Source organism: Corvus hawaiiensis, chromosome 9, assembly GCF_020740725.1.
Source record: "Corvus hawaiiensis isolate bCorHaw1 chromosome 9, bCorHaw1.pri.cur, whole genome shotgun sequence".
Taxonomy (NCBI): domain Eukaryota; kingdom Metazoa; phylum Chordata; class Aves; order Passeriformes; family Corvidae; genus Corvus; species Corvus hawaiiensis.
The window spans coordinates 24,983,659-25,560,374 of NC_063221.1; the positions used below are offsets into that span (position 1 = coordinate 24,983,659).

Below are 576,716 nucleotides of genomic sequence, written 5' to 3' on the forward strand. Positions count from 1 at the left end.
AGGTGAGGTGGGTGCCAGAGAAGTCATGGGAACTGAATATGGTAGTGTTGTGCTCAGGCTGTGATTTGTATTGAGTGCTGTATGGAGTAAGACAGTTCTGAACCTTGGACTTGGGGATATTTGCTTCTGCTACCTTGGCCCCTCTGAAATTATATCCCTTATTCTCATCTGTCTTAAACTTCATCTAGATTGAGCTACTCCTGATATACCTGGGTTTAAATAGGTGATAATTCTCCTAAGACTTGATCCTGTAGGCTGATTGCCAGGGAAGGACTGCCTTGGATGTAAGCAACAGGTCTCATCTTACACAGATAGAAACCTAAAGCAGGGTTCTGGCAACAGAACACTTTTTTTTTTTTCCCCTCTATAATGATGTTTTTGAGGAGAAGGCAGAAATTTTCATATAGCTGAGATATCCCATCTGTTCTTATCCTATTTCACCTCTGAACAGTACTTCATTTTCTGAGTTTGTGGTGTCAGACTTGCAGAGTTCCCTTTCTTTTCTGGAAATCTCTGCAACTATGAATAAGGAAGGCTTATGCTGGCTGGGGAGGTGTGAAGCAAGTGGCCAGGCTGGGACATGGTATCAGATTGCCACTGGCACTAATAAAAGGACTGATAATCTTGTCATGTTTTTGAATACTTAAGCAACTTCTTTGGCCTTAATACAGAAGGGAGGAGGGGAAGGGAGTGAAGAAGGGACTGGCCACAAATAAGTTTGCCTGTAAAATCAAAGAACTGGAGGGCTTTGTAGGTCACTATGATGCTCTCTTTGGGAGCTCCTGGTACAGTGGGAATTTAGAGGCTGTGACCAGAGCTGGCACAACTCCTCCAACACTGTGCTGTGCCTGGCAGGCACCTGCCTTTGCTACACCAGAGGCAGTGAGGTGGTGGGATTCTGCCATTTGGTGTCATGATGACTGTAAATGCAAGTGGGATCAAAGGGAATTAGATACACTGATGGAGAAGCTCATCAGTGGCTGTTGATCATGTAAGCCTTTACTGCATAGGGAATTCTTCAGGAGGAGGTTCTGCACTTGAATTGACCTTTGTTCTTAAGTGCTGGGGTGCCTAAAGTCTGGGTTCTGCTACAGCACCTAGGGAGCCCCTTTTTGGCAAAGCTGAGACCTCATCCCAAGGGTGGGTTTTGCTTCACAGCTAAGTCTCTCACATCTGCATCTCCTGGAGGAGCAGCAGATGTGCTCCAGGTGTGTTTAAGATCACTGTCATGGCACTGAGCAAGGATGTTGAGAGCCATCCTCTTCCTTCGGAGCATCTTAGTGGCTGGACATGTACATGAGAGACCTGGGGTTTTGATGGCCTGTGGCTTCTACTTCCAGTACTACTCTTCCATGGTAACTAGTCATTGGATAACTAGTCTTGGATCCAAGATAAATGTTTAGCCCTAGAAGGAGAGCTTAGCACTTCTCAGACCAGAGGACAAAATCTGTTCCCTGCTTGCTTTTCTCTTCTGGGGCCTGTGAGTCTGCTGTGGTAGCATGGTCTGAGGGAATCCTTCACTTCTGGAGGGTGTGGATGGAGAGGACAGGCTTCAGTCCCTCCTGGCTCTGCAAGTGAAGGTGTCAGTCACTAAGTGTCTGCCCAAGGTCTGGGATGCCTCTCTCTGCTGAGCTTTGGGGGAGAAAAAAGGAGTTTATCTGTGCCCAAAGAACTGTGTTGAGTTCTAGTGCAGGAACAAATTAAGGGTGAATCCACCAGTTGGAGGCCTGTTGTGGCAGAGGCTTCTGTTTACTGCCTGAAAAGTTATAGACTCAGCAACATGAGTTATGGAGCCTTCTCTAGCACCCATAAATCTTGGAGGAGAATCAGAGTCTTCAACCATGTACCCACCCAGGCTAATACCATTTCTTGCAGCTGGAATTAATCATGGCATTAGACAAACAACAGGGGTTCATTAGGACCAAAGGTGACTTTAATTTAATTGAAATATAACTTGGCAAGTAAAGAGGCGATCCAGTTCACAACACCTAATGGGAGGTCTGGGTTATATATGGAAAAGTTAATGGCCATAAAAATATCCAAACAACGTATTTGTGCACGTGTTCCAGTAAAAGTCTGAGCCAACTACTTTTTAATGGTTTAGGTTTTCAGATGTATATATTCATGTTCTTAAAATAAGAATAAGACTATATGAGTACAGAAATATGAGGTGGGCGTGGATATGAGCCTCATGGTCAGGACGGCATTCGTGAAAGCCACCTTCCTCCTTATGCTGGAGGAGGCTGCTAAACATCTTTCATCCCCAGAGGGTTTGGCTGTGTAATGGATGTTACAGCCTTGTTCTTAGAGGTTGAGGAATAAAGATTCTTACCTGGTTTTTGTGGTGTTTGGGGTAAAGGTGCCATGCAAATGTACCCAAAACGGATGTTTAGAGTTTTTGGCAGTTTCATGTATTTAGATTTCGTACAACTACAAGAGCCCAAGAAATAAATGAAAGCCCCTTAAATAATGATATTGGCATTCCCTTGTGAATGACCACCCACATCCCCCAAAATAATCATATTTAAATACCAGTTAAATCAGCCTGTAAATCAGTGTGACAACACAGGTCTTTTAACCTTCCCTCTCTCCTGTATAACAGGTCCTCCCATTTCTGCACGCACACAGCCTCATAAACTGACTGCTACATAAAATATTATTTATATTTTATTAGGTAAATATATGACAGTATGCACACATCGGTGGGCTGTGACTTCATAGGTCCAGCCTGCAGAGTATGTACTATGTAGCTTTATACCTGTTTTATTCCCCAGGCTGTTTTTCACAGAGAAGGGGCCATCTATATTTTCATGGGCATGCAATCTGTATATCCAGCAGTGAATATGAATCTCTGCTTTGGAACAGACCATTGGAAATAAAACTATATATCCACCGATTTTTTTTATTTTTTTTTTTTAAATCCCCTTCTCACTGGTGTTTTTCCTTCCCCTCAATTTCTTGTGAAAGAGCTCATCTGATGGGCCATGATGGAACATTGTCTTTCAGCTGGTTTCTCATGTGCTGGCTGGTAGTGTAATGCCAGCATTGTGGAAGCTTGTGAAAAGCTTGGATTGAGAATGATAGAATCATTAAGGCTGGAAAAGACCTTCAAGGTCATAGAGTCCAACCTTTACCATAACACTGCCAGGTTCACCACTAAGCTGTGTCCCTGAACATCTGTGTGTTTTTTGAATGCTTCCAAGAGCAATGATTCCATCACTTCTCTGGGCAGCTTGTTTTTATGCTTGACCACCCTACCAGTGAAGAAATTTTCCCAATATCCAGTAGGTGAAAGTAAAGAATCTTAGATGATGGTGGGTTAGGAATGACTAGTGAAAGAATATGCATGGAAAGGGAAAAAAAAGATGGAGGGGGGGAGGGAAACAGAAGCAAGATAGAGGACAGGGAAAGGGGAGGGTCACATAGGAGGTTTTAGCTTGGTGTTATCGCTTTGGGCAGGTCACTTGGGATGCTTCTGTGCTGGAAGGGACTGCAGCGAGGCTCTTGGAGAGCACACAGGCAGGCGCTGGGTAGGAAAAGAATCCATCTCCTGATGGCTCGGCTGAGATTGCCATATGGTTTTGCTTAGATGGTGCCTCTTGGGGTTTGCTCTGTCTTTCGGTGGCCTGTGTGCCTGTTTCTCATTTCAGCAGTTTCTCTGATGGTTTTATCTCCACGTCCTTTGGCTTTTGGACTACTGGGGAAAAGACAGTCTTTTCACCAGCGGACTTGAGCCTTCAGCAGGGCTCACCTTGTAGTCAAGCTGGCTTTAAGCATTTCCTTTTCAGTAAAGCAGCCCTCTCAGAAGTTTTGTGAAACCTGCAGTTCATAAGCAGGAAAAGAAAAAGGAGATAAAACGACAAATGAAAAGCTTGCTGCAGACAGGAGATGGTGGACTTCCAAGCCCCACGGGGAGGAGCGGGAGTGAATGTTCATAGTGAACCCCTGTCATTATTGCCACAGCAGATGATAGGCAGTCATTTCTGCTCTTATCTCTGGTTTTAGCACGGAAATGTGTCTGCCCGGCACCTCCTCCCTGAGCTGGAGTTGTCTCCAAAGGGATCTCCCCAAAAGGGGGAGCTTTTAGCCCACCATATAGTGTGTCCCCCACTGGCTAGCCTGTTTCACTGTGAAGACCCTGTTGGACAAAAGTGTTTTGCACCTTGTGGTTACCCCTAAAACTTGCCCATCCTCTTTGGTATGGGGGAAATGAGGTGTGAAAGCAGCCACATTTCACCTCAAAACCCATGGCTTGGGTTCCCTCCTGTCAGATCTCTGCCACCCCTTAAGACTGGGAAAATTTTCCCCCAGAGGAGGTTGCTTGTCTTCTGTTACTGCAGGGAAACTGCAGCACAGGGAGATGAACTGACTTTGAGGTCTCTGTAGGGTCCCACATGACAGCTCTTCCCACGCCTCCTCCTCCTGACATCTGTTAACATCCCTGTCTGTATGGTGCCTCAAAAGGCCAAAATGCCAAAAGAAATGTGTTTATTTTTAACTGCTGATGGCATATTTGACCTTCCCCAGCACTTTTTGGCACCTGGTGTCTTGACTACCTTCATATGTGTGACCCTGCATCTGTGAAGCAACCTTAAAGGACTTGACTTTAGCTGTCAATCAGTGTGTGGGAGCCTGATCCTGTCACCTTTCCTGGCCTGATGCTGCCCATGCCAGCTCTGCCCTTTTTCCCTGTGCCAGCTGGTGCCTGGCACAGTCTCCCTCTGCAGCACACTGACTCCATGCTGCCTCTGTGCTTGGTGCATGGCAGAGGGGTGCAAGCAGAATGACCTGTGCAAAACTTCTGTGGTGGGTGTGTTTGTTCAGCACTGTGGTGGCCTGGTGTTGGCTTGGTGCCCTTCAGCTTGGCCAAGAAGCCAGGCAGAGTGAAAGTGAGACAGTTGGTTGTTCTTAGAAATTTCCTAGGAAGAAATCTAGGTTGGTTTCAGCCCTGGCCTGCTCCACCAGAACCCCTTTGTGCCTTGCACTGGGAGTGTGGCTCTTCTCAGAGGCATTGCTCTGACTCCCTGTAGCCACAGGGCTAAACCTCTGTGGTTTTTCCTGATCCATTGGGCACAGGAGGCTGTGAGAGGCACCACAGCTCAGGCAGGGATGGAGTGAGGAGTGGATTGGATGAGATGCTGAGATTGTTTGTCATCAAATGTACCCTGACTCCTCCAGTGCTTCACCTTCAGCTTTCTTAAAAGGATGGGTGTGACTATTGTTGCAAGCTTGTTTGTGTGCAAACCTGGGGGCACTGAAGGGTGTTGAGCTCAAGCCCAAGCTCTCGCTCATATTCTGGGGGCTGAAGGTGTCTGTCCTCACCCCTTTCTCATTCCCCAGCTACTCACTGAGCAAAGCCAGCAGTGAGGCTGAAAACCAAGGAGTTGATGGGGCTCAATTTGCTTTTCTGGGCTTGCTTCTGTGCAAAGTAGCATTTGTCAGAAGGTAAATGAGGTAAACCAGTTCCTAATTAGTCTGCACAAAGGGTCTAATGCTATAAATGTGGAGTGAGCACTATAAATCCAGCTTGGAGCTGGCTGCACGGTAATTTCCCTGTATAGACAAGCCTCAAGTCACAATTCATTATGGCTCTACTTCATAGACCCTCCGATGTTGTGCTTCCCCTTTGCTGAGGGCAGATTGTCAAGCTGTGACCCTGCCTTAGTTAATTAACCTTCAAATGGGATTTATTTTCCCTTAGTTACTTGTGCGTGCACACATTTGGTAATAATGACTGTCCGCTTTCCTCACGCTCGCTAAAAGGGGAGTAAGCCATTTGTTACAGTGTTTTACCAGGGGTAAAAAAATAAAACAAAAAAAAAAAATCCAGGCCTCAACTTTCATGGAAAATTGATAGGTTTATGCCAGAAAGAGACAGTTCCATCACAGCCACTTCTTCAGCTGTCTGCAAATATTTGAAACCCTGAGATATTTAATGTTTTTCAGATGGCGATAAATCTGCAATAGTGTGGGCTCGCTCGAGCTTAGTGAGAGATGAAGTGAGATAGGAGAAAACACATGAGCCAGCATGGGAGAGGTATTGCTGCTCACACTTCTGCTGATGTCAGGACAGGTTTTCAGGACCTTCCAACATACCAGCTGGCTTCTCTTCGCCAGGAAAAAATACACACAAATGTGAGCTTCCAGTTCATTTCCCATCCAGTTGTGAGCTAAATGTTTGCTTTTTTTTGTCTTCTCCCCCTCCCCCTTTTATTATTTTTGCAATCTGACATTAAAAATATGAACCTACAGCTGGGGAAGGAGAAATGTTACTGGCTGAAAGTTTTTTTTTTTTTTTTTTTTTTTTTTTTTTTTTTTTTTTTTTTTTTTTTTTTTTGCATCTGTCAAGACTGAGATATTGCTCAGGGTTTGTTTGTTTAACCTTTTGTTTGCTGTTCAGAACCTTGGTGGCAAGTTGCAGAATGTGGTTTGGTTGCAGATGTGTTGGTGTCTTACATTGGGTTTTTTTAAGGAGGAAAAAATAGTCAGATCATCTCCATGTGCTTTGCTTGCAGCATTGCCTCTGCCTGGGGTAAGCTTTAGATATCTTTCTGTGTTCCTCTGATACACCTGATGTGCCTGGGGTTTGCTTTGTAGGGAGGTGCATGGTCCAGGGGAAGGCTCTGGGATTGGCAGCGACCTTGAGGGCAGGAATGAAGTCTTATCAATGGCACATCCATCAGGAATGAGTGCTGAGGAGGGACAGGAGAGGATTCTGCCTGGCTTTCAAGATACTGGGGCTGTGTGGGTCTCACAAGCAGAGCAGAGTGGTGACAAGCTGGGGAAATATAGTGAGGGGCAGATGCTTGACTGAGCAAATTGTCATCATCCTCCAGAAATATGGATGCCAAGCTGCAGCAGAGACTGGTAGCATTGGAGCAGGAGGCCAGCTGAATATTTTCTTAGTTATTTTCCTTTGGAAGTGTGAAGTAAAACAGTTACTGCAGAAAATGCCACTTAATTTGTTGGGAGGAATCAAAGAGCAGTCTGGTTCTCCGGGTACCAGCACCTTTCACAGCAAGTGAAGGAGGTGTGGGTGATGCCAGGGGGATTGTGTGCTGTGAGCAGCCTGGAGTGGCAGAGGGACTGGGCTGGATCTCAGTTTGGGTTTCTTGCTTTCAGCCTGCCATGCTTAAATCAAATCCCCCCCACTGCAGCTGTGATTCACTGATGGGTTTTGTCCAAGTGTCTGTTCATGAAGTTTTAAAGAGACAGAAACACCTCAGCAATTTGATTTTGGCAAACAGCTGTGAACCAAGTGTGGAACAACAACAAAAAAAAATCCCTGTAAAAATCAGAGAAAATGCCTGCAAATTTCCACACATTTCACAGAGGCGGTGTGGTCTCAGAGGCAGCAGGGTGGTCTGGATGTTTTAGCACTGGTGTAGAAAACAGGCACTCCTGTGCTCAAATGCCAGCTCCACCACTGATGTGCCATTTCGCCTTGGCGAAGGCACTTGACCTTTCCATGTCTTGGTTCCTCTCTTCTTCTGTTTCCCCCTTTTTTACTTCAAAAATGAGAATTAGTGGCCCCAAATCTGGGTGGTGGCCAGCATGGGCCTGGCACAACCAGGGAAGGTGGGGCAAAGGTGGCTGTGTTCCCAGGTTTCAAGGGAGGCCAGGGACTGGGGATATTCCAGGAATGAAGAGCGTCTTTGACCTCGATGGAGGCCCTGATCCTGTAGCACAAGCTGTTAATGCTTAGCTACCTCCCACCTCCCTGCTCTGCTCAAGTATCCCAGGGAAGGGAAGAGGTTTTTCTAGCACTGGGGCAGTCAGGGCTTGGCAAAGCTCATGCAGTCTCTACACCCTGCTTTTACATATTCATGCCTATCCAAAATGTTCCCTTCTGAGCTGGACTTTCCCAGGCTTCACCTCTGGTCTGTGAACTCATGAATCATGGGGAAGGAAACTCTTTTGAAAAGGGTGAAAATTTTTTGGGCAGAGCTGCAGCAGCTAAAATGGCCTAATGCTGTCTGCAAAGGTGGGGTGAAGGGGGAACAGTTGTAGGGAGGTCCAGGGGCTTGGTGAGCTATGAGTTTGGGGAAGGGAGATGAGAAAACAACCCAGGCATCCTGGCTGTCATCTTTCCTGCACAGTTGCCTCCCCTGCCTGTCCTCTTACTGACAATCCCAATTTCTCTGCTGTTGAATGAATGGAAAAGCTCCAGTAGGAATTGATTCAGGCCCTAAATTTTGAGCTCTCTGAGGACATCCAGAGCCTACTGCCAAGTTCAGCAGAGCTTTGTAAAATGTGCATTTCAGTTACTTTTGCTTTTTTCTCTTATGGTGTTTCAAGAACAGGATTAGGAATTTAGGTGAAATAACCTAGGAGAAACAAGAATAATTGGTAGCTCAGGTGTGCCAAAGTTGAGGATAAGTTGAATATTTTTTTTCTGCTGTTTGTTGTCCTGCTGGTGCTCATGGCACAAAACCTGCAGCTAAGAAGGACCTGCTGTGCTTAGGATTTTATCCTCTTTCTTCTAGTGATCATCCTTGAGTGGCTTTTGCCAGAGAGCTGCTAGGCCCCTGAACAATTGTAAATTAAAGCCCCTCTAGGCCAGTTCAAACTTGCATCCAGAGCTGGTTTTGGTATCACTGAGTCTAAAGGATGTGAGGTGCTCTCTGTCCCTCCTCTCTTCTCCTGGGCTTGCACCCATTGCAGTTACTGCAGAACAAACAGGGTATGTGGTGGAGGTAACACTGCTCTTTTGACTGAGACTGTCTGAAGTGGAAACACCAACATAATTTAAGGCTTCTGACTTTTTAAAACTTGTATTGGTTTTATTCTGGGCTTAACTTTCCCTTCTCCCATTATGCAGTGTAACAGGGACCTAGCCACAAGTGAGGCTGCCTTACTTCAGTGCTAGCTCCTGCCAGCTCCACTGAAAAGTGAATAACTGGAGAGCTACCTAGCAGAATAGTCAACAAATGCTCCATGTAGCTCTTTTGGAAACAAATATTATTTGCTTTCCTAGATCCACCCAAATAATGTTGTTTGTTCTGCATAATTGGCTTAAAAAGAACTAACCGTGTACCATCTTAATACTATGAAAATGTACTGTAAGTAACTATGGAAAGTTCTTGCCTGTTGGATTCAGAGTGTGAGCTGCATGACTTGAATTTTAATAATCATCTTTGCTCAATAAAAGTGCCTTTTTCGCTGATAAGGAATCCAACACGTCCTTCTATTCCAATTAATGCATTTCCTGGAAGTTTCCACTTTCTTGTAGTGTGCTGTTCTAGGGCAGTTGAGCAGAAAGCAATAATGAAGTATTTTGTTGTGAGATGATGTTATTTTTACAGGCTGTAGCCACAGTGCTTTTTGTGACATTTTATGATATATTATTAATAGCAATGGGAACCAAAATACTTTTGCCAAGGATTGGAATGATTCTAATATGTTTTGTAGCATGTTGTCCGTGCTTTTTATCCATTTTCTTATTTCTTTGTATCCAGGTCCAACAAAGCACTTAAAGAAAGCACTATGAGAATTCTTTGACAACTCATTTCCCCCTTGCTGTCCCCTAACCCCTGTTTGGAAACTGAAGCCTTTGTCAAAAATGAAAATTTTAACAGAAAGTTCCTGCTTTCCCTGCGTGTTCTGTGGGAAGTGATTCCTCCCAGCAGCCTTTTGGTAGAGACATGAAAGTGGGACATGGGGGTGGCTCCAGACTTGCTGTGCTGGGAGAGCTGTAGGATTTTGGCCAAGGCACCCCTGGGAGCAGAGCAGTCTCCAGTAGGTAGGAGTTTGGAGATCTGGTTCTCTTGCAAGCCTTGGTTTGGGCTGTTCAGGGCTTTCTGAAGAGCACAGGAGTGGGTTGAGCTGGGCTATAACACCAAGTCCTTCTGTCCCCGGGTGGAGTGTAAAAGGCAATGTTCCAGGTTTGATGTGCATTGGATTCTAGCACACAGCTCTGGTTCCCTCAGCAGTGGTCCTGGGGCTCTCCACCATGGGATTATCCACAGTGCTCCTAGACTGGTGTTTGAGAATGCCATGGAGCCAGGATCTGCTTGTTGGCCCCCCTTGCAGAGTGGGCAGGGGCTGGCACATCTCTCGTCCTGTAGCCTTGGCTCTTCCTCCATGTTTGCTGCAGGAAGAAATTTCCAAGTGGTGAAAAAAAATATTCTTGGGCTGGGAAATTGACTGGAGCTCTTGTGTGTAATCACAGGCTTAATTGCCAGCCATGGGACCCCACTGCTCTGAGGTCTGACTTGCTCCCCGCTCTACGGCAGCCTTTAATTCTGTCAGGAGGTGTTTGCATCTCATCTTTGCCACACTTTAAACCAGTCAGCTGCAAATGTATCTGAATATGTGTGACATCTTCCATTTCCCTTGGGTGTAGGGAAACCCCGCTATCTAGCAAGCTCTATAGACTCTTTGCCTACTTTTTTGCCTGAGAGTTAGAGGTTTTAAAATTTCTTTAAGCTACCAGAGTCCTCTTTCTGGAGAGGAGTGCCAAGTGCCAATGATACTTAAGATGGGGAATATATGGTTTTTGGTCTAGGCATTTAAAGGAGTGTCTGAGCACTGCTCAAGGAACAAGAGCCTTGTACTGGAGAGGCAAAGAGTTTCCCCTGAAAGTCTGTCCCACTGTGCAGAACATCCCCTTTGCTATCTCATGGAGCTGCAGCACTCTGGGGACATTCTCCATATTATAAATGGACTTTGTGGCCTCTTGTGTGCATCCAAGTGAAGCACAGGCAGGGCTGTATGCATATTTTAACAATTTTAAATTAACATACCATAGCTGCTTAAGTGTTATGACAATGCTCTGTGATCACGGGTCTCAAGAGACATTTAATGCTTTGGAACAAACCAGCCTCTGGCCTGCAGTGTCTCAGGTTAGCTGGGGTTGCACCATTGATGGATTTGACCCTGTGAGTTCAGTGGCTCCAGCAGGCTGTTTGCAAGAGTCAAACTCTGGCAAATGATCGACTCTGAGCTCAGTTGGAAAAGCCTGTGAAATGAAATCACAGTGCTTTGCCCATTAGGCTTGGGATGAAAAGCGAGCCTGAGAGCTGCCAGTGGCTCATATTTCATGTGCAGAGATTTACTTGTATTAGTTAAGATTGCGATGAGTTTGAGAAAGAGAGTGAGACAATTTGTAAGCCAACACAGAAATAAAACTTCCCTATAGTAAGTGTATAATGAGAACTGGTGCTTTTATTGGATTGAGTAAGTTCAGATTGTTTTTAAGATATACATGTTTTGAACAGTGAACTGTATCGCTTGTGATTGACCTCCTGTGTTATTTTTACATCACTTCTTATTTCTCTACATCCTGAGTTTGCTTCTGAGACTTTTGTTCCTATTTCTCTGCTCTTTTCCTTTCACACCTCTTCCCTTAATCTTTCCTGCTCTGGCTTTGGAAGCCTGTTTGCTTTTAATGGATATCTAATATTTGTCATAGAGAGCACACACTTTGCACTAAGCAGGTCTCTAGATGTCATTACAGCACATGTAAGCAAACTTGAGCTGGCTTTAATCAGAAAGCAACGTAACCACAGCATCAAAGAGCCCTAAAGAGCTTTGCTTGTGCTGTGGTTTGCAGCAGATGCATTGACCACTGCAGCAGTGTCAATCCTTGTGCTTGCTGTGGATCTCAGGTCATCTGGCAATTAGATCTGGTAGAAAGAGCAAATTCATCCACAGTGCTGAGTCTGGCAGAGTCCCCAACACAATCGCATGCCACAGCCCTGCCTGCTTGCTGACAGATTTCCCTGTAACTTCAAGGTTTTGGCTCTTGAATCTAATGGTTGAGGTCAAGAATTTAATTAAACTTTGGATAGAAGAAATCTGCCCATCTACTGGATTCCTTCCAGAGCAAGAGAGCTCTCTCACAGTAAGCAAGGGAGACTATTTCAACTGATTTAATACTCCTTGGCTTTGGATGTTACTTCCTCTTTGGTATGGAATTTTTTTTTTTTTTTCCATGGTTTGCATTTGGTGACCAGAACAAGATACAGATCCTGCTGGTTTCTCTGGGAAATGGTAGATATATCTCAAAGCAGGGAACCAGCTGTTGGGCTTGGGCAGGTGATTTCAGACCCCCTTTCTGTGAAATCAGGGCTTGGGTGCTTAATTGGACTTCAAGGGACCTGATTTTCTGGATGAGCTGAGGATCTATCTGCCTTCTGAACATCTTCTAGTGCTCCCTACAGAGCACCCCCCAGTACTGTTGACCCTTAACAAGCTGTGGGAATGAGGATGTAGTATGGTTTATTATTTATCTGTGCTTCCACTGGACTCAGGATGGGGGAGATCAGTCTGTGAGCAGGAAAAACCCAACCAACACATCAGCCCTGCCCTAAATCACTTCCAGGCTAGTAGTGATCTGTCTTCCCCAGCTCCCTGTACACAAGCAGGGATGGCTAGGGAACACTGGAGTCAATGAACAAATGGTCTAGAGGTCACACTGAATTTTAGAGTAAGAGACAGAGATAGGAGTAAGACAGAAATATATATAAACATTTTCATTCTGGAATTCCACTGCTCCCTGTCCTGTGGGGAAGTACTCATCCATACTTAGAGTGGATGTGCTGGTGTGGTATACATGTAGACCGAGCATTAAGAGATCAGAAAATTCCTCAAATCTCATTTACAGCAGGACTGAGTACCAAGCTGGTTTTAAAGAAGGTTACACTGAAACTGTTGAAAAGTTGTTGAAGAGTTTCTGACAGAAAACTGGGATTTCAACTGAGACCATTTGGTTCCCGTGGGTAATTTCTGGTTTTCATCAGACCCTGATCATGCAGTCTAGCTCTCCACATACCTCCATTGTTCATCAAACCGGGCAAGCATGGAATATTTTTTGCCCCAATACATTTTGCCAAAATTTCTGTTTATATATATGTAAAAAAAAGAAAAGCTGATTATTATTTTTAACAGCTCTCCCTTTTTTCCCCTTTGAGTGCATAAAGCTTTAGAACACACCATGTTCAGCTAGGATATCTCTAGGCAGGCTTAGTCCTGTGCTGCATAACTATGGAAAGTGAGAGCAAAGCAGGGGTGTCCCTCTTGCAGAGTAACTCCATGCCCCTCCAAGGATTTAGAGAAAAGTTAAGAAGCAATCAGCTACAAAGAGGAAGAGGCAAGGAGAAATGAGAAGAGTGGGGGTAGAGTTTGCCTTTGATCGTGGCAGCTGCAGCAAAGCCATGTGCTGTCAGATCTGCCAGGAAATTTCTGCCCATGGGTGAAGACAAAGGGGAATGAAACTCCCTTCAGGGAGCAGAGCTGCTGTTCCTGGGCACGAGGGCCCAGAGTGTTACAAGGCAGAGAATAGGATCCCCTGTGTTTGGGTCACGCTTGTACCCAAATGGTTCCTGAGCAGGTCATATCCCATTGCTTGAGTTGCTTCCTGGTTTGGGGGAATATCCTCTGCTCAGCTGGAATCTAGAGGTAGGGTGAGTCCATGAGAACATTCCTGTGTTTTTTAGGTTTAAGTCTTCCTTAGGAATCTGTTTCACAAACATCTCTTGCAGGCTGTTTTCAGGCAAAGATCCTGCCAGGGGTTCGTGGTGCAGGTCACTCCAAACCCGGTGATGTTACCCTTGTCCCTGCCCCTCACTTTGCCAATGTTTTTTTCATTTGCTCCATGGTGACTTTTGAACTGCCCCTGTTTTAAGACTGAAATGAGAGAGATAAAGTGTTTTTAATTTTAATTAAAACAAAGTTTATTTTATTTCATTAGCTAGCCATGTTATTTCAGGGCTCTACAGTAAAGTTATATGTTACCCTGTGGGTACTTCTAATTGTGTTACGAGGTTTCTAGTTCATTCTGTCCAGAACAGTTTGACTTCTGTGCTGAGCTCCATCCTCCTGCAGCCTTGAAACAGCACAGCTAATGAAAAACACTCCAGTATTAACAGGGGGCTCTCAAGGGCTCCAGATAATTGGGGAAAGGTACTATTAATTTTACTGGAAGGCAAGCCAGATGAGCTCTGAGAGCCTACTGCTAAAAATACCAAGAAATAGGGCCTGATCACTTTGGAGGAAAGATAAGAACGTGGAAGCTGGTCAAAGTAAACCTACAGACCTAGAGAAAACATTCTGTCAGTAAATGTCAGTGCAGGGACATGTCAGACTGAGGCAGCCCTTGGTCTAGTGAATTCCTGTGAGGCAGGAGGTGAGATCCTCTTCTGCCACGCTGTTGGGAGATGCATTCCCAATGGTGCACCTTTTAAGAGACCAGTGGGAAGATACCAAGCTCAGGGTGGAAACTGGGACTGTCAAGGCTTTATTTTTTTCCTCTCCTGTATGCAAGAATAGCTCCTGCTCTGTCCTGTGACTATTTGGGCTAGTCCTGGACACCTGGTACCTGTGCTGCCTGTGGCAGCATTGGCACAATACACTTGGAAAAGAGAGATAGGAAACCAAGAGGAGGCTGCTGGGGGTCATGCTCCCTGCACTCAAAGCCTTTCCCCATTCATTAGGAGTTACAGATTTGCTTAAATCCCCATCGTAAATCCTGGTATCTTGTGCAGTGTGAACCCACGGTGGCTGTAAAACACTTCTGCAGGGGACCCTGAATAGAGAATTACACCGATTTAGAGGTGTTTTGTCTGCTGTCCCTGGTATAGCTGCAGTCGCTGCTGCTGAAGTTTTGGTGCCTGGAATTTATTTGCTCCAGCAGAGAAGGTGCAAAGGGAGAGGTGTGACAGTTTAATTCTTCTCTTGTGTTCCTTGCACAATTATAATGTTTTCAAGAAAATATTTAATAGGCGTTTAAGGCTGAATGAATCATGTGTGAAATGGAAGGGTGTTTTGAGGATAGTTGGTAATGCAGGATAGAGGAGGTTCACATTCCTTACTTCATCCTAGGGATCAGGACTACAGAATGGAGATAGGAGCCTAATTTCCAGTGAGCCAGCCAAGTACCTCTGACTCAATGGGTCAAATCTTTGTTTCTTTTCTGTCCTATTTGGTGGTGCAGGGGGAGGTATTATCTCAAGCTTGGGTAGTGCATCAGCTGTCTTGTTGATTTTCCTCCTCCTTTCTCTTGTTGGTTGGCATTGTAGACTTACATAATTTTGCATAAATATGAAATTCTTTTAAGTTGTTTGATCCAGTTTGGATTTCCAACTGGATTGCACTGTGCTTAACCTTCAGTATGTTATTGTTTTAGTAGTTTTGTCCAACACGAATAACACCTTATACCATAACATCCTCAGTGGATGTAGAAAGAAGTTCCAGAAAGAACTGGAAAGGGTTCCAGGAAAGTCAAGCTGCATGGCTTCTTTGATTTTTCTGTTTAGCCTCTTAAAGTAGCCAGAGAAGGGGGAATAAAAACATTGCAAAGGATATGTTGCTGGATAAAAGATATTCCATTACAAACCCTGTCAACATTAATAACTTGCATCTCTTCAACAGTGCTCTGAGCTGTCAATAAGAAACAGGAATCAACCAAGATTAAAACTGATCTGTCAGAAAGCAGATTGTATCAGAAAGATAATAGAATCAAATTAATTTATGATGAGGAGATTTCACAACAGACAACGAGGCAATACTGAAAACCACAGTCCAATGTAATCCCTTTGAAGAAATGCTGTACTTATTACAGCTGTGATGATTGCAAATGTTTGGTTTAAAAGTCTGTGTTGCAGTCTGGAGGAAAAAACCCAGGCTATTTATGGTCTCCAGTTTTTAAAGATGGGAGCTAAAGAAAATAAGCCTGGAGAAATATGAGCTGAAGCTTAATATTTCTGTCTTCATTTAAGAAGGGGTGGTTAGAAAATAGACTTGCCAGCCTGAAGGAAATTTGGATGTGTCAACATTGTGTTGGGTTTGAAATTTCTGGTTCCTGGTTAAGATTAAAAAGTCAAAATAACCTGTTTCCAGTGAAGAAGTTTTGATGTAATAGTGTCAAAATGTTTAACTCTGTCATTCTCTTCACAAAGTTAAACTGCTTCAAAACAATTATCTCATTTGCAATGACCATTTTGACTTGGAAAAGCATGATTTTAAACTCAGCTTGGTCCAGGATACTTCACTTCTGACTGGAAAGTGAAACACTGTGTTTTGAAAGGATGCTTTCAATTTTATAGCTCTATTTTCCTAGAATTTTTCATTTTCTCTTGTTTGGGGACTGAGGGGAGGAAGAGGTCACCTGGATTAAACAATAATTTATGGTGGAGGAGAGGAAAGAAAAGAGATCTTGTAATGCAAAATTAGAGCTATATCTGTGCCCCTACTTAAATTTTCTTAGTGGTTAATGCACACAAAGCAGCCAGTCTCCCACAGTTTGAGATCTCCCCTTGTTACTCCCCGTGATCCTGATCTTCCTTTCCCAATCCATGACACTGCATAGGGCACACACCTCGCTTGCCTTTAGAGTGGGATCAAGTTTGTGTTGTCTGGTATGGTTGGGAAGGTCTGTGACTCATTTTTTTAGTCCTGGTCTTGCCTTCATAAGCCTGACCTGAGAAGGGCATACAGGGTGAACATGGTGGTATAGTCAGTCCTCTTCTCACTCCTGAGCCAAAGCAAGTGAGGAACAACCAAAGCAGGCCTTGGATGCGCCTTGTCTTTTTGCTTGTCCTGAATTATCCTATCAAGGAGAGGACAAATATCTGTATCTGAGTGGGGCAAAGAGCCCAATACTGACTTTGAAGCCTGACATGTGCCAGCATTGCCCTCCCCCAGAGGGGAAGGGGCTGGGTGCTGTTGAGAATTGTGGCAGGGGCTGTTCCCACACCTGCATGCCTGGAGGCAGGCAAGAAGCGGGCAGGGGGCATAAAGAGCAGGTTGTGGGGATGGGGTCTTGGTTTTGCTCTGACTGGTACCATGACTCAAGGAAGCCTGAACCCATGGTTTAGGGAGCAAGAGGATGGAGGCCTGGAGCTGCCCTTCCCATGCCAGTGAACAGTGTGTGTTGCTGAGAGAAGCCCTGCTGGCTGTTTTGGAGCAGGTGCTGTGTGTGTGGGGGATGCATTGCTCCCTCCCCTTCCTCCTCCACCCTCTTTCATCGCCCACAAAGGGACCTGTGCTCCAGCTGAAGTGAACTTCCTCCAGTGGCTCCAGATGTGTTTGAGCAGTCTGTCTCTTTTCACCACCCCATCCTCTGTGCTGGAAGTTTCTGCCACCAGTGTTGCTGGATGTAGAAATCTGTGGCTGCAATCAAACTGGGAGGTGGAGTACCCAGGACAGAAATCAGAGGGGGAAGATGTGTCCCTTCTCCCTTGCCTATTGTGTTGCTTATGGATCAAATTAGCAACCTGAATTTAAACTGTGCTTTTAAAGGGATAAATCCCTTGGTTCTTTCTTGCCTGTGCTGGTGCCTGCCAGGCTGTGTGTGGGCACCATCCGCAGTGCACTTAGCACTGACTCCCCTCCGGCTTAATGACAAGTTCTCACTTTGTTTGTTGTTGTTTGTTTTGTTTTGTTTTTTCTCCTTCCAGCTAAGCTGACATTTAATTCTGCCTCAGCCAGTTAAATATAACCCCGAAACCTGTGGGTGAGAAAATGTGGCTCTCTGTCACGCTCATTTCAGAGGAGCCAATTAGCAATGGTGATCCTTGGGACTTGGCAGCCTCTTCCCGGGCACCTGGCAGCCCTGGCCCTGCCTATCATTCTTGGGATAATGTGCTAGGAAATGGTCTTGTGGTTTACTAAGAAAAGCAAAACAAATTCCCTCTTCCCCGCCTTTGCAACCCAACAACCTGTGGGCATAATTGATTTGCAAGATTTGCAGTCAGGATGTGGCTTTGTTGCACATGAAGCTGGTGAATAGCCTGCTCCTTGCTGGCTCTTTGCCTGATTCTCCTCGGTCCAGCAATTTTCCACATTCAAAGGCATCCAGTTTGGAGGTGCTGATGGGACATAGCTCCCTCTTCTACCTCACCCCTTCTTTTACCAGATTAATTCCCCTTCCCTATTTCCCTGCTGCAGTGCTGGTATTATGCCTCCTGTCCCTGTGACCTCTTTATTGGGGACTGCTGTCCTCCCAGGTGTAAATACACCACACACTGTGCTGGGTCAGTCCACTGGGTGTCCAGCCTAGTGCTGTGTGTGGGTCTGCTTGCTGAAGTTGGGAAAAATGAGATGAAAGTGATTGTTTTGTTGACACTTCCTGCTGGAAGTTTAGCAGTATAGTGGGGTGGAGCCAGTGATGGGTCTGGCATTGAACTTGTCTTGTCCTCTTTATATTTATTATTTTAACTCAACTCTTAAAGGGTTCTTGGTCTCCAAAATGCCCTAGTAAAGGCTTCTGCTGCTGCTGTCCATTCTCCTGATTTCTTCAGCAGTGACCCTTTCCTTGCAGTACTGTGAGGAACTGGTTAATTTTGTCCCCTGGTGTCCTGTGCGCTTTGTCCTCGCTTTGCATGGTAAATATCAGAAGCTGTGCCAGTGCAGATGTTCTTTTCTGCGTTTGCAGGTAACAGGATCAAAAAAAAAAAAAAAAAAAAAAAGGCAGGAAAGCTGGGCTAGTTTAAGCCATTTTTGGCTGGTTTATGCAGATCCCTGCTGTGTCTGAGCCAGGGCTCCCTTCTTTCCTTCCCAGAAATGCTCCTCCCTGACTCCCTTATGCTTTTGGGACCTGCATTTTCATTCACAGTTTCCTACTTCTGGCTTGATCCCTGCCCTCTCCCCCTCCTGCCAAGCTGAGTATGGTGCAAGGTGAACCTCCAGGGTGGAGCACACCTGTGCTGTCCATCAGGTGCTGGTGAATGGGGACAGCTGGGGCTGCCATCAACCCTCTGACCCGTGTGCCATTGGCTCCTGGTGGGAGCAAGCCCTGGTGATCGTAGAGCAGGAAACACAATGGAAATCTAGCAAACAGATGAACATATGATATTCATAAAAGAGCGGGGGTGATTCCCTATTTGCTGCAGCAGGAATTGAGGATTAACTCTGTGCTGGTCTCTGGGGTTTAGCTGCTGTCTGTTATCCCTTCTTATCTGGCAGGCTTGTGTGCTGCCATGTAACCACCTGCTCTGGTATCTTGCTGGTACCTGGCTATGGAATGGTGTTATCCAAAGTCTCCTGCAGGTGAGGGAGATAGAGAGGGTGCCTGAAACCAGTTGGACACACGGTGCCCATGGACATTGATTGGTGTGGACACAAAGTGATAGTTTGAGGGCTCTCTGAACTCATCTCCAGTTTTCAATGCATGTGTAGGGAATGGCCCAGCTTTGGTTTTTTGACTTAAAATGAAACATGATGGATATCTTGTGCATGGTGCTTAGACATCGTACTCACTTCTGTGTTTTACATTTGGCTGTGGATTACCTTCAAAACATTTGCCGCAAAATAGCTCCTCAGAACAATGTTTCCTCTTAGTGTTGAGACTTATTTTCCTTGTGTTCCTTTGATTTTTATCTTCTCCACATTTTCTGTACGTCACCCTAACAAGTTGTGGAGGCTGGACAGTGTCCATATCACATCAATACTGAATTTCATTATATACAAACATCAATCTGGCTCTGGGCTGCCTTTTTAAACTGTCATCCAACCTGGTGGTATTCAGTTTCTGTTTAGGTCTGACCGTGGAAAAGCATTGGTTCAAAGCTTGTTCCCCATAATGTTCAGATCAAAACAGTTCCTCTGTGTGTTTATAATAAAAATATATTTTCACGAGCTCTTGGGAGCATTGACATTTTCATCAAGGCAATTTTCTATGGCCCCAATCCATCACAGCACACGAGCTGTTCCATTGGTTCCAATACGACTACTCATTGCTTAAAGTAAATTGTTTGCTTAAAAGCTTGTTGGATCAGGGCCTATAAGTGAGAAAAGATTGCTGATTAGAAAGCACACTTGTTTCTGTTGTGGGATTTGATGGCAAATTAAGGACACTAGGAGGATTCAAAGATTAATACTTCTGTATTTTGGGAAAGAAATATTTTAATACTTTCACATTATTGAGGCCCTGTAATAAACAGATTATGCAAATGGGACACTAAACACCAAATCCCAGACATTAATGGGGTTCGGTGAGAGCAAACTGAAGGCAGAATTAATCTCTGAGAGAACTAAATGGCTATTTTCATGCTTATGAACTTAACATACTTTCAACTCCACCTTAATGAAAGACACACTCGGCTCACTGTTAAAAGAGGCACTTAAAAGGTATTAGAGGCATAAGTCCAGCTGTTACAAACTCCAATAAATTTGGATTAGGTCTCCACTGTTTGAATTGCGTGTGTGAGTGCCTGACCTCAAAGCAAGTTGTTGGTTTTTTAACTTATTGATATATAGCATTACATCAGGTTAATTACGCCTCGCTGTATTTCATGTTGTCTCGGCACAAACGCGTGTGCATCGTGCCATGGCGTTGGAGAGCAGCGATTCGGGAGCCCTTGGAGGGCTGGGGTGTGCTGGCCACCCGCCCACCACCAGCCCTCCCTGGAGATGGATGCCTTGCAGAGGCGGCTGCTTGGTTTTACAGTACACAACTGGCTCCCTGCCCTCCCTTCTCTGCCCCACCCTATCCCATATTTTCATTCCCTGGGGTAACTTCCCTTCACCTCACTTGGTAACAGAGCACATTTTAAAGGCTTTGTTTTGGTGTGATGGGGCAAATTGCCCAATGTCGTAGGGCAGAATTAAGAGTTTGAATTGATGGGGGGCTTTGCGAATTTTGTCTCACTGGATCAAATATTTGGTGCTTGTGCTGTTTTGCTAGGAGTTCCTGGCCACCCATGAAAGGGATCAGGCATGGGTAGAGCACGTTCAGATTTACAGCTGCATCTGTGTAGATGGGTCTAGATAACAGCAAACCTTTTGCTCTGAAGGCACTGCAGTCGCCACGACAAAAGAGATGGCTTAAAATTGCATTTCCATTTAAAGTAACACCAAGCAGCCAGCCCAGCCATGTGAGGGAAATATAAAGCTCTGCAATAGGGAGTGAATGAGGAGAGGGGGGGAAAAAACCTGGGTAGCAAGTAACTAAAATAGATGAAGTGGAACAGTTGGAAATCCCAACTTGAGTGACAAGGGAGAAAGAAGAGAACCAAAGTCAGCAGCAGATGACTCCAGTCTCACATCCCATCTCTCTCCCCCCTCCCTTGCCGCTATTGCTGCCGCTTTCCCAGCGAAGGCAAGAAAAAAACAGAACGTCTTTTCCAGATTTGGGGGCTGAGCGGCCTCACATGTTGACACAGCAATAATTTTTAATGAGAAATTTTTAGTATTTGTGTGGGAGAAGTTAGCCTTGTGTACACAGATGCCTCTCTGGCCACCAAGCCGTGGTCCGGGCCCGGCCGCGTCCCCCTCCGGCATGGCCCGCAGGGTCCCAAGGCAGATTCCTTTCAGGAGAAGGGAAACATTTAGGCTTGCTCACCTTTGAACTGCATGCGATGGTGTTTACCTTGGCAAGACAAAGTGGCAGTTTTACAGATATTAAAAACAGTCCTGAGGGGAATCTGGAGGCCTTCCTATATTTTAATCACCCAATTTAGCCAGCCTGAGGACTTGGCTGGAGGGAAAATGTGTGGCAAATCTTGTTTTGTTTTGTTTTATCTTTTAAAAAGGAAATTTAACAGAAAATAGCCCAGTGCTAAAACAAGAAGGGAGAAAAATAATGTGCACTTCAGTTTTTATTCCCTTCCCTCTGAAAAAAAAAAAACCCAAACCCCGAAGTGGGAATTCTCATATTAATCCATAGCACCTCCACGCTCCATATGGTTTCTTTTTTGGCATTTCCTGCTGGGCTGTGCTCTACCTCAGCTAACCCCGCTCCCCTTGCCCTCCCCGGGTGCGTTCCTCTTCTAATTTGATTTCTACCTGTCAGGAAAGATGGGTGCAAATGGGTTTTGCCCACATCTTGAGGCAAGATATCCCCTCTCTGCCAGCACTCCCTCTGGTGTGCATGATTAAAAAGAAAATTGGGTTTTTGTGGGGGAAGAGATTCAAAGGAGTCATGAGTGATGTCTGAAGTTATGCTGAGGTCAGGACCTTGCTTATTGATTTTCTAACACAGCAGAACCATGTACAAAAGGAAGAGACCTCCTTGCCTCCCCCTGATCCAAGATACTCCTCCAGCCTGTAAAATAAAAAAAAAATTAAAAAAAAAAGGGGGAAAAAAAAATCTGGCTGCAAGCAGTCAGGCTTCAACCGGCCTGTCAGACAGCTCTCTGCAGGAACACAATCCATGTTGATTTTACAGAGAAGGTTGTTATCCACATTTCACCACTGATTTATTGTTTTTTAACCAGCTCCTTATGCTAGACTCTTTTTTTTTTTTAAAAAAAAAAAAGGTCCTTTTGCACTTTGTGAACGAGGGGATTCACTGGTGGTGGGAAGAAGGTGGAGGTGCTGGTGTGCCCTGCTCTTGCCAAGCTGGGCAGGAGCAGGGGGAGTGCTGCCATCACACCAGTCACCTGTGATTCTTTCCTTAATATTTGTCAGGATGCATAAATGCTATGGCTAATGTCCAGTAACACTCTTGGGTCTGCTCTGCCTGTGGGCTGCCGTGGGGCAGCCTGGCTTTGAGATGCTGAGAGCTCTTCAGCTGCTTGAAGAGCAAGATGGGTACGTTAAAGACAGTTCTGAGGAAGCCCCGCAGAATTGAAATGGCCAAACGGGTCCCGTCGCCCACATCTGCAGAATTCATTAGGCGAGCTTGATTGGCCTTTGTTAAACAAAGATGGGATAAGGTTTCATACTTTTTCTGTGGGAGTAGAGCTAGAGTTTCAGGCTGATGATTTAGTCAGGTGTAAGCATGAAGTTTCCAATTTAGAGAAATAAATCTAAAGTGATTTTATTATCCTCTGTTTTACCCTGACACCCTGCTTCACCCCGACTCCCTGTCAGAGCACGCATGACGTGTTTATACAGGCTGCACTGTAATCGACTGGCAGCCAATATAACACGAGACACAAAATGCATCTTCTGCCTAACATAGGCTTTGGTAGCTTCTATATTTCATCATCTTCCTGCTCCTCTGCCGGCAGCTCTTCCTTTCTCTGAATCCTTCGTATTCTGCCTGGCAAGAATTGTGTGCCCCAGCTCCATGGAAAGAGTTGTCAGTGTGCCGAGACACGGAGTTTTGGATCTCCTTGTGTAGCCACAGCTTTGTTTTGCTTCATTCCATGCATCTTCCAGGGAGATCCTTGGATCAGACTAGGCATCCTGTGGCTGGAGTAATTTTAACAAATGTGTGTGCTTGAAACACCCAAAACCCCCCCTTTTTTTAGTGGCAATTGGTAAAATTTTAAATAGAAAATTTCTTGTTTGCTTATTTTCTGCATTAGGAACAAATATTCTATGAAAACTCTGTTAAGATTTTGACAGCATACTCATGAACAAAAGTTATGTGATTAAATTGGCTGAAAATACCTGTTTTCAAAAGTTACTTACAGGAAAAGCAATATAAAAGTACAGACAGCGATGCTGGGGGGGAAAAAAGCAAACTGCTTTGGCCAGGTTCTCTGATCCCGTTGATTAGGAGTCTGTGCAATTTAGTTATTAGTTAGAACATAAGGACATGAAAAGCTATAGGTCAAATTCATTTCTTCATCTCAGATATATCCCTGTTGACTTCAGTGAAGTTCCTTTAATGATGAATTTGTCCCGCTGGCTCAAAGATAAAAAGAGAAGTTATTTTTGTTTAATATTTCAACAAGGGGAAGAGGTTAGCGAGGGAATTTGGTTTGCACAAGTTGTGTTTTTCCATGGAGTTTAGCAAGGGCAGCCACCACCTAGCCAGCTCTGTTGTATATTTGTCTTTTTGAGGGCTGAGTGCTTTCTCTATGGACTCTCCCAAGCCCTTGCAAGGCAATTTTTGCCAGATGCAACCCACAAAGGACACTCGCAGCCATGGTTTGTTTGTGTTCCTGCGAGCAGTGTTGGGAGCTGCCCTCCTTCAGGTGCCTGCTGATCTGATTTCATCTGTGGGAAGGCTTTGGGAGGCAGAGCTGTGTCTGTCTGTTGTCCCTGGCACCACAGCAACTGAGTGCCACCACCTGGTGCTCCCAGCAACCTGCCTAACCCTGGTCCCAATGTGGTTGAGCTTTTCCTGGGTGAGTCTCTTGTTGCTGGGCTTGTTTCCCTTAATGTACAGTTTTGACTGACGTGATATCCTTGCCTTTCTCATACTTTTCTCTAGTGCCTTAGCAGGACTGAATTTGGGTTTTTTCCACCTCTATCAGACTGACGGCAGAAGAGTGGGAGAGGCCAGGGCTCCACAAAACCTGGGAATGCCTTTGGAGACTGTGTGAGGCAAAAGCCAGCTCTGGCCAGGCTGCTTCAGCCTGTATCTAGACTGTATGGAAGAGCAGGATTCCATATTCCCCGTTCAAGCCAGACCAGGACTCCATAGGTATGACAGGCAGATGACTCGGGAAGCTTGGCTTTCTTGTGGGACCAAACTCTGGGTGAACTTGGTGATGTGAGAATCCTTCCTCTGCACTCCCTGGAGCAGACAACTTGTGCTGTGGTGTTTGGCTGTTGCAATGTGTCTGCATGGCTGTTGAGCAGTGTGGGTTGAGTTTATGGATGTTGGACAGGTATTCATGCAGAGTTGTTTCACCGCCTCACTCTTGCTCCAGAGAAAATGGCCTCTTGCCCAGGCAAGAAGTCAAAAGCTTCACTGGTCACTTTGCATCCTGGAGTTCAAGGCACCTGGCAGGTTTCTCTAAGCCTTGGCTAAGAGTAGCCTCTCTGCTGTGAGCAGTATTGCTTTTAAACCTGTGAGGAAAACGTTTTTACGAAAGAGAAGGAAACCTTTCCCATGCTCTTCTCATCCTTGTATCCCTGGGTGCTTTCCAGAGTCATTCAAAACCATTGCAACTCAACACCAAGCAGCGCAGTTTGGCAGACTTCTCTATATAAAGTAACTTTTAGGGAGACCCCAGCTTTCCCAAAGGAAAAAGGACCTTTAAATAGTATTGTTTCTGGGAAAGAACTGCCATTTTCTGAGATGCTAACCTGAGTGTGGTTAGTGACACAGCAGCATCACTTTATTTCCTTCTTGGTCCATTGTCCCCGGTGTTGGTCGTTTCCATGTGAGAAGGCCCTCAATGGTGGGGAAACTGGGAGGAAGTTTCTCAGGAGAGCAACCTTAGGTCTTGGCTGTGCTTGCATTTAGCCATGATGAATTCTGCTATTCATCCCTAGGTTCCTATAGTGTGTGGAATTCTGCATGTAGGATGAGGGTCTTCAGGCATTGAATTTGGATGTACCCAGGCACTGTTCCTTGATACGATGATTGGCAACCAGTCCTGGATCTCCTAGTTGCATGAGCCCCATGGCTGTCTCTGCCCAGGACAAAAGACTTTTGGGACAGGGCAAAGGGGAGAGCAAGCAAGCCTAGAGAAAACAGATATGAGGAGTTGAATGAAAAGTTAGAGGTTAAAACCTTGATGTAGCCACATGGCCATGAGAGAGAGGGCAGAGGTAGAAGCTGGCAGCATATTCACATGGTGCTCCCCTGCACTGACCCAGTGTCACTGCCCTCAGCATCTCCTGCTGTCCTGCTTCCTCCTGGCTTACCCAGTAGCTCTCATGCCAGCATGTCCCTGCTGCCACTCAAGCGGATGAGCATCGGCCCGGGAGACCACACGTGAACTTCTTGTGAGGTACAGATGTTAGAGTCAAAGCCTGGCCACCCTTGGTTTAGGAGGGACTTGGGTTTCCAGTGTCCCGGAGAGGCAGGAAGTGCAGGAGACATGGATATCATGAGAAAAGAATCGATAGTCCCCCCTCAGCCTGACCAAATATTGGTTTTGCCATTCGGTTCGTATCATTTTTCACCGCCTCGCCAGCCCTCGGGGTGGGAGCTCCTGCTTGCAGCCCCACCAAGGGTGTTTTGGGAAGGGAGGGAGGCAGAGGGACCAGACCTCTCTCTGGGCAGGGTAAGGGCAAGCATCAGTCACCCTCTAAACTGGCCCTGGCTGGGGAGCTGGCAGTGGTGGGGAGGGGAGCTTTTGTCACCCTCTTCTCCCTGAAACCTCCAGCACCAACCCATTTACTAACGCTATTGAGGGAGCTTACGTTGGAAGAGATTTATGGTCTTGCATTCCCTGTCAAGTGCCCCCCACTGTGCTATGACTCTATGTTTAAGGTTTGATATAAAATCCAGGGAACGCAAAGGATCTTCCTGGCTTTCGTCAGTTTTGGAGGAGACACTTAATTTTCAAATCCAATCATTAATAAATGCAGCGATTGGCAACCACAATTCAGCCTTCCCCAGCAATTCCTGCTACCACAACTTTGCGGGAGCGCTGCTATCCAAACACTCACAAATTATGATTTTTAACTCAAAATTGTATCTTCCACTGTTGGAGGTAAAACTATTAATATATAAATAAAGGCTAATTCTGTCCTGGTTGTTTTTCTTCATGAGGTCACCAGTCCCTGAGGAATTATAAGCAAAATAGCAGAGTGCCTAACGAGAAATAAAAAAAAAAATCATCTCTCATGGCATGAAAAAGAAAGATGTTTGGAATGTTTTTAAAGGATGTTCTTTAGCTTTCTTTGGTTGCAGCTTCTAGCACATATATTACATTTTCCTGAGATTGAAAATGACAGTCTTCTGTTGCTGTTGCTAAAAGCTAGATTTGTTGGGAATTATGTAGCCAGTTAATTTTTTTTTTAAATTTGTAGCTGATTTATATATTGATTTAATGACACAAAACCACTTTTAATCCCCATTAAAAAAATAGTTTTCAACAGTTCTGTGGTCTCAAGGAAATGTTGACTTGTCATCTTCACAAATCTTTGGCTTAATTATAAGTTATGTTACCTGATGGGGAAAATAGTCTTTAAAAGAGGGAAAATGGTGTATGGAGTTTTTTTCAGACAGCTTTGGGTAGTGTTTCTGTATAAACCAAAAAACCAACCAGCCTTAAAAAAACATCAAAACACCAATAAGTATCAGAGTGGTGTGTGTGTTTATATGATGTGAGCCACCTGTTGCAAAGAAAAACTAGGCTAATTTTCAAATTCTCATCTGTACTTTGCACATCTAGATGCATTGATCTTTTCTTAACAATGCTGCGTGTTAAGGCAAGATGCTTCATTCAGGGAGTGGTGCAGTGCTGGAGCAGGTACCAGGAAGGCTGTAGGATCCCCACACCTGAAGGCTTTCAATACCTGCTCTGGTGTTGGCAATAATCCTGGTGCAAGGGGGAGATGGGACCAGGCAATCTCCATTTACCCTTTCCAGAAAACACATCCATGGTCTATGGTCCTTTTGCACCTTCGCCAGGGCTGTGTTGTCTGTTGTGCCACATGTGGGGGGGAGTGCTGTCCTGAAGCAGCTGCAGGCTGACATGTAACCTCAGGGATTACATCCCATCTAGAGTGTGGATGTGTTAAATGCAGAAGTCATGATTTTTCAGGCACAGAAGTTTGTGTCACACACCATGACTCAGGCCCAAAAGCCTGAATTTTCCCAGTGTAGGCATTTCTCTTTGGCATCTCAGTTGGAATAGTTTGGTTTTACTCCCCAGGCAGGAAAGAAAAACCCTCTAGAGGGGTTTTTCAACAACTCTGTCCTCCAAAATTAACTGGCCCAAGGGAATGGGGAGATTGAGCTGCCTTTGGGTACTGTTGCTTTCTGGCCACGGCTAAGAAAGCACCTACAGTGCTCGTTGCTGTGTTTTATGGGACCACAGATGAAAATTAGAGTATGAATCCTGGCCCTGGGCTGACCTTCTCACGCAATGCCCCTTTTGTTGTAGATTGGACGAGTAAGGAGTGAGAAAGTCCTAACCCATCCTGTCCTTGGCTGTCACAGTGCCCATAACCAGGCATGGAGACAGCTGAACTGTACCAGATCCTATGATCAGCCTGCATTTGCCTGCCTGGGCTTTTAGCCCACTGTAGATAGAGCCCATATTTCAGGATAATCCTCAACATCATAAATCTACCTGTGCAGATGGGACCCAAAGGGAATATTAGAACAAAGGAAGGGGGGAAAAAAAATCAAGGAAAAAATGTACCTATTAGGCAATGTGAACCTTTGTGCAGCCTTCATTAGTACCAGCAGGGTTATAGTTACTTTTAATCATTCAACTAACTCTACTAGTGAAAACTTTCAACTTTCAGCCATTTAAATTGGAAAGGTCTTTAAAATATTTATTTTTACTTTAAATCATGGCATTTAAGGTCAAAGCAGAAGCATTTGTTGGATTTGTGCAGGATCCCAAGTTGTTTTCTTACCTGGAGGTTGAGTCCTGGTGGAAAGGTCTGTGTTTCTAATTTTGCTGTGCTATTTGGTTCCTATGAGATGATGGGAACACCATTATGGCTGTGCTATTTTCTATTTCTTAATTGGTTGCTCATACACAGGTCTGGCTGGAGCTGAAAATCTCAGGGAAAAAGCCATTAACACCTGCATGTTTGACCTGCAGTTTATAAATCAGAACATATGTTTTCATATTTCTAACCCCCAAAACACAGAGAAATGTGTTAGTGGATATTTGCAGCACACTCCGATGCACGTTGTCTTCCCAGTGTCAGCAGGCCAGAGTGTCAAAAGGTATAAATCATTACAATTACATGGATTTTGCCTGAGGTCTAGCCTTGATTGATGTCTCTCCTAAATAAGATATTATTGGGGACGTGAAACGCGAACACCTCTTAACCTGCTGTATTAGGGTTGCAAAATGCCGCTCTTGCTCTCTTTGTCTGTGTGTGTAGTGCATTTAACAGTCTTGGTGGATTTCTCCGTGTTATTTGAGTGGTGACTGGCATCCTGGATGGTTTATTTAGCTTGCTATTGTGGAAAACACTTCAGAAGATAGTTGCATCCTGTTGCAATCCCTGCTGAAATTGGCAAGGCTGACTTTTGCACTTACAGTTCATTCAATTTGGCTGAATGGAGTTGTTTACAAATCCTGTGGAAGTGTGGTGGCAGAAATGCTCTTCTCTTTCCAACCCAAAGCAGACCTACCTAAGCATTGCTCTGAGCTGCCTAACTCATCCTGTCCTTCCCTCTTGTGAAGAGCAGACCTTCTGCAAATGCACTCCCTGCTCCGCTTTTATCGTCCGTTGGAGTTGCTCTTGGTGCTGACCTGACACCGTAAGAAATCCAAAACTCCTGCACGTTTTCAGTCTTTTTAACACTGGTGTTTTGTTATATGAGATGGCCCAAGGAAAATACGCTTTTAGGGTTGGCTGGACTGAAAAAATCAGGATAACAACTGCTGTAACCTGGATCAGAGCTGGAGAAGTGGGATGACTTCCTCAGGATGATGTCTTGAGATCACTCTGACTTCCAGAGAAGAAAGATTGGGCCTTGTCACATCCCTGAGCTGAAAACTTATCCTTAAGAAAATAGCAGTTTGTATTATATCCAGATTTTGTTTTGTATTTTGGTTGTACATATAAAAAAATCCCCAACTAATGGATCAGTGGATCACAATTAAAAAAAGTATATTTATTTGTGTATGAAAGAAAAAGAAATTAATAATCTTCTTGGGAATATCATGCCTTTACAAAGTTTCTACCCCTGCTGTCCTGTTATTTTAGATAACAAAGATGTAATTTTTTTTTTGAGCAAGGATTTAAACAGAAGAAAAAAGAAGTGAGTTTAGGTTGTTGTTATTTTATTTCTTTTTCCTACAGTAATGGTACTTACTTGAAAATCATTTTAATGGTTAACTTACCCTTTAAGACCAAAAGTTCTAACCTGAGTCAATGTACTTAGCTCAAAATCCCTGTAGAGATTCAGGTTTCTTGCTTGAGCTGCCTGGAGTGGTGAGTTCAGGCCTTTGCAGTGATTGTCAGCAAGGAGAACATTAATGGAGTATTAGAAAAATGAAGTCCTCGACCCCTCCTCCCCTTCTGGCTGGTTGTTTCTACATGGTGGGAAGGAAAACATTTTCCCCGTCAGCCATTTACTGTGCAACAGGGGGAAACTGTCTTCTTGCTATGAGCAAACCCCTGCAAGATAAGTCAAAATGATTTACCCTGTAAATAAAGTGGGCTGTTTTCTTTACTTGGAAGAATTGCCCATGTGGCGAGACTTCCTATGGGAGGGGATGTGGTTGGCCCTTCGCATTTATCCACCGTGTTTGTCTTTTTTGAAAAAGCAACATTGGAAAGATTAACAAGTCTGTCACTGAAGGAACTGATATATCAAAGCTGTGGAGACAAAGCAGGCCATTCATTCCTTACGTTTCTGAAATCTCACTTCCAGTGCAAACCAGGTCTTCCCATTTAGACGCAGATGAAAGGAGGGATTTCCCTCTTCCTCCTTCTCCCCAAAGTCTTGGGGATTTTAATGTATTTATGTGTGCCTATATATAAAAATGTGTGTATATGTGTGTCCATATGCACATGCTCACTCTGTGCTGTCATTGGAGCCCTTCCAGTCTGGGGAGTTATTTGCCACTCTGGGAGAGGCCACAGGGGTGTAGGGAGATGGGAAACTGAATGTAGTACTGGACTTGAGGGATCACTATTCCCATGGACAGCCACAGAAATTTAGGATCTCTCAATACTGTTGTTGTTGTTGTTTAAATTTAACCATGAGAGGGCCTGGGGTGAGGAGGGATATAAGAGAGGGACATTGATGGAGAAAGGGACTGGATGTCTTGAGAGTCCCCCAGGGTTTATGGTACGTGGACCATGTGCACATAGATCATATTGATTAGGGTCTATGCACTGGAGAGGAAAAATTTGCTTATCTCCTTAGGCTGCAGGATGTTCAGAGGTTTCTGATGTGGTGTTGGGTCCACATCATTTTCTTTCTAGGAAGAAAAAAGGAGTGTATAAAGGACAGCCTGGAGATGTGGCAGTCCCAGCTTGCAATCGTTGCCTGGCAGATAGAAATGCTTTCTAGTGCCACGACTTCAGATATTTTAATTTGTTTATTTTAGCTGCTCACCTGTGTGTATATGTTCTTCCATCCAAGGCAAAGAAACACGAGTGTGGTTTTGCTCCCAATGCCAGAAATAGTGTTTTAAAACCCTGACGTGCATAAACAGCTGGTGTCCAGAGAAGGATCTCAGCATTGAAAAAAAACCCCAATAACCCTATTTAAAATTGCCATATGCTCGTTAGCATATGCAGCAGCAGAGGCAAGAGGATGAGTGCAGCCTGCTTTCCAGGGTGTCACTTCTGCCACACGGACTCTGGAAAAAGCCTTCTGCTGAGAGGTGCTGCATCCCCAGATGTGCTCGACTCCATCTGGAAAGCAAACCCCTGCTTTCCTAGGTCTCCTTTTTCCATCGGCCTTCAGAGCTGCAGCCAACTTCCTCTACCCGCTTGTTTATGCCTCAGGCAGGGCAATGCACGTGTCCCAGGCCGGGGAGGTGTTTCCTTGATGGTTGTTGCTGCTGGAGAACATTACCCAAACAGGAACGTTTTGTGTGTGGTGCTGCAGCAGGTACTGACCCTTCTCTGTGCCACTTTCCTCTGCAGGGAAAGCTCGTACAGAGCACAGAAATATTCAATGCTGTGTCAACGCTGGACCTTTATTTATTGCATCTCAGTGCAAACTTCAGTGACAGGCTTTTATATGACCTTGGGCGATATTCTTACCTGAATAAATGGAAAGTGTTTCTCTTCTGAACACCTGGGGTTGTATTTTATATAAAATATGTACATTCTGGAGAAAACAGCAAATATGGCCGTGAACTCCTGAGATCGAGTTTCTTCGTCAAACATCCACCACTTCCCCAAGGTAAAAAAAAAAAAAAAAAAAAAAAGCCCAGAAAAATGCTGAAGCTTCCCTGTACAAATGACAATAAAATGATTGCCAGGCACAATTCCATCAAGTTTTACAACAATTGCTTTTGAGCTGTTAAGTATGCTGTGCTTTAGTCAAGGATCTTGTGTTTTTGTACACAAGCCTCATGTTTGGTGACATTGAACCTTCACATGCAGATACCGATTATTCAAAAAGGGGGGAGGAAGAAAGAAAACATGGGAAAGCTACTTTACATTTGTACTGCAGATTGTTCCCTTTAATCTGCAATCAGAACGAAGACTCACTCAGTTTTTATTACAGTCCTCTTGGAGGCTGTTAGCTACAGTGTGAACCTCTCTGGGGTTAAAGTGTAGAAAAATTGGGAGATGCTTGTGGTTTTGACGGAGAAGTGGAAGATTCCACTGAGAGAACGGTTGGTACCTCTGCTGGAGAGTAACAGGAGACAGTGTTAAGTGAAAGATGTTAGCTCATTTACAATCACTTTAGTTCAATTTACTCCCTGAGGTCACCATCCTGTGGAGTTCTGTGCAGGCTTTATGCTTTTCTGTATGAATAGTTCCACTGAAGTCCTTAGCTTAACCAAGTCATTATCCGTAAGGATGAGCCAGGGCAGGGTGAGGGAGGTGCTGCTATTGTTAGCCAGGTATGCATAATACATACCCTGCTTGCATTGTCCAGAGCTGGGGCTGAATACTATGGATTTCACTTGGAAGTACTGCTGGGGTTCTTTTGTGTGTGTGTGGTTTTTTTTTTGTTTTTTTTTTTTTTTTTTTCCCTGAGCTTTTCCATCAGACCTTTTATATTTCCCTCCCATGTTCAGCACTTTGGCACCTGCCTGTGGGAGCAGGCTTCTGCGACAGGTGACTTGGTTACTGGGTTAAGACAGCAGTGGTTTTGGCCAAAACACCTGTTGATGAGTCAGGAGAAATGACACAGAGCTGATTTTTAATTGCTGGGTTTGCTTTAAATTTTCTGGCTCTGAGAAGCTGTTTCTCGAGTAAGAAGAGAATGAGAAGTCATAGCTGGGTGCTATTCCTGTCTGGAGAGGCAGCTGGCCTCTGTGCTACTCGGCAGAGTGAGTGGGTGCAAAGCATCCTTGCACCTTTTAATGAAAGCTGTCTGCACGGGGCAAGGAAGAGCTGTCAGCTTCCAGGTGGTTGCAGGGCTGGGCTGGAGGAAGGGCATTGCTAGTACCTGCCTGCCTCTTCCCAACACGGCCTGCAAGGAGAACGTAGCCGTGGAATAAATTCCATGGGAGTCTGGGTGTCTGAGAGAGCTCAGAGAAAGGCTGCTCTGGGCTCAGGAGCAACAGAAGCTGTTACAGGCACATGTAAATCCACACTGGGTGTAGGAATGTCTATCCATGATAAGTGGGACATTCCAGACCAGGCTGACAGCTGAAAGGGTGGGACCTGGGAAGTGAGCTCTGCTGCAGTGGGTAGCACAAGGATTTGAGTGGCAGGGTTACTTTGAATGACAAGGCATCTTTTAGAATTGTGTTCCTATTTCCTAACTCCGGCTGCCCAAACATTGATGAACCAGCCCCATTTGCTTCCCACCAGCCATTTTAGTGAGGGCAGCCTTAAAAAAAAAAGAAAATTAAAGGAGTGGTGCTTTCAATCTGTTGTCTCTAAGGTGTGGGACTCATAACAGAGGCAACTGGTGAATGCTCCATCTTAATTCTGTCAGTCATGAGGGGCAGAGGATAAGCAACTATTTTTCTTACCATGTCTCAGTTTCCCTTGATCGTGTTTAACATGCACAGGCTTTCCCCATCTGATGCTCAGGGTATAATGACATTGTCAATTAGTTTTATGGCACTGATTCACGTACCATATTTCAGGAGAGGGTGGCTAACAATCAGTTTTGGACCTCTGTTAACGAGCTGCACTGTGTTGCCAGAAGGGGTTAAAACCATCCAGAAAAAAATCCCCTCCTTTGTAACCTTTGTTTCAAAATCTTGACAACCCAAGGATGTTTGCTTTTCTCCCTGAAGGTTAGGTTGTCCTAACAGGTGCTAATTTTGTGTTTTCTTATGGAGATTTGTCCATATTAGAAGCAACTGTGAGCAAACAAAAAAGCCAATTAGAGTGCAAGGGTATTCTTCCTCCTCCTTGTTACCATGTAGTCCCCAGCTATCTTTATTCGTCACCTTAAGCCATAGACTTATCCTTTCACACCTTCTTGAGATTCAGTAGACTTGTGCTCTCTTTGGGGAAAAAACATCCTTTTAATGTCATGGGAAAAATACTGTCATGGGCAAGTAGATGATCCATGCTAACTGGGGTTTGTCATCAGCTCTGGCAGTCTGTGTAGCAGGGTTTGAGATTAATGGAGCCAAAGACTTTAAGCAAATATTGTTGGCATGTAGTTAAACTGTCAAGAGAGCAAGAAAAAGACTTGCTCTGCAGCCACTAAATAAAGATTTGTATTCACCAAACACAGTGAACCTTTTATTAGCAATTATTTGCAGCTCACTACCTTCCAAAAAGGAAACAATTCGGTGTAACTTATTGTCAAGGGTTTATTTGCAGTTTGGTGCTTTTTTTTTTTTCCCCTTTTCTTACTCTCTATTTTGAGAGTTTAATTTGAGCTGGAGTGAAGCTTTATCATCTCTGTTTTCAAAACTCTATGGGCCAAATATTTTGTGTCATAAATAGTTCGTTTAATTTCAGAGATATTTGAGTCTTTGGCCAAATTTGTACAGGCTGTAAAAATAATAAATCCCCTCCCCCGTCAAAACCCCAACAAACAAAACCTCACACTGAAATTCTCCAAATCCAGATAATGGCTATTAATTATTACAATATGCTAACATGAGGTCCAAAATGTTTTCTTCCATGTATTCAACTATCTAGTTTGTGAGATGTAATAAACCAGAACAGCGCATCAATTATAATATTTTATGATTATTTTATATTCTTGGCAAAACGCATGTGCTGTTATCTCAAACCTTATTAAAGCTCAGCTGATTAGAGGTTGAAGTTTTTACATAAGTTATTGATGCTGCTTCTTTTATTCAAACATTTTCATAACAAACTAGCTAGGAAAATATTTTTCTTGGCCAGAACCTTAAGATGAGAGACTTGTGCTGAAGGTAAGAGTATGCAACTGTTTGTTTGGATTAAGAACGCTGGACAAACAACTCTCTGCATCTGTCTTTGAAACTGTTCTGTAGCAAAACACACTTTCCTGAAATGAGACCCATATCTTGTGCTCAGAAAATGGGGTGTTTAAAAATGACCTGTACAGGTTTCTCATGGCTATCAGACTCCTTGGTTATGCCATGACTGTTTAGCTGCCTTTTCATAGAAGTTTCTGATATATTTATTGCCTTAAAAATCCAGTGATGCTGGTCTTTTCCTGAAGTAAAACCAGCCTGCATTGGTGTAGGTTATCTGCTTTTTTTGCACTGCTGCCTCTCAGTTCCCCCTTATCTAGCAGGGTGAGAGGGCACTTAGTCGGCTTTATACATGATGGGAAAATGAGTGTAGAGATGGAGAGATGTCATGTAGCTTTCCTAAAGTCCTACAAGCAGCTTGTGGCAAAAGAGAATTGGATCCACGTTTCCTGAACCTCTAAGCCACCCTCTCAGGAGTGCTTGGGTAGTTGGTAGCACAGACAAAAGCAGAAGAAAACTGTTGGAAACCTTTGGTGATTGGAGAGGTACAAGAGTTGGCATCCAGGCTGCACAAGGAAAGGCGCCCTTCCTGTGAACAGAATTTAGAAAACTCAGTGTGCCTAAAGCTTGTTTTCTTTAGCTGTATCAGCTGATCCAGGAAAAGATTATTGTTTAGAAACCTTGTGCCTCTATTTTCAGACCATCATAGCTACAGCAACGCTACTCACTGGGAGAAAGTACTCTCTGCAGAATTATTTTTGGGTCTGTATGTAAATTTCTGCTTCTGCCTTTCAGTGTTTCTCTAGATTCTGGGAAAAAAGGTCTAGAGCCAGCCTGTTACAGAAATGCCACTTAATTTTCCTTCATCCTTTTGACATGGAAAATGCATATCTGATGTAAGTTATTTGTTTTCACTTGCCATGTGCTAAGAACGTTTATACATTGCAAGTATTACCAATCTAAACAACACAGGCTAATTGGTGTCCTTGTAAAAACAGAACAACATGGTTGTTTGAAGGATTGTCATGTGTTTTGGAGTGGAAATGTTTAAATGTCAAAAAGATTCAGTGTCTGTGATTGAACTTTCATCTGTCTTCTGAGTTTATAGCTATAGGAAGCTCTTCATCTCTGTGTCATCTTCAAGCATGACTTAAGGAAAAGATCTGGATTCTGTATACTTAAAGGATTGTTTTTTAATAGACAAACGGTCTTTGTACAGAGTCATTAATGATCCTGGTCACACGTGTAGTGATCTGTATTGACAAGGTGATGGAGGATATTTGAAAAGTGTTTCTTAACACTTGAGAGGGAAGTCACAACAGCACAAGTGAAGAAAGACGAATGGCTGCTGAACAGCCTCTTACAACACATGATGTGCTGTGTATTAAACATGTCTTTTGTGAGGAGTTTAGTGCTGTGGAAGGTCCCCTGTGTCAGCTTCTCCACAGTAAATATTTGACAGCTCAAAGATCTGCTGTCAGTTCCTTGGTGGTGCTCAGAGAAGCTTCGTAGTAGCCAAAATAACCAACATTTTATCTCTGCAGTGCTGCTGGGTGTTTGAGGTGGTGCCATGCCCTGTTTATGGCTGTACTAACACTGGGATAGGAGTTCCTGTTCATATGGTCTGTTGTGAGCCAGCAGCAGAAGTAGCTGCACTGCAGTGAGCCAGACACACTTTTTGTTGAGCTGTGCTCTAGACTTGTTGTATGCTGCTGGGCATAAAAAAGGGAATCTGAGCATAAACACGACATCATTTCACTTCCCTCTGTGCCACTGGCCACAGAAACCAGTACACAAAATTCCCATTAGGCAAAGAGGCTGAATCCTTAGTAGAGAAAAAGTTTCTTCACACAGGATGCTTCTCTTGTCATATCTTGAGTCCTTAGGAAGCCCTGGGCAGTTTAGGTCCAACGGCACGAGGAAGCAGAGCCCTGTTGTGTATGCTCAGTGTGTCTGGAGATTTTGGTATAATCGGCAACCCTTGTGGTATAGACCTTTCTTAATGTATGGCATAACAAGTAGGGATGCCTGGAAAATGTAGAAACCTCTGAGGAGCAGCACAAAGGCTTGGGCAGCAGTGATGGTAACTCTGCAGACAGCTCCTCTGCTGGATTCTTTTCCTTTATCATAGGATTTTCCCCTTGTCTGTGGAAGATGTTCATGGTTCTTACTGATGTCTTGCTGTTATCTGTCCTAAGCTCTCTCTGAAAGAAGGAGGAAGAGCAATATCACCAGAAATGTTCTGGAAAATGTCTGAAGGTGTAACTGGATGGTTGGATCATGTAAAAAGCTGAGTGGAATTGTGAAAATGGTTTGTGTGAGTTTAGCTCCCAGGAGAAAAGGTTTCTGAAGCATCAGGTCCTGACCAGTGCAATTTGAGTAGTGAAGTGAAGGATTCTGGTCTTAAGCACTGGCTCAAGTGCTGGGTTCAGCCTTAATTGCTCAGGTGACCTTTGTGTGTGCTTAGCAGCTGTTTCTGAAGCTCTTCTTTGGGTTCAAGGGTGTGCAAAGCTACCTGTGAAGATGTCATGTGTTTTTACACCTTGAGGAGCTGTGATAAAGCTCGCTTTGACCTGAGTGAGGTCGGGTAGCAGCTGTAGCTGTGAAGATCTGTGAGCTTACCCCCAGCAGCAGCAGTGCTGGGTGGAGGTGCCGTCCTGGCTGGGTTTAGGGAACCCAAAGGCAGTGACTTGCAGTACCAAGGAGTGTCAGCAGCTGCAGAAAGGAGTGATTTGTTGTTGGGGGAGTGGGGGGAGAAGGCCGAGGTGGTTCCCAGCAGAAGTTCACATCACACAAGCGATTTCCTCTCCAGCCCATCTCAGGACGCTCCTTGTTGACATATGTGCTTCCATTTACACTGCAGTATGTTTGCCAGAGGGCAATTGCTCCTTTAACCCCAACCCTTCTCTTCATGCCTTCTCTGTTTGCTCATTTTAACCCTGTTCCCTTTATCACTGCCCATCCCTCCCCTTCTCTCTCCTCCACCTCTGATTCTTATTTCTTAATCTGCCTTGGTTTTTCACCCTTTGGGGATTTTTTCCCCACTTCCTCCCTCCCTCTGAATTCCCCACCATCTGTTCCCTCCACTTGACTGCTCTCTTCCTTCTTTCCCCCTCATTCTTTCTCTTGTTCTTTTTTCTTTGCTCACAGTGGACTAAAGGTCATTCTTGTGTGGAAAAAGATGCCCTTTTTGGGGTCACACCTCTGTCTTTGGTTTCATTTCATCATATTTGAGGTTCTAGGAGCCTAGAATTTATTCTTTTTTTTTTTTTCCTTTAATTTTCTTTTTCTTTTTTTTTTTTTTTTTGATAGCAGTTGAATGTACTCCAGAAGTTACCAGAGATAGCAGGTAGCCTCTACCTAAACTCCAAAACAACCCCCCAAAACGGGAAACTCTGGGGCTGTGTGCACACCAGTAAAGCATGTCTGGTTTGGTGGAGCTATGCCAGTCACACCAGTTAAGGACCTAGTTCAGGACTGGGTTACTTCCCTTGTTCAAAGAAATGGCTTGCAGTATTTGCAACATTTTCCTGGATTGTGTACATGAGTTAGATTTTCAGCATTTCCTACTTTCAATTACTTTGACTGAGCTTGGAACCAGTCCCCAGCCTCATATAATAATGCCTTTTGTATCTGCACTTGGCACTCCCAGCCAAATCTGTGCAAAGAATCATTTCTGGTGGAACAGCATCGCAGAGAGGAATGGCTTTTCATAAAAATTTTTAAATATATGTGTATATATATGTGTTGGCAAATGCTGCATAAATGTTATAGCTTATCCTGGCAAAACAGCACTTCTGCTGTTACAGGGGATTTCCTTAGGGAAACTGGTATAAATTATCCCAGCGGAAGCATCCTTTTTGCTGGTTGTGAGGAAGGTGGGTCCAAGAGCTGTGCCAGTAAGGCATTACTAACACAGCTTTGGCCTTGGAACTGACTCAGCATTGTTCAAACTTGTGCCGAGGAGGTTGGTGTGCTTAAAATATGAGCCAGAGCATCTGTGCAGTTTCTTACATGTGTGTTTTTTCATAGGGACAATTTTTTTTATGAGCATCTTTTTCAGGGAAAGACATAAACAGTCTCTGTGAATAAATCTATGTTAAAATGAAAGAAGCCAAGATTGGGTTTAATGGTGACCCAGGCTCTCTTTCACTCTTTCTTTCACCAGGAATTTAGGGATCAGTGTCCCCCCTCCAAAAGACACTTTGGTATCAGTGCTGCTAGACTAAAGACTGTTGTATTTTAAAAGCTTTGCTGCATCCAGGAGGTTTGGAAAAACTTGTTGGAAAGGAGGCTGGGTAGGAGGTACATGCATCCACGTGGCTGTGGGATCTGAGGGCTGGTGGAGCAGCTCCATGTGCCGCAGAGCCGTCGCTTCCCTGTGCGGAGGAGTTGTCGTAGAATAAGAATCGCTCCCTGTGGGTTGTGGCTGGAGAGGTCAAAGTCATCTCCCATTTTGGAAGGTGGGGTTTGAGCCTGTGTGTGCCCTGGATTTGTACTTTGGACCCCAACCTGCTTGTTGTTGTATCAGGGTTATGTTAAGCCCAGAGTAAAAATAATTTGAGCCGCGGCGTATAGCTCATTGTGCCTTAATAAAGAAAACAACACCACATTCACTCATCACGCTTTGAAATTAAAGCTGTAATGTCATAAAAGGGAACTTTTATTGTTTTCAGAGAACATAAAAGCCCTTGGAACAAAGTCAGAAGGGTATTTGGATGAATAAGGTCAAAGTCTGGTGTACATAAAGTGAGCATTGTACAGCATTATAGGTTGTACCGAGTGTCAGCAAGTTACCAGAAGCCCTGATCCTGTCAACACTCGAATGTGTGCGTGAGTTTGCCCTTGTAAATACCCTCATTCAAACACAACTGGAGCAAAGTTATGCTCAAACATGAGCATTTTCCTAGTAAAATGTTAAGGAATCAAGAATTTGAAATCCCAAATTGGCCTCAAAGAGCCAAAGCATGGATTTTTCAATGGCACTAAACTTTCAAAGTTCTCTTCAGCTTTTCTTTAGACAACCTAAAACATTTCATCTTGATGTTCATTTATTTTTTTGTGACATCCAATATTAGTTGGAAATAACAAATATTGTAACTATAAAAAAACTTCCATGTATTGATATCCCAGAAATGTTTTCTTCTAATTTTTTTCCCCCTGTTTGGTAAAATTTCCTTATAAATCACCAGGTTTGCAGAGAAAGACTTAACTTTGGCACAAATGTCCTTTCTCAGTATTTTTATGATGAGTTCTAATAGTCCAGACAACTGAAAGTCTGCTTTTCTGACAAAAAATTGTAGTGGTAAAATTGTTTTCAAACCCTTTCAAGTGTGGATAAAATGATTTTTTAAAAAAAATTTGCTTTCTGTATTTTGCTGAAAGCAAATCAATATGAAACACACACACACAGAGTTTGTCTTAAAACTTGGAGGTTTGGGGTGTACAAAATCTTTTTGTCGCCATTTTTGTATGGTTTTCAAAATTATTGTGAAATAAAGGTAAAATAGCACTTCCGTGGAAGAGAAGGCACTTAAATCACAAGAAAATACTTTTTGTTGATGAAAGGGCAAAAAATGCATTTAAATGCCTAAATTCCAGCAGAGACTAATATTCAAAACTTTGAGAGGTGTAAATTCCCTGCTTTGTCTTTATCTGGTGGAGGGGGCATCTCTCTGTACCTCTGGTGCTCTGTGGTGGCTGGGCCCCTTCATGCTGCGTGACATGCAGCTCCATTTCCCAGCAGTTGTAGTTATTCCTGTCCCTTAAATAGGCAGTATTTAACTTATGGTACCTCACCATGGCCCAGATTTGCAGCCCAAGCAAGGAGGACCCTGGGTATGGATCCTCTTTGTCCAGGGGACCTGAGAGATGCAGCAGGAGGAGAAGAGGAAGGGGAGAAGCAGAGGCTGGCAGCTGTGCTCCCTGCCAGCTCCATCTCAGCTGTTTGAAGCTTTAAACAATTTGAATAATGACTCTGAAGGGCGGAATAAAAGGTGGCAAGGAGAGTTTGTTGAAACAAATAAGATTTTTCTTTTTTTCTTTCCCTCTCCACATGAGAGAAGGCAGACTGCGACTTACAATGAGTGGTGTGAGTCACTGAGACAGAAAAAACCCACCAAGCCACAGCGTGTTTGCTCGTGCAATGGCTGTGCTGCTGCCCTCCTGCATCCCTTCCCTGTTTGGCTCCCGAGCCCACATGGCAGACATTATACGCCAATCTATTCTTAAACTGTTTCTGGTTTCTGTGTGGCACCAGCTGCAGGGGAGCAGAGTCACGCGAGCAGAGGCAGGATGTTTGGTGGCTCTGCCAGCTGTGCCCAGCCCCACAGTCTGGCACAAAATATGGAGAAGGTCTCATCCACCAGATTTCTCAGCTCCTCCCAAAGTGAGTGCGTCTGCATTTGTCCCTGGGTGAGGGGAACCAAAGAAGAAAAAGGAAAGAAAAAGGATCAAAGTGTTAATTGTAAAACATCTTGTGGTGCCAGGTGGAAAAGAAAGCAGGGTGATCAGTGAAATAATCGACGGGGATGTAACTGAAGTGCATTTTCCAGCAGCTCATTAGAATAATGAGGAACCCACAAAGGACATGGGAGATGCAAACAAGCTTTGTTGCCCTGTCATTATTTTTAGGAGCAATGTGATACCGCTGAGGACTGGGTTAATAACAGATAATTGCTGGCTTTATTCTTGCTTTTCTTTCTTTTTGTTTTCCCCCTCCCCTCTTCCCTGAATGGTTTTATGGGATATGGACTTAGTAATGTTGTGGCAAAGTGTCATTTCCTGTTTTATTGGAATGACTCAAGTGTGCGCGCTGTGGCGGAGGTCAGGAGCACGTTTATGAAGTTTGCACTGTGGTTAATTAGTAGGAGTGGGCAAGTTTCCTTCTCCCTGTCTCTTTGCTCCTGTGGGGGGATGGAACAAACCCTCCATAAATTTGCCTGGACCATGTTGATGTCGTACAAGTTTGGTCCCAAAATGATGCCCAGTAAATCAGCCTGTGACTTCTCCCAGGAATCCCTATCCCTGGGCACTGCTGTGCTCAGGCTCCACAGGGTCTGCAAACTTGCTTGTGTGAAGCTTCTTGAAACCTTTGTATTTTGGTCTGAGCAATCAGCTGCTTTTCCTTCTTTGCCCAGGCCGATTGAGCGACATTTGGCAAACACCTTTCTGCCTGTGGCCAATTTTCTCTCCTGGTCTGGATTTGCCTTTGTCAGGCTGCACCTAATGCTGCTGGTCCCAGGTCCCTGGACAGCCACAGGTGTAAGGGATTCCTTTCCATGACTTGTGTCCTGGCTGTTCAGGCCCAATGCAGGGGCAGCTGTTGGGCAAACACAGATACGGGATAGGGCAAGTGGAAAGAAAAAGTGCTTTTGTGGTTGGTGGTATTGCAATAAAACAAACTTGCTGTTTCTGACAAGTTTAGGTCTCTATTTCAATAAAACCTTCATATTATTATATTAGTTTATATAATTCATTTTTATGTTTTTATTATCTTAAGGCCAGCTTTAGGCTTTATTTTATAGCCTTGATTTAGCTGTCTGACTTCCTGGGACTGCAGAGAGATTCTCAGCTGTCATCGAAGGGCTCTCAATTGCTCATGGGTTTGTACTTGCTGACTTTAATGTGATGCTCAGGGCCTGTATTTGCAAGGATCTGCAGTCCTGGTCAGGCAGCCAGCTCACCCCAAGCCCATCGTGCTCTTTCTGAACCTCCACAGCAGTGCTGAAGGACTCCATGAGATAAGTATGGCCATTGATGGCTCTCAGATGCTAACAGGGACACAGAAAAGGAAATATTCAACTGCACAGCCAATTGAAGTGTTCAGCTGCTTGGAGAAGAATTCAAAATGCTTAGATTTGTGGACATGAACAGGAGAAAATAGCAGAATAAAGAGAAATGGAGCTTTCCACAAATTAAAAGAAGCTCATTAAATCAGAAAGGATTTTCATTTTTGACCCAGTGATTTTTCAAGAGACTTGTGTGCAGAAAAGCTGAGGCAGGGAGTTTTATGCTTATTTTAAATTATATTACTTGGCCTGAACCTGTATAAATTAAAGCTGAAAATGAAAAATCATTTTGATTGTATTTCAATGCCCTGCCTCTTTAAGAAATAATCAGAGTACGGACTAAAACAAAAAGCCTCTGGAAGTACAATTGTTCAGATCTGATCTGGGTTACACTAGTAGAAAATCCAGAGTTCAGTCATAAAATGTGTTAATACCCATCAAAGGAACATTAGTGAAGAGATTTGCTCTTTCTAATAAAATACATCAAGCAGAAAACTGTACAGTGAAGGGGAGGTAAGCACCCAGTTTAACTTTATAGTTATCTATGTGGGTAAAAAATTTTTAGCCATAATGTGAGGTTGAAAAATGTAGAGCTTGAGGTCGAGAGTCAGTCTCTTATTTCAGCCTGCTCCATAGTCTGGTGGTGTTGGACAAAACAGCTGCTAGAGCTCCATTCAGGCCCACGTGGTCACAGATGAGGTCAGAAATATTTCACAGGGTGGTTGTGATGTCCAGCCCCATGTTTGGCTTCCTCATGTTCTTCAGGCAATGCTGCAGGCAATGAATGTATCAGAAGAATTATTTGTCTGAGACTGTGGGTTTAGGAAGCAGCAGAGAAGAGTCATCTGAAGGGATGCAGATGGAGAAAGTGACATGGAAAAGGCTAGGAAATGTTTGGACCTGCAAAAAGTCAACAAAGCTGATGCTGGCTTGGCAAAGGACTCCTTTGAGATAAACTCTCAGTGGAGCAGAGACACTGTTTGCCTGCTGCAACCCTACAGTTTTCCTCATCCTTTTATGCCACATCTGATTTATAGAGGCACTTAGTGGCCAGATGTGAGGGTACAAGCATCAGTCAGGGGGATGCTAATATGTTCTCTTCTCTATCTGTTTCTAATGAATGTCCAAGCATGTAGTCTCACTTTCAGAGTTGTATAGTGTGAATGTGGGTTTAATTAATCAGCAACTGGTCAGCAGAGGTGTTTGGAGGAAGCCTAAAAACCAAAAAAACAACTCATGTTCAAGTCACGTTAAGAGAGGGGTGGAACCATCAAAAGGAAGGAAATAAAAATTGAAAGCAATCTTAACTTGTGCTATTAGAGATGGGGGACCTGGAAGCTCAATATGTCTGAAAGTGACCTTAAGGTGGTGGTGAACAGCAGATGAAATCCAAGTTCTTAATGCAATGCCAAAGGCAGGGAACAAAATAGCTGTTCTAAGACCTCCCACCACTAAGCTTCTGTACACGTGATTACAATGAGCACTGACATCTTGGTGCTGGACAAAGATACCAACGAGTTAGGCTTTAGAGAACAGCTCATGTTTAAAGAGCTCAGAGGACTGAACCATGGGGAAAGCAGAGAGGCAGTGCTTATGAAGAAAATTGTTGTCAAAGGGACAATCACTGCTGTCGAAAAACACTGGATGAATTACAAACAAAAGAAGAAAAGGAATCATTAAAGAGCAACTTGATGCAGGTTTAAGGAATGAAGCTCCTATGGATGCAGATATATAAAGGGATAAAGAGAAATCTCTTGGAGCAGACAGCAGCATAAGCAGATGTATTTCAACTAGTGGCACTCTGAAGCTCAGTCTTGGATCAAAGGTCTAATTTGATCCCTGGTCATTCTGTACAAGGGAACTGAAGAGAAATGCCAGGCTTTAGGGAAAATTCAGATCACTTCCAGATTGTAACTTCCTGGAGTGTTACAACTCCAGGATCATCTCTGTTTTGGAAAACAAGGAACGTTGGCACAGAGTGATTATGGAGATGCTGTAATGGCAGATGGGCACCAGAGTGGAAGTTCTGACATGGGAAGGCAACACGGGGTATGGACTACGTGCAGTATTCTGCCTACTCAGCTTATGGTAGGTGGTCCAGGTTTCTTCACTCTTCTGGGCACAGTTGAGTCTCCCAGTAAAAAATTTGAAAAATTGTTTGTGCCTTTAATAATTAAGCCACCCTTGGTGGCACAGGAGGGAGAGCATGCATTTCAAATTACTGGAAAAAAAGAAGTGGTTCACAATCTTATCCCAGTTTGTAAACCCACCAAAGTGTCTGAGAGCCTTGAACAGCCTCCAGCATCACAATGTTTGCCTGTCCCAACTTTGTCTCATTATTTTCCTTTCCTTGCACCTCTGTGCGTCTGGAGCCCAGCTGAGAATGAAATGAGCAGCGCCGAAGGACTGTGAGAAAGACGATTTGTGTGGTAAACCCAGCACAGCCAGAAGCAGGAAGTACCAGATTTATCATGGGAAATCCTCTTCTTGTTAGATGTTTCCAGCCTACTTCTCCAGGCTTAAGCTATCTCAGTGCTGTGTGTAGGCCCTGGTTCAACAGGGAGGCTCTGCATTTGCCAGACTTGAAATGCATGAAGTTAATTAACACCCTGTTAAATCAGGGCTCTGTCACTGTGTCAGACAATCCCCATTGACTCAGAACTGCTTGAAAATTTCCTGTCTCCTGGGATAGCATAATAAAGCTACAGAGGGAGCTTAAGTTACTCAAGATGGGGTTGGAATCCCCACGCTCTACTTTGGAAATGTCCTTTCTGCCCTGCTCCAGCTCTGGTCCTATGTAATAAGTGTGGCTTTGGGGCTCCAGGACACATCCTGAGGAGCAGGTCCTCTGCCTGCCATCACTGTGGCAGCTCTGCAGCCAGTCACAACATCCTGGAGGCTGGTCCTCACTTTTTCTGTCACATCCAGACTTAGGACCCGATTTTCTTGCTTCCTGGTGCTGCCGAGCAGCGCTGAATCAGTGGTGCCTTCAGGCCAGACTGTGGAAAATACCTGTGTTTATCCATTTTCTCTGCTGTTGTGGGCAAAGAGAAGCCCAGCCTTCCTTCCCTGTCTTCTGCTCTGGCTGCCCTCAAAGGTGGGTTGTCATACCTTAGCCCTGGAGATGGACTCAGAGCTCTTAGGAACCTTCTGTATGTGCAGCTGCTGGCAATAGGGAGTTACACATCTTCCCTATGCACCACGTGGAGAAGGATGTTTGTCTGTTTTCCCTTTATTCTGCTTCCTGCTGGGTCTCTTTGATGATTATTAAGTAGGAAGAGATGGTTAGATCACTCCCTATGTGCTTTCTCTATTATTCAGGATTTATGTCTCTCCCACCATAGTCCATCCATCTGTCTTTGTGTTTCAGGGTACCTGCTTTTCTCTGGATGAGCCTCTGTCACTGCTGCACTGGTCTGAGTTGTATGCAAATTAGCTCTAATTGAGAGGAATAAGCCAACCAACAGCTAGGACATAGCAGGGTGTCATGAATGATTTATAATTATTTCCTCCTAAAACCACTTGACATTTGCCATTACTTGAAGTCTGTTTGCTGTGCTTGAATCAGGCAGAAACAGATCTCGCGTCGAACATAATGGGGGTCATTCCACCAAGCAAAACTGTGTGTACTGTCTATGGATACAGTATAATTTTATTGATTTAAAGTGTTTTAAGTAAAGGCATGATTTCAAGCCTGGAGATAAAGGTGGCTTGTTGGTGTAATTGCACAGTAATCTTGTTCAGTGCCCCAAATAACACTGTGATGTCTCCTAATTTACGGACAGCATGTACATGAAGTGATTAGAGGTCTGGGATGATGAGACTGCAGTATGGAGGGCATGAATGAGTGGGAGGAGATGGCAGAGTCCTAGGCAGAGGCACTTCACGAGGGCAGCCAGCTCCGTGTCGCACTTGGCCGATGTTCTGCTTGTGGCCGCTGCTCGTCACGGGGGAGAAGAGGTCAGAAGCGAGGACTATGAGCCATGCAGCTTGGATGTGAGCCTCTCAAGGGGGCTCACAAAAATTTTGCGGGTGTCTAGAACTGGATTTTTGAGTCAGACCTGTTTCCAAGCTCTTCTGTTAATAACATAGCAGTCTGTTTTCATTGTGGATGGTGCATATCCTCTTTGCTGGAGCTGCTTCCTGACGAAATGGAACCAAAGGGAGGCCGACGGTTGTTGCATTATGCTAATGACTTGCTTTCTTAAGCTTTGATGATTGTTTATTCAAATTAAAAACTTTTGCAGCATTGCTCCTCAAAGCATCCACCTGGATGCTGGCCTGGAGCCTCTGGGAATGGATGTATTTTATTTTATGGGAGTCAAGCAATGCATCACACTGGCTGTAGGATTCTCGTGGCTGTGAGACCCCCAGTCTGGGAGAGGGCAACAGAGGAGAAATCCTGGAGGTCAGGATTACAGTCTTTTTAGGCCAAGAAATTTCAAACCACATGAGCTGAGTGTAAGGGGACCCAGCACAGCAGGTTGAGGATGCTGAGCAGGAGCAAGCTGGCCTGTGACCCTGAGTTTCCATACTGATGTATTTTGCTTTGATACCATAGTGACTATAAAAAAAAAAAAAGTGAGAAGTGATAGATTACAGCAGAACTCATGCAAATCTCTCGTGTTATTTTAGCAAGTTAATATGTGCCTAGCACATCCCAGTGGGATGCCAGTGGCTTCCATGGAATTTTGCTGGAAATGAACTGGGTACATCTGGTCAGAGAGGGAAGCCTCAGGCTGCTGGCAAACTTTTGCTCCCTCTCTGATTATTTTATTTAGATACATATATGTATCTATGTATATTCAGTAATTTAAGGCTAAGATTATTGTACTGCCTATCATTTTCAAAAGGCTTTGAAAGAAAACAGGAGCTTTGTTGCCTTGCAACTGAGCTAGGGAAGCTGAGCTGAGGTGAATCTTCTCTAACATGACTGTAAGGCTGGCTCAAGAGAATACTCAGGGACTGATTATCATAATTTCATTGTCAAGCTTTCACACTACAGGCTGGGAGATCTTGAGGGCTCTATTCTGGACTTGGTGCTCTATAATTCTTTCCTTACCACCTGGGATGGTGGAAGGAGAACATATCTATTAATTTTGAAGTTGCCTCTGAAGAGCTGCTGAGGCCAGCTTTAAGGCATAGGTGAGTTTGGCAAAGCACAACCTGAAAGGAGGATTTTTTGGTGAAGACAAGGGCAAGGTATGATAGGAGAAATCAGCTGCATGAAGAGACCTTAGACAGCAACCCTGGAAGGGCTGGAGGAAATGGATTGTTCAGTTTAGGGAAAAAAAGAAGAATGGTGAGATATGATACAAACATTCCAATATGTTGAGGTTGCTGTAGTAGCAATAAATAATCTGTTGTCCACTTTCATTAGGGTTCAGACAGAAGATCATGGATTCAAATACAACCAGAGAAACCAGCGGAGCTCTTCTTCAGGTTCTCACTGCTCATGTTACCTGTTCAGCAAGAAGCCTCTTAGCTTCTGGGGTAGGAGAAGTGTCTGTATAGGTCTGTTTTCTACCTGGCACACCATGGGTGAAAAAATAAGGATCCCCTCTTTGCCAAGGGACTAGGCTGTAGGTGGTAGGAATTTTTGTTTTTTCACTTGGTGCTTTGTAGACAGCTGGCTGAACAAGGAGATCTTGTGCACTATTGCTGTCTCAGCACCAAGCATGGACAGAATATGCTTCCATTTGCCTGAAACGACTGTGAAGACACCACACTGCCCTCTGAGATGGCAGTTGCTTGCATACACTACCCATGTGAAAGTAGGATGATGTGCCTTAATGGAATTTGCCCTGCCCATGGATTCAACCCCCAACTTTATTGGCTGATCCAGGCCACAGGGCCATAATCCTCTCCTAATGAGAGCATCCCTGCTATGAATGACTAGAACCACTGCAGCCTTCTCCCTCTCATTTTCTGTGACAGTGATGAGGCAGTAAAAGCAGTCCTCTCTTAGGGTTTTGACTTCATAACGTTTTGGCTTTGGAAGATTTTTGGAATCTGACTAGTCAGAAATAGAATGAAAAGCCTCTAGAGTGCCATGCAGGGCATATGAAGATGCCCATCAATTTCTCTCTACTTGGGTGTGTGCTTCAAGGGCAAAGATGGCTGTGGTAAAAGCATAATCGATTATGAGGCCTTAATTGCTTTTGAAATGACCACAATCTTTTTATTACCACAGCAAAACGTGCTTTGGACTCCACCGTGGCCAGTGTTTAGATTGAGGCAGACCACAGGATGAAAAGAGCATGACCCTGGTACTCAGTTCCCCACGCTCCTGTCTAAAAACAGATAGACAAAAAAAGAAAAAAAGTTTTCCACATATTCTAGTCCTCAGAGCTCGGCAAGCTGCATCTAGCTGGAGGCTGCAGTGTTTGAGGTCCTGTGTTACTAATTTTGTGGAGCAGAGGATTTGCACTTTCTCACTCATCTATGCAGTCTGGAAGCAGTTTGCTGGCCATTTTATCTCCTCAGAGAATTTTCTCACCCATTTCTTCAAGAGGAGGGAGCTCTTTAGCCTATTTTAGAGGCAGGACCAAAGCAAAGCCTTCACACATAAGAGTCAATGTTGGAGACCCCCTCTGGAGATCGAGTCAATGCCCAGGGTGTTGCCCAGCTGGGTGTTGAGTATCTCCAGGGATGGACCTTTCAGGTCAACCTGTTTCAGTGCTTGACCACCCTCATCAAAAAACAACAAAAAAATTTGGTTTCTCTTTGGGTTAAATTGAAGAGGGTAAAATGTGGACTCTGGTTTTGGCTCATGTAGCTCCGTGCTGTCTGCTTTGCATACCTTGGCTTCTCTTTGTGGAGGCCAAATTGAAAGTGACAGTCCCACACTTCTGTGGCTGATGTTAATGCCTGAAATCTGGCTCCCTGGGACACAGGTTTTGACTTACCTCTGGCATTTCAGGCATCTCACATTCCTTATTCTCTGACGTTTTTAGCCTGCACTGGGCCAGTTTCACAGACAGCTCCTTTACAGCAGAGAGGAATCATTCCCATTTCTTCTCACCTGAAGCATGGTCCAGTTGTTTTATGAGGCTACAACGAATCTGTATGTGGTGGAGGGTGTTTGTGGACCCTACCCAAGCCTTTCATACTACCTAGAAAGAATTTTCTCCTTCGCTTACTCCCTTTTCCTCTGTCATGCTCTTGGGAATTCAGTGGGACTTGTGACAAGGGAATGGCGAGCGGAGCCTGGCTACAGAGGGTTGCACTTGTGAAATATCTCCATTTTAATCCACATGTTTGTTCCAGCTAGACTATTTTCACAGCTGCTTAAGGAGGAAAAAAAGGACACTAACAAATCTTGTGAGAGACCTCTTCAGTGCTTCAGTTTCTCATTTCCAAACATCCTTGTAAAAGAAATCACATCCACTTACACAAATGCCCCAAATAGACTTTTCTGTAAACTGAGGGAGAAAAAAAATATTCAGTCTCTAGCTGGAATTTAATTCAACAAAGGGCTGAACCGTCCCAGCACTGGAGCTGTTCCACATTTGCATCCGTTGAGGATGTGACCCCCAGCCCTCAGCCCTAACTGAACTTTCTCAGTAGTTTCATACAGCAGTAGGACACACAAGCTAAAAAATAAATGAAGATTTCAGTGGGAAGCATTTACAAATCTGTATTGTTTCCTTAGTTTCACTGCAACTATAATTTTAACCCTAATGATAAAAGCTGTAGTATTACTAAGATATAGTTCTGGGGTTTTTTTCCCTTTCTGGTCTTGGGTGGTCTAGAATGTGCAGTAATTCATGTTCTCAGCTGGGTTTCCACCACATTTCTGATTGACCTGATTACTTTCCCAATGACGGAATCCAAAATTGAAACCACATCAGAACTCACTGGAGTTGGTTCTGGTTTTGATGTTCCTGGAGCTTCTCTGGTGGCTCAGCAGGATATATGTCTTCATGAGGGTTTTTTTAACCCCTTCTCTTTTTTTTTTCTTTTTTCTTTTTTTCCTTTTTTTTTTTTTTTCTTCTCATGGTGGGCTTACATTTGGGACATGAATTATTTGGGGAAGTCCTGAAAGGAAAAAGGAAGGAGAGAATTCAGTAGAGATGTTACATTTTAGGACCTAATTCTGGACATTAGCACGTATAGCTTGAGGGAGCTATGCAGAGAAAAGGGCTTTTTCTGCAGAAAGAAGGATCTCTCATGACATTTTATGTTGTTGCACTAACCCCTAGCTTCCTTCCTCCCCCATCCTCTAGAAAGATGGACACATGTTACAGGAGTCTAGAACTTCAATTTTATCACCTTTGCTGTAAAAGAAAAGACTGGGACAAGCTGAGCCGAATTTATTATAGTGAAGAGTGTTTATGATGGCATTTGGGAAGGTTCCTCTGAAAACCATGGTGCCTCACTGGGAGTCCTGAATCTGAATGTAATCGACTGGGGAGCTTTGTTTGGTTCCTTTTCCTTCCTGTCCCGGTTTCTTCTTGGCAGAGCAGAAGAACAGAGCAAAGTGTAATGGGCTCTTCCCTCACTCTGGGACTGGTTCCCCTCCTCTTTCTCTCACTCCCAAGGAGACATAAAGTCATTAGGGCAGTATGTGATGTGGGGTTGGAGCCAGTCCAACTTACACCGAGGACTTCCTTGTGCCCCAGCACCCACATCTTTGAACAGTTAATATCCACATTTGCATGACACGAGTAAGGTTGCACTGAGGGGAACGTGTGCCATATTAGGTAGTGTTAATGGTACTGGCACCTTCTCCTATTTCCTCTGCTCCCTAAAAGAGTTTGGAGGTGGGAAAGCCAAGCTGTGTGCACTGTATTTCCATGCGGTCATAGACAACGGGGATCCAGAGGACGTCTAGTTTGTGCTCGGCTCAGTAGCTCCTCCTAGCAGAAAATCTTTGCTTTGAGGTGTATTGTTTTCTGAGCCCTTTTCAGAAGGTGGAAAAAGCATTTTGCAAAACAATAGGAAGTGGATAGTGTCGTGAAAACACGCTCCAGCTGAGTTTTGGCACCAGCAACACAAAACTTAAAGAATCTTGTCCAACTCTTCATGGCTTTCAAAATGAACATCACGATGCTGTAAGTCAAATAACATTGTCCAACCCTTTTCATCCTGTTTGTAATTCCACTAGGGACATCATTACCGTAACCAGCTGCTCTGGGATTCTCTAATGAAAACTTTGTTTCTGAATAGAATAATTAAACCTTCATATTCAATTGTCAAACAGCTCCATCTTTGCTCAGTGCATGGATGTGATTAGCCACAGCAAACCATTCTGCAGCTTAAACTCACGATTGCATCTAGTATAAAAATGATTAATTAGGCGACGTGCTGTTTGGGAAGTTTACAAGCAGATCAATGAATAATGTTTAAGTGAAAATTTTATGGAGACGTTACGGGCACTGCAGGTTTTGTGGAAGCCTTGCTAACGGCTTACGGATGCGTGTGTTCATGTTCCATAAAGAAATTCTACATCATGGAGACAGGTTCAGCAGTTGTACGTGGGAAGGGCAACCCTGAGGTTTTTTGAGTTTTCTTTCTCTAAATGTTTTTGACAGAAACTCGGGTCCTTTTCCCTCTCTCAGAGCAAAGTTTCTAGTGTGAGCAATATTTTCCCAATTCTGTTAAAAAAATATTTTTTGTTCTTGTGTGTTTTCTTCATTTTTGTGCTGAATGGGGGTACAAAAGGGAAAGACTGAATATGCCTGGGAAAAGTACCTGTGAACTGCAGCTAATCCACTATCAGTGTTTGAGGCATTAAGAAAAATAACTGATCAATTCAAATGAAGAAATTCCTGCCCCTAATTTTATTATTTTTTTTTTTTGCACATGCAAAGAAATGCATAGTAATGCACAGTTGTATTTTGGCATTACAACTAATTTTATTACATCATTCTTAAACTTTTCCAGCTTCTTTTGAAATGTGTATTTCCTGTGCCCATCATCCCTGTGGCTTACTGACTTCTTGTATCAGAGATGAATCAGGGCTTTTAACAGTACTTACAGCTAAATATTACCTTAATTGTTCTCTATAGCTGTTTTGGATAATTTCTTTAGAAAAAGTTGTTAATGCTTTTAATTCAATAGGGTGGTCCCTTGTGGTGTAGGAATATCACAGTGGAGCTGTTATTGAGATGTCTTTGTCACCCTTCATTTTGGTTCCCATCAGTGTATCACAGTTTTCTGCTTCTTGCAGCAGCAGCCACTCCTTCAGCTCTGCTCACGGAGATTGCTGGGTTTGGTGTTGGGTTTTCTGAGCTCTTTTCCTACAGAAAGCTCAGAAAGGTCCTGAGATGGAGGCAAAAATTCTCAAAGAAAGATTAATTCTGTCTTGTGTGTGCTGTCCGTGGATAGCCCTATGTAAAGACTTTTGATTTGCACCATAGTTGCCTTTACACTGACAATCACAGGCATTCTCTGGAGTTACTTCCAATACATCTTTCTCCCCACTTGCAGCCCTTAAGGATAAAGACAAATAAACAAAGGCGAGCAAGCGCATTTCTATCCTGTACCGTATGTTGCCAAAAATAGTAGTCAGATGGAAAAGATTTTTCCAGAAGTCTTCTGCTGCATAATCTGTTTCAAATAAAGATAATAAAATAAACAACTGTTTATAAAGAGAATGTGAACGAGCAGGGCTCCCCTGCTGCCTGTTGCGAGGGCGCTCAGTGCAGACGTTGTCTGCGAGAATTCCTGATCTGGCATACAAAGTTCTGGTTTTTATCTCCAAACCCCCCGCTCTGAAGCACTAGGGACAGATTTCAGGAAACCTGTGTTAAATATAGCACCCCAGAAACTCCCAGGCTCTGGTGTGAACAGGGAAGTTTTGTGATGCAGACCCCTGGATCCTCATCTCCATCATCTGCAGGCAAGGTATTCGAGTGGTCCCTCTCTGTCTGCTTGGCTCAGTTGTAGGAAATGTGGACTGGGAGACTGATCAGTTAACTTTGCCAACAGGCACTGCAGAGCAAACTGTGATCCATGTAAATACTGATCCAGCCAGAGACGTGTCACTTTGATGGAGCTGCTGCTCAGTTCCCTTTTACCATGGGTGTTTGTGAACTCCTGGAGATAGGAGTATGGCCACTTTCTGGAGCTCTATATTTCCCCTCTAACATTGCTGTGGAAGTCGTTGAGAATTAGCTCTATTTGGAGATTTCTAACCCATCTTGCATTGAGAGTGGAGGTCAGAAATCTTTGCAGAGCAACCTTTCACACCACAGTATGTTTAAGAAAGTCTGCCTCTGATCCTGAATAAGTGCCAGGGCATGTGGGAAAGGGAAAAGTGACCCAAACTTGGTATTGTTTTTTTTTTTTGTTCTGAGAAGGTTTGATTCAAATTTTGCTTTGGACCCATTTTCCTATTAAAAATTAGAAAAACCAAACCCTAAACCTAAGTACACAGAGAAACAGATTTCCCGTCACAGGAAAAGAGGAGATCAGACCTACATGGCAAGCACGGGGGAGAAGATTGCCAGAGGTGGAAATTTTCTGGGATCTGCAAGTTGGGTTCAGCTGGTTACGAGTAAGAGGGGCTAGATGTGAATATTGGATCCGTCTCTAATTTGATTCTTATGGCTGTGATTATATTTATATACAGCCTGCAGACTCCAACCAAGTGTGGTGTCTCCAGGGATGGCACAGCCACACGCAAAAGTGTTCCTACCCTAAATTGTCTGTAGTCTAAGCCAACAACAACTGAGAAGGGAAATGGAAGAAGAGAAAAAGGGGTGGTCACCAGGAAGGTTTGGACATGAGGTTTTGATTCAGGCTCCCCTCCTGCCAGAGAATCTGCCTCGATCTCTGCAAATCTCATCCCTTTTTCACCTTGCCCTTGGCTCTGCTGCCTCTGTGCTGATCCTGCTGCCTGGTCTCCAGACTTCAAGGTTTTGCTGAGATTTGGTGTAACAAGCTCTTGGTGGCACCCTGTGACTCCGTGTTATGGGAATGATGCAGGAGCAGGAGGACAGACAACTGTCTTTTCCCTTGGAAACCCAGAACCTGGGCCCCTTGCCTGGATGGGGGCCTGAAAATGTGAATCTCTTTATAAGCTTGGGTTATCCAGTTTATAGCACAATTCCCTGGCAATGTGTCTTTCAATGGGCTTTTTTTCCCCCTCTGTTTATCACAACTTTTCATTATTCATTGTATAGTTCTGTTCTATTAGGGTAAGTTTACACGTTATGGGGCAGCATAAGGTTGGATAAACCAGAAAGAAAGGGTTGCTTTTTTAAATTAAAAAATTATTGCCTGAACCCATGGATACAGGAAGATCAGTATTTGCAGCTTGCGCCTTTTGCTGGGTTTCTTTAAGTCATTAATTTTGGAATTAGGATCGTTTTTGCTCTCTCTCCTCCCTCCCTGCCTTCTCACCTCTCTTAAGTATTTTATTTATCTGCAGAGTGGTTCTGCAAACTGGTTCTGTTCTCACCCATCCACTTTAACTGCATCCAAGGTTTCCTTTTAGAAACAAGGCAGAGAGGCAGGCTTGGCTTTTTCTTTCCCATCCAGCCATTTCTGAGCTTTATTTAATTTTTAGCTGTTTTATTTAAACATTCATAAACTTGGGGCCTAAGCCGGGCTTAAGAGTGCACCGGGAAAGCGTTAAAAAAACACATCTTGAGCAAGGCTGAGAAGAATTCATTGATGCCAGGGCAATGTGTGTTTGATAAACATATGGACTTAAAGGCAGATAGGAGCAAGGAGGCACTTTGCCTGCATATAGCTGTATTATTTATGGATGTCTTTGCTGTGCAGCGAGGACCAGGTTCTGTTTAGCTCCTCTCTTTGGGTGGTCCACGAGAGATTCTGAGTAGCCTTCAGTAGCCTTCAGGCATAATTGCCAGGCATGCTCTTGTATCTGAGATAGCTTAATAAAGCATTACATATCTTACTGCTTCTATATTTTATTACCTAACCCAGTGCATGCGGTCAGCGGGTAATTAAATTCAGCTGTGTTTTTACTCTCTGTTTTAAGGTCGAAGTATGAATTTCTCCACGAATTCTTTGAAACGGACTAATACGATGCATGCATGATAAAGGCAAGGCTAATCAGAGCCAGACTGTTAGTGCAATATAAGGTTGCCCCAGGTGTAATTTATTTTCATATTATTGGTGGTTTTACTGTTGAACATATTAGAAGACGAAGAAGAAATAATAATTCTTTTCCGTGTATGGCCAGAAAGCTACAGGCTGTGTTGAGAAGCTGGGTTTTCTTTTCATTTCTATTTTATGCCACGTTTCAGCTCAACCGCTTGTGCTCCGTTCTGAAGTCGATTTCAATTAACCTATTCCTTCATTAACTCACTCTATAAGTGCAGGAGGATATTGCTAGATTGCTCCGTGCCATTATGAAAAGGATTGTGGTGCAGCCTTTACTAAAAGCAATGTCTGCAGTGGAATGTATGCTGGAAAAAGCTTAAACAAATCTTTTTCTTGGATTTGACCAACTGGGGCTGGAGTGGCTGCGTGGGCTCCAGGAGGTGGAGTATTTTCACTGGGGGTGAGAGTGGCTTGGGAGCCTGGGGTGGCTCTGGGGTGGGAAGGAGGAAAGGGGAAGTTGGCCCCAGTCTTGTGGCTCAAATCACAGAGTTTGGGCAAGATCATTTGTGTATGGGGCTCTGTGGCTGTCATGTCAGGAGTGAGGGTTGGCTGGATGAAAGGGAGAGACAGCAAAATCGTGAATGTGGGACCCAGCTCTGCTGCTCTCAGGGATTGATTACCTGGGGAACTCTTTCCAGAAGTGAAAGTGGATGTTTGTGAAGTTCTCTGGGAATATCCAGAACTACAATGAAGTTGCTGTGGGGTTTTCACTCTAGTCAAACCTATTTTACAACTGATGTTCTCTCTCCCTTCAAAACTGGCCTTGCTTATCTTCTTAGACCACCCTATGTGTAATCTTTCTGTTGCTGCAGCATACCAGTTGTCAGTGCCAGAAAATTGTTTCTTGAGCAGCAAAAACAGAGACCTAAATTCCTGGAGACAGAAGCCCCAGGGTCAGCACACAAAAGGCATCTCAGGTGCCTGCTGGTGGCTGAGCCTTAACCTTACAGAGACTCTCTTTCCTGGGTGAATATTCTTTGAAAACTACAGGAACTTCAGGTGTGATTCATCTCTGTCCCAGCTGGAAGAAAGAAAAGAAAAACAAGTCAGCACCACTCTTACTTGGTGGGGAGAGATGAGCACATTCAGGATGCACTCATCTGACTCAGCTTCTTTAAAACATGCCCAATACCATCTATTTAATTTAAGGGATTAAAAACAGGAGGAGAAGGCCTCACATTAGGTATGATGAACCTTTATGGTCTTCCTCCATGGGTGAAGATGTGTTTGAGATTAGCCCACTGGATTGAAAGCCACTGGAGATGGTCCCATGTGTCCACATAAGGCTACATAGACATCATGGAAGGAAGCTCCAAAACCCTGTGACTTTTGAGGGGGAAGACTGAAGTATAAACCCCTGACAAAACATGACAAAGCTGTGGCAAATTTGCCAGATGAAGTGCTGCAATTTACCACAGTATTGCCCTTGTTCACAGCTGCCTAGTGACCCAATTCAATGGATTAAACCCTCCTTCACTGAAGTTCTGCTCCAGAGCTGGGAAAAATCATCCTGCAAACCAAGGGGCCCCCCCACACCACTTCCAGGGCATTTCTTTTGGCATTGTCCTTTCAGACAGGTGGCTTTTGACCCCAGTCAGAGCAGAGGGCTGGACAAAGGGTGGGCACATACAGCTGCTTGTGAATCTGCCATGATCACTTGGGCAAGGCTCTGGGGGCTGTAAACTGGCATTGCCCAGGTGAGGTCCAGAAGAAGTAGAAAACCTTGTTTAACACACAGGAACTCAGGTTGATGTTTGACCTCTGCTTCTCCTTCCCCAGCTGTGAAGCAGTGAAAGAAATGTCCTTTTTCTCACAGCAGACTTTTGCCTTTGAATTAATGTTTGCAAAATACTCAGAGCTTCCAAGCTGATGGGGTTGCAAACCACACAGCTTGACTCTGCTGTCACCAATTGGAAAGAGCCATGCTGGGTTTGGGATTTAGTCCTATAGAATTAAGATTATTTTATTGTTCTAGGAACGATAGGGTGGTCTGTCTGCTAAATTACAGTACTCCCTGGGCTTTGGGGTCAGGATTTGGCCCTTTCTGGTTTCATGTTTTCCTACTGAACTCATGAACCTGTATCAAATGTCGAAGCAACAAGAACTTGATGGTGATACTCTGCCAGCAAGAAAGGACTTCCCAAAAATCAGAGCTTTTGTCCACTTTCAATCCCTTTCTCCCCCTCTTCCCTTGCTATCTCCCCCATCCCATCCCATCCCATCCCATCCCATCCCACCCCATCCCATCCCATCCCATCCCTGTCAACCCAATAGAAAACCACCCCCTGAAGTTGGTGAACCCAAGAACTGCCTGGGATCCAGGAAAACTTGATAGTGTGCAGATGCTGTTCTGTCTCTCGGCAATATTTACTTTTTAGATGGATCTTAAGTAAGCGTGGGGCCAGGAGACACTGGAGCATTTCTCAACATGATGAAACGGTCATCACCTCATCCAGCTGGAGGTGGGAAGCCCTTCCCTAAATTTTCTCACCCTCCTTGGCCTTGCTTGGGGAGCGGGTGGAGCTGGACCAGCACTCCTGTTCCCTGACCCCTGACTCACTCAGTGACCTGGGTGTGGAGGAGAAAAAAAATCTGCTTCTGCTTCTCTCCAGCCCCCCCACCAAACACAGTCTGGGATTTATTCAGGCACTGTGAGACTGGGATTAACTTTGCTCCATTTCCCCTTCAGCCTGTGTCCCACAGGCAGTGCTGGGGACATGGAAATGCCTGCCTGCTGCTTGGAGCAAGCAGAGGGGGATGCCCTCCCTGTGGAGGGCACCAAGGGGGATGCAATTGGGGGGATGAGGAACCAAAGGGTTGCCTGAGCCTGTGCTTCCCAGGCATGGCTCTGGGGATGTACCCAGCCCTTGCCATGCAAAGGCATGTCCCAGGGCCCCGGCGAGCTCTTCGGGGATTTGAGGTTTTCTCCAAGCCCATCTCTGATGTTGGGATCTGACTGGAGCACATGCGGAAAGCTAATCGCGGGCATCTGTGCCTTTTAAAAGCGCGGTCGCCTGCTGATTGGGTTTAATTCTTTATCTTATTCCTGCTAATCCGTTTTCCAATCTGCTTCCCATTTGGAGACAAATTCCCCCAAACCCCAGCCACTGGTGGGATGGATGTGCGGCAGCAGGGGCAAGTGGGGGAGAGAGCGGAGCGGTGCTTTCTGTGGGGCAGTTGCAGGCTGAGGAGAGGACACGCTGCCCTGTTCGATGCTGGATGACAAAAACCCACCCAACTTGTGCCACAAATACGTAACAGCCTCATAACTGTCTCTGCTCGGGATCCTGCCTCCCGCAGGCTGCTATTGCCATGAAAACGTGACAGCGGTGCTCTGCCAAGCATCCAAGGAATAACGGCCTGAGGATTTCATTGCGTGGAAAGATTCCCTTCAAACACACCCTGCAGCTGGCCCGGTGGTCCGGCAGTGTAACAACCTGGGCTGCTGTGGGTTTTACAGCTGGTAGGAGGCAGTACCCCTGAGCTTGCTGTAGGGCTGCTGAGTCCCTGGACCTGTGCTGGCCCCTTGGCAGCAGCCAGTGCTTCCCAGCTAGGGAAAGATGTGCTGAATGTATCAGCTGTCCTCCTTCCTCCCCTTGCTCTCTCTCCTCGCCCTGGCCTTCAGTGTTTTGATGCTCAAAGATTGCCAACAAGAGAGAAAAGGGCAGTTTTCCTCTGCCAAGGGAGAGAGGGGAGATCTGCAGTCTTAGGGCTGGGAAACCCTGACCCTGCCACTCCTCTGGCCCTTGAAAAGTCATTAACTGTTGCACCTCCGTTTCTCCTTCTTTTTCCTCTTGTTCCACCTCAAATCTCTGCTGTATTGCTGCAGATTCTGGTTCTCTTCAATTGCAAGTTTTCTGGGGGCAGAAGCCCCTGTGATGTGCTCTGTCATGGGATATTTCTCAGGACTCACAGGGCTGGTTTTCCCTTAGGAAAAGTTCATGTTATTAATGTGATGGACTTCACACCTGGTCTCATGGATTTCACCTGGTGCTTTTTGGTATGAGCTGACTGTAAGTCCATGTGCCTCCAAATCTTCAGCTTGTCCTGCTACTTTGTTCAAAACTCATTTTCCTATGCTTTTAACCCAGATGTGTAACCTCTAAGGCTGTTTTCTAGCACAGAGCAAACCCAATCAAGAGATAAAGCCCTTCCAATTTCTTAGTATTAAAAATCAGCAGCAAAAATTTAGATCCACAAAGAAAAAAAAAAATCTAATTGTGCAATCAAGGAATTGATGCCTGGTATAGAGTATTTCGGGAGCTCTGTTTCCCCAGGTGCATGTAGTAGCTCCAATTCCTTGCTTTGTGTCCAAGTACGGGCTCTGTTCTCCCAGCATCCCTAACCAGCCATGGGGTAAGGAGCAGATTTTTTTTGTCTTGAAAAATACACCCCCCCTGTAAGAACACCTTGCAATTTGCAGAAAGATAGAAGAGTTATGGGTGGGAAGTAACAGGAAAGTAGAAGAGGCAAATGAGAAATGGCTGATTTGTTCTGCTGTAATAAACATCCAGAAGATGTGGCTCTTGTTCCCAGATTTATCACTGCTTTGCTCTGTGGCCTTGAACGAGCCATTTCACTTTGTTCTGTTTCTGCTTCTCCTCCTGCTCTTTGGCCCTTGATCTTATGAGCTCTCCAAGGCGAGCAGGCTCTGCCTTGTGCTCAGATCCTTGTGTTCAGCAGGATCAGCTCCCACAGCTCTAAGCTCCTGTTGGGGAGTTTTTTGGACCTACATGTTGGTACAGCAACTCATGTGCAGAGAGCTGGGATCCTCAGGAGCTAGGTAATAGATAAGCAATTTTTTAAAAAATGCAGAAATTTAGCTAAAACAGAGGAATGGAAGGAAATAACCATCTCAGAGCTCTCAGAGGACTAACAGAAAAACTAGCAAGCTTATATTCTTTTCTTCATCCTGTAGCATTAGCAAATTGTGGGATTGATGGGCGATGAGTTTGAAAGAACTGTGTATTTTTAATGTTTCCAAGTGTATGTGTGTGCACATGCATAAAATCCACAGCACATTTTATAGGCCAGCCAAAAGGCACATGAGTGAAGCAGCACACGAGTGAAGCAGCACGTGATGCGGCCGTCGAAAGAACCCGTCACCCAGCCCAGGAAAAAAATTATGGCTGTGGCTCTAACCATTTTTTATCATTTCCATCTCTATTGACTGACATGTATTTTCTTCCTTCCCTGACCCAGAACACCAGGACTCTGAAACTACTGAAATGTTTGCACAATCTTGAAGCATTTATTTAAAAGTTGCTTTTCCCTGAAGGGTAGGTACTACAGCCAGATTCAAAGTCAGATCAAAAAAAACAAGCAAATACTATCTTTACAAGCCCTTCATATCGGTATGTACCAAAGGACCTATCAGCTTCCTTTTCTTTTTGGCATGCTGACAACAGCCCAGTGCCTCAGGCAGAGAGCTGGAGTACGTGTTTACAACCCTTTCAAATTCACAGGCCAAACAGGAAAAGAAGGAAAATGTCAAAAATTACAAATAAAACAGTTGATCTTCAAAAGCAACGAGGCCTGCAAATGAATAATTTTTAGGCATGCTGTATCGGATTTCTTAAATATTTGTCACAGCTGTGAGTTGCATAGTGCAGTGTTTGTTAACCTTAGAACTTGTCTTAAGTGCTCTCACGAATAAATTTATTTATACTGAAAAATCCAAGTGTCTTAATAACGAAAACGTTTTTCAGAGGAGCTTTTCCTATTTTTTTTTAATGCTGCTGCAGAGAATCCTTCCCCCATGTGCTCGACATATTGCAGCTTTTCTTCAGCAGAGAGCAGGAGTGATGATAGAGATAATGAAAAAAGGGAAAAAAAACCCAAAACCAATGGGAAAGCAAGAGGTGGAAAAATGATGGGATTTGCCCATTTCTTGGGGTTTTTGGCATGGACCCACTGTCATGTAATGTCCTTTGGGTTACAGGTACATCATGGCCTTGGATGTATTCATTTTCTGGACCTTTCTGGTCTTTGTGGAGATCTTGTCTAAAGAACTGAGGCACAGAAGGGTTTGCAGTGGGAATGGTCTTGCATACATTTAGAGACATCTCAGTTGGAGGCATCTGGCCCTGGTTAGTTTAGATTTCCCCTATTGTCACTGGGGAGAGACTGCAGCTCCACAGGGTGAACCTTCTTATCCTCAGTCCTGAAGTTGCGCTGAGGAACGTATTTTCCCCCACTGGCTATTGTGGGATCCTGAATGACTAGTTTGGATTAGAAACCTCTGGAGTCACTGGAGATGAATCCCACTTTCCCCAATTTCTTGGGGAAAGTGATGGGAAGCAGATGGATCTCAGTCCAAGTGCTTGGTCAGGTACTGAAGGCAGGGTGTGTGAGTAGTTTGGGTTTACCCTAACTCCCCAAAGACTGACTGCAGAGATATTTGGCAATCTGCTCTGTGCAAAAGAGAGCACTGATGCTTTCTGCTCAGCCTGGGCAGGCAGATATGATTTGAACAAGCCACTTTTTAGCTCCAAGTTTAGTTATTTTGAAGGGAGAAAGAAAATGTTACAGCCTACACAGCCTATCAGATATGGTTTGGAAAACCAGCGGAGCTTGTTTGCCCAAAAAACTGTGGAAAGAGGCTGAAAGCAGAGTACAACTAGTACCTGTCAGAATAGCTGGGGAGGAGATGGAGTGGTCATCACTGGAAATCTTCAAGAACTAAATAAGAGTTTTACTCCCACCCTACCTTTTGATAGTGAAACATGTCCTAAGAGATCTTCTCATTTGTACTCTGTGGATCTGTAGATCTCAATGTACCCTAAAGATGGCAATTTCAGGTCCAGCTAAAGGATGCAATTCCAAAGAGCCATCACCATCAGTCATTTGCTGCTGTGGTCTAGCCCAGATGCCAGTGTATCTGTGCTAGCCAGCATGGTATTGATTAAGAAATCCCTACTGTGATGCACAGAGTAAAAAGAGATGTATTTGAAACCGCTCTTTTGGCAGTACTTGCAAACTTTTTTGTTTTGTTTTGTTGAGAAAAGCAATCCAATGTGAATAATCTCTTCCTGTAAACGCGTAGAAAACCTTTAATCAAATACAAATTGGTTCTAGGCATGAGAAATAAATGTTTGATGAAAACGTATCTTAATCATGGCACATAAATAGCTCTTCACAGTCAATATATAATCTTGCATCATTATGAAAGGAAGTGATCATTAAAAATATAATTTGCAGAGCAATATTTTACCTCCTAGTTGTCACAAGACCCCCCCTCTTTCTTCACACAGTTCTGGATGGGGTTAATCCCCAAACGATTTGCACCACTGTAAATCAGGAGTAACAAACTCTGACTTCAAGTAAAGGTTCTTGGTGTAAAACACAGGAGGATCTAATCCTGGTGCCTGAGGAAAAAAAATGAAAATGTCTAAGGAAAATACAACTGCATTGGCACTGCAGAGAGAAAAAAAATAAAGCAAAATACTTTAAACTTCCAAAGTAATATTTCTTTTCAGCTTCACCTGTGCTTTTAGTCTTCTAAATCAGTAAGCTGTTATAAAGCAAAATTATATGTTCCAATCTCTTGATGAATTGTGTACTGAGATTTTGCATTAGTAACCATGAGCATTTACACTTTCCGAAGATTAAAGGCAGGTTTCCAAAGCTGTGTCTGCTTATTAATTAGTGTCTGATGAAGACAGATTGCAGACAGAAATAGTGGTTAGAAAATGGAGCTAACCTTTAAGACTAAATTAATCTCAGTTTTAATGGGTTTTAGTATGATTTACAGGTTTTGTATATTTTCTGGTAAGTTTCCAATAGAAATGAAAGTGGGTACAAGCACAAAAAAAGAAGGCTGAGTAAACATGGTGAGAGCAGATCCTTAAGAATGGCAGATCCATCATAATTGGCCTTGTAAATCTTTTCAAGTGCACAATGAGGCTGGAGGTTTTGAAGGATCAGATCTTCAGTCCAGCACCACTTGGAGAGGATCTGTTGCACTTCCAGGGCAGTCCCAGCTGGTACCAGCATGGACCAACTTCCCTAAAGGCAACTTTCTGCAAGAAGAGGGGAATAAGACCAAGGCCATACAGGGGTATCCTCAGGGATATATTTATAAGGGGAAGTTTCTTCCTAACAAATGACTTTGTTTTGGGGGTTTTGCTGCCTACCCCTTGGAGATGTACCTGGAGCAACTGGGTAGATTGTCTGTGCCTGGGAGAAAGTGAAAGCTGGGTTAACAGCAGTGTGACCCCACTACTGTGTCTTAAACAGAGGCCATGAATTTTTTTCAGAGTTCTCCTAAAATCAGCAGCTGTTTTATTTTCTAGCATTTAATTTTTATATTGTGCTGTCAGGCATCATGTGACATTAAAAGCAATGATAACAAAGCACGAGGGAGAGCTGGCTTTGGGGGAAAACCTGTTCTTGTACAATTGGTTAACATGTGTTTCCATAAACCTGCAAATCTACTTCAGTGTGCTTTGAACGTAATCTGTGCCTAGTAAAATACAGTCAATTATACATCCACTTTAATTGTAAACCAAGTTTCAGAATGCTTGTATTGTTACGTAAGTGCTTATAATTCTCCTATTTCTATCATATTTCCTTGGCACCTCATTTGAATTTACATGTATCTGAGGTCATAACTGGAATGGAGGTTCTGCTTTTGGTTAACTTTGGAGCATAGATCAGCTATCATGAGTTTAATGGAAACGTCATTTTAGTGGCTTGCTACAAAAAAAGTCAGTGACAGTTCCCGTCTGTCAGTGCAGGACTGTTGTGTCATAACATACCATGGAACAACTGCCACTGCAGATAAGCTGCTCTGTTACCTTAAATCAGTGTGATTTCATGGGTCTGTGCCATGGTGGTCTTGTTTTTGCTCCTTGAGGGTCTGGCCCAGCAGGGGTGGGCAGGTGGAGTTTGCTTGGAGATGAAAGAAAAAGCAGGTGAAATTGCAATGAGGAGTGAGATCAGAAATGTGCACCAGCTTTGGGGTACCCAGATTTATGAGCCCTTTTGCACTTAGGATTTTGACACTCTTCTAGTTCCCTTGGAATTGGCTGTTTTTTATTTCTAGTGAGGTCAGTCTAAGCTCTGTATCAGGACAGTGGGTAAAGTCAACTCCAAATATCTGCACAGGTGACAGCTGGAAGCATGATTTTCAGTCTGTGCTTTCACAGGCCCTGGCACCTCCGGTGATTGTGTAGACAGCACAAACTGCAAATAAGGGCTCCAAACTGCACTCTATTTCTAGCTCTGGAAACACACTAAAAGGCAAATGGCTCTGGTCTTTTCCTTCACCTTGATTGATTTGATGTTGCTGCCAGAGGGAAAAAACAAGCTTTTTTTTCTTTATTTATTAAAATAAAATTTCCTTTAAATAACTTTAGAGTTCCGAGATAACAAACAGCAAGACAAAGATCACAGGTGAAGGCTTTTATACCATCAGAATTGTTAGTCATTGTCTTTGAGCTTTGTATAAATAAATGATTGATGCCTCAAAACAAGACCCTTGAAGGTGTTTTTATAAGGCCACAAATGTGTCAAGCAGACTTATTAGATGTGAAGGGAATGATTATTTGTACAAAGTGAAATGAACATGTGCAATAATATTGTAAAATGTTTATTAGTCTAGAGTGTGCTGAATTTTCCTAAAATATATCGGGTTCTCAGTTTGCACTTAATGTAGTGTTAGGTATGACGCTATATCCTTCCTAGGCTATTTTCAGTGAGCGTTATGCTTTTTGCAGAGTAAATCATGGGTTTGTGTCCTTTATAACAAGGGTATTATCAAACGTGAGGCAATGCTACCTGTCTAGAAATTCAGCATGAAGGAAAACACGCACTGATCAAAGAGTGATTGATTGGATCGTGTCTATTGAGCACATCTTTGCAGAGCAAGCAGGATGCAAAGCCCTGGGAATGCTGGAACATCTTTCCTTTTCAGTGGCTGTCAATGCAGCTGGGCCCCAAAGGATGAGCTCCCTTGCTGGTAACTGTCCTCATATGGCTCCAGCATCATGTTTCATTTCCAATAAAAGAGGGGATTCTGCTCAGTGATGTTTTTGAGGTGAACAGAGATATAAAGGGGCATTTAGTTACACACTTCTGAGTCCCCTCCTTTGCACTTGTGCTCTACCATCAAGGCTTGATCTGATAGAGGAGGGTAAGAGCAGCAATGCAATGACTTTGTCCCACTGGCTCCCCACTACCCTACAGTCCCTCTTGCTCCATGTCTGCAGGGATGATGGGGCACCTGCATGTTATGTGTAGTTAGAAATTAACCTCTGAGGACCTAGTTTAAATACTCAGTGATGCTCTGGGATGCTGTGTGCCACATCTGAACTAGAAATCTTGTGGGGGCATTGAATGTGGGGCCTGGTGGTCAGTTGCACCATTCTTAGGATGCATAAATTTTGCTGGGTTTTATTGTCTCCCTTTTCAAACACGATATTGCTCCCACAGTTGAGTTTTTCGTTGGTTCAGTGCTCTGTCCCCTGACTCTTTTAGGTGTTTAATGACACAGTTGTGGGGGGGATGGCAAATTAAGTCATGCAGATTCATTTTGTCTTCTCTTCAGAGATATACCCAGTTAATGGGTTTCAGCTGGATAGGACCTGTCTGTCCTTCTTCAGGAAGGACACTTAGGGAATCTTTGCTAACAGACAACCTGAAACAGAGCTTCCCACATTAATGGTACAAAGCCTACTCCAGATTTGGCGTTTCATTTGGAAGGCCTTCTACAGACAATCACTGTCCTAGTGGGATTAGCTTTCAAGATGATTGATGGCTGTACTCCTTTTTTCTTCCCTTACTGTCCCCTGCTCAAGGATATAACTTAGAGGTGCTGTTGGTTGCAGAAGCTTTTACATGCAAGTCTAGAATAAGTGTTATCCTTTTAATTTTTTTTTTTTTTAAGGCATATGGTTTTCAAATGACACGTCTTGAAAATTCCTTGGGGAACTCCATGGAAGACATCCACTTGGAGCTCGTGCACTTATACAAATTTTAATGCATTTCAGATAATTGTCACAAAGTTGCTTTTTGGTTCTGTCAGTTCAAAGAACTGGTTGGATTTAACACAGAAATTAGGGGATCACACCTAGGGAATAAAGCTTGCTGTGAAATGTTTTCTGTGAAAGCCAGAACCAGGTGAAAATCACTTAGTTTCAGGTTTCATTACAAATTTGAAAACCATATCTCAGGTTCACTGAAAGGTTGGTTAAGGGTCATGCTGCAGGGCCTGGTTTGGAATGAACGTGGCTGATTTATGTCGTTTGCAGCAGAACTTGGTTTCATTCATTACTTTGACCCAGGTTCAGGGGTCTGCTCCTCTAAGCTCTCCTTGTGTGTTGAAGTCAATGGGAATTCCCTCCGCAGAGGCCTTGGAGGATCCATCTCCATGAGAAACTCAAGTTTTTGATTGCTTTAAATGCCAGCTTTATTTCAACCCCTCACCACCTCCTCTGGTGGAAGTTAGCCCGATTCCATGTTCGCCAGATGAACTGCTCTGTTGCCCCCAGGTGCGGATCCAACCTGAATTGGAGAACCCAGGAGTCAAGTGATCTGACCAGGAGTTTGCACAAGTCCATCTGTGCTGAAATCCCTGACTCCCACACAGCCCTGCTAGAGTCCCACTGCCATTCTGCAGGCAGTAAGACCCACAGGTTAAAAGCTAGACCAGCATGCTGTTGGTTGTATATTAGCCACATCTTTGACTAATGAGCATCTGGTTCCCCTTACCATTAAGAATATCCATGCGACTCACAGACAAGGTCTTGCAGACCTGGCTGTTGGTACAGAAGGATCAGTCACTTCATTTCCATTTCCCCAGGGTTGCTGATCTTTCGCACTCATGCTTGGAGGCAGTTCTTCACGCCTGTGTACTGGAAAGGCAAGCATGAATATCTTCTTGACACCCCAGAAGCATCCATTGGAGCCTCATCACCAACTGGAACCTTTTTGTCTTGCTCTTTTCTAGTTATTAATCACTTGCAGATGCTCCCACAGCAGCATTCCTGTGGGAGACTATCGACGTCAGCATGGATTCCTTGCCTCAGTGTTACCAGAGTAAAAAAGAAAGCTGCCCTGAAGTTCTGATTAATCCCTCAAAAGCAAGAACATTTACTCATGTGGCAAACCTGGAAGGCTAGGCCAGCAATTTGCCTTTGAGAAGCTGCAGCAATGCTGAGCATTCATCTTGAAACCGGAGATTGAGCTTGCTAAACTTGGTGCCTTAGTTGGGATCTGTAAACATTAAACTGGAAATTAACCTGAAAGCTGATTGGTTTGCCTTGCCAACAAGGCAAAACTGAATTGCTTCACTTGATTTCTACTTTTACCTCCATGGGAGAGTTTTTGCTTCCCAAACCAGCAGTGGAGACAAGACATGAACCAGTCAGAACCTTTTCATCATTGGCTGGGACATCCGTGTGATCTCTTGGCTGGAAGGCGCACCCCAAAGATCAGATTATGACTGAAACATTGTCAGTTGGGTGGGTTCTCTGGGAAGCTCAGACAGAAATGTCTTGTCCTGTGGGGCTGAGGTGAGCCCTGTAACACACAGCCAGTGGTCCCTGCCACAGGGCTCGGCAGAACCTTGGCTCCTGATGACTAACTGTGAGATAACTTTGTGCAAATGTATTTTGGCCACTGGCAAACATGAGACGATTCAGCCTAGCTTAAACCTCCTTCTGGGTGGGTTAAATTAATCTGAATTACCTCATGTTTGCTTCAGGCTGGGAACACACACGAGCTGTTGCTCTGATGGTTCACATAATGTCAGGCTGGTTGTGCTGGGTTGTGCCAAAGGCCTCTCTAACATGGTAGCTCTGCCACTGGTTGTGGTCAACAGGGCACTCCAAAGAAAAACTACAGCAACAGGGCAAGCACCTGGCGACATTTTTCCAGTATCACTCTTTTGACTTTCAGCATTTTAAGGCTCAGGCACACATCAGACAAAGGTGTTGTTTTGTATTTAAGGGAGTAGGATTTTTTCTCTGAGGAGTTTGGCTGATCACTTTTTGAAGCCACATACATTTTGCAGCATGCAAGGAATTCTTTAGCTTCACTAAGTGCTGTGGGAAGAGTTGTTTGCTTTCATTTCTTCTCAGTCTGCTCTTTGTTGTTTTCTCCACCGTTTCCCAGGATGTGCTGGAAAGGAGAGTAAACAACTCATTCCTACTCATCGTAGCCAGGATCCCACTGATCTCTGTCACATCTCATCTTAGTCATATCTTCTAATTTGAGAAGTCCTTCTCTATTTAATCATGCCTCATGCAGAAGCCATTCAAGACCTTGGGTTGTGCTTGTCATGTTGCTGGTCGAAATGTGAATGCATGTAAAGGTCATGAGAATAAGGGGTTTTAATTCAGGTCTCCTTCCACTCATAACTTTGAAGAACAAATCACGTGAAAAAATAAACCAGTCTGTAGTAACTCTATAATATCATAATAAATAAAGACATCTAAGCCCAGCAGAATCTGATTGGTTTCATGCTGATACCCTCCCCACCTCTTTCTTTTCTCATGAGTCAGAGCACCATCAGTGATTCTCCTTGTTACTGATTGCCTCTGTTTCCCATGTATGTGAGCCTTGGGAATGAAGGATAAGGTGACAAAATGTGGTATTAAGAAGTTCTCTACAAGATTAATGGAGGAAATGGGATTGTTTGTTCTTCTAGAAAACATGGTTGGTTTCTGCCTTTTATCAGAGGTTATTCCTGTTAATTTGCTTGAAAGGCTTGGACTATCTGGCACTTGAAGGTTCCAGGGTGGGGTAGGGAAGATGTTCAGAATGTCTGGACCGTGTTATTGAGACACACTGAGCAGTAACCCAATGCCCAACCTCTGTGTGGCCTTTCTGTTTTACACACTATGGACAAGTACATTACTGTTTTAACAGTCGACTTCCTGTGAAAGGGAAAGCTGGATTTTTATTGATTTTGCGCTGTTTCAAATCCACCTACTCTCAGCTGCATGGTGTTCACTTGGAAAGCATCTAACGGGATGTTCCTGGAAAAACCTCACTCTGCAGAACAATACAATGCCTCTTTGTTTGTCATCTTCTCGCTGAGGCCAGTCAGCCCTATTGAATGAACCTCAGATGTTTTGATTTGTTCTTTGGTGAAAGTTTATATGACTTAAGCTATCTTTTTAGCCTTCCCGCCTTCCCCTTTGGGTTTCTTCTAAAGAACAAAGCCATTTGAATTAAATTGCTCTGTATTGGGATTTCAGACATTAATGAATGTTGTTTCAAAGTGTTATCTCATTTGGGGCCTGAAATGACGACGGGCCACCATTCTTGTGCCAGCAGAAGAATCTCTGTGGCTTTGGGATTGTTTGCTATTTCTTTAAACAGATCGGCACTTTGAAAGGGTCATTTGTTTCCATACATTTCTTATTATAAAAGCAAAAATAATGAACAGCTAAAAGGCCAACATAAAGCAGCTGTATTATACGTGCTGGGAGATGCAACGTGTAGTCTAGCTATTGAAACGGTAGACTGAAGATTATTAAAAAAAGAACCCTTGCTACTATTTTTGAGACCTACAGACATTGCAGCTGTTTATTTTATGTAGGTAAGAAGCCAAATTCTTTGCAGTGGAGCATCTCTGCTTCCCTGGAATCACAGAAATGAAGATGGCCATCTGACATGGTGTTTTAAAGATCTTCATTTAAATAATGTGTCCCCAGATAAAAACCTTGAAGTGAGCCTTTCAGGCCTCCTCTGAAATCACTGTGCAAAGGCTGTATGTAAAAGCAGATGTTTGCAGTATATATCTTTCCAGTGGAGTTCAATGGCAACAAATACTATGTTAAAAAAGGAATTTTTTTCTTGTTTTTAATTTTGTTAATAAAAGAAGCTGTTGAGTATCATTCCTGGTCATGGATGATCATGGTCAAGTCAGGTTCTTTATTGATAATAATTCCTGGTCCCTGTGTCATTGAGAACAGTTTCTATAGGTACAAATGAGTCAGTATAAAGGAAGACAGTATAATACATCAGGGCTGGGTGGGAGATTGCTTCATTTAACTTCTGCCTTCCTTTCTTTGAGGTCTTGTTAAGCTAAATAATGGCAGTCAATAAAATGAAGGAATGATTGAAGTGTGCCTGCCAACCAATTATACAATTCTGGACATGGTCTCCAGGACTCTTTGTATATGTATATGTACATGTGTGTGTGTCTTGTCTCTCTCAGCTGGGATTCTGACTGTCTAGAAACTGCTGTTTTATGTGCACCGGTTTATTGTGAGAGCCTTTGGTTTTCAGAATTGTTGCTTTTATTCTTTCCCCCCTCCTTAACCACTGGTTGCATTTTATGTCACAAAAGGTTTTTTGAAGGACTGTGCTCTGACTGTTGAGTTTAGAACTGCAACTTGCATTTCGGCCCTCCAGCAAAATCCCTGTTAGCTCTGTCTGAAAAGGTGGGGGTAAAAAAAAATAGATGAAAAAGATATTTTGATGAATGCGAATCTTACTTCAGTTGCCCCTCTGGGAAAGTCATGGGTGAAAGGGATATCTAGGGTCAGGCCTGGGAGGGGAAAACATGAAAAGATACTTCACACCAAAGCCAAATATTGATTTCTTGCACGAGAGAGGGCAGGTTGATGACACCCGTCATACCAGGTCATGAGCCATTTAGCCATTTCTTTGACCAAGACCAATAATAGAGGTGAAGTTCAAAAATCCACAGCAGATGGTTTTGTATCAAGACATGAGAGAAATAAATTTTGTGCTCACACACAATAAATATTGCTTTACAGAAGACTGAAGGGTTTGTATCTATCATGGAGGAGTTACTTTAAAATTTCCATCAGATGTCATCCTTTCTCATATCTAGTGGGACACTTGGATCAGGTGATGCCATGGTAGAGGATGGGTCAGTGGAGTAAGGAGTCAAGAAATAAAACACCTTGCAAATTTGCACACTCATCAACTGCCCTTCTTTTAAGATGTGATGGAAGGGAGCAAACACAAAGCCAGCACGTTTTTTCCTTGCTCTTTGAAGTGTCTGCCTGTGCAAGTTTGAGGTGGGGGAAGCCAGAGAAGAGTGGAACCCCACCAAAAAACTTATGAACTCTTTTATCAAGTCTCTATGTCATTCTGGTGAAAGTCAGATGCAATAAATCTGTCTCTGGCTCTTTATGAAACATGAGATAATCACAGGGTTACACCTTAATAAGCCACTTCTAGCCACCTACATGCAAGCAACATATAGAACAGGCTAAGTGAGACCGATGGGACTGTGTAAATCATTAGAGGTTTAGTGCAGTAAGACCAAAATGGAAAAAAAATGTTATCTAAATAGGTGTACTGTGAGACCCATGATCAAATGTGATCAACTACAAAAACGAGGCTACATCACATAGAGTTTGGCTCCTTGCTTGCTTTACGCTACCATCGATGATTTTGTCTTGCACAAAATCCCAAGATTATGTGTGTATGTTACTTTATATGAAAAATCCACTTAGAAGTGTTTGCTGAAGATTACCAGGTGATTAATAAATGTTTTAAAAAATATTATAAACTGTTAGGGAAGCCAAGAGATTGTGTAGAATCACAGCTTAGAGCTGACTTCTCTAAGGGCTTTGTACTGGTCTGTGCCTCATGGTACTTGTGTTCATCACCACATTACTACATATATTAATAGTCTCTTGGCTCTTTTTAAAAAGCTTCTAAGTATAACCTTTGCAGGAAGTGAGATAGACGTGTCTGTCTATCTGTCTGTTTTATAATGGGAATGTGGCTGTAGCTGTGATGATATAAAAATATATTAGAGTTAAACCCACCCTTTTGTAGTTTATGGTATTATATTATGGGAGAAGTGAGATTGTCGCTGAGATGAAGTGGGAACTTACATTTAAACCTTTCTTTTGGCTCATTAAAAACTTGAGTTCAAAATGGCCTTCGGAGGCCACATTTTTGTCTAATGTATCTATATATATTTCTTTCAACATCTAATATGATTCCATGTCCAGACATTCCTTTGGGCACATGGAGGGTTAAGTCAGGTATTTGTAGCCTTGTCATTTGGGAAAAAATCTAGCAGCAAAAGGTAATTTCGGGATGATGAACATCCACTATTTCAAAGTTATTGCTTTTAGGATCTATAGGAAGTGCCAGTCCTCTGGACTAGGATGCACAGGTCCTTTCTCACATCTCCTTCCCCATTACAGGTTATTCTTCCTTTGTATGTAGAAAGATGCACTTTATGTGATCAACCTTCCAGTTTCTTTAATTAATACCAAAGCATTTTGTACGTGTCAGCTGGTCTGTTTCGGTGGAATCATCTGCAGCCAGCTCCTGGGAGAAACAGATGGGTGAGCTTTTGGTTCCTGAAGCAGCTGGGATTGATCGTTTTTATAATTTGTTTTTGACTGTCTAAACTTAGCGAAAAATTGTAGTGACAGTAGAGTGCTCTGGGACAGTTTAACAGGTCATGAAGAAATTACAGTGCTTCCATGTTTATCCCTGGCTGGTTGTCTTCAAAATATTCTGCAAATGATTGCTCTCAGCAAGTCCTGTGTGCTGGGACATCCTCAGTCTCATCTTCCTCATGGTCCTGTACTTACCTTGCTTTCTTCCCTGATGCCATATGGCCTTGTTCCTAGGTCACCCCATCTGACACATGTCCATGCTAAGGTGTTATCTTTGCTTAGTGGCATTTTAAGATTTTCTGAAAGACAAGTAGGGGAAAAGCAGACTTGCAGTCCCTTTGGGATGTAGAGTTTGGGAAACATGTTGTAAAGGAGGCTTGGACCAAGCATCTTCCCTCATCTTTTTCCCCTTAAAATTAGATTAATGAATCCCAGTACCCTCAACTGTTCCTCACAGGACTAATGTCCCAGACCATGTATCCAGCAAACACCATCCGTTCTGGACAGTGACTTAAGCAGGAATTGTGTGCAAAAAAACTGATAGAGGGTGGTGTATTTAAAGACTCTTTCATAACATACACAGGAGCAATGCAAAAGTTACACAGCCATTCTCAATTCCGCCATTTCCTGACTTCAGATCACTTGACCTGTGCAGGTTTAATGTTCTCTCTATATGTTACTTTTGTGTGCAATAGGTGCTTATATTCTTGATTGATGTATAACTCATAAAAATTTCCATGCCAGTATCAGTAGTTATATAGAGAGATAACTGTTGCTATGGTTATGCGGTGTCCTGAAAATGCTCGGTCTTTTTTCTCCTATTTATGTTTCAAACTGGGCTTGGTCAAGTAAAGTAAATATCTTGCCTTAATTTAGGTTTTATGTTTGCTGTAAAACTTGTTTTAAAAAAAGAAAAAGAAACATTAGCATTTCACAGCAGAAACACAAAAATTTTACATTACCAGGCAAGTCGACTTTGGCATTTTTCCTTTCAGTCAGTTTGTTTTTCTAATATAAAACTAATATGACATAATGTATAATCTAATTTGGAAATTACAATTTACTTGGAAGGATTATGCTGCCAGCCAATACCAACAAAGAAAGAAATTATTCGAGAATGTTTCTTTCCTTCGTAACGTGGTCGATAATTTATTTTTCCTTCAGAAGATTACTTTTTTCTTTACGACATTTCCTGCTGGTGTGATTTGCATTAGGATTAAATAATATGTTCCATGCTTAACTTATGCACCAAAAAAAGAGAATTATTCCTCAAATTAAAAAAAAAAGGTGCAAATTACTATCTTGTAATGGACTTCACTTTGCTTACTTCACAGCGAAGAGTGTTGATCATTTTCAGATGGCTTGGCAGTAACTACTTTATTTGTCCTGACAGTATTTACATGAAGGGGCAATTTGAAATGGGTAGATCTGTGTCTTTTATGAATAAAGACCACTAAGATGGCTTAGAACAGGAGAAGTTGAAAAATGGGTAATCCAACCGTGGTAATTCTGACTAACACTGAATTACCATGTTGACTCTCGTTAACCACAAAAGTTTAAGCATTCATCCAACACGTTATGTCACAGGGCTGTGGCATTTCTTCAGGAGCTTCTCATTCACAGCAACGTGCTGGGAGTGTATTAAGTTGTATTAAATGTTCCCATATCTCCTGTGGATGCTTCAGAGGGAGCAGCTTTGTTAGCCTTGAGCATGTAGAAGAGCATTAGGAAAAAGTTCTGCCGAGTTCTGCTGGAACAAGCCTGTGTCTGGCACAGCATCTAAAAGTGCAGCCTCTAGGTTAAGTGGAGAAAATTAAACACAATGGACCCATTTAATGAAGAATTCACAGTCCTGAGCAAAATGTGCTGTGGACTAAATAAGAGTGCTCCTAAAAACAATGGAAATACGTACCCGCTTCTGGTTCTGCAGTTCAACTACAAGTGAGCTCCAACTGTAACATTATTAAGACTAATTTAAAGGGAAGTCTACTGGATTTGGGTGGTACTGGAGTTGGATTTGGAAAATCTGGACTCAGTTATGGCTCTGCCACAGACTTTTAATTTCAGCCTCTGGCAAGTCACTTATCCTTGGCATTCCTCAGTTTCCCATCTGTAAAAGCAGGGTCATGTTATTTCCCCCCCCCCCCCCCTTCTTTCCCTCTTGCCTATTTAGTCTTGAGTTTCTTTAGGAGGTGGTTTCTTGCAGTGTATTTCTAGTTGGGTTTTACAAGTGTCCTGTACAATGAGACCTTAGTCTCAGCTGGGATCTCTGCTGTAATACAGATAATATTATTGTTGACAGATGTTGTTGTATCTGTGTAATGTAGTAGCATAAAGCAATAAAGCTTCCTCCCCTCCTGGTATTTAAAACTTGGAGAACAGTTTTGTTGACTCTTCTTCTTGTTTGTTCTTTAATAAAGTTAGCTCAAAGCTATTTTCTGAAAGGCTATCTGAGTACTCATGGTAGTAAACCAGGACTTTGAATGAACTCAGGGTACTGTCATCCTGCTGTAAAGATCTGCCTTGTGTTGTAGCTCCTTATCTTGAAACCTTGAAGATATGCTGATATCATAGCAGGTCATCTACAGAGTAGGTAATTGGGATCATCATTTAAGCAGCTTGTTTGAATTTTTAAAATGTTTTTTCCTGCTGTAAGTTATTCTGTTCTTTTGAAGTTGAAAATTAAACTGTGTGAATTTTTAGTTTGCTTACTTTATTCTAGTATGTAGTCTGTCTGTTTGTCCTCATTTCCACTGGCCTGTTGGATTTGGTGGAAAAACTGACACCGAGCTGAAGGTCTTAAAAATACCTTAAAAAAACTGCTTACCAGATTCATGAAAACCTGAAACTGGGTGAAGGAAAGAGATTCTTAGCATCCTCTGCAAGACCTTCACCCTGAGCTCAGCCTGACTCTAAGATACTGGAGAATCTAAAGCACAAACATCTCAGGACAATGTACTTCATAGGCTCTGCTGCTCATGAAACATCCTGTCATGGCAGGGTTTGCTGTAAGTGCAGCAAGACCTGGTGTATCTTCCCAAACACAAAATGGTTCTGACTGTGCCGGAGGTGCCTTCTCTGTTTGACCCAGCCCTTGCTCTTGGGACAGGCAGCAGAGTGCTCAGGTAGCATCAGGACTTGGCTGTCACAGGCACCATGCAAACCTGCCCCTTCCCCAAGGGACCTGGTGTGTAAATAGGTGCAGGAACCACAAACCATCTTGGAATAACTTGAATTCCAGCCAGAATAAGCATAGAAAACCCCTTTTGTTTGGACATAAATATCATTGACCTTCTACTGTGGTTGCTGGTGTCAAGTTTAGTGCCAAAGTCCAAGGGCAGTTGATATGGCAGCAGCAGACAGCGAAGTTCAGGGTAGGCTGTAAAGATCTGTGTGTTGTTGCTGCTGTTTCCAGCCTTCATTGCCAGACCTGAAGATAGAAAGCAACAGAGAGATAAGGCAAGTGATCTCACTTTTATTGAGTGAGTTTGGCCTTGAGGATTGTCCACTCCACAGCTTCACCTAAAAGTCGATCTTTGAGAGGTTTGAGAAGGCTTAACGAAGCTGTGAAATGTATTTGGAAAATGAGTATCGACGCACTGAAACACCGTCCAGTATATCCCACCGTAAAAGATGCAGATCAGGTTCCTTGTGTGGCATTTGAAGACTATAAACATATTGCCATGATTTGCTATGTTTCCTGAGGGCTTACAAAAAAAGTGGTCCTTTTAGGGCATTGCCATATTGAGATTGACAATTTGATGTAAACCATGGCCCAGCACCGAATGTTCTGTTTAATGCAATTCTGTGTTTGTCAGCTGTAACCAATTACGCTTTTCATTGTGCTCTGTGACACCGACATGGCTCCTTTTTACCAAGCTGTTGCTAATACCACTTTATACACCTTCCATGACCAAGCCCTGTTGGAAGCTGTGTTATATGTATAACCTGCTGCTCCTTTCCCTGTGTGCTGGCAAAGCGTGAGATACCCAGAGCAGCTTTGAGCTCTAGGGAGTCTTTTGTGTGGCTTGGGGAATGGGGTCTTGAGGAAAGCACTGGGATCTGGAGCTGAGTAGCAAGGGGATAATAATTTGTAGCTAAAAACTGCAGCTGAGATGTTTCTGGAGGATTGTGCCTGCATACTCAGGCTGCTAATCCTGGTTTGTGACTGCAGTAGGAAGCTAAACTGGAAACAAGTCAAAGCTTTCATATCATCTGGTTTTCCCTCCAACCCATGAACACAAACGCCATGAAAACCTTAATCCTCGTGCTCCCCAGTGTACTCCTGCATGGTTTTGCAGTGAAGTCTCGGACCTGAAAGGACCCTGGAGAGGCAGGGATATGTACGGCTGTGGAGAGAGTTTTCTGGCACAGAGTGCTTCTATAGGATGAGTGTCTTTATACTCAGGGCTATTTTCTTGCTGTCCTTTTCCCCAAAAAAGTTACTTCTACTGTAGGAAAATCTTGATAGTTGGTGTGGTTAATTTTGAAGGGCTTGTTTGTGAAACTGTCAGGAATCTGGTGGCTGGCTCTGTGAAGGTCCATGTCTGTCAGGGTAGGGCATGGGGCAGCTCCACATCTTCAATGCATTAATGTCCATTGCGCCTCGTATGGAGTTGGGCAGCTTCTCTGGAGGCAGTAGGAAGATCTCCAGGCATGAGGGCAGCTGAGGTCTGGGCATGCCTCCACAGAGCATTTCAGGACTTTGATCTCATACCTAGAGGTGGACACCCTGAGTGTTCATCTAATAAAGAACCTTGTCTCTGGCTGAGGCTGCAAGCAGGTGCAAACAGAAGAGGAAAGGTGCAGGGCAAGCATGCAGGACACTTCCAAATACTCTGCATCCTCCAAGGACTTCCTGGATTAGAGGTGATTTAAGCTTCTTTAACAAATCTCAGGTTTTGGTTTTTTCTTGGACTTGTGTCAGTCTGCATTTAAGCTGTATTATCTGTTAATTGTACATCCTGAGACAGAGTGCCACAACTTAACTCCAAGTGGTATTTGAACCACCCAACCTATTTCTTTCTGTTTGCTTTTAACCTGCCACCTTTGAACCATTGAAAGTTTAATTTGATGTTCCTGCTCTAAGAACTCAAATTCTGGTGTTGGAAGAGATTGTGAACAACTGCTTCTTGCCCAACCCAGGATTTTGTACAAACAATTCATATTTCCTCTTATGTATCTTTTTTTTTACATCCAGAGGCCTTTTTAGCCATTCTTTGTATCAAGACCATTGGCTATTTAGCTTTCTTCTCCTTGGGCAAAACAGGCAGCAGGACCTCAGATGGAGTCCCTGAGGCTCAGAAGCTTTGCATGAAGCAGCAAACTGTCTCACCCAGACAAATGGAAACATCTCGGGTCTCTCTCCTCTGTTTTCTTTCCCCAGTGTCAGCCAGCAGCCATGGTATAAACTTGATTACATTGCAACCAGAGTTGGAATTACTCCACTTATAGGAGGTCTTGTTGCAGTTCCCCATTTGTTCATAGTCTGCTTGCAAGTTTTATGAGGCAGCGGGCTTGGAGATGCTGCAACTGGAAAAGGGATACAATTTGGAAAATGTTATTAATTCTTGACCTTCAGTTCTATTCGGACAGCGAGTGTGAATTTCCCCAAGGAGCTTGGATGGGTGTCTTCACTCTGACATTGCTGCAGAGAGCCTGGGACTATGGGGCAAAGCTGCTACCAGTCCACCCAAGTAATCCTTGGAAGAGGTGGGAAGACATCAGGTTGCCTTCACACTGCAGCCAGGGCTTTGCTTGTTCTTATAATAAATGAAAGTACTTCACTTCTTCATATTGTAAATAAATCATTAAATCCGAGCTTGGAGGGAGGAAGCAGAACAGCACTTTACAAAAGTGGTGGTGTTTCCTCTGAGATTGTCTATCAGCTGGCTTCAAACCCAGGATTTAGCTCCAGCTTGTTTAAAAACAGTGTCAGCCCCGCTGCAGTGCCATAAACTTTCAGAAAATTGGAAAGACCCCTCATAGCATGAGTGAGATTTTTATATCTGCTGAGTTTACAGCAAATCCATGAGAAATCTGGATGAGTGACTCAACAATTGGTTTTAATTTTAATCACTTTCCCAGTAGAAAGTAATTTTTTAGCAAAGTAAATAGCAGGGGAAAAATTGTATTTAAAATTTTCATTTTTCCCCCATGAGGCTTTGGTTTTAAAAAGCTGTAAAAACATCCTTTGCTTCCTTTGCTTTTGGCAAGCAAGAACTTAAAATGGCTGGTTTCTAGAAACATGACATAACATTTTGGCCAGTATGGCATAAAATTACAAAAATATTAAAATGAAGAACAATTTTCTTTTAATTCAGGCAAAAAACCCAAACCAAACCCCACCCATTTTCCCTTTTATCCATATTTTTCACCATGAAAGATTGTTCAGCTGAGACCCAGACCCATGTGGCTGTGGCATGGAGGTTCCCCTTTTCCTATCATGGACTGTGCTCTTTGAGCCATGCACTGCTGGCTGTGAAATGATATTTCAAAGCCATTAACACCAAAATATCAGGGCTGGCTCTACACCCCAACAAATGAACCAGTTGTTTCAGCCAGACTGTGTCCGAGGGCAGCAAGCAGCCCTGGATGATGGCAGAGCCTGGCAGGAGCATGGCCATGTTCCCCAGCACAGCCAGCTCAGCCCTCTGGGCTCTTGGGCTCCTCAGCCTGGTCCTGCCTCTGCTCAGTAAAGGCACAGGCTCAAAGCTGTTAAATAGTAATAGTCATCTTTGGTCTTCTTTTCTCCTTTTATTTGCTGCTGAGTTTGGCTCCCTTCTCTCTGAGTAGCACCAGTAGGATTTCTTGGCTTTGCGCACTGGTGTCGGTGAATTAGCTCTTTGTCCTTCCAGGAAAAGGGATGGATCTCCAGGACCTACAGGGAGACCACCATCTGACTTAGGCTCTCATGCTCCCTCCATAGGGGTGGCCACTGCTTGTGGTCCCTTGTCAGTGTTTGGTGGGCACAAAGCACAGGCGTCTTTGTGTGATGTGGGGCAGGTCCTTCCAGTCACTCTGTGTGCCATGAGACAGCCAGAGAAGGTGGCCACAGCAAGGAGTGGGCTTCCCTGGAGCAAAGACCCTTTCAAGTAAGGCATTTCTAGGTGATATTGGGAGAGGGGGCTGCTCCCCACAGAGGTTCAGCAGCTGGGAGGGAGGTGGGTGCTGAACTGCTGAGGCTGGATGGGGATTCAGTGCTTTCAGCTCCCTTTTGAACTTTTTGTGATCTTCACAGAGTTCCTCACCTGGGAGAGCAGAGTCTCTAGAAAGACAAGCAGTAAGTGCATCAAGGGTGCTGAGGGGCTCAGCCTGGCTAGGTGAGGTTTCATCCCCCATTCCGGGCCCTTTGGCTCATGCAGGTCTTCAGGGAGTCTCAAATGAAAGAAATCCATTTAGGAGAACATCACCTCCTGCTTTTTGCCGCCCAAATGTCCTGGTAAGGAGGTGGCTAAGACTGACCCTTATCTCCAACCAGAGTCCTAATACAGAGTGCCTAGCCCCACCAAGCCCTGCAGGCCAAGTGAGATGTGACTGGGTGAGATCTCTGCCCTGTGGAGGCATCTTGAGGGGTTCATGGTGTCAGGCTGGAGGTTCACCTGGTGTGTGATGGGAGCATGGTCCTCCTCATCTCTCCATGTCACTGTGTGCCATCATCCAGCCAGGCTGTTCTCCTCAGGCAGCTGTCAGAGGATTTCCAAGTGCTTTTAAGGGAAAAAGGAGGAAAATGTGCGTGGAGTTTTACCAAGTGTGACCTGTAATAGACCATTAGCTGAAAGCTATTTTTCCAGATAATGGATGTTGCTTTAAAGATTACTGCTGGAATCTTACGCTTGCTCATGAAAACCACCAAGATTACACTTTATGATGATAATGCTTTGTCTCTCTGAAAGTGCCCTTCATCTCATTTCTGCTAGAGCTCTTCAAATGCTCATTTAAGCTTTGAACAATCCTGTGAAGCATGTTTTTGTTTTTTAAGCTGCAGGTTGACCCGAACTGAGGCATTCTGAAGTATGGACACTTATTTTCAAGACCTGCAAGAGAGCTTGCAGCAGAGCTGGGAGTTGAACTACTCCTTCTTCTACCCTCAGCTGTTAACAGTGCCAGTACAGCCTTTGGATGGTGTCATTTGTAGGAGGAAGGCAGTTGTTTGTCCCCCATAAACATGTCCTGTTTTTCTTTCTTGTAATGGTTTATATTTCTCTTCTCCCTTTTCCCACGTACTTCTTTATTCCTCTTTTACTATCTTGAAGGAGAAATAAAGAAAACAGCACATAGGTAGCAGGTTATCCCACTGGGCAAGGAAATCTTGCTCTCTGCAGTCTGGCAGCAGAGCAGAGGTGATGGGGAGCTTGGATCATTACTGGAGAGACAGGAGAAAAAAGCTTTCTGTTGGGAAGGTGAGTGAAACTGTGGCTTCTATTGCCATATGAGGATTCTGAAAGCAGGTCTGTCAGATACCTCTCATGTGCTGTTTGCTGCACTCAGAGGGATGGACCAGACAATCTTGCAAAACCCTGTATTTTTGTGATACTGTTTGCACGTGTCCAGAAGTGACCAGGTACGACCATATGGGGGTGGTGAGGCTGTATAAAATGTAACCTCTCTTCTCTGCCAGCAGGGGATGCATTTAAAGGCCAGTAGGCTGTTTTTCAAGTGGACAAAACCAAAATTGATGCAGGAGTTTCTAGGGGACTTTGCTTATTTGATGTGCCACAAAGCAACTGAACGCAGAAGTGATTGAAACCAGCAGTCAGGGAGAAAAACCAGCAACAAAGAACAAACTTCCTCCCAAATCTTAGCTTGGTTTGAACTTCTGGTTCCTGGGAAGCAGCTCTACCCTGCAAGGGATGGTAGGGTTTCATGGACTCCTATTCTTGTCTCTACCCACCCTGCATGGGGTAAACGTCTCTCCAGGAGGGAAATGCCTGGTTAGTTGCTTGCCTAATGGGAATTGCTCAGAATCACCAGGTTTTAGGGGCAAATGCAATTAAAGCGGCTGGGTTCATCTGAAGTAAACTCATACTGCCTCTGAAAGTAGTGGTTCTACTTTTTCCCTACCCTGGGTATCTGCTCCTGTTCCCTGCCTTGTATATGGAATCTTCTGCTCTCCAGGTCAGGAAGCTGACTCAGCTAAAGACAAGTCCCACAGAAAAGAAAAGTCAGCTTGAAGTGTCTTCAATTCTTGTAGCATCCTGTCTTCTGTCTGGCTTCTGTTTTCTTCTAGCAGTCCTGTCTGGCTCCAACGCTCAGTGCCAGGTGTTTGAGCAAAACACAGCTCTGGTGTGCTCATGAAGACCCCAAAGCATTGGGCCAGCAAAATGCCACCCTCTCCACCTGCCTGTCACCTTCTCAGCACTGTGAATCTCAGCTGGCAAAAGGATTTAAGTGACATGATCCCTGCTCAAAGCTTGGATGGCTGGGCTGGAATGTCCATATTTACCTAACACATCAGGCTTTCTGATCCCTATTCCAACAATTTAATCACCAAGCCACACTTAACACAGTTTTGGCCCAGCATCACACAGCCTAAATCCTGTCTGAATCCTTCTGCCAGCTGGTGTGACCCCTCTGAAGAACCAGAAGCAGCCTCTGAGAAATCTCAAGATGCAGGAAAATCAGTAGAGTTTAGGCTTCATCAATCCAGGCCATTTATTCTTAGCCAAACAGACAGGGAAAACATAGGGGAAAAAATATAACTGATTGCACCTACAACTCCTCAGTGACTTGTAAGAGGAAATGGAAAAGCTCCAGCTCTGCTTTCAGATCAGCTTCACCCCATTCCTGCTTAGGCTCCAGAAAGCACTGGACTTGGGGAGCAAAGGGGTGACATTGTTCTCTGAGCAATTTCCAACATGTCTGGGGCCTGGGTTTGTTTGTTCATAGCAGGGTAAATGTCTGCCTGATACAACTAAAATGTCCCATGCTGGCTATTAGTAATTTGAGCTGATGGCCTGGAAAAATCCACTACAAGTGACCGGGCATGGCCATAACACAAAGACTTATGGGACTGGGTTGGCTGGGACACTCCTGCCATCCGCACCTTGTCCTCACCATCCCAGTGCATCCAGGGTTTTCTTCTGGTTTCCTTCTCAAAGCAGCCTTTGCAAGCCCTATCCTGTGGTAGGCAGTGTTGTTGTCCTTCTTTGACAAATGTAATTTGGGTTTGAATCCTGCCTTAGCTTTGCAGAGCCTCATATATGAGTGAGTGTTGGGCAGTGCAGTTTGTGAGTCTCATGAAGAAATGCGACCTCATCCTCACTCCCTGCTTTTAAACTTTGTGCAGCAGGAGGCAGAAAGTGTGTGTGTGTGTAATATGCTCTTACAAGCATAAATAATAGATGTGAAGGAATCTGTTATATTTTTGCTATATTTTGGTGGTCTATAGGGTTTGAATAAGCACTGATTTCCTTTTTCCTTGTTTTCTGTTCCATCTTCTAGCAGTAGTGATATTATTGGGAAAGTGTTTTCCATTTCCTTGATGTCTTTTATCACCCACAGTGCGCATGTAAGCAAAATAGCACTAATCAGAGGAATAACCAGAGAACAGTGTAAGCCAGGCAATTGAGAAGAAACTTTGCTTATTTGTCAAAGGAGTCACTTCTGTGCCTGTAAAGCTGGAGCACTGTTGGAGACTGTCTGAAAATAATACATGTTAATGAAGCACGGAAATACATGGCAAAGTCTATGTTTCTCTGCAGCACCTGTGATCCATAGAGTGCATAGAACAATCTTTGTTAGCCTCTTAAAACAAACTCCTTATTTGAGAGAAACTCTTCTTTGTTTTTACTAGGTGAGATAAATGCGTTTCTTGTTCGGACACATGGTAGAAATGATTCTTAGCCATCTTTTCCCCCCCTTTTTTTTCCTAAAAATAAGCTGTGACGCTCAAATCATCTGCCCCCAATTTACTCCTGTGTGACCCTAAGACCCTGATCTGTCAGATCTGTCCACATCTGTGCCCACCACCGAAGAATGTGGCAGATTCAGCACAACATATGGCTGAAGCAGTGCATATGATATTCATGGGAAATGGAAGAAGCATCACCATTTCCTTCGTACCAAACACCTCCTTGAGCTATTTGTGCCCTGCACTCACAGAGATTCCAGGGTTTCGCTCTGCTGTGAATTACACTCAGCAATTGAAATTTCAGTGCAACTGTTTGCAGATGCATTTCTAGGGATTTCTTTAAGACATACTAGTGGCTGAGTTTTCCTAGCAAATAAATGAGCTTAGAAACAAGGCATGTTTTCAAGCCGTGACACCATTCCGAGGATGTGGCAAGACCCTTCTGGTTAGGGAATTCATTTTGCGTGCTATGAGGTTTAACTTATTTCCCTTTAAATCCTCAATTTCTCTTCTCCACTTCTTTGGATGAGGGTGGGAAATCCTAGAGACTCAGGCTTTTGCAAAGCTATAGTTCAAGCCAGGATTGAAAAATAACTTAGTGTTGTGTGTTTCAAGCTCGGGGTTACCTGACCCCCAACACCAGCTGCAATTTTCAGAGTTCAGCATCACAAAAATGTCAACAGACTTTGAAACTTGTTGGGGTTGCTCTGCTCCCCAGAGTTACCCTCTTTAGGGTATCTGAGCACAGTTTAAGCTGTGCCAGCCTTAGGTGAGCACTGTCTGGGGTGAGCTCTACAGCAGGGCAGTGCATTGTCACACCTCCCCACCCACTGCTGAGCCAGGTAATTGCTGCAGGGTCTGAGCCCACCTCAGACACAAGCCAGATCACAGCCTCAGCCTCTGCACAAAGAGCCAAGGGCAACTCATTTTGGCTCTTGCTCCTCTCCTTTGAAGGACACCCACATTGCCGCTTATTGTCATTCCATTGACACATGGTAGTCTGTTAAAATGCAGGAATTCAAATGTGTTTTTAAACTTGGGGTGCAAGGAAGCTGTTTGCCAGTTTTCCAAGAAGAGCTGTCATAGTGTAGTGTAACTGGACCCCCACTAAGGACTGGCACAAGTGGAAGGGTATTGGTTAAAAACCCCTTTACCTCCAAAGGAAATCGGTTTATGCTACAAAAGTTGTGTAGCCTAAACTCTACAAGAAAGGGTCATGAGTCATCGACTCTGTAATCCCAGGACAGAGAATTGTTTTGCACTTTTCTTAGGTAAGTTTGGTGTGATTCATGGTTCTCATTTATTCTCCCAGTGGGAAAAAAGCCTTGTATAGTTACAACAAATGCCTTAAAATAGAAAAGCATGACTTAACAATTTATTTTTTCAGCTCTTTTTTTTTTTTCTTTTAGTAAATGAAGAGAAAGGTAGTGCTGCCAGGAGAAGTGGAATGAAACAGTGTCAAATCATTTTTCAGTTCTGTAGGCAGCCTCTTACCCAGGAAGAATGCAAATTGCTGCTTAGCTGTTGACAAAAAAATTGTTTTGTGGATTTTTAGGTGGGAGGGAGCCTGAGAGTGTTACTCTTCTGGTCTCTCTTAGAATGGGAAGAGCTCATGGGGACACTTGTGTCCTGTGAGCCACATGAATGTGCTCAGTGTCGGAGTGTGCAAGCTGATGGTGTTTGACAGATAAAAGCAGATTCAGCCTGCAAGGTGGATGATTTGCACAATTGAAGTCCGGATATAGGTCTGGCTCTGGATGTTTTGTGCAGCTGATACCAACGCTGAGCAGAGAAATCTGGATGTCTGCTCCTGAGTAGGGTATCTCCACCCACGAGTGAGGATTGAGGGGTGTGATCATGTTCAGTTCCCGAGGCTATGCCCCTCCTGGGAGGGCTCTGGGTGGATGTTTCAAGGAAGGCTCAGATGCACCTCCCTGCTTCTCTTTTCCTCAGATGAGATGGGCCTCTGGGCACGGGCTTACAGTGCCCCAGTCCCTGCTGGTTTGTTTGTACACTGCTCTTGGGGCAGAGATAATGGGACTGATCCAAAGCCAGCTCCAAAGCAATCACAAGTCTTTCCTTTGTCTTCAGTGGGGTTTGGATCAGGCCCAAAGCTCATAAGCAGTTTTCCACCAAGAGTTCCCAGCACTTGTGTCAGTCACTGGCAACAAGGGAAGGGATAAATCCAGCATCGGCTGCTTCAGATGCCAGGCACATTCTGTGTGTGTGTGTGTGTGTGTGTCACAGGGGTGGATATAAACTCACGCAGTCCGGCTGGGTTCCTGCTAAACTGCATGACAGCTTGCAAAGGGCAGGCAGCTACGGGGCTGCTTCCAGGACCGACCTCGAAAGATTTCAGTCGGAAAAGAGCTGGGATGTTCTTGGCAGTGCCCAAGAAAACTTTTCTTGAGAGCAGCTGCCTGGGCACAGGGAAGGAGCTAGGATGGCCGCCCGGTCAGGCTGGCACAGAGAGGTGAGGATTTCCTCAGCATCCCACAAGGCAAGGCAGGGAGAAGGTAAGCACGGGAGAGACGCTTCTGCTCCCACGGGGCTCCCTGTGCTCCCCCAAACCTGTTTGTTTTCTCTCCAGGGCATTAAAGCTGCTCTTGTCCTGAGGGAGGGTGGTCAGTGGGGGGCACATGAGCTCGCCCACACCAGCGGGAGTTTCTCGACAGCCTCTGGTAGCCTTTGGATGCCGTCCCGGGTGTGTTTTAGGACTGGGTGTTCATTTAACATGAACCTTAGCCAGCCCCGACTGTGTGCGGGAGGAAGAGCCATGGGGGGACATGAGAAGGGAGAGGGGGAGGTGTTTTTCTTAGGAAAAAGGCAAGCAGAAATAGACACCCCTTGTCATTTTTTTTGGCAGGCGAGGATAGTTTTGGGAGGGCTGGAGGTCAGAGGAGCTAGATCTTCGCCTGGGTCTTTAATTGTTTTTTTGGCAACCCAATTGTTTTAATCCCCTCCTTTCAGGGGGGACAGGGGAGCCCTCCTGCCCCCTTCCTGTGCTGGGAGCAGGGCAGGAGCTCCTTTGTCACCTGCAGAGCTGTTTTCAGAGCAAGGTGCGGGCAGCTGGGATTTCCTGATGCAAAATGCAGCAGGAAAGCTGGGCTCTCCAGGCCAAGGAATTAATGACACTGTTAGGGGGGAATTTGAGTTTCCACATCACTAAGAAAAGGAACTGGATACCCGAGGCAATAGACCAAAGTCAAGCTATAAAGTAATTACATTTCTCCCTGTGCTTCATGTGTTTGTTTAATTTTAGTGTTTAAAGGGAAAGGTTTCCTGAAAGCACTGTGCCAGCAACTCTAAAAAATAATTGTGTGTCTTTCTTTAACATCTATTCTGGCAGGAATGTCCTGCCTATATTTTTTGGCAGAGGCTTTTGCTTTATCATTAGTCTTTTGACTATGGTTTTAAGTTAGGCTTGAGGTTGGTAAGATGGCAAACTCCACCATTTCTGGGTTGTCACCTCCATCTCTTACCCTTTACTTGTAGGACTATGGGGCGCTTTGCTATCCTGTGCTGTGTTAATCCCAGTTCCTCCATACAGCAGGCAAGAGTAATTTGCACAGCCATCTTTTGGCATTGCTGCCTGCCTGGCTGGATTGAGGTGTGAAAAACTGCAGACCTTTAAAGCAAAACTTGTGGAGACACCAGGCCAGCACTTTGCTCTGCACTCTGACCCTGTTTCTGGGTTGAGCCAGTGCTGCACCTGCAGCTGGCTCAGAATGCTGTGGGATGGTCCCTCCTGCAGACCCTCCCTGTGCCTGAAACACAGTGCTAGGTGTGAAGTGGGGGTACCCCTAATCCCACACAGGAGTCCCTTGAAAGGCGGGAGAGGTTTTCTCTAAGACTTGTGTATTTTTTGGTGTTCCTTTCTATGAATAACTTTTCAGTTTTAATAGTCTCTGAGGGGCTGCAGTGCCAGGAGAGCGACCACACTGCAGGACCTCATCTTGCAAAAGTGACAGCTTTGTAAGGGCACTTTGCAGTGACACACCTTTCTGCCTTGCCCTGCAGAAGCAGACCTGGCTGTGGTTCACGTGCCACTTCTGGGAGTTCTTTTCTGTGGGATATTTTATAAATCCTGTCCCTCTGCCTTTTGGCTGAGCTGCTATTCACAAGGTCATGACAACCACAGCCTGGTGCTAGACTTGGAAACATCAGGTGAACCACCCCAAACTGCCATTTGGCACCTGTGAAAGAAGCCCCAGCCCCTGACAGAAGGAAGGGAATGTGTGCCTGGAGCACCCTGCAGCTGGGGACAGAGCAGGTTGTCTGTCAGAATGAGAAGCATGTCATCACATAGCTTGCAAGGCAAGCAATTCCTACTCTCATATGCAAAACCACGCCTAAATCCCAGTCTGTGGAAATACACTGACACGCTGTGCATGTTAACACACCCTTCAGTGAACTGGGTAGCACAGAGGAGAGGTCAATAAATGGGGAAAATGAAAGGAATATGGTAGAACGTGCTCATGTGTTCATGCTAGAGTCGCTTGTTTTGGGATTTGGTTTTTTATTTTAGATTAGAAGTATCTTTTATTTGGTGCAACAGAGAAAGAGGAGAAAGCGTATCAGGCATATAATGAAATGGAACCATTTCAAAAGCAGGTGGCTGAGTGGCATGACATGGAAAAATGGCACAGCTGTTTTCGTGCACTCACTGTTAGTGTGTGTAAGCTGGAGATGTGAGCGACTGTGCAGAGCCCTGTGCAGAGCGAGATCCAAGCCCAAGCCTTATTTACAGTAGCCTCATTCTTTGTACTTCAGGAGAGAGTGAGCATTTTTATTCAGTATGATTGGAAAGACTCACCCCAGCACCTCTAAAGATGGAAATCCAGTACTCCTAGAGCTGCATGTTTAATTGGGGGTTTGGGAATATTAGGAAGCTGCTTAATTAATGCAATTGAAATAATTTGGTAGGACTTAAAGCCAGTCATTTCTCACAGCTAAACCCACACATCAACATCTACGTAGAACCTTTGTGCAGCTCTTCCCTTGAAGAATGAGATGTGATCATCTAAAACAGGGAACAGAAGTGCTTTGTAATGCAAAGTTTGCTGTCACGATGCTTTTGTGTAGAATGCAGATCATCTTAAAGTGTTATTGAGATAAGTGGGGTAGATTGAACCAGAGTGTATTGCTAAAGGTACATCTTTGTGTTTCTGGAGTAGCTGCAGATTTGGATATTAAACCTTATCCACAATGGGTTTGAGTGTTCTACACTGTGCTAGTTTCCCCTCACAAAGGTACTCAGTCTGTTCTGTTGGAAAGTCCGTGATGTAGTGTTTTTCTGTGATTATCCAGTAGAAGTTAGCTCTACTCTCATCCCTGGTTTGATAACATTAGAGAAAACCAGTTTTCTGAAGCTGTTGAGAGGATGCAATAACATTTTGATGCCTGTCATATTTTAAGATTTGCAGTTCCCTTCAATCATGTGTTCATTCATGACTCGTGCATGCAGACACAAAGCAGGTGTCCTGTGTGGTAGCAAACCTGTCTCCTTTGAGAAGTTTTGGCACTAGGACTGTACATGATAAAACACATGGACTTTCCATGATAGGAAAGTGCAGAACTAGGAACAAAGCTTGCTGCAGTCATCTTTTAGCAGCACTGACAGTGAAATCATGTAATTTCCCCTTGTAGGTATGATGCACCCAAAAAGAATCATCCCTTTTGCCAATAAAGGCTTTCTCTTTTTTCCTTCCCCTTCCCCTTGGTCAATTTTCACTGCTTGAAATTTAAGATAATTCCTGATCTCTTGTCTAGACAGTGGGTTTTAATTTTCTGACGTGTAAGGAGTTTTCTGGCCCTTCCTCATGCTGTTTTTCTGGCAGTCACAAGCTCTGTCGGACTGGTAGGGGAGGTGCATTGATTTGCAGCTGAATTCTCTGAGGCTCTGTCTGTGCTGGGTGATGCTGCAGAGGGCATGGAGGTGGTGTCAAATACATCCCCAAACCAGAGCAGCCAAGGTGGGACTATTTCAGCGAAGACAGTGGCTGTTCAGGGCAGGCAGGAGAGTCTTTGCATGACCCTTGGTGATGGCACATGTGAGTTGTAATGCCCAAGAGCAAGGGTTGGTCATCCCAAATCCCGGCTGTGACAAAGAGCTCAGCTGGGGGTAGCCTCTCTAGAGAGTAGGAAGCCTGTCCTGATGGAGAGGTCCTGGACCCAGCTGCCAGCAATAGTCCTCCAGTATCCTCCAGCAGTTGCACATGATGCAATTTGTGCTTGGAGTTCAGTGTTTACTAGCTGCAGATAGAGCTGTCCTCTCCAAATGTATCCTATTATATCCCGAACACATTTATGCTCCCAGCCTCCACTGAATGCTTAAGAATGGGTAGTACCACTTTACAAAGTGTTGGTGATGCCCACAACTTTAGCAGGAGTTTCTCCAGCTGGGATTTCTTTTCTGAAAGCCTCAGCCTCTGAGGTGTGTAAAGCAATGGGCAAGTACAGATTTCAGAAAGCTAGAATTTCAGATTACAGAAAGCTAGAATTTCTGCTGCTCAAGGTTGCAAGGAATGATGATTCTTAAGGGTTAAAAACTTCCTAGATATTGTATAGTTAAAATCACATGAATATTTATGTCACACCCATGATTTTGTGGGGAAATGATTTCCAGCCAGAGGGTCTCTGGATAGCAGCCGTGTGAGAGTTCCAGGAGCAGACTTTGATTTACTGCTGCAGTTCACTACACCTCATGCATACCATCAGCATACTCAAAATTATGGTGTTTTCTAATCTGACTATCTCTGCCCTCTCATTATGTCTTCCTGCCATTCTTTTTAGCCTGTCAGCTGTTTCAGTGGGTGTTTGGTGTAGCAGTGAGACAGACACTGCTGTTTCATTTTCTGGTGTGTTTGGTGGAGAGCTTGGGGTACTCCAGAAATGATAACAGACACAAACTGCTTTACATGAGAAATTGAGGCTGAAATTCAGAAGCCTTGAAACATGAGAATCAAGCCCTTATCTGTGGCCTTCATCACCTCCCTTGTGCATATGCTTTATCTATGCCTTTATTATATATCATTGCCAGACTATCCTGGCTCATTTTTCTCCCTCATCCCAATTCCCTGATGTCATATCAAGCATCCCTATGGGATAAGTCTCTCCCACTAGGTGCTTGCTCGTGGCTTCTCCCTGGTCCTTGCCCCATTTCTCCTGCTCTGCAGTTCTGTTACTTTCCTCTTTGCTTGATTTGGGCAGTGGTGGGAGCCCAGGGGCCGAGATGTCAGGGATGGATTTCTTGCTCTCTCTTCTGGTGCCCAGAGCCACAGTCATGTCCAGCAGCCAAGAAAGGAATTATAGCAAGGAAAGTCCTGAGCAATCCCCAGAAGAAGCAAGCCCTAGAAGCCCCAAAATGGAGCGAGATCAAGGCAGACAAAATCTGTAGAGGTTTTTCTCCCAAAGGCTAATAAATCTTCAGTGGGGTGTATTCAAAGGCTTTTCACTTTGCCAAATTTGGATGTAAAAGGCACATCCCTGTTCCCAGGGTGACACCAAATTTCCAGTCTCCTTTCCAGAAGATGGAGGCGTGAGAGCAACTCCAAAAAAATAATTGTTAGAATTTTTATATCGACTAAGCACTTTTCTCTAATCTTGCGTTGGAAAACTGCCAGGCCTCCCCTTCTCCCACTCTCCTTGCCATTTCCTAGAAAACTCTGCTGGAGGCAGACACCTGGCAAAGGAGAATTTCAGCCCCAGAGGCTTTAATGTGGTGAAACAGGGGCTCCTGATGGCACATGATTAGGGTATCCCTGCTAACACCCTTCTGGCATCCCAGTGCTGCGCTGCACCGCATCTCCCACCAGCTTGAACTCAGGGCCTCACGCTAGAAAATTCATTCCCTGTCACTTTGAGCAGGCTAAATGGGAGATGTAAAAGCACTTTGCAGTGTTCAGGGAGTATCAGGCATGAGTGCAAATGGGAAGACCGTGGCAAGTGCTCCCTGCCTGTGCTTCAAGGTAACCCCTGCCAGCGTGCGCCGCCTCCTTGCAAATGCCATACAACGTTTTTCACTCTCTGCTGGAGGAAAAAGCTGCCCTAAGAAAAGCAGAATGAGGGCTGATGTTTTGAAAGGTGTCCAAGAGTAACAAAACTCAACTCTCCAGGGCTGAGTTTTGCCTCTTGTGTTTCTCAACTAGGGTGGTTGAATGTGTTACAGACCTATCAGAAATTTTGCTACAAATGCACAAATATTAATCTACAGCCATTTCCTTTGCTTTCTTAAACATGAATGAGGATTTTTGTCTCTTTCTCCCTCCATAAATTGTTCATGGTCAGAGGGGGCATGTTCCGTGTCAAAGTCTTGACCGCCAGGATCAAACAAAAAACCCTTGTGAACTCAGAAGTGGAGACAAATAAATGACTATTACTTTTTTTTTCCTTTTGCCTGGAGTTAAACCTTTTCTGTCAACAATATTGACTTTGTTCACTTGGAAGGAAACAGAGGGAGAGAGAGAGAGGGAGATTTCTCTAGATGCTGCACAGAAAAAAAACATTTTGGAAGGAGGAATGAAAAAAGACAGAGGTTACAGGAAATGGTAGACATTTTTTGTTGAATTAAACCATTAGGAGTGACCCAAAAACCAACGGGAAAGAAAGGAAACAACTGGATACATTTAGGTCACAAGAACCAGCCAAACGGGGAGCTGAAACCAATTATCATAAATGAATGTTTCTCTTTTATTCATGACCACCGTGTATGCTCCCATGATGCTCTTTGTCTTATTATAAAAACAGATGAAACTATTTCGTTTTGTTCTTATACTTATTAGCTAATGCAACTTTTGGGCAATTTATCAAACACTAACACATGTTGTGATTAATAAGCTCAGAGAATTAATCACGGCTAAAGTCCTTTAAAAACCAGGGGATGTCGGGTCCCTCTTAAATATATGTTTGTGCAGGATTATGTAACTTAAGCAGTGACATCTAGTTTTGATGCATATTCATGCATTTTACATGCAGAAAGATCCCTGAAACCATATGTTCAAGCAAGTTATAATTACAGTAACTTCAATTTCTATGGGACTTTGCCCTGCAGCATGGGCGGAGCAAGCCCTGCTTGCCCTAGACGTGGGTGCTGGGGGTGGTGCACAGAGCCCACCCCCTCACTGCAATCGGGAGAGGGAAGCAGCATTTGGGGTTTGGACTGTTGCTGCTGGGCTTCAAAGGGGAGATGTCACAGTTGCTGTGGACCACAGAAAAAAACCCATCTGCTCCTTTTTAGATTCTTTCCCAGAGGTCTTGCTGCCCCTTTGAATCCAGATACCAGTGAGGGAGGAGGAAAATGCCACTAAACCTGGCCATTGCAGCTCTCAGCATCTTCCTCCCTCCCACTAACTCAGCACAGCCTCTAATGGGCCATAACTGGCTCTTAAGTGCCCCTAACCACTTCACTGAGGTTAGAATAAATTTCTAAATGGGGAAGAGGAATCAGAGGCAGCCAGCATATCCTGAAGCCTCACTGAGGTGTGAAGAAGCCGGTTCTGTGCTGTGAGATGCAGCTTCAGGGTCAGGGGAGCCTCCACGGGGGTAGTGGGGCAGTGAGCTGGAGCTTTACTTTAGGGTGGTCTTCTTGATAGGAAGACAACCACCAGCCAGAGGGGACCAGGGGGAATTCTTCTCACTGGAGCATTTGGAGTTGTGGAAGCAGATGTTGTGGGAGTTTGGGTGTCCTTTTCCATAGGCAGATCTGAGTGTCCGCAGTGAGGAGGGATGTGGGTGGAGAAGTGGTGACTTGGGCACTGGCAGAGGCTGAATTGCTTATAAATATTTCCCAACAGAAGCATTGAAAAGGCTTGCTTGCAGCCTGGCTGAGGGACTCTGTCGAAAGAGTGACATGAATCTTTTGAGGATGTTTGTTCTTCACTGAAATATATGCGCATATACATATTTTTGACTCTGCACCCCGGCTCCAGGCAAGACCAAATCTTAACATCCTTGAACATCACAATAGATGGAAAGTCTATTGTTTGGTTGCTGTGAAAATGAAGAAGTGCATCCCCATTTCTAAGCTCCAAAGTACAGTAAGGCAGCTCCCTGACGCTCCCTGTTAGCAGCCTGTTCTGCTCAGCGAGGTACTTGCTGTGTCAACAACCAGTTGACTTCAGCAGGAACAAAGTATTTGTTTAAGTGCTTTTATTGACTAGGGAGGGACTTATGCATGTGTTTAAATGCTTTCTAGAACTAAGGCATAAATGCTTGATTCTCACGGCCCAGCAAAATAATGGGGCTGGTCTTCAGTCAAGCATAAATTCTAGACTGTGCTACAGGAGTAGCTGAGTGAAATTCTATAGTATGGGTCAGAGCAGGTTTTCATAATGATCTTAAAATATCTGTATCTCTTCACAGACTGCAATGAGATTTAGATCTCAGTCTTTAAAAAAGAAAAAAGGTGAAAGTGAAGTTATTATCCTCTGTGGTCAAGGCATCTGAATAAACTCTTTCTTACTCATTAATGGCTGCGAAATGGAATTTACGCAAGTTTATGCAGCTAATTTGTCAAGCATTCAACAAAATATGCAAAAGGATGCTGCCAAGCCTGCTTGTGTGGAAGTACTCTGGCATTTAAGAAGAAAGAAACATCCCTAGAAAACACCTGTTGGCATTTTCCACAAGAACAAGATCTTTTTCTGTGCCTCTCACGTGTCAGCAAATTAATTTTTTTTCTCCCAACTTAATCCCAGTGAAGTGTATTTATTTTTTTTCTAAAATAGACACATACCACCAAAATGTTTCTGGTGTGTGTTAACAACATGTTGGCCTTATGGGCTACATTTCTTCTGGGGAAGGTAGACGACCTTCTTTTCCTTCGAGTTTCCAACCGAGATCGCCAGCAAAAGAAAATTAAAAAGCAGGCTTTTCATTTTCGTTTTTCGGCAACCCTGATGTGGTTGCCGAGGCATTGCTTAGAAACACAAACATTACAGCACATATGGAAGTCTACTGTCGAGTGGAACCGAGTCCTAAAGCAACATGTTAAGTCGGAAAAATTTATGTTCATGCTAAAGCAGCAGTGTGGTAATCGGTTTCAATGGAAGTAAAAGGAATGCATCAGAGATGAAAATGGCTCTCTCCCTTGGATGCAAGTGCAGGAATTCAGATCCATGGCCTGGGATGATTGTGTGAAGAGGAAGTTGCTTTTGTTAGGGCAAATCAGGCTTGTGGCAACTGTACTTCTCTCTGTGCACTTGCATCTGTGTGCATAGAAGCAGCTTTATTTTGGACAATTGTTTAGGATTAAAAGACCTTTAAGTCCATCAAGTAGCATATGCCCATTTATATACACTCAAAATACCCATTTTTTCCCTTTATTTGGATGTAAATGAGGTAGTTTCAGGCTTGCCGAGGGTGATGGAGGCACAAGTCCAAATTCTTGCTTTGCCAAGACAAGCCATTCAGCTCTTTCCAGGGGCCTTATCAGGGTTGCTTCTTTAGGTACCCTAGTATTAGGGAAAAGAGAGATAGGTATGTCCAGGAAGAGATTAGTCATGACTCTCTTAGGATGGTCTGAATAATCTCATGTTGGTGCTTTCTTCAATTGATTCAAAAGGGAGCCTGGAAAACTTGCTTAGACAAGATGTGATACCTTAAAGCAAATAAATCACATTTAACGCTTCCTCTCTGAAACCTGCCCTCCTGTCCACAAAAAGCTCTTGGCATCTTGACTGCATGTCTGGTTCAATACCTAAATATCTTCAAAAAGCCCAAATACCCCTAGTTTCTCATAATTATGTGCTTTCTTGCTTAAATTATGTTATTTCTTGCTTGTGAACTTGAACCTCCTTAACTAATGAGAAGAGTACAATGCTAAATAATGATGTCTGTGAATTTTTCAGATATTGGGAAGATTCACGCTTTAAAAATATTTCAGAGACAGAACTTCTAATACTATCAGGAAAAGGAAAAAAGGAGAACAGTGTTTATTGCTGCTGGAGTTGTGTACTTGCAGTCTCAGCATTTTCTAGTCAGTGGGCTAAAGCATTTTTGCAGATGTAATTGCCTTGAAAATTAACGTTTGCCTTTCTCTATTCCCAGGGAGGCTGCCTGCCTAGAGACTCGTCTGTTTTGGATTCTAGAGGTGAATCAAGTGTGGTGGTCAAACATGGTTTGGAGGGTGAAAGGCAGGTGGGAAACCTGCCCTGCCCTTCACCTGGTCCCATCCTTGAAGCGCCATCACCACTACTGCAGTACCAGGGGCAGGATAAAGTGCCAAGCTCCAGCTGCTTCTTTTCCCCATGGATATCATACCCCAGGCCTCAGCAGAGCTGAAATCTTGTGCTATGTGGGTTAGACATGCAGGTAGCCCAAAGCTGGGCTAAGCCCAGCTGAGGAGCTGCTGGAGCAAAGGCAGCAAGTGTCTTGCAGGAGAGAAGGAGGCTTTGAGGACCTAGCGCACAAATCCTTTGTATCCCAGTTTTATCAGCTTGCCTGCTGAGGGAATAGCTTGCTTTTTAAGTTGCTTATTGTTTCAGGCCTACAGCTAATCCTCTAAGAAAGTAATTTCTGTTGCTCATGGCTAATACCCCATCCTGCATTGAGAGTTATATCAGAGCAGAATTGCTGCTTAGTCACTGGCTGCTTTTCAGCCAAAGAAACATCATGGGTTCAGGATTATTGTGATTTTTTACTTTTTTCTCTCTCTCTTTTTTTTTAATCCAGATGAATATTTAGATGTCATTTTTGATGTTCAATTCCTTGATTTTGCCCAGTTGAAAAAGCCACCTATTTATATGAAAAATATTTTTGGAAGCCTGAAGATAACCACGTCACTCCCATGGTTAAAATGGGTTAAAATGTTATTACCATAGATCAATGGGATATGTACAGAATATGTTACAATGGGGCCTGTGTTAAGGATTTGTCAAGATTTCCATTATAAACCACTATTTTCGAGGGTTTATAACTCAGTCATAAAAGTTCATTCCAAGCTAAAACTTGGCAAACAAAATGTCAACCCAGGAGAGATTTTCTTTTACCAGATTTACTTTAATGCTTTAAACTGATTTGTCTATTTTAAAATTATACGAGTGCCCTGTTTTATAGACTTTCTGCGTATACAGGGTGCGTGTGTGCTAATATAACACACATACCAAGGAAAAAACAACGTTAAAAGCACATTAGCACAGCAAATCAGAGCTCCAAAAAAACCACAAGGTTAAAAATGAGGTTGGATTTGCAGTTTGTGGAATCTTAAGCATTGGAATGCCAACTTTGAGCTCAATCTTCAACTGGTGGCTTCTGCTGCTCGGGGCTGGTTTACACCAGCTGAGCTGCTGTCCTGTCGTGATGCCACCCAATGTGTGACACCTCCAGGCATCTGAAAAAGCTGCTGTTGAAAATTGGAAATCTTGACACTAAGGTGAAGGGTGGCTAGAGAGGATTGAGGACCTTCTCAGGGCAGCTAGTGTGACAGGGAGCAGATGTTCAGCTGATCTCCCATCCAGTGATCCTGGCTGCTCTTGATGGTCACAGGGAAGAGGTGGGTGTGGCAATGAGGTGCCAAGATTGGAGGATTAAAGCACAGCTCTCAGTCTCTTTCCCGCGATTAAGGAGCCAGAATCTGGCATCACCATGTAGTAGGTGGCCTGAGCTGTTCATCACTCTTAAACACAAATGTCATTGTCAACACCTACATCTGTCCTCGATGCCATGGTACCTGCTCCAAGTATTCCTTTCCCAGTGCTCTGTCTTTGGCTGTGATAGATGAAGCGTGGCTCATCCCACTCACAGCCCAAAGCCCTGCCTTGCAGCAGGGGCCTGCTGCAGAGGAGGACGTGCTGCTGGACTTTCAAACACCCAGCCTGAGCCCCTGAGTTTGGACAGGCAGCAGAGAAGCACAAAAGCCTCCAGGAGGTGTTGGAGGGGAGTTCTAAGGCCTGAGGGAACTGATTTGTGTCCTTTGACCACAGCAGGGGTCTCAGTTAACCCTGCTACCAGCCTGTGGGCCTCAGCTGGCTGCCCAATACCTTGAGGTGAATCCAAGCCTTGGCTCTTTGCAGGACTAAGCTTTAGAAACAGAGGGTCAGACCAGCTTTTCCCTCTCTGGAAGGGGATGTACAAGACTTGAGTTTGGCATCCTTCCCTGGTGCCCTGGCCCCCTTTCCCCTGAAATCCTGGGCTGTGACCTCTTTTCTCCTGATAAGACAGGGGTGTTTGTCATCTCCAAGTATCACTAGGCTGTGTTACACTCTGTTTCAGCAACCCCCTCCTGGGATCTTTTGTGGAGCTTGGTGTTGAGTCTCGCTTGCTCGTGGGTTTTGTTAATTGAGGGCAGAAGTAGGTTCCCCTCTCTGCCATAAATCCAGCGCGCACACACACGCACTTGTAAGATATTTAGAAAAGCTCTACTCTGCGTATCTTAAATGTGTGCGGGGGGGTGGGGGTGGGGAGTAAAGAAAAGCAATAAAGAGTCTACATTATACCACATGTGTGAGCAAAGGGCTGTGGTTAACTCTCTTCAGATAGATTTCAACCAGGGCCCCTTTGTAACAGCCCCCAGAAGACTACTGAAAAGTCGGCATCCATAGTTTTAAATAGGTTAATTTAAAAAATAAATTGTATTAGAGACTTTTCCTCCCCCCACCTCTGCAAACCAAATACACAAGTGGCACAAACAGGGAGAAATGCAGCTGGTTGTGTCTTACACTGGGTAGCCAGCTTCTCCTGGCACGTTGGGGACATCGGCAGTGGAGAAGGAGGGAAGAGAACCATGAGTGCCTCTACCTGGCAGTCCTTCTGTGCTGGGAGAAATGGATGGTAATTTTGTGGTCAGTGCTCTGGAGAGGGATGATGTTGAATAGGTTGGTGAGAATTTCTTGATGCATATGGGATAAAGAAAGCCTTGACCTAAAGAAGGGAGAGGGGAGCACTACAACCCCTGTATCCTTTTTCCTCCCTGCCCTACCTCACCTTCCCTTCACTTAGGAGTGGTGACAAGCTATTGCTTTTTCTGCTGCCTATATTGCTGCTGATTATGGGGTCCTCTGCTTGTCCTGACATGCCTGTGCTGCCCCCAGCCCCATCTATCCCCACGGTGTGCCCACAGCCAGCCGTGACAGAGTGACACACAGCCCTGTGACTCGTCCTGTGCTGACTGAGCACACAGGAGATTAAGGGACATTAATAAGAATCAGATTGAGAACAAAGTGAGTTGACAACTGGGCTTTGATTTTCCAAAGTGCTTTTTGGATGAAAAATGCTTCTCTCTCTTTTTTTTTTTTTTTTTTTGGATGTTGTTTGGCACAAAGGATGACATTATTTGCATTGGCACCTTTTCCAGATCAGCTCCCAGAACACTTCCAATCTAGGATTGGTGATTTTTCACTTGTCAAGAAAACAAAACAAACTGGAGTAGAAATGATGGGTTTGGCTTTTGTTTTGTGTGTTGTGAAAAACAAATAAACAAAACAAATATTTTTCCAAGTTTTTTAATGGAGAATCAAATTCCCATGCTTACCAGAGTTGCTAATTAAGCAAGCCAGATGGAGAACACTACACCCAGGGATGTGCAGTGTTTCCTCATAGCTAGTCAAACTGTTTATGAGTATAAGAAACGTACTACAAACATGTCTCTTCATCATTTTATTCATCATTGATGCTAAAAGTTCAACTATTAGATCAGTGGAAGCGAGATCTCACTTTTCTACTGAACTCTAAGTCAGAAATAAAACAGCTTCTCAGAGAACAATATAGCCACAGTGGAGGAAGCCGGGTCACCTTTTGGTGAATTTAAATGAGTTCTTAATGAAAAGGGGAATAAATTTTTCACACATTCCTCTGCATTAAAGAGGGGTCAGAGTCTAGCATCAAGGTGAGCCCAAACTCAGGAAAGACACAAAGGGAATTCCTGAGCTGCCGACAGAAACGTCTCTCCAGTCTGCCAGGAGCCAAAATGCTACTGCTGGAAAAACAGCAGGCAGGGTGGAAATCTGGGTCCAATGAAGGAGCAGCAAGGGAAGCTGTGGAGTGGGGTCGCAGAGGGGGGAAGATAAACAGCATCCCCACACCACAGAGGTCAAGCTTATTACAGAGATGAGGCTGGTGGTGGGTGTGAATAGGTTCAGCCAGATGGCAGGGACCAGCAATTCTGCCCCCTATTAATGAAACTTTGCAGCATCCAGTCCTTATTGTAAAGGTGTGAGGCACTTGAACACTGGCTGTCAGGATTTATTAAAAATGTGTGACGTCAGGCAATTTACCAAGTTCTCCATATCTCAGTTTTGCTCTCTGTAAAATGGGCTGTTACTCCAAGGGAATTACTGTAAGGATTAGCAATGGAGGTGGACAGGACAGCTTTTTTTTCCCTGAGAGTTGATTTATATTTATCTGTCTGATGCAAACTTTAAATGCCAATGCAATGGATGTTTTTTTAATATCTGGGTCATCTCTAAAGCAGCAATCCTGAGCTGTCGTTTGTATAGTGCTTTCCTGCTCTGTGGTGATCCTTGAAGATATTGCCAGTCAGATTTAAGAATGATCTTGCAAAAATGGATTTCACTTATGTGACTGCCACTTTACTCAGGTGGCATGACCACAGCCTCTTTCCAGGGCACACATACAGGGATCTGCTGGGCTGTGCTGGGATTTCTGACAGCGCTCCAGTCCCACCTGCAGTGCCCAGCTTCTCTGCTGTGGGAGTGGTGCCTTTGCTGGCTGTTCCTGGTGTCTCTCTGCTCCTCTCCATGAGTGAAGGAATGAATTGCAGTTCCATGGGTAGCCAGGAGCTGAGGCACTGTCGTCAGGAGCCCTGTGCAGACCTGGGCTGGTTGTGGCATGATGATGTCCCTTCTCAGCTGGACCTGTGGTGGCTTCGACCCCACTGTAGGAAGCTCAGCCCTGCTGTGTGGGGACAAGGGGTGACAGAGCTGTGGGCACAGTGGGATGGGCAGCCAGCCCTCCTGGGCCTCCAGCAGGGAGTGGTGGTGGGTACTGAGTGGGAAGACATCTCCAGGAATAGGGCCTGGCTTTGTTTTGTGTCTCGTTCCTAAATTAGACGTGTAATTACTCGAGTCTTTCCAGCATTAATAAGGGACAGGCATCTCCAGAGGGCAATTCAGACCTGAGTTGTGGGAAGCCCTCCTCGATAGGGAAAGGGGCCCAGTTAGGTTCCTAATTTAGGCTTCTTGGTCGAGAACTTCACATTTGGTGCAAAGACTCTCAGTCTTTGGTGATAAATCTTTGGGATAAGCATAAGAAAACATGTTAAAGCCTGCAAATATCCCCTATTGCTGATAGTGCCCAGGAGAGTTATCTCCTCTGGGAATGGCAACCATCCTCCTTCCCTGCATCTTCTGGGGGGAAATCAGGGGTCCACTGGAGGTAGATGGTGCTGAGCTGCCTTCCCTGTCTAAGTACCTGGTTCTTTTTCTATTATAACTTTATTTAAAAGGAGGGGCAGGGAGCAGTGGGGAGACAAGGAAAATATTTGTGTAAGAAAACTCCACTTTAAAAGACAGCTTAAAACTGGGATTAATAAGTCTGCTTTTATGGAAGCATTTCTACATGTTGTAAAACATTTTTAAAAACATTGTAAAAACTACAGAGTTTCACGTTAAATATGGCTGATTTTCTTTATAGAGCTGACCTGCTTCCCAGAGGTGATGTATACACACCATATGACACAGGGGTTGCTAGGGTAGGCAGTGTTTTTACATTGATTACTGTAGTAAATAATAATGTAAAACTGTGTATAAATAGGGAGTTCAATCCAGAGCTACCTCTGGGGTCTGCAGTTCTTTACACATGGCCCATTTTTCATCACTTCTGTGATTATTTTATTTTATTTTTTTGGAGGAAGAAGGAAAAGGGGGAGGGAATGTGCTGGGTTATTTTTTTTCTTCTCTCTCTTTTTTTTTTTTTTTCCCTCAAAAGAATATCTCCTCTTGGGTCAGCTGTTGAGCAGATGCCAAAAATACTGGTCAATGCTATGGGGAATTTCTTCACTTGGCAATGCAGGCGTTCCAAAGAAAAACAACATGGAGCTGAGGTGGTCAAAGAGGAGTGGGCAGATGACGTGCATGCTGTAGTTTAGAGACTGGGGAAGACATGAGAATATTGTCCAGATATCCCTCAGGAGCAGCAGCCAAGTGAATAACTCTGCTCCCTGCCTACGTAAAATACAAAGTGGTGGGTTTAGACTGCAAAAAGGTGGCTTCATATCCCTTGGAAAAACTTGATAATTGGATAGATGAAGAAGTGCTGGGAGCAGGTCGATGCCTGTCTGTCTGGCTGCTCAGGGATGAACCCCACTGCTGGGATATACCCATTGCTACGAGCAGCTCTGGGCAGGGAGATTTCAGCTCCCTTTTGATGGAGACACAATTAATCACCCCTTAAATACGTGCTTTGATGACATTGCCCCTTACACAGGGCTTGTCCCAGCTGGAGGAGAGTGGAGGGGAAACGAGGACCTTCCTGGCTGGTCTAATAGCCCTGGTGTCCCTGGTGAAATTATTGGCCACCACTTAATGCAATTTGTTTCATTTTGCAATTATTCTTCAGGGGGATTTTATAAGCTCCTGTAATAAGTCACTTCTGCTGGGATCCGGAGAGGAAGTGACCTGTATTAGAGGCAGAAGCATTAGCCCAGCCTCCCCTCCACACTGCCTTGGGATCCCAACACAGTGCTTTCCACAGTCCTGTGTGCATGCACTGTGTAGGTGTGTGTGTATGGATACATGTACAGTTCTATATATGACTTTTTATATAGAGTTATGTGCGTGTGCTACACATGGAAGCAGGGGTCCTCAGGTTTTAGGGGCTGAGAAGCACAAAAACCAGCTGAGCTCTCTGATGTTTGTGCCACAGAGAGATGTGCCAGCAGAAACCAGTTGCCTGCTGGTTTTCCTTGGCCGGACTGGAGGTACTTAAGCACAGGTGCTCATGCTCCCAAATCCATGGTCATGACTGAGCTCCTGCTCTCCAGTCTATGTTTTCCCTTCAAGGTATGCTGTGAGCTGGCTTTCCCAGGGGAGGCTTTCAGGTTCTGGTGGTGGAGCTGGGCAATACTTCAGCTAGCTGCTCTCCTGGGCTTTTTCTGCACGTACAGAAATATCAGGCTCGGGCAGCTTCCCATGGATGTAAGGCAGGCACAGGCCACAAACAACGCGCCATTTCCACATGAGCAAGAGCCCTACGCGTGCACGCTCGCCATAAACGTGTCACCCTGTCCCATCCCCACACAATGAGCGCCCGTATAACCACACACGCAGAGACGCACACACGCTCCTCTTCCAGATTCCAGCGGGGCTGCGAGTTTTAACTACCTAAATTAAAAACAGATTCCGTCCTCCAGTGGGGAGCTGCCAGAAACTCGTCTTTTCCCCCCTCTCTGACTTTTCTCTCCCAAATGCATTGAGGAAAAAATACATGCAGTTCTCCAAAGGGGCAAATGGCTTCTCAGCATGCAGAGAGGTTGAGGGTGGGGGCAGGGGGACACAGGGAGGAGGAAAAGGGAATGCACAGAATTACTTTCTAGTGGTAGAAGAATAAACAGCTTAAGTTAATAAAGTTGAGGCCAAGGAGAACTATTTGGAGAGTGTGGAGGAAGTCAGGGATTAGTGAGAAAATAGGAGCGCAAGAGCAGGAAATAGTGTGGCAGTGCAGTGGACCTGAAGGGAGAGCCAAGGATGGAGGGATGGAGAGATTTGGCCAGCATGGCAGGGACGAGAGTGGGAAACTGAAGGGCTGGCAGCTCTAAGTCACAGCACTGCTGAAGACATGTCACCTTGTTTTCGCCAAAATCTGCCTTGGGAGCCAAAATCTCTACCGAAAATCATGGAACCTATTTTTAGGAGTGAGTTTACTGATGGAGATGCCTTCTTTGTTGTGAGGCACGTGTAGCAGAAACTAAAAGGGAAAAAAACTAAGAGGAGAAAGGGGAGCTCTGGCGTGAGAGGACAATGTCAGCCCCATGGGAGGACACCAAAGCTCCCAGCCCTGCAGTCTCTGCTGTCCCAAGCGCCCTCTGACAGTGCTGCTGTCCCAGCATGGGCAGCCCCTTTGAGTGACAGCCCCTGGCGCCAGGCACGTTGCTGACTCGATGACTTTTTGCAACTGTCGGAGAAGCTTAGCAGATAAGCACACAACAGTTTTTATTATTCCAAGAGGCAGAAGACTCGCCTTAGTGAGCGGTAACAAATACGGACATTCACGACCAGGATTAGAACAAACTGCACTGGTGGGCAAGGGCCAAAGGCAGCACGGAGCTGCAGTGTAACCCAAAACCTCCACAGCTGTTTTCATTTTCCTCCCTTCAACACAGTCCCTGTGTGGTACTTCAGGGAGAATTATGAAAGTGGCGTGTAATTCAGAGAAGTAATGTCTTTCTTTTTTTTTTCCCCCTCCCTTCTCTCTTGCTCTCTTTTTCTCGGAGTAATGAAAATTGCTGTGGTAGATCGTTTTGGATTCAAGGGAAATATTGGACTCTGTTTTCTGTAGCATCTCTCTCATCCCTCAGCAGTCAAAACCATAAATTAAAAAAAAAAAAGAAGTAAAAAGAAAGAGGTGAACAGCTTTGAAACCCTGGACATTGTGCGAATGAATGCAGTGACTTCAGGGACCTTGGTGGCCTGAGAGAGACTTGCTGCTTTCATTCCAGTACAAAGCCTGATCTGTACAAATCCCCACTCCGGAGAAGGGGATTCTGCTGCCGTGAAGCCCCGCTGGCTCCCACCAGCATTTGGATGGGAATTGTTTAAAAAGCATGAGGCCACATCCTCTGCTGTATCCTGGTGATTCACACCAGCCTGGAGGATGCTCTGCCTCTAAGAAAAAACCATGATTTTATTTCTGGAAGACAAATCCTCACCTGATCTAATGCTCTTTGCTCTGCTGGGCTTAGGCCTGCAGAGAATTTAGCCTTCTTGTTCTTAAACAGAAACGATCAAATTGTGGTTCCTCTGTCCTGTTGCCGGCACAGTTTTCCAAGAGGTTCTGCATTTTCTCATTAAAATCTCTAATTCTCGCATGCACAAAAAATCTGAAAGTATTTCTTCTTTTGGTCAACTAAAATATTTTGTTTAAAGCATTTTGAGGCCTTTCCTTTCAATTTTGCAGCTTAAAAAAGAGAAAATTTAAACATATTTAAGTTGAAAAATTAGAAATCTTATTTGTCTAAATATTTTAATCCAGTTTTAGCTAAGATTTTATATTAAAAAAATTGAAATTTTTCCATCTTCCCTTGATGTTATTCTTTTAAAAAAGCTAAAGCCAACAAACCAAACTAATATAGTAGCATTAAAAAAAGACAACCCAAAACAAACCAACAAACCAAGCCCCCTAAAGCCCTCAGTTCCACTCCAGGAAACACTTCACCTCTAGTGAATATTAGGAAGAAGTGCTGAAAAGTTATATTTCTCGCCTGAAATTGTTGGGATTGTTCAAAAACCTTAGATAGCTGTTGCATCTTGTTATCAAATTCTGTTGGTCTTTCCTTTAATGGGTTTCACATGATTTTTATTCAACAAGAAAATAACTCAGAGAGCGACTGGAAACACTTAACGTGTGTACCCTGACACATCTGCACATACCATAATAGACACATGAATTTAATGCTCAGTTGATTCAATGCGGGGAGTGGAATTTAGTGTCAAGTCAATTAAAATATCCTGTTCCCACCCCCCCTCTTTTCTTCCCCCCCTCAGTATTTATCAGGGTTGCTGCATGGGAGGTATGTGGTGTGGAAGTTGAGGGAGTGCTCGGCGCTCTGCGCCCGTGACGTGGTGTTTGTGCAGCTCAGCAGTGAACGTCCTCGCTCTGCTGCGGTGACGCCTGCTAAAGTCACCACAACCACGCTAGCACAGAGCTCTGCTGCGCCACAGAGAAGAGGGGCAGGGATGGGAAAAGGATGTCCCCGTGCAGTGGTCCCCACACTGTCCTGGCTGGGCAGTGAAGCAGCAAATTTGGCTGCATGAGCGTGGCAGACACAAACCCTGTCCTCACTGCCCTGTGCGAGTCTGGAAGGCTACTGGAGCTAAACAAGCATTATAAAACAAACTGTTATGAGCAGCAGATAAATACAGCGTGAAAAAGATTAGTGGTTAGGCAGCTGGGGTGTAGAAATACACTGCTTTCCATCTTGACACGAGTTGTTTTGGTTTTCCTAGAAGCTTATCTATAGGTGTGTTGCGTCCCGTCTGGGGTTCCATACCCGCAATCCAAAGAGTTCAGGATGAGGGCTGTGTGTACCGTGCTGTTCCTGGAGTGTGTGGCACTGTCATGGTGCTGGGAGGCACTGAGCAGTGTGGGGAATATGCAGAATACACAAATCCTTTATTTGCCAGTGATAATGCCAGAGATGTTACGAAAGTAACATCATCTCTGCAGTGATTTAAGAATCAGTTTTGGTTTCAGTTTGGAAGATTGGCAGAGCTGGATTCCCGGGCTGCTACAATGTCCCCTTTAAGTCAATGAGTTTTCCTCTACTGATGTGTGTGAATTTTGGGTACAGGAATTTATTATTAACATCTGCACCTTGTAGATCAGAAAAAGCATGGGGAAAAGCATAAGTATATGGAAAGACGAATGTATTTGGATGCACACATAATTTTTTTTAACCAAGGGGATAAACAATCGTCCTGGTTTCTATTGTTTTAGTATTCTTCCGGTGTAGACAACCTTTGCAGAACAAATCTGTCTTTGTAAAGCTAAGTCCTTCAGCATGTGAATACTTACATATGTCCTTCACTGTTTAACTAGAGGCAGAAGGAGCTTAAACCTTGGAGATAAAACTTGTATGTGAGTCTTTGTAGAACTGGAAGTGATCCTGCACTGTGCCAGTGCAGTGATCCCAGCACACCAAACCATGTCTGGTTCACGTTTGGGGCCAGTCCTGATGTATAATTCATACACAACATTTTATTAACTGGCAAACTTCCCCCTGAACCCGCCCCCGCAAATTCTCCAGACTGTAAGGAAGGAATTTGTTGTGCGGTGGCCTCTTCCCCCTCTCCTTGCCCATTTTTTTATGACTGAGGAAACCCTTTTATTGTATGCGAAATAAAAGCTTGATGTGGTCTGCCATTTTTTAATTTACCGTGGTATTAAATACAAAATGTATCCGCTTACAGAAGGTGGTTCATGGCTTGTGGTCTGGGGTTGATCCAGTGCTTGTTGTGACTGATTGTAGGGGGACAGGGAGATGGTAAAAGCTTCTCCAAGGTCTGAGCAGAAATCAGTGGGGTGAAGGGATGAAAGCCTCATCCCCTCTTGCAGAGTTTATCACCCCCATAATTTTTCTCGTGTTGTGCAATGGCTGCCTCGCAGTGCCTCGCAGGATTGATGTCATTCCCCTGGGCTTAAGGTGACAAAGTGACCCTGAGTACCAGCAAGAAGTGAAACCACCAGGTCAAATTCTGCTTTTGCAGTGGAGTAAAGTGCAAAAACCCAGATCAGCTGCAGCTATGGGTGGTAAGAAGATGCTGTGAGTGACTGCACAGAGATAGCACAACCAGCCTCTTGTAAATAATGAATCTGCACTTCCTCAGAGGGAGGAAGGCTATGCGAGCCGCTGGGATGCTCGTGTGGGGTTTGGGAAGGCACAGGCTCATTTTGAGGCAGTTCTGTGTTGTGCCTCCTCGTCTTGGTTTTGCATTTGCTAAACGTCATGGGCTTGTGGTACAGTACTGACAAAAATCGGATGAAAAGGTCTGGATAGTCTGGGTGCTGATGGCTCTGTCTCCATAAAGTGCTATAAATAATATTTGGGGCTTTGAATACAAAGATTTCTGACTCCAGAAGGCAGAATAAAAGACATGAAAGCATGAAATACAAAATATTAGGGCTTTTGCTTTTGAACGATCTTCCTTTATACTGCTCCATTGTCATTAAACCCCTTTCTGACCATGGTTAGACAATGTTAGAGATGGCGAAACTGCTTTTTCTGGGAAAGGGAAGTTTTAATGAAGACAGATTGGGGCTCTTTCTGCTACTGTTATTGCTGGATTCCAATTTTCCTTCTGGAAGGAGAAAGCAAAACCCAGTCCCAAAGAAAAGCACATATGAAAAGGAAAGAGAAAAGAAGGGCAGTGCCAGAAAACAGCTTCTGAAGCTGAGTCATGGCGAGGTCTCCATGCGGGAGAGGGGCAGCTCTCTGCCTTGGCAAGATCCACCACGGGCAAGCTACTCAAGGCATTGCTTTTTGTTGCCTTTTTGGTTGCAGACTCACAGAAATACCGCTACATAAATAAATAGAAATGGTAATGTAATCTTGGCTGACTAGATCAGATATATGTATATATACTTTAATATATAACAGTCTAGAGAGAGAGACAAGGATTAAATTATAGGAAGAACAGAAGATGTGGGAGAGAAAAAGAGATCAGGAACGGGAATCAGGGTGGCATGTGCTCAGAGCTGACGGAGCAGGAAATATCATCTGGTCCTTTCCAGGGTGGGTCTGGTCAGCTCTCAGGATGCAGGTGCTGAAGCAGTGGGATCTCAGGAGAAGACTTCAGGAAGCTGTAGCACTTACTCATGACAGACTTGGGTGTTGTCTTCCAATCACTCTTGAGTGATGGGTTTTGCAAGGGGAAGAATAAACAAATCAGATTCTTTACATTTTTCATCATGTAATCCTGATTACATTTCTTTTTATCCAGCTCTGAAAACTGCTATTTATTACAGGATCAGAGACTCACATTCTAAAGCTTACATTGACATAATTACTCTGTGTAACTAGTCCACAGCCATGATTGTCATTAAGTTCTTATGTATGGACAATCTTCAAAATAGATATTCTGGCAAGGCTATTAAGCATCAAAAGAAAGAACTCAAGTGTCTTGTCTGGTTGGTAGAATATGTTTAGCACTAAACCATTGCTTTGTTAGTTAAAAATGTGTTTCAGGCAGCACAGGCAATCTCTACTCTCTGCCCAGTGAAAGTGCTCCAAAACTTTCACCGTGACATTGAAATAAATAGTGAGTGCTGAGGCCATCTTCTCTTTGCTGAAACACTTTGAAGCAACAATCAGGTAAAGAAGATCAAGAGTTGATGGGAAATAATTAGAAGCTGTTAAGCTGGCTGTTACCTGGGGCTATGGATGCTCTGCTGTTCATGTCATTTCACTTTGGAAGGTTAGCATCACCAAAATAATTGCAAGCCAATCTTAGGGGCAATTATTGTTGTAACAAAGTATCAGGACTGTAATTTTCTTCATGAAGGGAAAGCTAAAAACACCATTTTGACTTTTTGCTGGTAACAGCGTTTAATAGCACACCGGCAGTTTTTGAGGCAGTTCCCCCCTCCCTCTCCAGTCTTTTCCTACTCAGTTTCACAGGCCATGAGGTCTCCAGGACTTATCCTCAGCTGGTTAAGGTCCATGGCAGGAGCCAGCCCAAACCTGTAATTGTTCTGGTCATGGACATAAGTGTGGCCCTTGCTCACCTAGCGTGAGATGGTCTAAATGCTCACCTCGATGAAGGTTTAAATGTCTCTCATCAGTGTTCTCTGTTCATGCTGCTGCAGTTTAGCCCACCCATGGCTTGGGCTTCCTCATGTGGGAGGAGGTGTGGTGCTGTCAGTGCCCACCAGCTGATGGAGCAGCCCATCCCAGGCTGTGAAATGGGATCTCAGATCTCTCTGTTCAGCAGTGGCTGCTGGAGGCTGGGCTGAGACAGAGGGTTTGAGGTGCCCTTGTGCCCCCTCCTTGAGCCCCCAGCCACCCCATTCTGAGTGGCTTCTGTGGGGACAGCCCTTGTTTGGGGATGGCTTGTCCCCTGGAGGTGATGTGGGTCATGTGAGCTCAGGTGATGGAAACAACTGCTCCATCCATGTAACTATTGTTCTATCGCATTTCCCACATCACAGGGAAAGCTTTCAGAGCTGAGCATACCCAGTGAACGTGCAGGAGCTGTTTCTAAAACATAAATAGCGTGGCCATTAACTGAAGCTTTTCCTTTTTTCTGTTGTTGTTGCTTAAAGACAGTTCATATTATGTACTCAGTGTTTTTCAAATTAAACCATTATTTATCCAGAGGTAGCCAAAAATGTAACTGAAAAACCACCTCTGATTATTTTTGACCTCTCTAAGGCTAATAATCTGCTAAAACGTCTTTAAACCATCTTAAAGAAAACAGAAACACCACTGCTGACAACTCACATACCTAGTTTTTAATGCAGTGTTATTTTAAATGGCTGCGTTTATAAACCTCTAAAGACTGAGGTTTGTAATAGAAATGCTGACAGATCCTTAACACTCCATCCCATAATAACAAAGTTTTGAGAAAGAATGGGAATGTGGACACCACTGTCCCTGTTATGGAGCTGGGAATTTATTCCCCTTTTATTGATTTAACTCATGTACCCAGAAAACCATTTTTCCTGTGGATTCGGGGTGAGGACGGAATTGAGATGGCAGCACCCTGATGTCATTATGGGAAGCTCAGCTCTGCCTCAACCATGGACTGGGCCCACCAGAATTTTTCCTTCTACATTCCTATTGCAAGAAAACCTCACAGGAATAGGTCTCGGTGACAGGCAGGTGGTTTGAGGAGCTCTGCAGAAAAGGGACCACGTTCCCAGGTGGTGCACACCAACCTCCACAGTCCTCTGCCTGTATCCTGGCACAGGGAGTTTAGGGAAAGGTATTAATTACACAAGACGTCAGCATTTCTCAGGAATGGGTGCTTTTCAGAGTCACTGCCCACATAAGAAGCTCTGTATATGCATCCAGGTGGATATCTTTATCCTGCTCTCTGGCCTGTAAAGCTCCCTGAAGGGGAAGAAATGCTAAATGAGATTTATGTCCTCAGAAAGCAACGTGATAATTTGTGCTGTGCAGTGGAGAGGGGATGCTACCGTATCATCATTAAATTAAGATGTGCAGGCCAGATGTGAAATCTTGATAAGGAGCTTTATAGGCCAATGTGGCTCGGCTTGTGATTGGCTTTACCGGCAGAGCAATGAGAGCTGCAGGCAGCACAAAATGCCTCCATGTCCTCAAGTCATTTTCTGGCTCTGATCGTGGGCTTATTTGATCTTTGCACCCTGTGATCTCACCCTTGCTCACCCAGGTCTCCCATATAGAGCACCCATGTGCTGTGGAAAATCCAGGCTGCTTAGAAACACAGATGGTGTGGTTTTGTCCATCCCACCTATGTCAGGCTCTGTTTCTGAGAGCGTTCCTTAGGAAAGAGGGCTTTTTGAAAATAATTTTTCTTTCATTTTATTTTTAAATCTGGACATCTGGTTCTGTCTCTTTCTCCTCGACTCAACTGATAGATGTATGCTGAATTTTTGTTGGCTTTATTGTTGGACTTTCAGTGTCATAAAAAATAAAAGCAGTGGCCCAGGGAACACAGACAGGTATCTACACCTTGTCCAGGCTCCCTGGATATTTCCACTGAGGTCTGGACTTTGATGAACAGTGTGTGGCACAAATCAGGCCAGACCAAGTGAAACTGGGGGATTTTATGCCTTTGAAGATCACAGCTTCAGCTTTCTCTCCCTTTTCCCATGAAAAGTGAAGCAACCCTGAAAGCTGCAAACAAGTCCTTGAGTTTGTTTTTTTCAGGCTTTACAATGAAGGGAGTGTTAATGAATTAATTACCCACCCCCCCAAAAAATGAGGGAGAAAAGAGACACAGGAAGAGTTCATTAAATATTAACGTGTGTCACTCTCCTACCTGCCAGGAAAGCACAGCATCCTCAGACCTTCTTATGCAAACCACAACATTAGGCCAAACCAGGAGCACATCTATACATCACCAATGTTTAAATGCAAGTTTTTCCTTTACCATAAGCCTTTAAGCACCAAAGAGCAGGGGGCTGCTTTTAGCTTGTTTTCCTGTAAACTGTGATAGCATCTCTATTGCTGGTGTGGGATTCCAGGCTATAATATTAAGGGTCTTGTTTATAATTTTGCAAAGATTTCAGCAGCAGGGCTGTATTTTTGCCTATGACTTTGGCTTGGCTTGCCACAGTCAAACAGCTGGGATCACTGTATGTGTGTGTGGTCAAATTTACTGTGAACCGATTAGGATATTAAACAAAATGAAATAAACATGTAAATCTCAAAAACCATCTTGGAGTTGAGGTTTACTTCTATGGAAAGAATACAGATGGAAAAAGTAACATAAAATTAAAGACATTCCTAATGGCAGGCTTTTTTTTTTTTTTTTTTTCCTGTTGCCACTATTTTATTTTCAAGGAAAATAAATAGAGGGAAAATAATTTGAAGGAAAATAAATAGAAATTACACTTTTTATAGAAAAGGTACTGCATTTCTAAGGAAAATGTAACATAGTAGAAAAACTTGTTATAAATAATTATATTGCTGTATGCATTTGTGTGCTCTCCCATGTGACTGAATATATTTAGGCAGGAAAAGAAAGAGAAGGGAGTTTTTATTGATTTGGTTTTTTCATCTTTTTGTTACCAAAAGTCATCAGCTACAGTGTTGGCTGGCCAAAAGCCATTTCAGGAGGCTGACAGGGATCTGATATGATCTAATCTAATCGATCTATGGATGAGAAAAGCTTTTCTTTTCATGCCAGTTTGTTTGCTTAGCAAAAATGTGACTGCAAGAATGGCAGGGACCACCAGGAATAAAGGAAATATCCTTGAAAAGTCAAGTCCAGGGTTTTTTTTCTCTTTTTTGGGTGGCCTGTTAACGATTCAGGTTTAATGAATGGATTGGATTTTTAGTAGGACAGTTTAATCAGAATATTAATTATTTGTGACTCCTGCTGTTCCATAGAGGACAAATCTTCTGTCTGGCAAAAATTTCAAGCTCAGTGTCTGGCTTTATTCTGTTTCTGAAAAAGAAGTACTCAACTTTCAACTTTACCACTAAAGGAGGTTTCTAAATCGCTTTTGATCTTTGTTGTCATTTTTTAGCTCAAGTTTCTTTTTAAAAAAGGAAATGAAAATGTGGGTTTTTTTAGGTTTTGGTTTTAGTTTATTTGGTGTTGGGCATGTTATCTAATGGGGAAATATATTTTAAAAGGACAAACAGATTTTCTCTCAAAAAAAAATCAAAGCATTTTATTAAAATTTTCTGACATTAAGGTTTTTAATGTTCTCACAACTTTTTCTGTTTTGGTTTCTCCAAAATAAAATTCCAGCTACTTTGGAAGCAGGCAGGTACCCTCCTTCTTGCAGTTCTTATATCCATGGGTTAAAATTTCTGGAAATTGACAAAGATTGAAGCTTTTTCCTTTGGTAACATCTTTTTCTCTGTTATGCACCTCAGGGATCTCAAAATTCTTCCAAGATGTGGCTTTTTAAAGCAAGCCAGTCCTTTCTCTTCTGCCTTGACAGTTTCCTGGGGTGTAGATTTTTCCAGAAAAAAAAAAAATTTGGCAAATTTCTGCCTGAACTCTTCTCCCTACTTTTTCTGCCAGATCTCATACTTGCATCAATGTTGTATTTTTTGTGAAGTGAGTTTCTTGGGGTTTTTTTGGCCTAGAAATGCCAATGATGGGCTCAGAAGACAATCTGGGTCTAGTCTACTGCTTTTTTCTTTTTGTCTTCATGGGAAGCCCTCCTTTCCTTATTGCCACCCATCAAAAGAAGGGACACCTTTAGTAATATGAAGGTATGATGGAATTAAAAAAAGACTTCGCTGTTTTTTCCATATAGGGAATAACACATTCAAACTTCCTTTTTTTTTTTTTTTTTAGGAAAAAAAGAAAAGATTAAATTTCTTCATTTTAAACACATTGTTAATGTTGGATCATGACGTGCCTCTAAGAGAGGTGCAGAAAAGAGATATTAAGTTTCATCTTATTGGATATGGGCTTGTTTATATGAGTTACTTTTCACAAATCCTTTGAAGGGAATCTACAAAACTCCAGCTTCTACTCTGGCTCCTTTATGTTCTTGCTGTGTTCTATCTTACATAGATGGGCTTGGTCAAAAGGTCAATGACTCTGACAAACATGTGCTACTAAATGGGTTGCCCTGGATTTTCTGATGCATGAAAATATGCAGCCTAAACTTTTATCACAATTTTGATACAGATTTTTAAGACAAACACTTAAAAAAAAAGGGCAGAAGATAAAATTTCTCCTGCTATTTTGGTCTGATGGAAAATAGCCCAGCGTGTCAAATATGTGTGTGAATTCTCTTTGAGTTGTCTTGGACCTCATACCAGCCTTTGGTGGTTCTTTTGCCTTTCTCATTTTCTTTAAAAAAATATTTTAACACCTGACATTTCTGTTGCTTAGCCACTGAGACAGGGGTAACTTTTGAACTTTTCGATATGCCAGACGGAGGGAATTCCTTCAATTTCTTCAGTCTCCAAGTCATTTCATCGCTACTGTCTGCCCACCTCAGAAAGATTTTAGGTCATAGCTATAGCAGTCAGTGTGCAGGAACAGGAAAGAAGTGAAAGCCTGAACACTGGGCTTGAAGCACACCAATGTCTTAATGGGTCTGAATCCCATTTTCCCTCTGGTATTGACCCAGCCTCATTTCCATAATGTCCCTTTCACCCCTGCTTTTTCAAGAGGAATATTTTGAATATGAATATTTACATGTGTATGCAGTCTTCAGCAACACTTGTAAATGAAAAATTCAAGTTGACATAATAGAAAGGACAACATCGTTTTTTTCTGGAGAAAATTAGCTCCCCCTTTCTTCAGCCTCATATATGAATTTTGCGATCTTGTGACAATTTGGGAGTTATTTAAAACAGTCTCATTCAGCTATTTTGTTTTGTTTTCTCTCCTTCTTTTTCCTAATGCCTGTGCTGCTTTGTTCTCTGAGAACCAATTGTACTGCAGTGACTTTTTTCAGAAAAAATCAAACACAGGCTTTAATGGGAAAAAATGATAAAACATATTTTAACAACCGAGGGAATCTCCTGGGGAACCTGATCTCCTGAAATTTCTGGGTTAAACTGATCTGGATACACTTGTACAAGTACCCATCCATCTCTCCAAGGAGTTGGATCCCCAGGGGAAGTCTTCAGGCGTGTAGCATGTCCTCTGCACGCCATTTTTGCCAGAACCCGAAGCTCATTGGTGCTAGTTTGGGATTTTGTTACAAACTCCAGTGCAGGTGCACAGGTCAGCAGATGCTGACAAATGGATTAACTTTACTTTACTCAGTGTTAGGTTTTTTCAAGGGAACACAACAAGCAGAGCTCCAGTGCCTGTGTGGGGAGTGGGGGTAAGCCATGAAGAACAAGGCTATTATGTTGAAAATCAGGCTTCATATTTAGCTTGTTGGAAGCTAAAATTTATGCTGACATCCTGGGTGATTCAGGGCCACATAAATCAATAGAAGGGATTTCTTCCTCAAGGGCCAGGTTTGTGATCTGTGAATGCCCCAATTTTTTGCCGTCATGGATTCCTCCCTTACCAGCTCTGCTCTAGGAAAAAGATTTAAAAATAAGATCTCTGAAATTGTAAGCATCAAATTTATTATTTTTTGGATAAACCGATTGCTGCTTTCATTCTGATTATGTTGATTAACCATGTATTTGGTATTCTCCATTATATATTCTCGATTATATATTCTCCATTATATATATTCTCAATTATATATTCAGTGTCTAGTGAACCAACCACTGGATTAGTTGAAATTAAATATGAGAAGACTTTCCATATTAGACATCTAAACCATATTGCATTATAATAATTTCATGTAGAGATATGTTGGTCATTTAGATCCATGTCCAAGCAGATAATTTATTTTACTTTGTTGTTTATCTTCTATCCTCCCATCTTCCAGATTTGTGTTCCTGCAGGAGATAATACTGTGATAAAAACAAGACCTTAATATACATAAATAAATATGTCCTTACCCCTAGAGAGATCAGGCTGTCTCTAGTCTCATACAGATCTGTTTCCTCTTTCTCTTTCTAACTATCCATTCAGATAGCGGGGTGAGAAAGACCTTAAAGTGAGTTAATTGTTCTGCAGGAATTACTGAGAATTGTGGAAAACTCTTTCCTTGTTAAAAAAAAAAAGGTTTTTCCAGCCTTTTGTTTTATAGGCATATGAAAGTGTGCATTGGGTTATTTCAGACAAAGGCAAACTGGATGAGCCAACATGGAGAATACAGACTCCAACTTCTGCAAATCCACAATCACTCTTGTGTGGTGTTGGTCAGATCCAGGAGAGACTTGGTCCTCATCTGTTAAAAATGTTGTTTAAAAGAACAGCGACAGGTAAAACCAGTGACACTAGCAAGACCAGATCTGTGCTTTCCCAGTTGTGTCACAGCACGTTTAATCCAGGAGGGTGCCGTGTCATTGTCTCCCGCAGCACAGAAGCCAGGCAGATCTGCAGCAGAGGAAAAGGCATGCTGGAAATATCTGCTCTGCTGTTGTACTCTGTACCTTGTGACCCTGCCACGGACCAGCCCCCCGCAGCCTCCATTGTCCCCTGCTCTGCTCCCCATTGTTCCCTTGCAATTGGAGATGGTGCACACAGCATGGGCTGATAGTGTTCACTGCATGACATAATTTAGGTCAATCAGCATCAGTTACACCATCTGGAAAGGGAATGGCTTCTTAATGCTTCGTCACCGGAGGTCTCAGTTCCCTGCGTACAGTGGTCTTCCTCCAACTGGGCTATAATGGGGGTAGCAAACATCTAGCAGGGAGTGGTACTCGTGCTCCAGGTTTGGTTTTGTGGTCTTAGAAGCCCCAAAGAGCTACTTTCCCAATGACCATCCTCGTTTTCTGGACTTCACATTTTCAGTGTGCTCCCCCTGCCTAACTCTCCAAGCTCAAACCTTTCTTGCCTCTCCCACAACCCCCTTGTAGAATTTATTTGACAGTCCTTGTGACACTTAATTTCGTTAGTAGATTGGGATGGAAAGTTTATAAGACAGCAATAAAAGCAAGGAGATTATTCCTTTCAGGCAGAACAGGGCTTTAAGTGATTTAACCGAGAAGGGATCCAGGCCCTGGCTCGTGTGCCTTACGCAGATGCTAAAATCATCACTGCCATGTAAAAATATATCTGTAAGTTTCCACTTTTGCATTTCCTTGCTGCAGTGGACTGCGGGCTGTGATGCCATTTTCCACCTATGTCTAAGCCCAGCAGCTGTTTCATCTCACCCCCCACTCCCTCCCTAGACCTTTCCACAGCTTTTTGCTGACATTGTGCTGTGCTGGGTGTCTGCAGGAGGCCAGGCTGGACTTTCCTCTCCAGCTCTGTCAGCAATTCATCATCCTGCTGAGGAATGAGTTATCCCAAGTGAGACTAATCCTGCTCACCTCTGCTTTCTTCTCGCTGTCTTCATGGTGGTTTCTTACCAGCATTGCTTAACCAACAGACTGAATTAAGGAGAGCTGTGCAGTGCAGGCAGTGGTACCATCACTAGTTATGGCTCTCATAGCATGAAAATGGCACGTGGAGTGGAGAGAGTTGCTCTGCCAGCCAGAGCAGGCAGAGCTTAGGGACCTGTGGGATTAATGAAACCTAGAAAAACTGGTTGGAAAATGAAGAAGCTCTGCAGATAAGTATTTGCTTAGCATTGCTTTGGTTATTTTTTGGGTGGGAGAATTGAAGAAACTGCTCTCTCTCCCCTGATTTCCCCTTCATTCTGTCTCTTTATTCCTAAAAACCATATGAGACAGGAGACAAAAAAGCATCCTTAGTCCTCTTCCTTCCTCTGCTTTTTTTTTTTTTTCTCAAAAAAGTAAACAGAGAAAAGACAAAAGAGTATTAAAAGAGGGAAGGGGGCATTCAGAGAATAAAAAATTGGAATGAGAAATTCAAGCAGCTTATTAGCAATTGCTGGAGCAGTAACATTAAACTGTGTCTCTGTAGTGTCCCTTAGCTCTGGTCTCATAATTCTGGGTAGGAAGCAAAGGTGTAACTGCAGCCAATGGATTTTCTTTTCTATAGCTAAGATCGCTGCAAGGAAACTCAGTTTTTCAATAACATGGCTCCTGTTTTACCTATAAAGTACCTATATATGCTGTTGGCCTTGTAAGATGCTTAGATCAAGAGCAAGCCAGTGGTCCCCCTGAGGAACCAAAATGTGTTTTGAATTGGAAAGGATGACAGTACTTTAAAAACCTTTCGTTAAAGGAAAAAAAAAAAGGGCAAAAAAAGGCAGTATGGCTTGGAGTAAGTTCATTGCCTTGGAAAACTTATTTTGTAGCTCTCCAATGGATCCTGCTACCACAGCCTGTCAAAGTCTACAGTAAAAAAAACCCAAACCAAACACATGGAGTTTATCTCTCTAAAGACAGAAGTGATGCCTGGAAAGCAATTCTTCCATTGTGATTTTAAAGATGCTTTTGATTTCCTGGGCAAACATCCATTCCAAAGTAGCTGGCTTATCACCCAAGAGTATCATTGAGGGAAATGCTGTCACACATCTGCGAAGTTGCTGGTGAACCATCTTGCTAGTCACAGATCTGTGCTTTGTGCACATGCATGATGTGCAGGGATATTCTATGAATACATGAAGAAAAACAAGAGTAATGCCTTGTTACATGCATTTGTGGCATGTGTATGATGCACCTCTTTGCCACACCTAATGTAGTACCTTCGGAGTTACTAAAATCAGATCAACTTTTATTTTTCATTTACCAACCCTGTATTTCATTGAACAGAAGCTTTCTGTTAAACTGAAACAGATGATGTTTTAAACTAATACTAATTGATTCCATTCCTGGAGTTCACAGTGGTAGCAAGTAAAATAGCTCCCTGACCCTGCTGGTGAATTTAGATCTCAGACTGTGCTGCACGTTTTGACTTCTTTGCTTTTGCAGTGTCCACACAACCCTGTGCTGGCTCCCAGCATCACTCCCCAAAACACCATGATGCCTAAGGAGTTTTGTACTGGGATGAATGAGATGCAGGGCAGTTCCCAGCTCCACTGGGGACACCCTGGAGGAGTTACTTCATCATTGCTGGACTTTCGTCTTGAGGTAGTAAGGATAAATATGCACTGCCTTATATAAAGGTAGGATGAAATCCACCTGTGATTATGAGGAGCTTTGTTACAGTGAGGCTTGTGTGAAAGTCACCTCATATATCTCATTAATAACTGAGGTTCCCTGCTCCACGAGGAAAAGAATCAGGTGCTATTTCTTCTTTTCTTTGCTGCCGGTAACATAAACTATAGTCAACAGTCCAAAAAATACCACCTAAGCTCTCTCAAAAATATAAATATTGGGGATGCTTGCTTTGTCTGCAGAAAGGACCTCTAATTCTTTCAGCCAACCACGTCATAAAAATGTGAACACTAATGCTGGGAACAAAATCTCCTTGTATTATTGAGGTAGGGAAGTTGAATGTCTCATGCTGAGACCAAGGGCTTTGCACTCTCTAAGGGCTGTGCACTTACAGGCTTTAAATCAGCATCTCTCCAGAAGCCCCTGTGCTGGCGTTGGGTTGGGCAGTCTTCCACTGACCCCTCATTCCCAGCCTGGCTATGGACTAGCAGGGGAGGGGCAGCCTAATCACTCAGCAGTGCATTTAGGATGTCCAGCTCCCCAAACAGGGCTCAGTAATGGAAATGTTGGCAGCTTACAAGAAGCTCTGATGTCAAAACATGGGGCTCTGGAATTACACTGGCTATTTTTTTAACTAGGTAAATGAAAATAATTAAATGCTGAAATGAGCACCATTGGTTCTTTGTGATAAATACCATGCAGATCTTAGACAGGGAGATCTCTTTGAAAAGCCTTGGTTTTATTACTGTTACACATGAATCCCCAAATTATTCATCACTCCAAAAAGGAGCAAAACCATTTTTCCTTTGTCTCCACTTCTTTCCAGTGTCTCCACTTCTACACACACTTTTTAACTCACAACCTCTGGATCTACTTGAACTGATTTCTATAGCAAAGATTGAAAGTTTCAGTTAGAGATGTTTGACAGAAGGAGCAAGAGGCCTGGCCTTTATTTAAGACAGGTTTGAAAGACAGACATGCAAATATGGGTGCCACAACAGGGGCAACATCTATTGGTGCAGGTGTATGTCTGGGTTGAGTTCCTCTGCTCAAGGAATTTGTGGAGGCAAGAAGACACCTTGTCTCTTCAGAATGGCTCATCTTTGGCAGTGAAGGACTTGTGTTCTGTTCATTAGAAGAACCAAGTACCTTTTCCCAGGGACATGAGTGAATTCTGCTGACCAAGGGACTGACTTTCCTAAGGGACTGAATTGGATATTCCATCCCTGTGGGTTCACAGGAGTGGGATACTGCAGGGCAAGGCTTGGAGGAAAGCACCATGGGGATCGGGCAAGGAAGCATCAGGACATGCTGTGACAGCACAACGTGGCTTGTTTTTATGCTGCCAACACCAGCCCCACCACTTAGAGACCTCCCTAACCCTTGTGGATGCCTGAGCTCCTGCCACAGAGAAGTGGAAAAGCCTTTCTGCTGGGTAATGAGGGAGCTTGGGTGATTACTGCCCTGCCAGCTGTGTCCACAGCTGGGTGGCACAAATCCCATTGAAAGTGTCTTAATTATATTATAAACTTACAGGCAATTAACTTCCCCTCTTTGACACGCAGAGATTTAATTGACAAACCATTACTATTTTTTTTATGCTCCCTTGGTGCTTGCTTTTGTTCTCTTTCCAGAATGGGGCATGGATCAGGCCCTTTGGTATTAAATATGCCTGGCTAGAAAGCCCTCAAATGGATCAAAACAATCTTGATCAGTGGAAAGTTTTTGACATGGAGCTGGATTTTACAGTGTGCATGTGTGCCTGAAGTATTTCTTCTGCAGTGTTCAAATAGAGGGTTCATTTCACTTTAAGACCATAAAAAATGGAGTTATTTAATAGGGCCCTTGGTTGGGTAATTACGAAGCAAAGGAAAAGCAGACAATCCACCCAGGGGGTGTGTGTGTTTTTTCTTCAGTGGTGTTAAATACTATTTGGATTATTCACTGAATAAACATTAAATAATGTAATTTGGAAACCAGGTCCCATTAGGGATTTAAATGTGTAGTCTGTCACTGGTAAAGGATTAAGATATTAGTGTATTAGTGTAATATCAAAAGCTGCGGATTCCTTCTGTGTTGCTTAAGTGCTTTCTGATCAAACATGTTTGAACAGTTTGTTGGTTTCTTTTTTTTTAATTGCTTGTTTCATGGCATAATGAAAGTGGGGATGGATATAGCACAGTGTTTGAGTTAGCCTGAAACTCTACAAAAAAAAGAGCCTGTGTGTCTAATCCACCATAGCCTGAGACTGGAGAAATTTGGCAGACCCAAACCTTCATATTTGTTTGCAAAGAGCCCATCATGCTTTGGCTTTGTAAAAACTCCCTTTCACTGCATCTCCCCCCCACTCCTGCTCCTTTCCCCAGCTCCACGTAAACAATGCTTTATGCTTTGGACATTTCTGCTACATTTCACCTTAGAGGTTTCTTGGGACAAGGTGCTTCTACAAGGCATGGACAAGGATCGGTAGATATGGGTTTTCAGAGATCCAGGGGCTCTTGAGTCTGACTCAGTCCTATATTGAGGCCAAGACTGGAAGAAGTTGAGAGGCCCTGGATGACACTTCAGAGTTTCAGGAACTTTTCCACCTATGGTCCCTTTCGGAAATGGGTCTTGTATGAGTTCAATGTGTGAGGCTGTTTCCATCCCTGTGCAGAAACATTCAGCAGGTTAATTGTGTTTATGCTGTTAGAGGTGGAAAACACAGCTTGATTTTGCAACAAGCCCTACAATTTACTCCGTGGAGAGTTTGCAGATGTTGATTTCCATTGAGCAGCAAGTCCTGGGTGTCTATAACAGCAACACCAGAAGCATGCTCTGCTAAAATGAGCTCCTGGGTTTAAAAGTGCTTCCTTCTATTGTCTGTTTATGAAGTTCACCTGACATGACCATTGCTGTCACTAGGAAAACCTCAACATCACATATTTTGGAGATCAGTCCAGAGACAGGAGCATATCAAGCCTTTCTTAAGCAATCCCTTAAAGATTTGAGCGCTTTGGATTCCTTTTCAAGTGACAGACACTTTGCTGCTGAAGGAGGGTGAAGGTGTGGGTTTGGCAAGTTGCATTGGCTTTCATCCACTCAGGGTCCAGGCTGAAGAGTGTATTACCAGGCAAATATGAAAAAAATAAAATTGCTTTTGTTCTGAGCTGAGCGCATCCTATTGGCTTCTGAAGAAACACAAGGCTTAAAATAAAATGTATGTGTTTGTTTAAGCTGTGTCAGTGGTGAATCCAAATCAACAGCTCATCCAAGTCAAAAAATGTGTGCTCGAAATCTGTAGACAATGAAGCATTTTATTTTTGATAACCAGTCACTGTTTATTGTAGTATACAGCAATGTTTTAAAAAGAACAAGAGTGTTCCTGCTCAGTGGGTCAATTCTAAGTACTGCATTTCAGCAAATGAAGCAGGAACTCAAGTTGATGAAATCCGCAAACAAATCCCCATGGAACCCCGTCCATTAAAAATTAGCACTAAATTAGATATTACAAACAGCACTGGAAAATGGTCTCTGTAGCTATTGTCTTGAAAGTCCTTGGTGTAATAAAAATTTCCCATTTTCTGTAAACGAGGGGAAAAAACAGAGTTGCTGGAAAACACTTCAGTTCACCTAATTGGAAAATATAATTCAAATATTCATAATGATTCCTCTTAAAAATGGAGGAAAAGAACATGCCTGAATATTATTTTGGAAGCAAGTCAAAATATGCACTTGTCGTTACTATGGCAATAAGCAAAAAAGCAGAGAAAAGCCCCCAACAACAGCAAAAAACCCCTCAGGTTTGAAAGGAACTTGCCATGTATGATTATTTTTATGATCACAAGCCCCTTGCAGCAACCAATTTGCTGAGTATAAGTGATCTAATTGAGGGCAATCGTTGTCAGAGGGACCAAAAATATACTCGGCCTCCATTTTCATATTAAAATGCCATGCCTTGGTTTAACATTTCCAAGTGGTTATTTTAGTCCTTTTTTAAAAAACAAAAGCCTGTTGAGGATAGGGTAACTCTGTTGACCAGTATATTATTGAACTTGTTTATCTCTGGGAAATGGGACCACCTGATCTCAATAGAGTTTTTCTTTTTTTTTCCCTCCCCTCTCTTTCCCCATCCCCCTTAACCCCCCTTCCCACCTCCCACCCCCCCCTCCAATTGCTCGAAACATTTCACAATTAAAGCAGAAGAGGCTTGTTCTGCGGTTCTCACCTTTTGTCCTGAATAGCCTGGAAACAGAGGGACACTTTCCCCGTTGAAGTCTGGTGTAATTTCCCCTTGAATGGGCTCTCATGATAAGAACAGGGGTCAGTGGATGGGATGGTATGCAATAAAGCTTGTGATTGCATGGTTCTTCATCATCACAAAACAGCCCAACACTCTGCTTTATGATAGCACAATTGGTGCACACAATGGCTTGGGTAGAAAGCTAGAGAAACAGAGAGACGGGTATAGATACTGAGATGGAGATATCAGTCAAGCGATTGTCCCTCTTGGTGTGTTTCAAGTGCTGAAGTGTACAAGTGGCTGAGAACAGGGTCCCCAAACATTATGCTGAAAAGCGGTGAATGAATAAAAAGGGATGGCAGGAGTGGATGAATCTTGCCTATAGAATGCACCTTTGTGGTCAAATGTATAAGATAATATATAGCAGCTGTGTTATAAGCCAGCAAAGGGAATTGAACTTACAAAGCACAGGCTTTCAATAGCTTCCCTTGTGGGAACACCAAAAGTTTAAGAGGTGGAGGAGGGCTTATTGCCGACTAACGCCCACACTTAATAAGAGTTGCCTTGCGTGCCGTCGAACCTATCCTTTGGGCCAGTTCCTAAAGTCCTTATTTACTGCCCCTGAGCGAGAGTTTTGATCGAGTAAAGGCTGAGTAAAACCTGGATAAAGACTCAGGAATTGGCTGTACGTGAAGTTGGTTGCCACGAGCCAGCATTTAGAGTGTCCGGTTCTGGAAGGGCAGGCAGTTCCCATGGACTTAATCGGGAGCTGCAAGGGCTTAGTGTTAGAGGAGGTTTTAACAAATACTGGAACTTTTTAACAATAATGCCAAAACCCGGAAACATTTGCTCCCGCTGCTTCTTTCCAAAAGTTTTATTAAAAGCAAACCCTAGCATCATAAAGCAGACCCTCAGTTTTTCAGGAGAAATCTCTCCTTTCCTTCTTCTCCCCTCAGTTGTATAAATCACTGAGAAATAGTTTTTTATGAGCTCAGTCAGTACTGTGTGTGTTTTGGCCCCACTAATAGTTAGAAATTGCCTTCTAGTGATGCAAGATGAAAATCATACACCATTTTTGTTTTTCAAATCCCCATTCCACCCTTTCTTTAAATCTTCTGTGGATGATGAGGGTGGGAGTGAGGTCAAGGGAAGTGTATGTTAGAAGAGGAGTTACAAAACTCCTACAGGGAGCTAAAATACTCAGTCTTTGAGTCAAATAGTGGCATATTCATAAAGGATCAGCTGCTTTTCAACATAAACAATACAGAAGAAAAATAGTAATGGAGCATACTGCTTTCCCACCAAGGTCATGGACAAAAAGAGCTTTTAAAGTAAGTACGGGGGTACTGAGCAAATTTGATTGCAATAGATTTCTACAAAGATTAGCTGAAAACTCTTCAGTTTCAGAAGTGAGCTGATAGAAAAGGTTTGTCCTGGACTAATCTCAGGACCAAAGACAAGGTCTTATATGTAAGAACAGAATGATAAAATTGTTACATCGTCCTAACAGCTATGCATAAAGAGATTGCAAATGTTTAAAGGCGTCTCCTTTGTGTAAAATCTGGTTGTATTCTAGTTAAGATGCTCTGTGTTCAGAGATCCAACAACCCATCAATATCTGGTTGAAACTCCCAATTTGCCTTACAGCACAGTAGCTTTTCTACATATTTACAAATGGACACAGCTGTAACTAGATCTTTCTAGTTCTGGCCTTTAGAAGAAAATATCTTGCCAGGTATATGAATTACGGGCCACTGTTTTGCTATTATAATTTTTGATTGAGTGAAAATTTCATGGATGCACAGAAAATTTTGCTGGATGGTCAGTTTGAATAGATCAATTTCTCATATGATTCTGTGGCTGCTGAAGCCTTCTGGTAATTCTTCATCCTTGGGGAGAAGAGTTTTATAGTCTACATTTGGCTTCTAAGAGAGGTGGGTGTGGAGTGAGGAGAGCGCACGGTTTGTCAAACTCAGGATTTGTCTTTCTCTGGAATACCAGGGAGAACATGGCAATGGAATTTTTAAGAGATGATCATGGATCTTGGCAATGTATTAATGCTTTGTACTTTATAATCATAAAGGGACATATAAATTGCAACAATTATGCAGTGTGTCCTTGGATTAATGTACCTGTGGGTGAATGTGAATATATGTATGATATACTCCACAGTCTGTGTCTTCAGGAATAAATATCCCTGTCTGAAATTGGATAGGGAAATCCTTAAACAATACAAAGACAGATCACTGCTCTGGTTTCTGCTGCCTTTTTCTAGCAACAACTATATGACTAATATAAATTAAGCAAGGAATCAAACATATGTAGTATCCATGATTCTCACTTATTTATTAAAGACTTCAAATTAAGGGAATCCTCTGTGATGTAATGGTTTATGCAACTTGCTCTTGGAGGTCTTTTTTGGTGGTTATCAATTTAAATGCAGCTTTTCAAGGAAATAATCCAATAATCCAATTGAGTTTACTTTAAAAAACCCACCTTGATTTCCCTCGGTTGAGGAGAGAATTTTTGAACTGGTCATCGTTTATGGGCTGTTTTGTAACTGGAAAAAATGAATTTGTTCTTCTTGGAAAAGAAAACGTATCTTTTAGTCTCAGTGAAAAGTGCTACAGAAAACACTTTTTTAGATGAGAGGAAAATCTTATATGATATAATATAATCCTTATCTTAGTACACATTGGGAAACAGCCATTCACACTTTTTGCAGTCAGAGTAGCTGGAAACAGATTTCTGAAAACATACTTAGGTAAAAAGGAACCATGATGTCCCCGGGCACGAGTAGCGTCTTAGGCTTTGAAAAATCCTGAGGTCTGGAGAAGTTGTGTTTTCACCTCTTTCCATACATTTATTCTCTGTGGATCTGGTCCAGAGCTGACCGGGCAAAGTTGACTCCCACTGCACAGGTTGTGTTCACAGCATCGTGTGAAGTCAGGCCACGTTACACTGATCCCTGTACCTCAGAGGGGTGTTGTCAAAGCAAATTTTTACCCGTGCAGCATTCTGAAAATGAACAGTTCTGAAAATTTTGTTTTCCAAGGCAGTCTGTGGCCAACCTAAGCCAGAAAAGCTTTGTACTTTCTCAAAACACGGAACGACTTTGGACCAGACTCTGACTATGTTTTAGTGGAGAAATTACTACTGGACATGAGGTGCTGCTCATTTGTGTTTTTTAGAGACAAGTTTGACCTGTGGAAGTTGGCTTCAGACTTCAAATCTTCCAAAAAAGGAGAACATTTATATCCATTCCAAATCAGTATCTGATTATTCTTTGGTTTTGCTTAATTTTTATCATGGTGGAATTTAATTAATACAGGAGGACTTTGATCTTGCAGAAGACAATCCTTAAAACAACATCAGTGTGATGACACATCTAATTAACTGCCACGCTGCAAGGTGATAGAATAAATACAGATGTACATATACACACAGACTGCATGTTTTGTTTCATGTGACATATATATTTTGTACTCAGAATATGTATCTCAGCCTGAATCTTAAGTAGTACAAAAAGCTTCAAAAATAAGTTCCTCAAAAATGTTTGGTTTCAATAGAGCCATTTGTCCCAGAGGATTAGGACAAGCAATGAAAAAAGTACTTTAACCTTCATGGGCTGAATGCAAGAGGAACCATTGGTGGAGAAAGCAATTTGAATGGAAGATTTGGGGGGACGATATAAAATAAGAGCAGAGGAATAAAATATGGAACAAACCAAATGAAAACGTCCGCTTGGGAGAGCAGAGTGCTTCCAGCCAGACCACACTGCTGGCCAGACATCATCTTAAATAGATTATTCAAACAAATATTAATTTGAGTTGCTAGGATGGAATATCTGATTTAACTGTTATAAAGCACTGTATTAATGTGCAAGCCAGTGATTAATAACAAATGTACTCCCAGAGAACAAAATGTAAGATTAAGGAATGTTGTACAAAGCACTTGCAAGGAGTGGGATGTGCTTGCTCCAAAGGATTTCAAAGCTAGCCCAGGACTCTCTGACTGTGTGGTCACACTGGGTTTGCCTCAGTGCTGGCAACATATCCAAAGCTGGGATTGTCACCAAAATAGCCATTTTAACTGGCTCAGTGATGAGGAAATCCAGTCTTCTGCTTTCCTACCTTGCCAGGATCTCAAAATGAAAGGAAAAAAAGGAAAACCAGAAACATGGGGAAAGGTGGAGGTGTGTGTGGGGGGGGCAGGGAAGAAAGTTCTCTCATGATAGGTGAGTGTGAAGGATAAGGCCAGTGCCCTTTTAGGAAGATATTGGTTTTTCAGTAAACTTCCAGGCACTGGCTCTTGAACAGCAGCTTAAGCCAAGAGACAGGGTTTGATTGTTGGTAGCAGCAGAAGCTTCACTCAGCTCTTGCTCTCCAGGCGTTGAAATTTTCTGCTGAAACACGTAGAGTTGACTCCTTTAGTCCTCATGAGTGATGGAGCCCACTTGAAGAACATAAAGTCTCCAGAGAGGTGATTGAAGTTACTGTGGCGTATCTGTGTTTGACTCTTTACTCCAAATTCACAGAATCATGTAATGGTTTGGGTTCAAAGAGACCTTAAAGATTATCTTATTCCACCACCCCCCATATTCTCATATCAAAGCTCACACCCTGCCCCCTGATAATGTAATATTTCCAGATATTCTTTCCCAGGAGGGTTAATTTGGGACAGTTTATAGTACAAAATCCAAGTGCAGTTCCAGCTGGCACCTTTGGACCGATAGGAAACCCCCTCAACCACTCTGCCACTCTAGTTCCATGCTGAGGAGGAGAAAAAGTGCCACTGGGCTGTTCTGGCCTAGTCCTGAGATGTCAAACTGGGTGGCAGGAGCTAGCAGGAACCCATCAAATCCTTCCCCACCCTTGGGATTTAGACCTCTTCTCCTTCCTGCTCCAGATCTGGATTTTCCTGTGTGTTTTGTGATGGATGCAGACCATCCATATGTCACTAAAGTGAACCCATCAAACAGGCTGGTGAGAAAAAATGAAGCACCACCGAAATGACCAAATCTGTGTGTGCAACAACAAAGAAAACCCTCTTTCCAAACAGAAACGCCCTTTCAAAGCCAAATCCCTCAGCTGAGGCATTCAATATGAAAAGAGCATTTTAGGTAATGGTCCTTAGTGGGGAAAAAAAAGTGTCTGGTTTTGAGCTTGCATCCCCCGGCATTACCTGATGCTTCCGATTTTTCTGCCTCCCAAGAAAAGATCTGAGCAGCTTCACATGCCATCTTAAAACAAGGGAGCTGATGGAATAAGCTCAAGAGACACCATGGGTTTTTTCCTAGGTGATGTTTAATCTGAAGAGTCCAACAAAGATATCTGAGTATTTTTTTTCTTTTTTTTTTAAGCTGGAAAGAAACCTTGATTGTATTTCAGTTCCTTTAATTATTTTGTCTAGCAGTGAGATCAAAGGCCTAGGTCTCAAAAGGAATCAATCCTGGTACAAGCACTCCAAAGTGGGTCCTCCAAGTTCATAAAAAAATACCATATTTAGTCATCTAACTTAGTCTGCTATTCAGAAATGTTTGGGCCTGCTGCTCTCTAGCCAGACATGGTAAGCTGCCCCAAGATTATCAGATGACTTGTGCTGAATGAGCACCAAGTACTTTTGAGCCTGTTTTCTGTGGGTTTATTTGAGGTAGTCCCAGATAATCCTGAGGAGTGGCTATTTTCTGTTTTTCAGTATCAACTCAGTCTCTTTCTGGCCAGGTCTCTGTAGGGGTGGCTGTGAGAGAAGGACTGGAGGGAGGTGGGGGAAACAACAATTTCCTCTGCTCCCTTTGATACAGCTTCACTTGCTGATGTGGTGATGCAGTTTCCAGATAACGCTTTTATCTGGCTCCCTTTTCCATCCCTCTCTCCCTGCATTTGTTATTCTTTGTGCACATGAATAAACTGAGCCTCTGGAAGGAGCTTGTGGAAGGATAACACGGTTAGCGACACTTTAGGAAATGGAGGCTCGCAGAACTGGGGCCAGCTTCCCTTTTACAAAGCAGGCGCTGTAGGTTGTGGGAGGGATTCCTACAGCCAGCTCTGAGTCTGTGCACTGAACTGCAGGCTGCCAAGCTTGGAAGGTGGGTCTGTACAACTCACTAGGCTTATTCAGAAAATCCACAACAGAGTCAAGAGACAAGAATCCAGGTCTCCAGAGTCGCAGTCTTGTAAAACAAGCTATAAATCCAATGCCCAAATCACCAACATCCATCACAAAGAGCTTATCTCCTGAGTTGCATGAGGTATAAGGAGGACTGCCCTAGAAATGAAGTAAAGGATCCGAACTCCTCTTATTTGGGATTCGGTATTCCTATCTATTCCGCATCCCAGATCTCTTCTAACTGAGCTGGATATTTCTCAGATCCCTGTTCTTTCTGTGGTCATCACCATCCTCAGTAATTTCTATTTCATGTCTGTCTGTCTGGGGTGCCGTGTCTTCTGCAGCCTGTACTGCTCCTTCACCACATATTTCACGCCAAGCTCCTCCTGGAAACCCCATGGGTTTTGCAATACTTCAGCATCAGCTGTCAGACCACAGTGTAATCAATCTCCTGCAGCACTTCCTTCCCTAAGCAGCTGTATACAAGTCCATCATATTTGGCCCATATTTTAAGACTTAATTTAAAGTGGAGACAGGAGGGCTGGAGTCCGTGTGCCATGATTGACACTGGTAATGCCCAATAGAGGCTGGAAGGAATCTGTCTGCACATCCTCTGTGGGCTTGTGTGGGCTGGATGAAACCTAAGTGATGAGTGTGATTGTACAAGAGCTCTCCCCTAGGAATGCTTGTTTGGCTGTGGAGAGAGGAACCATCTTCTTTTTTCACCTGCAGACCTGAGGTTACAGAGTAAGAGGGGAAACACGGCTACATAAATTCAAAAATTTCTTCAGCTTCTTCCTTGTATACCTCAAAAAATACCAGGGTATGAGCATGACCTCCAGCATCTGGGAGATGATGTTCTTGGACATCTGTGGCAGCACAAGGAGCTGCCAGCAGCCCCAGAACCTCCAGAGGACCTGTGGTTGGAAGTTAGGACTGATTTGGGCTGCAGAAAACCCTTCCACAGAGGCATCCTGCAGAAGATTTGTTCTGCTGCAGCTCCCAGCCTGATGTATTAATTGAAATCAATACTGTAACATTTCAATGCCAAGTGACAAGTGCTGGAGGTGTAAAAGCAAACAAGTCTCCTGTCCATCAACCTCTGCTGGAAGGAGCTCAGCTTCTGTGGAAGGGCTGGGACCAGAGCTTAGGTCTAGGTACCTGGGCAGGTCCCAAAGCCCTCAGCCTGCTCTAGGAAGCCCTGGCAGAGATCAGGACAGTTTTTGTAGGTGTAAAACTTCCCAGTTTCAGTAAGAACATCCATATATTCAGTGACCATGGTCCAGAGGGGTGCTGGTAGCTCCTTGAGCCATGCTAATTAATCATAGAATCACATAATAGTTTGGGCTGGAAAGGACCTAAAGATTATCATCGCAAAGCCCCTGCCAAGGGCAGGGATTTGGTTGCTCTTGATTTGGTTGCTCAAAGTCCCATCCAGCCTGGCTTTGAGCACTTCCAGGAATGTGGCTCCTGCAATATCTCTGAGCAACCTGTGCCCATGCCTCACCACCCTCTGAGCAAAGGATTTCTTCCCAACATCAAATCCAAATCTCTCCCCTTTTGGTTTGAAACCATTCCCCCTTGTCCTGTCACTCTCTGCCTCTGCAAGCACTTCTCAGACACCCTCCCTGCCATGTGTTGTGCTATCTGCAAATAATGTCCTTGAGGTTTTAATACCAGGATGGGACAGCAGGGAGCTGTCGTATCTGAATGACTTTGGGAAACTCTTCCACCGTGCCATGCTCTGCTCACCCAGTGCTGAAGTTTCTTACCTCCTAATCTGTAGGACTGAATCAATATTTTCCTGTCTCTTTTCTTCTCCTCTCAGCCATTTCTGCATCTGTTTAATCTGCAGGTTCTTCAGGTCAGGTCTACTGCTCGTTAAGCCACAGTTGCATTTTGATCTTGCCTGGGTCACCTCAGGTCTCCTGCATTACCCTTGATGATGGACTGGGGTTTGATGTATCTCCTGACATTGGGATAATCCAGCTCCTGTCCTGAGCAACTCTTTCTCCTCTGTTCCCTGGGGTGCAACAGTAAATTAGAAGTTTTTGAGGCAAGGACAGTCTTTCAAATAAACATCAGTAAAATACCCAGCACATGGGTCTCTGATAGACATTCTTAGGCTTTAGTGGATACAAGTATTTTATTAATACTGGCAGTAACAAGACCATAATAATCATAATAGGAATAATAATAACAACAGCCACAATCTAATACAAAACCACTTTCTATCACTTTGAAGTCAAATGAAAAAATCCCCTTCTAATGTTTATTTGAAATATCTTTCGCTTTTGTTCATCTGCAGTTTATTTACATTTCAAGATTCTCAGGTTTTTATTTCAAAATTTTGTAGATGGATAGTTTCAAAAAAAAGTGGAGAAATGGGAATACTTTATTTTCAAAATCTAGAATTTCACTAAAATCTGAAAAGAGGGTGTCCAGCTGTTCTCTACTTGAACTTTCTTATGCGTAGGATTTGAATGCCATGTGTTTAGTGTGAGAACTAACATTTTAAACGCTAAAAAATTTCTCTTTATTACAGAATGTACATTCTCAGTCCATTTCTTCCTACAATAACTGCACCCCAGGGTTTCTTTAAGCAGAGCTAAGACCCCCAATGCACACAAATTTCACTCACTAGGAGGAGAGCACAGTCATGTGCATGTGACTTTTTCAGGATGGCTGTGATTGAGTAAGTGTGTTAGAACACATTAAGTGATGCAAGAGTCAGCGCCGGTGCAATTGCTTTTCTTCAGGCACTGGGGTTGTGCTCTGTATCTCAATTTTTACCAGCAGAGTGGCTGGTGTTATTGCTGTGCCGTTTTGTCCCGAGCTGTAACTCAGGCTTCAACTTCCCAGATGGCCCTGGGCCAGATCTCTGCTTCTTGGGTGTTTCAACCAAAGGTTGCTCAACAGGGACCCAGGCTATGACTGAATCCTCTCATCACGTAAAGAAATATTGTTGTAGTTAACAAAGGAGGAAGGATCTATCCCAGATAGATTTGAAACATTTACAATGACCTATGACACTGAACGACAAGTTGTGTGGAAGTGTTGCTGCTCTGGTTGGGCACTGGAAACTTCTGGGCCACTGGCATTAGTGCCACTGAAGAGTTAAAACCTAGTAAAGAGATGTTACTCTAGTGCTCATTGCTACAATAACAACTGAACCTTCAACATCTTCCCCAAAACATTCTTTTTCCATGTTGTTTAAGTACGAACACACAAAGCTGAGACTTCATGTTAACACAAGTGTAAGTGTTGTGCTTCCACATTTGAGGATCTTTCACTCTGTTCTGTTCCATTCTTGAGGGCACTGTAACAATTTATTCTTTCTGCCGCCTTCTCCTTTTTGTGTAATTATTACTCTTTAAGTTAATCACTTGCTGAAAGTAAATAAATTCCTCTCAGGGTCCTGAGCTGCAATATTCTCATGTGGAGGGCAATGAGCTTCCACATTACTCACTCAGAGTGAGAGTACTTCTAATTCAAATCTGTGACACTGCATGTTCATTTTCCTTCAGCACCTTTTGACCAAAACTTGTTGAAATTAATTGTGCTGCACTGATTTCATGTCACAGAAATATGAAGGAGAAATATTAATCAGTTTATTAAAAATCCAGCAAATGTCAGGGTATTACCAGCCTTAATTAATATGTGTTTAAATTCTCTGCCCTGGGCCCTCCAGTCTTTTATTTTGTTTAAACTGAAGCTTGACATTTTCAGTCAGCGCATTATTGTCTAACAGCGGGAGAGTGAAAGCTATACCCCTTTCCTTAAACACACCAGGCTGTGGAATGTGCTCTGTCTCTCTCCCATTCCCCTTCCATTTGTTACGTACTGGACACAAGACCCTGACTCTGTTTGAGAGATTGCTTTCCTTTGGACTACAAGGAAAGAGTCAAGCATCAAACCACCCCTGTAGCCAGAGCCCCACAGCTGTATTTCAGGGCTTCAGGAACTGCACTGGGTAAAATCTTCTAGTGCTGTCAGGAAGGATTTTTTTTTTTCTGTACCAAACCAATAATACTATGTATTTCTTGGTTCAGAATTTTTTAAACTTACACCATAAATCGTAGCTAAACAAACTGAACAAAAATTCCCAGGTGATAGCGACTGATGGTTCTGTCAATAAAAATGGACAAAACCCAGGAGGAACATTTTCATGCCACCCACAAAATATTTCTGCTGGGAGCAATTTGACTTTCTCACTGTGGTGCCATCCTGATATCATGTCTCTATTATCATGTGGTTCCTCCTTCATGTCAGTTCTTCCAATTAGTCCCAAAACCGTGGAGCAGTGGCCCCAGTTCTGGCATCAGGCAGCAGTTACCCATGTGGACATACATTTCTGTCCTAAGCCTGCTCTCAAATGGTTGAGCTTAACCCTGCTTTGGAGATGTGTTGGAGAGGGAATTTTTACAAGGGTGTGTAGTGTCAGAATAAAAGGTAATGGCTTTTAACTGAAAGAGGGCAGAGGGTTTAGATTAGATATTAGGAAGAAATTCTTTACTGTGATGATGATGAGGAACTGGAACAGGTTGCCTAGAAAACTTGTGGATGTCCCATCCCTGGAAGTGCTCAAGGCCAGGCTGGATGGGGCTGTGAGCAACCTGGTCTTGTGGAAGGTGGCCTTGCCCATGACTGGAGGAATTGGAACTAAATGGTCTCTGAGGTCCCTTCCAATCCAAACCATTCCACGATTCTATGCTTCCAAACCAGAATAGGGAACATCCCACCTGAAGCACCAACGAGGAATTGTTACTGAGCCTGCACTCCTACCTTAGCTCTACTCTGTGGAGATACATGTATGTGCCATTTGCCAGGGTGCAATATAAGATGCGTACTGAATATAGGAAATATACTGAAAATAGAACACAGGCAAGTGGGTACATTATGTCTGTTACTTAATAGACTTCTCATTTGGCCAGTCCTCATTTGCATCAGCAGTTTTATATTACTCTCCACGCTTTACCAACCTACACTGTACCTTGGGGAATCATGGATTAATCCTGCCAAGCACTCCAAGACAGCATCCTATAGCTCACCTCCCCCAAATCCATTCTTCAGTAGTACATTCAGGCTTATTCCAGCCGGACTAAACCATTATAGAGGCTGTAGATGGATAGTTCCTTGTAATCCTGGGTCTGTGTATGAAAGCAGTTTGGTCCTTTCTGGTTGGACGGGCCATGAGAATTCCACCTGTCTCTTCAGGCATTGATTGAACCTTTCTACAAACCTCCCTACGGCAGGAAGACCTGGGTTTAGTTTGGCGAGTGTCCTCCCACCTGCTCATGCTTTGCCCCACAAGACCCATGATCTGGGCTGTTCTCTGCCTTCCAAGTCTGGTTTTGCTTGGCTTCTCTTTCTGCACTGGATGATGTGGAAATAAGTCTCCAGTGATTCCATGTAGCTGGAGATAGTGTCCATAACCAAAATGTGTTCAAGTGCCTTTCCCTTCTGAGATGGACACCTTTGATCCACTGTTACTAAACCTCCTGAAGTTAGAGCTTTGCTCTAACTTTCCATAATCCATTCTTTTTTGTCTAACTTGGCTCTAACACACTGAAATTTGATCAAATTGTCACTGTCCTCTGTGTGCCTGTCTGGATCTCCATCGATCCCAGCTATCCAGCTCTCACCAGCACAGCACCAAGCTGCCTCCTGCTCTCAGAGCCTTACAGCCACATGAAAGGTCTTGCTTCCAACAAAGCAAAAATGTTATGGTGGAGATTGATTTTCTTGGCCGTGGGCGAACCACATAACCACAAACCCATCCTTCCTGACACTCTGCTGTGCCTCTGCTTATCACCCCACAGGCGTGTGGGGATCACATTCACCATGGCCTCGGGCAGCTCTTCCTATGTGCTCCACCCCACATCAAGGGTTCTGAGGGCAGGGGGTGGCAGCAGATGGAAAGGAAGTCTGGAACATGTAGCATCAGCCTGCTCAGTGAGCCCTAGGGCCTCAGGAGTCATATGTCCTGCAGCTTTGTGTCTTGTGGTTGGACTCGCTGTTGTCCAAGGTTGGAGCACTGTGAGCTGCTTCTGTGCCACAATTTCTCTGAGAAACTTTATATTTCAGGGGGTCAGACAGGTTGAAAATCTTATTCTGTCCGTCCAGTCATTTCATGTTTTGGAACTGGTAGATGTGTCGGAACTCAACACTTAACAGTGTTCAGATAATAGGCAACTGAAAGGTTCACTGCTGGTTTAAAGACCTCTCAGATTTCTTTATGGATTTCTCATTTCAGAGGAAAGGATTATTTTTCTTATGGTAATGGTTTCATCTACATAGTGTACTTGTACTTGGTGATTCCTGGAAGTACCATACTTGATTAGGTCTCCTTAGCAATATAAAGTACCAAATTAAAAACCCCCATGAATCCAAAAGCTTAGAAATTTGGGGTACTACAAGTCCAAATATGAATTGATTACCTTGTACTCTTTTCTAGGAACAAACCTCAAGTGCAGAAAAATTGCCTTCATGGTTAAAGTCATCCCCTCTATCAGTTCTGCCTTTGCACATTGTTTCCTTGGATGGCAGGCTCTTGGAGCACAACAAGAAATCTGCTTCTTTATTTGTGCTCAGCAGTGCTCAGCAAAACAAGGCTCCTAACCTACAAGAAGCCTTTAAGACCATTAAAAACCAGAAATAGAGTTTAAATATTCCTCTTTTCTAGAGAGTTTGACTCAGCCAGCTCTGGGAAAATCCACCTTGTTTCCTTCTCTCTGCTGATATTGGATTGGGTGGTTTCACTTCCCTTCCTCTTTCACTTGGATGAGGCATGACCTCCCTTCCCCAGAGCCTGGGATGTCCCAGGTCTTGCTTTCCCAGTCAACATGAAGCCCATGACACCAGAAAAGTACTGCTTCTTGCACAGCATTGCTCAGGGACAAAATGAGAAAACAAAGTATCCACCTGTCAATCCCACCTTCTCTGTCAACCTGTACGCAGGCTAAAAAATGCTTTCAGGAAACACAGTGTCCTTGCTCAGACCTGTTGCTACGCTGAGTAATTGAACTGGGGCTTGTAAACAAACACCACCAATGGTTTCACAGCAAAAACCCTCTTGAGAAACACACTTAATATTTGGCCAACATGGCAGAGAGAAACTCTCCCCCAAGCTTTGTAAAGGAGATGAGTCATTTCCACCACTGGAAACAGAAGGAGAGTTTACTTAGCATAGCCCCATTTGATGGTTTTCTGCTTTGTGACTCATCAGGGCTTTCTTTTCAGCTGGTCACCAACAGAGTGGCTTTGCTGACAAGTGGGCTTTGTACAAGGGAGAGACGGCTCTGGCCACGGGCGGCCAACTTTCTCCTCTGCCCCACTGGAGCAGGGGAGCCCAAGCTAGAAAGCCCTGTGCAATAGCCTTGTCACACGTCTGGTGGTAGATGTGGGATTTATGGAGGGATGGCAACTTGCTTATTTAAGTTAACCATGGTTTTAAGACATGTAATCCCTCTGCGCTGTGATTGGTGTCCCTCCAGCTCCATCTGGCTCTACAGCACGTGGACCTGAGTGGCACATGGGAATAGCCTGCAAACCAGATGCTTAACATTTATTTTTAGTGATGAATAAACTTTGTAAGCATCTCATTATATAGTCGCCTGTCCTAATTAGTAACATTCAGACAAGCATTAATCTGCAAAAACGCTTGGCGGTGCTGAGAGTTCTCAGTGGAGCTCTGAGGAGACATCTTTGTGGAGGGATGGAGGGAGGGCTTAGTGGAAATAAATGAATGCCTGGGGCTTTGGTGGGATCTAGTTAGGTGTTCCAGGAGTTATCAATGAATTGGGTTCTCCTGAGTGATTTAAGTGCAGCTCTTTGCTGAACTGCAGTGCACGTCCAGTGGATTCACTTACAAAGAGGGAATTTGATTTTGGCCTTGTGATTTGCATCATCATCCTGAAATGAACAGACCATCAAATGATCTTGTATTAATCTACAGTGATGTTGGCCCTCCCTCTGCTGCCTTCATCCTGCTGCTTTGAAAGTGTGAACAGAGAGTGAAGGTAGGACAGAATAGCCTGGTCTTTGGGTTCCTGGTCCTCTCCCAAGCACAGCAATCCTTAGCACTTGGGTCTCATTGCATCCTATCTTGTGTCTGTGAATGAAACCTGGGCCCTGTCAGGAACTATGTGCTGGCAAAACCCTGGTGCCACCACAAAACCACTCTTTCAGGATGATGTTCCTCTTGAACATCCATCAAACCAAAAGCTTCCCATGCTGTTGGATAAAGGATGAACATCTTGTTATCTCTTGCTGGAGGAAAGCCTGTATTACAGTAGACCCACAGTCCCTCAATATACACAGACAGTTATCCTGAGAGGGAAAGCAATAACTCTAATGCAAGACAGAAGACATAACAAGCAAGTGGAAATTTTTACATAAAAGAAAATATCTGAGACTACAACAGATATTAATGAACTGAGAAAACAGACAGATGTACATTAGGGATTTGAGTGATACTTGGGAGCATATTTTACTTTATTTTGTTCATATTTTTACATCTGGCACTTTCACCATATTAATGATTTAAGGAATAATTATTGTAAGGTTGAGTTTCCTTTTAAAAACTTTCAGTGTTCCATCCTGGAATTCATTCCAGATGCTGGTAACTAAAACTGAAGAAACGTGCTTCAAAATGATAGTCTTCTCCAAGTCAGGATGACAGCAAAATATGTAAACGACCAATGGCTCTTCTAGCTGCTTGGTTCTTTATGAGTTATCTGATTCCCTTCCAGTTTGTTTAAAATTTTTACCATGCAGATGTTCCTTTGGGTGACCAATTTTTATAGTTTTGAAAAGATTATATCAGTTTTCCATGGTATTGTGTTACTGTATTTCTTGGATTTTTTTATAGCACTTGAAAGGCTAATTTCTTAATCAGACATTACTAGTGGAATGTAGAAAGAGAGGTTAAAAAGCCAAACTGGCACTGAGAATTAAACACAGGTTCGTAATAATATGAAAGGAAAACAAAAAGCATCAACTCGAGGATGTTGTTATTGAATGAAAGTTGAGAAAACTGCTAGGAACATGCATTTTTTATTATTATCAAAGGTGTTAAAATATATACATAGCATATGTTTGGCACTGAATTGTTGTTACACAGTTCTGTAGTATTCAGCTGTCTTGGATAAAAACTATCACTTTGATACTGGAAAATTATTATGAAAATGTTAGTTTTGGGCCTGCTAGTAAAAAGCAAAGATTGTCTTGCATGCCAGTGAGGTTTCAGTGAAAGGTTTGCGCTGTTTCCAGAAACCATCTTTGGCAGCCACCAACTTTCACCTCCATCAACAACCCTGCATAACATTTTGTCCTTCTTTATCCTTGTCAGGAGAGCTGATGGGGAGACAAGAGATTCGACTTGGCTTCACACCCTGAAATTCAGAGACAGATTTCAAACACCGCTTTAGGATTATAAGTAGCAACTGAAACGGGATTTAAGGAATGCTGGTACAAACATTAAGAAATACTCAGAAAGAAGGAAAAAACCATTTCCCACTATAAGGTTATTCTGTTTTGTTTCAAAGTAAACATGAATGCTGTTATATTGACACACAGCTTACGTAGATGCATGGTTTGGATCCAGTCCAGTGCTGCCATAATTGCAACAGCCAGACCAGAGGCAGGTTGGGTTTTTTTTCAACTGTTCCCAAATTCCAGGTTTCTTCAGCTCAGGGTCTTGAGCTGGGCTCATCCCTCCAACAGGTATGCTGTTTCCAAATTCTTCAGAGAGTATCTTATTTCTTGAAGCTTAGGATTTAGAATGGGCCGCCTGTTTCCCGCAGAGTAGTTTCCATTGAGTCATATCATGTTCATGGGAACAAAAAAACAAACCAGAGCTATGTTAGTTTATAACGTTGTGTAAATGTTACGTAACTTGGCTTCTGAAAGTTTTCTTTACCTTCTTCTGGAGTGCTGGAAGTTGGCCCCAGCCAGAGGCAGGATGCAGAGCTGGTTGTGTTGGCGCTCCAGCTGGTGTTAGCATTTTCTCTGGAGCCTGTTCAGGGAGTCCTGCTCACACAACCGGTACTAAATCATCAAGCTCAGGGTCAGGCATAAGTTTTTCATCAGATGACAGAGTCGGGGACCTGTCACCTCTTCTTTGCCTCCAGCTGCAGCACGGAGCACAGCCCACTGCTGAGGATCACCTGGGAATTAGCACCTAACAAATTCCCTTGCTGCTTGCAGGAGCCCATGGCATCTCTCTGCCTGTTAGCTTTCCTGCTCTCCTCCTGTTTTATGTTGTAGTTTGTGGCTTTGGATCTTTTCTACAGCTTGTTTTAAGCTTGTTACAAGTTTGGGGGAAATGTTTTGCTACTTCCTCTGTGTATGAGCAGGGAAACAGAAGCAGAAATGCTCTATATCTTGCATTTCTATCACTTTCACAATTGCAGGGGACTTGGTCTCATTTTGGTCCTCCATTCCTGGGTAGAGATATACTTTGCAGCAAGAAATGAGTAAGTGTGATAAAGAAACACTGATCTTCTCTGTGCTGGGGTCTTAGTGCCTGTTGTGTGTGAATAGCCAACTACATGCTCATCTCATTGGATTAGAGATGAGTACAAGTCCTCAGACACCGTGATTTTTCTGAGTCATTGGGAAACAACTTTACCAACTTATTTCTGTCGCCCGCTTTTTAAAACACTCCTTAGTGCTGAATAGTTGTGCTGTTGCCCAAGGATCTCTGCCTGCAATACCATGCAAAGGATTTTGGAGCAGAGGTGCTGCTTGGGCCTGCGAGGAGATGTGAGATTTCCTGGGGGAGAGCTGCCCAGAGCGGGCCAGCACTAGCCAAGGTTCCTAAGTGCCTCATTTCCACTGCTATGAAATCCGTGCGCACACAATGCTGCAAGCCAAACCACAGGTCGCAAATCAGATTTTCTTCTAAAAATCACCAGCAACCCAAGCTGGTGTTTTCTTTTTTGGCGCATTTTATTTCTCAAACTCTCAAGGAAGTGGGTGGCTATCTTGCCTTCTGCTCAATAGCCTTTGAGGTCAGCTGCCTGACCTCAGACACACATCCCAAAGGCTGTGCCTGCATAGACCTTATGCTGAGAGAGAGCAACGCTGAGAAGGCTGTTAGAGCTGAATTCTATCCAGTACAATTAGAAATAAGTCAAGCATTTCTAATCCTTCCAGCAAACATGATCAAAACATAAATAATCTCTTTCCTCAGCTGTTGTCTTCCACCCCTTTTCCTCCCACTTCAGCCTGAATTAAATGAAGCCATCCATGGATTCACATGAGGAGGGGCCTGCGCAGTTTCCATGTCAGTCATATGGACTCTCATTAGATTTACCTGGAACTGACTTGTTTAGTATGAAAAAATATAAATATTTTGATCATTTGTTTTAAGTAAAACAAACAGACTTTAAAGAACCAAATCCTGGGACCTCTGCAACTGGAGGAAGAGAATGCTACAATCAGATGTGCTGTAGGAAAAGAACAGCAAGAGCAGATTTTGTCTGACCTCTCTGAATTTGAGAGGTGATAGCTCAGTAAATTAGGGATAGGTCTAACTCCCTGAAAAGTGTTTACAGATACCAGAATGGCATTTCTGGTTGCTGAGACTACATCTTAGACCTGTCACTTTTGTTCTCCTAGCTGCTATTAAGATTCTCATGCATTTATGCCAGGGTAGAATTGACATTATACTGTGCTCATCTCTATTCCAAGCGTTCTGGAAGGTAAGAGAAATGGAGACACTTTAGGTGGCATTTTTTTTCCTACACTCTGCTCACTTAAGTGAGAAATCAAGGAGCTGACTTAAGAAAAGACAATGAAGAGAAATATAGATATTTATATAAATGTAACATATGTTGCAGGAAAAAAATTAATTGGGAATTAATGTACTTTTCTCAAAAAGACAAAATAATTTGGATTGTGAAAAGGTTATTCGGGTTGAGAAAATAAACATTTCCTGTTGTGGTTTCTGCAAAATATCTCCGGTGGCAGCTTTAGAGTCATCTATAATTTGTGTTCTCTGGGGAAATATTTTTGTGATTACATATAGGTCTGAAAGTTACAGTAAGTATGTCTCTCCTGGATCAATGAGCCCTGGAAATTTTTATCTTCATTAGTTATAGCCTCTGTCATTCCAGGGCTCTGAAGGATACGTTTAAAGTATCAAGCATAGTCATTATAATGCAATAGGAAATAGTCTAATAAATTATGTGTCCTGTTATTGTTTCTAGGACAAATATTGGATGTAAGAAAGATTTATTAGACGGATATATTTGTGAATTTATCTTATAAATTAAACTTTTTGGAAACTGGGTCTATTATTAACACCAAGACCCCACAAGGATTTAATTAAAGACCTATTAGTCAAACTAATTCCTGACATGACATAGGTTTGTATTACACAAACATATTTGACTTTCCAAACATGCTTGTGAGATTTGGCATTTTGCTGAGAGATACTTATTGATAAATATAACTGGGAGAAATTACTGAAAAGAGATTCTGGCTTCCACTGGATGTATAAATTACCTCCTATTACTGGTGCCTGGGAAAAAAATGAACATATTGTAGAATAATCCACTGTTATAAAATCACTTCTAGTAAGACAGAGGCAGAATATTGGACGTGACCCTATATTTAGAGAGCAAAAGGATAAGGGCCACACACACTTCCAAACCAGACTCAAATTTTCAAGATATGAGCATGAAAACTCACCCTGTGTTGTAACAGAGTTGGAGCAAAATGTCAAGAGGAGCTCAGCACCACTGGCAGCAGCACAGACCTGGGAGCTGGGATATCTGAGCTCCGCTCCCACCTCCGTCACAGATTGGATCATAAAACCACAGAATGGTTTGGGTTGGAAGGAACCTTAAAGATCATCTGGTTCCAACCCTCTGCCCTCGCCAGGGACACCTTCCACCAGACCAGGTTGCTCCTTTCCATATGATATTGGGATTTAAGCCAGAGTCCTATTTGGATCTTGCTTAGGACCTTGTGATTGCATGTTTCCAGGGCTGTAGAGAAACCAGGCATGGTCTGAATCTTTCATCACTCTTTTAAGTGCAGAAAGCATTGGCCATCATATCTCCATGGGACAATTGCTGGGATAATTGTGCCATTTCACGGTCACCTGTAGAATAGATGTAACAGCATTTCCAGGCACTTCTCTCTGTACGGATTTTAGAACAGAGACTGGGAAAGGTGAAGTCATAATGGAGCTTTGGTCTCTGCTTTGCATCTGTACCAATCCCAGCATCACTGGATGCAGACAAAGATGGTAACTGGGGGCTGTGCATGACACCATTGGTGGAAGTCAGACGTGGCAGAAGTTAATAGCATCAAATGTTATCACAGCTTTTCTCCTTTCAGTCAGGGGTTTGTACAGTCTGAGTGAATGCTACTTAGCCTGGTTTAGGTTTAGGCACAGCTGATCTGCCTTGGGGTCTCTTCCAGCGCTGGTTTCTTTGAGTCTATTAGATGTTTCACACAGAGACTTTACAGTGACTGCTGATACATCATATCTCAGCTAATTCAGCAGACGCCTTGGTACAATTAGTAAGAAGATATTCCCCTATTGCATCTAAAATGAAGCTTATTTTACAGCTTCTTGGCACAGAAAGTGTTTTGCTAACCTCTTACACCAGAGCCATAGAGGTAGAATTCATCAGATTAGCATTTTAGCATTGTGGCTTCATCAGAAGGGTCTGTTGTGGTCTGCATCTCCTGAAAGGGCAGCGATCCCCTTCTAACACCCTTGTATTAGTTCATGAGCACATCAGCCAGGTTTCAAAGTCAGCCTTGCTCTTACCAGATGATAAATAAGGAAGGATTTTCACACCCGTTCCTATCTATAATCCTGTGGGGTTAAGTCATGGTGTCTCAGTTTTGGTGAGTATGACACAGGCAGAAGAAATGAACCTTGTCCTCCCACTGCTGGTGCAGGGCTTGTGCCAACAGTGGGCAAAGGTGCCACGTGTCACCCGTGGTGTGGTTCAGGCTCACCCTGGTGACAAACTGCTCATAGAGGAGAATGGCTCTGAGCCAGCACGCTGGGCTGGAGGATTTTCAATGAAAATGTAATTAATGACAAAGCTTTCTGCAGCCATCCTTGGTGTTCAGTAAAAGCATGGCTTGATGTTTTAAAAATTTATCTGAAGGTGTTTTAAAAAAATCCTGCATGTTTATTCAGACCATTCTTTTTTTCTTTACCAAAATCTATATGGGGAAAAAAAAAGTGTAGTTTGGAGATTTTTTTGGTGGACAAAGAAACCAAAGTCCTGCTCTTGTCCTGTGCCCCTAAAAAACCTCAGTGCAAAAATCTGTGGAATTTTGTATTTAATTTAGTTTGGTTTTTTTTGCATCAGTTGGAACAGGACTGACTTAACAAACAAACAAACAAAAAAATTCAGCTGAATTCTTGTTTGTGCTGCAACAAGACCTGTTGGTGAGACTTCAGTATGGAAAATGTACGGGAAGCAGAATGGAAACTGTGGAAAAAGTATCCACACTTTAGAGAGCTACAGAGATGAATAAAGTCATTGTCCATCATCTTGGCTCTTCCCTGGACAAAATAATCCTAGTTAACTACCCCCCATCAGACAAAGATTAGCCTAATCTCCTTCAGCAGGGCCAAGTGGATGGAGGCAACTCCATATACTTTGAAAAAATGGAGGACTGGAACATGACTATCGTGAGTAGCCTGGATAGATGTGAAGACATCAAAGGAGAAATAATTGCACAGAAATTGGGAACTTGGTGGGGTTTTTAGGCCTGATTGAAGGCAGAAGAGGGAAGCAGATGATGTTGGCTCTAGTCCTGGCAGTGGTGGTGAAAGTGGAGGCTGTTTCAAGCCCTGCAATCCTCTCTGAGAAACTAAAGGAAATTTCTCTGCAGACTTTAATGGAAAATGTTCCCTGCTTTTCAGTCTCATTCTTGTTGAAAGTGGAAAATTTTTCTAGAAATTAAACTTCAATGGAAAGCAGGGGTTTTGAAACTTTGAACTTGTCTGTTTTCCAGGAAACCCTTCATTAATAGCCAACATTATTAGAGAGGACGCATGAGTCATGAAAACCTCAAGAAATTTTGAGCATGAACTAGCAAACAATGAAAAAGAAACAAATTGTGAGAATGTGATAGAACTTCTTGGGGTTTTTATCTTCTCTCTAAATGGCAATGATATGGAAGATTTGAGCCAATATTAATCACCTTTTCCAACCCAGAAAATGAGACAGAATTCTGCTCCCAGCCTGCTGGGTGACACTGTTTTGCAGTCACCAGCCCTGAGCCAGTTCACACCAGCCTGCCATTTGGCCCCGAATCCCCTGCTCGTGTGGTATTTGAACATCATCTTTCCCTGCACCCTGAATAGATTAAGAGCAGGACTTTAAGAGATTATAGTCATCACAAAATCAAGGCAGAATTCATAGTATGTATTTCCAGTGCACTGGAAAGAAAATTATACCTTAGTAAAGCTAATAAAAGCAAAAGGTCTTATTAATTTCTTTATTTTCTCTTGGCTTCAGCTCAGGGACTAGAATTAACTTGTGGCAAATGCATATAAATCTCAGACTTAACTACAATTCATCCTCCTGATCTCCTTTCTGAAAGGTTACAAAATCCTCAATGAAAAGCCTCAGAAGACCACTAAATATCATTGCTAGTGCAGTTCTAGGTCCTACCCTGATGTCCATCAGTTGTCAATTCATCATCTCAAGACTTGAAAAGATTAGGGTGCTGTTGCAAAATGGGAGAGGTCTTTGTACCAGCAGTTCTGGTGACTCAAAATGCTGAGGGAAATGCATTGGTTGCGCTCAAGCACCTTTAAGATCACAGTGGTTTTTTGTCTTTAATGATTGTCATCCCTTCTTAGGGGTTGATTGTTGGGGATAAAATACCTCTTTGTGTTTTGCCTGATAGTTGTGTCATAATTTTTTTTTTTCCCCCCTGGATCTGCTGAATCCAAAGGCTGTGCAGTGATTTCCACTCTCTCTCCCTCCTCATTTTGACTGTCATGGATACTGTCAAAAATCAGCTTTTCTTGCCGCAGCCCAGGGTCTTGAGGGCAGCACTAACGCAAGTCAGTGTTGAAGACTGATCCATGTATCCCAGAGAAAGATTGCTCCTCCCAAACTCCTCTAGAAATACCAATCAATGTTGCCATCTGGAGGACACACAGCTTTACAGTAGACCCTGTTTCCATTTTATGCTGCTGCTGTGATACCCCCATCATGAAAGCCCAGCTCACCACAAACAGTTGTTACTCTGCTTTTCATATCCCAGATTTTCTTCAGTTCCTTCTGCAACTGATTATATCTGTTAGTCTTTTTTTGTATGTTCCGTGAAGCCTATCATTATTGTATTACTTTTACATCTGAGAAATTGTTGCTATTATCATTATTAAATAATAACAACCATATCTGATATCTTGATTTGTCAGAAATGCAAAAAAACCAACCAAACCCCGTGTTTCCTTTACAAATGATTTCTGGTGTCTTGGAAAAGCATATCCCCTCAAAGTAAGGGCTGTGCAGCGTGGCAGACTCAGAGCAGGCAGAGCTCTACCTTGCTCTCTGTAGGAAAGTCAAAGAGCAAATTTCTCATGAAACAGAGCCCTGGATATAAAGTACAGAGACAGAAAAGGCTTTTACACAGGTCAATTTAACCCATTCATTTGAAATATTCCTAAAGACAGGATATCATCTGCCAGAGGTATAGGTAATAGATGTCCAGTGTCATCTAGGCTTCTATAACCTGTATGATGAGTGTGGTATCTCCATGGGATGGTTCAGACTTACCCAGACATTGGCTGAAGGAGGAATGAAGAGCTCTCCTTTTCCCACTGATTTTAGGGGGGGTCTAGAGCAGTCATTTCAAATAGATGTTCAGTTTTTAGATAGCTGAAGGTGACTGGACTGAACACAAACAGCTGCCAAAGCTGGGTTAAAACACTTCGGTATCTTGAGATGCTGACTTCACTAATCTAAACCAAGGCAGGTTCTCCCTGCTCTGGTCTAAGACAGAGAATCCTTTGATAATATTAACCTTTATAAATCTAGAATTTATGTAATTAATTTTGTAATATTTTTAAAAACAGTTGCAAGGATGAAAGAGGTAATCCAGGCACGTCTGTGTTTCATATCAGGTACTCCAAAGAAATTCACTACTGTGGTTCACCAGTAATTATATTAACTTGTATCACAGAAGTGATTCTGCAGCTGTACCCCAACATGCACCTGATATTCTGATTTATGTTGAAACTTAACGCAACAATTAAAAATAAACCCTCTGGATTTTCCGCTTCTGAGATATTTTCTCATCACTCAGTCTATTTTATATTTGACATTGCTCTAAGAGAAGATTTCTTCTGACCTCCATTAACTCTAGATGTGGTTCTGGTTCTTGTGCTTTAGTTGAGCTTAAGTGGAGGTGATGTGGTTGGTGTGGCCATTCCAGCTCCTTGAATCTGAATTAATTAGCTCTGGACAGCAGTTTAAGTCAGCACCTTCTAAGGAAGACACTCAATGTAAAGCACCACAGGTTCCTTGAGCATTACTGGAAACAGAAATAGTGCTGGAAATGACCTTCAGAGGTCGTCTTTGCCCACTTCCTGCCCCAAACTCTGCCTAAGACTCTTGTTCAGAAGTTTGTTTAACCTGTTCTTAATGGCCCTAAGTTCCAGAGATCCTACCATTGCCTCCCCAGACAGCCTCTTCCAAGGGTTTCACAGTTCTTCCTGTTTAAAAGAGTTGTTCTTTTCCCCCAATATTTTATCCAACTTTCCCTGCAGTGTCACACTATCACTCCCCATCTTATTCTCCACTGACACAAAGTTAGAAATTGCAGAGCCAAGAAAACAGAACAGTGATTTTTCTTTACCAGTTGAGACAGAGACATCAAACACAGTTGTCAGCATCAATTTGGGCAGCACAGATGGCCCCTCTTCAAGTATCAGTCAGATCAGAAAGTGATTTCTGGTTCTCAGTGGAAACAACGTCCCCAGGTTGTCAGATCCTGTGAGCTCCCTGGGATAATAGCTTCCAGCAACATTCACCATGTACATACTTTGGTGTGCCAAAGCTCCCGTGACCTGAGGCCAATAACTCCAGCAGACAGTGGCAGAGGATGGATATTGCAAGGTTCAGTGGGAGTGGTCCCTGTAAAAATTAATTGATTTTAGAACAAATTGCATCCCAGAAGATCTTGACAGTAGGATCCCAGGAGGAAATGGGCAGCCATCTATTCTGTAACCTCCACAGCTTTTGTCAGCTTGCAAGTTAGGTTCCCTGCTCCATAGGGTGTTTATAAATCGAATGTGGGAGCCTGTATGGACACATATAGAGACATATGGAGACCTCGTGTTCTCAGGCCCAGGCTCTCCTATACTTCTTCTAATTTAAAGGAATGCCTCTGTTTCTAGCTGGCCTTTTAGTGATTCATGGAGTAGTCCTTCAGTATTCCTGTTTTAAAATTGGAATGCAAGTTTAGCAGGGACAGTTTTGTAAGCAGAATGACATTAACTTCATAGAAATGAATCTACTTTAAAGGCAACATAATTTCTTACTTGATGTCCTGCCAAGTGGTCTTGTAAATAGTTTTATCCTCTACTTGGTATAGTGGGGTTGAGTACAGCCCTAATTTGGTACTTAATTTTCTACTTTGATGTATTAGCAGCCTTCTTGGTAATACCTGTCTGTAAACAGTGTGAAGTTGGAAACCAGGATATGCTCATATATTTTCAGCAACATTGTGATACAACATCCCTTATAAATCTCAAAACAGGCTATAAAAGGGCTTTCCTGTGGCTTGCACCAGAGCACTGATGGAAACTGAGGCACAGTGCAGTGATGGGATATGGCCCAACAGGACTCTTCAAGCCCTCCTGTGCCCCTCTCTGTGCTGGTGTCCCTGCCAAAGGCTCTCAGGGGTTTAAAGATGTCTGTGCCAGTTTTGTGCCTTTGTCTCCACCACTGAATCGTGTGTTAAATTCAGTTAAAACTTCCCAGTGGCCTTGAAGGGCATGGAGAGGACCTTTGTGTGTATCTCCTGGTAGATGTCTGGACAGGCTGGCACACTGTGACCACATCAACAAAACCCTTGGTGGAACCACTTTCTGCTGTCTTGGAAATTGCTGCGTTTAAGTGAATAATTTCGCTATCGCCTCTGTTTTCTTTTGTATCCCTCCCCTAGAATCGAGCAATATTTCAGCACAAATTAAATGGGCTGTCACTTTCAGAGCAGCACATTTGACTCCTGTGTGTGACTTTGCCATTTTTGTCTTGTTGAATACCCTGTGTCGGACTATGATGAATGATTGCAGGACAAAGTAAAAAAAATAGGCTGAAATCAAAATGTTTCAGCTTTGTTGAAAAAACACATTCCAGTTGAGCCAAAGTGGGTTTTTCAAGGAAGTTTCCTAATGGGGAAATTGTAATTGTGAGCAGGGGGAATTGTAAGCTGCTCCAGGGATTTAGTAAAAATATTTATTTTTGCAAAGGATCTTGCAGGAACCTTTTCCATAAACGACCCCCAACAGAGATGCACTAACCCCTCTCCTCATCCTTTTGAGGATCAGAATATTTCTTGAGACTCTGGGGATTGGGACTTGGTTTGGGAGCCTTTGGAGAGGAGCATGCAGTTCTCACTATGCTCTACCACAATATATTGCATTTATCCCTCTTCAATGAGCAAAGCGTGTCTTTAATTTCCAGTGAACAAAGATTTGGTTTCTAGTTCTGCCTTGTTTTCACCATATATTTTCCAAACCCACTTTTTTTTCCATTAATGTTCACCTTTAACCTATTGATTTGCTATAAAAACAAGGCCTTTTATAAAGGAAAGGTAAAAGGAAATGAGGGAAAACATAAACACATTGCAAAAGCATGGATTTCCCAGAATAAACCCACATATAACGCAAATATATGATGTAGCTTCTTTTATTAGCACTGTAAAAAAGAAGGCAGGGAAAAATGTGAAAATACATTAGGGATTTTAAAGGCAAGCAAATCAATTAGTCATTACTGACATAAATTTCCCTTTCTTGGGGACGTTCAACCTTCTCATATCCCGTGGATGAACTCTAAAGCACCTGTAGTAGATCTGTTTTCAGTAAAGAGATTTAAACTACTGTAGATGTTTTTCCAAGGAAAATACAATGTTGACAGAATAATGCGTGGAAGAAGAGGCTACTAAGGCAGCTGCTATAAATTGCCAGCCTTGTAATCCCTCTTGCAACACGCCCAGCTTCCCAGGATGTGCATTTGTTGATGCTCTACATATGGTTTTGAGCAAAAGTAATTCCCCCCTGCAACATGACGAAAATTAAGCATGCCCTGCAATTGCAAAGGAAGGGTCCTCCCCTCACTCCCCTCCCCAAACCCTGGGATAATGATGCTCCTTTTGGAAAGCAGCATCATGTTTTCACATTTATCTCCATCACCTTGATAGGTGCCTGTGGCACTGGCAGCTTTAGGACATGAGTGTTCCCAGCTGCCCCCGCAGCCTCTGGCTGTGTGCTGAGGGTTCACATGGTTCCCTCAGGATGCCCAGCCTGGCTTGTGCTGCTAGTGAAGGTGGGTCTCTGGTAGTGTCCCCCACTGTGGTTACACCACTCTTCCTGTGGCTCCCTATGTCTGCCAAGGCAGGAGAGCATCTGGGAGAGATGGGGGAAACTTCTTCCACCGTTTTGGTGTGGTTTGGTTGTTCAGCCTTTCCTCTCCAACACCTTTTCCACAAAGCAATTTTAGCATTTTAGCCTTGGACACAATAAGGTTCTGATAGACCTTTCTCGTAGTCAAAGCTGATTCTGTGCTATTACAGGCTGTTTTGTTTTCTTCAAATATCATAATTTAAGCATTCCCAGCCCTTTCTCCTGATGGATGCATCCCTAAACCCCACCCTTTGTATCTGGATTAATTTTCTGACAGATCATTTTCCCTGGCTTCTTCCCTGTGTGGCCACAGAAAGAGCTGCCCATTGCTGGTTCAGACCAACTGCTGCTGCTCAGGAAATCCCTGCCCAGGGCTTCCTGATCTGGGATGAGTTTTGGATCCCTCCGGGATGATCTGTGCATGCTCATGCATGAGTGCTCCAGACCCCTGAGCTCACAAAAATATCCCTGGAGCAGAAGTGTGAAACAGGCAGGGGAAAGGATTTTGTGGAAGAGCCCACACCATGGGAGTGCCTGATGCTGAGAAAACAAGAGTAAGAGCATGAGGAGGCAACCACTACGCTCTCCCAACTGTTGTCTTTTGCAGGATCCTTGCTCTGTCTCCTCAGCTATTCTGGTCTCAGCTCCAGGAATTGTTTCTACTATGTCTTGTAATCCAGTAACTTTTCCAAGTAAAAGGCTTTAGCAACTGCAGCAGTGATCAGCACCCAGGACCCCTCTGCAGCACCCTTGAGCAGATGCAGTGAAGCCAAACCCCCTCGTTCGAGCCCTTATTCCCAGCAGCTTTTGAGCTGCCTCCTACAGGACCACATGGAGAGGGCTCAGGATGCTCCCACCCTGTCCCTGCTCGTATTCCTTGGGGGGCCATGAGTCTGAGCCTCTCCAGGATGAGGTGTGAACTGCAAACACCATCTCCCTTCTCCAGTGTGAGTGCCCAAACCGAGGCTGGGGTGAGAGATCTGGGCTGTGAGATTTGTGGGAGCAGTTCAGAAGCAGATCCTGCACTGATGCTGCTGCATGCAAGAAACCAAGTCCCATCCATGGCAGTAAGTGAGCAGCCAGGGTTGTGTGTCAGCCTGGCACTGCTGAACCCCATGAGAGAGGTGAGAATAGGAGGATAAATAAACTGCCACTGGCATCAAGCGTCATGAGGGTTTCACTGCTTGACTGGGAAATTTGCATTTTTTAAGTCAGGCAAACTTCTTTTCTGTTTGTGCTTTTTTGGTTTCTTGGTGTTTTTTTAATTCACTCTAAATAAAAAGGAATGTTTCCTATAGAAATTAATTTCTATAGAAAAAAAACAGATGTGTTTCACACACACACAGAGACACAAACCATGCAGTTAGTGGGAATCCCATTGTCTGTGGAAAATCCACATAGACGGATGTTTCTGGCTGTTTCCAATGAGCCCCCAGGCTGATGGCTCTGGTCTGACCCTCCCCAGCATGAAGCTCTCAGGAGGAAAAGGTCTCCCCACATTCTTCCATCTTGAGTTCTGCTGCCTCCTGGGGAGTTCCTGGGGACTGTGGGTTGCCCATGGGGAGGGAAAAAAAGCTGGTGGGACCCGGGTGTGGCAGCTAGAGAATCAAATACACTTTAGGTTGGCAAACTGTGGATGGCCACAGGGCTCCTGGGCGATGCCTTTTGGCCCAGGGTTTGATATTTACCGGTTCGCACTTGCTCTATGGGTCTCTGACCTCTCTTTGAAACTTTTTCTTTACGAGTTTATTTTGGCTGGGCTCAGGCATTCATAAAATTCCTAGGGAACGGGAGGCTTGAAGCATGGCTTGTAAAAGGAGGAGTGGGGAGGTGGGAGAATGGATTGAGGAGGAGAGTTTTCCATTACCCTGTCATAGCCTCCCTAGCGCAGGTCTTACGCCTCTGAGTTCGTTTCCAAAGCTTCAGGCTTCTGAAAAGAGGAGAGAAAGGGAGGAGAGAGGGGGGAAAGCTTCCTTCCCCATTTGGGAGGCAGGATCCATCCCTAAATATATAGGTCTTTCTGCAGTTTCCCTTGTCAGTCATCCTTCTGCAGCTTTTGGTCTTCGCAGCAGGTCAGCAGAGTTGGTGAATAGCTCGGCAAGCACAAGGCATCTGAAACAAATTAGATCTCTTATAGCCACCCAGAGACTGATGATGGATGGAGGTCTGTATTTACAGCAAAACTAATTGGCAACATACACAGACATCCAAAAAAGTATATTATTTTGCCAGACTTTGGAGTCGCTAGGCCCTTTATTTTTTATTGCAGAACATTATACAGCTAGAGATAAAAAAGAACAGTGAAAGTTTTAAATCTAATAAAAGCATTTGACTGCAGAGTAAAAATAACATACACAGAGAAGTTTGATTTGGAATCGAATTTTATTAATGGTCTTTTCTCCGCAAAATGTTTCCAATTAAAAAACAATTCTGAAGTGATGCATTAATAAACTGCTCCCCCCTCTCCTTTGGAGGGACTAAGAGTTTTAAAGGCTGAGGTGGATAAAAAAATCCAGTGGATGTTATTAAAACATAATTTAATATAACCTAAATATAGTGCTTGCATACCACAGAGAGAGAACCGGCTGTATAATTGAATTCGAAACAATGATAGTATGTTGACTTTTCAAAGAGAAATATTATCAGATTGTAAGCTGCTGTTCAAAAGAGGGGTCTTCTTTAAACACCGAGGCATGTAAGAAGCAATAAAGAGCAAAATCAGCCACGCTTCCCTGTACAGCATGTGGCAGATTTAGATTTCTCAAAGGCACGAATATATGTGAAATTGGGAGCATGCGGTAGATGAACAGTCTGGATTCCAGCAAGTCATTTGTTTGATTTTTAGATGAATGAGCTCTTTGCTTAGAAAAGAGGAGAGAAGGCAAAATACGGAGACAGACAGATAAAATGGATGTTGCAGATCTGATCTCCCAAAAGCGTTTGAGAAAATTGTGTATTTCTATCCCTCGATGTTGTTGGGCAGATCCTGGCTATGAGTGATGAAAGCTTGTGTAAAGTGTTTTTCCTGGGCTGGGAGCATTGTTCCCTGATAGACATATTTGCATGAGAAATAGGTGAGCTCTAGAGAAGGTCAAATGTGTGCATGATGAGGGGGCTTTGGGGTGGGGAGGGAACTCTGATTCCCTTGACCACCTACCTTTCTGTAGCCTTCCTTAATTATATTTCAAAGCAGAATGAGTGCACACCGACCAGATGATCTGCGTTAGCATCTTTCTGTGCTAAAAATCCAACTTTCTCCTTGCTCATGCAGAAGACAAAAAAACAAGTTCCCTGCCCTACCCCAAACACCAAAATTTCCATCATCAGGAATCCTCCTCCTCCTCAAGCCAGAGACTGCCACAGACACGGTGGGACCAGGGAGCACCCGCACCCTGTGGCACCTCAGCTGGCACAGAGCCAGAGTAAAGGCATCCTCCTCGTCCCACCAGGCAGGGTGAAGACCTCTCTACACCCAACCATATCATTTGCATCCACTTCTACGCCCCTTTCCCCAGCAGCACCGTGTGAAGGGATCTAAGTGCAGATAAGAATTAGAGCCATGATCTGCCTTCGAAGGATTATCCCTGATCGCCCATTATTACTATTATTACTGTGTTTGCTGGGGCGGGTTTTCTTATTCTAAGCTTTTTTTTTCTCCTTTTTTTTTTTTCTTTTTTGGCTGCATCTGGGAAGCCGTCCTTTGTGTAAACAGCTATCAGAGTGAGCAGGAGTATGTGATCCATTAGCTCCGCTGAAAACACAATCATTGTGTTATTCCAAGCTGATGAAAACGTCCTCTGTAGTTTTCTCTCCCAATGTCCACATGCCAATCAGCATTTGTCAGTGATATAATTTTCTCGCATAAACACATCCGTTGTGCAACTTCCACCCCGAGTAAATAGACATAATTCCAAAACCAAATAACACACTTGGAGGGGAGCAGGAGATTAGACAGACAAGGAGGTGGAGGGGGAGCAGAGGGGAGTGAAACTGCAAGGAGAGATCAGCTTTAATTGCAAAGGGGGAAGATGGAAAGTTCTCAGGAACAGGCAACATGACTGGTTTATTTCTTCATGGAGCAAAAAAGGCCGGGAAGGCGAATAGTTGGGGCTATTTTTTTAATGAACATTTGTGAACGAGGACCACCATGAATTGCTGAAAGAAGGATGGCTGTTGTTTATGGAATTGGGAAAACAATTTTTTTTCCCAATTTGAAACAGAATAGACAATACGCTATAAGTGGGGAGGTGCCATTTCCCCGTTTTCACCAGAAGGCCTGCTCAGACATGCTACATTTTTCCCCTCCTTGTTCAAAGCTTACTTAACCTCCGGGTAATTGTATCTTTGAATCCAGTATTGCAGACTTATGCAAAAGAATGTTTTCCATCCCATATGTTTCCAGTGTGTTTGGTGTGTCTGTGTTTGTGTGTAAGGAAATTTGTAAAATAAATCCTTTATTTACATGAGTCTCCAGACTTGGCAGACCATGGCTGTGCCATGTGCATTCATACAGGATTGGTCCGTGGCTGTATGCAGTGTTTATTTAAATATATCTTCTGCCTACACACTGTACAAAAGGCGTATGTGTACATCCAAAAATATTGTATGGCAGTAGAATATATGTCTGTTCTTTAGAGGAATGTCTTATGTGCGATCCTGTAGGAGAATTGTACAAGAAAGCAGGCTGGTGCAGCAGGAGGGGAAAAAAAAGTGTAATTTTGTATATACACATTTTGTGTGTGTGTACATGTACCCTTGTGTGTCTCTTCAGGTCACAGCCCTTGCAAAATTGATGTCTGAGAGGGCTCCTACATGAAATAGGATCTACCTCTTGTCCTGAGGCAGAATTAAACCTATTAAGCATTTTCCAAACCAATTCAAACTGCCGAAAACACGGTTCTCTGCTCGTATTTGCGTGTGCACTTCTCTACGAAGACATGAACTTTGAATTCTGCTCTGCCTTAGAGAATGATCTGGGGTGATTTCAGGGGCACCCCGAGCCCGGGGGACCAGCAGAACAGTCCCATGCCTTCCTCCCCGGGCAGGCAGTTTGCAGGCAGCCGTCTGTACGGCCAAACCACGCTGGCCGGAGATGCTTTCCATCCCTTTTCCATCTGCACGCCAGCCTCTCGTCCCGCTGGGGCGATGCCGTGGGTGTCAGCCCGTGCAGCTGGGTGTGCACTGCGGGACAGCTGTGCCGCAGCTCAGGGGCCGAGCATCTCCCCGCGTGGGAGGGCGAGAGGGGCTGAATCGGGGTCCCCGCTAGGTTTTACAAAGCTCCTCCTCTCACCGGGAGGCGGCAACATCCCTAAATGCCTCCCAGCTGCGGCGTTCTCAGCCATCACTGCCCCTGCCAAGAGCAGTCTCGGCTGTCGCCCTTCCCGCTGCAGCACCGGCTGTCCCGCAGCCACTCGTGTCCCCACTGCCAGTGCCCTGCGCTGGGGCCTGCCTGGCTGCTCTGCACAGGGACGGGGCACGACGGAACAAACTTTTATGTGATCCTCTGGGAACCCATCTGGTTTCAAACACAAGCGCTGGATCACCTGATTTGCATTTTTCCCCATTCGAGGGTCCCAGGCTAAGGGAGGGGAGGGCTGAAACCCTAAACCGCTTTGTGCTTATTTGCTTTATGATCCTGTTGGGTGCAGTGTTTACTCAAATCCGGCAAGCATCTGGATTAGATAATTTGTTGGAAATTAGCAGTGTTTGATGGTTATCGGTCCTTTCGTGATTAAAACCCGGCTGTCAGCGTCGTGTTTGGGTTTCAGGAGGGCAGGGACAGCAGCTGCAGGAATCCCCATGCTCAGAGCCGTGGGGAGCAGTGGGGCTCACAGCACCCCGGAAGAGATCCATCCAAGAGCCCCCTGCACCTATGGGGGACTTTCCAGGAGAGACAGAGGGGTAAAAGTGCTGAAAAAAAAATTCTGTTCAGCTCCTAGTGACACATAGATGAGCAGGGAGGGAAGGGGTGCAGGGGGCTGGGGACTGTGTCTTCCATGTTACAAATATTTCGGCTGCTTCTACCAGGTCTGTGCTTTGCCCTTCATATTTACAGCAAAGGTTGGCACGGTGGGAATGCAGAAGAGCTTTGCTCACTTTCTACGCTTCATTTTTGATTTTTCCTATCTAGGGAAGTATCTGTGCATCCCTTCCCACCCCTGCATTCTCACATCCAAGCACAAAGAACATTCACCCTCTTTCCCCCTCTTTCCTCCACCTTCCCTTTGGGGTTGGATCTTGCTCCCTTTAAGTTAACTGGGGTTTTAAGGCTGGATTAAATGGTGGCAAGCCCAAACCCTCCTGGAGGGGTTTCATCATCATTTTATTAATATGCGCATTTTTTCACAAGGCTTTGCGGAACAGTTCAGCAAAACACTCGTGGCACAGCAGATGTTTTGCTGGTCACAGGGAGAGGAAAGTATTAAAGACATTGCTTCATCCACTTGGGGCCAGTGGGGCTCAGTGAGTGCAGTGCCCAAGTGATTTTTGTAGAAGAGGGTCAGATATGTCAGTACCCTGTGCTGGGGCAGAACCTGGACTGCCAGACAGGTGCTATGTGCATGCTCTGCCTGGTGGGATATTCACCAGCAGGAAAAGCCAAGAGGATGCTTAGAAAGTTGAGTAATTATGGTCCCTTTCTCAGCTATATCAGGTAGATAAATGATTAAGAGCAAATTGTATGTATATTTTGCAGGATGGTGAGAGATGTGCATGTATAAGCATATTTTAAATATAATATATAGGCTTTTAAAGTACGCTTCATTCTACAGTGACTCTCAAGAGTTAAGATTTTCAGCTGTGCATGTATAGATATATTCAATGTATGGTGTGAACAACATAAGATTGACTCAGTCATAGTAAATGAGAAGACCTGAAATATAAAGGATTTGCTGGTTCTATTTTTTTAATATAGTGTAATATGCTGTCTTAAGAAAGGGTACCAAATGATAAATAATCTCTGCAGTTACATTCTGGAACTGGCCCCACCACTTGCTCCCAGCAGTGTTTGCTGCAGCAGTGCCTGCCAGCTCCCCTTTACACAGTGGGGTGGGAGCTTATTTGGTCATCTTTGCACCAGCACAGCAGCGCTGCCAGGGATGTGCCAGTGCCATGGTGGGGAAGCCGCACTGGTGATCCTCAGGCAGACCTGCAGGCTGGTCCCACCTGGGCTGCCAGCCTCACCCAAGCAGGATCTGAGCATTGTAAATTTATGAAGGCAAACCCAGAAGGAGTTGTGGTGTCATACAGGAATGGGTGTTACCTTTCATCCCCTCATTTTCAAACTGCTGTTATGCATTAAAAAGCTATCTCTCTAGTTTTCAGTAGTCAGCTGTGGGACCTGACTCTGTCTGTGGATATCCCTGCCTGGGATGCCCCTAGGTTGATCCATTCCATGTCAGTATATCTGTATGGACCAATGCATGGTCGCACAGTACCTGCATCCAAGGCAGTTGGGATATGGGGCATCTCTAGACCAGACTCTGTATGTGTGTGTTCTCCGCAGGCTTCTGGACTAGGGGAATTATCAAATCATCACCCTTTAAACCTTTCCAATCACTTCCCGCCCACAGCTTGATTTCTGGGGCCTTCAGATCTCCAGGCAAGTTTGCTGCCTCGCACTAATGAATACCGCGCGCTGAGTGAAAACTCTATCTGCACATCTTTAAATTAAACCAAACCGCACACACAGAAACCATTTCAGCCTACCCAGTGGCTTTTTGCCTTGCTGCATGTGCAGGATTTCTTATTGATGTGGGAACCGTGCAGCAGAAGAAACTCCTTAAATGTGCATCAGGAGTAGTAATTTCTCCCTGTTGCCTGCAGCATGGGTTCAGACGATATGATCATGAAAAAGGGAATGATTTCCTGCCCCGTAGAATTTAATTTTTATGAATGGAGCTATGTAACGCAGCATAGTAGCTTTAAAAAAAACACCATAAAAGACATGAGAGGAGAAAACAAGTTATACACCACTCTGTCATATGGAAAACAAAGCTAACTTACATGGATTGACTTCCTCGTTTGCCCTTTCATTGTTCCTTGATGGTGAAACTCTTGCGTTACGATTTTCAGAAGCACATAGCACTGGATGGTTTATGATGTTTACTTAGCATATAGGACAATAGATGGAAAAGCGCCATAATTTGTGACGCTGACTGCAAAATAAACCTACCATCGTTCACATAGAGTGCTGTTCCTCTGGATAAACAGCCACGTTGCTGCTTGGCAGGAGCAGACCATCATCTCCCGGGTCCTTCTTGCTGGAGCTGCACATCTTCAGGCCTCGAGCCATTGGTGTTTGAACAGAAATGCCTTTTGACTCCAGTGGGGCAGCGCTGGCACTGCGCAAGCTCTTTGTCCCTATTTAGATAAAATAAAGATCCTTGAAAGGCCTCCCAGCTCAAAAAACCCTCATGTGTTCCTCCACAATAGCTGCTGCCATGGTAGTGTTGCAGAGAGGCCCCCAGCTAACAGTTTAGCTATAATATCTTGGGGCCAGGAGCAATTTGGATGTGGAGCCAGGTCCATGTTGTAGCCCTGGTCCCCACTCTGTATTTGATTTACTAGGATAAGAAATCTCCTCATCCCTGCTTTGATTTATGAAACCATCTCCAGTGCATCAAAGGGGTTGGAGTTGAAAGTGATTGAACTTGGGTGCTTTTTCCGTGAGACTTGAGTAAGGCCTTGTCCCAAGACCAGAGTCTGAATCACGAGTGTGTCTGAGGAAATGTGTCCAGTGATTTTTATATGTGATTGAATTAACAAATCCTAGAAGACAGAGCAGGAAAGGACCTTGAGAAGGTATTGGTTTTTCCTCCTCATCCAGGACCTAAACAGCCAGACCTAAGCCATTCCTGCCACTTGCACATCAAACCTCTTCTTAAAACTCCCTAATGATGGAGGTACCATAAACTCCATCAACAACCTCTTCCAGTGCTCCCTTGTCTTTCGAACAACTTTCAAAAGTTCTTTTGACTGTTCTCACTGAGTAAGTTTCCCTGTGATGTCTAATGTCACCCCACCTTTGCTTCAGCTCAAGGACAAGAGTCTTTCTGTCCTTTCCATAGGAGACACTCCTATAACCTCCTTCTTCTCACTCAGGGGTTTATGGACTGTCACATTGGGTCCTCTTTGCACTTCTTAGACTGAACAAATCCATTCATTTTCAACCATTTCTCATATTAAGTTTTCTAGATTTCAGATCCACTTTTTGTGGCTGTTCTTCTCCTCTGAATTCAAGCTGCTCTGTGCCTTCCCTAAGAACCTCCCCCAAGGTCTGACTATTCCTGGATTTGATCAGCTCTGATCTAAAGTTGGTTATGGACCATCTTTGTGGTTTTGACTTGAACAGGATCCAAAGCAAACGAATCCCATGGCATTTTTTTCCCATTGGTCTCTTGAGATGTGGCAGCTTTAAAGCAATTGCAGAAGGTAAACACAAGTAAAACCTTCCTGGTAGTGAGCAGTGGGACAGGCTTAGCTCATGTGTCTTGTATAAGATGCCCTGGGTTATTAATTTCACTGTGAGGCTGAGTTTTTCTCTTTGGCATGTCACACCGTCTTTTGATCAGCCAGAAGCAGCGGCATGGAGGAGAAGAAGGAACTGTACAGGCGCTGAACTTTGCCCACAGCCACACTGAAATAACAGCCCTCCTGGTTTGCTCTGTCATGCATCATCCAGCTCACCAACAGCAATATGCCAGACTCCAGATAGACTATAAAACCCCATTCAATATGTCCTGTTCCACATGGGTGTCCACTCTGGCAGTGTTTTTTAGCTGGTTGTAGCTTAACAGTGTAACAGGTTATCAGCCAGACTGCTTGTGTGCATGCAGTTGATACGGAACAGACAGCATGGATATCTGATCTCATGTCACATCAGCCTAGACTTTTCTCCTGACAGAGTAATAAGTTCTTGTGGGCAGGGAAGCTGCAGTTGGGGTATTTTATCTTGACTTTAGCATCAGTGATGCTCCCATAAACATAACAGTCCAGTCAATACTAGTCAAGCTGTTCTGTTGTGCTGGGTGTAGAGGGAAGTACAGCTGAGCTGGCTGCTTTATACAAACCATTCTGAGAACAACAGATATTGTTTGCCTTTTGCATCCTATTATCATTATTATTATTCAAAGAACCTGTCTTCTGAGGGAAGGAACTTTCTAGTTGCACTTCAGAAAAAAAATAAATCATAACACTTCTAATAAAATAACCAGGAAAGTTTCCCGTAAGAGCATGTCATTATGTCAACTCTGTTCAGCAGAGAAGCATTGCATTCAGTAAATATATATTCGGGAGCTACTTGGTGATCATTGACATTTGACACTGTTCTTACATCTCTCCCTATTAGCATGTTTATGTTTGGAGCGTACTTGACCTATTTCAGAAATATTCCTCATCTTTTCCCATTATTTACTGAGCAGCAATAACCCTGGATAGAACTGCTGCATGTTACAGGCTGCAAAGTTTCATAGAAACGAGAGGCCCCTCTTGTGTTGCTTAAGTAGCTCATCTGTGAAAGTAAATATATTCCTGGATTTAATTAGGAGCTGCAGTATTAATATTTATGCAGATGAAGCTAGGTAAGGAGGGAGGCAAAAGAAGGGGGAGCAATGGTGTGTTTGTCATTGCTGAAAAGAGCCGACCAATTCATTCTTCATGAGGGGTCACAGACAAATATCTGAGATCTCTTGCATGAAAATAACTCTTTCACTCCTCGCTCCTAACTGAGGGCTGGGACCAAGTCAGAGATCCAAAGACACAGCTTGCGCCAAAACTTTGCTTTGTTTTCATATTTAAATGCTGTTTTTCATGCCAAGACAAATTTGAAGGCCAAATGACAGCATTTTGAAGACAGATCCTCTAGGGAGTATGGAGAAGGGAATTTCAGAAGCTGGAGCAACAGGAGAGATCTGATCTATTCTGTCTCGTGTTGGATATGATTTTCATGTGCTGCAATACTTTTCTGGATATTAGTGTGTTTTGAGGCATGAAATGAAAATTCAGAATCTTCCACTATTTTGTGACTGATAATGGAAGATTCAGCCATAATGCCTGGCATTCATGTTTTGAAGCTGTACGATTTTAAAGTACATCCTCATTATAGTTTTCAAATGCCTTTTTATTGCCAAAGGGCTGAGCTGGAACATGTTGTCCATTTTCAAATTCTCACACACGAAAAAAATATTTGCATCTGCACTGACCCTTGAAACTCAGAGACAATTCAGGTCTTTCTGATCTTGTCTTTTCAACCTAGATAAGTTGGCAGAAACCTCCTGGCTTGGACGTGACCTATTTTTTTTCACTCTTGCTTTGACCTTGCACTCCTTACAAAACTTGGTTGGAATAAGTTTGGAAGTACATAAAACAAGGGAACTGGGCATCCATCCTTCATGAGTGGTGTCACTGTGAGCTTAAATATGAGCATGAATTGTTGAAAGGTGGCAGCTTCATGTAGATATAATGTGTGATGGAGAGTCCTGGCACATCAGAAGTTATAAATCACTTGGGAACACAAAGCTGTCAAAGGCAACAGGGAAAACATGCTTTTTCTTGCTCAAAGAGCAGTTCACCTCTTTGTTCTCTCTTTTGTACCTAAGCTGCACCTGCCCTCTTTGATTTTAATTATCAGGTACTGGGGGAGCAGGGGGATGACTGTTAGAAAGCATCACCTTCCCTTCAGGCACAGCTTCAGCTCTTTGTTCTGCTCTTATAAGGTAATTGGATGCTAATAAATCAGATCTCTGGTTCACCATATTTAAGATGCTTCTAGTGGCTGGAAAAATAATCACACTCTTCTCTTTTTATTCCCTGTCTTTGGTTTGCTCTGTGTTTTTCTTCTACTCTTTCTGTTAAGACCAACACTCTGTTACCTCCATTCTGGAGATCAGCTTTTGCTCCTGTACAATTCAATTACTTTTTTGCACAGGAAAGCAGGAAGTTTCTTCAGTACCAGCCCTTTGCTTCTGCTTTTTGCTCTGCTGCAGAAGTCACTTACATCCAGCATGGTGCCACATGTCTTCCCCACTCCAAGGTCCTATGTAGCAGATGTGGAAAGCTGGAGACAGCTGCCAGCTCTGCACAAGCCTGAAAGCAGTCCCAAGCCCCATGTCTGCCCAGGGACAATCACATGGCAGGACATGTTGCACACTCATTCACCACCTCCTACCCACTTAGGGACTGCAGTCTTCCAGTTGCAATGCAATAGACCATAACCTCACCCTACCTGCAAAATCTGCTGTCAGTAGAGTTACCTGCCTCAGGCAGAGGCTGTAACTGGGGCTGGGGAATGAAGTTGTGTCCATCCTTAAAAACACACCAAGCCAGGATGATCCAGATCTCCGAGGGGGCAGCCTTGACTCCATGGGATTGGCAGAATCTGGCCATAAATAGTGTGCACCACAAAGACACACAAGGAAAAAAAAAAACACTTAGCAACAACAGCAACAGTTGCCACGGCAATTATTCCAGCAAATGACAATAATTTGTGCTGACCACACTGTGGTCTGCCTATACCTTGCCAACTTGTTCCTACTCCAGCCATTAATATCAGTTTATTTTGCACACAAAGAGAATAGCTCTCATTTAAAGCTCCCTGTGCACTCTGTGAGTTGTTAATGAAGTCTCATGATATCTATGGCCTAAAAAGAGCTACTTTTTCTTGAGCAAGAAGCATGATCCGCTGTTTGTCAGAGGATCTCATTTATCACTTTTTGTCCCTCATATTTGTGGCCCCGTTCTTTGGAATAATAAGAGCTTGGCTTGTGGAATGGGCATGAAATGTGGTTGTGTTTAAAATTTGTTTATTTTCATTGTTTTTCTTTAGCTTTGTTCTTGGAGCTTGTACAATAAAGGCAAATAATTTAAAGGACACAGAGGGCTGGAGTTTGGTTTTGTGCAGAGTGTGGGAGGCTGACAGAAAAGCCATGTCCAAGTGAAGGGACTGCATTCAGGGAAGCCAAGGTGAACTGAAGTATTTAAAGACTCTGGAGGACTTGGATTTGGAGTAACTTCCATCTTCCCTCTCAGCTTGTAACTCACACCCAGCTCACACCCAGGCTGAACTCACACCCGGCTACTGCCAGGAAAATTACACCTCTTAAGTCATCGGCTGCAAAACTGGCTCAAGAGGCCAAAAGGAGCTCAGCGTGGGCAAACTCACCTGTTGAATCACACAGCCAGAAAGCAACAAGGAAGAGACACTAAGCCGCTATGAATCAACGCTAATTGCTCTTTCGAGCTAATTGACACATTCCTAAAATTCTTCTCGAGGTTCTTGGCACTCTGAGCTCCACATAGGTGCGTGAGAAAGTCCTTTTTTTGGCAAATAAACAGACACCACTGCTGCACGTGAGGGCTCCAGGACTAGCATGACAGCAGCCTTGAACCAGAATGCATTTGTGAGACTTGGGGGCGATCCTCCACTCCCCCAGCTGCTCCTCCACAACCCACTTGTCTCAGAAGTGGTGCAGTACCTCCACCATGGGCTGTTTCCAAGCTGCTCATTAACATGTGCTTTGTACCCTTACTGGCATTCAGATCAGCTCAGCTCATCTGTAGAGTTGGTTAATGAGAAGATAACAACCAGTGAGTGCGAGGAGTGTCCTTGTCTCAGGGTATTCATTGTGAAACCTCTGGCAGCTGCAGAGGCAGGACAGACCCTGTCTGCTGGGCAAGAAGTCCTCTTTCTCCTGTGGTTCTCAACCCACAGCATGAAGATCCCAGAGGCTACTTTGAGGTGCTTCCTAATGCCATCTGAGAGAGGCTAGTCCATCCTCAGGAGGCTTGACATTATTGCTCTGACAATCTGTGAGTTCAAAGTGTGTCAGAAACTGCTTGAGTAATGCCAGGTAGTTTGACTCCCTCTAAAGTCAGTGAAGACAGATGTGTCTCCTCTAGACTGAGAGAGACAAATTGAGTTTGGAGATGATGACTTAAGCACTCATGCCTATGGCAAAGTTCCACTTAGGTGTCACAATCTCCTCTGCAAGTGCTAAAGATATCCTAAAATAAAGTTCGATGTTGCCTTTATGCCTTCTCTGTGAGGTCTGAGGATGTGTGCTAGCGTAAGCACACAGGTAAAAATAATTTCTACTAACAGCTTTAAGTTGTTGTTTTTTCTTCCCTTGCCTTTCCTTCTCCCATCACAGATGCTGCCCACACATGTATGTGTAGATCGATCCTTTTCAGTCCTTACTGGTTTATTTCTTTATAAATTCATGTTGGTTATTTTATTAATATAAATTAATTAGGAGAGATAGGGCATGGTCTAAGTCAGTTTTTAAGAAACAACTGTCAATTAAGTCCTATGTAGATTTACTGCATTGGAGTCACACTGATAAGCTGAAAATCTGGGTTACATCAGGCATCTTCCTTCTAAAGCAATGGAAAAATTAAAGCTGCTATATTCCCTTAGTTTGTCTAACAACATATTTCTCTCAATGAAACAATTGCTATGGCTACATTTCAGCTGAATGAGTTCTGTATTGTCCTTTCTAAAAAGTGCTGAGCTCAGCACACAGCACTGCGACGTTGCTGGATTTGTTTTCGTCTCCTTTCAGTTTAGACATATGGCTAATCATGCTTGAAAACCACGTAATCTTATCCAGGGCAAAATTCATATCATTATGTAGGAAGAGTTTAAGTGTTTCCCCCTTATTTTAAAATAATGTTAAACTGGGATTATGCTGTATTATATTCCTTTTGGACCTTAGATGTCCATGTGCATTCATATCAGCCGTCTGGCTGTCACATCCATGCTTGCTGCCTCAGTGAGTTACAGTGAAGGAAACCAGCATATTAGCTCCTGGAACAAATGAGGCCTTTTCTTTGTAAGAAGATAGCTTGGACATAACTTAATATAACTGCTCCCTGTTCTTCTTAATGGAAAGCTCAGTGACATGACAGATGTCATGTCAGGTGACAGATAAATGAGTATTAATGGTCTCCCAGGCTGCTGAAGTTTTGGAATATAAAAACACATCCCACCCTCTTAAGAAAATTCTCATTGTGCATTTTTGAGGAAAAAGATAGTATTTTCGAGCAGCATGATTATTTATTAGAGGCAGAAGTAGCCCATACCCCACAATAATAAACACACGGCTCTCCGTGCCTGCTGCATCCAGGATCAATTCTGTATTTTTGCAATTTGCACAGAACTATGTGAATAGCTAACATGAACATCCAAACACAGGTTTATTTTGTTAGACATGCTGAGCTGTATGTGATGCACACACACATATTTTGTGTGTGCAACACTATTCCCTTGCCCATATACTCACACATCTCTGCAGGCACCGGTGGGTAAAGCTGTGTAATTATCCACATTGAGGTCTCAAGGCAGAGCTCTGAGGCATTTTTATCTAATTCTCCATGGCAAAAATTACTTGCAGGGATCTATTTATAGCTTGTGTGGTGTGTGTGGCAGATTTCTGTGCTGTACTTTGCCCTCACACACACCTATATGTGCCAGGGCCAGTAGGGCAGGTAGGGGAATGTCTATATAATATACATATCAGTGCATTATGAGCAGCTCATTGAGTTCAGCTCAGTCCTCCTTCTGCTGCTTTTGTGCAGTTCATTATAGAAACATACTTGAGTTTGCTCAGTTGCTTATCCCAAAGGCCAACTTTTGATCTTCTCTTGGGAACCTGTCGCACTGCCTTGCTCTCTAGGTACCACAGCCAATGTGTTTACCAACTCTTTTTCTCTTGCTCGCCCTTTCTATTATGTGTCCCCTTTTCTCTGCCACACAAAAGCCCTGTGCGGTGCTTGTGTGTGGTCCCCAAGAGATGCGGGCCCTGCGAGGAGCCGGGTTGGGGCGAGGCGCTGGGCTGGAGGATCTGTGAACCCGTGCAATTAGCAGTTTAGATCCGGGACCCCACGTGTGGGAGCGGGGCCCGTGGCTGTGCCTCCGGGCGAGTGCACCGACCCCTGGCAGAAGGGTCACGCCGCGCCGCAGACAGCCCCCGAGCTCAGGAAAAAGCCCGGCATCAGAGCCGCGATCTGTACTGGGGTGTCCTCCCGCCCCCGCCGCTCCCTGCACAACACATGGATTCAGAAAGGGATCATTTGGAAAGCATTTGCAAACATATGGGTCGTTTTTAAGTCAAGATTTCTTTAATTCGCTGTGTTTCCTAGTTTTTTTGGAGGGAGGAGTTTGGTGGGGGTTTTGAGGGGAGGTGTTTTGTTTTGTTTGGGGGGTGGAGGGGGATGTAGGCTCTTGCTGCAAAAAGCCTGGCCGGGAAAAAAAAAGCCAAAAAGAGGAGGGCCGAGTGGTGGAATAAAGAGCGCAGCAAAGCAGCTTGTTCCCAACTCATGTCCCTTACAGAGAGATTAAAAGAACAAACACTCTGCTCTTCTTAATGATGGCATTACCAAGTATAATTAATTAGAAGGGTAGCAAAAGGAATCAGATCCCTGATGCTAATTACTTTCCTAAAAGGATAATATGCTCTTATGTTACCAGACTAGATCTGACAGAAATATGTCTATTGCTGCTAACACTGCTACTAATCAAGTAGTAAAATAAAATACCCAAGAGACACTCATGCCTGGGTTTATTTATGTGCATATAATGATACATATTATCTGTATATTTAATATTATGTTAAATGTATAGCATGATGGGTACAAATACACATGTGTTATCAGTTCATGGGATCATAGAACCATTTAGGGTGGAAAAGACCTTTAAGATCATCGAGTCCAACTCTTAACCAGCACTGCCAAGTCCAGGCTAAGCCATGTTTATATATTTATAGTTAGAGTGGATTTGAGACATGTATATTGACAGACAGCCAGGCAGAAAGACAAATATTTATGACACCACTTCTCTGCAGTGCTACCACCAAAAGAGGGGAGCGATAAACAAAAGCTCCCCCACCTTTGCCAACCTTGGCCTGTGCATTTAGGTCTGGGAAGGAGCTGGGCTGTGTTTTCCTTTCCTTGGATGGAGATGTGATGGCCCATTAGGCTGGGTTGTGAAGAACTAATGACTGGATGGCATTGATTTGCAGAGGAATTTTAGCTGCAGAAAATGATCTATGTCTTTCAGCGAAAGATTTCTCTCAGCAGGCTGGACATATTTTGGGTAGCCTGCTCTGGTTACTGTGAAGGATTGCTAAATAAATGGTGGGTTAGCAGCTGAAACACACAGGCTTTGGGTATGCAGTGGGAGACCTGGGTGGTGGAGTTGTTATTATCATCACTTCAAGAAGTTGGGAGGGATGTCTGATGAACCCACGTAAAATCCCAGCTCTCAAACGACTTTACCATATCCACGTGCAGTGCAGGGGTTGTTCCTACAAGTTTTACTATCTGTTTATCTCCATCCTTCCCCCTCCTCCTTGTGTGCATGAGCCCAGAGGTGTGATGGGCCTGTGGATATACACATGTGGATGTGGACACACATATGCACATCCCTCTGGAAGTGTGTGTGATACCTGTGGGCACAGTTGTGCCTCAGCCTGTGAGTATATTTTGGCTATTTTTTGGCCAAAATTTGCACATTTGTGTGTATATAGATGTGTGTGTGTAGGTCCATTTTGCCAGCAGGAGAAAACCCACATATGTAGAGCTGCATGTGTGTATGCAGGTGTGTGCCACATGCATTAGCACAGACTTCATGTGTCGGTTTCAGTTGTTTCCCATCCTTCCAAATAACTTCCCAAAATGTCACTCTCTCTCCCCGTTCCTGCCTCCCAGTCCTGCCATTCCCCTAGACTGTGAATTTTCTTCAGGACTTGAGGTCTTTGCCCAGTACTCCTCAGTGAGCAGAAAGCAGTAAGTGCAATTTAATGTATTATTTATGAGTGGTGGGAAAGTCTAAGGGGGTTTTAATCTCTGCTTCTCCACTTCCTTCCCAGATGAAAACCATTTCACCTCCCTTCCCAGATATTCAGCTCCAGTGTGCTCCCCCACCCCACTCCCATCTGCGCCTTATTTGTACAAATGTTCCCGTGTCTTTAGAAATCATCTTCAAAAAAAAAAAAAAAAAAGAGAAAAAGAAAAGAAAACCCCTTGGCAAACCCATATTGTACTTAAACATTTGTGAAGATTTTGTTTCTCTCAATATGGAAGCGAGAGGGGGCTCTGGGAGGGGCTTTCGTGGAGAAATGTCTCATTCAGTCTGCTGAGCCCCCTCCTTGAAGTTTCTTTTCAAGGCTGTTGGAAAGTTGGGCAAACTGAAAAGCAAAACAATAATTAGAGATAATTGCTTGTGTCCAAACACAGGCATCAAAGCCTCGGGGGTCTCATTTGTGATGGGCCTTAGTGTGTGATCCAAAAAAAAAAAAATAAAAAAAAAAAAGGTGACCCTTATTTTATTTATTGAGTGGGGGAACAGAGAGAAAGTGCCAGATGGAAGGACCTCAGAGCAATCTCCAACGGCTCAGCCCTGCCTGCTTGGGCGAACAGGCACTGAGGCCAGGATAAAAGGGATAGAAAGCAGGGTCAGGAAAGGTTGCATAATTACTAGGGTGGAGGTAAAAGGGGTGAGGGGGGAGACAAGGGTCTCTCCAGCCCCACTGTGGGGATCTGTGCAGTCCCCCAGCTCTGTGTGGCCGGTGGCATCTCTTGTACTTAGGATAGGTACCAGGGAGGTTGCAGGATGCCACATCAGGCGTGGCACAGGAGTCCTGGTTCTCAGAGGGCTGAGTCACCACCCCCTTTCCCTCCCTCCAAGCTGGATCCCTAGCGTGGATCCAAATGGATGCAGACCCAAGAGGCTCTTCCCCAAATTCCTCCCTGATGGGATGCATTGCCAGCAAGAACACAGCAGCCCCTGGGTTACCCACAGCACAGGCAGCCCTGAATCCCTGATGTTTTTATGGAAAACAATGAGTCAGTGAGGGGGACTGGGAAAAGAAATAAGGGGGAAAAGTCGGAAAAAGGAGGGGTGGCAGTAAAAAAAAAAAACCACCAAACCCAGTGAAATGGTCTCAATCCCCTCAGCCTTACTGGGAAGATGCTCTGCCCTGGCTGCAAATGATGTAGGGAGGGCTTCAGGTAAGGATGGAGGTGTCAGATTTAGGGGTACTGGATCCCTTTCGAGGGGGCCACAGGGGTCTGAAGGAAAGCAGTAAGTGAGAGAAACGTCCAGAGGACATCCCTGTAGGAGAGGGATAACGAGGGACTTTCTGGGGAACCCCTTGTTGCACTCTCTGGTTTTCAGAGGCTATAACAAGACGTGGCCAAGGTTTGTCCTCACCCCGCCTGTCCCTCGGTAATGGGCTTGTAATGACCTAAACGATTTCCTGATTAGGGAGAATAAATCTCCCTTTCCGTGCGGGGTGTCCCTCACCGCGGGACGGGGGGAGGCAGAGGGGGCAGCCGGAGCCGGGGACACTCGCCTGTCCCCTAGCAGGAGGATGACAGTGTTTGTTTATTTAGCCTGTTAGGAATTTGACTGCGGAGCTGAAGTTATTTATCCCAGCATCTGCTCCCCACTTTCCAGGGGGGCAATTCCGGGGCTCAGACGGAGAGGAAGGAGCGGCTACGGAGGTGGGTCCCGGTTCCTTTGAAGAGGAGTGGGGGAAAGCAGGCGGCGGCTTTGCTCGGCTCGCTGCTCCGCGGACAGGTGAAGAAGAAAAAGGTGTGTGTGGGGGTGTGGGTGTGTAATAGCAAAAAAAAAAAAAAACCAAACACGAAAGGGAGCCCCGACGGCTCATCCTCGCCCTGGTCCGTCCCGCGGCGCCGCGCGGTCCCGCGGCACCCCCTGCGCTCCGCCAAGGGAAGTGCACCAGCCCCGCAGGAAAAAAAAGAAATCGTTACTAAAAAATTTAAAAAAAAAAACCAAACAAAAAACCAAACAAAAAAGCCCAAACAACAAAAAACACACCAGCAGAGAAAACAAACATCTCGCTGCATTAGCTCAGAGGAGCCGGATCCTGCGGGACTTGCTCAAGCGCATCGCCCAGTTCATGAGCACAGTGCCCGGAGGTAGCTGCAGGTTTCGGAAGGAGGGGAGGAAGGAAGGGGGGGTTGTTTGCCGTGTCCCCCCCGCCCCGGTGCAGGTGCACGCGGGAAGGTGGCCCCCGCGGTGGCACCACGAGATGTCCCAAACGGGGTGGTCCCCGGCGGAGGGGGTGGCTGTGCCCTCCCGGCGGAGCGCTAAGGCGCCGGCATCGCCAGGCACTTCTAATTAGCAAAGAAACATGTTGATCATTAGTGAGCAACAAACCTCCAAGCCAGGCAGGCTCTCCCCGGAACCGGGCTGCGGGGCCGAGGGCTGAGTCCTGCCGCCGTCCCGAGCCGCTTCCCGGCCGCCGGGCGCTCCGGCCCCATCACCTGGCTCACAGCTGCGGCTCTCCTACACTGCTTTCTTGCTTTATAGTTCTTTTTTCTGTCCCCGCGTAGGGTTGAGGTAGTCGAGGGGAAATCCGCCTCATCCCGGAGTCCCCCTCAACACCCCGACCCTTCCCACTGCTAACTGTCCTTTTCGTAATTTCTTTTTTTCTCCCCGCTCATTCTTTTTTAGCATCTCTCAGTCTTCCTCCATCTTTCGATTCAGCAACCCCCGCACGCCGCTTGTAGCTTCTCCATCCTCCCTCCAGCGACCCCTCCTCTCCCGCTCCCGTGGGAGAGCAGAGCCGCGCAGCTCTTCACGGGCTGCATCCCGAAGGGCTTTTTACACAATCACATCGGCCGATGCAAAATCATCTTAGGGCTGGCTGCTTGTACCGAACCAAACCAGCTTTCCCCACTTCCGTCCTCGACTGATTTTTACTGAAAACAACGAGTGGCTTTGGACCGGGCTGGCTCAGCCGGGAGAGGCTGTTTCGGTCCGTTTCGCTGCGATTTTTAATTTTTTTTTTTTTGCTTGCTTGTTTGTTAGTTTGTTTGTTTTGTAGTTGCGTCTTTATTTAAATTTTTCTGCAGAGGTTTCTATGTAGATACCGGCTCTTCCTTCTGAGAACAAGCGGGTAGAACACAAGGTTTTTAGTCCCGTACCATCATCACCTGCCCCGGGGCGATTGTGCCAGGGGCTGGCGGGGACCCTGGGGGGGTCCCGGGACCCTCCTGCTCCGCCGTCGCGACCAGCCCAACTGGCCCTGACATTTCTCCTGGTGAGCCGAGCCAAGCTCCGAAACAAAATCAGCGTGTTTATGTCCCCCGGGGAGGGTTTTTTTCTGATATATGGCTGCCCGGGGCTTCTGCCTCCTACTTCATCCTGTTCGTCCGCTGACAATTTACAAGTTCAGTGCGCACACACACACACACAGTTATACCTGTGTATGTATAGATGACGCATATGACAGTTTTGTAATTAATTTCACGATACCTTTGTGAAACACGCCATGAAATACGCCTCATACTCATGAGGTACGTTATAGATACATTACTTGTAATTCGAAATTGTATATACAGTTCTGCATACTGTAGAATGTATTTCAAAGTAAATGTATGTATATATTTAATGTAAACATACGTTTTCAACTAAATTTGGTGTATATAGTGAGGCAAATTAGGTTTTTAAATGAGAATTGGAATTATAAAAGTGGCATATTCGTATGACAGACAATTACAGGTATCTTAGATGGACAGAGTAGGTGAATACATAAATACATGGCATTTGCAGGAAGATTTCATCAAATATTCGGCTGTTTGCACGTGTGTGTCCCTGTAGAGAGAAATGGCCTCTAAATGCTTACATATGTATATCTTTTTACCTCTAACGACCTTTGAGCTGTACCTAACTACCGAAGCGACCATTTCGATACAGACACGCACGTCCTTAAGTGAACCGTGCGCAGGCGGGTGCGCACACACGGGCACGCACCGTGGGCAGCCGAGGGAGGTGCGAGGGGGCTGGCGAGGAGAGGACGGGACCCCGACCCCCTCCCGCCGTGATTTCCGACCCGCTTCCACCGAGATGCGCCTCTTCCTCCTCCTCCTCCTCCTCCTCCTCCTGCTCCCCGCCCGCCGGGGTGCGCAGGGTGGGCTCCCCGCTGCTCCGGGCTACCGATGCTCCCCATTCCCGGCGCTTCCCCTTCCCAGAGGCACAGCCCGGCCCCCTCCCTGCCAAGGGGAGGTGTCACTGTGAGCCCCCCGTTGGAGAACCCCGAGCCCGGCTGGTCCGTGTCCCCCCCTGGCACCTGCTCCCGCCCGGGGCTCCGAGCAGGGCAAAGGAGGAGAGGGAAAACGCCAGTAAAGCAAAGCTGCCTGGCTAAATACAGCCGCGTTCAGCTATTTTAGGGACGGGGGTTGGTTCCAAACCCGGAGGCACCAGCTCTCCTTGTGCTTGTCACCCAAAATGTGAGAGCACTTGGGAGGGAGGGGACGAAGGGCTGGCTGCACCCCATCCCCCGGCCTCGCTGCTCTCTGGGTTTGGGCATTGACGTGCCCACCCTGTGTCCCTCCTCAGAACAGACTCCGAACCTGTGTCCCTCCTCAAAGACCCTTTGGAGCAGAGGAGAGGTGAAAGCCACTTGTCGGTTTTGTTTTAACACACTGATGGGTGAAATACAGAAAATTTGAGGTGTGACCTGTGTGTAGCCAAGAGACTTAGCCAGAAACCGTCCTTGTAACCCTGCTTTCTCCTCCGGCAGACAGGGGAAATCATTCTGACTCCACTCAGCAGCACCGTGCCCCCCACAGGCTGCAGTGCCAGCTGTACCTGCCCCACTGCTGGGTTTTTGCTGTGAACAGATATTGTCTGTTTGTCATCAGTGTGGGTTGGCACATGGTCCTGGCTTATGTACAAATTTACACAATACGTAATATAATGTAAAATACATCCCACTCAATATGTAATATGTGTGTAAGAAACACTACACAGTGTTGAATTTGCTACAACAGGAGACATATAGTAATGCAGGGGATTTTGCAAAATGCTGTGTCTTGAACGTGTCTTGTATGTAAAGCTCATATTACAAGCCATTAGTTAGGTTGTTTGGTGATCTTAAGATCATTCATAGTCAATTAACCCATGGGACTAAATTATTCCACACTACTCCTGCCTCAGGTCGATATCTACATAATTTTTCAGCTCTAATACATCAGCTGCTTCTGGGTCTGAGTCACACAAAAATGCTGTATCTTATCCCTAATTTTATATATGTGTGTGTGTATAGACAATATAGAATGACGGTTTCTTTGCAAAGCTGTATTGTGTGTGTAGTTATTGCATATGTATATGGACACTATTTCTGTGTAAAACTGTAAAGTTGCAAGGTTGACAAGGTGTCTTTGTTAGGAACGTGCATGATTTTGACATATACCCAAAGCTGCCCAAGCTAAAAGCCAGGAAGGAAAAGGATCTTTGTGTTGCTGAGCCCAAGGAAGGCTGTCTTGCTGGGTGCCCTTCTGGGCTGTGATGCCCGTGCTAGGACTGGGCAAAAAAAACCCCGGAGGGTTCATTTTCCAGCTGCTTTAGTGACCTAGCCCACATGGAAGAGCCAGCTGTGGGAGCAGAGCCAGCGAAGGGAAGATCTAGCGTGTCTTTTGGTATGTGGCTAAAGCAACTGTGATCTGGGATGCACATTACAGCTGTCCTTAGGAGCTGGGTTTTCTCCGTAGCTCTTCAGGGCTGCGGGGAAAAAAAGTCTTTTAACTATCAGGACTAGAGTGCTGCTTTAGAGAGCTACTTTCTTCTCTGCTACCGTTTCTTACGTGATTTTTGAAGAAATCTCTAAAACTTAGGGTTTCCAACAGGAACAATACCAAGTGCATATGAGCCTGCATGTGCGTGTTTAGAAGTCACGAACACCCACACGAATCCCACAGCTGCCAATAGGAAACACGTGCATGTCCACAGAAAATCAGTTTGCATTTTGGGGGGCATATCTGTGTCAAATACAGATAAATAGAGTAGGGGTAGACACAGACACATCAGCTGCTCACAGCTTTCAAAAAAATAGGAAGAGAATAAGGGACATCTTTCTCAAATGCTAATCTGTGCAAATGGACAGAATAAAACTATTAATGTTCATGGAGTAGAAAGCTGAAAAAACACGTGCAGAGTGGAGTTTATTTTCTGTGATAGTTACATGGTGTAGTATTTTGATCTCAAACTCTAATTATATGGTCACTAAAGTGCTCTCTTGCTGGGTCATGGCTCAGAGGTTCCATTCTGATCTCTGATATTGGAAACTTATAGTTTTCTTCTGCTCACCAGTAATATTGCCTCATTAAAAAATGCATTAATTATTTTATAAAATTTTTTTTTCTGCCTTCTCCTCTAAATTTAAAACCAGATTTTTTTGTGGTTTGTTTGTACTGAAAATGACTCATACTCATCAGACCAGGCCTATTAATTTACTTGAATTGTTGTTTTTGAAAGGAAAGAAGCTTCTTTAAAGTACCACCAAGTGTGGGGTTTTTTTCCCTTGTGATCCATGTGCAAAATAATTAGAAACAAACTGGTGAGGGGAGAGGAAAGAGTTTTTCCAACCTTTGACAGACTTTTACAGAGGGGGTTTAGGAAGGAGTCTGTGCAGCACCTTCCCTGTAGCTTCCCAAATCTTTTGGGTTATTTTCTGCCACGTAGTGATCCCCCAAGGGGCTCAGTTCAGCTCCACACAGTAAAGTATTCCATGCTTATCTATCTGATGGGCCACTTGTTGGATTGACACCTTCCAGCCAATAAAGGGCTTAAAGAGTAGGATCAGGAAGCCTGATTTATCCTACAAACCTGTTGGCATCTATGCATATGGAGATCTCTATGCCAAGTGCAAGCCATCAATCTCAGCTCTGTAGATTTCTGTTTCTTGTTTCTAGCACCATGTAGTGAAGAAACTGATGCTTTGACCTTGAGGAAAATGTTCGTATCTATTCTGTGTTAATTACCTCTCATCACTGCTGCCACCCCCTTTTAAGGGTAAAACGCCCAGGGCCATAGAGCAGCCAGAATTTAAGAACATTTACTTGCATTCTGCCTGGGGTGCTGGGGCTCAGCTCTGCCTGGAGAGACTCAAGGTCTTGCTCTATGAACCTCTGTGGAGGCAAGATGATGTAGTGGCCATATTACAATGACATCATTAATATTCCAGCATGGTATAGCCTCATCTGAGCCCTAATTATTGCTTTAACCATTTTAACCATCAGATATTACATTGCAGGTTAGTGACCCTGTTGGAAAGCAGAGATCTGACACTGTTCAGTTGCCCTTGGTCTTGACTTACTGATCATCAGATCAGAGAGGGCACATCAGATAGGGCTGGAGTCTGATTTGGACACCAGGAACATAGTTCCCATGTCAGGGCTCTATCCGACACCGATAATCACTGCTAGGGGCTGCTGCATATCACAAAAATGTCCTCAGAGACAGGGCCTTTCTCTAGGGTGATGCCACTTCCCCTGGTTGGAATTTGGCCCCTGCTTTCCTCCAGCCCTAGCAGCATTGCTCCTGAGCTTTATCTGACATCGAAGTGCCACTGGCCAATCCATTAGGCAGTTACTAATCCCAGGGAAATGCCCTGCACCTCTGCCCTGGCTGTTTAATCCAACTCTCTGCTGGTTTATTTCCTAAATCCCATCTGAGCAGTGTGGCTGGATAAAGCAGCAGTTACTCACCCAGCTGGGAGCTCTGTAGAGCCCCGGGGAAGCCAAGAATGTCTTAGTGAGATCTGGGCTTCTGAGTTTTGCTGCTTGTTTCTTGGGGAATGAGTTTTATTTCTGCATCTTGGAATATGGATTTCGTCAACCTTTTCTTCCTTCGTGGGCATTGCCACTGGTGAAAGCACAGTCAGCAAATGTGCTCTTCTGGGCCTGGCAGCCCCCAGTTTTTCTTTGGACTAAGTAACCCCTTGTAACCCACTGCAAAGGGTGTGTGTGCACCCCAGACTGGGATGTCCCTGGTTAAAACCTTTCCAGGCTGCCAGCAGAGGCACAGCAAAGTGTCCCACTGATTTTAGTGACAGCACTGGACCAGTTTCCAAGAAATTTAGGGATCCTGCATTGCCTTGTGGCTTCTGGGAGGGATTTGAACCGATGACTGAAATTAGAAAGCTGCCTGGAGTGAATTGGTTTCACTCCCACCCCATCCCAATTTTAGATTTTCATCTCAAATCTCCTTTTCATTGTGATTATATATAATACATAATCATCATCTGTTTGACAAGCTAGGGTTCTGACTCCAAGCTCTGCTGCCAAAGAGCCATGGATGGAAATAACCAAAAAAACCCATATGTACTTTGGGCCCAATGTAGTGTGCAAACACAGCACAAACACCCCAAATCTGTTGTTCTGTCTCTGATTTTGATTGACTTCGAAGAATCATTAAGAATAATAATGAGAAGCTGATGACATCTCAGCCTGAGGAATGCACCACTGCTAGAGAACAGATGGTGCAAAGACTTTTTTTTAAAACTTTTTTTAAAAATCAACTTGGCACCTTGGCCTTTCTTAGGCTAAATGCTCAAACTTGGAGCAACCACAGCACTTGGCAGTTGGGATCCATTGAAAACCATTGATTTTGCTGCAGAAGAATGCAAATTTAGCAAGATACAGATTTCTTTCTTAGTGATTAATAATATTTCTTCTTTCATGTTTGAGAGGGCTCATCTCTTTTTTCTCTGTTATAACTGGAAGAATTTAATTTCACAGCTCTAAAAATGTTCTAATTTTACGGCTAACTGACTGGGCTTTGAAGTAAATAAATAATTGTGGAGAGAAGGGATCATTAGTCTATCCTGCAGCTCTGTGTTTTATCAAATTCAGTGCTTTCTGCTCTAATTTTTTACTTAGCAGCCCCATAAGCATTTTCAAGTGGAAGATAAATCAATCCATAGTAAATTTAGTCCTATTGATAGTACAGTGGCTTTTCTCAACCTTAATTCACTGACTCCTTATAAATAGTCACAGCCTCTTAGAAAACATCAAGTTCAACAGCTGACGTTGTTAGTGCTGTATTGAACCCACCAAGATATCCTAGACAAAAGAATTTTGTGAAGAAAAGCATCTGACCTTGGTGTGAAGACTTTTAATGGCAGAGTCAACTTAATCCTTTGATCAATGATTCCATGTTAAAAAAAATCTGTGCTTTTATCACGCATTCAGATTTGTCTGGCATTTGTTTCCAAGCAATGAATCTTGTGTGGCATTTCTCAGCTAGAATAAAGAACAATTCCATGTTGGGTATTTCCTTTTTCCATCTGTACTTGGACATCCTAGTGAAGCCACCTCTTAATCTTCTTTGTGATAGAATAATCAGATTGAGCTGCATAAGTCTCACTAGAACGCATGGTTGGCTGTTAGGTTTGTTTACAGCCCTCAAATCATATGGATTTCCATATGGCTTGACATCAGCAGAGATTTATACTAGCTTGGAATTTGGCTGTATATTTCAATTACTGTGAACATTTTGTGGCCTGGAGTGGAACGCGCCTCAGAGCATGACAAATTATTTGTAACATGCATATCTGTTGAACTTGGTCTAGCAATCAAATGGAGCAACATTCAGTTGCATGCAGATGATCAGCAGAAAGCCCATGTCCCATTAAACTGTTTTCATGGGTTTATGTTCATCTTAAGTGCAATTGAGGCCATGGGAGCAAAGATAAACATCAGCCATTGAGACAGATGCTTAACTTATGCACCTCATTTTTCATGGCCTCGGTGGAGCTGGGCTGATTTACACCAGCTGAAGACCTTGGCCCACAGTAAGCAGCACAAACTGATAAAGGAGTCCAATCCTCATCTGGCTGCTTATATGAGAGCTTGAATGCAACCTCAGTGCTTGGTAACATCTCATTAGAGCCTGAGTCAATATGGCAAGGGGACAGAGCTGTAACAGAGCAAAACTGCAGCAGCTTCACGGAATCCTAATTGCTGTAGGGCTTCTGAGGGGTAATCTGCTCCATCATTTTGGTTATTAGCTCCAGGCAGGAGTTTCCCCATTAAAATAGATACAAAGACGGAGGTAAGTGAAATCCGAATGCTCGGCTAATGGAAGTTCTTTGGATCTCATCCAAATGCTTTCCTTTGGTTGTAGAAACCACACAGCAAGGTCCTGAGCAGCCATGGGAATCAGTGGCACGTGTTAGTGCCCTTTGCAGTCCTGCTTTTCCACATATGTGCATTTTCACGTGTATCTTGTATAAATAGATGCACACACAGATCATAGACATTAATGTTCATCTGTGTTTTGTAAATACGTTCATTTCAATACAGGAGTGCATACATTTGTATTTCCTGCTGAGGGCTGTAGACAGGGATGGTGGCATGGATGGGGATGCCTGGGTGCTTGTGCTAAGCTGCTGTCTGGTTGTGTACAGCAGTGTGATCAAGAGAATGTGGATAGAAGCGTGTGTGTTTATGTATGCATGTGTGGGGAAGGGCCGCTGGGAAATAAATGATATGAAACGTCTGTACATTCCAGGGAAATGTTCGGATCCCTGAGGTTAAGGGATATGCTCTAGTCATAAAAATAAACATGCTGGTATAGCATGCCATTGATATGTGGATAAACTCACTAAGGACGGGTAAAGTTTCAGCTTTCACCTCCTCCTGATGGTGAGCTTGCGGCTTCCCTCGCTGCCTCTTTTGACAGTTCAAAGTAAAATGACATTTTAAATAAGAGGTTAAAGAGCAGAGGAAAACAGAGGTTTTCTGCTTGAACCAGGGGAAATTTGATAAACCAGTCTTCCAGAGATGCCAGCAATTTCAAAAGGCTCCATTTCCTTTTGATAAGGTTTTGAGAGAGTAATTCAGAGTAGGATCTGTTAGCCAGAGCTCTTAGCTGCTAAAATGTCAGATCAGAGGCTGAGCTATTTCCCCAAGACTAATGGTTAGTTATTGCAATCTATAGCCTATTGTGCTGAGCCCTTTACAAAACCTCTGCACCACTTCTATCCTGCCTTTAAAATTGCACTCAGATTTGCAATGGTCAGAGGGGTTTAATTAGGCAAAACCTGAAGAAAGGCTCATGTGCTTTAAAGCTTAACCTACTTTTTCCAACCCAGTGTGTTCTAATAAAAGATGCCACCTCCTCTTGCACACAATGCCTTGTACCTCCCTCCAGACCACGACAGCTGCACCAGCAGCCCCTCAAGAAGAGCATGAAGCACAGAAGCACCCAGAACTGTAGAAGGTGGAAGTTCTGACCCACCATCATTAGTTGTGCTGGAAGTTCAACCCACTGTTTTGCAAGTTTCCATTGTGGCTAATCAGTGGTAGAGAGATGCTACACTTCTGTTCAGATGTGAGTGAAGTGTTTCATCAGTGGTTATAATCACATTAATAGGAATGGCAGTAGATTGCTAAATATGTAAAAAGGGAATTAAATCCCTCCTACTGGTGTGTCTGAACCGAGACCACTCTATCCTTATACTACCTCACGTTAGTGGTTATCAGCTCAAATTCTGCCTTAAAAAAATTTGGCAGCATGGGATTGACTCAGATTTGAATTCAGGTCTAAAAGCAATGTAGACACAACTGGTTCAAGCCGTTTTCATCTATGCACTGGCACCTGCAGCTCCAATCCCACGCTGACAATGTGAACAGAACTTACGTTTCCAAATCAGCCATGGGCAAATACCGATCTGTGTTCAACTGCACCCTGGCTGAAAAATTACCTTCCCAAATTAATTAGAAACTTGTCAGCTCCTGGGAACTGATTAGCCCTATCTAAGTAACAAAGCCACTCTCTACAACTGAATGAAACACCATCTGGTTTCCTTTCCTTGATCCTAAGAAATTTCAGTGAGGGCTTTGCAGCCATCTTTGCTTTGAAACCTGGGATAGATTTTCTCTTTTAGTTGTAACTCTGCAGCTCCTCGAGGCTTAGAAAACTCTTCTGCATTGCTCATAGGATTTGCTGGTTGTATATGGATATTCCACAGGACAAAGTATGGATATTTTTGCCTTCAGGTATCTAATGCATCAATCTTTGGGCATAAGTCTGGGCACAGAGGAGCAGACTTCCCAGTGAAGTCAACCCTGTGGACAAGGACAGTGGAAGAACAAACGTGTTGGAAGCTTCTTTCACTGATCATTTTGTCTTTAGGAAAACAAAAGAGGACAGCAGCGGTATTTTGAACAGAATTTTACTTGCTGTAGGTTTGGAGAAGAAGGGAATCTGAGGTTTCTCATGCTGTGATGCTGACTGACTTGAGGTCACTGTTTTGTCAGTGTACAAAGGAGTGACAAGTTACATTACTGAATGCTTTCAGGCACTTCCCCCAGGATCAGAGGGTAACAACAGCATTACAAAATACCAGTGGGTTGCTCTGAGTGATGGAGCAGTTATGGCATGGCTTTGAGAGCCAAATTTTTGACCAGAATTTTCCAGCCCACTTCATCTAAACACCACAGGGAAGATCAGATACACTCATCTTTCCTCTGTCAGGTGCATGAGAATGTGACCAAACCTCTAAGCAAACTTCAGGTGAGCAGACTTCAGGTATCCCCATCATCTAATGGGACTTGAGAGGCCCCCAGCAGATTGTTCTGCACTTTGTGAGATACATGCCAGTTCTCAGCTCCTCCCTGGGTTCCCATGTGACCCACAAGGAAACACCTCTCTGTTTTATCTGTGTGCTGAAGGAGAGAGTGCAGGACCTCCAGGAGAGGCAGCAGTGGGGAGGGATTGCTGAAGCATTCCATGGAATGGTAGAGCCAGCCTTGGCCATAGCTGAGGACCTTCCTTGGAAGTCAGCATTGTGGCCCATCACATTGTTCTGGTGAAGCACACCTGGGCTGAGGGGCAGAATCTGCACAACTTTGCTGCCAGGTAAACAGCTTGGTTTGGAGGAAGGAAAATGCATATCCCATGGGCTGCTGTCTCCCAGGTTTCCTGCATTACACAAGCCAATGGCTTCCCATCCGTCTGACCCAGTTTCTCCTGATACACGCACAACTTTACTAAGCCACTGGGTGCTCCAGTGATGTTTAAAAAACTTGAATGCATGGAAAAGCTGAAAAAACAGAACATCCAAAATGCTGTAATGAAAGAGTCAATCAAACACAGAGGTACAAACCCACCACCCTGAAACCACCCAGTCTAACTTTGGCCAGTGTGGCTTGCCAAAAATATTGATAGGACTGTGCTGATTCACATCAGCTGCAAATCTGGCCCACCACTCACTTGTAGGAACTGTGAGTAAGAGATATGAAGGCTGTATAAACATGGATCCTACAGATGTGCAAGTGTGCAAATAGAGTAGATCAAAAGATAGAAGGTAGAAACAGGTATCTGTCTAGGAAAAAAAAAATGTAGTTATCTTTCTGTAACAAACTGGAGTGTGACACACTCAAGATTCCTGTTATGGGTGTGCAGTACAGCAAAACCCCTGATTTTCATTCAGGCTTTCACAATCACCGCTGTCTTAACTCCAAAGCCTCGTTAAATCAACCTCGTCTGAACTGTGGTACAATGTTACAGTGCAGATCCTCCCGTTCCCCAATGGGAAACTAACTTGGACTCAGGAGCCATCATTTAACCTTGGAGTCTCTGAATCAACAAGGCAGTTTCTGCAGAGACACCTGGCAGCACATGCATTTTATGCTTTAACATGGCTGGTAAATCCTGGGTGGTTAAGTAAACTTAACCTTCATTTATGAAACTTGCGAACCGAGGGGTAAAATGTGCCTTGTGCAAGTAATTACGTAAAGGTCTTAGAGAGTGGAGTTATCACTTAAAGACGCCGGGCATCGCTAATGAGTTGACTGAGAATTGATCTCTCTGTAATTTAGTTATTTATATGCAGTTCCTGTTTTCCATGCTCAGCTATAGGTCAAGCCCACTTTGAACTGCTCAGAGACCCCCAAGTTTGTCAAGCAAAGTCCCAAAGCCGTGGCACAATGATATTTTAGAAAAGTAAATATTGTCCTGAGGGGCTTTAAAAAGGAGGCAAAGCTGTTTGCTTTCTAGCTGGTTCTTTAAACTGGACAACTGCTTCCTGTTACTAAGGGGTCTCTCAGCAACGTGACTTTGCTTCTGTTAAATAGAAAAGAGCTTCAGGAAAAATGTCAGTACCACCTTCCAGGTATTTTCATATCCCGGCGAGCAGGGTAGGAGCAGCCTTGGCTTTCTGAACAGAAACACATTTGCATTATTCTGCAAAAATGTAGCATGGGGATAATGAATCTGGGGCTGGAGGAAGCAATGAGAAACTGAGGCTGCTGAATATTACCCTCAGGGCTGATTTTATGCCAAAGGGCTGTGAGCAATGTTCAAAACTCCATTTGCTGCCTTATATATTCGTGTCTGGGCATATATCAACACATCACTACGTGGGTGTGTTACCCCATGTTCGTAGGCTCAGGTGTGAAGTTACTGGTGCTGCTGCCTGCAGGTTAATGCAGATGGGCTTTCATTTACATGGGGGCATCTCACGTGGAGGAATAGGGGTGCTCCGTTATGTAAAGGGACATTGTGGATGCCTGAGCTGGCATCTGTGTGCCATGACCACCGCACTCTCATTGGGGCACCTTCTGCTCCTTTCTGCAGCTTCAGCCACAGGTTCACCCTGGGCTGGGCAGACAGAGAAGGTGCAAATTTGAGTGCACCTGGGATGAAATTGCCAGCATCACTGAGAAGGGACTATTTGCAAATAACTGAGGCTGTGTAAGAGAATCTGGCTAAAATGGTGCAGAACTTGCCTTGTAAACACTGATGACTTGAAAGAGCAGGACTTTCTTGGGATCCAGTTGCTGCTGAAAATGTGGCTGGAATCACTCTCCTCTAACTCACTGCCACAGCTGCTGCATTGGTTTATGACTCACTAGTGCAGTTGAACACTTTCAAAACAGTCTTGCTTGGCTCATGGCTTCGTCTCACTTGAGTTTTTTAATTTATGTGTTTGTTTGGGGTTTTTGTTTTGTTTTATTTGTTTGAGAATGACATGTTTGGCTTGTAGCCAAGTACCCGAGGTAGAACATTGTCCTTTCTTGTCCTTCCTTGGTTGTGGTTGAGAGACTGAAGGTACCTGGTTCAGCCAAGTGTCCCAGCCTGGCAAATCATGAGGTTCTTCAGGTGAAACAAACACAGCCTCTGTGGAAGGATTTAAATCTGGCTCTGACACACTTCTGTCCCTGCTGTTACGATCCTGCATCTACTGGACACCCCCTGGAACAGCAAAGGAATGGTGCTGTGGAGGTGACACAGAGCTTTGGTAGCTGTGGCCTCACCTCAGGTTTGTTTCAAATCAAGTGAAGAGGGAGATGCTCAAACATGTGGCACCATCTCTTCAAGGAGAACTGCACCACCTCTTCAACCTTAGTAACTCACCCTCCTTTCTCCTGTGGCTTTAGCAGGCTCCAGATGCCTCCTGTAAGTTTCCCCTCAGTGATCCAAGCCCTTTCCTCCATCCCTCCTTGCTGCTGTAGGAGCTTTGCAGGGAGGAAGGCGTCCTTCGCCATCTAGTGAGCAGCACTCACCATCACCGGCTCCTGCCGCCGCAGGGAGGGCTGGTCCGTACCTCTGATGGAAAATCCTTTCCTCCCCTCTGAGACAACGAGCTAGAACCTGTATTGTACTCTCCCACCCACTGCCAATAGTATCTTGCTGACAAGTTTTTGCAGGCAGAAAATTACTCTTACCTAGAGTTCAAGCATTTCACCTCCTGGGAGGACCACTGCTGCTAAAGCTCGTGTTTCCTCTCCTGCTCTGCTTGGGATTGCAGTCAGAGCAGTGGGAGCACCAAGGGAATGGGGAGACAGATTGGTGCAATGTGGTCATTTAGCTACAGATGGAGAACAAAGTCCACAGTTGGTCTGTGGCTGTATTAGAAGAAGGGGTTTTTTTTCTTATATTTGTCATTTTTCTTTTTTGTCTTTTTTTTTTTTTTTTTCCTTCTGGGATGCCCATAATTGTACAGGGTCCAAATTCCCTTTGTCTCAATTTAAGAAATGTCTGATAAATGACCGCTGCTTTAGGGGGTTTCTAAAGGTTACCTGACATCTGCTGAGAGACACTAACAAGCAGGAAGCAGGGCAGGAGCTATTGATAGATCCATTCCTGCCTTCCTGTCTCATTTTCTACTGCCTGTCCCCTATCTTTAGCCTGGTTTCCAAAGGAAATGGGGAGTTGTGTGGTTGCTCTGCCCACACTGGTCTATCAGTCCCTGCCTAATCACTCAAAACAAGCAGATTTCAGCCAGGTGTGTGTGTGGAGTAGACTCCTATTAGAACCCTTAGTGTTTTGTGCAAATAAATAACCAAGGCAGAGGGAAGAATCCCAGACCACTGCTCTGGCTGAAGGGAAGGGTGTTAAATGAGCCCAGCACTTCATCAAGTCCAAGTGAAGCCACATAAAAATTGGATTCAGATAACGAGGTTTCATGCATTCAACTATAAAGTTACTTGTTAATGTAATGGCTGATTAGTAGATTAAATATATAAAGCATTTTATATAATGTTATATTATTACAACAGCATCTTAACAAGCCCTGATTAGGAAGGAGATTCAGTGTGTCAAGTGTTGTACAAGCTCATAACCCAGAGATGATCCCAGCCCCTCCACTGCGGTGTTTATTCAGTCATCCCATGCCACAGCCACTGCACAATGTTAAGGATACTGTAAAACTCAGGAGCTGGACACTCTTTTAGAAGTCCTGTTCTAGAAAAATAGGGAAGAATTTTCTCTCTTTTGTATTATATCTGAGGGACATCATGAATTGGAGGTTTGACAGGGCTAGAGCAAAGCTCCTTTCAGCAGAGGATGATGATACAACACTAATCCAAACACCTGTCTCTCAGTGTCACTGAGACTCCTCAAAATGTGCTTTTGCAAAGCACACATCATGGGCTGGGCTTATCCCTCCAACTGCTGCAAACCAGCTTTTATCACCATGACTCTTTCCTGCATTTATTCTGTGTGTCTCAGGGCTTGGGGAAGAGGTCAAGGCCTATCTTGAAGGTTAGGAGATGTGCTCACAGCCAAGGGCCATTCCCAAACAGTGTCAATATTTGGCCTTGCACAGAAGATATGAGCAGGAGATAAGAGGGCACTGAGACACATCCGCTGGGAAGGTGAGGCCAGGCATCTGATGAGGAGGATGAAGGTGAAGGCAGTGGGGCAGAGCATTTCCCATAGCCCCATGTGGCAATGGTGGCACTACACTGCAGCTCACCGATCCTTCTCTTTGTTGTGTGTAGATGGAGGAGCCTTGTCACCCCTTAGAGGAAGGAATAAGCAGCTTGGCCAAGGTCAGAGAACAAATCCTTGCTAAAACTCAGACCCCCTGAACTTCAAACCCAAGTGCAACCCTTTACCTCCCAGTGTTATAAATGTGGAGCCCACAGTGCTCTTTGGGTGCAGCTGGCTGCCCATGTACCCTGAAAAGCAGAGATGTGTGATGATTTGGGACCTAATCAATCCTGTATTCAGTGGTCACTGTGGGATGAGGGCAGTAGTTTGAGCAATCTCAGGACTGTTGCACTGGGAGCTGAAAGGAGAGCTCAGAGGATGGGATGTAATCTTGAGTGTTAATATGGGGTTAAAATCCTGATCATTTTTAACTCATGGGGAGAAATCTCTCTTGGCTTTTCCTTTATCCCCAGGACACTCACCCTGATGTCTATTAAATAGCTATTACGTAATTATGGTATATATTGCCTACTTAAATGCCTTCTGTCATCTGATTCACATGATTGGGCTATTCATTCTCTCCTTTTCCACCTGTTATTTTGTGCTCCAGAGCAGCAGTAAATAGCCTGTGAGCTTTACCAGAGGAATGACTGCAGCCCACAGCAAAACAACCCCACAGGGGCTGCAAATGGCAAGAGGTTTTAGGGTGCTCAGTGGTTTGCAGTGAAACCTGGGCTTGGGGAGACCTGCTCCTCCTGAAGGCAAAGTTCAACATCCTGGAAAACTTTGCTGAGGTTTGTTGACAAAGGAATCCAGTCCCTGCACCTTGGCTGTGGCTCAGGGGTGCTGAAGTCTGATGGGCAATGGCTTGCTCTCTGCACAAAGAAACAAGAGGGCTGGAAAGCTCCATTTACACTTCAAACGGATGTTTCCCCAGGCTCGTAAAATACACAGTTTAAGTAGTAGCTATATTTCTAAGGCTGGTCCCACACCTGCAACAACCTTGTAAATGGTGCTGGGATATATGGCTTTAAGACTCCTTGTAAAAAGTAAGATCAACACAAGATTTACACGGTTTTATGGAATTGTTTTATAAGCTATTTTGACAATGAATCCTGCTATCAACATCACCTCTGGTGTTAATCATGGAGGAAGCATTTAGCAGGAGCCAACAAAGATTAATTTAAACCCCTTTCCTAGCTAGCTGTGGGGCTGAGCTGGTTATCTCTCGAAATCTGGGACACCACTCATGCAGCATTCATGCCTTTTTCTCTTTGCCAGGGGCAGCCTTGTCACTCCTTAAAGGAAGGAATAAGGAGCCTGGACAAGGTGAAAGAACAAATCTTTGCTAGAACTCAGAGGCTCTGGCTGGTAGGCCAGGTCTTCCAGCCCTGGAAAGTGACGCTATTTTGGGATATTTTAGCTCACATAGAAGGGAATGGGGACTGGTCAAGGAATACAGGAGGTACAGCCAGGCCTCAGCTTCAGCCTCCCGTCCTCCCCTGCCCGGAGATGGGGGAATTCAGGATGAGATCAGGCAGGCAAAGGAGCAGGAGGGGATGCTTCACAGCAAGCCAAGACTAAGCAATGTTTTTGGGGTAGGTGGGGATGGTGCAGCAGCTTGTACCAGGAGTGTTCTCCCAGCTCACCAGAAAACCCTGGTGCCGAGCCTGACCTTAGGGTAAACTGAGGCTCATTAAACTGGGAGCTGAGGCTCCCCACTGCTAGTGTGCTCTCACTGCTCACCTTCCATGTAGCTCTCAAAGACTGGAAGTCAGGATCAAGCTGGCACTTGCTTCATGCTCCTGGGATGCTCCCAGTTTTCTCTGGAACTGGAGCTGTGAGTGTAAAAGCCACAGTGCTGGGTCACACCTGGGCCTGCCCTGCACCGTGTGTAGGACTCCTGAGGTAGCCATGGGCAGATGCCTTGGAGAAAGCACCTTCAAGACAAGGACATTGTATTCCTGAGTGCTTTCCCAGAACTGCAGCATAGGGGCTTTCCAGCACTGCTACACCTTTTTTTGCCACTTGTCTCTGGTGGATCTTTGTTTTCCTGATGTTTGTGCAGTTTTTCCTTCAACCCTGGTGGACTTCATACATTCCCAGCCTCCTTCAGCAAGGATCCTCCCTTGGATCCTCTGCTGCCCAAGGAGAATCTTCTCTTCCTCCTCCTGCTTCAGCATGGCTATCAAAACCTTCACCTGGTGGCTCTGAGTCCTGTGCTGGAGGAGAGTGAGAAGCTGCTCTGTTTCTGGTTTCTCCCAGTGACTCACTTGTAGCTCTCTGCCATCCCCTGCCAAGCTGTTTCTTTTTTTTGTACTTACAAGTCTGAACAAAAAGCACCCAGAGAGAATGGCTGGAGGCTGAAGGAGGTGCAGGGTATTTTGGCATCCTCTGCTGCTCAGCGCAATGGAGTCATAGTACTGGTCATCACAGGCTGTTCTTGGCCCTCTGCACGCAAGGGATGTTCCACGCACAGAAGAACTCCTTTGCAGTATATGAGACGGCCACGAGATGTCTCTTTGACTCCAGCCTGGGAAACGGGCGCCCCAGTGCATCACAAGCTGTGCAGAAGCTGCTGGGGCCGGCAGCTGGCACCATCCCTGGTGAACACCCCCCTGCTGCGGTTAACAGGATTGGAGAGCAAAGCCATTTGTGTAGGCAGAGGTGATACCTGTTATCAGGCCTGCAGGTGTAGGTGGGAGAGAAAAAGCCCCATAAGCCCAAACAGCTAAGCTTTCAAACACACAATGTGTTTTCCACCCCAAAATAAGAATTATCATCGTCAAACTGAGTCTTAGCTGAGAACAATCACTCTGAGTGTAATTGGATTTTGTTGGTTATTCAGATTTGTGGAGGAGAAAAGTGTGATTGATACCTGTGGAGAAAAGGCAGTGGCCTTAGTAAGGGGGGGATTGTTGGTCAAAGGGAGAGAGAAAAAGAGGAGAAAAGGGATGGGTGGTTACTGGCTGTGGGGTAATGAAGGCTTTGCTGGTTTTAGGGAAATATATGTGCCATAGTAACTAGTGAGTCTATGAGCTCTAATATGCAGCAGGTCTGGGGATTTAACCTTATCTTTTAACTGTGTCTTGTATGTTTCCCATGAAGCTCTGGACCAAAAAGCCAGAAAACATGTGATTGTTTTCTGAAAACATTCTCCAGCTGGCAACTGAGTACCTCAGATGAGGGGTAATACAATGTAATTTCCAAATAATAATTTTTGGGAGAATATCTCTAGCATCATAAATTGACAACAAGTTTCCAGCACAAAACTGACCCCGACCAAAACCTCGTCCCCATCAAATGACCATTTTCTAGATGAGAAGGTGCTGATGGCCATGCTGGGAAAATTTACCCACCAGCCAGTCTTCAGCTGGTTGCCATCCCAACTCGGGACCAGAACCATTTCTGCAAATAAGTGGCAAAATGTTTGTTTGATCTGGTAGCTGGAGCCCTTTGTTGGGAACCCACAATGTGTGAAAAAAAAAAAAAAAGAGAAGAAAAGCTCTGGCTCTAATGCAGCTGGAATGAATGCTTTCCTTGCCTGCCGATCAGAGCAGATTATAGCTCACCTGCTGTGAACTAATCTCTCAGGGAGAGGGTCACTTGTTTGGATAGTGTTGCTAATGGAAGGCAAAACCTTTCTCCGCATTCCCTCCTTCAGTGCTGGGTCTGTTTCGGAGCTGAGTCGGTCCTGGGTTATTCATCAACTTCGTTAGGAGCCATCCACCCAAGTTCACAAGTACCTCTAAAGCGCCTCACAATTACAGGAAATTACACTGAGGAGCTAATGTTAAAACACAGCTCTCGGCTCACTTCTCCAGCACGGGAGGCAGAGTGTCGGATCCGTGGCCTGCATTAGTTCCTTGTGCTGGAGAAATTACGTGGCAGGAATTTATTCCTTCCCCTGCTCCTCTTTGTGGATCTGAGTGCCAGTAGTGCAGGGGGGATGTTTTCCCAGGGGAGCTGAGGAGGAGGTGAGGCAGAGCCTTTCTGATGCCTGCAGCAGGTCCTTGCCTTGCTGCAGAAGGTGTGGGAGCAGTGCTGTGAGCACAGGGCCCTGGCAGCCGGCCTGGTCACCGGGGACAGTGTGACAGCTCTCATGGCCAGGGCTCAGACCACCAGGGGAGAGGATGGGGACAGTCCCCCTCTGGCTGTGATGTGCTTTCACTCCCTCCAGGTCCTTCATCTTCAACATTGGGCTCTTCACCCCGGAGGATTTAATGGGCAAGTACATTTTGCTTGTTTTATTCATAGCCCTGCTCTTGAGGGACTGATGAATAGCTTAGAATCATAGAGTGCTTTGGGTCAGATGGGACCTCTAAAGGTCATCTCTTCCAAGGCCCTTGCAATGAGTAGGAACATCTTCAACTAGGTCAGGTGGCTCAAAGCCCCGCCCAGCCTGACCTTCCATGTTGCAGGGATGGGGCATCCACCACCTCTCTGGGCAATTAGTGCCAGTGTGCCACCACTCTCGTTGTAAAAAGCTTCTTCCTTATACCAAACATGCAGGATTCAACCCAAGAAGTCTCTTAGGGCAGGGGGCTCTCTCTCTATGCCCCATCAGTTCCTCTGACCCATCTCTGGGTCATGCTCTGGATTCTCCTTGAGGGTCTCCAGTTCCCCTTCAGTTTGGGGTATTCAGCAGCAGCATTTGCTCTGTAGCTTTGTTGCTACTTAGGAATTGTTCTCTGTGGATCACCTGTCTGCACATGGGGAAGTACTGCTTGGTTGATTTCTTACTTTTGTATCATTTGCAGTGTGGGTTTATTGACAAAGTCAATAACCCACATTTCTGTCTAAGAGACAGACCAGACCCTCTGTTTAGACAGTTATTTTTAACCACACTTTAACCCCCAAATTCCTAAGCAAAGGATAATTTAAAGTCTTCTTTACGGTCTTTGTTACTGCTTAGTAGACGGTTTGTACTACTGAATTTTAGTGAGAGATGTTTCAAAAAGGAGTATTTCTTCAGCTACGGCTTGCAAGATGTAGTTAATATGACAAAAATGTTGAAAAGCAAAATATTTAATACTGTTCCTTTTAGCCTTTCATTGCTTTACTGCCGGACTCTACAAAACCAGCATTACCAGCCAAGGGCTCTCAGGAGGGTGATTTGCCACTATCAGGCCCAGCCACCTTCAGCTGCCCAGCTTTGAATGTCCAAGATGCCCGTCTACAGCAGGGGCCACCCATGTGGGCCTCACAAGCTCAAAAATCATGTTTCCAGGTGTCTATACCATGTTCCTATGTGCTCTGACCTACAGAGATGCCCGGAGATGCTTAATTCTGGACCTGTTTTTGTAAGACAAGACGCCAGTTGTAGAACAATGAAGCTCTCCCTCTTCCCTAGCAAAACCAGCTCGTCAGTGGGATTTTGATTGTGATGTTACTGTCTTTTCCATTCAAACCCCTACTACAGGGAAATTTATAAGCATGGATAATGATAAATCTTTTAGGGATGTACAAAAGATGCATATTTTGCTCTCAGGCAGCCACTGAGCGAGGTCTGTATTTCATTGTCTTCTGTTTAATCCAGCTTTCTCCTGGGGACACCCAGCTGCAGTGGAATATAGATATTTTGCTATCAGAGGCCACTTGCATTATGATTAAGAAGAGGTTTTTCAGTGCTAGCAAGATGATAATCAATTTTATATCCTGTAATTTCTCTGTCCTTAGCTTTACAACATTTTAATAATTTGCCTTTGATTTAGTAGCTTAAATTTGTCTGTAAATATGTTCTCCGGGGAGTAAAAGAAAACATCTTTAAATAATTCTTATGTGGAGAGATACTTGCAATATTTTTTTATTAATATTATTCATTACTTTTATGACAAGTGAAAGCCATGGCTGAGGTATTAAGCAGCCACACAGAGATCTGAAAAGAAAGAAATAAAATAAAGAGAGATAAGAAAAGAGTGGAGGAGTCACTGTCGGCTTTCTGTACACCCCAGGTCCAGCAGTGTCTGTGATACAGCTGGAAATCTGGATTTAAACCGGTATCTTCCTTACCAGGCCAGTTCTTTAAATGCCAGCATGCTATTTTCCCCTCCTATGTGACTGAATTTTCAATTTGCACTTCTGTGAAACCCCGTTTTTCACTCCTTCAAAGTACTTACAATCATAGAACCATAGATTCTTTCTTTTATTCAGGTTGTCACAGGGACATGAGGATGCTGAAATACCAGAACAAGTGTTGGTGTTCTCTATCTCTGCCTACACTGGCTTTTAAGGAAAAGACAGGAGTAATTCCAACAGTGTGATGTTAATTTTGTGGTCCAGGCACTACTGCCCCTGGAGTCACACACACACAAGTGTCCAGAGCTGTTTGCTGTGCTGGGTGCTCTCTTACACACTTATGTTAATAAAGAGCTAATCATGATGAAATCCTCCTCCTGGGGAAGTGGGACAAGACAAATCCTGACTGTGCTGAACCCAGCAGAAGCCTTTGCTCTGGGTTCCGTGGGGTTTGATGTTGGAACCCAGTGTTGTAATTAAGGGCTGCTGGAATAACAAGCAATAATCATTGCTGGGATACGACCCCACAAACCCTCAGACACCACCAGAAGGTTTAGGAACAAACCTCCTTTAATTTCTGTAACTGTCTCTAGATGGCACTATGGCAGTAGGAGTTCTGCAAGGAGGTTCGAAGGGAATGAGGCAGGAGCCAGGAGGCTGCGGGCTCCTGCACTCTGCCAGGATGTTCCTCTGCTGCAGGGGAATGAGATCCCATCAATTATTTTTAGTGCCCCACAAGACATCAATCAAAACCAGTCAACTTATTTCTTTCTCAGGGGTTAAAACTAGTTTTATGATCCAGAGGAGATTAATTTCTTACAGCATCTCTAAGTGCTTTGTAGGTGGGAGTACAGAAGTGAATCCATTTCACCTTCATCCTCCTTTACAAATTTGCCATAAACTATTTCCCACAGGGAAGGATTCACTTTTTTATACTTCTCACCTTACCTCAGGTTTTCAGGTGTTATTTTTCTGTTGGTTATCAGGTGCTTCCCTGTGACATTCCCACTTAAACTGTCAGGAGCATGGAAATATCACTGAAGCCTGAATTTCCTACATTAAATACTGGCTTAATTAGAGCCCTGGTGGGAGAAAATATTCTTCTTTAAGACAAAAAGATTGCTGGCAAATCATGCTAATGAAGTATTTAAAGGCCTAGGAGACACAATACTTAAAGGCTAACAATAAGAGGACGACAGTGGAACACAGGGTGTACAAATAGCAGAGTGGCACTGCATTTTCAGTTTACATATTGTTTCATGTAATTGCAGCGTTATTGCATCTATCAGGGAATCACTTGTGTTCCTGCCAGGGCAATTCTAATGCTCTGTGAGTTCAAGCTAGCCTCATTGTCTTGCTTTTCAAATGCTGTTTGATTTTTCAGTAGTTAGGCTCTAGGGATATTCCCCCCAGAACAGTGAATTGTTTTACTTCCTTCTTATTAATTAAAATAAAAAAAGGAAGCAGTCTTACTTCACGGCTGCTGGCTTCAGTGCTGGATAAAGCAAGAAGCTGAAGCAGAGCCCTGTCTTTGGGCAAATGAGCAGATCTATCCCAGGGTGCTTGCTGCCTTGGGCCCTTTAGCTGCAGGAGAGGAAATGGTATCATTTGACACAGGCAGAGCTGGGTTTAATTTCAGCATCCTGTGATGAGCTTTGGGGTGCTGAACTTTTCCCAAGGTGGTCAGCCCAGTTTTAGGAATCCAGTTGAAGTATGGCCATCACTGCCCCCAGGTAGGTGCCTCCAGGTAGTAGGTGACAGCATATAAATTCAGTGGGTTTAGGTAGAAATGGTTTATCCTCCTTTTGGAGATCCTCACAAGTTATTTTGCTGCCTCCTGTCCCTTGTACTTCAGTGGGAGATACAGACCTGGAGCTATCAGAGGAGGTGAGCCTTGGTCAGGGGAGGGTTGTGTCCATAAATTCAGTTTCAGCTGAGCCATCAATCTGCCTGAAGAAGTCAGCAGCCAAATGCTGAAGCTGGCATGAAACCCATGATTACCGGAGAAAAGCAGCAGGAGCATTTCTTTATAGGGAACAGTAATGGAAGATACGGACTCAGCTAACTTCCAGGAATTACCTTTCCACCAATTTCTTGATTTTAGATTTTAAAAGGCATTTTCTTTCCATAATGAAACACATGCAATAAGCAGCTTCCCTTTCCAGACATGTTACTTGAATTTTCCAAGGAGAACATGGTTCTCCATCCCCCCTTTCAGTGGTGCACTTCCAACATTCAGTTGCCCCTTCAGAGCAAGGAGGCTTCTGCTACAATGGGGACAGCTGAAGAAAATTAAGAAGACAGCCCTAAACAATTGAAGAGCATGTGCAGAGCATGTGTGGAAGTGGTTGATGCTCTGGGATGTGTGTCCTTGTAAGCCCCCAGTCTGTCCCCACCACTGCCCTGCTCTGTTCCCTGCCGTGTGTCAGCCCCTGGGAGCTGCACTGCTGCACTACAGGTTGTCCCTACAGAATCCCTTTGTGCACGTGAGTTAAGGTTTGGGGTTCTGTTCTCATGGGGATGTCCTAGAGCACCCAAGCCCTCTGCTTCCTGCCACTTTACATTCATATCCTTCTGCTGCTGCTCCTCAGGCTTTGGAGGCCATCACCCCAGGGCAGAGCGCAGCCCCATTTAGGGTCTCTGCTGCTCTTCTCCCTCGCTGTGACCTCAGTGCACCAATGTGCTCCATGCTTAAAGCTACACATGATTTCTTTGGAAGAATCAGTCTTCTAGGAGCTGTCATCCAGGTCCTGGGTGCCAGAAGAGCCTAATGCAAAGCAAGAAGGGAGGGATCAAAAGGTTCCATGGCACCTTTGGCATAGAGTGGCTTTGCTCTCATGTCACCTGCAGCAATGCTGCTGCCCACTGCAATGAGAATTACTGGTTTGGGGCTAAACCCTGCGGAGCTGGGACATGGTGCCCTCCTGTCAGCAAAATGTGAGGAGAAGTGAGACATGTATTGAGCAAAAACTGATGGTGCCTTCCAACCACTGGACTGTGGGAACTGCCTGTTCACTGTGAGCCTGCAGCAGCTTCAGGCAGCCAGCCAGCTGCAGTGAAACCATTATTATTATTGTTATTATTATTAATTATTTATTATTAATTATTTATTATTATTATTAAAAAATATAACTGCTGGGCTATAAGACAATGTGTTCTTCACTTCTGCTGAGCAGCCACTGTTTGGGATGTAAGCAGAATGTTACCGGGCCTTTCCATTAAGTAATGAGCAAAACCAAAGGAGAAAATTATGCTTTGTACTAAAAATCCATTTAGCCATTAGATCACAGTACTGAAAGCATAAAGGATGGGTTATTTTAGCTTTCAGCTGGCCAGAAAATGCCAGTTGGAAGACAACAGGAGGCTCCCTTTCACAATGTAAGAGCCCTTTCTTCCCTGGATGAAGGGAGTGTTTCTGGCTGTGGCATCATGCTGCTTGTGTGTGTTTCATTCTTACTCTGGGCTGAAATGCTCCTGTCAAAAGGTGGAAAACAAACCTAATTGCACATGACATAAATAAAGTCTTGCTGTACATGAGCCCTGTAATTTTTTTGAATAATTTTGGAGTTATTTTACTGTTTTTGCTGTAACCCAAAGCGATTTCTTTGCAACAGCCAAGTCCCATCCTTGCACAAAGCACACAACTTTTCGGGACAATTAATATCATACCAATCACTGATAGCCTAAAGGATAAATAACCTGTCACAGGCCATGCTACAGGTCACATCTGGGCCTGACCTGCCACAGCCCTGGTGCCAGACCCGAGCATGTGGGAATGCAGAGGCTGATACCTCTGTTGGAGTGCTGCTGCTGTTTGCACCGTTACAGCCCAAGTGAAAAATGAGAGATGCAGAGGTTAAAGGCCACCCTCAGGGCACTGCACTGGGGTTTCAACCTTATTATCCTGGCTGGGGATCCATGTGCTTTGCTGTCCCCATCAGCTCTCACCGCTCACTCTGTTCCTCAAGGACCCCAACTCCCTGGCAGCCCCTGGGGCAGCACCTCTGTGGCTGCTGCTGTGCCACAGCCCCTCCCAGCAGAAGTTCCTGACCTGTCTTTGAGCAACACAGGCTTAAAGAGCAGAACTTTGGCTGCCCTGGGGAATTAGGCTTGAGGAACGCTGTGGTTTTGGGGTGGAGAATGATCAATTTTCTGTTATTTTTGCAAAGGACAATGGGTGTTTGGGACAGCTTTTCTCACAGTGTTTGGCTCCGGACTTAGCATGATTCTGTCAGAGCCACCCACCTACGGAAATCTCTGATGCCAGAATGCATTTATGAGAGGATATTTAGTCTACTGGACAGAGCTGTCTAACTCTTGATCTAGAGGCAGGATGATTTAACTGAGGACTATTACATTTATTCTGGAGTTGCAATACCTGACAGCAATTATGGACCCAGAGTAAGACTTCCAAGCAAATGCTTTCAGCAGTGTTGAAATATTTCCCAGAGCGTTTCTGGAATGTGCCATTCCTGATGGCTGTGTTGGTTGGGTGAGGTTTTCTTCAGCTGCTCATCTGGTAACAGAGCTCTGGATGCCTGGTTCATGAGTCTGCCCTTAAAAATCTGAGCGCTGATCGGTGCCAGCACCAGGATTTCAGCAGGTGCCGAGATGACTCATGTCAGAGTCTTCTCTCAAGCTCCCTTAGTCACTAACATGGTTCCTAACAGAAAGATTTTACATGTTAAGTGTTAAATACATACTGGCACCCCCAATTTTTGGTTTAAACTGTATCCATCCATACTCAGCATATTGCACTGCCTGGAACCACCACCACAGCCCTCCGCTGACTGCGCTTCTGGCACTTGGGAGACTTCTCTTTGTTTTTAAAAATAGCACCTCCTTTTCTTCCTCCTACCTCTCTTCCATGGCCGTGTTCTAGTTGCCAACATCAATAAGTTGAACTTTTAAATTTAAAGTTAATCTAAAGTCATCCATTTAATTCAGAGAGCTGTTTGCAAGACGAGGCTTTCAGTCATCATTCATGGGAACGGAAAGATTCTCATGGCAGTGAAAGAGAAGAATTGGGGTCTGGCAAACTGATGATGTAGTTCCAGATAGGAATCGGCTTGCTTGCTTGTTTGTTTGTTAGTTTTTAATAAAATCCCTTGCATATATCAGGCAATAATCAGGTTTTGCAGCAAAATGTTTCCATCATTTTTTTTGGCCAGAATTCTGTGTGCAGCTCCAGTGTCACAGAGCATCTGTGTGACCTGTTGCCTCACAGTTGTCTGAAAATCTGGGCATTCTCTGCATTTTGTAAGATATCCACCCTTCCAAGCCTGGTCTGTATGATTTTTGCATTCTCTCAGCTTGTTCCAGCTGGTATCAGAAGGTCTTCCCAGGGGCAGGAGGTAGCATGAAGCAGTTGAGCTGTGTCTGGTCATGCTTGAACTCCACTTACCCCACAAGAAGTCTAATTCACATTGGGTTTGCATAGCACCCATCTTTTTAAAGGAATCTTTTACTAGTGAGTTCATTCACCTCACTAGAAACTACTCTGCAGAGCTGGGCACTGGCTTTTATCTGTCCTCTGAGCCCACCAGCAAAGCACACAATCACTCCTAAAGCAAACACATTCCAGTGTGAGTACCAGCAGATGGAATAACAGGCTCTGTTGGCATGGATAAGGTTATTGCTTGAGAAAAAATTGCAAGATTGGACCCCTAAGGAGAGAAAGTCAGCAGAAGACAGGGCTGACAGGATGTTATGCATGCTCTGCAGTTCCACTGTGTCCACCACCCTCTCCACGGCCTGCTAACATCTCACCCCTGCTTTTATGAAATGATCTGCATGTTTTCAGCTCAGAAATAGATCCCTTTTGAAGTTTAAAAGCAGTTATGTCATAGCTGAAACAGCTGTTCAGCAACCACCCAAGCAAGCGGCAGTTCCCTGTGCTGCCGTTCCAGAGATGAGCTGGCTTTGTGCATCTGTGTGTCCCAGCACAGAGGAGGAGCATGAGGAAGCACAACAGGCTCAAGCAGCATTTCAGGGAATGCTTGTGGACAGGTTTAAGCTCCACAGCAAGGCACAGCCTGAGAGCTGGTGCACAGTGCACGTTGCCTGCCTGTCTTTCAAGGTGGGAAGAACTGGCACGTTTGATCATTCCACAGATTTAAGGATATTGTTTTAACGCAAGCATACAACCCTCAGATCTCTGCACCTGTGCCTGCAGGGAATCTGGGGAGAGGTTTCTGCCATTTCCCCACAACTGCTGGCCCAGGGCTTGTGCCTTGCTGGTGTCAGCCATGGAATGAACTGACAACATCAGGACAGCGTGGCCACCCACAGCCCTTCACATGGCTCCTCAAAAAGCTCAGTGTCAGCACACAGAAACCTCAGAGTAAAACAAGAGAGATGTTCTGCAGCTTATAGATCCCCATCACAGCTCACCCACCCACTGGTGTGTCCCTCTGAGAGGTACCTGTGCTGCCACTGCACCAGCCGGGCAGTCTGTTCAGGACCTGTAGCACATGTTAGCAGCACCTTGGACTTTCACCCAGTTTGATGCTCTAGGTGTGACCGCAGACTTCTGTCATGAAAGAAATCATGGGTAAAAAGAGAGTACAATTTACAGAGATGAAGCTGGAGATGCTGCCTCATTTCTCCCAGTAAAGAGAACAGAGGATGCAGACAACTTCACCTTCAAATATTGGGTTTTACTCATTAACCTAATTTTTCAAAACATGCAAAAGTGTGTGGTGTGCCTGCTACACAATGTGAGTAACAGCACAAGTACATTCCTGTCAGCCTGCTTATGGCCATTTCTCAAAATGCCTCAGAACAGCACAGCAGACCACACTGAGTATGAAGTTTCCATGATTAACCAATGGATTTCAGTGCTGTGATTATGGTTTGACCAAAGATTATTGTTTTGGTTCAGTACTTCAGCGTCATCATCACCAAATTATCACATTGCAATGACATTTTTCTTCACACAGCTATTTCATTCAAAGCAATGTGTGCTAAGAGAAAGAACTGAGCTGAGGTCTTCAGCACTTCTGAAGTATGGGAGGGTTGCAAGAAGTTTGATTTAGATAGAGCCCATACATTATTTTTTGTAAAAGGCCTCATAAACTCAGAACGAAGGAGTACTCAAAAAGCCCTCATTGCAGAGGCACATGCAAAAGCATGGACCTGAAAGTCTGTTTGGACTAATCAAAATCCAGTTCTTGACCTCAAAACCAGGATGAGAAGAAGAATGATGCTGCTAGGAGAGAGGAGGGGTGCAAGTCAACAATGAAACTACAGCTTCAACTATCAAGAGTGTAAGCAACACTTTCATTTAGAGCAGCAATATTGGTTTTTTCTGTTCATTGACATTTAAACATTACTACTGTTTATCAATGACATGTATTATTACTATTTGGGAACTTAAAAAAAAATTGAAAATTCAGTTGTTTCATGTTTTGTACAAACCACATGGGCTTGGGTTTTTTTTAAATTTTGAACTTGCAGTATGAAAGCACATTGTAACAAGAAGTCATTTCAAGCTGAAGTTAAAAACTTCACATTTCTGTCTCATAGTGGACTATTTAGTGTTTACCTGAGATATAGCTAGTAGCTAGATATAAAAAATAGAGATGCCAGCCAAGGTTCAGGACAATTATTGAATGTCAAAGCATCTCTCAGTCCTGCAATTTTGACTAAAATATGCTATGCATATGATGATGATGATGGGCTGCAACTCTGTGAAATGGTAATTTTGGAAATGGTCAAGCAAGTGGAGACATTTTAGGTGGAGATTACAGCTCATTTTGTACCTTGTCCAATTCACAGCTTGCCTGGCAAGTTCTTCCATAACACATCCCTGCCATATCAGAGATACTTGGTGTGGTCACAGCAAGCAGTGGATATGAGTCAGTTGTTGAGTTTTGGCTTTGTTTTAAAATGCTTCTGAAGCTGTTCATCCTTTATAAGAGACAATCTGAAATGCCTTTGCAAACACTACGCATATAGCTGCATTCTGAGGGCAGGAACTGACTGGGACCAAGCACAAGAGCCTCTGTTAAAATAGCTGGCAAGTCACATAAGCTGGAAATACTTCTCTAAGGGCTGAGTCAGTCTGGGTGGCACCACTGAAGGAGGCAAGTTTGGGTGATGGCTTTCAGACAGTGCCTGGTACTGGAACTGAATCCTACCTGTGTGTTTTTGAAGAGAGAAAATGGGGAGACAGTGGACTGCATGCATTAGCTTTACGCTTCTAAAGAATTTCACCTTGTGGTTGGAGAAGCCCCTAATCCTGCAACACTTGAGTGAATGTTGTGACAGGAACCAGGCCTGGTTGAACCACTTGACTGGTGTTACACAGAAAGACTACTCCAGAGCTGAACTGTCAGGTCAGGCCTGTCTAAGAAGAGATTTTTAAGACATTTATTTTTCTGTTCTAATCCTTTATGTTATTCCTGAATTTACCCTTTTGGGCAAATTTCACATAGTCTGCTTTTATGGAAACAGCTTCTTTAAACACTAAAAGAAAATGATGCCCCTTGGTGTTTTTAATTCACTGTCTTTGCAGTAATTCATGCCAAAAAAAGGTGGCAGGGGAGCCCTTATAAAGGTCTATTAATTGAAATAAACGAGCCATGCTTCGGAGAACAGTGTACCATAGAGGAAGGGCTGCCTTCTGAATCCTGCTCGCACAGATGTCCCTCGTGATTTCAGGCATGTCATAAAATCCACTGTCCACCTCATTTTCCCACCTTATTAAGAGAGGGCTGAGGTTGTTCTTTACCTGAAACCTCTGGGTGTTGTGAAGCCCAACTCAGTGCTTCAGAAGTACTTGGAGGACCTGGAATTCTATTTTGAAAACCATAGCAAATGCAAGTCTTTCCCATGGAATGGTGTTTATGAGCATGCTTTCATTAGTCCCTTAGCTTTTTCTTTTTCATTTGAGTCTGGAAAAATGTGTGGAAAATCATTTCATGGGGGCCTCTGGGAGAAATGAAGCTTCTTGCAGAGTAGGAGCTCTAGGGGATCATGTAGTGGCAAAGTCAGCTCCCCGAATCCACCAGACAGAAATAGAAAAACCCCACTGGCCTGAGATGGATTTAAAGCTCCCACTAGCTTTAGGTTGGACATTTGATTTTTCCCAGCTCTTTCATTTGTATGTTCAGCCTCAGAGAAAGGGGAAGGTGAGCAAGGCAGGCAGAGAAGTAAATGTCTACTCCCTTTTTCCTCTCCTTCTCCCCAAAGATCATTTCTATCCACCTGACTTCTTTCCCAGATCTGGTATCATTTGCTTCTGTGACTAATCTCTGGATGGGAGAGAAAATTATTTTGAAAGTTCAAGAGAAACATAAGCCTGCACATTTTTCAGTGTTTTTCTCCTCTTCCCTGCCTCTGAATGACCAGAGTTTTATTATTCCTCTTGACTGCATGCTGAGATAGGTACTTTCCTTTCAAGCAGGGCCTGCTGCTGGCAGCAGGCGACAGAAGCTCCAAACCTGGGATACTCTTTTAATATCTGAGTCCTCCACTAACACCAATACTTTAACCTTCCCGTCACCTCCCACCCCCCTTGGTGTTAATGGTTTTGGATAAAGACGGCCCAGGAAGGGTGAGGTTCCAAGGAAAGTTAGGTATTTTTAAGGGAAACCAACCAGGGCTCAGAATTTTACTCCCTTCACATGAAGCATGATCTCACCTCACGTGTCTTTTTACAGGCCTGCTCAGCCACAGGAGGGGCCCAGGGGCTGGTGTGTCATCACTAAACCCTCAGTGATGGGGAGCCAAGCTTTACCTCCAGCCCCAGGCTCTGCACAGTGAGATGTCTCCTGGAGACCCAGCAGTGGCAAATCAGATTCAGTGCCACAAACAGGGTCAAGAACAAATGTTTGGCTGCCCATGAACTGCTTGGAGGAAAAGGCAGCAGCGAGATAAGGTTATTGTGGGGATTGGATCCTGCCCTCAGGGCCACAGTTGGCCCAGGCACAGCCAGAGAACACAGCCAGCATTGTCCATCCTTCAAGCCACAACCACCGCGCAGAGCACATGTTGTCTGAACTAATGGGTCTTCGTAGGATCCTTCTGGTTGAGAGATGATATCACAGATTGTATCTCTGTCCACTTTTGGTCTGGGCTGTTGCTAAGAGAAAAACAATTCTTGGCAAATTCCTCGAAGTGCTTGCCTCCTACAGTTTGGATGAAGACAGTTTGTTCAAGAAAGATGGGTAGGTGTGAGTTTCTGTCTTTTCCCCTCCTGAGAATTGTTTTTGCCAGTGCAGAACTGAAGATGATAATGCTCCCATTAAAAATGAGGTGAACGCTCAGGCTAACATGAATGGGTGGAAAGGATTTCAAACAGGATGAATCTGGGGACAAACCCACCCTTGCCAAGACAAACAGCTGCAGAGATCTCTGGAAAGAAAAAGGGCACTGCTGTTCAAAATGATTCAGTCACACAGGGCTGGTTGAGGCTGTGTATCCATCCGTTTGTAGCGAAAACCAATGGCTTTCATATGAAGAAAGAAAAGGTACATCATACGTCACACAAGAGGACTGGAGAACTGATATCATTAGGACAACAAACTGATACTCCATAGGACAATAGAGATATGGGCTGAGCACAAAGCAGAAAGCTCTCACTCTCCTTCCTACATCTGTCTTTCATTTGCTTTGCCTCTATCTGCCTGTTGTTGATGTTTTCTCACATTGTCTTGGTCCCTTTGTTCAAACTGCATTTCATTCCAGGAAGGCAGGGAGCTCCAGGTGTGACTGAGGGCTGTGAGCATGAACTCGCTGCCGCAGTTATTATTGTTATCATTCCTCTGAAAACCAGCCTGGTGGAGGTTTGGCTCGGTGTAATTTGTTCTGCTGTTTTAACTGTATCCTTGTTAAATGTGGAAAAGGGAATGAAGTGCACTGCTTTGCACGATGGCTTGCACCCAAAGGTGCAGCCTTAGCTAATGAAGTGCTGGCATACTGTGCAGCAAGATGTTTGAGATTGCAGACTGAGACCTGCTGCTCAAATGAATCAGGTGTTCAGGACTCACTGCTCTTCTTTGTAATGGGAGGAACTGCATGTTAAAAAAGCCAATATAGACTTTGCAATGTTCTATAAAGTTTCAACATTTTTTATTTTAAGACCCCAGTGATATTCAGTAATTGTATTCCCACCATCCAGCTATTTAGCAATCTAAACACATACTATTTTTCCCATTACTATTGTTTTCATTACTGGCAGTAGACTTGTGGAAGTCTGGTTATTTTTGTCTTTGGACACTCCCTGTGTACATCTAACAGCACAGATATTTTAATACATTTTTCAGTGGTTCCCTCTGCTCCAGTTGAGCCCCTGGAGAAGTTATGGAGCCCCTTTGTGTGTGTTGGATGAAGACCTCTCTGGGATGAGTCTGGAGCAGACAACTGCCATAATGTTAAGCTCAACTCCAGCTTTCCCCCAGTCTGGCTTGATGTGTTCAGTGCCTCCACAATCAGGTGCAGCTCAGCCCTGATTCAGTGGGGATTAAGTGCACAAGCAATGGTGTGTTTTCCCTCAGATGTGCTGCCTCAAATACATTTGCCAGGGCCAGGGATAGCCCATGGCTGGACCACACAGACTCTCCAGATGGGCTGACACTCCAAAGACAGGATGGCAAGCAGCTTTGGCAGTCTGGTTGGTACTTCAATAGATAGACTCTTTTTAGCTTTGTTTTTCAAGAGTTTCCCTTCTATTTTGCAACAGGCCCTTCCTGTGCCATGTTTGGCTCATTCAAACCAGCTCCAGTGTTTATAACTCCCACTGCATTTCCTACGGTGGATATTTCTAAACCAGCTTTGCTGGTGGAGTCCTCTCCAAATGGTGTGTTAAAGACCAAATGATTTAGCACATAATTAAGAAGTAAACAATGATCAGCAAGAAATCTGCAGCGTCAGCTACAAGGCATGGCTTGGATGCAAGAAAAAGCAATATGCCAAGAAAAATGAGTAAATCTCTGTGTCTCTGTATCTTGATGTGGAGAGGGAATGGAGTAGCTAGAAGGAAAGAGCTTGGTTCTGCTTTCTCTATGTTTCATCCCATGTTGGTGTTGGGCATAAAAGAAGCAGCATGCCTAAGTTCCACAAACAGAATGTTCCTTTTTTTCAGTGGTTTCAGTAATTTTTCAGCTTTTAGTGCAAAGGAAAGAATCAAGACACACGAGATTATTGTGCTATGGATTTATAATAACATTTTATTAATATATTATGCTACAAAAATATTTTGATAAAATAATATTAGAAAGCATCTTTTTATTACACTCTTCAAAACAGTTCACAAAAGCAGGAGGCGGAACAGGAAAAAATATCTGAAATACATTTGAATTGAAAACTGACAAAGAACGCAATTTGAATTTCAGTGTGAGCATGAATCTGCAGGATGGTTAATCAGTCCTGTAGAAGGAAAGTATTGACTACTTATTGCAAAGACCTCTCTGCCTTTATCTAGATTAAGGTGCCTCCTGAAATGTTAGTCACAGGAAAGGCTGAATTTGGGTTGGGACAGAACACACACAACGCACACATTTAAATGTATACACACATACCCCCCTATGATCTCAAACGTCAGCAAATTATCCTTCTTCTTCAGTTAAGTTAAAACATGCTTAAATTGAAGCTGAGTTTTAGCACACTCCATGGAACATTGATCACTTCAGAGATATGACAAGACCATATAACTTTTGGATACAATACAGAAATACGGTACTAAGCAAAGTTTGGCATGGTAACATTTATGCTGAGATAATAACTTTGGCACTTTGGTTTCTCTAACATAAATACATGATGGGAAATTCCTCCCTAACAGTGGTATATGGTAATGACTGAGTCATATCATTTGACTAATCAATGCACTAAACAGAGATTAAGTTCTCCCTCTTTCCATCTCCCTCTTTCTCCACAACCGTATATTGAAGAACTAAGATAAATATACAACTCTGTGCCTTGGGTGTTCCTAAATTACAGTGGAGGTTGGAGGAATGGGAAGAGAAGTTCAACAAAGCAGATTTTTGACACCTGTATAAAGCATAGTTATCATAAATCATGTTCATCATTTATTGCCAGAAGACATATTGCATTATTCAACAGCTCGAGGGATTGCAGAGAAATTACATCAGTCATAAAATATAAAATACCTTCTGTCCCAGCTTACTGACTGGTTCTCCAAGTGGCAGTGCATGTTAATATAGTATCTGTAGTTAAGCGAGAAAAGCATCAAAACACTGAAAGAGGAGAAATTAGATTTGTTGCTGATGATATGGGATTATTTATCCCACCAGGGCAAGACCTTGGCAGATATTCAGCATTTGTTTATAATGCTACAGTTACATTTAAAATGAATTGTGTTGGTGTCAGTTGTAGCTGAGTTGAGAAAATGAATCATGCGACCATTGAGCTTTGGATTCATCCAAAGTCATGTTCTAGACTGCCAGACACTGGGTGACTCTTGATGGTGTTTCTCAGAGATAAGCTGTTATATGTAGTGGGCATGAATATTTTTGTTAAATCTCCTGCCTTTGGAATCTTGTGATTACATGGGAATTTGAGCTTTCCTTCAGAAGAAAGAAAACAGTTGGTTTTTAGTTTTCTGAGAAACCCACAGAGGAAATTGAAGTCCCCTGAAGCTGGTAGTCAGTGTTGCTTCCAGAGCACGTATCAAATCTGGTCCAGTTTCTAAACTCATGGTTTAGAAAACCATTAGAAATTCAGAAATCATGATCCATTGCAATGGGTGTGCATAGGTCTGTGCTAACCAGTACTACTGTGCTTTAATGAATGCTGATTAGTAAACAACCCATTTTATCAACCACAGTGAGGGTTCATTATCCAACATTGGTCTGCATACAGGTCATGTATTGAAGAAAGTGACCCAAAGTCATATTTTAGGGTAAGATGAGAATAAAAGATGTGTTTGGTTAGAGAGCTGTGCTGAAGTCATTCACGTGGGGCTCCTGAGCTACAATCTACAGAAACCTACTCAACCTTTAAGTCATGAGCCAGAGACAGCTCAGATGACTGAGGCAGCTGCTTCTAGGTGGCAAAAATCAGGTGTGTAGACCCCAGATCCAAGAGACACCTTGTTTCGACACCTGCACTGCACAAATGTGGGGCACCAGCACAAGGGTTCCAGTAAAATTTATTAATTTCCCAGAATTACAGACAAAATCCCAGGAAATGCAAAGATGTTAAAACATACTTCAATATCCAAGCCATTTACATCCTGTGATAGCCAAACATACCACAGTATCTGAGCTAATGAATATTGAATATTACTGTCCAGTGCAGGAGGAACTCCAAAAACCTTGCTGGTGACAAAAGAGTGACTATTCTGTGCAGCACGATAACAGCTGGGAGTGTGGAGAGATTTGTGTGCTCCTAATATTAAAAAAAAAAAGCTCCACAGCTTTATGGAGAAAGCCACAGATAGGGAAACTTCAGAACTGTAATTTCTAGTCTTGATCCTGTTTGTTTTCCTTACAGTCTTGGACAAGTTGTTTCTGTTTTCTGCTTTTTTTCCTCTCCCTTATCTTTACATGGTCTTGTCTATTTATACAGTAGGTTTTCCAACACCTGGAATTATTCCTGGGATAGTACCACAGAATAATTTCTGGATACGATTCGGTTACAACAAATAAAATTCAATGGGTTTTGGTTTGTTGGCTGTTCACTTTTACTATGTAACTTATCATCACCCTTAAGATTTGCCTACCTTATTTCCAGTTACATTCTTGTAAATAAGACATTATAATTCAGTTTTCATCTCTGCCTTGAACACATCAGGAGAACCAATAATCTTTTTAAAATGCATTAATGTTGAATTTGAAGGTCTGTTAAACCATTATATTCAAATGCAGGCATTTCTAGAGCAATAGCTCAAATAAAACCAAAATGAAAGTTCTCAAAATATGTTTCCAATATCCATCTCTGTGCAATAAATATTATGCAAGGTGAATGGCTTCTGTCCAAAACTTACATCTATAATCTTCTGCTAGCCAAAATACACAATATGAAAGTATGCATGGGGTCTGTTTGAATCTCACATTTGGGGCAAAGCTCAATGTTTTCCATTCAGCCTTATCAACCGTTGTACTTGAAGAAAAAAAAAGTAAGTGGGGAAGCTTACAGCACTCTGTGCTGTACCCATTTCAATTGACCATAAACCTACACAACCTGCTGTCAAAAACAGAGCAAAGGCTGGGGGTCACCGTGTCCAGTAATTTAAAAGGAGTTACCTGTATTGTCCCTGGCCTTTGCAAGGCAATGGGCTGGGATGCATGAGGGAAATGCTCAGTATTTCATCATGAAATCACGTGGTTTTTGTAGTCTAGTTACTTTCCATCCTACTTTCCTGAAATAACTGGTACGACAAAGAGCAAACTGTGAATTCTGAACTCTCACTCACTGCAGAGTCTTGCAGGTTGCATGGAATCATCTGCAGCTCTGGAGACCGGGCAGTAGGGCTGATGGGAAACTTACAGGGTTGTTTTCAGCCAGAATTTTATCAGTATTGTTATTATAATTATCATCACTATCTTTTTTCCAAGGTGGAGAAGCACTGCTTTTCCTTAAAGAAAAGCTTGTATTGTATTTTTCTAATTTTGAGACTTCTTTTTTAAATAAGATGTTTTCATCACGTAGTTTTGACTTTTGGTTTGTAAATGACTTAGAAAAAAACCCCACTATTTCAACCAAAACTAATTTTCTAAACTCTTGTATCCAAAGAAATTTTTTCATCCTGTTCTGGTGGTGAGAAAACATCTACATGCCTTTTTAAACATAGTAATTTTTAAGATGGTGCAGGTTTTTTTTTCCCCATAGATGTTGTAAATCTCATTCCTGAACAAGAACTGCTTGGGTAGGGAGCACATTTTTCAGTGAGTGTAAGGTGTCATAACTTTTCCATCTAAGTCAGGTACCCTAGTCTAAAAATGGAAGAATGTTCTGTATGTCTCCATAACACAGGGGCTAGTTTGATTCCTGTGGTGTTGAGCAGGTTTTGGACAAGACATAAGTATTTCAGCACAGAGATATCAGCTCTATCAGGTCATGGTAGCAAGAGAAAGAGGAATTTGTACATGTTTTTTGCCTCCAGATTGTCCACGGGCATTAATACAACTGGTACAAAGGAGTTCTATAGATTAACAGGGCACTACATCTTTATAATCTATAGACAGACCAAGCTCTCTTCTCATTTATGCTGCAAAAGGTTGTAGGCTTATGTTTATAAAATGAGGGAGAGAAGAAAATCATTCCAAGTAGGATTATTCCAGACTTTAAAAGCAATTTTTTATTAAGAAAAAAGTGTCTTAATTTGCACTAGATGATAAATTAATCCCAGGGTAAAGAGAGAAATTGGTAATTTCCAAAGAAGTTAAATAGCTTAGTTAAAGAAAACAGGGGGAATGCAGAGGATTATCCTGACTAATGACTTACTTAGTCATGTAAAAATAACTGGTATTTTAGGCTGTGGCAGCTAATGGGTTAAGAATGTACCTATTTTTGTAATGAGCACAGGCCCCAGAGAGCAGGATCTGCTTTATTCAGTGTAAGCTATGCTAATGAGATAAAAGAAGTAAAATAAAGATGTTCAGCAGAAATGTACTTATTGGACAGTTGCTGTAAAACAAAATGGTTAAAGTAACAAAGAAGGCATTCATTTGGTGTCAGTTCAGACATCTGCAGAATTGTCAGAAAACAAATATAGAAAATATTAATTTATCTGTTTCACCATCGCTACTGATTAATAGGGATGTTATTAACATATACAACAAGAAAAATAAGTTTACCAGTCGAATAAATACATTTTTTCTTTTTCTTTTTTTTTCTTTATATGAACATGTATATTTTACAAAACCCCATAGCACTATGGGAAATAAAGATCCTTCTACAAAAAGAAGATGTAAGTCAGTGTTACAATAAAGCTTTAGAGTTTCAAAATGTATCTGGGCAAAGAGACAAAATCAGCTAGAAGGCACTACTGAGTCACTGAGAAGGTCCAGCTTGTAACTGTTGTTGTCTTAAACTCCAATTCGTTCATAAATTATCTCTCTTCTCTATTCCAAGGGATTGCACGTGATACTAATGTGGTCAGGAGGGCTGCAGTAGGTTCAGGAGAAAAGAAGCTATGGCCATGCAGAGAGGAAATGTTATTGATGGCCATGAGAGGCTGGCTGGGGCTGAGCTTGTGAGCTGGGGCTGGGATGGGTGGTCGGGACGCGGCCTCTGATCCAGCTGGTTGGAAATCCAGATGGGAGGTTTGACTGTGATGTAGCCATTGGTTATCCTGATATAGGAAGGCAACGTGGTGGTGCTGAAAGAAAACACAAGAGAAGGAAATTAAAAAGGAGAACCCTTATTTCTGCTCTGTGAACTGTCATTCCAAGTGGTAGCAGCCACAATGACAATTCCAATTATTATTGGTTTTATTATTATCATTATTATTATTGTTTCATGCATTAGACACCAGGGAGAGAGCCAGAGACTGGTAACTGTGATGATGTGGAAACAGCTCTGATCCAGGACGTCTCTCAGCTTCTGGCTGCTGGCAAAATACAGCCAAAGGAGGGACTGCTCCTAATGTATCTGACTTACTGCACTCCAATTTTAAGCATCCCTTACTGGCCAGCATCAGAGACTGTGCTAAATGTATCCTTGTGCTGACCCAGGACAAGCTTGTTCTTATGTCCCTTCTTCACACTAAAGGTCTGAAAGTTTGCCTTGCCTCAGTGACAGGTCTTACTCACCATGGACCATATACTGAGTCCAGAAGGAGCCAGAACACATCCCTTCCCTGTTTCACAAGCCTTGAAGAACTTCCCAAGATCCCCTTACACAGCTGATAACCTTGCGCACCAAGCAGGTTCAATTCTTTTCCTGGCTTTAAGCCATTTTGGATCAAATCACAAAGCCAAAACCAGACTCAGTCAGTGTTGGGTTTCCCTGACTGCAGATTTGCCTCAATAGCAGTGTGATTGCTTATTGATTGTAGCTTGAGTTAGTACTTTGATTTGAATTTGCAGGTTGGAATTCATCATGACTCCCATGACACTGGAGGTCAAAAAGGTCCATTTACGATTGATTTGGAAGTTTAAGTTGTAATCTCCATTTCATAAAATGCCCCCACTGCATCCATTACTGGATGATCCATAATCCACCAGTTGTCAGGGAGCAGCACAACCGAGCATGCAAACTGCACAGGGTGGATTTTGGACTTAAACCCAAGACATTCTGCTGAGGAGCGAGGAGAAAAAAAGGCAAAATCCCCTGAAAAAAAAGATGTGACACTAATACCTGCAGATTCTCTAAATCTTCCATAAAGGGGATTTGGAGGCGCTGAAAATGACCCTCAAATAATTTTTTTATGGAGTAAGAAGCTATGCAGTCCTATAAATATTTAGTTACAGTATCCAAGATCTTGACCTTGGAAGAAAAAGGTTGCGTCTTGCATAATATCAGATAAAAGGAATGACATCTTACTTCAGATTCATGCACAGAAACATAATTTAGAAGGACTGAAAGCTTTTGTCTTTTTCTGTCTAAGCAATACCAAGATAGATTTTAGCTGAGATGCTTCAAATGTGCTGAGTCAATCACAAACTGAGAAGATCAGAGCCCACCCCGAAGAGGGCACTGGTCAACATCAAATCCCATGGACAATCCCTGCACATTACACTTCAGCCCGAGTTTTGGGAGAAGTCACTTCATTTCTTCCCTCATCCTTTATTACTGTCACCACAGCTTCTGGGTGGGATAGTTGTTCTGCAGCTAGAAGTCATCTCAACTAATGTGCAATGAATTAGAGTAAAAAGAAAAGGCAGTCTTCAATTAAAGACATAGGAATTGCTTCATGGGAGCAGATAATCCATCTAACCAGTATTAGGATTCTGACACTGAGAAGCAGGGCTTGTTCCAGAGCAACAAACTGCTGTGAAGTGAGAACTCTGAAATCAATGCTTGCTGGACAAAGTTCCCTGAATTCCCACAGGGAGTGGTTGGTTTATGTCTTGAACTGATAGAAGACACCCAGCTTTAGAGTTTCTGCTATATTGCATCAAAACTGCTGCAGTCACTTAACACAAAGAGCTGCTCTGTGATAAATTAATGCTGCTGTTTGCAATCTGCCTGGCAGGAATGGTACTGGATTAGGCACTGTGTGGCCAAGCTCCTGTAATGTAACATCAGTATGAACACAAAGCATCATTACAGCAAAATGACACAAAGAGGTACTACACGCTCTGAGAAATCCAACACCAATGCAGCCATGCCTCAATTTCTGATCCAGATCTCATTTATCCCGCTGACTGATGCTGTGGTGCACAGATCTGGCAACACTGACAGTGGGATCACAACTTGGGTTTTTCCCCTATACCAGATTTCCCTAAGGTACAGGTAGGTGTTTGTCCTCATCTTTGGTACTGATTGTCATGTTACAGAACTACAAAACTTTACCCTAAATTAAATTTTAAACTACAAGGAAGGTCTGATTTTCAATTGCAATTTAAAAAAAAATCACCAAAAAGACTTCAAGTTTTTGTGTATCCTGCTGCTGATGCATTCTATGGGCTTGATCCTCCAGTGAGATTAGAGTTTCCCTTGCACAAACTGTCTGCTTCTCAGGGATGTTCTGTGCACACAGGCTGGCCAGGGAACCTGTAAAAGCCTCACAAGCCCACCCATTAGCCAACTACATCTAAGGGATTGCTAAAGCAGCCTTAAATTAGCATTTTATGTTTCTGTATGTTTCTGTGTTCTAGTCAACTTCCGTAAGTGTTTCGTGTTTTGGGGAATGGGTTTTTTTGTTGCTGGTGGTGGTTGGTTGTTTTTGTTTATTTTCTTCGCTCCCTTGTTCAAAGACCTGAGAATTGTTGATCACTTCTCCTTAGTTAATGAGGTTTTTTTCTGTTTTCAAGTCATTACATTTGTATAAAAGCATTCTTGTCAAGATAAATACTGTTAGGCGGGGTTGTTTGTTTTCAAAAACTCCTTAAGTGCTTTACAAGAGAAGAACAGTGTGTTTCCACTAACATGTACAAAGCATTTGCTAATAGCAAATGAATCACAGTTTATCCATACAAAACATTTTCTTAATGTACTTTTAGCTGACTGCCAAGGTGGTTTAGAGATATTTAAAGAGAATGATCCCTTTTACGAAATGCTAAAGTTCCTTGTAAAACCTCTGGTCCCAGTTTGTAACTACGCTGTTCTGTATTGAATGGGAAGAACCTTTTCCAGAAGCTGGTCCACCTCATTCCAGTGCAGGTCTCTCTCTTGGTCGGGGTGTTTCACTTCCTAGGGGTTACAGCAGGGCCCTGGACAGCCAGGTTGGATTATAACCTAATCTTAGAGGTGGCCCTGGTGTCAGGAGATGACTTCTGCAAACTCCCTCTGAGCACGTTTGCACGTGCATGTAGGATCTCACTGACCCTTGGACATTCCCTAAAGATGAAGCAGAGTCCCCTGAACTCAACCAGAAACCTTCCTTGGGGAGGATTTGTGCATTCCTGAACTGAACACAGAGAATAATAAAAGTGAATCACAGATCTGTGGGATAATAATCTAAATTATTATCATGTCTTCTCTTGCCAGCCCAGGATATTCTGTATTTCAGCCTTTTGTGTCTGATAAAAATATCTTTAATAAAACATTCCACATGATCTGTGGTTAACAGGCAACCACTGGCTCTGCTGTTCATACCTCTCTTTTCTGCTTCTGTGTATGGGATTGTTTTAAAAACTTGGAAGACTCCAGGTACATTTCAGCCAAATGACCTGCGGTATCATATTCATGAGCTTGTTCTTTTGATCAGATAATAGGGCAGTTTTTCAAATCAGTGCATTACTCATACATTGTCTTACCATCATTAGGATGTGTAAAACTTTCCCCAAAAATGGGGCCTCAGGCACAAGCTTTGTGCACAGATTCTACTGAATGCAATTACATGGTCCAAGTCCTCTAAGCTGGGGGGTGTGCTGAAGCACCTTGATGATTTGGGAGCATTTTAAAGCTGAAAAATAAAACAAACACACATGCAACCCATTGAGGGAATTTCTGCTCTGGTTTGTCTTGCAAGGACTTTCAAGGGAGCTCACAAACTGATTTTTAGCATGACTCGGTTCATCCATGTAAGCAGGGTTCATCTGACCACATGGGACACCACAGCAGAAGGACACAGGTTAGGACCAGCAGAGTCTTTCTGGCCCATCTGCCCCAGACACAGGAACAAGATCTAAACCCCTCCTGACATTTATGTCTAATCCAGTCTCAAAAAAACAGTGATAATGACAGCAATTCCAGAGTCTGTCCAGACATCATTCCAGCATTTCACCATTTCTGACACCCAGAATTACTGCCTAACGCTTCACCAAATCTCCCTTGCTACAGTCTAAGGTCACGACTTGCCCTATCCCCATGGATGGGTTTATTCCTTTCCTCTTCTCAGCAGCCTTTCACATATTTTGAAGATTTAACCATTTTTCACCTCAGCTTTCTCTTTTTTAAACAAACAATTCCCTGCACCTTTCTTTACAAGTCCTCAAGTGCTTTCCCTCCATCATTTCCTCTGCTCTTCCCTGGCTCTGGTCCATGTCTTCTCTGGAATGAGATGCCCCAAACTGGAAACAGTAGGCCTAGGTGAGATCCCACCAGCCCTGTGCTTGGTGCAGGAGGTACCACTGCCTCTGTATCTGCAAAGTACATGAAAAACAGGCAATCTCCAAGAGGACAGACAGTACTGGCACTACTTTTTGCCCCCTAAGTCCAAACCACCGTTATGGTCCCAGGAGCTGTTCTGAAGCTCATGGAAAACTGGTGGTTCTCTGAGGGGGTGAGGACGAACCCAATTATGCTGACATTTCTATCCATTTTTATCTGCTGCCAGGCCTTGGTCCCAACGTGGTTCTGTTCAGGGTGGAGGAAGTAACCTTTTCAAGTATAACTTACAAAGTGTTTGGGGATTTTTCTGGATCAAAGGAGCTATGTAAACACAAGACAACTATTTTTAATAAATGTAAGCAAATGTTGACTCAGACGGCCCTTCTTACAATAGAAGCTGATGAAAGAAGCTAGATTGAAACCTGAAAAATGCATGTTTCAATTGAAAACCTAAAAAGCTAGTAAAGTGAAAGAAAATTTTTGAGTAAATACAATAATGACTGTTTTGCATTTGTGATTTGATGTTAACCTTATGATGGCTAGGGGTTTTCTTAAGTGATATTAAGCATATGCTTCCTGTTTCTTTTCAAACAAAATTTGCCCTGCTTTTTTTCCCCCTTTTTTTTTAATGAACAGATGTGAAAGGACTGATCATATTATTTTTTCTGGTGATCAGAAATAATGTTCTGCAAGTGAAGACAATTATTCTTGGAACTAACCAGGCCTATTTATGTCACCAAAATTTATTCATCAAGATTTGAAAAATACATCAGCTTAAAGTTCAGGGACCAATCCGTTGCAGTCTGTAAATGAGCTGGCTGGCAAGAAGTCTGACCACACATTTGAAAGAAAAGGAAAGAAAAAGTGCTCAACCAAAAGCTAAAAGGAGTATATTGGGGGGTAAATATCCACTAGAACTATGTCACAAAGATTTAACTTTGAAGACCACTAGAGTAACCTCTTAAAGGGAACAGGAAGTCCCCAATCTCCCTAAATTTTCATATCATTATTTAATGTGTTTCTGGAAGGAATTCTTTAGATCAACATAGGTTCTATTCCCCCCATCTATCTCTTCATCATTACCTTCCTTTCAGACAAGGTTCTTGCAGCCTGTGGGGTAAATCTTGCAGGATGCTGAGTCCTGTGGTCCCAGATGAGCAGGACTGAGAGCACACAAGTGCTTCCAGCACTAGTATTCACATACCTACAAGTCAGCACATCCTAAAGCCCTTTGTGGGACCAAGGCCAAGAGGCTCATGCTTTCACAAGGTTCAGTTCATTAAAAAAAAAAAAAAAAATCCAACCTGGATCTGATTAGGGAATCCAGTTTTTGGTCCAGAAGAGGCCACTGCTTATTTGCAGTAGTGTAGTAAAGTGCCTTAGCATGTCTGAGTGAGTAAGCACTATCACATGCTGGTTTGGGGCCAGCAGAGAAGATACGGCATGAGACAAAGAAGAGCCTTGTCCCTGCTATTTTTTGGTTACCCAGGGTTACTGGGAGCCTGGATCTCTGGCCATGTCCCACTGTGCAAGCACCCTCCCTGTGAGCAGCACAGCCTCAGCCACGCGATGGACAGAGTGGTCAGCAGCAGCACTGGGAGCATTTCCACAGCCCTTCACTGTCCATCTGAACTCTGCTTCTGATGAGCCTCAAATCGGAGCCATCTCTCCATCTGAGAGCAATGTCAAGGTCTGATCCTGCCTTGTTTCAGTGCTCCAGCTCCTCTGGAGACTGACACTGAGCAATTCCCCTCCTTGAAGTGGGCACCTGTGAGCCTCCCCCCTGTGCAGAGGCAAAGGGCAGTGTAAATACCCTGGCAGAGATCTAATCCCCCACCCCTGCTCTTTGTTAGGACATCTGCCATGGCTCATCTCTAGGAGAAAGAATAGGATACTAAGGGAAAAGATGGAAAGGGAAGCACAATTTTCACCAGGGACTGGCTCTGAAAGCTGTGAACAGCATGCCATGACCACGAGCCACACTGTCACCAGGTACTGAAGAGCAGCTGGGGAGCAGGACACCGCACACAAGGATGGGATGCTTAAATGTGCCATTAAAGAGAATCACAGGCAGTCCTTCAGCTGACCTGGCCTTCACTAGGATTTAAAAGGTGGCCTTAATTGTGGCTATGTCAAATGCAGGCCTGCAGCCAGAGCTATTCAGCTGTCTTCCTGCTACAGTTTATAGGGAACAAGACATCTAAAGAGGACAACCCTTTCCCTCCAAAGGCATGTCTCCAGGGTAGGTGAGATGAGCTGCTTACAAAGCTCTCTATCTCTGGAATTCACGTCCCCTGTATCCCAACCAAGCTCTGGCCGCACTGGGGGCTCTGACTGGTAGGGATGGGTTCCTAAATTGGGTTAGGACAGCAGGGTGGTGAAAAGAAAAACTGCTGATTCTTCAGTGCAAAAAGCAGCAGCTGGTGGGACATAGCTCCCCTCTGCAGTCCTGCAGCAGCTCCCCAACACCAGGCACAGCAGGGCTGCAGCTGCTGCCCCTTCCGTGGGGTCTTGGCTCCGGAGTTTGACATCAATGAGGAGAAGGTGGCTCTCTTGGATCAGCGGCTTTGGGAGGGCCATGACGGTGTAAGCAGGAGGAGGCTCAATGCTGAAAATGCAGCTCAGATTCCTCTGGTGCAGTTTTGGGCCCCTCTCAGGATGGGCTGTGGGCTGGAAGCCAGGAGATTTAGTTTTTATCCCCGACACCCACTGAGGAACCATCAAAAGCTCGTTGAATTACTTTACTGCTACAGGTCCCCTGACTCAGGACCTTGGAGCGTTAGTGTGACACCAGCAGCATTAACACAACCTGAAGTGTTTTGCAGGCCCTCGTTTTGATTTGCAGGTCCCCATGGCTCAGGCCACCTGCAAAACATCTCTGTGAAGACAAATTCAGCCCTGGAGAGACACTGCAAGGCTGAGCAGGGGCATCCTAAAGCCACATGTGGCTCACGTTGTTAAGGCAAAGTGGATCATCTGCTGTGGGGCCAGAGGAGCAGACAGGGATGGGACAGGAATGGATGGGGCAGTGTGGACTGTCTGAGACAAGGAAAGGGGAGTTTGCTGTGACAGCAATGCAGCCTGAGGGCTGGGGAACACAGTGAGGCAAAGGTGGACAGCAGGATGCATCCAGCAGGTAGGGAAGGAGTAGGTGAGGAACAACTCCAGCACAGCCCAAGGGCCCTTTTCTGAGGTGAAATTCCCGTTTGTGGGAAGGATTCCTGCACCTCATGGTCAGATTTAGCTTTTCCTATCCCCAGAGGAGACTGTGTATGGCCCTTTTCAACATCCTGCCCCGAAGTCCCTTAGGAAAACCCTGTGAGTACAAACCCTGCACCCACACCTGTGGCAGAATCAGGCCTGCTGCTCCTTCCCAGACAACTGCAGAATGGTGTAAGAACACAGAATGTTGTAAAAACCAATAACCTTTGAAGCACACCCTCTGAGTAATTACCCCATTCCCATCTAATGACTAAAAGATGTTATATTCCTCTCTGATTTGGCAACAACAAAGATTTTGACCTTATTAAAACCAGCTGATCAGGAAACTACATGTCATCCTTCAAAAAAAAAAAAGGAAAAAAAAGGAAAAAAAAAAGAACCAAAAAAGAGCTAAAAAAAAGAAATTAAATTCTTTAGAATCCCTGTGAACAGTAATTCAAGATACTGTAGCTGAAGACTCATGATTTGTAGTAGTGTCTGGGTGGTCCCAAGACAGGAGATGACAACATTAGCTCTTTCCTTTGCCCTTCTAAGAAATGCTTTGATGATTCTCTAATATCCTAAGAATATCCCCTGTGATTCTGCAGTGGGACGAGGCAATCACAGAGCCAGGATAATGCATCCCAGTTTTACCCTGGGCCTTGCTAAGAGGGGATAGCTCAGAGCCCTTTGTTCCACCAGTCCTGCACTGACATCTGAGCCAGGATGTGCTCATGATAGTCTAAATAGTGATGTGGGCTCCAAACCATCCCCAACCTCGCCCCCACCCACTGCACACATCTGGCTGTGTACCTGATTTGTGTGTGCAATTAAGGCACTCATCATCACGGCTCAAATAACCACGGAGTTGTTCCACTGCTCCTTGGACAGATAATGACTGCAGTTATTGCAGCCAAAGTAAGCAAAAACATCAAGAGCACAAACACAGATGGGCTTAGTACTGGAAAAATCCTGCCAGCGAAGATTTTTGGGCAACCTGCTGATACACAACACGTGAGGAGTTAATTTGAGGGAGCTGCAATCAGGTGGTTTTGAACCAAATCCCAAGCATGAACAGAATATCTGTTTGTTGCCTGTATTTTGCAAACTGCCTGCGCTCACCAATACAGCCCCACATGCAAAAGAATTTATATTTTTGGGGTGGTCAAAATCATAATCCATATTTTACATCTTGGGCTCAACCTTTCAATTAATTAGAACCAGAGTGAGTCACTCTGCCCTTTCCTCTGTGTACTCAAGTGTTTGTTTGGCATTGTGTGGGCCCTATGGCTCAAATATTTTTTGCAGATGCACAGAATTAACCATGCATGTTTAGATGTGCTTGGGGAACACATACATTCATAGAGATGTATATACTTGACCCTGTCACTTTTTTGTTAAACACTGTAAAAGATATCGACTTTCCCCTCCAGATTTTAAAATGATTTAGAATAGGTGGTAGTGGGGAAATACCTAACACATCCTGTCAAATTAAGTATTTTTTCGGAGACTGTTCGCTAAGATAAAATTATTTCAGCTATAGAGAAGTCTGTGCAATGTATTAAGGAACAGAATGAACAACCAAAATATAAACTAGCTTAAATGGATGTCCAATATACTGCATTTTCCCACTTGATTTTAATTTTCTTTTTCCTTCTCCCTGTTCTTTTTCCATCTCCACATAACAGTTTTTCTCTTTGCTTAGTCTGTATCACATTTTTCTCTCTAATTCACTGGGATCACTTTCTTGCTCACTGCTTGTATTTTTCCAGTGTCTCTCTTAGTAAGAATAATTAAGGTTGGGTCAGATCTTTGAACCAGTTATTTGGAGCAGTATTGAATTCAAGATTGTACCACTGAATAAAAGCACTGGCCTCTTTTTCTTGCCAATAAGACTCACCTACAAAATAAAAAAAAAGGTTCATAGAGCACATCTACCAGGCAGAAATGCCATGGACATTGAAGTGCTGCATTGGCCACAAGGTTTGGGTTCCTCCTGCTGCTGGCAAATACGGTGACAGCAGTCACAGCACAAACTCCTTCTCCTCAAGCACTTCCAAACCCTCTGAAAGCCTGGAGATGCCATCAGCGCCTCATAAAAAGCTGCTTGCTGGCCTGCAGGGCTGGAAGACTGAAAAACCTTTCCCTGCTGGGTGTCACAACCCAGACCCTGAAGTGTCTCTGCAGAACTGAGCTTCGGAGAGCGTGGTCTGCAGCACGTCTCTCCATGGTACTGCCACATGAGGCACTCCTGGCACCCAGCAGCTCCCAGCCACTAAGCCTGGCTCCCTGAGCCTGGGCTCGGGCCCCAGGTATAAAGCTCACTTTGTTCAGTCAAGCTATTCAGGAATTGTGAAGAGGTGATGTGAGCGAAATCTGAATTTGGCCTGGCATTTTCATAATTGCAGGAACCCGGCTTTTACAGCATTAAAACCATATGAATTCAAATAAATCCTACTTCTCCTTCATCCCAGTGAGTAACTGGACCTAGACCAAAGCTGCCCTTTGGGATCCTGCTGGGTTTCCAGCCTGCAGCGCACCCCACGTTCCTGGGAGTGTAAGGGAATCCAATTTCCTCCTGATTCACTCCACAATGAATCTGTCTTATTAGATACCACAATATAACTGTGGTTGAACCCCTCCTATAAACCAACTGCCCACCACAACAGTAATGTGGCTTTACTCCCTGTCATGCTCTTCCTCGCTTCATTTTCCAGGGCACGAAACTCACTAGTCAGAAGGGGAATAGCAGAACCAGAAATAAATCCCATATCCCTCACCCTTTTCTTCTGGGCTAGCACTGACAGTGTGTGTTTGCACTCCCACTGAATTTTAAAGACATTTCACTTTCTTTACAGTAGCTCACTGGAAGATGAATTTTTTTATGTTTTATGGATTTTATATAACTCTGACAGAGGAACAGCAGATTTGCAATTTTTGGGGCTTAGATACTGCTAGATGTGTAGGTCACTCAAATAAAAAATTCCAGCTTGGGGTCGTGGTGTTTGAACAGGTTTATTCTGGCATTTTTTTCCCTTGCCAAAGGAAAAACCTCTGTATCCAGAACTGCAATACAGGGAGCACAGGTGCTTTACTACCCATTCTTGTGTTTGAGGAATCCAACTCAGCCTGGGCATGAGCCCATTCAGCCCTTTTTAGTGTCTGCAACTGCAGTCAGCCTTGTGAGTTAACACAAACCACACTCCTCACCCACCCCAAACTGCAAGGTAAATGTGCTACTGGGTATTGAATTTTCTCTGCCTGTTAAACCAGACAATTTATTTTTCAGCCGAGTGAACATAAAGAGTTTTGTAGAGCTCTGTTAAAATGCAGTTGAGGTTTAGAGGAATTACCTGAGGGTACTCAGTGCATTTTCCCATCTTATCTGTTTGATAAGAGCCAGATAATTTTAGGGTTTTTTGTGTGTGTGTGTGCAATAGATAATATGCCATGAGGAGTCATTGTTACAGACTCTGAGAAGCCAATGCTCAGAACATCTGGCTAGTGAAAGCCCTGGACATGGAAAATACAAATGTCAAGGCTCATATTTATAAATTGGAAGGGCCCATGACGACATCTGCTAACAAGCTTTCTTCCAGAGCCCCTCTGCTGTACATGGTTATTCACAAGCAACAACAAAAACGTGCATGGATCACATGTGTGGCCTGCCCTTCCTTTCAGGAACACGCTCCAGTAACACACAAATGCTCTGTTCTCACAACACAGAAATACAAGTGTTTGCATACCTCACAGCAAAGCTCTTGCATACCAAACCACAGTGGGACATACACTGCTGGAACAGACTAAAAATAGCTGGGGAAAAGCCTTGCACTAACACAGAAGACAGTCAAACTCACTTGGTGTTAACTCTCTCAGTGAAATAAGCGCCCTCCTTTTCTGCCTTGCTCCACAGGAGACACTTTGTGCTATAAATCTAATCCTGAGGCCTTGTTTTTATGACTGAGTAGTTGTGGCTGGGAATCTCAAGACTTTAAACAAAGTCTAACCTATTTGACCACGGCAGCTCAATACTAACATTAAAACAAGCTACAGGTAAAATAAACGTGCTCCTATGCTCATAACCACAGGCACCTTTTCTTCAGCTTAACGCATTTCTGACGCCTGAGAAATACAAAACTGATCCAGTGTATGAGCATAAAGGTTTTGCTAATGACTTCTTATTGTAGGTGTCTAGACCACAGTTCACCCCAACACTCTTGGCACTGGCCACCACCACAGAGGCTGCCCACAAGGCTGCCAAGTTGTCAAGAGAAGGAAAAGCATCAGCAGAAAGAGCCTGGACTGCTTTATGGTATCCATGAATTTAGCAAAGAATACATGGATTCCACGCTGTCTGTTCAGTCTGCAGCACAGCTGGACACACACACACCTGTGTGAAAAAGCCAGGAAAAGCAAGGATGATGAAATAACAAGGAGAAGATGCACCTCCTGGTTAAAAAATGAAGGGGAAGGATGCCTAGCTCTGCCTCCCACTTACTGCAGTCTGCATTAATGCCAGGAGACAAGGATATATGAGATACAAGTGAGACATGTCTCCATCTCAAAGAAGTTCTGCTGAAGGCTGCAGGCTCCAAATACCCCACTTTAGCTGGCATGGACAGACTGCAAAGCTAAGTGCAGTGTTTGTGTGATCACAGCCACCTGCAAAGTGAGCTCAGAGAGGTGGAGGTGAGTGCAGCAGATGGAGGTGCAGGAGGGGTCCCTTCCTTTCTCCAGGGCCCATACAAGCATGTGCGGCCAGAGTTAAAAAAGGCAGGTAGCAAGAACACTGGAGGAAGAGAATATTTAAGCAGGAAATAAAGATGGAACTGAAAAGTTAATGAGCTGTAGGAGTCCTGGCAGTGGATGAGGAAATGAGGCTGCACTGGCTGAGAAACAGCGCAACAAGTGGGGATCACAGAGGAAGAGATCATCAAAACTCAGCTGCTGCTGCTTCTTGAAACTGAACCCTAAGCAAACATTTTGTTTGTGCTGCATCAGACAGATCTTAGGCAGCTTCACAAAGCTAGCAATGGTAGGGCTGTGTCCAGCCCCAGCCAGAAATACATCAAGCTGGGACAGATATAAGAAGGTATTATAGACTATCTTTACTCCACACATCTCAAATGAGAAGTAGAAAACAAGAAGGGAAAAGAAAGCTCTTCATAGGCTCCATAAAACATCTTGCATTGTATTTTCAATCTTAATCAGCACTGAGGAGGAAAGAGCAGAAAGTGCTCTTGGATATCCAGTGCTGAAAAATACCTCATTGTTCAAAAATCCTAACTTGTGTGCTCCAATTTTGTTACTCGTTTGCCTTCAGAAATATGGATTTAATATTCATGATGGATTTAAATTTCACTAAAATAGAATACCTAACGCATTACCAACAGAGAATTTAGTTTAATGAAGCAAAACTGAAATCTATACACAAATTACGTTTCCAAAAGACTTCTGTGTTCTTTAATGATTTTACTTTCAGCTATTTATAGCTTTCATTAAAATAGCGTTTGCATACTGCTTTATATGAATTGGTCATACTGGTGCTGAGACACTTAAGCAACAGTGAAAGTAAATATTCAAGGCTTTTGCTTGTTTTTCTCTAAGTTTATCTGTGTTTGTTTCATCCCGCAGGGGCAGCGCATTATTAAGAACAACAGAACAAAGTAAAACACGTGGTCTTCTCGTGTTTAGCAGGTAAAAGTGAGGCTGCACATCTTTTCAGCCCCATCTGGAGGATAACAAATTGACTCTTTGACTTTACAAGGGGAAAGAAGTTATCAGTCACGGCCAGCTGACAGGGAAGGTCTATTAGCACGGAGATGCTACAGGTTTGGACACGAATGTCAGGACTTCCCGTCGTTACTGAGATGCATTAGAGAGCTGTGTGCTGAGCCCAGGTTCCACAGCTTTAATTAATATATTCTGTGCACTCTGACCAATTTGATAATCCAAGAAGCCTCAATAAAAACCATCTAGGGAGGGAGGATATGTCATCACCGTATCATATGTTCCTGTCAGGAGATTTACCTCTTGTTTTTATTGCGCTGAGTTACACCGTGCTCCTATTTTACTTTCACTGGAGGGCTCGTGTAGCTGGGGCTATGCAAAGGGCATGAGGACAGAACTGCCAGTGCCAGTGCTTGTTTAAAGGAAGCATTGAGCCATCTGCTCACCTTAAAGTAGGACCAAATGGAAACAGGAAATAACTGAGGAGGGGAACATGCAGTATTCCCTACACTTACTTGGCTCTCTGCTCAGGAGTAGCTGAGGACATCTTCACAGAAACAAGCTTGTATGTCTGAGAGAGGCAGGCAGTGCTGAGAGAAAGAAGGACCAACTGATGCACTGCTAAACTGCCCAAAATGTCTTCTTCTGGACACTGTATATCCACCAGGGTTCAAAAAAATTGTGCAAACTAAGAGCAGAATGTAGGCCAGTTGAAGATATGAAGGTTCTCCTTCCACCAAGGAACCAGGAGGGAGCATTTGTCCAGGAGGTGTTTTGGGACACTCTGAGTCACAGAAAGGTCTTGCACCCAAGCTGACATACCTTGAGGTTTTTCTGATGACTGTAAATATTCATATGCCATGCCTTGGAGCCTGGGGGCACTCACTGATAGGGACTGTGATCAGGAAAGATTCCTGAGAAGGAAATCCTGCCGGGAGAACAGTGAAGGAAATGGCAGACAGAAGTGCTGGAGGGAAGCCAAGGGGCCACACAACCCAGTGAAGCCTCAGTCAGCACTGAGGTGTGACAAGGGAGGGAAGGTGGGACTCCCAACACCCCTACGCTCCTGCTGCTGGAGCAATCCCACAGGTTCACTACAACACAGAGAGGTCCTGAAGCTGTGCCCTCATCCCTGGTTGAACACAGGGCAAATAAGAGCAAAGGTGACTCTGCTCCCTTGGCTGCACAAGCTGGGGGAGGCAGTGATCCACCTCCCCATGAGCATCAGGAGGCATTCCCTGAGCAGTGTCCTGAGCAGGGAGGCAGACAGGGTAATTTAAACAAACAAGGCCCCAGTGATGGAAATTTCAAGCTCAAAGCTACCATATGGAGGGAAATCATCTGACCACAATTTACCTGTTAGACTTCAAAGGTGTCCAGGTCTCCTCTAAATAAAAGCAGTCTTTTCTTTAATGAAGTTAAGTACTGTATTTCAGCACCATGTGTTGTGAAAAGGAAGCAATTTGGATTAATTTACTGAAATTTACCTTTCAGATGCAGTTAAGTGGAATTAAAAGTTTGTCTGAGTTGACAGAGTTCTGTTTTCCATCACTGCATTGTCTTGAAAGAAAGGATAACAGGCTAAGTGCTTAAATTCCATCCAAACTGATAAGGTTCACTCTGTACAGGCAAACTCAGTGTAGTTTATTACATATTGTCTGCCTTCATCCATCACTGGTATACATTTTCCCCCCCTAAAACAACTGCTTCTTACAAAATAAATTGGTATTTGTGATGTTATTGCATTCATCTGGGGTTGAATAGTCTGCACTGGGCTATCAGAGAGCTGCCATTTCTACTTACAGGGAGAATTCATTTCATTTCCTGCTAATGGCAGCTTTTGCAGGGCTGAGCTTACATCTGGGACAAGAATCTCTTTTTTTCTCTTCTGAGAACAATTATTTTCCCTTAATTTCTTTCCTGTGGAAGCGTGTGTGCCCTTAGCCTCTTTCCAAACACCATCTTCACCCGGATCTCTTCCTCGGCAGCAGGAATTAGCTTGCCCATTACATCCTTTCTACTTTTTTCTTCCCACCACTGTACATATCTCTTTCACATCCCCTAGCTGCCACTGCTCCTTCCAAACCTCACCCCTCCTGCAACACCCTCCCAGTTAGTAACACCCCTCCCTCCTTTTTCCCAGGAGCTTTCCTCCCTCCTTGCCTTAGGTCCCAGGATAACTCCCCCCAGCAGCTGGGAGAGGTTCTTACTTCTCCTGGGCTGGTTTTGTTGGCAGCCTTGAACCATTTGCCTGCTACAACAAAGGTGTAATCCTGACCTGCCCTTCACTGACCACTCTAGAGACCTCACAGGCATTTCTCTATTCTTTCAATTAACTGAGCATCTCGTCATGAAAAGCCAGTGAATGATCTGTAATTAATTATTTATATTACATGGGGAAGCCTAGCTAACACAGTGTCAACAGGAACAATGCCACTCTGTATGCCAAACTGCAGCCTTGCAGCCCGAGGGTTTTGCCTCCCCTCCCTGCTGCCCCAGCTGGATTTTGGCTATGGGAGATAGCCAGGGTTTGAGTGTTGCCTAAGTTCAAATTTCTCCCAAGGACAGACTTCAGATCTGCACATTTCTGCAAAATCAAGTAGCTGAAGGAAAAAAATCTTGCTACTTGAAATCTCCATTTACTTTTGATTCTTGACAAGCCATTTCAAACAGAAACTGCAGTCAGGCAGGACTTTTTCAGTTTGTTTAGATTTTGGGGGAAGGAGGCAGAAGGGAGAGGAAACCACACATTTCACCAGCATTTTTTATTTTTTAATAGCCTTCAGTGCAGCCGATTACCCAGGAGATCAGCAAATCTTAGTTCTGTCAAAGACAGGGAGGAGAGCAGAAGCTTTCTCATCCTCCACAGCAGTACTAACCCTCCAACACACAAATCTAAACAACCCAGGGGTGCCAACTCAAATGCCTCAGCTGTTAAGACAGAACAAAAAGAAAAGGACAATCTCCAAGGTATAACTGAAAGTAAATGCTAATAATGATGTGTGGCATTAAATGATGACTCATTTTTCACAAGGCCATTTCAGATTGTAGCCATAACCTTGGATCAGACCCGAATGACTGTGAGAGCTGAAGTCTTAGTGGAACCATTAATTATGGATTTCCTGGTTTTTATAGGTTGGAGTCAGACCTTTGATGTTCCTTTAAGATTGTTCTCCTGTGTTCATTTCCTTTGTTTCTGTGTTGGTAGCTTAAGAAAACACCCTTAGATTTCCATGGAAGTGTATGAGATCGCCTAGAAATACGTAGTCCATAAAAGCCCTGCAATTCATGGCTCATAAAGTCCTCTAATCCATGGTCAATAAAGCTTTGGAAAAGAGCTGTATGAACCACAGTCATTTCACAGTTCAATGAGGTTCATACAGGAATCAATAACCTGGTTTAAATTCGCCGGGATTTGTCCTCCACCTGCATATTTCTCTTTGACTTCTCAGGTTGAAAGGCAGCTCCAACAGCTGAATTCTGGACACCTCGCATGGAAACAATGAGCTTTATGCAGCTTTCCCCCAAAAGCCATAACAAAGACCTAAATCCCTCTACTTGTCCCAAAGGTGAACAATTCAAGTTTCAGGTGACAACTGGTGAGTTAGGGAACTGGAAGAAGAACCGTTTGGAAATATGGAGCCATAGCTGAAGTTAATACTAAATGCAGAGACCTCAGTCCATGTAGAACATGGGGGACTCCAGCTGAAGAGCATGCAAATGCACAATGAATTTTTGGGACAGGCCAGAGCGAGAACTTCCTAGTACAACAATTACCCCTCAAAAATGAGTGCAAAGTCTCACTGTTGAAACATTATTGAGGCAGTGCAAAGAATTCCACATGTTTCTCTCCTGCACAGGTAACACTCCATTGCCCGTATGATCAGCCACCCTGCTTGTTTCCTCCCAAAAATGATCACGATACAAAGTCTGGTCACAGACACACATTTCTGCTCTTTTCTTGCCAATCAGAAGGGAACCAGTTAGAGAGAACTCACTGTTTATTGCTTTGTGCAAGGTCCAGCTTGCAATTAATGCTGATGAAACCCAACTGCCAAAAGCACAATATGCAGCAGCTGCTTTATGAAAGTTGAGACCTCATCCAATTTATAGGGAAACCAGAGCTGGTTGCGAGTCTCTGATTTAGTGAACTTGTATTTTTTTGTGTTTTGTATTTTTTGTTTTGCTTTGTTTCCAGGAAAGCACCAGAAGTTACTCCAGAACTGTAGAAGCACTAAAACCATCTGAAAGCACTAAGGCAGGCTTCCCTTCTTCCAGCCTTTCCTCATTTCTAGGCCTGTGATCTCCCACTAATATCTCCCTGGGATCTTTCAGCAAGGCAGGCAACACACAGCATCTGGTTCATCACCAGCGTGGTGGGAGCGGAAACTTGTGTTTCCTCATCCCAATCTCCATCCTTATGAAATGGAAATAGAGGGATAAAAGGCTTTGATTCAGATGAAATCTCACAGGAGCACAGAGCAAATAATTTAACTCTAACCTTTGGAAGTACCTTTTAAATACCTTTCCTAGGAACATTTAATGAAACCAGCAAAAGGCACAAAAATCCATAAGAACCACTTTAAGCTCCTAACTGAACATTTCCATTGCCAATATCCAATATCCTTTCTGATATCTGGATAGATAGGATAGGGGTAGAAGGACTGTGCCCAACTGCCAGGCTCCCACCAAATGTACTTAAGCATCTCACTTGTACAACACATGAGGAACTGGCCCAAGGACCCTTGTGAAATGCTGGGACATCATGGGACACTACAAATCAGCAGCCCCAGGCAGAAGGACTGAAAAGTCCCTTGTATCTGAGGCAATCAGCTATACTGGACCAAATGCCACTTAGCTCATGCTTAAACATCCTCTGTGGAGAGGATCCAACCACTGAACACATTTTGAAAAGAAAACACATGAACCCTTCTTACAAGGCTGGCACTGACCTCAGAAATAGGTGGTTTACATTACATTAAGATTAATATGCAACACCTTAATAGTGCTCCTTACATCATTCACCCTGAGAAAACAATAAACTACAAAAAATGAGGTAACTGCTCCATTAAAAAGAATGAATAAAAATAACAGCAATAATAATAAAAATCTGCAAACACAAATATATGAAGCTTTTTTTCTTAGCAAAGGGAGAAACCTCTGAGAGACTTGCAAAGAATTTAGCTGCTATGAAAATGGGAATACGTAATGCTCAAAGACAATCATTATATGTGTAGGTGAGCAGCCAGTTCCCAACATATTACTTAATTCCTTTTACTTGTTAGAAGATCTATAAACATTGTGGCTGTTCATCTGCCCATGACTTGGCCTGGATAAAGGCACTAAGAGCTTTAGAGCTGGGAGAATAAATTGCCCAGGAATCCTAAAAGCACACATTGAGAAGCCCTGGTCAAACATGAAGGTTCTTATTCAAACACTAAATGGGAGTTCTTAACCTCAGACCAAGATTGGAACACCCATGGAAAAGTGCCTACCTCCATTCTCTTTACATAGATGATTTAGTTAAGTACTTAATTTTCCTTCAGTTTGCTGTTTTCAGTGCAGTCTGAGATGTTAAAACATTTCAGCCCCAGAACACAGTTAAGGAAGGTTGGAAGTCAGATTTGTCAGAATCTTAAAAACTCCCAGGAATATTCTGCATGGTTGGAAAATGGGCAAGCCTTTGGGCTGAAAACTGATGGTATAGATTGGAAAATAATTATTGGAAGAAAAAGAACAGAGTATTTTCTATTTTTGTTCCTTTCCTGTTTTTTTACTGTGACAAGTCTTTGTTTCTGTGTATTTTAAATATTTTAAGCATCAGCTTATTTTTTCCTCTTTACTTTTAGATCAAACGTGCCTATGAGCTTTCCTCCTAGCTCTTCATTAGGTTACAAAAATAACACCCCACTCTCAGTTAGCCTTTGTCCAACCCTCCTTATGGTCTAGTCAACAAGAGCTGGGATCTGCAAAGAGCATCTAGTTCGGAGCCAGCAGGAAGAGGACGGGGCCACACCAGTCATGACTCACCTGTCTTCTATCCGAACCCAGAGGTCGTTGAACTGCCTCTGGCGATGGTGTTTGTGCTGCTTCTTGTGCCATTTCTTCTGCCTGCCAAACTCCTCCAGCTGGCTGATGCTGTCAGGCAACAAGAGGTGAGGAGACAGGCTGTCTTCTTCATCCATCTGCTGCGGCTTCAGGGAAGGAGATGCCAGTGGGATCTGCTGGACAGAGGGCAGGGCTGTCACTGAGGGTCCCTCCAAGGCTGGGCTTGTCTTTGTCGTCCTTGAACTGCAAAACACAACGTTTAAATATTTGATGAGTAAGGGGGGAATGGTGCCAAAACAAAGGCAAAAGCAGAGGACTGCACTGCTTGGTGGCTGCCCCTGACCGCTGAGGTGCACAAGGCTTCTGCTCTGGGGCAGCAAGTAAAGACAGCAGTGGCATTTCCTGGGAAGCTTTCAAGTAAACACCTAACTGAACACCGGGGAGATGGCAACGGATACACTATTGCTGTTTTCTGGCATTTTAATGACTTCTAGAGGCCTTAGAGTCTGTGGTAGGGGTCAATGTTGCCTCCCCTGCTGGGCTGAAGGTCAAATGACAAAACTGGTAAATGACTCTCTTTGAAGAAAACAGATACCTGAAGAGATGATCTTAGATTAAGGAGATAACACGAGATATCTCATTATCTCTTCCTTCTTCTCTCCCCTCCCCCCCCCACCCAACTTTGGGTATCATCTATAGAAAACAAGTAGTTTTAACTGCAACAAGAATTATGCCTCCTCATCCAGTCAGGACTAGTGACAAAGGAAGCCCAGACTGATGACAGACAGAAGCATGGAAACATGGAAGCTAGGCTGCTGGGATGGGATATGTGAGACCTGAACTCCATCAGGTAATGAAGAAAAAAGGGGTAAATGACCTGCGCAAAGCCTCCTTGAAACAATTCTGCCAGAGCTCTTCACTGCTGTCTGAAATATTACCACCTCTTGTACATGACTGGAATGATGCAGAAAAAGACCTTTCATTCTCCTCTTCTAGAGTTTCACTGATTTTAGAAGAAAAGTCAATATAAACTCTCTCCTTTGGTATGCAGCCATGTGAACTTATTGTGAGCTAAGATAGCTGAGACAAAAATCTAATAAACCAGGACTGACATAAAATTATTTTCCTCCCCTAACTTCAGTAGAAGTTCATATTCAGCCTTAATTGCAAGAACTTTGCTGTCCCTGGGATGGGCCAATGAGTTGTAGATACAGAAAATGGGAGAGAATTAATAGGCAATATGAAGCTGTGGTCTGCAAAACTATTTCTATTACATGGATGCTATGACTTTTATGACAGAAACAATTAAAGCCACGTGAAAAATTTTGCCTCCTGAGTGAAACCAGTAAGACATTTTAATGAAAAAGTAATAAAAAATCCTAAACTTCATTGGTGACAATGTACAAAATGTGCCGCAAGTGAAACCACATGTTTCATTTATGGAACATTTTGTTCTTTTCCAAAAAAGTCACATCTACTACTAATGGAAGCTTTTTTTCTTTTTGACTTTCTTGAAGTCTGTTACAATACCAGCCACGATGGTCACCTCTGTTTCCACTGCATTGTGTTTCATCCAAAAGCCCTTCCAATACCTACTGATAATTAATTATTGCTACTATGAGACTCACTGGCAAATACTACAGTAACTCTGTCACGTGTAGCCAATGTTTGATGAAGTTCTTTCAGAGATCATACAACAGATAAAGAAGGTTTTTCAAAACTAATTCTAAAATTCTTCATGGTTGGTTTTATTAACAAAACACACAAGAAAAACCCATTTTTCCTTTCTTTTCCCAAGCATTCAGACTCTCAGTGAGTCCTTTCCAAACTCATTCATACTCGCTCCATGCTCTATTTAAATCTCACATAGATCTGCTGGTTCTGAATTTTTTTCTTTCAAAAGACTTTCTTTCAATGTTTCATCTTGAGAGTGCATTTTCCCCAGGGCAGCAATTTCCATTTGAGAGTTCTTGGTGCTCTCCAAAGCCTTTAAGAATTCCTCAGCTGTGGCACAGGCTGAAGCAAAGCCATCTCCAGACTCATGTAAATGGAGAGGCACTCACAGGTTTGCACTGGGGAGGTCTCTCAGGCCACAGTGGAGAGTTTTTAATTTTTATCCAACCATGGAGGTGAATCAGCGAAGTATCTACATCCAAAGGCAGCCATTTAGCAGCTTGGAGGACAACACAGTGTGAACTTGGATAGGAGAGTTTAAGCAGGTAGAAGGACCTGGACCAAGCACCTACAGACACCATGCGGGTCCTGAGATGGCAGCAGCCACCAACAGGTGGCAGGAAGCCACTGGAACTGAGCTGTAGCCGAGATGTGTTTCCATTGCCTTCCGTCTCTGTGCCTCATGTTGTGATCAGTGTAATTCCTGAGATGCTGCAGGCAGGAGCAGCGCCCCATGCGCCAGCTCAAGGCTGGGGCTGCCCTTTGATTCCCTGAGAGGTCTTAGGGATATCTGAACATGTACTTTCCACCTTTTAACACCTACTATTTTCTTACACGTGTTTACCTTGCTCTGAGCTCCCCGTAAACTGGAACCAGTAGAGAAGTGTTTTTATGGCTTGAGATTTTACAAACCACTTAAGACGACTGGCAGCGCCCTTCTTATTAAAATTAATGACTTTGGGCATCAAAATCCCAGTGGTGGCTTTGAAAGTTTCTGGCTTAATTGTTTCCACTACCATCACATGAGCCACAGGTTGTAAACTTGATATTTCAGAACATTCTTTGGGAAGAGAATAAATAAACACCGGAGAAACGTTAAAATGCTGTAACATAAAGAGGGTTATAAACTAACCACCACTATGTTAAGAGTCGAGTCAGGGGGAATAGCTCCACTGTGGCAACTGCATATTGCATTTGTTTGATATTTCTTCCATTATTCCTGCATTAATATTTTTAAAATTATTAGTAACTGCTAATAATTGCACCAAGACCTAAGAGGGACTGTTGAAGGCTGTATGCTAATGCATGTTTGCTCCTCTTAAAAACAATAAAGTTAGTTTTAAACTTATTTATTAAATCAGTTATAATAATTATACTATATTATAAAAAAAATAATGAATCCAATAAAGTAAACAATAAATATTACAAAAATACAATTAATTCATTATCAGCCTGGTTCCTTTCAAATATGACCATCATCCTACAGACATTCTACCAGAAGGAAAATCAAAACAGAATATGGATATTTCATCCAAACAGATCATAAGAATATTTAAAGATGTTAATTTAATGTAAGACAGATTTCCTGGGAGATGACCATTTCTCCATGGTCTCCTGGGTACCATGGGGTCACACCACACCGTGGGTTCTGAGTGGCCCCGTGTGTCACAGTGGCCCCTGGCTTCCATGAGCCCTCGCAGTGTCACAGTGGGCTCTTGGCTGCAGGAGCTGGGGCCTGGGGGAGAAGCAGCAGGGACAGCACACACACAGTGCCATGGCCACTTCTGTGGCCACGCCTGACCCTGTCCCTGCCACAGCCGCGAGTCCTTAGGTGTGCAGGTGACAGTCACCGCAGGGTGACAGTCCCCTGGGGGACACCCTGGGGCAGGAGGCTGGCAGGGATCCGCTCCCCACACGCTGCAGCTCCCTGTGCCGGGTCAGACTGAGCCCCTGTGCCAAGCCAGCCCTCTCTGGGAATCAGCCAGGGCCGGCCATGCCACCCCCAGCTCCCTGCAAGGCTCGGCTCTGGCAGATTCCAGGCCCAAAGCCCAGAGGCAGCCCGTGTGCCCCTCATGTTTCTGTCTAAAGCTGACCCAGAAAGGTCCCATTGAGGGGTGCCCCTTTCCTACAGTCACTGCCAGCTGGGAGTTAGGGTTGGTTTTAGGATTAGGGTTTGGATTAGGCTTAGCGTTAGGCCTAGGCTTAGGCTTTGGGTTAGAGTTAGGGTTAAGGTTGGGTTTAGGGTTAGGGTTTGGTGTTAGGGTTAGGATTATGCTTAGGTTTAGGGTTAGGTTAATGTTTTGGGTGAGGGTTAGGGTTCCCAAAGCAAGATCCTGCCATCTGCAGTTTGATTCCTGAACCATCTTTCTCTGCATTACGTGAAGCTTTATTGTCAAATCCACCTCCTCGTTTCAAAGAGCGTTTCCTCACTCTCAGTCTCTGTGCTCTATGGAAGTACAGCTTCACTGTATGAAACCCTGGGTATATAATGGCCTTTTTTTCCCATTCCTTCCCTACTGCTGATAAAGCTTTTCAAGATACACAGTTATTTTTAAAGGCAGAGAAAATGCAGGGCTAATTTTCAGTTTGTGAGGCCACCGTGCCTTTTCTGAATAAAGAGTGCGAAAGTACCACCCAAATATCTTGGTCCACACAAAGATCTCAGAGATTTTCATGAATAACTTGATACAATTCCAGGCTTAGAGGTTCCACCCATTTTTAAATGTATTATTCCCACACAGGGTGGTCTTGGAGAAACGAAAATTATTTCAGGCCCTTAGGTGAGTTTTTCTCATCTGTGACCTTAATTTCCTTCCCTGGGATGTGCAGTTCTGCAAAACAAGTTCTCTGAAACAACGAAGTCCAAATAAGAAAACTTTGGAGTCTCAGCAAATATCCTACGTGTCTTGGTCCTAAGGTACAGAAAAGAGTGAAAACAGGAAAACATTTATTCCCGCTAGTTCTTGAAAACACTTAATCCACAAACAAAGACCTCTGTGGTTTTCTTTCACTTCTGGTGAAATCTGCCATCCTTTTCTAATTCTTTTCAAGAATTAAAAGAACAAAACAAAACATGTAAGTTATTTGGACTGAGCTGGATGCTCCATTAGGCTGTCTCAGCATTTCTCTCTCTGCCTTGTGGTCTGCAGTGTCACTCTGTGCTGGCACTGACCATTGAAAATTGACTCATCGCTGGGATTTGTTAGGGCTATTGAGTAGATCTGGTCAGAAAAATTACATTAACACCATGATGCCCTGCAGTACATTATTTTCATAATTCCCAGGCTTAAAACTGCACAGTCAGGCAGGGCAGAGCCCAGTAATGTCTCTGGCCCTGACCTGCCAGAGTAACACCAGCAACATTTGGATGAGTCCCATCAAGCCTCCCCTGGGCTTCCACAGGTCCAGGGAGGGACTTGCCCTTGCTTTATGCCTTTGCTGATGATACACATCTTCCAGACACTAAATCATCAATCTATTTTTTTTCAGCAATCTTGTGGTAACATCTCTGTTCCCTCAGATATGCGCAGAATCTTCTGAAATCCCAGCCTGCCAATTTGTTATGTGCATCCTGACTTTGCAGCACGAGCGATGGAAAAGTTTTGCTCAGGAGACTGCCCTGCTTTGCACGGGCTTCCAAGCACAGCAACATTGCTGAGGTTTTCTTGCTTCAGTTCTCAGAACTGTCAGGCATGGGGAGATTTTGTTTCATCGAGAGAGAAGCTGTGGTGATAGCAAGGAATGTGTGATGTGGCAGCTTCTTCCTTATGCCACCGTTCCTGGGATGCAGCCGGATGATGGCCAGACAGCGAGTTTGAAGCGTTTTATTGTAGATGGATTCTCATAAATTCCAATTGGGGTGTCTTTGTCAAGGCAGGAATTTGTCAGCCCCTCACACGCACCCTTGCTGCTCTCGCCACAGGCCACGGAGACATCTGCTCCTGGCTTTGCTTTCCCTACACATCTCTCCCAGAGCATCATGCACACCCACAAGATGGGCACCACACTGTCCTGTCCCACAAGGGGTTTTGCTTTTTCTCCCTCTTCCATGCTAGGATGAAGCTCAGATTTTCAAAACTCTTGGGAGAGAGGCAAACAAAAGAACAGAAAAGCAGGCAGAAATCCTAACCCACCCCAGAACAGCTCACAGGGCCTCTTTCCAGTCATGGGAACAGTAGATTGAGAGCACAGACTCACATAACCAGGTGACACCATGGACATAACCTCCTTCAAGATGAAAAGCATAAATATATTTTACTGCAAAACAGTCACTCCAAAGCAGAGATCAGAGTTAGATTCTCTCCATACTTAAACTTTATCTGAGCTGCTTCAGGCTAAGTGCTTTAAATTACTAAAGATGAATTTGGGCTCAAGAGACAGCAAAAGAGAAATCCCCGATTACTCCTGTGAAATCCCTGATTATTCACTCACCTGATCAGCTTAATTATAATGAGGTTATTTCATTTAGGATGTAGTTGCCTTAGGCCTGTATACTAAAGTTAAAACTTCTTAACAGAATTTGGAAACAAAGTTGTTTCTTCATTTTTTTGCACCATAGTCAACTACATCTCATGAGCACTTAAATTAGGTTAAGTAGTTAAATTAGATTACAGTCCACCCCAAACTTGGATGGTATCTCTGAACCCATGTCAGGCTATTTCTCTGGGAAGAATCACTGTTGCTCAAGAACTGTAACCTTAGCTTGAAAGCTAATTTAGTCCTCAGTATACACACATATACACGTACAACTCTGTGAATAAATGAAATTAAAAGTTTGTGATGTGAAGATATTCACATGGATTGTAAGATTTTCCTTCCCACTTTGAGAAACTATAAAGCAAGAGGGACAAGTAAAACTTTCATTATCTATTCTGTTTCATTAGAACTGGAGCTGGTCTAAGGCACTGAATTTGCTGAAAAAGAAAGGGCAGCTGTAACATTTGTAACGTGTCATTTCCACGTTTTCATGTGAATTCTTTCAGAAAACTCAAAATGTTTCATTTCAGCATTTTCTGAACAAAGCTTCAAATTTTTTTTAGTCTTCTGTTTTCAAAGACTTACATGCTACAAAGTGCCCTTTTTTGTTCAGAAATTGATCTCAATTAAAAAGAAAAACCCAACTAATATATAAAAATGACAAAACCCAACAAAACCCAATCCCTGCCTTCAAAAGCATCCTCAAAATGTTCCATTTCAAATTGCTCTGAACTCATTTTCCCTTCTCAATTTTTTGGTTCAGTTTTTGAACTGAATAATCCTTTGTTTATGCATCTTTCATGAAAATTCTGTGAGCTGCACACTCCAGCCCCAGAGGATAGGCTGTGCCCCTTGAGGAAGGATGGGTTGACCCTCCAGTCTTGTTTCCATTTTCCACATTAACAGCAAATAAGAGCCTTCTCTGCTCATAGTACACAAGCCACACCTTGTGCTCTGTTCCCTAAATCTCCACTGTCTTATTACCACCATACCAATTTAGTGCTAAGCTGTTTCTGCCTGGGTAGTTTGGCTTAAGCAAAATATTCATAACACAGCTGCCTTTCATGCCTTGCTGTCTTATGAAAGTGGTACTTAAAGCTCCTTGGACCAAATCCCTGTCCATAGGTCAGGATAGGCTTTTTTCCTGCTCAGGCATCCTGGTTCAACATGGGAGCAGAGAGATATGCAGCTGTCCTGGGACACCTGGAAGTCTCCTTCATGCAGGAGAGAGAGGCCTTCACATTCAAATCCCAACTCTGTATGTCCATGCAGCACCCAAAGGCTTGGCACATAAAGGTAACTAAAATGTTTTAGTGTCTTATAATAAAACTTTGAGTACTGAGTTTGCAATGAATTTTAAGAAGGTGACTGACAAAAAACTCCTCAAACTGGCTGCTTGATTTGATTCCACAGTAGAATTACAGCTAATACACAATTGCTTGTATCTTGCTCATTTACAATCCAAATTGAGTTCTGCTCTCAGGTTGTCTCCACTGGGAATTAGTTTCCCTTCTTTGCAGGATCCTCCAGAGAGAAGATATATCTGCAGGAGTCCATATTCTTTATCACATTTTAAACTAAAAACTCTCTACAGAGACATAGCTGAGCAAGGTGCCAAATGCTCAGCTTGAGAGACTACAACATTTCCACTGACTTCTGTCTCAAACTAAGGGCAGATTATTCTCTGTTTGCCTGGTGCTGTTCCTGCACTTCCCTCTGCTGCTCTGGAAGTTGGGTCCTGGCAGAAATGAGGTACTGGGTAGATCACAGATCTGTACAAGCACAGTAATTTGTGTTCCTGAAGTACCTTGTTCAGTTGCGGCTCTTGCAATTGCAAGACACAGATAACATGGGCTCCTAAGTAGCTGCTATCACCAAAAGGAGAGAGACACAGACCACTTAAACCCGGCAGCAGGCACAAGTGTGGAACCAAAGAGCCATAAGAAGACCATGTCTGCAAGAGACTCCAGATCTCTGTGACACTAAATCCACTTTTCTTCTCTGTAGCCACCACTGTAAAACATCTGATCTGCTCAGCCATTGGTGGCTGCTGAGCTAAAAAAAGGAACACAGAGATACTCTGACTTTCTCCAAAACATTGTTAGAGCCCATTGGCCTTGCCCATATCACAGTGCCTGAGTGTTTCCAAGAAAAGAACAGGACAGTTGTCAGAACCCCTATTCAGGCAACACTTCAGCCTGTCCGTGGGCATTTTCACTGCACAGTAATGGACAGAGCCCTCGAAATGTGATGAAGGCAGAAGAGTTCTCCCTCCAAACCCCACTTGCTTTAATGTCTAATGCTGTTCTGTCAACTCTAATGCTAATGGACTTCACATAATGTCTCTCTATGTATCAGCCTGTTTTCACCCAGCTTCCCTCTCTTGTATCAAGTCATGCTGATGAACCTGCTTGTAATCAGTACTCATTTCTGTCTGACAAAGCCATCCTACACTAAAATTCTTCATGAACAAAGCATGCACATTGCTGCTGAAACCTAAAGGAAGAAAACAAGGTTTTATATTCTCTTTTTTGGTTGCTAATTGAAACTTATGAGATCAGACCTTGAATATCCAGGAGCCGTCTGAGGCCATAGGGGAGACTGATTTTTAATGAACTCAGGCAAATCTCATTGTCTAGTTTTAAAAAACAGGCTCCAGGTCTTTCCTCCTTAAAATAGGAAAACTTGCACTGACCCCAGAAAATATCTCTCCTTCACTGAAATATCTATGATTATTATTTGTATTGGTACATTTAAGAATCCCAGACTTAAATTATGCAATCATTGAAGAGCTCCATCTCAGCAAGCCGACAGGTGAAGGCTGTGAGACAATGACAGACAGTACAAAGGTGACAGCCTCTGCAGCCTCCTTCCCTAACTCTGCACAGGAGCTCTAGGGGCTCACCTGCCTCCATTGTATCTGCCTATCTGTTTGTTTGTTTGCCTTGAAGTGCTTTATCTAAGTGCCAGTTGTCCGAGAGGGTATCACAGCTGAGTACTTGTAACACTGCCTAGCTATGGAAAAACATGGAATATCACAAGTGTAGCAGACGTCAGAGACTCATCAGAGCTATGCCTGGCATCTGGCACAGGTTCCAGCAGTCACATTAGCTTCTTATCACTACACAAAGCTGGAACACTGAGAGTGACCAAACCAGGACTTCTCATGAGGCAGTGCTGTAATACAGCTCAAACTGCAGGAAAGTCAATGCTGTTGAAATGCTGCCCATGTGAGATGTTTTAATTAAAACTGCAGGACAACTCATCTGACTCTCTCTCTACAATGAGACTGAGTGCTTGGGGCTGCCCCACCAGCCTGTTAATTCTGAACAGAAGGGGAGGCTACTCTGTCCCTCTGTCTCCTTCCTTTTTTAGTAAGAATTCATCTGACAGCCAGTCGGAACGGAATTATCCCAAGTAGCACACAGATCAAACAAGAGTGTATGTCCTTATTTACATGAAAATAAGCATGATGGAGTCAGGCTTTATGAGGAAAGGTTTGGCCCTTTTCTATACACCACAGACCAATAATTAGGGAACCCATAGGACTCCTAGACCTCATCAGATCTGTTGCTCACAGACTGAGCAGGGCTTCTTGGAAAGGAAGGACAGGTAAAGAGGGGGGCAAGTGGGACAGTGCACTCCAGTAGTGAAAGAAGAAGAAGAAAACAAAATCAATTTCCAGCTCCATCACCTCATTTAAACTACTTCTGGTTGCCTGTGGATTTCATTTGCTGCCTTTCACTGACACGAGTGGGAATTGCTGACCATTCAGCAATGACTGCAATCAGTATGAATACTTAGATACACAGAAATTGCCTTAAATTCATGGCTGCAATTGTAAAACAAACAAATGAAACCCTTGTTACCTCTGCTTTCCAGTCAATGTCCTTTCTCCTTGAGGAGAATGCGTCTAAAATTGTCTCAGCGATTTAAAACCTCAGTGCCTGCTAAATGTCAATGGAAGCTGCAATTCCCACCTAAAACCTAATCTACATACAAATTTGATACAAGTGCAAAATTCTCATTTAACATTAGCAAGAAACCCTCTAGCCTCTAGGGAAGAAAGATGATTCCTCTGTCACAAACTCAAAGCAACATTTGCTTTGACAAAATGGTGGCAAAAAATGAATCTATATCTATTGCATCCACTGACTGTGGGTCAACAAGTGGAACCACACGCTGCTCTCTTGGGAAGAGGTCTTCTGCCTGGGAGGCACCATGGAGGAAGGATGGAGGCACCCAGCAAAACCAAACTGGAGTCAGAGATGAGGACACAATGAGGTATTTCAGACCTGCACCTGCCAGGACAAGAGAAGCAGAGGGAGAGCCACCCACTGACCTGGACCAAACTACCACCAGTATTACCCCAGCGTTACACAGCTTTGGTTCTTAGCATTGCCGATTTCAAAAATCAGCTTTTTCTCTCCGAAGTTCATGGAGGGACTTCTGGATCTTCCCTATGATGGAATATGATGCCTTGACTCTGTGGGTGATAGGAATAATTCCTTAAAATTACTTAAAATGCCACAAATGCAGGCAGTGTTACAAACCCACTACAGCAACAGAGATTTACTGCTCTCTTTGTAGAATCACAGAATTGTTTACATTGGAAAAGACCTTTAAGATCACTGAGTCCAACTGTTAACCCAGCACAGCCATGTTCACCACTAAACCATACCCCTAAATGCCACATCCACACACCCTTTAAATCCCTTCAGGGATGGTGACTCCACCACTTCCCTGGGTAGCCTGTTCCGATGCGTGGCAACCCTTTCTGTGAAGAAATTTTTCCTAATATCCAGTCTAAACCTCCCTGGCACAACTTGAGGCCATTTCTTGTTCTCTTACTGCTTGTTATTTGGGATAAGAGACCAACTCCCACCTCACTACAACTCCCTTTCAAGTAGCTGTAGAAAGTGATAAGGTCCCCCCTGAGCCTTCTGTTCTCCAGGCTAAACAACTCCAGTGAGTTTATTTCTAGCAATGTTTTCTTTCCCTTTCAGAAATCAGGAGGAGACAATACCACAAAAGTATTTGAGATCCATGTGAACCTTTTTATCCACTGTGGATTGGGATTTACATTCCAGGGGTATAATGAACCCAGAGACGCAAATATGTGGGCGCACGATCTTATTAAACCCTTGAAGATGATCCCAGTCTCATTCAATAACAGAGCCTTTCCTCAACGACTCTGGCATGGATGCAAACTGTAGCCTTTAGCAGAGCTCAATGCCAACAGAAACCAGCAACTCTGCCGAGGCTTTATCGCTTTTCTTCAGTGGAGGGGGAGGTGTTTATCTGGGAAGGGTTTCACATCACGGACAATAGGAAACTGTTCAGCTTTCCACAAATAGGCTGATGTGCAACTTCCAAGCACTCTCCAAGGAAAACTTCAGAACACTGGCCACATCTTTCCAGCAGGGATTTCGTGTAAAGTAGGTAACGCCCCACATCCTTCATCCTGATTTATTCCTGCTTCATCCTCATTTCAAAGTGCTGTGCTCACTTCAAACACAACACGGGGCTCATCTCTGAACGTGCACTTTGATCACTGGGGACTCCAGATTGGTATAGGCCCTTCAAACATAAACAGGGATGTGCTGTCCTGACAGAAGAATTTCTGGGACTGCCTTTAGTTTTGCAAGAGTAATTTGGAAATGTGAAGCTGGGGCCATATGACAGGAGATACAAATCTAGTTTCCAGACAGGGCACTGGGTACCAAAGCACTTGGATCCTGTCTGAGACTTTGCTGCTGAAGTGCTACAGGTTAGCAGGAAAATCTTACTACTCCTGACTTGGAAATCAATGGAGAAAGACTTCAGAGTGCTCTTTCTCACAAATGACAGCACCAAATTAGGTCTCTTCCTCTGCAAGCTGCCACCAGCAGAGAGTGGCACTATGGAATTGTGAACTGCTCTGATGTCCCATACAGCAGTGGGAAGGGAAAATATCCCAAATTTAGTTCTTTTTTCAACTCTGGCTCCCTGTAGGACCAAGTGTTTTCTTGCTTAAGTGACAAAAGTTATGAACATGGTGAGTATAAATTTACACTTAATTCTTGATGCTAATGAAAAATTCTGTACTGTGGTGGGGCTACATGAGGCAGACAGATGGGCATAGCCAGGTCCACAGTGGCCATGAGAGGGTGAATCCTCCAGGTGCTTCTCCTGACCAACAGGAGCCTCTGACAGTGGCAGAAGATCCAGTTTCCAAAAGCAGAACAACTGTGTTCCATGCAGCTGCCGGCCTAAGCAAGAGGTCAATGGGGAGGCCCAAACAGAGAGTTAAGTTTCTGCCAGACACTCCCTGTGCCTCAAACTTTCTAAATTTGCACCTATGAATCCCAAAATTGGATTACTGTACTGGTGTTTTTAGCATTAAGGATCGCAAGAAATTGTCTTCATTCAGGAAGTTCTTCCATCATATCACTTGACAGCCACTGTACCTACATCCATCCACAGCATCTGATCCATTTTTCCTCCCTCCTGTTTCTGTTCACAGGTCCATTTTTCATTCTTCCTGGAATGCAGAGCATTTGGAGTGTAGGTGGAAAACCAAAATCTGTCAACACCCACTAATAGAAATTTGTTTTATTAATTAGCTTTGTGGGAAGGAAAAAGAAAAAAAAAAAGAGCTGATCTTCTGCTCTGAAATCATGAATCACTGTGGAAGAGAAAACATCTCCTCTGAGGCACCTGAGGCCACTTCAGAGAGAATGAGTGACTGAGCTGCTTCCTTGGAAAGTCCTGAGTCATCAAACACAGCAGTTTAATTCCCAGGAAATGGGAAACACACTGGCATGATGCTCACTTGCATGGAGCATGAGGTCCAGAGAAGGGTGAAACTCCAAAGATTCTGGAGATCAGTTTAGCTTGCGGAAGGATTTTAAAACCTAAATGCTTCTCTGAAGTATATCTGATCTGGATCTGGGTACAGTATTCCCAACACATGATTTCCTGGATGAATTAAACTCTTTACAAACTTTACAGATTGCATATGAATTTACTTTGACTTCTCATAAAAATGATTCAGTGATCATGACACAAAAATGCATTCTGGCTTCTAAGGTATTTACTGTGACAAGTGCTTCATAAATTCACCATCCTTAATTTACTGTTATAAGAACTTACTCCTTTTGGCATTCCTGCTCCTTCTACTAGCACGTAACAAGGAGGAGGGGCTGATATACATGGATCTCAGCCTGACTCTTTACCATGTTCTCCTAAAGGGACGCCCACACTGTCATTTCAGACCCAAAGCTGGGTCATGGACAGCATGAAGTCACCTGGCTTGGCTGAGATACCATGAGTCGTTAAAAGTGAGACTATTTTGCATCAAAATGGGCAAGAAATGACATAAAATCACACACCATATGTACATTAGAGTGACTTTCTACTTGTGGGGGCAATTTTAAAAGGTTTCAGTAAGTTTCACAGCTTGCCACAACAAGATCCACCCACATGGAGTCATTTGGCCATGCCACCAGTCACACAATAGTGTTCTGGAGGGCTTCTAACCCATTTAAACTCCAAAGAATGTCCTTATGAACACCTGATCACTCATGAAAGATGAAACACATGCTTCTCAGCAAACTCCTCTGTAGAACACTGTATCCTTGACTGTTTTTTCCCTAAGGGACTGTTGTTGAAGGAACTTTTAAGGGAAAGTGTCAGTGAGAGAAGTCATTGACTTCCTTTCTCTCTGTTCCTTTTTTAGGAACTTGTGCACTGTAAAGAGCTCTCTGCAAGCTAAATGAATAGCAATTACACTCATGCTGAGTGAATCAGCTCTATCGATTGCAGCACAGCCCACAGATCTCTCGCTGAAGGAAAAGAAGTCAGCTCTGGATGTGGAAAAGCTATCTGTCCTAATGTGTGAGGCCTCTTTGCCTGACAACGTGATACTGAAGGTAAGGGAAGTCGGCACTGCAAAGACAGAGTGACAGCAAACAGACCACAAACTTCCTTAGATAAACGACATCTTTCCAAGCACACAATACCACTTGATACCTTTGTGCCCCTTGAGCTGTTACAAAGTGCAGCTGCACTTCAGCCCAGATTGATATCGCCTGGGGTGGAGGCCATCAATCCACAGGACAAGAGCAGGCTCAATACACAAACAAAGTCACACAACCTGTGTTTCAATGGAAGGCTGGGGAGGGGATGGTGCAGTTTTTCCAAAGGCTTAAATGAGCCTAGTGACACATCTCACAAAATGATTACACATCTAAAACTTGATTAGCCACCTAAAACCAGCCAGACACCTCCTGCAAGCAAGCCTGGCCAGTTGTCCAAGACACCCATGAGCACTACTCTGGAAAAGCCAGTCTTTTTACTTTGACTAAGGAAGGCATCTGCTCAACTGTGTGAACATACTCTGAGTTTTCCACCAATTCCCTCATGGCTCCTCATAACCAAAGATGGGAGAGGATCAGCAACCATCTCATATTAATGATGACCTCTAAAAGCTACTGGCACTGATGGAAGACAACAATTTCAGCGCAAGTTGGATCAGCTTTATCTCTAATAACTATAAACCAAAATTTTCATCTCATGCTTATGACCTGAGGTGAAAAGATCTGCGTTAAGAGTTGGCTGGAAGCAGAAAGAGGATGAAAAATCGGCTTCTCCTGTGGAAACAATAACCCTGAAATTTGGCTAGGAAATAAGGTAAGAACTAGCTCTGAACTTTTGAAGTCTCCAAGGCTCTGTAAGTTTACTATTAGAGAGTTTATGGAGTATAAGATACAGATCTCCTAAAACTGATAGGCTGCAGATCAGCAAAAAACCCTAGAAACCTTAGCACTGGCTTCAGGACAGCTCAGCGAGCAAGCTGCCCTTGAGCAGAAAGAAGCAAGCCCAGGTTTCCCCAGTGGCCCCGTTCCCAAGGAACAGAATTATATGGAATATAGAACAATTTCTTCAAAAAAACCCAAAAATGTTGCCAAGGATAAAATCTGATTATAGAGCAAAGTGAATGTCCCACTGGGAGAACTAGTCAAGCATTAAATTCCTGAGAAGTTCTGCTCTGTACTCCTTCTCCAATACCATGAATTATCTTGTTCTTTCCTAGATTTTTCTGTAGCACATCACTAAATTCCATTCTCTCAGAAGGCATTCAGTGTCTAAAGGTGGCCTAAAGAACACGAAGATACACTATCCCTAAGTAATGTGTTGCTCAGGAAGTGACAGGATAATTAAATTTCTGAGACTGAGAATTCGTAAGTTGACTTTGCTTCTCTACCACGTTTTGGAGAGCTTCTTCCACGTTTTTCCCCCTAAGAGTTACTTTGCTTGGCTCAGGCTTTGTGGCTGTAAGGTAGACACAGAGACAATTAAATTGCAAAAGAGGATATTTTAAAGGCACTCAGGAACATGAAAATGTAATGTGCATATTTTCATGGCTAAGTATTTTAAGCATTGAGTAGTCATATTCTCCAATGTTAGATGAGGCAATAAATTTGCCAATGCATGCAGATGAACCCCATTTAATCCCTATGCACCTCTTACTGTAAATTATGCTGTCAGAGAACCCCCCTAAAAAATGGATTTGCTTTTCTTCTCAGGGAAGAGAGCTAGTGATGGGAGGATGATCCTCAGGCTCAGATCAAGTGAAAAGAGCCAAAGGCTTACAAGAGGTTTAAGAAGAACTGCAGCATCCCAATGGGGAGATTATTCCACCCACATAAAAAAAGTGTGCATTTTTCCCTGTCTCAGAAGAGATGGGATCCAGAATGTACCTTTCTCGGTTCTTTTTTCCTCAATTAATTCAGTTGTTTCCAATTAAAGTGTCACAGCTCTTGTAATTTTTTTCCCACTTGTGTCTTTTCTAAATGAACTTTTCTTTATTTCACAACAACTTTAACATTTTCCCTAACACATCCCAAAAATTAGCAGCTACGCAGAGCTATGCAGAGCTGAAGCAGTGTACACATCCTAAAGTTGACAGCTACTGGGAGATTCCTGAGGGCTCTGAGGGCATCTGTAATTTTCTGGGATCTACTGAACGGGGTTTACCAAACTGGAGCTGTGGGGAATGATATGTCAAGCACTTTCCCACTTCTGTCCATCACCTTGAGAAGATGAGGGCTCCTGATGTAGTGAAATGGCTCCATCACTGTGTGGATGGAGTGTGCTTTCATCCCAAGGGGAAGGAGAGAGCATTGCTAGGAGAGCAAAGACTTCCACTCTGAGACAACAACGAGTAGCAGAGCCAGGGTCCCACCTGTAGGATATTATAGGAGAAGGGAGGGAGGAAGCTCTTTGCTTCAGACAGAAGGACAGGACTAAGTTACAACAGCAAAGACACGTTGGTTCAACTGGGCCAGAAAGCTCAAACATAAGGAACAAGGGTAATTAATTTCTTCAGCAGAGCTCTGAGAGTTTACAATAAACTCTCAAACTCTCAGACAAGCAGACACAAAAACGTGTGCTGAATTCTTTGATTTGTCCTGAATTCTCAGATTCTGAAAGAAGGCAGCATTGATCACATCCTCGGAGAGAGCAGCCTGATGGAAATGAGCACTGCTGCGTGTTCTTCTGGCCAAGAGGACGGTGTGCAGCACGTCAGGGCTTGGCACGTGGCAGAAGGTCAGAGCTGATTTTGAGAACCCAGCAACAACAGAGTCATCATGGACACAGGTGCTTCCTGGATTGATCTTGCAGTTTGGCTGGTTCCAGTTAAATGTGAAGCAGCTGTGGCCCTTTATCTGCTCAAGTCCCTGGAATCCATCTGAGGGGAAACTTTCTCCCATCTCCTCCTCTCTCCCAACCCCAAGCACGCAGCTCTGTTTTCTGAAGACAGAGGGGAGCAGGGACAGCCAGTTGGCAGAACTCCACCAAAAAAAAAAAAAAGTTGCCTTTCTTATCTCAGGGCAAAGCAATGAGCTATTGATTCAGCCACTAATTTTCCAATGCCTTTATTTGGGGACAAGGACGGCAGCCAGCAAAATAAGAAGGAAATATGAACGCTGCTGAAGGCTGTCACGCAAACAGATTCAGGACTCTCTCCCTCAGGCAACAAAATGAACAAATGAGGCCAATGTGAGACTAAGTTCGCAAGCGTTTATGGCATTGTTCTGCCATATGAACAATGATGAATACAACAGGGTTTCTTTTACAGAAAGGGATCGAGCTTTAAAGAAGGTGTTTTCAACAGTCAGCTGGTGGAATTCTGGAAGAGGCACAGCAAGGTCAACACTGGGCCACCAGGCAGGTCAACAGGAGGAGCCAGGAGATTTCAGAAATCCAATCAGTGAGAGTTCCCAAATAGCTCCACACCAGCTAAATGTACTTTATATAAACTCTTCTTTGCCAGATCACTGATTGTGGAGCCATCAAACTCCTCCATGTCTTGGCTATCTCTTCTAGCCAGACAAGATCTCACTTTATTTTTCCCCAGTACCTTAGGAAAGGGAGGATTTGGCTCAAATTTGTGCTTGTCACTAAACAACAGAAATGTGAGACTCTAGGTATTCAGTTTGGTTGGCTTAAAGAGCAGCCATTTCACAACCCATGCTTAGCATTTTGGACAGAGGAAGCCAACAATCTTCTGGCTTTACCCAGTCTGTGTGCAACTGAAAGCATAAACAGCTTTGGTCTTTGTCCTGTTTCATTCTTCTTTTTTTTTTTTGATACACAGGAACGCTGCTAGTTATTTTCTGAAGAAGGCATTCTCTTGTCCTTTCTAAAAGTGAAATGGATGGCAGAGTTTAAACACCATACCAGATTACACTCCACTTATTCATGGTAATGCTGCTTAGCTATTGTTGAACAATCAAGATCAGACTATTAATCATGTCAATAATAGTAATAATCATACTGTTCTAGGAACAGAGAGATTGAAGAGAAAGACTATTTGCTGTTTTGGCAAGGCAGCACTGGTAGTAAGTAGGACATAGCATGAGTGTTTTGCTGAACTTACTTTCATATAATGGGGCTTCTTACTTAACCTGAGAAAAATTGTCCTGCAAATCACTGTCAAGGAATCATTGATATTCATCCAAAACCAGCCTCAATTTCAATCTGATATACTTTCAAATATTCCTATGTGCCAGCTCAAACTGTTCCTCTTCATTCTTCTGCATACAATCTGTCCACAACACTCCTTTTTTTGAATTCCCTTTGCCAAAACATAAGCATGCAGCTGCTTCAGTTTTTTTTCCAACCCTTGCATTTTTTCCATGTGCTGTCCACCCCCCCAAACTCTACGTTAGAATCCAGCTGATCTTCCCTGAACACTGTCCAATTTTTCAACTGTCAATGCCAGAATGCAATGCAGTGGGCTTGACTCCCTTACACAACTTATTTGGAAGCAAACCAGAAATGTCTCTTTTGGGCTTCAGCACAGGAGAGAAATACCTCTTCATGTATGGCTCCACAACAATCAAGATGAAAACACCTGCACCTCTGTAACCCATACAACAATTTCTGCTTTGCAAGCAGCTCAAAATTCATTGAGCTTCTATTTGTTTATTCTATGTATACATTTTGTTACTACAGTCACTATAGCAAAATGGTTCTTCTTCTGGGCCTTTCAATTGTTTTTATTTCATCTTTTAAAAAGGAAAGAGTAAAAAAAGGAAGGCTAGACAAAAATGCAAAGTTCCTTAAGACTCTCAATTACAGCAACATGACCTAAACAACACAACAATTATTAAGTTGTTGTGCTATCAAGTTTTGTCATACTGCGTTTGGCTAGACTGTCTTTTGCAGCTTGCCCAGAAATATTAAAATACAAGCTATTCCAAAAAAAAACAAAAAAAAGGGGCAGAATGGTTTGCAGCAGCCTCCTCATTCCTAAAGGGGAGCTCCAAGCACTTCTGACAGCTACAGCCCAGTTACAGGACAATGACAATACAGTCCCTGGTGTGGAATTCTGAGAGTCTTTGTTTCTTCTAAAGGCTGCTTCCTGTGAATATATTTAAATGCTCTCTATTCACAGTTTCTATAGCTTTCTGCTGTTTCTGCATCTTGAGTAATTCAGTATAGTGGCAACTCTGGACTTTTTTACCATGCAATTTATTTTTCCTTCTTCATTCTCATCTAGAACAGGCAGCTCTACCTTATCATCAGACCATAGGAAAATTCACAGAGCATCTAATCTTTAGGGGGTGCAACCATGTGCTCTCTTTTGACTCCATCCAGTATTCCTGCACAGTAGTTTACCCTTTAATAAAGTTTTCTATGTTCAATGTTCAGAGCAGACCCCACTGGAATTAGGGTTCTAGTCCAGGCAAACCTGCCCAACATAATGTTCTGGAGCTGGGAACAGAAGTTACCCAGTGTGGGACCATTCAGCTGAGGACACACACATCCATCTAGGCAGAGTTCAAACCCTCTTGCTTTCAGGTATGTTTCCCAAAGGAACTGAGAATTTTAGGGAAGACATCATGAACAGGAGACTCTGCTGCCAAGGTAGGGGAATGCAGAGAGGTGCCCCACTCTGCAAATAAGTCAACATTAAGCACTGGCTTTGAGTCAAGTTTCCTGCCCCATCCTTTATTTCAAGTCTGTGATGATGTGTACAGACAAAGCCTAACACCAGAGAGCAGAGACTATTCTTGGACTTCTCTCACACTACTGCATCTTTAGTTCTTCTCCAGGGCTCACAACAGCCAATAAATTAATAGTTTCACAATTTTCAGTTGAAACACTTTTCATGGGAAGATGATACTTTCAGCTAAATGAAAATGGCTGAAGGCAGTGTCTGCTTCCCTGAGTGGAAAGTTTCTTTGTCAGAAACAGAGGAATGATACACCTCAGCTGTTCTGCTATAGTTTGCTTGTTTTTTCTGTTTTGCTGTATTTTTTTTTGGTTGGTTTTAGTAAAAAATTTCCAGCTCCAGCCTGTTACAGTGTTTACTGCTCTTCCCTGCACCATGTTGACTTTTCTCCCCCTGCCAAAGTGCTTCTTAAACCTCCTCTGAATATATGCTCTTCCTGGTGGTGTTTAACAGCCTTTTCTTCCTCTTTCCCCCATTGTTATTTAAGACGATGCTTTTATGGCTCAACAGATTCCAAGAAGCCTTTAGGATAAATGCTCTGTCAAAGAACACTTATGCACAGTTGAGCCATATTATGTTCTATATGAATCACTGCGGATGTTTCCCAAACAAGGTTAGATCAGCCAGATTTTCCAACTAGATTACACACAGCTTTTTCAGACATGGCCTACTACCTCTGCCATTAATCCTCCTCATTGAGACTCACCTCGGTTTTGGACCATGTCATGTCTGCCCACCAGGGACAGGAGCATGCTGCTAACACTTTCTCCTAATGAGGATAACAATCCTATGACAGAGTAGCCTTGGCCAAATTTTATCTGCAGAATGTAGGGGAAAGGCTGATTTTGCAAAGCTAGATGGTCTCTCACCATCCCTCATGGTTTTATTGTCTGTGATTTCTTCAGACAGAGACCTCATTTAAATGGCCAGGAAAAAGAAAAGTCTGCGGGATGAAGGAAGTCTGTTTCACCAGCTAAGGACAATTTTGTGCCATGTTTTATTTTATACTAATGAAGATTGCCAAGAGCCTCTTGATCAGTCCTTCTTGCCTGCTTTACTTGACCAGATAGATGGAGACGCTCAGGGAATACTGAATTGCTCACTACCTGCCCAAAACAGTTTCCAAGGTGCATCTGCTACATTAAATATGGTCCTTCAGGAAAAACTGAAATTCCACCTGAAGAGCAGCAGCCTGACAGAGAGGTCTGCAATGGAGAAGCAACAAAAACCCCCATGGAGAGCAAAAGGAAAAACAGCTCTGGGGGGAAATGAGCTGAAGGAGATGTTTCTTTAAAGAAACCATGGCACTTCTGAGCTGGTATAATGAAGCAGCTGTGATATAAATAATGTCCCCAAGTGGAAAAACCCCACAAAAACCCCAGCCATTCAGGCTCCATATGTTTCCAAACTCACACAATGGATGCTTTACAATGAACTTTTTGTCGGGAAATTGGGTGGGACAGGGAGGTTCCTCACCCACCTCCTATACTTAAGCAATAATATTGCTTAGTCACAGAAAAAGGGAGAGAAGAAAGGAGAGAAAGTGATTAATAATCTGTGGGCGGCTGCTTACTTTCCAATTGGTTGTCCAGGAGGGGTGTGCTCCACTTCAAATCCTGCTTGTCTCAGTACATCAATCACAGTGTTGTTACCCAGGAAGTGACCTAAAATACAGGTAGAAAATAGCACTGTCAATCAAACTACTACTCTCACTCACTTGAGATCCTCCTGTTGGAACAGCAGGTTTGGGAGGCAAGGGTACCAAAAACTAGACCAGAGGAAGGGACAGCATACAGCCCAAACACTTCCTTCTTCCATCTTATTTACCCCTCCCTCCCCTCACATGGCCAAGGGACTGGGTGGATAATAGAAAACCTAGATGGGTTGCTAGTCTTGCCTTCCACCGTGGCCATTTTTAGTATGTACACTGATAAAATAAACTTCCAATATGGATATCAGAATGACCCTGCAGTGGCAAAAGGATATTACTAGGGCTTTAACTCATGAAATAGAACAACTTACAACCCTGGCCATCACTGTTCATGGACATTTGCTAATGAAGAGACTCTGAAGCTGCTGTACTGCATGTTCAGCACTTGTCTGACTAAAACCACAGTGATTCAGGAATTGCCTCATCAGCCATTCAGCCACCTGCACAGCAGGGCTGGGAGGAGCTGGGATGGTAACCTTATCTCTCCCAAAACATGAAGATTTAGTCCTGTAATTCAGGGCTCTTTGTTAGAAGTGTAAAGGTCACATTCCTATTCACAGAAGTAACAAAGAGCTCAGTAAGTACTGCCGCATGTACAGGCCTTGAAAGAGTTTACTTAAGGGAGTCCCATATACTTGAAGTCTGAACCAAATCCCACCAGAGTCAATGGGAGCCCTCAAAGGGCTTTGGGCACAGACTCAATAAGGCAGTGTAATCCAGCCAAAGCTTTCAACTTATTGTCAGAGTCCCACACTGTTTGCAAGAGGGGTTGGATATATAAAGGAAGGAAGCAAGAAGTCCACGAACAGGTTTATTAAAATCCATGTAGCACTGTAACCTGTCTCCAACTGCAGCCACGACTGACACTGAGGAAGGACAGAACGATCCTCCTGTTATATCCATTAGCTTCCAGCTCTGCAGGGCTGGGAGACCCCCATTTACACCCAGGCCATTGCATCTCACTGCCAGCACTGAGCAGACCAATTCACCAGGAATGTGCTCAAGCCTCCATGTGCCCTGTGCCATCTTGGAGCAGGGAGTTCCACCACGGTGCTGGGTGTGAGAACTCACTCCTCTGGTTTGCTGCTGATGCTGGGAGAGTGTGTGCTTGCCTTAAGCACAGTGAAAGTGTTTGCAGGAGATGTTTCTGACTGCCCGGCTCCACGGCAGAGCCAAATGCTTTGCACTGAAAACGCCAAGGCAGGCAAGACGTGCCTGAGTGCCTCTCCACGGACACCGCTGTGCGCAGCCACCAGCAGAGCCACCCTCGGGATTCTTCACCCACACTGCACAAAGTCCTGATGGATTTGAGAGCATTCAGCCCCCAGGATTTGCTCAGCCTGCATCTCTCTGCTCCCGCTGCCAACAAGGGCGCTAACTCGCCTCAGTTGTTGGAATGATACAGCTGTATGGCTTTGAGTGCAACTAGCAAGCGCTGGTAAGAGCTTTTAGCCAAAAGATATTTCTTTAAATGATTAAATGTACATTTGCAGAGCCCTAGTGTGTTCCAGGATTCCTCCACTTCCTTTTAACAAAATTCAAAATTTGATTTTCCCCTTACTAACTTGCTTAAAACAAAAGCCAAAGCAGCAAAGAACAGTCCCAAAAATGTGTTATACACCCTCAGAGAGTCAAGAAATGAGACATTTGTGAATGATTAACTGGATTTGATCATATCCTGTTTTTTTATGCAGTGGCCAAGGCAAACAAAGGTCCCCATTCTGTCACTGGCAAAGTGACACTGAGGAACCAGAGTCAAAGGTATCAGAGTCCGAGACATTTCCGAGTCCACTCTATTTTCCCTGAACCAGAGTCTTAAATGCCAAAAGATTTTGTAATGTAAATAACTGTCCCGAATCCAGCAAATCTTTGACACCATGACAGCACAAGAGAAACCAATTTTAACTCTTTTAAACCCATAGAAAAAAGTAACTATGCAAAAGCTCTGGCTCCTCATCCACACAATGGTAAGTCTGTCAACAATGTCAGCTCCTCAGCAGAGCCGGCAAGTCCCTTCAGGTGATGGATGAAGACCAAAAGGAGACTTCCCGGAGTTCCCATTCCTGCCCTCTGTGTGGATACCATGCTGAAAGCTGCCAGCCCCTGGGACTGGTGATCTGCTGTGCAGCATGGCAATAAGACTTGCGCTTTTAATTTTGCCTTTCCTAACTGGAAGGAACACCGGCTTCCATTAAAAACCCCTCAACTTCATATTCCTGAATAAATTAAAATCATAATTACAAATTTCCATGTGAACATCATAGTTATTTCATTGTATGTCTACAAACCAATACATATGAAAATATTAGAGACCATTAAGCTCAACATCAGTGAAAAACATCAAATCCCTGCCTCTGGCTGCCCATATGTGCAAATGGAGTATGTAGGAATTGTTGTGTTTTTATTTCTAGATAGAAAATAAATGAGCTTTATAGATATATATGCATGTGTGTGCATGTATGCTTTTGCTAAAAGATTTTAAAAATTTCTCTTCCTGGCCTGGGAAAAACCTCAAGAAAGTATAACTACCAAAAATTTAGTGCATCTAGAGACATATCAGACAGGTTAGAGAGACAGGGGAATGATCTTGCATTTGCATCACTATTCCCTCTTCGGTCTAAACCTGAATAAACCATTCCTAGAGCATTAACCAAATTTATCTTGACAGCTGATGAAAACTGGATCTGAGAGGTCAGAACATCAGCTGTCCTGGGAAATCTATGGAAGTGGAAAAGGAGAGAAAGCAGACATAAAAGATTTTCTAGATAGGGACCTGAAGAGAAAGTCTGTACTTGGGCACGGAGATATGCAGAGCAGCCACCCGTAACAGATTAAAAAAGCCCAGGTGTGGATGCAATCCTTCCACCCTCTGAGGATAAGGAGGTACTCATGGGATTTGCTCGAGGACAAGACCCAGTGCTAAACACAGTCATTTTGTAGTTTGAACACAAATACAGTGGAGTGGTCAGTGTGGCTGCTGCACTTCAGAGGGGGTTTCTTATTAAACTTGATGAGGCCAAGATTATTCTCCTTTCGCTCATGTCTTGTTTTTTTGAGACAGAGGATCTGGAGACAGTGGAGGAGCACATTATACAGTGTGGTTGCTAACATTAATCATAGACCTTCCATCTCTGCTTTGCTTTTTTATTTTTAATTAAGAACTGTGCTTTGGACTACACAAAGCAGATCCATGTAATGTGTTTCCTTATCTCCCCAAGGTTTCATTTTTCACTGAAGAAAGAATAAACCATCAATTTGGTTTTTTTTTTTTTTATTACTAAATTACTATTACAATTTTTTATTACTAAATTACTATTACAATTACTAAAAAACATTTAAAAAAATACATGAAATACACATGGTTTCCTTAAAGCACGTCCATGCTCAAACACACCGCTGAAAGAATGCATTTTCTTCCTTTCTTAGTGGAATATCCTGAGGCAGAGAGAAAGACACTTCTCAGCCAACTCTTGACAGCCATGTATTTTCTAATTGACCACATAAACTAAAGCTCTTCTTTTCCATTTCAGGCATCCTAGTGACCCTCATCAATAACCTAAGCATCAGGTTGCATCCCTCAAAAGTCAGATGAACTTGGGTGCTCCCTACACAGAAAAATTATAACAGTGTTTTGATGACAGAAGCAGAAAAAAAGTTTTTAAGCGAATGTTATGAACTTTATCTAGGTTTAGAGATCTACTACAAATTACTTTGTCTATTCGTTTCACAGTTCTTTGTTCCACGGCTTAGAAGGATAGTGGGGTACAAAGGAGCAGGAGATAATTCCCTCACAAAGGACCTCCATTGCCAGAGCCTTTGAAGTTGTGCTAAAAAAGCCTTGCTAGCCCATTAGCTGACACACAGCAGAAATCTGAACTGTTTCCATGCACACTACAAGCAGAGCTATTTTCTGCACAATTAGTCATAAAAAGGGCCAATGTAAACTGTGTCGGGAGGTCTCAATTCTTTACATTCTCCACACAGTGAATCAGACATTATGTATAACGTTTCGTTGCCATTTAGACCTTGGGCTGCTCTGCAATCAGGAGGCGGCAGCCTCTATTCTTCCTTCTCCCTCGATGCTGATTCTCAAGCCCCTTGGCAGCACCACAATGTTTATGGTAGGAAGGCTTCAGAAGAATTAGTGCAGGGAAAAATGCAAAGGGCTGAGAGTTGCCCCCTCACAGTTGGGGCAAATACTTTGTGGTTCCTTTGCCTGCTGCCTCCAAAACTGCATCTCCATTTCTCTTATTCTCACAATGGTCAAACTGAGTATTTTGGAAGCTGAATGATGAATTTGTTAAGATGAGGCTGTAGTAAGGAGCTACAGCAAACACTTCAGGCAATGACTTTTATCTGAATTTGCTAATTTCTCCACTATAGCATTCCAGTCTGACCCCGCGGTCTCTGGGAAACAGCAGGAATTTACTGGGAACCACATGCCACCCCACATTACTCTCTCCTCACATTACAGATGTCCCAGACCCATGACGGGGAACCAGTTTTGTGGATAAACCCTCCACATTTTTAATTCCCTTTTGCTCATTGTCCAGCACCTTTCTTTGCTAATAAATAACATGCTTTAAAAATTGGAGGCTCTTCAGCCTTTCCATGGTGACCCAGGTTTAAACCACTATCACTGCCACACAATTGCTCCTCTTTGTTCTTGAACCACTTTCTTCCTTAAAATCTCACTCTAGTGGTAAGGATGGTCTTGAATAAGTACCTTGAATGCACTTTGACAAGGAGCAAATGCTGGATTTGTGCAGATTTTGCTCAAGCACCGAGTACCCCTCTGATGTGAAGTGTCAAGGAAGGACACCAGGTAATGGATTAGGTGGGTGATATGCAGCACCTAGGCATGAATATAATGTTAGGAGTGCCTGAATATTTTGATTTTAAATTTTACTGCTAACACAAACAAAATTTGTGCTTGTGGGGATCCAACAGGGGAATTTTCTGGAAATGGCTTGAAGGACCCCAATCTACCCCAGTTAGTATGAAATAATGAGAGCCACACCATGCAGCCCTACCACGCCAGACCAGATCTAGCAAAAGCTCCCTAGAGGCTGGTATTCAGGTTTGAAACAAGAGCTCTGTGGGCTGTCCAAAGGAAAAGGGACTATCAAAGACCCCACCTTCCAGAAAAGTCTGTCACGCCAGGTTGCTGGCTTTTGCTCTGCTTCAAGACACGGTTTTGCACTTGGAAATAGCAGCATTATGCAAAAAGCTGTGAAGGAGAGCTGGAGATGCAGGGAACGAGCTTTCCTCCTCCCCTGCTTGGCAGGAGTATCCGAGCCCAAAGCATGCCTTAAAAAATACTTTGCACAAGCCACGTGCAATGGTCTTGTAAAGCAGGCTTTCATCATAGACTCCTTACATCATGCCACCCCTTCTCCAAGCAGATGGAGAAATCATTTTCCCTCTCGTTTGATGTTGTTATTCTATGCAGTTGTGAGGAACTGACTCATAGCCACTTTTGGACAGTCACGGGAACCGGAGCAATAACACATGAAAGCCAAAGCGTGCAGCATTTCCAAGGTCCAGCAACCCTCCCATGGCTCCCCTTCATTCTTTTCTTGCATGTAATCACCTCTCTCTCCTCTCACCCGAGTGCACTTACAGAACAAGCTCTGGAGAAAGGCCACACCGTAGCCGGAGGGAGAATGGAGCGACCAGGGGCCAAAAGTTGAGGGGGTTATTCCAGATTGACGCCAGGCTAATAGAGCACAGATTTGTGCTTCCCTGGGGTGTCTCTGAGATCTGCAGTGCAATTCTATACTTGGAGCATCTCAATCTGAAGGACAGACAGATTCCCACAGACCTCTATTTCCTTGCTCCCCGCAAATATAATAAATTCCCCCCATGTCTCTCCATTTCTGATCTTTCCTTCTGAGCAGCCCTCCTGTTAAAGGTATGGAGCTGTTGTTGAGGCACTCAAATGCCACACCATGGAAATCCTTCTCTAGAAGCAGCCTGGAGTGCAATGCACAGTCCTCAACAGGCTCAGCATGAGGTGGGACAGAGTTTACCAGTTTGGAACTGGCTCCTTGCTGGTACAGCGCTCTGTTTCCAGACTCAATGCAGGGCCATAATGTGAGCTCAGCAACTCAGTTCTCTGCTGTCTTCGAAGTCTTGGAGCACTTTCCCTAGCAGACTTGCCCTAAACATATGTGGGAAACAATAAAATGACTTTTTTTTTTTAAAAAAAAAAGTTCAATTTTCTTCCAAGTCTAAACCAACTGTTTCACTTGGGTTAAGAAAAACAACACAAGCAAGAGCTGAAGTGAGGTCACCTCCCAAGCATCTCCTCTGGCCTCTGTGTGAGTTTGTAGCTGCCTCAGACATTTCCAAATGAAGTGACTGGTCTATGCTAGTGAGTCTCACTGGAGAGGATGGCACCTCCACAGAGCAATTCATTCCAACATCTCAAATACCAGGTTTGGGAAGAACATGAGCCCCCTGTGCAAATCTCTCCCCATGGACCATGTGAGCATAAGGAGCTCCTTTAGCCTTGGTGTCTGTCAGACATGGCATGGTGGCCTGCCAAGCCACCCTGCAATTGCCCAAAAGCTCCTGAACACTGCACACAGCCCATCCTTCTTGCCCACCATTCCCTTTTCTGCCCTGTCCCCCACCTTTCTTGTCATGCCAGAGTTTGCATGGGACAGGGAGCTGCGTATGTTTGCGCTTTGGTTGGTTACAGGGCCATTTGGGCTATTTCATATTCTTGCTTCGCTTATGTGGCAGTTACGAGCAGTTTTCCACAGAGAGCAGGTCCAACAGAGGATGACTCTTTCAGTGTATCTTCTTAAAGAAAACATAGGATCCCTTGAGAATCAAACAACAAAGCCTGAAGATTTGAAGTGTTCATTCTGTAAAATGTATTGGCTATGTTTGCTGGTGTAAGAAATTTGTAGTAGGAAAATTGTGTGGGCAGGGTTGAAATAAAAGTTTCATTTACCTTGTCCCCAGTTTTTACTGTGAGTAAAGGCAGGGCTTGCTCAGTCTGAGATACTGCATGGAGGACAGTTATTGGCGTTTTCCCCCCTAGCAGAATGCCATGACTAGATGTGATTTTCTTTTTTGTTTTTATTTTATTTTTTTTTAAGGTGCATGCTCCTCACTGAACTATATTGTTGGGAAAATAACCTTTCTACACGAGGTTGTGACTGGAGGTGTGTGCAGTCATGGAGCTGTGTGACAGGAAACACGCCTCTGTGTCCCTCATGGGATCCTCTCCAATGGACAGGCTCAATATACAAAATCTTGCGAACTTTACCATGTCTAACACTGTGGCAGAAGAAAAGGAGACAAGTCTGAGGAAAATCTAGAGAAAACCCAGCATCTCTAAGAGTCTTCCTAGGGTGCTGGAGGCATCTTTGGGATCATCAGATCCCCCAAGTGCAGACAGTCTGGTGTGAAACGCGCTGTCTTAACATTCTTTGCTGGTTGTCATCAATGCCTCAAGCAGTGAGGAAATTGGTGAGGAAATGCAGCCTCTTTTTTTACCCAAGGTGCCTTATTAGTGCAGGTACAGCCTCGCTGAAGTAGACAACCCTCTCCCACCTGAACCACAATTATCAGCTCTTTCCACGGAAGCTGCTGCCAGCCCCCTGGATAGCCAGCGCAGGGCAAGCAGCCTCCGAGAGAAGTGTTTCATATCCCATCGCAAATCCCCTGAGCCATCCCCAGCTAGTCTGGAATGCACATGGACCTGCTTGCCAAAGCCAGGCAAAGCTCGGGGTAGGGGGCAGAAACTAGATTCTGTAATTCCTGCCTCCTTTCTCAAGGAGGTAGCTGTGAACGTGGTACTAAAACACCTCAAGGACTGGGTGGAGCCTGAGCTCAGGGCAGCTTCGGGCCTTGGAAAGCTCCTCAGTCAGAGAAACAGCTTTTTGCATGCAGAGTATCTCTGATGAACTTGTGGAGGCATCTCTGAGGCCCAGCAAGGACTGGACCATGTGGGACCTCAGCTGTTCTCAGCACAAAGCCAGTGTTATGAAATGCAGCACCTTTGCCTGCCTTTGGTAAAGGCTTCTGGCAGGTAACAAGGTGCATTAAGTGCATTTTAAGCACTTAATGGTTTCTTATAGGAAATAAATACGGGTGAGGGCCATGGTCCATCACTACAGGCTCAGTAGCGAGCTGGACTGTTGAGTCTGTCCTTTTTTGGCCTCATGGATGCATTTGGCTCCTACAATATACTGTGTCCACAATGTAATCAAGCCTGGTGTGGAACAGCACTTCACTGTTTGCTTTGAACCTGCTTCCCCCAGTTCCTCTAGTTTGCACAAGACAGTTCTAAACTGAATTAAACAAAACTGTAGTCTTGCTCCAGTGTGAGATCAAACCATTCCAGGAAAGTTAGTTGGGGGCAATGTCTGTCGAATCTGTGAAATTACTTCAAAAGACTACAAGACAAGCTGTCATTTTCTGTTTGAAAAGCAGTTTGAAAACCACAAATCAAAGCTCCCAGTTGGCAGGACACGGATCCTTGCTTGTTCTTTCTGGTTCTGACCTCTCAGTCGATTATTCTATAGACTACACTGCTTTCTTCATCTATTCCAGGAGCCCCTTTCTGGTGGTTTATTTGGATTGGAGATGTCTTGTAAGTGAAAAACCTGGTGAAGCCTTAGCACAAAACAAAGTGATTCCTCAGCAAATTGCCAGCCCCCTGGAGTTTATGGACACAGGACAAACTCCTTGCTGGAGGAGAGAGTACTGATGCTTCCTACCCTGCGGACACAGAAAAACAGAAACCATTTCACCAGACTTTTTAAAAAATGAAACTTCAAGGAAACCAAAACTGAGCCTCCTTAGTCAGGATTTTTTTATCTATAAAAAACTTCACATTGTTAAGACTGGTATGTGCTTTTCCCAGGAAAACCCAGCTGGCCACTGGATGTCACTGTTGTTGCAGAAAAACACCCCCGAAAGTTCACAAATGAGGCTGTGAGTACGGTGAGGTGTCACCCCAACCTGGAAACGGCCTTTTCTTCCAGGTTAATCAGCGCAGCGCTGGTAGCATCTGGAGGCTGCCTGGCCAGTGCAACACCTGGGGGCAGGACACCCTCAATAGTCTCCATCAGCAGCTGAGGGCAAGTCCTGTAGGGAGCTCATGGACCCTGATTCACCTGTGCCCAGGTGAGCGTCCTCTCCTCTTGCTGGATCCCCTCTGGTTTTGCTGAGACATGGCCCTGCTGAGCACAACACATCTGACCTGCTCTCCAGTTTGGACTCAACCCGTTCTCTTCTGCCATCCAGAGGAGCACACGGCAGCAGGCACGATTCCAAGCTTGTCCTTGATCATGGATTAAAAGCAATTACGTGCAGTGCTGCTCTGCGGTTTCAGCTGGCGCTGCTCTAAAGGCGCTTTGGCGCAGCTGCACCACTCACAAGGTTTGAGCTAATTGCTCCATCGAAAACTGCCTTGTGCTACATAGCTCATTTGCCACCTCCCAAGTTACACCAGGCATCTCCAAATCCATTTAACCACACAGAGGAAACCCGCCCTAAACCACCATCCTCAGACTTAAAATTCAGCTAAGGATCCCTTTGCAGCATCATAATGAGTCTCTCCAGGGCAGGCAAGGGTTTTTTTCGAGGAGTGCTTTGAGGGCCTAGGCTGAGGTCCTTCCCACAGAGGGAAAGCATGAGAAATAAGCCCCAGGAGTCCACAAAACTCTCTCAGATTGGAGTCAGATACTGCTGCTGTGGCATTCCAGGAGGTACAAACTGGAATTGTTTCCCACCTTACACTCCAAGCCCAAGGCTTGCTGCTTGATTCATGCCTGTCCTGACATTGGGAAGCAAACTCCCAAAACAGGGCAGATGAAACCAACAAACTCTTGCCTCTGAGGAGAAAAGGAAGGCAGGAACACACTGCAGACATTTGTTAAGCTGCTGAATATGGTATTACAAGACCCTGAGATACATGTCGTGTGGGAAGAGATCTAGAGCACTTACATCTGGAGCTCTGTCTCCTTTGAAATGCAAAGCATGCCAAAGATGTGGAATAATAGAAAATTGGGCTAGAAAGTACCCATTTTAGTCCATCTAAATGTCATAAAGCAGGATCAGCTCTCCCTGGGCATGATGGATCAGATCAGCTTTGACACTAAGGATTTTTATATAAATTAGAAAAAGGACCTCCAGAGGACATTTGACAGCACTAGGAGATTCCATGGCTGTGTCTTTTATTAATTATTTGTTCTCTCTTAAAAGCAAAACAGAAGAAAGAAATACTTTGTGAAGGATGGATAGTCCTTTGGCTAAAGGCCCTGTGGTGGAAGGAGGGGGAGTTTCCAGGCAGCAATGGCAAATGCTCTACCAGAAGGGTCACTAAATCTTATCTGTCAGAGAGACCATCTGTGTAGTGAGTGGGAAAAGAACAGAACGTGGTCCTGCAGTATTGAGAGGTTCTCAGCTGCAAAGGTGCTGTATGAATATCCATCACAACCCAGCAGTGATGAACTTCATCCTGCAAATACTTCCATTGGTAAGCTACTCTGGGCATGCAAACAGTTGTATCAAGCCCCCACATCCTCATGGACAGAGGACATCTTGCTCAAAAATTTAGAATTTAATAGACTAAAAGTCTTGGAAAGCTGTACTCCTCGAGTACTAATTTGCATATGCTATGTCTATGGAGAAGTTCTTCTCATTACAAATTTACTCCCAATTAGACTATCAAATGTGTCTCTACATTCCACTGATCACTAGTTATTTTTGTGAGTTTCACCCACACAGATCTGTTCTCAGCCACATGGCCAAACATCCTGACTAATTTCAATTTAGGGGTTTTTTTCTATATAAATACACAGAATTTCTATATACATCCATGCTTTGAGCAAGCAGAAATATTTGATTTGAGTCCCCACTGCAGCACTCTGGTTTTACACTGGTATAAACAGTAGTGGTTTCCACTGTTATCTCCTGCTGCCTGGCTGTTAACGGTGGGGAGAAGGAGCAACAATGAAGGCAAGCACAATTTATCTGAACATCCCCTCATACTACTGGCCCAGGGAGCAGACTTCTAGTGAAACCAAAGAGAGGGAGATTCAGTGCTCCTGTGAAGTTTTCCTGACACAGCTGTCCACTCTGACACATGATCACATTCAAAAGCTGAGTAAGTTATTATGGAAGTTCAGAAACCTCAAAACATACACAACGGATTTTGAAAAACATTGTGGTTGTGTGGCTTCGAGCGTGCTTGAGGAACATGTTAAAATCCAAACAAACAATCCCCGCCTTCACCCCTTTCTGTTAACACACGAGTGTGTGAGCACATCACCAAGCTTGCGATTTGTAGCTCTGTTATTCACAGCCTTCATTAAAGAATAACAGCCCCTGTTTGAGTATCACGAGGCAAAATTGTTCGCACATGTGGACCAAACAGACACACCAAGGCTGCACCCTTATGGTTTGTGAGTGACAGGCTTAATAAGATTACGCTTGATCTTTCTCTTAATAAAGCTGGATGACATTCAAGCAAAGCCTGGGGTTTTTTTAAAGGTACATTAAAGGAACCCAGAGTTTGGCACAGCTGGAAGCCTGAACCATCGAACAAAACTTGGCACTGCCAGCATTCCCTTACGCTCTCAGACCTCACATAATGAATATTTATTATCTATATATACAGACACGCACATATATTAAATACCTATCATTAGCTGGTCAAGGTCAATGCTCTGGGTAACAGAGCTGGATGTAATACCAAGAATGATGATGGCTCTTTTTTTTTTCCTTGTGTTATGAATCACACAAATTAAGCAACCCACAGTTTATAGAGTCTGCAACATGATGGACTGCTTTTAAACCACACATACCGAAGGGAAGGAGAACAACTCCAAGAAAATACAAAAGCAAAAGAGAAGTGTCATCACCTTACTGTTTAAACCTGAACACAGCAGAACATGGAGACTCCTGCTTAACTTTAATAACACCAGCAGCCTCAGCTGGCTCCAGGGAAGCAGTCATTTGCTTGAGATAAGTCAGGGCTCGTGTGTTTTGAAGCTTTATGGGTTAGAAGCTAAATAGTCTTAGCTGAGTCACACTGATTTAAACCATCACTGCAACTGGCCCAAAGATTACAAAAGACAGTTCACAAAGAAATCTCTGAGAGGAAGAGGAATCACTGAATTTTTACTGGGGAAAAAAGATATATATATAAAAGAAAAATAATGCCTCCCCAACTAAGACTTTACTTTTGGAAAAGGAAAGCTTCCTTAAGGACAGACTGAACATTCACATGTTCTCTTTCCCTCATCTCTGTTGGCTATGCCCTCAAGCTGAATGTCTCTGTATTAAGTACCAACCCCACAGATAAATCAGTGGATCTGAGGATTAAACAGAGCTCATGATGGAGCTGGTATCTAGATGTACACGGGGTGGGGATGGTTTAGACTCTCTAATTTATCTGCCAAAAAACCATCTTTTTTTTGATAGCCAAAATACTTCCCAAATTACATTAACTGAGGAATACTGATGAGAAATTTTAAGAGTACTGGAATACTGTCCTTTGCTGTTCCCAACACAAAAGTTTTTAAAAAATCACTATTTTATTTCAAAGCACGCAGCAATGATTTACTGAAATGGAATATGTGTACATGTAATTTCAAAAAGAACACAAACATGGGCATTAAATTAAACACTCTGCGGAGCCTGAATTTTCTTCCAGGCTTTTGTTTTGGTGAGAAAATGAAAATGTTTTTGTTCGGCATTGACCCAATATAACTTTTCCTTCAATCATCTGGTTCAGCCGACAAAACAAGACATAAATCATTTCCCCTGCTCTAGACTGAGTCCAGGTCTTGTTAATGTGGATGAATTCCTGATCCTCGGCATATCTCTTTTTCTTGACATCTATGTGCAGTACTTTAAAGCCTGAACATGGTGGTGGGACCTTCCCTGGCTGCTAAAGTCATATCCACAGACAAGAGGTTCAGAGCCAAAATACCTCTTTGCAGAGTTCCATCTTCTTCCCTTAAAGTCAGTCATGAGACTTCCATTGAATCCAAGGGAGCTGATCAGAGATTTATGCTACGGAAAAGTACACAAGGAAACTGTGCTTCCTTCTGTCTTCAACTCATGGCACTCAATTTGCTTCTGGGGCTGCAAACCTGTCCAGTCTAGCTATTTACTTTCATTTACAATGCTTAAAAGGTTCTCCTTGTGTGCAACCTGGTCAGAAGCTCACTGAAATCAATGAAAAATGCCTAGAAGGCATCTCCTGTGCAACCTGGGGTCCTAACTTCCAGTCGGTTTGAAGACACCAGAGCTCCAGAGCACTGAGAACACAAAATTACAAGTAAGCAGAACGTGATCAGCAGAAAAGATCCTCTTGCCTAAAGAGAGGCCCATGTCACTAAGTAAAAGCACCAAGACAATATGCCTTCCTGAAGGAATCCAGCCCATAATTATCCAGTTAAATAATTACCTTCCTTTCACTGGATGAAATGGAGATAATCCTGGCTGAAATAAGAAATTCATGGCTGGCTCTATTGGCATTTTTGTATCCAAACCCTGCGGAACTTTTAATTCAACTGAACTCCACATATGAAGCTCTCACACTATATTTTGGCTGACTATTCTGGGCTATTATATAAGCCCTTTGGCACTGGCCTATCCCAGATTTCCCCCAACCTCCACACTTTTTGTCACAGCCAACTTTCTGCAGGAAACAAACCACTTTTCATTGAGACCAATTAGCTCAAGAACGTCAAAAGAAAAAAAAAATCAAAAGGCTTTGGGTCAGTGACAAGAGCAATAGAGAGGCCATGAAAATGAAAGGGACTCGTTCTGAAAATGTTTTTGACTATGTCAGAGCCAATTCCCAATGGAAGGAAACAAGAAAAACATTCCTTGAGAGATTCAAGATCTGTCATGAATTCCCGAGGCACATTAAGAAGTCTCACTCTCCCCTCTGCCTCTCATTCCTTTCCGAGGTACATCATGCGGCTCCAGAAGGAGGATTGTAAGTTTGTACATCACCCACCCATTATCATACAGAGGTTGGTAAGAGATCAGTACAGTGGTCCCAGATATCCGAAGTCACAATGAACCAAGGATTAGAGAATCCTACAATAATGTTCCACAGTTTGTCATATTTTGGGGTGATAAGACAACAGAAATCAAAATTCTGTTTGATAATATTTTCTTTGTGGATGAGATACTGGGACTCCTTCTCTCAAGAAACACTCACTTGGATTCCCTGCAAAGTAACTGATTTGTGCTTCTGCTGCTCCATCCTTAAAAGAAACATAATCCATTTTCCTCCCAGAAGGACATATTTGTCCCATTACGTGCCTGTATATTGATAAATTTGGTGATGACTGAACTTTGGAATGAACTTCAGGATACTGCAACCTCTGTCTTTCCCACCATCACCACAATGCTCACCACTGACTCCATGTTCAGGATAAGAAGTCCCCCCACCAGAGCAGCAGACACCTCTTTTTTCCAGACTTGGAGACATCATACTCACAGACTTGTCAGTATTAGAACCAAAGCTCACCTTTCAAGCTGTTTGAAGTATGAATTCAAAGGATTACTAAATATCAGTCTCAGAAGGCATAAGGCTTCTATAGGGGGAAAAACATCACTGGTTTCCAGCTGAGCTTTATTTAATGACAAGACTTTGCACTTCCTAATCTGTTTGGAAAATAAATGCCACATGGCATCTTAATATACTGAGCAAGGGACAGTCAGGCTCCCAGCAAATAATTCATAATGACAACTTTTGGGTTAGATTTTATGACGCTCTTTGTAGGACAATGCCACGAGTTGGTCTTGAGTATTTCACCATGAGAACAAAATATTCCTCCTGACATCTAGCTCTGTGTTCATGGGTTCATTTTTTCTGATGATTAATTCTGAGTTCACGAAGAGTGTGTTCAAGATTACACGGATTCATATTCAGTTGACCATATCTGAGAGGATTATTTTAGTGTGCCCCAGTTTATGGCCCATGAAACATGATCCTTCTTGTCTCTCCTTGTCTCTCACTCTGCCAGCAGTATTATTCTACCAACCAGTGCTGGGAACTCCTGTTATCAGTATAAAAGCAGAAAACAGCTATTTTTCTCTATGAGAACCAGCTCTCATTCAGCCCCTTACACTTGCTCTACTCTCAGTGCCAGCAGCCAAGCAGAAGACATTAAAATATCAAAAAGTTTTGAAGGAAACGCCCTTAAGAATAAATCTACATTTCAGGTTTGCCACAGTCTTGATCATTTTTGGTGCATCTAGCACATATTACTGCTGTTACTAGTGATACTAACCTGAACAAGATGAAACACAGCGGAAACACCCCAATGCAACCTAAAGCCATTGTTTGTGTCTCTGAAGAGCTGTGACACACACGGATTACCCTGGAAGGTGTTTCCATCTCTACCCAAGAGACTGGTGCTGGCAGCTCAGCACAGATCCTGGCATACAGCAGGCAGATGTGCTGTCTAATAGTTTTGGCAACTTCTGACTATCTTTCCTATCATGGCATCGTTATCTTGAGCTGACTGCCAGCTGGCCTGAACAGTGCTGGATACATGAAACGCAGAGAAGCTTTCAACTGACAACACCCTGTAAATTGTACATAGCACTGTTATTTCATGTGCAGCCCCCAAAGATCTAAGAGCAGCTTAAGGACAGAAATCAGGTCCAAAGCTGTGACCCTTACTTAACAAGTGTGAGCTAATTAGAAAGCTGTCCCACTGAAATAAGCAGAGTTCCTCGAAGAAGTCTGTTTAATGCGCAGCCGCACAATTTAAAAAATGAAAATAAAAGAACTACTTGCACTGGGGTTGTTTCTCAAAGCCGCAGTTCTACTATATCCCCTTGGTGCTGTACCAAAGTAACAGAAACATGGAGCATTGCTATTCAAGAAACCCCATTCCTGGTCAGTAACACAGTTACTTTGGAACCGACAAATAATTGTTTCTCCAGATCTTCAGGCAACCTACAATACACTTACGTTTTGGTAAGTGGCCTAAGTTCCCACAACTCAATAGCTGAACCAGAACTTCTGCTGCACACAACCTCACCTGAACCAACAGGCAACGCAACTTGCTTGTGAGAAAGAGTAGGATTTGAACTAAAACCTTTTAAGTAAAATCCCTACAGCAATGAGCCATATTAAGCTACTGTTTTTCAGTATCATTATGGCTGTGACCAGAGCTGCTGGGGTTTTGTGTTGGTGTTATCGTGCATCCCTTCCCTCACGTGTCAGTGCGACGGCTCGCAGAAAGCAGAGGTTACATACACCGTTCTATTGGAACAGAGAGCGCCTTTCACAGCCCCTCAGCAATTTTATTTTCCTTTGACTGATGCTGTCAACACATTATCTGAAATCTGCCTCGAGCACAAGGGCTCGGGGAGAGTGTTTGCACTGCACTTGTGTGTTACACTACACCCTGCTTGGGCACACTCTGCCCATCACTCACCGAGCCCACTTTCTGATCACTTGACTGCCAATTCGACAAAGCCCAACTCCAGCCCTCTCCGAGCACACAAAACAGTCAAAGAAGGAAAGACAGCCTTTTTCATCTCAGTTTTCAGCTGAAAGTCAATGACTTCCGTGGTTATTGGTCCTTTTTTGAAAATAGAGCTTTTCTGTAAATACCATGCTTGTGGGAAAGATCAGAACCCACATTTTTTTTCACTCATTTTGGGGAACTTCAAAATGCAGCCTGCAGAACGCTTCTTTTACAGAGAGAAGTGAGACTATCTTTCAGTAACTAATAAATACAGCATATTCGCTTTACCAAAAGATCCTGAGTACAGTACTGCCATGCAGTAGCAAATCAAGCTTCCTTTTTGTTCTAGTCTCTGAACATCATTACTGTAGTTGATATATTCATGGAATCTCTTAGCTGATCACAGAAAAGAAAGCACACCTTAATACTGACTAGCTTACAATCTATGACAGTGAACAGCAAGGTATACTCTGTGCATCTGGAATTGCAGTGGAAATGCATCTCATTCAATTTTCCAGGAAAGAATTTGGCCAGGACATCAGAGCAGAGAGTCTCTCTGCTAAGCCTGCTACTGGAGCATTAGTCACAGCAACCCCTGCCCAAGGCTTGTGAGTCACCACCAAAGAGAGGAGGGACCTCACTGTCCCCTGACAGGGCATGGGGGGACGGCCAGTAAAGATGTACAAGGTAAAGAATGACTCCTGAGCTGCCAAGAGCTCCACCAGCACTTGGTTTTCCCTGCCATGGCTTCCTTCCATCTGTGGCTTGTGCCAACTGAGAGCAGTTAATGAGCAGCATGGAAGAGATCTGCCAGTCCGTGGCACTGCAGTGGCAGAAGTGAGACACAAGGACAGGACTGCCACAACAAGGATTGGTTTCTTTTCCACTGCTGAGCTCCTTTTCTGTAACACTGCTTTGCTTTATTCAGCATCCAATACCTGGGTCCTGAAAACTAATAACACTAAGAATTCCACATCCACACAAATGCAGATGTGCTATACACACAGATACAACAAGCATGTATATATTTTTCTGTAGAGGAAATATGGTATTTATGCTTTATAAGATGAACAAGGAGAAGAGAAAACCAAGAATTCTGGGCTATTGCCCAAACCACACAGCTTTGAAATCAGCGGTGCACTGAAAGAAAAACCCACACAACACAAAAACCCCTACGCTTTCTTCCAAGAAAAGTGTCTAAGTTTTCCAATTTGTTTATGACTGATGTCTACCCACAAGAGACTGCATTCCAGGCTGGATGAGACTGGACTGGCATACAACACCAAAAACCTCTCCTTCCTGAACTGGGGAACAATATCTTAAGTGTTTGTACACGGAGGCAGACCTGGTGTTGCAGAACTTTTTCCCCAAACTGTTCTATCTGCTTTTAATTTCCAATGAATCATCAAACACATCTGTAGGCTACTACTCTTCCAGACCAATGCTCTCTATTTTTTTATTCTCAGAACTCATCTCTCTTTTCCTGACACCTGCTCACTGCTCCCTCTGAAATACAGTCCAGAAGTATTCAAGTACTCAGAGGTGATTCAAGTTTCTTTCTCTAGAAGTCTCTTCCTAGCTCTGACTTTAATTAAATTGTATTATATGTGATGTAGAAACAAGTGAAGTTAAAAATATAATCATTAAGGTAACTTGACTCCCTAACAGAGAAAGACAGGATCTACAACAATCTCCAAATGCTGAATGTAGGTGAGAAATGTGATACAGCTCTGCACAGAAACAATATCCAGATGATAAAAGTACAACTGCAATATATCCCTAATTGCCCCAATCTTTAAGTAGTATCTAAGAGTCTGTACTAGCATTAGTGTCATTTCTCTGGAAAGCTCAGTTATTGCCTACCACAATGGAAACAATCCTCAGTATCAGCTACATCTTTGCTCAGCTTTGAGCCAAGGAATCGCTTTGGTGAATCCTCCCTAAGTCCCAGATCTGTTGAGGTACTGAAAATAGACTTAAATTGCAAACACTATCACTTCCCACTTCCAGACTGCAGGCGCCAGCCCAGAGGCTGGGTTTGGAAAAAGCCTGGTCTGTACCCCAGGAGCTCTGAGGGACCATCACCTACTCCTCACATCCCACTACTGTTTTCAACTTAAAGCCATCAGGGAGTTGTTCTTCCTCTGAGCCAACACCAGAGGTGTGCTGGAGTGTCAGGGCAGAGACCAGCTCCTGCTAATGGCTTGTTCTTTCTCCTGGGCTTGGCTGATGATGCTACTGCAAACTCTTCTTTGGTTGGGATGCCAGGGCCAGGTTGCTTCTGAAGAAATGACCTGGCCTTCACCTGCCAGTCATTGCTGGGGTCATTGCCCAAGACCTTGCAGTCTCCAGATCAGAGGCGGGACTTGCTGGTGGGGAGGTCTCCATGGCAGGACAGAAGCACTAGGTATCTCCCTGCTACCCTCCTTAATGCAGTCTTCAAACATTACTGTGCCATTCATGTTTGTTTTTTTACAGCAGAGGCAGGAAATGAACTATCCTCATTTACCCAAAGCATAAAGAAGCTAAAAACGTGGCCCAGGACCAACAGGTGCCCAGTAGGCAGGAGTAGGAACACAGATCTGCTGAGACTGATGGCCTGAGCTCTCAGAGGATGCTCTGCACGCTCAGATGAAGCATGGCCTGATAACATTATGTATGACCATTTCCCTGCTTAGGCTGGGGCCTTTCATCTCTGAGACTTCACAGCTCTTGCTGTCCTGTGTTTAACCTTGAGCTAAGCAGATAATTTATGACCATACCAATTCCAAAAGAGAAAAGGAAAAGCTGCAGTACTATACTTGAAGTGAAGTCTGGCAAGACGTCCTGCTCTCTCTCCACAAGTACTTTATGGCAAAGCCTGAAACGGTTTCCCGGGATGTAGTATATCTGGCATGAATCCCTGCCAGGCAAAAATCTTGTCTTGTTTAATTAGCTCTCACAAATTTTCACCATCCAGCTTTCTCACTGAGGTCTGAACCACAGATCCTGCTGTCCAGACACCACGGGGAGTGAGACACCACGTCCAAGGCCACTGCTGGTGGCCCGGCTGTGAAAATGCCTGATGGAAACTCATCTCATTAAACTTTCGAAAGATGGATGCTCTGGCATTGGACCAGCTCCGAGTTCTCAGCTGGAGTTTCTGCTGGCCTCCAACTCTCTCTTTGTAATATTCTAGGGTTTTCCTGCTGGAAAATGACTTGTAAGAATGCTCTCCAGTGCCAGGGTTTGGAAACAGAGCTGTTTCCAGCATTCCCAAATCCTAGGATGCTCAGAGCTGATGTGCTGACTCAGATCACTCGAGACAAGCAAGTTAGTGAAAAGTTCAATCCAGTGGTAATGAGATCTGGTGGAATTAGACATCTGTATGATTTATTCTGTGTTTTGTAATCAGCATAGAGTGTTAATGTCATCCATTTGCTCCCAAACCTTGGCCTGGAAAAGAGCAAGGCCAGTCAAAGCAAATGGCTGCAAACCTTCTAATGTCAGCTTCTTTGTGAAATGAGTGGTTCCAGATCTCTGCAGAGTTGCCTGGCAGTTTAATCCTATCCTCTCAATTAGTATTTCTTATCCCTATTGATTATTAATCGGTTCAGCCACATGATGTTTCCCAGCTCCCCGTTAGAGACACTGACATTTTTTATCAAGCATATCAGCCAAACTTAACCCAACAGGTGTTGAGATGAAAGCTGTGATCAGGAAATATGGACATTTTGTGAAAAATTCACCAAGTTCAAAGGCTTTTGAAGATTCACTGACAGTAAATGATAGGATTTGGTGGATCCAAAAATCATCAGGGTTTTCCAGGGCCCCCTGCCTTCTCAGTTGCCTTCTGCACACCACAGAATTTTCACCAATAATTCCTGGCAAACATGTTCTTTTCTCCTGAGCTCTGTGGTCTCCATTACACAGCTTTTTCAAGGCCCAATCTGTCATGTTTATAACCCAGAGAGAATGTGCGATGGAGCAAGAAAGCTTATGGCTGTGGTAATCTGGAAAGCCCTCTGGCACACAGCAAAACACCAGGGGAGTAACACAACACCAGGGCTTGCCACAAGCGTACAAGAAGCTGGATGTGTCTGTGCATCAGGGAGTTGAGACTTTGCTTTGTTTCCTGCAACTCAGTTGGAACAAGAGCTCTTCAAAGGACATCTTCTTTCTCTTCAGTTTTCATAGCAAGGCAAAGTTAACGCTGAATGACAATCCCTCCAGCTACTCAACGGGCTTGTCTTCTCCATCAAGGCAAAGATTTGGGGCTTCTGAGGTGATTTATCTTATTTCTTTAACTGAATCCTACAAGTCATGGCCCAGTTTATGATACAAAAACTTTTATTTTCCCCCCATACTGCTTGTGATCAAGCGGGAATCTTTCCCTGTTCCTGCCTGTACCGTTAGATATTTCCCTTGGATTTTTTTTTCAAACTGTGTCCAGCACTTTCATAGGAAAAGAACGACTGCTAAAAAATCCATTAGCATGGTTTGGCCAGAGTCCAAAATTTCAGCTACCAAGAATGTTAAATCCTCCATCTGTTTGCTAGTTAGATAATGTTACCTTTGAGCTTTCCTTTGGCTGCTAAAGACACTTTATCTGCCTTAAATGTTGCAGAAAATTACACTTCAGGTCAAAGCCTGTGTGCTATTAAAAAAGGTGGGGGAGGAAAGGTTCTTGCCATAAATTTCCACCTTTAGTTCCTCCTAGCTCTTGGTACATTCAGACACAGAGGAGTCCCGAGCTGAGTGTAATCATACTAATGACCTGGATAATTGATGGTGAATGATGGATATGTTGAGCTAGACTCTAATCCACTCTTAAATATTTGCTTGACTTTTTGAAAATCAAGGGAATACCCCAAAGGGAAGGAAGTTCTTTCACTCAGGAGAAGCTAAGCAGCCACGGGGTGCTCAAGTGAACATTTGGCTAAGACATTACTCCGTGCCTCAGCTGGGGATGCAGCCTGGGCAGCGAGGCCCAGCTCCCTCCTCAGGGCCAAGTCCTGGCTGTAACATCCATCAGACACCTCCAGGGAGAGGTGACTCAACCCTTTCACTGACGTGATCCCACTGAGGGCAGGCCAGGAGGTGAGCTTGCACAATCCCTGCCTCCACCATTTATCTCCTCACTTCTCATTACAGCTGATGGGACACACAGCCAGCCACCTTCTCCCTGAGGAGTGTGCTGGATGTGGAGCTCACAGGATTGACATGCACAGCAATTTTTCCATATGGATTCAACCACAACTTCTTTCCACCCACTATTTCACCAGAGAGCAGGGGTTGCCCCCAAATCACATCATAACTTTCCATCTCTCCAGGACCTCGCTCCATCTCCCCAGCCTGGTGCATCAGGTGCCTTCCAGATGAGCATTGAAGATTGTTCAAGCTGCCTCCTGTGATCCCCAAGGAGGGAGCAGCCCCTGCTGAGAAAAGATAACAAGGAACCACTACGCACGACTGTGTGGGTGTGGGACACTGACAGCTACTTATCAGGAAGGATTAAAACACGACCCCAAACCCACCGAAATTCTGGCACCGCCTGTAGAAGATCCAGCGCACATCTGTCTTTGCTTAGGTCTCCACATTCTCCAGGGGCAGGTGGCTGGACAGGATTGGTCAGGAACAGGAATAAATGACTCACCAGAACATAGAAACCTGAGATGAAACTGGTCAAGACCTGGTTTTAGGTCAGCACAGGGATCCCTGCATCCCACTGTCAGGAGGACAGCAGTGTGAGGCTGGTCTTGCCAGTCAGTAACTCCTCCTGGGTAGCAAGAGGAGCAGGCGTTGGACTCCGTGCCTGAAATGGGAGGTACAGACCAGCCTGCTGCCTCTCTGCAGCTGGGAGGAAGATTTCCATGCAGCCCTGACATGAGTTTCCCACCATCCAGCCAAGTTTCCTTAGCAGCAGCTGTGGGACTTAACTTTTAGGGCTAGGAAGAGATTTCTAGGCACAGAGCCCCATCTGCAGCAAAGTCAAAGTTACCCTGACAGCCACTGTGGGAGGTCAAGAGAAAAATGCCTGGAATACATGGAGTTGTCACTCCATCTTCCCCATCAAAGAACAAGCTGGCAGGAAAGAAGACTGGCCTGGCTGAACCGAGAGCTTTGGCTGGAATTCAGGAAAAAAAGAAAAGTTTATGACCTTTGGAAGAAGGGACAGGCAACTCGGGAGAACTACAAGAATACTGTGAGGTTACGCAGAGAGAAAATTTGAAGCCTAACTACAAATTAATCTGGCTACTGCAATAAAAGACAATTAGAAAAACCTTTCTATAAATACATTAGCAGCAACAGGAGGGCTAAGGAGAACCTCCAGCCTTTATTGGATGTGAGGGGAAATACAGTGGCTAAGGAAAAAGCTGAGGTACTCAATGCCGTCTTTGCCTCAGTCTTTAATGTTTAATGGCAAGACCAATTGTTCTGTAGGTACCTGGACCTCTGAGCTGGAAGACTCAGAGGATGGAAAGTAGAAGGAAGCTCTCTTAAATGCAAGGGGAATGGTCAGTGACCTGCTACACCATTCTAACACACACAAGTGTTAAAATGACCTTATCACTCTCTAGAGCTCCCTGGAAGATGGTTGAAGCCAGGTGAGGATCAAGCTCTTCTCCCAAGTAACAAGGTACAGAACAAGAAGAAATGGCCTCAAATTGTGCCAGGGGAGGTTTAGATTGGATATTGGAAAAAATTTCTTCACCAAAAGAATTGTCAAGCCCTGGCACACGTTGCCCAGGCAGTGATGGAGTCACCATCCTGGAGGTATTTAAAAGATGTGTACATGTGGCACTTGGGGACATGGTTTAGTGGTGGACTTGGCAGTGATGGATTAACAGCTGTACTGGTTGATCTCAAAGGTCTTTTCCAACCTAAACAATTCTATGATTCATTAAGGACTAGAGAAAGCACCAATATAAGCACGAATGGCATAGAGGTGGAGGACTGGAGAGATATGAAAAAGGTCATCCTGCAGCTCAAAGTCACAGCTCCAAATCTGGCCTTGTACAGAGCAACCAGAATTCATTAGCCTTTGCTGTAGTTGTGACTGCCTTAGGGAAAAGTCCCTGAACAATTTGTGATGGAGAAACATCTGCAGAAGAGTTGTGCAAGAAAGGCAACTCCCCAGTCTGCACAAATCCCAGGTATACACAGGGTCTCAGGGATTACCAGTCCTCTTGAGCATATCAAATGCATAAAAGAGGAGCAAAGACAACATGGGCCTGGATTGTGCAAATCCTTTCCTCAGTAATAGACCAGCATTGTGTAAATGATCACGACCAGTCCTGCTCCTTCCACGGAGAAACTGAGCCTGGTTGCTACCACTGACCTAGGAAGTGTGAATGAACCGTTTGTTTGGAGAGAGATGAAAGGAAGCGTGCAAATGAAGCTTGTCTCCATCACCACGACAGATTTACTTCTTCAAGTGGCCTCAAGTAGCCTTGGAAAGGAAATCTGGAATGTTGTAACATTCATAAATATTTGACTGTTCTGTCTTACCTTGAAAACAGGCAGAAACTCTATCCTAAAGAAAGCACTCCCAGATTGAACAGTCATTTTGTTAAGCAGGCCATGACCTGGGCAACTAGGTATTGGTGACATTTAATCTGTATCTATATCTATGCACATGTACAAACACACACAATAAAATGCAGTGGTTGTCCCAAGGAAAGCCTGGCAAGCATTTGAAAACAAAGCTAAATCTAAGCTTGGCTACTTAGACTTACAAATGAAGTCTTGTAAGTTTTAGAAGCAAATCAGAAATATTTCAAACATGTTAGAGGCAATAAATCATTATTCCTCCTTTATTTTAGTTACCCCCAGAAATCTAAAATATTTTATTATTTTCATTAGAGCACAATATGCAGTGTTTTAGGTGTCTCCTATCTGATCTAATACCAACCAGTTATGGTAAACTCCCACCTTTCATTCAGACTTCCCACCTCGTCACCACGAATTTGAGAAGAAACAAACAAGAAGTGCTTGTGGAAAGAATAGTGAATGGGTATTTTAAGATGCACCATGTAACATGATCTGCAATTTAAAATTTGCACCACTGAGCAGACCCAACACAAACCCCTTCTGCTCCTGTTGAGATGGAGCAATTCAGTACCTGTGGTGCTGCTGGCAGCTACAGAAAAGGAGAAAAAAATAAATAAACTCAAGGAGTTTCCTTCTTGAGATACTAAAGAATCTGAACACACTCAATCAATACAAAGCTCCCTACTTTCAGTGGCTATGAACTGTACTTAAAACTGTCACAATTTGGTTGCTCAGCTAATGAAAGATGCTGATTCTTTAACTGAAAAAGACGTAATTTGGATCCACAGGAGATTTGCCCTACCAGCTGGTTTTGAATGCTGTGGTACTCTCTCCTCTGGGTATAATTAGATTGCTGTAACCTAAACAGCCCTTCCACTCCCATCATTTTAATGTCCCCCAAGATGATAAACAGCATTTAGGCCTCATTTCTGCAGCCTCTAGATCAAGAAATATGTATGATTATATGTATGTCTTAAATGCTTCTCCTTGAGACCACAGAATGAGCGACAATTATTTCACTGAAATGAATTGCAAAATCTGACACACTCTGCTTTCAGTCTTTCCAAACCATATTAAGACAGGAGACACATCTTATTCAGCATAGTGTGATACCAAGTCCAACGGAGCCAGGAACTAGTCTAGCCTTCATGTCAATCAATAAGAATAATAAAGAGGAATGCCAAAAATGAAAAGCATTTGTCACATCCCAATTGCTTCTTTTACAAGAAAATATACAGTCCATTGAGTACCCTGACAGATGTGCATAGATATTGATTCTTCTTTTTCCAGCTCATAAACTATTTCAGTAAATCAATTAAAAAAAAAATTAAAAATAACAATTAAAAAAGGAAATAAGCCAGAAAACTGGTTTTGTTTGTCCAGGACAAATGTTTTGAAATGTATTTGCAAAATTATTTTTCATCAGCCAAATCATAGATTAAATATTTTGTTCTTGGGTTTCTATACTCTTCTGTAATATACTCAGAAATTTTCTTTTGTAAAATAATAAAAATCAAAATCCCTCACTTTTAAATACATCTTAAGGTATTTTCTGAGATACAGGAAACACTGGAAAAGGAAGATACTTCCATGATTTTTTTCCCAAATTACTATGACATTGCAAAACAGTATTTTTAGGCAAGTGAACTAGTTCTACTTTCAGCAGAATTATGTTGATTGAGTAGCACTGGAATTGAATCTGGTTACTTTTAGGAATTCTCTCTGGAACAAAGGGAACATATGAGTTACCTAAAATACTGACACTGTGTATCAAGAATAAAACATAATGAGCACCTTCAACCTGTAACTGATGGGAATCATTTAAAGACACTATGGAACAAAACCCCCAACATTTTAAAACTTGAACAAGCGCACTATTACATTAGGAACTTCAGTAAGGTTCCCTGAAAAATTTAGGATTATGTTTTGCTGTTCTGTAGAAAAGCTTTGCTATTGCTTTCTGTTTGAAAGAAAGGCAGCAAATTCTTCAGATGCTTTTAAAAAGGAGTAAAATAGCAAAGGTGTAGTAAAAGCAGGAAATAAGAACTTGTTCTTGTCGACTTTTTTTGGGGGGGGTGAGATAATTGACAAGGTCAAAACATACGAATGTGGAAAGATTATTCTACAACTGGTTTTTCATGGACATATATTTTACACAAACTATTTATATACGGGTATAGCCACATACACATTTTATATACATGTATGTGCAAACCCACAGTTTATAGGAAGGGTCAAGCAATGTGAAAACTGTGTCTCTGAATTTTAACAGCTATTTCTTCTGGTATTTTCCTTTGCTATAATTTCACTAATGAAAGAGAAAACAAGCTCCTCTTTTCTGTTATTTCTAAGATACATATAGGCATCAAAGGCAGGGGAGGAGACTGAAGAAGAGGTGGAAAAGCTTCAGATGAAGATTAGAGAATACTATATGATTCCCTTATCTGAGCAGGAAAACCTTTAAAAAATGGGCTTCATTTCAAGTGGAAGAAGTCTTTCAGATTAGCAAATCTGGTTTTTTTACCATCAAAGAATTGCTTTAGTGATCTTTTAGGTCTTCAGAGTGCTATCCATCAGAACATGCTCTTGGACTGAGTGTTTGAACCCTTCACAAACACCAGAGATGCATCACAGGCTACACTGCAGGGCTGCAGAGATGAAGGGCAAGTTCTCCACCAAGCTGCAAAGATTATTCTGAGAAAGGGCAAAGACAGATGAAGATGGAAGTTTGCTCCAGCCCATCATGGAGATGTTGTTTCCTGTTAGCTACAGGGGAACATAAGATTTATGAATAATGCCATTGATGGGACATACAGTAAATTTCACATGAGATTAAAGAAAGTTGGTTCATTAACTAGATTTAGGTAGAGGGAGAACCAAAATGATTAATCAATGGGAGACGAAAAGGAAATCACATTTAGCCCAGGAAACACGTAAATATCCTGAAGGCATATGTTCGCTCACTTAAGTAATTTTGCTAAACACTCAAAAATTTAATTGAACAAGTGAGAGGTTCTGCAATAAATTAGGCATGTAATAAGAAATGAAGATTAAATCTGGACCTGAGAAAAGGAAATGCATTTAAGTTTCAGTTTCCTTCTGCTCTTAAAGTACTTGGCATTGCAAACAATCTTTTATTTCCCTTTTTTTCCAATGCCACCTACAGCATTATAGCGTGCCCAGGATATAGGGGAAAAATAGTAAAAATTCAAGTTTAAGTCAGTTTTTTTATCAGTTTAGGTGACTTTGGTAGAAAGAGCTAGTTTGGAATAGATCCTCGAAGAAGAACAGGATATGCTATAGAATACTCACTGAGTAGAGAAGATCCTTAGGAAAGGTGTAAGATCATCTGTGGTGGTCAATATGACATTAGAGAAAATAATCATGACAAAAAAAATAGTTCTTCCTTTTTGACATTATACAGCATTAGTTGGTAAAATGGACATTTACAGTAGTAAGCCAAGGGAGATTCAGTTTCTGCTTACAGAACTAGAAATATACAATATTAATAGAAAACACCTCGAACAGCTTGAAAATTGACTATACTGAAAGATGTCAAAAAGTAGCCATAAAAATGGAGAACCATCCGTGATGGGAGCTTTTTCTAGCAAAAAAAAAACTTACAGGGATTGGTAACGAGCCCAACACCGGTCAAAATTTTCATCCATGATTTGGGAGTTCTCGAAACGCCACCAATTAAATCCACATGCACGAGACAGACTGTCAGCATGATGAATTCTGAAGACACGGAGCCATCTGAGCAGATTTGCTTCTTGAAATGAAGCAGGCAGGAGCACATCAACACCCACAGAGACTTTTGAAGATGGGGGATACCGGGTAGAGCTCTTGGAAGATGAACCTGGATGCTCATTGCTGACCACTGACCCCCTCTCATCGTGCTGCTCTCCTGAGCTGGATGTACAAGATACCTGGCTCAGTATCTAAGCATGGTGGGACTGAACTGTGACCATCATGCACAGCTCCACAGATGTGCCTTCAAAAGAAGCATCTTCAGGAGCAGCTGACTCAAGAAAACTTCTCGTTGCAGGTCGCTCCAGTGTGGATTTTTTGATGTCTAATAGCAACTGAGCACAGATGCTCCTGCTTTTCTTTCATTAGGGCACTACCAGGATTTCCCTCCTCTTCCCTGGCTGCATCTCATCGGGTAAAGTGCAGCTTAAAGACCTTTAAGACTCTTCCTGCCTTTATGAAATTAGTCAAGCGTTAATGGGGAGGGCGAGGAGGGGGACCAGGCAGACACACAAATCCACTTTCAGTAGACTTGCGTAAGTCTTGTTTTCTTAAGAAACCACAAACAGAAAGAAGATCAACAGGATAATTCAAGGACCAGGAAACAAGCCTTGCAGTAGGAGATTTAAGTGGCTTAGTCAATGTAGCGTGAGATGGAGATGGACGGACTGCAGCTATACACATCTTTGCTAGGAAAACTTGTGGAAATGGAGAGATTCCTAAGTTTAGCAGAGAAAGGCACAAGTCAGTCAAAAGTGACATGAGACACATGCCAAACAGAAAGAAGGTACTTTATTTATTCAGACAGTTGCAAGTGAAAGCTACTGGAAGAGCTTATCAAAGGGGTAGTGGAGAGAGATCCCTCCACGTCCTTAAGATGACTCCGGATGCCATGGAGATAGATTTTAATGGACTCCACATTACTGGTAATCTGCAGGGCAGGAGCAGGTGACACTGCCCCACCTGGTTCCTGTATTTTTTGTGACATCTGTTCACCTTAGGGCCGCTCTGACTCACACAGGATGCAACTCCACAGGGCACTGCCATCGACACTTACAGGTGTCCTTGTTGTGGACTGGGACAGGGGGTGAAGAAAGTGGGACAACCTCTCTGAACACAGCAGTTCAAGGCAGTTCAACAGGTGAGCTGGATCTTCTGTGGACCTGAAGGCACACAGCACCCTCCAGCATTTGGTTGTTGACCCATTCCTAAGTCTTCCCATCCTTCCCCCTTCCTCCTCAAGACAACCTGACCAGTGAAGCATCAGCCTGGGGATGGAAGGCAGCTGGGAAACATCCCCACTCCCATACACACAGCCCTGCTAATACTCATCACCGCTCCTGTTGATACCTTTACGTCTTTTTCTGATGTTTCAGCGGGAGAAAGATTGAATCTACATCATTTTTCCAGAGTAACACTGCAGAAACACCACTCTGCTAAAGAATGGCTTTGATTTGTGGCAGAAAAGGCCTCAAGAACTGACAGTTTTTGTCTGATTTTCTCTGGGCATTGGGGGAAGGAACATATTTTCTCCTCCAAAAGCATTCAGCAAATTTGTACTGCGGTCAGCTAATTTTATTACTTCTCATAAATGTCTGTTCCTGTAATGCTCTCAAGGTATTTTCATAATTCTACCCTGGGAATTACAAATCAACTTTCTCTTTGATAAAGTAACCTGCAGTATTTTATTTTATTTTTTATGTTATGAACAGCTGAAAATGTATGACATCCCATAAAATGTCTGGGTTAGGCCTTTGAATATTGCTTCTTTTAAGGAGTCTTTTAGCATTGAAGCAGAGAAATACAATCCTAGGATTGGAGTCTATTAAGCAAAAAGAGGAAAGGAAATCCTTAAAGCCCATGTCTAGAGTGTCTTTAAAGTTGCTTTTCTGTATTCCAAAGGGATCTAACTTCCATTTAATTAAATTCTTGTTTAAGAAAAAGGAACCTGGATTATTTTATTTATTTATACATTTTTGCAGAGGTTTATGGTGAAGTATATTAGGGAGGGGAGAGGAGAGACGTGCTCCCCAAAGACAATACATATTTAAGTAATGAAGTATTTTACTAGAGAGCTTAAAAATTGGCCTCATGGCCTCAGAGGCAGAGCCACAGCATCTCTCACATAGCAACAACTGCAAGCAGAGGAAAGAGCCCTCTGCACTTAAACAAGCCAGGCCACATTTTCATTTAATCACCTCTGAAATCACAGGCTGGGGAGCATTGCTGAGGGACTCAGCCAGTTTTCTGTCATGCAATTGTTATGAGAACTTTACAAGGCTAATTTTGACCTTTTTTGATCATTTTATATCAAATTCTGACTTCAGGCAGTACCACATCTGTTTGTAAACAGGAGAGGCTGCATACAAAGATAGCCAGCATTTCTTTTACTACATTTAGGGATATAAATGACACCCAAAGGATTTTATATTTTAAATTCAACAAGCAAACAATTTTCCCCAGTAGTAACTCTGGCTCAGGACTGACTCAGTATCTCTGCACTTAGAGAAATAATAGAAAAAGACCTATGTCCCAGAGGAGCATTTCTCAGCATATCCTTCCACTCTCCCTGCTTTAGGGAATTGCTGAACCAGGGGTTACACCCCTATCATAATTTTAACGAGCCACTGGTGAACTTATCTTCTATGCACGTGCCAGAGCTTTCTGTGCAACCACTAGAAAGAGCAATTAACAGAAGAGGGTTCACCAGCTCCCTCCTTTCTTGACACAACTGTCCCAAAGCAGCAATGGTCTGTGACTGCATGTTCTCCTCTTTTGCTGAGGTTTGCATAAACAGTGTAAGAGGTGAAACTTCTTCAAGTTCTGCTAAAAGATTATTCTCTTCTTTTAACACTCAAGATGTTTCGTGATATCAGATCTAGCAATAGCTCCCTCTGTCATCTACATTTAAGGGGATGGTGGTCAGCTGGTTCCTCACAACACAGTCCCACAACAAAGTCCAAGGATGCTTCACCACCCATGACCCCTTGCCCAACCCCAATGAACGTACTATAGGCAGTTTATTAAATATAAATACCTTAATTGTATCTTTTCTGATGCTGGACATACTTAAAGGTTCACAATTCCATGAGAATAATTTCCTTTAAAGATGCCATAGATCCAACCAAGCCTCCTTGGTTTGGCATCATCACCCTCAGTTGCATTGACCATATCAGAAGAGAAAAAAATGCCCATTTGTTAAATGCTGAGAGTAGAGACACTCTGACACCAAGCAAATCTTTGATTGAGGGATGATTGGAAGATTTCTGAAAGCTTTTGAACTAAAAGGAAAACTAAGGATACACACACACTGAATTTGAGAAAAGGCAGGGAATGCTTTCAACACCCCTGTTCAGAGGCTTCCTCTCGGAGGCTGCAGACACGCCTGCACATGCCAGGCAGGTTAGCAGGGCAGTTAACAGGACATCAGGTACTCAGCACCACAACAGACCTCAGGGAGACTGAGAAGCCAACATGCTCTCCACTGCTCTCAGCTTGCCTTTTAATAGTGATGTAGACATTTCCTATAAATCTGAGTTAACCCTATAAGCCTGGGGAGCCAGAGTCCCAGACTCGGCTCAGGACTAAGGAGGTCTTTGCAGCATTAGCTCATTCCAAACAATCAAACCTGTTTCTTGAAACATTTGTGTAGATTTATGAGGCTCTGGTGGGTGGGAACCTGAAATAGATACTGTGCTCTTCTCTTCAGTGCAAGGATGATTTATGTTGCCAGGCAGCTCCTCGGCACGAAGCCAGAACAGATCTATCAGATGGGACTAACAAATGCTGTAAAACTGAGTAAACCAACTGCAACGTGAGCATCGGCTCCCCGAACACGTGGGCCCTGATGGGGAACAACAGGTGCATAACATAATTACAAGCAAGGAGAAAAACAAGAGGTATGTACACAGACAAACCTCCCAAATTCCATTAATCACTGTGACAACTTACAATACCAGGAAAAAGAAAAAAAAAAAAGGAAAGGGGAAAAAAAAAAGGAAAAAAAAAGAGGGAGGGAGATACATGCATGGAAAAAAAATGTCATAGCAGATCGAACAACAGAACAACAGAATTGGAAGCAGCCGTGTTAATCCCTCGTGGACTATCTCACCATAATGATTATTTATTCCTTACAAATGGGAATTCTAATCTGCTGATTTTGTGGTTGCATTTTTGTGGCTTAACATTCCACATGTCACAAGAAACATCGGCCTCCCCATCCTGCCTAAATCCTCCTCTGGTTAAATTGATCACATGTGTGGCACACAAACTGAACGGCCACATGCGAACATCTCATCTCTGATGGGCTGAATCCTGCTTATCCTTAAAATAAAAGGGAGTCTAATCATCCTATCCTCACTTCTGCAATGTGAAATTCTTCCTAAAATGCCACTGGAATAATTTTGTCCACTACAAAAAAATCTCACAGAAAAAACCCAAAGAAAACAGCATAACGTTATCCTGGATCCCCGCAGCTATTTACTAAACATTCCTTTATCTAACCAAACAAAAAACCACTCCCTCCCTGAACACACACATGTAAGAGATTTGCATGTGATTTGAGTTGGAGTGGTGTTCTACTGCCCATTGGTTTGTAGCCAGGACAGCACCCTGGAGCTCAATCCTTCAATGAATCCAGAATTTGCCTGTCTACAATTAGACAACTGGCTTATTTGATTCCAAAATGATGGGAATCAGAGGATCAGCACCATTCAAAACCTTTCTAGCAAGTCATGATACGAAGCTACAAGCCCCACCAACCTCACCAAGTCCTGTGGTGTACAACACCACAGATTATTCCATGGTCATTTCTCCTATCAGGTGTAGCCAGGTTTGTCTCAGCACAGGCTGGAGGATGCTCAGTGCCCTGAGAAGGACCTTACAGATAAATTAACTTTTTATGGAGCTGTTTGGATGGGGAAGGCTTCCACACGTTTTGCTGTTGATGATGCAGAGCAAAGCTCACTTAGATATCCTACTGCTGGAGAGTGACTTGCCCTTCTGGGATGAGCAGTGCAATGCCTGGCTCTGTTTTCTCACACCCTCTGAAGCATGAAAGAAAAAATATCTCTATTACTCTCAAGTTTGGCAATGTAGCATAATAAAAACCATTTTAATGGAAAGCAGCCTCCCAAAAATCACAGAAGATCCATGAACTGACTTCCCCACACATGCTGCTCACACTTCTGGTCTTTACCACACAGTCTGGTGGCTTTCCCTGAACTTTGAGCCACATCAACTGCACAAAAGCCACAGAAAAGTTCCACCTCTGTGCCTCCCTGGTGTCATCTTGTGAACCTGCCTTCCCTGAAACAAAAAGCTGCCAAACTGATGGAGAGGTCTGACAAAATTGACACCAGATGCCTCCTCCACCCAGGTCAGCCAGGACAGGCTGATGGGATCGCTATCCTGTGAGGTCTTACACTGGAGGCTCCATCAGCATGTGGTGTTAAAGCACATATGAGGATACAGAAGGGTGTGCCAAACAGCTGAACTGTAGCCTTCCTCTAACATACCAAATAACAAGGCAAACTCAAACTAAATCAGAAGGCAAACAGTGGATTAAGTAATATAACAATCATCATATGTATTAAATTTGGTATTTTACTACACCAGGACGTTAGTAATCAAAACAATCCTTACACTGCTCAGCCTCGTAAACCCACAAAACAAAGTGTGTGCCTCAGATCCCTCTGTCCTACCATCCAGGGGATGGTCTGTAGCAGGAGGCCACATGAAAATGAGAGTAAAGATAAAGACAAGTACAAAGTACGTTAAAACACTCCCAAATTAGCCATCTGCATCCAGTTGTATCAATGAGTGCACTTCTAGCCCAGCTGGTACTCAGCTGCTAGAGGATGTGGAGAAAGATAGTGAACCAGAATAACAGTAATTTATTGATTAGAAGCTGCACTTCATTAGAACATTTTGCTATTAAATTCCACATTGCTTTTCTCTTCCAAACTGAAACAGCTATTAATTTTCATAATGCACACTGAATCTGCCAAATTAAATAATTTTTAAAGTGATATTTTTCTTCTGGGAAATGCTGTCACAGCTCCAAAACATTTTGCAGATGATGTTGGTTTTGACAAAATTTTTGAAAGGGAAAATTCTATTTCAATCAGTTGGACACTGTAATGTCACTGTTAGAATTTTCATAATTTCTAAAATTATGAATAAATGAATAAAAGCATTCATTTACTTTTTGAATAGCACTCACTTTTGACTGACATGTTATTTTCAAATATTAATATTAATGTTAAAATGATTCCATGGTTCATACTGTTGCATGATGGCCAATCTGTTCTCTTCAGTGCTTGGCAGTGTTTGGTCATCCTCAAGAGGGAAACAAAGTCAGGTTTCCACTGAGGTTCATTTTGGAGCAGGCTGGAATTTCTGTTCCAAAACCTTTTAAGCATTACTTTTTTGATTAATCTTAGAGTACAAACACATTTGTTTCCCTGGAAGAGAAATCCCGCTTTTCAACATCCTGTGTGTGTGGTGATGATAACAGCATTCATTTCCACTGATTTTCAGCCACTGTTTTGGAAGGAGTTGAAAAAAACCACGAGGAGAGTTCTCCTCCAGTGCCACAGCCATGAAGATTCCTGCAGAACACACAGCACAGTAATGGACACCTGCAGTTTTACCTCCTTTAGTAGGCACGGCCTGGGGGTTTGCCCAAAACACAGGAGCCCTTCCTACATCTCCTGTTGACTAAACCATCTCTCCATGGAGGAGCATCCCCTTCTGGTCATGCTTCTGCCACTGGGCACAGGGGTCCCAGCACCAGGCACATGGGAATTATGGCTGCTTCTTCACACTGAATTTTTGCATCATGTCTTAGATGTTTCAAAGTGAGATTCCTCAGGCTTTGCAGCCACTGAAGGAGAGTTCAACCATGGGCAGCCTTGGCAGACAAGGCCAGCTACAGGCAGTGAAGAACAAACACACAGAAAAATGAGGCTTTGCCTCTAGATGAAGCAGTTTCCCTTCATGTCCTACTGACCACCACCAGGTCATGAAGTCTCTTCACCTTGAAGGAGGAGAAAAGCACAGTGGCCATCTCAAACCTGGGGGCAGTACAGAGTAAATGAACATGGGCAGCATTTACTATTAATTCAGACAGTGAGGAAACTACACAACTATCCAACCAAGAGAGAGCTTACAAGCATCTTTATTTGCCCTGACATTCTCTTTTACCATTTCATGTGGTAGAGCTGTCTCATAAATGCAAAGAAAGCATCTGTGAGTGAATCTGAAAGCTGCTACCCTGAGTGTCAGAAGATGAGCAAACTCCAGAGCGGCTCCAAGAAAACTCATTGTAATGCTATCTTCATATTGCAAATGCATCAATCACAGTAATTATGCTTTGACATGTCACCGGCTTTATGCTCTTTACAGCACTTCTCTTTTCCTATTTGCTTCTCTTTTCAATCATTTGTATCATTGGTGGGAAAGAAATACCCCTGAACAACCTACCCCCTGCAAAAATCACACTGCTTGGGTATGCAGGAGGAAAATACCTGTGGCGAATACAGCAAAGTAAGGACCCATTTACAAATGGCCCCTTTGAGAGGTAAAAGGGTGATAAAATTTATTATCAGCAATAGCACCACAGGAAAAAACTCAGTATAATGCCTATGTTTCAAAATGGGAACTGTGGAAGGGGAACAGGTGCAGTACCAGTACTGAGCAAATTATGAGGCCGGGTTACAAATGCAGACTAGATACTTGCAGAGGGTAATTTAATACAGCTACAGTCAGCTATTTACCAGAGACTCACAGCTCAATAAACAACCCTATCTGGTTTATTGTTAACTTTTCTTTTTTTTTTTTTTCCCCCAGGTGTTTTTGTTCACCTGCTCAGCCTCCAGCAATCAGGCAAGAAAACACTTAAAAAAAACCTAGTCACAATCCTATCTAAAATTGTAAAAAAAAAAAAAAAAAAAAAAGTCGAGGGAGTTCACTGGGTTCGTGGGAAAAAGGTGAAACACATGTAGAGACACTGTGGAGATCTGCAGGAGTAAACTGGCCATCACCCTACAAAATGAGATCCAGGCAGCTCCCACTGCAGGCCCTTTTGTCAGAGTGTGGAGCAGATGTTGGGAGGAACTCAACCGGTGTGGTGCAGCAGTGAGGGAGAAGCTGCAGAAAGGAAAATAAGTCTACAGCAAAGAAACAACAAGGCTATGAGGAAAAAACCACAAACAACTAAACCCCAAATCCCAACCTTCAATCCGTAGCTGGCCTGAAAATGGTTTTTCCAAGCATTCTTTAAACAAATACTTGTTTTTAGTTCCAGGCACAGGTGTTACAGAGTAGGCCATCTTTTAAGAAAAGATTTTAAAGATATTCCCTATGCCCCCATGAAAGCTTTCCCAAGAATCTCTCCCCGAGTTTCTGTTTAATGAGTTATTGGACTTTCCATTTTCAGAAAGGGGAGTGGGGGAAAAAAATCTAAATTATTTGTAAAAATAGGTTTTCGTTACTCATTTAGAAAAGATTATTTTTTTGCTTACCAAAAAAAAAAAAAAAAGCATCTTTCTCTTCTCCTTTCCTGACATTACAGGTTCAAAAACATCAACTGACAGGAGAGAAAAGCGGCTGTATGATTTCCAGAGAAAGCGTTGGTTTTATACTAAGGGGGTCACAGGATCTGGAAGAGCAGAAACAGGAATCCCAGAGCAAGACAAGGTGTCTGCTCAGTGTCTCACATTCCCATGATGGGCTGCCTGACAGGTGAGCAGCTTCTTTAAGCAAATAGTGCCCAAACACCTGCTAGCAAGAAAATAAAAGCAACCACAGCAAAATGATGTTCATGAGGCCTGAAAAAATTGCTTTAAAGCTCTTATTTTCTAAGATTTCCAAGCACTTATCTATTGTATATTAGACTGTGAGAGGCTGGAGTCACTCATGGCACACTCCATTAAGACCATCAAGGCAGACTAACTGGTTTGGGCCAGTGACTGTCAGTGCAAGGGCAGTAACACAGGGCTGGAATTTTGTGGCTAAGTCATAAAATGTGAAATGTAATCACTGTTCAGGATGTGATCCTGCACCTCACCTGGCCATCAGCACGGTGATGGGAGTGCAGAGGCTTTGGGAAACCCTGCCAAGCCCAGAGCACGCTGCTGCAGACCACTGCAGGGCTTCCCATTCCCCCTAGGAGGAAGTTCCAAACATGCCCCAAGAAGCCCCTGTGGCCCTGGGATGCCTGTGCCCAGCAGAGCCACGGTTACTGCCCCCATCACACCACAGCCTGCTGAAAAGGGAGCCCTCAACTGCTGCCAGAGATAAGAACATAATCCATGTTCAAGTGTGGTTAAGACGTCTCTTCCTGGCAGGATTTGCTCCTTGATTTTGACACAGCAGGACAGACCAACTGGAGAGGCTTGAGGCACTGGTGATGTACACAGTGAAGGTAAAAAACCCACATGTCCTCACAATGACACTGGGATGTCTTTCTCTCTGGCAAAGGCTCATACAGTGGGTCCTGCTCCCTGGGGAGAGGAAATGCCTTCCTGCACCACTACACCTGAGGTCAGGGTCCACAAACAGAAGATAGCACAGCAAGTCCAAAACGAAGCCTAGAAAGTTTTCAGCCCCACAGCCCAAATCCCTGATCTTCACCAAACGCTCATTTGCAATGGTAAGGAAGGGAGGATTAAAAACAAGCAAGAACCTCTATTAACACATGCAAATGTCGGTAAACTAATGAGATTCCAAAACGACATCGCTCCCAGAAAGAAATTACCCAAATCAGGTCAATCTGAATAATAATGAGATGACATTTTCTCCTCATGGGAGGCCAAGCCTACGCACGTGAAGCCACTTACAGCCCTCTTGTCTGAATGACCACATCAACCTAATAAACTTCTGTTACATCAATATTGTTCCTGTCACTGCACTTAGCATAATTAATGCAGATGCAATCAGGATGGAGAGCAAAACACTCTCTGCAAGCGCCCCCCCAGTGCTGCAGGCACGATGGCATTTTAAAAGTGGATTTAATCAAATGTTAATCAGGAGAGAAAAAGTTCAGGCAGGTGCAGCCGCAAATAATCCAACAGGATTAAGGATGTCTGGGTGGCTGATTACCCTGCAGCACAGGAAATGCACATCGTGAGGAGGATGACAATATGTTTCCATCTCCTCCCTTAACAAGGGGCATTGTAATTGCTTGAATATTTATTTTTCCAACTGGAAGCATCTGAAGCATTTTGCAACATGTGACCTACCACCTCTCTTCTCCTTGTCTGTGCAAAACAACCTGAAGTTGGAGTGACCCGGTCAAAATGAATTCGTATGAGTATTTTCTCCTGCAGTCACTTGTTTGCCTTATCGTTTAATGAAATTCTATTATTAAATGTATGTTATTTTCCTCTTCAGTAACTTACTACCAGTAATGTTAAGGTACAGCCACATTCAAGAGTTTCCCTGCAAGTCTGGTGCTCCAGGGAACATTGTGGATGCTGCCATGGTTTTGTTGGCACCCAGGGAAGAGTTTTTAACAAGTCTGAGCTCCTACAGAGAGCAGGGCGAGTGGTGTGGTACGTGCAAAGCCCAACAAGCAGGTTTGGGGCAGCCCCTGGGTCCCTGCCCAGTGTTTATCTGCTGCACAAGACAGGGCTTGGGGACCTTTTAGCTCCTGGACACCACTGGGGCTGGTCTATGTCACCAGCTTTACAGCCTGCTCCTTCGGCTCGTTATCAGTCCAGGAGGGAAATGCCAATGGAATAACTCCGGCTTGAGCTGAAACTGAGCAAGAAAAGCTCATTTAGCAAAAGCGCCAAGGGAGGGAGGGAGTGGGGCTGGTGGGGGCACACAGACAAGTGTTCCCATTCAGATGCCAAAACACGTGAATGGACAATTTATTTACATTAGCCATTTTTTGGAAGAAGAAATGGGAAGGGGGAGAGGCTGGCTCCACTGTGCATTCTCATGTTCTGTCTCAGCAGATGGAAGCTGCTGGGCCCCGTGCTGTATCCCCGTGGCACCACACCACTGCCTGATGGCGAGGGGCCAGAGCATCATGAGTGAAACATCGCAGCTCCATGGAGCCCTTCCTCTTCCCAGGCCACTTTGCTGTTGGTCCACCCAGTCCCATCCATGTCCTTTCACTCCAAGTCCCACCACTGGCCTCTCCATGGCCGGGCAGGCTGCTGCTGGAGGACCAGAACCCCCTTCAGCTCAGCTGGAGCTTGGCTTGCAGCCTCTGGTTGCAGGGTGGGATGTAAAGCTACCAGACTTCACCCCAGAAGGCTTTTAGATGCTTCCAGTGCATCTCTCCAGGCCATGAAGAAGGGCAGCAGATGGAAGGAAGCCCTGCAATTGGAGGATGCAGCACTTACTGAATGGGAAGTCACAGACCTGTGAGGGTGTCAGCAGCTCCCCCAGCCACACAGCCTGCACCTGAATGAGCAGCTCCAAATGGCCCCAAAATCACACCCGGGCCTCAGTTTCAGATGCTTCTCCAAGGGCAAGGAGACATTGTACAGTGAAGTTACAACCTGGAGTACTCATTGCATCCCTCAAGGACCTGCTATGAAAATAGGAGCTGGCTCTAGAGCTCAGCTTCAAGCTTCTCTCAGCTTGAGGGTGCTCAGGTTTGGAGCTCCAAGCTTACGAGTCTCTGGGCTAACGAAAGCCAAGGTAGGGCACAGATCACCCGATTAGAGCTTGTACAAGTGAGATGCAGATGAGTCTTTCAAAGGGAAAAAAAGAGCCAGAAAGCTCTCAGGTGTGATCTGGATAAATGTGCAGGGGCTACATTTATGGAAAAACTCCTTGCACAGACTTTGAGGATGCTGCCCAGTAGAGCCAAGGTAAGTTCAGACTAAAAGAACAAGCTACATTTCAAAGATGGTGGGAATTCATGCACTTTCACCTCTCCAAGGCTTATCTTGGATGTATTGCAGAAGGGAACAGCTGACTAAACAATGCCATGTGGCTGATAATGAAGAGCCAAGAAACCAGACTGATGTCTGCATGCCAAGCATCTCACAGGCCTAAAATGAAGAAAAATAGCTTTTCATGTGGACTCTTGAACTAAATTTTTATATGTGATGCCGTAAAATTGAAGTTTAGGATAAAAATCATCATGATATAATTATAAACTAGACCTGTTTATCTTGGTATTCCAGTAAAGTAATGTAAAACTTTTAACTGAACTTCCTTCAAAAAATACTTTTTTTTAACCTATAAATAGTTTTAATTTTAAACAAATGAAATTTTCCTAGAGAAAATTATTACCTGAAATTTTATGCATCAGGTCTTGTTTTCAGTTTGCAAAAAAATTTTTTTCAGAAGAAAAAGAATAAACCAACTAAATACTCCCAAGGTCCCCATTAGACTTTAAATTTAGTGTCTGCAACAAATTCAGGACTTAGTGCCCCCTGTCTGATCTCACAAACTGCTGAACTCAGCTCCATAAAAACCAGGATGTCTGTTCCTGGGAGAGCTCCTCTTAAATCCTTTAACCTACTGGGGACTGGACAGGTGAGGTAAGTAATGAGCATGGGGTTTTTTCATGTAATTTTTCTCCGTGTTTCCCAAACTCAAAATATCTCAGGGCTCCCAATCTTCTTAGTTAGCTCAGACACACACAAAGGAGCAGAAACAGCTGACAGGAGAGAATGGGAACCAGAATGAATTGAACTGGAAACTGATGCCATGAGTGCCAAGATCCATGGCTGTGGTGAACCCTGGGCATTCCCTGGGCCAATACAGGCTCACACCAAGCTGCCCTGTAGAGCCAACAGCACAGGTACTGGCTCAGAACCTGGTCCCTGGCAATAATACACATCATAAATGTGAATATTTACTAGGGTGACCAGGCTGAGAAGGGGCTAAGCTTCCAGCACACTCAGCCCCTTAGAAAATCAAGATCAGCAAGTCTGATAGCAGCAGTTCTCCCACCACTCTTAAAAGAAATCACTTAAAATTGCAATTTAAGGAAGTTTTAGGCACACACCTATGTCCATCCCTGGAAGTGGTCAAGGCCAGGTTGGGTAGGGCTCTGAGCAACCTGATCTACCGAAAGGTCTCCCTGCCCATGGCAGGGAAGCTTGGGATGAGATGATGTTCAAGGTCCCTTTCAACCTAAACCGCCCTGTGATTCTGTGATCCATCTTGTCCAGCAAAGCCCATGAGCACATCCTAAACCTTAGGCAATGTTTATGTCAAAACAAAGCCAAGTTGAAAGTAAGCATGTGTCTAAAGTGCAGCAGGTGTTGGGGAGAGTCAGCAACTGGGAAAAAGGACATCTGTCCCAGGACTGGGATGTTTCTCATTTTGTACTCCCTCCCAATCCAGAGTTGCAGGTCTTGCCTCTGATTTTAGCTACTCCTCTGCTATAGTTTATAAATGAGTAATTGCTACTAAAATAGAACTGCTGATTTTTTTTAATGTCTTTTTTTTTTTTGCCACAGCTGCATCTATTACCCAAGTGTACAAACATTGTGCTAACAAGATCACCTGACTCAGGTCTGTTTTTTATCATAGCAAATATGTTACAGATCTATAATCACAACCATGCCTCTCAACGTGATTTGTGGGAACTCTGTTAACTGTTCATGCTAAAAATAGTCTTATTCTTTTAAATTTAGCAGCATCACAATATCCCATGAGTTTGTCGATGTTGGATTCTTGAGCATTCATGGCACTGCACTTACTGGGAAGTTGAATGGAAGTTTGGGTTCATGTTCCTTGATACACTTCAAGAGCCCACCCAGGCTCTTCTCTCTTCCTGGGCTAAGTTGTGTTGTCAGCTTTTAGCTGATTTTGGGTACATGGGAAGGGTCCATGAGGAATAGGCTGAGCCCACCAGACAAACACCAGGGCAGCTCTGTAGGGATCCTTTGCCCCGATCCCCTCCCAGACTCCAGCCTTTTGCAGCTCAGAGGCTTCCTGAGCCAAGTGAAATCTTTGGCTCCAGTAATTCTCAGTGGATTTCTTTCCAATCCAACAGCAGCCAAAGCTGGGTTGGACCTAAGAGACTTTTTTTTCTGTGGGAAATTATACATTTCAATAACACCTGGTAACTGTGGCATTAGGAAATGCAGGCGTATCTTAATTTTTATGTAGATATATAGACACAGAGAGAAATATCTTAACAATATGTTAGAAATATGTGTTTTGTTTGGAGGGGTACAAAGCCTCAGCTGTGAGCAGCAGCAATGGCATGAAAACAGTTAAGGCCATAACTGGACTTCAGAACACCCACGATCAGTTCCTAAATCTGCCACAGACTTTCTGGTTAGCTTTGGGCATATTAGTTGAGTCTCTTATCTGTCAACTAGGAAAAATTATGCTGGTTTGTTCCCTTCATAAGGTCTGTGGGGTGTACCAATTCCCAGCCCAGATTTTGCCTAACTTCAGGTATTTAACCACAGTACCTAAGGCTCCATTAAAGTCAATGCAGAGAGACAGATGCTGTGAGAGTGAGGCCAATCTCCTAAGAGAGCTGTAGCTTCCTCTGGAGAGGTTTACTTCCTACCTGACATACTCAGGAGAAATCCTGTATTATCTGAATAACTAATATAGTTACTTTGCTGAAGTACCTGGGGTCAGCTACCATGAATATCCAGGTCTTAGCATTTAAAACAATGAGCTGATATAAAGAATATTTCCAATAACAGCATGGAACAACTGCATCCCACCTGCTGAACCACAGCCCAGGGTAACTATCACTTTGGAAATGCACTCATGGCAGCGCCTGAGGATAGCAGATGTGAAACCCACAGGCCAAATGCATCCAGATGCAAAGCACTGGCCCTTCCAGCATCATACTGACTTTCCTATTGATAATTCCATCAAACTTTTGCCCTGCATGGAGGTTATAACCTGCAGTTTCCACATCAGTTATATTTGTATTACAGTAACTCAACTTCTGAAAGCTTTTTGTTGGTTTAATAATACTTAGAAACAAGCAGTTTGGTGCAGCTTAGACTCATTCCAGCTTATGTATACAGTCAAATCCTATACATACAATCTGTTTGTTTTGTTTAAATTCTCCTACACACTCACACACACCCTTGCACACTCTCTTGCTCTAGCAAGAGCCCAGCTACTTTCTGTAGAGCCCATGGCTAAGGCACAGATTGATGTTATGTTCTCTGCTCTGCTGTTCATCTGTGGCATAGCTTGTTTATCTCCCAGAGTATGTTTTGCTACAGCCATAAACCTCACCTCAGCAAGAAGCATCTGAGCAATGCTTGGATGGGGAACTGTAAGCAGCCATGGCAAACAGCAGCCACCTGGCTCACGTCCCAGTGCTCCTCCATTCGAGCAGCTCAGTTCTTTGGTGGCCACTTAGAGTTGTATTTTATTTATATAGTGCTGCTAAACCTCATCTTTATTTGTTCATGTAAATTGCCTGAGTAGCCCTGGACTTGGAAGGGAAACACATTTTTTTCCCTAACAAAGAAACAGATGATGTCACCGGCCAACGGGACACATACAGCATTGTGTTTACTTTAGAGTGAGCTCGCTTACCAATCAAGCCACTTGACTTATCAAGCTTTTCCTCCCCCTTCTCTATTATGGGGAAGTCTCCCATCAATGAGAAGAGGATGTCCCTTCTCCACCTCATGCCATTTCCCATTCCCCTGCCGTAGGGTTGCTGCCCTGGTTGCCATGGCAGAGCTTTTAAGTGTGGTGCTGACAAGTCACATGCTGAAGAAGTCTGATCCCGCCATAATGCACATGGAAATCAATAGGATTCAGTTCCTCCTAATGAAGGCATGAACTTACAAGACAGACTGTCTCTTTGTGCTCAACCAACATATAAAAGGTCTCTAAAGCCAGGCTTGCACTGAAATTCAGTTTTCAAAACTGCTGTCTAAAGGCCTTCTGAAAATCCAGCCCTCAGTGCCGGCTCTGGTTACGGAGCACTTAACACCTATTTCACCAAAGAGCCAAATTGTCTTAAGATTTTGGGTATGTGGAAATCTAGCCCTTGGAACTGCATGTACTGAAACCTAAGAGCAAAGTCCTCCAATTAAATTTGCCGCAAAAGATAGCAGTAACCTGCTATTGGAGAATGCTTCTGGAATAACTCTTCCTAGGCATGCTCCAGCCATCATCATCCTCCTGCAGAAACTACCCCAAAAGCAAGTCATAAACTCAATTCCTTGTGTTAACCCGAGAATCAGGAATGGACATGAACCTCTGCTTCCCACATCCCAAATTAATCTAGCCATCACCAGGCAAACAACTATTTGCAAAGGAAAATGTGTAAAGTCTCATGGCATAAAATACTGATACTATTGTGCTGTGTTGGGCACTGGAATGGGCTGCCCAGGGAGGTAGTGGAGTGCCTGTCTCTGGAAGGTAACTTTAAGGAAAGACTGGATGTGGCACTCAGTGCCACAGTCTGGTTGACAAGGTGCCTTTAGGTCACAGCTTGGACTCGATGATCTCAAAGGTCTTTTCCAACTTAGTTAATTCCGTGATTTTGTGTTTGGTTTTTTTTTTGGTTTTTGGGTTTTGTTTTTTTTTTTTTTCTTTTTTTCTTTTTCCCCTGGGGAACCTGTCCCTTATATTCCTACAAAAAGACACCATGGATTGGCATTCTGGAGTGAAGGACCATCTCGTCCCAAGGTTGTCTTTCAGCTCTTCCCAGGAGACTCTGGTCCTTAATGGACAAGTGGCCACCCAGGACTTCCCAAACCATGGAAGGCCCATCCTCCCATTTAATTCCATAACTTCTTCCAGCAACTCTTTTAAAGTTTGGACAATCTTTTCAGTGCACAAAACAAAAGGTAACCTTCAAGTCCTCTTTGCCGAATTTTCTCTGTTGCAGCTGATATCCATCTGACTTAAAAAGGACTGTAGGTCAATTGAATGACAGAGTGGAAGAAATCACGGAATCATCACTAGCCTGAGCCCTGATTATCCAAAATGCACGATCCCACTTACACAGGGAATCATTTCAAATACAGTTCTCTGTTTACAGAACACATGACCACAAGCTCTTCTCCTAATTCACGACCTGTCACTGTGACACTCCAGCCAACCTCTGCTCCTTGCTGTTATGAATTAGCAGGACAGTTTTCAGCCTGGAGACTGCTGCCATGAGTGTTACCACAGCTATGAGCTAACACATTTGGAGACTCACAGTTAAATGAATTGCACATGCTACCTGGTAGTGCCATTACAGTCCAGGGCTTTTTACAGCTTTTTTTCCCTTTTATTTCCTCTTCTCAAGAACAGGCTTTCTGGCAGTTGTAGACCTGTTGATAAAACCATGTGAAATCTGTTCACATGGAGAAGTGTAGAAAGGCACCTTTTGTGAGAGCTTGCACAGTTGAGTACACACTGTTATCTCTACCCATGTGTTTATCTGGGTTATCTCAGCCATAAAAATATCTGTGAACACACAGGAATCTTGTGCTTGTTTGAATCGCAGCACGAAAAACCTACTAGAGAGGGTACAGGACCCCCAGCTCCCCAGAGTACACGGTGTGTGCCAGCTCTCCTGAAGGTACTGAAAGTAATTCTGCAGATCTAAACAAACCCCAACACAAAATCTCCACTGCAGCTGTTCTGCAACACTGGGAAGCATCACCCCCAAACATCTTTCTGACAGGCAACATTACGGTCCCTGAAATTCCCCCCTCTGTCCTTTATTATGCTGCAGTATCCAACAGAAAAGGTAAAGAGCACAACTCCCCCACTCCTCTACATGAGGAGTCTCAGAGGCAGAGCTCATAACATTCCTTTTATACATCCGTCTCAGCTTAAACCTGTTCCTGGGGTTATCTGTGCAATGCAGGGAGGAGCAGTGTGAAAGCAGCTGTGGGATCTGGTTGGGTGAAGAGGGTTGAAGGGTTTCCCTCCCTGGCATCACATCCAGTTGTGCTGTACATGCACATGAGCCCTGGACAGAGCTAACTGAAGCCAACAGCCAAGTCTTCTCAGCCATACAGTTCACCCATGTTATCAAAAGAGTGATCAACTGAGAACACATTCTGCTGCACTATTTCGGCTGCATGCTTCAGAAATCCTGACTGATCTTCCACCCAGGGGAAAAGGAAGGAAAAAAATGGAGTAAGAAATTCCTGCAACATCTGAACTGAATATATAGCTGTTGGCAGCTTTTGGTTTTGTGTTTTACCCTGAGCTTTCACTGGCAAGAGACAGTAAATTCACAAGCTTTTCCAAGGAACCCAAGAGAGGAGGGAGTCTGCTTGACAGAGTTATATCTCTGGCAAGGAGCAGTGCTGATAATCACTTTCACTGGAGATGCTGTAAAGTGGCTCATAATTCATTTCTTTTGTACAATAAATGCAGGACAATTAAATCCAGCACTCTTCGATACTGTGGGACAATCCATCACTGCCTGCTTATGCACAACAGCATAGAATGAACCCACCCAAAACAAAGAAGGAAAAAAGCAAATGTGCTTGGGTAAACTGTCTCATCACATTTTCCCACAGTTACAGTGATCCAAGGCTGTAACTCAACTGCATTTAGCACAGCTCCTTCCCTTCTAAGACTCAGATTTTATTTTCCTGTGTTCATTTCCCTTTCTCACCCAGCAGGAAGAGATTTTGAACACAACTGTGTTTGTATTTCGTTAATACAAGACCTGTGCCCATGCCATACTGGATTGGTACCCAGCCTCCTCCCTGCTGGCCCCCTGGGGAGACTCAATCAGGCATCTCCTTCGTTTCAGCCAAATTTTGGCAAAGCCTCCTTGTTTCGTCCTCCATATCCAATAGAAGAAGATGAGGAGTTGAAAGCCTGCTCAGCCTGAGAATCCTAAAAACTTAATTTTAGTAGAAAATAGCATTAAAATCCAAGTCTTTTTTTCCTGATCAGTGGAACCAGCAAAATGTGTTTTCCTACAGCTGCATGCCTGGAGAATGAGCTCCTTTCCCAATACCTAGGAAAGAGTGAGTTTAAATTTTTATCACAGTATTTTCCTGAAGAGAAACGTTGTCAGAAGTTTCCTCCTCTTGCCAAAGCCACCTCTTTCCAAGTAGGAACATAACCATAGGAACTTTCACTTTCCATCAAAATTCCACAGAAATCATGGAATTGCAGTACTCCTAGCAGAGATGTGTGGAGCTAGGCTAGTGCCTCTGATGGAAACTGGAACCAGTTTCCTCCCTGACTACACCAAGTCTGAGAGCTCTCACCTCCCTGCTGTTGCACTTCCCAGCCTGTCATCACTGACCTCTCCCGAAGCTGCCCAGGGACCTTTGGTATCCAGACCTGTGTGAGAAAGCTCCCACTACTAACACACAGTCCTTCATGGCTTCTTGAGGAAACCAAAGATTTTAACAAAAAGTCAAAGGCAGCAGTCCTTGTCCAGGATAAGAGACCTCAGCCAACATTGCCACAGGTAATGGTCTTCAAACAGATCTCAAACCTGACCTTTTCAAGTGAGACCTTTTTGTCAGATCCAAAGAGGAGAAATAAATGATTCGGGGCCATACAAGGCTCTGTCACACAGGTCTGAAACCAGACTGACAGGACACGATAACCTGGGATGAAAAACAGTAATGGGAAACTCACAGCATTCCTGCTTGCCAGCATTAAAAAAAGATTAAAAAAAGTTTCTGCAAACGTATTTCAGCCTGACTTGTTTGCAAGCTGTTGGCTTTGTGCTGTTTGCCATTCTTGGGATGCAATTAGACATCAGCATCCCTTGGCTTGTTTATACAGTGACTAAGATTAAGAACAGAATCAAAAAGAACAAATAGGACAGCAACTAATAAAAATACACCCACAAGCCAGTATCTTTGTGTTCATCAGAACACTCATATTGAAGAATAATTGTTTTCTGCCAAGGTGACATAATCACACTTCCCTTATGGATGGCAAGGACCAAAAGAATTAAAAATAGGGATTTTTAAATGTTATTTCTTACACAAAAGAAATTCTTCAAGATGTGTTTCCATGCCTAATCTATAAAAATAAAAAACAAAAAATTGAGAAAGTCAGATTTGTTTAATTAAATATTCTACAGGAAGAAATGATTGAAACCATTTGGTGTCCTCAAGTTGTGCAATATTTACACTGCATAAATATGGCAATTTAATTTTAACCTTGCTTCCAAAAAACATGATGCTTACAGGATCCTGCTGTCTCTTTGTGTCTATGTTTTTGTTTTTATGATCTCCCTTGAAATATTCTGAACCCATGGGCAAATTTCAAATCTATTAGACAGAAGAGCAGCTGTCTCCAAGAGAGTCCTTTCTTACATATTTTATGAATACAGATGGCTGGATAGAGACTCACCGACCTCTCACGTGCAAAGAAAAGTTGCAGAGTGAGACTTTTTAGGGACACCAGAGACCCATAAAGATAATTCAAATGCCCTAATTAATAGAAATGACTCAGCTACAGTTCAAACCTTATTAGACTGCTGGGAATCCAAGCAAATGGCCTAAATCCATAGGAAACGAGGCTTCATTAATGTTGCTCCTCACAGTAAGTGTCTGAGGATCAGAAGTCCAAGTGGCTCCATGTGAACCAAAGTTTAGGTAGTTAATTCCCTCAGCCTGGGATCTCACTTAATCTGTTCATCTGCTGCATCCAACCCAGCTAAGTCCTACCTAGGGGTCCCTCTTGGGGCTTCTCCACCTGATGTGTGTCACCACCTTAACGAAGTGCAACCTTGGGTGAGTTGCATGAGAGTTCTGAGTCCCCACGGGCAGTACAGCAGCACTTATTTAATGCAATTTGTTAGGACTGTCCTGCAAACTGAGCTTTAAAATAAATGTTCAAGGCAAAAATAGGGGCTTTCCTGCAAGGGGAAAAAATGGATTCCTCCGGCCATCTCCAGCCTTCATTAAAACCCAACTTACACACGTAAAAGCTACTCTTTCATTATTTAACTTTTTACTATCTTATGTTCTAGTTCTTTATTTCTCATGCCCACGCTCGATACTGAAGGAGTTAAAAATTAGTACTTGTGGCCCATGGTTTGAAGTTCAGAGTTAAACACATGGTGTTAGGGTCCACAAAAGAACAGGATGAAATTCCAGGAGACCAAACCAATTAATCTAACAGTCTCTTCTGGCATTAAAAGTTATGAGCCTATCTCTTGAGGGTTTTTAATTGATTGTTTCAATTTTTCAAATACTTACAACCATCTAAAGTATTATTCATTTTTCTCCTTTTATTAAATAAAAAAGCAAGTGAATGTAGGAGTAAGGAAATTAATCGTGGATTCTACTAAAATATCAAGAGGAATTTTACCAAATGTCAGTCTCCTCAAGCTGCGTGTATTTATTTAAACCATTTTGGTTAACAGCAGACTGAGGGGGCAACTTTCAGGTGAGGAGTTTTGCAAATATTTTAAGTAGAGTTTTAATTGACCCAGTTTGACATTAAAAGCACTTTTTAAACTCTTGATATTGTTAGCCATTTAAGATAAGTGGCAATAAATACAGATTAATTGTAACACATGAAATGAAATCTCGGGGCTGCGGTGGGCCGGTGAAAAGGCCCTTTGTGAGGCGGGGAGGTGGAGGATCACGTGTTGGGGTTAGGCTGACAGAATCCCCCATCAGGCTCAGCCAGGCCTTTGGTAGCTCACGCTGGGACCAACTGCAAAGACAACAAACTTTGGGCAAAGGCAAGCAGGGTGATTGGCAGGTCTGAAGAAAAACAAAAGCGCCAGGACCAAGGGCTCTCTTTTGACGGGAGTGCTGTGCAGCGCAGGACTTAAAGGGAAGCCAACACTGGGGCTTTTATTGTGTGGGAGATGATTGAACTGGGAATGTAAATTCAGGAAGACAACTTCTAAGATGCTGGTGTTTCAGAGAAATGCTGAGTAAATAGTACAGGCTCAGTGAGTGACCCCACAGGGGAGACTATCTGGTGAGTATCTCCATAATGCTAAAATAACAAAACACAAAACCCACCCACACGCCTTCTTATTTGTCTCTAAGTCTTGCATGCAAAAAACCAAGAGATATCACAAGGCTTTTTCAAAGGGTCTCCAGGTCTGAATCACTCCTCACTGACAGTGCTTACAGGGATATGGCCTGGCTGTAAGAGAACAGTGAAAGATCAGACACATGGGATATCAAAATATTTTTATTTTTTTGGTTTTGACTGCTTGCTTCTTCCCTTGCAAAAGTGATAACCATGCCCAATGAACAGAAATGAGAGCCTGCTCTCCTGTCTTCAGTTCTGTCTCCCGGCAGACCAGGCTGTGAATGACTGTGCTGGCACCAAAGTGTCTTTTGTTCCCTCCAGCCAAGAGGAGAGTAAAGATGGAAACACTTTACACTTCAGGATGTCCAAATCCACCTCTTCTGTGCAATCACAGAGATGGAGAGTTTGGTCTGAGCACTGGGGTTCACAGGGGCATCTGCACAGTGGACAAAGCATTTGGCCAACCTTGGGCTCCAACCGTATCACACGACAGGATGTGAAAGTTGCACATGGTCATGTGTTACAGCTCCTCCTCCCACCCCAAGGAAACCTAGCCCTGGATGAGTTTTACAGAGCTGGTGGCAGAGGGCTTTCTTTTCCCCTTGAGACCACACCAAGATGCTCTCCAAGGCATGATGGAAAGCAATCCTGTGTCAATCTTTGGCGTGCAAATTTGCCTCAGGACTAACAATGTTCTGCCCTTGGCAGCAACGCAAAATGTTGCTCAGGGAGCTCTCAGTGCACTGAGCAGCGTGTTCAAGGTCAGGTGGAGGTAAGGACAGAACACCCTGAATTCTTGACTCCTGCTCTCAGGGTTCAATAAATCCCACCCACCTGAAAGTCAGGCATCTGTTGGAGGCCAGTTTTCTAGGTTTCCTCTGCAGTCAATGGAAAAGTATCTCCAGACAAATCCTCCCACTTATCTCAGATGCATATTTTAAGATGAAAGGAATTGCCCTCTGAGGGTTTCAAAGGAAGTGATGGTCTTAAACAGAACACATAATGATCTTTCAGACACCTAGAGTTCAAGAGGGAGAGTCCCACCCCAACAGCTGTCACTGTTACCAAGACACTAGATACATAATTTTCAATCTTAAGCAAAAAAAGAGTAAAATTAAGAGCTAACTCTGGCTTGGCTTTTCTGATCCCCACATGTATTTTTTTTTTTTTTTGAAAGGTTTCAAGTACTTTCCTCATCACAATGTTTTCTGAGCATCTTCTCCAACTGCTATGTGACAACCAGCCCCTTGTCTGATAAGCTAAAGTTGCAAACCCCTTTCATCCGGGTCATGCTTTACTCTTTCCGTGGTTTCTTAGTTTTGCTCCCCACTGCCAGTGAGCTGTTTCAGCTCTCAAGGGAATGACCTTGGTTCTGGGGAAAGTGTTCCTGAACTCTGCACACAGGAATGCTGCCCCAGGCTGCCTCCTGGACTCAAAGGAGTTTCAGATGCTCTTTTCACCCCTTGGCCACTTAAGAACATTTTTGGGCATGGTTGATGGCACACTTGGCCAATTAGCAGTAGTGAGGCTGCACAGTTTGAGTGCCCATGACTCATTAGGTTTATAGAGTCCTGGAGCCATGCCTCAGTCACATTTATTAACCTGCTCCCTGCTATTGTTCTGGCCTTGAGAATGAACACCTCATTAGAGGGCAGCCCAGAGGTAACGTGGCTTCTCAGATACTCTAAATAATAACTATTTGCTGCAAAACTCATCATTACATTTAAACCATGCCATGTCTGATCTATGCACTACACACCAAACCCTCTCACGTGCAGAGGAACCAGAAAAATGCCATTGTTGTATGGGGATGTGTCTCACCTCCCTCTCCCACTGGGATTTTCTGAGCTCTGATAAAAGTTGAGCTCATGCTGTGCCCTTTCAGTGGATGCACACTACGGATGTCTTTTTCTTCTATCCAATCACTTATTTTCATGAGGCATGCAAGAACTTATCTTGGAGACTCAGCCATCTGTCAGGTTTGGTTATAATCAGCCAACAGATGAAAAATTTACGAGGGTGAAGGACATAGCCACACACACCTATATATACACACACATACTCACAAACACTGCCATTGCCTAAGCCTCATTTCCTTAGGAAACCAGATTAAAAATAGCATTGATGTCAATAATGAAGTCTTTATTTCTTTGGCAGATCTCTGTTCCTTTTAAACCAATCCTCCCAGCGAGAGGTACTGCAGAATTTTCAACTGGAACCAGACCAGATCGCTAAGTGATAAGAACCTCACAGCAGTTTCACTGTACCTCAAACACCTCAAGGAAAAACACAAAGTGAATGTGAATTCTGTATAAATACTGAAAACCGGTGCTGAATTTCATATGGAGTTAACCCAGTGGTGGCATTTGATTTTTCTCTCCATTTACCTTCAGTGCATAAATACTATTTTAAAAAGTTTGCAAACCTCAGTATTTAAGGTATTTCCCATAATAAAGTACAGAAAAATACTAGAAAAGGCTTAAGTTATTAATTTAAATACAAGTCGCATAGGTTTCAGTCCTGCAACATTATTCCAGGAAAATGATGGGAGATTTCACTTTTCTGACAGAGAGTTCCAAAGCTGAACTCCACCAAAATGTTGTGTTTACATTAAAAAAGGTGTTTGGAAGTTCTCTGGCAGAATAATTTTCAGGTGATGAGCAACAGTTTATCGAAACCTAAGCATTTGGTAGGTCTCACTGATCATCTCTTGCAAACTAAAAGTTCCAAGGTGGATTTATCTGGTTTTTTGTTTATTCACCTGCCTCTTCTTTCCCGCTGCCTGCCTGGCGGTTGATGGGAGCAAAGCCTGGTAGTTCTGAAATCACATTTTGCTGTATTTCAGTTCACAACTCTTTCGCAAACTTCTCTACGAAGAAGGGCTTGCCTACCTCCAAGTCAGGCCAAGAATTACCAAATTTTCCAGTTTCGTGAGTAATCTTTTCAAAAACCAATTCCAAACAGCAACACTTTTCCACAGACTGAAGTTTCTTCTCACTCGCCATCAGTTCAGTCCAGATTCAGGGTTTCTACCACACAGAGCAGAGAGGGCGCTGAGATTCAGGCATGAACCCGAATGTTTTCCAGTTTCAGATGGCAGCTCAGCTATTGGACTTGGGCTTGAGCCCAGTTTCAGTTGCCACCAGAGCAATTTTGTCCAAGAGACCTCTGTTGCTTTCTGCAGGCCTCTATAAAATGCCTGAACGGTGGCAGAGTTTGTGTTTTGAATGTCTAAGAGAGGTGAATAACTGAAGTTTACGACATCTCGTCTTGCTGGCTGGAGCTTTAATTATTTCCCTTCTGCCTCTCTAAGTAATTCTACCTTCACTTTACGTTTCTGATGTTTAAATATTGGTTTTGGGCAGAGGTATACTGCGCATACATTTTCTTTTCCTTGACACATCTCTTCTGATCTACCAGAGAAAATAACAATGGAACTGGGATTTAATAGACTTATAAAGAGGGTATTGATGTGAAAGTAGCAGCCTAGATTAAAGACCTGGAATGACAAATAAATAATGCCTCATCCAGGTGCACATGCCAGTCACCTTGATGTCAGTTGCAGAACTACCATTAATTCAGTGAGAATAGGATCTGATCCCAAATCCATAAATCCTTTCTCAGCAAGTTTTCTCTGATGATATTCCTGGCACAACCATGACTAAGAAAACCTGAAACTCTCACAAGAACGCCCAGTTTAATGAGATTTCCAGTCCCAGTTTCCATACCAGTAAAAATCCTCAAGAAATCCACATAAATTACAGCCAGGCTTTCTAAAGCTTTCAGTTTCAAATCCACTTTTGCAAAACAACTGACTCCAGCCAGCAGTCGTGCCCTGCCTTTCCAGGGCACCAAGACTACCACTGGTTCTTCTCCATATGCAGTTCTACAGCTTGGCTCTGAAACTGGTCAGAAATGGCTTGAACCTCTAAGAGACCAACACCACAAGCAGTACAAACTGGTTCCTAAATTCCTGGCTTTACTAAATTCCCTTTCCAGCTTCTGCTCCAACAGCTGGAGGCTCCAAGAGTGGAGCTGCAGGGGATTCAGCTATGGTGGTCCAGGATGCCTTGGGACATCCCTGCTCCTCCTCCAGAGTACGCACCCAGGCAGGAGGGGCAGAAGAAAGGAACGTGAACTCAGGTCAACCCCATCAACTTGCATTAATTTGAAACACCACTGAAGGATCTTTGCTTGCACTCCAGGCTCTGAATGGAAGGAAATGGAGTAACTGGATTGCCTTCTGCTCTGGGACAGCACCAGACAGCAGGGGGACTAAAACTACACTTGGGTGCAGAGACATTTTAATCATTGCAGGCAGCCCAGAGAGGTATCCCAGCTGAGACAAGATCCTTGGATCATTTGCAATCCATTTGCCTTTCACAGGAGCATCACACGGAAACCTCAATGTTAGAGGAAGGCTGCCAGTCCTTGGGCTCACCACACTGCTCTTTTCAAATCTTCCCAACAGCACTGTTAGAGCTGGATGGGAATTTTCAGCTGAGTTTTGGGATGGGAAGTGATGAGTTGTCTGGCATCCATATATTGATTTCAACACTCCCATTATGAAATCTAGAGTTATATGGGAGCCCTGCCTGGTCTCCTGAGAGCTTACAGGGTGGCCTGTGGATCCACAGCAAGCTCTTGCGTATGTGTGGGGGTGAAAAAGTATTTTATCCCATGCTTAAGCCTATTCCTGTTCAGCAGAGTCCTTAAGCCTCTCATGGTTCTTAGGTTCCGAAGAGAAAATTTCCCAAATTATGTCCATATTTTTTACATCTCAAGTGTTGAAGAGAAATACAGTAAGGGCATAGTCAAAATCCCTATATTATAGGACAGGAGGGGCCAATAGAGTTTTCTTTCCTTTGAGAACAGGCAGGCAGAATTAGACTTATACAGTAGAACTTGGCACAGGCATAATAATAAATATGATATGAAAATGTCAGGGACCCAGAGGAGCTGACATTAATGTATGTGCTTCTTTAAACCCAAATCCTACAGCACACAGGCAACTTTCCCCATTAGTCACGGGCAGAATCACACGAGAGATGGTGAATGTACACACTGCAGCTTGCAAGGCCCATTTTAGTTGCTTTCAGCATTTACTTGAATATCTGCAACTAGCAAACAAAGACCTGGATGTGGGGTTGCGCCTACCTTCAGTGGAGCAACAATGAAAGTAAAGGTGGGCAGCAGCCAGGCTGGGCTCCCTGCTGAGCACAATGAATTCTCCACCAGACCACCAGTGTCCAGGGCTTGTCCAGCTTCCCTCAACAGTTTACGGGATGACATACCAGGAGAGAAAAGAAGTTGCAACCCCAAATACTGGAATCTGTTCTTTCACCAGCTATGGGTCTTGCTTTACTTGGTACAGATGACGGAAGCCTCAAGACAGCTTTCGCCATTGCATAGGCCACGCTGTGTTTCTACAATTAATATCTTGTTATACAACAAGAGTTTCTCAAATCAGAATTACAGGAGTCAGCCTTCAGAACCAAAGTTGCCTTTTCACAAAAAGGTGGTGCAGGCAGGTTTATTTTGGCCTCCCTAACTGAGGCGCTCTTTGCCGATTTAAGCTTCAGGTGAAAAGCAAATATTCAGGGACTTCCAAACCCCTGTATTATACAAGATCAATGTACATTTAAAAATGTTCCCTCAAATTTATTTTTATTTTTATTTTAAAAGGCTGCAGGCTGGATTTGCACTTGGAACAAGCTTTTCCCCAGTGGAGTATCTCCTGATTTACAACAGAGTGTCTGAAAAGAGAATCAGGCATTGCCTGTTTAATGAAGACTTTTAAATGAATCGGTTGCATGGTTTTGGTCAAAATTAGCATGCAAGTCTATTTCTAAAAGCAAAGTGATACTTTGCCTTAAAAACTAATAGTAAAAGAACTCCATACACAAAAATAGGCTAACCTCACTACAAGCATCTGGATGCCCAAATAAACATGAGCAGGGGGAATTCTAGCATCTGCAAACTGTTAATTCACCCTTTTCTTCTCTTTTGTAGGCTGGCCAAGTTCAATCTCCTGGTCGCCAACTTCTTGCTCCACTGAGAGAACCCGTTGATGAACTGTGCTGGTGATGTCAGTAGCACCACTAATCAGCGTTGGATCAGAACGCCTGACCCGGGGGATAAAGTCTCTTTATATTCCAGCCTGCAAGCACTTTCTTTTTTCTTTTTTTCCCCTCCTTTTTTTCCCTTTTGTGTTCTACGCAGGATTGGAGATGGAGAGTGAAAATGGTAAAGAGCTCCACAATTCTGGTGGAGAGAGGACCAGATTTCTGATGAGTTGGTTCCCAGTGACACAACAGTGGTGCAACTTGATGCCTGATTTGCACTCAATACTGCCTCAGTCGGGAGTGCAAAGCAGCTATCTGCATATTCAACATCTGTAAATCCCCCGTCCCTCAGCGTGCAGCTGGACAGCAGCCTCAAGGCACTTCCCTCCTGAAAAAACACTTCCAAGTAACACATGTGAACCCCAGTGCCAGATCCTGTGGCAGGTGCTAATGGCTTTCACAAAGGCTCTCAGGATTTTAATTAGTTGAGTTTAAGTTGCTCAGAGTATCCATCACTTCCTTTCCTTTTCCAAACTACTGAGTAGAAATATGGTTTTCCAACAAAATACCACTGCCACCTCTCCTCTGGCCCCTCCCCACCCCCAAATTCAACATCCATAATGTTCCAGCTCAGTTGTGGTCACCCCGTTACCTGTTGATGAAGCATGTTCAAGCTACATTATCTGGGTATCTCCCCAGCCACATTTCAGTTTTCAGAGAAAAATAAGAACATCTCAGTGGTGTTCAAGACCATGCAAGACCTGAGTCACCTGGGAGATGTCTGTCGCTCCTACTGATTCCAGAAGGTGAAGAGTGAGCCTGCTTCTGTCTTTGGTACATCAAGTATCTAAAATGATGCATGCTGAAATTCCCTTGGGAATCCTCTGCACAGAGGACAACAGGGAAACAGATGGAGCTGAGGACTACAAGGAGGAGATTATCTGTTCCCACAGTGCTCTCACACCAGCCCCATCCTATTGGAAAGTCGCACAGTTCTCTCTTTCCCTACTGAAGATGGAGTGCAACCCGCTTCTGAGCCCCATTATGAAGAACCACCAGAGAACATTTACTTTGGAAGCAAGTGACACTGCTGTTTGTGAGCTTGGATCAGATGACTTTTAAAGGTTTCTTTCAACCCAAACTATTCTACAGTTCCTGCTAACAGTCTAATTTATGATGATCAGAATCATTCCTGTTGACGCTGCCCATCCAGTGATGACTGAGAGAACTCTGCAGGATGGGCAGGGTATTCACCTGATCTGAGCAGGGAAATGATCATATTCTACGACTGCTGTTCCTACTCCGGGATGAATTCCTGCGCCTTATGGCAGCACACAGACACCTACAACAGAGCCTGTATTTATTTTCCTGAAGAACATCTCAGAAATTTAAACCTAATCAATCAACAAACATGTACCTAAACTCAGCCACCTAAGCCTGCAGATGAGCAAGAGTGCTCTGACTTTTGCACAAACAGATCCCAGTTATCACCAGCTTCATCAGGAGCTGAGGGCAATCTGGCTTCCTCCACATCACAGACAACAGTTGGGTCCTCTCTGACCTCTCAGATGCTGTGGGGGCTGCTGGGGTGGTTTAACATGGGCTTTCCTCCACCCCAGAACCATGGTCCAGAGACAATTTGCTTCCCCTCTTGCTGTGGGAGATGCTATGGTACTTGCATTTCAACTCTGTCTCAATAAAAGAATATTCTCCATGATATATTTATTATTTTAAGAAACAAAACCCACTGCTTCAAAGCCTACTGATTTGGCTGCTAATAAACATTGTGAACTGGAGCAGCATCTGAATGTCTGAAGCAGTAAATCCAGCTCTCAGCTACAAAACTGACAGCTCTCATAAAAGAAAGAAAGAAAAAAACACAAGTAAAACATCCTAAGGAAATTATCGTTCAAATTAACTGCAGACATAAATTTATCCATCTGTTATCATAAGTGTTACTTGAAAATTATTTGCCCATAAAAATGAAATAAACCAGAGTGGTTTTTTTCTTAAACATTGACTTCATGTGTATGGTCTTAGTTGCCAAAATATTAACTCTTTTTAACAGCCCGTGTGCTCTTGGCTGTGTGTCTCTTTCTTGACTATAAAAGGACCTCTATAAATTGTCTGTATAAATGAGGTCTAAGGCACTTCACTGTTATTACAGATCAATAATTCTAAGCAAACCATCATGATTTTCAAAACACAAAACCCAAGCAAATGCCCAGATTTTACTTGGAAGTACTCTCTTTAGCTACCTTTATTCATTCAATGGGAAATGCTACCCTGCCCATTAAATGAAAAATATCATTTAACTGCACAAACAATAACTGCTGTTTCATTCCTAGGATACAGTTACTGTGAATACAGGTATGGTGAGATTTTCACATTAAGTCTGAACATGGTAAACTCTGGCAGGAGAAGAACAAGAACTACAGAACTGGGTACAGAGCTGGGTCCCTTTTACCCAGAGCCTGTATTTTTCTTGGAGAAGAGAAAGAAATTAAAGTAGAAAGAATAAATGTCTATTTTCACTTCTATGTGTTTTATAAAGGAATAAATTAAAAGTCTGAATTACTCCAACAAATTTAAATAGTGGGTAAAGTCATGGAAGGCAGAAAAGGGGGAAATCTATTGAAAAGTCTAGTTTTTATTTTTAAGAATGACAGAAAACTGAAAAGCTCCTTTAAGAATTGTGCAATTTTTTTTTTGTTTTAATACTTTTGACTGGAACAAAAACCCCCCATCTTTCAACAGCATAAAAAAAGCTTTGCTTCACTCTATGAAAAACTATTTTATCTCAGCTTGCTTGGATATTCAAATGCCTGTCCCCTGCCCACTCCTTTGTCCCCAGGATTTGTCTGTTGGATGTTTCAGAGCCTCGTGCTGTTACAGGCCAGACCCTGAACCAGCTCTCCTACGAAGCACCACAAGGTCTTTCAGCACAGCTCTAAATGGCACATAGTGAAACTTTTAGTGGGAATCCCAGTTTACAGGAGAACAATGACACCCAAGCACCTGGGATTTTGACTGACATCTGCAGAAAGTGGACTTGTTTTCCCAGAAGAAAACAGAAAAATTCTGTTTTCCCCGAACGCCCAATTTTTTTACCGAAAAACTATCAGCTGAAAGATTTTGATCGGCCTTCTTTTTAACAGGAAGGCAGGATGAAGAAGTGAGAAAATCTATGTATAAAATAGGTAATAACCAGCCCATAAACGTGCAGAGTTGCTCAACTAAATCAATTTGCCTGCTCTATTCCAATCAGTTCAGTGGCCACATCTTCCATCTCAGAGTTGAGCAGGTGTTTCCAGTGGTGACCTGACCTCCAGATCTGCTGGGACCAGGCTGTGGAATCTGTCCCTACGTGAAGATTATTTAGATCTGGTCAGAGGGGTTGCCTCATCTCCCTCCACCTGGGTGAGCTATGTTTTTTTCTGATGGTAAAGTGCATTTTTTATTGTGGGAACAGGGCTTTACACTCTGCCATGTTTCAACCCAGGAGGGATTTCTGACCCCACATGATTCCTTTCCATGCTTAAAAATCAAGAATCAAACACGGTTAGAAGGGAAAAAGGGGTTTTACCTCTGTATTTATTTTAAGGATCCTTAGGTGCACCACGTCCAGGTGGAATGCACCTCCATGCACACTGCAATGCACACCCACAAAAGCTCTGCTATAACATTATAGGTCTTACTAATTAGCATATCTATCAAAGATTCCCCAATGAGAGGCTCAAATCAGCCCCCCTCCCCAAGGAACCTTCCCCTTGATGGTTCTATCTCAGTTTACAGAATGTGTTCTGGAGAGGACCTTGGTGTCTGGTGCATTCTGATCCCTAACTACGAAGCTTCTAAGATGTTTAGTCTCAGCTTGACAAACAAGTCTAAGAATGCAGGCTAAAACCACTAAGAATACAAAAGCTATGAAAATGTATATAAAAGAAAAGGCAAAAAATCATCATGGCATCACACACTTTCTGCTGACAGACACCTGCATCCTCCAGCTCCATGGCACCAGGCTGCTGCACCACCAGGCTGCCAGGATACCATCATCTTGTTTTTCATTTGAAGCCACTCACTGGATTTGTTTGGGGTTTTTTGTGGGGCTTTTTGGTTCTACAGTCATGGAGCAGGATACACTGAGCCAAACCTGCCTGTAATTTGCAAAGACACCTGCGTGGTGCCTTCTGCCTTAGCCAAGCTCATTCTACGAGTTCATTATTAGATGCTACAGAAGCACCCATCCATGGCACCGGGATCTTAAAATAAGCAGAGGATGATGCCCCAAGAAAGTAACAGAGCCTCAATGGCTGCTTGCAGCTGTGTAAAAGCCAGGTAAAACTGCACTACAGCAGCATCCACAAGGTACAGCTCCCTGCAGGGAGGCCACCAAAGGAACAGGCAGGGCTCTGCCTCAGGGGGACTGTTTTCTGGGTAAGATCCTATTCCTCAGCCCCTTGGCTCCAGTTATACCTGGGAGTTACAGGATACCTCTGAGTCCATATGAATCATCCTGCATGGCTTGGGGCTCCCTCCTAGAGCAGCCCTGGTCTGTAAAACTGCATTTGTTGAAGTGTTTCCAAGGGGCTTTTCTCGTAACAGGCTTATTTTCTTACTTAGGAAAATACTTATTTTCCTTATTTTATTTGGCAGTGCAGTTTTATCCAATTCTTCCTTTCCCAGGAACTATGATGGAGATTATGAAATTTGGAAAACAATTCATAATACACATATATAATTTAATTTAATTACTGTTCATTCATTAGCTCCAATATCCTCAAAATTAAGGTATTAATGCAGAGATCATGCTTGGCATAAAGGGCAGTATCTTCTGAAGTACGTTGTCCAGAATATTTCCTTTTTCAAATTATTTCTCCTTCATCATGTTAGTCTTAGAGATGCAGAACCTTAAATTGCACTGTTCTGGGAGCAAATAAACTCCTGCAGACTCTATCATGCCTATCCTAACCAAAAGTTCATTCCTAAAATTTTGCACTTCAGAATTCATGGGAATATGTGAAAGCCTCAACTTTCATCAAAAACATCCTTTACTTTTATAAAATGCAAAACCAAACCCTCAAGGTTTTATAAAACAATCTGAATTCATGACCCAAGCACATACCAAAGAAACCCCTTAAAATTCAGGAACTAGATACAAGGATGCAAAATAAAAGATATATCAATAAAAGCCACTCTTCTAATTCAGTGCATGGAGGAAAAGAGGAAACAAAAAAACCTTCAGGAAAAAAAACCTGAATTTGAATCAGAAGAGGAAATGAACTCTCCTGCACTTTAGTCACATAAAAGTTTTGGCATTGAAAAAATTAGTCATTTTCTCAGTGTTTGCTGCATGAAGAAAAAAACATCCCAGAGAAGAAAGCAGGAATTAATTGTACTTAAAGTAGGGCTAGCCTGCAGGGATGGCCCAATTTGGTGAGAAAAGCCAAAGGGATGCTGGAACAAAGAACCCAAAACAAAAAGCTTTCCTCAGCATCTCCCGCATCCCAGTTTTCAATAAATCCGGCTGCGTGTGTCTGTTCTGTCCTGTCATGGTCAGCGCTGGGGAAACGAAACAACCCAGCAACAAAGGCAGTTTTCAACATCACCAGAAATGGGCCTAAAAGACAAAATGAGACTTGCTCTTTATGAGCCAGCTTTCCCAAGGGATGCTCCCTGGGAGTTTCAGGTAGGTGCTCTCTGATGGGAACAGGGAAGGAAAGCTCAAACCTCCCAGAAGTTAAAAGTGCCTTTCTAAAGAATGTAATGTGTAATTAGTATCCATTGGCTTAATTTCCCTTCTGTTATTAGCACAAACAAACAGCTGCAGTGGCTTGGATCCATGACCCACCTAGTCCAAGATCCTGTCTCAAGCCATGGTCTGTAGCTGATGCCCTGGAAAAATGTGGAGAGCAGGACAAGTGGGCAGTGATGCCCAGTTTATCCTCTCAGCTCCATTTATGTACTGTAAGGGATTTCCAAAACTGGAAACTACATCTAAGCTATCATGTTCGATAATCTCTGATAAACCTCACTCCTTGGGTTAGACAAGCTGGTTTTTATGAATGCCTGTCCAATTATGAGCCATCATGATATATTTTCCTACTGTAAAAACAGTTAAGCAAAACTCCTTGGCCAGAAATATCAGCCAAGCCTGAGATTAAATAAGCTTGGGAAAATTCAGTCCGGATACACTCAAAAAATAAATACATCAAAATGCACGTGTCTCTGCTAAAACCCACAGTCTTTAATCAAAATTCCCACTGAAGTGAGTAGCGAAAGGTGAGTTGTTGCCAAAGTTCATAGCGAGAGCCATGGGATGAGAAGCAAAGTTCTGTCAAAAATGAGAGATTGCCAAGGAGAGGGAGCAGGAGGAGGAGATCAGTTCTCAACACAGCAATCTCAGGCTGCCTTGAAGTCGAGGGAGCTCAAAGAGACTCTTAAGTTGGTGCTCAGGATTCTGCTGAGCTGGGGCCTGAATGGTTATTATTTATACTCTTATCACATAGAAATGTGAATTCCATCAGGAAGGGGAAAAGAAATAAAAAAGGGAGAGAAAGGACAGTAGCACGTACTGTTGCAGGCTCATAGAAGTACTGCAGACATCTTTGTTCTGCAGATTTCAGGGAGAGCACTTGAGCAGGCAGAGGGACACATTGGAGTTTTACTTCATGGTTTAAAATGCCGGTATTTAGCTACACACACAACTCCTGCCCTTGTGCAAAGGCCCAAACCAGCCAGTCTGTACAGACACACCACCAAAGCAGCTCAGTCACCCATTGAGATGGTCTAACTGCAGCAACCCCAGAAGGTTTGAAACCCTGGGCCAGCACCTGGAGCCACACCAGCACCTGCCTGTGCCACCTGGGCTTGCAAATTCAAAGGCATTCAAACCATCTCCTACACCTGTGGCCAAGCAGCCCACAGGTCTGGGAAGGGAACAAACACAACAATATGAAGAATACTTACAGCTTCACATTTCTACAGTCAGATGGAAAACACAGTGAGTGGAGCCTGTGTGCAGCCTGCCTGGACCTAGACCCACCTCCTACAACTACTCACTCCATTTTAGGAGTGGGTCTGGACACACAAAAGGCTTTCTGCTTCAAAGGGAAGCCTCCTGAGAAATCTTCCCACAGGCCCAGAAACCTTAAGCACTCCAGACACTTTACTTCCAATCATGGTAACTGAGTAAAACAGAAAAATCATGCCATACCTGCTCCAAAGGCAAAGAAGAAGCTCTTGTCTCTGTTCTCCCTTAAAAGTGACATCACTCTTCTCCCCATCCTCTCATTCCTCTTGTAGATGAGCTCCTGTCTGAAGTAGCTGTCTATTTCCTGAGCCGTCACCTGCTCGTGGGGTGGGAGTGTTGTGTTGATGAAGTTTGGGACCTGAAACAGAGAGAGAGGCCATAGCTTAGGTGGCATTGGTTAAGGTACCCCCAGAACACTGCATGTTTTAATTCAGCCTTACTTAAGCCAATTGAGCATCACTACCCCACAAAAATCCACTAGAGGATCAGAGCATGGGAGGTTGTTAGGAAGTCTAGAAAAAAAAAAAAGAAAAGAAAAAATTCCCAAGGATTATATATTTTTTTTAAAGTGAAACTACTATTTTACTAAAGGAAACTAGTTCATTTTGATTTTCCTCTGTCCCTTCATCAAAATGTAGTTTCAAGCATTACATTTGGGTGAGTTACTTGGACCTTTATTCTCTGCTTGTTCAGAAAAAATCATTGGCTGTTTAATACCGAATTCCTGTGATCTGTTCTCAGCTGAGGTCACCATGAACTGAGTAAGGACTGTAGGATTTGGCTTGCATATGAACCTAACAGTTTAAAAAGAGGAAAGGATAGCAAATGCAGACATAGAAAGATGCACACAGGGTAAAGCCCCTAATCCTTACAAGCTATTATGTCTCACCAGAGAAAACCATGCATTCCAACACATAAATCCCTGGAGCATTCCTGATCTATCCGAGGAAGAGACTTCCACAAGAACTGCTCTTTCAGTCCCTGCTTTTGTGAGGAGAGATGTTCACGGACACAGCAGAAAGGCTGAAACCCCAAGGACTTTGGTCAGGGCAGCAGACCCAGGAATGAGCCAAGATCCAAGCTGTAATGGACAGATAAGCCAAAAGTCTCTGATTGTTAGAACAACAACTTGTTTTGACACAGTGAAGGTCCCAGGTCTACCATGAAGGTTTGGGAGCCCATGTGCCCTGCAGAGAGAAGGGCTGTAAGGGAGCAGTGCTTGATGACTGCTAATAGGACTCAGGCACATTCTGGTGATTTTCTGTGCCTCACCACTGGAAAGCAGCTTAAGCTGCAAACCCCAGATTCAGATTTCTGAGTCCCCAGGTACATGTAAAGCTGCCAGGATTTCCAGTGTTAATCTGAGTCGGTGGTAATGACATTGCATGCACAGCCCATGAGGGGACCATCCCTAACTTGCTGTGCTGAAATACTTGGTGCAGTGACTCTGTTACTTGGGTTAATTCTTTCTCTGGTTTTCTACTATACCAAATTCCTGTGCTCATTTTCTAAAACTTGCCTTTAGTTTTTGTTTTTCAGCCCACCTCTTCCCATTCCACTTGGCCACACGGTTTTATCACAACTTTTTTTTTTTTCTTTTCCCACCCTCTTCACTCATAATGCCTCCCCAAAAGCTTTCAGCAAGTCTTAGGGAGAAAAACTGATTTGCATTTTCCCAGTGACTCTCCTTAAAGCTTTTTCATTGCAGCCCCATCTGCATCACTCCTAATATATGTGAGGGACCAAGCAGAAGAGATTTCTCACCATGCATTATGCAGGATAAGTCTACACCTTGCTCTGGATTCACACCAAAGGCTGTACCCAGTTGAGTGAGAAAGAAAAAGGGACCACATCTCCTGAACCAGGGCATCCCAAGGGGATGAAGCTAACACTCCATCTCAGGCACCCTGCCCCAGCCTATTGGGTCTCACAGACCAGATGGACCTTTGATTTTCCAAACTGCTTCTCAGCGTGCTTTGCCAAATCACCATGCTCCTCACAGCATGTCTTTCTTTAAGAGTTCAGTTGCATTACCCTGAGTCATTCCTTCCTCCAGGCTTTCCAGCATGGCTTGGCATCACCAGTGTAACTTGTGAACTCCTCAGAGCATGCAAGTACTTTGCACCTTGTTCTCAGTTTAGCCCTGAGCCAGCACTCAACAAGTAATAAGTCCCATTAAGTCAGACCTATTGGAGACACCAGTTTCCTGTGAAAACCCAAGGAAGCTGCCTCCACATCTGGCAAGAATACGTGTTTGTCTCAAAGGGATGCAGGACCAGACTGACGGTGTCAGAGAGATAAAATGCTGCTGGCTACCGCAGCGAAGGGCGTAGTGGCTTCCATTCCTGGTGAAAAACCAGGTGGGAGAGACTTACATTGTAGGAGTAAAGTCTGAGGAATGAGTAGCCATTTTACACTTGCAGCAACCTCTGTAATGCAAAGCTGCAAATCAGTCGGACCATGGAGATATCACAAGTCTTTGCATCTCTATACTGGGGCTCTCAGGCAGGAGTCAGGGAAGCCTTTAGGCACTGAACTGCAAGGTGACATTTTCTGGAAGCATCTGAAGGCTCAAGACCCACATAAGAAAGTCTCTTCTTCCCTGCTTCTGGCTGAAGGGAACTGAAGGCTGGGACCTTCACTTGAGATGCTTTGGGGAAAGCAAAGCACAGCCTTGCCTGTGAGCACAACCTGCTCCTACACAAAACAGGAGCAGCAGCGCTGGGGGACCAAGCAGCTTTGTGCATCCCACTGATGATGGAGCTCCAGATAGCCCAAAACCAGATGGTGTATTTAGACGTAGACCAACAAGGTCTTTGCCAAGAAAGGAAGCACCTTTCATCTCCCTGTGCAACTCCATCACTTGCAATCCTACATCCAACATTTAGCCTACAGTTTATTCCTTCTCTTTATCTAACCTGAAGTACAGTACACAAACCAGAGCTATTTACTTGCCTTTCATCCCCCCTCCCCTTCTTTCCTTCTCTTCTGTGGGAAAAAGTTTGCCAGTGGCAGAGAGATAAACTGAAAACCAAGGACTGGGTTTTGTCAATGTTCCTTTCGCTTGCCCAAGGAATAAGACAAAGGAAGGCATCACCTAGAGAGGCACAGCATCAGCTGCAGGTCCTGCTGCACTGTGTGCATTCCTGCATTTCTAATGCCTGGCAAAACCAAAATCTGCAGGTGTGTTTCTGCGTGTGTGTGGCAGAGGACAGAAGATAAATGACTGCAGTAAGTATGCCCTTACACAGTAGTGCAACCACACTCTGAGCTGTGACACTTGCCCCATTAATCACCTCCGCTCCTCCCTGTATCCAGGTCCTTTCCACAGTCAGTGACACACACCATGCCTGGCTTCAGGGAGACAGCTGCTCCTGTTGATTTAAGAAGCCCTTAAACCAGACAGGGATCAGGAAGTCAAGAAACAGTCACACGCAATTAGGAAACTGTTAACTGGAGCCAGAATTTAAGTTTGGGGCTTTTTTTTTGAAAAGAGAAGACCTGTTATTTTAAAAGGATGGCCTAAATATGCACCAAAAGGATGCACCTTCCCTCTTCTACTTTTGTTTCCATTCTGTGAAAAAATTAATTTTAACATTTTAATGATATGTATCTGTTGGTTTTGAGCTGAGAGTGAATGAATGAGACATTAGCTGTGCCATTGGGTGAAGGACTGATCTCCTAATAATAGCTGAATATTGCTACCAGTATTTAAATGTACAATGGAGTGGATGGTATGACTGTTGAAAAATCCAAACTGCTAATTTTGCTGTTCAACTAGGAGAGTAACAGCTGGATCAGCAGAAAAACACATCACCTGGGGTGTGCTCACTTGTACTGGATACCCCTGACAAGAGATAAATAGATCTCTATGCCTAGTCTCTGCAAGCTGTGTAGTTTTCTGAGACCCCAACCTACTCATATATATATAATTCTAGTGGAAACTTAATAATGTATCTCATTGAGGTGTTCAGTATAAAGAATATTTTGTTTTACTTAATAAGGTAGCACTCCTCCTTTTTTCTGTTCCTGCTTTCTTTGGGTTACAGTTCTCCTATGGACAGTACAGATGGACCCCAAACTCAGTCATTAGGTACACTCTGCACTTCTCAGTTAAACTTTTGAGGTTAAAGGAAGGGACTATGAGAATAAAAAAGAAATCCCAGCCTTGCAAAAATTTCTTCCCCTCCCCACTGTCTGTGTAGTTTTACTTGAGTCAGTATCCCTGCTGGAATATAAGTGAGGATAAAGCTCTGTACACACGTCTGAGCTCACAGTGCTGTGGGATGCGGGCCATAATTCTTCACCTTTGAAGTCAGTGGGAGCTTTAGGGAGAAGAAAGAGGAAGGATTGTGGAGTGGTTATGACACTACCCTGAAAAAATGGTTCTGCTCCCATGGGTGATACAAATCTCTTACATGATCACAAGCATGTCATTTGGGTTTAAACCTTCAAAGGAAACTCAGCACTTAACCTCCACTAAGTGTCTTTGAAGCATTTGGCTTTATTCCTCCTGTCTCTCAAAGGTCCATCTGTGAAATGGGGACAGCAAGACTTTCTACCTTGATGTTACATACAAGGCACTGGCTCAGTCTAGCTCTGGAGGGACCCAAAGGAAGATCCAAAGTCCAAGACGATGCTCAGCAGTAACCTCTCTTCCAATAAATTTCCACAGAGGCTTGGACTCTGCTGCAATCATTAGCATAAGAGCTAACAAGATACTTCAGCTTGGAAAAATGCATCAGCCATAACTCAAGATCTATGCTATGCTGTCAGCTTTGTCTGTAGAGACAGAGAGAAAGAAAAGACAAATATGAAAAAAAAAAAAAGAAGAGAAAAGCAAAATATATTGGTGCAGAGTCTTTTATCACATTTAGGGCTTACTGCCAAAGCTCAGCTGAAAATTCACGGACCCAGGACTACATTTAAGTACATTTTTTTTATTTACTATTTTTTAATATTTGGACAAATATTCTGGGCAGAGGCACAATGCCAGAGTTGTGAACATCTATCTGCAAATAATTTTTTTGGACACATATAAGCACTATCAACTTTATGGGTTTTTTTTCCTCCTTTGGATTTATTGGTTACACCACTGCTCTAGAATCAGTCCAGTATCAAATCACTATCACATGTGGAGTAACAGTGTTATCGTTCCTACTCCCATACACTACATTTCCCAATCCTCTGATAACCTTGCTTAGCCTTGTTCTGTTCCCGTGATGAGAGTGTATTTCTGGAATGTGCATTCAAATTGTAGCATTATGTCAATCAAAACTCAAGAGTACCAACACTGGAATAAAGAGCTGCATGCCTTTCCTCCGCTGCATGTGGGCAGAGAGAGATGATCTTCAACCCTAATTCTACTTGCAGATGGAGAAGAGAAAGCTGAGGTAGGGAAATGGCAAGCCAACCCTTGCCATGAACTAGACAGTGATCCTAAAACCTCTCCAGCTATTATCTTCCTATATCTTGGTCGATCCTCTTGGCTTTTGAGACTGCTCTCTCCTACTGTCCTAATCAGCAGATGACTCAACCAGCCTCATCTCCTGTGAAATATCCAAACTCCAGACTGCTGCAAGAACAGCACCATCACTACCAGCTGCAGGGGATCTCTTAATAATGAAAATGCCTTATTTCCTTATTTCTCCTTCTCTCCCCAGAGTGTTCATAGGCTAAATAGAGAAAACAGCAGGTGGCACACCCAGGGTCAAAAGGGACAACTATGGCAAGGCAGAGAGTTGGCCATCAGCTTCCAGAGTTCCAGTCCAGCACCTCAATACAAACCCCATCCATCCTTCTCTGACAGGAGGGCTCTGCTTTGTAATCCTTATCTCCAGTTGTGAGCAGGGAGTTGCTCCCAGATTGGGACAACTACATTAATTTCTTTAAAACACGATAAAGATTGGGTTCTCTTTATTAGTCTTCTGGTTTATGAGCTTTACGTGGGCAGAGGCCAGAAGACAAGTAAGGGATCCTGCTTTGAAGGATTTTCCCTGCACCATGCAGGTCAGGAACCTTTATACAGTTGACAGCCTTGTGAAAGATAAGGATCTCAAGAGCTGTCAGGCAGCTTATGGGGGCCAGAACAGCATCCCAAAACCCGCTGGCTCCTCCAGCAAACCAAACAGCCCTAAATTCACACCAGGCCTTCTTGGGTCAGAGGCTGACATCTGAGCTTGAGTTATCATTCCTTTATGAAGGGAGGATACCCTCCTTTTAACCAGCCTTGACAAGGAATTGTGGCTTTTACTGCAGGGCTGCACAATATACTGCTCTGGACTTGGAAGACACCTGTTTTCCTCTGATTTATGGACCCTTCTGGCATTGGGGAGAGCAATATCCTCTTACTGCAGCCTCTGATAGGAAGGACTGGAACAGTGCAAAGTGAATGGGCTGTGAGAACAAGTATCTCCACAAGGAGGACGTGGCTGTCACAAAGCAAGAGATGCTGCCAACTCAACTGGTTTTCCTCCAGCACTCCCAAGTTTCCATCATGAGGGAGACCAGCAACGGCCAAGGAGGGAGTGTCGGGTTAAACTGATTTAACCCAAAGCCCAAAGTTGCCAAGAAGATAAACTTCTAGCTTGTTATGGAAAAGGGGAACCAGGAAGGAGAAGTGTCCCATTTGAGCATGTGATTAACCCATTATGGCTTTCTTTTAAGCACCAAAATTTAAGTAATATATTACAAGTCTGAGTGGACTGTAAAAGGAGTTTTTCATCTTCAGAGTGAAGTTCAGTTCCATCACTCCTTTCCCTTTTCCAGAGTTGGAGCAGGAAAATAGGGCAAAAATACTTTTTGCTTGAAGGGAAGTGAAGAACACAAGCAAGAACATGTCTTGGGACAAACTCTGGGGAGCCACTTCTGGCCATGAGCTAATAATCCCTGCCCACCTCCCAGCACTGCTCATGGTCCATAGACATTGCAGTTACATCACAGTTCACGTCAGTGGGATTTCTGTAATTGGACTCTCTGATTTAAAGCTGGTGGGATACCCCTCAGTGTGCCAACTGGAGTGTGAAAACAAAGGTCTTTGAGTTCCAAACTGGCTACCTCAGGTCTAGGAATCACTGGAGCATCTAAACTTGTAAATGCAGGGAAATTACGTATAGGAGAAGATGTGGAGGGGAAAAGCAGGCTGAATGCCAGTGAAGCCTCTATGGACAGTGCATGATACTTTTAAAAACCAGCTCTGCAGGTGACACAAAAGCTGTAGGAGTCATTGCTGGCCTGAGTGTGAAGTTGCCTGCAGACAGGGTGGGCTGCAGCCCTTGGACACTCCTGTATCTGCAGTTTCAGCCTCTGCTGCACCTGCGTGGAGACCCTCCCTGGGAGCACCAAACCCATCCTGCCAGGGCTGCTCTTCCAGGTGGCACCTGGCCAAACAACAGCTGTGTGTCCTGCCTAGTTCCACCTTCTCCGTCCATTCGGGCCGAAAGAAAACATGTTTTTTAAAAAAAAAAAAAAAAGCAGAAAGGCCACAGGGATGGGCTGTGCATCTCACACACTCACACACAGCTTGGGCGGTGATACTTCCATCCCTGTTAAAAAAGACTTTCAGCAAATCCCTGAGAAGTCATGACCTCCATGTATGTTTTCTATTTGTTTTTCCACACCAGTTAAATAGCTGCTTTCCAAGCACTTGGGAAAAAAAAGAGAAAAAGAAGCAAGCAACACCAACCCCTCCTCCAAGGCCTCGCTCCCCACCCCAACCTCGTCCCTGCTCCCCTTGGTCGCGATGCCAAAATATGCAGCAGGCCTCTCTATCTGAATGAATGTTTTGATTAAAGAAGTCTTAACAAAACACAGTCAGAACAATGATCCCAGCCCCCTTTCTGCAAGCTTCACCCAACTATGTGGTGTATATTTAGGACCAGATTACAGGGACCTGCTCATTAATTGACTAAGGATGACAAGCCTGCAGTGGATGCAAATGAAGGTCCGGGTTTCAGAGGGGAGGGTAAATCTTAACAACCTAATGATACTCTTGCCACACTTAAAACCCTTTTAACATTGGGATTTTTTTTGAGGCCAGCTTTCACGAGCTTGCAAACATATGGAAAAGTTCAAGTTTTTCTATTTCCCTTCCAAATGCTTTCTTTTCTTTGACAAAGAATATTTTTTTTCTGTTCTGACACTAAAACCATCACCTATTATATTGCCATGACACCCAAGTAAAGATACTGATCAAAGGGCAAAGCAGGGCAATAAACTGAAAAGACTGGGGGCCAGAAGGTTTGGGTTTGGGGTTGGTTTATTAAAGAAATGCAATTCTTTTTCCTAAGGTATTTTTCATTTTGTCTTCTGTTTCACAGTGGGAGAACAGCTGGTTAGTAGTGGGTACAAACTCAGGTTTGGTTGTCTTGGATATGCATTGTTCAGGGCTCTTCAATGAGTTTCTTTCCATCCCCGTCTAGTGAGATTCTAGGAAAAGCCTGAATGTGTATGTGAAGTTTGCAATATTAGTTTAACTCTAGGCGAGTCTGGTCCGAAATATATGATTTGCACAGTATCACATAACTTAGCAAGGAGCAGAAATCTGGTTTGTAACACAACAGCAGCTGGGCTGGACACGGCACCTCCGGAGCTGGCACTCGAGGGAGTGCATTGCAGAGGTGGCTCTGCCTTCTCGTTTGGCCCTAGAAGAAATCCAGGCTTCTCCCAGTCCAACCAGCTTTCTAGTTATGCTGGCATCTCAAACAAACTGGATGATAGCTTTTGAACTGATTTTAATTTTCTTTAAGGTGGGGTTACTTAAGAGGTCTGCTGCCAGATGAAAAGATGGAGAACATCTCCAAGAAAGCGCTTAGAAATTGAATAAGGACCAGTGAGGAGAAAAATAAGGAATAATTCAGATTAAGTTACCCTTGAAATGGATTTCTTTGCATCCAGGCTGGTGGAACTCTGTAAGCCTATGGGTTTATCAGTACCAGCTCCCTCAGAGGACAGAAGATCCAGGTTTGAAGTCACCATCAGAGAGCTCAACCAGTTTACACCGGAGATACCTGACCGATGGTATTCACCATTTGGTAATGCACAGCAACAGTGTCAGATCAGGAAATGTTGTGTCCAGGAGTGCCCAAGATCACAGTCTTTTCGATAATGTCTAACACTAATCCTGCCAAGTCCTGCCAAACCAACCAAGCTGCCCCCTTGTCCCATTTTTTCCCCCCTCACTGTCATAATGAGGAGCAAATATATCTTCTCGATAAAACAAGAAGAAAGAAAAAGCACTTTGTACATTCAACCAACAAGATACTATTTAAAATACTAACAAGTCTTTTTCATTTCTCTTTAACAAGTCCTTCCAAGAAACACTTCATAAACCAGCTCTTTAAAAAGAAGGGAAAGTAAATGCTTTACAGCAAACATACAGCACTGCACAGAAAGCAGCACCTTCAACTCCAAATATTTTTACCAATCACTCTTTCATACTCATTTATAGTCTATTCCCTAACTAATAAATACAGATAGCCAACAATCCCTAAGTGTTTTAATGTAAATCAGCCATTTTCTGTAGGTGAATATGTTCTTTTTCTAATAATGCAGCAGTGTGAAAGAAAAATCTTAGCTTTTAAATGTCTTGTTCCAATTTCTCCGACTCTCTCTCCTCTCCCATTGCTTTCCTCATGGAAAGAGGAGGGAGAGAACTTCCAAGGTAAAACAACTCCAAATGCAAAGATGTAATGAAATTTTTCAAGCAAGAACAACCTATTTTCAAAACCTGTAGCATGAAAATTATCTGGGCATGTTCCAGGTTATTAATAAAAAACCAATCTCTGCAATGTTTTCCCCAGCACTGTCATCAACAAGTAGATTTCGCTCAGTCTGGATCTGCAACCAATTTTCTGAAACACATAAGCCAAAATACAATATTGCTCCAATCTGGAATCCTGTTCTGACATAATATGAAAATTAGACTCTGAAAATTTTGGCTACGCTTCTGTTTTTTCATTCACTTCCAAAATGCTCACAGTGTACCAAAACACAGAGCTGTAACTCAGGTGCAAGTGGGAAGAAATTATGATCCCACCAGAGCAGCGCAGGAGCTCTTCTGAGCTATGGGAAGGCAGCCCCTGTGCAACAGCATTTCCACAGAGGAGAAGGTGGGGGCCAGGCTCTGCTGGCCGTGGCACAGGCAGCCCTGAGCACCTGTGTCACCAAGCACCCGGCTGGCATCGGGACTGCCATCAACGTCCTCCTGACAATCACTCCTGGAAGCGTGACCGACCCTCTGCCTGGAGCCACAATGGGAAACTCGTGGGATGGCTCCCCTGGCACCCAAGACAACCCTGCACTTGCTTTGCTGGAAAGCCCACAATCATTTTCCCTGGAAGAACAGGAGACTGTGCCAGCTCGCCTGCACTTTGTTACGGCTGAGAACGATAAGATGCTTCCAGAGCGTTGCGTTACAATAGCTGCGCCTTCAGTTCATGGATTTATCTTCCTCTGCCCTAGATAAAACTCCATTCCTTGGACAAATTAGGTCTGCTTGTCATTCAACACTCTACCTAATGGTCTCAGCTGTGTGTTTCTGCAGTTACTGAAGCTGGAGCATTCCACAGATAGTTCTCATTGATTTGAGAAGTGAGCCAGAAATCCAGTTGTATCTTATCCAGAATGACAATGGGGCAAGTTAATGATGTAATTAGAATTATCAGGACCCTTAAATCTTAAAGGACAGATTTCAGTGAAGGATGATAACATTTTTAAAGAGGTACATAACACAACCTAGTGATTTATAAACAGCAAGTGCCTTGTGAAGTAAGGCACTAAACATTTTCTTCTTTAGTTTAGGGAGGCCGATACTGACATGGGCTTAGTGTACGAATCTCTAATGTTGTGTTATCAAGATCATCATATGCTTTTCAGAAGGCAACACCCACTCTCTAAATCCACATTAACCCATGTCATTTCGAACTGCAGAGGCAACTTGAGATATGGATGGCATCATTCTAGCAAAGTATCCAAAAAGCTTGGTTGTTTCTGATGGACACAGCTCGAAGGAGGAGGCACAGCACCTGAACAGGCTTGAGACCTGTCTGCAAGCCATGCTGACAACCAAACAACTTCACTGCACAGTTTGTTTAACTGTGTGGGATGAAGTCAAGACCTTACACCTCGTGGCAAGGAGAAGATCATTATGCTGAGCTGAGCACAAAGCCTGTAAACTGGGTTAGTCACTCACTTGTTTTGTTCACTTTGATATCCAGTGATGGCTGGGCCCACTGGGAGGAATACAAAGCCTGCTGAAGGCATGGAAATATTCTCCATTACTTCAATGGGCTCTCAATATAATCTAACACACAAACCATAAAGGCTCCCTGGATGAAAGGTGCTTTGGAAGTGTCAGGTATGACTCTTGCCCCATGCTGTTAACCCTAAATGGGACACACAAATAACATGTATGAAACCTGGGTAGTTGAGCCAGTAGAAATTGTCTATAAAGTTATCAGCAAAGCTGCAGGGCTCTGACATGCCAGATCAGGAATGAGAGAGGAAAAATCATCTTCTCCTGGGACAGGAGCCTCTCTTCAGGTCAGGAGAATGGCTGGGGACAGAAGATGAGAGACAAGAGCTGGAGACCACAGCTATAATTTTTTGGAAAAGGCTGAAGGAAAAAAAATCTCAGCCTTGGATTTTCAATTTTCCTCTTAATAAAGTGTACACAGGGGTACAAGGAACCATAGAACCAGCTAATTCAATGCTGGAAAAGATGAATTTGCTTTACAGAACTGTCCTTAAAAACTGAATAGCTCAAAACTGACCACAAGAAGTCACTTGTGCAAAAACCCCCACACAATAAATTGTTCTGCACCCTGCTTTTTCTTTACCTAGGCTTTGGGTCATTGGGCAATTTCTCAGCTGCCTCAGGTAAAAAAAGTATCATCCTGGAGACAGATAATTTTCCAATTTTGAACTTACAGATTTTTTGCATTTTAATACTTCTGGACACACTGACCTCCACTCCCTAGTGAGAGCTTCAGACGGAATACAGAAGTTAAAACTACTGATCTAATCCAATCCATTTTTGCTTTTAGGGAACACTTACAAAAGCAGAGAAAGAAACTGACTTCTTTGAGGGGGAAAACAGTCTGGAGAAAGAGCAGAAAATACACCCATCCTATCTTTAGCTTAGAATACTTCCTCTTTGGCATCATTTTGACTCTTTACCCAGAAGCCTCACCATAAGCCTCTTGATTGCAAAAGTCACAAAAGAATCAAGTGTTTTAGGAAGGCTATTGAAGAAAGAGAGATGTTTCCTACTTCACTTTTGCATCATAGTCTAACTTAGTAAAGTCAGCCCCTTAAAATTTTACTAAGTTTAAATAAGGATTTTTTGCATTTGGAAAAATGGTGCTTGTGAACAAAATTTTAAAAAATGGAGAGAGGGAGAGGAATAATTAATGTAATATAACCACAGGAAAGCAGAGGTGTTTCCTCTTTCACTGTTCTTAATTAAAATAAAATTTTAAAAACCCACTGCAAATGAGAAGGATTTGTTTACTCCTCTGCTCTCCTCAGGGCTGACAGCTCTGGGAAAGAGTCAGGGACATGGGGCCCTGCTCACACTCCTTCATTTTGGGCACCCTGGCTGAGCTGCACTTCCCAACCCCAAAGTGAGCAGCATCTCCCTGGGGTGGTCCTGTCCCTACCCATGGGTGACAAAGGAGTTGTGCTCTGACTGAAACCTGCTTTGGACTAGGAAGTACCTTTCCCTGCGCTTTTCCTCCCAGCACCATCCTGTCTGTGCGCCACCTTGGCACAGTCTTGGTCCCAGAAGGGCTCTGCCCTCTCCTCCCAAATGCTGCAGGACTCAGGAATGTGCAGGAAACTGCACACTTCCCAAACTCTCTTGGGGAGGCTGAAGAGGCTCAAGGAACTAATCTGTAACATGTCAGGTCAACAGTGCTGGGGTATTTCCTCTTCTGGTCCTTTCTGCTCCAGGATGATTTTTGCTCTAAGTCACCTCAGCACCTTACAGACAGCTCCTGAAGATGCTTCATCTCCCAAGAGTGATGCTGGAGGCATTTAGCAAGTTACTGCACCCACATAAATACTCTCCTGCTCCCTGCCACTGTCCCCACAGAGACCTTAGACTTTGTCACCTCCTTCCCAGTCCATTACAGCCACCTCAACCATCAGCTCAGAACTGAGCCAACTGATGGACAGCTTCCCCTTTATTCTGCAGCTGCTGACAACCTTCAAGGGACAAGCAGGCATGAATAACCTTAAGCAGCCCCCCAAATCAATCCTCAAAGAGTGAGAGTCACATCCTTCTGCAGTTCTCCCGGGCTGCACTGGATGGAGCTGAATTCCTGGCCTCCATCATTCACACAGGTGTTTCTTACAACTCCATTCCTGATCTTTTGTTCCATTCTATGTGGTATTTCAAGGTTGTGTTAACAGTACCAGCTCCAAGGTCTGATAAGACCTCTAAAGAGTTGGGCCAGCAGCTGGATATCATGGAAGAACAGACACACTTTCTGAAATCACTGTGGCACTCTCATCTCCCAAGACCAGCAAGGGTACCTGCCCTGAACTGCAATAGACTCAGCACATGATAAATCCCTGTGCCTACATTTAATGTCTCCAGAGAGAGATCCCACAGGGGATCTTTCATGTGTAATATCTGAGCCAGGCTAATCTAATTTGGTAACCAAATGGCAAAAACTCTCCATGACAGACAGAGTCTTTCATCCTTGCAAAAAACCACACAGAACAAACTTTGGAATGACCCCAACTGGCAAAACCTGACTTGAATAGGGAGTTTATTTTATGTTTTAATTTTCTATTTTGTTCTGCTTGCAGTTAAAATAAATGGTATAAAGCTGGTTTATAAAAACACTACCAAACAAAAAACTCTTTACCCAACAGTACTGCACAATATTTAGAGTTCTGCAGGGACCAGTATACATAGAGGGATTTTAATTTTCCATGGCCTGTAAGCGTTGTAATCTCCATCAACTGCGTGCACCCTGGGACCATGACTAACACCAGTGCTTGAACTCTGACTGGCTGTTGGCTTGTTTCTTCTGCCTTTAACACTGGTTTGAAACTCACACTTGATCCAATAATTTGCAGGGATAAAGAAGTTTTTACAGCAAACGGTTCCTCTCAAGTCTAACCTGTCTGTTACAGGACAATGTGTCAATAAATCAGAGGTGTCTGTGAGTCCATGCAATTGCTATGAATGACCACAACTCATCTTCGATTCAAAGGCTTTACTGATTAGGAGAAATTACACTGGTGATTAAAAAGTGGCACAGGACATCCAGATACCAGGACTGTCTTTGTGGGCTTGACTACTAGCGATCCTTTCACGGCATCCATGGCAAATATTCCACTACATCTTGCTTCTTTATTCCTTGTTTATCATGTGTGCTGTGCCTCAACATTGCAGGAATGGTTATAACTACTGACTTCTCCAGGATCCTCTAAAGTCATGAGCTCTCTATCTTTTCCAACTCACATCCCCCATCTTTAAAGATGTGTTCCTACCCAAGTTGCTTTCTCCCTTTCCCACCTTACTTTTCAGTGCAAGGCTGACCAGAATGAACAGCTCTGGCAGCTTTGGTACCACACACTCTTGTGCTTCAGTGCTGCCACATTAATCACCCTGGTCTGTCCTGCTCGGTCATGCTACAACAGTGCCTCATTTTCTAGGGCTGAGTTAACTGGGACAGCAAAGGGCTTTTATCCCACGTTGGGGCCCCACTTGCTTGCCCAGCAGTTCTGCTGAGAAACAAGTGACCCACAGAGCCCTGTGCAACCCAAAATAGTGATGGCAAGATAAAATGACCCAGAGACCTCTGCCCCAATCCACAGATTGAGCTTACCCCATCTCAGTTCTCTCTTGAAGTCACACAGTTCTCCTTGATTTGCATCTGCTAATGGTAAACTGCTATCATGATTTAATTCCTTCAGTGGCAAAACACATATAATACTATGGCTGTCAAATTTACACAGGTGAGTCACTGCACCTGAGACAGGAACCTGGGAATATTTATCAAAAAAAGGAGATGTTGGAGATGACACACAAAGACCAAGATTTCACAGAATTAACTGGAAAGGGGAAAGAGGAACCTACGTATTAAACAAGAATCTCCGTTTGCCATGAAGCATCACACTGGTCTGGAAAGCAGATTTCTGCTCCCTTGAGAGTTTTTAATAGCTTTGGATAACTAGGATAAACAGAGACTGAAGGGCTGCCTGAGACACATACAAAATTATTGAATTATGACATGTTCAAGAAGTTATTTACTTTATAGAGTATTTACATAAAGTCCACTTCCTCTTCATATGTAAGCTCAAATATTACAAAGATTTCCCTCCCCTCCCCCTTAATGAGAGGCCTGCATTCAACAGCCCCAAACATCCAGAATCAACTTTTTTTCAAGAACATACCTAGGAAAGTTTTCCAGGCAGTCCATTCTTTGTTCCTAGTAACAAGCAATAGGACAAGAGGTAACAGCCTCAAGTGGCGCTAGAGGAGGTTTGGATTGGATATTAGGAAAAATTTATTCATCAAAAGGGCTGTCAAGTGCTGAAACAGGCTGCTCAGGGAAGTGTTGGAGTCACCATCCCTGGAGGTATTTAAAAGATGTGTGGATGTGGTGCTTGGGCACACGGTTTAGCTGCAGACTTGGCAGTGCTGGGTTAGCAGTTAACTCAATGATCTTGGAGGTCTTTTTGAACCTAAACCATTCTATGATTCCCCAGAGCCTGAGCAAAACCAGGGAAATTCCACTCTCTCACCAGGCAAATGAGGCACGTGTGGAAAGAAAACACAGGGCATTAAAAGGAAGAGGGGGAAGAGGAGTCAGAAAATGAAGTGATGACTGCGATATTGCTATTAAAGCAGCTGATTTTTCCTCAGTTCTCTGGCCCATCTGGAACAATTCTGCTCACCTGAGAAGTGTCATGGTTGAATATCACAGCATTCAGGTCTCCACAGTTGTAGTGCTTGATGAGATCCTCAGTGGTGTAAGGGGCCTGCAAACTCCCTGCTCGAAGGCTTTCGTGTTGGAGCAGAGTTTGGTTTAGAGCAAACAGCACCTGCAGAAACACAGACAGGAAAAGAGAGAAAAAGTTAAATACAGTAGGAATCAAAACAGCAAAGTCTAAAGGACAAAAGTTTGAAAGACTTTTCCTGTGCCTGAAGTCTATTCCCTTGATCCATTCTGGCCCACAGTAACAAGGGATGGTCTTTAAGCATTCCCAAAGGAAAAGTATTCAGAAGCGAGACCCTGTTATATTCTCCACAGAGTACAACTTCTCAACAGATATATACTGCTCAGAGGTCACAGCCTGAGAACTCTTGGGCTCTCTGTGCTGGTTAATTTGCTACATGACAGACAGTGGAAATAAAACACCTCTAAATGAAGAAATTTCTATTGCCTCTGACTGTTTCCTGTTCCCCGACTTAAATCCAAAGCCCAAACTCAGTTGAAATGTTTTTGATAGAAACATCAAAATCTTCTGAACTTCTGAAGTCACAGGTGTTGTAGTGGGACTCTGTACATGCTGTAGTAACAGAAACTTTAGGGAATTCATTATTGGTCTCCCTCCTTTAGTCCTTCCTCCTTCACCCACCCATTTGCAAAGTGAGAACAGAGATACAGATTTGTAACACTGTCCCAGCAGACTGGTCTAGTATTCCCACCCCAAATCTGAAAACAAACAACAAAGCAGAAGCATCATTTACTAGATAATGTTGGTAACCAAAAAAATAAGCGTCCTTAAATATTGGACTTTTTTCCCTTGAATTACCAAAAAAACCCCAACAAACTGCAAACAAACAAGCAAACAAACAAAAAGCCCACCACCACAAAAAAACCAAAAACAACCAACCCCTTCCCAACAAACAAACAAATAAAACTACCAAAAAAAAAAGACCACTAAATTTCACATGAATTACCACAAATCTTTTTAGATTTGTGACAGACTGTGAGAGTAATTTATACCAGTTATTGAACCACCAAGCCTGGGCTTTACATGCTCCTCTGCCCAAGAACCTTCTGAAGAAACTTGATAAAAAGTAGATGAATAAATCAGAAGAACAGCAGTGAAGACTTTTGTCACAAACTATGTAAATAAACAAACACCCTTTTCCTAGAATAACGTGTTATGTGGTGACTGCGAATTCAGAGTTCTGAAAAATTAGATTGATGTGTCATTTTTAATGAAAAGACTCCTGCACCCCTCAGTCTCGTATTTCACCACTTTTTAAGCTTTTCTCATTTGTAACAGCAGTGCCCCATCCTTCCCAGAGAACACCAATCATCTCAAAATCTGGGTAAGGAAACCCCTGCTGAGCTGCAGTCCGGGACCTGAATTCTTACCTTCTGAAACTTTACCAACTGAACCCACTTCAAGGAGTGAACCCCAGTGGAGTTTAAAATCAGCAATTTACATATGTATTTGTATATATTTGTATATAGGATGGGAGTTCTTATTAGTTTAAAATTACGATTCCCATTGAAGTTTATCCGAAGGTGAAGGAAAGGAGGTCGCAAAATCTCATGTATATAACAAATAAGATCAGATATTTAATGATTAATAATATTAATATAATAATATATTAATATAATGTTAATATTAATAATAATAATAATAAAGGATCTTCAGGACACTAATGGCCTCAATAAAAAGCTGTAATATGCCAAATAACATACACAAATTGGGTTGAGGAAAAGCCAAAATTAAAAAAAAAAAAGCTAAATTTAAAAAATGCTATTTTTAAATTTACTTAGGAAAAAAAAAAAAGATGGTCTTTCAACTGAACCTGTTATACCTCAACTCAGCAATCGGTTCCCCATTAAGAGCCAAGCCTAAAAGATTTCCTTGCCCAGATCTAAGGGTCTCTTCAGGCTTTTCTACAAAGAGATCAAGCTTTCCCAGGACTACAGCCTGAAGTTAAGCATCTTCCTAACTTAAGTTTTTCTCTAATTTAAAAAACATGCAAAAAACACAGTTTGAAAAATTTCTAACGTTTGAAAGGATCTGAGCTTTTTCTTTTTCCCCTAAAGGCTACAGCTCGAAGAGGAAATGGCTCATCCCAGGATTTCCTGGGGATTCTAAACATTTTGATGAATAAAAATAAAAGCTTAGAAAAACATTGACAGGAAAAACGAGAGCAGAGGTTTTCCCAAAATGCTTTTAGCAAAATCCTTCTCATTTTTGATTTTTTAAACAATGGATGTTACTGGATTTTTATATACAAAAATATGTATACACACAGGCACACACACATATACAAACCCCCAACAAGCCCTGAGGGTAAGACCGTGTGTTTTATGATAAAATATTAAGAAGGCAATAAACAAATCCTTACTTACTTTACCCTCAATGCCTTTTCCCCCCCTTTTTCTTTTTTTTTTTTTTTTTTTTTTTTTTTTTTTTGTTATTCTGGGGAAACTAGTCCTTGCATTAATGGTCTGGGTCTTACTCCTCTGAATAAGTTTGGAACCTATTGTATTATTTCAGTCTCATTTGCAGGGGGTTAGAGATCTTGAAGAAAGTTGTCTATGTCTTCCTCAAAAATCAGCCTGCACAGCAATCCACAATACAAGTTCACTTCTTGTAAGACACCAAAGATTCCAAATGAGAGAGAATGTTGGAGATTTTGGCAGATGGCCCTCCATGATTTCATTAGTGCCAGGATATTAATGTCCCTGCTCTCTGCCTCAGAGCAGCTTTGGGACCTAGAGGTGATGCTGGCCACCAGCTGAACCCATCCAGAACGTGGCTGTCACCGTGGGGAGCTCAGCGCTGGGTTCAAACTGCTGCCCCAAAAGCTACCCAAGGGATTTTATTTTAGGAGGAAAGTTAAAATCAGAAACTCAAACACTTGAATATGCTAAAGGAAAACTGTAATTTACAGATTTCTAGAGAAGTCTTGCTTAATCAAGCCATTTCCACCATGGGTTTTGGCTGGGTGGCTCAAAACAAATTTAAAGAGAAGCAAGGTCTCGTCACTGTCGCCTGCTTGCTGGCTGGATTTGTAAACCATTTCCTTCAGAGTCAGGTTAAAGCCAGCTTAAAACCCAAATTTATTTTTCCTTACTGTTCAGATAATGCCACAAAAACAACGCTGTTTCCTTCCCTTCTCTCTATCTTAATATCAGTGACCCCACGACCCCCAGCCTAATCCTCTATCTGAGTTAAATCTCCCAGAGGTGCCTGAGATTACTGAACAACTGATGACTTCAAAATAAACACAGTTAGAGTGACTGCCTATACACAGTCCCACCTAATAAACAGAGCAGACGGGATTTGCTCTGGGAAGCAATGGGAAGTTATGACTTTGGCTCTTGGGAAGCACATTTTTATTCACACAATTTACGGTCCTCGCCCTGGTGTGCTTTGAAGGCATTTTTGCACGTCTGTCTCTGGCCCCTGCCATTTGTGACTGATCAACCTTTTAATCTGGGTGGTGTCATTCTCCCAACACAGAGATTTTATTTGGGTATTTGGAGACGCCAGCTCGGCCCTCAGGGCTGTCCTGCTTTACTGTCAGTGGGAGTGCGTCCCACCAATCTTACACAGTGCCAGGGACCACTGGTCCAGATGTTTTAGGAGTTATTTTGCACAGCCTTTGGACATCTCAAAGAAAAGGAGCTGGACCAGTGAAGAGCTTCAGTAACAGCTTTACTGATCACCTTGACACTCAAACAGTATTCCCCCTGTCCTTGCCTCTGGATTACAGAGCCAGGAGTCACACAAGAACAGAAGGAATGAGTTACAAAAGTAAACCTCCCATATAAACCAACTTGAATGTTTATGGTATTTAACTTTCACCTTCAAAAAGATAAATCATTATAAAACCTCCAAACCACTCATATAAAGCAAGCAGGCACAACTGCAGTGGGTCCTAAGGTCCCGAGGCTGGCACTGCCCAGAAGTGTTGGTACCAGCAGTTGTCCTTGGGACAGTTTGAATTTTGTTTCACAAACACATTGGTGAGGTCGGAGGTTTGATTTTATGTGACAATTTAATGAGATTTGGTTTTTAGGGAAGTAAACCCAATCTACGGAAACAGATCTAGAGAACCACTGCCACCTTTTCAAAGAGGGAGAAGTGAATAAATGTGTACTTGGACTGGGCTTAGGATCACCCCAGCCTTTCCACCAGAAATAATTTTCTTCATTGAACTTGGGTTTGGGAGTAAAGCTAGATGAAAAACCTTTGTTCCAATGTACTCTCACAAACACTGTGTTTTATTGTGCCAGTTCAGCAGCTTCAGACTGGACATTTGAAGGCTCCTGAAGGCCAGCACCACGTTAGTGCTGTATGTGATAGCTAAGGAGGAGAAATCACAGACCTTGTGCCAGAGGGATTTCTCCTTATCCGTGTTCCGTGCTTTGTCTCTAGCTGAAGAGCGTAAGAAAGCCCAGAAAACATAAACCAAATTAACCCTCATCAAATACAGCAGCATTCCTGGTTATGTCAGCGGTGGACAGGTGGACCTGTTCCCCTGTGGAACCAAGTGGAAAGGTTGCCAGGTCCACCTCTTCAATTTTTCTAACTAAGGCCCCAAACAATGCCATAATGGAAAGAAAAAGCTTTGTGGGAGCACCTAATAAGCAACTGTAAAATAAGACAAGGAAACCTTATTCACAGATAAAATGCTTGAGTGGTCCCAAACCTTCCTATGAAATATCTTGCTAATAAAACAGACAACAAATTCAGGAATTACAACAGAAGAAACACATATTTTGTTAAGCTTAAAACAAATTGGAACCGTGTTCTTCTGGTGTGTTTGCTATACAGGAGACCTGAAGATGGAAGGCAACCCTAGCAAAACTCTCAGGCCAAGCTTTGCATTCACAGGACTCCAGTAGCTGGAATTACAGGATGACCCCTGCACAGACCCATGATTAATAACAATACCACAAAAACAAGTACTTAAATTTCACACTATGATGACAGCTCTTGAGCAGGCAACTTATTGTTTTCCTTTGCTCTCTCTTTTGGACACGTGCCACCACAATGCAAACGCTAAATAAGCATTACTGGAAGTGTTAGAGTGACTATATCCTGTCAGTGCCCAGACTGCAATTCCAAAAAAGAAATGCCCACTCTCCTACTTGGTTCAAAACAAATGGCAACATTAATATTGAGATATACAGTTCTGCAGGGGTTCTCCTTTTGTAGTTATCCTAATCTGTAATCAAACAAAAAATCAAATACACAGTTTCAGGTCAAAATAGTTACTTGGGAGGAAAAAAAAAAAAAGAAAATGAAAGAAAAATGCAAGTCCCTGATTTTCCAGATTAATGAAAAGCAATAAAAGTGCTTGCCCAAATCTGTTCAGTTCCATTGGTTTCCAGAAGACGGGTTTCCCCTTTCCTTGAATCTCTTGTGCTGTTGCTAGGAATTAGTGAGCTGTGAAACTCACCTAATGAGGTCAGCATCAGGAAATAGCTCTGGAAAAACAGGTCCTGGGGGATCTACTAAAGGACTCCCCCAGTGTCCAAATGAAATCCTGGATGCATCGGCACATTGTACAGCCGGGGCTGTGGGAGGAACGTGCCCAGCTTTGTTGTTGTTTTTCCTATAAAGGGACAGCTAAGGAAAGTGAAACTATTAACTCATCCACTGGAATTTCTGCTCACAAACTGTGCCCCCTGTTAAAGCTGCTCATAAAAGCCTTTCGGCTAGTTGGTTCCATATGCTCCCCAAACCCGCAGTTATTGCTTCTGAAAGGCAGGAGTAGTTAACAGTCTGCGGCTTGGCACTGACCAGGGAGACCCAGGGACCTCGCTGCTCCCCCTCCCTTTCCAGCTGCCAATTAACCAGCTTACTAAACCAGCTTGGATCTGACTGAGGCGCTTGGAGAGACCTCAAACCACCACCCATCGTATGGCTCAGCTGTGACAGTGACACAGAGGTCCAGGGCAGCGCAGTCACAATACTGATGTGCAGCCACAGGACTAAGACTGGTTTTCTTGATACTGGGAAAGCTGCAGGGCCACTGGGGCTCCAGCCTTGAGCCCTACATGCCCAAAGCTCTGGCTGGAGTTGACTTCAACAGCTTGACTTCAGCCCCCTGACTTTTGTCCTTATGCAGGGATCCCATGATGAACTTGCACATGCAAAAGTAATTTTGGTTTTTATTTTATTTTCCCCGTGTTTGGACTGAATCAAAAACAAACTGAAAATTCTAGACAGCAAACACTGCAGAGTGCATGAGAGCCCCATGCTCTCAGCCCTAAGTTCCCTGAGCTGGAGAAGGAGTCCCTGGATTGATGGCAGCTCACACATTCCCTGGGCTGAGCCTACTACACCATTGCTTCTGCTCCAAGTTCCTGGCTTCAGCAGGGCTGGGGCAGGCACAGGATTCAGTCAGAGCCTGGAGAGCAGCAGTTTGGGGGTTTGCTGGGTTATGTGATAGAACAGGCAAGACAGCTACAGCTGGTGCTCTTGGATGCAAATCTGCTCTTGCACAAGGTCATTAAGACAAAAAAGACATGGAATTAATTTCTGTCCTGAAAGCACTTTAAAACAAATACTATAAAATACTATAAATACCACACCCACTCTAAATAGGTCAATAAAAACCCAAAAATGGTCCTAAATATGTAAACTGAAGTCAGCAGCAGCTGTAGCAAAGGCAGTACTGGAAGGAGGGTAAGATCTGAAAGCTTTTTTTCTAACAGCAGTGACCTCTGTTACTTGCTAAAGGCACTTAGAGTCCAGATTAACACACAAGAAAGGGTGGGGGGAAAAGAGCTTTGATATGGAATTTCCATCCTTTCCCCTTCTGTGAACCACCACACTGATGGAAGGATGTTTTAGTTTCAATGCTCTCACCACATCATTGGCAGGGTCTCTTTTGCCAGTAACTCAGCTGTATGTCCAACCAGTCACAGTGTGAGTGAGCACTGACTCTGTAGGATAACTCTGCCTTGGTCAATGCCCACATTCAATCTTAGGGAAATAAATTAAGAAACAACAGGAAGATGGATTTGCATCTTAATCAGAACTGAAACTCTGGATAGAATGACTTCTGTTAAATTTGCAATCTAAATGTAGCACTTGTGTGGATTTTGTATGCAGGATTTACTTGCATCCAGTACTTCTGCATCAGTCCTGTTTCCCAGCTGTGCTGAGCTCAGTAAATTAATTTTGATGAGGAAACCTATCTAAAAGGCTAAATATTTTCACCAAGTGAGTTACACTCTGAGCAGTCTAATTCTGCAAATGTTTTTCTGATGAAGTGCAACCAGTTCCAGTAACCAAGACCCTGCCCAGCACTGATGGCTTGCAGATCCAAGTGTCACTGTTTAGACTTCTGGACTGGAGTCTTAGATCTTGTAAACAAAAAGGTAAACTCTCAGTAAAACCAGTTCATACTTCTGGCATGAGAGAGCACTCTTGAAGTAAGGCTGAACTCAAAGTGGTTCTAAAGAAAATTCCTTCTCCTTGGAACTCACCTCAGATATTCAGTTATGTGACTTAAAGGAAGGACATATTAGACAACAAAACACTGCATATGAAATGCTTACCAGTAACCTAAAAATCCTACATTAGTTTTAATCAAGTCACACATGATGGTGTAAATTGTTTCACCTCCTTTCTTTACACCCTTCATGTTAATCTGTGGCAAAGGAGTGACAGGTCTTCCAGGGCTGAGTAGCTGGCAACTGGGTTTGATTTTAAGCAACCCATAAAAGATATTGGAAAGACCATTATGAGCGCAAAAGGCTGGAGTGCTCAACTGGTCTGAACGGACCCAACTCCACAGAGAGAAAGGAGATGGACTCTGTGACACCGGATGATGGCTGTCTAAAGCAGCACCCCTGGATCATGTGAAAGCCACAGGCAGAGACACTTCTCACCCAGACAAAGCAGGCAGTGTTCCAGTGGGACAAACTGGACACTGCCCTGCTGCCTATCTGGGCTGTCTGCCAGCCTGCCTCCTGCACACCTCTGAGTCCCCACAGTTTTCCCCTGTGCCACCATCCCAGCAAGCCCTGCTTGGCCTCCAGCTCCACTTTGTCATTCCTGTCCTGGGGGTACCTCACACTTAATAGTCAAGAGCAAACCCCTGTATTCAGAAACCCCAAATGCTGCCTCAGTGTCAGGGAACCCCCCCCCCCACACCCCATGTAACACAAGAGCTCTGTGGGCACCGGAGGTTTGTGAGGAGGTTTCTGGAGAAGAGCAGTGTTCCAGGAGAGGTGCTGCAGCGGCTGCAGCACGTTGCTCAAAGGTGTCATTGAAACAAGAACAGTCAGCCCAGATAAGCCCAAGAGCCCCAAAAGTGTCTGGTAGCAGATACTTTGGGAAAGCACGTAAGAAATGAGGTGAGCAGAGCGTGAACTTTTCTCAGACAACACTTCCCATCTTCTGGAAATCTGCCAGTTGGGGACCTTGTGGATGAAAATACCTCTTCTCCTATCACTCATTCCCACCCATCTCCCTGCTCCCCATGCCTTCACCTCAAAATTATCCCCATGCTGCACCACTCTTCTGAAGAGCAGCCATCTATCTGCCTGCTCTACGCAGAGAGGAGCTCTCAGCTTGCTGCTTTGCTCAGCAATTTCATTCCCAAATGGAAGCCTGGCAGCATGCCCGAAGGGCAGCGCCCACGATCACTTTTCTCCACCTTAAATGGGCACATTGTCCCTTCACCTTCAGAGGGGGCACATGAAATCCTTCCCAAGAACCTGAAACCACATTTGAGCTCAGCTCACCAGTGAAATTGCTACCTGGCCCTTCTGGGGTTTCGATTTTTCTTTTTTTGTCTCCACTGTAACAGAAGGAATGTGGGAACATGCCCTGAGTGGAGCGGACCAGTTGGCCCCAGTGACGAGTGAGCTGCAATGAAAGGGGCACCCTGATGGAAAAAAGCAAAGCTCTGGGGCGGTTTGGGGAACTCCCAGCTTCAGGCACCCAGCCTGAGACATTTTCTTTAAAAAGTCTAGTTTCATGATATGCTAAGCATCCACCCATTGAAAAATGCAACCTGTCCTGGGTATATTTAATTTGGGGTTTATTCATATTACTGCTTAATTTTGAACTGTTGCTTTTTAATTACCAGCTGAAGCTACATAGTAAAACGGACTAGCCCCACAGGCATGTTTTTCTTTCTATTATATTACAGTGAGGCAGCAGATTAACTCCTTCAGCCATCCCAGCTTAACACCTCACGATGCCAGCATGGCCCCTTTCCAGACTGCTGCTCCTGCAGCAGGAATGGCTGGAGGGGACATAGATCTTTATGTCCTGAATTTCCAACTCCCCGCCCGGGGTATCAGCAGAAGCAGGTGCCAGTTTCAATATGTGTCTATCCTGGAGAGTAAATCACAGCCCATGGGGAAGGGGAGCACTTTCCAGGGAGCCAGATGGAGCTGCAACCTCTGGCCAAAGACAAACACTTTGGGGCAACAACTGTCTCAGCTTTCTAGACTCCATGTGAGCACCACTGAGTTGACAGATGTAGAAAAGGGAATGTTTCCTAAGCCTGTAGGGGACTGAATCCTTATGAGGTCCAGCAGGGAAAGGAGAAAAAAAATAGAAATTACAATTCAGAACAGCATAAGAAAAAGCAAACTTCAAGAGGAAGCAGGGAGCTGAACTCATCAGGAATAAGCCCTTGTTTTGAATTGTTGTTTTTTCTTTTAGCTTAGCATTATCTCAGTTTGAATTAATTTTATTATGCAAGATGTTTCTGCCACTGGGGAACATAGTGCCCAGGCATGGGGTACCCCATGTCTGTTAATGAACACAGGGCTCGATCTGGCACCTGCTCCCTTTGGGTCTTCCTCACCCAGAGAACACTCAAGTCCTTAAGGAGGACAGACGATGGGAGCCCATCTGTGCCAGCTGTTACAGAGCACAGCGATCCCTGGGTGGCCTTACCAGGACAGCCCCTCTTTCCTCCTGGGAATTCACAGTTTTATCCTCAGGATCAGGGTTCCAATGCAGACCTTGTAAAGCACAGTGCACTGCTCACCCCTCATGCTGCCTCCTTCTCCCAGAGCTGCTGCATCAAAGCATGAAAATGGCTCGAGCTGGTGCTCCCCTCCAGAGTGTTGCAGCCCTGGTGCAGTCTACATAAAAATTACTCAAAATCCAGTTAGCCAGGGAAAGAAGGTGACCTACCCATCAAATCACAGCAGCTCGAATTTCTAATATCATCTACTTGCAGCCAAGCACTTGCCTTCAAATTAAGCAGAGGCCAAGAATAATTACTTACTATTTGCTGAGATATTTACATCAATTATTCAGCAAATAAGTTCAGCTAACAAATAGCTTCAAGGAAACTGCAATCTATTCACAGTCAAGTTGCCAAGCCAGAAGAAAATTATAAAATTAATTATTTGCAACAAAGTTCTCTGTTAGCTTTCAAAGTCAGAATGATAAATTCAGACACTTTATTTTCTACTATACTGGCTCCCTCAATCGAACGCTCCTGTTTATGAATTATGGGAGGCTATAGCTGTCTCTTGAAAGATAACTGTTACATTTTTATTATCATTGGAACTAAAAGATTTTTTTGCTTGCAGCCTTTTTAAGCCTAGCCTAAACAGTCTCCGCTCCAGTCACAGAACACCTATGAAATCAGGTACCAGTGAGGATATGCTGCTAAAAAACCAAGAAGAGTGTTCTCAGATTTTTGCTCTCCTGGCTAGAGCCATGAACCAGATGCTGCTGCAAAACATTTATTTATATTGGCGAATTCTGAAAAAAGCATTTCATTTGAGTAACACTTTCATTTTCTTTTTTCTTCCAATTAAGAAAGGATGCAGAAGAATATTCTTTGCACAGCTTCAAATATTACTGAAGGTGGGATATTTCCTCACATAAATAATGAAATGAGTAATTAATACTGTTTTCAGGCACCATTCTGGTCCATATACATAAAAAGCAGAGAGAATACCTGAAAGAGATCTGCCTCAGTTTGACTTTCTGCCCCTTCAGATTAACTTGCCCCAACCATCCCTTACTAATTCACTTGGCAGGGAATTTTGCCCTGTGTTTGTATTTTGTACAAGGGCAGTTACACTTTCCATTTAATTGTTTCTCAAATTTGAGATATAACCATAAAATTCTAGCTTGGATTTTGAGTAGCAAATGTTCAGGACCAATTAGAGATGAGGTGAAGCTCTGGAATTATTCAGTGAAGGCACAAACAATGAACACATCGGAGAAAAATGTCAGAAAGTTTATATAGAGAGGCAAAAATTGAATAGATTGCAAAAGAAGTTGCTCAGGAAACATGGCTCTACTGAGCTCTGGTAACTAGAAGTTAGTAGGTTCCAAGCATTAGGATACAAGCATTATTAAGACAAAGACTTTGTGGAATCTTGTTTAAATTGCAAATTCTGACTGTTTTTTTCTGATGGAATGACCTCTCCTCTTTGCTTTTAGGAAGCTAAATTACACTTTAGTTTGCCTGCTCTCATCATATTTTGCTTTGGGCACAAATGACCGTGAGCTCTGCTCCTTCTATGCTGATAGAAACTGAAAAGGGATTAACCAAAAAAACAATAAACTATTCCATCCAAATTGTTTGCCTGAAATTTTCTTATTAGTGTCTACCCACACTAACTTGAAACCTATCAATGCTGGTTTTCTCCAAAGCTGCCGGCTGAAATAAGCTGGTTCTGTTCCTTGCAGGCTGCATTTGCCACCGACCTGTCTGCTTTCAAAACACGCCCCCTCCACCAAATACAGCAAGACTGTTGCCCTTTTCAGAATTTCCCACAGGTACACGGTGATGTTAGAGAGGCAACAAAACCAGCATGGCATTTTTCAAGCTATTGTCATGGGAATGCTTGGTACACAAGAATGTCAGAGTGAAGCCAAGCCCTGTGCACAGCTCTGAAGGTAGATGGATGAGTGCACGAGCCAGTGACTTGCAAAGATTACAGACCAGAGCCATTAAAGTCTTGAGAGGAGGGGAAGGACTCCTAATGCATGAAGATACTAGTTCTGTGAAAGATCTACAAAATCCCTTTCAATTACAATGGGAGTTGCTCAAGAAAAGCAATCCCATTGTCTTCTCTTTGGACTTTTCATAAGAGCATTGGGAATGGCAGAGCAGATGCCCCTGTAGCACAGAATGAAGGCTCCAGCCCAGCCCTAGTCATCTTAAGGCACTCTTGCCAGCCTCTTCTCTAATAAATTCAGAAGCTCTGGCACCTAAGAGGTTCCAGATGATCCTGAAAGCCACCTATTGAGGACTGACTCAAGTGCCCTTGCCTCTGTTATACTGCCCGACCAAGAGACCAACTCCCAGCTGGCACCAGCATTCCTCAGAGCTGGCCTGCTGCCTGGACCTGCAGACCCTGCAGTCTTGGGCAGAGTTTGACCCTCTGTATTCACAACTAAATGCTACCAGATGGATGCATCAGTTCAAAGGCTGGTGGAAACAATTAAGATTACAGGAAGCCACATTTATCCTTCCACCTATAGCACTGAATTAATCATGGCTGATAGGGATCTAAGCAGAGCCCACTCAAGGCTCTGATTTATATCACTACCTGTCAAGAGATGGCAGAAGATTGCCCAGTAGCTGCTGAATGCTTTTTTCCCACCCTCTCCCTCTCCTGGGGAGACAAATATAAGCCAGGACATTCCTGCTCTGCTCAGGATGCCATGAAACCTAACCTCCTGTTGACACAAGCATTAGGCCCCAGGACTGTATAACAGGTCACTGACAGAAAGATATAAGATAGAGCTTCCAAATTTGGCTGGCCACACACAGGCAGGCACCGGGATACGCGTGCTCCTGGCTCCCAGAGCCTACATACCTGTGAGGGAGCCCCGGAGGCTGACGGACACCACGGGGCCCTCATCGAACCATTTCTCAGTTGTGTCTTCTGGCAAGTCCAGGGGCTGATGCTGCCTGAGATTCCAATGAATCCTGTTTCCTTACTAGGCTGCAAAGGTTGGATTTCGTTCTAAACTCAGGCAAGATCCAGGGAGCACTGGACAGTTGTGTCCTTATAGTTGCACTTAAAAGAATGACAAAGAAGGAGTGCCAGAACCCATCCATACCACGTGGGACTGGAAGTCTGAGTGCCCACATGTGAATCTGAATATTTGTGCTCAAATAAGTTAAACCCTCAGTGCTCATCTGCCTGTGAGAAGGGTAGTGTCAAGGACTGAGAGGGGACTCTCAGTAACTGTGAGCTCAGTGCTTTCTTTGGAAGCAAATCTCCTGAAGTCTGAATGCTCCCTTTCCCAGGGACTCACTGATGAGCACATTTCATGTCAAGCATGAAATGGGAATGGATCTGTTACCATGTGCTAAGCTTTTCTCCATCCGTGGGAGGCAAAACAAAGACCAACAAGAAGGCTTGAGTCAACACAAGGGTTAATTTAGGAACTGAGCTTGCTTAAAATAAAAGTTGTCACCAACCAAAAAGAACAAGTAGCCATTGAAGAGAAAACTGTTGAGATTTATGGGCCCCATTCTAGAGACATAAAAGGGGAGTCAATCATCATTTGAAGTTTATTTTTTTAATAAGAGCTCCTCAAATATTCTCCCCACTTTTCATTGCCAGAAATGTAAGCTTGTGGCTGTGAAAAAGTTAAAAATTAGGGGTTTCCTAAGTGGGAGCAGAATGCATGGTCGCTCAGTATGACCCCAGCTACTCTAACAGCTACTGCTAATTCCCAGTGGAAGCATCAATAGCTTGTGAAATAGACTCCTTTCTTTTCTTGTACAAATTATTCCTTTATATTTTTGAACTTCTGAACCTCCTGGCTTAATAACAACTCCACAAGAAAGAAGGAAAATAATTGAGTGTTTATAACAGCACGCATCTTTTTTTATTATCATCCCAGGCTGTGGCACTTTCAGTTTAGCAAAGCTTTAGTTGAAGCTGCTCTGCAAAACCATTCAGAAACGGGAGGAGGAGAGGGATGGGAAGGACATCTCCTCCTACATAGGAACTGTGGTCAGTGGACATTTTTTAAATTTCTCAAACATATAGTTTCACTGTCTTCCACCTACTCCCTAAACTAAACCTACCCACTTACTACCTGTTTGAGTTACAAGCAGAAATTAAAACACTGCTCCAGCCTCACAGCCTGCAAATGAGCTGCAGCACATCAGAATGTGGGCCATAAAAAATTGCAAAACAAAGCAAGACAAAAACCTTAACAACCCACCCACACATGCAAGGAAAGAAAGAAACAAATCAAGGGAAAATAATAGGAATAAACTGTCTTTAGCCTCTTTCTTTTTCCAATTTTAAATGGAAAGCAATGTGACAGGGCTGCAACAGATGACAGTCTATTTATTTTCTCTAACAGATCTACAGTTGGTGGATTCCCCTCTACTTCCCAAAAGACTTACATGGCTCGAATTAAAAAAGGCTAACAGTAGAAAGTATGTTTACTCAATAGGAAATGGCCATGCCAGGCTCAGGAAGCGCTCATCTTCCTGCAGCAGCTGGTTTAACAAGCACTAAATCACTGAGTATTACATTCTAGATAATTTGCTGCCCAGTATCATCACTTTGTTGATTAATATGCTAACTCATAATAATGATAGATTCATAATAGTATGCTTGGCAATTAATATTCTGAATTAGACACCCAGTCAGGGAACAATCCTGTGCCCTCCCAGGTCAGTGGTGCAAGCACAACCCAACCCTTTTAAAGGAAGATTATGACAAGGTCAGATGAGCGTTGTAAGGACCTGGTGCATAAAACCCAGCAGCATTCCCTTGAAGAGGCTCAAGAAATGCCACTACACACACTTTAGCAGAGCCCACAGCTCAGAGACGTATCTTCACTTTGCTGTCAGCAAGGACAATTGAATCCTGCTTCCCTGGAGCAGCTTCCTGTCAATAAAACTCACCTCAGACCAATATGGGCTTGGTTGAAATTGAGCTGTGTAAATCAGAGCTCAGCATCCTTGAGGTTTTCAAACATTTGCCTTTACAGCAGTTATTTACAGGTGATATTTTTTCGGGTTCTCACTGGTATAATCCAGTAGTAACTCTTTCAAGCTGATGGATTTGCACCAAGCTCCACCACTCAATTGATTACACCATGAAATAAGGGGCTCCTACCTTCTTTGCCTATATTTTACAAAGATCAACTGAAGGGACAAATTGAGGACTAATTTTAACAGCTTCTTACGGCCGATAGAGGCATTTCCTTCAGTCATGTTTGCCTAGATATCTTTCCTTTCTCCTCAGTGAGAGCTCTAAAATGCAGCTTCTGAGGCCAGGCTAAACCCCCACTAAATTTGCTCCATAAAATGAGGTCCCCTGCAGCTGGAACATGTGGATGGTGTAGGATTCGAGTGGCAGCCACCGCCTGCCGCTCTCCCAACCACTGGCACTTCAACTGAAGTCCATTCATCACACGGTCAGACCTAACTGTAAATGAGCTGCTCCACAACTCTGATCTAGAATATTTATTACTTCTGAGTTAGTACGTTAAGATGGAAAATACAAATCCAAACCCTAAACCCAAACCAAGAAACAACACCAGCACCTCAGTAAAAGGCTGAGCAGGAGGCTCAGGGGCTACTGTTCACATTTGTACAGAGTATGTAAAGGATCCCTCTCACTTCCATCACTGGCCATTTATCCTGCAGGCAGTAAGGGGGATGATTTCCATCATATTTCTTCACCCTTGAAAATAAACTGTATGAGGCAGTGGAAGCCTGAAGGCACAAGACTGCATTTGTCCCCATGTTAGTTTTGCAGCCTCCTTGTTCCATGAATTTATTTCCTGTTCTTAGAACAGGTGATAGACAGAGTAAAGCTCTCCAAGCAATTATGTTCCTACAAGTTCTGTGAAAAAAGCTGACGGGGCAGAGATGATGTGAAGGGAATCCATGTAGGACTTCGTCCTTGAGATGCAAACCCTGGAGAGATGATGCTTCCCCTTACTCTTCCTCGCTTGGGCTTCAGCTAGATCGGGGATGAATTAAAAGTGTGGTCAGGCAGGTTTCTAGCACAACCAGCCCTACTACAATGGTTCTGCTGTTCAGCCCAAGTTCACATGAGAGCTCTGTCAATGTGTCTCAGTAGTGACTTGCAATGGAGCTAGAAAGAAAGGAAGAAGGTTTGTGCCCAGTGGTAGTGACACTAACTTGTGTTTAGAAAATGAGGGTCCGATGTGGGTTTAGAAAATGAGCCTTCCTGATGTGGGTTTGGATAAATCCCCCTGGGTAAGAGGAGAGTGAGACATGGGTTTCCCTCTTTGAAGGGGTGACCGGAAGACAGAGATGAGTCACTTGCTACAGCCTTCTGAACCCACATCCCAAAGGACTGTGATGCACAGGGGTGGGAAGGGCCCATCACTGGGAGGAACTGTCTTCAATTAGCGTGGCATTTTCTATTACAGCATTGCTGCTTTCCAGGCTAAAACCTCAGTCGCTGCACAGGAATGGGTCTTCAAATGGTGGACATCTCATTTCTCCCAAGCACTCAAGTGGAGCAACCTTTACACCAACCTTTCCACTTTCAAGCTGAATGAGAAGACTTCCTTCAGCAAATATTTGAATCACTTTTCCTCCTCGTGACACATTAGAACAATAAAAAAAGTCATAGCCATTGTTTCTTTGTCAGTAAGGAAAGAATATTAAGCAAAAAAAAATCCAAACACAAATAAAACCACAACAAAAGTGGCTTGTTTCTCATGATATAAGTTATTCTTTTAAACTGAGTGGGCTAAAATCCATATAGATGGGACAGAGCAATACGAAACTTCTGCATTTTGGTCCAATTTCTGTTTAATGGCAATCCTAAGATTGATTTCTATGGATCTTGGACCAAGCCCACACAGAATTCAGCACTCTACAGGTCAGAACAGAAGCTCTATAAAAATACCTCCCATAGTTCATACCAGCTTTAGGTTTCAGAAATGTGACTGAGAAGGTTTCAAGCAATGCTGAAATTCTGTTTCTGAAGTCCAAAGGGGAAAACCGAACAATTCCAAGTGAAAAAGCCAGCAAGGCTGCTGAATCAGCTCTCTACAGACCTCTCCTATGCTCCAGCTGAGATCTGTATGAGAGTTGTGTCCATAAAACCAAATTCTATTTCCTACAGCCCACACCAGAAGTTGAGATCCTTCATTTATTTTCAGTATTGGCTTTTCTCCTGGGTTTGTTCCCCTCAGACACTGTCTTTCTCTCTGACTCTTTTTTCCAGCTCCCTTTGGGCAACTAAATAAAAACCTCATTTTTGTGATGCAAGGATGCTCCTGCCTCCTGAGGTTTTGTTCTTGGAGAGCTCCCATTCTTTCTGAGCTCACTTCTGTGCAAGTTTTTATTCCTCTTCTGTGCTGCTTTTGGGGCTATGACTGAACATGTCCAGAGAGTGACCTACAGGCTGTGAGACACTGATTCCTGTCTCTTTAGATGGGATTTTTTGAGGAGCACTCAAGAGCTGGCCTCACAGAGAGCTGAAATCATCCAGAGTTTGGTTGAGAAGAAGCTGGATAAAATCTCAGAGACATCTTTGGGATACTCTACTCACCCTGTTGTAGAGGTTGTGGGGTTACCGCTATCACCACTCCCGAAGAGTATAAAGATAAAACTTTGAAGGCAACTTCCAAAAAACTTCTTGTCAGCTTTGTGCTGCTGTTTTCCTACTTTCAAATTCAACCCCAGAGAAGTCTCCACCCCCCAGTTTTCAAACACCAGGAGACATCTCGAACTCCTTGAGTTTCAGTCTGCATCACTGGTTAAACCTGGCTGTCACCAGAGCCACGGTGTCTGGCCATGAGCAGGGCTGAGTTAATCCATCCCTGGCTGCTTACAAAACCCTCCTTTGCTCCCTCCACCTCCTGCTCTTTCCAAGCTCTGCTCTTCCTTGACCTCCTCCCAGCCAAGCCTGGCTGACCAAGGGCACAGAGCTTGTCATGCAGAACAGGGAGAGCAGCTCCAGCCTGCCCTACACGCCGGGCTTTTCCTGACTCCCTGACACTTCTGTTCTGATGGATTTTGTAGTGGTCTTGTAAATGGGAATTAGTCATGCCTGGAGGGTCAAGGTTGTCAGACCTCATGCTGAAGTGCACATGTATTCCTCAAAGGAAAACTGACAAAAGCAGGTTCTGTGTCAGGCTAGGAGGGAAAGAAGATAGCAACAAATTGACAGAAAACAGCTTCTGTGACTTTTCAGCCCAGCAAGGACCTGGCAGCAGGGCTGGGAGGGAAAGAAAGAAAACGGAGGAAAGGGAAAGTAAGGAAGGGGAAAGTAAAGAAAGGAAAGGGAGGAAAGGGAAGGGGAAGGGAAAGGATAAGAGAAAAAGATAAAAGAAAGGAAAAAGCTCTACCACCACTCAGTGTATCGAGTAATTTCAGAGAAAGAACTCTTACTTTTGCCATGGCAATCACATACTAGCTAATCACTCAGGATCCTGTACTAATGAGGAAAGAATTAAAAGCATTGCAAGATGTGATGCGTTCAGACAGCCTGGATAATATAATCCCTTGGCCTTACAATAATGCTGTTAGGACAAAATATACTGATCGGTAAATAGGAGTGAACACAAAATACAGCTAATGAAATTACAATAGACTTAGCTGGTACAAGTCAGCCTAGGTCAGCTAAAAACAGTCAAAAGAGTCAACAATGACAATTTTCCATAGCTCATAGTCCAACTCCCCAGCTTCTGATCTAGAGAGTAAATCCTATCCCTGTGAGTTGCACCAATTCACATGGACTACAGTGAAACTGAGTGAAAAGGTTTTCTTGAAGGGAGTGAGATGGAGGAGGGGTGGGGGAAACTGTTAAAAAAATCAAAGTCTGAATTGGCTAAATTGGCAAGTAGTGTGGCCCGACAGGAATGGATCAGGGGAGAGGCAGGGCCTGACATAAACATTACATACATTTCAGGAGGTTTATTTTGGCTTAGTACTACGCTGGTCTCATGGACTGAATGTCTGTTGAATCCACAATAAGCACCAAGGTGCAACAGGGGTAACACTGAGGGATATATTTCAAAAGCAAGCTCCTAATCCAAACTAAATGCTGATGTGGACAACTCCAAATTTATTTTCATGTGGGGACTAGGTTAAATCCTGCTATCATTTATAGGCATTCTGGAGAGGAATGGGGTAGAAGTCTTGTGCTAAGCATGCAAACCACAGCTGAAATTACTGTGATGCAGCAAGTTAGATGTCAGATACAGTGTAAGTAGCTGTCCACATGCCAACCCTTGGCCTGCCACAATGGCACAGAGAGGTAACTTGACTTAATCATCATTTAAGAGCACTCGTGCAGCCTGTTAGGGAGCTCTGCAGGCAGGCAGGAATTCAGTGAGCTCTCAAAGGTCCCATATACCAGAACTCCTAGATGTTACTTTTGGGTGGGTTGCCAGTGCTAAAGGGAAAGATTAATACGAGAGATCCTGACCCTGCAATAAACACTCAACAATACTTCTTCCTATTAGGACTTAAACTTCTACTGGTTTATCTGCTGAACCACCACATTTGGTGGGTCCTCTCTGAGAAGATCGAGTTTGATCATTTTAGAAGATACAAGAAGGTTTTCCAGATGGATGCAAGTTACACATTTACAGACAGCAAACTGGAGAAACTCGTAACGCTGGAGAACTGTCCCACTTGGAGATCTCCTTCCGCCTTTGGGGAGGCTGCAAAGCCCTCCCTGTACAAAGGGTGCAGAATCTCAGGGCTGACAGCACCAAGGACACAGTAACAGGGCACAAGCTCTTATCTAGCGAAGATACAGAACAAAACCGACACTGCAGAAGCTCAGGCTGTCAGCTTTGTTTGTCTACAGTGCTTACATGACCTTCACTATCAGAGCTCCTCTCAGTGCCTGGCTGATACTGCCCTGAGGGGCTTCGCTGGCTGTGCCCAGTGCACTCGTTATGATCTGCAAGAATGAGCCCATTGCCACTTCAGCTGTCCCATCCACCCTTCTGGTGACAACATGAGGCTGAAAACATGATCTGGGGTCCCTTCTCACAGAAGAGAGACACATTGCAACCCACTCACCCAGAACGACACAGGAAGTCCATGACAAGCCACCAATCCTTCAGGACAGAACTGGAAAATCTTTATTTTCATGGTATTCCAACCACAGCCTCAATGTATCTGATTATTCATTTACTGTTGGTTTTCCTTGTGCAAGAGGATCTATCAACTTCATCCTGGGAGAGATGCTGTATATGATCTATAGAATGGGAGAACAGGCCCAGTTCTGGGCAGAAAGGGTTTTCAAGGAGGAGGCAAAGCTATGCAGGGGCTTGATGCTTCTGTGATAACAGCAGGGTACTCAGCTGAGTTTGCTTTGAATGGCTTCCTAGTCATGAACCACCCAAAGAGCTGTCAGAAGAAAGGTGGTGTGTCCTGAGAGAAATCCCAGTCCTCTGACACTTGCTTTCATGTTGATACGAGCCCAAAAAGTTGAAAGAGCAGAATTTTCAACTCCCAAGTGTGACAAAACAGAGAACATCACTTTCTTTGGTGCCAACAAAAGGGAAAAATTCAAAACAGTCTCCTGACAGCTCTCACAGATTTGCCCTGAACAAGCAACATCACTGTGTTTCCTGGCGTATTACTTTTAGTCTGGAAGAAGTTGAGCCTAATCTAAACCCAGTCCCAAGAAGAAGACACAACATCCTGAAAGAGGGAGACAGAGGCACACATGGAACGCCCTCAATCCAAACAATAACCAGCTGTTACCCACTACCCCAGAAAGCACCACCCTGTCCTGCTGAGCTGCCACACTCCCCTTCACTCACAGCCAGACAGAAAGGACTCCATGAGCTGGGCAATAATCCCAAGCAGAGACCTTAAATGAAAGGGTCCACCTGTGCCTGTAAACAATATTGAGGCAAAGTCACTCGTGCTTATCAGTGGTGATAGTCAGAAGTGTGAGAGTCGTCCCTGAATGGCACAAGTGTTCCTGCTTCAGTCACAAGGACATCATTTCCCTGCATTTTATTTTTTCTTTTATAGGTATGCTTTTATTTTAACAGCCCTTTTTTAAGACTGTAGGCTAAGATGGCCTTGCTTCCCCAGGGGTCTCACTAAAAGCCAAACTGCACCCGACTCACCAGTGTAACTTAAAAAGTTAAGCAGTGGTTAGGGACAAGCCACCTCATTCTTTCCAGCCCTGGAATCTTAGTGCATATGAATTTTGGATACTGCTGCAAAAGTGGCACATTACAAATTAGCAACAGTTTAGTTTATTAGTCCCCAAGTGGATTTATTTATGGCACAGAATATATTGCTGTAGGTTCCCTGAGACCAAGACTGTGACGTTACTGAAATTAAAGGGGATTTCATGTGGAAGACTGTGCCAAAACGGACTTACTCCTATTGTGCTTCCAACATGTGGTATTGTTTTACCATATATTTCTTGATGAAGCTTGATGCCTTCACACCTTACAAAGATCTCCTGGTGCAGCAGCTGATGGTGCATTCTGCTGAGCTCACTGCAACAGGCATGGAGAGAGCCAAACAGAACAGGAACCTGGATCCTTCAGTCCTCAGTCCATTTCTTCAGGGAACATCAGCACCATCTGCTACTCACAGCAAGGATTCAGGACCTCTGGTGCCCTTGACTGCTCAGACAATAGGGACACATAGGATTGTAGTGGTGAGGCAGAAGGAAAGAGGTTTCCTTCTAGGGACGTATCTTAGGCAGTGTCTAAGCTACAGATATTCATCCCCTCTCATTAGAGCAGTGAAAAAAAATCTTCACTTTTACACTGGGGGAAACTGAGGCACAAAACTCAGCATATGCAGCCCTTCTCATCATCTCAATGAAACCATGATGTCTCTGATTAAGCAGGATGTTCAGAGGCTGTCTCAACAAAATTTTGTTTCCCTGAATTTTCTGAATGAGGGAGCAGCCAGATTCCGGTAACATTTTCCCCAATGCTACAACGTGCAGCTCCAGCATCCAAGGGTCCTTCAGCATCATGACAAACACACTCCTGGTACCAGAACCATCTCTGGACAGAGTTAGGAGCCCCTCAAGCAGGTTAACCTCTGAGCACAGCTCTGAGCATTGCAGAGACAGGAAGGGGAAGCCAAGGAGCTTCATTCCCTTTATTCTCACACCATTCTTTTCTATCAGTCAAATCAGCCCTATACCTGCCCTGAAAGAAATACGCCAGGATATGAACTTTCAGTGGCTGGTGCAATTTGATGGTACACCTTCTTTTCAAAGAACTGGCAAAGAACAACTCCATCTTTGTATCTGGGATAGAAAGTAATCGCTGCAGGATTCACATTATTATTCACTTTATTTTAGTGTCTTCCCTCTGAGCTGCTAGCATAAGAGGTTCTACTCCTTAGCAGGATGCTACTGTTTATCCCAGCTGTGGCTTGGCAGGTGTCACTTCCCCATCCAACAGAAGGAAAAACTGCTGTGCTGCAGAGCTAAGTGAGTCTTCCAAGGCCACACACCGAGCAGACGGCAGCGCCAGGACTAGAAATCGGGAATCCCAAGTGCCCCACCACAAACACAATCTGCTGAGACCACAGTTGCCTGACAGCCAATGCCCACTCTCATGGACTGGAACACAGTTAAGTGAAAAAGCAGAATTTGGTTTCAGTGCTGGCTGGCCTCGCTGGAGCAGCTCCCGGCTCCTGGGGAGGGAGTGGGGAGGATATCAGTGCTTGCAGGGGTGGAGGGACAGTGCCATCCCTGGTGACAGCAGTCGTCCCTACAGCCATCACTGCCTGTGCAGACTGAGCCCACGCCGCGAGCCTCTGCGTGAATCCAGCAGCAGGAGAAATACAGGGAGACCATCAAATTTGGGTCCCTTTGCAGGCTTTCCTGCACAGGTGATATGTGTATGAGGCTGGCTAATGTGAATTCCTGTTGCTGAAGATGTTTTGGGGCTGATTCCCTGTCCCTGTCTTCTCTTCCAGAAAGGAGGAGATGCTGAGCAGGATGGGAAGGCGGGGCTTCCCATCAGTGAGGGTGAAGCTAAAGTCAATCAGACTTTCTCCCAGGAAACAAAATCTTCTCAGTGCTTCATCACCCACTGCAGAACTGCAGAAGAGTTAAATGAAAGGTGACTTGGCCAACAGAAGGTGGCTTGCACCGTCTGTGGCTTTGTGGCTTGGTTCATCTCCACGGGCAGATTTCAGGGACAGGGTCTTGATCACAGGATGCTACTCCTAAGATTTCAGGCCAAGTCATGACAAAGTTCACACAACCTGTTACCTTCTGCCGGGGACAGCAGGTGACAAGAACTGACTGAAATGTTTGGCTTCATCCCCTCCCACATGAGTCAACTTGGATGCACTCATTTCAGCAGAGTTGCCTCAGCACAGCTCCCCACATCAGCCTCCTTTGGTTTGAAACAACTTTTGGCATTATTTAGTACATCTGTTTCTAGTGCCCAAGGCCAAGATACTGATCACCAGATTGCTAATTTTAATTACTACCTGGCATGTAGAAAACAAAAGCAGCTACATGTGCCATTTACCCCAAGGAGAAAAAAAATAAAAAAGAGTCAAAACTAACCAACAAAATACAGAACACTGCACTGGAAGAGAAATCCAACCTCCCTCTAACAAAACAGTTTCTGCGGCATTCCTCCCTTCCTGTGTTTGTGTTTCTCTTTTTCCTAAGGGCTATAAAATTCAGCATACTAGGAATTGTGGGTTGCTTTATAGACCAAGCGGTTGGGTTTGCTAGAAGTTGGCTTGAAAGGGGTACTTCTTTCTGACGGCTACCTGGCTGCTCTAACTAGTTTGACACCTGCAAGTGATTCATCTTTTTCTTCCCAGAACGCATGCCAGTCAAAAGAAGCAAACCTAACTCCTCTGAAAACACTTGCCTGAACACACAGTTCTGTCTGCTGAGAGCAACATGAAAATAAAGCTCTGCAACCTTCAGCACCTGCCAGGGAACATCAACTCGACCTTTTTTGAATTGTTTCGGACCAACACTTGGTTTCTCACCCACCTCTAGATCTTGACTTCGCCATTGCCCTGTGCTAATCCTTGGAATAAAGGGCAGTTTAACCTCTAGAGCTGGATTTTGACAACCCTGCAGTAACAATGTCCTATAGAACCCTCTGTCACTATTCCATAGAGATTATGAATTAATTATTCCTCTGAATTAGAAGACATAATTAGTGACATACGAACTAGCACCTCAGCAGTCCAAACCTTGCTGTTCTAAGCAAGGTGCTGACTGAGGTTCATCACAGTGCAGTCAGTCAACACCACTGCTCATTATGCACAACACTGGGATTCGTTCAACCTCCTTTTCCAGACATGAGTTTCACCAGAGAGAGACTGGGGATGTTAGTTAAGCAGTGGTATTGAGTTGAACGGGTCTGCTTGGATGATGGAGGAATGACAGCATCAGTCATCAAACAGGAAAAATTCCCACTGGTGGCATAAAAATGTCAGGGCGATATCATACTGTAAATGTCACTCGTTTCTGCCAACAAATTTTTATTTGCATTGTTTCTCTATAAATATTCTTTTCTAAAAATGTCAGCGAGAAATGCCAGTTAGTTTCTGACTATGATGACAAAGAGAAGATACATGGGAAGCTAAGTACCAGAGTTTCCCAGAAAATCGTAGGGGATTTTTCTAATGGAGAATATTGCACTTCTGTTGAAAAATCCCTAATCCTTTGGCCACCCGCCAAAGTCTCTTGGAATGAACAATATTAGGTCTGGCCAATGGGCATTCAACATGGATCCACAGCAAACAGACAGATTTGGTTAAAGAGAGAAAACCCCAACAAGTTATACTGCCAGGCACTCAGCTGATCACCAGAGAAGTTCTGATAGCATTTTTTAAAAGAGCTGTATCGAGTATGTCACTGGTATTGACACCACAGTCAATGAACTCACTCCACCGTAAAGCATTTAGCACAGAGAACACCAGGGATCTTTCCTGATCTATAATTCAGCCTGGCATTCTGCTGATGAGGATTTTCCAGGGAATGCTGCAGCCCATACTGCTTTGCTCTAATGTTGCTGATTTACATATATACACACATATAAATACACATACATACATACATACATCTATGTATCTATCTTCACATATATTACATTTATTCATATACTTTGAAGTGTTGGATTTCATTTATTATTTATAAAGAAGTGTTCCAGAAACTGTTTAATGTGGTTATAAATTTTCATTGAGGATTTCCCTGCTTGTATAAGCAACTATATATGAGATTAGCACTTTAGAGACTAAAAGACAGCTTTATGAAGAGCTGGATCATCCCTGGTCACTGCAAAGTCTAAATTATGAAGCTTCCAGTATTTCCTGCCTGTGATAATTAAAGATGCAAACTTATATTTACAGAACTTTCAAAAGTTCTTGAAGACATAACTTTTTCTTTTAGAAGAGATATACACTAAAACTGTGTAGAAATGAAAAAAGCTTTTAACTGCATTTATACAGTACTTGATCTCTAAGATCTTTCTTTTTGCCCTTTTCCATTAGGCTGAGAGTAGCTGACAGTAATACAGCCTAAAGACCAGGTGGGCAGAAGCAGACAGAGTAAGCCCTTCATGGCCACAGAAACCCCACACACAATTCACCATTACAAGTCTTGGCATCCTGTACAAGAAGCTATTCTGGAACCGTGGTATAAACCGAAGTGTGAATGTATCTCAGCCCCCATGAGGAAAACAACTGCTCCTAGATTTTACCCAAGCATGGATCTAAAAGCCAACAGACAGGGATTATACTTGAAAACTCTCTCAGCTCCTCCAAAGCTCCAGTATCGTCTTCGAAAATTCTTCCATTTCTTTGGAAGAAGGCCCACAATTCTGCTCAGCTCAGTCTCAGCAGCACCTCCTAAAGTACCCTAGCTCCTAGGAAAAACATGCTGCACTTTTCTACTTTATTTCAGGCTCTGAATGTGGCAAAAGAAGGATGCCTACACTTCCAATGGCAAAGGGGAGGCACCGCCACGCTGCCGCGCACGGGGAAACCTCCAGCACTCGGGATCGCTCCCCACACTGAGGTTCCTCTGGAGCTGACCCCATGTGAAAACGACACAGAACTGAACTTCCCGCTGGGGAAAGGTAACTCTGACAAGGTGAGAGCTGAAATTCCCCCTCCTGGTGAAGCCGTGCTGTCCACACCTGCCGATTAGGCTGGGGGCCTGTTGCGGTGCCATATTCCCCCGACGTGCACGCCTGCCAGGCTTTGACACAACCGGGCTCCAAAACCAACTCTTCATCAAAGATGTCTTACATTCGGCTGAAATCAAAGAGCCTGAACAGATGTCTCTAAATATATTTCCTCCTTGTAATGATGGCAAATAAAAGCACTGTCCTCCAACATGTTCTGCACAGCATCTGTAACGCAAGTGCCGCAAAGGGAAATCAAAAGGAACAGGGTAGGATGTTATGTATGCTGTGTGCTCCCAGAGTATTTTAAACTCCCTTAGCCTCTGTAATGAAAACCACACTGTCTGAAAGTGAAACACTGCTGATTGTTAACTGTAGGTCTGTTGGAAATAAAGTGAGGGACACAGGGAAAGGGAATTTCACGTAAATCTAATTTCTTCTGTGTCAAACAGCGCTACTGTATTTCCTCCCATCTGCAAGGATACCCTGTGAAATGTGGATGAATGTTATTACAGTCTGCAATAAGCAGAGTTCAAAGTGGGGAAAATTTGGTTCAGATTTGGATTCGGCAGTTCAGAAGTTTCTTCACACTTTCTTCAAACGACCCAGAAAAAAAAGTCTCAAGCTCTGACCTGCCAATCTTATTTAAAAACTTTTACATGAATCAGGCTGCTATGCAAAGTAGGTAGATTTAAGCAAATATTTATATATTTTGCTTTTTCAGCAGAACTAAACTAGATTATTTTGCGGGTAGGTTGCTGACTGGGATGAAAGAGAGAGCTACATCACAGCTCCCAGTTCTGTCTGTGGCTCCCTGCATGACTTTGGGCAAGTTATTGCTTCTCTTTGTACTTCACCCCCTTTCTGTAAAACAAAGAGCCTGCTTTTCCTCCACTCTTTCTTTTCCTTAACTAGGTAGAAGTAGCCTGCACTATGTGAGCAATCAGCAGAAACCAGATGGGGACGGTAGTCTGGGGGGCTCCGATGGCAGCTGAGACCTCTTGGTACCAGTGTGATGGACATTAATAACAGAAGCTGTGTAAGAAGAGCTCTTTGAAACAATTTCCACCCAGTTCTGACTCTCTGAGGAGACAGATGACAGCTGATGTGCATTGTGCCTAACGGAACACCCAAGTTAGAGGTAGGGCTGCTAGTTCCTGAAATACGGGCTTTTCTGTCCACCTCTAACAGACTGTGCTGCAGTTCAGATGCTGTCAGACACTCTGGACAGCAAGGCTGCACCCACACCCCACAGCTCTGGGCTCCTTGTCCTCCTTGGCTCATGTCCTCCTTGGATGCCCAGTGGCAAAGTCCAAACAAGCACCCCAAAAACTGCATTAGCAAAACTCAACGCCAAATCCTGATGTACCTCCTGGAGTTTCCTTCCTCTTAACGTCCCTGTCAGTTTTCCAGACTCCTTCCCACAACACAGCTCTTGCATAGACAGTAAAACATAAGCTGGTAGAGGTTTCTCCACCAAGGAGAAGCAGCTGATACCTCCAACTTCCTGAGCAAGCTTGGCTGACAGAACAGAGGGTCTTGGAGCCAGCCTCCTGTCCTTGCACCCAGACTCACAGCCCTGCTGGCTGTGGCTCCCAGGAGACCTCTTCTCCTCTACATCCCAAAGCCCTCACCTTGGACATTGGACCTACTCACCTCCTGAGTTCCCTCCAGGGACCATTAACCTTTCTTTCAGTTATTACTTTCTTTGTCAGCTGGGTGGAATAAAGACCCCTAACACATACAGAGATCTGTTCAGTCCTGAAGGGATTTGGAGCTCCCTGCTCAGTCTTGAAGGGACCAACATATCCCATTACAAAGTCCCAGACTAAATTCACTACCAACAAAAAGTCATCTCCCTTTGGACGGGTAAAGTCTACCTTTTGAAATGTCCACATGTTGTCTCAGCAACTCTCCTTTATGGCTGTTTACATTGGATAAGAAGTGCAACACAAAGCAACATTCAGACGAAGAAAGTGCTCAGAAGTAGTAAAATACGGTGTTATCTATTTTTTTAGCTGAATAAATTGAGCTTGCTTTGCATTATTGCTGGCTGTCTTAGCCCAGCTCTGAAAGTGAGAAAGAGAAAGGGAATCTTGAAAGGCAGCTCCCGAGAGGACACTAATATTTTTAATAGTTTGTGGGTTATGAAACAAATCTGTGTTAGCAGTATTATATATCTCAGCCTGAACCACTGGGGTGTTTCCAGGCTCTTTAATGAAACTAAAGCACTAACACAGCATTGCCAAGAAAGTAGATTTATTCACAAAGAAATGTTTGCTAGCAGAAATGAAAGCGTAGGCATGAGGGGGCTCTAGCATACTAATGCATGGTCTTGTCACTCACACTGCGCCTTATCTCACCAGCTGAACTCTGCTCTTGCTGCTGGATCACAGGTCAAACCTTTTCCCCCTTTTTCTGCCATCCAGTCTTGCCTCTTCCCTGATTTTTGGGGCCCACAGCAAAGCAACACATCAACATAGGCCGAAACCTGTGCTAAGAGCAAAACTTGATCTATAGCTGAGGAGAGTTGAACATAAAAAGAAAAAAACATACACAAACACTAGGGACTTTTTTTTTTTTTTTTTCATTTTACAGTGTGAAATAGGACCCAAACTAATCAATGGAGCTCAGTGGGAGTGCATAATTATTAATAGGCCCTACATGGGGCCTCAGAAAATATGCAGTTCTCTTGGAAGTTTAAAAGGTCACTGTGAATAACTAAAACATACTTTTCTTGCTAGTTATTTTGCAGTAAAAAAATAATTCATAAGGAAATCAGTTTAGGAAAAAAAAAAATTTCTCATGTTCTAGCAGGGTGGTTTAGGAGTCATTCCTATGTCTTCCATGTATCTTTTCTGGCAGGTCAATGGGCCATGTTTTACTCTTTGCCTTACTTCCTAAAGCTCACAAATCCCAGTCCTTTTTCACTGTTATTCCAGAACTTGCCTGCGTGCTGCCCAGTCAAGAGCAGGAATGAAAAATGGAGTGCCCCTGGAACAATCAACACTGGTGAAGAGCAAGGCCAGGTAAACACCCCTGCATGGTGCTACTGGTCAGCCTCATTTACTAATTATACAGCAGCCTAAGGGGCTGGACATGCAGCTCGTCAGGCTGAGTCCTGGTGGGTTCAGAGCTTTGAAGGAGCTCTGCACTGTGTCTGGGCATCAGCAGACATTTCACTGAGAAATGCTGAAAAAAACCCCCAAGTCCTTCTCCTAAGAGTGGGTGTTTAGTGCTGGCACCAAGGAAGTTGTGCTCGTCAAGAAAACCTGGGAGGTTGTGATGAAGCAGCAGGAGAGCGTGGCAGAGCTCCTGGAACACACTTCAGGCACACAAGTGACCGGTATGAGAAATTCCCAGCACCGAAATTCCTCCTGGCAGGATGGATGATGACACGTGAGCAGAGATCCCACACTGAATGCTTTAAACATGCAGCAAGGTAGCAACTATGGCAAGGATCCTGGTGGAAGCAATAGCTGCTGGCATGAGGCAGAGCCCAGGCAAGAATCACCTTCAGGCATCCTCCCACCATTTTCTGCCTTCAATTCCAACATGTACTTGCATGATGTTGGAATGCAACACACAGAGCTCAGCACGACTGAATTCTGAATTCGTATTAATTTCAAACAACAGCAGAAACTGCAGCAGCCTGAGGATGTGTGAGATGGACAAAACAAGTGTGCCCTTACCTCACACCACAGAATGACTGCTGAGCTGTGCGACGTGCCAGTGGGCTGCCACCACTGGAACGCTGGAACACCACTGGACACAGAACACGTGGACAACTGAACACAGCCCCACGATGCAGTTGGTGGAGCACAGTGCCAGCGTGGGCTGGGAGGCTGAGCAAACAGATGTCTTAACTCTCAGATCTCAGGAGAAACCCATCCATCCTTATTTAGCACAAGCATGGCCTTCATCTGAGGTAGCTGCACACCATCAGAGGGTGGGTGGGGACGTGGACAATGTCTATGTATCTGCCTAGATATGTACTTCAGCCCACTGGGACCTGAACCAGCCAGGTCCTTGCCCAGACCTAGTCTGGTAAGTTTTATCTTGTATTTATGCTGTCATCAGCTCTGCCCAACAGCGCCCTGAGGTGCACACAGCAAATGCTGTGACTTGGGGCAGAAGTACCCATGAACTGGCCACGTTTCAGTACGAGCACTTTTCTCAGCAGTGAAGTCATTTTATTACTATGCTCTACCCAGGCATGTGCAGCATCTGGTTAATATATTGCTGGGTAGCTCCTAGCTCTCCAAACACTCCATCCCTGCCATACTGCAACACACACAAAAGGCAAACTTTCCAACAGTTCGCCTGGGTACCTGTTCCAGGCACTTGCAGACCTGGTTAGGAAAATTTTCCAAGGACCTAGCCTGCATTTTCCCATGCTTAATTTAGTTATTGGAATGTCTGCCATTTATATGTGTTCTCCTTGGCTCCTGCACAGGTCAGCTACTATAAATCAGACCAGTATCACTGACTGTAATGGAGCTACAGTAACTTACAACAGCTGAGTATCTGGTTTATGAATGCAGTTCCCAGAGCTCCATGTTAAATACAGCCCAAGGCTGGGGCATCGAAAGAAAATGAAGAGGTTATGAAAGGTACGTATGCCAGCTCCAGTTCAATATTGTTTGTCCTAGATACTTACTAGGTGATGAAAGGATAAATAAACAGACCCCAGGCATGGTGATGTCACACACTGCTTATGCCAGTGAGATTTTCTCTGCAAAAGGAGTGCACGTGAAACAAATGAAGAAGCAGGTGAGAGCGAGTGTTTGGCTGACAAACTAGGCCACAGATAAAACATCATGAAGATATTAAGCCTGTGGACTGGAATGTGACTGGAAGGATACCTGGGGAGGGAAAGGAAATCACCATGGCCACTGAGAGCCCTGCCTAAGTACCTGATGGCAGCTAATGAGGAGGTGTGCAAGGAAATTCACTTCTGAAGCCACATCAACCACGATCCTTAAAGCTCTGATCCCATCTGGTGAGGCAAAGAATTTACTTCACAAATTCAGTTTACTATGCTCTTCCCTGATCCTGCTCTCCCCCAATTCCAGGTAGACACATCCAAGTCAGGTTGCACTTTATGGGAGCTCCATATTCTTCATTCAAACCCTTTTTCTGCCAGCAGCAACAAAAAGTAAAAAGGAACAGATTACTTCCCACTGAAATGGAAACCGCATGGAAAACATCTCCATGTGATAGAGCACTGGTAGTGTTTGGTTTTGCTTTGGGGGAAGGTGTGGTTTTAAAACACTGGGAAAAAGCATTCTGGATTTCTTGAAACTGAATGATTCTGCCCCAACTAAAACCCCTTTCTGATATGGGCCAGGGACCGGTAAAAGGCTCCACTGCACATCTGCTCCCTGACCCAGGAAAGCACCAGGACCTCCTCCATCTGCCAGAGACCTTCACAACCTCACCAAGCCCGACCCAAAACCACCATTCCAGGGAACTCGCTCTGGAAAACAAGATAAAAGCATTAACCCCACGAGCTGTGCCAGCAGACTCTGCGACCAGCCGCAGGATTTGACACAGCTAACCTGAGCCAGGAGAGACCCCAGCTGGCAGCTCTGCCTATCCTCTCACTGCAGCAGGCAGCTTTTTGCTCCCTCTCCCTGGCCATGGATTAGGGAGGGGAACCAAATGGCCAGTGCAGCCCAGACATCTCTGCAGTGAGCAGGGCAGCTCCCATGGGAACTGAAAATCCTGTGTGAACTCGCATCAAACGCACCGAGGAACAGTTTCTCCCCCCAGAATTTACTATATATTAATTAGAGAGCAACTTGACATATCTCTGGCTAGCAAACATTAAAAAAAAACTCCTCAAGTATTTACCAGCTGAGGTCTATGAAGGCTGGGGCCAGAAAGAAAAGCAGAAGATTAAAAAGAAATTCAGCTAAGTGGGGCCATGGCAAATTGCCCTGCCGAGCTCCTCTGAAGAAGAAGCTCCTTCTCTCTTCTCCCCCGTGCACAGTTTTCCACCACTCACAAAGGTGCAAAGGGCAACCTGTGCCAGTCCAGAATGATGCCAAATAGGGAGAACAGACCCTTACACTTGTGATCAAGAAGGAAAATGTCGATACATGTGGCTAAAACACTTTGTTTATTCTGGTACCTGACATTTTGGGGAATAAAAAAGGGAGCAGGACAGAATTTCTCAGTGGAATCGAACAGAAATAAAATAAGCTGTTTCTTCCCTACTAAAGTAATTGCACCAGTGATTTGACTTCCCAATTTACTGCTTCTGTCACTGTCATAATATACAGACAGCATTCAGCAGCTTAGAAGTTTCTCAGAAAAGAAAATGCCAAAGCACTTTGGCAAATGTAACCACAAAGATTCTCCTATGTTTTCATATGGATAAGAATAAAAGGCTCTTTTCTAAATTCGATTATTTTGCTTCAAAAGACAAGTGCGAGTCTAATTTAAAGCTATTTCCTGGCATCAAGCAAAACTCCTACAATAATCTTTTTATTTACATTACATCATTTACATTATATTGCAGGGTATTATTTGCAGTGTCCTCTCTCCCCTTCCTTGATTCCAGTAAGGACTTCAATGATGCTGAAAAAGCTGAAGTATTTACTGACAGATGGAGTATAGGCACAACGAGCACAGAGGATGCTGTCCCTGAGTTTAAGTTCTTGGCAAAGGAACTGGGGTTTTGCATGGTTTGGGCCCACTACCTAGGGATGCATTTTCTGTTGGGTTTCCCAGCCATGCTGGAGTCACCAGTCTGATTTACAGCACATCCCTAGCACGGGCAGGGCAGGATGAGACGGGAACAATGCTCCCATGGCATACATGGAGAGGGCAGAGATGCCGGCAGCAAGTGCATGGTCACAGCCTGGCCTCCTCCACTGCCATTCCCAGGGTATTTAAAAGCTTTGTCCCTTGATACATTTGAACAGTTACTCATTATTTTTGCAATGGGAGTGATAAATTACAAAGGCTGATTGATTTACTACATCAAGGTAGCAGCAAGTGATTTCCCCCAGAGCAGCTGCTCTGCTGAAATGCCAGCAGAGCCCCAGAAAGGCACATGCCTTTGGAAGGCAGAGCACCAGAGGCTCCTTTTCCAGAGCTATTCCAGTCGCCTGATGACTGTATAATAGAGGGAGAACCGAAGTCATCTGCTTTCCTATTTTATGCAAGGTGACTAAGAAAGTCTTATTTGGTTTGAATAGATTTCAAAAGTGTGTGCATATATTTTTATATATATATACACACACACATGAATAAGCCTCTTTCATAAGAAAGACTTCATGAATATTTCATGGCTTGCCCATCGGGTTTGGAGGTACCTAGTTTGTAGGCTTTGATAAGTACAATTTACTGCCACCTGGGCTCAGGAACAGAAGATTTCCCCTGGATTCTGCCGTGTCCATCAGTGGCCACAATGTCAGGGGTACCTCAATTCCAAGAAGCCCCAGCATCCTCTCCAATCCGAGCCATCTCAGTTGTTATTGAAGCAATCAGAGGACAAAATAACCTCCTGAAGATTTGCAGCCCAGTGAGCTACAAGCCAGTGTTGTCCAGTGGGTCTTTCTTTCCCTGCCCGGTTTTTAAATAATGTTTTCTGTAACCCTGGTGCTTGCAAGATGCTGTTCAAAGGGAAAGCAACGTACAGGGTCACCCATGGAATTCATCTCTCATCACATCCCACCACTTTCCACATATTTTTTAAAAATGTAAGCTTGGATAGCCAGGCCAGTTTGCTGTCACGTCTCCCCCTTGCAACTGTTGACAGTCAGATGTTCTTGCTTACTTTAGGGTTTGATTTATTGTCTGCAATTAGGCTAAAAATGGATATTTTTAAAAATACAAAGGAAATCTATGATTAGTTGCAAATTGGAAGCAAAAATAGAGACAGAAAAAATGATTTCTTCATCCAACTTGCCAGGCATGAACTCATTTGTGTTTTCATCTCTGTAAACCTGTCGGAGGGCTCTGTCCACTCACGTAAGGGGTACTCATCTTGCTGAGCATCTCATCAAGATGAATGAATTTCTGTTCAAACCATCATGAACAGAACTTTCTGCTGACCACTGCCCTCCCTGGAAACACCCTCAGCTCTAAGCACCTCATTCAAAATGCTGGCACAAGTTTAGTGGTTTTGGTAAGATTTGGAACCTGCAGAAATCCAGGTCTCAAGTGCGATGCTGACAAGATCAGCCCAACAAGTGTGGCATGGACCACTGTGAAAATGAAAATTCAGCATCACAGAGCCATCTGCTAAGGAATGCCATGACTGAACAACGCAGCCCAGGAACACGAATCCAAACCAAAAGCTGGGATGACATTCCTCTAGCTTCCACCAGTTCATCAACTCTATCTCAACCAACACGTAAACTGTGCAGCCCATTCCTCTCTCTCCTGAAGTACAGGGCATCAGACACTAGCCAAAAAGGTGGTTTAGTGCAAGCAGTGTCTGATTTATTTTGAGGGAGCAGACGAATCTACCACAGCCACCTTCTTTGGGCTTCTTTTGAGCACATTCCAGCAGAGCAAAAATGAGGACAGGCACTCGTGGCCTTCACATGCTCCACCTGCCCAAGTGCTTGGCAAAGGCTGAGGCTCAAATGCCAAAGGGTTTCACTGCATAAAGGCCTTCTAAAAATGAGGCTGGGTTTAAGTAGCCAGGCAAAACCTTTGCATATAATAAGGGGCATGAGAAAGGTTATGCCTACTTCATGGAGCAGATTCCAGCACAGAGATCCCTTTTCTTGGCCACCAAAGATGCAGAACTCTCTGCAATTTGGTGTTTATTTATACGAAAATAGCCTTCATTTTTGTTCCATGCCTTGAGGCTGTGCAAACCACGATAGGAGAGGCATGTTTCCAGCAGTGATAAGCAGCAGTATTCCGTCCAGCAGCTGTTATCACACCCCTCCCAACCTGAACAGAGCAAATTAAAATTAGCACGATATTAAAGAATTAACACTATAAGCATTTACGACCAGCGTCAATCATTCACTCTCTCCTGGACCATGCAGCAGAGGGTGAACAAGCAATGCTGTGCTCCAGGGATTAATGGTACATGACTGAAGCCCTGATTGCTGTGGGCTGTTTAGTGGTGAAGCACATTTGCCCTCAGCCAGGCAAAAGGAAGTAATGAGCTGAAATAAAGAAATGGGAAATATGAGCTGGGTAGGAGGAGAAAACATCCTAACAAGCTGCCAGGGGAAGTGCTGGTTCACTGCCTGGGTCATTTCAAATTGGACTGGATAATGCACTGGGAAAGCATCCTGGTTTCTGGGAGGCTGTGCACTGAATGTGAAGGATGAAGGGGTACAGCACATTTCTGCCTCTTCGACTGGGTATCTTCCATGACCTCCTCTCCAAACAGCTCATGGTTCAAATCAAGCCCAGGCTTATCTTCCACCTACAGCACAGAGCAATTACTGGAGAAAATAAATATGCTCACCATCCCCACCTGCACTAACCATCCACACCTGCATTAACCTGCCTGGGTAGCCTTCACCTCCTCCCCTCGGCTGCAGCATTTCAGAGCCCTCCACAGCAGCTCCTAACAACCCATTTTAATCCCACTTACCCCAGACTGGCAGTGACTGTCACTGGTCACTGACCCAGTCACTGGTGCCCACCATGAACAACCATGAGACAACACAAAACACTTACTCAGAGCTTCTTCACAGGCTCATCTGCTTCTAGGATTTTCTTCTCCACACGATTTAATGTATTGTTTAGGGTCACCAATACCCAAACTAGAGCTCAGACCCCACGGGGGGTGAGCACAGTTATTAATGGCGTTATGAGCCCCACAGAAATTTAATTACTTGGACATGTATTCAGGGATCCCACATATTTTCTACGTGGAGGTCGCCTGGCAATCAGAAAAAAAAAACGGGGGGGGGAGTGCCTGCTATTTTATAACCCTATTTTCCCCACAGAGAACAAGGAGGTAATATCCAGGCAAGGTAAGCCCCACCCCCCCCCCGCCTCCACAGGCAATGAGAACTCATTTATTTCTATGCTGATAGAGGGAATGGTGGTGATTTGGGAATGAAACTCAGCCAGCTTGTTACATTACATGCCCTTTTCAAACAGGAGCGATACTGCTTTCACGTCTGACATGCATCATTAAAAAGCAATCACTTTGAGCAGGGCTCTTTTTATTTATCATGAAAAGAAACGGAATGGGAAAAAACGAGAGATAATCATCACTCAACCCCTTCCCTGCTGAAAAGCGAAAGCCTGTGTCCAACAAGGCAAGACCACCCATCTTGAAAGGGTTTGGTAAGATTTACATGTGGCCGGTGTTCGAAGAAGCAGCGATTCCTACGCCTTGCACACATTCAGGGTGATAGTCCTGGGAGCCCCACATACTAACCCAGAGAGTAATAAAAATCAGATGCTTCTACATAATAGATATTGATGGCACAGAGTGTCTGCTGAGAGTGCTCTGTCCTACCTGCAGACAGTTCGGATTTGGCTCGTGTCCTGCACAAAGAGTGTTTATACCACTTACAAACATTTACTCAACGTCAGGGAAGTGAGCAGAGCTGTGTAAATGTCCAACTTTCCTCGCATTTTCCTGCGTTCCCAGAGTATACTTTTGATGGTATCTTGTGGACACAGCCTGGAAAACCCAAAGCCATTAGTACTATTCACCTTTCTGGCAATGTTTGGCAGCTTTGGCAGAAGTGGGAAGTTTGGAGGCTGGCAATGTGATGGCAGTTCTGGGGAGAAAAAATCTTGGCTACCTCAGAAAATGATCTTTATGTTAATTTGATATGTAAATTATATTTCTGCTCATGTAAAAGGGGTAAATTAATGCTGTGTCAGGGGAAAAAATCCCTAATATAAGAACCTGAAAATAATTTTTCCATGATCAGTTAGGAATTTTGGTCTAATCTGCCTCTGCAGCCTGAACAGGTATTTTCACAGTAGCAATGCAGTGCAAGTGCTGCAAATCTGGATGCAGGGAATTGAAAGATACCTCCCCATTCATTTCCAGGGCTTCTCCCTCCTTTTCAGTGCCTGAAGCCTGGGACCTGAGTCCTGTGAGTCCCAAGCCATCTATACCCCATGATTAGGGAAAGCAGGATTGCACTGCCTAGACTAGGTGATCCACAGGAGATTCCCAAGGACTTCAGCAATTGATTTCCATTTGTTTCCAGATGTGAAATAAGAGATGCAAAGATGGGAAATGATTTTCTAGGTGCTGTGTGAATGAATTTCACAAGCCAGGAAACTTCTTTTTATCAAAGAGACACAAATGAACAAATTGGAAATCTTGGCAAAAGGGCTGATCTTAACTAGGAGACTGAGAAACTCCTTCCCAGTGTTGCTCCTATAAAACTCCAGCTGCACACTGAATTAACGCTGAAATAAGTCCACCTCTGCTGGAGAGATTCCTGGTCTGAAGGTGAAAGCAAACAGTGGAGCAGGAGGTGACACACCCAGGTCTGGTGCTGCTCTCAGCAGGAACAGTAGCAGGGTCCTAAACTCAGTGGCTTAGTCTGACCTATTCAAATAGCATTTTCTCTGCCCAAATAACTGATCCTTAATGAAGCTATTTATGTAAGGAAATTAAATTAAAAAGGAATGTTAGTCACCTGGGTGTTGCCACACGGCTGTAATGTGTGTCTGGGAGACCCGAGACTCATAAATTGTATACAACACACTGAATGGAGGTCTTTAGCCTGTATAATTAAGTGGCAACTAGTTTCATATTAAAGATATTACACATACACAGAGGCACAAACAAAATGTCATATTCTCCACTTCCTGTGTATAAATCTCTGCTCACAGAAAAGCCGAAAAGCATGGGGTAGGAGTGGGGGTTATGGTATCAAAGAAAAAGGTTTCGGACTAAAAAGCAACCTACAGCTTTGCACCCACAGCTTTTGGGGCTGGAGGTAAGAGGCACACACCAATCCAGAGGCTGCTGTGGCCATAGTTACAACTTGAGTCTTCAGACACTCAGGGTGAAGCAGAGTGCACAGGATCTCTGAAAAATGAATCATCAATTGCCCAATGCTAAACAGTACAGGCCATCACATCACATTAACAGAGAAGGAAGAGTTCAAGGCCAGGTTGTGCCCTTCTTCAAAAACCTGTGGCAAAGATGCAGGATGAGAGAAGGCCAAAGGCCACTGGCTGTCAAGCCATGTCGGACACTGAACTGGCTGCTACAGCCAGAGCTCAAGGTGTGCACGGCTTACCTGGGACCCTAAAATACAGAAGGTAAACTTCCTTATCAGGGCAGCTCAGGTAACTCAAAAAACCTGTCTGTGTCCTACAGACCTTCACTGCGGCTCTGCAAATGCTTCTTGACTCAGGACTGGGACAGCTAAGAAATACATAAACCCACACAGTCAGCTCCTGGGCACTCCTACGGGGCCAGGCTGGAGGGGTTCTGAATTTCTGAATCACAGGCACACGGCCCCAGCATGGCTCTGCATAAACACAGCCCGGACGCACAGGATTAGCTATCCAGACCTCATCTATGTTCAGCAAAGAGCAACTGTACCCTTAAGCCTGAGCTACAGCAAGGCTTCCAGGCACCTCTGTGACCAGCAAACCTTAAGCCCAGGGCTTTCTCTCCTTCAGCACATCAAGGGACTCGCTCTTCATCCTGCAAATTAGCTATCGCTAATTCCCTGGGGATGCATCTTCACTCAGCAGCCAGTCTTGAGCTTACACATGATCCCAGTTTAGCCCCAGCAAACTCGACAGTGCTGGGCTCCAAGCGCCCCAGGAAGGTGGTTCTGGTGTGAAAGGGTTTGTAAGACACAGGACTGCAGCAACCCATTCGCCTTCCCAGCACTCTGCTGGCACGTGGAGCTAATGCTTAATTATCCTGAGTGATTTATTAACATATAAAGTCAGATTAAATGGGTATTTGGAGCTGAGTGGCTGAGAGGCTTTGAAAGGCGAAAGTGATTCACGCTATTTATCCAGCTGAGACAGAAGGCACGTGGCGTGAACCCTCAATACTGATTTCTCCACATAAAAAGAAATACATTTCTAGGAAAAGAACTTCATTAGCATCCAGCAGATGTGTCAATTAGGAGGAATTCCTGTTTTAGACAGGCACACTGTCCAAACCTCTAAGCAGAGCAGAGAACATTATTTAGGACCCGGTATTTTCTCTAAGACAGTTGTGCTTTTACTCACCCATCACACGGGGTCTGTTTGGGCTCCAGATCCACTCAGGCACAACTGGAGCTCCAATGGCTTCCAGAGCACATCACCATCACTTTGTGACCACATCCATGCCCAAAAGGTGGTTTCTGGCAACATGTAATTTCTCCCTCACTGAATAAACAACCTAAGAGTTAGAACCTGGATTAAAATCTTCCCTCTTCCAGAGGAAACCTGGGAAACAAAAAATGGAGACAGCACCAGGAAGCAGTATTTACGTGTCTGCCACAATGTTAATTTGTTTTCTGTGATGCTTTTTGGTGTGGGCAAAACTTAAATCCCCCGATGTGTTAAATGGACAATTTCTTAACTTCTACCTATGACATGATCAGACTGCAGCCGTGGCAGGGTACACTTCTGACATACAGTCACCAGGACCTAGGGAGTTGTACAGACTTCAGATAATTTATACAGGCAAATAACCTCAAACTTTTTTTCCAGCCTAACTGTATGTAGGGATGCTTGTCAAGTAAAGAAAGAGAGAAGAAAAGCAAACTCTCAAGCTGACCTTGGTGGGAGATATGCAAAGATATGAAGGATAGAGATCAAAGAATGTAATGTCAGAGTTTTATAAAACTGGTGTTTCTTAGGCCAGGTGTTCCCTGTTCCCTATCTGCCTCTCCCCTCTTCCACTTAATTCCTCAGCATCCTCCTGCACAAGGATGGAGAGACCAGGCAAAAGACCTGCATCAGCTAATCAAGCAGCTGCAAAGAAATTAAGACATAAGCAAAATTTTCATTGGGGTCAAACTACACTTTTTGTTTTTGTTCAAGCCTAAAATTAAGTACTTCAGTGTTAAAAGTTTTGATTTTTTAAACTTGCTTAAATTAAAACTCCACCTAAACTGGAAACAAAAACTGGAGGGATTTTGTCTTGAAATGGCTGAGATGAAAATTTTGAGGTTTCCCCCTTCTTTTCTATCCCTATTTTTTTTTCCTCTCCATAGATAAAAGGATGCCCTCTGACAACCAGGTGAGCTTTTATAGCTAAATTGTCTCACCTGTCTAAAACTGCTGGGTCTGTACCCACCAACCCCAAGATGCCCACAAAGTGATGTGGAACAGACAGAACAGGAGCAGGTACCCTCACCTCCCACCCACCCCACAGCACAAAAAAGACAATATGGCTCCTATGGTAACAGCAAAAGCTACAGAGCAAACAGCATCTTCAGCCCTGTTTTAAGACCCAGCTGCTTTTAGAGCTTATTTTTATCTCTGACAGGAGATGGAGTCCAGCTGAAGAGCAGGGCACGTACTCTCACTTCTGGCTCCGCACTGAGCTCTCCCAGCCACTTCATCAACACAGCCTCAGATTGGCTTAAAGCGGGAGTAAATTTCTATTCCTCCCTGCTGGCCAGTGAATGAGCAGAGGTAGCCAAGATCCCCCTTTCCTGCGGGCCCAGCAGCCCCCACTTCCCCGCGTCCCGCCCGCGATCAGCCTGGTGTGAAAGGCTGGCGGGGTGACGGCGGTTGGGAACGCCGGTTGCTGGTTCCTGGCATGGCCCAAAATCCGAGGCACAATCAAACCCACAGAGAGCCACTAGCAAATCGCTCGAGCTACTTTTTTATGAGACACTTTAGCCAGCCCTCTTTTCATATCCTTTACGAGGCTGCCTTCAGCCATACTCATAGTAAAAAACTCCTGAGTTATGGAAATCATAAGAAAGAAATTATGTATGGAAAAATCATTACATTATAAATTGGTTCCACTGTTCAGAACATGTAGGAAATGGGGCATATAAAACTCAGATGGTGTTGCAGGCTTTGATACAAGGTTCATTATTACACCATGACACCAGTGAAATATGTGCTAACATACTGCCAGCTAATTTGCCTTTACTCACAACGCAGACCCATCGCTGGGCAGCTTCACAAATTTCATCGACCTGGGTGATTTCTCTGATGGGATGTGGCAGCCCCCACAGAAACACCATGGGAAAGAGCAGATCTTGTGTCTTCAGGGCTGGGAATGTGCTCCCCCACCTCATTCAAAAAATACCAGCAATCTCCCTGTTTTCTCCTAATCTTTTTCAGATTTCATCCCTGTACTAGATTATTGAAATGCTGCTATCCAGTTATACAGGTGTTGCTTGTGTCTCTGGGTTTTAATGACCTAATCGAGGTAGGAGGCAGGAAAACCGGACAGGAATGGCTTTGACAAAATGTTCTTTGTTAGAAAATACCAATTGGTTAAAATTGGAAAATTTCCATGAAAATGCATCAGTTTTCATTAAACTTTCATCACAAAACATTCTGAAGCCAACCAGGGTATTGCAACAGTCACAGGATGATGCCTGAAGCTGTCCCATGGAAAAAGAAGAAACTAAGGAGATCTTCATAACTGTGGTGGATGCAGGATGCTTCCCTGGGGGAAAAAAAGGGAAAACTATGGGATTATACTCGGCTGTGGTTGTTAATTACATTGAATAAGAAGGGGAACAGCCCAAGAAGTCAAGAAATCCACAGAGCTGACACCAGGTATCCACTGGATTTCTAGTTTTCTTTAGAAAAGCTCTTGTTTTAATAAAACAGTTTAAAAATAAAACCATAGTCATTATGAAAATATTTCTTTACTGGAAAAATTCAGGGAAATATTTTTTTTAAGATTCAAATGGTCTGTTTCCATACGTCCATGGAGAAGCTTGGTTTCTTCCTGCAAAATTACTTTCTTTAAAATAGACTCTACTTTCTATTACATTGTAAGGGGTTGAAATCTGAATGAAGTGCTTTGAATATATTGAAAATGTTTCAAATGACCCAAAAACAATTCTGCCTTTTTGTTTTGTTCCAACACGGAACAAAATTTCTTTTGCTTGCTTCCCAAAACCTCGACAAATTGGAAAATCCATTTGCCATGTAGCTCTACTCAGAGCAAGAATGTCAAGAGGTCCAATTTTTAAGGCCTAGATTGTGTCTGAATTGAAGAAGTGCCGTCAAAATGTAAAGCATTATGAACCTTTTCAGATTTCCAGCTGGTTTTGCAGAAGGAGGGAGCCTGATTCAGGTTGGGGCCAAGATCTCAATGCTGCCACCGTCAGGGAGCGTGCCTGTTAATAAAACCTTGGACCAGCACCTGAGCCTCTCTGTGCCTACCGAAGCTAAGCCCTAATTTTGAAGATAGCGAATTCGCCGACTCTCAGGTTACAACACTCCTGCCCGTGGGGGGTTGGTTTTTTTTTTCCCTGAGGCATGCTGACAGACTGGAGGGGTTTACATCTTGCTGTGTGTATCTTCTTTCACATCTTTCACCATTGTTTTAAATGAAACCACGTACGGAGTGAGAGGGAGGAGGGGAGGCAGCACAGGGCAGCCGAAGAAACCTTGCCAGGCTCAGGCCACGCTTGGGGCGTACCATGGGCCTGTTTGTGAAACATTTTTTCACTGAGGTCCCATGGGCAAGGACTGACAAAACCATTACTTACAGCCTGCAAATTGGTATGGAAAGTCTTTAAGACCCACAGGCTCACATGGGCTAACAGGCCTCCACGTCAGATTAAAATTACAAAAAGGCCGCTGGAGGTGGGTGGGATGAGAGTTTGGGGGTTTTTCCTCACCATAGGGACTTGAGGCCCCACTCCCACTTCAAGAAGCCCAGATGCCTGGCTACTACAGCGGTAAAAACAAAGCATCCTCTGTTGCTAACACCACAAGGACTTGTCTAAAGAAAAGGTGCTGCTCCTCACCACCTCTGCTCATCGACTTAGAGCTTTGCCATGGCCAGAGGCTCAGAGCAGCTCACTCAGCTGTGAGTGAGAAGCACCTGCCTTCCATGTGGGATGGAGAGCTGCTTGGTATTTACAGAGGAAAACCTGCCAGGCGCAACAGCTCCCTTGCCATGCTGAGTTAGTGCTCAGCACAGTCCCACTGGTAGCCACTCCTCTCCCAAACCCATCCTGGGTTATTCCTGGTGCTGCCAGGAATATCTGAGGTATTTTTCATGGGGCACATTTCACCAAATGGGCAATTCTCTGGGAAGAGGTGATCAATTCACTGCAATTCAGGTAATGGTGAAGGTCTTGCAATAGATGCAAAATGACAGCTCTGGAGCTGTTCAAGTCCAGCAAGTCTTGCACTGAGCATATACCCTGAATTCATGCGATTCCCCCTTATTTTTACCTTAGATTTTACAGCACCATTTAAACTACAATTTTTTTTTAATAAGGAAATTGCATATTTAACGGAAATTAATCTCCCAGTCCCCCTCAATAAACCTGTTGAAGGTCTGCATGACTATGACAGGGGTAGGTATTTTTAGAAGGACCGTGCAGTAATTTTCTCTGCAGCATTCAATAATTTACAAAATCATAGCTGAAGGTAAAGATTTCCCCTAAGTCTAATTTGGCATTAACTGGGCCTTCGTTGCAGACAGGGCACCAGCCTAGAACACAGCTTTACCCTAAGGATGCTGGGGAACTGCCAAGCTGAGTGACACAGCCTAACGCAAACTCACAGCCAGGCAAAGGCTGGACAAAGCTCCCCATCTCCCACTGAGCTGTCACCACTGGCCAGCTCCTCTCTCCAGGTGTGCCCAGGCAGCACAGGGAGATGTGTGCAAGCAAGGAAGAGCCACACCCTCACCCAGGCCAGCAACATCACCAAGAGCATCCTTCCTGGGAGAGGAAGGCACCAGGAGGAGAGCTGGCCTACAGCACAGCAAGTGAGCCCAAATGATCCACAATGCACAGATTTATGAGGCTCTTCATGACAGCTCTGGGACCCTCCCTTCTTTTCCCATATTATTACCATGGATGATGTTTTGCAGCAAGACTGAGAGGGCTTAAACATAAGCACTGCAAGGCTGTGCACTGGGTCGTGGCAAGAACAAAATGCTAAATAGGGTATGAAAGAAATGCAAGGAAGAAGGATGTCTGATTTACAGACTGCTCCTAAAATGTGTGTGCTGTGCATGATCGAGTACACTTCTCCACCAGAAAGGCTCTCTCTGAGGCTCCTCAGTGCTTTAAGGAAAAGCCATCTGACAACACTACACACTACAACCACAAGCAAATAACTATTTTATTATCTGGGCACTAGGTCATGGCAGCTATTTTAAAAACAAATTTGAGTTCAATATAGATGTACACAAGCAATGCACAGAATATGTTTTTTCTCTATGTCTTCCCCTGGCTACAGTATCTGGTGTTTCGTATTTGAATTTTAAAGAAATCATTTGTTTTACAAGTTAAAGAATAACTTGACGAAGAATAGCATCAAAAAGTCTAAGGGACAAAAATCCAGCAAACTTCCTTATTTAATGAACCAGTGAACATCACTGTGAAGGGAGGAGGTTGAAGCTGCCCCTTGCCACCTTATCACCTATTCCCAAGTACCCCGTTAGCAGATCTGCACGCAGTGGTGGCTATCACTAGAATTGCCAGAACAGCAAATTGTGTGGGAAATGTCAACATCTCAGGGCCTGCATTCCCAGGAACCAAAATTTCTCAAGAACAGCAGTTCTGGAAGGTTTTTTTGCTACAAACGTGTATAGAATTACAGGCTGTTAAAACACACAATAAAATATTACTAGTAGAGACGTATAGAAAAAAATATAGACAAAAATACATAGAAAATAATTCAAAAGGAATAATTTGATAATTCTATATTTTCCAATGAACTTTTCTTCTTCAGAAACAATGGTAACAATTGCTCTGCAATGAAACTTTCCCAACTGGTTTATTTCCTTCTGACAAATCTTGTCAAAATGAGCGTGGCATGGAGGAAAAAAGCTCGGGTTTATAAAAAGAAATAAAACCAGATAAACATTAAATAATAATTAGTGTTTATTATGGACATACACAGATCTGCAGAGCTGGGATCCCACATGCACTCAGCCCTTTTCCAACCACAGAGAGCATCTTAAGCCAGCCAATATCCTCCTGCTTTCCTTTTACATATGTATAACTTAATACCTGATTACATCGGGGTTTAAATTAATGACTTGTGGACCCACAAGACCTTGGATGGTGGCTGGCAAGAGTCCAGGCAGAAAACATGGAAACGGAGGGCTCCTAAACCTGTGAGGGCGGGTGCCTGTGTGGTGGAAACGCTCCCAGCTCTCCTGCCCCCATCTGCTCAGGATCTCATCACAAAGACTGTCGTTATAATAACTTTATTATGGACCTTCTGGGGAAAGCGAGCTCCCAGCAAGGGTTTTGCTGCAGCAGACAGGAAACTCGTTTGCTTCCCGCTAGAGTAAAGCCCTTTATAATTAATGCTGGGTAAATAAAGCGCTCATCTGTAAACACTTTTAATTAGAAATTGGTTAAAGCTAAACCCCCGTGACCACACTGGCCAGGGGGATTAGACTCACGTCAAGCTTTGCTCGATCAGCAAATAAGAGGCCCTTTAGTATCCTCGATTCCTGTGCTGTGGGACCTCTTTCAGCTCCGATCACACATCACTGTGCTGCTCCAGCCTGCTCTCCAGGCTCAATAGAGGATCAATATTTGTCTGTACTTTCTGAGAAAAAGCCTCCTTGACACAGGCAGCATCTGTGTTTGAACAGTCACTTGCTAACACATAGCAGACTTTAACCAAAGACATCTCGAGCTGCTGGGTCAAGCACAGCCAGGGTCACCCAGCAGGGCTGCTGGTTTCTGTGTTTGTTCAGGGCACTGCTCGCAGCACAGCCATCAGAAAGCGCTGCTGTGAACACTGTTCAGTGCTCCCAGGGCAGAACAGGCATTGCAGAAAAACAATACATGGATAGGGAAAAATAAATCAAACCCCTGAACCACCTGTATTTCTATTTTTTAGTCCCTGTAGGTGACCTGTGCCCGATGTCTCTAGTTTTATGGTAACATTGAAGGTTTTCCATCAGTGGGGCTGGTTATATGCTATCAGATTTCAGGGAGAAGGGACTTTCTCTTCTGATTGCTGCTACCCCACCCAGTCCCAGGTGCCACCTGTGCATAAGGACAACAGCAAAAGCACGCAGGGATGAGGGAAGTGCCTCCAGCAGAGATGGTTCTTGCCCTGGCCAGAGGGTGCAAGCCTGGCAAAATGTGTGCACTGCAGTGGTTTGTCTCCACTATGGAAAAGCAACAAGCTGGCTGTGCTGGAAATGGCACCAATTTTCCCTCCCCAAGACAGCCAGCACAAGCACTGACCAGCAGAGATGTGTCCTCTCCCTTCCACCTGCAGGAATGCCGATAGCTTCTGCTGCGCCCTCTCCTCTCCATGCTCTGTCTCTCAGCACAAAGTCACTCCTCATGGAGGAAAACTCCCAACAAAACTCGCCTCCATTCATCTGTGTTGCTGCCAATCTTTATGTGACAGCTGAACCAACGAGTGTAAGTCAACACCAACACCAAGATTTATGAGATCTTCCCCTGCCTCTGCTGCCCAAGGACAACACGGGACTGCAGGGGGAGCTGAGGGGTCCTGAATGCCGCAAAATGTGAGGCCCCAGGACAGCGTGAGTGAACATAAATAGACCTGGGTGGTACTTTCAGAGATGGGGAAACTGAGGCACAGGAGGCCAAGGCAATGTGTCCATGCCTGGCCAGAGTCAGAACCACTTCTGCTGAGCCCCAGCCAGCACTGCTCTAGATTAGTTTCTCCCACGCCTCGCATATTCTTTGTTCAATCTTGTCGGCCTCTTCCTAAAGAAAAGGAAGAATCTTCTGGAGCATAAGATGGGATTTCTCCAGCAGAAGCGCCTCCCTTTTCCCTGGAGACCCACTGACTGCAGCCATCATGACTCCAAAAACCTGTTTTTTTCTATTCCCAGCTCTCTTGTGCATTTTGTGCATGTTGACTTCTCTTTTCCCGTTCCACATTTTCTGTCTGTGTTGGAGTCCCTGGAGGGCACTGTGCTCACTCATTCCCTTCCAGCTGCAGCTGCTCCAGCCCAGTGACCTCCTCGCAGATGCACAGCCACGCTGCTGGACAGTGCTGGGCCTGGCCAGCCCTGCCGTGCCTTAGAGCCCTCCCAAAGCCATTGTTCTCCAAATACATGGAGCGAGCACACATCCACAGCTCACTTGGCCTGTGAGGAACTCAGACACTCCTAGGAATACATAGAGGGGTTCTAACTTCAAAGCTGTCAGTTCTCACTGACGGACTGGACTACAGACCTCTGGAAATGCCTTCCATGCTGAACTGAGCTGGGATGCATAGGGGATTTCCACCTTTGTCTTACAGATGGATCATCTCCAGCCAGCCTGGCTGCAGCCTGAGCGAGACTTCCAGTCCCAGCCTCTGCTGTGCCAGCAGTTGACAAGCAGCTCTTCCCCCCTCACACATTTCAGGGAGACAAGTTGCTCCAAGACAAGTCTGTCCTGAAATAACTTCTGTCTTGCCACCATAGTCACCTGTGTTTTTCCTTTCTCCCACATCCAGCTGGATGCAAGGTCCAGCTCTAGCACCAGGCAGACCTTTTGTTAATGATGCCTTAGAAAAGAAAGCCAAAACCACTCTATAGATCCCCAGTTGGCTCCTGATCAGAAGGCACTTGGTGGCAGCACATCAAATACACCCACGTGCAGCATAGCTGTCTGGACAGACATCCCTCCCACCCAGGGACCCATCAGGAGTCGGGAAGTGGTGTTGGCTAAGGGTATCTTGTGGGATGGAAAAAATTTTTGGAGATGTGGAATATGCCAGTCTTCCATCAGACACTCCATCACAGTTCCCAAGAAATTTTTGGAAGACAAGAAGCCTGGCTACCAGTGCAGAGGAGCCTGAAATGTCAATCCCACCCCATTCCCCATCCACACTGAGGTGAGGTCTCCTCCAGTGTCTAAGCCTTGTCTTTGGAACAAATGAATTTCCTGATGAAATAATTTCAGACATTTCCAAATTCAGCCTAACATGATCTGTCTTCCCCAAGTGGCCTGAATGGAAATGGCCATGTGTGACATGTGGCTGATGGAGTGACCTTCATCTGGGAGATGAAGGCCCTCACCGTGTGTAGGAACAACAAACGATCCAAGCACAATGCCCCCAGCTTCTTCTGGAGCTCCAGTAATCTGGGATTTGGGTCTTGATTCGGAAATGCCCTCAAGCAACCTCCCAAGTAGGGGTGGTAGCATGGACGTGTCTTTCTCCAGGGATGGCTTCAAGTCCTCCTCCCTGCCCCAAGTGAGATTTGAGGTTTTAAGAGACAACCACCCACTGCTGCAGTGAAGGGAAGGATGAGCAGCTGGGATTCTTGTGGTTTCTGCACTCCTCTTTCCTAGCAGGAAGCATTTTAATTTTTATTTCAAATGCATAAACTATCCTTCAAAAAAAGAAAGGCAACAGAGAAATTTTCACATGGCCAAGAGCCCCACTCCAAAGGCTTTCAGTCTCTTAAATCATGACATAGTGTCCAGATGTGTTATTAGTATGTCTATTATTAGTTCTTTTTTAACCCCGTCCAGTAAAATAATTGAGCTTTGGCCTCCTCAGGCCTGTTGGCGAACAAAAGGGAATGGTGCCCATTTGGATTACCTACACCCAGAGAGAAAGCTTTGATTCAACACCCCAGGCCTGAAGTTCCCAGCTGCCACTCTGCTGCCCCGGGATACGGTGTCACCACTGCTCCCTGCTAGAGGGATCAGGGGCTTAATGGGATTTAGGGTGGAAAATCCAAGCTCAGCCAGAGGTGTCTGTAACACAGGACTTTGCAGAGAAAGGGGAAGAGAGCCAGGTCTGTTCTTTCCCTCCTCTCTCATGCAAGACCTGCCTCATTTCTCTCACCCAGGCATGGATGGGGAGATGGCAGTGTTACAGTGACTGTTATTAATGCCTTTACTATCCTAATTGCATAATTATGTATCACACATGCTTAAATGGTAATAATAACAAATAAAATAGCTATTATGAAAAAATAATTAGTCTGCTGGCTGAAGAAAGCAGGAGTCTGAATGCAAAGCAAATCTCTGCCAGTCCTGAGTGCCATGGTCCTGCCCCAGAAAGATGGACATGGAATGGGAGGTAAAGCTTCCTCCAGAAAGAGAGAGGGAGGGAGGGAAGGAGGGAAGGAGGGAAGGAGGGAAGGAATTCGGAAGGAAGGAATTCGGAAGGAAGGAAGGAAGGAATTCGGAAGGAAGGAAGGAAGGAATTCGGAAGGAATTCGGAAGGAATTAGGAAGGAAGGAAGGGAGGGAGGGAGGGAGGGATTAACTCTTCATGCCCCATCCTTGGTTCAAGAGCACAAGTGAAACCACTCCATATAAAGTATGAGTATAAAATTTGGAGGGGAGAAGCTGTTCCTTTTACTACTCATTATTCTGATGTGTCTTATTCAAGGAGCATGTATTGCACAGAGCACACCCCACATGTGCTGTCTTCAGCGTTCATCCAAAGGCAAAAGCAAATGCTTTTGATCTGACCATATTTTTATAGCTCTGCAAATACACAGGTGTGCTTGGATTAAAATTAATTACCATGAAAGCCCCACAAGTTCACACGATTATTCCCAGGCAAACCTCCCTTATAAAACAGACATTCGGGATGTCAGGCACCCTTCCCAAAGACACAGAAGAGAGATCTGGGTGGTAGAAAGCTGAAGCTTTAAGACCTGCGCTGGCAACACTTCCAAAATGCGGTGATTGCCCTGCATTGCAGAATTCTGTTCCAACTTGCGTTATCCAAAGTAGAAACTCAATGTACATGACAGGCACAAAAGTCAGGCCAAATTCTTCACAGGAGTGATTTTGGGTTATGCCAGTTAAAGACTGGATGACTCACAGACTACAGATGAACACTTTGGGAGAAAATGTCTCAAGTCTGCATTATTCATGAAACATGCAGCTAATCTGAATGGTCAGGGAGTTACTGTCTTGTGTATTTAACATCAAAGAAATAGATCTGGGAAGCAGGTACCTTCTCAAGAAAGCACACATTAAACCAGCTCCAGTGCACGGGGCTGGATGATTATCATGGCCCCTCTTGCAAATGAGTGTCCCTGTTTTCCTTCTCACCTTTCATGGGGCTGAGGAGAATGGGGTTATTTGGACTCACTCTAACATACTCTGTCTTAATCCTGGCCCTGACTGCAGGGAATGGAAATAATAAACTCTTCTGTTTCAGGACTTCCGATGTGTTCAGGATCAGGAAGAATTTCCTCTCCTGTGCTCATGCACACAAAGGTCCAGAGGCTATTTTCACTCCAGGCTTTCTGCAGCAACACCAGAAGCTGTAACAGTGGCAGAGGAGAGTATGAGCAGCCTAGATCAGTGCTGCAGGCTGAGTATAGGAAATCTGTGCCTGACTGGTGCACATGGTGTAAGTGCTCAGATACAGTGACCTCCCTCCACCCTATCCCAGAAAAACCCTCCAGGATGCTGGAGGATGGTCCCTTAGGACTATTTAGGAGTGCATCACCTGAACAGTCTCCTGCTATTGTGGGAGCCATGCCCATGATGTGTGCTGGCAGCTGAGAGTTCAGTCTCCTGGGATCTGTAATGCAGAGGGTACCTTTACATCTAATATGGAAACATAGAAAGAAACCAGCTCTTGACAGATGCCTGCCTAATCTCCCCTGAGAAATCTCTCATGGTAGAAGCACCACATCTCACCCAATCTATTCCCACCCTAGTGCTAGAAAAGACCTTGCCAAGGTCAAACCTGGCTCTCCTTGGCTGTGCTTAAGGCAGAGCACTTCAAGTCCTGTACAGGGGACAATAATTTGCCTCCTGTCTTGGTTTTGTTTGGGATTTTTGTTTGTTTGGGGTTTTTACTTGTTTGTTTGGAGTTTTTGCAGTGACTTCCACATTTGAAAATGGATATACCCGGAATGAGGTTTATAAAGAGGTTTATAAAGAGGTTTATCTGAGCAAAACACTCCATGAAGTGACTGCTGACTTCTCCCTGCTCTGTGCCTCTCTCCCCAGCTCAGGGCATGAATTGGAGGCTTGAAGGAGCTCATCTGTACACCACACCTACATGTCTCCATCTTCCCCCATGGCGTGCTGCTCCTGACCTAAAGCATTTCTTGGTTCTCCCAAATTCCCATCCTCTTTTGCGCTTTGCTCCCTGGCCAGACCTGTGCTGCAGTATTACAGGAACAGTGTGATGAGCTGCCAAGAGTAGTAACAAGGGACTCATAAACTTTCCCTCTCAGCCAGGAATAATACCCGAGGACTAGGAGTCCATCTGAATTGCAGACAGGAGGAGGGAAGGAGTGGGGAACCCATTCGCTTGTTTTGCTGTTTAAACAAAAGCGTGTTCTCCAAGCTATATCCACGCACTGCTTGGCAAGCACAGGAATATTAACTGGCTTTGTTGGAAATGCTGACAGCACAACCCTGAAAGACATTCCTGAACATGTGAAGCGTGCAAAACAGGGATCTGGAAATCTGCATGTGTGTCTTTGTGTCTGTAACTGAAGAGATGTCCTTCGGGGAATTTTGGGAAGACACAAGGGCAGCTTTGGATTCCCTCCCATTTCCTCCTGAGAACAGCTCAAGGTGAAAGGGGTGGCTCAGCAGCATCCAGAGAGCAAAAGAGGTTCATGCCTCTCTTTGAGCCTTATGATATTTCCATCTTGCCTTCCCTGTTTGTGTTCACTTCCCTCCTTTGCCTGTCCCTCTCTCCAGGACGGAGCTTTTCGGAGGCTCCGTTCCAGCTGGAACAATGTTCATCTGAGCTCCGCGGTTTCTCAACCAGGCAGAAGCCAGGTCCAAGAGGACTTAGGGCTTTCCTCTAAGCCATTACCCAAGTGTTAATATTACCACCCAGAAGCTCTTAGATCCGTGTTCTGCTGCTGGATGCTTGTTAGGCCTGTAACCTACTCTCTGTGGGGAAGCAATGGCTTCACACCAGCACACCAGCTGGCTGCCCCATTAACTCCAGGTTCCCCAGAGGAGAAGATGGAGGGCATCAGCATCTTGCTCAGGCAGTTTAATGTATCAACATTTCATGGTGGTCATGAGAGCAGGGACTCTGCAGGATCATTACTATTCCACAGAGGGAGACATGTGGAAACACAGAACCATATAAATATATACAAACAAATATATATCCGCTCAAACCCCAAATCTCAAGTGTCCTAGAATCTTGGCATTCCTTTAAAGAGATTTATTTCATCCATAAAATTCCCTGCAAGCTTGTGTTCTTGTAAATCTGTACTACAGACTGTCAAATCCCTTCTATGTGATTAAGGGAAGGAAATCTGCCAATGTCATCCGAGGGCAGTCATTAGAGGCAGGCAGAACCTCACCAGTCCACCTGGCTTTCTCCAAGAGGAAAAGCCTCTGGCGTGGCTGAGGATGCAATGATGCTCCTCCTGGCCATGGCACAACCTGTCAGGACACTAAGCTGGGAGAGGAAGAGGCATGTTTCCCTCCTTGCAATAAACCAAGGAAATCACAATATGCCACCCACAAAGGAAAGTCCCAACGTAACCAACTTCGGTAGCTTTCAACCAGAGATCTCAATCTACTAACAGAAAGGAAAAACCATCAGGATTTTTATTAGGTGGGGAAACTGAGGCAGAAATCTGCACAAAGCTTAGAATCATAAAATCACAGAATGGTTTGGGTTGGATGAACCTTAAAGATCATCCAGTTCGAACACCCCCTACCACGGACAGGGACACCTTCCATTAGACCACATTGCTCAGAGCCCCATCCAACCTGGCTTTGAACACTCCCAGGGATGGGGCCATCCACACCTTGTCTCAGCATATCCCAAGCAACAGGAAATCCTCACTCTCCAGCTCCATGGTCCAGGGAATTTGTGCACTGGAACACACATTGCACCATTCATCTGCTACCCATGCAAACCCCTCTGGGATGCTCTCATTAAAACCTCTTCTTGTGTGTGTGTGACAGAAAGCTGGTCTTGGCTCTCCTGCCTATGACTGGGTAGGGCTGCTGGGCTCTTAATTCTGGCTGTACCACACACTTCCTGTGTGACCAACTCTCGCTACAACTGCCTGCACAGCCAAGAATGAAAATCATCAGCGCCAATCTTGTGGGCTTAGTTTTGCAAGGCAGAAACACAGAGCAGTAAGCACAATATTCAGGAGTGAAAGGCCTCCTGTTCTTGATCACAGCAGGATTTGGTCCAGTAGGGTTATTGTCCTGCTTCCAGCAGCTGCTGCTTCCAGATGCTACAGGAGAAGGTGTCAAAGCCTCCATCTGCTGTGAGTGGTGTGATTCCTTCCTGACCTCAGCTCTTGTGAACTTATGCCTGAAGCAGGGGAACTGATGGCCCATGTGATTTTATTTTCCCCGGCGTAACTGCAGATGGTATTTGCCTCGCTAAAAATAATTGACCACAATATGAGAGATGTGTTGAAAACCAAAGGTTAGCGTGGCTAAAATGTGTCAAATTCAATTACCTGGGACAGAAAGAACTTTTGCTACAGGAAGAAAAGGTGAGGTGCTTATGAAAGCTATGGATAGTGGTTTTCTGCTCTCTCTCCATTCTTTCCTTTTGGGTTTCATTGCTTTCAGGTGGTGTAATTTCACTAGCAGCTGCTGGGAAAGCTGACCTGGGCTACTCAGAGACTCTTCAGGATGAAGTTGTCTAGTATTTTGTACTGTTGGGAGTGGCCTGACCTATCTGCTGCATATGTAGCCTCCAACTCAGGAAGTTCTCACAATGCCTGTCTGCCCCGAACCAGCCAGAAACACGTGGGAAAAGGTCACTGCACTGCACAGTGAATATTCACCACCAACCCTGTCTGATGGCTGGGGGGGATCTGAACCAGTTCCTATGGACTAACGCTGTGACAGTGGCAACATTCCCATTTCTGGGAAGCAGCTGTGAGTTAATGAGGGAGGTGGTTCACTCATGGGAAGGGTGGGTGCAGGATGCACCCATGGCTAGAGAAGATTGAGGCTGAACAGTGCATGTGTGTGACACAGCACTTGTGTTTTGTGGCAGCCTCACCTGCTTCTCTCCTGGAATGTCAGAAAGGTGCTCTGAGACAGGAATACAACAGGAAAACTATCACATTCACTGGGACAGGATGCCCCATCATTCATGACCTACTTCTCAGTGTGCTGGATGCTAAAAGAAGAAAATGGGAATGTTTCAGGAGCTCACCAAGGAAACAAAGGAATTTAAGAGGGGAAAAAATATCAGACAGAAAAACACAGTCCATGCAAACTTCAGATTCTATAATGCACTGTCTAAGCCAAATTCAATCTGAGCTGGTTCACTGGCACTGAGGATTTGTATGGCCCAATAACAGAGCCTGTAATCAATCCATCTCACCATAAAATTCATCCCAAATGCTGCATTGAGTTCCTTTGTCTGTCACTTCATCATTTCCCCTGTTCATAGAGGAGTAGGGCTCCCCTTCAAGCCCATTAGCCATGTGGCGAGGGTGCCGGGCTGGGTCTGTGCTGCAGCATTTGTGTATATATTGGCCGATGTGGAGGGGCTGCATTTCTGTTTCTTCAGCTATGTGAACCGTACCCAGAATCAAATGCTCCATCAAAATCTTAAATTCACTTCAAACCATTAGGAATTTCTTTCCTGGACTTGTTAGTGGTGGCCTTGTTTCAACCCAAAAAGCAGATTTTTGATGGAAACAAAGACAGCACTTATGCAACTTCAGCATTGTGGGGAGCATTCCTCAGCAAATACCAGCACTCTCCTTTATTTTTTTTCTATTTTGTTTTCATTTCAAACATGTCTTTCTCCTTCTTTCCCACTTCATACAGGAGAGGCTCACGAGGTCTGCAGAGATGTAGCATGCTAGAAACCACTGCAGCCCTCCTGGTTACAAAACAACAATAACAATAAAAATAAAACACAGTAAAATAAACCCTGGAATGGATGTGGGTAACCAGCTGTTGAAACCTGAGGTTGTGCTTGACTGAGCCATGATAGGAGAGAGAGCCCCAGCTACTGAGCACGCTAAACAGCTCCATATCCACCCTGCCTTTCCCCAGCATCCTTGTCCCACATCCCCATTCACAAAACAGGAGCAGCAGATCATTAGCCCGAGGGCTGTTTGTTTTCACTGGGGTTTTATTTTGCTTGTAAAGCCCCAGCCCACAGCGTTAAGAGGATCTCTGCAGTGCTGTGGTTACTCCCCTCGCAGCCATCTGGGGATGATGGAGCGATGCTTTCCCAGCCTGCACACACACGCACACACAGATCATTAGCACGCTCCCATCCTGCCTGTGGATGATGTTCATATTCCACTGGTTTCAGGCTGAAAGGAAAGTGCTGCCTGAATGCCTGAAGGATGCACTGGATGTGAACATGCCTTGTGCAAATCTCCAAAGGGCCACCCCAATGAGTCAGTACCTGGAGGGATAAATCCTCTATAAGCAACTATGTCCCCAGCACTCTGAATTGTGGAGTAACAACTCCTTGACTCCAGTGAAACTGCAAATAATTAAAGGACAATTATGTGTGGCTGAAAGCACCTCTGTGTCAGGAGAGGAAAGGCGCTTAGATTTCCAGGCTAAAGTCTCGGCTTAGGGAGATGCTGAACATCCTCACCTCCTGCAGACTCACTGGCACCAGTGAACCCTAAGCCCACAAAAGGAGGTCCAGGGAAAGCTAACAAAACAGACGTTTCTTTGCTGGGTATGTATGGCCAGGGTCTCACAGGTGCAGGACAGGTTGGGGCTTTATTAGAGTCACTGGCACGTATGAGGAGAAAGTCTGTCCCCAGCTGCAGCCATACTGCCCTGGCACCACCTGACTGCCCATTTCACTTGGGTTTCATGAGCTTTTGCACCATTTCCATAGACTATGAACAAGTGCAGTTGTCCTGGAGAGATGTCAGCACTCCAGACTTCCCTGGCTTTAACATGTATTAGCAAGGACAGCAAAGCACTGATCCTGACCCAGTGATGAGATTCATCTTGAGATTCAGTACAGTTCCCACCAGCACACAGGACCCCCTCAGCACCTTTCAGTCCTCCAGAGAAGTTCACCTCTACCAAGTCTGTCTTTCCAAACAAGAGCCTGCAGCTCCCACGGTGGCCTGTTTCAGGATGGATCTCCAGCCATACCCACTCTTGCCCACACCACTGTAACTGGGAGAAAGACCACAGCAACAGCCTCTCCCTCTCTACCCAAGATGGATTTCATTAGCGTCCTTCTACTGGCCACAGGTCTTGCAAGTCCCCCTGAATTACAGAAAAGAGATGTTTCAGCAGACAGTAAGTGAAAGTGAACCACATTTGGAGAGGAAAATGCATTCTTTGAGAATGTAATAAAACATATATTGACTGGGGATTTCGCTTATAAGGGGAACCATTGTGCCTTGGGTTGGAAGCCTTGTGAACACTCAGTACGGCCTGCAGGGCATTGCTGACATGTCATAAACTCAGCTCTCCTCAATAAACAGCACATGCACACGTGTAACCATGTAAATAACTGCACATGGAGCTGCACAGAGTGGGGGTCACACACTTCAACATGGCCTTGGAAGCCCTGGAACAATAGGCTGGGCCAGATGGTGGAGCAGTCCCACAGGAGAACCTCATGCACTAATGCAGAACTTCTGGCAGAATCAGCACAGTTCTAAGAGAAGGATAAATCTCTTATATTTAGGCATGATTCTAGGCATTAACTTTCCTTTCTTAAGTCAATAGCTTAAGCAATATTTATTTTCTGAGGTAATCTTCTTGTTTCCTCTCACAAACGTAGGACTAGGGCTGCTACTGTCATTACATCCCCCCAGACTGCCTTCTCCAGTGTGTTGTCCTCCTTCATTCAGAGGCCCTGGACCTGGCAGTGCCCTGCACAGCTCTATAATCACCTGTAAAATTTGCACTGCTTGGCTTCACAGAGGCTGAAGCTGCCCCTTCCATAACATGGAATTCTTGTCTTGCTAACTCCTGTTGAGAACTTGTGACAAGAAACTCAGGTCCCTTTCCACCCACCTTCAGATATCTCAGGAACATTTCCTTTTGCACTGGGTTGGGCAGTCACAATTTCAGCTTATTTATGCCTTTCCTTTGATCACCTGTATGAGGGGAAAGAGTTCAGTGTAATAAGGGTGCACAATATGTAGACCGTGTGGCTGGCTTCCACTTCATCGTCTCTAGGCTTTCAGAGGTACATGGACTTCATTAAAGCCTATTTTATATCAAGTCCTGCCCAAATCTACTCGATGAATTTTGGCATCCTTTTATATAGTTCCTAGTAAATAAGAAAATAAGAAAAAATTTTGTGCTTCCTTGTCTGCTGACTAGAAATTTGAGAAACCATGAACATGGTGTATGTTGTATGGATCTATTCATATGATCTCTGTTTAAATTATTAACACCTAAAAGATGAATAAATTTAGAGTATTTGCTGAGGCATTTCAATGGAAAAAGTAAGTTCTTTAGAACATTTTAATACAAAGGTTTCAGAATAAATCATTATACATTTTTCTTTCTTAAAATGACACAAGAACATGTTGAGTATTCAATAAAGATAATCTTGGTTAAATTCATCCACAATATGAAAAAACTTTTCCTTTGGAGTATACCCCTAAATGACTTAATTTTCAGTGCTGGTAGCAATACCACAAGTAATTACTTGCTTTAATTCCAGCTAATTCAACTCATGGGAAGGAGTATTAAAAAGATCAAATTCTAGTTCTAAATTTGGGACTGATATTGACTTTCTCCAGAAATTCAGAGATCCTAAGGAAAAACGATTATGCATTTTAAATATAAAGATTTCCCAAGAAAGAGAAATAATCAAGCCATTATATCTGCCATCACCCCTGTTGTGCAGCTAACCAGACTCAGAGATGCTTAGTGAATCTCGGCATCTGTTTAAGAGTCATAAAGCCGAAGTAAATGAAAATAACACTTTTTTTTAACCCTCTCATGCATATCTGTAGCCAGGGTCTGGTCTTCAAGGCTTTTATGGCCAACACTGTGCACATGGGATGCTGGTGGATCACAGACCAGAAAGAGACACAGTACAGTGAAGGTGTTGCACACATATGAAAATTGCTAAACCTTTTCCCCAAAGTATTTCATGAAGCATATCCTATGACATAACTGGTGAGGTAATAATAAAACCTGTGGCAAGTTCTGGACAGTGTTTCAGACAATGAGATGTGTTTGCTTGTGATGGCCCCACTGAGGGGATCCCTAGGATGTGATAGCGCTGCAGCCTCACCCAGCTCACTTTCCAAGGACCACAATGTTATTTTACTGGGGTTTAGCAATCCCTTGCACAGACCTGGGATCAGACTGAACTCCACAAACTTCCCTTCTGGTGCAGCTCAGTGCTACACCGTGCTATGCTCAGGAAAATTAATGCCTTATTCCTTGATACGTGGCTACTGGGAGGTATTTCAGCACTGGTAAGGTTTGGAAACACATGTGCCCTAACAGACTCTCTGCAGCCCCGTTCAGCAGTCACAAAGCTGCTGAATTTCACATCACATTATTTGCAAACACGGAAAAAGGGGATCCTGCCAACCTTCCCAGTGTTCCCTGCAAAACACGTCTGATTTTCACTCACGGCATCGCAGCCTGCTGACAATAATCAACACCTCTGCTGCAGTGCAAGGGAGCTTTGTGAGAATGTGCATCAGGCCCCCAGGCTTTGCTAAACCCAACCAAGGAGCAGTTCTGTCCTTCCAGACATGGTATTGTTGTAACTTCCCTCTCAGAAGCAAACTGTGCCTGGACTTATTCCAGCCCTGCCGAACAGCACAAGGCCCTTAGCTCATTCTTTGCTGCTTAAAATATCTAAATCCATTGCAATTCCTTAACCAAAATTAATTGTAGGTTTCCAGTTCTTAAAACCTTGGAACCTCCAGACTGTCCCACACCTTTTCCCAGTGCTACACTGAAATATGTAATAAACTAAACACATCTATGCAGAAAGAAACTGGAGGGGAAAAAAGCTCACAATGCAGTTGAACTCTGGGATTTTCACTGTTCAGACTGCTTTCCCAGTATTAGATACACCAGTAACTCCAGATGACTCCTGGAAGTGATCCCCAACACTTGAGAAGAAGGGATACACACCACCTCTCTGCACTTGGTACCACTTGTCTCCTCCTCCTTGGAACATCCTCAGTCACTGATGGCACCTACTCTGGACCAAGTTTCCAGCCAGGGCTAGCAGAAATAAGGCTGGGGAGTTACGCCAACCAATGGAGCATCTGACCCTTCTTTGCACTTCATTTCAATTGTACTTTGGAAGTACAAAGTGATTTAAAAGAAAATCAAGGATTCCAGGGTGAACTTTGGAAGGGGCTGGCGCACACACCGTGCCCAATCTCATACCACGTAGTCACCTAAACAGCATCTTTTCACAGACAAATTTAACAACTCTCTGTCCTCAGTCTGTCCCTGAAGGCAAGTGCAATTCATAATGCCCATGCACACTTCAGGCCTTGTTTAGGCTCTTGACATCTGCTTGCTCAAAAATAGCTTTGGCACAGACTTACTCAACAGCAAATCTACTTACACTTAGGAAAACATGTTGTTTGTTGTTATGGTGCATTACAAGTATAATTCAGAAATATTCACAGGGAAAAAAAGGGAATGATTTAGGTCTGGTTTTCTGGCATCAGTCTCTCTTTCCTCTTTTTTTTTTTTTTTTTTTTAACCACAACATTTTTCTAAGCAGGTTTTATCTTGATGGAAAACCATATATGCACACACAGAGCCTGCAGACTGCAGACATGCAAAAGTAGTTAATAACTGCAGCATCTTTTTAAGGGTTTTTTTTTTCTGTAACCCCTGCACAAAAAGCATACATCAGCAAACAAGGAACGTTAACATCAAGGAGTAAAACAAGAAAGGCCAGACAAACTCTGCAGTAATTTTCTTTTGACATTTATGCTTTAATAGATTCCAGAACCTCGTAATTTCTAGGAAATCTGAAATGGACATTTGACAGATTTTCACCCTGATGAAAAAGTCATATTCTTCAGAGAAAAAATGCAAAATAAAAACAAACAACCTTCCCCACATACAACAGAGTGGCCCTGAAGCCGCCACAATAAAGACTGAATACCCCAACTCACCACCACTTACAGCTCTCCCCAGGCTGTTATGTGAAGAGGAAAATTTGGGCAAGAGCTTGGATGCTCTGAATTCCCTGACTCCCTGTGTGTCTGTAGTGCTGCCCAGGCACCACACCCATACCCACAAAGGTCCAAAGACATCACCTGGACATCCATCCATTTGTGTTTCACTGAACTGCTGACTTAAATGACTTCTTAAGATGCCTAAACCTCCCCGTTTTGGCCTTTTCCCCCTCTCCCTTACTCCCTGCTCCTCTCAGCATGGAGGCTTGGCAGCGAGAGTGGCACAGAGAAATACAAACACACCACTGACTTCTGAGCACTCCAGCGCTGGCCAGAACTTGTACTCTCTGAAATCCCCTTGGATGAGGACTGGGGCAGAGAGCCCATCCCTGCCAAACTGCTTGCAATGATTCCTTTGGATCTCGGGGAGGCATTCCACATTAATCCTGACTGTGCCACATCTGCACGCTGGATTAAGAGAGGCTTTCATTTTCCAGAGCTGTCAATCTGGTATTTTTCCATGCCCAATAAATTCACTTTTTCTATAAACAAAAAAACAACAAAGGAAGAAGATGAACTACAAGGCAATTTAATCCTGAATTTTCTGGCTGCTTTTCCTTTCCTAGTAAAGGGATCACAACATACTGCTACAGCTTCATTCAGAAAGGTCGTATGGAAATCTCATTTTGATACTAAAATGATGTTTCCAAATGTATGTTTTACTCATTGAAAAATCCACCCTTATTTATCTCTCCTATTGGACAGAAAAGGAAAAATAAATTATTCCAGCTCAGAAAGCAAACATCCAGTGACAAAAAAAGAAAAAAAAAAAAAGGAGAAGTTTGCCACTTGCTTTTCAGCTTTCTGCTTAAACATTTCTAACTATCTTCTTATTATGTAAAATATGTCTGGTTCAGCTTTGGATGGGGGCTTACTGTGGCTGCATCTCCATGGCACTAGTAATTAGAGATGGCAGCCAGACCTGCACAGCCTCAAATCTTCCTTCTTTTCTTGTGATTTCACTGGTCTTCTTACCACAAGACTTGATAACACAGTGATAGCTAACCTGTTCTGTTTTTGAAGTGCTGGTTGAAGCTGGAGTTGGCTTTCTTTTGGATGAAGCTGGTAACCAAGGATTCACAAGAAAATCCAGAAGTCCTTCAAGACTTTACTAGAAGTAAAGCTGGCACAAGCAATACAACTGGGTGCTAAAAAAGCTTTTTCAGGCTCTCAGCTAGAAAAGGCACTTGCAGAAGGTGATGCAATCACCACAAAAAGCAAACTCATGCCTTTTGTTTTGCAAATATTTCTCCACCAAAATACTCTTCAGGTCAGTGCACTGGCTGACGAACCCTGCCAGGGGGTATGATGTGATTTGGCAGTGCAGATGAAAAAAGACACCAGCAGAAGGGAAATCAGGACAAGGGATTTGTAATGGAGACTGGCAAGTTCCAGGAACTCAATTTTTAATGACATAATTTTAAGGAAATTCCACACTGGATATCATAAGATCACAGAAATGCTGGCTGGAAGCGATCTCTGAATGTCTCCAGTCCAACCTTTCACTCATAGCAGGACTACTGCTGACAGCAGGTCAGGTCAGCCAAGGCTTTGTCTAGCCAAGCCTTGAAAGCCTCCAAGGACAGAGATACCATGACAGCCCGGGTAACCAGAAGTGCTTCCAGTGCTGCTCCACCCTCCTCGTGAAAAGTTTTTCCTCATGTCTAGTTCAAACCTCCCAAGCTGCAATTTGTTATTGGTCACAGGTCAGTGCTTTATTCTGTGGCTTTCCTCAAATTCACGCTGACATCTTTGTGACGACCTTCAAACAGCCTTAGGAGGCTACTCCAGCACCCCTGCACCTCCTCCTCCCAGTCTGGGACAGCCTGCAACCCTCACCCCTCTCCAAAAATTGTGCTCAAGGCTCTTGAGTGCCCTGGCTGCAAATGCAGAGGGTTTTGAGCAGCACCCCAGCGTGACAGCCCTTGGATACAGGCTGCTGTGGCCACGCTGGTCTCTGCCATCCCCCTGGCCACCCAGCTCAGGTCATATCCCAGGTACCCTCCTACAGTAATGGGCTCTGCTGCCTAATGATGACATTTTACATGCAAAGGCAACTATTTATTATTTTTCATTCCAGTCTTGCTTTCCCTGAATATTCCTTGGGCTTAGAGCAAAGAGACTGAGCAGACCTTCCCCAGCCCTCACCCCAGCATACATATTTCACTGTATTTCATCGTGGCTTCCCTTGCTCATCTAAGATACCTATCAGTAAACCAAACATTTATTTAAGGCCAAGGTCTGCTTTTTGGTTTTGTTTTTTGTTTTGATTTTAATTCACTGCATCCTTTTGATATTAAGCAGAAACAGCAGATTACTCATGGCCGCAGAGGGAATGTGCCACCCCCAAAACCAGGGCTGACTTAGTGGCTCTGCACTGACTCAGGGAGAAAACCCTCCTGGGGAGCCTCACCATTCCATCCTCTGGCACCCTGTGTTCTCCCTGGCAATTCCCAGTGCAAGGGCTGATCCTGCCTAAGCCTGATCCGCTGGTGAGATAAGGTGAGCACACACCCTGAGCAGCAACTCTGGGCCAGGGAGAAGTCACACAAGCTGGCAAAACCAGCTCAAGGGATTTCAAGAGAAAGGAAAGAGTGGCATAATCTATTTCTCCTTATCAAAAGCACAAATAATGTCTACTGCAAAAACAAGTCTAAGTTTCTCCTCAAAACTGTGTAACTATTTCAGGTAATAATTTTAGTGTGGGTTGAAATCTCCATTCTTGACTTTCCCCGTAAGTGGGAGAAGAGAGCAGCAAACAAGGAGAAAGGAGTGCAGGATCCTGGTGTGGGCTCTCTCACTCGTTAATGCAGCAAACTTCTGCAAGTCCCTAACTTTGGTTTCTCCTAATACTAGCTCTTTATTTAGCAGTGTCCAAGTCCTTTAGAAGACATTGCTTACTGTGTCCTCTGCAGTGAGTCCTGATCTCATTTCAAACTTGATACTGCTGCTAATCAAAGTAATTCTCGGGATGGCAGTACTTTCAGACTATTTGTAAATGCTAAAGATTTGCCTGTGTCCTGTCCTCCTCCTTATGTGTGGCGCTAGTTGCTTTTTGGATGAACAGATGAAGTACTGCATGCATAACTTTTTTCTATTACACTTGAAATTATTTAAGCTGAAGTTCTGATTTTGATTCCCTGTGATATTCTCAATGCCCGTCAAGTGCCAAGGAATTAATCCCAGTCCTTCATGCACTAAGAATACCCTAAGTTAGCTGCCCAGGGATCAAGAGAGGTGGGACTGATTTGATCTGAATTTAGCTGATAGCTGGCTGTCTCATCTCTCCAGTTCAGCTCCTTCCATCCGACTGAGCCAAAGGAGATGGGAGCTGCTCTCCAAAGGTGTCCCTGTTGTCCTCTGATAGAAAAGTGATCCTAGATGATGAGATACCAACCCTGAGATTGTTAACACAGGATGAGTATCACCACATCGGTCTGATTCAAAGCCTAGAGAAATAAATCAGGAAATTCCTGCCGAATGCCAGGAACCAGGTTCCACCCTGTAGCAGGATTATTAACTAGTACATGAAACTGTCTCTGGGTCTGCTCCAAAGCCCACTGGAGTCAACAGCGTCTCACTAACCCATGCCAACAGGCACTGGATTAGGGCTTTTCTGGCAGATCAACAGCACATCAGTGCAGTATCTTTTACATTAGACATGTCTGGGTTTGTTTGTTCCAAGCTCAAGATACAAAGAACAAAATAACTTTATCCTTAAGAAAATGAACCTGAAAGCCCAGAGCCTGAGCAGGGTTTGGCTTTTTTTTTTTTTTTTTTTCTTTTCTTTTTTACCAAATAGCCACTCTCAGCCCTGTGGAATGGAATTTATTTGCAAGACAATTGCTCAAAATCAAATTAATTATTCCTTCTCTCTTTACTTACAAATTCATACGCTTAAATGTAATTCCAAGCAGTCTGGATTTCAGCAATGATGGAGAGCCACTGGAAAGTGAGGACTCTTTTCTAGTATATTGTTACATAAGAAATGTGATTGATTCCTTTGCCATCATTTCTTATTTTAATGTAATAGTGTTTTTCTTGGGGAGGTATCTTTTTCTTTTCATCAACAGATAATAAAGCAAAACCCACTATCTTTAATGTGGTGTAGAATTGTTTGACTTACACAATAGACTCTTTTCTTGGTTCTACATTCAGGAAATATTTATTGGGAAAATGACACTGAGTAAGTTATAGAGGCCATAGCTGAGCTGAAGATGAGCTGATGGCTTTTCCTATTAGCTAAAACCAAGTGGATAATGTCACTTTTGTCAAACTGCTTTTCCAGTCCCCACATTTATCTTACACTGATCCCACATTCAGAAACAAGTGGGCTTTCACTAAAGCAATTGTGGGCTGTCAGCTGAGCTGCTGCCACAGCAGGCTTGTGCATGCTCTCAGCACATTGGGAAGTGGCCTGTGCTGGTTCTAAACCATTTCTGGTGGTCAGACCTCCCTGGTGCTAACAAGGGTACCACAGTTCAGGGTACTGCTGGCTCGTGGGTCCTTTTAAGCGGCATCCAGTGGTCTGCTGGGCTTCTCCAGCAGAGCTCTCTAATTGTGGAGGACAAGTCTTAGGAGAAGCAGATGAGGGAACTGGGGTTGTTTATCCTGAAGAAAAGGAGGCTCAGGGGAACCTTGTAGTTTTTCTACAATTACCCAAAAGGAGGTTGTAGTGAGGTGGGGATTGGTCTCTGCACCAGGCAACAAACTATTGGACAAGAGGAAATGGCCTCAAGGTGCACCAAGGAGGTTTAGATTAGGTATTAGGAAAAATTTCTTCACTGAAAGAGTGGAACAGGCTGTGCAGGGAAGTGGCAGAGTCACCATCCCTGGAAGCGTTCAAAAAACTTGTAGATGTGGTGCTTAGTGACGTGGTTAAGTGGTGGGCTTGGCACTATCAGGTTAACTGGTGGAGTCAATAATCCTGGAGGTCTTTTCAGACCTTAATGATTCTCTGGTTCTACAGTCAGGCTTCAGTAGATATTCCAGTGTCTTCCATTCCTTGGTGTAATGCCCACTTACATTCCAAGACTTTCATTACTCTCAACTTCCCAGCAGCTGAAGAACCTGTTAAGCACAGCAACACAAACCTGCCAGGATCCTCCCAGTCAGCAGGAACCAGGGCAGCCTGCAGTGGAGGAGAGGAGACCAACAAGCTCGGCTTCCTGCAGTGCCAGCCAGCCAGCCACACCCTTCCAAAAGTTCAACGAAAACTGTCACCTCTCCCACACAGAGGGACGTGGGGGAATTTAGTGGCTGTCACTGGCTGATCAAAGGCCCTCAGTGAGACTGACTCAGTCCCCAGTGAAGCCAATGGAAAGCCCTCCCACAGACTTCAGTGGGCTGTGGATGAGACACTGTGTTCATAGGCTATTATGACTGTAATTGATTTATATGAATGCCATGTGTGCTAAAACAATACAGAAGAGCAGGGCATTCAGAAAATAAATAAATCCTAATTACGTCTCCTCCAAGGAATATGTCACAAATTTCTGGTAATCTGAAAAAATGGTAGTCCAGATGTCTGTCCTCTTCGTTCTCCCTTGTGTCAGTCTCACTCCATACAATATCTGGGGTGCAAATAGAGAGAAATTACTGCATTATTCACTGTCCCTCTCTACAAAAGTATCTTTCTCCCTTTACTTCCCTTTTTTCTCACTGCTATTTTTTTTTTCCTGAATTGCTGGAATAATTTAAGCAAAGAAGCCAGATGTTTCTGTTGTAAAGACAAGCTCAGTACCTGTAAGTCATGGAGGGGGCTTAATAAACATGCAGTGCCTATTCTTTAAAACGTTCCAGAGTTTGGCACTCAATTTTCGTTTCAAAATCCACCAGTGCTCTTCAAAGATTTTGCTACTTTTCAACATCATGATGTTCCTATCAAAGAAGGAACTCATCAAGTAACAAAGCTACTAATCCCAGTCTTTTCTTCCAAGACTTTTTTTTCCATGTAATTTCATAGCATCAGGATGTCCTGCCACAGTTTAAGAAAGAAAGCCAAAAATTCCATGGGATATAGCTTTTTCTAAGTATGCTTTACCCCAGCTTGCCAGTTACAGAAAGATCAATTGATTTCTAGCCATTGAAAAATAGAATAAAATTAAATAAAAAGAAGAGAGACCAGAAACAACACATAATTCTAAAAACAGTCACCTTTTGAGGGATCTGTAAGAATTTTGCCAGACCAGCATATTCATAGAATAGCAAAAACACATGGAACTTTATATAATAAAGAAGAATAAATAGCAGTTTCATGACAGATACTGTTGAATGGCTCAAACCTTCTCCTGCATTACTGGCCAACCAGCAGATACTGAGAATATTTTGCTGTCTGTGCTGCTTTGGATGTGCATTGCCCAGCTAAAGAGCCCAACTGTTGTTTCCTAATCAAGTGGAATTTCTTAGGATAAATATCTGTATTTTCATTACAGGCACTCCAAGGTCTATATCCACCCTGCTCCCACATCCTCATACACAAGATGAAGGAAAGGTGCAAAGACAGAAAACCTTCCCATTTAACTTCCCACACCTGCACATTATGCATGACAAGTCAGCCTCAAGCTGGGCAATGCCCAGGAAGACATGACCAGCTTTCGTTTTCTGGCATTTGTAACAAAATTGACCCTGTGCCACCACCCTCTCTGAATTCCCAAACAACAGCCTGAACTCTCCCTTAATCACTGAGATACCTCTAAGCGATACACTAAGAGAGACACTTTTTCTCTCCCTCCCTGCCCCTCCTCCTATTGCTTTCCACCTCTCTACCTCTCATTTATAGTTACATAAAATCTGCACTATTAACTTTGGCATGTGGTCCTGTTTGCACCTTAATAAATCAGAATCATCTCTTATAACAGGATCATAACAGGTGTCAAAGGGTTAATTTACATTTCCAGCTGTCCCACCATGCTTTCCACACCTCTTTTTCAAAGAAAGTCACTCTCTCAGCCTCTCCTGCTCTCTCCTTCACCTCACTGCCTTTGGTGACTGTCTCGAACTCTCCTTCACCCAAAATGAAACTGGACAGAGGTTTGGCTGCCAGCACACCAAGAGCACTACAGTGGTGGCAAAGTCCATTTCCTGATCCTTTTCTGCATGGACTCATCATCTCAGGAGATGATCTTCTGGAAGGCCTTTGGGGCAAGGACTGCCCTTCTCATTTACAAACACTTCTATGCACTTGTGATGGATGGTGCTGCACTACAAATTTGAATTTACAACTCATTATTCTTCTATTCATCACACTTCTGTTGTCCAATCAAAAAAACCCCAGCATCAACATCAGCGATGAATTGCAAATTAATCAATAATGAAAAGCATGTCCTAGCAGTTTATAAATTAACCTGTGGCATGGCCTACAGTGCCAGAAATTGTCCACTGAACAGGTATGAGGAGAATTAATGTCATTACAAAACAGTGGTTTTTATAATGAATAATTCGACCAGCTTAAGACAACAGTTACATCTGGGCATTTATTACATCAAGTCCACTCATTTAGAAAGCAGACATCCAAAACCACTTCATAATTTGCAATATGGCAGAGACGAGCTGGTGGTTATCGATCCAAACAAATCCTTTTCTTTAACAAAGGAGGGAATTTCTTAAAAAGGAGAACTTGGAGAGCTCTTATGCATTGATAACATATATTGGCTTCATATTTCCTAAATACATAAATTGAAAAAATACGACCATATACTAAAAAAAAATCAGTCCTATACAATGTATTTCAGAAAATGAGGTATCTGCTTTTAAAGACACATTCCGGATATTTGAGGATTTTGTTAACTTAAGACTGTCAAGTCCAATAGTTGATTATGGACAAGACAGTTTTTGCACAACCACTGCCCATCTGTAGATTTCAATATATTTCTTATGTTCTTTTTTGAGGTACATAAAAAAAAAAATCTTCAAGCACATTACAATGATTTTAAGTTGATTTGAACAATAAAAGAAGAATGTTTATTGCCTGTCTGGCAACCCCACCATTGTGTCTTCAAAAGGAAAGACCCAAAAAGCAAAACAGCAGTAAGAAAATACTACCAGAGAGTGATAAATGCCTGGTATTTTAACTTGGTTGTCTGTGAAGGGGTGACTGAACACAGCATGATAAAAGCAAGAGGGTACCAGCTGGAAGGAAGTACTGAAGTGGCAGTAGAATGAAACTAAATGAGTTAGAATGGAAACAGCTTTTCTGGACTTGGTCTGAGAAACACCACATGGGTGATAAGATAAATATGCAAAAAGGCTGCCAATTTGCTAAGAAGCAGAACTAGTAAAAAAATGTTTAAAATATTAACATCCTGCATGATGTTTCATTTTTTTACAAACAGGTGTTATCAGTTCTAAGAAACCAGGGTAAATATTTCTGCTGCTAAAGATGTTTGTTTAATGGCTTCTAGGAACTTCTAAAAAAAAAAATCTTGAAGAAACTCTGCTAGGCAGGAAGGGAAAAGGCCATTCAACAACTGTTCTGTCAGCTTTTCTGGAACCCATCCTTCTGTATTCCCAGATTGCCATAAAATGTTATGAGGAAAATGTGTCCTGAATTTTTGGGTGGATCTAGACAGTAGCATGAAGCTCCATCAGTGGGAATACCTACTTAGGGTCCCAAGAGTGTTCATATTTTAATTAATAACCCAAATTTCCCCTGCAAGTGTTAACCATGAGGTGTTCCCAACCTCACAGCAACTTCAGGGAAACATCACGAAGGGGAGGACAGCGCTCATGGACAACAAGGGTGGGCAAATCTTGCTCAGAGACCGTGCACTCCCCAGGCAGGGCTTATTTTTGGGGGTTTAGCTCGGATGGCATCTAAGCCATTTGGATCCTGGCCCATGACTGCCTCAGGAATTTGTTGACAGAAACGAATGGCAGTTGTCAGGTACACAGCCATGACTTCAGTCAGCACCCTGTGAGCTTGGTAGCCAAAATCTGATCACCACCCCAGATTTTAGAAATGGTGATGCTTACTTCCTACATGATGTAACTTCCACAAGAAGAGTAACCTCCCCTTCCATTCTTTCAAACCCACACCATCCTTTAGCCCTTCACCCTTTTGTAGGCCTAGGGGAGTTTTTTCCCTTTATCTGACTTTGCCTGGATCAGGCCTCAACTTGGCAAGGGAAACACTCTGAATGCACACAAAAAATGTACATTCAGGAAGAATCCTGAGCTGTTTTCTTAAAGAAGAAAATTCTGCAGAGTACAGAACAGGAAATAATGTGCTCATGGGTGGTTTCCTCCTCCAGAGCAGCTCATACGCTGCAGCTGAGACAACACACGCGGTGGCACTGGAGTGGAGTCTGCCCAGATCCCTTAAATGGGGTTTCACAGCACTAAGAGAGCTACAGATGGAGGTAAAGATGGTTTTTCAACATGTGTCTACAGAAGGTGGAAGAATTCACTTGTCTTCTTCACAAGCTGTTTTTCTCAATAGGATGTGCTAGTGCTTGCTCTCTGCTTTGAGCAGTGATAAGTCTGCCTTTCAGTAAACTCTTTGACACATTCCCATTCTCTGTGGTTTCCTCACAGAAACCATGATGGATAGCCCATGCCAGAAGGACATTTCAGCAGTGATGCCATACAGAGAGGAGGATGCTCGGCCCATGAAGTCAAACACAGCGCTGAAGATTGATCTCTTCTGGAATTCCTGTCTGATGCACTGACCATTAAGTTATGCAAACATGCTAATTCGCAGTGCAGAATAAAGCAACTGCCTCCTGCCTTCCCAGGAATGTTTAATTTGGGGCCCAGCAGGGAGAAGACATTCTGTTAAAATGAACATTTTGTTAGTTTTAGCAACAGGGAATGTAAACTACAATGTAAAAGTAATGAATGAGTATTGAGAAAGAAGCTCAAGGTTAAAATTTGTGTCCTCCAATAAATTAAAATGTGTCTGAGGAGTTAGAAATGCAGGCACATGGGCTTTTAGAATGATTTTATTCTTTTGCAAAAATATGAAGTGTGTCAAGAGTGTTTTTTGTGGACCACTGTATGCTAAGCCAAATCTCCAAAGTAAGCAGGAGCTCTTCCTGTACAGAAATTTGGCACCAAAGTATCTTGTAAGATCAGAGCCTCTGCTCACAACCTGCTGTGGCATTGTACCTATTGGCAGGTACTCTACAAACTCATATAGAAAACAATGCCTGCTCAGAAGATTTGATCATTTAAATAAGGAGCGGATGAAAGGAAGGATTAGCACTTCTTTGGGGCTGCACTCAGACCACTGAAGGTGGGCCAAGATGATGCAGGAATTTCCAGAGGTCACATGGAGAGTCTGTGGCAGACCTTGGAAAAACTCCTAGATGTTTAATCACCATTTTCCTTGCATTCATTCCTCTCCCTAACTCAATGTCAAAAGCACTGTCCACTTTTAAAGGCCTTGTCCCTGAAACCACTGGCCATATTGTATGACCACAGCTCTTATCTGGAACCTAACCTGAGGTCCAAGAGAAACAGAGGCAGAGGGAACACAGAAGAAGAAGGGACACTGGTGTCCACATAACACAGCTATGGGACATCCATCACACCTTCAGGTTTCAGTGAGAACAACTCACTCCCCAGCCCCTATGCTCCTCAAGTCTACTCTGCCATGAACTCTCCAGCCACATGATGATTTGCCACCATGTCTCCAGTGCCCCCCAAGTCCTTCCATTTCCCAGAACCAAACTGCAGCTCATCCTTCACACTCCCTGAATTAGCACTCCACCTTTTTCTCCATCTGCAGAGGCCAGAGGCCAAGTGCTGATCCATGCCTGAGAAGATGGACTCAGCCCTGTTTTTTATGTCCCTCTGCCTGCGCCAGCAGCACGATGCCAGCACAGCCCGTGGCACTCTGCTTACACAACGCAGCCGAGCTGAGAGGGGTTTTCCCATCTTCCCTCTTCCAAAAAGTTTCAAGTGTTTTCTGATAGATCAAAGGAGAGGGAAATTAGTCAATCACACCCCTAATGCAGCAGTGGCATGTCGGCTTCCCAGAATGGCCGTGTGCACAGTGCCAGCAAACCGCAGGTGTAACCTACTTCTACAAGCACAGCTATCCATCGTGCCCAGGACAAAACACCAAGATTCAATAGAGAGATCCCTCTAGGCCAGCCCCGGGGTCTCCAAGCAGAAAAACTACAGCAGAAGTGACACCCCAAGACCACATTTGATGGCTCAGTCCTGACTGGGCCCCGGAGCACACGGTGGAGCACACAGCAGGTGCCCAGCATGGTTTGGAGATACCTCGTGCTGAAGAAACATGGATAGAAAGCATGGCAACCCCGCAGAGTGATGTTATCACACTATACCTTGGAATCCCTGCCCCTTTCCCATCATAACTGGACCTCTGGCTCGCTGGGAGTGCTGGCAGCCCTCTGGGACAGCTGCTCTGGGCAGTGGTGCAGCTGGTGAGTCCCAGCACTGCTGCTGCTGCCCAAGACCTGTTACCACATAATCAGCCAGGACATGAATTCCACATGCCTGTGTACACGTCTCCAGCCAAAAATACCTTCCTCCCTCTCCCCTTGTCTCCCTCTAAAGCTTCATGGGCTTGATAATTTGGTTTTGGTTAAACTTTATAAATAATTTTGTTATTTCTCCAGCATGTGTGTGAAATAACGTGATGTGAGGGGCAGGAAATTCTTTTGGTTTACATCTTTGGCGTTCAGCTGGATGTGCAAAGTGGGTGAGAAGGAACTTAATCATGGTGGTTTTGAGGTTTTGAGACTAAGAGAAGCAGAGTAAACTGCTTCCTGACTGATTTACATTCAGAGTTGAATCTAATGGAACAAGTATCTCTTCAATGATGAACCCCCTCTGAAGCTACACCAACAATCAATTTGGCATCTTCTCCTCTCCTTTCCCCAACTGCTTTTATAAGCAAGGAATCAGTAACAAAACACACATCTTTTTTTAATAAACAGCCCTTGTCACTACACGATAACCAGCCCCAGGATGTTATCAAAACAGACAACACATCTCGCTAGTAGCAGGCACACCACCTCCAGCCCTGCGCTCCAGCACTACCAAACTCCCTTCTTTGGAGGTAGCAAAGAGCACAAAACCACTCCTGACCAGCCCATGTCCCCAGCTCACACAGGCAAGCCTAAAAATAAACAAGTTGCAGCCTGAGAGTAATTACATCTCATTGGCACCCAGCACTGTTCTCACAGGGAGGGGAGGCAGGAAGCCAAGGCGAGGGGATCAGCTACCAGTCCATCCTCCTGCAGCTTGCCAGCACAGAGATGGAAGCAGCAGTGACAAGGGGAATCCATGCTATGCCAATGCCAAGCAGTATCCCTTAGCTCTCTGCTTGTTCAGGATGAGTTTAAACAACTCTTTGCCATCTTCGCTGTTGGAAGAGCTCACTGAGGCCAAACAAGCCCCTGAAACTGCACTCTGGTGCTTAAAACAGGTATTCAAGAAAAATAAATCCCTCACAGCCCCTGGCTTCCTTACAAGCAGGTCAGGACACTGCTCCTGCATGGATCCTCAGGCGGCTGTTTCCCCCAAAGTACAGCTCAGGTGGCAGAGTTCGTGCCTCAAGAGCACAGCAGAATAAAAAATGTGAAGTCTCCTACCAACAGGCCTCTGCTGCATGACACCAACTGCTGTTGGCCAAGAGTTATTGTGAGTGGAAAGCTCAAGTGAAGTTTGGTTCAGGCTCAATGAATTATGTTCATTTTCCAGCACATTGTTTTGGCTGACAAATCACAGCTTCATGCACCATTAGCATGTAATGATTGGAATATTTAATCAAAGGCCAGCTTTTTGTACCGTTTACCTTTGAGAAACCAGATTTGCTCGCTGGAACAGTTTTGAACCATTACGCACGCTTATCAGCAAAAATCCTTGCTTTATGTCAAGTGTTGCAACATTTAAAGCCCTTGCAGGCAACCAAGGATTGGGAAAAATGAGTGGCTCACTTAGCTTGACAAATGCAAATGGATTTGTGATGTTATTTGAAAGAACTGCAGGAAAAGAAAAGGAAAATTAGGAGGAGAACAAACAATTCTGCATTTATAATCAATTATTATAAACGCTCCTTTGTTTTGGGTTTGTATCTCCAAGCAAAATGAGGACTCTTTTGTTCTGGATGATGTAAGACATTGTTTAGAAGACAGAGCATCATTGTTTTTGCTGTTTGTTTTTCTTTCTCAGAGGATGCCTCTCTGAGAGCAGCTGCCTCTCCACCCAAGAGTCACCCCTGAAGTCCACACGACAAAGCTGCCCTTGCTGCAAGTAAGAGCTCCCTAGGGAACGTGTTTAGGTGCCAGACAACAAATCCAGTCTTTGAGTGATCAGGATGGTTCATCAGCACGGTGCACCAGCAGGGACCCTAAACTCAGCCCTGCCTGAGAGTGGCAGAGGACAGAGAGAATCTTTTCATGCCCTCTTTACCTCACCACAGAGCAGCTATGAAACAGCTGGAGAGAAGGTGCTCTGCACTTCACTTTCCTCCTCTATCTATATACACTTGAAAAGGGGGAGGAAAAAACCTCACTTGTTTCTGCCTCATGCTCTCGTAACCCTGAGGAAAACGGTTGGGAAATGGTTTGTCCACAAAAATATAGAGCTATCAAATGCTAAAAATTAAAAATGCCTCCTACAGAAGGGTGAATCAAAGGTATGCAAAACTGAATACAAATCTGAACTTAAACAGGGTTTCACAACTCCATCCCGAGTACAATTTGTGCTCCTGGATGGGAATGAAGTCTCGCATTTCCAGAGCAGTGGGTGCTTTTGTTTGCTTCTTGAAATGCTTGGTTGAACAGCAGTGCAGAGCTGTAAAAATAGGTTTATTTTTATGTGCTTTATGGGTCTGATTGTTAACAGAAAAGGCCCGAGGGCTGTGTGAGTCTGTGCTTGTGGACTTCTGCACTAGACTTTCATGTGTGTGATCTCCCACACTGTGTAAGTGGTGTCTGTGGCCACGTGAACCACTTGTTGTGCCCCAAACAAGCTTCTGTTCAGGCACAGGGACAGCAGCCAGAGTGTCAGTGTGGGGGCCACCAGCTCCCATGTGCTAGTGGATTTCCACCTCCCAAATCCCAAACACTAGGGATTAGGATCATGGGGGAGGTTGTACACATGTGGGATATACAGGTACTACTGGAACAACACTGGCCAAAGAAGAAGTGTGAATGTTTCTACCTGTCACTCTCCTTTAAGCTGTATTTTCCTTGATCTTGTCTTCCCCACATTGCTGAGCATTCCCTTCTCTTCAATTTTTCCGTAGTTTCCAACCTATGCTGAGAACTCCAGATGCAAATTCCCAAACTTCGGGGGTTTCCAAGTCCATGCACAGATCCAGTCTGGATCCAATTGAGTCAGATCTTCTGCTGTGAGTCAGAACAAGAATGACAGTACTCAGCTTTCTGATGACAGCAGTGCTGTTAATCTGGCCCTGGACCTGATTTCTCTGCTTCAGCCCACTCTGCTTACAAACATTTGCCTTCCAAGGCAGATGCAGGGATTTCTTCCCAAATGAAGAAAAGGAGGTGAAGCCCACTTGGAACAGCAGAAATTGCCACACCAGACCATAGACCTTCAGCCAACAGCTGCATGTTGCAAATGTGCCAATAAAGGGCCTTTGTCACCAGTGAGTCTGTAGGTCTCCAAAGTGCCACATGTGGCTCCAGAGACACCAACAGAATAGCCAAAAACCAGCATCCATCTCATGCTTTCTTGATCCTTTACATCAGCCAAGCTGTGCTCAGAACAGTAAACAGATTTGTTTGAAATGAACGGTGCTTGGCACACAGAGAAGAAATAAAAATATAATTAATTTCATTTTTTCCATGGTGATAGTTCTCCAGCTCACCCAAGTTGAGTTTTCCAGAAAGCTCAGTACTTTCTACCATAACTGTTCTTGTTGGACTAGAAGATGCCTTTCTTTTCTTATTCAAAGAAAAAGGAACTGAATTAGTTTGCTAAAGCCTTCCAGTCCCTAAAGGGCAGGCATGCTGATATGCTTTCCAGATCTTGGGGCAGTTTCCTCCTACTTTTCGTTAAAAATGTTTTCCCCCTGACAAAATCTTCTGGTTTTGCACCCTTGCAGCACGGTTTGACCAGAACCCAGCAGCCACCTACAGACCAGAGACCTCTGTGACAGTGACCTGACTTGTGCTCCGTGCTCAAAGAGCCATGGAAATACACAAACGTCCATGTCCTACATCTCCAGGGTTTCTGATCACAGATCTAGGAGTCACTCTCTAAATTGTCTTCCCTGTCCTCTTGAGGGGCCAACCATCACCTTTGCCTATCTGATCAGTTTGTTCTTTCTTCCAGGCAGAAGCTTAGACAGAAAGCAAATGACAACAGAGCCTCACATATGAGACAGTCAATGACAGGTAACATGAGGGTCACATTTTACTGAGTCTGGCAATCTCTATTGGTTTTGACTACAGTTTTATTGAGAAGGTTCCTCAGGGCCAGGACAAGAGTTTTCTTCACAGTCAGAGAAAGTGGAGCTTGTTCTTCAGGATCACCAGCAAATCAGACACCTTAGTTTAAATCTGCCTGGCTCACAGGAGTATCCAAAGAGCCCTACAAGTTTTGTGTTCCCCTCTTATCTTGTGCAGGACGGTCAGGTCTCTTCTTCTAGCTCATCAAAAATTTTGTCCTGAACCAGAGTACGTTTTCCCAGAGCTTTATCAAAACCAACATACTTCTCTGAAAAGCTTCTCTGTCAAAGAATGAGCAATTTCCAAAAACATCAATGAAAACATTTTTCAGTGAGCTCTCTCCCATCCCTCATGTTGTGTGCATTTCACTCCCATATTCCTATGAGAGAAGCAACGAGGTTTGTGTCTCATTTTGTGGGACAACTGGCGAGCTCAGGCAGATTGCTCTGTGACCCACTTGGTCGCAATGGCCAAGAACTCGTGTCCTCACCTCACATTACTCTCTCTGAGTCCTTAAATGTACTTGTTCCCTAGGGAATTTTAGCCTGAAATGTCTAACCACAGACCTGGAAATGATTTCACATCTACTATAACGACTGTTGTTAATCACAACCCCTCTCTCATAGCATGGCCTGTAAAATAAGAATAGTGATGAGGTCTTCCTGCTCCCCATACCCTGGCAGCAGATGCATTTCCTGTGTTCCAGAGCTATACATTTCACTGGGAAGGGATGCTCTCTAGTGGTTAGATCATGAGATGGGAGAATTAGATCCTAAAAGTTTCACTTCCTGTCTCTCCTCTCGGTATCCTGTGTATGATGAGGACACTCATCCCATCCCACTGTGCCCTGGTGTGTCCCTTCATGCCTGTGGGTGACAGCAATCCCTCTGCTATGTGGGAAGGCTTAAATCATGCTTCCAAATGTTTGGAGGGGAAGTTTTAGGGTAGAGACAAGCACTGTGGCCAAGTTGCATTAGGTTGGAGTGAAGGCAGGAAAAAGTGAAGACTGGTACAAAGAAAGGCAGAAGGGTCTAAAACACCCCTGTCAGATCTTCCCCTCTTTTTAAGTCATGGAAACTGCTCTTTAACTTGACTGCTCCTTATCTTTACCTAAGGCATCACAGAATTTTATGTAATTAAAATTTCCTTGACAATTGCCAAGGATTTACTATGTGAAATGTTTCAATTTTTCTTATATTATGTCTTGGCATCAAAGAATCTGCACTCATTTCCTAAGTATGGGATAAAGATGATTTCTAGTGGGAGACAAATGAATCAAGACCTTGACACCCCTATTTTTTTTCTTTCACTCTCCTTTTCCCTTCCTCCTTTTTTTTTTTTTTTTTTAATACATCTGGTTATTATTGAACAGAGGCTTTCATGTTTTAATGATAAATTGTCTTCTCCCGCAGTAACAATGTCCCCAGACGGCTTGTCTTGGCTGAAATGTCTTCTAAGAGCATCTGCTTTTGATCTATAGGAGTTTTAAATCTTTGGATCTAATCTCTAGCCTGGCTGACTTGAAAGCTGATTTCCACAAAAGCAGAGTGTGAAACTTGTAGAAACCCTTTAGTGGAATCACTTGAAATTGTTTAAAAGACTGTATTGACAATACTCAGTATGTCCTCATGACTTTTTTTTCTTCATATTTACATATATACACATGGATATAAAAAATACAAGAAAGAGACATAAGAAAGGAATTTCTTATAACAAATGCTCCAGTGGTATTTCCATGTAATCTGCATGTGTTGTGGCTTAATGCTCTAATAAAGAAGGACTGGAAGCTTTCCAGAGCACAATATTTATGCCATGTATATCAATTAAGATAATTGCCAATTATAATGATATGTCAATTAAAGTCAAGTGACTTTTAAAAGAGTTATGCCTGCTATTAATTTAGTTCTACACACACTGTAAGTGTATTTATAAGGGTTGATCTTAAAATTTCTCAATGTTGTTCCCATCCAGTACATCCAGCACATAATCCCTGCGTTCCTTCTGCTCTTTCTGGTCCACTTCAGGCTGCAGGACAAAGACAGAGATGACAAAGCCCAGCAGAGAGCTGCCTCCTTTGGTGGCACGGTGTTGGCACGCTGTCTGCTGTCATTTGAAGCATGCCAAAGTGATTTTGATTTCACCCCAACACAAATGAAAATAGGAGCTGGCTTGTGAACTCATGGGATTTCTGTGGCTAAGGAGAAACCACTGTGGTCAAACTAAAGAGAACCTCGTGATGCTGCAATATATATATGGACATACACACATTTGTGCGTGTTTGTGTGATAAATACCCTCTCAGAGTTCATTTGTCTATAAAACCCCACACAGAACATTGTAACACATTAATAACAGTGACAGACAGACCCTACAGGACTAAGAGTTTAGGTTTTGTTGTGATTAAACTGAATTTAGAACAAATTCAGGAGAGTTTTGAGCAGAAAAGCTCTTCTGCATGAACTTTCTGGTTAGGATATAATGGAAGCCAGACCCCAACCTCCCTGGTTTGAGGTTTGCAAAACCAAATCGTAACAACTGATGAGGTTTTGCTAAACCAAAGCACCCCCTCTTTTCTCTTCACAAAGATGAGATAAAAGGGGAATCTTTTTTCAACCATTTACTCTTTGCACCTCAGCAGCAGTACTGAAATATAACCAGTAAGATATTTCTCCATTAACTCCCTCTATCTCCAAAGCAATAATTTTGCTAGTCAGCTTTCAAAGCCTCAGAATGCAGCCTCTCCCAGGCCATCCACAGATTTTCCCCAAAGTTCATGGCTGAAGATTAATTTTGGCTCCACCAAAACTTCAAACTATTTCTGTGGCTGACTGGGCCAGAGACATGACGGAAACAACCATTTCATAACCTTTCAGCACTGCTGCTTCTATCCAAACCCAAACTCCAAAGCTGGGATGGGATGTGAGAAGCAATCAAAAACAACACTAGAAAAGCACAAATCCATCCTAGTAGTAAGGCTCAGCTTGGCTTTGGGTTTGATCCCAGGCATGAGGAAATATTCAGGGAAAGTGAAGTTATTTCCTTAGATTCATTTGCCCATTTCTCATTAGAAAAGCACTTTGATACTCTTCAAGAAAGAAAACAGAATGAATTATTCCTAGGTTGTTGCAAAACTGGACCGATAGAATAAATATCTGGGCAAGAAGCCTCAAACTGAGCCAAGAGGCGCGTTCACCCTCGGAAATGAGCGCTGTGCAGCACAGAATTCTCCTCTTTCTTGCAAGATGATCAGCGAGCGATAAGATTCTCCCTGGATTTGAGTGTTAACTGAAGCATCTTGCCTTAAGTGAATGTTTTATGGGGAACTTACTACACTGAGCCATTATCTACAAGTTCTTCTGTTGTCACAATTGTTGTTGCTTTGACCTCAAAAATGTATGAGCTAACTGGGGAGCCAAGAGTTCAATCCAGGCTCCCCTCCCCAGGCACACTTTCTATCAGTTTTGCTGCAGCTACTGAAGGCTTTGGTTTGTGGGGTGATAAAGGAACCAGTATGAAGAAAGCCCAGCTGCCAACCAGAAATGATGACACAGGCCAGCGTTCCTGGGCTGGTTTCTGGCAGAGGCATTAGGAACTGTTACTTGCTGTTGCTTTGCTCCAGCCAACCCTTTTCAAAGGGGAAATTCAATGTGGTCCTAAACTTCCTCTAAATTCAATCTGAGCCACTGAGCTGTCAGTTTAATTGCCCTGCTGTGGATGCTGCTATTTTATCTGAGTGTTAATCTCCCTGTCACTCAGGGTATCATGTAAAGTATTTTTGATGAGGCATGCAGAGTGTCTGCTCTTAAATGCTACAGCAGGGAAGAGGCCCAAGTGTCTCAGATTACCCCAAGGACAGACAGCTCACACAGAGATAAAGAACAAGGAGACAGAATGCAGAGGGGCTTCCTGGGATGCTGGGACAGCAGAGGATGAGACACTTGGTGTTTCCCCATTGCAAGGAAATGCCTGGAAAGTCTGTCCCTGATGACAGGGAAGAGCCCAACGCTTTCCTGACTCTGCCAAGTGAGTTTAGGACAGTCTTCCACCCTAAGCACAGGTCAGCCAAAATGGTGTCCACAACCATGGGACACAAGAGGAGTCTGGGTGCAGTATCGGGTCAGCACAGGGCACCAATGGCTTGGGCAGGAGCATGGAGCTGAACATCTGGCCACAGCTGGCAGCAGGCTTATCCCCTCTGCGCTGTGGTATCACTCTGCAGATTTGCTAACTCTCCTGTTGAGTGCAGTTATGCATTAGAACTGCTAATATGCAGTGATTTTGCCTTAAGCTGGAAAGCACCAGAGGTTAAACAGATTTTGATATAAGAGCCTACAAGGAACACTCTATTTAAAAAGCCTATGCATCACTGGCTCCGACTGAAAGGATGATGAGTGGTGGGAGGAGATGAAAGGTGGTTCAGACATGGGTATGATGACAACAGTAAAGGGAAATTAAATACACTGCAGGGAAATAGAAGTCATAATCATCTTGGGTTTGCAGCTCATGAACAGTGAAAAGCTTATGTGATGAAACAGCAGGTAGAAGTGCCTTGAGACTCAAGTTTTAAGGCCCCAAGAGTTTAAACTTGACATTCAAGCCTTTTAAAGTTTTATGAGGGCATCCAGTAATTCCTCCTACTCGGCCCCCACCCCCTGCCTGATGTGCTGGTTGTTTGATTTACACACCCTCCTGAATGTACAATGAATTCTGGGGAAAGCATGCAGAAACCATTGCAGGTCTGTAATTAAATAGCCTTCATGCAGCTTAACCTCTCCAATAACAAATGTCCAAACCAATGCCGAAGGTCACCACACCTTTGGCTGCTGAAAACTGACACAGTCCCACCAAAGACTCCAGGATCCAGGACAGTTTTTACCCAGGGAAGTACAGCATGGCCATTCCCCAAATGTGCTCTCTGCTGAATGCAGGCAGGAAAATCTTGCTAATCCACACAGGGCTAATTTATACGCTTGAGCATCCTCCCATGAAAATCATTAGCCCGACAACACACTCAACATCGGCAACGAATTCCCAGCAGAGAGCTCCAGCTGTATCAATTCCACTGGCAAGCTCTACCAGTTCCTCTCCCACACAAGTGCATGAACCACCCACCAGAAATCACCTGAAATGCAGAGTGACAACAGCTTAACTGACCAAGACAGGTTAATCCACAGTACAACAGACCCTACACTTAAAATACCTTTGTGCTAATTTTATACATGTTCTAATTATACTAATGATGTTTCTAACTACAGCATGCTAATTATACTGAAATTAGACATGATTATGTTAATTATCTAGCTCTGCACTAATGCCACTTTTATTAGATACAAATCTCTTTTGTTAGTCTTAAGTAAAACTGATGATTCCTTAAAAATTATCGAAAGCCATGAGTGCCCTTTCTTTCCTTTTTCCCACTTTTTTCCCCCATTATTTCTTTTGCTGTAACTTCAGGAAATGTCAGTGCTTTCAGTTGTGGCCATTAATTTTGAGATCCTCAGTCTGATAGACAACTCTGGAGAGTGTGTCCACGGTCACAAAAGACAAAATTCATTCTCCAGAGAAGACACAGGAAAGCTGCTGTGTGCCTCAAATCATGGGGCACAGACCCAAGAGCCCATATTGTGCTGGAGGCATGGAAAAGGTAAGTTGTTCATGTCAAGATCCCAATCATCCAGCAAAAATTCAAGGGGTGGCTGCTTTGTTCCTGATGTGCAAAAGGGTAGTTCAGGATTCCCTTGGAGCATGCTTGACATTTGGATGGACACAAGGACAGGCAGCACATCTCATCCATTATGGGTTAGGGGCACATGGGGTTAGGGAGAGAAACCTGAGCTCCAGATGGGGACAGAGAAGGAGCATTTTGTAACAGCTCATTTTTGAAAAATGGGAACTTTTGAAATAGTACATATGGATTGTTAGGTAGAAAGAGAGATGAAGTGCATGTTGGGCCTGAATTCCTAACACGCTTCCACAGATGTTGCATCAGCCTACAGTGAACAGTCAACATTGTCAGACACGTCCCAGCATAAGACCTCAATCGTGTTTCGGCAACGCTCTGCCAGCTTTTAACAAATCATAATGCAATTTTTTTTGTGCAAGATTTTTTTTCCCAGGCAACTTGAACTTCTCATTCAATGCTCTTTATAGCCTAATTTCCTTTGCCCTATCTCACTGTGCTTCTTTTGGATCTACCTATCACAGTAGCTCTCCATTACCTTTTAACTCCCTAGGCCCATTTCCATCAAAATGATGGGAGCATAAGGCCACTAACTCCTACATCTTTCATGAAGAGAAATAACCAAACACAGGACAAAAAAATCTGCTAAAAATCACTAAGGAAACAGCATGGCTGCAGCACAAAATCAACCCTTACTAGCACTGAGAATCCAGCCAAAAATAACTTCCAGTAAAAATTTGGTTCCAGTGGGTCAAACCTTCAAAGAATAACAACTTGATACAGAACAAAAAGGTGATAAGGATTCTGTTCAGCATCTACAAACATAGTCCTGGATGGCTGTGTGTAGATACACCATGCCCAGGAGGGATCTTTACAACTTGTAATAGCCACATGGCTCTGAGTATCAGCTCTGACTCTGTACAATCCATTGAAAATACACTTTTACACCTCCCTTTTTTCTTTTTTTTGGTTAGATGTATCCTTGTCATGGCTCCAGGTATTCAGGATGTCCCAATAAACCTGCTTCTGACATCTCAGCTGCCTAACAGGCTCATTGCACCCATTTTTGCCTCACAGTGTCAACACACCCTTAACATGCCCAGGAGTTTGAGGGTTTCAAGCACACAAACTGGGAGAAAATCAACAAACAATACAGGCCATGCTGGTGCTCTTCAAAGTGTGAGCCAATGCTGCCTTTGATGCTATACACAAAGCTTCCTTGTTCTTGTTTTCCTAATTCCTGCACATCAGATTGCAACATATGGCCAGTTTCAGCAATTGACAAAATATTTCCTTTCTATTCTGTTCACGTCACAGCTTTCTGGAGCCTTGGCTTAGCAAATGACAACTGAGAAACAGTGACATGCCCTCTGTGTTTGAAAGCAAATCACAACAGCAGCAGCAGCAGCTCAGCTGCTGTCACCCACAAACTCCCATCCCTTCATTCTAGATGGCTGCTCTGTTGTTTTATTCCAGTTTTGATTATCCCCTTTCCACTCGTGATCTGTCCAAGACATAGACAGATACTGAGAGTATCTGAAACAGAACACATTGTCTGCTGCTCTACCAGAGGCTCCAGATAACTGACAGACAAGGCAGAGGAAAGGGGCTGAAGAGACACACCACTCATTAACAGCTTGAATACTCATAGGGTTGTACATTTAAACCACATAGTGTTAAAATCTGGCATTCACTCCCCAACTGACCTATCCTAAAACTCTCCAACAAGAGGCCCAACCTAAACTACTACTGCCATTATCACCATCACCTCCTAATTCCCACTGAATATTTTCCTCAGTAGATCTCACAAAGGAAGTTGGGGGTTTTCCCCATTGCAGAGGGGAGGTGATTGGCCCAGGGCCACCATGTGGCAGGACTGCAAACACAACCCAGATCAATTGGGGCAGTGGATAACGTGACCTGGGACATCTCACATAAGGAGAAGGAGATTCACCAGTTGGTTGGTGACCATAAGTAAAGGTTTTGTACACACACACACAAGTTACACATCAGTGGGATCACCAGCAGCATTCCCAGCATTTGGAGGTTCCTGCAGGACAAACTGGAAACTTGAGGGACAATTTGCAAGCACAGGATTGAAGACTCTTCCTGTTATAAAACCAACATGTCCCCACTAATCTTAATTTCATGTCCCTTCAAACAACAGGCCAAACAGTTGTAGTGGCCTGAGGATGAATCAGAGGAACAGAATGTTAATTCTATATAGAGTTAATTGGAAAAGAAAAACTCTTCCTGCAAAATTTAAAAAGGTGAAAAAATTAAAAAAAAAAATTCTAAGTGCAATGATTGCTTGGGTGTGTTCTGTTCCCTTTTCCTCCAGAGACTAAATTCCCTGCTTAAATCTTTCCCAAAGCACCAGGGTGGTGGTTGTTTTCTGAGGCTCCCTGGCCAGCAAGCCTGAGGAGAGGTTTCTGTAGCCGGGAGCTCAACCCACAAAGGTTAACCAAACTACAGCTCCAGAGGGGATATTATACAAATGTACCCAAATTGAAACATGACCCTTTTTTTCCCCTTCCTTTTTCCTGAAACATCTTCCTTTTCAGGATTCTGAAGGCAAACAAACTTTTGCCCCTGCTTCCCACAAGCAGACCCTTTCCCACAAAAAAAAAGAGCAACAGAAAGTGTGTTTAGTTGTGCCATTTTTGGGGTCTGGTTCTGGGGAGAGGGGGCAGCCCCCTTGGCTGGGTCCTGGCTCACCCATCTCTGGAGAAGAGAGAAAGAAGAGCCGCGGCTGGGGAAGCCAAAGATGCTGCTCCTCTGAGCTTCCCTTCATCTTCCCCTTTGCTTCCCTTCCCATCCAGAGCTTGGTGAGGACTGCAGCAGCTCTGGACTCTTAGTGTGGGTTGCCCACATTAGTCTGGCACACCGTTTGGGCGGCACACTTGCACATGAATCCTTTTTTTTTTAACCTTTTTTCATTCAGGGAAAAATACAGAAAATTTTATTTGACAGAGCAGCGAGCTTTAACACTGCAGAGGCTTTATTTTTCTTACTCCCATAATTTTCCCCTGCTGTGGCAGTACGTGGGGATAAAGGAAGAAGAAAGTTACTTTTCAAAATTGCAGCAAGATCTGTCCAGATTCCACCACTCCATTTATTCCCTTGGCACCCTGAAAATGAGAGCATGTGCAAAGGGTTTGCAGAGCAGGAAGGACTTCAATTGGATTTGCTAATGAAAGCCATGGACATTTCTTAGATGGGGGGGAAAAAGTGATTTTTCAATTGTCCTTGACTTTTTGTTTTTCTCTTCAGGCTGGAATAGAAAAACTTACTCATTCTCAAGACATTCACTGGAACTCTTTGAGATATAAAAGACTATGACAAGCACTAGGCCTCCGTTCATAAAGTAGAAAAAGAAATGAGCGCCAATTTGTTGGAGAAATTTACTGGAATAATCTCATTCCAAAATCTCGGGGACTCTTCTGCCCAAGCAACAGCACCTGTGGTTCTGTTTTCTGTTTGGAGAGCACCATGTCCAGGCATTTTCCAGATCCAGTTCCAGGGAAGCAGATTTCGTCAGGGAAATCTAGAATTCAGTGGAGTTTTAGGAGCTGCCAATGATTTCTTGCCAGAATCTTTTAAATTTTTTGTAGTATTTTTTTGCTTGCTTTTTTATCAGATGGAATTTCCTACTTTCTCCTCCCACTGTTTTTTCCTTTCCACTTAAAACACAGATGTATTTTTTCAAAACATCTTATTAGAAATGCATTTCTCTCTTCCAGAGAAGGACTAATAGTCTGTTTTTTCCTACCAGCTGTAATAAGGACAGACCACATCAAACTTTAAGAGTTCAAATATCAGCTGACATTGTGGAAATCCAAAGCCATTTTTCAACTGGATAAATCTCCCTGATTTTTGATATAAAGCCATATCACGAAACTTGCTGCCTTTAAGGTCTTGTTGCTCAAAATATCAGTGCTACATCACTAAAAATCAAAGAAATTACTTTATCTGTGTTTTGGGTTTTTTTTATTTTCATGGTCAGCTCATAACATGGTATTATATAAACTCACTATTCCCTTCACCTTGGATGACTTTGTATTTTGGCTGAGGGTCATTCCATACTGCTACTGAGTACTTGGGTATTAAATCTGAGAGGAACATCTGTGTTCTTCCCAGGTTCAGTGGAGAGAGACAGACCTTGCCTGAAATGATTCAGACCAAGTGTGGTCTCAGCCTCTCATCTTTGAATAAAGGGGACTCCACCAGGACTTGTATTTTTCTCCTTTGATTACAGGAGGAAGGAATAATTTCTGTGACTGGAGAGACTCTACCTTTCTGCAGCTCAGGATGGGTGTTCTACATGTGTCAGTCTCTGGAAATTCCTGTCAGCTGCTGGAAATTCCCCATGGAGGAATGGACAGAGCAGTGGCCAAGTTCCTGCCGCTGGAGATTTTCGGAGCTGAACTGGGCAAGTCCCTTGCACAATCTGACTGACTTTGAAGCCAGCGCTGCCTGGCGCGGGGTGTTGGACTGAGATCTGCAGAGCACCCTGCCAACCTAAATCATTCCATGCATTTATGAAAGAAGCTTTACAGGAGCTGGCATTACACAATAAAGTGCCCCAGCAGAACGTTTTCCAAACCACATAAAACAGGTATCATTACAGAATTCGCAGAAGAGCACATGAGTTCCCAAATCAGGCCCTTCCAGGTAGTCAATCAAACCCATCATCCTCTTCCTGCAGTGGCCAGTGGCAGAGGCTTCAGAGAGAAGTGTGTGGAGCCCACAATAAACAACACAAAGGAGAAATTGCCCCCTAATGGTATGCAGCCAGTAATGGGTTGGTGCCCTGGAGCACATGGCTTATTATCCTCATTAGATTTGCACCTATGCAGCCTCACTGGGGATGTTCTCACTGCTCAAGCCAAGAACATGTTTTCTTGGCACACATCTGAGGTGATACAGAGCTTGCTCAGGCCTTTGCTACTCAAGCTAAGCTACTGCATGCCAATAAAATCTTTACACCACACCGTCTTGCATTAGGCAATATATATTTACACAGTCTGTGTGGTAACAGTAAGGGTTGTTGTTTTTTTTTAAAGGCAGAAGTATGTAATAAATGACATCCCTTCAAACACACACAGACTTTACATTTCAGCACCTTCTGCCTTGCCGTCCTCCTACAACCTCAGCTCCTATATTTTGTTATGAAATTTATAGGTTTATGCATACCAAAATTGTGTGTGTGTGTGGACTGTTACTGCCAGGGTGGTCTTTGAGAAAAGAAGCAAGTAAGATGCTCAAATTTGATTACAGGATATAATAAAAGTCAAGACTTCTTCCAGCTCATTCTCACATAGTCCCTTGAAAGAAGAAGAAGAAAAAAAAGTCTTTCCTTTTTTCCCCTTTTTCTATAAAGGAACTTTTTTCTCCCCACCCAACAGAGCCGGCAGTGATAGCCAATTTTCCTGTGTTTGAACCTTTGAGTGTGCACTTCAGAACCTCACGTGGTGAAAACTAACCCCAGAATACCCAGGAGACAGCTGAAAAAACCATTTCAAGGGCAACGCTTTGATTTCTTCACATACACAAAATTGAACTTTTTTTTTCTTTTTTTTTTTTCTTTTTTTTTCAGTCAGGAAAAATCTTCAGTCTCTGAGTGAAGGGAAAACTGCAGTGATTACTCCTGCCTTTAGATGGCTGGATAAATATTTACCCTATAAGACCGTATATTAAGGAATGAGGTTTTTTTTCTTTTTTTTCCTCCCCAAAATACTGTTTCACTGTCTCAGCAACTATGAATGGTGCTGGTGTCTCTCCCAATGTGGGCAGCCATTTTGCTGATGCATCATCTCACCTTTGCTGGAAAAGGATTAGAGACCAACACCATTAGCATCAGTGGCAGAATTCCCAGGCGTTGCTTCACTGTGCCTCACATCTTGTGTTGTTGCTTATGTCAAGGCAAAATAAACACAGAGTGGTCTGAATGCCCCACTAGGACCAAATCAGATCTTTCTGCAGCCACCTTGCACTCACTTTTCACAGTTATGAATAACTAACCAAGGGGCCAGGCTGTGATGGCTGAGAACTGTCCAATTTTGGTTGTGTGGGACCACCACTCTCCCTCCTGCATCAGCCTCGGAGTTAGTCCAGGAAACTCCACTCCCCATTCAAAACAAACACATTTATATAGGAAAAAAACATTTTAAAGTAGTTATTTAGCAGATTCTCTAATTTTCTTAGTCCCTAGAGGAGTGGGCTTTTAATATCTCTTTGTGCAGGGAGAGCCAGATAGATTGTAATAATTTCACTGATGTTATATAGTATTTTACCCCACAAGAAGTCCCACTGGAAGGAGTGAGTAAGAAACCCATCTGGTATAAGGAGAACAAAAGCAGGAAGAATGGAGCTGCCAAATCACACTTGGTTGGCTTCCCCCAAGATTTTTCCCAAACCCCCAGAAAAGTCCTCCATGACGACAAAACTCCTGTACAATTGTCCGGCTGCTGCTGAAATCAATGATGTGATAAATACAAGCAAAATTTATAAGAAAAATGCAAAGCAGTGAATTAAGCATTGTTGTCTTGGGGAAGATTGCTGCATGGAACAAAAAAAAATCCAATATGCCTATGTACTGGTGACAGCTTGAACTAATTTGGATAAAAATAAGAAGTTTTGAAAAGCAAAATTCAAAGAGGAAGTAAAAATTTGCAAGAGAAAATATACAGTAGATGTTGCCATTTCTGCAAGTTTTTGAAAAAAAAAACCAAAACGACAAACTGAAGTTTAATTGAAATGTTGTACAACTAATTTTGTGGTATTTGCTTCTTCCATAAGAAATTCCCTGGCACTAATGGATACAGCATCACACAGCACTGATCTGAGAGGTCATTTCCACAGCAACCTTTACTGGTAAGAACCATGGCTGGAGCACAATAAAGGATCAATCATAGAAATAAAAAAAACCCGAAAAAAAGAACATATTGTTTCATCACAGAACTGTCACTACAATGCTAAAGTAGTGCCAACAACAGCATTTACTGATGATGAAATTATTATTTATATTACAAGAGACGTTATATATTGTGCATGAAAAAGCAAATTCTTCCATTTCTGGGGGTTTTATCCTCAGATTTAAATTACGTTTTCTGGTATTAGAAGCCTTATTTAGAAAGCACTATGGATTTCAGCAGAGCCTCTTCCTTTTGCATCCATTCAAGCAGCAGTGATGCTGTGTGACAGAATGGCATTATCCAGGTTACTGGAATGACAGAGAGGGAATTTTACCTAAGCTTTCTTTCAGTTCTCTCCAGTACACTTTGCATTCAGCAGAAAGGCACTGTGAGACAGACAGAGCATTCTTCCTTTTCTCAGCCAACAAAGCCCGTGCAATATCTGTTGTTCTCAGCATAAAATCTTTCACTCATTAAGGAAACCTGGGTTTTCTCAAGGTGAATTTTCCTCCTCTCCTTACTTCCACTCCCACTGCCCGCCTCAACCCCAGCTTCATTCATCAAGTGAGGGAAAAATGAAGCAACTTAGGTTCACCATTAAGTGCCACAGGTCTCCAGTAAGAACATAGTATAGCTACTATGTTCAGCAGGAGGGAGTGAGAGAGAGAGACGACAGAGCGATGCAGTTCCTTCCAAGCACAACAAACATGATGTTGAGAAATGCAGTTGGAGTTAACTCTGGATAAGCCTCACCTCAGCTTGGCAGCCAGCTCTCCAGAATTTCTGGATAACAAATACAGCACTGGATGAATAGATAAGGCAGGAGGTTTCTCATCCCCTTCATCTGAGCTCTTCCCTCCAGCAGCTAAGCCAGCATTTTGGCCTCTAGGCCTTGGCGTCAGAAATAGTCATCCATTAGTCCAAAGTACACACAACATCCAAAAAGAATTAAATCCAACACACAGATTGTGCCCATCTTGAAAATGGGCAGTCACCCACACCATGCTGGGAACACATCCTCAAACTGAGGGAATTGAAATACAATTTTTTTTGGTGATCAATCTTCTTGGACTCGTACATGCTTGGGACTGATGGTGAGACAAAACTGCTGCGTCAAACAAGAATTGCAGAAGACCATTAACCTGCACTCTCCTATGCCAACAGAGATGCAATTCCCATAAAATGGCCATGTGTAAGCTGGTTTTGAACCACTCACACCTTGCCTGATGCCAGTTTCCAGCATGTTCACTACAACTGAACACAGAGAAGGTTATGTCGGTACCTCAGAACCCTTCCCCATTTGCTATCAGCACCCATATAATACCATGCTTCTCACTGCCCTCTGTGGCATTTAGAAGTAAAATAAAATTATTAGGTGGCTACAGTTATACCACAGAATTGGTTTTCAGGGAAGACATCTGAAGCCCCATGCACCATAATGCAGGAAACACAGAACAGCTTTATAGGCCTTCCCCTGCCCCCACAGGGGCTGAGGATCTTGGAGCGTCCCTGCATCTGTCAAGTGTGATGTTTATTTCCTCCGTGGAACAAGCTATCTTTATGGAATGAAATGACTGCCCTTCATATATTAAAATAACACCTCCTTAGGAGAGGCTTCCATGGGCACTGGCTATAGCCCACTTCATAAAGGGAACATTTAAGCTGCAGAAAACTTTAAAGTAGCTCAGGATTGGAGCAAGACCAATTGGGAAGCACTGGGACATGGACATTTCGTCTTTGCTATGAAATTACAGACCAAGCAAAGGCTGGGGTTTGGTTGTTTATTGTTGGGGATTTGTTAACTGACTTTTCTGTGTTTCAAAGCCTCATTGCTAGAAACAAAGAAAGCTTAAATGTGGATTTTTAATAGTACTGTTAAATTTAATAGACATTTTGTGCAGCTTTGTGCTGAAATTGTTTATATACATGGCTGGCTTCATACCCTGGTGCTTTTACTTCATGCTAAACTATGTAAACCTTCTGCTGGGAACACAACTACTTTTGTATCCAGGAAGCAGGGCTTTGAAGCATAATGTGTAAAAGTGAGTGGGATTTCAACACACGATACTTAAGTGCCATTCTTCGCCCCATGTGGACAATGTATTTCTTGTCAGTGCAACGAGGTTTGCAGAGAAAACAAGCAGACAACGTCTTTAGATACTAGTCAGTTAGTAAACCCTGACATTTTGGAGCTCTGCATTAGGTAATCAACTGTATAAAATGAAAGCACTTGGGTGCCTTTCTTAAACCTTCAGTTGTGCATCACAAACCTTTTCCTGAAAGCATTCCGAGTGAAATGCCCATTTTTCCGCACACCCTTTCCAGCACCTGGTCTTTAAACTTGGTTTCCTGCCACGGAATGCTCCCTTTGTCCATGTACAGATGTTACCAACTCATAAACTACATTAGATTGTCCTGTTTTTCAATTTTTTTTTTTTTTAACTACTTACAAAATATGGGTTAGAGGTTTAACTGAGGGGATCCCCACTAGGATACAAGAAATTGGTTTAATTCTTGGTTTTGCCAAAATAACTCCTTGGCAACCTGAGCAATATTAGCTTCAGTGTTGAACTTGACTTTGAAGCTGTCATCTGAATGGCAATCTGGAGTACAGGACCTCCAGAGACGCTTCCAATATAAATTATTCTATCATTTTATTATTAGATGGTGCCTATTGGTCTGTAATGAGGACTACACCGCCCTGCTGCCATGAACATTGCTGAGGAGAAATCATAAAGTGACTGAGAAGTTCTGCTTCACGATGATGGAAGCCATAGAAAAAGATGTTCAAATTTCTCACTCTTCTCTTCTTTATTTTCACTATGTGTTTAACTGAAACTACAAACATCACACAGCTTTTGCTGAAGTATTTTTTTTACCTCAATAAAGCAACAAAATCTGAGCAATATATGCTGAATGCAAGTAGTACCTACTGAGTATCTGGACTTTATAAGACAGTCTCAAAATATGACCTAAGTATATATCCAACAAGGGGCTTTCAGGAAAATTCACTCTGTCAGAAAACTCAGAGATCCTGAACAAGTTCACACCCTTCTTCTCAGGTCTCCCACTCATGATGCTCACTCTACTGGCCCATGATGCCATGCACTCACTTCATATTTTACTTGATGTGTAAATTTAAGCCAAGAGTCTCCTTTTCACTGAATACTGTGAAACCCGTGTCTTGCCTAGAAACTTCAGCATTCCCATGCCTAAAAGAATTAACCAATTCCCTTGTGATTACTATCTTACATTCCTATCATACACCTAGATGTCTGCTTGTTTCCATCCATCACACAGAATACACCATTCTTCTCCTAAATCATTGCTGGAAATCTGATTTCTTTCTGAAATCCATTACAGCCACTTTGGCAAGGAGAATCAAAGCAGGATTTCACAGACTGACCATGTGCATTCAAGGGTTTCAAAGCTTCAGTTTCCTGCTCACAGAAGAAACATTTTCTTTTTAACTCCCTCTCAAGAGTGCTGGAGGAAGCCAGGGGTATCTGACATATTTTGGCTTGCTGTAACTAATACTTCATGGTCTGATGATGAACATAATAGGCCGTAGGCTGGGTATTGTGCCGAAATTGTGTGTCCAGCATTAATTGTTGGGAGCTGGAATCTAAATCAGATGGCCCAGTTCGGACTGACATAACCCAACGGGTTGTTCTTCACACCTGAGTGACAAATAAATCAGTGTTGGCCTGAGAGCACGTGCCATTGTGCTGTTTATTACAGCGCCGGCGCAAACGGACTGGGAAAGAAAGACACACACGTGTGAGCACGCACATCCATAAATACATGGAAATTATTCAGGCTCCGTGTTGCTGCAGCAAATACATGGAAATTATTCAGGCTCTGTGTTGCTGCAGCTGCTAAGCTTTTACATTAGGGACTATTTTAAAGCTCGTTAAAAAGAAACATTTTGTCTCGGCTTTAATGCGACCAAGCAATTGCACTTTCCCTGTGTGCCAATTCTCTTCTCCTTTCTCAGGATGTCTCTCTGAGTCAAGAAGAGCCTTTCCAAACCCTGAGGTACAACTCAGAAGCTTTACTAACACAACCAGAACAATACCACCTTGTCAAATGCCGAAGCCTTTATGCGAGTGCTTCAGCAGGACAGCTGAGGAAATTAGTCCTGGCTGGAGCCAACTGGTCTGTGCACAGCTTGGGGAGGTAGGGAGCAAAAGTTACAGGACTCAAAGGGAGCAGGGGGAGAGAGAATTGTTGCTGAAAAATTATTTTTGGTAGAAACAGCATTGCTACAACAGAGTTCCAGTGTTAGAAAAGGCATCATTAAGCAGAACATACTTTTGAAGGCAAAGAAACTCGGGCAATTAAGATGGTTGTATTAGTTCAAATGTTGTGTGGGAGGAGGTATCATTTGATTGACATTAATTGCTTCTATTAGGGCTGTGTGTACTATACTTCAGCCAGGCACCAATAGAGACATACAATCCATGGATTAGGCAGAGGACAGTGGCTCTTTTGTAGCTCCTGGAGTGCACTTGGAGCTGAATGACAGTCTGTGAAGCATGGAGTCGGACTGCCAAGAAATCCCAGTGGAGCTTAACATCACAGGTGGAAATAGTCTCCTGAAAGGTCTTGTCACCTGCTCTAATTGCTGAGTTTAAATGTTTCAAGGCTTTAGCATCCGTAAGCAACCTCGCTCTTCGATGCAGCCATAAGGAAAGGCCCATCTGAGCCTCTCTGGCCTATTGGTCACCTTTGCAAATGTCTCCCAGCCAGAAAGACTCCTGAAGACAGTAACCTGAGGTTGGCTTCCCTTCCAGCACTCATGGCTCGCCAGCCTCATTAACCACTAAAAGCAGATGGCCAGAGGAGCAGCATTTCTCACAGCTGCAGCATGAAGTCCAAATTCGCATCTCAGAAGGCACTTGGAGCACTGCACTACCATACTAGAAACAAATCAATTCCTTTCTTTTCTTCCTCCCCTGATAATATGCTCAGAAATCTCCTAAAGGCAGAAACAGCCTCCCTGCGCACATTCCACAGTCCTGATGAGCAGATCTAACAGTGGGAGAAAATCAGCTACAATGTGGCTTGAGACAAGCAGCTTAGCCGAGATGCTTAATTTTTAGGTAACTAAAATTACATGAGATAAATCAGCCTCTCATCATTTTCCCATTGAAAAAATAGAGCTATTAGCACTTCCCTGTGAGCACACTCTGATGAAAACATTGTGAAATGCTCAGATGCACTGTCATAGTAAGACATGAAAGGATCTTCAGAGATGTTCCTCAGGGAACAGATCTGTAATTGCAGTTGAAGAAGGAGCTTGACAAAGATACACAACATCTCATCCCAAGGTGGGTGAACAGCTGACTTTTTTTTTTTTTAACTCACTGTCAGCAGTAATGAGGAATATTGCTTTAGGTTGCCTTGAGCAGACTTTAATTTTTCCCTTCTAGTTTTCTTACGTTTTGGTCAAGTAAAAGTTTTTTGTTTCTAAATTCTCGAACTCACGTCTCACTTCATCTCTCAGAGGTTTTCCATCCCCTAAACAAAGCCCTTTTAAAGACAAGTGTGTATACACAACTTCAACAAGTTTCAAAATTAATTTTGTCTTGAAATAAGAAATCTAAATGTTTCTTTCAGAAATTATCAAAACAGGCCTTTGCGCAGGAGTGGAGTATGCGAGGGGAGGGCAGGGACGTCACCACTCAGCACAGACTTCCAAACACTCTCAATTAACTCAAAAATTACTTTTCCCAGGAAAGAATCCATTTGCTCCCATACATCTGACCACTGTCAGTGGGCAGGGGGAACCCAGGCCTGATCCTGCTCTTCTCTGGGAGAAGAGCCCTGTGTTGGACCTATCATCAAACCATCACAGAGATGGTTTTAACTGCCTGTCCTGTAATGCTTACAGATAGTCATAAAAACGGAATTGTAATTCTTGCAATTACATTTTAGGAGTAGTTATAATGAATATTAAACAGCTTTAAACATCAAAGTATTGACTGAAGTGGAAAAATGGTATCTTTACTAGCAGCCTTTTCCCCTTGCTCAAAGAAGACACAGAGAGGAAGGGAGAGCATGGGTTTTATCAGGGATGTCAGGAGCAATTTATAGGAGCTCGGTGACCTGCACTTTGAACTGGGCTCTCCACCTACAATCCGTATCATCCTATAAAAAGATAGGCTGTTATCTCCTTTGCTGCAGCCAGCCATCCCAACAGGAAGGGCAGGCTGCCTGCAATGCCTGAGGAAACACTCAGACTATTAAAGGCAGACAAAGGTCCTCCTTTTTACTTTTTATTTTATGTGCACTGTTTGCTGCGCAGGATTGCTTTACAGTATCTCAAGAACAGCAATCTGGGCCTTTTGAAAGTCAGCTCTGGCCATAAAAGCTATCCAGGAGAAAATCTGAACGGGATTGTCAGCATTGATGCTGCGATTTATTCTGGACTTTTTGGATGGGAGCAGAAAGAGGCCACGGTTAAGTGTTCCCAGCTGAACCCTGCCTGAGGCCGGGGGATGCCCAGAGAAATGCTGAGCCAGCCCAGCAGCCCCTCCTTCCCTCGGCTCTCTCAGATAGGCAATACAGCCTGTGGCTCACGGAGAAAACGTGGGGATCCTGCAGGAGGACTGACCACTGGTATCTCTAACCCTCCCTAAGCCATGTGCACAACACTGGCCATCAGTGACTGGGTCAGCAGTTCAGCTGGCAGCACGTCATCATCGTGATGAAGCGTGACACACCCCTGTGAGATCAAGGCTCCTTCTGCACATGATTATTATTTATGTATAGCATGTGATAAAAATTTACAGTATCACAGGGAGGCTAAAGCTGAGACCAGGATAGGAACTGTAAAAAGATTTTATCACTGAGAATAGTGGATTTTGCATAAGGAACAGTTTTATATGAGAAAATACCAATACAAGAGCATTTCTCAGAAGTATGCTGATATTGGCAAAATTTCTAGCAGGGAAAATTACCAAAATCTTTGATTTCAGCAAAGCCAAAGTGCTTTATTTTGACTGTCTTACGGACAAGAGAGTAGGACACTGCAAGAAGCGAGTCAGTCTTGAACAATTTGAAGTCGCAGAAACAGACCTGACAAGTTCACTTCTCAATTTCCTGAACACATTCTTCCCATTCTTTTTTTTCACTGAAAATTTCGCCATTTCAGTTTTCACTGTGAGTAGCGAGGAAAAGCCTGGCTCTGTGGTGCTCCCAGTGGGAGAGTGGTCAGAGCCCTTGACAAGTTTCATCTGCAATGCCCACACGTGACTGAGACCGACAGCAGGGAGCAGATCAAACCATTTCACCCACTCAAGTCCAGCCTTTCCACCCACACCAGCCTCTCTCCAGGGATTGATGGCAACCTCCAGATGAAGAAAACGTGCCAGGTGAGCTCAGCAACCAGGCTGCACCTCTCTGCAGAGTGATAACAGGAGGTGAAGCACTGGCCACGGGCTGGATGCCCTAAACTGCATGTGTGCTCTCACCAGCATCTCCTTGCCTACAGTAAATGTATGTTTGGCTCACGGATGAAATCATTCAGCACATTTCATATGGTTTCTGCTGTTTAGTTCCCCAGTCCCACTATAAAATCCATGATAAAAGGACATAAATAACCAAGCTGGAAACAGCTTCTCTAGGAATCATCCAGAGTACTTCTGAGCCATAAATATTGTCACTGCTGATTTAATTTCTAGTACTCAGAAAAATGCAATTACAAGAGACAAACGGTGATGAATGCTGAAACCAAAGGTATGTTTTTGACAATGGGTGACAGGACTAGCTCTCTGTGAGCTAGAGTCAGAGGAATGCCAATAGCCATCCACATTTTAGCCCTGCCAGCTTTTGAAATGCCTTGCTTGCACTGAATCCCCTACAAGACATAAATTTATGCAACTGCTCTACTCAGTCATTGCATTGTCCATTTGAAAGGGTGGATGTCAGAAGCCCAAACGCTGGGACAACATTTATAAAGAAACTTGTCAATTAAACTGGTAAGAACAGAAGTAGGCAGCTCTGATTCACAAAAAGCACCCAAGAGAGGTTTCCTTTGAACTCAGCACATCCTTAAATACCACACTGAATGAAGACAACCATCTCACACCTCCTGAACAGCTCACAGGACCCAGACTGTCATTCACTTGCCCCAGCTGAGAGAAGCTGATGACCCTGGGGGACTCAACACTGTCCTTCCCCCCGAGACCCAGCTCTAGTGACAGCAATGCTGTTATCCTTCATGGTGAAGGATATTGAGCAAGACCTTGAGGGCTTTGCTGCAGCCATAGCCATGCCACAGCACCCTCACTGCCCACCTTCTGCATGGACCATTCCATTTGCATGACACTGTTTTTTGGTTTTTAGATCAGCAAAATGAATCTCTAATGAAAATATGAAAGGATGGGAAATAAATGCTGATGTTTCAAAGTGACTCTTCAAGCTAAAAATCTTTCTCTTAGCATTTCTCCCTGGGAGGTATCTCACTGAGTATTTATCATGTCATTTCTTTGCTGTCACATAATTTCCACTGTGTATTCAGGCCATGCAAAACACCTTGCTATGCTGAACATAATCCCAGGGCTCTGAGTTTGCCCAGACACTGCATTCCTCACCTCACCTGTGTAGCTCACTGAGCACTTTCTGCACAGTAAATACTCATTCATGGTGCATGGCACTGATAAAATCCCTCTTTCCCACAACACCTGGCTGCTGTGTGGTAGCTGCGGGGTAACGTCAGGCACTTTGGTTAGAGACTCATCCCAGAACTGATCCATCTCCCCTTAGGGGACAACGCTGCTAATTATTGAGCAAATAACCAGACTCTGCTCTTTTATGTTCCTGTGTGCTGAAATACAACACAAATCCTTTACAGGGTCTGATCCAAAACCAATCTGATTTTGTGGGCTGTGAATCAGGCTCACTGCAAGTAATTCCCCACACACCTCCAATAAGACAACTGCATGAAAGGCAGGTAACCACAGGGAGAGCCTTCCTGCACAGCTTCAGAGAGCTGGGAATACGGAGAGAAAACCTCCACGTGCAGATTTCAAGTCTTGTGGGTGTCTTCTCTGCTGGGGCTGAGCCAGTGCCACAGCTTTCCCCCTGGCAGAGGATCTGCCTGATGTACTGCCAGGAGGGACAAGGAGGGACAAGGGCTGCTCTTGGAAAATGTGACTTTTGGCTGTCTTTTTCTGAGTGGGTGACCATCCAGAGGATGATCCTTCATCTTGCCTCCTAATTCCAGTTTCTGGTGGGAAAGAGGCTGAGAAACCAGAGCTCTGTGAGAGCCAAGGAGCTTGTGAGGGAGCTTGAGGTGGGTGAGTACTGGGAAGCATGATGATCATGTCCAGCTTTAGGCAGAGGAGCTGGCTGAGATCGCAGCCCCAGGGCCACCCCAGGGGGATGGAGCCCACGCTGTGGTCCCTCAGGAACACTCACTCACGCCGCAGATGTCCGTGCTGTGCGGCAGAGGTGGGACCAGATACCCTGTTGCTGTGCTGCAACATCCTGCAGCAAGAACCCATAAACCCCCTTCTCTTCAGTCTTCACTGACGACCCTCAGGCTGGTCTACAACAGAAACCCCAGGGAGGCCAGAGGACCCCAGAAAACTTGGGGGAGGATGTTCTGCTGGGACCCCACACACTCAGTTTTCCCCTAGATTAATTCAATCTGCATCAGCTTCCAGCCAAATCAAGACATGGGCTCATCTTGCTAAATATAGCTCTCAAGTAATTTCCTGCATATTGGGACCAAGTCATTTGGCAACTGCCAGATCGTGTGTAACAAAAACACGGGGCAGCGGCGGACGCCTGTGGCTGCCCATAAACCATTAGCGGCAAGGTCAGCAGCCTCCGACCTGATTGTGTAACCCCGGGCATTACCATTCCTCGGTTTGTTTTCTCTTCCTCTCATGAGGACGGTGGAAACTTTAGGAACAGGGAAAGGGCATCCAGCACGACTCGCCTGCCATTTCCCAGCAATCTTCTTAATCCTACTCCATTCTGTAACACTGCTCTTTTCCCAAGCCCCTCTCCAAAAGAGAGACGGAGGTGTCCCTTGAACTTAGAACATATCGCCTTAAAGTATCATCTTAAAGACTTAGTATAATGTCTTTACATTGCTTGCCATTCCCCAGTAACTTATTCCATATGCTTAAGTACTCCTTGAGCATAATATGTCTGCCTTATTCCCATCTAGCTTCCCAGGGTTTTCAAACTATCCCCCAATTTCTGAACCCCTCGCCAATGCGATTCATCTGCCCTTCAGGAATTTCTAAGTCCTCCTAAGTATATAAAGATAAAACCAAAAGAAAAATCAGAGCCTACATCGTCTAGTTAACTATTCTGTCTTCCAAGCTGACTGAAAAGAGTATAAAAGAAAAGGTCACATGGAAAATGGTCACTTTTCATGGCACATCCTCCTGGTGTCTGGCAATCATCACTTCAAGGACTGCCTGAAGGTCACACCAGGACCAGGAGCTACTCACGGACTTACCTTCCACAAACGTGTCTACTCCCCTCTCAAATCCATCTGTACTCTTGGCCTTCACAATATCCTGCAGCAACGAGCTATTTAATTACAGGGTATGTGCCACACTTCTGCAGTCCCTCCTCACTAGGTGAGATTAACATCCTTTAAGCATTCCTCGTGGAGACTGTCTATCACCTCATTATCCCAGACAACCGCTTCCAAAAGCAATAATGTTTGTCTGTGGTCCAGTGGCCCCTGGTCGGAACAATGTTCCTGATGAGGACAGAACAAGAGCCAGATACCTTAAAAGCATTGCCCAGGGATCCTGCAGCACCTCAGCAGTCAGCCATGTCCCCTGCTCTGTGCCTGGCTCCTGGTGATGCCAGCACTTCCAGAGAAACGCTGTGAGCAGTAAGCAGTTCCAGCATCCTTCTCAGAGGAACAGAGCATTAACCCTGACGAGTCAGAGATGAATTTATGTACTGAAGCAGAACTGTTGTCAAAACTGGATATTCTTGTTATCCATGGAAATATCTCAGGTTTGGGGGTTTAGTGTTTATTTTTAATTTCTGCTAGGTTCCTGATCTCAAGGCACCTTGAAGCAATGAGTTCCCCTTTTTAATTATGTACCCTGTGAAGAAGTACTCTTTTATCAGCCTTTCTTTCATCGCCTTTCTATTTTAATCAAATGTCCTTTTCTCCTTTCATTATGAGCAAATACAAGTTTCTGATCTCCAAACTATGTATTTTCTTCTACTTACTCATTCAAGCTCTTACAATTTACCCTAGGAGGTCAGCAGCCATTTCTGTTCTGCAGCTTTGCCCTAGGCTTTTTCAACAATAATTTTCAGATTCATTTCCTGAGGACTGTTGCTTTTAGCCCACATTTCCTATGCTGGCTCCTACATAGCCTTAGCCCTGCTGCCATTGCTCTGCATGTTTGCCACCTGCAGAGTCATTTATCTCAGTGATCTGTGACACTTTCAACTTGGTCACACTTACCATGGGCTCTGTCTCCACTTGGCAGATGGGCTTTTGTTCCCTTCACAGATAATCCCATGAATATTATGCACAGGGCCAGAAGGGATCCAGTGGTGCAACACAGAATAAATCCACATTTACTGACTTCCACCATGGGCATGTCAGGTCTCGCCAGAATCCTGAGCTGGGGAACTCTACATGTGGGATCACCCATTCTTCTGATTTATCACTGCAACTTCCAAGGGATCTTAACTCAGTCATACTAATCAAACTGACTTGTACCAACCCAAATTGTATCAAATGATATCAAACTGAACCTCTGTTCTTCATTAAGGCCACTAATTCATGCCATTAAGAGTTGTGATGCCTTAACAGTGATGGATGAGCTTCAGGAAGCACTGCAAGGTGGTTTGGAGGAAACAGTCACATCTTCAGGAGCTGATTTCAGATGCAACAGTCCTGCTGGGTTTAAGGTCCTATCTAGAGACATATGAAACCATCACACTTCACATGGTTTCCAGCTGGAGACATTAACTCATTCCAGGCCAACTGCAGGTCAAGTTCATTCCAGCATTCATGCATCCAAATGAACACAGGTTTGCTGAGAGCTTCGTGGGACCCTGAGGAACCTCACCTGAATTCATGTTTGCAAGAGAGGATTTCCCTGCTGGAATGCACCTAAAATATCCCTATTAACTAGTGAAATGAGAGATGAATGTCTCCTCATTTCCTGACCAAGCAGATTTTTCTTTTCCTACAGTTGTCTCTTGTCTAATTTTGGTCTGGGAAGCCCTCTGTGCAACGTAAGCACCTTTCCAGTAGAAGCAAATCAAGGCTACATCTCTCTCCCACCAAGTGTCAAAACAAAGTCCAGGGAAGCTGGTGTTTGTACTTCTCGAAGTCCACATTCTTCTCATTAATTTTACAGAACCTGAGTAACAAACTCCTCTAGTAGCTTTACAAAAAATCACATCCCACTTATCTATCAAGAAATCTTGTGATCATTGAATTACACATAAAATTAAACGGAACTAACATGGATGAGCCAAGTAGGAGCGAGGCAATGAATTTTCACAACAGTATTTAAATGAAAAGGGCCATTTCTCACCAAAAACTCATACATTGTGAAAAAGTTACTGTGACAAATAAAACCAGTAATGAAAAAGAAATCTTCCAAAAATGAGGTTCAGGTTTTCATCTTTGGAAGTCAAACTATTCAAAGTAGAAGGTCCTTTTGAACTGAAAAGACAAACTAAAAACTAATAGAATTTAAATAGCAACATTTTAGACTAAATAAAAATTATACAGTATCTTCCACAATAAGTCATTGAGCATTTTTTGGTCATCTGTATTCCCACCAAAGACAGCATCAGCTTTAGCCATGATTTTGCCATGATTTTGCTGCAAGTAGAGAAGTTCTCCCTTCTGCTTCCTTCTGATTGCTTCTTGACATGTACAAGATGCATTTTCTCAAGTGCTGTATAATAATTTGGGCTTTTCCCACAATGTGGGATAAAAATTTTGCCACTTCAACAGATTATGATGCTGTATTAAGGTATTTTGAGATTTTTAATAGATAACACACATCTCTGAAACCCCCTAACCTAAGACCAGGCTGTTTGCCATCTTCCCCAATGAGATGATGAGTTCAGTTTTCTGAGCATCCCTGTCTGATCCTGGGGAGTTGCACTGCTCCAACAACACACTGCTGGCTTTTTACTGCATGTACCTACAATGTGTGAGTTACCCTGAGTAAAAGCACGCCCCATTATGCAGTGCAAATGCAGTAAAAAATACTGTCATACCACTTTTAGGGTGAGAAACTAGGAAGGGCCTGAGAAGACTGAGTTTGCAGCCCTACCCTCAAACACTTGGAAAGAGTTCAGATACTACAAAGATGGGGCCAGACAGACTTTCCTTCGATATTTCATAAACAAAATTCCCAAGCCAAATCCCTGGTCTTAAACAAATGAAAAGAGAATAAAACTTCCCCTTCAGTGTTTTGGTGGAACACTGTTCTTCAATGAACACTGTGTTTCAGTGAATGGCAAAACTCTTCAGTAACCTTGGAGGGATTCCTCTCCAGATACACAGCCCAGACCAGACCTCAGGCTTGGCTCGAAACTACTTCTTATACTCTTCCTGCCAGGAGGGACTTGGGAGTTGGACACTACTAATGCAGGACCACAAGGTCTGAGGAGCTTGAGGATGTGAAGACTACTTTAAGCAGAAAAGAACTCTGGAAAGGTACTGCTAAACAGTTCTGGGGTGTTATAAAACTTCCCATAGGAATTGAATAAATTTTATTCACCAGGCTTTTCTACTGAATTCCTTTTTGTTGCTTAAGTCACAGTTACCAGGCACTCTTTTCCACCTCCTGCAGTACTGCACACCTCTGCTTCTACAGCTCGTGGTAAGCTCACTCTTCAGGAACTTTTGCCACTGCTGTAAAGTGTTTATTTAGCAGTTTGAGAAAGGAGATTCCAAGACACAGCAGCAAAAGAAAAAAAAGGGCAAGGCAAGGCAACAGCTGCAAATTTTACACTGGCAACAAAGTCATGATGGCAGAGCAGGTGAATGTCTTTCTCACAAATAATGTCCCAAGGGAGGCTGTGGATATGGGAGCTGGTCCTCCAGGAGTCCTCGGGGATGCCTAAAATAAATGCCCAGTTTGTGGAACTGCTGGTCCCAGTCCCCCAGTGCAGGAATTACGTGACAGCCCGTTGATCCAGCCTGAATGACTGGCAGAGACCCATCGGAGGCAGCAGAAGTCAATTAAGTCTCTGCTTACACACAGCCTTTCTGAGCCAAGCTAAATTTTTATAACCCCAAACGTTCTGTTTCAAATTCTAAACTCACACTTTCACATCCCTTCCAGTAGAAAATATGTGAATTAAACACATGTGTAACAGACAGACAGACACACTCAGAGCACCTTAGGAGACCCTGACAGTAACTGAGGGGGAAAAGGGGGGTTGATTTTTGGGCAGGGAGAGGAAGCATATTTTGTTTTTTACAATGAGGACGCAGGACTTGGTGTGATGGGCCATGCTGGGCAGCTGAAAGCCCAGTGGGAAAGGAAGGAGTCCCTGCCCTTTCAAACAGTCAGAGGTGAAATCAATGCAAGGGCTCCTCGTATCTCCAGGAGTTAAGCAGGGGTGGTGACTGTCCCAGCACAGTTCTCCACGGCCACATCCTGAAGAGCTGTCTTTGCTCACATTTCACCTTTTCTAGGCATTGCTTCACACTGCTTCCAAATAACCACTTGTGGCTGGCCCCAGCACTGAAATGGGGGGATCCACCTGGTAACTGCTACCCTCAGAAAAGTTCAGGCTCCAGGCTCTTTTCCATAAGCAGGCAAATGTTCACTTATCCAAAAATACAGGTACAATCTGGCAGTACAGCTCACAGGAAACATCCCTCACGTGGGAGTTTCAGCACTTGCTGTTTCTAGAGGTGCCAGAAATACTAGGGGCAGAGGGAATGCTTTTCAAATAGTATTTGGAATATTTCTCACATCATTATGAGTGTACCTGGGAGAATAATTTATAATGAGTCATTTTATTTTAATTAATTTCCCTGTTTATTCTTTGAGTGACTAACACACTCCCTCAACTGCCTTACATCTACTTAAAATTTCTTCCTAGTAACTAGGGCCAGGAATAATGGTGGGGGGAGGCTTGATTACATGTGATATTGGGGTTCATTGCATCTTTGAGAGCTGAGACTTTTCAGTGGGTACTTCTTGTGACTTATGTACTGTGATTCTGCACTGTGATGTTTGTCATATTTTGGCTCGAATTTCAACACCAGCAGGTGCCACTTCAAATCTGGAAGTGGTTATCCACAAGCATCTTTTCCCTGTCACAAACTTTGCTATTTTAACAAAGAGACTTGCTGGTAATCAGAGTGAACCCAAAAGTGGTTCACACATTCAGAAGAGTTCATCTTCAACTCTAACAAGAGGGCACATACTATTTACAGTCTCACAAAAACAATGCATGAAAGAAAAAATATTTCCTCGTGGACGTGGTTTATTTTGTTGCATGTGTTTATGAAGGAGGCAGTTTCACACCAAGAAACAGGGATACAAAGACATCTGCGGCCAATTCTTCCTTCATGGAACTCAGAGAAAACAAGTATTTTTCAATAAGCTGAAATACCTGCCCCATATTTGTGTGATACAAGGACAAATCCTTTATGGGTAAGAGGTCCAAGGCCTCTAATTACGAGCTGTTTTCCTTAAAAAAAAAAAAAAAAGCTCTGTCCATGTATTGTCATCAGAGCTTGGCTCTGCTTTCTGCTCCAAGAGAACAGACTTGGCCCTGCTGCAGCCTTCGGAATGTTTCACCAGGGTGGTGACAAGCCTTTGTGCTGTTTCCTCAGAAGAAGACCATGATACTTGAACCAGATGTCATCACTTGAAGCCCACATGAGTTGTAGGACTTCCTCTCTACGTTAAGTGGAAGATATATTCTTTAGCAAAGTCTTTTATCTGCCTGAATGCAATTCAGCCAGCCTGACTTTCTCCTAAATGCCTTCCATCTGCTTTTGATTTGACTCGAGCAGGCTTTCAAGGTAGATACGTTCCTCTGTTTTGTTTAATTACTTCATCACAGAGATACCTTGCTGGGCCAGATTTTCTCTGCCTGCTCTTCATTTCAGATACAAGCTGAGTACCCACTTTTCCAAGTTTCATTACTGTTGGGTAGTCTACCCATCTGTGTTCCACAGATGCTGATGTGCAGTGCATACCCTGTCTCTGTAAAGCTGACTCCTGTAAGACAGCATTTCAGCAAGATACAAAGAACAACGTGAAGGCACCACAGTCTGCCAGAAGGTAATTATTTCTGAGTCTGCACACACTCTAGGAGAGGGACCGCGTTTTCTTGTTTTTTTCCTGACCTGTGGAATTGACACTTATACCACTACAGTGGTGCCTCTAAGTTCAGTATCCTGTCACCAGCAGTATCTGCTGCTTCAGAGGAAAAAGCAGGGATTTCCATAGTGATCAGCTAACAGAGAGTATAATCCGAATCAAAACTATAATTCTCCAACAGTCCACTGACTGCCATGCTCCAAACCCAGCTCAGAGGTCTGATGCCACAAAAGCCAAAGGCTGTCTTAGTCAGATAGGAGAAGACAGAACTTTTTTCCAAAAATATTTTAAATTGAAGTTTGATGCCTTGATGTCACCTTTAAAATCCTATCCCAGCACCGTGGATTTAAAGGTTTTCCATGAAGTAGGACAATCTTTTTGTTCAAGTTCTCTGCACATTTCCCAAATGCAAACAAATCCATCCTCTTTTTCCATCATTATCAGTCCTACCTATGACAGTTTGCTGTGCTGGGTATTCAGCTCAATTTCTCACATTTTCACTCATTAAATGCAATCTGCCAGCTGGTATAAATGGAAAACACACTGGAACCCTTGGATCTGTGCCCACTAGTGGGGTTTTTTTTTTTTAATTAGGGAGGAAAACTTGATGAGACCTTGACATTGTAAAGGGTGCACTGTGTGAAAGAGTTTCTCGAAACAAAGTTTTTGCAGGAAAATAGATGAGATTACTTGATGTGGAAGAAAAAGGATCTTGTGGTCAAGAGATGTCCTACTTAATAGAAAGGGTCCTGTGAGGCTGAGGCTCAAGAGTGATGGAGAACAGTTGTCATGGATGAAGAGTGATTGCTAAAGAAAAATGTGCCTTTCCCACAGGTGTTTATGGGCAACATCTGCTCATAAGTATCTAAGGAGAAGAGCTAGCCAAACAAGATGCCCCAAAGTCAAAGATTATCACTAAACAACACAGGCATCAGAAATCCAGTCTGTCAAGAGGAACTAGGAAAAAAAACCAAACCAGTCTCTTAACCAACATTTTTCCCCCCGCCACAAAATATAAGTCAATCTGTTTAGTTAGAAAAACACGGCTTATTGCAATCTAAGTAATTTTTATTTATTTATATACCACAAGATGTAAACTAATCTAGTTCTTTACAAAGAAACATGGTTTCACTGCATTTTGAGTAACAGTCCCTGCTTTTCTACACTGATATGTTTTGTGCTGCTTTTATCACTTTCTCTGCAGGCCCAACAGGTTCCACACCACCTTGAAAACTCTTGGCCACTCCCTTCTGGAGACCCCTTGGATTTCAGAGCATATGTTGGGGGTGGCATGAAAAACCCTCAATGCACTGCAGTGGAAAAACAATTTGTAACAACATTTCCTGAAGCAATAGGTTCCAACCCATTGAAAGTCTATTCACCATATGCTTGAAAGACTCCAGGAACAACAGAAAGTCATGCATGGATGCCTCTGTGCAAACACAAGGCAAGTAAAAATAGACCCTTCTGACCATCATCCAGCTGCACTTGAGGAAGCCATTTTCAGCTTCTCTGAATACCTCAGCACTCCTCAATGCTCATCATTTTTTACCAGGAAACACTTGCTCTTCCCCACGGAAAGCCAGTGGAAAACATGAGGGGAAGTTCCCAGCTGATTTCCTTGGGGCTTGCAGGCACATTTGCCAGCAGAAGAACTGCTCCTGAGAGCACAGGGCAGCTGGGTAAAGTCTGCCTGGAGAAAAGACACACGTGAACATGCAGACATAGTGCAGTGCCACATGCCAGGAGGGTAAACATCCCCACCCAGCAACCTCCCACATCTGTGCAAGTGTCTGGCTGCCCTGGTTGGGTTCCCCTGGCTGGGGCAATCTCACGAGTATTGAGTGCCATACGTATTTTCCATACGCAGACCCAAATGTGTGTTTGGTTTCTGCAAGTTTCCCCAGAAGAAGGGGAAAGTTGACCACCAAAAGCTCACATTTTGTTGTCATTTGTAGGACAGCAACTCAAGCAAGTTTCCCAAAACCAAAACTGTCCAACAGAGAGTTGTGGCCAATGTCTGCATGGCAGCTGACCACTAACATTTACCAACACCTCACATCTCTGGTCAGACAGCTTTGTTTTGCAAATATTGACCTTAGAGGTCACAGCTTAAAGAGGTCAGAACTTCTGTTTGGTTAGGATGAGTATTAGGGAGCATTTAATCTTTTTTGGTTTGGAAAGTGCACTAAAAACATGAAGGAAAGGACTCATGAAAGGATTTACTATTGGGCTAACTCTGCTCTCCTGGAAATTACTGATAAAACTGCCAGTGCTGTTTAATAAGTTGTGTTTGGGTTTTGTTTTTTGTTGGGTTTTTTAAACCAACACAAAGTGCTTCAGTCAGATTTTTAAAAATATTTCTCAGTCAAGTACCGAGGAGTAAAGGCAAAGGGAGAGAGCTAACCTCTGCCTAGAAAGGAGTTACAGAGAAGATGCAATTGAGCTCCTTTCTGAGGTGCCTGGAGAAAATTACAAAAGGCAATGGACACAAAGAGCACAAGGTAGGTTGAAACTGGGTATCATGAAACAAAATTATTCAGAGGGAGAGTGGTCCAGCACTGAAGCTGGGATCCAGAGAGGTCCTGTCAATTATCTTCTTGCAGATTCCCAAACTTCAACTGGACCAGCTTGGAGCAACCAGACTTGACTTAGAGGACTTTTCTGAGGAAAAGCAAACCAAAACCCCAATTGCACTTTGCATCATTACTTTGCATTTTGCACTTTCAAGGTCTATGGCCAAGACTCTCATATTCATGTGTATTTCAGCACATTGTGCCAGTGAAGAGTTTTACTTAATCAGAAAACTGTTTCAATGTTTTAAAAGTAAATATAGACAAACTTAAATACCTCACAGGATATGGACCCGCTGGTTCTAGATACTGTGTTCAAATGCAGGTCAAAAATTAACACCTAATGGGATTAAAATAAATTTTTTGCATCAGAATTGTCCAATCCACCAAAAAAGAGGCTAAAACCAAAATATTGTAAAGAAAAAGGCAGGAGGAGGGTGCAGAATGGAAGCCTTTTAGTACTTACAATATAGTATGTATACACAGAACACATACAACATATTTTTTACTTCTTAATAAATAAAACTGTATTTTTCCAAGAGTATAACTACTTTTATTTTAGTTTTCTGTGAAAAAAAATTGTGTTCTTGGCCCAGGTCTCCCTAACGGAAAGGCTGAGGGAAGAGATACGTGGGAGAAGAAAGGCTTCTTTTCAGAGGTGACCTTCCAGGTAAGAACTGAAGCTTCTTAAAACGTTGCCAATGAGTTGCTTGACCCATGAATAAGAAATGAGAGAACATGAATGTCTAAGGCTGCCTGGTGAGTTAGCACCTCTGGACAGTCTGAATTCCCCATAAATATAAAGATTAAGGCAGTTTTTGGAAGGAAGTGCAGTAACACTTGCATGTGCCCAAGTGAATGGAGAATCCCTGGACTCAAACACAAATCTCTGGTTCATCACATGCAGCCCCTCACAGCCAATGTGTAACAACGTTTATTCAGAAAGGTCCACCAAACTTGACTCCACATAACTCCACACACCACAAGCCACAGAACACTTCCACATAATCTATAACAACTTAAAATCTCTAATTTGAAAGACCAAAAGCCACACACACACACACACACACAAAAAATTACAATGCACTACAGGCAGAAAGAAGAAGCCCTGATCCCTGCAAGAACAGGTAATTTGTTAGGTGATAATGCCTACTGGTCAGAGAAGGGTGGCCATACCCAATGCCGCTTAGCAAACACAAAAATGAAGGAAAAGAAGGCCTTCTGTCACTCCTAGGAATTTTTCCCTAAGTGAAACACTGGTTTTACCCTGAGTACATGAGCAAGACACAGCCACAAGGCACCTGAGCATTTTTAACACACCAAATGGAGCAATGGATGGGGTCACATCTGTTCTCTCCAGGGAATCAAGAGAAAAAGAACCAACAAAAAACATTTAAATATAGATTTAAATTTAAACATAAATTAAGGGAATAATAATCAACAAATAAATAAAATCCTGTCCTTTGTAGGCAGCTAATAAAACCAAAGCACATCAGACAAGGGCAAGTGATGACAGTGAGACCCACATGCCCTCCCCATTCTGGTAGAGTCAGGGATTACTTCCCTTCCCAAGGAGCTGCCCAGCACTCCTACCTGAATTTGTGGTTTCTCAGGTAGTGACTACAATGAGAAATGAATACATAATCAGACTAGTTTCTGAAAAAGGAAGAAGAAAGGTGTGGGAACCTAAAAGCCTAAGGTGTTTTACTTGTCTTCAAGTAGGTTCTTGCTCCTCCACTGACAGTAGTGAAGAAAAAAGTGGGTGTGATCTCTGTTGCTAAGGGCAAAGTCATGTACAGTCAAGGTGGATAAATGTTGAAAGCTTTGGATAAGTGCTTGGGAGTTGTGGTGCTTATCTACATCTCAGCTTATCTGGAGCACTTCGATCAGCAGCACTGAGTCAGGAATCATGCCACGTCTTTGGGCTCTTCCCAGAAGGTTCCCAGCACTGACTCTCACCATCCAGGTGGAGTTAGGGATGTCCAGAGATGGGTCACTCTGAGAGCATCCCAAGGCTACGGCCTCTCCATCCCTGTGTGAAACAAGAAGGTAGCCTGCGTGGCAGAAAAAGACATATACAGGTTGGAGAGTGAAGGGAATTTTCATCAAATCCAAAAGCAGATTCTGTTCAAGTTTGGGCAGGAAATTCAGAAATGCTCAGATTTTTATCTAATTGATTTGCATGCCCCTGTTTATAAGGAGATTCCAGACGTGGAACCATACAGACTGTTTATTATTGCTTGCACAACTGTCATTTTCAGACAGTTTAAATTCCACCCGAAGTTCCCGGGGGTGAAATTCACCTCCCATACCATTGCCTGCCTAAAACTCAGGCGCCGAGTCTGAACTCCTTGGCTAAGCTCCACTGAGAGCCAGTGGAGAGGGGCTGGCACCTCCAGGGAGCGATTCCTGCCCCATATCTCAGACATCTTTCCTGTGTGGAGATGAGTCACCCACCAGAAGGGCCTGTCCCTCCCCAGCACTGCAGAGAGGAGCTGGGTGACCTGCCAAGACCAGCCCCGCTGTCTGGAGCCCCAGACAAAGCACTCCCGCTCCCACCAAAGCAGGCAAACGTTGTACTCCATCTCCCAATAAGCCCAGGGAAGAATGAAGTGGGAAGTGCTTTATCATAAAGACCTTTAGATGTCTAACTCCAAAGGGAACACAGGGCACCTAAGCAGCAATAAGAGGCTTAAATCAACTTGTGGATTTAGGCCTAAGTGACTTCCCCCAAGCTTTCACACTAATTTAAAACACTACTTTTCCAGTCATGCCTATGATTTTCCCCTGGCTGTGGTCCCCTTTGAAGATTCTCTCATGAATCCTTTACTGAAAACATCTCCAAACTCCTGGATAACCAGGGGGAAAAAAAAAAAAAGACAGAAACAGAAATTAGCATGAAGGAAAGTCTCCAGCAGCACTCACAAGGCATCCTGCTGCCCAACGTTTTGCTAACAAAGCAAACAAAAGCTGTGAGGCCTTTTCTCAGCCCCAGGCTGGAGAAGTGAACGCTCACACCGACTTTCTGTGCACTGCCCCAATATGTGAGTCCCACCAAGTGACCCCAAAAACCACCCCTGCCCTCCATACCGACCCCCTCCTGTGCCCCTCCCCATCACATCCCATTTAACTCAGCACAGTAGCCCCTAAGAATTGCTGGGTTCATTCTTATGTTCCTTGCTGAGAATGAAACATTTTTATTGACATGGAAAGATTGCGCCATGTGCATAATTGCTGCATACAACAAGATGGAAACCACAAGCAATAAAACACTCCATGGGCGATGACTCGTGTTTACAGTAAATAGGAACGATGCTGCCAGATGTCAGCAGCACCAAATCATGTGTTGCTATCCCAGGTCTCCAGAAGAAGGAAATAAAACCCCACCACGGATATTTTTATTTCTGGCGAGGGGATGACTGCTGGGTTGATTGCATCTCTGAGGCTCTGGTTAAGTGGCAGAGACAGGATCTTATTTTTGTTTCAAGAATTCTTGTGCATTGTAGTGGGAAAACAGACTGTAATAGTTTTTTGAGTCTCAAAATTTAGAAATAACATGTTCCCTTGTCTAGCTCTGCTGTGTGATGAGCCTGCATTGAAGCCCAGGGGAGCAATTGAATGCAGAACATTTGTTCCATATGCCACCCCTCCCCCAGGCCACAAAACAGATCCTCAAATCCTATGGTTTGAGACTCCGGTGACAGACCAAATGTCACAATTGCAACTTGCCAGGAGAAGGAAGTAGAGGAGATCAAATGTGTCACTGTCATCGCTGGAACCAGGGCATCACTGGAACTTTTTGCTCCTTCTAGCAAAGTCTTTCAAATCAAGTCTTTCCAAACACCCTGCTAAATCTCAAGAAAAAAAGCAATGAGCTAAATTCCTGAGTAAAGCTCACCAGTTGTGCTGAAGGCTGGACCAGAGAGTTCTTTGTGGATTATAAAACTATGTATTTATGCAGCTCCAGCCACTCATTCAGGACCCACGGGATGGCTTTTAGGACTACTTTCCTGAAAAGAGTCTAGCCATTTTGAAGTGCTTCCTATAGGATACCTCAGAAGTTCTGATCTGAAAGAAGTGCCAGGAATCAGCCATAAAAAAAATATTCAGGACTTCTCTAAAAAAGATTTAAGTTGTCTATTACAGATGGAACAGTCAGTACAACTGGCAGGTTTTGCTTCAGCTGCATAGAGCTTGGGCATCCAATTTTCAGTCTCGCTCCCGGGTATGAAGAATGAATCCCAAACCCTACTTTTCAGACTGCGGTGTCACAGTCCAAAAAATACAATTGTCTCTGGGTATGTGCAGATGGAACCTGCCACCAGATAAGGTCTTACACTTCCTTTATACTCCCAATTGTCTAGAAATGATCAAGCTCCAGCACAAATGCCAGCTGTGAGGGTAGATCTGGGTGTACCACGCCAAAAGCCACCATGTGCTGCCTCGAGATCACAGAGTGTCTATTGGTGGATGCAGGCAGAGGACCAAGACTGTTAGTCTTAAATGAAGAGCATCCAATTAAACCAGTTGGATTTGATCCTTAATGTCAGTATCAGAGAGAGCTGCATTTGGACATGAGGCCATTAAGGGAAGAAAAAGATACAGGAAATATCCCAGAAATGGGATGTCTGTAGCCTATCATTTTTAACTAGACTGATAGCCCACTGACTGCAGATTTTCTGCCTGTCCATCACAGGGTTCACACTGTCCTCTGAGCCTTCCCTGTCAATTCACATAACTCCTGGTAATGGTCTCTTGGCAGCTTCACCCTGGAAACTAATAAGCCAGCAAATTACACAGTCTTGGACTTATTTCAGAAATACAAGTACCTGATCTAATTCAATAATGCACAATGCTAACAGTCCTTCTTGCAGATGTGATTAGCCTGGTAATGATGTATTGTGGAGACCACAATCTGGCATATGACCTCATCCTTATCTGCAGCTGCGAAGCACTACTGGATTCAAGGTTTAGGCTGCAAGTGGCCTCAAGTCAAATATGTCCAGTACTCTGAGACTCTCAGTCCTAAACCCCTCCACAAGACCAGACATGACCTGTTGTCTGAGCCAAATTCTCACCTAGTGTAAGTAAGCAGGAAAAATGTACATTTCCAAATGGCTGGGGTTCTTTTTCTAGTTTTTCCTATCCACTGTACTGAAACTAAAATAGTTCCATATTTGTTTGTCCCAGAAGACTGGCATGTTTCATTAGGAATTGTTTTCTATGTAAGAATAATGTTGTCCTGTCAAATCTAAGTGTTTTACTGAGGTTGAATACACTGAGCACCACTTTTCTAACTCAAAACTCTCCTGAAATTTTCATTTCATTGCATCTTCCACCTCCTTGGCAAGTATTCTGATTTCCTGTGCTTATTAAGAGAGTTACTTAGGAATACTGATATTCCCTATGCAAGGGAAAAAAACCAGTTGTGAAGCTGAGCAGCATAAAGCACCCATAACTAGCCAAAATTTGGTGTGTAGGACGCAGAACACTAGTAGAGTCATGACCCTGATGCTCACACCCAGAGATGACCCTCTCAGCTTTCTTGCTCTGCAGCTTTTTTCGGCTCAAGATCAAGTCTGTGTCCATTTCATAACTCCTGCACACGTGTTCCCACTGCATGACCCCTGGATACCCTTGAAAAATACCCCACACCCCATGGCTCAAACCCTTGGCTTATTCCAGTGCAGTAATCTGTTTTCCTGCTGCATTCTACAGACCTAAAAACTTGTTTGTCTTTTGTTAGTTCACAATGTGCAGATAAAAACATCCTCCCAGTTGTGGCTTTCTCTGCTCAGGTCTGAGGAGCACCTGTTATGCATCACAAAAGCTTCTCATACCATTCCCAGCCTTTCCCTGTTTGGAAATGGGTCTCTTCATAAAAAAACACCCTGGTCTCAGTTTCATACTGCCAGAAAACATGGATTTTTTTTCCCCTAAGCACAATATTTGCCCTGTATTCCACTGACCTTCACTAACTGTCCTGTCTAACCACAGTTTTGGTACAATGGGGTTTTCTCCACATGTCTGTGGCTTCAGGGTGACGTTTTAGCACACTTAGGAGCTCAAAGTTGGTTACAGCAAAACCTCAGTCACCCCAGATCTCAAATACCTACAGCACTCTGCTACTCTAAATGGGCTTGTGTTCCCTCAAGGTCAGCAAACAACACTGAGCATTCCCTCAATTAGCCCAGACCTTGGCAGAGCAGCATATTTATTGGTCCTAATCCACACAGCTGGAGTTCACCGGGATGGCAGCACCCGAGTTTACCTTTAGTAAAGGAACATTTCTCCTTGAAAGTCAGCTGCCTGTATTTTTCCACCTTCAAGGAAATTCTACATGCTGTCAGCTGCTCTAAACCTGCCTCTGTCTCCCTGAGGTCCCCTTAAGAAGCCACCCCATACCTTCTAACGCCTGCAAAATCCAAACAGGCATCAGAGGTGCAAATCTGAAATTCAGTTCCCAAGAGAAAAGGTGGGTCATCCTTTTCTCTCTTCAAAGACACACTGGCCAAGCCTCTGGAAAATATGCTTCAGCCACCTAACCACTATGGGTTTCTCCCCTGGAATAATGAGCTGCCATTCTCCATGACCTGTGATAAGCAAGGGATTGGATTTGTTGATTAATGGTCCTTTGAGCTGAATATAGAAACCTTCCCACACACAAAGACCAGTAACCAGAGCTCCTCACACCTCCAAACATCCTTGCCAAGAGAGAGTAGCAATCTTAATGGCAAAACCTTTCCTGCAAATTCCAGCTGATTTACATCTCATTCACCTGCATCCCCAAAACTTTATTTTAGCACTAATTAATACAGCCCAGAACACCAGTCAGTGCCACAGCAAGTGCCTTCTCCAACATTTTCTCCTACTTATCTTAAATTCCTTAACACCCCATTCTTCTCACCTCACTGTTTATGCCTGCTCATCCAGATACCCTTTTTTCCCTTCTTTCAGCCAGGATGTATGTCCATCTAGAACCAAAGCAGTCCAATGTGGCCTTCCAACAATTCAGCAGAAGCCATTTACTTGAGGGAAATTTCTATGATAATGCAAGAACTGACTCCTGTAGTGCTTTGATTTCCTTGCCTAAGCCAACCACAGTAAGATTTTCATACCCCTTCCTCAATCCATAATGGCATGTTTATTGCTCATAATGGGGAAGATAAATTGCCAGGGCACACAGGGTTCTTCTGGGGGGTTTTCCAAGAATAAAGATACAAATCCTCACCTAAATTACAATTAAATGAACAACAGCACTCTCTGGCTGTATTTCCAGGGCACAGCATGCACCAAGGACATGCTGCATCCACAGCTGGGGTTCCTGGAACAGGCTCGGCCTGTGCACCAAACCAGCACACTGTGGATGAGCCACTTTCTGCTTTGCACCTGAGCTGAGCTTGTAAATCCACTCGGGTCATTCCTAACCAGAAACAGCATCAGCCAAGAGGAGGCAGCCTGGACGCTCACACTGGCCATGGACATGGGCTTGAAGCTGGACATGTCCCATAAGGACAGCCAAGACAGAAATAACTCTTTACTTTTGAGCACCAGAGCAGCTGGCTTTGAGGGCAATTCGAAGGTGGCACCTTGGGGAAGACGCCCCTAATTTAATCGTTGTAGGCTTCCCAAAATGTCTGTCCCCTGAAGCAGACTGTCAGCCAGAGGATCCTGCATTTCTGTCCTCTCGCCAGCTCCCCAAGGAGGATCCATCCCTCCACAAGAAGTCTGTCTGCACAAGATCCCAGTGAACAAGAGGACAGCCTGTTCTGGCCGTCACTTCGAGCCGGCAGGGAAGCGCGGAGTCACCGCTGAGCCTTGTGTCAATAAGCACCGGCAGAAAGTCCTCTCTGTTTCCCTTAGCACAATAAACTGTGCCTCCCCCTTCCCTCAGCTCCTTCCTCTGCATCCAGACGTGCACCGCAGGGATGGACCCCTGCTCCCTCTCATCACCTCCCATCCCTCCCCCATTTTCCTGTCTCCACTCCTGAGGAAGTGTCTCTTATAGACACGGGCAGAGCGCAAGTAGCTTTGACTAATTTTGCATGGAAAACAGATAGTGGGGGTATGAAATTCCAGCAATATCCCAGAGGGCCAGCAAAGGACCCTTGCAACTGCTGAAGTGGAAGAGACTGTGAACGCTGTTTACAGACGCCAAAGCCAGCTAAAGAAAGGGGGAGGGACAACACATTAACCCAGAAATCTTGGTTTCACATCCAGGAAAACATCTGATAAAAAAAGAACGAAAATTAAACGTCTCAAGTCTAGGAGTAAGGATTTGTGTAGTACTAAAAAGAAGTCTAGGTTTTAGACCAGGATGTGAAAAAGACATCACGAAAAGTCAGAAAAATCTTTCATCTTGGAGGAAGTAGCTGTGAGAAGAGATTGTGGCTTCTTGTCCTACACTCCAGATACAAAACTTGCTCCCTACTGGACTTTAAAGCTGGATGAAAGCTGGGGATGAAGTTTGCCAAGGCTGACACTTGCCTTGATCTCAAACCAAATGGAACTGGGATTTTCTCTTTTTGTGGCAAACAAACAGCTTGTTAGCATGCAATAAACAGGGATGTTCAAGGCTTTCCCTGCCCAAGTGACACAGTTCCTGTACTTCCACTATTCTTGGAGTACAAGGCTACCTCTTACACTGAATCACAAATCCTTGCTCCCCATGTGCTTTCTTCTGAAAGGGAAAAAATAGGGTGAGAAAGGGACTTGATCCTTGGTCTTGAGTTTCTTTACACAAACCTGCAGAGTTGTTTCTTTTCCCCAGTACATTCAGCATACTCGGCCCCCTTTGTGTCTTTCCCAAATGAAAGGCACCTTGCACTACGATGTTGACCCCCAGGTTGAGGAGCTGTGCCAGCACTGAAGAGGTGAACAGGGAATTCCTGCTGCTGTGGCCACATCCCAGCAGAGAGGGAGGCTACAGCACCTGTGGCTTCCTGAGTAATCATTCCCTACCTGACTCTTCTCCACACACCAGTGAGGCATCACAGCATGTACCTCAGCCTAGTCTGGTCAGGGCTACTGGACTCAGGCTGGCTCCAGACAGCCTCAGCTGGACCATGACTCTTCCTCCCCAGCTCTGGGCTTGTCTGACCACCATGGGCTCACAGGAGGTGACCTGTGGTGGCCCTGGGAGCCAGGCTGCTCTGCCCACTGGGCATCTCTGTTTGATCACACAAGAAAGCACTTGCTGCTACTAAGACATGCCTTGATAGAGAGCTTTGGCTGATGGAGCTGCAACTTAACTCTCTACTGAGGACAAGGGCCTTGCTCCCCACTACAAACCTGTGAGGCTCTTTAAAATGGTGGCCCTTGTGGAAGCTACAGCCTTTCCTAGTGATCCCAGACAACCTATTCTTAAGGGGTTTTTTATATGCCTTTATAAACTATATAAACCTTACACCTTTTATAGAATAGAATATCTCCTGAATAAAATCATATTCTGTAGCCGACCTCAGGTGTCAGACAGCTTGAGATCAGAAAGGATTAGTGAACTGAGGTTTCCACCTTCCTGTTTGGTGTCTTCCTTAAAGGATTTTTCAGTGAGCTACTGAAGCCTGTAACAAAAACAGACTTGAAAGGAAAAAAAAAAGATCTGAAGTTCTTTCCAAATTTCAACTGAATAATGAGCACAGGAATAGTTTAGTTCTCTAAAGCCAAGGGCAATGTAAAGTAAAACTCAAAATACCAAACATGGAAGCAAACGGTACTGGACAACCGGGATCTAACACTAACAAACTTTTAACACTAACAAACTGAGAGGAGCATTTTGCCAGTAAACATCAAATAAAAATAACATGACAAAAATCTATGGGAACTATAACATATATAAAATCTAAATATAAAACTAGATTTTAGGTGGGCTGTCCAAAACTTGCATTTGCTTTCTGAAATGGAACCTTTTGCCCACTGGATGTTTTATAACACTCTACAGTAAGAAATAAAAGGAGGTATTTTGATTTATGGCACCGTGTCTGGAACTAAAATCTCAAGTAACAGCCCTGATCATTTACAGTGCATTTTTAAAAAATCCATGGATCACAAAGTATTTTAATGTTCCTAACTAACACCACGTGCATCAACATAGAGTAGCACAACTTGCCTCTGATGTAGGCAGTATTATTCCCATCAGACAGGTGAGTAAACAAAGTCACAAAGAATTAAGTGTTAGGGTCCGAAAGGAAGTCTGTGGCTGTGCTGGGAACAGAACTTGTCCCTTGATACCATCCTCTTCCTTAACCGCAGGGTAATCCTTCCCTGACCTATGCATGCAACAGTAGATCATAACCGGGATATTTTTTCCTATCCAAAACATGAGGGTTTTCAATTCCTCCTCTTCTCTCACATCTGTCCATGATGGCAAGCTGAGCCCTTCCTCCAACAAGCAACTGTCTTGTACCACATGGTTAAAGCCTGACAAGGTGAAAAGGGAAACTGAGCACAACTGTCCCAAGGTTACATGGCCTATTCAGGGCAGAGAGCAGCTGGATTTCTTCCCTTAGAACAATATTTCACCCACTGGCTTGCACAGAAGTGACTGTCCCAAGACAGATGGATTTAGACAGTGCCTTGCTACAACAGGAATCTTCATTTTCTATAATGGTATATAGCTCTGTAACATGCAAGGAAAAAATCCCAAATGTCTAATCCTAGTGAAGAAATGCCCTTCAGCCTTTCTGAAATCTTAGGAACAGCAGCATGAGGTATCCTTCTGCCTATGTGTGACACCTCCTTTTAGCTGCCACAGCTTCATCTCTAGAAAGTGCAGGGAGCAACTGTGACACCAATGCATGTGGAAATGGAGCTCAAAGCCTTTGACTGCTGATGAAGTTCGTAGTCAGTCTCTGTTTTTACTGTAGATTACCCAGAATACAAGACCCTATTATTTTTGGCAGTTGCTATGCATGGTTGTGATCCACAAATCACTTTTCAGACTTTGAATTTTTCTCTCCCATCACTCCAACCTCCAAAGAAACTGGAGCCACGATAAGAAAAAACTCTACATCAAATTTTCTGTCCCGCTTACCTGGCCAGAGGACAGCTTTTCAGTACAAAGCCTCTCGGGAGCCTACCTGCTTCCTCTGAGCTTTTCCCAACCAGAGGCAGTGCAGCCTTGACAACACCAAGAAGGAGATGCCAACACCAGGCTGCCATGGTCAGAATGAGGGATGGGAGGATGGAGGCTTTTAGCCCTTCAGCACTGCGTTGCCTGCACCCAGCTGTACTACACAAGCTGAGTCTTGAGCTGAGCCAAGTCATCACTGGCAGATAGAGGGTAGTGGATTTATAAGGATAAGTGATTTGATCCGTTACAACAAACCTTTATGTTCTTTGGCAAATCTTGTGAAAAGACTTCTTTAAAAAAAAAAAAAATCTTAATAAATGCGGGTATTAAAAAACAAACCCCAGTAAATTGTACTTAGGAGCAATTCTCAGCTACGAAGCTCACTCATCCCTCAGATTACTGGGAGATTTAAGAAAGTGAAACAGTTGTTATCACTTGGTCTGTGGGATTTTGTTGGCTTTTGCAGGCTGATCGCTGTGTTTAAGGTAGATCTGCTGTGTTAAGACTCCCCGTGGGCCAAGAACAATGTATTCCAATTATTGATATCCCAAATGTATCTTTTTTGAGGGATAGGATATTTCGACAAGTTTCAAAGACAGAAGAGGCATGGCACCCTGAAGAGCTTAGCAAATCTGGCAGGCACAGCACTGCAGAGGCACTTGGATGGAAGTGATTTGAAGATGGGATCTCCTTGCCCACAAGGTCCCCACAGAGAGGGGATATAATTACCATCCATCACAATTCAGAGTGTCCCTCACTAAACAAAATCTGGAAGGGCTGAAGTGACTTGCCCTGGGTCAGTCAGCGCATCAAGGACAATGATGAACCACTGCTGAAAAGCTGAAGCCCCAAACTAGCACTTGTTCCAGCCAACCCACAATACCTCCATCCAAGACATGCCATAGAAAGTAAGGTCCTCTTTGTTTCAGTGTTGAGATCTATGAAAAAACACTAAGGTTTGGTCACAAAAATCAAACTTATTTAATGGAGCTCACTTCCATTTTGCACTGAACCTCGAATCAACAGAGACTCATTTTTATAAGGTTTGAGAAACTCTTATTATGATGTTTCTCTTCCCTTAGCATGGACTGTACTCACTCTTTTTTTTTTCCTAGAGATATTTTTATCTTAGCTTGTACTGATGGCCAGCTTGCTCACATTCCCCATACATTTATTAAGCTTACAGAAGGATTCTCAGATTCTTGGATGCAGATACATTCTGAGTTGTCTTAGAGGATAATCAGCAGATCTTGTAGCTGTAACTCATTAGGTTTTGTATCCTCTCCATGTCTTTGGAAGTTTTCTTTCCAGAGTGGAATATTATTCCTAATGGTTGCAGAAATTATCTGTGATAACACAACAGCTTCTAACTTTGTCCTGTTTTAAAAGTACACTCCAACAACTGGTTTGCCTAAACAGGCTCCTTACAACCACTGCTCTTCTTCAGTGCTTAACAGCTGGCAGTGACCTTTCCTCTTAGTGAAGAAACATCAAGCACCAAAATAATTCAGAAAACAAACATCAGCCCCAAACTCATCCCGGTAATGCCCAGAAGCTCTTGAAATACATCTCAGAACATGAAGCCAAGCCAAATATTGGGCTCCCCATCCCGGACATGCTTTTAAATTGTACAGAACAAAAGCCTTTAATTTATATTTGAGTTTAAAATTCTAAGAGCAACAATAAATTAGGAAAATAAACCTGTTGCCCAGGATCAAAAAAGCTCTGAGAGTGCCTAAATGGGAACATGACCAGCAGTTAATCTTCTAATGATCAGTGGAAAATAGACCACTGAAACACCCCCCGCGCAGAAGAAGCTTTCTTTAGTTTTTTTCCTTCTACCATTTTTTTCTTAGCCAAATCACTTACTGAGAGCCTCGTTTTCTCATGGTGTGAGGTCAGCCCAGCTCTGCTCCTCACACTGAGCTACCTCTGTGGAGGAGTCAAGCTCCGAACCCCCAGCTCACAGGAGGCTCTGCATGAGCTGCCTGCCCCTTGGAAACCCCCAGCCGAGCACGAATCCCAGCTATGCTCACACGCGGGAGGAGGAAAACAAAGAACCAGATAAATAACTCCTTTTGTAGAGCTTTGTTTTTCTGCTTTCCCTCAGCATGTGTGTTTCTGCGTGTACATATGCAATCAAGCTGTGACTGTTAGCAACTGACTTCTGAATTTCCTATCACCCAATGCTGAAATCTGGCAGAGCCTGACTTAGCTTAGGGATAGGAAATCAGGAATGTTGACAGAACCAGCATATTTGAAGCACCCCATCTAGGGCTGCCACAAATCTACCTTGTAGGCTATTTCTTAAACACATCAGGAGCAAACCTCGAGTCAAGATTATACTTTTACTCACACCCCTGTGATGGCCTAACATCTTAAAAGTAGCTGCCACCCTGATATGGACAGCCAGTAGCTGAAATGCTGAGAAGCACCTGCTCAGTGCCACAAGCAGCTTTGTTTCCCAAAGGTAAGTTATCATAAAACAGATGGTAAAAAAAGTAGAGGAAAAGACAATATTGAGCTAAAAGCAAGTAGGTTTTCTGTGGAAAGACTTGGTATAACTGTAACTGCATTTTCATGTTCAGATGCTGATCTGAGATTGCTTCAGATGTTAAGAGGGTACCAGTGAGAGGACATCCAAGAGCAGCAATACTCTCCAGCCTTTCTAAGGACTTAGTGGAAACACCAATCAAGCACATGCAAAAAATAGCTGTCATTCACTGTCAGTCTCTCTGTCCCTTTGTAGGAATGGCTCACTAAGCAGATTAATAGTGCTGCCCCTGTACCAACAACAAATTGCCCTGCTTACCAATAACAATTACACACCACCAATAACAGGAGAAATTAAACATTCCCTGAAGGAGCTCCAATGCTGCAGATTATACATGGGAGTTTATACCTGCACTTGAGAAGAGACACAGAAATATGTGGCATTGCAGACTCCTTCCCCCTGGTGTGAGATGGACGAGGTGAGGCTAAAAGCATGCAACCTAAAATGAGAGCACACAAACCCTTGTCCTGAAAACAACAACTATGGCTGTCTACTTAGAAGAGAAGTATTCTGTTTTCTTCACAACCTCTGTCCTGCCCCACTCAGAGGCTCTACATCACGCAAAGACTGGGTTTCAGTGCAGTTCTCCATAATGGCATAGATGAACAGCATCATCATTAGAAGACGGCAGTTTATGTACCCCATGAATGTATCTCTCTCTGTCAGGACCTGGTGGAACATGACACGACAAAGGTCAACCAGTCAAGTGCAGGGAAGACAAAATCATCACTCTGCAGTGTTGGCTATTCTCTGCTTCAGGCCTGTAGTGAGCATTGGGCAGTATCTAAATCAGAGCATCCCTGCAGGAGCTCTAAGCAGTGACAAGGATCCTCACAAGGACCCAGGCAGCTGCAGATTACAGAAATTACAGTCTCTGCTCAACTAGAGAACTGGTCCTTGCTGTCCCAAAACCCAGTGTAAAGCCCTAAGCACACCACCATTCTTTCCCCCTGATGTGCCTGCTCTCTAGCTAGTTGGAAAGAAGGGGATTTTTGTCCTGCACAACTCCAAGAAGCCCCTCAGAGCCCTTGCTGCACCTTCCCCATGTGTAGTCAGTGTACTCAAGCCTTGCAGGTCGGCTCCTGAGTTTGGCCCTTTATGAATAGATCACTATGCTGCCTGCTCCCAGACGTACACAGCCAGTTGTATGTGGTGGAGAATCGTAAGCAAGGGCAGGAATGCTTGTTTGGCAGCCTTTCCCAGCCTCCGAGTGTCTACTGACTTTTTTTTTTTTCTCCCCTTTTTTTTTATGTCTCTGTCACCTAATTTTTAAGCTGGGTTTTGATCTTCTCTGCCAACGTAAATCAGAGAGAGAGTCACTCCAGACTGACATCAAGTGGGCATGTGCAAGCTTCAGAGTGCTGTGTCCAACCATCTGCACATCTTGCAGCAGATGGGAGCTGGGATAGGTGACCACACATTGCAACCTGCTGCCTCACCCCTCGGGATCAGCTGGGGCCTGTTCTCTGTCTGTTTAGTCAGCAGCCAGCTGAGAGAAGACAGGTCACCAGTGAAGAAAAGAAACAGCTAAAAAGCCCTGCTTTTATATACAACCTGCCTGCTCTCACCCACTCTTTCCATATATATATTGTATCTTGCTTCTGCAATTAAAACACATTACTTAAAGAGAATATAATATTTCAAGCTGAAGAGTAAATTGGAAAGCTGTGGTTTTCATTTACATGAGTTAAACACACAAGGGACAGCTGGAATGGCAGTTACAATTAGGCTACCCATTAGGATGCATTAGATGACATTAACCCAAGACCTCTCTGGTCCACCACAAAGCCATCACGCTGCAAGGCAGTTTAACAGCAACCTAGAGCTTTATAGTGACACTTGTGTTCAGTGCAAACATTGGAAAGGAGTTACTTTCCCTCTCCGTGACATGGCACATGGTCAGTGTTGCTGCTTCCAGACTACAGGGGCTTGGCACTTCTTTTAAAGCCTTTAAAAGGCTGAAATCAAATGCTGCAATAACCCTTTCACTTCAACAGAAAAGTATGCCAGAAATGCTACGCAAAATGCACCAGCAGGCACAACCAGACAAGGGTGTGACCAATCAGACTCCATTCCCAAATACTGCTTATTCATCCTTCCCATGCGTGGTCGTCAGGATTGGAAATTATCCATCTTCCTGGTAAAGAAAGAAACAAAAATATACTGAGGCATCAAGCCACCGAAGTGCAAAACAAGCACTACTGCTTTTGCAGTATCTACCATGGCTGCTTATCTAGGCTGTGATTTTTCTCCTGGGATCCAGCTTCATGAGTCGTCAAAGACAGACCATGAAGCACCATTCAAGTATTAAAAGACTCATAGGAAGTTTGAAATGAACTTAAACGGCAGAGTGCCTGCAACTCTGAGTACCTCCCGAGATTTCCCTCACATAATAACTGAATTATTAACTAAAAAAAGAGTAGTGTGTGGAAAAATGAAGCCACTTGCTTGTATGTGGCTAGAGTTCTACAGGGATTAAGAAGACATTTAAAAATACCAACTTTTTTCCAAATGTCTCCTTAGTTATGAGAGGAGACTTGCCAGTTGGAGATCATGAATGCTTTAAGGGAAAACAATCACTCAGAACTAGATGCACTGCTGAGACATGTTTGAAGTCCCAGAGACCCGACCCAATCTCACTTGCATCAAACTACCTGATCCTCTTGAAATCACCAGCAAGCTCCTGTTTGTAAAGCTGCAGAAAATCAGTCATAGCTTTTCACAAAAATGCTGGGTTCTCCATGTCAAGAAAATTATAGAAAGTCAGGCTATGGGCAGGAGGGGGAGAGGGTCAGAAAAAGAGAACATTGTTTATGGAACATGAAAAGCTCCAGCGACACAATATATGGAATTCGGAGGGAAACAGGCCCTCCTTTCTTTCTGTACAATTCAAATAATTCCAATGGCAGACTGGATATTCCCCAAAACGAGTTAAAAAAGCACAGGGCTGTCAAAGCAATTTAGAAAGGGAAAGTTGAAGTAAACATGGTGACTTTTTTTTAAGCCTTAATGCTTGGAAGACCTGAATGTTACCCTACCTAGTGTGTGCTTTCCATAGAATAGAAAGAAGTAATAGCTGGACAGGCAGCCCAGTGCAAGGAGGCTGCTTGGGCATTTAAGGAAAGTGTGTGGAAGTACCCCTAGAAACGATCTCAGCTCAAGCATGGCAACACCTAACTCTAACCCTTTCTAGGTGGTTCTAGGTTCTGATTAAGGAAAAAAATCCTTATGAAGTCTACTACTGACTTGGAGTTGTTATCTTCAGTAATGAGACTCTCCTTCTTGACCAGGATGCTTTAAAAATCAGCAAAGCAGACAAACAGTTTTTATTGCTTTCACGTTTCTGTGTTCATGAAGATGGGGATTTGTCACTAAGAGCAAAACACTCTGAATTCATACTTTCCATAGCTCTATTCTTCTTGCTACTGTTTTACCTCCTTACTCCAGCTGTAAGTAGGAATTAAGCCCTGAATTTGAGGGACTCTTTCGAAAGGAGTAAGATGCATGTGTCTTTACAAACAGACTGTGTGAATCTGCTTGTAGATAGGGCTTGGAGCTTAGAGATAGGGAAGTAACAGAAGAAAACTCTCAGTTCTAGAAGATGTTACTAATCACCACAGACTGCTGCTCAGTCAAGGCCATATTAAATTCCTGAACCTAGAGAAAAAGAACAAAGACTTAATAGAATTATGAATAGGGATTTTTCTTTTATATAACAAAAAGAGGGAGTGCATATTAGAGAGGGGCATAGAATAGGCAATTTGGGAAGTCTGTACCTTCTGAGTATCTCAGCCAATGGGGAAAGGAAGAGAGTGCTGCGGCCAGGAATTAGGATAAAAAGGGGGTTGCGTCCCCCAACAATTCGAGAGACCCCATGGGAAATGCCCATGGCCTCTCCCTTTTCAAATAAAGTCACAGGACTCCTCTGTCTCCTTTTTGGACATAAACACCTCTGGTGTTTGTGAATTAATTTTCCTGACACTTTGGACCTCCTGATTTCAGGCAAAGCCTTTTGCAAAGCGTATGTAGGACACTATTCTCCTTTGTTACGGAAAGATGGTTTCCAGCATTTTGCATGATTCCGTTTTCACTGAGGAAAGGAGAGGTAACACAAATGACAAATAGTTCTTTACTATTTCCACCTCCCTACCTATCCTTTTGATTTATATGTATATACATGAAATTGTGAGTACATTATGATAAGATATAATCTTGAATAATTGGATCTAAACACATAAGACTAATGTAATCACAAGACTCTATTCAGCTGGGTCTAGAGCAATTACACCTAGTAAAACTGCTTGGTTTATATATGCTTTATTCCTCTAAAGGCTTCTGTTCTTTAAAATCTCATTTTCACAGAGTTTGTATCAAACACAAGAAAGGCTGCACACTTTGACAATTCAAAGAGATAGTTGATTCGAGGTCTGCTCACTTAGCATTAGAAAGACTTATTCCCTGGTGAGCAATCTCACCAGGACTCACTTGTTTAAATTTCTACATTAATGGATGAACTGAAACCTTAAAAAGTCAGTCTGTCTTTCTCTTGCACAAAGGTTATTGTCTAACTCACTCTGGACTTCTGTGTTTGAAGGAATAGGGTTTGCTTTTTGACTTTCTGAACTGACTAGTGTGGTTTTGACTGAGAAGCTAAGAATCCCAGCAACAAACTGCATCCATGTAGTCTGAGCTGCCTGCTTTACTTCTTACAGAATGGGAGTATAAACTGGGGTATGGGAATCTAGGAACTAGCCAACAATTCCTTTCATCTTGGAATAGAAAATTTCCTTCGATAGTTTTAATTACAGTCAGGCAGACAACATGTTGCTGTTGGGTTTGGGGGGTAATTCCACTTTAGAACGGATTTGTTTAATTGTTTCCATCAGAGAAGAACTTGAAAATATTTCTAGCTTTTAGTTAGCAGGTTGCCAGCCTCACTCGTAACTCTTTCACAAATGACTCTGGATGTTGAGGCTTAGAATAAATCAATTTGACATGAGCGCGATGCACTCTGTAGAGCTCCTGACAGCCACGAGGTGTCTCTAGGAACTGTCCCAGAAGGGGTGGGAATCCTGGTTAACAAACAAGACAAAACTGAAATTCAATCTCTGCAGAAGCAGAGATTTTTGTCTGCAGTTGTAAAAATTTTCTTTAATAAATGACTCCTAAAAGAGAGAGCATGATCTTGTCTATCAAATAACTGCGCAGTACTAGAACCAGAGAAAATATATTTACAGACTCGAAGAATGGTAAAACAAGGGACTACATCTGGAAGTACTAAAGGAAAACCTTAAATATGTTAGGAAAAAGTTCCAACAGTGGAAGTCACTTAGACAAAGGAATACGTTGCTAGTTGAGAATGCATGAGGCAACACTAGAAAGAGGTGCTTCAGAGATGAATTTTGAATTTTATTATAACAACACTATTTGGCTGTGTCATCAAGAGCATTAAAACCCATGCTGATTCTCAGAACTTGAAATCTCATAATCCAAAACCTACATCTGCATTTGGGCAGCAGCAAAGCACACAGCAAATGCTCTCTGCACAGAGCAAGTGGTTAGGACCCAGAAACTGCTGAAATATAGGAAACAGAGCCTTTGTCAGGGAGAGGTCATTGTCCTGATAGTCACTGTGTCCAAGGAATTAGACAATATGGACTTTACTGACTGAATCTCTTAAACATTACTCTGCATTGACCACTCAAATAGAAACAGGCATAACTGAAACAGAATGGGAACATATACTGAAATTGTTTAGAACCAAAGAGCAAAGCCAAACAAGAATTGCAAGCAGAAGCTAAACTTTTCACTCAAAAGCTGAACTAGGCAGCTCATCTCCTTAGTGACAGAAAGAAGACATTTCTTAGGAGAAAAGAAAAAGATGAACCCTCCAAGTCGAAACCATGACCGCCTCTTCTGTCTGTGTCTTCAAGTGAAAGGGTAAGTTGGTTGTCTGGTGAGATCTGGGTCATCTGAGCTACAAAGAATGAAGCCTGGAGCTGCAAGAAATGCAAGGCCAGTATTTATACTACATGTGGCTTCCATGTACATGATTCTTATTTCTGAAATGAACTTCAAGCTAAGACAATCCAAGAGAGACCTCCTTGATGAAATGTTGAGGTGAAACTGCCATGTCCTGCCTCCCATGTCATTCAGCTGTACTTCAAGAACTTCAATGACTGCACAGCATGACACTACTGATGTGAGCAGAGACCTGACCTGCTGCAAATCAGGTGAAATGGCACATTAAGTAAGCTGTAAAGCATTATTACTTTCCTGATGTCTGTAAAGAAGTTTCCTTATTCTACAGAGGTAAAGTCACCCTATCTCAAACAACCTGCCAGTCAGTCATCGTGGAGCTGTGTTAGAGAGCTCCCACCAAGAGGGCACAGGAAGACTTTCTTCTCCCTTGGCAAATTCATCCAAAGCTGCTACAAGATTTCCACCTCTGTTGCTATCTACAGCTCAGAAGAGAAAAATAATAATATCTCAATAAAAAAGTTACAAATTCAGCCTTTTCTATCTTCAATGTGCTGTTACGCACTAGTAGCCCAAAAATTTCCATTTGGGTCACTCACCAGATTGTTCTTTTGCTGATGAGACTCATGGGTTTTTCTAACTTCACTTTAAATTTGAAACTGAGACATTTCAAGGAACGTTTTCTTCCTCAAATAAAAAAAAATTACATGAGCACTGTTTCTGTTAAAAAAAAAAAAAAAAGCATTTTCCAAAAATAAATAGCTCTAATATCTTGCCCATCTTGCACGCAGAGAACTGAAACACGAAAGGCCACGTCAGGATTGTCTCTGAGGCCCCAGAAAATTCTTGCCTCCTGCTAACAGAGCTCGCCTGATAAGCTTGGAATAGTGCACATAGAGCCCATGGAGTCCAGCTGGCCTAGAATGCTTTATGGATCATGGATAGGTATATCCCACATCTGGAGAATGAGCAGAAGAAATAGTGAGGGGCTGCTGCTATTTCAGAGCCTCATATACCCACCACGGCTTTGTCCCATCCCACAGCATTTTCAGACACTTCCAAGTTTAATCTCCCCGAACTCTGCATACTCCAGGCTGCATCCAGCTGCTGCTGTAGGAGCTCTGCAGTGTGTACTGCACACTGGGCAGAGCAGCCACAGGAGGTGACAGGAGTCTGGCACAACTGTCCCTGTTTTCCATTCCCTCTGCCTTGCAGCGTTGTCCATTGCACCCCACTCCTACATGATGAATTGTCACTCGAGTCCTTGCCGTGAACTGCCTGCTCTGCACTGCAGCAGATTCCAGTGGCAATGGTCCCATAGATCTAGTAGAGGCACCATGGGATGAGAGACACCAGCAGAGTTTAAGGCACAGCCCAAAAGGAACCACAGAGCCTCAGTGGGGCCCACTGGCCACACCAAATGCCAACCTCTGCCTAGTGCAGAAGGCTCCCAAGAAAGGGCTGGTTTGAGCAAACACATGTGAACCAACGACACCACTTCCATTTGGACAAGCTCAGGTAGCCCAAGATAGCTTAGAACACCTTGTTCACTTCAATCCCCTGTGTTTAACACTCGGACAACCTTTCACTCTTCATAAAGTGTCATAAGTTACCCAACAAATGCACAAGGCACGTGGGGCTCAACGTTACTGTCTTCTCTCAAACCAAGGGTCCTGTTCAGGGCTGCCTGCCAAACTGGTGGATGAACCTGGTCACCCCTGAGGCAGATAAGCTCTTGTGAAGAGGAGGAGAACTGGACAAACAATACCAAGGACATATTCTTCCATTGATCCCAAATGTGGTGGGGAAATCAAAGGGCTTCAGACAAGAGGAAAGGCACATTTGATGAAATAAAACCAGTATTTTTACTGTTTTGATAAGCACGATGGATGATAAAAGGCCTTGGAAGGCATTAACTCTACTTCACACTGGAGTGCTGTTAAAGCCAGCATGGCAAGAGACTATAACCCTGTAAACATATGTTGTGTATTAGATTCTGATCTGGCAGCTTGCCTTAATTTTGGTTTTTTAACGCTCCAGCTAGTTCCAAATACACTTCCATGTTTGTGTTCCAACAAATGAGCAAAAGGCACAATGCTTGAGCGACGGGGACACAGGAATGCACTGGACTATAGTCAGTTAAAAAAAAAAGCCTCCATTAGTATTGGCACATCAGGCAGAGGATAACAAAAATATCAGCAAATTCTTTTTTCTATCCCTTTCTCCAAGGTTTTTGGTTTTTTTTCCAGTGTGGACTTCACAGCTGCTGAGAACTGTAACGATTTTAGTCTCTTCTATCTGATCTATCAACATGGACAGAAGTGACAAGAGAACACCTTTCCAGACAATTTTGTGATTCCCAGCTCCTCACCGAAAAAGCAGCCCACAGAGCATCCTCTGAATAGCAATTAGCCTGGGTCCCTGTAGGTGCAGACGAAGAAATTCTTTCGAGAGGCATTTCAGACTGCTCAGGATTGAGAGTTCCGGCTCATATAAACAAACACTGTTACAAGAGGCAAAGTTGATATGGATTTATGCAAGGAATGCATAGACTGAATAAGCAATTTGATAATTAACGGAGTTGACAGGCACTTTCCAATAGTACTCAAGTACGTGCAGACTGAATGGTTTCATATACAAGCTGAACCAAAGACAGTATTAATTTTTAACCCATTTTATACCTAATCACTCAGATGAAGGAAACACATGCATTTTTTCCCTCTTGGGTATTAGTCTTGACCTCCCAAAGCCTGACTATTGGGACATAAATCCTTTGCACTTAGTAGTATTGCACACAACAAACCTGCAGATGTCTTGTACAGGATGATCTTTTTCTTAAAGACCTTTTGAAGAATGAACTTTTGATTACTTTCTGAATATTGATTACTTCTTTTATGTCCCACAGCTTAAATGCAGCAGTTTTGCTCTTAACAACGAACTGAGAGCTTAGTTGCATGAGTTCAGGGAATTTCTGAAGAGCCCCTCTTGACTAAAAGGAAATTTCTTTTATTACTGGCTTCCAAGCAAGCCAAACCACTGCTCCTACAAGCCCAGCTGCAGAAACTAAAGATGCTTAGCAAGGTCTTGAGCAAAGCACTGTCCCACCTGGCAGGAGATGATGGTAATTCATTGTGCATGGAAGACATTGTGACATTTTGAACTGCACAGGGAAAAAAGAGCAGTAATGTAACTGCTCCCACACAGGAATGAGATACTCAATGTTTTCTCAGGCTGGAACAGGCTCAGGGATGATGCCTTGATCTGTTTCACAACTTCACCCCTCTTAGGATCAGGAAACAGGCTTCTAATACATTTGGTTTATGTTCTCATATCCTAGACAACAGAATAATCTCCTAAAGGTTATGTCCACAGAAACCACCTATGGAAACAAGATTTGGTCAGGCTTTCCTTACCCCACACTCTCTCCTTCTCCTTTAGTGACAAAATCAGAAGCAAGACCAAGACAACCACTTTCTAAGGCCTCCATAAAGAAATTGAGAAAAGGGGCTATATGGAAACACATTGTCTCCAGTCATATTGAAACTGCAGGTAATTGGAAAACATCTATTGAATGATCCCAGTTCTCCAGCAAGAGGTAGATGAACTGTCAAATGGAGTTAGATTTGAGGTGCTTCAGGCCCATTATTCTGCCCAGCTCAACAGCAGACACCTAGGAAAGAATATATTAAATACATCCTCTGTTAAAAGCCTTGTAGATGGGGCAGAATTCTGGCAGCCTGCTGGGAACCCAGCAGCAAGTCAACTTGCTACGACTATTCAAACATCAAATGACACAGTACTGCCTGCTAAGTGCCCCCCACTCCAACTCCAGCTGCAGCTGCCTTTGAAGAAAGGTGCAATGCCTTCTGCATAGATGTACACGCCGAATAAAGTCTTTTAAAGTACGTGAGAAAGAAAACTGTCATCAAAATGTACCAAGCAATTACGGGTCGAAGGTTGAACTATTATTACTTCATGCCCTCCCATTCCCCTCCCCTCCAGGGTGGGAAGAAAGGGGGAGGATTATTCATTTGTATTCAAGCACTTCATTAATGTTTATAAGAGAATCCAAACATGCAAGCAAAACAAGGACGAAACACTCGCGCCAGACGTGTGATGCGATAAATGTCACTGGAGCAAATATTTAGATCTGTTTACAGAGAGGCCTATTAAGTCCTTTTTGAAAAGCTGTGCAGTGTTGTGGCTTGGTCTCTGCCTAGCAGCTCCAGCGTAAACACATGGAAGATGGCTAAGTCTCTCTCTCTCATTTTGTTATGACATCTGGAAACCTAAGGAGGTCGGGAGAAGCCAACTGGCTGCCCTGCTGCGATGTCTAGCTACAGGGTCTGCCTGTTGAATGATGGCAGGACATGTAAAGTGGAACTGCTGAGTTCTCCAGCCTGTGCCACAATCAGTGGATTTTCAACACAATAATCCCTCAACAAAGGTTGTTGCAACACACAAGCCCTTGGTTCATTGCTAATGATGCAAGTCTATGCTCTCTGCCGTTTTTCAAGATAATTTGCATTTGAGAAAATCAGTTCCATTAGGAGCTAAAATAGCAAAGAGGGGTGGAGTCACTCTATTCACCACGGGATGAAGATGCGTCCCACAATCCCTTGCCCAAAGAGCTGTAGGTCCTGAAGTTCACAAACAGCCTGGACTTCTCCAGATGTCCCCTTCACATCACCATCTCATCAACTCTAGCCCCTGGGCATACAAATATTTCTTTTTCTAAGAGTACTAAATAAGTTTAAAGGTGTAAGAGAAATTTATAGATGGAAAAATCATAGTCTTAGCCCCAGATGTGGTAATGCATTTGGGATATTTTAGCCTCTGAAGTCATGCCTCAGTTTCCAACACGTTACATAAGGCCTACAGGTATAAAATTGTCCATGTTGTGTATACAAAGACTCAGGGTTCCTTATCCAGGTGCCCAGCTTGCTTCCCTGCTGTTTTGATGGAATGGTGCTCAGGCCATACAGATATGCAGGACTCTGGAGAGTGACCCTCAAGTGGTGCTGGCTGAATTGAAACACTTTTAGTTTGAAACTCTCCTTCTGACTTAGTGAGTTTAGTTCACTTGTTTCAATGGCATCAAAAATTCAACATGAAATCACAAGTAACTCTACTCAGTCTGGTTTTTTAGCCTAACAAAATCACAAATAAATTAGAAAAATATTGACTAACATTTCTTTTCTCTCTCATTCCCTGAATAAATTTGTCTACATGAAACTCCTTTCTGCATAAACCAGGAGGAAAGACAACTTGCCCAGTTTCAAGAGATACAGTTTTGGGTTCCCAATACAAGGATTGCCAACTTGTTTGATTTGTTTTAACGGGAACTACACTGAGCTTTGCCCCAGAGAACAGAAGAACAGGTGCCAAGTGTTTCGGGATTCTCCCATGGTAATATTCCAAGCTATACCCTCAGGTCTAAGCACTCTCAGGAAAACACACCTCTTCCTTCCCTGACTGATAGTGATGGATTATTGATGTGACAGTTGCTAAACTTGTTGTTCTCTTAAAAAGTGTACAAAGGTTGTGATACTTCATGTTTTAGAAGAACAGAAAAATTCATGCAACCATCCAGCCGAACAGTAAATAAACATTGGTTGTCCCTACTGTGCAACAGGGATCAGTCTTTTCAGACTTAAGCATCCAAGAGAACTTTTTTTTCTGCTTAAGTTCTCCCTTCTGATTAGTGTCCCTGATTAATTCTTGCAGAAAATGCGCAACAGCTTAGTGGCTAGGTCTCAAACCATGGTCCCTTCCATGATGCTACATTTAGCTGCTATTCTCTGCTTTTTGGTGTGTTTTACTGCTCTTAATATACCAGACTCGTCAGGAGTGCCAGGCCTCAAAATCTTGTCAGTAGCATGCCAAACATCCACAAGGAAGAGAGAGGAATACCTTGCCCTACTCTTGTTTAGCTACCTCCTGCTTTGGAGCTAACCCTTGGGTTATTTACATTGCGTGACCTTGAGATAAATGGCATTTGGCAGGCCGCCGGGTGACTCTGTGTTTCAAATCAAACATTCTCAGTTTCTCCCACACTGACAATGGGAATAATTCCTGAATGCTTTTTTGGGGGTGTTTCTTTCCATCTCATTGCCTGCCACGGAGCTTTTTGGTAACTACGTCAAGGTTGGTGAACTCTAGCTTGACTTTCTTGTTAGACTCAAGTACCAAGTGGTGTGTGTGGTTTTCTTCTGTAGTTTGGTGTGTATGTGTGTGTGTGTGTATTTTCTCCTTGTCCCAGAGTGTCTGCACCGCTGGTATTAGAGCTACAATTGTTCTATATATAAAGCAAAGATCCCTTGAATGATCTGCCAAAGGCTTTATCTATGAACAATCTTTGTCTGTACTTGCTTTGCTGTTAACCAGTTTTGACTCTACTCCATAATGGCTGGAGTTGCTTTGCCTTAACTGATATGTATCAAAGAGAAATGCTAAAATTAACTGCTCATGAACTGTGTCCAGGATGTTAGATTAACTCATGTGGAATCCTTCAGTGAACAAACTGATTTATGATGTGTTATGACATTGTTATTTGATGTGTTGCACAACTAAATTTTAAAAAATGAAGAGCGCTCCATTAATAAGAGATAAATCTTTCCAATGTAATTCAAATGAATCTGCAACAACTTTAGAGAGAGTGTGATAAGGGATCTTGTGTGAGTTTAGTGATTGTGTTTTGCATTCTTAGGAATATCTTCCACTGGGATCTCTTTGTCAGTAATGACAAAACCCATCCAAAATATGCCAAAATACGACACCTTTTGGGAGACTGTAGCTCTTTGTACTTCCTAAAATAGAGAAGGCTACTACTACAAGTGCTTCCCAACAACTAATACTTCCAGCTTTGAGAATGTACAAATGCATCAATGATGCTTTCTCTCCACTTCCATGATTTGCTGAAGCCCCTACAGGGTACATCTGTTCCAAGCTTATCCAGCCATAGTTAACACACAGCAAGTGCTCAGAACAGTCAGTTTCACTTTCAGGAAGAAAAACCCACCTTTATACATTTAGATATAAATTGAGTATTTTTTTTAAGCACGCACTATTCCATTACTGGAACATGAACCAGTTCAAATGCTGACCTTAAACTACGAAGTTTCTAGAGTGTGTTTCAGATGACTACAGGTTAAAGGCTCAGATCTCTCTGGATACCCAGCTTCAACAAAAATGCCTTTGAAAACGAGCTTGAGTTATATACTGTACAGTATGTCTCATTTCACAGCCAAGCCACTCAAGTTAATAAAGAAAATCTTCTCTGGCCTCACACAATTAGCTGGGTAAAAAGCTGGTCAGTGCCAGTCTGCAGACAGGGACAAGCTGATCTATAAAGCTGGACAGTGTTTCATGCCTGCAAAGCCTCTGAACTTCATCTTGCCACCAAAACACCTGGATTATTTCAGGATAGTATAACCTGGTCTCATGGACTGATGAGGTATTTTCTTGCTGCTATTCTGTAAATGGAAAGGAGAAATGCTAAGGAGCTGAACTGCATCCCAGTTGTTCAAAGGCTAAGCCATGTAAGAATTGGTTTGGCCGTACCTTTGTATTAGAAACTTGACTTTGTTCAATTCTGGGTGTTAGTGAGTTATCTTCTCCAGCAGGCAAATAATGAGCTTTTCTGAGAATGTTCTTTCTAGCTTTTTCCTGTATTAATCAGGAAATTCATTATGAAAAAGAAGGGCTTTTTGTATCATTAACTCTTATAAAAACAGTATGTTTAGGCCCTTTAGCATACTTGCACCTCTCCTGCATCTGTGATACCGCAAAAATAAAGAATTACCTCAGCTTGAAAGCAAACCACAACTTATGATCCCATTTGACTCCCAGTATGTCAGGACCAGTTCCTCTCATGGTGTATGGCTTAGCACTTTCACAATTAATAGTGCTATGATGATTTTACCAGTACTTGAGAACCAATGAGACACATTGGGGGTCCCATCACACTTCTTTCTGGAATAACATTTATCTCAATGATCATTTCTAAAACTGTGAATTAGTCACATGCCAGGAATACAAAGACCTTCAAAAATTTGGGCAAATCACGCTTTTGCCCTCTCCCCCTCTGCTGACTCTGCAAACTCCTGCACTGTGAGCATTTGGTCTCACATTTAAATAAATATTCCCCATCACTATTATGCTGTCACCTGTAATAGGAAAAGGCTGCAAGAAATCAAAGGAAAGCTAAATTTGTGCAGTGGCAGAAAGCGTACAGAGAATAATCAGTCTTCATGGTGATTGTTAACAAAAGTGAGGAAGCCTAATGGAGACCTTGGATTTAGTACAGTCTCTAAAATATTGAGGGGATACTTTCAAGACACAGAACCACCTACTTGAAAGAAATACTTTCCCTGTGTTCCTCGTAACTTGACTTTTATTAAAATGGAAAGAGGTTAGAAAACTGCAAGATTTGTTTCCTTTTACTCATTCCTTGGCACACTAAGGGAGTCTGATGAATATTGCTTTGCTCTATGAAGGCAGCTTTTTCTCTGTTTTATGTATTGGAGATATCTGTGTCTCCCAACAGGTGCCCCAACACAAGAGTTAGTGTACAAGCAGCAAGTTTAATTAAATCTGGGGAAAACATAAAGCATTTACTGCTATTTTCTTAATTATGTTGATAGAGCTAACCCACTGCTAATTCCCAGCTTTTCGCCCCATCTTAGCTAACTCCTGTTTTGCAGGGATACCCAAGTATGAAGAACCTCCGGACTGGAATTCATGTGGAAGGCTTCGTAACTTCCACACTATCTGAGCCTAGGAAAAGAAGAAATCAGAATAGTTTCCTCTTCTTTTTTTACAATCCTTTCTTTGTGTGCTACTTGGAGTTTCTGGGAATGGTTCAGTGTTACCCCTGGCTTCAAGGGACACTCTGGAATGGGTACAACACACAAGATTTGGTCTTTCGCTTCTAACACTGCTACCCACCAGCATGGGCTGCAATCCTGATTTTGAAGAATCGCTTTTGACATCTGCAAGACTCTTCAACCCCTCAGTGTTGTTGCAGTGCCTGGACAGAGGTGATCAGCAGTGGTCCACTGATAATAAATCTAATTACAGTATTTCAGGGATGATGATTTCTTCAGGTATAACTGGCCTATGGGAGTCTATGCATGATGAGAAATGGGGTGTCCAGGACTATACTAAATGACCCTCAGAGTGGAAAATCTTGGGCCTTTGATCTCATTCAAACTAAAAATAATTTTGCTAATGAGCCTACTCAAGTCATACAATATCCATTTCAAAATGCTGAGCACATGGTTTTAATTTACAGTTTTTACCAACCTTCATTTATATTGTGCTAGAAGTTCTGAAATGACTTGCACCAGAAGCTCTAAAATATTGGAAATCCAAATATGAAGGACTACTGTTGGAATAAGTTAGTGATAAAAGCAGCGGACATGAGTGTGAATTCCTGCTTGAGCTTCTGACAGGTATTAAACAGGTCACCTTTTATTCTCTGTGCCTTTAAATATCAATTAGATCCAATAAACAGTAACAATAATACAAGGTAGCTTGAGGACCAGAAAAAGCAAATCCATGGAGACACCATAACTACCAGCTGTTGTGATGGATACAACCAGCTTACAGTTTAGTCGCATGTCTGCTCCCACTCCCTAGAGAACATAGTCTTGCTCCAATCCCAGCCAAGAACTGAGGTATTAAGTTCAAACACTGGTATCTGCAGTTTTAAGCTCTGCAGGCACCAGTTTAATTTCTGGTGTCTCAAGCGAGCTGGAAACTGTAATGGTCTTTCTTTGGGTTACAGAAAGAGTATTAAGTTCACAAATTGCTGCAATGTTCAGAAATAAATGTCTTAGTAATTACAACCTAGAAACAATTTGAGAGCTTCACAAAGATACTGAAATTTTGTCATCAACCCACAGTGCCTTCTGCAGATTTAAAGGATAGTGGCCATCAAGCATTTGTACTGGTTGTCTGCTTGGAAGAGGGATTTGGTGAAGTGTGAGAACACCAGGCAGATAAGTTTCCCTGCAAAATGGGGCTCTTTAAACATTGACCCTTGAAAGTTAAAAACAGTGAAGTTTCTAAACACCAGTCATTGCTGAAAATCTCTTTTTGAGATTTTTGTGCTACAACCTAAACACTGTGCTCTGGGGAACTCAGCTTACGACTGTAAGCTGTAAGTTTCATCCAAGTAGGCAGGGAACCTCGCTAACAGGACCAAAAGATGAAAGAAATCACACCAAGTTCACATGGCTCAATCAGTAACACTGTGATTTCTTCTGCCTTTTACCTGTCTCATCAACTCCTAATGACAGTGAAAAGATTAATAAGGGTTTGCAGTGCAAAGCCCAGCACAGGGGAAACCTGTTATTTTACAGTATGTCCCTCTGAAGTCCCTAAATATGCTTTGCCAGGAGCCCTGCCACTGATCTCCTCTCTGCAGGAGTGCAAGGTGAGTGAGCGCCCTTGCTTAAGATCATTTCTGGCCTTTGCAATCCAGGAACCTCTGACTCACCCGAATGATGTGGGCTGGCTTTATAACGTGGATTGCTACTCACTAGGGAGCTGAGGGGAGGCTGTTAAAGACTTTCTGAGGACTGTAGGCTGCACTATACTTGAAGTTGAGGTTTTTAAGGTCAATGGTTCATTCTGTTTATAAGCAAAGCACCCTGGGCCTGGAGGAGAATCCTGACTGCTGCTGCAACAGCATCACAAAGTGACAGCAAATAACAAACATATTGCAAATCACTGTGAAAATACCATTTACCAAACAGGGGCTTTTGCACCTACTGGGTGAGCAGCTCCGAGGTGGCAAACACACACAGAAAAAATGGCACAGTTCTGCTATTTGACTTCTATACACTGGTAATGTTAAGCTGCCTCAGGTACAGTAGGGACTCCCTTGAGTGTCAGACTGTTTTCTGAGGATTCCTCCCTTTCAAGGCTCATCTTATAAAGATGTAATTCCTGCCTAATACCAGTCACAAGCAGCACCCATAATTTTGCAAATAAATCAACCAGGAGAATCCTCCAGACCTACTCGTGGGAGGCAGGTACACCTGCCTTGGGCTTGGATGTTACCAAGGGAGGTGTGAAGGATCAGAGGGAAAGGAAGGGCTCATACCTGACCTGTTGTACAAACACTTCTGGCAGTTATATACACAATAAATACAGCAGATGAATTGCCAGCTGCCCCTCGAGCCATCATTAGTGACTGGCTGCTTGCTTAATAGGCACCAAATGCCTGGATGAGCCTTCCAAAGGGCTGTGGGGCAGGAGCACACAGTCACTGGCTGTGCAGAGCAACACCTACAGGTGGGTACAGCAATAAAACGTCAGCTGCTGATCCTTTCAGGTGTTACTGCCACTGCTGGAGTTTTAATACCTGCATAGTTTCATCCTCAACAGTTCCCCTGGTGAAGACATAAAGCAGCTCCCACTAGTATTTAAAGGCAGTTAAATGGAAGGATTTCTATTTCTCCTGTATGAATTTCTACCCTGAGGTTAATTCTGCTGGGGGAATTTGTTTACCCTGGGGCACAAGAGGGTGAAGGGAGTGATAGCTTAACAAAAGCCAGCAAGCTGAAAACTATGTGCCCTATGTATAGCTATGTGTAATCAAACCCTTTAACAACATCTCTTTCACAAACATTCAGCAGTCAAAACAGGTGATGCTGTTTTTGATGACTCCTGCTCTCTTCATGAAGCCTGAAATTCTCTAAAAGCAAGAAGGTGCCATTTCTACTATGCAAAAGCCACTTTTATTTCAAAAATTAAAAAAAAAAACCCCAGTATTACTCCTTCATATAAACTATACAGACTATCAAAAGTCAGCTAGCTCTGAAACTGAACCCTTTAATCCAGTTCAGAAAACTATGATCCTGGATCTTTCATTATAACAAACAAGTAAATTTCTCTTGGAAGTCAGTTACACTGGTCCTGTCAGCTTAGAGAACCCCAGCTTTGTGATCACAGAAATGTTTCGTTTTTCAAGGAGACAGGGCAGATTGAGCAGAGAGTCCAGGATGTGGCCCTGCCTGTATATCACTGTGTATATTACTGTTTTGCCACTGAAGGTCCAGCTTCGAGGCTGCACAGCTGTCAGTGACCAAACATGATGGACCACCCATCGGCCTTTTATTAACCAGCACTTGTTCCCCCCTCTAATCCTATCACCAGAGTAATCAAAGCTGCCATGTCCTAGGGTTTGATGGAACAGCAGGACCTGGGAAATGAAGACTGATTTTGTTAACAAAGTCATTCCTGCCCCATGATTGCTGTCTCATTGGTAGAAAGCGGGGAGATGAGGTTTATTTGTGCAGAGAATGAGGCGGCAAAGAAATGAAAGGGGGAGAATGGTGAAGTGTGAAGTTTAATCTGGCACAGTCTGAGGTTTCTTTCTTTGAGGCGGTCTCTGATCCAATCAACACTGGTTTGATATTTAACATCTCCCCCTGCAGTCGGAAATGATAGCAGCTGGAGGAGACCAGAGTCGGGGCTTCCCAAACAGCCAAGGGGGAGAAAAGGAGGTGCTGGCAGCTCCCCACCAGCCTCACAGCTTCCCCACCAACAGGCTGGCATGAAGCTGGACCCTGACACAAAATTTTCCCTATGAATCTTGGAATTCAGGGCATCTGCAATGAGCTGAATGCAGACTGTCCCTGAGGAGAGCAAGCTCGGGATGGGATGGGAGAGGGATTTTAGTTCTAATGCACAGGAAGGGCTATGAACACTGTCTGGGACTGGGGATCCTGCTGAGAAACAGGATCAAACACAAGCAAGGGATGCCACCCACCTCCCCAGGGAACAGCAGTTTGGGTAGAGGAGTAAGACCTTCCCCTTGCTGACGGTACAGACCTTCAGTGGGGACACACTCCAATCACTCCAGGGTGATGGGGGTCCCATGACAGCCCTGGGTCATCAGGGAGGATGCAACAGACCTGAGCAGCTGCAGGAGCCACCATCAAAGTTCTCCTTACTCCAACAACAGCCTGGGGAGAGCTTCCCATCATTGACCCACATGAGGGTCCCAAAGAAGAGAGAAAACTTAGCCCTATCCCCAGCTGGCCCTCAGAGGGCACATGGAGGAGTGCTCACAGTCAGTCATGGCTGCAGGGCCTCTGCCAGGATTCCACGAGAAGGCCTGGAACGCCATCTGCCCCTCATCAGTCCTCAGTCCTGGCCGACTTGATTTTGCCTTTTTCTGGCCACTCTCTACATAAATATCAGTGCTGTCAGACAGACTCGTCTGCTTCCTCTTCTTCACTTGCCTCAGCTCTTTCTGTTCCTACCTTCCATGAAAACCCTGAAACTTCAAATACAAGGAGCAGTGAAATTTCAACCTGACCCAAACCTGCTATGAATTCCCCTGCATCCAGGCTCCCAACACAGCCTTCTGCTGTGGTTCCAACACCTTGACAACCAGCTCTACCATAGCCAGTGCCTGGACTTTGAGTGACCAGCAGCTGCCAGAGTCCCAGGAGGTGGGATAACATTCCCCGCCGGGATCCAAGCAGGAGAGCGGCCAGTCAAGGGGAAGCAGGAGGATGGGAGTGATGTGGCAAAGCAGCAAGAAACACTGCACAGAGATTTCAGGGGGAGCAGAGCATCAAACTACAAAGTTTCGGGGTTTACAACAGAAAACAATGCTCCCTGCTCTACCTGCAGGAGCTGGCTCTCCAGGAAGCAGCTAATTATATGAGCCACCCTAATCTTTTTACCCAGCTAAGACAATCAACATTTCAAAGCCACGCACAGAACGTTTCAAAGATCGTTCCTGGTCAAAAATGCAAGTGTATCCACTTTCTTTCAGAGCAGATCAAAACCAAGTACCACACCGGGACCACTCCTAGATTTCCTCCTCCTCACGGTATCAGATTAACAGATTTGGTGTATGTAGTCAGATTAAATATTTGCAGTAGCACAAAGCTGCCTTTGAGGGGAAGAACTAGGGAAAAAAAGCTTTTTTTGTCTTTTTTTTTTAATTTGCTTAGGGCAAAAATACTGGACTTTGGGGACGTGGGAAACAAAAGCATTGACATGATTCAGCAAAGTACAGTCTTAAAACCTGAATTCTGAATGCAGAAATAATGTGCAGTATTCCTGTAACAGCAATGCTGAAAACAGGTAAAAAACCACTGATGCCCTTAGCAGGTTTGGGACTGTAACTTATCACAGATGTTCTCATCAAACTCTGCAAACACCCCGCGAGACAAAAGCTGCTCAATTTCTGATTTCCATTTTAGTGTGTTTTAATTATGTGTTACTTAAGGAAGGCTCCAAGACCTGGAATTGGGAGGTGAAACCTTGCAATAGTAATCCACTCCACTAAATTAGCACAGTAATACACCAAGCAGTAGGACTGCTAGACGGTGTGATAACATTACAAATTACTATTGTTAAACAACTAGCCAGGTGTCAGGATGCATGAAATCTAGAGGAAGCAAGAAAATAAATACCTGGTTTGTTTTGTTTAATTTTGTCTCCTGTTGTTCTGGTGGCCCTGTTCCCAGAAAAAGCTTCAATCTAGGAAAAAATCCTCCTGAACACACATCTATTTCAGCAACTTTGTCAATTCTCTCTAACAATTAAAATGGAATGCATTTTTTTAAACAGCACAAATGTTTTGCACAAATGACTGTCTTTTACTTGCCAATAGCAGTAATACCTTTGCTGTTCTTTTTTAGATTATTTTTGGAGCAAAATGAATGGGAAATTTTTGTTTCTATTTAAAACTTGGAGAGAAACACAATTATGGTAAGAGCAGCAGTGAGTTTTGTACTCTGTCCCTTTTCCTTTCTCTGTTGCTCACTCTCTCTAAAGAGAAAAAAAAGTAGCATGATTCACATTTAAAAGGCTTCCAAGTGGTACATTTTTAACCAAGTGCTTTCATGTGCTTGATTCTCACTGCCATTTTTAACCTAATACAACCAAACACTATTGGACGTCTGCAATGGTTAATTATTTTTACCTCACCTTAAAGAAGGGGTTCAACAGAGAGGATAGGCACTTAAACCTTTCAGACAGAACAGTGTAAAACGAATTCCTTGGTTTGGATGTGTGTTAATTAATGCAAGGGTCCTGAGGGGCTTTATTTTAATTATTTTTGTTGATAAACAAGAAAATTCATTCGAAAGTGCTTGCAACAATCTCCTCTGAAGGCTGTATGTAAAGACTCCTAGTTAAAATACTGGATGAACCAAATGTTACTGAAAGCCAGACTTTTTCCCCTTAAAATAGTTCCCACCGGACTTCAGGGGAGCAGGGGGTGAAGGCACTCTAAGGACATTTTAATCACACTGAAGATCAGTCCTTTAATCCTTATTCCCACATCACTAAGAATTTTTTCGGTCAAAGTAGGACAGTAAAATAAGGCTGGAAATAGACTGATCCAAAACTAATGACAAAAAGCAGGTTAAAAATGAAATATCATAGCAGTAACTGACACCACCTTAAATCTCCCCTGGATTATTTGTTTTCTTCCACACACATTCATTTCCTCAATTTCTAGTAAATCTCATTTCACATAAACAGTTCCACAAAGCAAAGTCAATAGCTGTTACTGTGTTCCTGATTAATCCACTGAAATGAAATAGATCTCATGGCTTAGTATTTGGTTGTTTAAAGCTAAATCCACTGAAAGAATTCCGGAGTCCAGTTACACCAATAACTTTTGTTTCTTAGCCTACGTCTTTTCCTTTCTGCTGAAATTTACCTGTTCTAAAGTGAAATAAACCCATGCATATTGCACACTTAATTTCCCCCAGTACAAGGACAACATGAGTCACTTTGTTTTGACCCAGAGTGACCACTATAAAGACGAGTGACAGTTTACATGTACTTAAATCAATTTGAACAATGTCGAAATTTCTGTTTTCATTGTTCATGCTTCATCCTCTTCCTGACAAGTACCACAGAGCTGCTTTACTTCAAAACAAACAAACAAGCAAACAAAAAAGCACTTTTTACCCAGCTCCGGGACAGGATAGGAAGCATGGAAATTTCCCTCACAAGAGGCAAGCAAGCAGACACACACATTCACACCCTGGACATTTGCCTCTCAAATAAATTATACACATGATCCACGTGCAGCGCTCGCCACGCACATCACAGGGTTTCTGCAGGCAGCACTGGTCAGTGTGACAGCAAACAGGCAGCCCACCACAAAAGCTGCTGAGGCCCATGAGTGACTACCCCGCTGCAGCAGGCTTGGGGCTCACCCCCACCAACTGATGAATGAGCAAGGAGAACGGCCCCCACATCCTGGGATAACACACGAGGCCCAGAAGCCTCCTTACCTGGGAGAAGTTGAGCCCGTTCAGTGGGTGACACTGCTCCTCCACCCGTTCCACCGCACCCGTCTTCTTCTTCATCCTCTCGGCCTCTTGGGCGAGGTAGAGATCGAGCACCGGCACCCCTCTGGAGCGGATGTCCGTCTCCGTCAAGGAGTTTACCATAAGCATCACCCAGACGGGCCTCTTGCGCTCCCAGTTCCCGGCGATGGCGTTGAAGAGGTAGTCGGCATAGAGCCCTTTGCCTCGCTGGTCCGGGGTCATCCAGTGGGGCAGCATCAGCTTGATGTAGTCCAGGTGGCGTTTTAGGCGGCGGTACAACTCCCGGGGCAGCACGTCCTGCAGGTTCTCCCCGTGGGGCAGCATCTGGCAGCTGGCCAGCCCCGAGATGGTGTAAGGGTCCGTGAGGTCCAGCTCGAAGTAGACGCTGGAGCTGGCGTGGAAGGCGGCCTTGGAGTTGTCAGGGATGAAGTCCCAAACTCGCGTGTAGGGCACGTGGATAGTGCCGAAGAGATAGGCGGGGGGGTCACGGCGAATGGTCCAGAGGAAAGAGTTGAGCTCTCCTTGCTGCGGGGAAGATAGAGGGGCTGGTCAGCGATGGAGGAGCAGAAGGGCAGGAAATAGTGATGCCACCCTCGGGGCTGCCCGCAAGGCAGGAGGAGCGGGGGTCCCGCTTCTCCATCTCCTCGCACAAGCCCCACGCGGGCTCGCAGTAAGCAAAGCCGACGGGTACCATGAGGCCCGCGTGGGGTTGGGTCCCGCCGTGACCCCCCGCTCGCCCCCGCATCCGCCGGCCCCGCTCCAGCCCCGGGCCCCTCCACGGGGGACCCGCGGGGCAGCGCCGCCACACCTGCGGGGCCGCGCGCGTCCGCCTGCGCGGGGCGGGGGGGTCCCTCCGCGCGCCCCCGTCCCGCCCGCGCCCCGCGGCCCCCGCGCACCCCGCGGACACGCGCGCATCCCCCGCGGGCCGGCGCGCCCCCGGCCCGGCCCGGCCCGGCTCACCGAGCGGGGCAGGTCGCACTGCCCCGTGTCCATCTGCTCCCGCCGGGCCGCGGCGTCGGGCAGGAACCCCCCGAAGACGAAGCAGATCAGCGTCAGGTTGAGTTGCATCCCGCTTCCTCTCGGTCTCCTCTCTCTCCTTCCCAGATGAGCCTTTTTGGATTTCTAGGATCTTTTTTTTTTTTTTTTCCCTCCCCCTTCTCCTGCTCTTCCCCCTTTTTTTTTTTTTAAGCCTTTTTTTTTTTTTTTTTTTTTTATTCAAACAAACTTTGCCAGTCCCATCTGCATCTGACAAGTGCAGGGGGAAGGACTGGCCGCCCCCTCCCTCCCATGCTCTCCCCCCTCCCGCCCTTTCCCACCCCCACCCCCTCTGGCTCCGGGCTTGTCAGAGGCGCTGGATGCTTTGGGGAGGACGGTTCTCATCGCCAGCCTCCGCCATGCTTTGGTGTTGCAGACCGGAGACGCTCCTTCCCGCCCCGCCGCTTCGGGAGGAGGTTGGGAGGAGAGGGGCGGAGGGGGGGAGAGAGCGGGGGGGAGAGCAGCCAGAAAATAAAAAAGTTTAAAAACAAGATTTTTTGACTTTCTTTTTTTTCTTTAACTCGGCGGCCGAGAAGGGGCTCCCGCGGCGCCTTGCTAAAGGCGGGCGGTGCTCGGCGGGGTGGCGGCGGCCCCCGCACCCCGGCCCCGCTCCGCGCTCCCCGCTCCGGAGGCCGGACCCGCGCGCCGGCGGAAAGTTCCGCGCAGCCGCCCGGGCCCGCCCGCGCCTCCCGCCGCCAGCGGCCGCCGCCAGGGGGCGATGGCGCCCCAGCGGCAGCCGCGGCTGAGGGGCGGCGGCGCTCCCCCCTCGCCCGCCCGTCCCGCGGCACCTGCGCGGCGCGTCCCGCTCGTTAAACACCAACAGCGCGAAACCGAGAAGTTCCGACAGCCCCAAACTCAATAAATGTGACAGAGTCAGTCCGACGGGGCTTGTCACGGGCAGGAACCGAGGGCAGCCGGCTCCCCGGGGGATGCCCTGCGGCGCCCCCGCTCAGCTCTCGCCGGCTGCGCTGACCCGCGCGGTCAGGACATGCCCGGCTTTCCCCGGCCCCTCCGCGCCCGGCGTGGAGGACAGGGGCACGGCGCGGGCAGCACTATACCTTGTACCTCAGCTGTCCTCACCGGGACCCCCGCCTCCTCAGCCTCACGGGAGGATGGAAGGAGGGAAACTTGTGTAGTTTAAAACACGCATCGCTAGCGATCCAGCTTCCACTTGGACCGAAAAGCCTCAGCAACTCGACCTGAGGGGATTCTTGGCGACGGGAGCACTTCCAGGGTCCCTGAGGGTCTGGAACCCTCTCTGGAGGTCATTGCAGAAGGCATTTGAGTTCAGCAGCTGCAACTCACACCACCTGCCGTGTGTTTAAAGGGTTTCAGAGCAGAGGACAGGCTGACAATGCCTGTCACCGTCAGATGCAAGAACTCCTGCATCTCCAGGTCCATTCTGGGCAGGGATGGGAGTGAGGGTGCCGGACATAGCCCATTCTCCTTGCAGGACACTGCCCAGCCCAGGGTATCTCCCTCATCCTGCTGTGTGCAGCAGAGCCAATTTGTATCCTGGCTTTCCCATCACCTCCCCGACTGCAAACCCTTTCCAAAACCGGGAAGTTCCTCACTGTATTGACAATGATCAAAACTACCAAAATTTACGTGATGAAACACAGTCGTTACTATTATGATGCATGGTGCTTGCTCTGGCAAAACTCAGAGTGGAGCCAGCAGAGTTTTGCCAATGACAGTGACAGACTCAGGCCCACTTGGATGTAAACGTGGCTTCCTGAGAGCCCCGTGGACTCTGTGAGGGACACCAGTTGCTGTGGTGACTGATGGACAAAAGCAGCCACACAGATTACTGAGAGGCACTTTGGAACCACTGTGTGTGCACCCCTGCACACTGCTCCTGGCAAGAGCAGTTCACCACAGTGCCAGAACCAGCAGCTCCTTTCTAAGTGATGACGCTCATCCTCTTCTCGCTCCTCCCACATGTCCCAGACAGGTAAAAATCAGGCGGAATAGGGGACTGGTTTTTCTTCATTGTGTTTCTAGTTCTTTAATATTTCAAATAAATATTTCATTTTCTGGTTCCACCCTGAGAGATATGGTTCAGATAAGGGAAAAATAGAGAAGGACAGAGAGGCAGAAGTTTTTTTAGCACATAGGGTGTCCCATTGCTGCAGCACAGGATGGTCCAGTGAGACAACCGAGTTATGGCCACACTGGTGCTGGTGGCCTGGAGTCACCTGTGGCTCCGTGCTGTTGGGATAGGGAGTGGCAGCAGTGTGTGTGTGTTGCTTTGTAGGCAGTGAGTTCTCACATGGCCTCCCCACCAGCTTGCTTCCCTGGCATTGCTGGTGTGATGGCACAGGGACCGGGAGGGCAGGGCCTGGCTTCACGTACCCACGCCATCTTTCTCTCTGCAGCAGCCCCACCTTTCTCTCAAGTGTGCCTCAGCACTCGTTCTCAGCCCACCCATCCCAAATATGCAGGGTCACTGTTGGTGACAACACCTGAAATGAAGGTCCAGAGCAGGAAAGGTTGTACAGCCCATGTCCCAGCAGATACCACACGACAAGGGCTAAGTAGAGTCACAACACAGGATCCTGTTGCTTTTCCCTAAGCTGCTACAAACCTTTTAAAAGCTACAGGCTTGATGCTGTCCTGACACTGTAACACAGAGCTGCATTTGCTCCAGCTGGATCAAACTCTCCTTGCATTCAGGAAGTGCCACTTCCTAAGTGGCATGGCTGCACTTGCCTGGCGTAATTGCTTTGACATGGTCTACCCTTTCTCTAGCTCCTTCCCAAATGCCTTCCAAAGCAGTGAGAGAACAGAGGGGCCTCGTCAGGAGGCTGGTATGGACATCAGGAGTGACATGACCCAGCGTCTCATGCCCTGGAGAAGACGCCTGGGAGGTCTGTGAGGATGTGAGGCCCTGCTTGGAGCTGGGTGCTGTGCTGTGAGGGAGGCGATTGCCCTCATCGATAGCGTACATATCAAAGCACTCAGGGCAAGAATAAACAAACGTCTTTGGCACTGTGCTCATCTTCCATGAGCCAAAAGGCAGGTGTGTGTGTGTGTGTGTGTGTGTGTGTGTGTGTGAGGATAGCAAGTTTTCCAGCCGTTTCCCTGAACTCAGCCCTGATGTTGCAAGAACTGTCTAGCTCTGAAAACACGGCCTCGCCTTGATTTATGCCGCTTGTGGGTAAGATGACTAAGAAGAAGGGGGAAAAAAAAAAGAGCAGAACAGGAACAGAAATCCCAGTGGGAGCACGATGAGGGTGTGTACGGATTTGGTGGGACAGTCAGGTTGGGGAAACTGCAGCCAGAGCTTCAGGCAGTAGGCAGAGGAGACCACAAAACCACATGATGTGTGTCATGATGTTCCACCTAAGATACAAAAGCATGCCACAAGTTTTATGAAGGCAACTCTTTGGTAACAGTAAAGAAATTAATTCTTTTGTGAAATTGTAGCATTTTTTTCTCCTTCAGATGAGTTCCATATGTCCTTGTGATTTTTTACTTTTAAACACAGCAGTTTAGAACAAATCTTAAGTAACATTTAGCCTGCTTCTAAAGTAAATATTTACAAAAACATTAAATAATGGTGCTGATCTCTGGAAAATGTGTATTGCTCCCTACCTGCTACTGTTTTGTCCCTATCTGGAGTAATAGAGAAGCTTTGTAATAAAGCCCAAGGCTGTAAAAGCAGTATAACAGTGTGATTAGAAGTAATCAGATGGAAAATACTGACTGTTAAAAACTGTGAAGAGATAAGAGGGCTAAGCTGCGAAGGGAAGGCTATGTTATTTTGGTTTAACAAATTTTAAGAAAATTAGTAAGGGAATTGGCTTTTAATCTTACAAAAGCTGTATTATTTTTGTGGAAGCATAATAAATAGTTTTTAGCTGTTATTTATGTCATGTATCATTTTCAAAGAACCTTACTAAATAAATATTAATCATTTCACCAACCACTTAAAGGCAACCACTTTTAGGGGTGCAGTGAGGCAACAACTTACCAAGGGAGTTGTGCTAAAACAGGACGCAAAGACAGCCAGATTCAATAAGGAGTTCGTGTGGGTATAAAAAATATTTGTGGAGGCTTTAACAGTATCTTTAATGACACAAAACAAACCCCCATGGAATAGAGGGTAAATTTCTTTGTTAATGAGAAGCTTGCATTGGAACTTGTAATTACAGCGAGTTTCCAACAGGTAAAGAAGATGATAAGATTTGAGAGAAAACAGCGTGAGAGGGATCAGTATTTGCATGCAGGGAAGCGTAACATTTTTTTTAAAGAAGATGCTCCTCTCCATTCACTTTCCTCACAGGAAACGCACCATATTGTTGGCCTGTGATGTATCAGTATTTCCCTGTCTCCACCATGGTGTACTTTTCTTTTGAAGGCACCCAGTAGATTTCAGTCTGTGCATTTCTCACAACCTTCCTGCAACAAGGAGCTCTGCTGGCCAGTGACTCTCCCCAAACCTGTCCCGTGTCAAAACTGGAAGAGTAAGAACCCAGCTTTTCCTTCTTCCATGAATGAAGCTGGAAGTGTCTTCTTCCAGAGATGGCAGATGAGATTCAATCTTCTTGTATGCTGCAGATCACAGAACAATTTAGATTGGAAGGAACTTCCTGAGGTCTCTGGTCCAACCACTCTGAGCATGGTTAATTTCAATATTAGATCATGCTGCTGAAATCCAATTAAAGATGCTAATTAGATTTCTTTATTCTTATACACAGGTGGCATTCTCTGTAGCTTCCCTGGACTCAAAAAAGTGTGAAGCCTAAAGCAGTTGCACCGCTAGCTGTCATGCCATGACTTGTTATTTGCTGTGACACCTGTGCTGTGATATGTCGGGCAAATACATTTTCCTGCAGAAGATTGATTTTGATGTTGTAGTCACATAAAACATCATTGCTCAGTCATGCAATTCATGATTTGAAACATGCAGTTGTCAGAGGAACAAGCTTCCACTACTTAAGGCTGTTACGTTGAAACTGCTGAATTATCACCACTGTTTTAATGTTTCACATCTTTTTTTTTATGTGTGTTGCAAGCAATACAATGTAGCCACTGTAGTCAGTCTTACAGTTCCTTGCCTGTTTGTCCTCCTGTGTCCAATTCAGTGTCTTTGGTCTCAGTGTAGCAAAAACAACCAATCTAGTTCTTGAAGAAAATCCCTTCTCAACCGTGACATCCTCCCTCCTAAGAACGAGGTATGAATTTTGCAGACCAACCAGCATTAATAGCTTGTATTACATTTTGCAAAGTCTCACCTTGTGCTGTGGCCTCTGCAATGACAGACCACATCCTGCCTGAGACTAGGCGTGTAAATAGCTGAAGAAAAACTTTCCCAGTGTCAGACTCTGGAATGCATTCTGCCTCTGTATAAAGTTTAGTCTGCACTTGTGTATGTATATAATATTACCTATGCACACCTCTAAGAAGGTGTATGTAGCTCTGTGTGTGTGTATTTGTATATATTACTGCATTCATGCACACACACACATCTATTTATCTATATATCTATATATCTATATATCTATGCATACACACACACAAGATCATGGGATAGGTCAGTACTGCTAATGCTCCCTTACATGCTTTTCAGTTCTCTTTCCCATCGTCTCAAAAATATTCTGAATTTTAGCCCATGGAGGCAGAAGCCTGTCCTTCTCTGATGTCCTACCACAAGTGTGGTGGATCCTGTCTTTTCAAGATCTTCTGTCTGCACCTTAAGCAGAACGTTACTGTTCCATTCCTAAAGCATATTAAATCAGAGTGAAAAAAAAGATCTGAAAGCAGCTCATCCACCTGAACAGAAGTAATCTCCCTGCTGCATAGAAAAGGTTGTAGCTGTTTCCATAGCACAATAGATTATCTCCTTGAGGCTTAATAAGCAAAGAGATTTCTTCCTGTTCAGCATAGTTCAGTGTGCAGTTCCAGAAGCTCCACTTAATTTCATAAACAGTTGAAGCCTCTTTCGTGTTTGGAGAATTATTAGGAGTTCAGCTGCTCAAGAGTCCTCTAAATGCTCCACTCTTTATTGTCATTCACTCTATTTTCTTTTCCTGGTTTCTAGATTGCCATTGATTTATGCAACCTGGGTATCACATTATGTTCATTGGTGTTTATTAATGAGAAGCCTCAGAGGGTTTTTTAAGTGGGATGAGTCTTTATTATAAGGCAGCTAAACCGGCCCTCCAAGACAGCACTTCTGAAAGAGGAGTCTCTGTGTCTTTGGCCTAACCTGGAGCAGAATATTCCAAGCAAATGCAATAATGTTGTGTATATGTCTGAAGTAGCTCATTTATTAACAGCATTCCTATTCCAGTGGCTTGGAACACATAACAGACATGCAAAATGTGCCAATATTTTGGTAATTTGGTGTAAAAACTGCTGCTTTTTTCTTTTGGAGCTGGTAGAATATGGCTCACATTTGTTGTGTGTGTGTGGGCCTGCTCCTTATTAAACTCGTGGTCCTTTTTTCCAGTAACCACTTCAGTGCTGTGAATCAACATAACCAGTTCAGAAAAACACCATCTGTCTATTGGATAAACAAAAGTCTAGTTAGCTGGAAGTTTAATAGATCACAAAGTCTCACCAGGTCCATTTTTATGTTAATAAATTCCACCATGGAATATTTTCTGATGTCACATGGTAAAAGTACCCCAAATAAATAGCAGCTGAAGCATTTTCCATTATTTATCACAGTGTTTTGTGAGCTTAACAATAGAAATTGGTCAGGATCTGAACTTCCCTAATCTCAGAATGCCATCTGAGTGTGTATATTGGGTTTCATGAATCTCAGACAAGTAGATTTAGAAGGGATCTCATCTAGCCTGACCAGAGCTGGGTCAGGTGGACTGCCACTATTCCAACCGGATGTGCATCTCACTTAGGAGTGGAGGCTGGGGGTAGCACTCTGTAATAGCCACTGACTTAATTTCATCCATCCTGTGCCGTGCATTCTTTTGGTTACTGCTTTTTAATAGAGGTCCAGCACAAAGCTGTTGCTCCTCTGGACAGGTATGCAAATACTCAGTGAGACCTTCCAAGTCATCCTGAGTCCCTTAAAAAGGATGAATAACAGATTTCCCTGCAAAGTTATAAAATTACTTCTGAGTAAGACTAAGGAGGAGAACTCTGCTTTAGTGCTAGTGGTGCTGAGAGACCCTGAGGCTCGAAGTTCATGCCAGCACTGCAGCAATGCTTTTGCAGGATCATCATAGGGATGGTCTTCTCTCTAGATTTCAACACAGCCTGTGACAGTGTTTCCTGATAAAAGGGCTATGGGGATGCTGCTGCCAGTATGTGCTACCCTCTCACAGCCTTCTAGGGCACCTGCTGCAGGAGAAATCTGGCTGCCTCCTTTTGTGAGAAATCTGGTTGTGGTTATCAGAAGGGAATCCTACCCATCTCTATGCTGTATCCCCTGTCCTCTCCTCCAGGAGGAAAATGATAGGGAGCTTTTTCAATTCGTATGTTTTTCTTGTAACACTGCCAGTTCCCTGTCCAAATCACGATTTTGTCCTGTTTTTAGGAAGTCTGAGGTGAGGAGCAGTGCATGTCTATGTTGTACACCCACATACCTTGTGTGGAGTCCTACTCATTTCTGTTGCCTGGAAACAACTTACGTTGGTTTGAGTAGAACATGTAAATGCACTTAATCATGTGGAAGAAGCTTTGACATTTCAGATCATAGTAATCTTCCCCTTTCCTTCCTCATGTGCAACTCAAAGTGGCTTATACATTTGAGATCCAGCTGTGCATGCTTGGATCTGTGATACTCCGACCATACTTTGAAGCTACTCCTGCCCTGAAATCACACTGTGTATATCCATTATAAGCTGTAGGGAAGAATTATTCGAATAAAACCTGATGCTAAAGCACATCACAACTTTCCTATCTCTTCTTACATATCTTCTGATTATTGCAGAACTATAAAGCTCTTCTGTTGTTTCTTAGAAACAAATTTAAAATAGTCCCAGCAATCCTTCTGGACCTGAGAAAAAATAAGCATTTCACACTATGGCAAGTCCCTGAAATGCCTACAAGGGCTCCTCTGCTGAGCTGTCCTAGGGATATCAAGTTTGCTGTGAACTGGAAGGCTATGGCCCGGTCATCTTTTATTTATGTGGTAGGATCCCATTATCAGTTTATCACAGAGGTTACTGTTTTCAGGGCTTTTTTCAGTGTGCTCTTTTCCAAACATTTTCAGCAGATAAAGAGAAAAAACTGTTTTGGAAGTGGGTCTACAGTGCACGTTGATCGGTCCCAGTGTGTGTCTAATTACTTTTAGTCTGCCTGCATGAGGAGTTAAGACTTGTCTCTCCTCTTGTTAGCACTGATCATGTGGAAAGCACCGAGAAAGCAGGGGAAAAAGCATCAAATAAGAGAAATGTCGTAATTTGGCAAGCAGAATGAACTCCCCCCTCTTGTTGGAAACTAGGTTTGTTTTCATGTGGAAGTAGATCTGGCAGGCACTGTGCTTTCTGAGCACATCTTCTTGTTGCATCTCTCTCTATATGTGCCTAGCCCTGTGATGATAACTAGTCTCTAAACATGAAACTGTCTGTATTTCTGTCAAGAGCAGAGAAATATAGCCACAATAAACCTAGAAGTTTGTAGGGTGAAGTAAAAAGAGAGACTTTCTTTTCAGAAGCAGAAAGTTATGACTATTTAAATCTCATTGGGATGATGTTCATTGGGGTCATCAGTCGCACTTTTTGTTGTTGTTGATAACTTACACATGCACGTAGAAACTGCCTTTCATGGGTGAAAAGTGTCTTGCTTATTCACAAGCCTTGTAGAAATAAACATCATTTTATATATATCTGTACTGCTGGCAGCGAGGATTTTATTTGTCATGCCATGTGCCAAGCTTTCATTAGTCAAAGTGTGAAAAATCCCATTTGCTGTGTTTTGGAGAGTTCCCATTGGAAGCATTTAGAGAGCAATTCATTGATCTTTCAGTAACTGGAAAGGAGAAGGGATCCCCTTGGGCACTGGCCAAAAACATGGGACTCAGGGGTCCTGCTTTAGTCCTCAACTTTGTAACCCATCCTCTTTTTGACTTTGAGCAAATTGCTTCATCTGTCCACATCTTGAATCCCCAGTGACAAGGATCAGGCTTTCAAGTCATAAATTTGTTCAGTAGCATAAACTTAATATCTCAGATACTAATATGGTGGTAACCACACGGTCAGACTCTTTGAGCTAAGTAAGTTTGATAAATGGAGGCAAGTCTGGGTCTCAGCATAAGTTTTGGAGAAGCTCCAGAGCACAAACAGCATGACTCTTTGATTTCACTCTACACTGTCACAAAAAACCAAGCATACTTTTCTGCACACTTGGATCTCTGCCGCTGCTGAAGTCCAGATCCTGCTCTCTTAATCCCAAGCCTACCTCATTTGGGGGTTTATACAGGGAGGTAAGATCCCTGTGGTGTCCTCTCTGAATGAGGTCACTGTGAAGATAGTAAAGAATCATGGAATAAGTAGAGCTGCCAAGGAAATGGCTTTGGCTTGATGGATTTAACTTTGTGAAGCTGTGCGTATATGCATGAATCTGTAAACTGAAGAGTTTGAGGTCCTGCTCCTACTTGTGCTGGTGAACTGTCTCTACTGCCCCTATTCCTCTGTGTAAAATAGGAAGACCCTAAAAGCCAGCATGAGTAAGATCAAACTCAGCTTATTCAGATGGAAAGTATTGCTCTAGCTCCCTGAGAGTTTGCTTTCTGTTTTTTTGGGAATGGGGTTGCCAAGTTCTGGACAGAATTTACAGAACAAATCTCTTGGCATTGTAATTCATTGCAGAGGAGACCTGAGTTTATCAACTGAATTATAGTTGATGGAGCCTTATATCAATTTTTTAAGTGTCCTTTTGGCTTCTTTTTATGTTCCTTCTCTGCCCTCATCAAGATGCTCAATGAAAGACTTAAATCTATTTTCACCTTCTTTAGAGGCACCGACGATAAAGCAAAAGAAATATTATTCTTTCTGAGTAGTAAATTTATAGCAAGCAATAACAAATGCATGAGAATTTATATGGCCTTTTTCCAGGGAAACCAAGGATTTGAATCCATATACTGAAAAATACGTGTATATCTATTCTGGTGTTTAAAGAGCTGTGAGAAATCCTTTTCTTAAGTGAAATGAGAGAAAAGTCTCCCGAATCACCTATGACTGTCCTTTTAAAGCCTGAGTGTTGTAAGACGTTTAAAACTTTATTAAGACTTTCTCATGCTTTTAGCTCCCCGACATATCTAAGAGGATGCAGGTATGAGAAAAATGAAAGCATTGTAGCATCAAACAGCCAAGCTTCCATTATCCATGCATGGGACAATGTGACTGAAGGCTCAGTATCCATGTCTGCCCATGGAGATAAGGACTAGAAGCCTGTCCACATCTTCCCCTGAAGGAGCCGTGGAAGATGGCAAGATACTCCCTTTGAACTGGAACAATGCCAGTGTTCCTAAAACCAAAGTGCTCCAGTCTCCTGCAGCCTCTGTTCATTATCTGTTGGTAGCTGTCACCTTGCTGCCGTTCTCTCAGCCAGCTCCCCACAAAAGACACTGTGCTCTCTCCTCCCAGGAAGCCCTGTGTTCAGTAGCTAAACACTCTGTTGGAGTTCTTTTGCTCTTTCCATTCTCCTCCGTTGCTTCTCTTGTGATTTGGTCATGTTGGAGGATAAATGAGGTATCAGTATCAAACCAGCCTGGACCCCACTGAGACTTCTTCCTCTAGTCTTGGATTTGAACTCTCTGTTCTGAGAAGCCCTCTCAAGAATGACTGCCCATTACAGTGTCTTGCTTGCTTGGACAGCTCAGGTCTCCGTGGCTCAGTGGTTAAGGGAACCTACCACATTTCTAGATGGGCATTTCCCAGGCTGCCTGCTAGGGCACAGTTGGGGATCATGTGCCTGCAGAGCTTGCTTTAATATTGCTGGCAAATCCCTCCATGTCCTCACCAGTCCTCATTTGACTACGCATGTGGAAGTCTTCAGACATGTCTGCAGTCAGATGCTTGCCGTGTTTTCAATCAACACAATTCAGTTTTAAATTATAGCTCTAAGAGCTTTTCAGGCTGTGCCGACAAGCCTGATCCTTAAAAAAAAAAAACAAACAGCAAACAACCAAGCTCCAAACCAGTGTGATTTGAGAAGAACGGAGGGAAAGTGACATCCATTCTGGGAAGGAAGAAGAAAGAATAACAAAATCTGGCACCCTGGTCTGTGTTTGCTCTAATGATGCATCTCCGTGTGCTTCATGTCCTTTGGTAACTGCCCCTTCTGTGCCACGTCGTGGATCATCAGATGAGGAAGCTTGGCCCAAAATAAACGCCAGGCTGCTTTTCATCTTGGGGATTTGTTTGTGCCAAGTGAACAAAGTAACTTCTTTGTGGCTGTTTGCATTTGTCGTTCCAAGTTGTCTGAGCGCTGGGTTATAAATACACACCACCGATTGATAGCCTCAATATGTCCAGTCGGACGATCTTTGCGTGCTGGCAAGGAAAGCATTTGGCTTGCCTTAATTATTTTTGTTTTAATACTTTTTTAAAATGTTTGATATAAATCAAAGATACTGTAAATATAACACAGGAGGAGTGGGTTCCTTCCTTACCCATATTTTAGACTGAGTTTCTGTCCAACGATTTTAGGTAAATTTTGTTTCATATGTGTATTCTTTGCAGTAATGTATGTAAAGGAGTGATGTCAAGCTGTGTGTGTCATTTAATATTATTGACATTTTAAATGCAGAAATAAAATGAAGTCAGGATTTTATCAATTTACCTCCTCTTAGAGGAGATGTAAGGTACGAGAGGAACGTGAAAGGCTGCGTTGTTCTGAGCTCTGCCTTGGGAGTGCTCATGGTAAGCCAAGACCTGCTGTCCTGGGCCTGTGACAACAAGGCCCCTTAATCACCGGTGACTCTGAGCAGCCTGAGCTAAACCCTGAGTCTGGGGGACTTTCAGCCAAATCCTGACTCCTTCATCAAGGAATGTTCAGCCTTCTAGACTTGCTTTATTTCTGCACCCACCCCCAACCCCTACCGCTGAAAAACAATGCTGGTGAAAAATGCCTCTTTGGGAATTTAATTTGCATGGAAAACATTTTATTTTTGTATCCAAATCTTCCAGTCTGTGTAGGTTTTCCATTTGCTTTCAGAAAAGACACTTTTTCACTGTTTTTCTCATCCAAAATTCTTATTAAGAAACCGAATGCTTTTACCAAAAATGGGCATCTTTTCCTTCTCCTTTACCCCCTTCTTCATTCACAACATCCCCAGACCCCTAAAAACAAGCTAAATTAAAGAAAGCACATTTCTCTTTAAAAAATTCCCATGGAATTGATTTTGTTGTGGTTAATGTCTGCTTTGTCTGTGTTCTGTCTGGGGCTGGAAGAAAATTCCTTGAAACATTATCAGACAGTGCATCTCTACAGCCCAAATGAGGTTCTAAACATCTCATTTATTCATTTATATGATAATCCAGTAACCATAATTGCAGTCACTGGCTTATTTGCAATTTGTATATTGAAACAGTTGTGCACAGTCATTTGAAAACTGGATCCCTTTTCAAAGGTCTCAGTCTCACACATTTCAGGAAAAATGTGCTTACTGGATGCAGTGAGATGCTGTGTGTTATTACATATACATGCACATGTATTTCGTTACTAATAATCACATATTTATATAGAAAATATGTGCACGTGGTTGGAAGTGAAAAATCACAAGATCTTGTGCCTGGTTTTAGTTTTGCTTTGAACCAAACTTTTCCAGGGTGACCTGGAAACAATGTCCATGCAGAGCAGGAGGCAAATAGACACAAGGCAATTTTACACAGTGATGAGTCCGTTTCGCTCTCAGGTTCTGGTGCAAAAGGAGAATATGGGGCCATGTCCATGCATGGCAGTGTGGGAAGGTATGTGCTGGATCTGCATGGACTGAACTGGCCAGCATCAGTCTGTTCCAGACAGTCTAGTAGTGAACGATCTTTCACAGAGTCTGGTTCACACTGAAAAAGCATGAAAGAAAATAGACCTGTGGGTCTGTGTCCCTTCATAAATCCGGCTTGCAGGAGTGGCCTTCTTACTTGCACTTATTCCTGTGTGTGTAAGTTAAGGGGCGAGTAATATAAATTGCAGCCTAATTTTTTCTTTGAAGCCATTAACACCCACCCACAAGCAACAGGAAACAGACTTCAACTTTAATTAGTACCAACACATTCAAAATTCCCCCTATATTTGCCTTCAAGTGCAGCAGAGCAGCTTCAAAGCTAAAAGCTTCTTCACTTTCTAAGTAATAATGAGGTATTAATGAGGCAATTAGGGGCTTGTAAACATGGTGTCAAAGAGATATGAACTAATCACCAGCAACAGGAAAAAGACAGATCCCTCTGACTTCAGTGCTCTGTGCTCTCCCTAGGCCCCTGAGGCATTCTGTGCTTGTAAACTAATCCACAAAAATGTTCTAGATTAATTCAAAACACTATCCTCTTTTTAATTCCCTGACTGTCTTCGGGCTTGTTTCTGAATAGATGCTCTGTGTGAAGGCTTTTAAATACGCACTTTTGTTATTGCAATAAAACCCAGATTGAAGTTCTCTTGCTCTAAGCTGTCAATTTATATTTGGTTCTCTTCTTAGATACATACGAAATACTTCTAAATAATTTGTTAGAGTATTTCTTCCAGTTTATTTCCTTTTAGGCTATTTAATTAAATAAAATAAAGCATGTAATTTAATTAGAACTGACAAACACCACTTTTTTTTGCCCCTAGAATTTGAAATATTTGCATTGAAAATGAAAGATTAAACACACCAGTTAAATCTTGGAGTGATGCAGAGAGGGCAGGGACAAACATTTCCCCTCACAGATTTGTTGTCTTGAATGTTAGACTGGGATTAGGACAATCTGATTTTATGAGAGTTGCTTTTTCGATTCTTATTTCCTTGTAGCAATAGAGTTCAGATCTCATCTAGCTAATGCTGAAATCAACCTGTCATGCTGCTTTCTGTTGCTAAAGGAAAGCTCACAGCAGGTTGGTTTATCTGCAGTAAGATATCAAATGTTGTTCTGCTGTCGTGATAGATTTTGAGGTTATCCCTATTAGAAAACCATAAAATCATAGAATGATTTGCATTGGAAGGAACCTTAAAGATCATCTTGTTCCAGCCCCACTACCATGGGCAGGGCCACCTTCCACTAGACCAGGTTGCTCAAAGTCCCATCCAGCCTGGCCTTGAGCACTTCCAGGGATAGGGCATCCACAGCTTCTCTGGACAGCATGTGTCAGTCTTTCACCACCCTCACAGGGAAGATTTTTTTCTTAATGATGCCAAAGAATTTTGTATTTTCTAAGTGCAAGTGGAGAAAAAAAAAAAAAAGAAAAATCCCCTTACAATATAAAAAATGTCACAGATATTCACATGACTCTAGACGGTGAAGCTTTAGGAAAAGCATAGACTGAAGAATTTCATAAGCTGGGAGCAAACACATCCTCACAACATCCCTGATATGTACACTCCGGATATTCACGTGACAGTTGAAATTCTGACCTCTCTGCTTCCTTCAAATTATCTCCACAGATGGTATTGCTCCAAAACTGGAAGTACTACTGAGTGGAGAGAGCATTTTTGGATATGGCATGTTGTCTCCTGGAGATTAGTGTGAAACTCCATATCCTTTCTCTGTGTGATCTCATTACAGTCAGCTCTCTAGGGGTGAAAAGTGAGTTCACTAAACCAACTTATTGTGAAAAAATATTGTGAAACATAACACATTGTGGTTTGATCCTCCATTCTCACAGGTATATGTTGGAAATCACTTGGTTGGAGTCAGTAATGTGTGTTAAGCTCTCAGAAGTAAAAACAGAATGGAGGCCCTAATAGTTTTTCCTACATCAGGAATTTGATCTAATCCACAGGAAAATTGTACATGAGTTCAACAATCCAGGACTTTGCCTAGTAGTGTGCAGCTGATTATAACTCTGGAATTGTCCCTCAACAGACCAGTCCAAAATGGTCTCCAAACATTTCTGAGAAGAATTCTTACAAAGATGATGGTGGTGAATCATGTCTGCAAATATGAAAGCCAGTACTGGCATCTCCAGAAATTCAGTTTATTGTTTGAAATTTCAGCAGCATTTTCTTCTGGACATTACTCACCTCTCATAGCAGCTGGTTATTGTTGCAGTAGAGATTAATGAGTGTTCAATGCTGTCACAATTGGCTCTTCTAGAGGTTAGCTTGCAAAACTTCATCAAGTGTCTCCTTCACCTAAGCCCATCTAATTTATGGCTGGTTTAGAAAATTCCAGAATTTATTAAAACATTTGCACATTGAAGAATCAGTCTCCCCCAGTGGTCCTGTGCAGTCTAATAATGTCTCTCCCCTCAATATTGACTCTTGCAAAGCTTTAGCTTGTACTTGGATATGGCCAAATCTTTTTTTTCTGGATATGAGATTTTGTTACAGCATCTCTGGCCAAGCGAAGCAGCCCTCGGGTATCTCATTGTGTTTGTGGCAGGTTTTGGGGAAGACACCACACCTTCCAGGCTGCATGTAAATTCCCAGACCACAAGCACACACACTCCTGGCTTTCACCCAGAGCTTTGTGCCTCGGAGCTCATAGCCACATGAAGATTTTGGTGTGTGGTTGTAGGGCCAGGAAGGTTGACACTTGGGTGAAGATTTCATCAGCTCTCATTAAGCAAACACACATAGGCCAGTGTCACGGTCTTTCCAGTATTTCTTCCCTCAAGCACAAGAGCCATCAGTATCTGTGATACTGTTAGGAAGAGACCACAGCTACAGACATCAGCTGCAAACACATCTTGGGTGGCTCCTCCCAGGCAGACAAAGTGCCTGAAACCTCTGACTCCTACTTCAAGTTGAAAGGAGTCTGGGACTGGTGACCCTAAATGCAGCTGGTCAGTAAATCACAGCTCTTGCCCAGAGTCCCAGAGAGGAGGGAACCCCCGGCATCCTGCCATGAGTGCATGGAACAGAGGCCGAGGTGTGGGAGGGGGACAGCCACAGCATTCCCATTTCAATGTGTGAGACAGCAGACCTGCCTTGTTAGCTCAGAGCTGTAGTGCTTGGGACATTGCCTCTCCTTCACCTCTTTCCTTCCTCTCCTCCTGTGTTAATCCTACATAACTCTCTCTGCTCTTTCCATCTGGGCGGGGATCTTAAAAGACCCCTACAGTTCTGCAGGGCCTCTCCTGTTTGTGTGTAATAATACAGGATGGCTGGACCATTAACACCTTCTCTGAGCACAGCGTGTTAGAGCTGCAACATTTTCCAGCTTGGGCTCCTTTGCCAAAGGGTATTGTGTGTGTGCATGCTCAACTTTTTCTTTTAAAATCCCAAGTAGGGTTTTCTTTTCTCTCTTCCTTCCAGGTTGTGTGTGTTTTTGCTATTGGTATCCATGGGACTTTTCCTCTTGTGTTTCCTTTAGAGGTAACAGAGTCTGGGGTTGGGTTTTTTTGTTTCTTCTCCTTCTCCCCACTAAACCACGGGTTCTGGGAAGGGTGGTAACTGAGAAGGAGAGGCTGAGTGAGTGTGGAGACATAAGTGAGCCCTTACGTGGAGCACTTTGCTTTGAGGTCATTAGTTCAAAGAGAACTGAAGTGACATCTGCAGAGTTCTGCCATCTGAGAGCTGGGAGCTGGGTTTCCATCACAAAAACATGGTGCAGGCAGGTTACTAGGGACTTATGACTGAGTTGGATTCCCTGGAATATAATAGAGAGTTACCACTGAAACCTTTTTCAAAGTTGAGACATTCCTAGTAGCTCTGTCACATACATACTTTTGAGGATCTAAGAAGGGCCAGCTCAAATCCCAGCTGTGCCTCCTGGATTAGCAACTCAAGAGTAAGGGAGAGGAGCTTTGTAAAGAAGGTAAGGCAAGTAAAGAAAATGAGGTTTCACTCCAAGGACACAACTTCATGCATTGACATGAATGTGTTGTAGGCCTATAAACAAAGCTCTGTGACCAAGAGATACATGGCAAAGAATGACTTGTAAGTGCATATGAAGTTGGTCTGAAATCCAGAGAAGCAGTGAGCAAAAAGCAGTTTTAGGGGGAGGGATCTCTACCACAGCAGAGGCGTCTGCTCCTTCCCTTCATGTGAACCTCTGGCCAGCAAAACTGACAGGAGGAACTTCAGATGGACCAGGATGTGTCTTGTGGTTAGTGACAACCCAGCTTTGTTTCTACGTGGATAGGCACATCTTTCTAAGAAGATTTTACTGTCTGCATGTAGCTTTCTGAGGTGAAATCTTGCCCCACCAAAACTAAGAGTCATTCTCCTCAGCTGGGTGGGGACAGGAGTTCTGTCTCCTGCCTTAAGTAATGAAAATGACACAAGCAACTGGGATAGGCCAAAAGCATGTGTAATATAACACTAGTGAGACAGAGCAGTTGCCACGAGTGATTTTGTCACCTGCACTGAAGAGTGCTGGAGATGATGTGACCAGAAATAGGTCAGGCCAGTGACCTTCCACCTGAGCTTGGGCCTACCCTAAATCACACAAATTGCTGTGGGAGCTGTAAACCTGGAGCACTGCTGACTGTGAGGTGAGCCATGAGCTAAAGTGTGGAACACCATCGATGACTCTCTCATGAGTGGAGAGTCTCTCAAGGATCGCCTTGTGTCAGAATGGTCACCTGAGACACAGCGAGAAATGACCAGTGCCACTTAAGAAATTTGTTCTCTTTCTGCCCTGGGCTCTGCAGAGGCTGTTGCTGAACTGCTGGCATTTTCCATGCTGCGGTTCCCTGGCATGGGAACGTGCTAACACTCTGTTTAGCTGGTCTTTGTAGACTACAAGCTTTGTGTATGCATATGCTCTGAGAGATTTGTCAGAGCCTTTCCTGGAATGGGGTGCTGATTAGCCAGGGCCTTCTAAGAGCTCGTAATGGAAATCAATATAATGGTTGTTATAACTAATGATAACAAAGTCAAGAATGGCAACAAAAAGCTTCAGAGCACAGTGTCCTTTGATTTTGAGGCTTTTTGAGGGGAGCAGAAAAGAATTATTTGAGCACATAATAAAGGAGCCCCCTCCCTTTCATAGAACTCCTCCTGGGAAAAATATTTTATTGTGAGAGGGTATGTTAGCCAAAGCAAGACATAAATATTTTACTTATTAGAGCACAGGCTGTTTCTCTTCTCGTTGGCTCCTTTGCCAAGGCTGGCCTCAGACAGAAATTTGCAGCGTCCGTTTCTGTACTGTGTGGAGGGGGAACCGGAGGCATGGAGACCCAGGCCATGGACTGAAAACCTGCCAAAAAAAAGAAAAGAAAAGCTTTTGTTAGAGAAATTGTCTTGCTCATAAAATGTGACATTTGCATGGCAGTCGCCAAGATTGTTTTTTTCTTCATAAACAGGGGTTTGGAGCAAAGACGTGGAAAGCGCACTGTGGATGGAATTGGGCAAAGGTATCAGATCTCAGCAGTCAACTTGACAACAAAATAATTACCGTGTGAGGGCAGAGCACATACTGCCACCTTTCTAATACACAATGCCCTATGTGAGTTCTCTGATGTCTAATCGGGCTTAGGCTGAGCATGATTTCTCTCCCTGGGAGAGCTAATAAGATTTCATTCCCTTCTACCTGACTATTTCCACAAGATGTGGAGAAATGTGGCATCACTGAGCTCTCGTTGCACTTCATTGTGTCAGATAATCTTCAAAAAGGAGAGAGACAGGAAGGCAGAGATACTCAGGCAGCTGAACTAATGTAACACCTGAAATTATAGGTGCCTTTCCTTCCCCTTAGAGCTGCTCAATGACTTTTAAAATCTATCAAGGAAAACACCTGTAAGTCTCCATCTCAGAGTGTCCTTACACTGGAGATTATGAGAACCTGAATGCAGGGGGCAGTTGCTGAGAGAAGCAGGGCTGTATTTCTTTCATATGCTGCCTCCTGTAGCATGAGTGTCTGGTTTTGAGCACAGATGCATCCAGGGTGACAGTTTTTGTCTTCTTATACCCAGTTTTTTAAGGATTCTCTCTGCACTGGTAGCTTATGGCAGATAAGGTCCAAGGAAAAGTATAAAGACAAGACAGATGATATCTATAGTTCCCCAAGGTGTTCTTTCTCAGCCTCTGGAAAATTGTCCTTTAGAGACATTGAGCCAGAAGTGGTGTCTATTGTGTTTTGGTACCTCTGCAATTGACTCTTCTTCTATGGTTTTGTCTAACTAAGTTTTGAGCCCGTGTAAAGGGCTGGCACATGCCAGAGAGCTCCAGAGTTTAACAACCTCTGTGACTGTGTAAAAACCTCCCTTCCCTCTTCTGCTCTGTACACACCTCCAGCTTACTCTGGCTGGCTCTTAGAAGCCACCACCTCTTGGAATTCGCAAAGTGCTGTCCATCCCTCACTGCTCACACAATTCTCCCTTGGGTTTTATAGGGCTTGAGTATATCTGTTTTCTTTTCTACCCTCAAGCATCGTAGTGCATTCTCACACAAAAGTTCTCCAGCCATTTTCTCCCATATCTCCTATTCCAGTTTTACTATGTTCTTGGATATATTCAGTGAAAAAAACATGGATAAAAACTGCCAGTTTCCCAGGGCCAAGGTTTGTTCCCAACCCAAGGGTTGTTTGGCTTGTAGCATCACTTAAAGAAGTTTAGCATTTGTTCCATGCTTGAATTCTTACTGGTGAGCTGAAAGAGGGCAAGAAAAGGTGATCCAGAACCTGATATGGCTGGTTTCTGCTCTATCATGTTAACTCTCCAGCTGCACTGTCTGGAATGAAAGCAGGTTCAATTGAATTAGAAGTGGAGAAAGTTTGTCAGTGAGTTGGCAGATAAATTTTGCTTTACACCATGGAAACAGATATGGTAGGAGAAATCCTTGCCAGTCAGTGTGCATTCTCTCCAGCTCTCTCTGCCAGTGAGAAGATACAGCAAAAGCCAACTTTTTGTTTGCCTGGTATCGCATTGTGAATCTGCTTAGCCACATATTCATCCCCTGGTCTGTGAATGCTTTTCAGATTGAGTATCTGTTGGTGAAAATAGTTCAGAGGTGACTGGTTTATGTTTAACCCCTGGAAACTGTTTTCAAAAAGCTTTTTTTGCAAATGCTGGCTTTTGTAGCCCCCTTTTTCCTGCCCAGGGAATTCAGTCTGGGTACAGGGTATCTGCAAGGGGTTTACAAAAGGTTACGCTCCAAATCTGAGCATGTGTTTTTATGAAATGCGTGAATAGCTTTGACCACACTGAGGAAAAATACTCTCTCTAAAACTTTAGCCATTGCAAGGCAAGCTGTGAAGCTGGAAATGTGGTGCTGTCAAGAAAAAAGAGTTCCTACAGTCTTCCAAGGTGAAATCCTAGCCTTCATCTAACTATACAAAGCTGGTGGCAGATTTCCCAGATTTGAACAGGCCATGATTTCACCTACAGTTGTCATGCACTGCAGGGGCTGAATTGGACTGGACAGAGTTAACTCTGATGTCATCCAGGCAGTGGGATTTTTCCCAGTGTTTTCTGCATGTGGGTCTAGGAACTTGGTATTGAATTAGAATCTGTCTAGGAGGAGTGCTGGTAATTGCAGAAACAAATCCCAGGGGTTGCCATTTAATCTACAAGCTCAGTTTTGTTTCAATTAGCTGTAAAGTTGGCAATGAGCACAAATGGGTAACCATGAAATGAAAGCTCCTCCAGTGAACACTGTGTCCACAAACTCTCCAAATTGCTGACTCTCATTAGAAAGCAAAGAGAGGGGAGAAAATAAAACCACAAACAGTGAGATCCAATTATGGTCTTTCTTCTTTGTTCTTCCACCATCTGGAAATGGCTGGTTTGTGTTCTAGAACAGGAGCATGTTCTAGACCTGGCTGTACAGTCACTCTGCAGCAATGTCCTCTGTCTGGACTGAAAGAGACAGAGTGCTAAGATTTCATTTACATGTGACAGTGGAGCTCGCCTGTTTCTTTGCTCAGGGTTTCTGTGCCCACTCAGGCCTGACAGCAGATTGTGCTGTTCCCACGTGTGGAATCAGCTTCAAAACAGAACTTAAGCCAGTGAATATTGTGTCCAGCTTCCTCCAAAGAGCAGAGCCTACCCTCAGCATTTTTGAAGATGTAGGCTCTGAGAGCTCTTCCCCAGTGGCATTTACTTGTTGAGTCAAACTGGATGTTTAATAAAAATAGAAACATACCACCCATTTTCTCTGATCATAGCTCCCTCTGGGCTGCCACCTGCTGCTTGTCCCTAATATCTGAGTGAACTTAGCAGACAGAGCACAGCCAGGTTGTGCTTAGAGCCCCATGGTTGGAAGTGACCATCCTCACTATGATCAGCTTGCAAGAGGTATCTCTGCTTTGCAAACAGCAGAGCCAACTTACTTGATTCAGCAAGCCCTGAGCTTGGGCTTCATTAGAATTTTTCAAGTCAAGTAGAATTCAGGTAAATGCTTCCTAAAAACTAAAAATGCTGCTTCACTGGCAGCTTTTACCTGACTTTGTTTAAAGAAAACATTATGTTTTCCTGACTTTTTAAATCAAGCCTTCAGTCATTCAAGAGGGGCTAAATATACCCTCAATTATTATAGTAACTTTTATTTTCAAAGTTCACTTGTGGAGATCTTCATCAAAACATTTTAAAGGACATCCTGCAGATAAAAGGAAAAGGAAGACACGGAAGTAAATTGTCTGAGGTGATAGAGCAAGCCAGGATCAGAGCAGCAATCAGGATTCCTGATTCCTGGATAGTTTTTTACTTAGTGAACACAGGTCTCTGTTACTGCTGTTGAAGAGGATGATAGCATTTTCATTAGGCAATTCAAAAAGAACAATTGTTCTACTCAGTGCTATATGGCAAAAGAATGTATATTCAAAACAGAACCAAGACTGTTAATACCTTGTTTCCAACCCACTGGATGCTGGTGCCTTATGAAGATACCCTTAGTAGTTTCCCTAACAGGAAAAGCAATAAAACCATCCTAATCATCAAAGATGTTGCTATTTACAGTTTCCAGAGCTATCTCCATCATATTATCTTTCCTTTTCCTCCAGACAGGTCCTGGTGGAACCCATCAAAGCCTTGTGGTGTGAACTGAACCAGAAACCACCAAAGGTGCCGTCCAGTCTAAATTATTCTCTGATTTTACAGGCTAAGAGTCATCTAATCAGCCTCTGTGAGAAATTTCCTGGACCAGAAAATACTTGTTTCAGAATACTGAAGCCTGCAAGGTTTATCTTCAAATAATGCAACTGCCAAAAACTTGGCTAGAAACAGTTCACCAGTATGGCTTTTTTAAAGCTTTTCCCAGAATCCTTTGCAACCATAAGCACTTTTTTTCCCCTAAATTCCATTTGCAGGCTGTTTACTCAGTGAAAAAGTGGTGGGTGAGCTCATGTCATTCCCATACCAGGTTTTCAGAATGAGAAAGCTGCGTGTTACCTCATGTTCCTGTGGCTTTGACCAAAGCAGCAGTCCCTGACAGATGTTAGTTCAGAGATCACAGAGTACAGAGTGACTAAAAAAATGTGGTTCAGGGTAGATTTACCATGTAGTATTTCATATGTAGCAGTAAGACTTTGGGGCCAAAGAACAAGTGGCAAGAGTTGAGGGACTGATAAAAAATAGTGCACCTTTCCTGTGCCTTCACCTATTAATGCAGATAATGCTCAGAGGGAAGTAAAGAAACACAGAGAATTCCCAAAGCTTTGTTTCAGTTGATTATAAGCTCTTATGGCTTCCATGATATCTTATCTTTACCAGGACATTAGAGACAACCTAGTGTCTAACACTTTCTCCTTGCTGCATTCCTGTGGAGGAATTCTGTGATACCCTGCCCGTTTTACAAATGAAACACTGCAGGGTTGAGGGACAGCCTCAGGGTCATGCAGGGAACCAGTCTTAGAGCAGAGAATTAAACAAAGCACTCCCAAATCCTGATGAGTGCCTTAACCACCTTTGCCTCCCTATCTAGTGTGTTTTAGCACAGAGCAAAGTTTAATTTGATGCTGAGATAGGCAAAAGCACCTCAGGCACTCTATGAAATGGAGCATGGGAGTTCTTTCAGAAAAGTCTTTATTTGGTGACTAGTTACTCTTTCAATCCTGTTCAATCCTGTTGACTTCCAAAAGTCCCTGGTGTCAAGGGTGATTCAGCATTGGCCTTGCTCCATAACGAGACTCACCGGTCAAGAGGACCACTGAAGTCAAAATGCTCTGGAGAGTAATGTGTGGGACCAGAATCCAGCCCAAGAAAAGAGAAAAGAGTGTCAGTACTTGTCAGGGAAACTCATCTGAACACCTCTAGCAATTTAAGGGAAGTCCTACAGACACGCCAGCAAAGCATTTCACTGGTTTCCATTAAATAGTTATCACAGATCCTGCTTGCAAGCAGATCTGTTTCCTAATATATAAAGCAGTTTAGTCCCAACCATTATATATTAAAAAAAAAAAAAAATCTGAGAGCAAATCAGGAGCACTTGAGCAAAGTTCTCTCAATCTCTCAAAATTCTCCTTTGAACTATTAAGATTTTTGTTAGGCAACATCATAGCAAGAACATCACCTTGTCTTCTGACAGCGGGTTAGTCCCACAAGCCCTCCTATGCTCTTCAGGTCACTAATGAGCTATTCAGCCCTCACTAAATAAACCCTGTGGCAGTCCTTACCCAGGAACTTCCACACCCCTTTCATAAATACATTTATTCCCATGTTACAAGCGTGATAATACAGGTCAAGCTGTAAACGGGATTCTTGTTTCATTAATCTAATTGGACAGCAAGGTGGATTAAAGGCTTAAACTAATAAATGGAGATAACAGACTTTTCAGCTGTTTTGGACTGGCAGAGCAAGTTCATTCTAACATGGCTTAACCCTGTAAGCCACATTTTTACCACTTTGTGGCCCTCTGAGGTGATGGTTCTCTGACATCCTGCAATGCTCTGCTAATTCCCATGCCAAAATATTAGCTGCCATCCTTTACCCTCTATGAGTTACTGGGTCTGAGCCAAGAATCTGTCAGCGTAAGAGAAGCAAAATCAGATGGTGCAAGCCTGATTACAGTCCATTGCTGTCTCACCCTGGCCTCCCACTGGTTGTTTCTCAGCAGAGTCACTGCTCCACCAGATTGTTCTCCTGCCAGTTCATCAGTCGACAACATTAATAAATGGTTATAAAGATAAGTTCCATCTTATACTGAAGGCCTGCAGGTGATAGAAAAGATCCCAGCAAAGAGAAAGAGATTCAAGAGTAGTCTCGGCTTGAAACTTTTTTGGGAGAGCAGAGGTAGGCAAGACCTCCTTGGGAAGCAGTATTGCTCCACAGTCAGTGAGACTGTGATGTGTGAGCTCAGTAAAACCCTTCTGTCTCTGATTGTTCTCTAATTCTGGTACCTGCATCCAGTAAATGAAGATTGTCACACACTACACAACTCCCCTTTGCCTCCTGAGGTCTTCGCTACAGCAAAAAAAGAAGTCTGGAGCAGACCCAAGCACTTTTTTACTTTGCCACATCCAATCCAAGTTATTTACATATTATCACATTTAACAAAATTTGAAAGTCTTCGTCCTTTGAATGGCGTCCCCGTGCGTTAAAGTTTCTGAGATGCTCACAGGTTAAAGGTAGTGTAATCCTTGGATTACACAAGCATTATCACAGTTCCCTCTAAAACAGAACTGTGCTATCTTTACTGGTGGCTGTGGTAAAAGAGTAAATGATGTTGCTGACAACCTGGCTTTTCATCACAAGCTTTTTGGAGTATAGATGGTTTCTTTACAGGACACAAATTTCAGTAAATTAACCTTAAAATTCCTATAGACCTTCTTCCTCATCCTCCCCCCTCTAATTTGTTCTGGGTAGAATTAATCTCATCTCCCACAGTGGCCTTTCTCTCCTGTTCCTAGGAGGACCCTTAGGCTCACACCACCTTTCCTGACTGAATGTTCATCCTTATGCAGAAGACTCAATGTTTTGGCCCATGAACCAATTTCATCTGGGCTCCTGTAGAAAAGCATGTGCCTTGTAGTATTCTCCCTGTCTGCACAGCCAGTCACCAAGGTTGGGAACATGAGAGGAAAGCTGGTGTTCCTGCACCACAATGATATACAGCTCCACATTCCCTCTGCTCTTAGCTTGGGCCAGTGGCCAATCCTCCTCCCTGTAAGCCAAAGAGTCTTGGATCTGTCTCATTTCTGGGTGGGACCAGATAATGAAGATACCAGCCAAGGTGTCATGTCCTAATGCCAGACCACAGGCATAGAGTAAGTCTTAATTTAGTCCGATTGTCATCACAGAACTGTCAGACTAGGAATAGCTCTGTGTACAGACAACACATGGGAAGCTTCCTGTGAATCCATACAAGAAATATTTTTCCAGGCAGGACCCATTTCAGACAAGCCATTTCTAAATGAGTGCTTCAGGAAAAGGCTGTGGTCAAAGGCAGAATCTCCCCTATCTCACCGTAAGACTGGGGAGGTCTAAGCAGTGACAGCAGACTTTTCCTCCCAGCTGGCAGAGACACCACCACAAATTTCTGTCCAGCTCCTCAGGTAGAACCGAGAACAGGAGCCAGAATATGGTGGATGTGAACTCTCTCTGGGACCTTGGCAGAGAAGGCAAACTCCTTTGTCAACTTATCACAACTTGTGGTGGTAATGACCTATTAAACCTCTTTGCTGTTCCTACTATCCTCACCCTGGGTTCTTCCTTTCATAGGTCTGTTAATGCTTTGTCAAAAGGCAGAAACACTGCTTTGACATAAAAAGCTGCTGTTTACAGTTGACGGAAAGCTTACATTAGACTGGGCCACCTGAACCTCCTCACCCAACATAAACAGAATCTATCAACTCTGCTTAAGCCATTAACCCTGACAACTGAGGTTTTCCAGGGAAAGCCCTTATCAAAAGGGGGCTGCAAATGAAACCCAATGAGAAAAATCCTCTTTGCCCCAAATGAACTCAACTTCCATGGGAAGATGTGGATTAGGGTGAGCCTTGTTAGGCTCACCCTAATCCCTTTGACAAGCCAGGGGTTCCTTCAGGTTGGAACACAAATCCTCCAGGAATCTTCCTCTGCTCTCCATTTGTATGGCAGCTACAATTTTTCAAAGATCATTATCTGATCAACATGGGATAGGAATGTTTGGAGTTGAGCAAGTGAGTCATTAGTGGAGAGCCCTTCCATATCCGGTGAATTCTGTTCAGAGAAAGCTCCCCTTGTGATCTCCCCACAAGGCTTGTGATGCCTTTTGCATGTGCTGAGACACCAATAATCTCCTGGTGAAGCCCTGAGAAGAGTCTGTCTGAGGGAACCCACATGGAGAATGTCTCCTGAAATTCTTCCTTCTCATAAGTGTTTAGAGCAAAGGGTGAGGCCAAGGGAAGAAGCCTGTAAAGAAAACTTCACATGGGCTTTCCAAATGTAATCAGGCTCTTACCTCAAACATTTGGCCCTTGTTTGTAAGGCAGAAGGCTTCTGGAAAAAGGCATTTTCCATCACAGTGCTGACTTTCCATCTCCAAATTGAGACTCTGGAAAAAACTGAGAGTTAGAGAGAACAAATAAAGAGTAATAGGAACTTGTTCAATTGGTCATTCGTAATGAGTTTTTAATTTTATCCACACAGGATTTTTTAAGTTTCAAGGGAGACAAGGTATTTTCACATTACAAATGCAGAAGTATTTTTCCTTTTCATTCTCTCTACTTCTCCTTCTTTTGAGAAGAAAACAAAAGGGAGTCATAGATGAAGAGGTCATATAGCAGCTATTGCAAACATTGTTTAGATGCACATAAAGTTGCTTTCTGAGCTATAGATCTGGCTTGTTTTCCCAAAGGAAAATCTAACACACATCTACCTCCACCTGCTGGAAGAAGATTAAAAATGTTAACAATTATAATTTTCAGTTTATGGACCAAAGATCTTCTACATACTGTGTGAGGCTTGTGGTGGGAAAAAGATCATAGTGATCCATCATAGTGAGGGAAAATATCCCAAATCCGCAGTTTCTGGATTTAGCAAGCCTTCAGTACATAGTATTAGTAAATATTTAGCACTGTAGGGCAGGAGGAGACTTGTTTTTGTACTGAATAAATTTTTGACTGACTTTTTTCCATGTTGGATAGGTATTTAGGGATCAGTATTAGCCTCACTGGACAGTGGTGGAAATCCAAAGGAATTCAGTTCGAGGCAGAAGCAGGCCATTGGTATGTGAACTGTGAAGGCAACTGAGCCTTTTCTTCTCTGCAGATGGTAAATTCACAGACATTTAGGACAGAAATATTCTCATTTTAATGCTTTCACTGCTGGCTGCAAAAATGCAATATGTTTAAATCACAGAGTAATCTTTTTGATCTAGGATTGAAAACCAAAAAAAAAAAAAAGAAAAGAGAAAGCCTTTTGTAGCTTTAAAGAAGGCTGGAATTTTCCTACTTTTTTAAAATTTTATGACAGTTATAAAGAATATCAGATTGGTCCTGAGGAAAGGATTCTTCATGACAGTATGCTAGCCTGGACTTTGGAAGGTTCAGTTTTGGGTCTGTATTTCACCACTGATTTCCCTTGTGGTGGCAGTGGCATCTGTAAAGCATTTTGTGAGATCAGTGACACTTCTAGCAGAAATATCTTTTTCTCCCAAGTTTTCCACAGGCATTTTAACTAAAGATGCAGAATGCAAAAAAGACTTTATCCAGATGATTAAGAAAATAGCCTAAAAAGAGATTTGCTAGCACTGTCCCTAAAATTAGGATTTTACAACTCCCAGAACATGTTTTCAACCTTCTGGATTCGAACATGGCCAGAAAGGCAGGCCAGCTGTATGGGGATATCACTGGATTCTTTGAGTTTATGCCATGTACCTTGACAGTAACCCCAGCAGCAGGAAAATCCAGACTCAAGGGAGAAGGGGAAGGAGCTGGTGGGATAACAGGGCTGCCAAGTATCATTTCCAAATCTTTGCTCTCTGCGGATGGACTTCACCATGAGTGTTACCAATGAAATGCTACATTTTTGCACAAAGCATCCATGGGTTGTCAACATCTTTCCTGATCCCAGGAGGAGCCTGGAGAAACCAATAATCTGACAGATCCTCCTAAATCCAAGGACTCTCCCACCAGATGGCTGATCCACAAAGTACATCATCCAACCACAGCTGCTGAGCAATTCTGAAGGCCTGACAAGGGAATGCCAGTATTTTATTGCCGCCACATCCCGCCCTGCTGTTTTCTTTCCAATCAGTTAAACATCGCATCTGTCAGAGCTCAGCTTAGGTAACCTTGAGTATCCATTTGAAATTGAGGTTTAAAAATAGTAGACAGAAAGTGTGCATACTTTTTTTTTTCTTGCAAGTCTCCAGAGAATCTTACACAAACCAGAGTGTGTTTTTTATTATGGTTTACATCAAAAGGCTGATCTTGGGGACTTCTGTGTGTGTTTCTGTTACTGATTTTTTTGGAGGGGGTGTGTGTGTTTATGTGTGTGTGTGTGTGTGTGTCTGTGTGCCTATCGTGGCCCTTGTTTCCTCTGGAGAAAGGAGACAGTAAAACCCACTTGAAAATTTATACACAAAGTGTCAGGAGCCCAGTTCATTCATCTGAAGACGCTCCTGCTGTGTTGGGTAAAATGCCCAGAAATATTCAAGGCTGTGTTAACCACAATTCTCTGCTTCCACATTGTGCCTGATGCCATATTTGGAAGCTGCAATTCCTTTGCTCCATGTGGCTGACTCAGAATTTGCATTTGCTTGATACCAGCATTGATTTCCTGTCCCTTTGGGTAGCTGTAATGGATGGAGTGGCCACGAAGAGTTCAGCAGGACAAGTAGTGAGAGTTAGTAAGCTCAGTGGAGCAGTATCGAATGTCAGCCAGTGGCTGCTCACATGTCAGGGATGCAGATTCAGATGCTGGAGTCTGGCAGACACATGACCCATGGGCTGCAATGCGTTGTTAAAGAAATGAAACCTACCCAAGTTATTCGTACAAGCTCTGACATATTGCAATTGGCAGCCTCATGCTGGGTCTGCCCTAATCACTTGCCAGCATAAGTTAAGAATGTGATTTCACATCTAATGATACTTCTAGACTAGCAAAAGACTTCTTTGAGGGAGTGGCCTACTTTCCCAACCTTCTCTGCCTCACAGCAAATTTTTCATGTAGCCAAGAGCCACAAGATTCAAAGTAGACCTCTCAGGAAACAGGATTGCTTCTCAGCAAGAGACAGTGGCCCCCTTCAGTGTTCCACTGGGAAGTGTCTTGAAGTAACCCATCTTTATCAGACTCAGCTATCCCTGCAGGCTCATTTCCTGCCACAGCTAGGAATTTGGAATACCCAGCAGCTCTCACATGGAAAGCCACACTTGGACCACTTACAGCCTACAAGGATGTTGAGTCATAGGATGCCAGCCTTGTCCTGGGACAGGACTAGCACCCGTTTTGGGTGGGAGTATTTCATTACGGATAGAAGTTACAGGACATCCTGATGCTGTTGCTGAAGGGACTTTTCCATCATAGTAAAACCTGTAACAACATCAGAAACATTTTCCAGGGTAGACTATGTGCGTAACAGAAATGAAACCTGTGACTTTGGCTGCCTTTGAAGCACTGGTGCTTGCTGGCAGCTACCACATAGCTCATACAATTTTGTCTGCTTTCAGCACTTCTGAGGGCTTATGTGCACTGGTGGGTGCAGGATGCAATGCAGAAAGCCAGAGGTGCTGGGAGACAGAGGTCACATGTAATTTTTGTTTGACTTGCTGGGACTCTTAGAAGCCTTTGTCCTGGAGAAAAGCTAACTGCTGCTGTGATGTGATAGAGGCAGTGTGCATAAAGGCAGTTCCTGCTCAAGAGTGAGATGAGAGACAGCAGCAAATACAGCTGATGAAATAGACTTTCTTTGTTGCCTCATCATAAATGGCACCAGCCTCAGTCTGTCAGTCTTTTATCGAGGCTTTTACATGCATTGCAGTTTTGAAGGAAAAGCAACAAATTGCCTCTATGGCTTCTTGGGAATGTCCTCCCTAGCATGGTGGCAACACATTGAAAACCTGTGCTAATGAAAGTCCTGTGCCACTGAATATGAGGAAAGGTGCAGATGGGATGTTAAAAGTCAGAAAACTGTTTAAAGAAACACAACAAAGGAGGGCACTAAGTGAACACAAAGAGAAGGGCTACACTTAAACAGTATATGCTAAGAGAATAGTTGTGTCTGTCAGACTGCTGCCCACGGGGATGGTAGTCCTCTTTCATTCTAGGACAAGTTTGAAGGTTCAGTTTCAAGCCATGTTTTTCCTGTACCTTTTAGTACCACAAAACTATGCATGCATTGCACTCTTCACCCAAGTGTCTTCCCCACAACATCCATTCCCTTTAGTAAAATTGTTTACAGGTTGCCATGGTAATCAGTGTCCAGATCCCGTATTGGGTCTCAAAAAAAATGGGAAAAACTATGGACATGTCACAACATTTTCAGGCTCACCCAAGAGCCTGAAAGAAATCGTGAAACAAAGGGAAAAGCAACATTTTATCACTCTTGGCAGAGAGAATTCCAGTTGTACAATAGCCTTTATCCCAGTGTGATAAAGAAGGGAGCAAGAGACAAGGAAAATGGCTAGTTTGTCACAAACACATCTGCTGGAGATGCAAAAAACCTTCTGGAGCAGATGGTCTTGAAGGCTTCTCACTGCATTTTGCACAAGCTTCAAAACTCTCAGCTGCTCTCTTGCATTCATGTCATCTATAGGAAATATAAAATATGAAACATTAAACGTTTTTGTTTTAACTAATTAATATATTTTTTCATCCCACACTTAAATAAGTTTTACCACCCATCCTGTAGTGTGGGGTAAAATTCAGGCTCTGCTGTGCTATGCAGATGCAAATGTTTGCAGCCATGTTGATGGATGTCTCTCCAGATAGTTTTCAAGAGCAGTGTCTAGACTTGAAGAGTGAGCACAGTGCACTTCTGACTCTGTCAGGGTAATTGCAGCATTTCATAGAGACTCTCTTGTCTCTTCAAGGGGACAGCAGGACAGTCAGCAAATATCTTTTCTTCTTCTGTAACTCTGTACAGGGCTTTAGATCAAAGGTTGTACAGGATAAAAAAAGGTTGTATAGGAAAAGGGAGGAAAGTGTCTGAAAGCTGTTGGGAGCCACCTCTTCCATTCAGTTGTCAAATTTCCAGCTCTTTGTCACACTTTGTCTTTGCACTTATGTCTGTTCAGTGAATTCTTTCTCTTTCTTTTTGCTATTTTTGTGCTGCTTCAGATGATGAGGACAAAGCTAAGCTGAGTCATTGACAGCTAAGAGAAGAAATTGTATTTCCATCAATATCTGTACGGTCCACAAAGCATAAAAATTCTATGTTTTTTGAGAACAGTCAGGAGTTCCAAGGAATCTGCACTACAGATCCTTACAAACCTGAGCATGTGGATCTGTATCATTTATTAGAAAAGCTTTGAAATACCATAAAGAAGTAGCTCTTCCCTGAGAGGAAAACTTTGTCCTGCAAAGAGCAAAGATAAAGCACACCGCATTGACAGTCCTCTAATGGTTTAAGAATTCAACTTCAATAGCAGATAAATGTCTCAGTTCTTCTGAAAAACATCACTGAACTCAGAAAGAAACCAGCCTTTTCAGAGTGCCGTTTATCCCACCCAAAATAGCTCAGGGAAGTCACTGCTACAAGTCCTCATTTCACCTTGTGGAAAACGTGCAGTTAAGTATCTTCCATTTTTGGTATTTTACTCTAGTTCTCTGCAGCTTATTCTCAGTGTTTGTCAACACTGAATATTTAAATACAATACGAGTCTGAATTAGCTTTTTACATGAAGAGAGCAAAGGGGATGTTTTGACAACCTGACTGCTGAGCAATTACAATCTTTGTTTCAGTCCTTAAAAAAAAAAAAAAAAATTGGGACTTTCATTGAACGACATTCATCACAAAGGAACTAAGTTTATGTGTGAAGATTTGCACACTCTAATCTCAGCCAGCCACATCCTGATTCTGCAGTAGATTCCTAGCCTTGAAATCAAAGAGATTTAGGGGCAACTAGGAAGAGTGGTTGTCCTTGGTGGTTTATGCAGCAGTCTTGAGTCCTTGTCTTTCTGTTTCCTGTGGAAATCTGATGGTCATCAACAGGACTGAGATGTCTGAGTGTCACCTGAGCTTTCTCACTTGTAGCAGTCTTTAGAAATCAACATCTCTGTGCCATTTAAACCAGCCAGCATTCTTGCCCCAAAGATTGATAACAAAATAGTCTCACAGTTTCTCTCATCATAATATATTTACTAATGTATTCTCCGTGGTTGATTTTCTGTCATGCATAAACTGCACAGGGAAGAGCTATGGACAAAAGACCTGCTTTTTTAAGTCATCCCCCATAAGGGGAAGCCTGGTGATCCTTTCCAAACAGCAGCTGGGAAAGCAGGGCCAGAAAATGGTGGTCACGTTCCTGCTAGCTGAGAGCAGGGCTTGTCCTCTCTGACTCCTTAATTCCAGCCTGCCAGAGTAATACTACAGAGAAATGTCTTATTCCAGAAGCTGTTCATGCATTTAATGAGAAGCAACCACAGTCCCAGTAGCCAGGACTGCCTTCCTTAAGGTGATACCCTGGCAGGTTTCCCACGGTAGTTCAGTAGCTTGGCAATTTCTTTTCTAAATTTACAAGCAATCTCCTGTTATATAGTGGGGCCAGCTTCTGGGATATCAAGTGGTTTTTCAGGTGTTGTATTACAGGGGGCTGGAAGCTTTTATTCACCAGGCAATGTACGTAACCAGTGTATGTTCAGATGCCTGTGTCTCCAGTATTTCTGCTCTAATTCGTTGCTCAGATTTGCATCTTCCCTTGTCCCTGTCTCTACTACTGGTTCCCATCTATTAAAAAATAAAGACTGTATGGGGAAGAATAAGGCTTAGATCAAAGAACTGATGTCTCTCTTGTGATTACAAGTCCCATAAGCACCTCAAAGGGACAGTGTTGCAGAAGGTTTTAAAACTGGTGGCACATCCAAGTTCCAATTTATTACAAGGAAACTCAAAGTGTAAATGTAATTCACAGGACTGCAGATCAGTGACTGGTCCAGGGTGATTAAGAGATTCTGGCTCTAAAATGTTTAGGATTGTTCTTGTGTTGTTAGTATCTGTCTAACTGCTTAGTTGAATTAAACAAAACATCTGAAAATGATCAGTCCCCCCCATAAACGTCACTGTTTCATAAAAGAAGACTCTGACTTACCAAAGATTATAATATATACACATGTGTTTTATCTCTGCAAGATGTTTTCAAGAGGTTGAATAAGCCAGTCTATGTGCTGACATGAACTGTAAGCAGAAGATCAGCTTGAAATATTAGGCCAATAATATGGATAATATACATTCAGTTGCACTGCAATCCATCTCATTAGGTTACTCGGGTCGTGGTTTTGCCATCTGAAGCTAAAGTGCAACATCTGGGATAATCCCACATTTCACATGTTCTTGCTTTGTTTTCTCTGTGCTTTGGAGTTATTTGTAACCCCAAACATTGATGAATCTCTGCCACCACTGTCTTTGAGAGGAAGACATTAACTGGGCTTTTTCCCAACTTGGTCATTCCAGTGCTATCTAAGGGTCAAGAACAGCTGTGGAAGGAAAGCTCTCCCTCGAGCTCTGTATCTACCCGGGTGGCAGATTCCTCCATGAGGGTCAGTGGCTATCTCAGCGTGTGCTTTGTATTTACCAAGTCATTGTTTAGAAGAAGACAATTTGTTTCAAAGGCCCGATCATTTTAAGGCCTGTCAGGGTTCCATTCCCCAGGTGCTGCTCACCATTCCTGTTGTCCTGCTTTTGTTCTGCTACAATTGTGCAGGGTGAATTCTGTGCCCCCATGCTATCCTCATTCCAGTTTATAGGAAAGATCAGATAAATCAGTATAGACTGGACTTCATTCTTGGGAACTCTTGAAGATAAGCCTAATTGTGCACTATGTTTTTTTTTCACATGAGTTCATGATAGCAGGCCTGTGAAATAGCTCATGACCTGGCATCCACATTCAGTATATCTATGGTCCTGAGAAAAATGAAGTGTTATACCCATGACCTCTAACATGGTAGATAATTCAGATAAAACTTGTAGTGAGCAGAAAAATCTCATTTGTCATAATTCTGGCACAGACTCCATAGCAGCAGAGAGGCTGATGGGTACAACATGAGCACATTTAAAATCTAATAAATCGTAGCAAGGAAATAGTTGAGTCATGTGTAATTTCCCCCCCCCACTTTACTGTCGGGAACAGTCTTTATTTCTTAAGCATATCTTGTTAATGTGATGTTCAGCAACCAGTTGCAGAAGGGATTTTTAGTTTGACCAGAAAAGCAAGGAGCATTGTAGCATCTTTCCTTGGGTTGCCACTGCTCAAGATTTCCAGTTACTCTTGTTTTCTAGCAAAGCTCCCTACAGAACTGGACAAGAACTATAGGCTATTTGCAGCCACTTAGTGGTTGTTGGTTTGCAATCAACACTGAGCTGATTGAATTAGAGGTATGATTATTCCCCTAATGGATTTAATGTAAAGCTTGTGTGGAAAAGTTTACATAAATAAATTTCTGGTAATGCCAATCTTAAATGGTTAAGAAAAGGTTTCAGATCAATAAAAGTAATTTTTAATTTAACCAAGTACTCATTATAGGTGGTTTTCTGCTCATTTAAAAAGTCAGCTTAAGAACTTGAATAAAGCTCAAGGGGTTCCTGTGTGGACAGGTTTCATTCAAGGCAGGAAGGAAGCATTAACTGCTGGATAATCCACAAAATCATTTGCTTCTGACGTCACCACAAAGAAGAGATTTGGAACAACCAAGACACTTTCTACCATCACCAGTCTGAAATATTAATCTCATTAAAATCCACTGATCCTTCTGTTAAGATTTCTGTCCTCAATGTTTTGGGACACATGCAAACAGAGCCGCTACTGGGAAAGTCACTCCACAATAACTCAACAAGCTTCTCCAGCTTCTCAGTCAGGGCTTTTGCTGGACTTTTTGTCCATAAATAGGTCTGATGGTCAAACTGAGAGGGGGTCTCTCCTCAGCTTGGACTATATAATCTGTTCTTAGTGAGCATCTTTAGACCCTTCCCTTGCTGAGACAGTTGTATTTCAGTATTTTACATTAACAGACTGGGAAGCATAACAGTCCTCACACCTTCCCTGGTGCTGCTGGCAAGTCCATCTGGAACTTCATGAGAAGATATTGTACTTGAAGGAGTCTCCTAGGTCAGTTTTAGAAATTCAGGTGAAGCTATAGATTGAATCTTACTAGCTTCATAACTCAATGAAGATTAACCACTGAAACCAGGTGTGTTACTGCAGGAGCACAAGGACTTGTCCAGCATCGAGTCTTTATTGTGTGATGCCTCATGTACCACAAATGACTCCAGAACCTGAGCAGCTACTGCTTTTCAGGTAGCTGGATAATGTGGGACATGCCTGGGTTGGCCCAAGCATGGGAAGAGAACAGATCTGTCCAAAGCCACAAACAAGGCCAGAAGAAAGGTTTGAACTGTATCTCAGTAAATTCCCACCTCAGTAGAAGAGCCCCTTGGCTTGATGCTGTCATTCCCAAGCACCATGAAACAGCATGAACCATTCATGACCTGTCATAGGCAGACAGGGATAAGGAATAAACACACCAAGGATTCCTCAGTGGTAAAAGTGACCTAAAATAAAAACATGTTAAAAGGGTGTGTGCTGTTGCTGTTGGTATGTCTCAGCACTTGTGTCATCCATGGATCGGTTGGCAGGAGGAACCTTTTTTTTCTTTGGACACAGTAATATTTGGGAATCCTGTATGGGCATGAAGGAGTCATCAGCGTTATTGACGAAGTAAGACGACCAGAATAGGCATTATTTGTATGGGTGCAAGGAGGATGTTATGTAGCAGTTGCTAATGAAGCCCCATCTCCAATGGCAAAGGTGGATTAGGGAAAGCCCTAAGCCTGTCCATCTGTCTATCACTCAGAATTAATGGAAGTGCAGACAGCATGGGCTGGGCAATTCTTTCCCCTCAGTCCCTTGCAGCAGAGGTCTGAGAGCAGAGGTCACTTTTTGGTTAATAGCTCTAGATGGATTTCTCTTCCCTGAATTTGTCCAGTCCCTTTCTGTATCTGTCTGTGTTTACGTCAGATTCCCTCTGCTCTGGTTTGGGCTTCTGTCCTGTCCCCTTATGGTGAATTCTCTGGTGCTGCATCACCCTCCTCTTCTGCAGGACCACAAAGTTTCATTTCCCTGAGCTGCCACAATGGCATAAGCCTTGAAGGAAAAACCCACGATTTTTAAAAAGAGAGGAGGAAGAGCAAGAGACTTGAACTGGAGAAGTAATGATATGATTTAACAACCAGCAGCTTTTCCCTATTTGGCATCCCAAAATTTTAGGAGTAGATGAAAACCACAGCATGCAGGTGATCAAATGGAGTCCTTTGCCTCTTAAATCAATGTAGGGAAGAAGGACTAGCTCGCATTTGTCACGCCCGCCAATTTGGTTGAAGTGGAATTTGAACCACGCTGCTGGAGATATTGGACAATTTTCTTTCATCTGGTTGTGGGTCGTGTCACATGGTGACCATATGTGTTGTTCCCCAGCATGCACACACACACCTCTCACTCTGCACAGCTGTCAAAACAAACATCAGCTGCCTTTTTTCAATCCAGGAGAGTTTCAGCTCTGGAAGCAGTGGAAACCCCTTTTCTAACAGGATTTCACATTGCAGATTATCTTTAATCCAATTCATCTCTGACTGATACACTTTTTGGAAGCCTGTGACCCATCTGCAGAGTTTGCTAGATGGAAACTTCTGTCAGCTGTGCTGAAACTGCTTTCTCTGCTGGGCTGTAATAACAAGGAAAATCCTGTAATGATCTACCTCTACCATTGAAGGACTTTGTTGTGGTCATGAACAAATCTGAATTTATGGCTAGAGCATTAGGTTGTATACAAGGAATAGATTTTACTGGACCTATTGAAGTATTGCATATTAAATTGGGCTCTTCTCAGTTCTACTAGAAATGAATGCCAGAAAAATACTTTTGTTGTTGTTGTTGTTGTTGTTGCTGTTTTTAAAGTAGTACTTAGCCTTAGGATTGCACCAAAGACCCAGAAAGCCCAAGGCAAAATGTTCTGTCACAATGCAAAGAAATGGAGATCTTTCTAATCCCTCAGGCAGAAGAGCCAGTCACAAACTGCTGTCTTGTCCTAGGATCTCTAGGAAAGGGATCAGTGCCACAGTACAGCACTGAGAGAAGGGCTGGAATGTTGGAGAATGCTGTTCTGATTCAGGGCACTATGGGATATAAAATGCAACAAATGTTTTTTGGTTTTTTCTTTTCTTCTTACCTTTTTTTTTTTTTTTTTTTTTGAGGGTACAACCAGCTACTCCGAAAAGAAACCTGACCCAAAAAGTGAAAAATACCATAGCTGGAAGTTTCCAGTCATGTTGCAGTCAAAGCCTGGGCTGATGGATGAGGTAAGATGCCCTTGGGCAGGAACAAAAGTGATCTGTGCTGTTGTGCAGTGGCCACAGCAACTCTGCTTATGGCCCACTGGCTGAGTTCAGGGGCAGGGTTTCTTTGCTTCATTCCTTACTGGTGTTTCCAGACTGGGTACAGGATTCCTCCTGTCTTCAGTGGGCCTGTGAGTAAAACCACAGCAGCTGTGGGATTGCTGGGGAAGGAAGCAGTGCCAGTAAATGACACATTTCCCTCTGCCTGATACCCCACCTCCTGTTTTCCAGCAGGGTATTCAAGTAGGAGGCAGGGAAGGCAGAAGCATTTGGCCTGAGATGCCACAGTCTCAAATCTTCTAAAGGCCAGAATTTCCTTTATGTTTTTTATCCCTGTTGCCGTTTAACACTGACTGTTCCTTCTTTAGCCACATTAGCCATGCAAACACCCTTGCTTCCAAATGCTTGCTTTACAGCCATGTTTTTGTGCCACCCTTATGACCACAAAATTTTAGACTTCTGGTGGTAGAGATGGTTTGTGCCTCTGACACTGTTCGTTCTCTTCATCTTCTTACGGAGATGAATTATCTGAGAGCAGTGGATTCCTTGTTTTGGTAGGGTTTTATTAAAATGATGTATGGGGTTTGTGTGTGCAGGAGGGTGTATATATATGTGTGCTGATTTATGTTTGCTTTAGAAAAGGCCCCCCAGTTCAAAACCACCCAAAACTGCTGACTTCCAAAAAACAGCGTGTATCAATGGATTTCCTCAGGGTTTGGAAGGGATGAGGAGTGGGGGTCCTTGGCAACAGGGCTGAACTCATGCTGCTGGATTTCTGGATTTTGTATTGCTACTTCTGTTTGTCTAAAAGGGAAGCCCACAAACCTCAGAGGAGCTCTAGGACTGAGCAAGATGCTGTACAAACCCGTCCCAAGCAGACATAACTGTGCCCAGATGAGCTGGAAACATGATAGTGACATCTACCTTTTTAGTAGTTAATTGTACTTTGACTTCAGAGATTTTCTTGCAAGCCACAATCATATTTCCACTTAAATTTTTGTTTTCATTAGATTAGAATGAAATAAGATAGCAATGGATAAAAACAGTGAAAATTTTAAAATGAAAATGTGTTTTGAAAAAAGTTCTTCCATAGAAAACAAATACTGGAAAATATAAACAGTAACAGGGATAATAATGGCATAAGGAAATTCAGTAGTTTATTGCAGAACTGTGCTAACAACCTAAGAATTCAATTTTTAACAACCACAACATTTAGATTTCAAGAGACACTCTTGATGTGATTATTTATCCTGCTTCTTACAATCTCAGGGACTATGTGAGTCTTCCAGAAGGTAAAAGTTTCCCCTGTAGAGTAAATCACAGGCAAGACAGGCAGTTCCCTTTGTACAGGAGGAGCAGAAGCTCAGAGACATTAAAGGTGAGACATCTGAAAGTGCTCAAACAATGCCTCCTTTGAAATATTTTTTGACACCATCAGAGTTAGGACAAGTAACAAGTTTCTTCCTTTGAAGAAACCACTTAAAAAGCTTTCCAAAATCTGCCAGTAATTTGAACCTCTTCTGCCCCTACTTTAGAGTACAGAATCCATCCCTTCCCTCTCTGGCAGGGTCAACAAGGCAGGAGCTACTTTCCCTGTCCCATTCCCAAGGCCATGGCCCACAGCACTACACTGTGTGCAGCTGCTGCCTTGTAACAAGCCCAGTAAGGTGTTTTTCAGAGCAAGGTTTAGGATCCTCAGGCCAGCAGATGTGTTATCCCTTTTGCAGCATTGGGCAGCAGGAACCTCCAGGGTGGTGGCTGGAGGATGGTGGGGCTGGGCCCTGCTGACACAGAGGCCTCCAGCTGGCAGCAGTTCAGAACCAGCAATTTGGCTTTTGTGTAATTACCCCTTCGTTCCAGGGATATCTCAAAGCTGGAATGGCATGGGAAGCCTTCTTCCCTCGGCTGCCCCCCTCCCCAGCCCATCTGAGGAGGGCTTCACATTCTTTGGTTGCTAAAGTGCTGTGTGGATGTGTGTGTGCAGATATTCCTGTGCTAACAGATATGTTGGGAAGGGAACCTCCTGTTAAGTTAAAATGCAACCAGGAGAGGCTTCCCTGCAAGATCGCATATGTTTTCCTTAAGATAAGGCTTTAGAGGGATAATATTCCCCGCAAAAAGATTTTTCAGCTCCCATGACACCTGAAGCAAACAAACATCTTGTGGCCCAGCATTGATAGATGCAACATTAAAAGCAATTTGATATCCTCTCCAAGGCTAAAAGGAAAGAGCCTTCTCACATGCTGTACTGAGACTCATGATGAAGGAGTTTTCTTCTTCCAGCCCTGGGATTTGTTCTGCTGTCTTCCATTAATGTAAGTTTGCTGATGTGGAGGCAGTTGCACCATTGAGAACATGAAGAGAATGAAGCTTTCTGTTGTGGCAAGACCTGGAGGAATGGGAGATGAAAAATGTTCCCTGAAAGAATTGAAAATTTCCTTCAGACACAGAGAAATCACTTCCATGTCAACCTTCTGCTCCTTTTCTCCTCATCGAATGTTAGTAGCTCCCCACATCCGTTTATCTGCAGTCTTCATCTTAGCCTCTCAGCCGCTCCATGATCCCAGGCTTGACCTGTTGCTCCTCTGTGGGAGAAGAGCCTCATGCACAGATTCTTCTCCATCCTCATAGCACTCTGCATTTGTAGATGTGGTCTCATGCCAATTCATCTGTTTCCATGGACATATGAAATGTCTGGAAATGGCCTTCACTCCTAAAGCTTTACCTGTGTACTCTGCTCCCTAGACTGCTCTTGTTCCTATTACCATGAAGAACTTCTGTTCTGCTTCCCTGAGCTTTCCAGTCCCTGGAAGTCACAGTGGCCCTTTTTTCTTGGCTCAAAGGATCACTGAGCATGATCCGTTCTCTCAGACAACATCCACAACCCTTCCTGCATTGCAGGATCTGGCCAAAGCACCATTCCTGGGTGAAGGAGCATCTCTGTTTAATTAAATGTTTGATTGAATAATGGAACTCCTTGCCATGTGATCCCGTAAAAGTGAAAGGTATGTATAAGCGCAAAAAATTTGTGCAAAATTCATGGAAGAAAAATCCTCCAAGTCCTTTTAAATCCAAAGACATTATCACTGGCTCCAGAAACACCTGTACTTATGATTTCTGATACTTAGAGAAATGTTTTAGAAAATCAGGACCGTCTTTGTTTTGTTCCATGACTACCTGGTAGCTCTCTGTACATGGGTGCCCAGGGGGAAACACATATTGGTAGATCGGCATCAGGCCTGAGCAGCTCGAGGTGCGATATCCACTTGCAGCTCCTTTTGCAATTACCCTGCCTAAATCTAGCTCTTACTCTCTTTACCCCACTGACTTTCAGTCTCGTCTATCAATGTGTTGCAAGAATCTTCTTTCCCTACCGCCTCCTTCCAGCTTTCTGCTTCTGCTTTTCTTCTTTCCTTTCCATTCAATCTCTCCCCCACATCGTGCTTAATAGTTGGGGGAGAAAACAGTTCCTTATCATGTAAATCTGCAAAACCTCTTAGGGTTCAAGACAATTTACATCACAGAGGCCGTGCACCTTAAAGCAATCCCGACCCCTCCGGGGAGAGCTCCAGGAGGAAGTTACTCATTTTGTGGTTCAGTCAGTTTGCCCAATGATTTCACATTTCAATCCACAGTTTGCTAACCTCTCCTTTGGAAACGCTGATGGAAATCTTGTGGAGTTCAGTTTGGGGTTTCTGGATTGTAGTCCCGGCAGGTGACTTTTACTTTTCAGGCTTTTTGGCTACTCCTTTTCCCCGGGGGCTGTATTCCTGCCTCGCCAGCAGCCGGTTGTGCAACACAGGGTGCAGTGATTTACAGTCTGCCTTTGCACTGACTCACTCAGGGCTGGATTCAGGGCCGAGGTGCAGGGCACTCCTCGTTGTTTGCCAGGGAAGCCAATTCTTTCCTACAGTTGCAATGCCGCCGAGGGAAGGCTGATAAAAATCACTGCATTGTTCTTCCCTGGGATCCCTAAGGACAATGTGTCGGGGAGGAGCTCCCGAAGGTATCTTTTACTAGTGAGCAAAGCAACTAAAATAAAAGAGCCATGGAAGCCTCTGCCTGAAGCTCAGATTGAAGCTTGCTTCCATCCTGCGCTTTTTTTTTTGGAGGCAATTAATCGTTTGCTTTTTATTTCTTGCTGTTCACGATACTGGGGGATGAGGAGAGAGGGGTCAGTCAGTTAAATGTACACTTGAGCCCTCTTTATTCCCTTTTAGTTTCTTTCTGCATTAATTTTCTTGCCTGATTTGTGGCAGGAGCTTTCTGGAACTGGATTTGTCCTATTTTTTTCTCAGGGTACATACTGGACCTCTAAAACTTTCTCAGAGTAGCTAATACCTGATGATGTTGATTCAAACCTACAGACTTTTAAAATGTCACAAATTCTTAGTGGATATTCAGTTACATTTCTTCTTAGAAACACAGGTAATTTTCCTTCAAATGATTAAAAAAAAAAAAAGATCATACTAATACTGACATCCGTAATTACATTTAGGTCAACTTTCACCTGAAATATCTTACAGCCAGAGTTCAGGATACAGGTCCTGTATCCTACTCACAGTGTGCATATTAGATCTATCAGAGAGTCTACCAGGAATTCAGCTACTAAACATTTGAGAAGTGCAATATGGCATTAGGTGATCTTTTCAAGAATAGCCAGTTCACAGGAAGGCTCTGGAACACTTTATTGGGGGAAGCTGTGCTTGCTAAAAACCTCCAAGAGTTCAAAGGATGACTGCTCAAGTCCATGGGAAAAAAAATCTAACCAGAGCTATTAAATACAAAGCAACCAAGCCTGGTTCAGTGAACCCTTGCAAGCTGGGGGGTTTCAGAAGCGTTGCTGTATATGTTCTCTGTTCCTATTCTTTTCCTCAAGATGTCTGTTGTTCCCATTTAGAAGTGTCACCGGCCCATCCCTACAAAATCTAAGAGTGATACTTTACAAAGAAAGTTTAAAGAAGAAGAAACTGAGGAGAAATCAAACAATTACAGAGATAATAAATTAAAGAATGGGGCAAAAATGTGAACTTTTAAAAAACCCCTAAGAATAGGAATGCAGAGAAGAACACTGAAGGGGACACTTCTCATGCAGCACCAGCCACTCCCTGACATTGTCCAAGGAGCTACAGCAGCAATCTAAGACTGGAGACGGGTGGGACTTGGTAGAAGACACTGGTCTGACAAGGTGACCCTTCTGCGTCCATTCTGCTGAGCTCATTGTCACGAATATTTCATGGGATTCCAGACTTCAAACCCATTTTACTGGAGGGGAAATGTGGCTGCAGGACATTGTGATTGAATAACCTGTTTCAACCACATGACTCATAGACTGGTAGACTGGTTTTTGCCTTTTTTTTTTTTTTTCCTCTGCTTTTCCTAGAAGATGAGCTTTCATCTGATATCAGTTCAAAAGTGACTTAACTTTAGTTTTGTTAAGACTGACCTCATCCTATTCTTGTCCAGCACCCCTTATTCTGAACATATTCATATGTGATATTCATTACAGACATCTCTTAGCTTAGAGCAGGAACCTCTTTACTGGCAGGAAAAATCTACGGACTTCCATAGGAGCCATTTTCAGAAGAAATGTTTGCCTAAAACTTATTATCTGCTAAATGTCTTTTTTTTTTGTCCATCGCCTGTGTCCTGGGTTTGAAAACACAGCCCTGAATGTCAGTCTTTATGTGGCCCTTTTGATGTGTGCTGCTGACCTGTGAGCCTCACCTCTTGCAAGTGAAGGGGTCTCTGCACCTGCACTCGTGGCAGATCTGTTCTGTAGGTGAGGGAAGGCAAAGGGAAGGCACCTGACCTTGCAAATGTGGCTGGTTTATCCCAGCACTGGTTCAGTGGGGCAGCTTCGGAGGCAGTGTGGACGTGACCCCGCTGGAGAGACCCACGGCTCTACTGCAAGGCTGGGAGAAGGATGAGAGTTATTCCTTGCACTCAGTCGAGCCAACACTGCAGAGGAGCTGTGTGAAAGGGTGCTGGGGGATGCAGCTGGGCCATGGTGGCCTGAAGGCAGCACCTGTGGTTCTGGTGGACTGGGAACAAAAGGATGTGCTGAGCATGAGTAAATCAGGAAGCAAGGCTACCAGCCTTCCCTTTCCACCCATGCTTGAGAGTCTGTAGCTGAGCAAAAACTTGAAAACTCCTAATTGAGGCCAAAGCAAATGAGTGAAAATGGAAAGCAATGGAAGGCAAATGAGTTACCTCTTTTGAGGGATGTCATAGTGTAGTGGTTCTCAACACAGAATGCCAGCAGAGAGTTAAATTGGACAAGCCTCCCAAGTCATAAATCTAAGTTTTGAATGGCTGTAAGGTGTTGCTGGGTGTGCAGAGAACATGTTGCCGGTGAGGATGAGGTCCCCATCTGACTGCTGTCTTTGTATCTGGGCACTGAAGTGCAGATCATAAGATGCTGTAGTGCCTGTCCACTACTGCTTTAAAATTAGGATTCTTGTGTTGTTTCCCATTGTCCTCAGCTAACCCTATATGCAAAAAAAGGTACAGCTATTGCAGGATACAGGTAGGGATAGCCTACATGGAAAAGAAATTGAAGAAGGCAAATTAGATGTAGAGAACTTCGGAATTTCAGCCAAGTTCCAGAGAAATCCCTGGCAAAAGGTTTGGTATTGGCTCCTTTAAAAGTATCTGAATATCTTGAAGTTGAAAAATCTGAAAAAGTAATCCAGAATATCTTGGTGCAGAGCAAGGTGACAAAATGAAGGATGCATCACTGTAATTACCTCATCAAAGTGCTTTCAAATGACTGTGGCCTTAGTTGCACTCCCAAAGCCAAAGGAGGGATTAGGACCTCTGTCTGCTTGGATTTTGTTCAACAGAAAGAGTCTCTGCCCCACAGACCCGCTATATAGGGACTGGATTTTTATATGAGGGCTGAGGAAGGGTCAGCCCCCATACCAGGCAAGATTCTCCCAACCAGTGGGAGGAAAACCAAACCCTCTCCTGGGAGAAGCTGAGTTATGCAACAGGGACCTGTGAGAAGATACTGAAATTGAATCCCTGAGACTTTTGCTCATCAGCCTTAGAAAAACACTTGTGTTGGAAGGCTCCGCATTTAATTGCTGGGGAAACTTGATCAGAGCAGAAAGGAGATTCCCAGCCTCTGGCTAAACTGTTGGCTTTACTCAGTGGTTTCTATCAGCCATGTGCTTCTCAGAAAGTTCCTTTCAGGTGCATCTTTCCTGAAAGATTAAATGCCTCTGTGCAGATTACAGTGCTGGGGATTAATTGCCCCCTGAGGCAGAACAACTGATCTCTTAGGCCATGTGCACAGGATGCAAACCATGTATAATGCAGGAAGCAGAGAGGGTTTGCTATACAAAACAATTGGGAAACATATTATTTAAGGAAAATCTAATCTCTTATGGAAGAGAAATATGGAAGGAGTGCAGAGCAATGTCTGTCCTAGGTGATAAGAAATAAGTGGTCTTAGAAAGACACCCGAATTCCAGTTGCTGCAGGAATTTGGGCTTAATCCAACTCCACTAAAGTTGATGGAAAACTTGTGAATGTTACATCCTCCATGCTGCAAGAAGTGAAGAGCCGTTTGAAAGATGGGAGAGGCGTGGGAGTAAAAGTTGGTGAAAATAAGAGAGAAGCCTGAACTAGGAAAGTTTTCAAACTTGAGGAGACTTGAATGGTCTGGAATTGAGGATACCAGTTTGGATAGTTACCAAGAGACCGTAACTGCCTCAATATTTTGATCATATCTTGCTTCCGAGTCTGGTGTGCCTGCCTTCCCTTTCCCAATTTACTGAGAGTGACTTCTAGATCCCATCTGTTAACTGGCCACATCTACGTTTGTGCAAGCCCTTGTGCAGCTCTGTGTAGTATTTCAGCCTTCGTAGGTGCTTCAGGTACCCTGTCCCATAGGGTGCATCAGGCTGGTGCTGGTGTGGGACTGCCTGAGCCCCTTTACCCCATCATATGTGGAGATGAACACAGAAAAGGCTCTGACTGTCGGACAGAGATCCACGGGCTGGAAGATGGGAGCAGATGATATCGAGAGTGCACTCAGAGATTAAATAAACCACTGTGATAATACAGCAGGACTTGTGGTTCTGGCAGACAGCACACTGCTCACATGACACTGAGTCACTCTGGGGGGTTGTTTTCTTCCCGTTCATTTACCTCTCGTTTAGTGCTGCCGGTGGGTAAATAGCGAAATGGGATTCTCAGGGTGTGATCTTTACAAAGGCCACTGAAACACTTCCTCCTGAGAGCGCTGATTGGAAACAATTGCGGCTAGAGGGGAGGAAGTGTCCTGTTTGAACTTTTTGGTGAAAAATGCAGATTCAGTGACACCAAACTGTAAATTAATTTCATTTTCTGTTGTAGAAGGGAAAACAAGAGAAGTCAAAATAGTTCTTTTTGTTTCCAAATTGAATGCTTGCGTTTTCCCATGTGAAGTGACTTTTCATGTCAAAGATTATTTTTTCTTTCTTGTTTGAAATCTTGCAATGGAAAAGAAAATATTTTAGCTGTTTTTTTTCCCCATTTCATCAGATACTTGAGAAAGAAATTTCAGATCATGCCAACATTTTATTTCAATATTTAATTTGGAAGAGGCAGGAAACTGAAATACCCACCATTCCAACAGTTCCGATTAGAATGCAAATATTCTATTTCCATGGAGCTCCCACTCCTCATCCCAGGAGTCTTGAGCCCTCTGCACAGATTACAGGGGAGGACAGGATAAACACCTGGCCAGTGCACTGAAAAATGAGTGTCTGGTGCCCTCTATGGGTCCATCAAACCGGTGGGCCTGAGTCTGACCCCCGAATTCCAGTTTTTATGCCTGAAAATCAGATTTAGGAGATTGTGAATTAAACAGATTGTCCCTCTGACAAAGAAAAATCCATGAATGCCTTGAAAGTTCTTCTTGAAACAAAATTTGAAACCGAGCTTTAAAAATGTGCCTTTTGCCCCAGAATGCAGGATCATTATTTTTTTGGAAGACAAGAGCTAAAAAAACTTAAATTATTGTCTCTTAACTAGGTTTAATATGGCATGAATGAAATGAGACAGATCTCCCACAGGGAAACAAGGCAGCAGGGTCTTTCTCAGGATATTCCTCTTAAACTAGACCTGTACAGAAGGTGCAAAATCCCTCTATCTACATGCCTGAGCTGGCTTAATTTCCTCCGTTTGGGCAGAGCCAGTGACAAAGCCGACTTTCTGAGCAGGCTGTGCCCAGAGGCAGCCTTTCGTATTTAGCAGCTGGAGTCAGTGTGTCTGTGCTGGCTGCGGTGCTGGGAGCCCCTGAGAGCTGCTTCAACCTGACAGCATAGGAACAGCTCTGGTTTTCAGTAAAATACTCGAGGTGGAGGGAGCTGAGAGATACCGAGGGACTCCTAAGGGTTTTTTTGCAAATCTATTTACAAAGGTGCCAGAAATAACATGGAGTGCTGGCTGGGATGAGAGCAATTTTTGGTACTGAGACTTCCTGTGCAGAGCTGATAAAATAAATTCTACTTACCTTTCCCTGCTTCTGTACACTGATGTGGCTTGTTACAAAGTTAATCTCTCCCAGCCTTTCTTTCTCATTTATTTCCTCCAGTGAATATGGAGCTGGCCTGGGAAATTTAATGGGCAGACTGGAAAACTGATCGTCTCTGTGCTCAGACCAGGCAACGCCCAAATTATGAGCAAGTTTAAAATCTTCTCTGTTCAGATTTTGAGCTGTGGGTCTAAAACCTGTGAATCTCACTAGGACCTGTGAATTTCCAGCCTCATTCAGGGTCCTTCGAACAACCAAGCTCTTCTAAAACATGGTTTGTGGAATGATAATGAATAGGAAGCCATGGGCAGAGTGTGGACCTGAGCTTGGGCAGAAGGGACAAGACAGCAATGGTGGTGGGCCCAGTGTCTCTTACAGGCAGAGGGTTCCCTGTGACTGGGTTCACGGTGGCTGCTGTTTCCTGAGTGAGTTGTGGCAAGTCTTTCACAGCAGAGTGACCCAAACCCCCAAACTCTTGATGGCATCTAAACTCTGTCAGCATGTGCGAATCCTGTTGAATTTCTGTGGCTGCAGCCCATCTTCATGTTGCCAGCAGCAACTTCCCATCATCCCATGCTTTGCCAGCACCAGTCGTGAATGGAAGAGATTGTATATTCACCTAGAATTGAATTTTTTTAATTTGACAGAAAGCAAGAGAGGTGCATATAGAGTCAAACTTACAGGGCCTGATTGATTTGAAAAGAGAGGGAAGGGAAAAAAGTCTTAGGTGCGGTTTACCTTGTAAAGTATGTGTTTCCCTGCTGGTAAGGTATGTATATGAGTTTCCCTCCAATTCAAAGCAAGCTCTGTTCATCTCTTAAGCTCCTGTGTTGCCAGGATGGGCACTTTAGAAGGGAGCAATCCATTCTGTGAGAGGGAGCAAGGACGAGTGAGGTTGCAACGTGCAGCTGACCAGAGACAGTTCCCTGCTGCAGGTTACTGGGTCAGATGGTGCGGCTCAGCGCTGGGATTCTTCAGCAATGCACAGACCTCAGTGCCTGCAATGGTTTGCAAATGATTTAATCTGATCCCTCATGTGTCACTGACTGATGGATCCCACCTTCTGCCAACCTGAATCATATGAGAATTCACCACTCCCGGTGGTAGTTTGTCCTAAAATTAATAATCCTCTCCGTTCAAAATATGTCTTTTATTTCTCAGTTTCTGGCTCTGCCTTTTAGGCACAGCCTGTAACTATGCCTTTCTCTGCTGCCTGAAAGGGTCTATTCACCTGAGGTGTTTTCACTGGGTGAAGATATTTTTATTTCTTCTAACCGACTTGTCTCAATACATTTTGATAGCAAATCAGGCTGTAAATTAATTGTTAAGAAGTGTTTTGTCTATGCCTTTACTTCTGGAATTGTGTTTTACCCACCCCCACCCCTCTCCAAATAAACCCCTCCAAACTTTGATATGCATTTTAATTATTCACACAAGAATTGGTCTTGGTATTGTACCAAGACCACACAAAGAGAGAGAACCACCTGCCTTCATGGCTGGCTGTGCCTCTGTTGATCTAGTCAAGTAAAAGTGATATATTTAGTTTCTTTCTGTTTTGTCAGTGCATCCACTCTAGATTCTTCTACAGATCTCAAATAACTAAGCTTTGCCTAAAACATGCCTTTATCGATGTGTTGTAATGGCAGTTTGCATGTGGAATGTTGCATTGTGTACAGTTTGCACATTGTATTTGCCAACCATCTCTCCAACTAATTGCAGGTTTGCTTATCAAACTCTCTTTTCCATAAAACATTCTTGATTGGCATTAGTTTTATTTTCAGACTTCCGTTCTTTCTTTGCCTTTCAGCTGAATCATCTATCAACTTCTCCATTCTTTTTGCCTGGGCTGATTTCAGGCTCCGTGGATGAAAATTGGCAGGGTAAGCCACTTTTTCTTTCTGAAACTTCCCCTGTGTTTACCATGTGTCAGTCCTCTTGAATTTCTTAGCTTTTTAGGACATGCTAATCATGTACTGACATTTGGCTAAGTCTTTGGGAGTTTACGTGTGCGCATAGACCAGACAGGAGGTGAATCCTCCTTCTCCATATTGCTGTGCTCCTTCTGAAGTGTTCCAAACCCAGGGCTAAACTACTAGCTGAATATTTTTTCTTTTCTCAGTTGTCTCTTATCAGCAATTTTACACTCTGCAGCCAGGTAACGGACAATTGTTAGAAATTCTGTTATCCCATTCTTGCTTAAGCATTTGTCTTTGGCTTCCAGTCTGCCAGCAGTAACTTTCCTGATATCTTTTGCCTCCTTTATCAGTTACCTGCAGTTCACAGCTTCTAACTGATATTTAATGCTGCTGTTCTTTCTTCTAAAAATGGCTTCATGTAGCTATTTCTATTGCTTCTGGGTTTTTGTCTGAATTTGGCTTTTAGCCAAAACTGGCCTTGTTCCTTGATTGGGAAATTAGTCGATTATTAAAATATAAATAAATAGAGAGGAGGAGGTGGTTAATGATGCAAACGTTGGCTGAAATAGCGATCCCCTTAAAAAATAAATCCTGTGCCAAGAAAAATATGTGGAGTCAGGTCAGAAAGACCCAGTCTCAATAACTGTGTTAGGAGAATGTGAACATGCAGAGATAAGAAGTTACTGCACATCCCCAGTTGTTTAACGAATAGCTTAATAAACATAAGCCTTTGATGGGAGGCAGTGAAAGAGCAGAGGAAAGCAGCACAGTCCATCTTCAAATTCAACAAAAGAATTGCAAATGTTGCAATTGCAACAACTGATCTGTTCCGGGCCTGCCATATCTGAGGCGGATCGTCTTGTCAGATTGGATTTTTACTTCTATTTTAATAATGCAAATCAGCAGTACAGGTTTATAAAAAGTTCATTTTGTCTGGCAAACCTGTATTTTTTTAATCAGAGTTCCTGGATTTTAGGGAAGTGTATAGTCACAGTATCTTGCAATGAAACCTACTTAGGTAATCAATGCAAAAATGTCTTGGAGAGAGGTATTGCTGCTGGGCTGAAAATGCTCTCTATGGGAACAATGAAAACAGACAGCTTTAAGATGCAGGCAGGGTTTCTTTTTTGTGGGTCACTGAAGAGATCAGTATAGATCCAGGTTCTCGACTTGAAGAGCTGACTTTAAAAGAAACAAAAAAAATTTCAAGATCATTATGTGTTCTTGATCATGAATTCTGCTGCAGTCTTCAGCTGGGAGATGGGATCATGGCTAGTAAAGACAGACGTGTTACTAAAATGAAAAATAACACAGGAGGGACAGAATCAGGCAAGCAAAGAAGCAGGTTGTGGAGAAAATAAATCTGAAACCAATCTATTTAGTAGGAAGTGTAGAGAAAGTAAACTTATACAGGAGCAAGACTGTTGGAAACAGGGGCATTTCTGGAGGAACACATAAAATGATCCAATGCAAAGAAAACCCCCATAACTAAAGTTTTGAGGCTGCTTGTGCAAAAGGCATCATCTTATGGACTAAGGAGCTACTTGGCTCCTCTGATCTTGAAGGTTTTTTCCAAGCTTGACAATTCTGTGAGTCTGTGAATCTGTTGTGGCTGAACACTGAATTCTTAATATTGGCAAATTGGAGACAGATCAGAGAAGAGCAAGGAAAAAAGTATTAAAGCAGCAAATTTGTTGTTTTACATGACAAATAGCCCATGCTGAGTCCAGCAGAGTTACTGTGTGTTCACACCCTTAGTGAGTGAAACCACAGCCTTGGGCTCTCCTCTGCTCATGAGTCTTCAGTTCCATGCACACAAGACATTCCTACGCCCATCTGGCTGCTCCTCTCTGTCCTGGGCCAGTGTTACTGTCAGTGAACCTCCAGTCCACGGCACTGCAGAAATATAGGCAACAAAGGCTATTCCATGGGAAAGTTTCCTGATAGCATGATGTATCAGGGGATGGATGTTTCCGGAAATGAAGGGGTAAGGAGTCATTAAAATGGCATGATAAGGTTTCTGAGTTACCAGGATAGGTTGGTGGATCTGTTCCCTCTATTTCAGTAAGCTGTGCCTTGGCACTGCTTGATCTGCAGGTCCCTAGACAGGCTGGTGGTTTGTACTCTCTGACTGCTGTGCGAGGCCTGGAGAGTCAGTATGGAGTGGCCTTACAGGCAGGAAAGACTGAGCTTTATAATCCCCCAAGACAGCAAATACTTACTTCTGACCTACACCTGCTTTCCTGACTTTGTTACATCTGATTGCCTGCTCATTCTGCACTGTATCATTACTCTTAGCCTGGGACAGCTTGGGATGTTCTTCTGTCCTAGCCAAAGTTGTCAGCATTGTGCCCCACGCTGATGTCTGCCTTAAGCAGGGGTTTATAGAATTTCTTCAGTCTTTCAACTCTACTGTGTCAGAGTGGGCCATCAGAGATGGCTTTGAATTTGCTGTTAATTGACACATGCCCAGATTTTCTGAAGAGCAGAGGAGGATTTGGCAACACTCTGAGATCTCAGTTGTGGAGATCTCATCATGCCCTTCCGTGCCAGCCAAGACTCAGAGGCATTGCAAGAAGGATTGCCCAGACCACTTGCCATGACAGCTATAAATTGTCCTGTCTTCTCAGGCATACAAAAGAGCAGTGACAACTGTATTGTAGGCATTTGCTTTTGTGTGCAGTCGGATGTTGCCTTCATTCCAGACACACTGAATTCATCTCCCCAGGGCTGCCCTGGCTGGTGCTCGGCACTCATGCCTTTCCAAGGCAGCACATTGCCAGGGTAGCAGTTTCTTTACCCATGTCAGTACAACATTGTCAATTGCCTTTATATGCTTGCCACCAAGGCCTTTTTTCCTCTGCTGCTGGCATTCGGCCTACTTAAGCAACCAGTAATGATCAGAACATTTCTGAGTGTGTGCGCAACCAACAAATTATTGTTAGAAGATCACAGATTGCAGGCCAGCAGCTCTGTGATTTTTTGTCCCATGAGAATGGCTGCAATGGACCAGACCACAGTTCCATCACTCCCAGGATTCTGTTTCCACTCGTGGCTCAGAGAAGGGAACTAGTAAAGGGTATGAGAAAAGGTTAAGTGCATAATATAGCTCTCCCTCATGCATTCCTGACCTCCAACTGTTATCATTTTGAGCTTGCTAAGGCAGGCACAGGCTGGGGACAACCTCTGTGGATTTCTCTTCTATGAAGTTGTTCACCCTCCTCTTGAGTCTCTGTAAATTCCCGGTGTCTGCAATGCCTTGTAGTTCATCTGTGTTCTGTATGCAGAGACACCTTTTTTTGGCATTTTCTCTTTGCCTCTAATAATGACATTTACTGTCCTTTAGTGTTTGTAGTGTTGTACTCCACTGGGTAACAAGTCAGAGTGACACACCAGTGATGTGCACCTGCACAGAAATCTACTCTGGGGTATCAGTGTTTACTCCCCCAGCTCACCCACCCAGAAGAAAAGACTACTGACTTCATATTTGCTAAGTGATATTTTCTGCCTATAATAGATCTGCAAGACACTTGTGTAGCACTGTCCTAGTGACCACAGTCACTCTCCAGCTTCAGATATGCCTCAGATATTCCCTCTTTGCTGATTCTCTCTGCAGTGTGCATCATTCTGAAAGGAAGTAAATCAAAAGGGCTCCCCAGGGTTGTGCTGGAACACCAGAAAGAGAACTGCACAAGGCATTGTCTCTTTTTTTCTTTTCTTTTTTTTTTTTTTTTTTTTTTTTGTCTAATCTTGACTTTGTAATTTTCTTTCAAACAAACGAGGGGAAATGAATGGGAATAATGTTGTATTAAACATTTCCTTGGTTGAAGCATTCATGGCAAGAGATAGGACCTATAAATCCCATGAAAAGAGCCATGCTCTTTCAGTAGAAAAATTTCGCCAGCAGTTTTTTGTATCACTTTCCTGACATATCTGTAAAGAAGCAGAGTGTAAGAGGTCTTTACCTTGGCTGTGTGGACACTGGTGGATCTCTGCCAAGCTGTATCAGTTGGGTATCTAGGCCAACTCTTTTTATCATTAGGTATCAGTTACTTGTGGCCTTGAATGAATACGTCAATCTAGAAATAGGCCTTTTTCAAGAAGGAAACATGAACTTATGTTTCATGGCCTGTAGATGTATTGGTCTATTCAGGGGGCCTTCACAAAGAGTTCAGGGAGGAACAGTACAACACAAGCAATAGAAGCAGTGGGAGGACTGACATTTATCTACAAATTCTATCAAGTGACAATGGAGATACCTCTGTGTGGGGCTCATGGAAACACAGCTTGTGCTAGTCTCCCTATACATAATTTAGGTGTGGACTGTGGAGCTCAATCCAAGGTACATTTCCTGTGTTATTGTCTTTCATGATCACAGTGACACTGTACTCCTGTGCAGTGCCTGTAATTTTTCTAGAAAGAAAGACTTAATTTATTGAATCCCATCATCTTTTTCATAGGCAACATCCTCATGGTTTGTTCAGATGTCATTTTCAGTCCTGAAGATCTTATTTGTTCACTCAGCTGGATTGCTCCTAGCAGTGCAGTATTGGAAATTTGAGCTGTGCTGTGATAAGCATATGATGTTACTTCTCTTCTCTGATTAAAGGACTGTAATTCTCATGATTTGATTTCTGGAGTGCATGATACATTTAAAATTCACTTTTAGGGTCAAAGTCTTAGCTGGTATAAAATGATGAGGCTATGTTATCTTAAATATATAATAGACAGCCAGGAAATACCAGATAAATACAGCACTGACAACTAAAATAACAATAATTCCATGAGTTTTAGGCCTCCTTTTAATCCACAGCACTAGTCCAACATTTTGCTGAGATTTTTTCAAAGCCATATGGGTCTCATTTTCTTCTCACATATCCTGCTCACATGCAGATGCAACACCACTGAGTTCAGTGGAGTTGTGTTTTGATTTAAACAGGTGTCAGATCTCAGCCTAGAAAGGCACTTAAGCACGTGCTTAACTTGAAAGCAGGAATGTGCTAATAGAACTTCTGATCTGACCTTGAAAATGTTGACTATCTGCTTGAACGCGTGCTATCGTAAATGAGAATCAGAAAGTAATTACAGTTTCAACCACTCAAGAAATCAAATAATTGCTCTAAAATTGTTGCCATCAATCCACAAGGAAAACTGTTGTTTCACCAAACAACAGTAATATTTGGAGTTAATATAAATTGGTTTATATCAATTTAGAAAACAAACCACTCTTTAGGAAGAAGGAAATGAACTCAAACTGCAATTTCTTGGATGGCGCATTTTATCTGTTTTGATCTTTTGGAAATGACATTTCAGTTTGAATTTTAATGAAACTTGTAATTTTAAGAAATTTGTTTCTCTCTCTCTTTGGCAAATTAATTTACTGTATGGTTCTAGAGATGACACATTGTCATGGCAAGATTCTAAACTTAGGTGGGTAGTGTAATATGACACAACTAGAATAAAGTACAACTAATAGGTGTTCTCTTCTGAGCATCTCCAGAAAATTCAGCAATACCTAGCCAAAACTTGCATTTTGTTGGGAATTTATAAATCAGCTGTTCAAATTGTGTCTTCCATTTAGTTAATGCAATGTGCAGAGTGCAGGCTAAAGGTATTTGGTGATTCAGTCTCCACATACCTTTAGCAAATCCTCTGTGCCAATATGAATGTAAAATATTGAACAAATATAAAATACGGCAATTATGTAAATCTATAAAGCATAATTGAGTTTCAATGTAGAATTCAGAACTGAGGTGGATTTTCTCAACATTGCAGACAGAAAATCTATGAGTTAGACAAACCAACCTTTGCCTTCTCTTTTTTCTAAAAAACATGCTTAAAGAGCAAAAAATTCTAAGAAATGTTTCCAATGTGTCTAAAATGTAAACATTAATGGTTTTATGGGAACAGGTTTTTTGGGGGTTTTGTTTGGTGGGTTTTTTTTGGTTTTTTAAAAATCTTTTATTTGTGAGTTCCTCTGTGGATAAAGATGAGATGGTTTCCTTAAGTTTTGGGTGATGAACGTTGGGTTCAAGCTGGTAGCACCAGCCTGGTGTTCTGCAAAGCTCTCCATGAAGCTCAGTTTCCTCGCTTGTCTCTCTCCACTGGAAATGGGTGTTGCTCCTTGTTCTGTTCCAAGGTGTTCCATGCACCAACATCCACATTCAGCAGGATCTGAGGGGTGCCCTTGATGAAGAAAGTCAGACAAGCAAGGGAGGCCAGTTTGCCCAAGTGTCATTCCAAATTGGTGGGAGTCCTTTGTACGAACAGTTTTTATAAATATAACAACAGGGAGGATAAATTCTCCAAATTCTTCCTCTATCTTGGCTTAGGATGCCCTATTTCTTGAGATTTTAGGAACATCTTATCTCTTTGAAGGCTGTACACCACAATGTTTAGGGATCCTTCTTCCAAACCAATAGTTGACAGCCACTTTCATTTGCATATGCAAATCCTGTTTGTGCAGAAATTCAAAGATTTCTTCTATGTGTGAAAACAGGTAAGGAAATACCAAATTGTTTCTGCAAATCCTTGTTTCAGTTGGCCTGGTGCCAGCTGGTGTACTGCACTGGGCAGTATTTCATGCAATACTGATTGTCCAATGAAAGAGCTTAGGCTGAGCCCAAAAAGCTGGACAACATAAAATGCTAGTTCAAAGTTTTAATAAAAGTGTTAGAAGCATGTCCAGTGCCCTAGTTCATCATCTGAAACTTCCTAACACTGATATGCCAGTTTATGGTCCTGACCATAATTCTCTAGAGAAAGCAAAATTGAAGCCCCAGCTCTGGGAGAAAACAATCACCCTCAAATCACGAGCTTCCCTAAGGCTTCACCTTGAGTTCTGTGGGTGAGGAAGCTCCTAGTGCTCCACGGCATTTTGGCATGGGATGAAATATAAGGAAGGAGGACAATTTAAATACATCACCACATTCAGAGAGCTTGTTTATACAGGTGTTGTCTTTAGCCTCTGAAGAGGGAAGAGTTAAAGGAAGCAATACTTTAAATATTTAACATCACTCACCAGAACTCTCTGCTAGGAGGATAAGATTGTAGAGCTATTACATGAGGGGTTGCCTTTTGCTGATGAGAATACTCTGCTGCTCAAAGGGCTCCCCCAAATTACTACTGTAAAGCCTTTCTGCTTTACTGTGATGGGTGTATTTTTGAGCTTCTAGAAGGCAATTTGCTAACTGGGGGATGGGGAATGGATGCCTGACAGTCACTGCTGTGCTGTAGGGACCAGGTTGGACATGTCCTTGCAGCATGATGCCCTGATGGAATGCTGTCCCCTGTGCTCCACAGCCTGGGGAGCAGTGTCCAGGTGGGAGGTGGGCACAAAAACAACTACAAACATTGTTATGTCTCAGTGCAAACTTCTGTCTCGACTCCTGTGAACACAGCTGTGCTCATCTGGCCTCCAAAGTGCTCTTATGTGCAGCAATTCAGACCACAGGAAATGGGACAGGAGTGGATACTGTATATGTGTAGTTTGCGTACAGCCCCATGGCAGGATAGATTTTGGTTTTCATGCTTCAGTCCTTGCTGCCTGGACATCTATCAAGGGTCCCTGCTTCCATATCTTAGAGTCCCAACAAGACAACACAAGGAATGTTTCAGGTGTGGCTTGATGTTGTCAGTACCTTTGGCACCTTCTGGTCGGTTGCATGTTGGCAAGCCCACAGTGCCTGGCCTTCTCACCTTTGGTCTTCCCCCAAGAAAGGCAAGAAGGCAGCTCCGTGTGCCAGGCATTAACCTGGGAGCCTGATCTGAGGAGAAATATGTCCCATTTGTACAGTTCAGTGCAACAGGAAAACATCTGTCCGTCATGCCATGCAAGATAAGGTGATTTGTGAGTCTGCCTACCTCAGGTGGATTCAATTTTTGATCTTGGAAGGAACCCAAGCTTGAGAAAACTGTGTGCATACTCATCTGTCCAGCCTGCAGAGCACGCACTGAGCAACTGGCTGCTGCAGAGATCCTGTCTCTTGGATGCTTTCTGGAGGTGCTTTGAGATTCCCAGCCCCTTCCCACCCTCCTCTCATCCCTAGCAATAGCCAGATACCCCTGTTTGCCTGCAGTAAGTAAAAGGAGATACCTCAATTAAACTGAATGTTTCCCATTATTTAAGCTGATATGGAAGTTTCTGTTGTTTCAACCTCATAGTGACTCGTGTGCAATATTTTGTTTCTCATCATGGGTGTATTTTGTTGGGTTTTTTTATTTGCAAACCTTTTGCTAATTCTGTAATAGATCTCTGTTTTTAGGGGAACTATATGGAAAAAGTGAGTCAGAGTAAAGCCAGTTCCAACCCCAGCCTCACACACGGCAACCAGACAGGGATGAAGTGCTGCCATAAACTGCTGATGGCCAGAAGACCTTGCAGGTGAAGTGTTCAAGTGTGCTTTCCTCCCTGCTTTGGCCTGACTTAGCTTCTGTGGAAGCCAATGATAGTTTTATCCCTGACTCCATGCCAGCAGAGTTAGGCTGCTCTGTGGAATAGTCCAGGCTCATAATCCCAAAATGTGAGTTTCTGGACTGCAGTTGACAGTGAAGCACTTGCATCCTTTCAAGTCCTGTCCCAGGGTTTCATGAAGAGCAACAGAAATATGAGTGGGGAAAGGGAATTGGGGTGTGCTGGAGGCAGCCAAACATCTCCTCTGGAGGATGCAGGTTAGGTCTGAGATGTACTGGGGGCTCACTGAGAGGCAGAAACAGGAATAGGGAGTTGGACTTCAATGATCCTGGTGGGCCCCTTCCAACTAAGGATATTCTATAAATATGTTTGCAACTGTGCATAAAATCTGAATTCCTCTACTCAGAAAGGAGTCCTTAAAATGGAAGCCTGGAACTCTCAACACCTTAATTCATCTAGAGACACCTTTCCTTCAATTGCTTAGTGGCCTGGCTTGCCATGCTGACAGGAGATAAATGAAAGAGGAGTACACGTGAGATGTATGATTTTAGAAATTTAAATATCAAGATGCTTGGGCAACTTACAGAATCAACAAGACAAAATGATGTGGGAAGAAATTCAGCCAACACAGCAGAAAATTTGATGCAGTGCATTAGACCTGGTGTGTTAAATGTTACCTTGCATGTGAACTCCTATAAGAGGGGATGTTCCATTCCCTGTTACAAACCTCAGCCTCTCTCCTAAAACATGCCAGAATTACGTGCCACTGCTCTCTGGTGTGATTTTGGTATTCCTGTACATCATAATCTACTTGGCATGTAATCCCTCTCAGGGCTGGGTGCCTAGCAAAGGAGGGTGTGTTTGCTTGTTTAAGAACAAGAAGATGATCTCTCTAAGAAGAGGAGAACTTTAGTGTGAAATGTGGATTGACCCCATCTCTTCAGAGCAGGAACGATCTGTATCATCTCTTTGGAAAGTACGTGACACAACAGGATCTCAGTTGTTTACTGGGACCACAGCAAGTCAGTGATTGTAAAATCATGTTCAGGTAACACGTTTTTTTTAGCTCCACCCAATGTGCAATTGTAATCATCATTGCTCCTTTGCAAATTTGTGTTGACAGATTTTAATTGGAAGAGATTTTTCTGGCAAATCCCCATCATGTTGTAATTAATTAGTTTTCAGTATCTGCTCCAGTGCCAGAGCATTGGACCATGTCTGCCATGCTTCTGTGGTGAGTGAGAGAAAGGGATCTGGTTTTGTCTCACTTTCTGCACATGACACAATTTCCCTGAAAGAACTCAGCTTTGCTGACCTGAAAGGAGAAAAACAAACACTATAAAGCCCAGTATGCTCAGCTACTGAGAGCTGCCTTCCCTATGGTGCTCTGTCCTCTCTGAAAGCTCAAACCCTACCCATACAGGAGCAAAACAGCAATACTCACTGATAAACCTTGAACTGTCTTTGCAGCCTCCAGGCTTTGGGTCACTCTGGAGGTCTAAAGCACTCTCTAGCTTAGTTTTCATCCATCAGATGGAAGAGCATGGCACTTTCAGTACTAGAAATTGCTATCTCAGCACCACACTCCTTATCATGGTGCTGGCTTCAACTCTGGGGGCTTGTCCATGGAGAGATGCAGGGGAAGACCATGTAGGTCAGGGATTTTCAGCCTGTGGAGCAGATATATTGTGTGATGCAGGATCCCACGTGTGAAAGTTCTGAACATTCTTCATGCTTGCTGGAAAATTATTCAGAGCCCTGAGGCAGAAAAAGGTTGAAAGATTCTGACTAATATAATGGAAACAAGACAGATCTCTGTTCCTACCAAACCTGAACAGAACTATTTCTACAGCAATAATTAAAATTTGATCATGGTAATGCTAATCAAACTAATGAGTAAAGATCTGTGATTATTTAAAGTTTGCATTGTTCATTAAAGTAAGATGCTACGGTGCCAACAAGAGATTTTACCAAAAGGCCTTTTACTTGTCCTTTTTATTACACAGGCCAAAAAAGAAGCCCTGTTTATAGCTTAGAGAACAGACATGTCAAAAAAAGGGTGAGCAAAAAGGCATTTGAAAATTTATTTCAAATGCAGGTTCAGCTGTCATCCTCCCATCAAAGGATCTCAGAACTTCTTTAAACTGCTGATAACTACACCATGACTTCCCTTTTCTGTAGGCATTGTTAAGCCCTCAAGGAGCTGTGGTGAAGGCAGTGCAGGAATTTTCACTCAAGGTCATTCTTTATGTGAGGAGCAGCTATGGATTTCTGTACATGCTATTCTGTACATGCAGCATACTTTGGAGAAGCATCCAGCTACCATGGCAATGTAAGTGAGAGGAGAGAGAGGCACAACACCAGTGAACTTCACCACAAGAAAGTATCCCAGCATCCTGGCACCCCAAGCAACAGAAAACAAATTCCTGATACAACACAAAAAATTAGAAATACCAAATAGCAAGATTGCCTTGCAATAATATCATGTTTTCCCTGCCATGTGTTTACTCCTTGTATCATTCATTCTAATTTGTCTGAGCTTCTAAATCATTATTTTGTTTTGATTTTTAATGAACATTTCCCCTACATGCCTCTCTTTCAATGTGGATTGAATGTATTTGTGCAATGTGAATGTAAGTTATAATGAGCAAATGTTACTGTCACAGTGGTATTATAAAATATGAGTTAGTTCAGGTGTACATCTGAAAAAGTGGGCTTTGATTTCAGATAACTAACATCAGCTCCACTCATACCTCTGAACACGAACAGCATGGAAATGAGGAACCTCAGCTTCTAGTGGCTTGGAATTTTACTTGCCATTTGTTTTTTATGACAAAACATGAGAAAATGTTCATTTCTGTCCAGATCCCCTGTAAAAATCTCAGAGGTAAAGAAGAAGCAGTGCCAGTGCTGAAACATCTTCAAAGCTGAAATGAATGTTTGAAGTTTTAAAATAAATCACAATGTCCTAAATTCAGCCACTGGTCTTCAATAAGAACACTTAATTTTTTTTTTTTGCAAATATTTTTTAAAAAATATGGTTTTGCAATGAAAAATGGCAGCAAGTTGTGGACAAGATTAGAAGCCATTTATGATAGCTGGGAGATGAGAGTCTTTGCAAGGCCAGCAGAAGATCCTGCTGGAAGAGACTTGGATATCCAAGTTCCCAAGCATCCAAAGCCTTCATCAGATGAAGGGAAGATGAAGGGTAAATATCCCATTTCACCAGCACAATTCCTTCCCTCATCCCCAAGAATTTTTTGTTTTGTTAATTACATGCCTTCAATTAACATTTGCAATATAAAAAGTGATTATATATGTATCCAATCCAACAAAAGCAGCTTTTCTGAAAAAAAACCCTGTTTTTTAGAAGGGCTTCACATTTTGTGCTATGTAACTTCCATCAAAGAATCCCTAATACGTGTAGAAAACAACTGCTTTACAGAGCTCTTCTATATCCTCACTGCCCACATAACACCACTTTCTGTGAGTTATGCAAATGATTCTGCACTCTGGGCAATAGCACAAAGCCAGGTGTAATGTTTTTCTGCTCACCTGCAGATCACAGAACATCATGTTCTCTTTTTCCAGAGGTGTCAACTTGCTAAAAAATGGCTTTTCCTCAGCACAAGCTGATGCCACTGAGTGCTGAAGGCTGCCCGCAACATGTGGAGGGTGAAGCAAGTCGTCACAGAATAATTCTGATCTTTGTCTCCCTCAGGGGGTGTTGTGAAAGGGACTTATTCTCACTTCTTCAAGCGGGCTCCCCCCCATCCTCCTGACAGCTCAACTTCTAAGGGCTCACCCGCAGGAAACTATTAAACTGATGATCATTCTTGTGGTTTATGCATTGATACAAAAATGTTTCATTTCAAAAAGAAAAAAAAAATGCTGTGGTAATTTTCATAATAACTTTTTCCTCCTCTTAAATAAACTTGGGCAGGATCCCAATGAAGGTGGTTGACTGTGTTGGATAATTAAAGGATAGATCTTTTTCAGCATAACAGATTTGTGAACATTGTGTAAATATGCATTTCGGCAATTGAAGGATTGTGCTTCATAGCATAGGCAAATTAATGGACACATGTAGGAACCCAGAGTGCCGAGAATATTTCTCTGCCTGTTTTTAAGGGTTCTTACCCCCCTGAACAACACTGTTTTAACCTCCAACCTTCGAAAAAATTACCAACAATCAGACAGGAACTAGAAAATACAGTGGCGCGAATTAGGTGATAGACTACTATGTAAGATTGTCGCAGGGTGAAAAATTTAGAGGTTTTGGGCTTCTCTTTGTAGTAAATAGATAAGAGTAAAAAATATCAAAATGGAGGATTGTTGTTCTCTAAACCTTCTTCTCCTTCTTCTACTACTCCATGTTCTGCAGTAAAAGTAGTTTGGGATGATCGGATAGAGAATTCCGCAGTTCCTGCCCGTGTTACTGAATAATTGGTAGGAAAGTGAAAATAATATATGTTTTTAGTAACTATTGGTTAAATTATCTTTAAAATCTTGATAATTAGAGACTTCACTCCTACTTTCTGTGCTCTATGCTGTACCTGGGTCACGCTAGTGGCTCTGTTCCTCTGATAAGACTTAATAAACAACTATCCAGCAGCATTGAAACTCAAGGAAAAGTCTCGGTTTATCTTTGAAACTCCTTGCAAGGACTTTTAGAAAATTCTCTCCCATCAGGAGGGATTTGATTTATGGCACAGTTCAGTGTCAGACAGCTGCATGGGATAAGGCCTAGATCAGCCAAAAGGAGTGTTAAAAGTCAATGCAGAACACTTTCTGCCTGGGCTTCACTGGTATCAAACACAGCTGGGGCATTTTGCTGAAATCTCCCTGGAATCAATGTTATCTCACCTCATCAAAAAGCTGTGCATCGTTTGTGTTTTCCCAAACTTTTTCCAGGGGAATAGCAAGCCAGCAAAGTTAAGCTGAAATATTGGGAACTTCTCCCAAGAGGAGAGAAGATGGGAGAATGTTTGGGAATGTGTTTGGCAGTGTTTGAAGTGTGGCAGTGACATGGAGTCAGAGGCAGGATGCTCTGGGAAAGGGAAAAGATGGTCCTTTCACCAAGCACATTTGGCATAACAAAAAAGCTGATTCCAACCTGGACCTCTTTGGTCTCAGAAGTGAGCTGGGCAGTTCTCAGGAATTTCCCTGGAAGACTCTTACCTACCTCTGAGCCAGAGGTCAGAGAAAACCAGAGATCAGTCAGTACATCACTCTCTCAGTCCTGTTTCCTACTCCATCACCCCATGGCTGCTTTCATCTTTTCCTCCTGTTAAGGAGTGAACTGGCTCTGAAACTGGACGCGGACCAGTTCAGGTGACAGCTCAAAGGGTGTTTGACAGTGCTTTTAGTGGTATTAGACCAGCAGGCACAGCAGGCACAGGCAGATGGGAAATCACTGACTGGACCAACAAGTTCTCAGAAGTTCCCCATGACCTCATTTCCCCGTCCTGATTTCCTGTTGGTTGTCCCTTTTCTTCTCCCACCTGCAAAAATAGGGCTCCGCCCACTTATGTCTGAATCATTCCCTAGAAAATGATTTGGGAGTAGATTGGGGGTCCACTCGGGAGTAATGCTGTTAGACTGGAAGAAGTGTACAACACACATAATGCACATCTGTTGACTTGAATCCTGATCTTTGCTTTCCCTCTGCTCCTCTTGGTGTACTGACCCCACAGGTGCTGGCACTGAGATGACATTGGCATAAGCGATCCACTACTGACACCAAATAGTGCAAGTGATCCCACACCGGTGAGGTAAGAGCTCCCAAGGAGTGCTGGGCAACATGGGAATTGACATGATGGTTTCTGTGGAAATAAAATCTCCTGGCAGGGGTTTGTGATCCCTGCTGAGGTTGATCAAAGCATCATTTGGGTGATAAATGGGTAATAAATGAGACAGCCAGCAGCTGTCTTGCTGCTAGCCCTGTCCCCTTGCACACTGGCTGACTTTTCCAAGGACTTCCAAGGAAAGGATGAAACAATGTGGTGATTTGCCGTTCTAGTAATATGTAATCTTTTTTATGTTTTGAGGTTAAAGTACCAGTGCGTAGAAAGTCTGTGTGAAACCTTTTTATGTTGCTTGGCTCTTTTCAGAGCTGAACTCCCTCCTTTGATTAGGGAAAGAAAATGCTTCAGATGTTTTAGGGTCAGGACTGAGCTTTGGGATAAGCAGTTGAACCACAAGAAGGTAGAGCTCAATAACCACATTTGCATTGTAAGAGTGCTCAAAAGAGGCCCTGAGATTCAGCAGCTCACCCAGACCAGTCTTAAAAGAAAAGATTAAAAATCAGACAGAGCCCTACAGCAAGGTCTTCTAAATGTCATGTGAATGTCCAGCATTCACAGACGGATACCATGAAATGTGAAAGTAAAGAAATAAATATTATCAATATGATTACATTATTGTGTTTGACCAATTAATACTGCTCACATCGCACTCAGAAGTATTCTGCAGTGCTAGGAATCATTTGTTGATCCTGATGGTTTGGGGTTTTTTTTGCTTGAGTTGGGGAAATTTAATCCTTGAAAAATGTACACAAATTCAGTTTGGACTGTAAGTCACCACCTAATTTCACTGAGCCAGTATACAAGCCTCTGATATATATCTTACTGATAACTTATTGATAAACCCCCTGCTGTTTGAGGTGGATTTGTTTTGTTTTCTCTTCTTCAAACCAAAGAGCTCCCTAGAAAAGCGCTGCCAGGTAAATTACTAATGTTAGTCTTGCAGTGACAATTTCAGGAATGTTCCAATTCCTGTCTTCCTTTTTTGTCTTCTCAGTAGGTTTGTCAAAAGACGACTTGAAGAGGTGGAGGCTGAGATAAAAGAGAATATAAATCAGATTATGAAAGCATATGGAGGAGCCTTTCCTTAACTGTTCTAATTCTGTTATATGTTTAACCCCCAGGAAGTAACTTGATGGGTAAACCTTACATCATACTCAGAACCACTAATTTTGCCTGAATCCCATGTTGAAAAGGGGAATTACCCACTCTAAAACTTTATCCTCATCACCTGACTTGCATTTTAAGAGGTAATTCATCTTTTCCTTATTCTGCCTCCAACAAAGGTGTTACCTCTTGCGTAGTTTAAGGGGCTATGTAGAGATGACTCAGAGAAATAAGCTCTTTCTCTTGCAATTCTTTAGTAAAGGGATTTTCTTGACATTCATCCCTCCAATTAAAACTCCACTCCAGCAGAATGTGGTAGGGCTCTGCCATCTTTATCTTTTCAGATTGGTTTCCTAAGGAAGTGAGAAATACGCCATTACATGCTCCATATGTCTGTTTTTCTCTGTCATCCCCTCCCACCCCTCCTGCCCCAACAGTGTTAAAATCTGCTGATTTATTTTAACCACAAGTATAACAGTGGAGTGCTCTTTCCAAAAATATCAAGCTGCTAGAAATGTCATGGAAATCAGAGGCTGCATAACATCAGACAATTGACAGCACAAACTTACTCTTGTTAGACAGAAACAAAATTTAGCCTTAGATGCTCATGCGTAGGAAACAAGGTTTCTGCTAGGTTCTGCTGCTCCTAGAAATACATGTTTGTATTATGGAGAGCAATTATGTCCAGAGATCACATTTTGCTATCATGCTTGTGTTTAAAAGTTAATCCCAACTGTCGACACTTCAATTTGCAGCCAGCAACCAGGAGTGCTAAGACCTCCTCTCAACATCTACCCCAAATCCTGGTGGGCGTTTCTTCTTCATTTTTGGCTACAACACTGTGCAGGTTTTCATACAACTTTTGTCATTCACAACCTTAGTCTAGTTCTGAAAAAGCCATTTTGCCCTGCCATCCCCTGCTTTGGATAGCTAACTTTCCCCAGGAAAGATTTTCAATGCCTTTTCAGTAATCGCAAGGGAATTATGCACGTTGTGTTTGGCTATTTGGCTTATTGTCCCAGAACACATGCAGAAACTTAGACTTACATGGCTAAAGTACTTTCACTAAATTCCAGGTTTTAAAAGGAAGTTCTTTCAGCTATGTCTCAGAATGGAATCCTGGGCTTTTCTTGTCATGTAGAGCTCTGAAAAAAATCAGGTTCTCTCTGTTAATTCAAATAAATCCAGAGAAGGGATTTTGTTCAAGCAGATGCTATGACAAAATGGAGCAGACAAATAATATTAGACCCTATCTAACACTCTTCTGATTCAGGCTTTGTCTGTTTTCTCAAAGCTGGTGTACTGCCAGGTTAAACATCTTACAGTGTGCCCATGAAATGGTGAACTTGTATCTGTTCTCCATCAGAAGTGTTGTTTAGAGGAAAACTAGCAGTGGGCACCAAGCCTGTGGAATCATGGTCCTACAAGGCTTTTCTTCAGTTACACCTCTGCTTCTGAAGGCTTTCACTCCAAGGAGCGACTCCTGACACTGCAGAGGGAAAAGTGGTTTGCATCCACTAAACTCAAATCTATCCTTCTCCAAAGTCAGTGGGCCTCGTCCAATGCTTCACAATAATTTCTTGGTCCCTTCTGAGCCACATGTGACATCTCTATAACTCTGTGACACAATAATTTATTTATTTGCTTATTTCAGGTAGTTTTGCATGAAAAAAGGCTACAGATTGTATGGTAGCCAGTAACAGTCACCATGTTTTTTCATTAAGGATGTGTTTCATCTTGGGGCTTGGAATGAGCAAAAGGTTTCCCTGGAGAGTGTTCAGGGACCTAGACAGCATGCTCCTACTTTCTTAATGGCAGGGGTTGCTGCAACAAAGCTGCTTCTAGAGATGCACTGAGATTTTTCTGAAGGAATTTGCTAGTCCAGTCCCAAAGGGATCCCAAGGGAAAGCAACACAGACAACTGAAGAATCAGGATCTGACAATAAACCGTGGAGCTCAGCTATTTGGCAGCATAGATGTTCCTACTGCTGTTATTTTCAAACCAAATCTGTTCTGTGTTGTGGAGCAGTGGGAGATGACTCTGGGCATGCTGCTCCCGTTCACAGCAGGGCTGTCTCATAAGTACAGTGAGGGGAATTTTAAGTGATCTGCAGGATTATTCAGTTAATTTTTAGTGAGGACAGCTGGGTGACTTAGGTCCTCTCAGCAGGGAGCAATGTATGATTTCACTCTGCTAGTAAGACAGGCACTTTGCACTCATGGTGAGACACTGCAGTGATTCTATGACTGCGTTTCCAAGAAACTGCAGAAAAATGGTAGGGAATACAGTATTTTCTGCAGTAATGCAGGGGATGTACAGATGGGACTTCCAGTGACATCAGGGCAAAATATTCCTTGAGACCTGAGCAGAAATCAGATGCCATGATGGAGAGGTCTGGACCTGTAAACTTTGTCTTTGAACTGAAGTGGTTATTTGGTCCAAAGTGCGCTGGTTCACAAAGGAATTGTACAGGAAGTGTCTTAAACATAATCACGTTGTTGTCACTCAAAGCCACAGCAAGTGGACTTCTGCCTCACAGACTTCTCATCCCCACATACAGTGAGCTACTCTCTCCACCCCTTCGTAGGAGAGAGCAATCCTGGCAGTTGAACTCTGTTTTCATTGCATGTGCAATGGACTAAATGACTATTGGAAAATTAGGGGCTAGATTTAGGATTTAGGACATTAGAATGCTCAGAACCAGCATGACTCCGTGGCAAATTCAAATGCAGCATCATGCCAATCCGTTGGGACCTGCTCCTTTGGTCCAAGTCGTGTCATAACACAGGGCATGCCCTTATCTTTTATTTGGAGGTGTGGGGGTGAAAAACATACCCTACTGTCTCACACAGCAACACGAATGCCCTGAGAGCTTACTGAACACTGATGCTATACATTAAAGCCAGCAAAAACCAGAAGAATTCCAGCCTCATGAGAAATATTATATACAAGGATGTTTGAGAACTAAGGCTGAAGGGTTTAGTTTGATGTCTTAATTGGGACCTGATGCACAGCTGCCACTGGGGTTTTTTGCTCCCTAATGTTCATTTCTTTTGCTTGTCAGATGCCCTGCAGACAAGCAAGCCTTCAAAAGCTGAGGAAATGTGTTCTAGGTGAGGGTCTAACAGGTTACATCCCAGAAATCTCTGAAGGATGCACACAGTTAAACAGACTTTCCCACTGAGCTATTAGCAATCTAAAATCAGGCAGAGTTTTCTTTGGATGAGGCATGCATTTCTGTCCCTCTCCTGATCTCCAGGCCCAATTCAAGGACACTTGGGTAACTTTTCTAATTTTACAGAGTCCTGTGACCTGCAGGAGATTTATAGCTCCTGCAGAGAAGCGGGTGCCAAAATGACCATGGCATATTGGGAAATTCCATTCCACTGAGAGAGTGCAGATTTTTCAGGAGATGGTCAGAGCTGGTCCAGGTCTTTGAAGAGAGCACAGTCAACTTCAATGCCAACTTCTTTATCTCCTTTTTTTTTTCTTTCTCCTTTTTCCAGAAAGCCTAGGAATCAATTTTTAGAGTTCCTTATGTCTACATGATGATGATACGGGAAGGAATACAGAGAATTCCTTGAGTTCGCCATTAGTGGAAAATCGTTTGCACCATGAATGATCAGTATCTGTCACATGAGAGAGGGTTTTCCAAGGCTGGCTTTCAATCTTCCTTCAAAATGCTTCCCCTTGCCAGTTTCACCTCTGAGCCCTGCAGCATGTGGATGTCTGAATGGTAAATACAGAGTGTGGAAATTCACCTGCTCCAAAGTCATTGTGTCTAAGTGAGAAGTAAGTGCAAAAAGAGACATTGTCAGACAAATTAAAACTGCAAAATAGAAAAGCAAAGCAAGGAATTTAGGGGAAAATCTCTCTGCCTATGTGCTAGACTAATCCTAGAGAGATTCTTTGCCTGTAGACTCAACATCTGGCTGCTCTAAAATGTTGGTTTAGGACCATTTTAGAAGTTGTCATCCTCACATTGTGTATTGCTAATTTCCACAGAAACATTCTTCTGTCTTGACTATTTTGGTTTTATTGCTTCCTGGGGTCATATTTTCCCATATGACTGGTGGCCTGGTCTCCTCCTGGTTCCTCAGTGACAGAAAGGAGATGAGAGCTTGGGCATACACCGATTCTCCCCACAGTACTCTTGGCTTTGTGTCCCTTGGAGCAGTTTCATTCACCCAAGAAGTAGTGATATTTGCTTCTGCCTTTCCTACCACAAAAAAAATGACCACCCCAGAGTCAGCTTCTTCTCCAAAAGAACCAGACTGTTTTATGAAGTCCTAGAAATACGGACCTGAAAATGCCAGCTGGCTCAATCAGATGGAGTTTTCTCTAAATCTATTTTGTTCTTCTATACCATATCTATAGTAATGTGTCCAGCCTCAGTGTCTATTGCTTGGCATCCTGTTGTAATGGGAAAAAGAGATTTACCAGAACACACTCTCCAATGCATGGAATGTCTTTTAAATTTATTCTTCTAATAAAGTTGGAGATGAAAATTTGGGGAAACAATGGTGAAACGTGTCCAAAATGTCAAACCATGCAGCAGACTGAGATGCTGAGATCCAGCTGTGAAATTCCACAATGGATCTCCTCTCAGAGATCTGCCAGAGAGGTGTTGGGCTGTACTACTTACAGCTTCAAGTTAACTCTGCACTGAAATTTGGCAGTAAAGGAAAAATGTCCCTTTTTCTTGCATTTCTAGCAATTTCCCAGCAGGGACCAGTGGCCAGCAGCCAGGTTTCAAAGAGAACTATGATTGATGGGTGAGTATGTAACTGGGAAAATATCTTGCTGCTTCCTCATGTCTAATTCCCACTGCTTGTGAAGGCTGTATCCCAAAGTACTGCTGGGAATAAACAAATGAGTTTCCTTTCTTGGACTTGTTGATGCTTATGAGATGGACAGTTCAATGTGAAATCACTTCACACTCATTAAGTGCTGATTTGACATTTGCATACAGAGATATATAAACAGAGCTTCCCAAATAATCAGAATTCATAAAGGCTCATTGTTAGCAGGGGAAAATATGGCTTCCAGGGATCAGGTCTGCTGTGGGTAGAGATCCATGTAAGCCCTGGATGATCCTCCTGGTGTCACTGAAAATGGGTCTTTTTGGATTCCTGCTCTGGCTCACTCCCCAGTGAGGTCGCATCCTCCTGGCAGAATGCAGCGGGGTATTTGAATAGTTTAGGCCAGTGACAGAAAGTGGTTCAGATGTAAAGGATAGTTCTGCTGCACTTCACAACTGTTTTTAGTGTGCGGTTAAGACTTCTGTAAGGTTGGACGGTATTTTATACATCAGGATTCTCCAGGTGATGGCATCAGCATGGATGAGTGAAGCACCTGTAAAGCTGAATGAGTGGTAAAAGACAAAACCCTAGAAAACTTTCTTACGTCCATCTATTTTTTGAGGGCAGTTGATTGATGGGTTCTCTCTTGCTAAAAGGAACAAATTTGGACAATTCCCCCCAAATCATTATATCTTCCATTACTTTAAATGAAATGTCAAGACCATATGAATAATTGAAAAAATACACCAGTGGCAGGAAGGAGCTATTAAGGGGATTTTTTCCCCTCCATTCTGATTTTGCTATTTCTGCAGTGAGTATTTGGACATGCAATTTCTTTTTAACCTTCAGATTCATTGAGTGCCAGTGATTAGTTGCAAAGCAAGAAAATGTTCAGATACCAGTGTTTTGCAGATGTTATCCATTGTTGATGATGCTGTCTTGAGGTTAACTACAAAATAATAAAAAAAGCAACCTCAGAGAGAGTCAGAGAGCCCTTGGGAATGGTAATGCAGTACAGAGCCTTTCACCCTGAGGTCAGCAGGTCAAACCCATTCCAGATCAGGAGTGACCAGCAGTGATTACACGTCTGCTTTCAGATTCACAGAGAGGATTTGCAAAATGTTACTCTTATTAGTGCTACTGGAAGGCCATTCCTGCACCTATATTACAAATCCTGCTGGTCTGTGTGATTCTATCTAGACAAAATGGGAATGGATGAATACTTTATAAATGTCCACAAATATGGGCTTGTTTACAGTACAAAAGTCATCAGGGTTGTCATCATTTGCCCTTTTGTGGGCCAGCATGGTGGAAAGATCAAGGATGCAATTGACTACAATTAAGGACTTTATTCTTGCCCTTGGGGTCAAACTCAGAACATTCATAGCTCCTGCCACAAAGCTAAGTCACTCTTCCTGGGTATTTCACTAGACGTGTTTATCACCAAAATTGTCCAAGCATCTTAAATCAGTGCAAATTAAACCGCATGCAGATGGAAAGAGCAAATGCAATAAATGGATTAAAAGAGAAAAACAAGAAATAGCAATTAAAAAAAATGAAAAAGCTGATAACATAAGAAAAACTCATCAGTCTCTCTAAGTCTGTTAGGGACAGTGCTGACACACACACGCACACCTTCCACAAGAAGCATAGCTGCAGGCAGTACATTAGACATGTGGAAGGAGTACTGCATGAAGTCAAAGAAAATCTAAGATTCTCTTCCTCTGCCATAAATCATAGTGCATGGGTTGTTTTTTTTATTTTCAAGGAAAGGTGGAAGATTGAGTTTTGCAGTGTAGGGCTGCATATTTTAGCTTCTGCTTTTCAAGAAATGGCCCCATTTCTGGATTATGTGACACGCATTATGTTGTCATTTTCAATATGGGCAGTAATACCTAAACCTACTCCATCCTGTACCCTGCTCTTTTGTCTTGTGCCCCATCCCTTCTCCCTGATTGCTACTTTTCAAGCAATTTCTCTTAAGCAGCTTCCATTCTTGCTTTTCAACTGAAATTTAAGGCTGTGAAATATGTTAACTTCTCTGAGGCAGCAGATGACTGAAATCCACTTCCATCCTGGCCATATATTTAGGAGGCCAAATATTTTGGCCTCATTAGATATACTCACACCATACAAAGCAACACTACATAGATATACTGAGTATGGCACTGGTATTCTAGTAAGTGATGTGATTGGATCAGACCAATTAATCCATCTAGAAGCTAAGCATGATACTGACTTTACACCACAGTGGGATCTCATTTTGGGGATTGTGCATTGCTCATTATCTACAGGAAACAACACAAGATGAAGGAGAAATTAGTGTGGAAGAAGAAAACATAAGATGTAATAAAAGTAAAGGTGAAGATGTGAGTTTCAGGAGGAAAAGAAATGGGATTGCCAGAGCACAAAGGACATGGAAATCATATGCTTCATTGAACCATGAGTGGGGGGTCTATTGGACTTTTTGCCATAAAACAGGTGGTGCTGATGGGCCACGCTGTATGGTCAGTCCCCTCTTTGGAAACATTACTGTAGGGCCCAGAACTGCAGTAATGTTGTCAGCTTTATAACAACTTCTGCACCAGTGTTTGTGAGCTCTTCCTATAGCACATCTTGACCAAATACTGAGCACAAAATTTCATGTTTAGTAACAGCAGAACAGTGGTGAAATTGTTCTCTAATATAATTTTCATTGGAAAGAAATAGAAACCATCTTTCTCCATCTCAAGGGTTAAAGTAACTCTCTTGAAGACAGTGATGCTCTAACAGTAGGGGCCTTGGGTCCATGCCTGAACCACCTGCCTTTATTAATTATTCTCATCTATCACATCTATGAGGACAGTCTCTAAAGGCAACCTGTTAGGTTTTGGTGCAGACTGATATGATTAATGGGAATCTCCAACCTAACTGGTGGAACTCTCCCAAGTTCATTTAATCCACTTCTCCCCCTCTGCATAAGCCCCACTTTAAACCAAGCTTCACTATGGCCTGTAGTTTGCACGAGGCAATGGTCTGAAACATTTAGGGACTTTCAGGTGGTTTCCATCAAAGCTGGCTTTCTCTGAGTTCACATTAGCTGAGAGCTGGCTATGCCACAGTAGTGGTATTACAGAAATTGTTTGGTAGTAATCTATTTCCCTTCCTGATCTGAACTGGAGTTCTTCAGATCTATTTTCTCCTTCCAGAGGTGTGGGTCCATCTCTGTCACAAAATGGCAGAATCCAGTGTGCAGGTACAGAAGAGCCTTGCACCCAGTGAGTAGTCTGAAATTTCTCTCTTCCTGCTTCCTCACCCACCCAACCTCTAGCTCTGCTGAATCAGCCATGGGAATGCTGCCCTTTCTCTCAAGCTCTGCAAGCGAGTGATGCCTCTTAAAATCTGGCACGATGAAGTGGATATGCCCATGTGGGTGTTTCACTGCTCCAGCCTCAGCTTTGCTTAACTTTCCTTCCCCTGCTGCGGAATGGGCAGCTGTTTAAAGAGCTTTTTAAATAATGAGTTTGAAGAAGCACAGACAAGGTAGAAACAAGATTACGAGGTCACAGAGGTGAGGGGAGTTGACCCCATCTGAGAATGAAGGAAATGCGAGTTCAGAGTAGGTGTGGCTGGTGCTCTGGAGCTGTGACCCTGCCCTGGGAGCTGTGTGACAGAGAGCTGCCCAAGAACACCTCTTTTCAGCTGATCTCCCTTCCCAGTTTTCGGGTGCCAGTGCTGTGAAGACTTAGTGTCTTCTTACTCAACCCCATGGTTCTCTGCTTTCTGATAGAGGGCTCCTATGGGCTCTAGTAAGCATGGGAAGCAAAATCTTTGGGAGAACTGCTTCTTTGTGGCTGTTTACTGTAATAGGTGCGTTTTTTTAGCTTAGAACTGGATCTGCACTGTGTGGTAATGGTTGTGTTTGCTTGTTGTGTTTTGTTTGTTTTTTTCCTGTGAGGCTTGGAAACAGAGCAAGGGATATTTAAATATCCCTTAGCAGGAAAACATGCTCTGCTTGGGGGAAAAATCCCATGAAAACGTTTCTGTTTACACACTGGGGCAGGGGGGGCAGAGGGGAGGGAGTCAATGGTAATCCTTAATTTGTGTCTCAGCTAATGATGAAATGCATCTGAACTGAGAATTACATGTTAAGTGATGATTACTTGCTGTGGTGACTTTCTCCACAGTAGCAAATGCTCCCATAACTGCCCATTGGATTAAATGCTTCACAACGAGAAAAATTCAATTTAGGAGAACAGCAATCCTCCAAGAAATTGAACTCGTATTTTTCTTTTAAACTTCATGAGTTCTGCAGAAAGAAGTCCCTCTGAGCCCAACATGGAGAAGGTATCATTAGAGAAATGAAAATTAGTAGGAGTGCTACAATAAAACTATATTGCAGAACCATAGACCTCAATGCTGCCATGTCTGTTCAAAGGCTTGCCTCCTATCCTGAAACTCTTTTAAAGAGTTAATGGCAATTAAATTGAAGGTTATTGCCATTATTCCAGTTATGCACTGCTCTTCCCGTTCTGATTACACTAAACTTGCTTCAAAAGGGGGTTAGAGAAATTAATTCTTGATACAAGAGAAGAAATCTTGTGTAGTTGAGGTCAGGATGACCTCATGAGTTCCTTCCCCCACCCAAGAAACATTCATTTTATGGTCAGAGGGAACTATATCTTGGGTGAATCCCAAAGATGCAAATGGGAAACAACCCCCCAGCACCTCAGGCTGGGCCCTTGAGAGTTTTTTGGTTTTTAAAAACAACAGAACTTGCTTAGCAGTTGCCAGCTTTGAGAGTACGTGGCTGTTTGTGATGAATTTCTCTGGGCAACCTGAGATCTGTCCTATAAATTTCTGTTCATGAATGGGTACAGCTGGCATCTACTGTGTGTAATTCAAGACTGTAAAGTAACTATTTTACTGATACAGGTGTTCTTTTGAAAGCTTCCCAGTGGTTTAAAAAACCTTGTCAGCTGTGTACTTGAGTAGGCAATATTATATCCTTCTCTTCTGCTCTAAAATGTCTGGGAGAGACAGCTCCATTCCCACTCACTGCAAATTGGTAAACATCCTCTCCTTTGCAAGAACATTGCATGAGGTGGTCCTTTCTGTGTCTTTGGGTGATCAGCTCTCCATGTTTTTACCTTTTCCCAAACAAGTATTTTTTCATGCTTTGAATTATTGTTTCTCTGAACTATGCTGATGTTGAGGGACAGGGCTTTTCAGCTTTTAAGGATTTAATTTTTTTCCCTTCTCTCCCCAAATATTTGGCTAAATTGAACCTGAAACTATTCTGCTTTTAATTCTTAATGCACCAGAAGTTCCCAAATCCCTCAAGTGCTGTGGGAAATTATACTCTCTTTATTTTCTGAGCAAATGGCAGCAGCAGTTGTCTGCAATAGCTGAGAGGTCTCATTTTACAGACCAGCTTCTTTGGGGCTTTGCTGATCCCCTGTCTGTAGGACAGACCCATTAACAGAAAGGCTACAGCCAAGGATCAGCACATCGAAGGTCTCCAGCCTCAGCAGAGACCCCCAGGAATCTGGGCAGATTTCCACTGGAAACTTGCCTTGGAATCAATAAAATTTCATTAAACCAATGCTGTGCCAAATGTAGCATACAAGGCTCAATGAAAAAAATTTGCTGGCTCTCATAATTTTCCCGATACAATTCTCTGGCTCGTACTTTCTATTTCTACTGCCTCCTTGCCCTTCCTAGTAAAATTAGCTATTGCAGACAACAGCTGTAAACAAAAGGACAGCTAAACCATTACCCAAAGGCCACTAACTACTGCAGCGAACCCAAGTAATTCACAAATAACTCCGAAAAATTTATAGTTTGAACAGATTTTTCCATAGTTTTCAATTATCCATTGCAGACTTCTCTGCACTACTATTTTTAGGAAAGATCAGCCAATGGTAGTTTTCTGTTTATGACTTACAGTGCTAAAAGTGGTTGTGGAATATTCTGTCTTCAAAGGATGACTGCTGCTTTGGGAGATCCCATCACAGTCCTTATTTGTGTCAGCAACCTTAGACAGACCAGTGAAGCCACAAATATTAATAGCAGAAATGGAGATATAGAAGGATGGAAAAGATATGAGAAGAACCATGTTGGTCTGAATCAAGAGATTCTTTGCAAAGGGGAGAGAAAGGGTTGGCTCTTCTCTGAGCCAACATCTGTTTTCCCAAAATAGATTATCTGATCTATAAACTATCTAAGCTTCCTCATTTATTAACTACATGGAATAACTGCTTTACTCTACAACAACCACACCATCAAAACCCCTTACTAAATCCCATGACTGGAAGCTATAACTCGTCAAATTCAGTCTAAATATAAAGTGCAGAACTTCAGTTTTGCAGGTAATTGCAGAACCAGAATAATGTATCTGAAATCATTGGGAGCTGTCTCTAGTTTGGCGTATGGGTGCTAGGATTGCAATGTTTTGGATTTTTTATCTCAATTTAGATAAAAATTATAATTATAGTGCAAGAAATCTTGAATGACATGGGGTTTTTATTTGGCTGGTGCTTTGTAGAAAGGGCGGATTAGAACAGTCTCTTCTAAAATCAAAGATTTAAAGTCTATGAAATGTTTGCAGCACCCATGTTATGCAAACTGTTGATTCTTACATATACCAAAGCCCTGGGGGAATTCAGTCATAACATTTCCTCACCTATTTGCTGAAAGGATCACCATGATCACACCAAGAAAGGTATACAGGGATAAAATAAGATAGAAGGTATAATGCATAAAAAAAGCTGTAATTACTTTCCCTCTGAGTTTAACTGAATAAAAGCAATGGCTCTTTTATTTTTTTACCAGTAGATTTTTTACAAATAGACTTAAAATATTTCCTTTTAGATTTGTGGCTCGAACAGCTGCAGCTGAAACCAGAAATCAGCAAAGCCCCTTGTTTTTATTGGCACTGAAGTGGCTTGTTGAAAATGGATTGGATTACAGGGATCAATCAGCAGCAGGTCGAGGATGCAGAGGGAACTCTGCCAATGCAGCGGGCTGCCAGGAGCAGTGAAAATCCTTGGGCTAGTGGCAAGTCCTAATGTACTGGAAAATCCATTGTTTTATAAAGAGCTTTGGAGATAGGAAGAAGATTGAGTTGCAGAAGAATGCAGAAATAACAATAATACTATCCCAAGTGCCTGTTGTTCCTTTGCACGTGACTGAAAGGAAAACAAACTCCATGGAGATGCTGCCTGAGTGTAAGTCTAGGCAGTGCCAAGAGGTGATCAGAAATAGGACAGATGCTAAAGCATGACCTTTCCTGAGTCATAATTTAGGAAACAGAACATTTCTGAATTTCAATAACAGTCAATAAGAAATTTGCACGCTGCTGTATGGTTCGGTCCTGGACAGTTCTGGATTCTCCCAGAATGGTGTTGATTGCTCTTGCTCTCTGTTAAATGAGCTGAATAATCTTGTCATTGTTCTGGAGATAGTACAAAAGATATTAAGTCTTGGTTAATGTTGGGATAAGCTGACACCCCTTTGTGTCCCCAGTTACACAGTAGATTAATTGCACAGCTTGCCGGGAATATTACTAAATAGGCTAAAATCAGAGTAATTAATAACTTCTGCATTCAGCTGTGTTGAATATGGTTCTGTCGTATATTAATTAGCCCCCTCATTCAGCTGAAGGTGCCTTATAGCCATCTGAATTCTAAAGCCACACATGTCAGAGAGATGGTCATGAATCCTGCCTGCCCATGTTGACTTAGGAATCAGATTTTCTAGATGAAAGACAGGCATATGCTGACCTACACTCCTGAGTATTTGGGAATATCGACCTCCAGCTGGATGCTGAATCGAACAGTAGTTTGCAATTCCAAGAAACGTTTGCAGCATGTGGCTTGTTCTCTTGAACTTTGGTCACGTGGCGAGGTAACACAGATGTTTTCCCCAAATATAATCATTATTAAAGACAGGTAGCTCTGGTAGAATCATAGAGGAGGAATGGATCTCTCTGATGACAACATCTATTCCTGTGTCAGTGGCAGGATATGGTTCCCACGAGACCTTGTGTCAGATATCAAACCGATTCTGTGCTTGAATTTAGCCAAATGTCTGGCATGAAAGGATTAGAAAATCCACTTCACGAGCAGAGTTTATAACAATAATAAAAGTTCTCCAAACTTGGAAGCCTAATGAAAATCCACATAACAATCTAAGAAAAGCTGCACAGTGGAAAAAGTGAGGCATTTGAACATTCTCCCTCTTTCTGCATTGGGCTCTGGTACTCTTGGTGGGACTGATTCTTAGGTGTGGAAGAGCTGCAGTTCCCCTTGGAGAAATGTTCTCCTTTTCTGCTTGCAAGAGACCAGATTTTACATTGTAATATCAGGCTGAGAAGAGAAAGTTTCAGAGATTTGTTAATTCTGGTTTGGAATAGCAAACTCTTTGTGAAAGAATTTGGGAAGTAAGGTTTTTAGGGACAAATGGAAGTTTTTACTTCACAATTTCGTATCAGTGCTGACTCTCAAAACCTTTTAGGATGTAAGATTTTTTAAATATCAAAAAAATACAGTACTTTGAAAGGAAGATGTGGAATCTTTCGTTCTCAGACCTGAAGGCTTCTGAACATATTCCTCTCCAGAATAAAGTGCCAGCAGAACAGAAGACTGTTTTTGTTCCTTTCCTTATTTTTTCTATCACCCGGCTGCTTTTTATGCTATATTTGGGACATAGATGTTAGATGATTTGGGAAAGGAATGTCTATTTCTAGTAGCTCAGTGGAATGCCTGAAACACTTTAAAACATTTTTTGGACAGTGAAATAATATAATGTAGTTCAGAGATCTTGGGATAGAAGGTTTAGAGTGGAGGGGACTATTTCTGTTTTCTGTGATGTCAGTTTTCTAAGGCTGTGATATCAGTATCTCTCCCAAAACATAAAATATACGCAGGACTATGTTCTGTTGCTTGCTAAGCTGAGGATAACCAGAAAATTGTTCCTTTCCAAAGTTTTGTGGTAATGCTGCCAGAAAGAAGGGCATTGTAAGGGATCTGTGTGCTGGTTTTGAGGACTGTCTCTCAGACCATATTTCATCTGTACTACTTTCTCATCCCAAATGCTCAGGGACATTTTCTGGAAGGGGCTCACTTCCAAACAGTGAAGTACCTCATATACCTTCCTCTAATAAAATGCAGAAACAGGGAACTCTGCCTGCTGCCAGGACTGACTGGTCATTTATTTTTCATATTCATAATACACTGTGAGCATCACTGGCTGTCAGAGAATGTACCAGGACCTCACAGGTCAAAGCAAAAATCTTGCTACTTGAGCTGGCACAAGTGCTAATTTGTTATCCTCAGGAAAGGAGTCAGGAATGCAAAGCGTATTCTGTTTTAGGCCCTGAGAGAGGCACCTGTCAGGGTGCAGGTAAACAGCCAAACCCTATTTACACCTGCTGGTGCAAAAGCATCATGTACCTGTCTCCCATTTAGAAAGCTGTAACCAGCATATGTGGATTTCATCAGTTACTATTCCCTTTGCATTTCAGGCCTGAATAGATGAACAGCAGAGTGATCTGGCCATACTTCTGGAAGAGTCTGTGAACATGCAAAATACATATTATTTCGATTTTGCAAACAAAGGCTACTCTATATTTAAAGGTTTAATTCACACAGCAAAGCTTTGAATGGAAACACAACTTGTCTACGTGTGGTGGGACGAATAGCATTGTAAGTGACTCCTCAATGGCTCCCATGACATCCCCTTAAATAATCAGAGGCACAATAAACTGGTGATTTAGATGAAGAAGCTTCTTGTTGGAGAAATAGATCAATAGGATTTAATGGAAAAAGTCACTGATTTGTACTCCAGAGTCAACACTGATTATGTGACTGGAAACTTGATAGTTCCTATGCTGGATTCTCAAGCATCTGACATATTCACATGCAAGATATTCATCTTTGCTCTGACAAGGGTCTTCCTTTCTGCATTTCCTTCCTCTCTCCTAGGACTCAGGTTTAACTAGCAGGAATCTACCTAACTTGCACTTCATATTTATCTTGCTCCAAAGCAAGACTCATCTTTGTTTGCAGTGGCCAGTAGATAAAATATGTTTACCAGGGCATTTGCCAGAGAATAAAGACCCTGGAGATTTCATGATGGTGGAGAGTGTGTGTGACAGAGATCTGCCCACAGTTTTTCATATCCTTCCCTAGGTGATGGAAGCCTCTGAGTTTTCAAAGAGAATGAAAATAGAGTACAACTATGTGTTTGTCTGAGTCTCCTGCATCCATCCTATGCTCTTCTCAGCACCAAAAGGCAGTCACTCACTTTGGGATTAACCCCCTGCAGCAAATCTACATGCCAGCTGTGAGGAGATCCTCATGTCCAAAAGAACATGATGCTGCACTTCTTGCAACAGCTTGTGAAGGGGAGAACAGCCTCAGCTGTTTGCCCTTTGAGGTTTAACTGATGTACCAACCTACCTATTTGTGTTTTTAGAAGCTTAGCCTAGCATGAATTTGGCTGCTCAATTCCTGTAGAAGCCATGAACAAGCACATGGTGAATCTGTACGTTGCTCTGGATCTGGGTGATACTCCACATCTGTAGAGAAGTCAGACACCCCATGTCCTTAGCAGGATTTCCTACATGACAGGCTGAAACATGGGAAAAATCCATGGTCTGGGTCTTTTTCCCATTTTTTTTCCCATTTTTTTTCCCTTGAAAAATCAAAAACATTGAGTTAATAAGGTGAGATGGGATGGTCACACAGGAGCTGAGGATATGAAGAGTTCAGTTTGCAGTCCCTACCCTGAACTGAACATCTCCAACAGGAATGACAAGACTTTTGTTGCTGTTCCTGCAAATGAGCTTTGCTGGTTCCTTTTCACTCAGCAGCTAAGGGAATTCTGAGGTTCTGGGATTTTACATTTTAAGATGTATGTTTTAACTGTTTGCTCATATGAAGCATAAACCTGGATGGAAAGAAAAACATTGCAATCTATTATTTACTCTGTTAATTGTTTCAGACAGCCAGCAGAGAACTCATGTGGAGGGAGAACCAGTCTAAATCACTTTTATGAGCGGAGATAGTCGGTAGGGAATTTCGGTTTTACTGTGTTGCAGTTGGATATTTGGTATCAAGCTTCCTAAATGGACTTAATCTCAAGATTATGGTTCTCTGTGGAGCCATTTGGGTCACTTTGTAATTGCCCAGCTTTCCACACTTCAGGTGATGAGAAGGACGTGTGCAGGAACAGCATTATTGTACTCATTTAGTTAAAAGAGGGACTTTCCAGAGATGGAAGAGGTGCTTTTGTGAGGACTGGGGTTAGGAACAAAGACCAAAGCACACACATCCATACATTTTTAGAAGTCCTGATAATTATCCCTGGGAACAGGGATATACACTATGAAGTTGTGTTTCCTGTGGATGTATCACTGTGGTCTGGTTGGTTTAATTACAACCGTTACTTCCTCACTTAAAACCTACACTCCTAAGCCATGGACAGGGGAGATAGATCACAAAGCAAATTTTTTGGCTGACTGTGATCAGCTAGCCTCAGAATTTATTCCTGGGAAAGGATGTCAGCAAGTGAGACTGCAACCAGAAGGAACATCCGGGTACTTGCTTTGCAATCTAGCTTTATTCCTGTGGTTTAGAAACTTTGCTGAACTCTGAAGTAGTCTTCAGGAAGGCAAACAAAAAACATCAGAATAAAACCCAAAATATCAAACCTGAAATAACAATGGAAAAAAACAAAGCAGATTTTGGGTCATGATTTCCAGTGAAACATACAAACACCACGGAATTTCAGTTGTATAGGCAGAAATGAAGAAGAGATAAATTCTTTTGGCCCCATAAGTCATATGGAAGCTGCATAAGGAGTTTTATTTTATTTTAACTTTAAGAATCTAGCTGTCTAAATGCTCTGGTTTTCTTTCCTTTTCTTTTTCTTGTGTCCCATGATGTCCATGAACATGAGAAATGGTTAGGAAGGCTGTAAGTCAAGCGGTGATGTTGGATTTGTTTTCACATGGACCAAAATAGAGCAAGGAAAAGAACTAAACAAACTTGCCCTTTTCAGAAGTAGGGAGGCTCCTCCTTGATGTTTAATAGCAGTGTGGGCATCATACAACTGACTTGAGTTTAATGAGTTGAGGAAAAAAACCCTGGAACTGACATTGGAGGGTGATCTATCAACCTGTTCCTGTCATTCACCTGGCTGTACACACAGTTCTCAGGGATAAACATCTCCAAAAGGGTTTGGGCAAGTTAGCAGAGGAGAAGTTCAGCACAGAGTGTTAAACACAATGTGTCCAAAGGCAGCTTTTGCTTAAGAAGACCATCAACTGCTGCTTTCTGAGAGCTGGAACGGCAGAAAAGAAACTTGATAGTAGTTGGCTTTTTCCGCTTGCTTGAACACTGGCTACTGGCTGCTGTAAAGGCAGTCACTGGTCCAAAGGACCTCCTTTTGTGACTCAGTATAGTGGCTCATATCCTCTGTATTTGGCCTCTGTAAGATTTTCTGCCTGACTTAGAAGGGTTTTTTTTGAGAAAGACAGCATATATGGATATGTTGTCACTTGTTTAACAGGAATAAGGAAAAAACATCCTCAGTTAATTTAATTCTAGTTTTTTCTAAGTGAAACTTTTCTGTTGCTGACTCCGAATACTTTCAAATTAAATTTGTTGGACTTGAATATTAGAAAAATTAATATGGAAGAAAATTGATGTCTGAAATGGATTAAATATGTTGTTCATTGTTAGCCTTTTCAACAAAGCTAAAAAAGCAGTTAGCACTCTCTTCTCACCTATGTGAACATGCAATATTTAGGTAGTATATGTTATATAATTAAACATATTGATAGAACTTTATCTGTTACTATATATAAAAGCATACTGCATGTGTTAAAAATACGTGTATTTATGTGGTTAGGTAAAGCAAAATGCTAACTGCATGGTTTAGTCCCGTGTAAAGAGTGTTCTTGCACCAGACAGAACTTCAGCCTGTACCTGCAAGGCTTTCCCTGCTGTTACTCTGCAGGTGTTACAATACTTCCAGTGAGTGATCTGTATTTTTGGAGCGAAGGTTTCTGAGTCTTGTCCTTAGCAGTGTGTGGATGTTACATTCCCACTGAGTTGTGGAGGAGAGCTCCATGGAAGGCTGTTTGCTGGGTAGGATACAAACTCTCCAGTGAGTCTGTAAACCAGGAGCTGAGGGGCCGTGCAAGGGGAAGGATCACTCTGTACATGCCCTATTCCACTCCTCACTGAACATCCACTGCCAGATGCATCTTGTCCTGGGTGGACTTCTGGTTTGACCTGCTATTGCTGTCTCTGTGCTCTGCTGCGATCCATGAAAAGCAGGATTGCAAGTGAGGTAGTGTTGTTCCTAAACAGTTCTTGGAATGGCAAACCTGTCAGCAATTTTTAGAGCAAAAATTTTACATAAACCTTTTGAATTTCATTCTGTTTTGGAAGAAAATGAGTCCCCAGGTCAGTCTGTGAGGTCACTCAATCACTCAGCACTTGGATGAGGAGAGCCTTCCAGAGCACATTTTGAAAAGCACTAGCAGAAAGCTGGCTACTCGTTTGTGTTTCACACCTCCTTAATTACCCACCTGTGTTCCTTTTATTATCAAAGCTTGAATAGGATCGCTCATAAAACAGAGGCCAAGAGGAAATTGCTGGTTTGCTCGGATTGCATCAGCAGCATAAAATGGAATAATTTAATATCAGAACACTCTGCCCCTTTCATTTTCATTTTCATTTTCCTTTGTCCCTTCCATGCCATTAGGATCCTGCCCACCCAACACCTATAATACACTGAGCAGCACATACCTGTTGCTTTTTCTCAGACTAACACGTAGACTTCATACAAATTGCCACTTCAGTCCCATGAGTGACTGGAAAACTAGTGAGAGGTCTCTTCTGCTCTAAGGAACTGCCCATGTAACCACTGTCAGTCAAGCTGCTCTGTAAGAGAGATTTGAACAAAAGGACAGCTTGGATTCTTGTGATTCAAGGGTGGCACTCTATTGTGGATTTTCCAATGGGTAAGGTGGAAATAACCATGCAGTCTTTCTATGAATGATTTGCCACTGACTTTTGTTCAAGAAATAGTCAAGAACTTATTTTTTTATTCTTCTACATCTGTGCTGAATTTGGTTGGCCCTAAACTTTATTGGGAAATACTACCATGTATTTCTTGTCATGTTTAGAGACACAACAATGACAGGCTCACAAGTTTGATTTCCTTTCAAAACCAATCTAAAAGCAAAAGCTTCTGACATTTTTTTGGCTCTTCCTTTACCCAGCTTCCCTTCTGAAAGTGGTGCTTCAGTTATTCCATGTTAGTTTGGAAGTGCAGTCAGTGATGCCTCAGTTTTCACCAAGGTGGTGTTCTAGTTCTGTACGTTGACTGCACACTTAACCCACCTCGCCCAGACCTTTTTATCATCCTGTTTCTCTTCTTCATACCAAAATGTTTTATCCCAGGAGCTGCAGGTCCTAACATTCACATTTATTCCAAGTAGCAGAGCATATATAGTTTCTGCTTATGATGGAGGATATAAAAGATATAAAAATATCTTTTTGAACATGTCTTAATCCCTGCCTCTGCAAACCATAGTGCAGCAGAAACAGCAACATGATCACACCATCTGTGTCTATGACAGGACAGAAACAGTCACCTTTAGGGTACAATAGTTGCTCATGGATCTGGCTCTGGATGTTAAATGGAAGCTTTTTCTTAAAAAAAAAAAAAAAAAAGGAGAAAAGACAAACCATGCTTTTCTGGCACAGAAAATTATGAGCTTGAAGTTTGTCTGTAGCAGAGACGTAAGGTTGTTGTCTATTTTGTTTTTTGCTCCTGTTTTTCTTGCTGTATCTGGTAGGAGGTCAGGAAGGGAACACAAAAGTTCAGGCTATGCCTTCACTGGAAGAAAACACTGTGTTCCTTCTTGGGGTTCACTGTCATGTGGCGCTTGGCCTGAGGTGAAAACCTAGTGGAGACAAGCTTGTTATGTGAACAAGTGTGAGCAGGCAACAATAAAGTTTATGGGGAGAAGCCAGCACTTACCTCTCACCACATAATTTTATGACTGCTGCTCCATCTTCTCTGGTTTTGCCATTTTTTTTTCCCATGCCATCAAACTCAAAAAGACATGAGCCTCTTCCATCAATGAAAAAAGCCTCTCTGGCTGGGAGAAAAGACTTGTGCAACATAAATCTATGTAATTCTTCCCTTTGATATTACTTTTGCTTATGATAAAGCCAATGCTTTTCCTTCTCAGCTGACATCCTTACAAAATTACCTGAGGTACAACCGCAGCACCAAAAATGATGACTGTTTTTCAGCACTATGACATAAATGCCAAATTGCTTTTGTCTAAGTGGCAGCAGATCCTGAAAAGATCAGATTTTGTGATTTTTAATTGCATGGTTGAACAGATTCCTTACACCTGGCTCCTTCATTGAGCATCTTCCACTCCCTGCTGTGAACAGTTCGGCTTGATGATCTTAAAGGTCTTTTCCAACTTAAATGATTCTATGATTTTATGAAAGGAAGAACAAGGGGTCTGGCAAACTGAGAAGGACAAAGCTCTGGTAATGGAGGGTGGAGATAAACATTTGACTCTGTGCAGGTTTTGGCAGGTTTGTGTCATTTTATCCATTCAGGGCAAAGGAAGCAAATCACAAAGGGGACATGCAACAACAGGGAAATACTGTTCTTCAGACTCTTACTGTGCTATTCTTCTTGTCCACTTTAACCTCTCATTTTCTTGAAACAAAAATGATGGAAACAGATAAGAAGTGACTTCAATTAAGGCTGATTCTTTCTTCACCTTAAAGAGGAATCCAGGAAGCTCTCCATAGCCTTCTTTCTCTCTTTGAAGTGTTGACTTATCATCCTCTTGCCATTAAAATATAATGGGCTAGCAATGGATGTGCTGGGATTTGACACCCAGTGGGGAACCGCACCTAATCCTGCATCATCACCTGATCCGGTCTGGCTTCTTTTCCCAAGACACTGGCCCCATCTTCACCATTCAAAGCAAAAGAGGGGGAGAACCAGAGAATTACTGTAGAGGACTTAGTCCTAGCCAGCCAGTCTCTGTGTAGGTGTCACAGAAGACGGTTTCAAATACAACCACATAAGCAGACACCTGCAGAAGGTATTACCTGCAGACCCCCATGAGGAGGAGAGAGGGAAGGGGGATTTTATCAGGTGTTTGGGTGCATTTGATCACAGAGTGCCTTTATCTTCCCCACACAGTGGGTTGTGGTGAGTCAGCAGTCGCTTAGTGGAGTGGAAACAGCTTACAGATCATGGCAACAAACAAACAGGGATGGGAGCCAGAGACAGAAGACATCTGCTCCAGCATCATCAACCTTATCTCTGTCACTTGGCTGCATGCAGAGCTCTTTGGGTCTGGTCTGTCAGCCCCGTACAAAGCAGAGGTTTGGCTGCCGTGGAGCTGTGGGTGCAGGAGGGAAGGATGGGGAGGGAAGATGGTCTTTATGCTTTCAGCAGTGGCTGTTTGGTTGTGGTTTCCTTAGGAGACAGACAGCTGTTACTGCCTCTGCAAACCCATTGCCCAAAGACAGTGTCTCGAATGATCTTGTCTGATTCCTTTTCCATCTGAGCCATGAACAACACCAGAGCAGGGATTCACCTTCAGTCAGTCTTCTATCTTCAGCAGTGGAAATGAACATGAACTTGTGTTGTCATGCGGTGCACTCTCCGTGTCTCTTCTGGCACAGCAAAACAAACCATAACACAGCGCTCACAAAGGGCAGACCATGAAGTGTTTCCTGTAGAAAAGAAGGCTGCTCCCTCTCTTTACCTGCCATGTGGTGGGCAATGTGTTTGACAGCCCCATCTAGGGGGAAAAAATCTCAAATATTACTCAGGAGTTAATCTGCACAGGAACACATCTGCTTCACTGCTCCTGACCTGCTGGTGCCTTGTCACATCATCCAGACGCTTGTTCTGGTGGCTGCAAAAGGCTTAGATAGGGCTGGGACTGCAGATGTTCCCTGGAGGTGTGAGAGTAAGAATGAAGAAGATTCGAAGATTTTTGGCTGTTTTCCCCTCTCCCTGCTTCTCCTGCTTTTGCTTAATTTTGATGGCCTAGCCCTGAATGTTTGGGAACATTTTTTCCAGCTAAAATGGAATTAATTCATCTGAGCTGTAGATTAATAGCTCCAGTCATTGCAGTCACCCGTCACTACTTGTTCATAGATGGTGAAAGGAAGGGTAGAGGCAGGTAATTGCAGGCATTTGGCATACCTGGGTTTTCCCAGGCCTGCTTCTTCTTTTTCTTTCTGTGTCCAGTCAAAACCAAGTCTGTCCAGTTCACTCAACACAGCCTCAATTTTAAGGTTATGAAAACAGCAGCAGGCAGAAGGTTTCAAGAAGAGCACCATTGCATGCACACCTGTGTCATGTGTGAAATTATCTGTAATGATTTTGGCTTCTGACAGTGGCTGTCTGCAGTGCATAGATCAAAGACCATAAAGAAACTGTACCTAAGTACATAAGACTGACTGGTAAGTAACACCAACACCTCATGAAAATCAAAGTAAAATGTTTGGATTCTTTTTTTTTTTTTTTTTTTGCAGGACTTTTCATTTAAATGTCAAACTTAGAAAACCATAAGACAAAACATAATGTATAGTTTGGGCTGGATCATGAGACTTGGTCAAAAAATTTTACTGAACTGAGGGAAGAAATTCCAAGTTTTATTGTCTCTGCTCAGCTCACTGTCTGGAGTACAACATCCCAACCTCCTCTTTACCTTTTTTTTAACCAAAACTCAGAGACATTCAAGTCCAAGCACAGCAACTTAGTCACATCAGCAGCCAGAACTGAGCTGGAAAATCAGATCCAAACACCATTTCTGTCAGGTTGGCCTTTGGTATTTTTATCTCTTTTGGTTGCTTCAGGTAAGTGCTTTCCACCTACAACTTGTTTCTTGGTTTAGTTGTACTTTTTTTCCAATCAGTTGATCAAAGGTTTCTAAATGGAAGACTGGCTACAAGTGACCATGACATTTCATAACAAGTTTCTACCAAGTAAGCATTTATGCCAAGGACTTTAAAGCTTTCAGGAACTATTAATTTTTACACAAATAATGGTGTATTTCCTAATAACCTCAGCTAACATGACATGATGAATATCAGGGAACTGAAATCATCAAGGAAGTAAATCTGTTATGGACTCAAACCAGTCATTTTTTTAGTTGAGTTTTGGTCCAGCTACAAAGAAAATTTTGCTCTGTTGGTTGGGGTTTTTTCGAGTCCCACATAGTCTTCAAAGTAAGAGTGTAGGTTCAGTTCTGGGTTTGAAAAGAAATAACAATTCAAATCAGTTTTCAATTTGGGTTTGGGTTTGATTCAAAGCTGTCAAGTATATTCACGGAGTGATTAAAACTGTTCCAACAGTTCTGGCCATGAGGAAGGTAAGGCAAACCCAGAGGACATGCAGATCTGGACAAGTACTCTTGCTATTAGCTAAATTTTTCTGTTACCTAAATGTTCTTACAGACCAAAGCACCATTGTTTTAGGCAGGGCAAGAAACAGGTAGTAAGAAATTACCCTGGCCTAAAAAATCTTCCTGCCTACAGACACAAAGCTAGAGATGAGAAAAAGCTACAAGATGAGAAAAAAGAAGCGATACTGTCTTTCTCAGATGAGGAACCGAGGCTTGGAGAGGTGAAGTGACTTGGCAAAGGCAGTGCAGGAAGGCTGGAGCAGAGCTGGGAGGGGCAGCCGAGCGCTGGGAGCCCCTCGCCACAACCGCAGCCTGTCCTTCCTGCCTCTCCCTGCGTGCCTTGTGTGGCACCCGCTCAGAGCTCCAGGGAGCAAGACACAACAGTGACCCCAGTGGCTGGGAAAAGAGGGGAGAAAGAAGCCCCGTTTATTTTTCTTTCTGCTACTTTATCTCACTTCAATGGGAGCAGTTGAGAATGTCGAGGATAAATGAAAACAACTGTTGGGCATCAGTCCAAGTGGTTAACAAAGAACCCCAAACTCTTTTAAGTCCTACAACTAAAAGGTGCTGGCATAAAAAGAATAGCATTTTTCTTTGTAGAAATCATTTGTTGAACTCTCTAGTTCTGAATAGGATTCCTTGCCTTCTCCCCCTTCTTTTCCCCTAGAATTTAAAAACAAATCGCACAAAAATATCATATTCCTCCCATATATGCTATATTAGATGTTTCCTGAGAAACCCCATGGTGTTGTCCCCATGCGACGTCAGTGTAAGGTCCTGCCTTAGATGACATTCATTAGAAACCCAGTATGAGTATCCCTCTCCCCCTTCTGAAATCATACTCTGGAGTTGGGTCAAATGCCAGGACTGGTACCTATTTTTTGGCTGGACAGAAGTTTTCCTGCTTTCTGAGTCTCTGTGGTGTGTCTGAAAGCACCTGTCCATCCTCAACAGGGAGGAATGCAGCACTGGAGAGGGAAACTTCAGTATGAACTTTCTCCTGATAGCATGGTAGAAATTCTTTGGAAAATTAAATAAGAAGCCAAGGGAAAAGGCTGGACTTTTGAAAGGAAATTGCTGATGCAGTAAAGCAGAACAGACAACCAGAATATCTTTAGTAACCCAGTAAAGAGGCTGACCTGTGTAACTTGGGCTGTGGAAGAGCTTTTGCCTGGAGAGAGAGAGAGACTGTGCATTCTGCAGCACTGGGAGCATATCAGTGCCAGGGTGGGAGCATACAGGGGAAATTTGGCCTTGAGGCTTTGATGTCTGCAGTGGGGAGATTTTTTAAATGAGCAGGCAGCTGTGAATTCTCTGTCAGTCTGCATGGCAAGGCTGAAGCTGTGTTTGTGCCTTCAATATTGCTTGAGAACAACAGACGTTCACCTGCCCTGTGCTTAGTACAGGTCGGGGGGGAGCCCAGATGTATTATTAGGGTGGGCCAGACCTCGTCATTATAAACTCTGGAATGTAGTTGAACCTTGGGTTCAAATCTAACAAGTTGGGTGTCAACAGTGGCCTTATTGTATTAAAAGAAAACAAGAAAAAAAACCCAAACAGAATGTATGTACAGGGGAAAAGTATATTATTTCACTTAGTAAAACCCACAAATATTAATGTCAAAAAATCTGAAAAGCATAAACTTGGGCCCATTGTTGGGAGGTGATGCATTATGGCTTGTGAATACCTTTACCATCTCTTCCCTCCCTCCCTCTAAAGCTCCCCCTGTCTAGTTACAGCATGGTGAAAGAAACAGCTAATTTGACTTTTCCAGTTCCTTCTTTGTTCTGAATTTCTGCTGTGGGAACAGAATAAAGGAAATGGAGATCTCTGGAAAGACTGGGAAGAAGAGACATTTTACACCACCTTACTTATATACAACCTTAAAACAAGACCTGTAATACCTGGCTCTTCCCAACCCTCAGCCCCAGCACAGACCTCAGTCCCAAGGACAAACTGCCTTTATTCATGTGCTCAGCTGATGTGACAATTTATGTAACTGGCTGATCTGGTCTTTGTTCAGGTGGCTGAAGTCCGTCCCATCCAGGCCATCCAGTTTATTTCTTTTGTTAACTGTTTAAAAGTGAAGCCAAATGCCCCTGAAAATGTTACTTCAGCCACTTTCTATGACAGTTTTTACAGTTCTGGTTAATTATATACATTGGTCTTTTCAACCCAAAACTCCTGTCCTTTTCTTAATGCACAGGAAAGTCCCACTCTGCAGATTGAAATAAGTTATCATCTGGACACATCTGCCTCTGCTGCCAGCAAAGCCCTAACTGGGAAGGTCAAAAAGTCCTCCAAAACCACAGTCTTGTTCCCTCCTGGGTGCCAGGCACAACTTGCATTAGAAGGATGAAGTGGTGAAAGAGCAAAAAAACCTCTAGAATCTTCATGAGATCAGAGGTTCAGTGTGGGAATTCTTGGCACAGGAAAGTGGTCCACATCCACTACTCCCTCGGAGGCCCTGGGGAATCAGTAGATGCCTCCTGTAAAGCAGGCATCAGTTGTCTTCTCTGCAGTCATGGAGCTGCCTGTTGTGGCCGTGCTGAGGCAGAGATCTGGTAAGGTGCAAGTGTGAGAAGGGGCTGAGGAAAGTGCAGCCAGAAGCTCATCTGACAGTTTTAAAAAAAGCAGGATGTACTGTCAGCTGAAAAAATTGAATCACAGGCCACTTGAATTTCTCAGGGTTGGGAGAAATGTGGGATTTAATACATCTTTCTATCCTTTACCCATCCATAAGGCAGCAGTGACACCAGACAAACTAACTCCTCACCAGCAAGTTGGGAAAATAAACCCATTTTCATCATCATTTATGAAATGCTTGGATTCCTTTGTGATAAATGACATAGAAGAGGCCACAAGGAAATGAATAATTCCAGCTTCAGAAGAGAGTTTGAGTAGTGTGCTGAAAAGAGATGACCTTGGAACCACATGTTGATTGTGGATGTTAAAGTAAAATATTCAGCATCTCCGTATTAAACTAGCACTTCTCACAGGCTGTTATATGAGGCAAAGACATTACCAAACCAAAACCAAGCAAAACCCAAATGAATAAGGATATCTTTCAGACACTGGCAATTCTGTAGCTACCAGAATATCCTTCTTCAGATTTTCTGGACTGGCATATGTCTAAGCAGGAAATACCTAATGGTGTCAGAAAACTTAGAGGGTGAACAAAAAAACCCCACGTGAGGATTTACATAATAATATTGTCAGTGTAGTAAAGCCTTGTAGTAGCATATCTCTTGCTGTCTTCTTTGTTCAGAGCTAGAATATCTCATATGGGTCTGAATGGTTCTTTCCACTCTGCCATTCAGGAGGAAGGGAAAGAAAAAACAGCAAAATCAGCTGGCCTGATTTCCCCTTCTGATTTCACTTTCTGATTTCTCAGACCACAGTAATTCCGCCACAGTGAGCAAGATCAGAATTAGTCTCTAAATATTTATTTAGAACTCCTGGAGAATGACAGAAAGGAAAAACTGGGGATGTGCTGAAACATTGCCCCAGGCACATTCAGCAGTTATTAAAAAAAATTCACTTCCATGCAAATTGTATTTCATCAGCTAATTAAGAAGGTATTTATCCTCTGCTTTAATTAATATCTTGTATCTTCCTTCCGAAATACTTAATCACGGAATGAAATCATCACAAAAATATTGCCCTGAAGTTAGTATCAGCATTTTGTATCTCAGCAAATCTGACATGTATGTGTGTATGCATATATATATATATATATATATGCATGTGTGTATATTTTAATAGCAGTAATTATAAACTACTCTGCCAACTTACAGAGCTGCTTTACATTTCTGGCTTGCTGCCAGGCTTTTTTTTCCCCATGCCTGATGAATAGCAACTGTTGTGTACTCTAGATCTGTGCTCCATTTAAGCAATATCCCCAAAGAAATCGGCCTCCTTAGCTGTTAAGCACAACTTTGTTAGGCAGCGCCTGGGGCAATTGACAAAACCTATTCGTTAACTAAAAACTGTAATCAGGGGTTTGTGTATCAGCAGCATAATACTCTCAGTAAGGCTACAATATAATGGATGGAAAATCAGTTATTTCCTGAGCATCAACAACCAATTTTCCACCAGTTAGGCTAGAGATGGATATCCCAGAGGTATTAGGAGTCAGAATTAACTGGTGTCAGCTTAAGCATGGGAAAGATACTGGCAAAGCACATGGGAGTGGGCTTTCTAAACAAACTGGGTAAGCCATGCTGGAATGTATTTATTGCCGGCTGTAATTCAAGTTGAAGTTACAAATCTTGCTGGACTATTGATGTTCCATTGAAATGCAATGCATTTTCTGGGAAAAGGTGTAGTCCCTGTCATTTGTAATATCTCAATCCAGACTGTTTACAAAGGTGTTAAACAGAAGTTATGGGCTTGTGGGAGGTGCTGCAGAAACTTTACCACAAAAGAGAAAATCTTGGGAATAATAATAATCCTATCTGGGCTTAAAAAAAAACCTATGAAATTTTGAGATGAAGCCTCAATTCCTTAAGCAAACCTCATTCTTGCCATTAAATCAGTAGGCAACACTCAGTCTGTTCTGAGCATCACTCCCATGAGTGTTGTCTTCCCATTCATCTTGGAGACATTCCTCACCCAGGATCCTTGATTCAGCTCAGCTAATCCATTAATATAAATAAAACCAAACACCAGCAGGATGTAGCTTATCAGTTATTCCTGAAATGTTCTTATCTCTTCTAGAGTTTCTCACTGGGAAATAATTTGCAGGCTTTCTTCCCCCCTCCCTTTCTGTCAAACCTGTGGCTGGAGAGCTCAACAATTGCTAAACTTCAAACCAACAGTCATGAGCCTAATTGGCACAATTCACTCACTTCAGCATTCTTAGAGATTTGGGAGGTTTTTGGAGTTTCCCTTATGAGTCAAGAGCTGGAAAGCCAGGTCCCAGAGGCAAGCGACTGCACGTGTCATCAGCCAATAGCACAGAGAGGTCATAGAACCCAGGCTTCAAGCCCTTAAGTGTGTGTGAGAAACCTCACTGTGTTAACAATTGCCTTCTTTATTTCTCCTCTTAGCATGGTACATTATTTGAACATTATTAAGTGAACTCTTTGTTAGAGAGCATGACAAATCCCCAACTAAGTGGAAGCATGATGCTGCTGGACTGAGTGGCCTGTGGATCTTGCTGCTCCAAAGAGAATGATTGCAATTCCTTGTGACATTTTTCACTGAAAAGATGGATTAGTAGGCAGGCATGTGCTGGGGCTATAAGTTACAATTTATCTCAGAAAGTTTTAACTTTATGCCTTTGCATGCCTAAGAAGTCAGTTTTAAAGGCAGCTTTAGCCTTTATGAGTCCCTATGGATCTCTGCACAAATCTGTAGCTGCAAAGACTGTCCAGGCTTTTTGATGAGGGCCTGGGAGTTCAGACGGGACAAGAGGAATCATAACTCAGTTTCTGTTCCTGACAGTGTCACCAACTCTCATTGTGTCACTAAAGTTCTCCAGGCTCCAGCTTTCCATATAAAACAGGTATAGAAAGATCTGGAGTATTTTAATGTTTTGTTAATAGTTAGAGAAAAGCTTGGCTAAATCACCAAGAAGTGCCTCAGATCAGAGCTGAGTTACAGAACACTGGTGTTTACACCTTTGTCTCCCTAGACTTGTTACTGAAAATGACACAGTAAAGGGCTCACAGTCCTGGTGGGATTGCTGTGAGGTCTGATGTGAGGAAACTCAGGGATCCCCACTGCCTGATCCACCCACATCTGTGCCTTGACCCTCTTCTTCTCCCCCTTCAGAGCTCAGTCCATGGTGTCCTCTGGTCAGTGGATTCTTCACCTTTAATGCTGACTAAACAGGTAAGAAATCCATGCTTTTAATTCTGTGTCCATTAGTTCCATTTCAAGTCAATACAATCAGGTTTGCTGTAATTCCCATGTTTTGGAATTAGTATTTATTACACAGAAACAGTCAGAACAGTGAGAGATTCATTTCCTTGCCTAGGACAGATGGGAACTATCCAAACATTTTCATCTGCCGAACTTAGTAAAAAAATATGAGAATAAGACCAAAAATAAGGCTTCTTAGGACTTATCCTGAAGAGACATATTGACAGATCACCAGCAAAAGCCCACGACCTCTCAGCCCTGAAACAATAGAGTGCTTTAGACATTTTAAAGGCTTTCTTGATTTGTTCAGGAGTCTTTCCAGATTTGACTCAGTTCTTGTATTTTCTGATCTGCTTCACCCGATCAGTGCCCTCATTAAGCAGTGGAGGCAGATGCTGGTGGGAATTTTAGTAGGAGCTTGGGATAAGGCAGACATTGATGGTTTTGCTCTTCCTTTTTCAATCACTGCAATGACATTCAGGTTCCAGGGAAGAACAGATATGGACACTCAACCGTGTGATTAGAAGGGCCAAAGCAGAATCTGCATGTGTATACAGAATATATCTGCAGGCTGGGCTGTGATTTACTGCGAGGCTTAAAAATGTTTTAAGACTTCTAAGCATAGGAAGAAATATGCTGTTAGTAAAGCTTCCATGTTATCAGCCCAGCTAAATAATGATGTGCAATGTGTCATGTGCAAAGAATATATTAATGCTTGGGTAAATATTTTCCTAATGTCTGCTTGGTTGATATCTCCTTGGCATATAACCAGGGGATAGTAAATAACACTCACGACTCTGTTTACTGAAGGTCTGTTTTCCCTCTTGTCTTTTACATTGGCAATAATTTTGGGGCTTCAGGGGAGGAAAAGGCAGAGGGAACTGGAGCCTTGTAAAATGTTTGTTTTCCTTACAAATTTCACAAGAAATAAACTGTTTATGCTTTAGTGTTTCACTGCCATGGAAATGTTAGATGATTTTGTGTGACTGTCAAAGTGTTTAATGTGTAGCCAAGCAGTAGCATTGTAGAGAGTGGGAGGGGAGGAAAAGGAGAAACAGCAGGAACACAATGAAAAAAAAATGAGTCCACTTTACCTCGTAGTTTCTAGCACGTTATTTTCCCTTGCTTGTGGGCACAACTTAATGCTGGTTACTCCCCTTGGCTGCAAACTGCATTCATTTTAATCATCTGTTTTGACAGCGTCTTTCCCCCTCAGGCTCATCTCTAATTGAATTTGTCATGCAATCTCACCTCCCCTGAAATTGTTTGTACGGGAGGGAACCTGGAAGGCAGCTGGACCCAGGTTGTTTTCTGTGGTGTTACCTGCAGAAATCAGCCTGTTCCAGTCCTGCCTTTGGAGCTGAGAGGTCTGGCATTGTCTGGTATCCCACAGAGGTGGCAGTCATATTCCAGATCTTATCTGATGTCTTCACATAGGGCTCAGAGAACTTCTAGTTCGGATCCCTACCAACTCCTGCCCTTCTCTGCTGTCTTCCATACCACAGGGTAGACATGCTCATAAAGAACTGTTCACTTTGAGATTAAATTTCTCCCTGCAACCCCAAAAGTGCAGCTCCCCAGCTAACTTCTGTCCTTTCTGACTTCCTTCTACATTGAGGGTGTGTTGGTAAATTGAACAGAGTGGATTTAGTCTCCCAGGCAAAGATGCAGTCCTGAAAAACTGCCATTTTCAGGGATACAGGCATCACAGAATTTGGCATGTGATGTTTAGTGAGGTTGTGATTTGTCCTAGTGGTTGAGAAGGACCTTAAGAGTAGCACTTCTTAATTTTTCTCCCTCCAAATGTCTTGAAGCCTATCAGTCTCAAATACTGTGTTTTTATTCTTAACAAAGGAAAAGAACACTTAAAAAAAATAACAACCCAAAGGCAAGTTCCCATGAGGGTACACGTGTTCCGTAGAAAAGAACTGGCTACCTTTTTCTCTCTAATCCCACAGTAACAAAATGAAATCCTTCTCATACCCAAAACAAAGTGTTGGGGGTTTTTAACATTTCTGTTGTTGAATTCATCTGAGCAGTTCCACACCACAAGCCCAAGACGACAGGGGAGACACACGCATTAACATAAGAACACTCGTTCCTTAGGATAAGTGGAGAAGTGGAGCCATCATGTTGTCTACATCCACTCAAAAGTGCTGTGTCAACATGTCCCTGCAACAAAAGTGTTCATGGTGTCCAGATAACACATGTCACGTGTTTGACACGCCAACCTGTTATCTCAGCTGGCCAAACACTGGAGATAAACAGTGTCATGGAAGTGCACACGTGCTTTAGACAAGGTTTGTGATCAACTCAAATTTACAACCTTTATATCTGACTGCAGCATAAACAAAAATATGACAGACTTACATTGTCTACATTTGAAAGATAACCTGTAGGAGAAGTTGCATTATAAAATCACAACTGTTACACTTCTGAAGCCAGAACATTTCCCTGCAGAATCTACAAAATTTCCTATCTCTCCCTAGCGGGGGCCTAAGTGCAACAGAAATACTTGCTAATATTTTAACTAAATGCTAACTGGGTATTTTATTTGCTTTCTAAAGGCCTACACTTTCTATAGTGTATGTCTAAAATTCATCAAAGCCTATTTTTTCCACTTTTTTTTTTTTTCATTAGACTCTTTACTTTGTCCAGCAAACTTCTTCCTCCTCTCTTTGGCCTCTCCTCAGAAACAACTCCTTTTTTTTTCCTTGTTTATTTTGTGTATTTTTCCAGTGTGTATTGTCAGAATAGAAAGGAAATACTTTGAATCCTCCAAAAGTCTTTTGTTACACTGATGAATCCCAGAATTCAGTGGTGGGCTAAAGAGGTTACTATTCCTACACAGTGCAATCTGGAGTAGATGAAAAAATCAAACTTCTTATGGCAATGCCATTATAAAGTGAATAAATATTTCCAGATTCCAATTTGATATATTATTTTCTTTCTTTCTTTCTTATATGCAGATGATGTGAGGGTCTTGTAAATAAAGGATATAATGTCAGGAAGATGGAGGTAGGAAATGAAGATTAGTTTCCTTGTCTTCTATCTTCACCTCCCAGGGAGAAGTTAATTTTGGCTGTGTTCAGTCTGAGTTCACAGAAGGGAGAACACAAAAAACTTACTTCTTCTGTAAGTCCATTGCCAAATTAAATGGAAAGAAGAAGCAAAAATAATAATAATAAAGATCATATTCGGATCGGGGGAAAAAGCTAATATCCTCTCCAGATTTCAGCTCTCACCCCTTTGGCATCTGTATTTGCCAGTTCATTAGGAAACATCTCGGTATTTTGGTCTAATTTAAGTGGACAGATGCTGTTTATCCACAAAACGAAGTGGTATGAGAAAAGCCTGTCAGATTTAGTTTGGCATTTTTCTTTTGTTACATTTCATGTTTATAGGCCACTTTTTTCCTTCCCACAAATAAACTCTCTAAGATAGTCATGAGTCCCTTGGCAGCAAGGAAACAGAAATCCTTCTTGTAGGCATATGCCCTGCTCTGCAGTCTCAGAAAGCTTTGCCAGTGTCCAGGTTTGGCAGACCCATGTTACATATATCTGTTACATGCTGGCAGCAGTCCTTTCCATTTAGGATAAACTGAGTGCTGAGTAGGCATAAATATTTGGGCTTAACCAAGATACAGCACGAAAAGGCAAGGCCAGATTATATTATATATACACTGTGGTGCAAAACATCTGAAGCCTGAGAGGTCCTGTAGTTGTACCTGGCAGGAAGTCCAGCAGAAAGCCAGCCAACCCACTCTGAAGGCCCAGCCTCATTCCCCACATCTTCCTGGCCCACTTGCAGGAAACTCCGCGTGAGGTTTATGGACTCAGTTTTTCTGCAGGTCAACCAAGAGGCTTGTAAGTCCCTTATGGACTTGAAATCCAGCAGAGCAGGACTGGATCTGGTTCCCATGACTCTGCTTATAGGCTGTTCTGAAAATTAAGTCCAGAGTATCCAGAGTAGTGTATGCAATCAATGTCTCTGAGCTGATGTCTAGCCTGGATAAATATTCACTCAGCCCTGGCAGCTCCAGAACCTGGATACCCCTGGATCTAGGTGGAAACCAAACAGGATTTCTTCATGCAGAGGGGCACACTGAGGACCAGTCTGAATCCCACATCGCTGCTGTCTCTAATTACCCCCAAAGGCACTCCCTATCTATCTATTCCTTGTCTCTTTGATTCAGACTCCCCACTAACACGGCGCCTGTGCTGGAGCATTCCCCGCTGGAATCGCTGCTCTGCGTTAGCCAGCTGCTGGAGCGTAACGGCCCAGCCTAAACCCCATCAAAATCAACCTGTGGATTCCCAGGGGCTCTGAAAAATCTGCAGACATCATCTGGCAACTGACAGCCCTAAAAGGCTGCCTTGGAAATCAGTGGAGCCAGGCATTTCTTGCTGGGACAGAGGCGAGGTGGTGCTCTGGTGCCAGTGAGGAGCAGTGTATTCCAGCCAGTGTGGGCAGGAGCAGAGCTCTGTCCAGCACATGGGGTGTCATTCCAGCAGTTCTCTGTGTGTGTGCCCAGAACTGGACATACGGAGCCAAAGTAAAGGCAGAGCACATGCTGTGGGGTGTGATGAGGTGATTCGGAGCAAATAAAGCTTAATTAGTGCACAGTGACCCTTAACAGTAATTTCCTGGATGATGAAATATCGACCACTAGTGATCAAAACATACCACTTAATCACATAGCATTTTTCTTGGAAATATACATTTACTTCGAGCTTTCATGTTTTCGTCTTTCCTCAGGGAAAGGGTAAAACACACCTCTCACACAGATTTGAGGCTGAAGTCCCCTTTCTGCACTTAGTTCTCATGGCCAGAACTGTTTTTTCGTCTCTCTGATTTTCAGGTTTGGCCCTGAATTTTCCATTGTTAAGGGATGAGAAAAGGACTCAACTCTGGCTCATTGATAAGGGCTTTTTGAGCATCAGGAAAGCATGCTCTGTTCTTCAGGGCATGTGTCTGAGGGACCATGTGGGACTCCTCTAGCTTGGGACTCTGTCCTGACACTGTGTTCTCTGATGTCTCTAATTAGATGTGACTTTGAGGTTTTTTTTGCTGTTGGGGCACTTGCACCCCTCTCAGGAGACGGATGTTGTCTCAGGTACATAGGAGCTGAGATTGCACTGAAAGTATTCTCCTGGGATGGTGCTCTCTATTCTGCCCTGATTTAGTGAGATGTAGGAACGTAATATGCACAGGACTTCTCCTATGTATCCAGTTTTTTGATATTGGCCCTTGAACTCAGAAGTTGTAAGGGGTGGGATGGAGTAACAGGAGAGGAAAGAAAAGCTGTATGGAATCATTAAAACTCCAGCTGCAAAATCATGTTAATTGCATGGTCCCTTACTGCCGTAAGAATTGGGGTTTCTATTAGCAAATTAAATCCACTCCCAGATGAGATACACCACAGACGAGATTCAGCCACAGCTCTGCTCTCTCTCTCTTGAAAGCTTTCTGAATATTGCTCTTTTCATTTCCCTTGCTGACAGGCCCTCACACGACAAGGGCTGCAATTGCAGAAGACGCTGCAAGAGCCCGCTGACAGGTGATTAACAGCTCCTGGATGCTGTGAGCCTGACCACACTTCTGACCACGGGAGCAGTTAAACAAATTATCAGCAGAGCATTTTGTGGTTAATTCACCCTTTTCTCTAAACGAGTCTGCTAATGACATTCCCTGGCCTGGCACCCCTACACACTTGTGTGCTGAGACACACCGTTTCTTGTGTCTAACAGACTCCTTAAAAACACAACAACAGCAAAGGCAAAACTGGAAGGCAGAAGGAAATCTGGACTCCCAGTAAAATGAATAGCAAAATATTAAAGGAGTGCATTTCAGTAAACTAGTTCTTTGAAGTGTCTTTCAGGCAGGTGATGGAGCTGGAAGTGTTTTTGTCCCATTTATTTCAGGGCAGTCTTTATCCAGAGCTTTCTATCAGAGTCTCTTTTTTTTTTTTTTTTTTTTTTTTGCTGCTTTACCTCAAACAGTAGCAGATCCTGCTTCAGGGGTAGTGTTTCTACCTGCAGGATTCACTGAGAACAGCTCTGACAGAGGGTGATGGAGTTTTTTGAGAGAAATTTTACAAGGGCCCTTGATTTCCAAAATGAAGCTTGGCTGATCTGAGGGCTCCATTCCTGAGACAGGAAGGGTAACAACCCTTCATTTGCACTATAGCCTCTAAAGTCAAACGACTGCTCTCCCCAGGTCATTGCAAAATTCCACTGGAGGTAATTAATTGTAATGGGCATTTTTTTTTTCTGATCGCGGTTTTTCTAATGTGTTTAAATGAAGAATAAAGTGCAAATGTATAATTACTACCATGCTTTCTTAGTAAATGTTTTTAAAGCAAAAAATCATGTTGAGAGGTCTAAGATTTTTATTTGAGTTTTCCTGCCCTCTGATACGTTGTCATGACTCTTGTTTTCACTATGTGGAAGCCATGGGTTAGTTTTGCCAAGAAAACTTTGCATGTTCCTTTGTGTCTATACAGCACTCAGAGCAGGTTTCTGTGATTTTTCTTGCTTTTGCAGGGAAATTGTTAGCAAAAACTATCTCTGTGTACTATAGAAGGATCATGAACAAACAGCATTTCTGGATTAAATGTGTGTTGCTTTCAAATCAGACACAGAAAGATGAGGTCACTTGCAGGTGAGCCAGACCTGCACAAAAAAAATGACTTCTTTTTCTCCCTAGTGGTCACAAGGAGAAATTAGGACAGGAAAGGAGAAAATTGGATTTTGTCAGACCAAATCGTGGTGGTTTGGGCCATTTGGTGAAAAAAAAAAAAAGAAAAATAAAATCAGTCAATTTGGACCACTCCATTTCACTTCCAGGTTTTTTAATTCTGAAGATAACGACAATTTTCAAACAACAATATCAGAACTGGCAGAGCAGACTTCAAAAATGCATCAATACAGAGGGAGGAAACCAACCTGCATGGCTGGTTCAGTTCATAATCATGTGTTGGAGAGACAGCATGATTGAAGTTTTTCTCAAGATTTGAAAGCTGAGCCTCCTTCAAAAGAAGGTGAAAGTCTTTTACCTTCCCCCCTTCCCTGAGTATGTACATTCAACAAGAGTTTGGACAGCAGCTTTTGTAGCACTTCATGATGGGCTTCTGTGGTGAAACTAATAAAAAGCAAACCCTGAGGGCAAGGAGCAGTTTAGAGGTGCTCAGGCTCTCTGCAAACTCAGGGTTCCATTGCTGCCTTATCTACTGTAGGTATTTCCTACTGTGTTTGTGCTATATCAAACACTGTTTAAACTCTACAGGATAGATGTAAGCAAACATGCAATGTCTGTGACATCAGAGATTATGCCTTCCTTTTCAAAGAATATTTTCCTAAGTTATTAGTTAGGGCCTTAGGTGCTTCACTTTAGGTGTATTCAAGCATCCACTTGTTTCTGAGGATCTGAGACTATGAGTTTCTAAAGGAACCCTTAAGAGGCCTTTCTGTTTTCACCCATTTCTCTTACCTCCCCACACCTAGAATCACAGAGAATTTTGAGAAACACTGAATTACTTTCTTTATGTCAGGAGCTTGTGTTTCAGCTCCAACACTGCCCTTGATGCCTTGTGACCTGGAGATCTGCTCTGCTCAGTGCTTGAGTTTCCTCATTTATGGATAATTAATAATGAAGATCCTTCCTGGCTCTGTGGGAGCAGCCAGGTTCATGCTGGTGTATTTCCAAAGGATGCTCTCTGAAGTCATGGTCCCTTCACAAGTCTCCTACTCACACACCAAACCAAACATTTTCTGGAGTGTTGAGTCCTTATGGTAGAAGATCCTGAATTGCAATACCAGAAAAAGCAGGAGCTACAGCAGGGGAGTTTGCCTCCCCCACATAGTTCAGGTTCATCCGTATTGCATTCTCAATCCCTTTTTATGCACAGTGAGACCATGGGCAACAGTTCCTTCATTTGGCCACTTTGTCCAGCAATCCACAGCCCCAGGAATGCTTGTGTTTATGTTTGACTCCAGCAGATTAAGGTCTTGTTACGAGTCAATGGCCAATATGTTTTCCCAGATATGTTTTCTAACAATTTTCTTCCTCTCCCCAGCCCTAAAACCCCCAAAACCTTTGCAAAATACTCCTTTTTGGCTTTTGACAATCTTGGTTTCATATTCCTTTTGCCGTCTAAAGGATTTCTGGGCAGGTTGACAGTCATAACATCTCCTTCTTTTAAAAACAGTCCATACACTGGAGTGATGAACTGGGATCTGTGTTTGTCTTGACTCAAATTGCAGAGCCATCACTCAAGCTGGAAAGATCTTCCTCTCTTAGCTTTTTCTGAAATTAAAGACCCCCTGCCTTCACCTCTGTCCAGGTTGCTTTCAAGTTGCTTCTGCATTTGTCAGAATCTATACTGGATGTGTGAGAGAGTATTACCATGAGAAGAGACTTTTATAAAACATCCTGATGGCAAAGAAGTAAAAAAATAATTGCAAATCTTTTATAGGCCTTGAGTCAGGAGTGCTGCCTTTGTGGGTGACTTGATCTGAGTTAACATGTGTGTTATTTTGCAACTGTAAAGAAATTTTTGTTCCTTTTGGGGCAAGTCAAAGCAGCGTGAAAGGCCTGATAGATACTTGCATGTGACTAAGCATGAAGCATTTCTTAGGAGTCTTGATGCTTTAAGGAAAATAGCACCAGGGATGGAATACCAGAAGCGCCTTGTTTCCACTTACTGTAAATGATCATAAATTCTACTGCTACTTTATTGTGGTGGCTGTAGTTCTTGGAAGAGTAAAAGGGGTGGGAAATCAGTTCCCAGTCAGTTTTATAAAGTACAAGGTTGCTTGTATTGGTACCAAGTCCAAAGCGCAGTATTTCAACTATGAATGATTGGATGTTTTCCCAGATTCCCATAAAGTCATTAAACACACTGTAAAGGGTCACCCATAACATAACCAAAAGATCAGTACAAGCAGGACTGGAGTAGATTGTCAAGACAGTCCTGGTTTTCCAGGAGGTGAATTCACACTGAACTGTGCAGCCTTGGAGGTTGCCCCGACTGGGAAAATGGGCCTTGTAAAGCCAACTCTGATCATGTCTCATTTACAGCTCACTCTGGCCAATCCAGATACATGTCATAAAAGAAGCAGCCAAAAGCGAAGAGCTCTTCCATCCCTAGGGAACTCATCTCATGTGGAACTTCCCTTTGGAGAAATCTTCCCTTAACTAAGATCCAATCTTGGACTAATTCCCAGTGATCTTCCAAAACTAAGAAAACAGCAACTCTCACGGTTATTTTTTTAATGCTTTTGTGGCAAAGTTTCATCTAAAAGAATGAGGATGATGCCCAGAGGATCTACATATGTTACTTTAGACCTCCCCACAGAAGTAGCAGAGAATTGGGTTGTCACCTATGTTTATTGAACCATTCTGCAGAATTTGATAGCTGTAATGTGATTTTTCTATTACTCTGTATGACTGTTCTGCAACTAGTGGGGAAATCATTATTTTATAGCACACTCTGGTAGAAGGTGAGAGCCCACCACTGGCAACAGCTGGAGGTGTTCGGCCTGCAAAAACACTGCTTCCACTGGAGGAGTCCTCCAAGAAAAACTGAGGAGGGGACTTCAGCCAGCAGAGACACAGCTAAGCATTGGGATGTGCACAGCAGCTCAGCAGACAGCTGGTTTCAGCTTCCTGATCGACTTCTCCACTGGAGGATCTCCCTCAGTGCCTCAGTGGTCCAAACATGCTGCCTCAGCACAATGCTTGGCTTCCAGTGGCGTGGGAAGGAAAAGAGGATATTGGGAATCAGCTCTTGTTTTCTCTCATAGCACACAAAGCATTGGCACTGGAGAAACGCAGGTCACCACTCAGATTTAAATATTCACAAAGACTGTTTTCTCAGGAAATACTGAATCCAGGATGGAAAATAAACTTTTTTAATTTGGCTTTTGACATCTGCTGTAGAGACAGCTCATTATGAAGCTGCAACAAGATGCCCTTCCAAACCGAAGCGGGAAATATATTGGTTCATCTGTGACACACAAAAGGCCTATGCAGCCCATTTCATGCTTGCTTAGGGCAGCAAAAGACATGGAACCAGAGACTGGATACAGGACTGAACTTTTCACAGTCCTGGGTGTGTTTGGGTAAAGGCTTTGGCTCACTTTGTTGTGCCAAAATACAAGCAGGCCATGAATCTGAATTTTCCCAAAGTTCAAATGCAGCCGTATTCAGACTCCTCAGACCCTTGCTTATTTGGCATGTTGTGACATTTACACACACACACACAGGGACTCATTTAAACCATCCAAGTCAAATCCTCCTACAGCCACAAACACATAAAATTTGAATGCTTTTTTTTCAGAGAGTTTGGCTGAAATTAGACCTTTTTTACAGTAATAAATAACAGAATAATTATTTTTACTTCCTACACAGGAACTCAAATGTTTGATTCATTTTGCTCTTTTTGGCAGAGCTGATAGTTCTGAAATAGTTTTCCCTGGCATCTCAGCAATAACAGTTCCCATTAACCCTGAAGACTCCTGATGACCTAAACTCAACTTCAGGATATTTAATTTCTCCTTCTTCCTCCTACCCACACGGGAATGCAAGATTAAACACAACACAGCATAGCAGTGATTAGAGCCTAACTTTTCTTTTGACTGTCTCTAGCATCTGTGCAATGGCTTCAGGTACTTCACATGTCTTTACATAGAAATACGCTTGTTTTTTTACTTGGATATTGTTTTTGATAGAATTTGAGGATTTTTGATATTTGTCTAGGATTTCGTTACCCAACAGGAAGAGCAGAGAGTATTGCTCAGGGGAAATAAACTGATCATACCTCCACTGCACCTGAAAATCCCAACCCTTTCTGGAGCCCACAGCTCTGTGCGTCCTGGAAGCTCTGGACTAACTGTGCCCACACTGAACAGAGGGTTCTTCAGTGAGCAGTAAGCCATGTGCAAATCAAAGATGTTGGTGTTAAGAGCCTGCACGGAGTGGCTGTACAGCTTGATGCTTCCCAGAAACCTCAGAGAGAGAGTGTGTGTGCAGCACATACTTCTGCCTGGGAAGTGCCAGTTTCCACTCACCACTGGCAAACGCCGGGGTTTAATGAGAACTACTGTGCTGACAGATCTTTGGCTGCTTCCATTACATGGGAACGGTAAAGACATGATTGTTCTCGCTGGTGTGACTAGACCCACACGCTTGCCTGCCCTGGCCTGTCCCAAGCCATGCGGGTTTCGTGGCCTGCGTGGCACACGTTTGTCCCATTGTGTATCTGAACTGGTTCAACCATCACCAAACAAACCCAACCCATGTACAGCTTAATCTCTTAACCTCTGACCAGTTTCATTGTTCAGGCACCCAAAATGATACAGCAAATTCCTTCTGGGGATATTTATATATGGAATAAAGAAGTAGAAGAGTAGACTTTTGTTAATTTAGCCTCTTTTAAATGATTTCTGAAGAGCTCAGAAATTGGGGAGCTCCACTGGAAGACAGTGGGGTGACACATAACACTACAGGCTTTTCCCAATGAACACGATAGTAATGATACCAGCTTAGAACTGCAGAAAACGACAAGAAGCAGACTAAAATGCTGGGATAATGTTTGGAATATCTTTGGTGTCTCCACATTTCTGGTGGAGAACTCTTGGATCTGTTTGACTGTCATTCTACCAGCAAATTGTTCCAGTTTCTGTGGTCTGGAATGATTAAGAAGCAAAGGATCTTTTTCGTGTTGGGGACCATCCCTCTTCCCACTGCACAGTAATGTACATCAGAGTAGGTATTTAGCTAAATTATTCTTCCACCCATGACTGTGTTTTCTCAGTCCTCATCCTGTCAGCCAACACAGTCCCTCTCCTACATTAATCTTTCCAGTCCGAACACTCTTTCTTAAACTGTAGACACCTTTCATGTGTCCTTTTAAGTGCTCTAGAGAAGTTGTTTGGAATGAGGCAATAGCAGGCACTTATTCTCTGGTACAAGTCAAACCTG

General features: G+C 43.5%; 1 protein-coding gene and 2 long non-coding RNA genes across 3 annotated transcripts; 2 read left to right on the forward strand and 1 right to left on the reverse strand.

Moving 5' to 3' along the window:
- Positions 1-86,058: 86,058 nt before the first annotated feature.
- On the forward strand, positions 86,059-205,248 carry LOC125330193. Its single transcript, XR_007205407.1, has 2 exons — positions 86,059-86,267; positions 200,285-205,248. It is a non-coding gene; the product is annotated as an uncharacterized LOC125330193 (long non-coding RNA).
- On the reverse strand, positions 205,156-471,573 carry TRABD2B (TraB domain containing 2B). The gene is made up of 7 exons (XM_048313104.1): positions 471,304-471,573; positions 470,308-470,868; positions 327,268-327,414; positions 311,536-311,710; positions 248,456-248,546; positions 227,208-227,468; positions 205,156-207,906 (listed from the first exon to the last, which is right to left on the reverse strand). The coding sequence occupies exons 1-7, from the start codon at positions 471,409-471,411 to the stop codon at positions 207,684-207,686; spliced, it is 1,566 nt and encodes a 521-aa protein (XP_048169061.1). The 5' UTR covers positions 471,412-471,573; the 3' UTR covers positions 205,156-207,683.
- On the forward strand, positions 238,387-244,168 carry LOC125330192. The gene is made up of 3 exons (XR_007205406.1): positions 238,387-239,412; positions 239,881-242,048; positions 243,842-244,168. It is a non-coding gene; the product is annotated as an uncharacterized LOC125330192 (long non-coding RNA).
- Positions 471,574-576,716: the final 105,143 nt, after the last annotated feature.

Excerpts from the sequence above, each read along its gene's own strand:
- TRABD2B (XM_048313104.1), bottom strand. The coding sequence starts at position 471,411 with ATGCAACTCAACCTGACGCTGATCTGCTTCGTCTTCGGGGGGTTCCTG. Across the intron at positions 311,711-327,267 it reads TCAACCATGACACTTCTCAG|GTCCCAAACTTCATCAACAC; the intron begins GTGAGCAGAATT and ends TCTCTGTTTCAG. Across the intron at positions 207,907-227,207 it reads TGGGTTCGGATAGAAGACAG|CACCACCACGTTGCCTTCCT; the intron begins GTGAGTCATGAC and ends GTTTTCTTTCAG.